At 42.2% G+C, this 576716-nt stretch overlaps 1 protein-coding gene across 12 annotated transcripts; it reads left to right on the top strand.

Annotated features, from left to right (window-relative positions):
- Positions 1–102181: 102181 nt before the first annotated feature.
- On the top strand, positions 102182–521165 carry PIEZO2 (piezo type mechanosensitive ion channel component 2). Of its 12 annotated transcripts, none has more exons than XR_011541934.1 (56): positions 102182–102720; positions 175282–175377; positions 247922–248047; positions 313467–313509; positions 346401–346563; positions 358108–358318; positions 359599–359812; positions 400721–400883; positions 403770–403889; positions 406906–406944; positions 407908–408046; positions 410961–411109; positions 414518–414748; positions 418182–418305; positions 419022–419314; positions 420711–420859; positions 423334–423507; positions 426970–427011; positions 432807–432839; positions 433192–433397; positions 435597–435757; positions 442962–443138; positions 443393–443518; positions 444906–445106; positions 445742–445946; positions 446088–446189; positions 447284–447449; positions 450745–450988; positions 453441–453537; positions 454638–454797; positions 458583–458672; positions 460177–460298; positions 461357–461428; positions 465718–465824; positions 467109–467207; positions 470561–470675; positions 475314–475373; positions 479234–479400; positions 480043–480209; positions 486557–486724; positions 489208–489579; positions 489958–490216; positions 493305–493487; positions 496584–496836; positions 497816–497948; positions 498518–498665; positions 498755–498969; positions 504281–504439; positions 506111–506258; positions 510588–510776; positions 511121–511213; positions 512514–512610; positions 514042–514170; positions 515366–515445; positions 518432–518615; positions 519615–520955. XR_011541934.1 is itself a non-coding variant. In XM_070627455.1 (56 exons), exons 1-56 carry the CDS (start codon positions 102657–102659, stop codon positions 519865–519867), a joined length of 8556 nt encoding a protein of 2851 aa, XP_070483556.1. In that variant the 5' UTR covers positions 102182–102656; the 3' UTR covers positions 519868–521165. The 12 variants fall into 12 exon arrangements, 10 of the variants coding, with proteins under 10 accessions (XP_070483556.1, XP_070483558.1, XP_070483557.1 ...); XM_070627455.1 differs by having other exon boundaries at positions 512514–512686; positions 519615–521165; XR_011541935.1 differs by lacking the exon at positions 486557–486724.
- Positions 521166–576716: the final 55551 nt, after the last annotated feature.

Here is a 576716-nt window from a genome sequence, read left to right as displayed (position 1 = left end):
CATTATCCAAAATGATTCTTTTAAAACATAACTCAGATCTTATCACTCCTCTGTTCAAAACCCTCAGCGATTGACCATATCATGGAGAGAGAAATCCCCAGTCTTCACAACAGCCTTTGGGGACCCCCTGGATATGACGCCTGCCCACTTCTCTGACTTCTCTTCCTCTCACTCCCTGCTCCAGTCTTGCTGCCCTCTCTCTTGTTCCCAGGAGCTCTTGAGCCCACCCTTTTCCTCAAAGCCTTTGCTGTTTGTTCCCTCAGATTGAAAATCCCCTCCCCCAGATATGTCCCTGCCTCTCCTACTGGCTTCCCTTGAGTCTCTCTCAGGTGTCGCCTTAGGAGAGAAGCCTTCCAGGATGGCTGCAGGTGACAGTCATTGCCCTGCCCATCCTCCGCCCCTTCCTCTGCCACCCTCTTCTTCAGAGCGCCTTGCATCATCTGTTACACGTTAGGCTTTGAGCTCCTGAGACCAGAGACTTTATTTTATTCACTGCTCTATCCGTAGCAACTAGATTACAGGCTGGCAAATAGCGGGCGCTCTATAAATAGTCATGGAATGGTTGATGAATAGGCCACCCCAACAAGCAAGTGAGTCACTGATTTCAGAACCCAATGCACAAGTTTGTATCCCTTTTATAATAAGTGTTGCCAATTTCAAGTCGTTTGAAAGTAGCAAGGATGCATTCAGGAGACTTAGGACCATGACATATGATCAGAGAAGTGATTGTTTATTATAATTCCATCTTCCCTAAATTTTCTCTCCACCAACACTGTCTGCTGCCCATTCCTTCTTGGGATGGTGGCACAAGAGCGCTGGTCTTCTCGTGTCAGTTCACATAAGGAGTGGTTGTAACACGTGCTATGACAAAAGTCGTTTTATCTCTCCTTGCTCTTCCCAGTTTTGCTCCTGTCTAGTCCACCCATGAAAAACAATGCCTTTCCTTCTCAACAATACGCTTCCTATCTACTCAGCTGTTCAACGCAGCTGACTGGGTTCCCAAACTTCTGCTATTTTAAAAATGATTATTATTTTTTAAACTTACGTAGAATAAAATGTACTCTTTATTCTTATACAATTCTGAGTCTCAACATATGTATGGAGTTTTGTAACCACCACCACAATCAGGGTACAAAATATTTTTCTCACCCCAAGAAACACTCTCGTGCTGTGCCTTTGTAGTCAAATCTGCCCCCAGCCCCAGCCCCTAGCAATCCCACGTCTCCTTTCCCACAGTTTTGTCTTTTCCAGAATGTCGCATAAATGGAGTCACACAGTATGTAACCTTTTGAGTTTTTTTCACTTGCCATAATATCTTTGCGATTCATCCAAGTTCTTTTGTGTATGAAGTTGTATTCCATTATATAGATGTTCCACGGTGTATTTCCCCATTCACCCATTGAAGGATATTTGATTTTTTCCAGTTTTCAACATTTATGAGTAAAGCTACTACAAACATTTGGGTGCAGATCTTGAGAAAGTAATTGTTTATTTCTCTAGGGTAAATAACTAGAAGTGGGATTGCTAAGGTGTATGGTGACTGCATGTCCAACTGTGTAAGAAACTGCCAAGCAGGCTTCCGGAGCGGCTGCGCCATTTGCATTCCCACCAGCGATAGACGAGAGTTCCAGTCGCTTCACATTCTCCACAAGGCTTAGTATTGTCATTTTTTTAAAAAAAATCTTAGCTATTCTAATAGGTGGGTAGTGATACTTATAGATTAATTTCCATTTCCCTGGTGGCTAGTGATGTTTAACATGTTTTTATGTGCTTATTTGCCATTGGTATGTCATCTTTGGCATCTGTTCAAATCTTTTTCCTTTTTTATCAGGTTATTTATTTTCTTATTATTCAGTTTTCAGAATTCTTTGTCTATTCTGGATACAAGTTCTATGTTAGATGCGCGATTTGCAAATATTTTCTCCCTGTCTATATTATCTCTTTTCATTCTCTTAGTGCCTTTTAAAGAGCAAAAATTTTTCATTTTAAGGAAGTCCAATTTATTGACTTTTTAATTTTATAGATCATGCTTTTGGTGTTAAATCTAAGAAATCAAGGTCAAATTGATTTTTCTCTGGGTTTTTTCTAAAAGTTGTATTGTTTTATGCTTTACACTTAGATATGTGAATCATTCTGAGTTAATTTTTATACAGGATGTAAGATTTAGGTAGAGGTGAATGATTTTGTGTGTGTGTGTGTGTGAGGAAGATTGGCCCTGAGCTAATATCTATTGCCAATCCTCCTCTTTTTGCTTGAGGAAGATTATCACTGGGCTAACATCTGTGCCCATCTTCCTCTATTTCTTGTGGACCGATGCCATAACATGGCTCAAAGAGCAGTGCTAGGTCCACACCCAGCATCCAAACCCATGATCCCCAGGCCCTGAAGCGGAGAGCACGACCTTAACCACTACGCCACGAGGCTGGCCCCTAGAGGTTAATGATTTTGCATATGGTTGTCCAGTTGTTGGAACACTATTTGTTGAAAACACTATTCTTACTTAGTTGAGTTGCCTTTGTACCTTTGTCAAAAACCAATTAGGGATATTTGGGTGGGTCTATTTCTGAGCTCCTTATTCTATTCCATTGACCTATGTGTCTAAACTTTCTCAAATACCGCACTGTCTTGATTGGTATGAATTTGCCTTGCCTTAAAATGGCAAGCATGAGTTCTCCAAATTTATTGGGTTTTTTCCTAAAATCATTTGGCTATTATAATTGCCTTTCATTTACAAATACATTTTAGGATCTCTTTATATTTTCAAAAACTCCTGTGGAGATTTTGATTGGAATTACATCAAACCTATAGATCAATTTGGGAAGAACTGACATCTTAACTACCTTTAGCCTTCCAATTCACGATGTGTCTCTTGGTTTATTTAGGTCACTGATTTTTTTCATCAGCATTGTGTAGTTTTTAGCGTACAGATCCTGAACATGTTTTGCCAGATGCATGCTGAAGTATTTTTTGAGAATTTTTGTGTGTGATTTTGTTTTTCAAATGTTGGCCTCCGGTTGTTTTTTACTATCATGTAAAAACACTATTGACTTCTCAAAGATGACCTTGTATCCTGTGGTCTTGTTAAATTCTCTTATTAGTTCAAGATTTTTTTGTAGATTCTTTGATATTTTTAGTGTAGACCACCAGTGTAGTCTCTGAACAATGCCAGTTTTCTTTTTTCCTTATCCATCTGTACACTTTCTATTTCTTGCTTCATTACATTGACTAGGACTTTAAGTACAACATTTAATAAAAGTAGTGAGATTAAAAAGACCTGCCTTCTAGAGCTGACCCAGTGGCGCAGTGGTTAAATTTGCATGTTCTGATTCAGGGGCCCTGGGTTCACCGGTTTGGATCCTGGGTGCGGACCTGGCACTGCTTGTCAAGCCGTGCTATGACAGGCATCCCACATACAAAGTAGAGGAAGATGGGCACAGATATTAGCTCAGGTCCATTCTTCCTCAGCAAAAAAAAAGAGTAGGGTTGGTGGCAGATGTTAGTTCAGAGCTAATCTTCCTCAAAAAAAAAAAAAAAACACGCCTTCTTTCCCATTTTGGGGACAGGCATTCGTTATTTCACCATTAAGCTTATGTTAAATGTGGGTTTTTGTAGATACTTTTTATCAGGTTAAAGAAATTCTTTTCCATCACTGTTTTGCTGAGCATTTTTATCGTGAATAGATGTTGAATGTTTTCAAATGCCTTTTCTACTTTATTTAATATGATCTCATGGGTTTTTCTTCCCTAGACTGTTAATTTGATGAGTTACCCGTGGCTGATCTTGAGTATTGAACCAGGCTTGCATTCTTGGGGAAATTTCTACTTGACTATGGTGGATTATTCTTGTTATAAATTGATGTATTTGATTGGCCAGTATTTTTTGAGAATTTTTCTATGTTCATGAGGGATATAGGTCTGTGGTCTTTTTTACATGGAGTGTCCTTGTCTGGTTTTGGCATCAGGGTAATTTCAGGCTCATAAAATCTATAATATATAAAGAGTTCTGATTCTTTAAATATATGAACACCTAATATTAAAAGAGATGCATGTTAACATCCTTCTCACAGCATCTTTGTTGAGCATTTCAGTTGTTACGTTAAAATTATATGAACTCTAACATAAAGATAACCGGAAAATCTCCAAATACTTGGAAATTAAATAGCATCCTTCTAAAAAATTCGTGGGTCAAAGAGGAAATCTCAAGGGAAATTGGAAAACATTTAAACTGAAGAAAATGTTTTCTTTTTTTTCTGAAAGAAATTGGCACAGAATTGGTGTCGTTACTTCTTTAAATGTTTGAAAGTATTCCTGAAATGATGTCTGCGTAGAGATTTCTTTTTAATAAGGTTTTTAACTACAAATTTGATTTCTTTAATAGATATAGGACTATTCAGGTTACCTTTTTTATTTTGGGTGAGTTTTACTTTGTCGCTTTATACTTTTCTTACTTTCAAGGCGATGGCTCATTTTTTTAAGTTGTTTAATTCTTGTGTGTAGAGATGTTAGTCGTATGTCCTTATTTTTCTTATGTCTGTGCATTTGTATTGATACACCCCCTTTCATTCTTGATATTGGCAATTTGGATCCTCTCTCCTTTTTGTTTGTCAGTCTAGCTAGAAGTGTATCAATTTTAATCATCTTTTCAAGAATCATTGTTTGGTTTCATTGATTTTCTCTGTTTTTTTCCTGTTTTCAATTTCATTTATTTCTGCTCTTATTTATATCATTAAGTTATTTATATTAGTCTTTTCTTCTGCTTGTTTTGGGTTTGGGTTTTTTTTTTAATTATTTCTTGATTTGGAAGCTTAAAATGTTGATTTGAAATCTTTCTTCTTTACGAATGTAAGCACTGAATACTATAAATTTCCCTCTAAGCATTGTTTTAGCTGTATCACACAAGTTTTGATATATCGTATTTTCATTTTATTCCGTTTAAATATTTTCTAATTTCTCTTGAGACTTCCTCCTTGACCCATAGAGCTTCTTTTAGAAGGGTGTTGTAAATTTCCAAGTACTTAGAGATTTTCAGTTATCATTATTTTAGAGTTCGTATAATTTTAACATAACTACTGAAATTCTGAACAAAAACACTGTGGTAAAGTGTACTCATCTTTGTTCAGAACTTCAGTAGCGATGTTACAATTTTTTTAATGTCAGGTATTCAATTACTTAAAGAATTATAACCCTTCGTGCTTTTTGTATATTATTTCTGAACTCAGCCACCCTTGGTCCTTCAATTGCCTTCTGGATAAAGTTTAACTCCTTTACGGGTCACATAATTCCTTCCAGATTGTTCTATATGTCCCACTTCCAATTTATTTTATGCTCTTTCTTACACAAGGCTCTGCCCTATGTGAAGTGTTCATCTCTGTTCTTGGTTCTGCAAGCTCACTAGGCTGGACGTCTGGAGAGACTGTGCCTTTGCCATGCCTCTGCCTTGGCTCTTACACGTACGGACACTTTGGGTACCCTTCTTTATCACCCCTAGACTAAGTCCTACCATTTTTTCAGTTAATATAGTTAATATTTCGTCTTCTCTTTCAAGTCCCTTTGACCATTCAGGACTGTTCCTCAATAAAGCTTTTGGTATATTAAGCCCACAGGAAATTTCCAAACCAGATCACATAATCCTTGGATGCCCGAAGATAACAATCATATATTATACCTCTTGGTGTCAGAAAGCTGAGTTTACTGCAGACAGCAGGTTCTCAATAAAAAGTTTTGTCTGTTTTGCTCTTTTCTATTGTTGATTTGGTGAGTGCTGTCCAGAAAATCAATTCTAGATAATTCTTTAACCACAGAGTCTTTACTCAGTGACACAGGATAACATTTCTCCAAATCAGTGTATGGGGACATGAGACACTAATTCCAACTGGACAGACAAAAGAGTTCTATTTTCTAAAAGTGTAGGGAAACCTTGTATTCCAGTCGCCTCTCATTCACCCCAAAGTGAAGGAGGGGTTTCTCGCCCTGAGGAGGATGAGATGGCTGAACACACAACCGCCGGCGTTGGGCAGAAGAGCCTGACAGCAGTTTATTAGTAACATACACTCACAGCAGGGAGGACGGCACCACACAGCACACAGGGAAGCATGAGAGTTGCACACAAGAGCAGAGGGACCCAGAGGGGGCTTTTGGAGACAGGCTTTGTAGTAATAGGAGGTGGGGTACGCGATGGTTCCCATGGGAGGATGTGACTGTCTTGTTTGAGTAATTTTATGGCTGACAGAGAACTGAAACCCCCTAGAGTGAGGACTGGGTGGGGTGCAATTGACCCATCTGATAAGGAACGAGCCAGGCAGGGAGCCCTTCCTGCTGGATGGGGGCGCGTCTGGTGAGAGCAGGGGAACTCTCGGTTAGGCCTTTGGGGCCCTGTGAGGCTCAAAGATGCTAAGGCAGCCCTTGAAATTTTAGGTTTTACAATACACTGTGTGACAAACAATGCTAAGCAGGTTTATTTATTGCAAGGCTCCTCAGGGCCTTTAATACGCTAACCTAAATGCCATCCCGGGAGAGGACAACACGTGGTGGTCCTTAAACCTGTGGACGTGTAGTATATTTTTTGAAGAGAAGGATTTTGTGGATTAGTGTTTAAGGAACGTATTTCGAAAAATGCTGCTTTAGTACGTGGTGGCTAAAATAGTCATGAATAAAGTGATCATCCATTTAATTAATTTTAATCATAAGAAGTTGTAAGGGGAAATTAAATGCTGCTGGCTGCTTATTAACCAAAGAAAAATATTCCTTTGTGCGTTTGTTGTATTTGAATATTCCCATTCTTATTTTGTGCTCAGGCTGAATGTACGTTTTTAAAAATATGTCTTTTCTGTTAAAATAGTATTCATTACACAAGTATTTTATATACAGTTTTCTAAGATCATGTTTCATGTGTTTCAATTGGATACTATCTGCGAAGAGAACTATAAGCTTATTTAGAGGAAGGATGACCCTGAACACAAAGCCTCATAGAAACTTTATGGATTTCCTTTGATACTTTCAGACCAACTGAGGAAAGCAAACTGTCCAACCACCATTCCAGCCGTCGGGTCCAGGATAAAGCAGGAAGTGGCTTCTCGATTCCAATCTCCCCTTACCTCGCTCTTTCTTAGCACACACGCTGTGCCCCATCCCCACCCCTTCCTTTGTGGGCGGCGGGCAGCTTTATACTATAAAGAAATCTTGTTATAATCCTGAACAGATGGACTCCAAGAAGGGCAGAAACAGTGATTTTTGTCTAACATTGGGACACAGAGATGGTAAAATATTTAACACTACTGGAAAGTCTTCAGTGGCTCCTTTTGTGCAGCTGTGTGTCACCTTGCTTTTCCCATCTCTGTGCCTCAACTTCTCCGTATCGTACACCTTGGGGGACCTTGCTCCCCTTTGAAGAGTGTCTAAATCCTGGCCTTCTTTTTAAGGCATCAATTCATATTTCATTTTCTCCCATGACTTATTTTTTGACAGCTCAAGAACTGTCCTCGATAACACTTAATAGTATAATGATATGCATAGATTATTTGTTTATGCTGAGACCAAACTTTTTCGTATAGAAACCTATCTGTATGACTTAACGGTAGTTAATATTACAATATCCTTGAATACATAAATATTGTATAAATATTTTTGGTGACATTGTTTATGTGTTAAATAATGAGAACATGAGTGATTGGAATTTAAAGTCATTGATATGCTTTAAAATTCAGAAGAACATTTTAATTTATTATGTTTTTTCCGTCATAAGATTGTAGAATTGGCGAGCACTAAAATAAACTGAGACAGTATTCTACTTAAGAATAATGAAGAAACCAAAATTATTTTTCCTTTTTTAAAAAAATCATTTGGTTCCATAAATCCACAAGCAGTAAATTGTTTTATGACGTGTGACATTAGTCAGAACCTAACCTACATTTTAAAGAATTAGGTAGTGCACATCATGGCAAAACATGTAAAAACTACTGGGAGTATATGCATTAGAACCACTTTGTGAGAAATAAGGTCAGGATGGAAGTAACCCCTTGGGTGCTAAGGGACCACTGGGGGAGCAAAGGGCAGAGGAGTTGTGGGAGTAGCTCTGTCTAGTCTCTGGACCTTGGGAGACCCTCACGGTTTCCTGGGCTTTTCCCAGGCATTTGGCATTGAACTTGAAATTAGCCTATGGGAGTCGCCAGTCCCTGACCACAAGGCAGGATAGGACACACCATCCTGAGGAACAGGGCCTGAGGGAGAGCCAGTGATGAGCGCAGAAAAGACTGATGACCCCTCGGAACCTCTAGACACTCCTGTGCACGAAGCTCCACATGAGACGACAATGCAGAGTAAACACCACATTGTCTGGTGGAAACGGACATGAGAGGCAGCATAGGGTGCTGGGGACAGGGTCCAGCTGTGCCAGGCACCCCCTGGCAGAACCTGAGCAAGTGCTTAACCTCTCCGCTTCCCATGCCTCATCTTTAAAAGGGGATGATGCTGCCTGACGTAGATGTGGGAGTGATGTAGATGTAATTACCGGGCACATAGGAGGCATGACTCTCATACCCCTCACCGTATCACTTGGAGCTGCTTATTAACGCTCTGTCATATCTAACCGAAAATAAGCAGCTACTCAGGTTGTCAGATGAGAGGCAATGTCAGGATCAGGAACTGTGTTCATCTAGTTACCTGTTCATCCAGTTCTGGGTGTGTAGTTGGAGTTCAATAATTATTTGTTGAATGATTATAACTTTAGAGTTGGTGGTATCTACAAGTATCGGTGATTAGGACCTCAGTTTTGTGTCTTATCTGACTACACTTTGATATGTTACCCTTTCACTTTCGTATGTTTCAAGATATTTCTTGATTTCCTTTTTGATTTCTTTTTTGACCCACTGGTTGTTTGGGAGTATGTTGTTTAACCTCCACATATTTGTGAATTTTTTAGCTTTCCTCCTGTTATTGATTTCTAGTTTTATACCATTGTGGTCAGGAAAGATACTCGATATGATTTCAACCTTAAATTTGTTAAGACTTGTTTTGTGGCCTGAGAATGATCCATCCTGAAGAATGTTCCAAGTGTCCCTGAAAAGAAAATGTATTCTGCTGGTGTTGGATGAAATGTTCTGTATATGTCAGTTAGGTCCACTTGGTCTATAGTATTGTTCAAATCTGATGTTTCCTTATTGAATTTCTATCTGGATGTTCTATCCATTGTTGAAAGTAGGGCATTGAAGTCCCCTAGGAATAACTTTATTGCTGTCTGTTTCTCCCATCAGGTCTGTTAATATTTGCTTTATATATTTAGGTGCTTTGATGTTGGGAGCATAAATATTTACAAACATTATGTCCTCTTGATGATTTGACCCCTTTTCATTATATAATGATCTTCTTTGTCTTTTGTAATAGCTTTTGGCTTAAAGTCTATTTTACCATATATGAGTAGAGTGAGTCTCTTATAGGGAGCATATAGTGTTAGATCTTGTTTTCTTGTTTCGTTTTTAATCAATTCAGACATTGGATGTCTTTTGATTTGAGAATTTAATCCATTCACATTTAAAGTAACTATTGAAGGTTAAGGACTTACTATTGCCATTTGGTTCATTGTTTTCTGGCTGGTTTGTAGATCCTTTGTTTCCTTCTTCCTCTCTGGTCTTTATTTGTGATTTGTTGATATTTTTGTAGTCACGTGCTATGATTCCTTTCTCTATCTTTTGTGTATATCCTACAAGGTTTTCCTTTGTGGTTACCATGAGGCTTACATAAAACATATTATAGTATAACAATCTACTTTAAGCTAATAACAACTTAACTTCAATCTTATACAAAACTCCATAATTTGCCTTCTCCTCCTCCCACGTTTGATGTTATCGTTGTGATAATTCACATCTTTTATATATTGTTTATCTGCTGGAAAATTATTGTAGCTATAGTTATTTTTAATACTTTTGTCTTTTAAATTTTTTACTACAATTAAAAGTGATTAAGTACCATTGCAGTATTAGAGTATTCTGAATTCTTACCTTTACAGTGAGATTTATAGTTTCATGTGTTTTCGTGATGTTAGTTAGCATACTTGCATTTTCTCTTTAGCACTTCTTGCAATGCAAGTCTAGTGGTGATGAAGTCTTATAGCTTTATTTGTCTGAGAAAGTTGTTACCTGTCCTTTATTTCTGAAGGACAGTCCTTCTGTGAACTACATTATGACATGGGGCTGGAGAGTTGAAATACGTCCAAAGTAGGACAGTGAAGGGGTGTTGCTGGCCTTGCCAGCTGAAAGAAAACTGTTTTTGGTGGACCTTATTGACAGGGATAGAGAAAAGAAATTTGCTAGATCAATAGCTGTATACCAGATACCAGAGGATGTATTAATTTGCTCAAACAATAAAAGCACATCTGGTACAGCAGCTGCAGTTGGAGTCACCACACAGTTAAATTTATGGTAATCCACTGTCATTCTCCAAGATCCATCTTTCTTCTGCATAGACCTGCTGCAGGAGATCATAGCAGCATTTTCCCTAGGCTTAAAGCCTAGCAAGAATGCTGCTAACCAAATAGACAAATTGAACGGGGATGTGGTGGGAATCACTACTCTGCATCTTTCAAGTTCTTGATGGTGGCACCCATCTATGCAATCCCTTCAAGAATGTGGTGTTGTTTGTGGTTTAATATTTTCCTAAGTAGAGGCAGTTCTAGCGGCTTCCACCAGACTTTCCCCACCATAATAGCCCTTGCTCCAACGGTTAGGAAGCCACTGTGAAGATTTGGCCAGCTTATAAGTATATCTATTTCAATTATTTATTCCGTAACTGGGGAAGTAACAACAGGACAGGTTTGGGCATTCACTGGGCCCACAGTGAGACTGACCCAAGCTAAAACTCCATTAATCATCTGACTTCCATAAGCCCCTGCTCTGACTGGTGGACTACATACAGTGATGTTTTGGGTCTCCTAGAGTTAATACCATTTTAGAATCAATGTCTAGTAGTCCCCAAAATGTCAGTTATTTCCTTTTCCCCGATGCACAGTTCCAGTGTTAAAAAGCTATATATCCTTTCGGGAAAGGCTGGGAGAAAGATTAATAGCATAAATTTTTGGCAGTGTACTGAGGTGCTTTCTCAAGGGTACCCAGCCTCTCTTTATTCAAGGAGTTCTGAGTCTGGGAATTGCTTGAGGGGTTGTGACTCTTTGTTTTTATAATTCAGGTTAGATTTTTGTTCACTTGATCTAGATCTTTTCTGCTTATATAGATCAAGTCAGAATTTAGTAGGCTTTCTATCTCTTTCACTCCTGGGAACTCCCTAGAACCAGCCAACACTGTAGGTCTGTGTAAGTCAGACTATTCTGACTACTGTTTTGACTCTGTTGTCCATAATGGGGACCACACCCTCTTTGCCTTTGGTAGTTTAGTGATGCTGAAACCGGGTGCCTGAGGGTTACTATAAATATTCAATAAGAACATGATTACCTTTTGACTTTGTTCCCAAAACACACACAGATGAAAAGAAGTTAATCTTGTTAATTTACTGTTTTCTTGTTTAACCTGAGGGGTGACTCAATGGTCACAAGGATTTGTGAGTTTGTTTTGCAGACGAAAAAGAGTTCTTTCAAGGAAGTTAACCAACCCCCAACTGCTGTTTGATGCCCAGAAGTCTGATTGCCCAAGGGCTTATCTAGAGTGAAACAAATAGGGATTTCCCATTTGTTTCTCCAAAATTCCTCCTTCCAAGCCCTTTACCTCTATAAAACCCCTTGCTTTCTTCTCTTGTTAAGGCGGATTTGAGAGAACCTATTCTCCTGCCTTCTCATTTTGGCCAATTCCAATAAACTTTTCTCTACCTCCAAGCACTGGTGTCTCAGTGATTGGCTTACTGCTCATCAGGCATAAAACTTGAGATTAAGAGGTTTGGTATCAATGCCAGTTGGCCTCTGCCACCCTGGGATCCAATTGCTCCCATTACCTTTGGTTTTCCTAATTCAGTGACCACAGCACCCACTGTAAGGTCTGGCCTACAGAGAAGAATGATCCCCAAGCTCTTCAAGGATTCTGGGGCTCCCCTCACAAATTTATTTCTCACAGTAGCAGTGAAAGGTATCTCTTCTGAACCCGTCCAGTGTGGGTGAGTGGGTCTTAAATGATAAATCCACTCCAACATTCCAATCTCCCTAAGCCTGAATCCCTTCCTCTACATTAAACCAAAGCAGGTCTGGCATTTCCAGTTCCCTTACTGTGGGTCACACTTTGGTCTGCGTTTCAGCCAATCAAGCAAACAATCTGTAAGAGCCCCTCCTAACTCCTCAAACTGAAATATTAAATGTGAATCTCTGGAGCCTATATCAATAAATCCAGCCTGATTCGACTTTGTATTCCTTCCACCATTATCTCATAATCTTAATATCCATTCCTGCACATGGTTCCTGGATTTTTGTCTGTATAAATTAGACAACTCAAGTCGCTGTCTTTTGAAGTGTAGCATATCTCATCACAAGCACCCTTTTTACCTCATCTTTCGGGCCCTGTGGAACTTGAGTCTAGTTACAGGTCTAGAAGCAAAGAGGGGTGGTGAGGTGGGTCCTAAGGAGAATCAGCATGGTCTTGCATGGCAATAGCTTCAGGGGAGGCCATTAGAGTTTCCTCAGGCAATGCAGGGTTAATCCCCTCAGATGGGAGCAGAGGGGCCCCTACCACTGGGGCTGGGGAGGCTCTCCCACTGGAGATAGAAAGGTAAAGAAGACTCAGAATTTAGGGCTTGATGTCTCCAGCTTTATCAGGGTCTTCTCTCAGGTCCCCATTCCAATTTATGAGATCCCATTCCTTCCCAATCAATGCCCTCACTTAAACAGCAGACACCCTGTGAGGCTGGGAGTTCAATTTGCTTTGTAATTCAGCCAGTCACAGGATAAGAGTCTGCATTTGATTTTCAGCAATCTAAGTGCTGCAGCTACAGAAGATAAGAGCTCCTTCAGGACATAAATAGAAGCTTTCAGGTCACTTATGCAGAGCTGGAGCTGGGAATTCAAATCCTGAGTTCATTCTTTTCTCCCACCACTTTGGCCAGCAACAATAGAAGCAACCAGCCAATCTCATTTCATTTGTTAGTTTTCCAAAAATATTGAAAAACATTATATACACAGTCACCCAACTCTTTGCCTCTTATAAGTAGTTGATTAAGAGTATTCAGTGCAGATATTTTGCACATTTATATTGCCAGATCACATCATGGACTATCAGTGTTCTCTTTACTTCTGGAAATAGTCATCTTTAGTCAAGGTTTACTGTGTTTAAGTCTAATCATATTAGAGACCAATTTCAGAAATCCCAGAGCCAATTTAGAAAACCCATCCTTAAAATTCTGTTCCTCTAGAATCACTGTTGATACCAAAATCTGTGTTGGCCAGGAATCTACAGAGAAAAAGAACTGAGAGAGAGAGAATTATAAGGAATTGGCTCCTACAATTGTGGAGGCTGAGAAGTCCCAAGATCTGAGTCTGGAAGCCTGAGGACCAGGGGAGCTGATGGTGGAAGCTCTAAGGGCTGGAGAAGACTGATGTCCCAGCTACTCAAAGACAGTCAGCCAGAGAGAACAAACTCTCCCTTATTCTGCCTTTTGTTCTATTCGGGTCTCAGTGAATTGGATAAAGCTCATCCACACTGGGAAGGACAATCTGCTCTAGTCAGTCTACCAATTGAAATGTTAATCTCACCAGAAACCCCCTCACAGACACACCCAGAATAATGTTTAATCAAATACCTAGGCACCTACAATCCTGTCAAGTTGTCAGATAAAATCAACTATTGCACCAGCCCATATGTGTGGCATCTTCTCAGAGAGGGAAATCATGGCCAATTATGCTTGAATACGAAGAATTATATCCCAGTGTGTCTGTCTTCTCTTCACTGGTTTTCCTGAACTATGCCTTATTCAAGACTGCCTTTGCCTATTCAGATTTTTTCCCCCACGTTTTAATTATCTCTTTCTTTCTACTTGATTCCTTTATTACTTTTTCTTTTAATTTTTAGCAAATATAATCTATCAGTCCTGAACATAATTTGCTAAAACAATATGCTATGATAAGATTTTATTTATACCACCTAGTTTTGTCCTAATATACTGATGGAGACAGGATACTAGTGATACTAGCAGAGTCATACTAGTGATACTAGATAGTGATACTAGTGGAGGTAGTGAGCACACACACACATACACATACACATACACCCACCACCAATTCCTGGAAGAGACACATTCCACATATATAAACTCAGTTTTAGTCTTCCAGCGTCCACCTAACTTCTTTGCCCTCTAACTCTACTCTTTTCTTCCACAAGGTTTTGCTATGCCCTGATCTGGGGAAGAGGAAGATGTAGGAGTCCTCAGGCTGGCACGCAAGATCCCATGGCTACTCGCAATGTCAGAAAACCTCCTCTTGATCCAGCCTTCCAAAGCTGTTTCACAAAGAACGGTTTCCATTACAGCCTGAACCTGTAGGAAGCAGATCAAATATGCCAACCTCCCAAAAAGGATGAGTTATTGGTTTGCCTCTGCTTGAAGGGTCAAAGCTACATGATTGTCAGTGGATATGCTGTCTCTTATTGGGGTCATGGGATAAGAAGAATCGATGTAAACTAGTCCATTTTGCAAACTGTTGTGTAAATTATTTTTAAAAAATACTTTATCAGAGAAGTGTTAGGTTTACGGAGTGGTACAGAGAGTTTCCATATACTTCCTCTCTCTCCTTCCCGCTGTTTCTCCTACTATTAACATGTTGCATGAGTATGATACATTTGTTATAATTGATAAACAAATATTAATATATTACCATTAAATAAAGTCCATAGTTTACATTAGGGTTCACTCTGTATTACACAGCTCTAGGGTTTTGACAAATGTGTATGTGTCCATCTTTACACTATCACACAGGATGACTTCACTGCCCTAAAAATCCGGCTATTCATTCCTCCCTTCCTTCCCCAAATGCTGGCCACCACTGATATTTTTTATTGTCTCTATAGTTTTGCCTTTTCCAGGATGTCCTATAGTTGTGAACATATAGTTAGATCTTCTTTGACTTCTTTTGACCAGAGTTTTTGTAGTTTCCCTCATAGATTTTATATATATTTTATTAAATCTGTACCTATGTATTTCATTTTTTTTGGTGCTAATGTAAATAGTGTTGTGTTTTTTTTAATTTCAAATTCTAGCTAATCATTTCTGGTAGACAGGATAACAGGTGATTTTTGTATAGCACTTGGTCATTGTGTATAACCCTTTTAACATGCTGCTTAATTCAGTTTGCTAGTATTTTGTTGAGGATATTTGCGTCAATATTCATAAAGCATATTGATCTGTAATATTCTTTTCTCGTAATGTCTTTGGCTTTGGTATCAGGGCAGTACTGGCCTCATAGATTGTTAGGAAGTGTTCTCTCGTCTTCAATTTTTGGGGGAAATTTGAGAAAGATTGGTGTTAATTATCCTCTAAATATTTGGTTTAATTCTCCAGTAAAGACATCAGCTCATGGCCTTTTCTTTGCTGGGAGATCTTAATTACTCATTCAATCTCCTTACTAGTTATAGGTCTGTTCAGATGAGTTGTTTAATCTTGTATCCTGCAAACTTGCTATAATCACTTATGAGTTCCAGGCGTATTTTAGTTGATTCATTGAGATTTTCTACTTAGACAATAATGTCATTTGCAAACAGTGTACAGTACTTTTCAATATTTTGTTATACTTGTAGGTAACTGAGAAGCCAGCCCCACTCACCTAAGTGCTACAACTACCTACAATGCTAGCTACCATTGGTTTGGTGTGAGTGATCTGTTAACTTTTTCAGCCATTAACACATTTGGTTAACAGCAGTGAGCTAAGAAAAGATATTTCAGAAAAGGAGGGTTATTTCGAATGTGGTATAGAGTGTTTGTGTGTTTGTATGTGTGTGTGTGAGAGAGAGAGAGAGAGAGAGAAATTGTCATTTCCTGGAAGATGTGTTTAGTGTGAGGCTGGGACTGAGGAAGGGGAGGAAATTATGCCAAGAAAGGGATATAGGAAGAGTACAAGAAAGGCAAGATGAAAGATGATAGAGAGAAACTGTAATATTTCACAGTACCTGGATTTGTGAATAGTAAACTCTTGCATATAGTTTTACAAAATTCTGGATTTTTACTCTTCTTTCATAAAATTAAACTGAATTTCCACTATACCATAGTTCTTTAGTTTCTATGAGTTAAGTCATAAAAATTATCCAAAATTTGAAAATAACATTTTAAAAAGTGAGTGGCATGACTTTCAATGTCATATGCCATAAAAGCTACCCAAGGATTGTCTCCAGTAATGCACATAGTGCAACTCATTGTTTCTTATTGATTAAATGTCCCAGACTTAGTCAAGTGTCATGTTAACTTGCAGATTTTTTGATAAATATACAAATAATTTCTGTCCAGTGGAACACGAAACTCCAAGGTTTTATGGCCCTGTGGAAATTAAATAGTTTTGTATCCAACCAACCAAGCATTCTTGTCCTTCTATAAGCATCCTAGCTTCTAAAATGTTCCTTTAATGGGTCCTAGCATCTTACAGGTTTCCTCATGCCGTAGTCAGGTAGGGCTGCTACAACAAGCATACCAGAGACTGGGTAGTTTAAACAACAAGCATTTATTTCTAACAGTTCTGGAGGCTGGAAGTCTGAGATGAGGTACCAGCATGGTCAGGTTTTAGTGAGGACCCTCTTCCAGGTTTCCTCACCTGAGAGAGAGACAGAGAAAGCTCTCTTTTGTCTCTTTGTATGAGGGCACTAATTGCATCATGAAGACTCCACCCTCATGACCTAATCAACCCCCAAAGGCCCCACCTCCTAACACCATAACACTGGGAGTTAGGATGTCAACACATGAATTTTGGGAGGATGTAAACATTCACTCCAAAACGTCTCATTATTTAATGAGTTAAATAAAATCTTTGATATATATTTCTTATATATTTGCATGAAAGTCATGATTTTACTCTTTCAAAACTTTTTCAAAAACCTTTTGGAGGTCCACCAAGAGGCCCCGGTAGACTAATCCTGACTGACCCACCTAAACTGTGCCTGCAACTTAGGCCAAGTCTGGGAAATGAACCACGTGGCTTGTTTCTCGGCTTCCTGAGTGAATCCCAAGTGGCAACAGAGCTTCAGCTTCACTGGCACACTTTCCGTGAGTTTGGTTTTTACCTTCCTGATGACTTTGTTTTGTTCTTACATCTGGCTCATAGGTAGCTGATAAGTTATCCTCACTGGTGGTAGCAATGTTTGAGAATTCGGTGTTATGGCTTGACCATTTGATGATATCTGTTGGATGGATAATACAGATATACTCTCTGTTGGGCGAGAGATGATGAAAAATGCAGTTAGTCTTTTTTCTTTGTTTGTCTATTTGTGTACCCAAATCATTTAAGAATTTTGGGCTCCTTGGAACTAAGAGCAGCAATTTGAGATTTGCACTAGTGAATCTGGTGTTTCTGTATTTACTTTAGACTTGTGGCTGAAGGTGTAGAAGCAAAACTATAACCTTCCATGTGTCCATGTGTCTGCAATTGACGAAGGTCTTTGACTCTCATTGTGTGAGTGGGAAATATTTTCTTACCCTCAGTTTGTGTTAATACATTAGATTATGATTTTTTTAAGTTAAAGGATCTCTATTCTGATGGGTTTAGAGAGATCATCAAGCACTTACATAAACATAATATCCCCAAATATCACAGGAAATAGAGAAACAGAACTTCCAATCCCTTAATTGTGACATACTCTTAGGTTCATATATATTCTTGCAAAAACCACTAGTTTAGACATGTCTTAAACATCCAATTTTATATAATTAATATGAATATTTGGGGAGAAAAAGACTGGCTTAATTTTTGTTTAAGAAAGAAAAAACAGCTATGAGTCTTTTCCCTGATTTACGTTAAATATACAAATGTACAGTCTTTATAAGATTTAAGTTTGTTTCGTGTTGAATTTCTCAAACTTTTTATATTGGTTTACCGATCAGAAAGCAAGTATTGCCACTACGTCGTGTTTAAGATTATGGAAAAGGTAAACTTGTGTTCAAGTAAATCAAGTCATTATTCTGGCAAACTTTTTGTATCAACAACAATTATGTTTTATAGCACGTCAGCTTAAAGAGTCTAAGATCTTTGAATTACTTAAACACTTGATTTAATATCAAATCAATATACTTACTAAATAATCTGTGTATACCTGGATAGTTTCTAAGTAAAATTGAACACTGAGACCTCATTAAACACAAGTTAGAACTACGTACCTTTGCTTCTGATTTTCATATACTATAATGTCACGTTAATAAAATTGTTGATTTGACCACCTTGAAAAAGAGGAAGAGGATGTGTGTGGCTTTGGAATGTCCCGTTATGTGTATTTGTTAGCTTTGCTCATCTGCTAAAACACTTGCTCATAACAGATAGTTCTCCATTTTCCACTTCCCAGTTTTCTTTTGTAATAGAAGTTAGTTACTTTGATTAAAAATTGTAATAAATACAGGTAAGTGAGATTCTGTTATGAGCAATGGCAACGGAGAGATACCACTGAAAGTAAGGGATGTGCTGTTGCTTATCAAATTAAAAAGAGAGTAAAGGAGTTGCATCTTTGCGTGTCCAGTTGTTCCAGCACACGAGATATGATAGTGAGATATATCTGAACGGATACAGAAAGTTGTAGAAGGTTTGCAGAAAGGGAATTTTTATTTGCTTTGATTTACAATAGAAAGTCTGAAAGATGCAATAAAACATATTAAAGTTTTGCCAAAGTTGGCTCATTTTGATGGATTTACTCATAAAGGGAAAAAACTTTGTGAAACTTTTATTAAAAATATTGTGCTATATTAAAGCTTGAACTTGGCTTTTTCTCTATTGAGATGATCAATTTATCTTATAAGTCTTAAGAGGTAAGAAAAGGTTACTTTTTACCTTTTCTATGACTTGCTTGAGAGGAGAAATTTTGTATTTCACTAGAGTAATTTTTGCTTTGTTCCTGGGCCTTTTGGGCATTAACCAGTTTTGTGTCTAAGCCAGCAATCTCGTCTCCTGTAAATACCTTCACCTCTAAGATGCTTTTGAACTGGCCATGATCTCTCATTGGTCCCCTCATCAGTTAATGAGTTAAAGAAAATCTTTGACATGTGCTCATTTTATATCTGCTTGAGAGCCATCATTTTACATTTCTGAAAATTATGCTTTAGCCTTTTATTACTAATAAGGAACTAATATATGGACACAGAATTAAATCCCTGATTTTCTATATTAGCAGTGGGTCTCAGACTGAGTCTGCGGTGGGCGTGTCCCGCTGTGGGCGGGGGCTGGTGGGCCTGGCCGCCCCCACCACTCCAGCAGCAGGCTCACTCTGCGGGTACTACAGTTGTCGACATGAGACAAAAGAGGGGAGGCCTGTGGGCTGGCGGCCTTGGCAGAGACATGGGTGCCCCATGGACAGCCATCCCCACAGCAGGTGAAGTCAATGAGGAAAGTCACTTGTCAAGTGAGATCTAAGAGAAGTGTGTGAAAGAACATGTCGCATGTTCCCGAGACTCCCAGACCAGCTGAGATGAATTGTATGGGGGCTGGACTCTTCCAGTTATTGAGGGAGCCCAGAGAAATGCTGTTTTATTGGTGGTGTTGTGACCCTATTTACACCCAGATTGATGTGGCCTGGAAAAGACTAAAGTTATTGATAAGATTTTGTAATCAATTCCTTGTCATGAATTAAAACAAACTCTACTGTAGTTCCTGTGAAGACCAGTGGTTTAAGAATCAGGACCTTGTTTTAGCTGTCCTCAGTGCTTGTAAAGCTTTAAGCAAGACTTCCTGAGACTCAGTTTCTCATCTGTGCAAAATGGAGCAAACTTCCCTGGCGGCATCATAGGATTGTTACAAGGCTTACACAAGTATGCATGTGTATGTTGCATATGTCACATGTGGCATGATGGCCAATATTTACATCTCACCATGAGCTCAGAACTATTCTAAGTGTTTGTATATGTAACTCATTTAATTCCCACAATAACCTTATGAGGATGTAATATTATTTAACAATAGACTCTTGACTACTTGTAGAGGCCTATGCAAATCCAGAAAGCAGTGTTTCTGCTGTTCCCCCTGTCCCCAAGGAACTCATCATTGAATCAGGGTGGTGGGGTGGGGGATACTGACAGCCAAGCAAATGACATCACAAAGAAAGTCAAACTGGCCAATCTTATGAAAATATTCTTGTCAAAGGTTTTAACTTTTATTTTCTGCCACTGGTTTTATGAGAAGAGGCTTTACAATTTTTTCCCAGTGTAAAGTTGCGTAATAATGAATGTGGTTTTTCAAAAGATGCATGCCCCATGGAGATTTTAATGAGCATCTTGAGGAAAGAACCAACTCACGCCTGAACTCATACAAAGAATCAGCCTTTTTAAGAAGTGCTGCTATGTAACTTCAGGCGTGGGCCAAGAAGAAAAGTAAGGAATAATGTGAAATATTTCAGATTAAATAACAGCTTTACATCTGTAAACACACAAGCCCGATTCTACCTATGTCTCTATGCACTAAAACTGGACGTCTTTTTAGAAAGTTAGAGAAATGGTATGCATGCACTTTTGCAAATGGCCCCCAGATGGGAATGTTGGCACTCAAGGACAGCCTTCACACTTTGCAGTAGAGCCATTTCTTTGTGGCTCCAGCAGTGATATTTGGCCAGCTCTTCATCTGGCATACATTTCAGCCCAGTGCCCTTGGAAGAGAGCCAGAAATGTGGAATGCTCCCGTTAGACTGCCGCATGCATCGCTGGTAGCTGGCTAGAGACCCGAAAGAGATGAACTGAAAGGCCTTCAACAGTTTCACTGCCAAGAGTTTTGCTTTAAGAACCCTGTTTTATCTGAGGGCTTTTATTTTTACGATTTTAACTTTTTTTTTAGCCAATTTTCTACATCCAACTTTTGTTACACATAAATCATAACTCACTCTTTTTCTCCTTTAGCCAAGTTCAAAAGGCACTCCACGTCCCCTGCTTCCCTCATGAAGCTGGGACTCCTTGCTTTCACCTGCACTCTCAGCTATTCACAACTGTGTACTGGGGCTTTGGGAGGGGAAAAGCAAGAAGATTGGCAACAGATGTTAGCTTAGGATGCATCTTCCCCGAAAAAAAGAAAAAGAAAAAAAGAATTGTTCCTGACAAAAGAAGATCTAATCCCTGCCTCATATGATTGCATAAAGGAAGCTACCATTATTGAGCTTGGAACATTTTCAGCCTTTCATTCTGTTGTTTGGGCTGTAGATGAGGATTTCAGATCCCCTCTTATTGTCTTCCCAGGGCTCTGTTCCCCTAGGAACGCTTCGTGGATGAGGGTAAGACAAACACTGGGGCTCACTTTTCAGATTATATTACATTTTTCCACATGATAGATGTTGCTCTTTTCATGCTTCGTGGAAGCAGGAATATTTTATTCTAAATATTTGCCTTCACAGCGCTGCTGTACGGCAGACAACTCGCCACGTGCCTCCTGTGCCCCCATCCATTTTGAGCTGTGCTGCGGACGGTGAGAGCTGGACCAGAGAGCCGTAATGGCAAGCACAGCAAGTAACAGCCTGTGTGAAGATCAGAAACTCGTGCTTCTCTGTCGGAGGACATTTGGGAAGTGAATATTTTCTCCTGCTGTGCATTGCTGTATCTTTCTACCTCTTGATTTTCTACTTTATTTAAGTAAGATTGTAACCTTGGACAATTTTTAATATTGTCCTTTAGAAACGAGTATTAGTCTTATTTTCAAAAATGAAAATAACAGAAATATCTGAAGGAGAAAGTGAAGATCAACAAAAACCCCACATTCACAGATATTACTGCTCGTAGTTTGATATATATTGATTCAAGGTTTTTTTCTGTATATCCAATATTATATTTTTACATAAATGGCGTGATTCTATACATAACATTTTGTAAACCACCCTTTCACTTAACAATGCATCCTAGACATTTTTATATAGTGATCTATATCATTCCATTGTATAATATATGACATTTTTTTAAAATCCACTCCTTTTCGTGGACTTCTATCTTGTATGGAGTTTTCACTTTTACAAGTAATGCTTCAATAAAAAATCTTCTCTATACATCTTTGTACATTTCATTTCTTCAATTATTTCTTTAGAATACAGTACAAGAAGTGAAATTTCTAGTAATTTAAACTTTCAACACCCATTCTAAGTTGCCCTCTGTATAGCTCATACCATTTTACTTAGCTCTGTTACCCATTTTGTTCTATTATTGGATATTATTCAACTTTTGGGATCTTTGCCAGTGTGGTAGGGAAATATATTTGTCTTATTTTTATTTACATTTATTTGACTATGGGAAAATGGGATTGATTTTTTCACATCTTTATTGCCCAGTTGAGTTTTCCTTCTGTCAGTAGCTATTGATCACACATTTGCCAGTGACTTGTTTCGCTCTTTCATTACTGCATTTGTAGAAATTATTTGTTAGGGATAGTAAGCCTTTATTGGTCATGCACGTTTTAAATATTTTCCATCGTTTTTGTTGACCTTTGTTTGTGGTATATTTTGCCTAAAAGAATTTTAGAAGATTTAGATAGTCAAATCTACCACTCATAATTTTTCTGGCTCTGGCTTTTCTGTCATATAAGAAAATCGCTCTCTATCCTAAATATTATGAAAACACTTATAGTGAATTTTTAAGAGTTTTATTGAAGTATAATTCACATAACACACAATTCACCCAATTGAGTGTGCAATCCAGTAGCTTCTGGTATGTTAGCAGAGCTGTGCAGCTATCACCACAGGCTCATTGTAGAACACGTTGATCACTTCAAAACTAAAGCCCAGACCGGCGGGCAGCAATGCCCATTCCTCCACCCTTTCAACCCTAGGCAACCACTAATTTACTTTCTTTCTCTGCAGATGCGCTCATTCTGGACATTTAATATAAACGGAAACATACCATATATGATGTTCTGTGACTGACTTCTTCACTTGGTTTTACTTCACGTAGTGTTTTCCAGGTTCCTCCAAGTTGCTTCATGTATCGGTATTTCACTCTCTTTTATTGCCAAATAACCGCGCGTCAGGTGAACATACCACATTTTATGTATGCATTCATCAGCTGATGGACATTTGCTTGATCACTTTTTTTATTATTATGAGTAATGCTACTATGGACATTCATTTACAAGTTTTTATGTGAATATATGTTTTCATTTCTGTTGGGTATATACCTAGGAGTGTAATTGATGGATCATTTGGGTTTTTTTGTTTTTTTCCTTGAGGAAGATTAGCCCTGAGCTAACCGCTGCCAATCCTCCTCTTTTTGCTGAGGAAGACTGGCCCTGAGCTAACATCCATGCCCATCTTCCTCTACTTTATATGTGGGACGCCTACCACAGCATGGCTTGCCAAAGTGGTGCCATGTCCGCACCAGGGATCCGAACCAGCAAAACCTGGGCTGCCAAAGTGGAACATGTGAACTTAACCTCTGCACAACCAGGCTAGCCCCGATGGATCATTTGAAAACTCAATGTTTACCATTTTGAGGAATGGCCAAATTGTTTTCCAAAACAACTGTACCGATTTACATTCCCGACACCAATGTGTGAGGGTTCAAATTTCTCCTCACCGACATTGTTATTGATTATCTTTTTGATTAGTCATCCCAGTGGGTATGAAGTGGTATTTCATGGTTTTGATTTGCTTTTCCCTAATGGCTAATGGTGTTGAATATCTTTTCATGTACTTATTGGCCATTTGTATATCTTCTTTGAGGAAGTGTCTCTTCAGATTCTTTGTCCTTTTTCTGCTTTTATCAGAACGTTGTATAACTGGAATCAAACAGTATATAGCCTTTTCAGATTGGCTTCTGTCACTTTACAATATGCATTTAATGTTCGCCCATGTCTGTTTGTGGCTTGATGGTTCATTTCTTTTTATCACTGAGTAACATGTAGTTGCATGGATGCATCAGTTTGTTTATCCATTCACCTACTAAAAGATATCTTGGCTTCCAGTTTGGGGCAATTATGAATACAGATGCTATATACATTAGCATGCAGGTTTTTATGTGGATATAAATTTTCAATTCATTTGGATGAAGACCCTGCAGTGCAGTTGCTGGATCAGATTGTGCTGTAAGACTGCATTATGTTTGTAAGAAGCTGTTGGTCTGTCTTCCAAAGTAGCTGCACCATTTTGCATTCCTATCAGCAAACGAACAAGAGTTCCTGTTGCTCTGCATTCTCATCAGCATTTAGTGTTGTCAATCTTTTGTGTTTTAGCCTTTCTTAAATGTGTGTAGTAGTATGTAGTAGTATCGCATTTCTTTTTTTTTTTAATTTGCAATTCCCTAATAGCATTTGATGTTGAGCATCTTTTCATATGCTTATTTACCATAGCTATATCTTCTTTGGTGAGGTGTCTGGTCAGATCTTTTTCCATTTTTTAATTGGGTTGTTTGTTTTCTTATTGTTGAGTTTCAAGCATTGTTTGTGTGTTTTGGATACAAATCCTTTATCAGTTTTGTGATTTGCAAATATTTTTCCCAGTTTGTGGCTTGTGTTTTCATTCTCTTAATGGTGTCATTAGTAGAGCAGAAGTTTTTAATTTTAAGGATGTCCAACTTATCATTTTTTTATTTCTTGGATCATACCTTCAGTGTTGTATCTAAAATGTCGTCACCAAGTCCAACATCACCTGGATTTTCTCTTATGTTATCTTCTGGAATTTTTACAGTTTTGTATTTTACATTTAGGTCTCTGATCCATCTTTAGTTAATTTTTGTGAAGGTATAAAGTTGGTTCCTATATTCATTTTTTACATGGATTATCCAGTTGTTCTAGTGGCACTTGTTAAAAGGCGATCTTTTTCTCCCTTGTCTTGGCTTTGCTTCTTCGTTGAAAATCAGCTGACTATATCTGTGTGGGCCTATTTCTTGACTCTGTACTCTGTTCCACAGACGTATGTGCGCATTCTTTGGCCAGTACCATGTTGTTGTTTTGATTACTGTAGCTGTGTAATAAATCTTGAAGTCAGGCAACATCATTCTTCTGACTTTGTTCTACTTCGGTATTATGGGGGCTTGTTATTCTTCCATTGACATAACCTTTAAATTCAGTTTATAAATCTCAACAAGATAGCTTGCTGAAATTTTGATTGAGATTGTGTGGAATCTACAGATTCCCTGGGACAGAACTGACACCTTAGCTATATTGAGTCTTCAAATCCATGAACATAGAATATATCTTTATTTAATCAGGTCTTTGATTTCTCTTATCAGAGTTTGTACTTTACTGCATGTAGACTCTGTACACATTTTGTTAGGTTTACACCTAAGTATTTCATTTTTTGAACAGTTGTAACTGGTATTGTGCTCTAATTTCAAATTGCAATTTTTCATTGCTGGTATATAGGAAAACAATTATAATCACTTACTTGTTCCAGGAGGTGTTTTTTCCAATTGTTTTCAATTTTCTACATCGATAATCATGTCATCATTGAACAAAATAGTTTTGTTTCTTCCTTTCCTATCTGTATACCTTTTAGTTCCTTTTCTTGTCATATTGCACTAGCTAGGTCTTCTAGTGTGATATTAAAAGGAATGATGAAAGGGGGAATTCTTGCTTTATTCCTTATCTTAGCAAGAAAACATATAGTTTCTCAACATTAAGTATGATTTTAGCTGTAGGGTTTCTGTAGGCCTTCTTTACCAAGTTGAGGAAGTCCTCTCTATCCCTAGTTTGCTGAGAATTTTTGTCATGAGTGGGTATTGGATTTTGTCAAATGCTTTTTCTGCATCAATTCATTTAATCATATGATTTTTCTTTTTTAGCTTATTGATGTGCTGGATTACATTAATTGACTTTTAAATGTTGAACCAAACTTGCACGCCTATAATAAATCCCACTTTACTGTGGTATGTACTTTTTAAAAATATATTTAATTTTCTAATATTTTATTGGAGATTTTTTCATCTATATGCATGAAAGATATTGTTCTCTAGTTTTCCTTTCTTGTAATGTCTCTATCTGGCTTTGGTATTGGGGTATTGCTGGTTGCCTACAGTGAGTTAAGGAGTATTTGTTCTGGTTCTATTTTCCTAGATAAATTGTAGAGGACTGGTGTTATTTCTTCCTTAAATATTTGGTAGAATTCACCAGTGAAAACATCTGACCCTGGTGCTTTGTTTTGTGGAAGGTAATCAATTATTGATTCCATATCTTTAATAGATATAGGCCTATTGAAATTATCTATTTCTCTTTGTGTGAGTTTTGAAGTTTGTCTCTTAAGGAATTGGTCCATTTTATCTAAGTTATCAAATTTGTGAGCACAGCGTTATTATCATATTTCTTTATTATTCTTTTAATGTGCACGGGATCAGCAGTGATGGTCTCTCATTTCTGATATTAGTAACTTACCTTCTTTAATTTTTCTTGGTTATCCTGGCTTTATCAATTTTATTGATCATTTCAAATAACTAGTTTTTGGTTTTGTTGGTTTTCTCTAATATTTTCAATGTTTTCAATATCTTTGATTTCTGCTCTACTTCTTTTTATTTCTTTTAATTGCTTTAGGTTTAAATTGCTCTTCTCTGTCTAGTTTCCTAAGTAAGAAGCTTAGGTTATTGACTTTAGATACTGCTTCTTTACTAGTATATGCATTTAAAACTGTAAATTTCCCTCTAAGGATTGCTTTCATTGCATCCCACAAATTTTGATGTTATATTTTAATTTTATTTATTCAATATATTTTAAAATTTCTCATTAGCCTTCTTCTTTGATCCATGCGTAAGTTAGAAGTATGTTGATTAATTGCCAATTTTTACATATTTTCCAGCTGTCTTTCTGTTGCTGACTGCTTGTTTAATTTCATTGTGCTCTAAGAAGATACTTTTTTATGATTTCTATTCTTTTAAATTTGTTAAGGGATATCTTACAGCCCAGAATGTGGTCTATCTGGGTGAATGTTCCATGTGAGCTTGAGCAACATGTCTATTCTATTGCTGTTGGATGAAATACTCTACAAATATCAATTAAATCCAGTTGATTGATGGCTGTTCAGTTTATTTATATCATTACTAATTTTCTACCTGATGAATCTGGCAATTTGTGAATGAGCGGTATTGAAGTCTGCAACTATAAGAGTGGATTTGTCTATTTCTCCTTTTGGCTCTATTAGCTTTCATGCTTTGTTGTTAGATGTATACATGTACAAGATTGTTGTGTCCTTTTGGAGAATTGGCCCCCTTATCATTGTATAATGCCCCTTGTTATCTCTGGTACTTTTCTCTGTTCTGAAGTTTATTTTATCAGAAACTAATATAGCTACTCCTTTGGTTAGTGTTAGCATGGTATATTGCTCCATCTTCTTATTTTTAACCCTTCTGGGTTTTTATAATTAACATTGATTTCTTGTAGACAACATATAGTTGGATCTTGTTTTTTTAATCCACTCTCTCTACCCATCTTTTAGTTGGTGTATTTAGAACATTCACCTTTAAAGTGGCTATTGATAAATACGTAATATTTGGAATAATATTTATTACATTTATAACTGTTTTGTACTTTTGTAACTGTTTTGTGACTCTTGTTCCTTGTTTCCTTTTTTTTAAAAAAGATTTTATTTTTTCCTTTTTCTCCCCAAAGCCCCCCAGTACATAGTTGTATATTCTTGTTGTGGGTCCTTCTAGTTGTGGCATATGGGACTCCGCCTCAGTGTGGTTTGACGAGCAGTGCCATGTCCGCGCCCAGGATTCGAACCAAGGAAACACTGGGCCGCCTGCAACGGAGCGCGTGAACTTAACCACTCGGCCCCGGGGCCAGCCCCAGCTTTGTTTCCTTTTTTTAAAAAATCTTTTCCTGGGGGCTGGCCCCGTGGCCGAGTGGTTAAGTTCACGCGCTCCACTGCAGGCCGCCCAGTGTTTCCTTGGTTCGAATCCTGGGCGCGGACATGGCACTGCTCATCAGACTATGCTGAGGCAGCGTCCCACATGCCACAACTAGAAGGACCCACAACAAAGAATATACAACTATGTACTGGGGGGCTTTGGGGAGAAAAAGGAAAAAATAAAATAATAAAAAAAATCTTTTCCTGTCTTCTCTGGTTTTAATCAAGCATTTTATATAATTCCCTTTTCTCTCCTCTGTTAGCATATCAATTATACTTATTTTTTTTATTTGTTGCCTTAGAGTTTACAATATACATTTGTAACTAATCTGAGTCCACCTTCAAATAACATTATACTGCTTCATGGAGAGTGCATGTATCTTATACCCCCAATTCCTCTCTGTTTTCCCTTATAATTCTGCTGTCATTCATTTCACTTATCTATACACTATAATCACTCAATATGTTGTTAACAATATATTGTTAGTACTATTACCTTGAACAGAGTTATATATTTGATTGAGAATAAGAAAAATAAAATATTTTACTTTTCTTAAATTAATTTTCCTTTGTGTACTTCTGATCTCCAGAATTTCCATCTTTTTCTTATAAGTTCTATCTCTTTATTGATATTCTCCATTTGATAAAATATAGCCATCACACCTTCCTTTAATTCTTTAAGGATGGTGTACTTTGTTCTGTATGTATCTTTATAATAGCAGTTTTGAAGTCTTTTTCTGCTAAGTCCAACATCTGGACCCTCTCCAAGGCAGTTTCACTAACACCTTTTATGCTAAAAGCACATAATTCCTCTAGCTTCTTCTTAAAAATACTCTCTTTAACTTAATGAGAGTTCTATATACTAGGAAGAAGGATTTAAAATGACTGAAACTACACATCTTCCCTGAAGCAAAAACAGTCAAATAAAGAAAAATGTTCAGTTAGTGTAAATTGGAGGCAGGGAAATTGGCAAGTAAGAGTTAAAAGGTGGCAGACAGGTAAAGTTGTTATTGGATTTGGGATGAAAAAGAAGGAAAAATGAAAATAGAAGGACATCTAAATAGTGCTGGAAAATAGGTAAGAAATTAACGGATGCACTAAATGCTGTTTTCTTAACATTGTGGCACTTTTTTCTTTTCTTTACTTTTTTTTAGTTCCACGCATCTGTCTATATAGGTAAATGGCTAAAATTCATATATTCTAGATTCCACTAGTGTTTATATAATTGTCACAAATCCTAATGCTCTTAATCACACATCCCCTGACGCTTACCTATTCACAGAAGAACAAAGCCCACGCCCCAAATCCCCCCTCCAGTTTAAGGGAATGTCTTATGTGGTGGTATCTCACATGAGCTCACAGAGAATCTCTTCCACTCGTTAGCAGAGTTTTGCCTTTGCCTGCTGCCTTTTGCCTTTGCCTGCAGCCTATGAAGCCACTTCAAGGAGCCTCTTGAGTGTACTCCAGATAGTGCTCCTCCGGAGGACACCAAAGCACATTCCAAAACTTTTTAGTTTTGTGTAATCATGCTCCCAAGCTCTCATTTTGGAATTGCAAGATCAGATTGGTTTCTTTGCAAAGACAGGAAAATGACGCTTTCCAAGACTCTGTCCCAAGTTCTTCCCCTAGATGCCAGAGTAGCTCCACTTGTGTTCAGTCTAAACAGTATCTTCTGGAAACAATTGATGGTCTTCATCTTAAAGGTTTACTGAGTCTGTGTGAGTAGGCAAGGAGGGGTGGCATGCTGTCCCTCCATCGTCCCCATGTCTCAGCTCTGCAAGGTCTCTGATTCTCATGTATGAGCAACACATAAAAATGAGATATTCACATCTCCAATGGGTTTCAAACACTGTGCAATCTCCGTCCTTCTTTAGAAAAAAGAATGTTATTTAAAGCACTATTACTCAGTCGTGTATCCAAAGGCTTATTCTCATGTTCCTAAATATTTGAATGAAAAGATTTTAATTTTTGTTTAAGCTTTGATTATTATCTAAACTCAATGATATAAACTTAATCTAGATGACCACTTTAATAATAAATACAGATATTTGATTTCAGGGTCTGGGTTAGAATTTATGTTGATTGTATATGATCAAATCAAGGTAAGTTGTACAGCAGAAGACTTTACAATATTCCATGAAAGAAAAAGAGTAACCAAAATTGGGTCATCACTGAGGTCACTAGCTTGTTAGTTTATTTAATGCAAAAGCTCTTCTGCTGTCGAGGTCAGCAAGCTAAGCACGTGGCCATGGTGGGAGTGTGTTGATTTGTTTCTTCTTGAATATCCACTTGAAGTTCATTCTCAGCAAGCGTAACTGTAATTATGTAATGAAGAATTTTTCTGTTCACAATTCTAGAAACAATTTAATGCAGAATTTAGTAATTCCATAATGTTATATTTTAAAAACAGCTTTATTGAGAACAAATTTACGTACCATATAATTCATCCAGTTAAGGTGTACAATTCAGTGGTTTTTAGTATATTTCACAGATGTGTGCAGCTATCACTACTATTAATTTTAGAACATTTTTATCACCTCAAAATAAACTCTATACCTTTAGCTATCACTCTCCTAATCTACCCCTACCCCAACCCTAAGCAACCGCTAATCTACTTTCTGTCTCTATAGATTTTCCTCTTTGGGATATTTCATATCAGTGGAATCATATAATGTATGGTATTTTATGACTGGTTTCTCTAGCTTAACACGATGTTGTCGAGGTTGATCCATGTTGTAGCATGTGTCAGTACTTCATTCCTTTTAATGACCAAAAAATATTCCATTGTATGAATCTATCACAGTTTTTTAATTCATTCTTCTCTTGATGGACATTTGGGTTGTTTCCACCTTTTCGCTATCATGAGTAATTCTTCTATAAACATCCATGTACTGGTTGTGTGTGTGTGTGTGTGTGTGTACATGCACCTGTGTTTTTCTTGGGTACATACCTAGGAGTGGAATTGCTGTGTCATATAGCAACTCTATGTTAAACTATTTGAGGAACTGCCAGACTATTTTCCAAAGTGGCTGCACTATTTTTCATTCCCACTAGTAGTGTATGAGGGTTCCAATTTCCCCACATCCTCATCAATACTTTTTATTATCTAATTTTATTCTAGTGATCCTAGCCTAGTGTAAAAATGGTGAAGGATCTGAACAGACATTTTTCCAAGGAAGATATACAAATGGCAAATAAGCACATGAAAAAGTGCTTGACATTATTAATCAGGGACATGCAAATCAAAACCACAATGAGCCTATCTTTTTATTATTTAATTGTATGACTTCTTTGTATACTTGTATATGGTGTGAGGTAAGAGTCCAGCTTCATTCTTTTACATGTGGCTGTCCAGTTGTCCCAGCACCATTTGTTGAAAGACTATTCTTTCCTCACCGGATGGTCTTGGCACATAATGGTATCTTTGCCTTCAAGTGAATAAGATGGCTTTACATTATCAACTAAGTATACAGAGACCACATTAAAACTGACATTTAAAAATTGTTACATTTGGGGCACGGCCTGGTGGCACAGCAGTTAAGTGTGCACGTCGCGCTTTGGTGGCCCGGGGTTTGCCAGTTTGGATCCCAGGTGTGGATGGGGCACTGCTTGGCAAGCCATGCTGTGGTAGGCATCCCACATATAAAGAAGAGGAAGATGGGCACGATGTTAGCTCAGGGCGAGTCTTCCTCAGCAAAAAGAGGAGGATGGGCAGCAGATGTTTGCTCAGGGCTGATCTTCCTCAAAAAAAATAAATAAAATAAAAAATAAAAATAAGTAAAAATTGTTCCCTGAGTTTTAGTCAAGTATGAGAATGAACTGGAAAGTCAAATCCTGAATTAATGGTCCCATTTCATACCATGTACTTATGCAAGTGGAATTTCTCTGTATTAGTATATTAAGGTCAAAGCATTAAAAAATGTAAATATACATCCAGTCCTGGGTCTACCGGCAAACCTGACATTAGCAATCCAGTTTTAGAAAAACAAAATTACCTGCCACATTAAACTAGCACCAAATAAACGGTAAACATATGGCAGTGGAGATGGTGATGGCTTAATTTTGGGAGAAGTATACGTATTTTATGTTTCATTCGTGTTTATCTTTATCCAGCCTAGATTCCATGGTCCATCAGTTTAGTAACACTCCTATTGATATCCTCAAATTTTTCACCTGCCTTTTCTTCGCTCCCATTGGGTAAAACCCTAGCTCTGGATACGTTTCTCTGTACCTGAACTTCAGCAATAATCTCTTGCTAAAAGATTACAACACAGAATATTGCTGTATGAATTCATGATCTCCAACCTCAAATGGGGCCTAGTACGTCTTGTCAGTCTCCCTGATCAGCTTGGTCTCCAACTCTCCAAAAAATCTATTAAAAGTTTTCTTCGAGCTTCTCAAATTTCCTAGTACTTTTCCCCTCTCATTCTCAGCTGAATTCGATTTTCTTCTACTTCTCAGATAAAATATGTTACCAAATGAGCATACCCTCAATCCCTCTACTCAAAACAATAAATCCATCTTCGCCAGATCCCCTCTAGTGTAGCCAGTCTCGGTGAATGACACCACTACCCGCCAGTTGCTCAAGCCAGAAATTTGGGAATCAGTCTTAACTCCTCCTGCCCTCTCATTCCCCATCCCAATCCCTCACCTGGTCAACTCATTTCTGGCATTTTTCCGGTTTTCTTCCCCTTCTCCCCCAACTCTATGATCACCACATATTTTAAGCTCTTATTTTCATTCCTCAAAGGAGTGTCCAAGTGGTCTATTTCTGGACGTCAGCCAGAGAGTCTTCAAAATGTCAACATTCTCCTCTGCTCACAAGCCCCTCCATATAATCCCTTCAGCCTCCCACTTCTATACACATCAGAGACTTTTCATTTCTTTTAAAGTAAAACTTGACATTTTTATTCTGCTGTCCTAGGCCCCATGGTTGAGTCCATCCTACCTCTCCAGCCTCACCTCTCCCCAAGCTCCTCATCCCTCTTCCTTGCATCCACATAGCCCTCCTTTCAGTTCCCCGAACCTGCCATGCTGCCCCTTGCCACAGGCCTTCCATGGACTGTTTGCTTGGGAAGCTCTCATCCTTCTACTTTTATCTCATCAACTGCACTCATCCTTCAACATCACCCGCCACAGGAGCCTGCAGCGCCCCCTCTGCCCGGTCACGCGCATGTTTACAGCCCTGCCTGTCTTCCTTTTAGCCCCTCCACAGGTGAAATTTTACATTCATTTGTATGGCAAGGTGATTGAATTCTTTCTCTTCTCTCCACTGTAAGCATCGCAAGGGCAGAGACCATGATTGTTTCTGTCCTCGGAATCCAGTGTGTCTGTCACATTACAAGGAATCAATAAATACTGGTAAAATGACTCAGTGAATCAATTATAGGGTTTTACAGGGACCTAAGGTGCCCTGGTGCCTCTGCTGTTCCGTTTTTGGTGACTTATAATTGGTCCCGTGATAGAGCTGTGGCGCATCTGGGCATCTTCTGCTATCCTGATGTGCCTACACCAGTTTTAAATATGCTCAAGTTAGCTCAGTCTTCCTTCACTCCTCGTCAGAAGACGATGGTCATCGTTATAGCATCCTTCCTTTTATGGAATGTCCGCTCTACGGCGGCTCCTGGGCTAAGTTCTTTGTATGTACCATTCATTTAATGCCTTTAGAAATACTATGGATTAAGCTCCATTTTTATCCCATTTTTTTCTGCTTAGGGAACTGAGGTGCAGAAAGATTCAATAGTTTTCCGAAGATCACACCATGGCAGAGCTGTGATTTGAAGTCTGTTTTGAGAGCCTGTACACTAGTGTATATATTTTCTTTAGAAAATGATAAGCAATACAAAGATTAAAAAAAAGTAGACTTTTGTGGGGAACAAAAGAGAAAACACAGTGTGAATAATTTTAAAAATAGCTTTTTTCACAGCTGTATATTTGATGATACCAGGGATTTCCCCAACAATAAGAACTAATCTAAGTACAAATATTTCATTTGATTTTGGCAACAACTTATAAAGTTTTTTTCTCTGAATCAATGGATGAATAAACAGGAGAGTTGCACCCCACGGTCACTGGGAGCGAGGGATCAACGTTCCTAAACCGGCTTTGTCCAGCAAAACAAGTGCTTTCCACACCCCTCGTGCTGCCTCCCTACCTTAACAGTAATGACTTATCTTTCACAATTTTCCAAGTATGTTCCCAGTTTTCTTTCATGTACTATTTGCACCAACTTTTACAAGAGATTCTCATGATATATATTTTTTGAATATAATCACTTGTGTTATTAGCCATGGTTTTCATGGCTCATGTCTTGCACTGTGTCTTTCAGCCTCTGCCAACATGAGATTCAGTTGAGAGAGGAGGTCACCCAACTGACCCTCCAGAGACGCAGCCTTTCCAAGACGTTTCTGCTCTGTTCCTTCGAGAAGCTATAAAACAGCACTGGGATGCCAAAGGGATTTTGGCTTCCTTCTCAGTACTTAATCACATGCAGGCTGCCCACCATTCCTTGACTCTTATCACCCCTTCCTGGGAAAAGCTCTGCTGTTTTGCTCACTGATGTGAGGCCATAATTTGGGAGAGGGTGGGAAACACAGTTAACGTATTCTAAAGAAATGTATAAGAATAAAGAATTTTGGTGAGATTTCCCCCATTGACATATATTTTTTTCTATAATACTGTGAACCAAATGGGAAATTTGGAAAGCTCACTCCTTGTTCCATGGATTTGGAAAAACAGTTCTTATTAATTCACATGTTAGCGTGGATTAGTTTTCCCTTGGACTGAACTATGCAGTCTGGTGATCACAAGATGAGCCTAAGGGCCTACCATGTGACTGCCAGGATGTCTGGGTAAGTCCCACAGCACAGAGCACAGGAACGCATTCGGATCTGGCGGTGCTAGCCTGGCCAGGATGAGAGTGATGGGTGAAAAGTTGGTTCATGCTTGTTCGCATGCTAATGAACATATTGCGTATTGTATAACTCTGGGATTAATGAAGTGCATCTGGCCCCAGTGAGTCGCCCTTTGGCGTGTAGCCATGCGAGGCTAACCTGGGACGAAAGATGAAGGGGATTATGTCAAGTTTATCAATCAAAGACGTGAGAGGCAAAAGTGATATGGTGGACCTGACCTCAGAAGACCCCAATTCTAATTTAGACTCTGCCAATTATGAGCCATGGGTTATTAATAAAGTTACACAATTGCCCTCAGCCTCATTCTTAACCTGCTTCAAGATTGGGAGTAATAAATTAGATGAGAAATTTGAAAATACCTAATTACTTAAAAAGTATAAGAAAAAAAGATATGCGAGGCAGAAGGTAGAAGGTGCGACCAAGTAGCATTTAACAAATCAGAGTCATTCCATCTCTTCAGGTGCATGCCTAAGCACCAGAAAAAACTTATAACAAGCTTGTCTTTTCAAATTATTCATGATTTACTTACCAAGTACTATATGAACCTGATTATTCTGATATAAGATTTCAGCATTAAAGATCAGACCCAAGTCCCTTTTGACCCCTGCCTTAAATGCCATCCCTCTCCCCATTCACAAAAAATGACCATGGGATCCTGTCAAACCTTTTTTCGTTCTTTAACAAACAGAAGTGGGTTCCTGCTTTTACAGATACATGCCCCACAGAAAATATTTAACATTAATTTATAATTTTAACATTATTATTATCAAATTATAAGTTCTATCCTGCTACTTTCCTTTTTTATTCCATCAAATATCTATCTACAAAGGTCATAAAGATGCACTTCATTGTATTTGTCTGCTCCGTGGCTTTCCATAACATATATATATCTCACAATTTATCTTGTATCTTATCAATGTTTTGATTTGATCATTTTTATTATTTTTTGATTTCTCATCCTTAAGAACACTCTTGCAATATATCCTTTATATATATCCTTTTGTAGGAGAATATCTCCAGGTCAGATATGGGCAAGAGGAATTTCTGAGTCAGAAGATGTGGATGTCTTAAATCTAAACAGAGACTGCCAAATCCACTCAAGGGGTGCCAGATTACACGCCCGTCAACAATGTATTAAAACTACCAATTTCTCCACATTCTTAATTACATCAAAGTAGTAAAGTCTTTAGTTTTTCTGATATGATAAGTGAAAAAGAAATTCTTGTTGCTTTGGTAAATATTTCTCTGTTGACTTGTAAGTTCAACATATCCTGTTCCTTATTTATTTGTTTTCTTAAACTCCCTTCCTCTTCACATACACAGCCCATATTACTACAAGATTATTTATTTTTATTTTAAAGCAGAACTGTAGACGTCCCTTATGTATTTTGACACGAATCGTTGTCTGTTACCCATATTATTTTCACTACTACTCTGCACACTACTTCCTCATCGTGGTAGGCAGAAGTAAGGTTACTTCTTAGCAAAATTGTGAAGCAGGTACACTCATTAAGACCTGGGGCTTTTTTTGTTTAATCTCTTTTCTGGTTTAATAGGCAGAGTGCCTGAAAGGAGCACATGGTTGCCAGTGTACGGCGGTGAAGCTTTGTGGTTCAGACTTTTTCACCTCAAGTCTGTTTGTGCGCTGGTACCATTTACCCAAGAGCGTGCAGAATGTGGGCCATGTGAACTTCTCTTCTTCCCTAAAATCTAGGAATGGAAATTGTAATACGCACTCTGTTCAAAACGATTTAAAGAATGTAGTTGAGCTTGACTTGTTTATGACATTTACAGCACACAAATTTCAATAATGTGGTTTTTAAAAGTGCTGAAGTCTTAGAAAAATGATAGGCCTTTAAATTGCTCTCATGTGCTCAATGTATTGAGAGAATGGATTCAGCGCAATGTACTAAATGAACTTTCGACATAAATATATTGAAAAATACAACCCATAACTGGAGTTGGTAAGATAGAAGCTCCCATGCTGCAGAGCTTTATCAATGGAAACTAGATCTGGGTGCTTATCAGCACTTTCTGCACATCGGAATCACACACGATGCTTTGAAAAACGCAGATTCTGTTGTCCGCTCTTGAACATTCTAATTTAGTGGCTCATGTTTGGGACACAGGCACCTACCTGCCTTTGTCAAAGGTGAACATCTATGACTCTAGTGAAGGATCCTCTCCCAACGTTCAAACCAGCGGCCTCTGACTATTACCATACGTCCATTCCATCGGTGAATGAAATCAACCTCCTCACTTTCCCATCCAGACCTACCTCCTTTCCTATTAAAGGCCCTGTTTTCTTCTAGACATGAAGTCTTCAGGATTTCTTCAGTTAGAATCACTCCTAACTCTCATGTATACCTTGTCCCCGTAATCACATCAGTTTCCAGGTCCCGCCCATAATACTTTCAATGATATCTGTTACATCTGCTCCTCTCTTTCCACTACTGCTATCATAATTCACATCCTCAAAATCTCGCCTTTAGATCCTCTAACATCAGTCATATTCACTGCAAGATTACTTCTTAAAAGCTCAGCTTCAATCATTTAACTTTTGTGCTCTAAAACTTCCATTGGTTTCACATAACCTACATCTGAACAACAAACTGCATACTCTTTGGTCTCATGCCTGAGGTTTACCGCATCACTCTCAGGCCTTGTATCCCACTACTCATTTATACCTGTTCTACAATTAGGGTGGATCGCATGCTGTCCTCAAACACAGCCCACGTTCACCATCACTATGATTGTACTCATGCTGTCCTTTCCTCAGGTACTGTCTCAGTCCCATATTTCATGACCGCACCCTACAATCCTGGAAGGCCCATCTCTCCCATGATCTCCTATGGGAACACGTCCTTCCCTCCAAGTCAGACTGTGAGCTCAGCGAGAGCAGGTACTGTGTCTCTTCTCCTGAGCACTTACACAGGTGGACTTTCAGAAGGTGGAGACAAGAGGTTTTCATGCTTCTATCTTAGTCATATGGTTCTTTTACTCTCTTCACAACTGTAACGAAAATATTAATCACACTACTTTATTGTCATCCACCATAGCTCTCTACTCTAGCCCCTCAGAAGAGGAGAAACAGAAAGGCAAAGGGGAGCTCTAGTTTCCAGGGTGGTAGTGAGCATTGCAGTTAGTGTCTAAATCTATTCCACTCTTGCCCTTGTTGAACATTGGTAATGTGGTTTGAATGACACTTCAGCCAGATTGGTAATTCTCTTCTCTTCACCAGTGATTGCATGGGAATAAGCTTATTACCCAATTCTGGTCAATGAGATATGGTTTGATGGAGGCTTCTAGGAGAGGTCTCTCTAGACGCAAGCCAGGCTGCTGGTCCCATTCCACGTCTGGGGCTGTCTGCAAACAGGGAAGCATAAGAACCGATTTGCTATCTTATTGTATGGCCAGGAAAGAGGACAGATCTATGAGGCTGCCAGGCTATAGTTGACAGAGCAGAGGGACAGAAAGCACCTTGGTCCCAGATGTCATAACTGAACTAGTGTATCAACCAGCTCTGAAGTCCAGCTTGCCTCTGGACTTCCGAGTTCAATTTAAGGAAGTTGAAACTGAGTTTCCGTCACCTGCTGGAAATGTCCTGTCTGAAACAAAGAGTGCAGATATTCCTCTAACATTAAGGGTGGGGCAGTGACGGGGCTCTGTACAGTAGGGAAGGTGGACGTTGGACTCCATTCCAGAGACAGACATCTGTGACCCATCCTACAGATCTGTTCAAGCTGACTGCCCCACTTTGCTTGTGTTAACTACCTGTTTCTTATGAGCTGTTTAGAGAGGAGTTTAGGAGACTCACAAGCTGTGAACAGATGATAACGCCATTGCTAAGATGGTACGAATGGAACAAACAATTCAAATACATACTTTTATAACCAATGCAATTTTAATATTTGAAGTAATACCATCAGTTCGTACTTTAAATTGAAATATTGCAAACTCAGCCTCAACAGTTTTTACAACCTCTGTTTTATTTTCCCCCAAATTTGTTACTTGAACATTTTATAAATTTCATCCCGAGTGCATGTTTTCCGTCAGTCTCAGCCAATCCATAGTGATGCTATCAGCTACAAATGCCCCAAGTGCTCACCTGGGCTCAGTCTGCACGAGGCAGCCCCCAGACATTTCCAGGACCAGTACTGATATGGTGGGAGTGGCATTTGTGGTGCTTGTTATGATTGCAAGATGCACCTCAGCAACAGTCATCCGAACTTTGAGAAAACAAGGCTTATTACTCACAGGTCCTGGAGGGTACACGGCACACCCAGGCCCCACAGCAAGGTCGCAGGGGGAGAGAGGAGAGAGTGCGGACCTACGGCTCTGCCTTTATTGGGGTTGAGGGTGGAGTGCCTAAGGTGTCACAGGTTCACTCTTGATTGGCGAATTTAAAACATAAGAGCAAGAATTAGGGCATGAGAAGGGAAAAACAGTCACTCAAGTGGGTGGCCTAGGGTTTGCAGTTTCTGCTCCAGGGACACGAATGTAGCACCACTCGTCAGGCCAAGCTGTAGTGGCATCCCACATAAAGTGGAGGAGGACTGGCACAGACGTTAGCACAGAGACAATCTTCCTCAAGCAAGAAGAGAAAGTTTGGCAACAGATGTTAGCTCAGGGCCAATTTTCCTCAAAAAAAAAGTCTATTGTCAGGTAGTTACACTACAGTACATACTGTGCCCAAGTCGATGTTCCCAATGCTGCTTCTCAACACTAACTGAATCTACAGCTTTAGCCCCCTGTCTTGGGGAAGCTCCTAAACATACGATGTCCACGTCTTAGCTCAGACTCTTGACTCAGCATCTCTGAAGGTCGACCTAGTTATCTATGTTTTCCAAAACTCCATGGGTGATTCTGAAGCCTGGATGGGTGAATGGATGAATACATGATTCTCCCCCAAATTCGTTCAACTACAATAGACTCATGTTTCTTAGAGCACGTGGCTGATTATCCCCGCATAGACTCATGTTTCTTAGAGCGCTTGGTTGATTATCCCCACATGGCCAGTTTTGTTGTTGTTGTTACTAATTTCTTTGTTAAATGTTAAAATTTAGAGATACAGTGTTGATCTTTGCAACTTTTACAGTGCCTTCCACATGGTAGGTAAAAAAAGGCCATGCACGTATACACAAGAACGTGGCGCTTCTGCTTAGTATCATCCCAAAGTTTCTCGTCAGCTCAAAACAAAAGGTGCGGGTGGTGCCTCCTGTTCTTGTCTAGCCACCACTGACTCCTCCCATCTTAATGTAACATGTCCTGTCTTCCCAGCCACACACATGGGCATGTGTCCATGTGGCAGGCCAATGAGTGTCCCAACCTGCTAGCCACATGGTTGGGATCGAGAGGTGGATGAGATCTAAGCCAGGACAACTGTGAGCTTCTCTGGAATATTTCTAACCAGCGCTGGTGGAGACGGGGAGCAGGGTTTCTCTCTTCCTGGGCCTGGATCAGTTAGCAGAATGTGAGTTTAGAGTTGCTTACGGTGCAGTGGCTGCTGTGTGGAGAAGATCCATCCTCTGCAGGAAGGAGAGGGAAGCAAACCCAGAAAGAGAGGCAGCAGTGGGCGCAGGAGAGACTCTGAGGTGGGCAGAGCACCTTGTGAAATTGTCCTTAAGGTCAGCTCCACCACGGGTATTCTATAGTTTTGTTAAATTTCCTTTTTTCTTAAGCTAGTTCTAACTTACCAACAATGCCTTTTGGCCTACAACACACGAAAGGAAAACAGGGGCCAGATGGACTTCATCTCAGCTGAGATGTTTTTTTCTTCAAACAGAACACTGAAGGCGTCCTGATCTTGCACTAAGGTGAAGGAAGGTGACTATGCTCCAAGCCACCCAAGCAGGCTCACTGTTTGACTGTGAATCCTTCATTGTAGCAGTTTTTAAGTCGGAAATACACGTCAGTATTTGTCCTTTTCCCCGTGGTATCTACCAGGATTCAGGGGTGTAATTTTCACCACAAAATGCATCAAAAATGCATAATCATATTCAGAAGTTTCTTACAATGGTGTAAACTGTTATATGACCTTTGATTAAGAACATTATTAGCTTATGGCCTATAAGATAAGTTAATATTTCTCTCTTGGTATCAGACTGAATTCAATGTAGATATATTGACGAACACCACCACTGCATCCTTTCCTCTTGGAGAGCCACAAGAATCTCTCCCATTCCACGTGGCATGTGGTGGTGTTTTTTATTTACCATCTTGCTGCAGGTGGAAGCTGTTTCAGGGGCTTCAACTGCCAAGAAAGAAGGAAGGAAGGGAGAAAGGAAGAAAGAAAGAGAGAGAGAGGTAGAGAGAGAGAGAGAAAGAAAGAAAGAAAAGAAAGAATGGTAACATGGCAGAAGACAGCTGTACAACACACATTCGCAGTCCTGCCCAGGGGTTATGTTAATTTTCCTGTTCACTAACATAATGTATCATCGTCTGGATGTTTCATAGACCATCCCATTGGCTCACTATCTTGATGCCATCATGTTTATTGCAATGTACTGGAATGCACTGGTAAGATATATGCAGGCTAGAGAGTTGCAGATAAATTCTATAAGGTTTGAAGTAACTGTCACATCAATGAAGTCCAATGATCTGGGAAATGTTGGGACATTCCCTCCAAGAGAAAGAACAAGTTATTGCACCTTGCATCTCCTCCCACTAAGAGAGAAGCATAGTGCTTGGAAGACCTCTTTGGGTTTTGGAGCCAGCGTATATCACACTTTGGAATTTCGCTTCAATTTATATACCAAGTGACATGAAAGCCTGCTGGTTTTAAGAGAGAAGGTTCTATAGCAGATCCATGCTGCGATACAAATAGCCCTGTCCCTTGGACCATAAGACCTGGCAGATCCCACAGACACCAGAGAGATATCTATGGTATACAAAGATGCTTAGAGAGTCTCTGACAAGTCCCAATAGGAGAGTGACAGTGCAGTCCCCTAGGGCTCTGTAGCAAGACCATGCTTCTGCCGAAGAGACTCAGACACCAGTGGAAAGGAGTTCCTGGTGCGTTATTGGGCTCTGGTGAAATGGAGCAGGTGACCATGAGTCCTCACCAAGTGACTAGCCCAAACGGCCCGTCATGAGTTGGGTGAACATATCCATCGCTGCCGAACATTTCCTCATGCTCCTTCAAAATCTTCTCACTTGTCCTTCTGCTCTTCAAGGGGCAAATACTGATCTGCTTTCTGTCACTCTAGGGTAATTTGCATTTCCTAGAATTTTATATAAATTGAATCATATAGTAGGACTGTTTTGTCTGGCTCTTGTTGTTGTATGAGGGATTCACTTTTTTTTTATTGCTGGGGTTTCTATTGTATGGAGATACCACAATGTGTTTATTCCTTCGTCTGTTAATGGCATTCAGGTTGGTTCCATTGTTCAACCAATCCAAATAAAGCTACTATGAACATTTGTGTACCAGTCTTTGTACAGACTATGCTCTTCTTTTTCTTTTTTTTTTTCTGGAGGAAGATTAGCCCTGAGCTAACATCTGTGCCAATCTTCTTCCACTTTATAGGTGGGTTGCCACCACAACATGGCTGGCGAGTGGTGTAGGATAGTGCCCAGGATCCAAACCCATGAACCCAGGCCACCAAAGTGAAGCATCTGGAACTTAACCACTATGCCATGAGGCCAAGCCCAGTGCTCTTATTTGGCTTGAACAAATATCTAGAATTGAACTGGCTGGATCATATGGAAAGTGTAGGCTCAACTATTCAAAAAACTGCCAGTTATTTTTCAAAAGCGTTTGCACCACTTTAAAGTTCCACCAGCAGTGCATGAGAATTCCAGTTTCCACATCCTCGGCAACACTCGGTATGGTCATAAGTTACAGCCATTCCAATAGGTGTGAGGTGCTATCTTATTGTGGTTTTAATTTGAATTTCCATAATGACTAACACTGTGGAGCATTTTTTACACGCTATTTGCCATCTTCTTTGGTGAAGTTTGTTCAGAAATTTTGTGCATTTGTATTGGGTTGTTTCTTTGTTATTGACTTTAGAATTATTTACAATTCTGGACATAAATCTTTTATCATATACAGGACTTAAAAACATTTTCTTCCAGACTGTGGCTTGGTTTTTTTTCTTTTGATAAAGTTGAATTCATCAACTCACTTTTTTATGGGTTATGTTGTGGTGTAATATCTAAGAAATCTTTGCCTAATCCAAGGTCACAATGTTTTTCTCCTGTTTTCTTTTGCATGTTTCATAGATTTAAGTTTTGCATTGAAATCTTAGATCCATTTTGAATTAATTTCAGTAAATGGCATGAGTTATGGATTGAACTTCACTTTTTTTTTTTTCTGGGAAAGATTTGCCCTGAGCTAACATCTGTAGCCAATCTTCCTCTCTTTTCCTTTCCGCCCCCCCCGAAAGCCCCATACATAGTTGTATATTCTACTTGTAAGTCCCCCTACTTCTTCTATGTGAGCCGTTGCTAAAGCATGGCTACCGACAGAGGAGTGGCGTGGTTCTGTGCTCAGGAACCAAACCGAACCTGGGCTGCCAAAGCAGAGTGCACGGAACTTTAACCAGGAGGCCATCAGGGCTGGTTCTGAACTTTACACTTTTGCCTGTGGATGTCTAGTTATTCTGGCACTCTTTATTGAAAAGACTATTCTTTCTCCATTAATTGCTTTTGCACCTTTGTCAAAAATCAGTTGTCTATAAACACGTGTCTATTTCTGGACTTTCTATTTACTTGATCAAATTGTCTATTGAGACAACAATGCCTCACTGTCTTCAGTACTGTAGCATATAATAAGTCTTGAAACCAGGTATGTTAGTACTCCAGTTTTGTTCTTCTTTGCCACTGTTTGAACTATTCTAAATGCATTGCAATTCTATATGAAATTTGGAATCAGCTTTTCAATTTTTTCAGAAATGCTTGTTGGGATTTTGACTGTGATTGAATTGAATCTAGATATCAATTTGGGAAGAAGTGATGTCTTAGCAATATTAATTCAGTCTTCTGACCCAAGAACATGGTACATCTTTCCATTTATCAATTTATTTAGGCCTTTTTAAATTTCTATCAGCAATGTTTGGTAATGTAGAGTGCAAAGGTCTTGCACATCTTTTTATCCCTAAGTTTTATCAAATTCAGTGTCCAATTGTTCATTTATAATGCAGAGAAACACAATTAAATTTTATATATTGATCTTGTATTCTGGCACATTGTTAAACACATATATTAATTCCAGCATATTTTTGTATATTTATCAGATTTTCTAGACAGATATTCATGTTGTCTGAAAATAGAGTTTTTGTACTTCCATCCCAGTCTGGATGCCTTTTATTTCTTTTCCTTACCTGATTGTACTGGCTAGAATCCCCAGTACAACGTTGAATAAAAGTGGTGAGAGCAGACATCCTTCGGGGGAAAGTATTCCGTTTTTCTATTAAGTATGTTAATAGTTCTAGGTTTTTCATGGATTTCTTTTATCAGGTTAAGGTAGTTACTTTCTATTTCTAGTTTGCTGAGAGCTTTTACGGGGAATGGATGCTAGAATTTGTCAAACGCTTTTTCTGTATATATTAAGCAAATAATATGGCTTCTCTTTTTAGTTTGTTAATACGGGCAATTGTATCGCTTAATTTTCAAACATTAGACCAGCCTTGCATTCCTGAGATAAACCGCATTTGGTTACGATGTATTATCATTTTATGTAGATTGGATTTGATTTGCTGGAATTTTGCTTAGAATGTTTACATCTATGCTCCTGAGCGATATTCATCAGTATTTCACTTTTTTGGTAATGTGTTTGTTTGGGTTTGGTATCAGAGCGATGCTGGCTTCATATGACGAGCCAGGGAGTATTCTCTCTTCAATGTTCCGTTTTTGCTTTTCCAACTTTAATTTTTCTTTTGTTGAGATATAAATTATCACCACAACAAGTCTAGTTAAGCTTCATCGCCATACATAGTTACAAACTTTTTTCTTGTGGTGAGAACTTTCAAGAACTGCTCTCTTAGCAACTTTCAAAATATGCAATACAGTGTTATTAACCCTAGTCAGTGTGCTGCACCTTACATCCCAGGACTTGTTTATCCCATAACTGGAAGTTTGTACCTTTTGACCCCCTTCACCCATTTTACTCACCCCACACCCCTCTACACCCCTCGCCCCCACCACCAATTTGCTCTCTATTTGTGAGTTTGGTTTGGGGGAGTTTTTTTTAGATTCTACAGATAAGTGAGATCATACGGTGTTTGTCCTTCTCTGTCTGACTTACTTTACTGAGCATAATGCCCTCAAGCTCCGTTGATGTTGTCACAAATGGCAATATTTGCTTCTGTTATGGTTGAATAATATTCCATTGTATATACAACGCATTTTCTTTATCCCTTCATCCAGTGATGGACACTTAGGTTGCTTCCATGTCTTCACTATTGTAAATTATGCTGATATGAACATAGGGGTGCAGATGTCTTTTTGAGATGGTGTTTTCATTTCCTTCAGGTAAATCCCCAAAAGTGGAATTTCTGGATCATATGGTAGCTCTATTTCTACACTCTTCAATTTTCCAGAGTGTTTCTGTAGAATTGGATCATGAATTTTTTAAACAGTTGGTAGAATTTACTAGTGAATACATTTAACTCTACAGATTTCTTGGTGAGCATGTTTTCCATCCAATTTATTTATATACAGGGATCTTCACATTATCTATTTCTTCCTGAACAGGCTATCAGAAGATTGTGTCTTGCAAGGAGTTTTTCCATTTCATATAAATCTTCAAATTTATTGGCATAAATTTGTTTACGGTATTTCCTTACTATTCTTTTGATATCTATAGAATCTTTAGTGATGTCACCTATCTCATTCCAGATATTGGGAGGTTTTGTCTCCTCCTTTTTTTTCTGATTAGTGGGCTGGAGGTTTATCACTATTTTTATTTTCTCACAACATCAGCTTTTGTTTTTTTTTGAGGAAGATTAGCCCTGAGCTAACATCTGCTTTCAATGCTCCTCTTTTTGCTGAGGAAGCCTGGCCCTGAGCTAACATCTGTGCCCATCTTCCTCTATTTTATATGTGGGATGCCTGCCACAGCATGGCTTGATGAGTGGTGTGTATGTCCGCACCCGGGATCTGAACCAGCAAGGCCCAGGCGGCCGAAGCAGAACGTGCGACCTTAACCACTGAACCACAGGGCCGGCCCCATCAGCTTTTGATTTCACTAATTTTCTCTATTGTTTTTCTGTTTTCTATTTTACTTCTGCTTTGGTTTTTATCTGTATTAATTGTACCTGCCTTTACTGCTGCATAACAAATTACCACGCACTTAGCTTAAAACAACAAATTTCTCGTGTGAGAGTTTCCATGGGTCAGGAGTCTGGGCGTGGGTAATAGGATGCTCTGCTCAAGGTCTCACAGGCTGCCATCAAGGGATAAGCCGGGGCTGCGGGCTTGTCTGAGGCTGGAGTCCCAGTCCAAGCTCATTCACGTTGTTGACAGAATTCAGTTCCTTGTGGTTGTCACCTCCATTTCCTGTCTAGCTGTTGGCCTAGGGTCACTCAGAAACTACATGCCATTTGTCTCCATAGGCAGTTTGCTTTCTTCTTCAAGGACAGAGAGATCATCTCTCTGATGCTTCATCTTCTTTTAAAAGCTCACCTAATTAGGTCAGGCCCACCCAGGATAATCTTCCCTTTCTTTAACTCACTGTCTGCTGATTAGTAGCCTAATAACACATGCAAAATTCCTTTGCCATATAAAGTAGCATAATCCTGGGACTGATATCTTAATTTATTCACAGATCCTGCCCATACTCAAAAGAACCGTATTATGCAGGAGGCACACACCAAGGGGAAGGAATGTTGGACCTGTCTCAAATTCCACCTATCACATTATCATTTCCTTTTTTTCCTTACTTTGGATTTGGTTGGATTTTCTTTTTCTAGTTCTTAAAATGAAACCTGAGATCATTAATATGAGACTATGTTCTTTTCAAAACAGTGCTCTAAATATCTCCCGGGTACTGCTCTAACAGCATCCCACAAATCTTAATATCTTGTATTTTTGTTTTTATTCACTTCAAAATAATTGAAGTTATTTAGAAAACTTTCTAATTACTTTTTTACTTTCTTCTTTGATCCGTGGCTTATTTAGAAGTGTTGCTTTGTTTCCAAATTTTTGGAGATTTTTCAGATATCTTTCTGTTGTGCATTTTTAATTCAGTTCCATTATGATCACAGATTATATTTTGTATGACTTGGATCTGTTTATTTTAATTTATTGAGACTTGTTTTATGATGCAAAATAATTTTTTTGGTGGTAAATGTTCTGATGTTCTCTTGCACTTGAAAAGCATATATATTCAACTGTCATTAGATTGAGTGTTCTATAAATGCCCATGAGGTGAGACTGATTAATTCATGCACACCTCAGAGATATTACAGGTTCGGTTCAAGCCAGAACAATAAAACAAATATCCCAATAAAGCAAGTCACGTGAATTTTTTGGTTTCCGAGTGCATATAAAAGTTATGTTCACACTATAGTCTATTAAGTGTGAAGTAGCATTATGTCTAAAATAACAATGTACATACCTTAATTAATAAATGCTTTGTTGCTAAAAAACGCTAACCACCATCAGAACTGTTAGTGAGTCATAATCTTTTTGCCAGTAGAGAGTCATGCCTGGTGGCTTGTCTGGTGGACAGGTCAGCAGCTGTCACCACACTTCCTATGTCCTGAGATTTCCTCCAGCCCCACACCTGACCGCTCTGAAAGTAGGACATCCCAATCCTGGGTGTGCTCGTGCGCACCCTGGATTGTGCTGAGGCTGACGGTTCTGGAGCTCCTGCAGGGTCGTGGCTGCCTCCCCCTCACCCCACCCCATCCCCACCCAGATCATTTGCATTTTACAGAGGAAGGGACTGGGGATTCCAAAGGAATGAGCAGCTTCAGATCACACCCCCAAACTCGGGTCCTGCTCCTCTGGCCTCCAGGAGGCTGCTGTGTCTCAGGACCTGGGATACGGGTGCGTCGGGTCTGAGCAGCTGAGCAGTGGAGGGTCCCAGCACTGGGACCACACAAGTGCACCCTGCGCCCTCTGACCTCTGCCCCTCAGACCCTGCCCAGTGCAGGAGACCTGGGGTCCCCAGTTGATAGGAAATGAGTATGAAATGCTGCCTGTGCCTGTGGGAGGGCCGGCCCAGAGGTCCAGATCCCACAGTGCCCACCCCATGGCAGAACTTCACCAAATGTCACTCCTCACACTGCACCTCCTCCGGGTCCTCGCCGTCTGACACCACATTTATCCCGTTAACACCAGCGTGAGCCACTTCCCCTCAGCTCCCAGTCACCTGGACTCCGCCACCCTCCCCACTGTCTCCTGAAACCAGCAGCCCTGGAAATGGCTCAGACAGCGTCCCAGTCCCCCTCAAGTTCACCTGCCCCCCAGACCCAGCTTCTGGATGACTCTCCTGCCTTTAGGCCTGGCTGCTATGAGCACGTGGGCCTCCAGCACCACCCTGGGCCACAGCCCCAGGCTCTCCACCTCCACCTCGGCCTGAGCCTCAGGTGGCCCGCTCATGGGGTCCCCACCTCACCTGAGCTCCAGCCACAGTCCCTGGAGCTGAGGGGCCCATCGCCCTGGAGGGCTGAGCCTGGAACCTTGGCCTCCTCCTCCCTCCCTGCCCCCAGCATCCAACTCATCACTATTCTCAGCTCTGCCTCTTGGAGGGGCCCCTCCCTCCGTGTCCACGGACACCCTCCTGTCTCCCTGATGCACCTGTGCCCACCTGTCTCCTACTCAGCCCGGTCTGTCCCTCCACCCCTGCCCCCAGAGCATGAGAGCAAATCCCATGTCTCTCCCCCATCCTGCAGGGCTTCGTGGCCCTGAGCACGCAGCCCCCCACCCTGGCCCCCATCTCCAGTCCCTCCCCTGCTGCCCTCACCCCACCCACCTGCCCCAGTGTCAGGGCCTGCAGCCCACGCCTCCAGCCTTTCCCCACCCCGGGTTCCCCCCACACATCTGCTCATCAAAGGCCCACAGCAGACAGGGGCCTGCGGGGGAGAAGCACCTGCTGCCAGGCGGGGCTGGAGCTTGGAGCCGTCCCATCGGGGTCCAAGCCCACGTCTGCCACAAACTGGCTGGAAGTTCTCGGCCAGAAGCGGTTGCGGCAGCAACACCCGGGTGCGGACCGGCTCTGCCTCCTTCCCAGCAGGAGGGCGCCCACCTCAGTGCGGCTTTGAGTTTCAGAGGAGTCACCACGTGCGAGAAGCGCTGACGGGACGGGCAGGCTGTGCTCAGTGTCGCCTCCATGTGGTTCCAGACACCTTCTCAGAGCCGTGGGGACCCCTGCCCCCTCACGGCTCTGCTCTCAGGGTCAAATTAGACACTGGCCCTGTCGGGACCGGCCAGCTGGAGGATGACACAGCTCGTGTGGTGATACAGTGACTCTGACTCCGGGCTGTATCTCACAACCACCCAGGACACTTCTGCATCTCAACAGTTATTTAAAACCCACAAATATCATGAAGCTTGCGCCACCTCACCCAAGCAGGGACCACATTCCACCCCAGCTCCCTTCTATGTCCTCCTGGGGTGGGCTGGGCGTCCGCGGACACACTCGCCCTGTGCTGAAGCTGGTTGCGGTGGCGGAGGTCTGCGAGGGCCCCCCCCCCCCCCCCGACACACACACACAGCTGAATGGGGGTCCTCTTTTGTCTGATTCCTGGTGCCACTTGCCCCTGCTGATGGGGAAGGCGGTAGGTGAGGAACGCCGCGGGGCGCGGGTCCATGAGGGGGTCACCAGGTGGGAGCACCGGGGACTTGCGGGACCCCAGGGGGGTGCGAAGATGCACCGAACATGAAGCTGGAGCGTAGGGTGTGGAGAGCGGAGAAGACTGGGAAGAGCAGGAGGGGCTGAAGCGGAAGCACCATCTCTTCCCCAACTAAGGCCTCCGGCAGGTGCCCAGGCTTTTACAACTGCCCCAGCGCGGCCCACTGTCTCCTCCTAAGGGCACATCCATGACCCTGCCCAATCGCCAGGTGGCTCTCACCTCAGTCTTGCATGTGCGCCCAATCACCAGGCTGCTCTCACCATGGCCCTCCTGACATCACCACCCAAACGCTCTCCCCCATCCCCTACGGCTGGTCCCATGCCCTCTCGAGTCTTTCCCTTTGCAGCATCGGGGCTCCCTCTCCCCCTGGCAGAGCCATCATTTCACAAGTAAAGCAACTGGGGGTGAGGTGTGAGCCAGCCACACAGAGCAGTCCCCCTGGTGTTCCTAGGACCCACTGGGATCTAAGAAGTGGCAGGGGGCTGGCTGTTCCTTAAGAGCTGTGGGTCCTCCCTGGAGCCCCGCCCACGCCAAAGCTCCACCCTGGGTTTCCATGGTGACACTAAGCCCACCTGGATCCTGACACGGCAACTGCTCCCTTTGCGGCCAGTTTCTCCCACCTGACAGCGGTTTCTGAGGACAGGACCTCCTGGAAAGTGAGATCGAGTGGAGGCTGGGGGCACTGCAGGTGGCCTGGGGCAACAGAGGATGTGAAGCTCCAAGAAGAGGAAGGATTCTCTCCAACTTGCACCCCGGGCCCAGGACAACGGAGGGAGTAGGCTGCCCATCTGAGAAGGTGGAAGTACCTTCCTGGACGGCACCCATTACCCCTCCTATGCAGTTGTCTGCCCCTTTCCCATCGCTGTGGTCCTTAGCGAAGACTTTAGCCCTGCTCGCTGCTGGCACCACCACACCCCTGTCGTCATTTCGGTGACTTCTACATCCACAATGACAATCTATTATCTACACCTGGACGTTTGGTCCTTGACCTCCTTGCCTCCTGTTGCAAACATTATCTGTATTTTCCCCAGCAGTCGTTTCTTTCTTCTACACTGAATAACGGTAATACTAATAAATAAAATGTAAATCGTCTGGTCTCCTGATGCCATGGGCTCAGAGGGAGTGGCCCACTCCCAGAGAATGAATCTTGACTGGAGGGAATCAGTCACGGTCCTCCCCTTCCACTTTGCTAGGAGTGGCTGAGGGCAAAGAGGGCATTTGACCCAGGTCTGGCCAATAGGGCTCGAGAGGACGCCTCTGTAGGAGGCAGGTGGTATTTGGGAAAGTTTTCTCTCTTTAACTAAAGAAAGGCAGATGGGAGGAATCGGTCATCGCTCTCTGCCTTTGACCTGGTGGGGTGAGTATGTGATGCTGTAGCAGCCACAGTGAGACCCTGAGGAAAGAGGTAGAGAGAATCCCAGAGGAGCTGATGCAAGGCTGCCCCTGATGCATTCATCAGCCCTGGGGCCTCCTGACACTGGGCTCCTTGTTGGTGAGATCATAGCCACCTTGACTGAAGCCACTTTGGGCCAGAAATTCTGTGACATGAAGCTGAAGGCACCCTAGCTGATCCACCTCATCCCCAGAGTAATCTAAATATCTAAATATTTCTTGTGCTGATTCCACTAACTACCAAAATGTGTGTTTCTCCTGATGAGACATAGACTGCTGTAGGTCAAAGTCGTGTCTCATTCTGTTGTGTCCTCCAGGGTCCTAGCATCTTGCTTCCCTTGTAGTCAGTGCTAAACATGTGTAATGACTACAAGTGTGTAACGAATGGTTTACAGTCGGGGCCATCGACAGAGCACAGCCCTTCACCCAGATCAATATCTTTACTACTGTAAAACAAGACAAAACAAGCAATAAAACAGAGAGAGAGATGGAGAACCTGAACAGCCCAGTGGACTCCTTGGGTCTCTGCTGTGAAAGCAAGTCGGAGGACAAGTCTAGGCCTGGCCCAGAGGAGGGAGGACCCCGAGGATGAAGGGCCTGTGTCCCCCAATCCCTGCGGGAGGGAAACCTGCCTCCTGCCCAGGAATTCGTCTGCGGACCATCAGATGAGCTTGTCGGGGACACGCCAGTAGGGGGTTGGCAGTTGTTCAGGCGGCTCCTGTCATCTCAATGCACACGCCCTCTTCCTCTTCCTTACGGAGCCACGCACCCATCCCAAGAAGACCAGGCTCTTGGCTCCCTTGAGCCCTGGTGTGGTCACGTGACTAAGTTTTGAGCAGAAGGGCTGTGTGGGATTTCTGAGGAGGATCTGGAAGTGAGGCAGCAGCCCCTTCGCTGCCGCCTCTCCTTCCTCCTGCAGATATGGAGTGGGCACGTGATGGCTGGACCCCCTCATGTGGCACCTCGGGGGTGGAAGCCACGGGAGGGTGATGGAGCAGAAAGTCGGAGACAGGGCCCTAATCTTGGCATGGAGAATCCAGACTTCTTTACATGAGAGAGAAGAACATGTTCTTTTTCCCAGTCATTGCTAGGTTGACATTTTGTTATATGCAGATGCGCTGATCCCTGACTATCCAGGGCTCCTCCCCACTCCACAGCTCCCAGGGAAGGGGTCTGCCAGGCCTGCGTCTCCCGATCGGCTGCTGCGGTCCCAGGAATGGGGCTCCTCACCTGCCCATGCCCACAACTCTAAAGACCCCTTCTCTTCGGCTGTTCCCAGAACTGGCCCATCTCCTTCACGCCGCTGGGCCTCTGCGTGTGCTCCTCCCTCGCCCTGGGTGTCGGCCACCTGGCTAGGCCTGCCCATCATCCACTCAGTCATCTCCTCGAGGGTGCCCTCCTGGCCCCCTGCTAGCTCAGACCCCCCTGGCTTCTTCACTGTCCTATCACCACTGTAATCACAAATGCGTTTGTGGGTCCGTCTGATTGCTGTCTCCCTTCCCCATGACACTGGGCAACCTGAAAGCAGGCAGCCCAGTTTCGTTACCCCCTGTATCCCCAGTCCTGAGCGTGGTCCCCACACAAGGAAGGTGCTCACACATGCTGAGTCTGAGTCGGGGCCTCATGAGCCTTCGTATTTCTGCTTTTGAGAGGTCACGATGCTCCTGTCAGCACAGGCAGGGCCAGCAAGGGTGTTGGCCTCAGACAGAAGGCCCTGGTATGGATTTTCTGCCCAATCTCTCTCTCACGGTACACTTTCAAGTAGGTGACTGCTGTGACCCTGAAAATGGGCGTGATGGGAGACCCAGCCCCCAGGACATGGGGAGAACCCCATGAAGAGCACATGAAAATGGGGGCTCCCTGCCTGCCACGGGCCACCTCCTGCCCATCACAGTCCCAAGGTGGATACACAAGCAACTCTGGATTCCCTTTACCCAGGTCCTTGCTAGCTTGAGGACACTCTTCCACTTTCCATCCTTGGAGGTGACTGATGAAAGAGGCGACATGGCAGTCCAACCAGCCTGTCTAGTGTCCAGCAATGGCTTGGGAGATGCACAGTGACTGCACCCCACCTTCCTGTCTGCTGGCTGGAGATGCACTTCCCCTCCTCCAGAAGACACAGGCTGGAGATCCTGTGGGGCTGGATGGCGGACAGATGAGGTTATCAGGGGAGGCTGCATGTGGGCCAATTCAGGAAGGTGCTCAGAGCCTCAGGTGGCAGAGATGACGGAAGGACAACAGGGAGGATGGCATAGCGTAGCAAGGAAGAAGTTCCTGAGTGGGACAGACTGTGGCAGAGTCTGAGGAGGTGCAGACCCAGGGGCACCACGAGGGCTCTGAGCTCTGCCCCCATTGACTCCACCACAGCTAGGCTGTGGGTGGGGACACATCAGGGATTGGTAGGTGGTCTCTAGGTGCTGCTGGTCTGCTGGTGTGGGTGGACCCTAGGAAAGAGACTGGGGGGTCACTGGGCAGCTCTAAAGGGGTTGAGGTGAGGGTCTTGGAGGTCAGCTGGGACTGGCCAAAAGGCAGAAGAGAGGCAGCCTCGAGGGCCAATCACACCGGGGCGTGGGCGGGGCTCTCCTTGGTATCACAGGCCTTTCTGTGTCTGGCCAGGTAGAGACTCCTGCTGATCTTTCCAGCCTCAGAGCAGACAGCACTCACCTCTACTCTCCCGATCCTGCACATTCCAAGCAAGTCAAACGGTCCTATTTAGACCCCACCCAGGGCCCTGTAGGCTCAAGTCACCACATAACTCTCTACTACTGCCGCTCCCTGGCCGTGTGGGGAGAGGTGTGGTCATAACCTCCATTTTCCTTCAGCCCCCGTCGTCCTCCCACGCACCCAAGGGGAAAGCATCATAATCTCCATGGTCCACCAAACCTCCATGTGGCAGCGTTGTCATAACCTACATTTTCCATCAACCATTTCACCCTCCCAACCCCCACGGGTAAGAGTTTGTCAGGTTCTCGGTTCTCCGTCAACCCACTTTACCCTTCCAACAACCCGTGAACAAGGCACTGTCAAATACATACTGTTGTTTAAATCATCTATATCCATACTGATTTTCTATCTGTTTCATCAATTACTGAAACAGAGATATAGAAATTGCCACTTGTAGTTCTGAATTTGTCTATTTCTCCTTGCAGATCTGAGTTATTTCTTCTTGCATTTTGAAGTTTCACAATTAGATATATAAACATTTAGGATTGTTAGGTCATCTTGATGAATTGGTCTTTTGGTTTTAATTGGTCTTTGGTTTTAATATTTGACATAAAACAGACCCTTTTGCCTCATGCCTCATAGCTTTCAAAGTTCCACCACATGGCTACTCTTTTATACAATTACAGCGGTCTGCGTGCTGGCATTGGTGTCAGCAGAATGAAAGCAGAAGGAACTACGAAGAGCAGAGATCTTGGATTCCAGGACGATCGCCCCTGAAAGATCCCCCGGGACATGAAAGCTTAGTGCTTCTGTCCCGTGTATGTAGGAAGACCAAAAATCGGCATTTAGTAAGCACCCACTGTATTGTAGGAATAGCACTTCTACTATCACACCCCTCCTCCTAATAATAATAATAGTATCTATGATTTATTGATCTTCTTACTGTCTGCCAAGCCACTGTGCTAAGCACTTTGTCTTATTTAATCTTATAACAATTCTGAGAAATATGCCTTAATTAATTCCATTTTACAAAAAAGAAAAGTCAAGGCTCTTTGAATTTAATGCATTAGTCAAGCCCACTGAGTTTGTAAGTGGGAGTCACACCCACATGTGGCCAGCAGAATTCTAAAGATGTCCCTCCAAGCTTTCCTTGATCTTTGGTTGTCCCCTGTTCACTCCATCAAACACGGATCTAGTACCACTGCAAAGAGACCTTGCAGATCCAGTTAAGGTTACTAAATAGTTGACTTTAAGACGAACAATCATGCTGGACTGTCCAGATGGGACCCATGGGTCACGGGCACCAGTGGAATCTCATGATCCTTAAGCACAGAAGAGCCTGTCAGAGAATGTGGCACGGGGAGGTCAGAGTCCTTCACAGCATGAGAAGAATTCCAACCGCCATTGCTGGCTTTACAGATGAAAGAAGGGGGCCGGGAGCCCAGGAGTTGGTCTCTAGAAGCTGAGAATGACCACTGATTGACAGCCAGCACGGACCGGGGACCTCAGTCCTACAACAACAGGAACTGAACTGTCCACAACCTGCTGGGCTCAGAAGCAGATTCCTTCCCAGCATCCCTGGAGGGATGGCAGCCCTGCCGACACCTGGATTTGGGGCTGTGAACTGAGAGCAGAGAACCAGCTGAGCCACGCTGTGGCACACCTGACAGACAGACAGACGGTGAGATGATACGTGGGTGTTGTTTTCAGCCACCAAGGCTGTGGTGTCTGTTAGGGCAGCAATAGAAAAGGACTGTGCCATGTCTGCCTTACCCGAAAGTCCACGCTGCCCCAGAGATTCGAAACAATGAGAGTGTTGGAAAATTAATTTAGGTATTCAAGAACAAAACATATTTTAAGTCTGCCTTATAGATGTTAGAAAAGTCAATTCAGACAAGACTCTGTAGTACTTAAACAAATATCTGTATAAATTATAAAGGTGGGCTTTTAACCAACAACCCTAATTTCAAGAGAGCTTCAGTGCTCTTTATCCATTAATGTACAGAAAACAGCACGGGAAGTTTGTTATGCTTACTTTCTGTGGGAAAACTGGAGCCAGTGTAAGAACCCCAGTGTGATAAAGGGACATGTTTCTGTTTTTCAGCTCACTTCGTTTTTATCCCAATCAGTGCTTAGAAGCACGGTCGTAAGTAAAAATAGCCAGGTGAGCACAAACCATCCTCTTCCTTCTCATCTCCCAACGCACAATGCCAGGTGACCCACTCCACGTGCTCCGTCCACACGCTCACCACCACACATGCCGGGCTGAGGAGGCCACCGCAGCCACTACTGAGGATGTCAGAAGTTCACTTTAGAGACTATAAGAGGTCAGCCAGCCCATCAAGGCCTGGCCCTCAGCCCGGGCGCACGTGCCGCACTGCAGAGTGGAGAGGACGTGGGCTTTGGGGACGGAGCGGGTGGCGGGTTTGAATCTTAGCTCCACTTGCTATATAATTCTGAGAATTATTTTATCTCCTTTAGGTTCTATTTCCTAACCTATAAAAAGTATATAATAATAACAACAAAAGTTGTAAAAAGTTACTGTGGATCGCTAAATGCATGCAGTGCCTACTTTGGGCCAGGCACCCATTATATTCTGTGGTTATGCACTTAATGTAAATTCGCTCTTCCAAACTTTTAATTCGGGTCTTCCTGACTGAAGCCCGGGTTCTGACGGCTTTTCCCTGCTGAGAACTCGCGGCTTCGTGCAGAGCATGGGTCACGGAGCCCATCCAGGGCCCACATGCAGAGCCGGCGCTCAAAAAGCCTTGACTGGGCACTCAAAATTGCCAACAAGACTGGCAATTTTGAAAGGCCTGGCAACGCTTAGTGAATGAATACAAGCACTCTACCAGCTGCTGTTCTGACCTGCACGCTACAGAACCCACCTCGTCGTCAAAGCTGGAAGGGAGTTAGCACCTTCCAGGCTCTCTGGGACGGCCAGAGGGGTGGGCTTAGAAGCACCACAGCCAGGGACAGGCCAAACCGCCCCATGCAGATGCCCCGGCTGCTGCTGCCCAGCACAGAGTGCACGGTTCACACCACCCATATTGGGCAACTAAGCACCTCACCACTACAGCCCTCCAGCTCTGGCTGCCTCTGCCACCCCTTCCATCAGAAACGGACCCCACAGGCTTCCTTGTTCTGCATCAGTGTGTTTAAATGGCAAGCCTGCACCAGGTTCTGCCCGGATCTGCGAGGGAGGCCAGAGGTGAATGTCTGGCTTTATCTTGGGGAGGTGGGACTTATAGGGTAAGAAATTCTTCAAAGATTAGATGGTCATTCCAAAAATACCAAGCAGCCTCAAAATGTGACAGACGTCTACAGTGACATAAACATCCTCATGGTGCATTTCACGCACTATGGAGCAGAGGCTGTCTCATTCCGATCATTTGTATCAGGCGGAAAAAGAGACTGCAAGGTGGTAGATTTCACCGAGCCCAGGGCCGTCTGTGCCGCTGAGGCTGGCCTCCGAGCACCCAAGCTGATTTCCTCGTGTTGGAGTGCCGTTTGCCAGCACGTCCAAAACTGCTTGTTTCCTCCTTGGCACAGACGAGCGACGATGGGCAGCTGGTGCTGGTAGAGTGCGAGGTAACAGTGACACCTTCGCCGTCCAGACAACCAGGCTTTAGTAGGACTAGGAATTTCAGAAATAGCTCTCCAAATATTAACTATAAGACGACATAATTTAAACAAAAATAAGACCAAAATTATTCTTCATGAATCTGCAACTGTATCTTCTATTTCACCTATTTTTTTTCTGTCTTTTCCCTTCACTGTTGGTGCAAGTCTATGTTTCCAGACTCAAGGCAGCTTGTTAGTGCATTAATAACGGTTCTAAGAGGATCTAGAAAAAATAATTTTACCTTCTATTGTTAATAAGAGTTCAAGAGTCATTGCGTTGCCTCTCTCTTCCCATCATCAGCTCTTTACCTCTATTTCCCTCCAATCGGAAGGAACAAAGAAAGAATGGTTGAGTTAGCCGTGTTAAACCTTGTGATGTTTTCTTCCACTTAGGAGATTTTCCTGTAGGAGGCCTGCGTCTCCTACCCGTTTCTAGGAAACGAATGTTTGATATTTAAGCTGCAATTCATAGCAGTTATCATCACGTGTTTTCTACAAGCTTCCAGCTCTTGACAAACTTGTATATAACTTTTAAGGAAAGCAGAACTTTTTTCTTAAGAAAAATTATTTCAGATCCCTTTAAAATGGGCATGGACTTTTTTTTTAAATAGAGGTATATTATATATGGTGATTTCTCCGCAATTGTTTACATGTTGACTCAAATCAAGTGTTAATAAAAATCTGTTTCTCGGGGACTCTCATAAAGCGTTGCTGACAGCACTCTGGAAGTGACGTGAGTGACTCTGGGAACAAGGTACCGTAGATCTTCCGTGCAGGACCTTCTACTCCAAGTTCATTAGCCTTTGCTTGTCTCCCACGTTTCATGATCTTCCTAGGTGACTAGCTAAGGATTTGGGTCTCCTCTTGGGTGTGAAGAGTAATATTCTGGTAATACATGACCTGTCCCAAGTAACATGAAACATGATATTTCATGGAACATCAGTATCTTAACCTAAAATTATAATCATTAAAAAAATCTCAGGGTCAATTATGAGCCCTCAAAATACTTTCAATCAGAAGATGCTAATGTATTGAGCCAGTTCTGTTCGTTAGCCCAAGGTTCCTTTTCTCAATCGAATGCAGACCATCTGGAAAGGGATAGCACTGCAAGCCCGACAGCCTAGCACAGTGAGTTCTGATGGGATGGCCAGGATTTTCCAGCAGGTCATAAACGAGGGGTGCTGGCACGAAAAAACAGCAATGAAAAGGTTAGCCTTCAAATGATTTATTATGTGTGTCTCCTTTGAAATAACTAAATACAATGGATATTCATGCAAATACATTTTCTCAATTGAACTTATTATTGGTCAATAACTATAACAAGATAATTTCAAAGAAAATACATATCTTCCCTATTAAAAGATATTCCTGCCTTTCCACCCAACCAGACACGAGTGACATAAGACAACTTGAGATGTGGCAATAGTCAGTGGCTGGAAGTCAAATCTCCGGCAAGATGGTGTGTCTGAACATGAAAATTCAGCAGCAACACTAAGCTCCTGGTATGGATGTCTTTTGTTCAAATTTTTTTTATTTCTTTTGCCTCAAGATGAAAAGAAAGAAAACTCTGCCTAAGCCTGCCTTAGCTGGCTTTTGGCAATGAAGTGTCTAATTCTGAAAAAAATAATGCTTTTACCTCTTATAACTCTGCCCTAATGGAATGTAGAATGACATGAAAGCTAATAAGAAAAAGGTAGTAGACGTAAGTCTTGGCTGCAAAGAAAAATCGCATCTGTCTCCTTCGCCTCACACACTTCATAACTGTAGCAAGGAGCAGACATGAGATGTTTGGGATGGAGTGGGGACAAGGGCTGGGAGTCGGTTCTATTCAAAAGAGAATTGATTCAACCAATTGTTATAGAGCGTAATCATATTTAGTGTTCGTAAGTCAGTGACTCTCAGAGTGAGATTTCGAAGTTTGGACTGTTGGAATTTCTATGAAGTTTTCAAGGAATTCTTGAGGTTAAAATTATTTTCATAATAAAACTAAAATGTTATTTGTCTTTTCAACAATATTGACTTTTGTATTTAAAAGATGAGAAGAAATGTTAGCACCTTGGTATGAATCAAGGCGGTGGCAAAAACTGGAAGTTGTCATTGTACTACTCACTGCCACACACTCACAGTTAGAAAGGAATGTCAGTTTCACTTAAGAACGGCATTGGTGAAACTGTATGATTTATTAATTGTATGAACTTTTGGCCCTGAGTCCGTCTTTTTAATACTTCATGTGGCGAAATGGGAAGTGCATCTGCTGCGCACTCAAGTAGGACGGGTTCCCTACAAGAAAGCACTCCTGCAACGACTACTTTGGGTGCAATCAACACAATTGTTATGGAAAGAACAACAGCCTTCAGTTTCTCAGACTTGAGTTTTGCCAAAAACGGAGTGAGTCTGTCACTTTAAAGAAAACAACAGACGAGACTGATGTTGCCAATAATAAAATTAAAAGTTTTGAGTGAAAATTAGAATACTTGAAAACTGATAATAGCCAATATGAACCTGACCTCTTCCCAATTTTAAAGGATATGTGATGAGATTTTTAATGAAAATAACAATGGTGATTTTTTTATATTGTGTGATGACATGTATCAACATTTATAAAGCCCGCACAACTTTGAGTCAATATTTTCCAAATGGTGAATGTATGGCGTAACAAAATCATGTAAAGATAAATGATCCATTCCAGGCAAAAGATAGACTATGAATTTTGATGTAATAAAAATATTTCATCAATATAATTACAGATTCCTCACTGCAATTAAACTTTAAGAAATTACCATTTGTCAAGTTTTGGTGTACTGTCAATGAAAAATAACCCTAATAGTCTGAAAAAACTATTAAAATAACCCTATACTTTCTAAATACATCATACATCTCTGTAAGGATGGATTTTTGTCATCCTAAACAACCTATTGCAGCATTTTGAATGTGGAAGCACATATGAGAATCCAGCTACTCTCTATTAAGCTAGGTGGCTGCATAAGGAAGGGGGAACCAGGGAGAGTTGGGTGGTCTTGTTGAGTGAAGAAGGGAAGCTATGAATCTGGGGCGGGCAGAGCAGCCAGACTTCACAGAGAGAGGATGCTGGGGAGAAAGAGCTTCACAGAGAAAGGGCTCTGGACATCTTTGCCCTTGAGTCTTCAGCTGAGTATGAATCACTGCATGCATGTAAGGCAAATGCCCAGCACTGAGGAAACACCCCACCCAAAATTAAGAGAGGAAATGAAGCTGGAGCTCACAGCAGGTGGGAATATTTCCTGTTCCTAGCAGCCAAAGTGGAACACCTCATAATTCATGGGGCATTGGGCAGAGTGCTCAGAAGTCCATGTGGAACACTTACCAAGATGGACCATATTCTTGGCCATGAAGCAAATCCCCAAAATTCAAAAGGCTCCAAGTCATACAAAGCATGTTCTTTGCCCACAATGAAAATAATTTAAAGGTCAATAACAGAAAAATATCTGGAAAATCCCCAAATACTTGAAAACTAAGTAGCATACCAAGTAGTTCATGGAAAAAAACCAGGGGGGATGGGGAATAAAAAGTACTTTGAATTTAATGAAAATGAAATTGACAATCATCTATTCAGACCAATAAGGAAAAAAGAGAGAATACAAAAATTACTAAAATCAGAAATGAGATAGGTGACATCACAATAGATCATACAGATATTGAAAGAATAATAAGAGAAACTCATAAACAACTTTATGACAAAAAAAAATCAATTATGTAGATGAAATGGACTATTCCTTGAAAGAGACAACCTAACAAAGCTTGCTCAAGAAGAAAGCGAGAAACTAAATTCCACTATACTTATTAATGTAGTTGAAAAGAAAACTTTAGGCCCAGATGTTTTTATTGGCAAATTCTACCAAGCATTTAAAGAGTAAATAATAGCGATTATAGACAAATTCTTCTAAAAAATTGAAAGAGGTTATTTCCCAATTCATTCTGAGACCAGTATTACTTTAATACTAAAAACAGACAACGATATTGAAGCAAATGAAAGCTACAGATAAATATCCTTCATAAACATAAATGCAAGAAAAATCAAACAAAAATGATAGCAAAATAGAATTCAACCATATATAAAATGATAGTGGATAGCATAAAAAAATGAGATACACAGGACTAAATCTGACAAAAGATGTGCAAGACTTTTACACTAAAAACTATAAGTCATTACTGAGAAAAAGTAAGGCCATAAATATGTGGCGAGATCTACCAGTTTGTAGATGAAGGTTCAATGTGGGTAAGATGTCAGTCTACCCATACCGATCTGTAGAATCAATGCAACCCTGATCAGAATGCCAGCATCCTTTTTTTTGTAGAAATCAAAAAGTTGACTCTAAGATTCATGTGGAGAGGCAAAAGGCCTAAGACAGCCAAACAACTAGGTAAAAGAAGGACAGAATTCAAGTACTTCTATTACCCAACTTGAAATCTTATTGTAAAGCTACAGTAAAAAATTCAACACGCTATTGGCTAAAGACAGGAAAATAGATTAATGGAATAGAATACAGAGTGCAGAAACAGACCCACACAAATACGGCCAATTTACTTTTATGGAAGGTACAAAGGCAATTCGGTGAAGAAAGAATAACTTATTCAATAAATAGAGCTGGGATAATTTGATATCTATATGTAAAAAAAATGTAATCTAAACTTCACACTTTATATAATTATTAGCTTAGGATATAAAACCTGAAACTATAAAGCTTTTAGAAGAAAATGTAAGACTAAATCTTTGTGACACTAGGTTAAGCAGAGATTTGTGCGGACATATGTTGTTATTTTTCCTGGATATTTACCTAGGAGCAGAATTTCTAAGTCACATGGTATGTGTATATTTAATTTTTAAGCAATTACTAGATTATAGAATGCATACATAAATTATACATTTATGGAATTGGTTTATACTGTTGTACTGATAAGTGATTGATAACAACTTTGAGAGTGGCCTTTAATGATGTGCCACAGTACTCTGCTAGAGTCCTGGAGATCTACAAAGGGTCCACTTCAGGTCTTCTGTTCAGCACAATTAATGCATGCACGAGGGGAAACTTCCCTTGACTGAACTAGGACAATCCAAATGAATTAAAGGGCAAAATACATACCCAGAGCTCACAGAGGGTCAGAAATACTTTCTGTTCTGACCAGTCAGAGTGAAAAATTTGAGGAAGAACACGGGGATGGTTTTCCTGGGCTTTCTTTTTATTTCTCAGATATCCCAGACTAGGTGCTGGAGAGGCCTCCAACTCAGAATTACCAACAGGAATAGATTTTTTTTTAAAAAAAAAAAGCCCAAGTGAAGTATGGTCTCTCTGACCAAAGGACTGGAAATGGGGAAGCCCAGCAGAGACTGCCTTTCCTGGTCTTCCACTCAGCAGAAGAAGGATATCAAGGTTTGGCATCTCTTGTGATGCCAATGGCATAGGGTCACCAAGTTCTGGCTTTTTCCAACACATCACATCAAGCCCCAGTGGCAGGAAGCAGTTCAGATAAGTATTCTCCTCCCAGCAGCACTGGTGGAGACCAAGCAGGCAGCTCCCTGGAACCAAGTCACTTGAAGAACAGGCCTAGTGACCACCCCCTCCCTAGAGGCACTGGGCCTACCAGGGAGGCTTCTTCTGACCCTGAGGGTGGGGCATCAGCAGGGATTGAGCAGGAACTCTGCCAGCACCTAGCAGGCTGGCGGGCTGGGAAGTTCTCTCTACTGGTACCTCACGTGTCCTTCCCAATAGCAACAGGCCAAGGGAAATGTATGCTCTTCCTGAAGATAGCACCAGCAGGGATCAAATGGGCACCCAGGTGGGGACAGGTGAATGAAGCAGAGCAGAATTACATGGCAGGGGCTCTGAGAGCTACATTGTCATGGAATCATAGCCCACGACCCATAAAAGTCAGCCAGAACCTATACACCAAACCTAAACAGAAGATAATGCATGCTAAAACAGAAGAATTATAGGATCCAGACGTTCCTAACATAATACCTGAAAATATCCAGGATACACTAAAAAAATATTGTCTTAGTAAGAATGAAGAAACTCTTGAGTGATCTAAAGAATAAAGTACTCATTTTTTTAAAAAAAGTCACATTACTATAATCAATCAGATGTTAGAATTATCCAATAAGGATTTTCAAGCGTCTGTCATAAAAAAATGTTTCCAAAAGCAATTAGGAAACACAAAATATCAGCAAAAAAATAGTAGTTATAAAAAAGAACCAAATGGAAGTTATAGAAGTGAAAAATACAATAACCAAAATTGAAAACTCCCTGGATGGACTCAAAAGTAGATTGAAGATGAAAGAGGATAGAGTTAGTGAACTTGAGGACAGATCAGTATAATTTGCTCAGTCAAAAGAGAGAAAATAGACTGTAAGAAAGTAAAGATTTTCAGGTACCTGTGGACAATACAAGACCTATTTCAGATCATATGATCTGAAGTCCAAAAGCGGAATAGAAAGAGTGTGTGGCTGAAAAAATAGTCAAATAAATGACCATTGGAAACTTCTAAAAATTCAAAATTTAGCATAAGATATAAACCTACAGATTCAAGAAGTTGAATGAAACAAAATAGGATAAACCCAAAGAAATCTATGCCAAGATATATCATAATTAAACTTCTGAAAACTAAAGACCAAGAAAACGTCTTAAAAGAAGCCAGAGAGAAAGGGTGTATTCCCTATATTGGAGCAACCAATGTGAGACAGAGTTGATAACTCATCTGAAACAACCATGGAGGCCAGAAAGAGTGGCAAAACATTTTCAAGTACTGGAATTACCGTCAATGGCAAATTCTAATTCCAGCAGAGCAATTCTTCACGGATGAAAGGAAAATAAAGACATCCACAGACAAAGGAAAAGTAAGGGAATTTTTCACTAGCAGACCTACATTTGAGGAATGCTTAAAAGAAGTTGTCCATACAGAAAGGATATTATAACATAAAAAGGCTTGGAAACTTAGAAAGGAAAGAACAACAGATAGATAAAAATAGGGAGAAATTGAATAGAATGTAATCATCCTCATGATCTTCTTAAATCTTATTTGATGGCTGAAGCAGAAATTATAACATCATCTGATGGTGGGCTCAATGTTTCTGGAGGACATACTCGAGACAGTTATATTTTAAGAGTAGGGAGGGCAAAGGAATATAAAGGAAAGTAAGGTTTCAATAATTCACTCTCAGTTGTAAAACATCAATACATATATGCTGTGATAAGTTCTATATGTATATTGTAATATCTAGAGAAACCACTAAGAAATTATAAGAAGCAGTATGCTCAAAATCACTATAAACAAAACAAGATGAGTGGCCAGGTCCTTCTTAGTCTGTCTAGTCTGGAAGCGCCGCTGAAACCTGTCCAGCATGGGTGACTCTGCTGGTATTTGAAATACTGATGGCATAGCTTTCAGCATCACAGCAACACGGAGTCACCACAGTATGACAGCCATTAGATCAGTGCTGTGGTTGCCTGACCAGGAAATGAACCCCGGCCTCAGTGGTGAGAGTGCCAGATCTTAACCACTATACCTCCAGGGCTAGTAAAACAAGGTTACTTATTTTTAACACAATCCTCATTTGAAGTGTTTGTGTTTAGGGGGTTGTTACTAAATTAAATTGGGATATAGAATTAACTTTGGCAAAATGATGTTTTAAAAATCCAAATATCCTTTTACCCACCAAAAATCTTCATTATCTGTATATATTAATTATAAAAATATATTTAAAAGTAATCTATATGTAGAGAGATTTACCATGTACATATTCAATGTGAGGATTTCAGATCAATCATATCTACCTTAAAATTAAACTAGCACCGAAACTTACCTTATCTCTGGTGTTCCAGGCCTGATTAGATAAGCAGCCTACAGAAATTTATGGACAAACATTTTGGAGAGGCCAGGTACTGCCAAAGCCTGGGATGTCTACAGTTGCCACGAAATCTTCATTAAACAATTGAGAACACCTGCAATGCATTTTCTTTAGCGCCATGTGGACTTTACAACTGCTGACACAGCTCCAGTTTGGCCCTTCTAATGTGATTGAACTTTAGAGTTCCAGCACTAAAAGCCTCTTTCTTTATTTCCTTAATTATCTTAGAACGTAATATTTTTTCTTTCCTAAGAAGATGAGGTATGACTTTCTTCTATAATTATCTTTTCAATGCAAACACTTTAGTAGTAGATGCTGCATAGAAAATAAATCTTCTGCCCATTTTCCTGAATATCCTAGGACTTTTTGCAGAGCCCACAATTATAGTGGTAAGGACGGTGGCTCCTCCCTCGGGTCTTCTCTTCCCTCCCACTGTGCCGGCATCTTGAGCCAGTGCTTTGGCTGCCTGGAGTCCTGTGACAAGAGCTCTGGAGGCCCTCAGACCTAACCCTCGCTGCCTGCACTGCCCAGTGACCTGCTAAGGGGTGTGCACATGGATGCTCAACCAGAGTTAACTCCCTTCTCCTTCTTTTTTTTTTTTTGAGGAAGATTAGCCCTGAGCTAACTGCTGCCAATCCTCCTCTTTTTGCTGAGGAAGACTGGCCCTGAGCTAACATCTGTGTCCATCTTCCTCTCCTTTATATGTGGGATGCCTGCCACAGCATGGCTTTTGCCAAGCAGTGCCATGTCCGCACCCAGGATCCAAACTGGCGAACCCTGGGCCATGGAAGCAGAACTTGCGAACTTAAACCACGGCACCACTGGGCCGGCCCCTCCCTTCTCCTTTTTAATGCTGCCGGCACTGAGGGTCTTTCTCTATAACATATGGTACTTTTTCCAAAAGCAAATCTGAAGTCAGCCATCTTTTCCTTCCCTCTTGCTTGACTTTTTGGGTATCTAGAGCAATTGTGAGGTTTTGTGTATGTGTGTGTGTAAGTGTGTGTGACAGACATTTACGTGTAGAGTATACCTTATAGGTTAATTTCCAGGCGAGAATAGAATAGTAACTATCAAAAACACCTGGTTTTTTTCTTAGGAGGAATAATCCCTTTGAAAGATGAGACCCTGTTGCCTTAGCAAGAGGGAGTATACATTCCTGAAAACATGTTGTATAACCTCAGAGAATAATCGCTAATGTTTATTTTTGAGGAAAGCTCAAAACTTTTTGGTAGAACCTCCCCTCTGGCCCCCGTATAACCAAGATATTTTTTCTCGTTTAAAATACTTAATTGTCTACAGAACTTTGATTACAGCATCACTGCCTAGGGGGAAAAGAATCATCTCCACGGCATTGCCTCATTCCTGGCGTTTGATATGTCTGCCCACTTCATTTGAGTAGTTTATTAAGTGGGAAGGCACTCTTTTCTTGCCATAGTCAAATCTCTATATTCTAAGACTAATTTACCAAAATATTTTTTTTTTAATTTTAATGCTTAGTGCAAATGAATTTCCATTACGGTATTCTGATGTGACACATAGCCGTGCAGGATGAGAAAGAATTCTAACACATTCTTAAAAGATAACCTCTTGTGAAGATTTATGGTGCTTTAGGAAAAAAGATTAAACCCTTCCAGAGAATCTGCTAAAATTATGAATTTAGTGGATTTACTCACCAAATTCTTAAAATCATGACATTTAGCTATCACAAATTATTTTTGGAATAAAAGTTGATACAGATAAATATTGCTGTGTTGTGACATTTTAAGCTTAAAACTTTTTTTCACAAGTGAACTATGATGAAAGGCAGGAACTTGAGAAGCCAAAATTCTCTGTTATCATTGCTAGAACTGTGTAAGAGTAAAGTTAGTGGCTTCGCAATTTAACCTTTGGTGTGATATATGTGGCTTTTCTTCCACTCAATGGAGTCCTTTCCAATTAGAAACTGGGAAGGATTCTAACTACAGTATCTCTACTGTAATTTGAACATTATAATACTACGTAAACTCAGTGTACCTAATATATGTAAGACCTGTTTTTTCTGACACTATTTTCCTTTTCATTCCCAGGTAGCATTAAGGTAAAGTCTTGAAGGCTGCGATGAAATTTAGCAGTTGTCAGATTCATCGTTTGTTGTTTAGTAAAAATAGCCCCTCATAGGTGAACAGGGAACAGAGTCAGTCCATGGGTGACAGGACTGGATGCATCAGACACTGATTCTGGATGAGAGGATTCCAAGATGACAGCCCCGGCCTGTGTTTCTGACGCACATACTAGATTTTGTAGGCTCCAGTATTCAGTAAACTCCTCTCATCATGCCTGGCGTAGAATAAGCCCTTGGTAAATATTTGTTGAATATATCAATTGCTAATGATTGTCAGCTCTTTGAGAGCTTGGCATTATCTTTTTCTGATTGTTGCCATAACCCTGATACCTGAAAACAGTGCCTGTCACATAGTGCGTAGTCAATAAATATTTGTCGGTGGATGAAGTATTTGGTGAACGTAGGAGCCATTGGCCCAGCAGAATCGTGGAGTGGTTGAGAGGGTAGGGTCAATGTGCGGGTGTCAGGGTTCAAACCACAGCTCAGCCACTTAGCAAGTGTACGACCTGGGATGAAGGACGGCCAGTGAGCCTCGGTTTTCCTACAGATAAAGTGGGTATAATATTTATACCCACCTCTTAAGTTCGTTGGGGAGTTGATCATGTGTATGGGAAGGACACTGCAGTGTCTGATGCACAGCAAGGACTCGGCAAAGGTTAATATTATGAGTCTCGCATTCAAGCGTCAGAACGCCGCCCTGACTCTCTAGGTGCCCTGCCATCATCCGCAGTCTTCCTGGCATCTGAAGCCCCACTTTTTCCTCCGGCTCAATGGAAAACGCACGTGACTCTTCTGTTCCATATTTGGTCCTGCCGACTGAAAAGGCTTACCAGGTCTTGGTGTTTCCTGTTTTCAGAACCCTAAGGGCCCTAATGTAACCTGTTTGTTTGACAGATAATAGAACTGGATCTCACAGAGATTTTGTGACTTTTGCCTCTAGAAAGCAGACTTACTTCTTATTTAGCTTTTGATCACTGCTGTAACAAATTACCACAAATGTAGAGGTTTTAGACGACAAAAATGTACTATCCTAGAGCTCTGTCATTCAAAAGTTAACACTGGTCTCTCTGGGCTAGAGTCAAGCCGTCAGCAGGGCTGTTCCTCCTGCAGGCTCCAGGGAAGAATCCATCCGCTTCCTGTTCCGGCTGCTGGAGGCCGCCGGCATCCATCGGCTTGCGGCCCCGCCTCCACCTTCCAAGTCAGCAGTAGCGTCTCTCTTACGCTGCATCTCTCACCACATCTCTTTCTCAGGCAGTCTTCTCTGGCCTCCCTCCTCCACTTTTAAGGATCTTTGTGACTACATTGGGCCCACCCAGATAATCCAATAATCTCTCTCTTTTAAGGTTAGCTCATTAGAAACCCTAATTTCCCCTGTGCCATGTAACCTAACACATTCACCAGCTCTGGGGATTAGGGCCGGGAAGTCTTTGGGGACCATTCTTCTGCCCAGTAATCACGACTTAGGAGCCAAGTGTTCTGACTCTAAATTTAACGATTTTACTGCAGTATTATTTTCAACATAAATATTTGCTTAACAGAAATCAAACAATTGATTTTGAAACAATTATGTACGGCCCACAGGTAACCATAGCACATCCACGTCAACTAACAATGAAACCGAAGTTCCAAATCAGACCAGCGCCGGAGAGAGAATAAAGAAGCGTTTCTCACTGGTTTTGGCTTTTGGCAAAACAGGTCTGGAGAAATTTGCAAGCACAGCAGGCCCAATTCTGGCCTCTTGTCCTTCTGTCTCTGCAATGTGGCTGCCTCTCTGTAGGATACTGGGAAAGAAAAACCGTCTTAGAAGATGGAGTTGCAAATGCACGCTCAAAGGCCCAGGCCATCATTCCACGTGGCCATGCGTTTTCAGCTGAAAGCCCAGCAGTCCCCAGAGTGCAGCGTGGCTGTGGCCCAGCACGTCTGGTTGGGGACAAACAGTTAAGATTTCGGTGCTTCACAAAATGAGGAATAAGCACGAAGAGAACGTGAGTAGGAAGAAAGAATAATTTGACATACTTGAATGTGCTCATCTTTACGTTTATAACTGTAAATTTTTCTCCCCTGATAAAGCTCACAGTTCTTATGCTATTTAACTCAGGAGTTCTTATAAATCTCTCAATATAAAATAATTATGGGATTACAGTAATATTGTTTATTAGCACTTTTTTTGGCATAAAGAATGACTAAATATTTTAAGATTATTTTCATTAGGAAAAAACAAACAAGCAAAAAACAAAAAGCAGCCATGTAAAGAATTTCTTACCACGCATCCTTCTCTGTGCTTTCTGCTAAATAAACAAAAAATTTCTTAGATTACTGAAAGTTTAGGCTGTCACATTATCGTTATAATTCCCTTCACTTTCACCCCTAAAAGCAAATTGAAGGCTCCATAGATCTGAATTCCTTGTTGATTTGCTGACTTTGCAGAGGTCTGTGTAAAAAGTTGGCATGGGTTGAGAAAACATCCTTATTGAACAAAAGCAATATATTGTTATGTATTGACTTTTTCATGATTCAATTTGCAGTAAGTATGAGAGTAACCTTTATAAACTGCCCTGTGAACTTAAAAGCAAGTTTGCATTTTGTGGTTAACTTTTCTTTGACTGCATGACTTCCGGACTGATGACCCAGCTTCTCTGAGCCCTTGAAACCTTTTAGCTGAGTGATAGAAATGAATGATTTTCCAAATGCTGAGAGTTCTAATCTAAAAATTGGATAGAGACTTTGGGGAAGGCAAACCTTATTAATTTATAATTGCAATAATTACTTTAGATAAAAGAGAAATTATACTTTGCATAGGAAGGCAATGAATGTTTAACTTTAAATCTGTCATTCTAAATAAAGTCATAATCTCTGTAATGAGTAGATGTTTTTTATTTGAAAAGCCTGTATGAGTAATTCAGGTGTTTTACTTTTCTTTTTGCCTCTTTGGCAATGAGTGAAATTTTACACACTCAACAGATTATTAAGCTTTATTCAGATTGTGTTTTGTGTCTTTATTTCCTCTGTACTTAATCATGAATTATGTTGGGAATAACAAATACTGATTTTATGCTTTTAGTTCTATTATTTTCTTTATGTTTCATCAGTTCATTCTGGCCAATCACAGATTTATTGGGAAATTGTGGGACTTTCCCCATTGAAATTTGTTATTTTTATAGCTGATGAAGCTGGTCTTATTATACAATAGCAATTTCAGCCAAAATTAGACAAATACATCATATCTTATTACTGATTGATTAACTTCCTGATTATATGACACTTCTAAAAGTATTTCCTCATGAAAACAGTGGTACATTTTTGCCAACTGCTGTCAAAAGAACTTTTGGTTTGGTAACTTTAAAATGAAAACATGTTCTTTCTACTTTCCATTCAAAATATTTCTGGGAAATTTTAGTATAGTGACTGAATAATTTGTGCTGCTGAAATGTTTTAGCTTTAGGCAGTTTTTAGTGAAAACCACGTCAACAGTATCCTCTCTCATTATTGTCCATATTTTTTATTGTCATTTTAAGACCAAAATTTCTGAAATGAAATCTTCAGGAGTTATTAATTAATTCCTAGTTTTTAAATACCTGTTTGTGCTTTGTTCTGTGGTTGGTGTTAAAGACTATGTATAGAGACCCTACCAATTCAGAATCAAGAGCTCTTTTTAGCTCGCTAACTCTAAAAGATGGAAAGTGTCAAGAAGTTTATTATGAGTATTACTGCTCTTAATTGGAAAGCATAAAGTGAATCTAATAGGTTCATTAGTGGAAATTCACATATCTGCCTCTGAAAATTGGTTTATCAACATTATTTGCCTGAGACTAGACTATGGCAAGAAGCTAAATTAAGCATTTGAGTCAGAGATTAGGAGACAAGACCGGAGTGTCTTCATAAATCCAGTTTACTTCTGGTTTTACATAATCTGAGCCTAAAAAGGCCTACCATGTATTGCATAATGTTTTTTGTCTTTTATTTTAAAGATTGGCATCTGAGCTAACTGTTGCCAATCTTCTTTTTTTCATCCTTGCTTTTTCTCGCCAAAGCCCCCCAGTACATAGTTGCACATTTTTTAGTTGTGGCTCCTTCTAGTTGTGGCATGTGGGACACAGCCTGAGCACGGCCTGCGGAGCGGTGCCATGTCTGCGCCCAAGATTGGAACTGGTGAAACCCGGGGCTGCAGAAGCGGAGCGTGAGAACTTAACCACTTAGCCACGGGGCCGGCCCCATGCATAATGTATTTTTAAACATCCTTGCTCTTGGAGAAATTTTATAGCCATTCCTGAGGTGTCTGAAAGATACAGTTTTGTGAAGAGAATGGAAAGAAGTGGAGCATGAGTGCTTCTTTATTGCAGTGTGCCAATTTCAAGGAAAGGGAGCATGATCACGTTGAAGTAGAAAATTTCTGAGATCCCTCTAAGCTTTAACATTCAACGATTCACACTGAGGAATAATTTCATTGTTTTAATTATCACCCTTATGCAGTCCCATTTTACTTGTCCTTTTCAACATTCTAAGGCTCAGAGATCTTAGAAATATAAGTAATTGAAGTATATGTATCAAGTATTCTTCCAAATAACCTGATTCGATTATCTTCTATTTTATACGTTGGATTCCTAGCACGACAGGAAACTTACACATCATTCGGATTTCTAGAAGGCTCTACCGGAAAACAATGGAAAGCTAAATGCTTGCCCAAGTGCAAGGAGTCAGGTAGCACAATATTGGCTTGAATGGCACTTGAACAGAAAAATTGGCTGAACAATTTCCCATGATGCTCAGCGGGATTAAACAATGCAGGGAAAGACGTGGTAGTGATGATTACCGTGCATAATCATGAAATCAAGATAGAATAAGTCTGCTCATTAAAATAAACTTCTGAAGTGACCTTAGAAACAGGTTTTACTATCTTCTAAAAGTGTTTATTGAGCTAGAAGTCTGAACCCATGAATGGGTCACAACTAAAACAAAATTTAATGAAATAGAAGAGAATAGCAAATTGGCTACATCACACATGACAAGGATAAACAGTGTTCAGCAAAACTTTGCTCCTGGTTTTGCGTGTATGCCTATGTGGTCTGGAAGTAAGATGTGTTTCTTACAGTGGATTGTGGGTGAAGGGGTGAGTTCCTCTTGAACAGAGCTTCCCAACCATTTCAAAATTGGCCTGAGCTCTTGGTCCACGTACACGTGTGTGAACCCCACTTAGGTTTGTAGAGAGTTTCGTTTTGTCTTTTTAAACAATCTCCTCTGGATGATGCCACATCTTGAACATAACTTGAAGAGACTTCACTCTCCCCGGATTGTTTGGGGACCAGTGGCAGCTGGGGTGTGGGAGTAAGGAAGTGAATGTGCTCCTGGACAGCAGAGGTTTGTGGGGCTCATTCTCTGCAGGGTCCTGACTCTCCAGACCAGTGGTCTTCTGGGCGGGGATTAATCCAGGGGCCGATCCCTTTGGTTGAAACCAGGTGGCCTCCAAAGTGGACTCTCCTTTTGGAAACTCCTTTGTCTAAATGTGAGAACGTGGTTAGTGTAACGAGTTGGATCAAAGCCCAACCTTTGCTAACAAGAATTTGGCTACATCAATAAAAAGAGGAGATTTGGTAAACAGCAAAAGCAAGGTCCTCTGCTGGGCTCTGCCTTCAGAGAACTGCGACGTTTCCCACACAATCACTTTCAAGGAAGGTTATCTTTGAGGCGGGTGGAGGGAGGAAGAACCTGCAACCCAGTGCAGTCTGATACGGAGTAGATATTCCTGGATTTGACAGGTGTCTGGATGTGTGGGATCTTAAGTACACCCTTGGAATCTCCAGCCCTCTCAGCGTCACCCAGGGTTATGCACAGGACTGCTTTGGAGGTCCCTGAGATGTATATGGGAATCTTATTTAGGGATCGCTCCAAGCCTTTGCGAATTCTCTTATTCTTCACATACAATATGACAATAGGCCCTGAGGGTGATTTTTCTAATGCTGGAAGAAAATATATAACAATCAACTAACCCTTCAGAGCCTCCGTTGAGTCACTTCATTCACTCCTTTGATTCACTCCACTGATTCACCTACTTTTTTCATTTGTTTTATTAATACAAATGTGTTAGCACAGGCAAGGCTCTGTGCTGATGGCCAGCAAAGAATGAGACAGATGGGGGCCCTGACATCCTGGAGCTGAAAGTCTAGTGAGAAAAGAAGGCATTAGATAAGTAATTACAAATAATTCATTAACTACTCTGTGCAGTGAGGGGAAAGCACATGCACTTCTCATTTATGGATCAATCTTTCCACTAAATATTTATCAGGCTCCTGCCAGGAGGAGGATGAAGTGGAACAGGAGGAGAGATGCCTCTGCTCCTCAGCACCTCCCAGCCCCTGCTCAGCAACAAGCCCGACCCCCTGAGCCGGGGCTGGCCGCTGGGTCTCCCTTCCGCCGGGTGAGCGGAGTCAGCCCCAGAGGGACTCGGCTCCTGGCACAGATTTCACACCCAGGTTCTCATATACCAGGCGGGGAACTGGGAGGCATGGGGGTTCATTTTTTCCCTGATATTCTGAATTGGAACCTGAAGCCATTTGCTACAGAATTGTTGTTTTAAATGGCGGTTAGATTTTGAAGTACTGTTATTTAGTGGTGTAATGGATTCAATTGTCCTGAATGAATTGGCTTCTTTATTGATATAATTGTAACCCACTTCCTCCTATCCTGGATTTAAAGCACAAATAACTGAAACTTTTGGAACACGTGTCATTTTGCTAATTCGCATTCTTCTCTTAGATGCTTGAGATGGATTATTCTCAAGAATGTTACTAGTGATGTAATTTGTTATGTGTTAGTAAAATGAGTGGATTTATTCTTGTGATGACACTTAGAATCGTTAAAGACTCTCGCCATCTTTTTTCTCTTCTAAAGCGAAGCATATATTATGAATGTACATAAATGTAGCAATTTGTCTGTTAAATTACTCCTGCATTTTGAAATGAATTCTTCAATGAAATTGAGAAGGATCGTGACAAAGTCTTGAAAATGAGTTTCTTTTTCTAAAATTGAGTAAGTCTGAATAAAAAACGAGCCAAAAATGATCTTTAAAACATCTGATTTCCTTTCTTTTCTGAGTCAAATTTAAAGTAAACTCAAAAAGGAATGAGAGCTTAAGGGTCTATGGCTGCTGATAACTGCCGGCTCAGCAAAGGACTGTGCGCAGGGAGCGAGAGTGGTCCCCTCCCTGCAGCATTTGGTAGGGATGACTCCTGCGCTCTGAGCGGCTGCGCCCCAGACAAACCCGAAAACTGCTGAGAGTTTGACAGGCCCATAAATCATCGAGCAGGCTCGGTGTTGCCCCCTGTTGAGTCACCAGCCTGAGTTCCAGTATTGGGTTTTGTTGCCCGTTTGGTATGACTAAGCCCAAAATTCCTTCTTATGTTTAGCTGTGATTTTCTTTTCTTTTTTTTTGAGGAGGATTAGCCCTGAGCTAACTGCTGCCAATCCTCCTCTTTTTGCTGAGGAAGGCTGGCCTTGAGCTAACATCCACACCCATCTTCATCTACTTTATATGTGGGACGCCTGCCACAGCATGGTGCGCCAAGCAGTGCCAGGTCCCAACCAGGATCTGAACAGGCGAACCCTAGGCCTCCGAAGCAGAACGTGAGCACTTAACCGCTGCGCCACCTGGGCAGCCCCAGCTGTGACTTTCCTGTTCACAAAGCCCGAGGCCAACTCTTGCCTTCATGGTTCCCATCGTGGCTCGAGCGCTCTCTCTCTCATTTGTTCTTTAAGCCACAGGTGTTGTGACACAAAGATTTTATTCTACAGGTGATACAGCCCCTCTCTTCTTGTAACTATTAGCTACAAGGAGAGAAGTGAGGTTTTCAAATGAAAAAAATGCAGAATGGCAAAAAAGGAGCATCTTATCTTTAGCTTGCAGAGCTCTACCTGTTGTTGGTTATGCCCTGCCAGCACACAGTCCGCAAATGCTGGCCTGGATCATGCACTCACCGGCACCTGCGATATCCTTGCATTCCACGCTCGCACTGCAGGTCTGCGGAGTGCCGGTGTAGGTGAGAGCAGCCATCTGCCTTCTCTGCCCACACCCAGCAGGGCGGGCAATGCTGGAGACATTCCCACCCCCATGTCAGCTGGCTCGACTCCAAAACCACATCTCCTGTCTCAGCTGGTACCTAACTGTGGGCATCACACTGTCGCTGATCCCAAAGGGGAGCTCTACATGCAAAGTGCTGGGGTTCCAGCGGGCTGGAGTGGGTTTTCTTGTGTGCCCTGGCTGACCTGTGCAGGCCCACATGCTGGGGCAGCGAGTTGGTTCTGAAAGGGGGCCAGGTTCTACAGGCACAGAAAAGGCAGCATTGAACCAAGTTTGTATTTTCTTTCCTCTGCTGAAGGCCAGTTTAGCCAAAGCTTGTCCATTTCCCCCATTCCAAAGTCCCAGATAAGCATTTCTATCACGTCCCTTAAATTTAAACCGTCTTCACCAAGACACATTCGGCTACCTCCCTTGCCTTCGCTGGCAAGGGCTGCTGGCCACCTTGCTGTGGTCCTCACTGAACCTAGATCCACATGCCACACGCTCTGCGCCAGGGAGAAACCCCGTGTCAGTTCCTCGTGTTCTCTGGTGACTTCTCCTGGTTAATTCAAGCCAACGGGAACTGTGACAGAATGACACAGTCAGAGGATCAGGAAGCAAGAACTATAGACCAGTTATTTCATCAGGGATTCTCTGCAGCAATGAATGAAATAGGCTGTGACATTGCCTCTTGGGGGCCTTTGACTAATATCTGTCAACAAATAAGGGTCATACACTGTAAGAGAATCAAAAATGCTTCATTCAGGTTTTAGGATTGCAATTCAGGAGACACAGATTTGAGTAGAAACTCAAATGTGCTCCGAGGAGCACAAAAGAGGCAAGGGTTTATCAAAACGAAAAGAGGTAAATTCCCGCAAAGTTACACAGGTTGTTTTGCAAGATTCGTGATGGGTGCTGGCAACAGCTGTCACTTCTTGGCCATAGCTGAGTGGTTACTAAGGCCATCTCTAAGGCAGAAAGTTCTTATCTATGCGAGAGAGCCTGTTTCTTGGAAGAAGGTCAGGATGAGAGCGGTGAAGGACCCTTCAAAGGCTTGCACTCCACCTGGCTAGAGATGTGCGCAGGCGCCACCTCCCCAACGGCCTCCGGCTCCATTTTAGGTGCCCTCGGAGGCGTGACTCTTACCGAAATGAGAAAAGTCACAGAGTAAAAACTCAATACATAAGTTACTTCTTCAAAAATTTATTTGACCACATATGTTACTCTATTTACTCATCAAGCGTTTCGAGTCCTTTACAAACAAACTCACCACTTCTTTATGCAACCCTCGGGAATGTGGTAGTCCTTAATTCCTCTCTGCCCTCCACCCCTTGGATTCATCCATCTTTCTTCCCAGTTTTAACTGTAATCTTGTCCATATTGTGTTTCCAGGATCAACCCCACTCCACACTCATGCTAGGAAAATCTTTCTGACCCACGAATGGGATTAAGGGGGAGCATTCTGTGAGCCCTGTCGGCTCCTCCTTCCCGGAGAGAAGAGTCTGGGTCTCTCCCTTGACCTGTGAGGGCTTCCCTAGGAGGCAGCTGGTCTCCATCGACAGGAGTACACGTTTCCCCAGGCATGTAATTTATGTCCTTGCTGGTAATGAACCTGGCCAGAGTCTCTCTCCTTGTCTTTCATGACTTAGCTTAAACCCTTCTTCCCCGCTCTCCCTCCCTCCACGTACCTGTCAGCCTGAGGTCGAATCCCAGTGCAGAGTCATTAGGGGGCTTATCACAGAGCCTTCTTCCTGCTAATCGTCGGCTCCTTGAGGGTACACGATGGCTATGGCACTAGAGAGACTGATGTTCAAATCCTGATTCTTCTGTTGGCTGTGCATGACCTTGTCCATGTTACCTGACCTCTTCCCTCTTCCGTAATCCAGGGAAAATGGCACCTGGCTTGCAGAGCTGGCGTTAGGACTAAATGAAACAGTGTAACACATTTCTGAACACACTGCTTCTAACACAGCAAGTGCTCTAAAATCACATTTCTAATGTTCATGTTCCAACAGAGTGCCTGAACATTCATTCCTTCAACCACTCTTCACTGAGCACCTACTATGTGCCACACCCCCTACTACATTCTGGGCATACAGTGTTGAAGAAGACACAGCCCTTAACCGTTAAGGGGTTTAGATCCAAGTAGTGTGTGGACAGCAAGTAAAGAGGGACTGACCTTTGTGTGTGAAAAGTTACACGATGAACCTCCTGGTGAGGGCACATTTAATTAATTGCCAGGCCAGGAGAGGGGAGCTGGAGGCTGTCTAGCCAGCAGGGGGTGCTCGGGAAATGTGTCCTGAACACCGTCATTCTCCCTGATGTTTTTAGTAAAGAGAGCAGGGCAGCACGAAGGAGGCATGCTGCTTGCGGCTTTGCAGAGTTGTAATGTGGTGCCCTTTTACTCCCTTCGGGGGCAGTCCAGGTTTCTGTTTTTCAGTCTGAGATGCCTGTTCGATGCTTCCAGGGGGACCTGCCTGACCTGGACACTGAAGAGGTTATTTCAGGACTGACGTTCCAAGGAAAATGTACTATCGCCTGATGGTTCTCTTGAGCTTTGTTCAACTCTGCGCTGACTGCTGATGGCTTTTGCAGGAGGTGTGTGTCCAGGGATGGTCTGAGTCATATGGAATCATTTCAGCTGGCAATCCTGAGAGACTCGTGGAGGGAGGAGGTGCATGGACTCTGCCAAAATATCATGGAATTTACCAAGTGGCATAGCCTGAGAAATACACACAATCCAAGAGACACTTAATATTAGCTCTCCTGGATTAGGGAGCACTTGCCAGGATGTGTCCGGGCCCTAGGTTACAAATCATAAGTTGCTATTACAGGTGTAAGATACTGTGAAAAGAGAGTCTGTATTCCAACAGTTATACTCAAAGATTTCCAAAGCTCTACACCATCGGAACTTAGGCATTGTTCTGGAGCCCTGTGTCTCTCCTTTGTTGCTAACATGAGTATAGTGCAATGTTTGCTTTGCATTTGATAAATTATGTGATTCTAAAGGCAAGAACAGTAACAATGGCAATTATGGGGTTTCCTTTACTTTGCAGATAACTTAAATCCTTTCCCTAAACCTAGTCAATTGACTTATGCACAACTGATCTTATAAAATATCATTTGAAGATAGGGTTAGTGCATCATAGATTTATTTTCGTATTTTGAATAGATTGAGTGTAGCTACATAGCAGGTAGGGCACCCTGAGGGAATTTTTCAGTTTCAAAGAATTCTTCACACCTCTCTTTCTCAGGCTGTCACTCACTATAACTTCTGAGTATATCTAAGGGCCTTCAGGGATGAAAGGAGGGCCAGAGCGCAGATGCACCCAAGAGTCTGATACCGGTGATGTAATATATGGCACATGTGGCTGTCACTGGGCTCATATGGGGCTGCGTATTGAACTGAAAGTGGCAGTGGGGCAGCAAAGGAGGGAAAGCAAGCCGGAGAGAAAAGAAGAGATGGAAATAGAGAAGTGAGAGGTAAGTGAGTGGAGCAAAGGAGTGCTCTCTACGTGAGAAGCAGAAGTGGTCCATGTGGCCAGGGAGACAATGGCAAACAGGCTGTGCTGTCTAGTTTCTGTGTCTCCTGAGCTTTGTCGGTCTTTGATCTCCCAGAAATATTCCCTTCTGTAATCTTTTCATGGAACAATCTCAGCCACTTTTGTCTGCCGCATCTCTGTTTTGGAAGATGCTCCAGAGAAACTGAGTTTGAACTTGACTTTGATAGTAAGAGCTGTGAATTGGGAAGAGGAAGGGAGAGAGAAAATGGGAAGAGGAAAAGAAAAAGTGTGATGGCGAATTCTGTGAACATTTTATAGCAGGGGAATTTCAAAGCTAGGAAAAGCTACTTTTCATATTCATTGAATTTGCAAATTTATGTTAATTTAATAAAATGGTTTTGCTGTTACAGTATTGTTTCTCTTTTCTTTGGGAAAAAGTGGGATGAAAAATGGTTTTCTACTTTTTCTCTTGGCTGCAGAATAGCATGATACACTTACGAAACTGTACAAATGTGACGTTACATACCATAGCCCTATAGCTGCCAAACCAAAATCCTGGTGCCTCCAAGCTACGCAGTCACAGAATCACTGCTCAGCTCTCAGAAACACCATAAAACTCTTAAAACAATTTTAATCTTTTTAACTTTTTAAAGTTTTGAAATTCAGAAGAAGCTTTCCTTTAGTTATAAATAAGGCATATGAAAAGTCTTAAATGTTAAAGTCATTTTAAAATTATCCATATGTAAAAAGACCTAAGCTATTTGAAAATTAAAAGACATTTTGCTTTCACAACTTTGTCAGGTCTAAATATCTGTGGGATATATTTTTCTCAGAAAATCTAATTCTATAAGCAGTTTGTCACCTGCACACAACTAAAGTAAAAGGAAACATCCTGAAGTCAACAAAGCTCTGTGGAGCATCTTCTATGTGCTTGATGAAAAAGCATTGTTTCTGTATACATGGAGAGAGAGACAGAGAGATGGTTGTTGTTCTTGTTGCTGTTAACCATTTGAAAATAAATTGCAGATGTGATGAAACTTCACTCCTGAATAGTTCAGGCATCTCCTAAGAATAAGGCCCTTCTTCTACAATATCATTATTATGTATAGTAAGAATCCTATAATTTAAAAATATCACCCAATATCCAATCCATATTCAAATTTTCCCCAAAGCCCTAAAAATGGCTTTTAGAGCTTTTTTTGTTTGCTTTTTGGTTTTTGTGGGGGTTTTTTGCTGAGGAAGTTTCACCCTGAGCTGACGTCTGTGCGAATCTTCCTCTACATTGTATGTGAGTCACCACCACAGCATGGCCATGGATGAGTGGTATGGGTCTGCATCCGGGAACCATACCAGGCCGCCAAAGCAGAGCGTGCCAACACACTTAACCCAGGCCAGCTGCCTGGAGCTTTTTTTTGAACCAGCTTCTGATCAGGTTCATGTGTGGCATTTGATTGTTATCTCTTTCCCTTTGTCTTGTAAAATATCCCACCTATGTTTCTGATGTTCTAGGCTTTTTCTCTGATTGGCTCTTCATGGTGTCATTTAACTCATCCATGCTATTCCTTGAATTTCCTCTAAACTGGAAGTCTAGAGGCTTTTGACTTCAGTTCAAATACTTCACAGGTGATGTTGGGTCCTTCATATAGCATCACACCAAGAGGCACATGATGTCAGGCTATCCCATAGTGAAACTAAATTTGATGATTTGGTTAAAGCAACAACTGCCAGATCTTTCCATTCTCCTTTAGCAATGAGCAGATAATCCGCCTGGTGATATTTTGCAAAATATCCTGCTCTCCAACAACTTCCTTTCCTCCTCTCATCTAACGGCTTTAGATTCCATTAACAATTCTTGCCCGAGTCTGTGTATGTATGTGTGCATGCAAAACAGTGATTTTCAAATTCCATCATTTCTTCTATGTTTATTATATTTACATATAATTATAGATAAAGAAAAGCATTCTCTCTAGCCTTCCATTTTTTCCTTTTTTTATTATTAGTATGGACTCATGTTACTTATTTATTCAGTGTGTTAAAATCCATTATAGTGATTACTTTTACTAATGTTCAGAATTTCCAAAGCTGACCAGGCCAAATCCCTTCACACCATCTCCTGGATCATTTTGGCATGTCCCACCATTCTCTGAGCCTTTGCATTCTGGCACAAGATATCACAAGGTCACTTTGCACTTTACTTGCCTCAGATCTGGATTCAGCCATTTCTTCTCTGAGTCAGGATTCCTTCTAGTGGGAAATGGTTCTTAGAAAGCCAAAGATGGCAATAGTATGCTAAATGCTACTGGGACATCCTTGTTTCCTGAACTTTTCAGTGGACAAAGCTGCAAATATGAATTTTTTTTAAATCATGAGTTAATATTGATGTTTCCAATTCACATTTAGCATTATTATTTTTTCCTAAATCATTATTTTATATTTGAATCTCCTTTTTTCTTGCACTGAAACTCTTGATTCCTACCAACGTTAGTATTCATTCTTATTGTTTTATCCTACCATAAACGTAAAATAGTTTCAAGATTGTAGTACTAATATTGCTATTGACTGGTGGGAGAAATGTGCAGAAAGTATAGTTGGCATATTGTGTTCAAAGATTTCTTAAAATAATTATTTTCTCTCTGTAATTATCAACTTAATATAAAATTAAGTTCACTTGTGTTCAGTTTTAGGATACTCTTTTTATCTCTTTTTTATGTAATTTTACTTTTTTAAATAAAGAAAACATTTACGTGTTCCATTTACACATAAAAATTATCTAAAAATGTACAGAGAAGTCTCACTCCCATCCTCTGCTTTCAGTTTCTGGTTATCCTCCTTTTTTTTTTTTTTTCACATAAATAAGCAAACTTAAATATACACACACGTACACAAACATGTACTTCCTCTTTCTTTCAAAAAAGATAGGGCACTAAATTAATTGTTCCACATCTTGTTTTTTTCACTTAACAGTATATATGTTGTCATCCATTGTTAAATTGAGCTATATTGTTTTAGAATTGTTTATTAAGATACAATCAAATATAATTTTAAAATACAAATTTTAACAATTTTTGTTTACTAAAGTTTACTCTATGTAATAAATTCATATAGTTCAAGAATCCAAACAATATGAAATTCACATGTGGAGAATTCTCATTCCCACCCCTGTTCTTTCCGTCTCACCTTGCCACCTCTACCCATTTACAGGCAACAGTTTTATTTGTTTCCTATGAGTCATTTTGGCTATTTTATTGTAAATATGATTATATGTTATTATTTGACCCACTTCTAGCCTCAAACAGGATCATTCTATATGTATATTCTGCCCTTTGTTTTCTCACTTAACTGTGAGTGAGATCTTTCCAGATCAGCATGTAGAAATCTTCCTTATTGTCTTTTCTTACAGCCCCATCGTATTCTTTCCTAATATGAATGGGTGATAACAAAATCAAGGAGCCTGGAGACTGAAAGGGATTGAGGATGCCCTGTTAGTGAAATCACAGGTGGCTTCTGCAGATGCACTACATTACCGTGAACGGGAGGATGAACAGAGTTGACAGGGCAGAGATGGGAACCATGGCAGTTACTCCTTCTCTGGAAAGTTAGTCAGCACCAATGGTTCTTGTCTATGGGAGTTCCTCATGCAACCTAAGTAGACTTCTTGCTGTAGGGTACTACAAAGCATCCATTTTGAGTAGAGAAGCAGGCAATAAGTGAGTGTGAAATATCTTTCATCTATTGATGAAGGTACAAGAAACAAATTAATAAGATATCATACTTCATGTATATACGGCGTAGGAGACTCTGAGGAGCCCCTAAAGATGCTCTTTATCAACTGGTGCACCCATTGTCCAGTTGCTCCCCTCACTATTGCACTTCTTCTCCAGAAAATTGCCTTTTGCCCCTTTCCTTACATGAGTCACCTCATCGCCTTTTGCCCCAAAGGGAGACAACTCAGCAATGCAATTTATGTTCCATAGCTGCCTGCCCCAACGTGTATGTTGAATTTTGTAAAACACTTCTTCTGCATCTATTGAGATAAGCAAATGTATTTTTCCCATTTATTCTAATATGGTGAATTACACTAATAGATTTTCAAATTGTAAACCATGCCACAATCCTGAAATAAATTCTATTTGGCTATGAAGTATTATTCTCTTTACACATTTATGGATTTGGTTAAGCATTTTGCTAAAGATTTTTAACCTATGTTCCTTGGGGACACTGATTTGTAGTTTTCTTTCCTTGTAATGTCTTTGATTTTGGTGTCAGGGCCACATCGGCCTCATAAAAAGACTGGGGAAGTGTTCCTTGCTCCACTATTTTTAGGAAGTGATTGTGTAGAATTGATATTATTTCTTCCTTTAAAGTTTGGTAGATTTTACCAATAATACTATCTGAAACTGAAGTTCTTTTGGTAGAGAGGTTTTAATTACAAATACAATTTCTTTACTATATATGCAGCAATGCAAGTTTTCTATTTCTTCCTGAGTTAGTTTGGACCGTCCCCCAACCCCTGGCAACCACTGACCTTTATACTATCGCTGCGGTTTTGCCTTTTCCAGAACGTCACATAGTCGGAATCATACAACATGTAGCCTTTTCAGATTGGCTTCTTTCAATATGCATGTAAGTTCCCTCCCTGTCTCCATGGCTTGATAGCTCACTTCTTTTTAGAGCTGATTAATATTCTGCTGTCTGCACCACAGTTTATTTATCCACTCAGCTACTGAAGGACATCTTGGTGGGTTCCAAGTTTTGGCAATTATGAATAGAGCTGCTATAAAACAGCCATGTGCAGGTTTTTGCATAGACATAAATTTTCCGCTCCTTTGGGTAGATACCAAGGAGCATGATTGTTGGATCATATGGTACAAATATGTTTAGTTTTGTAGGAAACTGCCGAACTGTCTTCCAAAGTGGCTGTATCATCTTGCATTCTTACTAGCAATGAGTCCCCAATTCTCCACATCCTTGCCAGGATTTGGTGCTGTCAGTTATTCTGGATTTTGGCCATTCTAATAGGTGTGTAGTGGTATCTCATTGTTTTAATTAGCAATTTTCTGATGACATATAATGTGGAGCATCTTTCCATATATTTATTTGTCATCTGTATGTCTTCTTTGGTGAGCTGTCTGTTAAGGTCTTTGGTCCTTTTCTTGATCAGGTTGTTTGTTTTCTTATCGTTGAATTTTAAAAGTTCTTTGTATATTTTGGATAAAGGTCCCTTACAAGATGTATCTTTTGCAAATATTTTCCCCCAGAAAGACACATAGATGGCAAATAAGTGATACTTTTTTTACATTTTTTAGATTGCCCTATAGTTTGCAATATACATTTAGAATTAATGTAAGTCTAGTTTAGAATAACACTATAACACTTCACAATTAGGGTGAGTACCTAATAATAACACAATAATCCTAATTCATTTCTTCTGTTCCTTGTATCATTGCTGTTATTCATTCCACTTATACACAGGCATATGTAAGTATATATATATATGATATATACATAAGCATACATAATTGAATACATTATGTCTATTATTATTTTGAACTATTATCTGTGAGATCAATTAAAAATAAGAAAAATGAAAGTTTTTATTTTATCTTTACTCATTCCTTCTTTGATGCTCTTCCTTTCTTTATGTAGACCCAAGGGTCTAACCTATATTATTTCCCTTCTCTCTCAAGAACTTCTTTCGACATTTCTTGCAAAGCAGGTCTACTGGCAACAAATTCCCTCAATGGTTTTTGTCTGAGGAAATCTTTATTTCTCCTTCACTTTTGAGGGATAATTTTGGAGGCTATAGAATTCTAAGTTGGTGGGGTTTTTCTCTCAACACTTTAAATATTTCCCTCCATTCTCCCTGCTTACATGGGTTCTGAGGGGTAGTTGGGTGTAAATGTTATCTTTGTTTCTCTATAGGTAAGGTATTTTTTCCTCTCTGGTTTCCTTCAGGATTTTTTCTTTATCTTTGATTTTCTGTCATTTGAAAATAAACATATATCAAAACAACATAATGTTTTGATATAATATATGTTGTTAAGTGATTACCACAATCAAGCTAATTAACATACTCATCACCTCACATAGTTATCTTTTTCTGTGGCAAAAGCATTTGAGATTTGCACAATTAGCAAATTTCACATATGCAATACGGTATTATTACCTGTAGTCACCTGTACATTACATCCCCAGAGCTTACTGAGCTGGCGTGACTGAACATATGTGCTCTTTGACCACATCTTCTCGTTCCCCTAACCTCTTCCTAGGCCCTGGCAAACACCATGCTACTCTTTGTTGTTATGCGTTTGACCCTTTTAGATTCCACATATAAGTAAGAATGTGCAGTATTTGTCTTTCCGTGCCTGGTTTATTTCACTTTGGATAATGTCCTCCAGCTTCATCCTCATTGTCATAAATGGCAGGATTTCCTTCTTTTTTAAGGCTGAATACTATTCCATTACATGTATATGATATATATATATATCCGTATATATATATATATATATATATCTCACACATATTCTTTATCCATTCATCCATTGATGGACACTTAGGTTGATTACCTATCTTGGCTATTATGAATAATGCTGCAACGGATGTGGAAGTGTAGACGTCTCTTTGAGATACTTATTTCATTTCCTTTAGATACGTGGCTAGAAGTGGGATTGCTGGATCATATGGTAGTTCTATTTTTCATTCTTTGAGGACTCACCATACTGTTTTTCATGGTGGCTGCACCAATTTACATTCCCACCAACAGTGCACAAGGAGTCCCTTTTCTCCACAACTTCACCAATGCTTGTTATCTTTTGTCTTTTTGGCAATAGCCATCCTTACAGGTGTGAGGTGATATCTCATTGTGGTTTTGATTTGCTTTTACCTGATGATTAGTGATGTTGAACATTTTTTCATATACCTGTTGGCCATTTGTATGTCTTATTTGGAAAAATGCCTATTGAAGTCCTTTGCTCGTTTTAAAATCAGGTTATTTATTTCCTTGGTATTGAATTTTTTGAGTTCCCTATATATTTTGGAAATTAACCCCTTCTCAGGTGTATAGTTTGCAAATATTTCTCCCATCCCATAGGTCGTCCCTTCTCTCTACTGATTGTTTCCTTTGCTGTGCAGAAACCTTTTAGTTGGATGCAATCCCACGAGCTAGTTCTTAATCTGCGAGTTTATCCAGGGCAGAGACTGACAGCCTATTGATCTTGGTAGTCTCAACCCCTATTGCAGTGCTGGTATACAGTAGGAACACATAACATGGAACTCTTTGGAGACTCAATTGGTTTAATTTGATCATTTGATTCCATGAAACATTTATTAAGCAATGCCACTAGTATGGCAGAAATGAAAAGATGGAGGAAACACCACCCTGCCTTCAATGCTGTTTTGGTGTAGTACAGGTAACCAGGTAACCATGCTGCAATCAACACCAACCCCTGAGCACAGAGACCAGAGGACTGAGAGCAGGGCTGGCAAACATTGTCTATATAGGGCCAGGTAACTGTTAGGCTTTTCAGGCCATACAGTCACTGTTGAAACAAATACTCAACTCTGCCATTCTAACAAAAAGCAGCCATAGACAACATGTAAACAAACGAACATGGCTCTGTTCCAATAAAACTTTATTTATAAAAATGGGCAGTGCGCTAGACTCAGCCCACGGGTCTTCTTTTCTGATTCTGATCTGGAGACATGGCTTTTTCTTCTTTTTTTAATAAGGAAGAAAATTTTTAGAAGGAGCATAGAAGAGAAGGTGGAGTGGGGCGTTCTGCACATTAAGAAAGTATCTGAGACAAGGACAAGAGACAGGGGCGGTTTAGAGGGAAAAGGTCAAGAGGTGAGACACTGGAGCTGGAACAGAGACAAGGCCAAGCTTGTGTTTTCCCCAAAGCTCTTTTATTGACCTGTGTGCTGGTGACACTGCTTCAAGTTGCCTGAGGCTCATTCAGGTCTGTTTCCTCAGCTCAAGATAAACTAACTAGCCCCTCAGGTTCAGTGTCTCCCTCCAGGGAGAAAGATGGAATGGCTTTTGTTGTTTTTTTTTTTTAAAAAAAAGGAGAAATAGAGATAAGAGAGCACCATCTCTCCAGGTGATCTCCCTTCTTCTAGATTAGTACTTGTGAGGGTCTCTGTTCGCCGATTTGCCTTCTCTCCAGGGAAGGCGGGATTGGATTACTCCCCTGCTGTCTGATCTCAGACACTTACGTTTATCACAGCAGTGGAGAGTAAGTGGCCCCTCGTCAAAGGAATTTCATTTAAATTTCACCAGTATTTTTAAAATCCACAGATACTGCCTCTCAAATGAAGAATCTTAACTTTGTTCATACAAAGGCTTTCCCGTACTAGGCCAGTGATTTTCATGATTGTAGTGTGGGCAAATTCTCACATTTTTCTGTTTCTTCCTATGGGCCTAGTTTGAGTTCCTAGATTATAAATATCTTGTGGGCAGGAATATTATTCCTTTTTGTCTCCACAGATGTCATTTCTCTGCGGATTTAAAAAATAAATTCCTCTCCCTTAATCTTTTCTTTTCCCATTTGCAAAGAATTGTTTTCCTTTGCGTCTGTGCCTATGAGGTCCTGTCTTAAGTGCGGTTTATGGTGACAGCAGTGACTATCCTCTTCCATGGAGAGCTCAGTGATGCAGGAGCTTGTCCCTCACCTGCTTTAGTGATTAGCAGCCTGTGTGGTGCCTGGAGTGGTGGCACAGGGACCTGCTTAGCAAAGGCCGGGTGAGTTTCCTGCCTCTGCTTCTCAGCTCCCTGCACTGCGGCCAGCAGGGGGAGCACTTAGGAAAATCCAGTTCGCTTCCCCCTGTCTCACCAGGACTTAACGGATAACCGAAAAGCAAGCAAAGCAAACTTGGAAAGCTTCAGGAAAAATACTCAATAGTGAGTCTGAAGAGCTTTCATTCTTCTGACTCGTTTGCCTCATGCAAATATAGCTGTTAGAATCACACAATTTCAAAGTGCTCTGCACATTTTGCTCTTGACCCTAGCCACAAACTTAGCTTACATTCATTAAGGGCTTAGCGTGCGGCAGGCTCTGACCTAAGCACTTAACGTGAAGTAGTCCATCTAACTAGCAGGATAACACAAACACACAGGTGCTATCAGTATCCTCGTCCCGTGATGAGGAAGCTAGTAAGTGGCAGGCCAGGAGCCACCCAGGCCATCTGACGGCAGGCCCGTGCTCTTGATCGCTGCACTGTACTGTCTCCTCAAATATGCAGCAAGCACGTTTTCTGGGCCAGGCACTCTGCTGGGAATTGGGTATGAAGGATGAAGAAAATGCACATTTGCAGTCCTCATGGGGCTTTCAGTGTAGAGCGAAAGACAGATGTGAATAAACACACGTGCACACACACACATACAATTTCAAATAGCGGGAAGTGTTACAAAGGAAAAGAACAGGGCGCTGAGAAACAGGATAATGGGAGATCAGGGAGAGGGCGCGCAGGTGGCCGATTAGGCGGTCAGGGAAAGATTGTCTCAGGGGGTGAGCTGAAGCCGACACTGAAGAATGAAAAGAAGACCATCACGAGAAGACAGGGAACATGAGCTTTCTGGAGAGAGAAACCAGATGTGTGAAGCCGTAAAAAAAGAACTTGGTCTTTTCATGTAGAAGGAAATCAAAACCATTTTCCAACTATATGTCCAAGGCATTCAGCCAATATCGATGCCCACTTCTAATCATTTTTAATCTGGAAAGTATATTATAAACAATACACGTTGTCCTGGCCTGGATTCATGACTACTCTGTCAAACCACATTTGGGCCACCTTGTGGGACAGGATTGGCCACAACACATTCAATCAGAATGGCCCAACTCCTGGCATCTGTCTGAATCTTGCAGAGCAGCAAAGTAGACCTAACTGGAGACTGTCCACCTGCTCAAGGAGAGAGCTGCCGTGAGGATTCTCAGGGAACGCACCAAGTCAAAGAAGAGAGAACACTGGCTTTGTGACCCAACACTTTTTGTGCGGGGCCTGGAAGCAAGCCAGGTGAGGTGAGCTTTTAAAGGTTCACATTGGACTGGACATAGGGACAGAGACTCCATGGTTCACCACTGTGCGCCCAGAGCCAAGGACAGTGCCTGAAATATAGCAAATGCTCAAAAGATGTTGCATAAGTTGATGGATAGGACTTAGACTAGTGGAGAGAAGGAGGGAGAGTTGTTCAGCCATTGTGCTTTGAGAATAGTGGGAATTTTGTAGCTTTTATTGAATACCTTGTTTCCCATGACTGACTGATTTATTACCTTGTTTTCTGAGTTTGTTTATTGGTAGCCTCTTCTTATTAGAAGAGAAGGGAAGAAGTTCTGGTGAGGAAAGAACAAGCCCCCTGAAATGCACGTTCTGAGAGAGACCACCAGTGCCTTCGGTTGCAGGTCACTGGGCAGGGCAAAAGGCAGCACATGGGTGTTCCTGCCACCTCGCCTTTATCCCCTCTGCAGGTGTGCTGTGAATACTGGCTGTTAGTGGTTGCAGCTGCCCCTTCCCACAGCAGGGCCCTGGGCTGAATGAGGGCCACCTCGCCAGGGAGGTTATGATCCCACCACACACCCTGGACAATGCATGGCTGGTGACTGACAGACAAGAAGGTACAAGAGCAGCCCCCTTTCTTAAAGCAGGACCATCTCTGTGTTCTAATTTGCTTTTCTGAGTGCTCCCTGCGACCAGACTGATACTAGTCTCCACCAGAGTTGCCATCTTTCCTTAGCTTTTCTCCCCCGCCCACCTGCTTCCCTCACCCTCTTCTGGTAGCGCCCTTCAATCAAGCACTTGCACCGAAACCCCTGCTCAGGCTCTGCTTCTAGGGAACCTGACTAAGGCAGCCAGGGGTCATCATTCTTCTTGACAAGGCCTTGCTCTCTGCCTGGCCTGACTCCCCCAGCTGGAGGTCCGTCTCCCAAACTCTGTGAGTCTGGGCACCTCATCTTTACCACTTTATCCTTGTGCCAAAAACAGCTGTCAAGGGAAACATCACCTCTAGGAATGGTCTTGCTAATGCGACCAAATATTGGTGGTGTATTGATCAAGTCTCCTTTGCTATTGCAGAGTGTTCATTTTGTCAATGGAAAATATTGCTTCCCGTTCTCCATACTTCTCTATTCTTTTTAACTGGCATATACCCTCTTTAGATATATTAATCTCTGATGGGTAATCAGACCATGTTGTCTTGTGCCTTATTTTGTGTATTTAAGGTGTCTTTGCATATTTCTGACCTCATCAGTTTTGTGTTGATTGTATAGTCAGCTCTTGAAGGGCAATCAGACTCTAATAATTGCCATGTGTTGGGGGAGAAAGCTCACTTTTATGTATATTAAATATGTTATTAGGTTTGAATTTCACTGGTTTCCCATTTCACCTTTGGGAGCAAAACTCCATAAACACTTTCATTTATCAAGAAATCAACGGAGAAGACTTTTGTTACAGTAATGTACCTTCTGAAAGGTATGCGTTATTTTAAAGATAATAAGAACCTGCGAATTGATCCCCCCTGTGTATGATTGGTGTCCTAGTACAGGTACGCACAGAGAAGCTGCCCACTTGCACAGAGAGAATGTTTCAATCTTTGGCTTTTAGTAAGTGGTAAGCTAGAAACTTTCGTTTGGCTTCATTCCTACCTAACTCCCAGGAATGATTTGCAAAGTAATGAGATAATGTCTGAGAAGCACTCTGAGCTCTTAAGAGAAAGGACCCAGATAAATGCAAGGGCTCCTCATTATAGACCCTATATTCTGCCTAACTTTCTCACTTCTGGGAAAATAATTAAGCTGCTTCTTCCTTACCAGCAGTTTTTTTACCCAAGTGGCCAGATCCTGCTTTCTAGGCAGATTGTGAGTTTACTGCTCTCTCTGGCCACAATCCACCTTCATCATTTTAAGGGAAACCAAAATACAAAATTTAAGTAACCTATCCTAGGTCGTGCAGCTTCTAAGTGCACAAGCTAGGATTTGAACATAGATCTGTTTAAGCTCAAATCTCTTCCACCCTCCCCTCTTTTGTTTTTCTACTGTCAAGGATGAGAAATAGCTCCTCGGACTCCCCGAGTTCATTATGAGGAGAAACTGGAAGAAAGCTAATGAGGTTGAATAACACTGGGTAGCGATTCCAGCACGGCCAGCATATTCACCTGGTAGTGAGGGCTGGAGGCAGGGCGTTTCATCTCACAATGTGGGTTCAGTTCTTCTCAATGAATTCTTTAGTCCGTTTAAAGCTCTGTCTTCAAGAACTGCGGTATTTATGGTGATGCCGAGATGTATGCTGTGATGGATGCAAAGATGTATGCTCTGGGGGATTTGGAAACATATGCTGTGGGGGATCGCAAAGGTCAATCCGAGATCATGGGTGCTGAGGCTGGGGCGCACAGCCCATGGCCCCTACAGAATTCAGTCAGTGCCTGCTATCCCAGAGCCACTGTGGGGCAGTGGAAAGAACTCTGGTCCAGTCTGCCGAACTGGCTGCTGGTCCTAACTCTGCCCCATGCTAGTGAGGAAACCTTAAGTAAGTCACAAACCTCTGTGCAGCTCAGGTGCCACATAAGTTGGGAAGGAGGCGAAAGTACAGTTTGGAAGCAAGGGAAAGGAAGATGGAGTCACCACCTCTTAAGCTTTTTCCTCAAAACGCACCTGGAACACACAAAATACTCAGGGAATATTCAGCTTCCTTGTCACTATTCCCTTCTTCCAGCCTGGCAAGGAGACTGGGACCAGAGGTGGAGCTGCCATCTTGCACACATGAAAGTGACCAGGAAGAAGAAAATCAGTGGCTACGATGACAGGAGGGAAGGGCCAAGGTAACCTGAGGTGCTGAGACGCCGGCGCTGCCTTGCCAGCCCGGGACCCCCGTCTCAGGACACCTGGTTTGCAAGAAAATTAGCTCTTGTTTGGTTAAGCCACTCTTGTAGGGTTAAAAGCAATTATCATTTAATCAGATCGAACAAGAATTGGACAAAAACGTTCAACACTGTCGAGAAATGTTTGAATTATGTCTCATTAATGATGACCCTCTACATTTATAGTGTGCCTTGATTTATGAGGTAATAATAGAGATATCTGTATGTATATATATATATATATATACATACACATATTACACATATGCAAATATATATAACATATTACTAAATATAGATACCATATATAATGACTTACATATACTACTACATATAGTTAACACATATAATATTTATATATAATTTATAACTTACAAGTATTTAATTACTTATAGTTGAGGCATATGTACAAACATTTTTCTGATGAGTGTGTGTGATCCAAAAAGCATGGGGACCATTTTTCATAAAGTGTCTAAGCTCTGTGGTGCTAGTTACAGACAGCTTTGTGGTATATAGTGCATTCGACCTTCATAACAACTCTGAGAAATCAGGATTATTAATTGTATTGCTTAGTTTTTGTAGCTGCTGAAGCCCTAATTCAGAACGTTTCTGTGGCTTGTTCCGTGTTTCTTGGCAAGGAAGCTGTGAAGGCAGCCCCGCACCCAGACTTTCTGGGTTTCCAGCTCCGCTCCTGTCCGCTCGGCTGTGCTATTGTTCCATTCTGAATCAGAGCTTCTTCCTGACATTGCTAACAACGCTGAGCTGTCTTGGAGACGGGCTGAGGAAACATGTTGCTCACTGCACAGGGAAAAGAACACCCTAAAGGCTGCTCTTCCACATCTAACCTGGTTCCACCAGCTTGTCGAGTCCCGTAGGATTTGCTCTTCCAGTGCATGTAATAAATGAAATGAAGACTCATGCAGAAAAATATCTTTGATGCATCTTGTTTGTTGGAGAATTCTTCTCAAAGTGGTAACTTAAAGTAAACAACAATTATAGTAATGATGATAATGATATTACATATTGGTTTACATTCCATAGTTTGTAACTTATTAAGTATGTTCAAATGTGTTTCCTCGCTTTATTTTTACAACAACCTTGCATGTTAAGTTGGGCTTGCTTACGCCAAGTCACAAATCAGTGTCACCACATAATTCCTGAGAAAATCAAATGAGGTATCAACTTAATCACAATAAAAAAATTGTGATTGCCCAAGAAACACCACAGAATGTTGCTGCAAACCAAGATAAAGGGGGGAAATGCTACAGTCTGTCATTGAATGAATCAAACTGTGTTAATTTGTTCTGTTGTTTAGCACACTTCATTTTATACACTGAAATCATAGCTTAGCTGGGATTTTGAGTTTTCTAACATAACAGAAATGTCTTGCAACTGATTTTTTTATAATTAAAATATTTCAATACTATTCTATGAATAACCTATAAATGAAATTTATTAATCCATTTCCTTAATGATAGATAATCAGGTTATTTCCAGTCTTTCAACTATTATCAAAGAATACATATATTTTTTCCTTTGTGAGGAAGATTAGCCCAGAGCTAACATCTCCCATCAATCCTCTTTTTGCTGAAGAAGACTGGCTCTGAGCTAACATCTGTGCCCATCTGCCTCTGCTTTATATGTGGGATGCCTGCCACAGCATGGCTTGCCAAGCAGTGCATATGTCCACACCCAGGATCCAAACCAATGAACCCTGGGTTGCCGAAGTGGAACATGCAAACCTAACCACTGTGCCACGGGGCCAGCCCCAAAGAGTATTTTTTTTAATGCATTAAAAAAAATTTTTTTTATGCTTTTTGGTGAGGAAAATTGGCCTGAGCTAACATCTCTTGCTAATCTTCCTCTTCTTTTTTTTTTTTTTTGCTCTCCAAAGCCCCAGCACATAGTTGTATATCCTAGCTGTAAGTCATTTTGGTTCTTCTATGTGGGACGCCACCACAGCATGGCTTGATGAGCAATGTGTAGGTCCACACCCAGGATCCAGGAACCAGTGAACTCTGGGCCACCCAAGCAGAGTGCATGAACTTAACCACTTGGCCATGGGGCCAGCCTCTCAAACGATGTTTTAATGAATATTTTATAATGAAAATTTCTTCCTTGTTTTGGACTAGTCCTTTTGGATAAGTTTATGGGATTTATGTGGGTTATATATTCCCACATTCCTTTATAAAAAGAGTCTTCAAATTTACATTGGATTAAACAAGAAACAAACATTTCCGTTTCACCATAATTTTGCCAACACTGGTTACTACATTTTAAAGTTAATCATTTGTTTCATGGGTGAAAAGTTTTGCTTCGTTTTGGTTTTTATTTCTCTAATCTTAGTTTTAGTGAAGTTGAGTATCTTCCCATGTGTTAGTTTATTTTTCTCCTAGGTGAATTTTGTGAGTGATTGAAACAGTATGGAGAACAACTGCAACTCATTGTCATACACGTGGAGATTCTCCTGAGTCTGTTGTTTTCTTTCAGTTCATATTTTCATGAGGCTAATTCTTATTATATACTCATTTTTGTCATTGAATGGTTAAAGTCTAATAATATGGAAACACTTTGTGAGTAGGTTTCTGCAAGCCTAGCTTCTTGCTGGTGTATGTGGAGGGATAATGCAGAGACTGGAGCTCTTGGGTGAGAACTATGATGGGGAGAGCATTTCCTGGGCCCAGGCATGCTATCAGGGACCCGGTGAAACACACATCTTTATCTTGGCCGGTTCTTTAGAGCAGAACCTGGAACTACGTAGCTGAGCCCTAAGGGGAACAAGCAGGTGGACTCTGAGCAGTTTCCATCATATGAGTGGGTGGAAGTCTCCTTGGAATGGAGTGTGATGTCCAGGTGAACCAACAGCAAGGACCACACATGGGCACACAGCGGGGGAGGAGGAGCTGACTGAGGGGCCAGGGAAGGAGGGCGCCTCCTCACTCATCCAGGGCTGGCTGCATGGCTGTGCCACCTGACAGGTCACACGGCCACTCCCCATCATCCCCCAGGAGGGCCCAGTGCTTGGTTTAATGCTGTTTTTCCTGTCTCAAAATTTTAAATAATTTTATCTTTGAACTTGTGTTTTGTAAGCGACAATGGAGCATGACATGAGCAGAGGAGATACATACTATATGCATGTCCACTGTTCCTTGCCCCTGCATCCGCATTTGACATTCCTGATCCCTTAAGCACAGAACTCCAGTGGTCCCATGATGCGTGGGAGGCCAAGGGAGTATGATACAGATGACTGAGGAAGGCAGGAGCACTGGCAGCCCCCAGAGGCCACCCTTTCTGCTTGAACCAGAATCTGCAGTGGCAGATTGTGAGAACCACCACTGCCCATGAACCCTATGGATCCTGTCCTTGCTCACATCACTCCCGTGTCGGCTATCCACTTATGCTGACAGTGATGACAGAGGGAAGGAGGAAAAAGCCAGCCCCCGGTTCCTTCTCCTTCTAGTCCTTTCTCACTCATCAGCAAACAGAAAGTAGAGAGGGTTGGTAGCATGTGAGTGTACCAAGAAGTGAAATGAAAACAGTTGAGTTAGTTTTGTGCAGCCTGTCAACAGTTTGCTAAGAACAAAAATACGAAAGCATGTACAAGCTACAGAACATGAATTGTATGATTTCATTCGTTCTGCAGGTGAGTTACAAGCTCTTGTATTTGCACTTCAAACTGGCACTGCAGAATATAAAGATTTATGGTTAAATTCATACTGACAATTTAATATTTTAACTTTTCTTTGCATAGAATAACATTAAATGGCAAATAAAAGATGCTGCGGCAGTTTGAGAGAAAGATGCGGAAGAAAGGAAAAAGCTTTATATTTCAGTCCACTTAGCAGCCCTTCTTCCCTGCTTTTCGAACAAGGAGTCCACTTTTAATTCTGCACTTGGGCTCGCAAATTGTGTGGCTGGCTCTGGACTCATCTGAGGAGAGAGCAATTGTCTTGGGGCGTCTCAGAAGGCTGCATTGTTTTGAGATGCACAACATAAGAAACTCATATTTAGGAAAAGACACTTTATACCATTGGTGGTTCATTCATCTTTATTTTGTGGCATGTTTTGTTTTTAAAATGTCTACTTTTCTCAGCTTTTTAAACAGAATACAAAAAGAGGCATGCTCCCCCCACTGGAAAGGGCCGGCAAGTGAGCCCCAGAGCTGGCTGTGTGGCGGTGAGGTGACGGCCCTCTCCATGGAGGCTCTGCCTGGAGCTCTTGCGTCAGACGCGGGGAAAGGGGACTGCTTCTTACGTTTATGTTAGTAAGAGGGCCGTTTCCTCACATCCCAAAACAAATAAGCACAACACTTGTTTGAAGGACCTAAAAGAATCTTGGAAAAGCCCCTGATGTTTACCCCATCTCCAGGCAAGCGGGTGGAAGTGTCACACTGATCTGTGGAGAAAGCTCACAAGACTCTTCAGAGTCAGGACGCTCAGCAGCAGCGTCTGCTTGGCTGGTTTGGCGAGTGAGGTGAGGTATCGCTCAGAACCGCCAATGCCTCCCACCCACTGAAAAGTAAAGGGCAACGTGAATAAGTTGGACCCAAAGAGTAGCATCTCATAGGCTACAGTATTGCCACAGGCCCAGAGAACACATATAAATATGCTCTCTCTGCATAGAGATTTAAAGGAAAGTGGCTTAGACACACACAAACCGCAAAGTGGGGAAAACCCCACAAAATCCAGAAGGATCAACTGACTTATTTGGCATCGTTTCAGCAAGACATTGCTGGAGCCGCAGTGACCCGAGTCTGGAGACTTCCAGCATCGGTCTCTGGCTGAGTCAGGTCTGCGGTGAACAGGAGCAGTGCAGAGACGGGCCGACATGGACTGGTAACCTCCCCAGGTTTCCACGGCGACTGTCCCCATTCCCATAATGTACCTGGCTGTGTCCATTATTCTACTTGTGCCTAATAGGTGTTTATTACTGTTACAATTGAATTAAAAAGGAGATAGAAAGGATATGAAATGGAAACCATATGATCTAGAAAACTGCTTAAGCCACAGAGGACGCTTACTTGTTAGAATGCGGAAATTTACCGTGAGCGTCTCATAATTCCTCTGCCGCATCGTGCTCCCCTCTGCCTCCAGGGCGCTGGCTGTTCTTCCTGCCTCATGACGTTATTCCTTCTCCACTCACCTGGGGGACTCATGGAGCTCGCACTCTGGAGCCTCCATGGTCACCCTTCCAATCGCAATGAACACCACCTTCTGGAGGAATCTGTGCATCTGGGACTCCCCGGGAGTGAGTTAGGGTCACCGTTCACCCTCTCCCACAAGGCCTACTGCTTCTGTTTAGTCCTCTGCACGTGTTTATTGATAATTATTTGATTAACGTCTTTACTGGACGTTGACTTCATGAAGGCAGGCTGTGCTGTATTTCTGAGCCTATCAGCATGTCTTGGCTGCAGGAGGAGACATTTGTTGATTGCGCCTAATTGCTTGCTTTTTACTGTCTTTGTATTTTTTTCAACACACTTTCAGCCAAAAGGTGGCACTGCAGGAGAATAAGTGAAGGAAGCTTCAAACTAGCTGACTCAACGGTCATTGGATGGGTCCACAAGCCCCAGTAATAGGCTAATGTTAAAAATCAGAAATAGCCAGTTCAAAACTTCTACACACCCACATGCATACACACATCTGAAATCTCTTAAGACCAATGAAGGAAAATCACTCAGGCTTACTAAGCATATTAAGATGTCCATGGCCATTGAAGAGCCCCTGATGGAGTTACAACAGACACAAGTGAAATCATTCTGAAATGTGCATTTATTAGCTAGTAAATAGCTATTAGGATACAGACAAGGAGGCTTTTCCTATTTTGGTAGCTAGACGTAAAGAAAAAAACTTGTAATTTTTTGCTTAGTAACTTGCTTTGAATTTCTACATTTCACTATTAAATTGTTCCCTCCTTAAAGCTCTTCCCAGAGTTTGATAAGCCTTTCTGGATGAAGTGATGTTAAAACCAGCAGCCTCTTCAAAGGCTCCCAGAGCAAACACACAGCTGTACAACCCCTGAGATAAAAGTCTGCTCATGGTGTTGGCTGTGAATAATGAATGGCGGTTTCCATATTTTAGTGTCAGCCATCTGGGTGCCTGTGCGCCCACGGCAAATCACCAATGTCAACAGCCTCCCGTAAGTTCATCATCTCTTCCTTTATGTGTCAACCTCACCACAAAACAAACAAAATGTGACATGCTGCTTTATTTCCATGTGAGATCTTTCTGTGGTGTAAACCTTATGTCCACCCAGCAGGAAGACTTCGTGGAAGGGCCAGACGTCAGAGACGGTGAGCGGGGCACACAAACAGGGTTTTGTGCCTCCACTGCGGATGACTGTGGAAGCAGGGCAGGGGGCGAACCTCCCTAGCAAGATATTGTCTCCTACAAATTATCAGGAGTCATCTAGATTTTTAGAATTTGGAGAACTAGAAAATATTTCTGCTGGAAACATTAAATTGACAGCTTAAAAAAAGTTGCAGCCACAATATATGAGCAAAAAGAAGAAAGGCTTCCATTCTGTTTCCGAGTTTTCTCAAGTATAAGACCCAAAAGTTATGTGGCTCCTAAGTAAGATAACTTCTAAACAACGATTGTGATTTATAGATGCACATAGAAATGTATATATCTAAACATGTCATTCAGCGCGTGTGTAAGGAGAGCACGTCCCCAAGGCTGGGGACATCCGCAAGCCGGCGAGAGACACCACCTTCTCCACAGGCTGGAGGGCGCCCGCGGGCTTGGCAGATTTCACTGGGAGAAGACACTGCCAGGTTGACAACGTCCATAATCCTCTGGGAAATACTGTTTGGTAAAGTTACCATTTGAGACGAGATCCACCCCTGAGATCTTCCAAAAGAAGCCAACCAAGTATTTGAGGAAATAATAATCGACATAGGACAAAACACGACATGGGACTGAAAAAGGTTATTAACTCTGTGTTTGCATATTAAGCATGGGAGAGAAAATGCACTGGGGACAGAGATGGTGTTTCCGAATGATTTTGTCCATCAGTGTAGCATTAAACCAAGTTCAGAAGAGGTACAAGCTAAACCAGTGGGATGAAGCCCACAGAAGGACAAAGTGACATATGCTTTAGGGCTGAACGCAAACACTTGGGAGAAGACCTATCGCTCGACTCTGCCACGGTTTCGAACAGGTTGCTAAGAGCCAGTGCTTCTTTCTCAGCATCGCAGCAGGCTGCTGTGTCTCAGCGTGACAGTTTCAGAAACGTGGGACCAGCCCTTGTTTTCCAGTAATGACAATAAAACAGTAGTGACAGTGGTAATAATGGCAGCTAATATTCACTGAGTGACGACCACGCACAGGCACTTGTCTAAGCACTCTATAAATTGCCTCTGTCTGCACAGCACTCCGCGTTAGGTCGTTTTATTACTCCCTCAACTCACAGATGAGGAATCCGACGCGCTAAAGTCCCAGTAACGATGGAAAGAAGCCGGCGATTGTCCGTGCAGGTGCAGAGAGGCCAGGGGTCCGGGGGGGGGGGGGGAGCGGGGTGGAGGGCTGGTGCTTAACTCATCACCTGCGCTAAACTTGTGGTCCTCTGCTTTAGGTACTCACCAAATATCGAAATAATATGTTTATGAGTGTTCTAGGTAGTTGATTTTCTCCCCAAAGCATTTTCTATCTCCTGCCAGGCTTTAGGCAAGATCATGCTCACATGGAGAATAAAGCTCTCTAGGCAAGCAGGGCTTCTGACCAATGGGATCAATAACCCGATGGGCTGGAGAGTCCTTAAAAACGAGCCCGTCTAGCTATCAGATACTGCTCCTCAGATTAGGAGAAGCTTAGGGTAAAACAGCCCCTGTAAAGACAAAGTCACTGGCTGCTGATACGCACACACACGTAACCCGGTGTTAAAACACAGCCCCAGAAAGGGGGATTTGTCTCGGCGGCCCTAGTTTTGAAAGCTGACAGCACTTTTCCTGAGTTCTGCCATGTGAAGGAGGACAGTGGATCTCCACTGCGGCAGCACACCTGAGAATTCCCCGCGGGCTTTCACAGAACCACAGACATCGGGGTGGGGAGTGGATCATAATCTCTGCGTGTGCAGACCGAGCATTAGATGTTATGAAAGCTCCCCGGGGGGTTGCAACATGCAGCCAGGCTGGACAGCACCTTAGAGCTGTAGTCTAGACGACTGAAACGCCTTGAGTGTGTGCTCGGAAGACTAAGAAGTGGGATCCAGGTCTTAAAATCTCTAAGACATGAACAGCCAAACGGGCAAACGATGTAGCAGAGAAAGCAAGAAGCGTACTTGGTAAGACCGCCTGTCTGCTGGGAGTCTTGTGTCTCCTGACTTAAGTGTCCAAGACGGTTATTCTGAAGAAATCTGGGCAGTTGTTAATATGGGCAGCCTACCAAGAACAGGACAAAATATTCATAGAAAACTGAGGCTTCCTGTGGTGACACAATATTATTTAAAATTCAGGAGGGCTTGTGGTCTCTCCAGTAGCTCCCAAGAACAAGTTGTACCAGAGAGAGAGAGAGAGAGGATGCCACCAAGGAATGTCCAAACGCTGGACTTGTAGGAAACGGGTACCGGTTTATGTCAGGCTTCTACAGACACAAAGCATCCCTTGGTAGCAGTCAATGATTTGCAGAAAATTTAAGTTCTGACGGTCTCCTCCACCCTCTAGCCCTACTGTTGGGCTGGTGACTATATTGGGGATTTAGATATCTAGGCTTCTTGAGGGCTCCAGAGCACACAGATGGTCTAAGTTTCAGGGTGTCTTCACACTATTTTGCTGCCTCCAGTTTTCACAAAAAAGCAATTATTCAGAGGCCACCAGTGGCACATATGGCTTAAGTTTGGTGCCCTCCACTTTGGGGCCCTGGGGTTCACGGGTTTGGATTCCTGGGGGGAACCTACACCCTTCATCCAGCCAAGCTGTGGTGGCAACCAGCACACAAAATAGAGGAAGATTACTGCAGATGTTAGCTCATGGCCAGTCTTCCAGACGTTAGCTCAGGGCCAATCTTCCTTACCAAAAAAAAGAAGAAGGAGAAGAAGAAGAAAGAATGGTTCTCAGTTAATTTTTCATTCTTAGAGAACTTGTGAAGGCATCAGAGCTCAAAACACAAACTTACTAACTTACTGTACCTTAAAAAAGGGAAGTTAACAAAGAGAATCAAGGGTTACATAATTTTCCTCAGTAGACTTTTCCGTCTCCAGCCAGTTCAAGCCCAGAATGCTGGTGCAGGATGGAAGGCGGTTCCTCCCTCTCTGTCCTCTTGATGGAAACGCCACTTCTGAATGGTCCTCCCCACAGATGGAAGATCATCTGCCTTCTGGTCAGCGTTCCAGCAGACCTCCCTCACACCTGGATAACCGTGAAATGAGAGACCCAGACACAAGGGCGTCTCCCAGCTAGCATCACATTTCTCTAGATCTTACCTAGAGAACAAGAAAAAAGGAGATTATTAGGAGAAAAGGGGAACAATATACTCTCTTTCCCAGGAGCCATGACAAGCAATAAACTGAAGTAAAAACAAGAGTTCTCCAGAATGCACAAAGTGGATGCATATCTGAAGGAAGATGCTCATTCTTGGAAAGAACCCGGGATTTCCCAGAGCCCATTCGGAGTTGAAACTTCTCACAAGGGTGAATACGGACAGGGTCACTGGTCTGGTTTAATTCCGGTTCTAGTCTTCCTGACCAATGGAAGCGGGTACCTGTGGACCTAGCACTAGTGACGACCCCACAAAGTTGGTCAAGCCCCTGACTCCTCTCATGCTGCGTCTGCGCAGTTTTCCTCGAACAGTAAACGATTCCCTGGGTTTGGGTAAGCTCAGGGGCACGCCATGTGCACAGGATGCCAGGAGGTGTGCATTCTGTGTCTGCGGAATGACAGGACCCAGCAGGGCTGCCGGTCTGCGAGAGCGAGCCGCGGTGGAGGGCGCAGAGCCGGGGCGAACTAATGCGTAAAGCGCACGGGGTTGGAGAGGCCCAGCTTCTCCCTGCGCGCGGGCGCCGCGGGTGGGGGCTCGCGCCCGCGCCGACCCGGAGCCGCCGTCCCATTGGCCCAGAGACACGCCCGTCCCCGAGTGGGGCTTCCAAAGTTTCATTGAAGGTGGAGGAGTGCGCGCCCGCCCGGGAGCCGGGGCTGCGCGCAGGGGCGAGGCTGCACCGCGGCGGGCGGGGGACGCGCTGGCATCTGCACCGCGTTCGGTTTTCATTTTATTTTTTTAAATTGAGGCCGTGGAGGAGGGAGTTGGAGCCTGACGCACTGCTTGTGCGCTTTCCTCTCGATTTCTGCCCACGCTCGCACGGTTCCTCCTAGTGAGGGAGGGACTCGCAGCGCCACCCGCGGACCAAGAGCGCGAGCCCCGGGCTGTGGGGGATGGTTCTGCGCGCCTGGCCGCTCCCGCCCGGGTCCCTCCGGCCCGAAGCCGGGGGGTGCAGAAGCTGAGCTGCGCCGCCGCTCGGGGACCCGCCGCGGGGCCGCTCGGGGCGCGCGGGTGGCTGCGAGAGCCCGGGCCGAGGGCGGAGGGCCGGGCGGGCAGCCGAGGCACGTCGGCTTCAGAGGGGCTTCCGCGGAGGAAACTCCTTCAGCGCCCGGAGCGACGCCCCAGGAGCCAGGCGAGAGGACAGCACGCCCTTCTCGCCCCCGTTCCTCGCTGCGCCGCCCCGCAGGACCCTCCCGAGTGCCCCCTCCACGGCTCCCGCCCCGGCCGCCCGCGGAAGAAGCCTCCGCCGCGGGACTGGGGATTCTGCGCTGCATGGGCCGGCCGCGGCGGGTCGGGCGCCTGGCGAGGGGACTGCCGAGAGCCTGGTGAGGGGCTGCGGAGAGCTGGGTGAGCGTGCCCTCGGGGCGGACAGCGCGGCGGCCCTTGGCGAGGCGATGCCCCGGCGGCTGCGAGCCGCCGGCCGCAGGAGGCCCTAGGCGGGCATGGGCCTTGCGCCCCAGCCCTAACGACCCTCGAGCCTCGCCCCTCTGCTCGGACTTGTCGGACCGACGCGATGGCCTCGGAAGTGGTGTGCGGACTCATCTTCAGGCTGCTGCTCCCCATCTGCCTGGCAGTAGGTGAGTGTGGTCCTCTCCCCTAGGTTACTTGGGAATGGCGGAGGGGGCTCCTGGCGGGGGAGGGGGGGTCCGAGCAAACCAAAGTTAAGGGCTCTGGGATCGGTTCGGGAAGCCCGCGCCGCGGTCCGGGTGCCAGCGGCGTTAGACGCGCGCTGTCCCAAGCTCCACAGCCTGGCGATCTCACTTCCCGCGCTGGGGCGCACCATGGGGGCTCTCTTAGCCGTCTAGTGGCAGAGTCTGGGTGACCTGGGGGGGGGGGGGGCGGGGATCGGCATGTGCTGGAGGCTGTGATGAATTTGCTCACACGTGGATTTTCTTTCGTGGAGTATTGACTTGTGCACAATGGATGCAAATCTGCTGCAAGGCGGTTGTAGGTGCAGGGCAGGACCATACTAGAACCACCCCCCCCCTCCCTCGTCGGTCCCCAGACGCACAGCGCGCTGTGCATCCAGAAGGTACTGAAGCCCTCTCTCCCCCTCCCCCTATCCCAGCAAGTGTCATGGAAGAAGTGGGGGACTGGCCGCTGTAAAGAGTAGAGGAGGGAGAGGGTACAGGGAAACAGAGCTTTCAAGTTTGTTTGTTTCTTTCTTTCACCTCCACAAAAGCCCTGCAACCAAAGCGCCGCACGCTGAGGCTCTAGACCACCAAGACCGGTCCCGCCCTCCAGGCGCCGCCCTTCCAGATCTTTAAAGGGCTGGAGAGCGGGACTGGGGCTCCCTGGGACTGGCGAGAGTTAGGGGCGGGCCGGAAGGGAGCCTCTGACAGCTGCTCCAGGATCTCTATTTCTGCAGGGCTGGCAGAGCGGTAGAAGCAACTGGGTGTCAGGTCTGAAGACACTGGCAGCCGCTTGGAGGGAGGGAATTTCTGAGTTCCTCTCTTCAAAATAGGCGGTGCGAGTAGCATTGCATTTAGAAAGAGAGCGTGGTCTTCGAAGAAACCACCTTTTTGCATTTTGCCTGAGGTTGAGGACTCAAGATCACACTTAAGCGGAATGTTTTGAGGTGCGAGTGATCCAAAGGGGGCCCTGGACTGTTTCGTGAGGGTGGATCCCAGCTACCGGGAGGATTTTGTAGTCAGCATGAACACGCAAGAAACTTCCGCGGAAAACCCGAGAAAGCTCTCAGAATGGAAACAGTCTGTACGTCGCAGGGTCCTGGGGCAGCAGGAGGGGCCAGCGCGCGCGTGCTGGCCTCGTCCTCTACGTCACCGTTTGTCTTGAGGCAGGACCACTTTTGCAGGGATCTTTGTCCTTAATATCAGGTAGATGAGGAGCACAGCTTCCACGAAGCTGACGTGGATCTCTCTCCGCTTGTTTAAGTTTGAAAAGAAAAAAGGTTTCGGGAAAGCGATTTGGTTGAAACAGCGCCGGGCTACTTCTGGGGCGTTACCCTTAGGTCGTGTCACGGTCTGGGACCGTCTCAATGCCTGGAGCGCCTGGCATCCTGCCTGGCACATTGGCTATTTGCCGAATGGAAGCTAGTGCTTGCTTAACAAGGGGATTTCAGCGTGAGGACCTGTTTGTGGTTGGCAGTGCTGATGGCGGAGGAGGGCTAGGCAGTGGCACTGGGTCAGGAGGCACTGTTTCCTCTCCCGCAGCCCCTCCACGCCCCACGTCACCTGCCCCCGCAATCCCTTTCTCCCTCCACCTCCACCGCACTTCTTCCCCTCCCTCCCCTCTCCGCGGGGTGGCAGCCTGCGGTGACAGTCGGAAGTTCGGCAGGTGATCGCCTGTGCCAGCTCGGGCCACTCTGTGACTTGCACAGCTGACTGAGCGACAGGCTGACCGCCAGAGACCTCGCCCTGAGCTTCAGCTCTTGCAGGACCCAAGCCCACCTGGGGTTGGGGCCGTGTGGTGCCGACTGGTTAGGGTTGGCGGTGTGCTCCGCAACGCCCTTCCCTGGAGCTGTGGGGCTCTGCCCTGCTGACGGGCGGGACGGGGCTCCCGGACGCGCGATGGCTTCAGAGCGGCCGGGAGGCTCCCAGGGGCGCAGGGCGGGGCAGGGACCACTGTCCCGCGGATGGAGTCCGGACACAGCCTAGCCCCTCTCCCCCCGCCCCCTGCCCCCTGCCCCCTAGCTTCTTCCTCCAAGCCCCGCGGGCCCCATGCAGTGTTCCCCGCCCGCAGGCAGGGGCCCGGGGGTAGGCTCGCTCAGGGTCCAGGACGCGCCTGTCCGCGCCGCAGCCCCGACCTTCCTGGAAGGAGAGCTGCTTCCAGGGACTCAAAGATGTCTGCCCAGCCCGCCCGCCCGCCCGCTCGCGGTCCTGCTTCCTGGCTCCTGGGGCAGCCCGAGTTGGCCTAGAGGAACCTTGGCCGTTTTCCCTTTCCAGCTTATTCCCCTGGATTCCCACATGTCTTCTGGGCACAGGGAGGCCAACCTGGGTGTGAGTGTGAGTGTGTGTGAGTGCATGTGTTTGTGTGCTCGGGGTGGGGTGGTATCATCTGTGATCTGGCCAGAGGGCGGTGGAGGCCCCCAGTTGGGTCTAGAGCCTGTTGCTTCACCTACCCTTGTGGAAGGCTGACCTGGGGGAAGGGGAGGAACATGGCCTTGGACCTACCCCTGCCTGGAAGAGATCCAGAGCTCCTGGGAAGACCAGAGGTCCGACCGCTTAACGGAGCCCCTTACTTGTTGGCCGCTCCTTAGGAAAGGCCACCCGCTTCCAAGGGTTACCGTTGCCGTTGCCTTCTAATCATTGTGATTGTAGGGACAAGAGGGGGCTGAGTAGGTGTCCCTTGATTTGAGCATTCAATTCTCTTCTACAGGAAGTGGATATTTTCAAGGTTATTGGAGGGTTTTCAGATCCGCCTATTCCCAAAGTGCTACTATATCAAATATTAAGGTTTCCTTAACATCCTGGGCATGGGAGTCAATGATCTGGTTGCCATTAGAATCGATTTTTACATTTTAGCCATCTATTTTTATATCTGGGCGAGGCAGCCTTCAAGGCCAGGTCTTTGCAGAAGCTCGTGTGTTCTGTTTAAGCCCATTGCTCTAACATTGATGTGCACATTATTTTTCACAGAGATGCCCCAGCCTTTTCACCTAAAGATGGATGTTAAAAATTAACTGCCATTGTGTTTAATCTGATGCTTAAGGTTTTTCTTTTTCGCTGTAAAAGAAGTTCACAGAGAAGTGATAAGTGAAATCAAGCCTCTTATGTGCAGGTGTTCTGTGGCTCTTGTGTGTTAAAACAAAACCATAATATAATATATTGTTTGCTGTCCAAAGTGAACATCTAGTAACAGATATTCCCACATCAATAGAAACTGGAAATTTTAAGGATCTCCAAAATTGTCCCTGACCACTTGGGTAGTCATTCCGATTTTTTGTTTCATACAAATAATGTGTGAAAAAAGACAAAACCTTCCATAATATTATGCAGTCTTTAATGATTTATTATAAAAATATCTGATAATTGTTGAGCACATTAGAAATATTTGTATATTTATTTTCTTTTAGCATGATTCTACTGTATATAATACAGTATATGGATATGATTGACGTTTATGTTTTGAATTTACTCCTGGCTCGGCAATGGATTGGTGTATTTCTATTCACATGCTCCTGACCCATTCATTCCATCTTGCCTCATGTTGCTTGGAGTTCTAGAAGAGCTGACTTACCCATTTTTCAGGAGGAGAGGAGGGAGCCTGGTGTGGACAGACAGACTGTGGGAGTATCACCGGTTTCTGCTTCTCCCAATAAAGTGAGTGGGGCTTAGGAAAGAACAGAGCAGAACAGGAAGCTGTGTTGCACGCAAAAAGAATCAACCAACCAACTAATGCTCTGAGGGAAATCACCCTAGGGTAATAGTGCACATCCAAGAAGAATCTCTAAAATTCCCTGTAGAAATAGTTGGCTTAAAATCTGAGCAGAAATATGAAGTCACTTTTGAAATATGTTTGGTATCGCTATCTAAACATTATTTTCTATTACATAGTTTCTTTTCCGTGTGTAGCATATGTCATTTTGAAATCACACTTACACACACCCGAGAATTACAAATGAAGCCTAATCAGAGGTCAGAGGCTCCCAGCAGTGGGGCTTTCAGCTGCTGAAGAAGGCGTTGACAGCAGTCACTTCTGTTTCTGTCGCACCTTCTCAGGCTTGTATAGGTAGATCATATTTATCACTTTCAGAAAGGAAAAAAGTAATAGTGAAAAGCATTAGAAATTTAGAGTTTAATTCTAAAATAAAATAGTCTGTAAACACAGATGGGCTTGATCATTTTGTCCCCTGGGCTGTGGAAGCTGGAGTTGGGTGTGTACCCTGTGGGTGGTCAGCGGGCGTGTCGCTTTGCAGGCACTGTGCACTTGTTAGTGGCCAGAGATAAGCCAGAGGTATTGGGTTCACCTCTGGGAGAGGAGGCTGATGTGACTTGGCAATTTAAGAGCCCTCCATTCACATCCTCTCTCTGCCCTTGACCGTGTGGTCCTAGTGGGTTCTCTGTGTGTGTGTTTGTGGGGGGTATTTGTTTTTTTGGATAGTTGTGAATAGTGTGCACTACACACCTTGTCACGCCTGCCACACTACAGGTGCTCAGAAAGGGAGGTCTTATTACTGCATTTATGAAGATGATGAGAAGAGCAGAGATGTTTGAGGAGTGTCTTAATAGAAATTAACAGACTAACAGGTAGTAACATGAGTCATAAGGAGACTGAGCAGGTACGTGGGATTCATATGAAAGCATTGTAGTACCTTCCTAGGGCCAAATTATGCAACTGAAATTTGGTATGTGTGTGTGGCAGAAGGATTTTTAATTATCAAGATTTTCCCACCAATTTTACTCAATATTCTATATATCTGCAGCTATATTCCAGTTAAATGATATGTTCTCCCTAGAACTATACTGACAGTGTTTACGTCTGTCTTTCTGACACTACACCATAATTTTCAGAGTCTTTATTAATGTGATTTTATTTATCTATTTTTATGCGGCATTTTCCTTTTAGATTCTATGCTACTTACAGTTAATTGTATATGAAGTTACATAGTATACTTTTTTCCATAAATGTTCAGGAGAACTTGCAATAGTGTAAGCACACCTGGATATTTAAGAGCAATTGATTAAGAACACTATGATGATACAATGTATATAATGTAAAACATTAAGTTTCGTAAGAATTGTAGGTTTAAACAGTTGTTTTGAGGACGTGGAATCCGGTAAACAAAATAAAGCAAATATCCCATTGAATTGAAGGTAAACACAAAGTTGTATTAGAAAAACATTTGAAAAATATTTGGCTGTAAGAGATAAGCCCGGATGAAGCCTATCCCATCCATCAGACCCTCCGAGTGGTCTTTCCGACCCGTTGGGGACATGGCGGCATCACGAAGGATGGGGAGACAGGAAGCCACATATGAAATAGCTGTGAAGAGAGCATCAGACATATAGTTTTTAACATCTTCATGAGTTCTGAAGTGACCAATAATTATCTAACGGGCTTAGAGGTTTTAGCTAAGTCATTTTTAAAATTTAAGAGTGATAAACAATTTTTAATTTTGTTTATTGGTGGGGTTTTTAAAAAAATCTATGTATAATAGCAATTAAAAAAATGTTTTTCCAGGATCCTGCAGAATATACGATTTTTGTTTGCCTTGTTTTATCAGATAGGATGGTGATGTTTTCTGATTAATAGCCTGCTATTTTTGAATTCTCCTTTCTTGCTGTATTGGTAGGCACAATTCTGTATTAAACTAGGATATTATGGATGGATGCATTTAAACTTTTTTGTATATGAACTTCAAATTTTAAATACATTTTATAAAAAAGCATGGATTTGGTGTATCTGTGTGGTTAGTTCTAGCTTTCTGTTGCAATTTCATTAGTCATCTGGGGGTGACGGTTTTGCTAAGACTATAGTTGCTCTCTTAGGGAGTTATTCATTCCATTGCCCAAACTCAAATGATTCTCCCATCAGTATTTTTCCCAACTCTGAGCTCTCCGCCCCCCACCCCCATTTAGACCTGACTCGGTCGACACCAAGCATTTTATCTTTCTCTGCAGCCCTCTCTGGTGTGCTCGGTGCTCCATATCAGTCCACCCCTCCTCTCCTTAACCCACACATGAACAACAATGTTGCCGCTGCCGCTCAGGTGCAGGTGCTGTGCAAATCGAGTGCCTGCTTTTAGATGTTTCTCTAGTTTTGTCTGTGCTTCTTCATCTTGGTCAACAGAAGTGTTGGCTTGGGCTCACATTCTGTGTGTCCTACAGTGCTGGAGAACCTCAAGCCTCCACCTTGGCATCTTGCCCCAGTTCCTCTTTCCCATGTGCTGAGCCGCATGTGCCTTCCACAGCTCAAAGCCCCCCAGAATCTGGTCTGCACTTCAGAGTACTTGGTGCATTTCTCATTCCAGCCTCCCCTCAGTCAGATCAGGCAAACCATCCTTGCCATCCCCACCTTCAGTACCGTGCTTGGCCGTCAGCACAGCACATTTGTATTACTGTCCTGGTAGCAAGTTAATTCTCTTCTCCAGGTGATAGATGGTCCTCTCAGTCAGTTCTAAGCAAAGATGCTTCTGTTCTTCACAAGTCCTCTTTTCAATATAGGTCAGGGTAATGATGCTTAGATACGAAAACTTTCTTTCTCTTACATGATAGTCAAGATGTAGGTGATCCAAAATTGGTATGCGAACTGTGCTCTGTGAGGTTGCCCAGGGATGCTGTCATTGCTTTGCTGTCTTGCATGTATTGCCTTCATCCCCGTGGTTCAATATTGCCTGTTCCCATGTCCCCATCAAGCTGAAGGATGGACGAAGCAAACACAGAAGGGGCACTCCTTCCTCACCCTCTAAAAACACAACCTGGAAGTTGCATGACTCATTTCTGCTCACATCCCATTAGTCTGAATTTAATAATATTATTCACTTACCTAAATGCAAGGGAAACTGGGAAATGTCATCTTTATTTTGGCTGGCTATGTGCTCAGCTAAAAATGGGGGGAGCGGTTCTGTTGCAGTGATAGAGAACAGATACTAGCATACAAATATCAGTCTAGGCCTCGTGTAGATGAAGGTAGCTTAATGTGCCTTGCAGAGACTCTTGACTTTTCTACCCCACGAGCCCCACTTTGCTTCTAGACCTATAACTAGGCTCAAGTCCCAGCAGGCTCCTAAGTATGAGGTACAAAGTGTGGTCCATGAGGAGGTGGGCTACACTTCAAAAGAACAGCTTGATTTTCTCAATTTATACAGAGAGAAATCTGAGAAATGTGTGGGAAGGGGTATTAAGGGTGTGGGATAATGGTGGAAGGAGCGTAAAGTTGGATCTGGCCAAATTTACTGATATGGAACCACTATGCAGAGATTCTGGAGTCAGTGTTGTTACTCCAGGGCTTAGAAAGGGCTCTAACTGGTTGGTTGGCTGGAGCATGGACCAAAAGGTGACCTACGCCAAATGAAGTTGAAGTGTCAGACCTACCTTGCTATACTGTAGAGGAAGGGATCCGAAAGTGGAGGGAGATTGGAATGGCGGAGTGGATTTATCAGGTAAGACCAGCTTGCCCACCTTGGGAGGGTCCACAGGACACACCCTTCTCCACAATCGTGAAATATTGATTTGGGAGGGGAGCCCCAACATCCTTGAAGAACTCTGTAGGTCAGAAATTACAGTGGGAACTCCTGCCACTAAACTGGGGATCCTTAAATATAATGAGGATATTTGGATCCCGTGCACCAAGTGGCCCACTTAATTGCCAAAGGCGAGGTGGGTATAGTTACCATCATGGACAGCAGAGTCAAAGCAATACTCAGAATAGTCTGACTCGCAGAGACCTAGGGCATTGGCTTGTTGTTCATGGCGTTATGAGAAGCGAAATAGATCAGCAGTCTACTAAATTCTGACTTGATCTGTGTAAGTGGAAGAGTTCTACGTCAAGTGAACAAAAGTCTGATTTGAATCCCCAACACAGAGAGTCGTGCCCTCTCAATCAACTCCCAGACTTGCTCCAGTTTACAGACTTAGAACCCCTTGAGCGAACGGGAGACTAGGTCCTCCTGAGGAAGGACCTGCTACGCTGCCGGTTACACTTTCATTTCACTTTTCCCTCCCCATTTCTGTGAGTAACAAATCTCTTCTTTTAAAGTGTAAATATTTGTGGAAGGGTGACTACCTGTCATCTGTATGCCAGTGTAAGTTAGTTCACATAGCTTATTTTCCTCCTATCACCTGGTTGAGATGGAATAGACATTTTAACTGGGTGGGGACAGAGAGTTGTTCAGTGGTGAATGCAAGTATGGTCTGGATCCCGGGGATATTTTTTAGGGACTCATAACATCACTGGGCATTTGAGGGCTTACCAAGAAGAGTTCCAATACCAAAAGTAACACATCTTTCCTAAGGCTAGCTCTGGACACAGGAAGAAGAACATACAAATTCTTTCTCTTCCTCCTTTTATTTATATTGGGGTGTGTGTGTATGACTTCTGACATCCAAGGGGACACATACTGTTTCAATTAAGAGCCCAAGCTCTAAAACCTGGTTGTTTAAGTACAGATCTTGGCCTGTCATACTAGCTGTGAGACCTCGATTAGGTTGTTTGACCTCTCTGTTCTTCAGTTATTTCACCTGTAAAATGAGTTGATAACAGTACCTAGGTAGGGTTGTCGCAAGGCTTAGATGGCAGTGCTTGTAACATGGTTGGCAAAGTGCCTGACACATGGTAAGTACTCAATAAATCTTAGGTTTAATTATTAATTCTAGACTCAGAATTTAGGCATTATTATTAGTCAAAGGTTAGTTTGAGCACCTGCTCGTCAGGAGCAACAGTTTCCACGGGTGGATAATTCGGAGTCCCAGTCAACTTCCAAGGAAGCTTTGGGACACAGCCTTTTGTTCTAAGTTGTGGACTGTCTGGTCCTTCCCAGCCCCGCCCCCACACCATTGGCTGTGCTGGAAGGCCTGTGTGCTTTGTTCATTGTTACCTTTGAAACAGCGTGGCATCTTCTCACCTTCTTCATTCTCCTTCCCAGGCAGAATGAATGCTTTCCTCTGTTGTTCTAGGGCACTTGGTTCAGAGTATCACAGGGTTTTGTATTAGTTACATGATCACTCTCTTCCCTTTTATGCATCTGCAAGCTCAGGGACCCTGTGTAATCCCTTTTGATTTCCCCAGCACTAACTTACTGCCTAACATTTAGCAGATGCTTAAGTTATATATATATAGCTGTAGGTTTTCTAACTGCAAAGATTGTGTCCGATTGTTACACTTCAGCTGTCCAGCAAGGGCTATGACACAGTGAACACTGGAGAAGTATTTGCCCGTTGTTTAATTAGCGAATTCATGGACAAAATTTTTTCTCTTGAATAGCACAGAAGTCTGAAAATAGGGAAATAGAGTTAGGTCTAGCTCTTATAGCGATTGGTTTTTCTGTCTTTGAATGTGAAATTCCTAACAGTCTAATTTACGCACTGTGCAACCTTCAGAAATGTGAATTTTACAGTATGGTAATTAATGCCTTTACTTGCTTTGCAGTGAATAGAGAAGGAAAACCCATCTGATGATGGTAAAGCTTGACTGGAGCGTCGTCCTTGAAGTGCATATTATTTTTTAAAATGTTTTCAGCTCTCCTGGAACCACACAAATCGATCTGTTTTCTGTTGTGGTCAAATCTACTAGGTCAGCAGTTTTGCCTACAGGAGTAGAAAAGGAGGAAGAATGTAGAACCTTAAGAACCTGATAATTTTGAACCAAAGTTCCGTGGAAGTGAATTGTATATCTGTGCAGAACTGAGTCGTCCCTGCTTCTGCCATTTCTTCCCTCCTTCTGCGTTCCACAGACTGGACCTGCCTGCCCGCAGTGTTCTGCCTCAGCCTTGCCTCAGGAATATGCGCCCCTGCTAAGAATCTGGGCAGTGAATATTCTGGAAAGGGCCTTGGTCTGAAGGTCTAAGAAACGTCTTGATCCTGTTAATAATGAGCTGTGTGACTTTGCCACATCATGAAACTCTGTATTCCTCAGTTACATCATCTATGAGATGGGGTGTTCAAGGCTAAGAAATATTTTCATGATTCTCCAGGAATATTTCCACATGTACCTTTTTTTCAATATTAGAAGGTATTACTGTAAAGCACTGCGTTTTTGCCAACACACCAGAATTTTTATATCTAAATTGTTCTGGTCTCTTAATAACTATCGTATTTACATTGTTTGACATTTGACCTCAAAGAAATGTTAGCAACTGCTAAGGAAACTAATTTAGTATCACGTTTGGTATTTGACTGAGGATTTTCAGCCCAGTGGTATGAAGGAGAGACAATCTAGTTAGGTTTTATAATCCTCATATTTCGGTGATAATCCCTCACTTGCTCCAAACACAGAACCACACACACCACGCATCATCGGTGGTGATCATAACGAGAACAGCAAAATGCCTGGTCAAATTTCCCTTAGAATTGGCTGTATGTGGCTTTGCAGAAATAAAGGAATTTTACCACCCATAGTTTATGATCAGACATGCCTAAAAGGAAAAGCAAACCACTTAGAATTATTAATTGAAACTAAATGAAATTGTAGGGACATAGAAATATAAGCAAGATTTAATTCAGAAAAAGATGTTTTGAGTAAAATATTCATTTTTATCACAAGGTATAGCATTTCAATGACATTGTCAATCTGATCAGTTCTTAGCTAGACAATTCTATTATCCAGAAAGCGACTAGGAGGAGCACAAAATCTACAGGTGTGTAGGTCAGAGTCACAGCTGAGGGCAGGGGCCAGTTCCCACATGCAGGTGCCGCTGTCACCTGGCTTCAGAGATAGCTATGGGAGTGGGAGCTTCCTGCACTTCCTCGCCTCCACTCACTCCTCCTCCTCCTCCGCCCCTTCCTCCTCCTCCTCCTCCTCCTCCTCCTCTTCCTCCTCCTCCTTTTTCTTATTTAAACTAAAGACTAGAGCTTGCCCAGCCAGGCTAATCCTGACTCTTGTTGGCCCTGGGGCCTGAAGTCAGTGCAACTGGTAAGCAATGAAGGTTCTTAGCTAGAGCCAGGCCCCCCACCCCTGTGCCAGACAGAGTTGCTATGGTACACGGCCCCTGGTGGGTCATCTTCAGGCAGGAGAGAGGATTAAGGATCAGACAACAGGCTATGGGAAGAGGGATAGTCATAAAATGGGATTTGTTTCTGGGGAGCCAGTATTTTCAGAAACCTCCAGCTCCCTGGAGTTTTTCATGAACAACCACAAACTTCTTTAGCAGTAATTTTCAAAGCATCATCGTTTTTGCTCTTGCATTTCCTTAGAGTCACATTGCATTTTTGATCCATGTTGGCGTTGCCTAACAACTCTACCTCATTCGTGGGGCTCAGCTTATAATTACTTTGGGCTGTGTTCAAGCATTAAAACCACCTTCAACATGCAACAATTTCCCACCATCAAGGTTATTTAAAAGGGATGTGGCACAGGTCCCAAAGCATTTCTTAAATTGGGTATCAAAAAGTTTTGAGCAGGGGCTGGCCTGGTGGTGCAGTGGTTAAGTTCACATGTTCCACTTTGGCGGCCCGGGGTTCACCGGTTCAGATCCCGGGAGCAGACATTGCACCACTTGGCAAGCCATGCTGTGGTAGGCATCCCACATATAAAGTAGAGGAAGATGGACACCAATGTTAGTTCAGGGCCAGTCTTCCTCAGCAAAAAAAAGAGGAGGATTGGCAGCAGATGTTAGTTCAGGGCTAATCTTCCTAAAAAAAAAATTTAAGCAGTTATCTTTAGAATAGAATACATCTTCCCACGGTTATTACCTAGAAGGAAACAACTCTCAGATATTATCTTGCCCTTATGACACTGTTGGGTTCCGATATTCCAATATATCCATACTTCAATTTGCATATTAGATCCACTCCTGGAAAGTATATTCTAATGTAGTTCTGGCCGTCAATGAGGGAGCAGAGTACTATGTCAGATAAAATCTGTTTAGAATATAAATTTGAATATGCACATAATGTATTTGCTTGAGAAGAACACATTTCAGGTGTAGTTTTAATTGTCCATTGGTGACTTTGTTTCTTTCAAACACTGTTTTTTTATTATCCTCTGATTTTGAGCAGCTTTTCTTGTTCCCACCCCCCATGAGATCCATATACATTTTCCAGAATTCACTAAAAGAATACTGTAACCCAAGACTGTTCCATAATGTGCCCAGCTTTTCCTATCTTAAAATAGCACTGACTTTTTGTTTACTCCAATGTCAAAGAAAACTCATGTCTGGTTTTTTGTTGATTCACATCTCTTTATCACTTTTGACATTATTGCTTTCTAGGTTTCTTTTTTGGCTATTGTCCAAGAGGAGTCTGACAGTTTTTAAAAATCTCATCTTGAAGTTCTCTATGATCATTTATATCTTCCCATCTGTGTATTTCTGGCTCAATTATTGGCTTTCATCTCCATCTCAATTCTCAATAAAAACATGAGAAGATTTTTTTGGTTACCTAATTTCTTCTGTCTCCTTAAAAATTAAGCAACACGGTGACAATGTCAAGGAGAGACTTAGAAGTTACTCGTGGTGTCTGAGCTCAGTGCTGGCCCCTGGGCACTGGTTTTCCTTGCTTCTTTCCTTACAAGATCACTCTGTACTCCGCACTGCGTGCCATGTGAGGGGTCTCAGCTCTTAGGATTCTTGTTTCCGCACTAACAATAAGCTATTAGATGTTTGTTAAAGGTCTTTGTCATTTATTCATTCATTCTCGTGTGTGTATTTCGAGCAAAAGTAATTCAATTGCATTGCTTCGTAAACACTCATCATTTAGCACCACAGTTCTTCTGTCTTCTTGATGTTGTTCCTTGAATGAGTCCAGAATGAACACGTGTTTTGGTTTGTTGTCAGCAGTTTTCTCTAGAGAGCGCCACAGATGTCTGTCTGATGTGTGGCTATGTAAATACGGGGAATGGCTGTCTTTTATCAGGTGGAGGTTAAGGTTTATAGACGCTCGACCCAGAGCCGATCCTGGGCACAGATGTGACATGCGCACACACAGTTCAGCACTATCCCACCACCCCTTCCTTGCCCTTCAGTAACAGCTGCTTCCCCAGCTCCTCTTTCCTTTCCCTTCCTCCGCAGGCTTCCAGGGCTTTTCCAGGGAGGTTGAGGGGTGAGGGGAAGAACCTAGGCTTTTGGGTTAAGCAGAGAGGGTTTCAAACCTTTTTTGACTGCTCATTAGTGATAAGATCAAGACAAGTTGAAGTTGTAGCTTTTCTGAGCCTCAGTTTCCCCATCTAAAAAATGGCAAAAATTGCATCTATCTCAAAAATAACAGTAAGGAGTAAATGAAATGATGTTCGTCAGGCGCCTAGCACAGTGCTGACAAATTAAGGGCTAACGGAATGTTCTATTGCTTCTCGTCCTTTCTCTTCTGCTGCCTGGGCCCCTCTACCCACCTGTCTTCTGGACACTGTACCCTGGCTGTAGCCTTGGCTCTCTGGTTTGGAGCCTTGGGGATTCATAAGGCAGCGAAGGAATGTGTTACTGGCTCCATATGTTTGCCTCCCAGGAGCACCTGGTGTTTAACAAGGCAACAAGTTGCTACCAGAAAGAGAGTGCTCCTGAGGATGGAGTTCAGTGACTGATGAGGACAAAGAAAGGCCAGTTCTGTTTCCATCCATGGTGGTAAAGTTTTCTGAGGTACTTTAATTCAGTTATAATTCTGTAAAGAGATTAGTTGGTAAAAATATACAAGGATGGGAACTAAGGTGGTTCTGTCTTAAATAGTGGTGGGCTGTGGATGAAGGTTATGGAACAGTATCTCAGGTTTGCTATGTTAGGTCAGTGGTAATACAATATGTAGTAAAGAAAACCTATTTTCATGGCTCATTAAATAACAGAGCTGTATATATAATGCTTGAGTTGTATTTCTTTTTTTTCTTTTAAAGATTGGCACCTGAGCTAACAACTGTTGCCAATCTTTTTTTTTTTTTTCCTGTTTTTTCTCCGCAAAGCCCCCTAGTACGTAGTTGCATATTTTAGTTGTGGGTCCTTCTAGTTGTGGCATGTGGGACGCTGCCTCAGTGTGGCCAGACAAGCAGTGCCATGTCCTCACCTAGGATCCCAACGGGTGAAACCCTGGGCCGCCGAAGCGGAGTGCGTGAATTCAACCACTCGGCCACGGGGCTGACCCCCTGAGTTATATTTCTTGGTTGATTTTTTTTTTTCTTATTTTATTTCGGACACTGAACTTAATAGTCATAAAATGTCTTATATTTTAAGTTTTAGAAATCTTATTTTTCCTACCTGATTGTAATTCTTCTGATATTTGAATTTAGTAAACATATTTCCAATTTGAGATTTAAATAACAATCAGGTAATTTCATTAAAAAACTGGGTGAAGTTGAATAGTTTTCTTTGCCTTTTGAACCTGGTTTAAACTGAGTATGTTAGGTGTCAGACTAGCTCCAAAGAGTATTTTTTACAATTCCTTTGAAGATGGCTTGTTTAGTTGGATAGATTTAATAATTATAGTTCTCTGATTTAAGCATTTTTAAAGAACTATTTAAGAATGAATGATTTTATAATAAAGTGAGCCAAATATTGAGAATTCTAAAACAGTATAAAAAACTATTATATTTTGCACAATTAAAAAAAAGGAAAACTTTGAAGACATGATACAAATTTGATTCTCTGTTTATCTATAAATATAAAAATTAATAATTTTGTAATAAGTGGAAAAACATTAAACAGAGTAAATAGTTTTCAGTGTTTAATTATTTAATCTTATTTTCTGAAGATATTTTAAATACTTTGGGGGTTCAAAAACTTTTTCCTCATAATAAGGTCAAAATTCCTGCAAAGAAGAACGTTTTCTGTTATGTGTCAGATTTCTAGTCCCTGTGGGCAGTGGGCTCTGCTTGTCCAGCTCCACTCCTCATACAGTTAGAATGAGCTGTGTAATCAAGACTCCTATGAAGTTCTAATACAGTAATTGCCCCCAAGTTTGAAGCTGCATTTGCAATTCCACTAGGTATCTCGTACAACCTTCTTGTGAATTCCATGGCGGAACCTGCAGGCACATTACAGATGTAGGATCCTGTGAATTTCCAGCAAGGGATGTTAAGGGGTCATAAGTCCCATCACAGATCTCCTGTGAGGTATTAAAATCAGTGGACAGACTCACTGAGTGCACAGGTTGTTCTGAATTTGTTTATTAGCATTTGCATATGTAATAGTTATCTACCAGATATTAGCTAATTTCTCTATGTGGGAAAATAATGAGCAAATAAATGAAGCAGAACTTTGAATATTTAATCAGTGTGAACGAAAAGAATTTGTTAATTCAGACTTGATGCCTTAATTACAGTAATTGATTGACACAATCAGGAAATGCGAACATCCTTGCCAAAGTTACCTATTTTTATAAAATCATGGCTATTGATCTAGGTGGTTCCCGAATGGGTCACATCAAGGCAGACTTTGATTCTGCTTAAGAAAGAAAGTGACTCACCTGTGCTTCTCACACTCTACTGCACTATTTTTCTAATTTTTCCTCTTTATTGTCAATTTCATACAATGCCATGGAAAGTCACCACACAGAATTAAATAGTCACCATTTTAATGGCAGTAGAGCATCTGGTATGGGGCCAGCCTCCCTTGATCTGATCCCAGCTCTGCAGCATGGAATCTGTGTGATGTAGGGCGAGCCACTGTCCTCTCTGCAGGTCAGATTTCCCATATGTAAAATGGGGAAAATTATAGGACCTATCTGATAGGATTGTTAAGAGGATAAAACTTAGAAGTGCCTGGCATATTTTAAACCTAAATGTGTAAAATACCCACAATTTATTGTATGCTTATTCTGTGGAAAATTTGAAGAACCTGAAATAGGGAAGTTGCTTGGAATAGTTGACTGATTTATTCAATCTTCTAAAAAATTTACTAAGTGACTGCTTTGTGCATATGACTGTGCTAGGACTGTGAGGAATGCCAAGGAAACAAGTGGGCTCAGGTAGAAACCGCCTGGCACACGCCAGGGGGTAACTGCAGTGGAAGGTGGCCACAGTAGTGTTTCCATGGGTTTTGTAGACCAGCTGGATTCCAGGCATCATCCTGTCACATACTAACTTTATGATCTTGGGCAAGTCTGGTCTTGAACTCGTAGCCAATAGAATATGGGGGTTTGGCTGTCGACCCCAACTCTAGTGGCCTGTGACTCAACTGTTCACACGGAGAGTGGGAAATGCCACCCTAGCCATTTCAGGGGTGACCTTGTGGCTCGGAGAGAAGGATGCTCATGAAATCATCTACTGTTTTTCCTTCCCCAAGGGGCTCTTTGAATTTTATGATGTGTTTCCTGTTGGGAAATATTTCCATTTTGCATAGACTTTTAATATTTTAATCCAGCATTTTGTGGCAGTGAGATATTAAGAAAGAATTTTACGATTAGATATTTTTGAGAAATGCTGAGCTAAATAAATGTAAATGTTATTTGTGGCACGACTATACAGAGCTTAGTATTTAATGCAAATTGTGACTTTCTAAGAGTTTGGTATAACATGCAGTGTTTCCCAGACCTAGAGGACCCCTGCTTGCTTCCCTCGGCACTGGTGTTCTGGGGAGCGTACACTGGAAAATTCTGTAGGAATTTTGAACTAAGTGGTAGACCAGGGAAAGAGAGTACTTTGGGATAAGGGACCTTTCAGAAGACCCCAAATCTATTTTTAGGTGTGGACATGAAACCAGCCCTGACTGGTGGTCACTGTCAAACCTACTAGGGGATAGAATACACCTGATTATCCTCTTCTTCATATGTTTGCTGACTTATCTTTGTCCCATCATTTATTTTAAAAGCAAAGTGGTCAAAAGGAGAGAAGCTGTTTTAGAGACTAGATATTCCAGTGTTTGTTGAATACCTGCAAATTACAAGGCTATCAACATTTCCAGTCCAGCAGCAGCATAGTGAAACAGCAGTGAGGGCGTTAAGATGAGCAGGACCGCTCTTGCAGCATGCCCGGCGTCCTCTCTGGTCTGCCCACTGCAGCAGCCTCCGAGGGGCTTCCTGCTTCGGAGACCTCTGTGCGGTCCCTCCTCCACAAGCTGTCGCCTTGATATTTTTAACATTTATGTCAGAGGTCATCCCTCTGCTTTAAAACCTCCAGCGCTTTCTCATTGCATATGAAAAGCAGACACTAAATCGCTAAGGTGGCATAGAAGGCCCATGGTGCCTGCACCCTCTAACCACGCTCGAGTTATTCGGGTTCCTCAGAAACAGCTATTTTTGCTTTAAGGCCTTTGCCCTTGCTGTTTGCTCTGATGTGCAGTCTTCCTTTAAATGTCACTCGTCAGGGACGTCTTTCCACACCACCTAAACATCCCCCCGCTCACTCACTGCCACATCACACTTGTGTAGTTGTCTCCACGGTGCTTATGACGGTCTGATTCCTTTCATGTGAGTGAGTTTGTTCATCATTATCTGCTTCCTACCCCTTCAGTTCCCTTCCATGCTCCCATTTCAGCATCTTGAACAGGCCCTGCCTGAAGTAAGAACACAGTTCAATACATTACACTGATGTTTACACAACAACCTGGGAAGTGGCGTCACCACCTTCATTCATTCCTTCATTTATGTCCCAGTTTCCTCTCTGTAAAATGGAGATAATAATGGGACCTACCTCAGAGGTGACTTGTAAATTAAAAAAATTAATGTATTTAAAGTGCTGTCAACACAGCATCTGATGTAGTAAAAATTTAATAATTATAAATAATTATTATGATGCTGATCTTTTATTGGTTCATTCAACAGTCATTTATTGGTCAACCAATTTGGCTAGATTCTGCACATACAGAAAATGTACAAGGAATGGTTTCTGTTCTTGAGATTCTCCTTAAACTTTAGGTAGTCCTCATTCGCTGTGGTCCCCGGAATGGGAAATTGCTAATGGTGTCCATCTGATTGTGTAATGCCACTGAATATTTTGAATAATGGTGAGAGGTGACCAAGAAACTGAACCAAAGGCAGGAAAAGGAGTTCCTGGTGTGTGAACAGTGGCTCTTTCCTCAGCCTGGCGACACTAAGATGAAAAAGTCAGAGTACTTGCCAGTGGGAGCTCGTAGTCCGGTACGTGCACTGAGATGCGTCCTAGAGTGAGTTAGAGGACAAGGGGAACAGAGGATGGAGGGGAGTATGCTTGACTAATCACCACCAAGACCCACTTTCAGAAAATGATATAATATAATGATATAATAGAACTGTAACTAAAAAAACTTTGTGTTGACGCTTCTGGAAATTTTTACTTTAAAACAGGGGAGTAAAGACTTTAAGCCAGAGTCTCACTCTGGACTTTTACGTCCGGTTATTTTGATGTAGGCCTTCTGTGGGCAGGACAGAGAGGAGGAGGCAGGGTCTCCCAGCTGCTCCTGGTGTCGTAAGGGCTCGGCTGCCCAGCTGTTCCACTTGTAAGGCAGGTCCAGGGGTAAGTACAGACTGAAAGCTGGCATACTTGGGAAAATAACAGAGTTACACATACTTTGATTTGGGGTGAGGACAGCACTCCATGGATAAAACCATTGGCACTTCTTTCCTGTCCATCTTTTGGTAGGCTGTCTCTCTCTTCTAAAGTTGTACAGCAGACCTGCGCTGAGAGTCCCTGTGTTAGGGGATGTAAATTACTCTCTCTCTATTTCTCTTGGCTTATTTTATCTCAGACATGCTTAGCCACTTCATGCAATCAAGTTGATGAAGAGCCAGTGCTGGCAAGGACATCTAAACACTTCAGAAAAATTGGCACTGCTCAAAGAGAGAATCTGAAGTTGCTGTGAGCCAGGGCTAGAAGGTTGTCCTGTCTGGGGCTAGAGTCTCGCTCGCTCTCTCTTTTTTTTTTATTTTGGCATAGAGCTACTTGATACTGGCTTTGAAGTTTCTTTCTTTCTTTCCTTGTGGTTACAACAGGACTTCATAAAACCAGAAGGCTCTTCCCTGAAGGGTAATCTTTTATTTAGAATGAACTGTGTCTTGGTTTCCTCAGAAATGTTGCGGAAACGATGCAACAACTTAATGAAGTGTGCGGGTCTTTTAGCACTAAACACGAGTTTTGTCAACGAAATAGAGTGATGTAGTTGTATGTGTGGTAAGAATGACTTATTTACTTCCTCACGTATTTTAAGATAATGGCAAAAGTTGGATTTTAAAATTGTTGAAAGGCCTCATTCATTATTGCAAGTGCCATAACACTGCTGACGACTCAGTAACAACGTCTTTTACCTGCCGATACATTGCAGTTTATAAAACACGTGGGTGTGCTATTTGCAGTATAAGCTCAAGGAGGACAGGGATTGTGGTTTTCCTGTTCATTCCAGTATCCATCCCATTGCCCAGTCTGGATGCCTGGCAGATACAGGGCTTTCTGTGTATGTGTGTGCGCCGAGGTATGTATGCCCAAATACTTAAAGATAGGGGTTCTTTCTCTCATTAAAACTTGCAAATGCTCTGTGAAATAGGTATTACCATCTTGAATTGACACACAAGGAAATAGAAGGAGGAAGTAGGTTTTACATGAGAAAATGAAATGTTTAGCCACAGAAAAAGTGATTCTCAAAAAGTACTGACTCTTGTAAGTGTTCCTAATCTGGATCTTTCCATCTCTCTTCTCCATTCTGCCAGAGTGGTCTGTGTAAGCGCACGTGCAGTCCGATGCATACCATGTCACATTAGCTTTTAGCCTGGCGTGCATGGTTCTTCTGAGGGGCAGGTAGAGGGGCCAGGGCTGCCTGCTGGATCTTTCCTTACTCCACCAACAGGAAGGGCAGTGCTGGTGTCTCTCTGAGGGTCTTTTCCTGGGGCTTGACCCTCCTAGAGTCAGGTTTCTGTCACCGCACTGGCCTTGTGCTGGCCGCTGTCTAGAGGGGCAGATGGTGTGAGGTCATGATACTCCCGCTTTAATAACTGTCAGCATTCAGAACCTTTGGCTTTAACTGCTAAGTTTAAGGTGTTCAGCATTCTGTGCATTTCTTCAGGGGACGTCTGTACACTAACTTGTGTCCTATAGGTGTTTTCAACTAGCATTTTTGGATTGTTTTTGTCTGTTGCACGTTGCTGTTATATTTCTATGGCCTAACACAATAAATGATTACTTGAGTATCACAGCAAAGGCTGGGAGGAACTAGGAGTTAATTTCATTAATTCATTGTCTTCATTCAACTTGGGTCCGTATATGGTAGCTGTTGTGATCCTAGAGGAGTAGAAAGTCGCAGAATGATCTCCTCTCACGTGGCTCAGTCTACTAGGCAAATATTGAGTAACTTTCCCATGTTCACCTGCAGTTAGCCTGAAATGAACCTTATTAGACTGTTGCTCATTCATTGATTCAACAAATACATGTTGAAGATATCTGTCTGCCAGGCACAGTACTGCTCTGCTAGATATATCTACGCTCTGATGGTTTTCCTTTACAGTGAATGAGACTGTGTGGATCTCTGCATTGTGTAGGCCTTAACTTAGATCTGTTTGTATGCTTGAAAATGAAAGGATTTGTTCCTAAGTATTCTGTGGTCAGGCTTTATGCTAATACTGAGTGGTCTCTATTAATTAACCTAATTTAGTGAAGTTTTACTTGTCTACAATATTAGCCAGCTTTAATTTTCAGGGAATTAAATGATTAAGACTTGTTAGCTTTAAAACCCCAATATCGAAGGATTTTATAGAATTAAACTGTCAGCATATTAGAGTGACCATTCTGGCTGATCTTGGATGGATCAAATTTTCTCCAAGTGTCTTGTAGAAAAAATCTTGTTGAATTTAGGGGCAAGGTCTCTGAGACTTTCGCTCCTCATTAATGTAACTAATAAGTTTCCCCTCGTTTTTATTAATAGAAAAATCTATTTGTGAATAATTATTTTAAAAGTTTTATTTCAGAAATTTGGCTTGTTTTCTATACAGTAAAGCTGCTAATTCCCATGATGTTAGAGCTCAGATACAAGGGCTGGCCATATGAGATGGAAGCTATGTGTGAATGTTTGCTCTTAGGCCAGCGTTTCAAGAAAGGAAAATTATGATTTTAGTTTTTCAGATGACATTTGTGAAGTAAAGTCATTAGTGAGGGCATTCATTGCCATTTGCGTCTACTGTAGGAGGCTACCAAGCGATTCTTGGCTAATTGTCTAAATCGAGACTTTTGGAAGGTAAATCTTGACAATATCTGTCAGTGCTACTGGAAAAGTTGAAAAGTTCTAAATGATATTGAAAGAAGTCTTATTAGATGAATGATTGTAGAGTGAAGTTTATACATTCATTTTACATTATAATTGAAATCGGTAATTGAACAGAACAATGAGAACATGTCTACAGATCAATGAGAGGTTCCTTACATCTATATTTTGGTTATGGGAATATGTATAAATATGTCTTCTCATTGCTGGATCTAATACTATAACAGAGATCATTTTCACTGCCTAACCACATTTGGTATCAGAGAAGGCCTTAACTTTTCAGACTGTAAAATCTTTTGGAATTCAAAGGAGAGACTTTCCAAGAGATATTTGAGTATGTTGGGGAGCATGAGCAATTATTGAGCAAGCTGAATTCCTGAGATGTGTGCGAATAACATAATACTCCATCAACTTTATTGATTAATGGAAAAAATAGAGTTGACATCATGTTTTGCTGAATTTTGTGTCTTTTTTGTGCTGAGGAAAATTAGCTCTGAGCTAACATCTGTTTCCAATCTTCCTCTTTTTTTTTTTGTTTGAGGAGGATTTCCCCTGAGCTAATAACTGTGCCAGTCTTCCTCTATTTTGTATGTTGGTCCCTGCCACAGCATGACTGACAGGTCGTGTAGGTCTGTGCCCAGGATCCAAACCCATGAACCTGGGCCACCAAAGCAGAGTGTGCTGAACTTAACCACTATCCAATGGGGCCAGCCCCTGAATTTTGTATTTTTAATATAACTTTATATTTCTTTATAAAGGTGAGTTGTTCAAATTAATATGTGCTTTAATTTGCATATATTCATCATTTTAAAAATATATAAATAAATTATGAACTGAAAAGATATATTTCCTCTCAGACCACAGGTCCCAAGACTATAGATACAGCAGAAATAGGAACGTCGTGGCCTTACAGAGTTAGGTATTTGATTCCTGTTTACATAAACATCCTCCAAGCCCTGTAGTTAGGATTATAGAGAAGTTTCCTTAGATTCAGATTTCATTTGGGTAACTACAGTTTCCATAAATTGCTGCCTCTTTTTTGAAGTCTTCTTTTTGTATTTTATCCTTTTCTGGGTTTGGAGTTACAGACTGCTTAGCAGTCTTCCAAGCCGCTGGCGGGTGGAGTCAGCAGCCTACTTTCCTACCTGGTGGCCTGCCTGGCCCCCTGGCCCCCTGGCCCTGAGCACTTACACGGTAGGTGTTCAGTACAACCTGTTGCATTGTTTTCTTTCTGCCAGGTTCCTAGTTGGGAACCAGAAAGCGGGCGAGCATTTGTCCTGTTAAATGCTGCGGTGCCTAACTCTCCTCAGGATGTGAAGAATGCACCCAAGAAAATTTAGCTAACAATGTCAAGCAACAAAGCATGTCTTTTTGAGGAGAAGCTATTTTGTGGTAAATATCCTTCATTAAAAAGATGCCCCTGAATGTTCGCCCGCTCGGGTCCCGGTGATGGGGTCTTGCTGGTGCTTTGGAAGAGATGTGAAGTTAACCACAAGGGACTTGGTGCGCTCTGGATTGCTAGTGACTGTGGCTGGTGGTCGTTTTCAGCACAGAAGGTCTGGAACACCGATGGGCAGCGGGACTGCAGCACGGCCGCGTGGATGGGAGGCTCGTGCCCCAGGCAGTCCTGACTGGTTCTCTTGGACGTAGTCTGACTGTCTTAAAATAATTACAAATTAGAATACGGAGCAAACCCCACCCCTAAACTCGCATGTTGATTATCAAAACCACCACAATTTTAAGAAATACCAACTCGTTAGTAATTCCAGGCTGTGCTTGATCTTTCCTTGCAGTCACATTCATGCAATTGTTTATTTACTGTAAGAAACTGATGGTTTAGTGTATTTTAAGCCGCAGAAAGGAAAGTTGTTTTGAAACAGTCCCTCCTACATTCATTCCCTGGCATGATCGTTCTCTGTGTTTGTATCAGGGAGCTAGACTCAGTGCCTGCAGGGGTCCGGATGCTGCATTTACGTCTGAGAACCACGCTTCTTTGCCTTCTCCCTACTCTGCAACTCTGCTACCTTCGTACTTCGTTGTTAATGTAAACCAGAGAGACCAAATTAGCTTTTAGCAGAGAAAGCCGCAAATACAGTTCTTTTAAAACATAATTAGGCAAAGAGTTATCAGTTATCAGTTGATGAGTTTTTAATTGAGCCATAATAACTTGGTTTTATTTGTAATCAAATGCTAGTGTTTGTTCTATTGCTTTTTCCCACATCCACCCAAAGAACTATTCTTTTTATATTTTCCATATTGTTATAATCCATGAGAGTGTGGATTGGACTGGCCTAGCTTCCTCTTCACTCCCAAATCATGGCACTTTAGAGGTTTTACAAGAAACTGCAGTTATGCCGGGCTGGCCCTGGTCGCCTAGTTTTTAAGTTCAGCGTGCTCTGCTTTGGTGGCCCAGGTTTGATTGCTGGGTGCGGACCTATACCACTCATCTGTCAGTGGCCATGCTGTCTGTAATGGAAGCTCACAAACAAAAAGAGGAAGATTGGCAGTGGATGTTAGCTCAGGGCAAATCTTCTTCAGCAAAAGAAAAAAAAAAGAAAAAGAAAAGGAAAGAAAGAAACTGGACTTATGTATATATGACTACATGACAGGATGCAAGTTTCCCTAGCCATAGATTTATGTGCTTCAGTTGTTCTCAAGGTGAAGAATTTAAAACTCTCCTGTGGATTAGTATTGATAAAATTTCTTGCTCTGAGTCTTACTCTTGTCTGTAATCACATCTAAGATGTTTACTTGAACTACAGATTCTTCTAACAGGGGTAGGTGCTTAAGTCTCTTTTTGGTATAACTAACCTCATCTGATGGATGAGTGATTTTTATTTGACTAGTTCTTTAAGTTGAAAACTCACTGTGAAACAGTATACCCAACCAGAATTTGTATCAGTGCTTTTTCCTTAGGAAACTATTTTAACATAAAATGAGAGCATGTAAGGCATTTCTCCTACTTCTCATTCCACTTCTTGGTGGTATTTTTTTCTTTTTATGTTATTTCTATTATGAAACATTCTGGCATTGTTTGGCGTTTGAATGAGATCCAAAGGTTAGGTGCAATCGATCGTGCCTGACTGCTTTGTCTAATGTTCTAACGCTGTTTGGAATAGTTTGTTCTCATCTTAGGCCAGTTGGAAATGAATGATGCTAACACAACTCGGAGTTCTCACTCCAGGCATCTCAACCAGTTGTGAAATGAAATAAAAAGGAAACAGATATGAAAGAGGACAAGCCTTGGACAGTACCTGTGGCCCAGAGCCCCTCCTGGGCACAACCTCAGAGTCGCATGGTGCAGTAGTTAGGATCATGCACTGTGAAAAGAGAGCACTCGAGTCACGTCTGGCTGTCGGTTGTGGGCACTTTGTCTGGCTGTGCCTCAGATGTGCCCATTTGTAGTGACTACAGTACCCCAGGAAATAATTTACACAAGTAGAATGAGTAGATGGTGTACTTAACAGGGGTAAAAGTAAATGTCAGTTCTGTGGAATGTGTCAAGAATTTTATGGGGATTGGAGGAAATATAAAAGCTGTTACATGTGTGCTGACAACATAAACTTTTAGCCATCCAACTAGTAAATAAACAGAGAGCTTAGTATTCTGGGTCAAAGGAAGCGAAGCAGAGGTGTACCTCTTCGGACTGTCCTTGAATGCAGCCTCTGTATCCACTGGCATTGGAGCGGCTGTCTTTGAGCAGGAAGATCCTTATGGAATTCAGTCTTGGAAGCAGAGGGCACTGACTTCATGTCCCTCTCTTGGTCCTGGTGATGCTCCTAGTGAAGACTGACACCTAAAGAAGAACCCCATTGATTCCACAGCCTCTTCCCACTCAATCTTTTTTTGAGGATTAATTGGGTCTTTCAAGTAGTTGCCACATTTTGATCTCATAGACAAACATCCAAGGTAAATTTTCTGTCTCAACTACAAATATTTAAATTCTTAGACTTTGGAAAAAATTTTAAGACTTACTAATGTAGGTGGAGAGTAAAATGTAGGGAAAACATTCTAAACAAACTTGCATTATTTGAGGGTTCTGAAAGACTAAAACATATGCTCGCCAACCAGTCAGACAAGTCCTTTGTGTTGGCTCTTTACAAATCAACTTGTGAAATCTGTATCCTGGAATAATTTTTTATAGTGTCCTTAGATGGTAATGTAAACATTTTTTTCTAAGTGCTCAATAAAATAATGTAACTTCAGCCATATCGAATCTTTCAATCCATTTAGCTTATCAGCATCTGTTTCTTCTTGAATTCTGAAGATTTTCAGGTTTGAAGACTTCCTTGGGATTTAACCAGAGCTCTCTTAACTCTGGGTATCATATTTTCTTCCACACAGGAAGTAATTTTCAACTCAGTACCATGGGGCAGGAAAATAAGTTTGCAAATTTTATTCATTCACACCCAAGGGACGAATCAACCAGCATTATGGGAGTGTATTTTCATGCCTTCTGGAAGCCACCTTCTCAAAGTTCCTGTGTACGTCTTCCATCAGTATCTCTGGGGCTCAGAGAAATTCTGCCCGTCTTGGGAGCCCCACACTCTTCGAAGTTTCCAGAGTCCAATCCCAAACAGGATATGTACGGCCAGATGTGGAAGCATCGGCACACTTTGAACATTGGTCATTTTTTCACTTTTATAATCTTTTAAAATCTGTTATGCTAAATGTTGGAAAATAGCAATTATTACAGCTACTGTATTTTTACAGGGTACTTTCTCAAGCTTATTCTTATGTTTATTATTCAGCTCTAAACATGGTGAAAATACTTTTTCTTTCAAGTCCTTATCCTTGTTCCTAAGATAACTCTGAGAAGATCTTCCCAAATGAATGACAAAGTAAAAATATCTATTGATATTTAAATTTTCTTTTCAAAATGTCCATAGATGTTTGTATTTCGTCATTTTGAGGAATAAAGCTTCTTTTTATAGGCTATGATGCTCTTCTTTACCCTTACCCTCTCCACTAGGACACAAACTGGTTTAAATATAGCACTTAAAATAATTAGATTGCTTGTAATTTAGTGCAAGCATTTTGTCTAGTATTAGAGCTGCCAAATAAAATACAAGATTCTCAATTAAATTTGAATTTCAGATAAGCAATGCGTATTTTTTTTAGTATAGTAGGCTCCTTGTTTTTCTCCATATTCGTATATTTTGTGCATATTTGTTACATTATATATATGTAAATTTTACATTCTTCTCTTAGTCTTATGTCATAATATTTCTATTTTGTTGCATAGTTTTTATAGTTAGTATTTGGATGGCTGTAAACTGTTAACCTGAGTGAAATCACATGCCTGTTTATCAGTTCCCTATTTTGGACAATTAGGATGTCTCAGCTGTTTTCACTTGGAGCAGTAATTGAAACTTTCTTGACCTCAAAGAGGTTTAAAAAGTGCGGCATGGGCAGGAATAAACACAAACATGGATTTTCATTCTTTTTTTGGTGACATTTTCTTAAGTTACTTTGTAGACTCTTTTAAACTTAACTATTCATAAAAGTTGCTTTTCAGTTACCAAGTGTGTGATAAGTGAACATACTTTTTAAAACAATCTCAAGCACTTAAAATATGAGCATTTCTTTCTGAGTTCTGTGTCTCCAAGAGCAGACATTTAACTGTCCGTAACGAAACCATCAGTCCTAAGAAGGCGAGTCTGTATGTACCCCAAAGTTCAGAACTCGTAAATGTTATGTAGAAAGCAATTGAGTAACCTGTAAGACATTATTTTTGGGGAAAGATAGAAGAGTAAAAGGAAAATAAAAGACCTTAGTAGTTATGAGTTTTTGTGTTTGCCCTTATCTATAGCTAGATTACGTGATATCAAATCTCCTGACCTGTTTAGTTCTGAGTCAAACTAATTGCTCCTCTGTTGTTGACTAAATAGCTAAATTGATCAAAGCTTTGACAGGTTTAGAAATGGTCTGTGAACTTCTTTGGGTTTCTTTGATTGCTTTGAAATCCACCAACCTTACTTGGTGATAATTTACGATAATTCATTACATTTTTCAAGTTCAGGAGGGAACAGGATAGCCTAGCTAGCGTTGGCTGCCAGCTGCCTCTTTCAGTTAAGTGGGGAAGAAAAAAACAACTCCGTCCAGACTGACATTTGACAAAAAACCTGACAAAGCCTTAAGTGGAATGGATGTTTACCTATTGTAAGCAACAGGAAATACCATGAAGACTTGTAACAGGATTTTATCTTATATAATTATATTTATATAAAATATATGTTCCATACATATGTATGAGTATATACATAAATAAAATATAGATACATATATGTGCGCATATATATTCAGAATTTTGCTGAAGTATGTGTTTCAGAATTTTGCTGTCCATATATTAAAAAAAAAAACTGGAGTTTCCTGATATCTATGAAGACAGAGGGTCTCAACTTCTGAACCAGCAGCATCAGCATCACCTCAAATTAGATAGAAATGCAAATTCCCAGGCTCCACCCCGGACCCACTGACTCAGACACCTGAGAGTAGGGTCAGGTGCCTGTGTTTTGCCAGGTGCCCCAGGTGATTTGAGAAGCATTGCACTAAGGTAAGCTTTGCCAAATTTTTCTTATCTCAGTTGAGAACTTTTAGGACAAGAAAAACACTTTTTTTTTAATTGAGGGATAACTGACATGGAACATTATATTAGTTTCAGGTGTACAACATAACGATTCAATGTTTCTATATATTGCAAAATGATCACCATAATAAGTCTAGTTAATATCCATCACCACACATAGTTACGATTTTTTTCTTGTGATGAGAACTATTAAGATCTACTCTTTTAGCAGCTTCCAAATATACAATACTGTATTGTTAACTACAGTCACCGTGCTGTCCATTCCATCCCAGGACTTATGTATTTTATACCTGGAAGGTTGTACCTTTTGACCCCCTTCACCCATTTTGCCTACCTCTCATCCCCGGCCTCTGGGCCACCAGTCTGTTCTCTGTTTCTGTGAGTTTGGTTTTTTTCTTTGTTTAGATTCCACATACAAGTGAGATCATACGAGGTTTGAGAAAAACGCTTCTAAACTCATTGTTACATCTTAGCTTTGCAGGATTTAATCCATGTCAGGGCGTTCAAACTGTTACTCAACTTTCCGACTAGAGGAGGAAGGAATTTGGGGGAGGAATTCGCGTAGCTGAGGTAGAATAACTTTAGGCAGGCACTTTTTGCCCCGAATTTAGGATTTGGGGCTGTAATTGGCACAAAAAGATACTGGAAGATGATTTAATATCTGCTCAGATACCTGTTTTTCATAATAGTACATCAAAAATTTGTTTCCTTTTCAGTAGACTTTAGTTTTTAGAGCAGTTTTAGGTTCACAGCAAAAGGGAGCAGAAAGTAGAGAGTTCCCGCATCCACCTCACCCTCACAGCTGCCAGCCCGGCTATCCACATCTCCACCAGATGGGACATTTGTTGCAGTTGATGACCCTACAATGACACATCGTTATCACCTAACTCGCCCACCACAGCGGGCCGTTTGTTACAATTGATGACTCTACATTGACACATTGTTATCACTTAAAGTCCACAGTTTACATTAGGTCAAATTTTAAGAAATTGTAAATAATATATTAACTATTAGAATGAATCTTTCTTTATTGTTACTGTATAATATGGTTTTTTATATAAACTATATGTATTTTCCCCTAGGGAAAACATTTAATCAAGTTTTTGTAAAATTATTTAGAAAGTAAATCTCCTGAGACCGTATAAAAGTTTGATAAATTTACCCTCCACAACTAGAGTTTTAAAACATCTTTATACCAGATAGAAAATTTTTAGGTCTGAAATATGACTCAGATTTCAATTTGTTAGGGAAGAATCTGAAGATTTGAAGTTGTCATGAATCAAGATTTAGATTTATTTGCCTAAACTTTATAAGCAAAAGGTTTGAGTTGTCTCTTATTCAGACGCATAAACTTTGTCTTAATTTGAAATGGTGTTCTGATATATTTTTGTGCCCTATATTTAGAAGGATTAAGTTCTTTGAAATACATTTCAACCATATATTAAATATTTTCTGTGCTTCTATGAAAATTAATTTTAACAATGAATTTTATAATGTCATCTTATTCCTAATTTAACTTAGTTCTTTCAATATTGAATGTCCTTTAGTCATTTCGTTTTCTTCTCATGGAATTTATGAAGAATAATTAGAACTGAGCCTTCATTCAACACAGGACATCATAACTTGATAGCATTTCATACTGTATGAGTGGGTAACTGCAAATTTACTAAAATGCTTTTTTCTTTCCAGAGTGTTGTTACAGCACGTTTCTCTCCATTCCAGAATTACTTCAACAGTACAAAATATTTCTATCGTGATGTGCTTTTTTCCCCAACAGCCTTCCCTTTGCATTAATTATACTAAAATGATTGATGAACATGTAGATCCGGCGGTGGTCTAGTGGTTAAGATTCGGCACTCTCCCCACCACAGCCCAGGTTCATTTCCTGGTCAGGGAACTACACCCCCATCTATCCGTTGTCATACTATGGTGGCTGCATGTAGCTGTGATGCTGAAAGCTATGCCACCGGTGTTTCAAATACCAGCAAGATCAGCCATGGTGGACAGGTTTCAGCAGAGCTTCCAGACTAAGACAGACTGGGAAGAAGGACACAGCCACCCACTTCTGAAATAATTGGCCATCAAAACCCTACGAATAGCATCAGAGTATTATCTGAGGTCGCACCAGAAAGTGAGAGAGTGGCAGAAAAAGATGAGGCAGGGTTCCACTTTGCTGCACACAGAGGCACTAGGTCGGAATCGACTCGACTGTGCTAATGACAACAAAACTACCTGCAGTGTTTTCTTCTTCATTTCTGGCCATTCTTGTATATAATGTTGAAAATATGCTCCTATATTGCTCCCTTGAATCTTTTCAGGAGAAAGGCAAGATGTATATAAAGAAGCAAGCAATTAAAAGATAGTTGGTGAAGTGAGAGAGCTCCATAACTGAAGGATGATACACACGAGGCGGCACCAGCTGGTGTCCACAGCGTGCCGCAGGGGTTGGGGAAGTCGCGGGGCTCGAGGCGGCAGAGAAGCAGACCCTGGCTCCTCTGGCATCGGGGCTGGGTTTAGGGGTGGAAAGCAAGGCAGGCACAGGAGGCAGGACTTCTCCCTGAATCCATCGTCTGTTCAGGAAGTTTCTCCCCGAGGTCAGTCTGTTTCAGGAGGCTGCTTGGCGAGGGCAGCTCTGCTCACGGTGAGTCAAGTCTAGGCCTGTGTGGGGAGGTCTGACTAAAGTTTGGTCAAGTCAATTAAGTAAGTGGGTGTTTTGCCTGGTTGGTTAATGGGGACAAACAGTTCAGCTAATAATTTATGAGGTAAAGAATGGGAATGTGGAGGGTCTGTGCCTGGTCTTGGCATAGGTAGGCGGGGGCCCTCCGTGAGTCTCGTCTAAGTTATAGGGAGAAGGGTCCTTCTTTCCAGTGAGCCGTTTCCTGGAACACAAAAGGGTGGGGGGAATTCTTCTTCTTTTGGATAATAAATCTATTTTAATAACAGCACTTTGACTACTATTTGTACATGTCTTTAAAGGTAGCTGGCTCCGTTTCCAATGAGGTATTGAAACGTCCTTGCCAAGGAGTGAGAAAAGCTGTTCGCATCAAACTTTGCAAATCCCACTGTCAGAGAAGGGCTGTTTTACAGTGTGTTGCGAAAAATAAGCATTTAAAATTTTCATTGTATACTTCTGCATTGGCATACATTGAATGGCTCAAATTAAATAAATACAGAGCGATTTCGTATATACAAAGATTATATCATGTATGGGTATATCATGTCTATTGTAAAAGGATAAAATTTTGAAGTTTGATTTTGCATGCATGACCCAAATTTTCATCTCACCCCGTTAATCCCAAAGTGTGAGTAGGCTCCCAGTGCCCTCCCGGATGGAGGGTTTCTTAACTGTTGCTGGTTTCCAGGAGCACAGGGCTCGGGTGAGGTGCAACACTGTCACTTTGTTTATACCACAGGTGTACTTCGGCATGTCATGGGTCAGCCAGTTCAAGCCAGCAGTTCTTGAGCGCCTCGACTGTGTGGGGCACCGGGTAAGGTGCAAAAACGAGTAAACAAACCATGGTCTCTATGTCCAGTCTAAACCTGGAGACGAGACTGACTCTGAGGAGGCCCTGGGGAGGTGGTTGTAGGTGCATGGGCCCAGCATCTGAGATTGAGAGTCTCCAAGGATCAGGATACTTGAGCTCTGGGCAGCCTGGCCTGTTCCTCCTCCTCTGTCCTGCCCCTTTCTTCCTTTATAGGCTCTGTCTAAAGAAGACGAGACAGAGTCACATTTCCAGTCCAACCCTGGGCATGATGCATTTTCACAATAGATAGTAGAATACGATATGCCCTTTGCAAAATTCTCGGAAATTTGTTTAGGTTTTTTTCGGTACCTAATTTGGAAAATGTTGGCTTACGACTAAATGTGTAACCCATGTTCACAACCTTAGGAAGACCCTGACTGGTATGAAATATTTATGTGGTTTCAGTCGCCACGGCGAGGCTGAGCTGTGAGAACTTTGTCCATGGACAGTGGACTCTGATCGGTGGGTGATTTGGAGACTCGAATCCCAGTAATACCATGTAAATAAGTGATGGCGCTGGGGGCCTGTTTGGATCGTGACACGTAGATGCTGAGTTTGCAGGCCTCTTTCAGTCTCGTGGTGTTGAGGACTTGCCGTCAGTATCGACATGCTTGTGCCCTTAGTTGGGTGGACGGATCAGGAAGTCTCAAATCGCCCAAACCAGTCCTTTCAAATAACTGTTTTAACCTATTTTAAACTCAAACGATCTTCCTGATACCAAAAAAAAAAAAAAACCGTTTATTTAGAGTTTAAAAAGTCAACTTTATCTTTACAAATATTCAAATATCTGATCCTGTAGATGCTAAGATCCTGTAGAACATAAATATAAATATGTACATAAATATGAATATCTGGATATTCATAGGAATTCATCATAATCCCAGAAATCCTATATCCAGAGTTGAATTCCTTTTAGTCTGTTTTAATCCTTTCGGTTGTGAAGAGCTCTGTATTCACACAGCTACTGTCAGGAGTGTAAAGCGTTCAGCCTGGCTTCTCAGACTCAGTGAACAGCTTCACCCTTCAGTGACAACCGCTGAGGGCAGCTTGTGAGGATCCATGAAGCGGCCAGCCTAAGATAAAAATTTCCCTCACATATGGTGTTTTATCCTAAAAGAAATATACTTTTAATTCTACTGTATAATTTATCCATAGTTGTTTTGATGTAAAAATATTCTTTTAAGTTACTTCTCATCAAGAATAATAAAATAGTCCAGAAGCCTCAGGCTTGGTGGCCACGCTTACCCTGTGGCTTTGAGTGCACAGTGGGACCCGGTTCAAGACGCTGTGTGAACTTCCAGTCTAAGTAGGGATTTGACGTCATCTGAGAACAGGAGCGAGGAAGTGGGGCTGGCAGAAGAACTGGATGAGGACTCTCAAGTTCAGGTGGCTGTAGGGACCAGGCAGGTGAAGGTGGTGCCGAACGTGGCCTCAGTGTCACAGATTTGGGGGATGCTGGCCCCTGGAGGATGGGTGCTTCTCCAAAAGGGCAAGTGCTGGAGACATGACTGCCATGTGGCATATGAGCCTAGTTCTGCCAGATGATATAATTAAAAAAAAAGAAATTGGAAAACTAAGTTTTTATAAGAAATCTTCTTATGTCAGCTCAGATTTGCCAGGAAAACAGAAGCCACTGTATCTGTTTAATTAAGAGAATTGCAGGTTTATACCACTTGGGAAGGATGTGAATGCAGGAAGTTCTCACAGACACGGCAGGTCTCTCTCTGTGGTACCAAGATGCAGCCAGGCATCCTCAGCTGATCTCAGAACCCTCTGGGCACCTCTGGGTTGGCAGCCCCAACACTTCATGAGCCTGAAGAAGCATTTGTAGGCCATCTCAATGCCTACAGCACTGAAGTGGTCATTCCCTGGGTCCCCAGGGTGGCTGCCAAGTCCTTCATGTTTGTCCTCTGACCTGTCTGCCCACGTATCTGTTTGCAGCTGCTCTGGAAGCATCTAAGCTTCTCCTCCCTTCCAAATTCGTGCAGGGCCTCTCATGGCAAACTCCAACAGGAAACCACATGGAGTGGAGGGTTCTGGGCAGAGCAGTCCTGGACTCACCTCGGTGGGCAGAGAGGGCCTTAGAAGGGGGTGGTACTGACGGCAACTGGACCACAGACAGTCCAGCCCACTCCCAGACTTTGTGTTTGGCAAATAGTTTGAATTTAAAACACTGTACTGGACAGCACTGTGTGTTCCAAAGAAAATGCATGTGTGGGCCAGAACTGCCTGTGGTCAGCTAGACAGGAGGAATGGCAGGAGCACAGGACCCAGGACCGGGCAAGAAGGCATTAGGAGGCAGGCCAGTTCAGAAGAGATGGCAAGGCTCCAAGTCAACTTGATTGATTTAGGACTGGGCCATGGGCTGTCCTTTTGAATCCATTTTGCTCCCCTCTCCCCAACTCCCAGTATCTCTGAGAAATTGTGGAGCAACTGTCATTTTTCCCACATCTGTGATTTGTTTTATTTGAAGAAAGGCCCAGACACTTAATAGGTCCAATGTGTGTTTTTTCCATCACCACCAAGCAATTAACTCAATTCTGACACTATCTACCTGGAGTAGTGTGCCAGAAACAGGAACAAAGACCAATATACATTTCTTATTATAAATCACAATATCACCATAGGGTAAGTGATTGGACTAAAGTCGCATGGGAAACCATTAAATTTGTGAGGATTCGAGTCTTCAGTGCCCATCAGAAAGGCCTCTCAACTAGAATGTGGCAAAAGGCAAGCTCTTAGCACAGAATGATGGCTTTCCTATTTTCTTCTTAAGTAAAATAATTTCTTTTGTAGAGGAAGAAACAGAATTGAGATTTACCTTTGAAGACATTTCATGTGTACATTTATTAGAAGAGTGGGGATGGAAGGCAGAAATTCTGGAGCTGTAGTCTCAGGAAAATGAGGAGCTTCCAGTGACTCCCACACTTGCTGTGCTCCACCCACGGCAGTGCCAATGCACGGAGAAGGAGCACAGTTTCAGGACTTACGTTGTAAAAGGGGTAATTTTCTCTCAATTCTAGCCATCTACTTTTCTTTCCAACTTCTGATTTTAAGAAAAAATTGCTTTGTTCCAATTTAGATGCCTATAAAGTCAAACCTAACTAGAAGTTTTAGCAAAAGAAATACAAGAAAGGAAGAATCTGTAAACCAAGATTTCAGCATCTCACTTGTATCAAGAATTGACAAATGCACACAACTTTTTACTTCTTGGCATTAAATTTGCTGTCTCTAGCTCCGTATTAAACTAGAGATAGCCTCCCTCCCTCATAAACCTGCCAAATAAATAGCCAAAGGAGCAAGGCCATTAAAATACATGCTGAGAACAGTGATTTTCATCTCACACAGACTTGCTAACACTGATTAATTCAGCAATACTGTTACCCTACCAGGTTCGTTTTTGCCTATCGCCCAGAAAGGCAAACACTGAGACAATGAGATTGCAGCAGAGGGAGGGTTTAATCACAAGGCAGCCATGTGAAGGAGCAAGAGCGTGAGTCTCAAGTCTGCTTCCCCGAAAACGGGCTCAGGGATGTTTATGGGATGGGGGCAAGGTGGTCTGAAATGTGGAGAGAGGTGATTGGAGGTGAGGAGAGGTGAGGTAATTGATGATCTGCATAAGCGTGGTCAGACTCCACGCCTCCTCATAGGACCCATGCTCACAAAATGGTGGAGCATGATCTGAGAGTGGAGCTTTCAGCCTCTTGACGTCAAAAGGTCACTTATCAGACATCTGCATGGGACCAGTTGATGAGTTGGGATCTCACCCAGCCTAAAGTGGACAAGGGGTTCTAATTCCTGAAAAACAGTTCAAACATCCACTACCATGATGACCCAGGCTCCAGAGAGATGTTGTCTATAGGAGTCTAGTGGGAGTCAGATAGCATATTGCCTGAACAGCACAGTTAACAATGGGGAGGGAACAACTAAAAGCTATGATCACTAATTGTAAAAAGGAAAAAGACCTTTAGTTCCTAGCTAGTTAGTCTTCAATGGTTGACTGTTTGCCAGTTTCAATCCCTCCTATTCTTTGGTATTCCTCATTCCTGAGTGATTCGGGCCAACAACTGATCTCGCTACTTCCTGCTGAGTTGGGGCATAGATCTGGGTTAGAGGAATGAAACTGTTTAGTACTCTTTTGGAAATATTCCCTTGTTCCCAGCTTCAGGTTGATATTTTGCATTATTAGAATTCTTGTCTCTTGCTCAACAGTTTTGGAACAACATCTAAAGGCACATTTTATAATCAAGTATTGGACTGGAAGGATAAGAATTTTATAGACAACCTGAATTTTAACAGTCCCTGAAAAATAGACCTAATCCCAGTGGGGCCTCCATCTGATCTCCAGGTGGGGGCAGACATCTGATCTTAGTTCCTGATGGTCTTCTATCGCACTGGATGTACATCAGAGACGGGAGTGATGCCCTATACCCTGATCTTTCATTTGTCATTGATGATGGCTATCAACATAGACTCTCTGCTTGGGGGTCATCACATTCCCAAGGAGCTCAAGAGAACAAAGTTATCAATTTATAGCAGCTGGGAACATCCATAAAATCTACAGAGCATGTCTGGGTTAATTAGAGTTCATTCAAAGTTACAGTATGGTTTCTTTTCTACAATATGGCTTCCCTTATGTCAACCTTGTGTTGAGCCGGTATCAATAGCTCTGGCCAAAGAAGACTTTGACCCTCCTTAAAGGATTGTGTGGACCATAAGATGCTAATGAAACCTCCAGCTGCTCTGGTGTGAGGTTGTTGCCTCAGTGGAGTGGGGAGAGGTGGTTTGTGAGCCCCGCAGACTGTTTATTCAGTGTCATTACTGTTCCCTTACATGATGTCACCTTTCCTAGAGTTCCTGGTGCCAGGATGCCTGTGGCAGCTGCAGATGTGGTGGGCTGGTGGGTCACCCCACATTGGTGCCGGCCATGCTCTGTCCAAGGGAGGGCACCTTGTTCTGTTGAAAATCTCTTGGAAAGAGTTCCTGTGCAGGATGAGATCCACATGACGCTGTAACACTTCTGCAGGTGGTATTTATCTTTTTGCCAATGTGTTGGAGGGCAGTGTGGTACAGTAGAGAGAGCTGGTCTTTAGCTGGTCTTCAGCTTCCTGGCCTTGTGTTGCACTGAGCCCCTGGGATGTGGACGTTAACCCTTGATGCCTGAGCCTGGGACAAACCTGCCTAAAACAGGACAGACAAGACCGACCCCACAGGGCTGTTGTGAGAATAAAATCAGGTGATATATATGAAAATATGTTATAAACTGTAAAACTAAATGTCACCTGTTACTCTCGCTGTTTTCGTTTAACGACTTTTCCTGGTCAGCACTTTGTACTGTGATGTTTTTCCCTTCTGAAATTCTGCGGGTAGAATCTGGCTATTTTTTAGAATCAAAATATCGTGATTTTTATTTGAGGCCACAGATCTTAATGTATATGTTGAATATGCAATATTCTGTTCTGTATTTCCCTTGAACAAATGCAGAGCATGCTGAAACAGTGGGCATGGAGTTTGAATGAGAACTTTACATAAGTAATTTCAGCGGCAGAGAAGTGGCCCCAAGTGTTTTATTAATAGTATAATAGAATAAATACCAGTAGATGTGAATACTTATGGCTTCTTTGTTTTTGTGGAACCCAGTTGACTTAGATTTTCTCCCAAATCTACTCTAATTGTAGGTTAAGACAGAGTAGGTAATGTAACAGATATAGTTTCAGTGATGTATTTTGTGTACTTGAAGCTACTGTCAGACGAAAGGTGTGTCTTCTGGATTTACACCATTTGAAGAAACTCAGAGGGAGAGGGGTTTGTTTTCCGTTGCTGCTGGCTTCAGTGTTAACTCTCATAATTAAACAACGCTTCTAGCTTCCCTCATCCAAACAAAAAATTACCTTATGATTTATCTAACTATAACATGAAATTGAAGGGACTTTGAGTGACGTCCTCAAAACTTAGGCAGGCCAAGCTTTCAGACTTACTAGTGTTTGGCGTCCGAGGTTTTGATTGCTCTCTAATGCCACAGTGCAGAAGGATGTCTGTGAAAAGACTCCACCAACTATTGCCCAGTAAACCACATACTATTGCACATAAAATTTTAGAGATTTCTAACTGGACAGCCACATGTAAAAGAATGAAAATCAACCATTCTTTTTCACCATTTATTAAAATAAACTCAAAATGGATCAAAGACCTAAAGATTAGGCCTGAAACAATAAGTCTTCTAGAAGAGAATATCGGCAGGACACTCTTTGACATCAGCTTCAAAAGAATCTTTTCGGACACCATAACCCCTCACATGAGGGAAACAATAGAAAGAAGAAACAAATGGGACTTCATCAGACTAAAGAGCTTCTTCAAGGCAAGGGAAAACAGGATTCAAACGAAAAAACAGCCCACTAATTGGGAAAAAATATTTACAAATTATTTATCCGACAAAGGGTTAATCTCCATAATATACAAAGAACTCACACAACTCAACAATAAAAAATCAAACAACCCAATTACAAAATGGCCAGGGGACATTAACAGACATTTCTCCAAAGAAGATATACAGATGGCCAAAAGACACATGAAAAGATGCTCATCATCACTAATCATCAGGGAAATGCAAATCAAAACTATACTAAGATATCACCTTACACCTGTTAGAATGGCAAAAATGTCCAAAACCAAGAGTGACAAATGTTGGAGAGGCTGTGGAGAAAAAGGAACCCTCATACACTGTTGGTGGGAATGCAAACTGGTGCAGCCACTATGGAAAACAGTATGGAGATTCCTCAAAAAGTTAAGAATAGAAATACCTTATGACCCAGCCATCCCACTACTGGGTATCTATCCTAAGAACCTGAAATCAGCAATTCCAAAAGTTCCATGCACCCCTATGTTCATCGCAGCATTATTCACAATAGCCAAGTCATGGAACCAACCTAAGTGCCCAGCAACTGATGATTGGATAAAGAAGATATGGTAGATATATACAATGGAATACTACTCAGCCATAAAAAAGGACAAAGTTGTCCCGTTCACAACAACATGGATAGACCTTGAGGGTATTATGTTGAGTGAAATAAGCCAGACAGAGAAAGACGAACTCTGTATGACTCCACTCATAGGTGGTAGTTAACATATGGACAAAGAGAACTGATCGGTGGTTGCCAGGGGAAAGGGGGGTGGGGAGAGGGCACTAGGGGTGAAGTGGTGTACCTACAACATGACTAATAATGATGTACAACTATAATTTCACAAGGATGTTAACTATCATAACCTTAATAAAAAAAATTTAGAGATTTCTTTTGAAAAACTGACTCAACTGAGTTTTTGAATGTTTTACTTTGGAGAAACAGAAAAATCCTCTCTTACCCACTAGATTCTTATATATTATTTCATTCAAATACTTAAATTTTATGTTTATTTTCCATTGATTGTTCCCCCCCAGAATTCCTGATGGTTGATAATCTAATAAGGTTTCCTGGTGTAATTTCTCACACTTTGAGAACAAAGTAAGCTTCTAACGATATGTTGAAGTCTGATGATAGCAGACACCTCTGCTGTGCGTGTTGTGGGCTAGCTCTGTTCTAAGCCCTTCCATGCGCTTAAGCCTCACGACAGCCCATGGGGCGCATCCTATTGACGCACCTCTCCTCTCCCCTAGAAATGGGATCTATCTTTAAAATAATTCAGATGGCATTTTTATCCACCCCCTGCTCAAAAACAAAAAACGTGCACGGAGTTACAGCAGTTGAGTTCAGAGGCCAGTCCACTGGGAAGTCAGCCAAAAATGGTTTGTGCAGCTTTCCTTGGTTCCTAGACCGCTCCCCAGTGCCCCGTCTTTCAGAGTCCATTTCTGAGCAGCGTTGCGTGAACCATTCCCAGCCCCAGGACGCACAGCCAGCCCCGAACAGTGTGGAGAAGAGCCCACTCTGGAAGCTGTTTCTTCCCTGGCCTCTCGGGGAAGGCTGCTTTGACGTCACCTCCCAACCTACTTGTGAAGGCGTCCTCTGCGTGTCACCCCTCCTGACAGCTTACTTCCCAGAGACAGGAAGGCTGAGTGGGGCCCCCTGGTTGAAGGGTCATGAGGAGATGGCCTGTTGATAAAAACAGCTGCCACGTGAGTTTGGGTCTAAAGCGGCATTTTCAGATTTTAGGCATGATGACCAAAAGATATTTTTAACATTTATTCATGAATGATTTTTCCTCCTGCGTGTCAAAAAATGAAGCTTAGACTTTTCAAGTAAACAGAAGGGTTTGGTGCTGTTGAGAAGCCCTTGGGATGACCTCTTCAGTCCGATAAGCCTATAGCAGAGGCATAGACGTTCGGGAATGCGTGTGGTCCATTAGGCCGCTGATACTTCCGGGTGAGTCTTGCCCGGAGGGAAGATCAATCTAAATGTGTTGCTGGTTGTTGTCCAACATAATTTTGATTATATTTTATAGCACAATTTTTATGCAGTTGTGGAGCTTTTGTAGTCAAACCTCAAGAAGCACTGGCATTTGATGACATATTCCCCAGTTCGGGCTGTCGCAGGATGCTCAATGCTGTAATACTGTTTTGTGGCTGCTTTCAGACTTCTGTGGGAGCGTGTGAGTCAGATGCAAGCACTGTGCGAATGACTATGTCTATTTTGTTGAAGCTGCTCACCTAAGGCTTCCTAAGCTTATAAGAAGCTGAAGAAACTGTGATCAACCAGGCTAGAGCCACTTGCCGGGTGGTGGTTCTAAGTGTGGGGCACGTTGCGATGATGACATGAAGTGCGGGAATGAGTTTCTGAGTCAAGCTCTTTATTATCTATCTCTAGAAACACTTTACAAATGGGGCATAGTCTTATCAATTTAGAATAGCTTAGTCCCTGTCTGGTCCACAGGCTAGAGGAGGAAGTCTGGTTTGCAAGTTCCCTTCCACCTAGACACTGATTGTCAGACAGGGTATGTGAGTCTGTTTTGGTTTGCAATGTTTTGGCTCAGAACTATAGTTTTGGGTTGCAAGTTTCAGAAACAAACAAAATCTTGATTAAAGAAAGTGAGTGATTTATTGGCACTTCCTCAGTCATGGCAAGGCCTGGGGTCCGAATCTCTCTTCCTTTTCTCCATTTCTTGGCCTCGCTTTCTTCAGTATTGGTGTTATTCTTAGGCTGTTTCTTGCTGAATGATGGCAAGTGGCAGGTCTAACTCTAATAGACTTGGAACTGACGATTCCCATGAAAAGGAAGTATCTCTTTTCCACTAGCTCTAAAGAAAGTTCAGAGCTGATGCTTAATGGTCCTGCTGGGATCCCGGTATGGATCATTGTGTCCGGGTGGCCCTCCTCTCTCATACAGCTGGTTAAGCAGGTCACAAGGTCAAGCTTGGTGTCAGTGAAATGGGTCATGTGATCCTCCTGCAGTGGGACACTTTGTGGCTGCAGCTACGACTGTGAACAATAATACAGTCTACTAGAAAGGCCGTCAAAAACTGGCACCTAGAAGTGCCCAGACATCTGAGAGAAGCTCCCCAACACGCCCTGGGGTGATGGGCTGAATGGCACAGATATACAGCAGGCTCTGCTGCAGTGGACTCTCCTGCCACAGTCGGTCCTGAGGCCCACTCTTGAAGAGCTTGTAGACCAAGTGAGGTGCGGGGAGCCAGGAAGAGTGAGAGTACCTGGGGTCTTGTAAGGTAAGTTGTAGCCTCCGGAAGGGCATATCTAGCCATGGAAAAGACCGTGAGCATTGCTTCTCAACATCTGAAGGGCTCTCATAATGAGACGGAGTGGACGTGCCTTCTGAGACGTGTGGGTTAGAATTAGGACCAGGTGATTGGAAAGAGGCTCCAAAGGGATTTTGGCTCAATGCAAGGAGGAGCTTCTTACCATTTAAAGCTATTTGAGATGGACTGTTATCTGGGCAGATCTGAAGTTCCCTCTTCCTAGAGAAGTCTGGTAGAGGGGAAGGATCCAACCAGAGGCCAGGAAGTTAAGCTCGATGCATTTTTTTTTTTTAAAGATTTTATTTTTTTTCCTTTTTCTCCCCAAAGCCCCCAGGTACATAGTTGTATATTCTTCGTTGTGGGTCCTTCTAGTTGTGGCACGTGGGACGCTGCCTCAGCATGGCTTGATGAGCAGTACCATGTCCGCGCCCAGGATTCGAACCAACGAAACACTGGGCTGCCTGCAGCGGAGCTCGTGAACTTAACCACTCGGCCACGGGGCCAGCCCCAAAGCTGGATGCATTTTAGGGTCAGTTCCATACTGAGAACTTTGTTTCAGGTCCGTGGCGTTGGATTAGTTTTTAAACTTCATGCGTACTTGGCCAGTACTTTGAAAGGCTGAAAAAAGAATTTTTGTAACGCGTTTCAGGTACTGTGAAGGCTATCTCCTGTGACTTTGGCAACTTATCTCCCCAATGCGCTCACTTGCCTTTCCCCAAGACTGTTCTTCCTGAAGCTACTCTGCTGTGAGTCCCCAGAGCCTCCTGCCGTGGAAGGACAGGTGGGAGAAGGGAGGAAATGGCATTTTCTGTGTGGCGTTTCCTGGATTCAGAGCAGGTACATGGCTCCCTCTAAGTCACACAGCCAGCATGAATGTTTGGTTTACTTAGACTCTTCTTTTTAATATCCAGAACTCCTGTCAGTCATTGTTCTCAGAAAATGACTGTTTGAGGAAAGAGAATTCTCTAAATAGGTGTTGTGGGAGCTAAAAAGAACTGGCAGAATGGGAGATTGCCCATTCAGGTTTGCATATTATAGATGAGGACACAGAGGTTCTCAGAGGTGAGCAGGCCTGCAGAGTTCCTCCCAGCTGGCCAGTTCGGGGGTGAAACTGGATCCTTGGCTGACTGACATAGCTGTTGCTGTTCTAACCATCATCTGTGAGTAACCACTCAGAGATGTTAGGTCTGGATCTGGTGTGTGAGTGACCACATCAAGAGTGACCTCTTTTCACTGGTTGCTTTCATGAGTCTTAATTACTTTTATAGTTCAGTGGGAATGTTCTAGATGTCAATATAGTGGTGTGGTAACTAGACATAATTTGAACTCAATCCCGCCTTACTATTTAGAACAAGAAGAATGTGCAGTTCAGTTTTGCCACACAGAAGTCCATAAATCCTCTTGGTTCCAAGTCACAGCTGTATAACCCAGGCTACTTTAGACAAAGAGAAGAGAATTCTGGAATATGTGTGTGATTGCAGGGAGATCAGGAATACAGTTGGCATGGGGGAAATTGGGGCCAGGAATTCCACTGCCGCCAGGATTCTCCTTTTACTTTTTGCATCTCTCCTTCCCTCTCTGGGTAAACTCTGCTATCTCAGATTGTTTGTAAATCCAGAAACTTGGCTGATCCCGCCCCAGGGCACTGCACTTCCCAGTTTTTCCCCTGGAAAGGGATTGAACCTGTTTTCCCAGCGATAATTAAAAAGAGAAAAACCCAGGGAAAGACTCACTGGTGTTCTGTGGGTCAGGGCTCTGCCCCTGGACTAATCATCCTTGGCCAGAGCCAGAGTGTACGAGGATTGAGGCCAGCACTAGGAATAAATGTTTGGGGAGGGGTCTCAGGGGATGTGCCCCCAATAAAAGGTGCTGATTCTAGAAGATGAGAAGGGAGATGTAGAAGCAAACTATGGATTTCTACTACATGACGTCATGGGATTGTTCAACTCTGTGATTTTGGAAATAGAGGTTATATGTTCTGTAAGCTTTAAATTTAGTAATTGATGCTTAAATTAATTCAACATACAACCCATAAAATTCACTTACTTTTGATGGCTTTTTATATATGATTCATGCCCTTGAAAACAATTTTATTTTAATTATCAGAGAGGTTTTCATTTGTCAAGAGTGATGGAGACATGACTTGCAAGGTCCATTCACGCAGAATCCACCGAACAGGCTCAACCGTGGGCTTCTGCTGCTAAGCCGTTTAGAATGTGAAACTTTAAAAAGTCTGTTTTATAAAGAACATTGTTCTGGGTGAGCTAGGCCTAAACCAAATGGAGAATACATGCTGTAAAATGAAAAGCTTAACTCTTTTATGTTTATTCCTTTATAGCAACTGATAAAACTTCACTTTTTACTGAAAATTTCCAGTGTGACAATGATCAGGACAGGTCATAAGACAACCACAATCCCTCCCTCACTTTTGTGCCATGGGTCTAGAACACATACTGAACAGAAGTAAGGAAAGCAAAGGATGAGTGTCAAAGAATTGTAAAAAGATGTGGCTTTCATTGAAAAAGACAGGTGCTTGACATATGTTTTCCTCACTTTCAAAACATTGATGTATGGTTTTACATTTGATAGCCTATAATTAGGATACTAAGTATGAGAGTTTGTGTGTCCTAGAGAATTAGCTCTGGAGTACCAGAGGCCTTCTGTCCCATGGGTATCTGCATGGAGGGTTCCTCAGGGTAGTATCAATGTAGCATTTTTTACAGTGACCTAAGAGGAAAATGACCAACACAACTTACCTTAAATAATTTAGGAAATTCTTTGTGAGGATATGAACACTGAACATCGTCATCATTTTTTTTTTTTGGTGCCAAATTGACAGATGAGAAATATAATTTTGTGGGGAAAATATCACATATTTTTCGTTTAAAAGATTTCAACTCTAGTTATAATGTGTTTTTTAAATTATTGATATGTTAACATTTTTGGCAGCTTTTCTGTTTTCTTACTGGTACATAAAAATGATATTGTGCTTTACAGTTGATGGTTTCTTGTATAAAATGGTCTAAGAAAGTGAGAATTTGCTGAAGACAGGCATTTTTACATTTTCTTAGAATTTCAACAGAACCACTTCCATTTCTATTATCAGGGCCCTCTGAGAGAGGTCCTGGGGCCAGCAACGGGTGCATGGAGAGGTGCACGCCGCTGCTCCCAGAGCCTCTGGATTGACTCGGTCAAGTCCCTGGACTCCAGAGGGGATTTAGAGGTCTCGAGGGATTTTTTTTGAGAATTAGGGAAGGTCAGTAGAGGGCTTGAGTTGGCTCAGTTGGGAGGAACCCAGTTGGGCTTGAGTAGGACAAAGCAAGAGTGGGGACTCCACTTGGCCTTGGGGAAGTTTGTGAAAAGTGTGAACCAAACCCAGACCCTAAAGAACTCCTAGACTCTTGGGGAGGCCACTATCATTAAATACTCTCTAAAGTGTGTCATAGGCCATCCCATCCCATCCCAAATAAACTCTTGAGTTCACCGTGGCCACTTGAAATTAAGTTGGTCCTCTCTGCCCACCTTCATATGACCCAGGATTCCCATGCCACTTGTTGGAGCATTACAAAAGTGAAAATGTGGCGAGCATGACCCCGGAAAGAATCAAAGGGGATGTTATATAGAGTATAAGGAAACACCTTTTGACACGATGCAAGTTGAAATTCTCAGTGGGCGGGACGGACTTTTAAAATGCTGTTGTCCTTGGCATTTATGATGGAAGCCAGCTAAGTTCCAGCCAGCTGATCATCTAAATCATCACTTTAGTTTCCATGACATTTGACTCTATTACATGAGTATTTGTGTGATAATTAATTCTATTTCTTTTTAAAAAGCATTCAAATGGGAGGAAAAATCAAAGGGAGCAATCATTTGAAATATCCGTTGTTTTAGCAAGACAATCAAGTGATTGTAGATTTAGGGCAATGGGTGTATTCAATTAAAAACCTCATTCTTTTTCAATAAATACGGAAATCTCTTCCAAGTCTAAACTTTTAAATCTTGCCTGCAGAGCAAGAAGCAAGTTAATACATAGATCAGTGAGGAAAAAAATTTTTGGTCCACGTATTGATGTTTCAACTTTCCATTTTATGTATCTCTATTGAAAGCCTTATTTACATTGATCCATTTTAAAATACCCTTAATTTTCTTAAAGTAAGAATAATAATTAAGCAGTTTTTTTAATAATGAAAGACCTCATAAAGAAAGTATAAAGGCAAATGATAAACTAGGAGAAAACATTTGTAATGTATATAATTACGAAGTTTGGCTGTCTATAATATATGAGAGGATGTAACAGTTTAGCTGGAATAAAACAAATAGCCTACAAAAAATGGAAAATGATATTTATCTACAACTTATGAAAGGAGTACAAATTATGAATGTCATACAAATATAAAATCAAACTCATAAATAATAAAAATGTATATTAAAATGATAAGATCTCACAGCTCACCTATTGAAAAAATAAATGGACTGATTTGGTATTTCTGAGGGTACGTTTAACAAGGACCTTCTATATGAACCATATGTTTTTCATCTGTTTTTGGAGGAAATTTTGGTATGATGTATTGAAATTTAAAATATGCCCATTTTATCTTCCAATAGTTTGTTAACCTACGGAAATACTGGCACAAATGAGCAGAAATAGGTTTCTAAGATTGTTGAATGCAGGACGGAAACCTAAAGTCTAGTCATAGGGGATTGATTCCATAAATCATGGGAACTGTGGAACTATGCAGTCTTAAAAAAGGAATACAGTACATATATATGTACTGACGTAGTAGATTGTTTATTTATAAAGGCAAGTTATAGAACATTGTTAATAATCTAGTCTTGCTTTTGTAAAAAAGAAATTGGTTTGGAACAATACACATTGAAAGTTAATAATGAGTTCTTGTGAGGAAAAGAATTCAAAATAGGCAGTGGGGAGCTTTCTTTTTATTTTACGAGCTTTTTAATGTTGGAAAATTTTATAAAGAGCACATTACTTTGTAAGAAAAACTAGAAAATAAGGAAACATAGGAAGAGAAAAAGATCACCCATAGTTTCACTACCTACATGTAACCATTATTAACGTTTGGAATAATAACTCTCATGTTTGCATTTCCACACATGTGTGTGCAAGTATCTTGTTTTCTAATTTTCCCATGGATCAATAGTTTTGGAAAATCATGTTTGATAGTGGTTTCATGATGTCCTCAAGAGCAATGTCATAATTAATTTAGTTATTCCACATTGTTGGATATTGACTTGTTTCTAATTTTTAAATTTTGCAAATAATACTAGAATTACCATCATGACACATAAATTTCTGCCTGCAGCTCTGATTATTTCCTTAAAATAAATTCCTGGAAGTAAGCCTACTGGATTAAACTATATGAGTGAGCATTTGTTTAATTACTAATTCATTTTATAATATAATTAGTGTATTTTAATTTTAAAAATCATAGAACAGAGGACTAGGAGGTGAAAAATAAAAGGCTCACATTTTTCCTCTGTTGCCAACATGTAGCATTTTAAATAAGGGCAAAACGGAGAAGTCCACAGATATCTTTAGAAAACAGCTGAGTGGACAGACTATTTCGGACCAAGAAGTATTCTTCTAATGTGCAACAGTATTTCCAAACATTTAATAACAAAATAATCTTTCTAATGGGTAGACAAAGCTGTTGAAAATAGAGCTAACACATTTATGTTTCAATGAGCTGAAGTGGACTTGGAATGAAAGTAACAGGCAGGGAGGAGAGGTCAGGCGAAGACCGACTTTGGTGGTGGGTGGGCTGTTTTCCTCTTGTATATCTCCTGCTCTCCTCAGACTGTAAAGCAGTTCTGGCTGAGCCTGTGTTTCCTTGTCAGAGGGCCCCCCAGCTCAGTGCTTGCTCTGTACTAAATTCTGGACTTGATCCCTCCACGTCTGGGATCGACACACCTTTTCTGTGAAGGGCTGGGCAGTAAATATTTCAGCTTTGCCCACCACACAGGCTCTATTGCAACCACTCTCTTCTGCCATCGTAGCAGAAAAGCTGCTGTGGGCAGTATTGAAAAGAATGAGCGTGGCTGTGTTGCCCTCAAGGTTTATTTATGGACGCTGAAATTTGAATTTCATATAATTTTCACATTTCATGAAATACTCTTCTTTTGACTTTTTTCCAATCATTAAAAAATATAAAAACCATTCTCCGCTCTCGGGGCGGGGTTTGGCCCCAGGGATGTAGTTTGCTGACACCTGTTTGCAGAAAATGAAGTGGAGCTGGAGCGGGAACCATTTCCAAGGAAGGGATGAAATTGCCTCATATACAGAAGAAATGTCCTGCCCTGTGACAGACTTAACTCATTAGCTATTTTTGTCTGACAGTTTCCTAGAGGAAAAATCTTGTTGACTTTAGATGTTAAATCTTTCTTAGACAAAAGCAAGTGAAAATCTGCCAGCAGCTCTCATCTCCAGGGCTGGGGATTGGAAGGAGGGCAGAAGCAAGTCTCCAGTTTTGCCGGCAATGGGCAGCCTGACACAGGAGAATGAACGCTCCTTATGTCACTTTGTTGTTCCTGAGATGTGTAGGTGACTGTCCTTGCTTCTCTTCTAATGTCTTCCTCTTCACTTTTCAGTCAGACTTTGTTGGAGTGACAAGAGGTAGCCGTGAGGGGATGCGGGTAAAGGGAAGGAAAGAAGGCGTCCATTTGAGAAGTTACCTGTAAAGATATTCTGCTTTCTGTTCTGCTTGGAAATCTTGCTGACGAGAACTGGAAATGACCACATGGATGCTTAGGAGAGCTTCTGCATTTTATCGATGAGGAAATGGAAACAGCGGGGTGTGTGTCTCAGGCTGCCCCTCTCTCTGGTGGCAGAAGCAGGGCTTGAACTCAGAATTCAGGCCCCTGCATTCCTGCTCTGCGCCTCCACCCCTTTGGACCGGGTTCAGCATTAAAAACCAAGCAAATATCACAGAAGCCAGTGAAATGGTGTTTGGTAGCAGACCTGGAACCTAGTGCCTGGAGCCCACAGGGGCTGTCTGGTGGACAGGCTTGGTTGGACAGAGGGCGCCGTGGCCCCTCTCCCGCGGCTGCTTCACTCAGGCCGTGCCCATGTCCAAGAAGGCCAGGAGCCTGGGGGCGCCTCAGCCGCTGAGCTGCTTCTCAGATCTGCCGCTGCCCGGGTACCTTGGGGATTCAAACAAGGGACCGAGCCGGCTTGCTGGCTCAGAGAATGCGAGCCATTTTAGGACAGCTCCACTTTTCCTGGGCTCTTCATGCCTGGAGTCAGTGGGGCGCTGGGTCAAAGCTCTGTTGCTCGCATGGTCTTCCATTCAGCGCAAAAACAAGAGAGGCTTTTCAGTGTTGCATTTGGAAGGACTGACATTTCTCCCTCATGGCATCTGAGTTTAATTTATAGTCTTCTACTTCAACTAACTACAAATAAACCAAAGGCCTTACCGAACAGCTGGACCAGAGTATTATTTTTGGAAGTCATGGGGACTAGTGAAAGGAAAAGGAGACCGATTCATTTCTCTCTCCCTAATCTGCTGCAGGGGATTTCAGGGCTATTTAGCCCAAATCTTCCAGATTGGTTGACGTCCTGATTTAGGATCCAGGAATCACATGAAAGGGGTTCATGTTGAGGTTATTAACTTTTTTTAACCACAAAACAGGATATGCCTATTCCTTTCCCACTCCCATTTGATTCTCGCTCGGTATGAATAAAATAATTTTCACTAGTGTTATATGAGTTTGTTATGTTTTCCGTATTGTTCAGAAATGTCTTTGACCACATACTGAATTTTTTAAAAATGGAAGGAGGCGCGCAGGGGTGGGTGGAGTCAGTGGGCGCTGGGTGATATTGACCTGGGTTCTGGTTTAGTTCTGACCTGGGGCAAGTCACTTCCCTCACTGCGCCTCAGTTTCCTCGCTTTTAAAGTGAAAGCCACCTCTTAGTTCAAAGACGCCTTGATTTCAAAGTGCAGAGTCAGGGCATTTTCCTTTGTAAGTAGCCTGTATCTTCTGTCATGGCAAGGAGGGAGAATATTGTTTTTTCCTCTTTGGGCCCCAGGAGAAAAGGGAAGGAGGCCAGCGTCTAGACTCCCGCTCCAAGGGCTGATTAGGTTTATATTTTTCCTATTGATCTACAGGTGGGAGAAGAATGGCTACTCGTCCATGAGTCTCTGCAGTTAACAGCCTTGTCAACTTACCACGTAGCAAACTTTGGAGTCTCTCTCCCAGTCTGAAGTCCCTTTGTGGAGGTGGGGGCATGGGCAGTGGCTGGGGAGTGGAGCAGTCTCCCCTGCAGCCCGAGTGTGAGGCCACACAGCTGCGTGTCCAGTTGGTCCAGGTGGGCCTTGGACTCCGTTTCAGTGGATGTTTTTCAGGTTGCTAGGAAGAGCTGATGAAGCCGATGAGAAAGCTTTCAGTCAAGCCATCCCTGTGACGATTCACTTGACATTTTATTAAGTGCTTCTAAATTTGCAGACTAACGTTTACAAAGGGACTTTTTATGAGAACTGGAAAAAGATCCCAAGCGATGTTTAAAGATATTTTATAATTTATGCAGAATAATCAGCTCTTCCTCCCGTTCCTATTTTTCTTTCCTGTTTAGAATCTGTAGAGAAAAATTGAGAAGGAATGTCTTCACTTTATGAAGAGAAGCAAAGGACCAGCTGGAGTTAGGTAGGGGCGGGCTGGGGTGCCCGCGGCAGTGGCTGATTGTGTCTGTTTTGCGAAAGTGAACGGCAGGGCTCCCGAGCACCTGCAGAAGTTAATTGATTTTGGAGAGTTGCTGGAATGCTGCTGCTACCCCAGCACCTGTGGCTGTGCGGGGCTCCTGGGGTGGGGCTCTGGGTCTTTAAGAGAACGAAGTTGCTTTGCCGACTGAGGCAGCTGAAAATGGTGGAAAAGTCATCAGTTTGGAGTCAAAGGCCTGGGTTTGCCGCTTACTGACGCTACTTTTTCTTTGTGTGACTTTACAAAAGTCACTTGCCCACAGATTCCTCAGTTGTAAAATTTTAATGGTAAATGGATACGCTGGTGGTTTGGGAGGGTTAAATGTTACATGCCTGTGAACAGCTGAACACAAAAGATCTGATCAAATTATTAGAGTGGAAAAGTTGAATTATTTCAGCCATCCAATCCACTAAACAGCTGTACATTTAGCATTCCGTCACTTAATACCCATTTATTGAGTGTTTACAATGCACTAGGCTCTGTGCCAGGTGCTGAGTGTATGGGGGGGACAAAAAAGGTGTATTACATACCGTCATGGTACTTAGAGGCAGAGAGAAGCCTTTTATTTAGCCCACTAATGCTAAGGATTTAAAACTTTTTAAGTTTCTTTTAAGGTGGTTCAAGATGTTGAGTGAACAGATGTTATACCAAAGAGAAATCCATCTTTTGGCACCTACCCAGAATCTGTAAAGGGAGAATCTTGCAGAAGAGAATATCTGGTGCCCCAAAATTAAGTTGACTGTAGTCATCTGGTTACATCATCAGAACAAGCCTGTTTTCTTCTTGGTAAATTTGTATGAAGTCTTAGAAAGTTAAATATAAAAACAACCCATATTCAGTTATCATTTGTTTATTAAATTGTATACATTAAAATGAAGTGATTTTAGAACTGTTTCAGGATCTTCAAATTGGATTAACAGTGTTGCCATGGAGGGTGTTGGTTGAAAACCAGCTTGATTGGTGAGGTTGGGCCACTGTCACAAAATGGCAGCTCTGCTTAATTCAGGCTACATAGTACTTCTGGAGATGGCGTCTTCTTATAGACCAGAGAGAAAAGATGTTTTCCTCTAGGATACCTAACAATCTAGTCCATATTATTTTTTCTATCTATCACTAGTAAGCAAAGCTACTGAAGTTAGAATGTTTCCAGAAATCATTCTTTGATTTGCAATCTTCGGAACCAAATGGTCCTGACCTCAAACACATTCAATAACGTAAGCGCTTGGGCTTGTCAGGCCTTAGGGTAAATGAGAATGATGTGGGTTTAAAGAACACCTCAGACACATATTAAGCCAATTTTTCTGAGAACAAGTTTTGACAGGGAAAGGCAATAGAAAATGTGACATCTGCTACTTACTCCGAAGATAGGTATGGGGATATTGTGGGGTTGGAACAGGTGGGCCGAGGAGCTCTACACGTGTGATTTTCTCAGTTCCAACCTTGATGACGCAGGCTCAGCTGGTAAAAGGCAAAGACTGAACCTCATCCGTGAGTCTCTCTCCTGGTTTTACAAAACGCTTTTTGTTCAAATCTCTTCAAGATCCAAAGTTGAATCCCGATTGCCCTGCCCAGTCAAGTTTATTCTTGGTTGTATAAAAATTGTGTCTAGGATTTTTCCATTGGAATTAAAAAAACTTTAAAATTAATAACTTCTTGGTCACAAGAATAATCTATATTAATTCTAGAAAATGTAAAAACAGACTGAAATCTGTAAATACAGAATGCAAATCAATTGTGATTGTCCTACTGAGTGATGATGACCGCTGCTCTTCTTCATGTCCCCTCACCCCAGCTTTGATCAAGTGAATATTTAGATGTCGCTTCATATGATGTCTTCATAAAATTGAATCGTATGCTGTATATTTTTGATAATTTGCTCTAATTATTTAACAGTCTCTTGGTAAATATTCACTGTCAACATGATTTCAAGTGGATGAGCAGTATTCCACAATATGACTTTCCTGAGTATTTTTAACCATTTTACTATTGTTAATTCCAGTTCTTTGCTTTTGTCAGTAGGGCTTGAGATGATGTGTTTTTGATCTTGGACCAGAATATATTCCATTAATCTTCATTCTCAAATCTCTTTCTCTAGTCAAGGTATCAGACAACCTCTTGGAAGCTGACTTTTTAGCCACCTCTCTGAGTGAAATTAAGCCTGTGTCAAAGACCGTATTTGCTACACACTCCAAAGGGTCCTTTATTGAAATAATGTTTCACTCATAGCATGGGGAAACCCACTGGTCTACCCTTTATAGAGCTGGACAGCAGAACACGCTCTGTTTTAGGAGGTTGTTCAAGTGGAAGAAGGACTTCTGACTCTGTCTGAGCAGTGACTGACGAGCGAGACCTGCTTTGTGTTTGAGTTGGGTCTGCTGCCATTGGGAGCTGCGTTCAGTTACTAATCCCTGATTCTGGGAGCTGAATCAAGGATTGGCAGTTAACAAATCTTTATCCCAGTGACCAGCTTGAGTGTTGGGAGGAGATTTCCAATAACAACCAGGGCATTATGAAAAAGAGCTAACACTTTCGTAGTGCTCACGGTGGGCCAGCCCTTTCTAGGCGTGCTCATGTCTTATTCAGCCCCTCCGTTGTCATCCATGAAATAGGGAGTCTTCTTATCCCAGTATTTTAGATGAGATAACAGAACCAAAGGTTCATGCCACAAGAGCTGTTAGTTACTAAATTACTTGTTAGTTAAACCATGTTTGTCTTGGAATAAGTTTTCAGTAGGAGCATCCCTTATTAATGCCAGTGCTCCAAACCTGCCGTTCTTGTAATTTTTCTCCACTATACCTAAAAATTTATTAGGGGATATTTCTTGTTTAATTTTAACCAGAGGTTAGAAAGTTGACATTTCACGTACGCTAACACAGGGATCCCTCATGTTAACAAATTTAACTTAACAAATTTATCTTCTCCATGCAAGTGTACTGTCTTTTGAAGTGCTGTCTCTTGAAGAGAAATGTGCCCTGTGCAGACTCCTAAAGAAAGTAGGGGATGTGGTTGTGAAACTCTGATTGGAAAGATAAAATGATTGTGAGTCTATTTTTACCTTGTATTTATACTTTAAGCTTCTTGGGCAGTTTGCCTAGAGGTAATTGACTTCCCCTGCCCTCTCCCTCTGCTCTGACCTCCCCCCACACCCTTCAGGTCCAACGTAGGTTTCCACAGTGTTTGGTCCAGCCAGTCAGTGGATACTGTGACGCCATTAGACTGTGTCAGATTCGGTGCGTCCCTCATTGAGTGGTTTCACATTCACTTCCATTTCTAAGCTTAAAGCCATATATAAATGCTTATTTTTCAGTTTGTTTTTTGTAGGGCAGTTTGTGTTTCTCCCTCTCCTCTCTCTCTCTCTCCCTCATACCTCCCACTCTCTTCTTCCTTCCTTGCCATTTAATCTGGTAGGCCAAATTTGGCAGCCAGCTTATCAAAGGTCAGAGGGGACTTCTGCAGTCTGTTCCAGGAAAAGGGCACCGTTACAGATGCCCTGTAATGGAGAATCGATAGAACAGAAAAACCTTGGCGAGCTGAACTGAACACGAGGCACAACGGACAGAATCTCAGCATCAGGACTTCAGGTTTCCTGCTTGTCTTCCCATCCTTCTTCTCTCAGAAGAGCTCTGCCTGGCTGCTCAATACCTCGAGGCCCATCTTAGGACTTCAAACTACACTCTTTTGTACACTTCCCTTCCCTGTGATAAGAAGAGGAATTGGAGAATTTTTGTCACCTTTTGTCATGATTTTACGATTCCTTTTGAGACCCTAGCTCATGAGATCAGTAAGTTCTCTTCATAGGACTTGACATTGTCTGGGTTTCTATCAGAGCTTTCTTGGTGGCTGCAGTGAACAGCTAGGACAGGAAGTGCTCCTTGCACAGAGCTTGGAGAGATCCGTGTTTGGAACACTGCTCACCTCCTGAGGCCCTGTAGACATAGAAAGGAAAGTCTCCCCCTCCCATTGAGGACCTCTGTGGTCAGATCCCATGGTCAGATGGGCTATTTGAGGAGATAGATGTACCTTCCACCTGTCAATATTCATGTGCTGTCAGGTCAATAAACCATGTGCCAGTTAGAAAGTTCTGTGAGGAAGTTTATAGGGACTTGACAGGGCACCTAGGGCACAGCTGGTGTTCCAAAACACTAGATGTGGCTATTATTCCTTGGAAGAGGAATGGTTCTCCCACCCCCATCATTTGACCTGAAATTCGCTTACACAAGCTTGTCTCTTAAAAGGAATTTCAAGAGTTTAGGGAATCAAACTATTGTACATACATTCTTTCCTTCTTGTTTTCAGAGTCCTGGGATGAAGGCATTTTGTAGCTTTTAGAGACCATCAGTAGTTGCATACAGAGTCACCTGTCATCCCTGCTTTGGATTCTTATCTCTTGACGAAGTAATTGATTTCTTGAACTCAATTATGTCTTTTCTATTGAAAATACTCGATTACACGTTGTGTTCTCCTGTTTTTGCTCAATTCAACAACAGGTTTTAAGTCTTAGTAGGTAGGTCCTCAGTGTATCCTATTAAGCATTCTATTGTCAAGATAAGTTAAGATGAATTAAGCTCTGAGAGCTTAGAGGGGTGGTTATCAACCATTATGTGCATTTAAATTGCCTGGAATGCTTTGGAAAAATGTAGTTATTGAGGGACTACTCCTGAGGATTTGGACTCAGAGAGTATGGATGGGACTGCCCAGAAGATTCTGCCATGTAGCCAGTTGTAAGAACCACTGACCAGTGAAGAGGATACACACCTGTCATTAACACTAGACATACTGATAATTGCTATAATTGATTCATAAACAGTACACTAGGAAAGCAGTTTCTATGATAACTCAGTAAAACTAAATGTTATTTGTGTAGTCACCTGCTAATTCTCATGCACTGTGCATTTCTCTGCACTTGCTGGTCTCTGTGGAGATTAGTCACAGTGTTGGATGTTTTCCATTTGCTCCTCCAGACCAGTGGCCCCCTTATGTGCACTGGGAGGCTGCCCTGCATTAAGAAGCTTTTCTGCCCTTGCACTTCTGGATGATTTGGCCAGTGAGAGGTGCTGGCAAGAGATCGAAGGGCAGGAGGAGAGAGGTCAGGTGCAAGTGGCTCCCCACTGTTGATAGCCCTCTGGTTCTGTGCTATGCCTTCTTGTACCTTTGTGTAACCCAGACTATACCCTTGCATATAGTGCCTTCATTACACTCTCTTCAGTTACCTAGTTTGAGTGGACTACCTGCGTTCTGCTAGGACCCTGGTTGACATGGTTTTCTTTATCTGTAGCTAAGAAATGGTACATATGGTAAAGAAAGCAATTATTAAATTGATTATGCTAGGGCTCAAAGAAGATAAAAATCAGAACGTGGCAAAACCTATCAATATAATTCACTCAGAGTCTGCCAGAACCTTGAAGGGTTCTCAGCTGAACATTCCTTATTTCTGCACTGTAGAAATGAAGAAGTGTTGGCTAATGTAGGAATCCAATAAATAGAAAGTCAAAGAATTTTCTGGACTTCTCATTTAAGGAAATGTGTTGTAGTACTTCCAGGTTTCCTCAACCAAGCAGTTATTAGCAGAGTGTCAAGATGGGAGTTCGTTATTCTGACTGACATGGAATTCTGTTCTGTGTGTTCATTTCAGGACCTTCTCTGTGTTAAGTTCCTGGGGATGCAGGAATGAATAGGACACAGTTGATGCCTCCAGGCACTTACACTTTTGTGGGGGAAAAGACTTGTAACTAGAAAGTCCCAGTGTTGTGAATACACATAGAGGTCTGTACAGGGCCTGGTGGGAACACAGCCAAGGAAGTGCCTCACTCAGCATCAGGCGTTCAAGAGATGACTTCCTGAAGGCCGCTCTTGAGCCGATCACGGAGGAAACACAGGAAGCGGTATGTTCTAGTTCAAAGGCAAAGAGAACCAGACAAGAAGCCACAGCAATGGGGGCTGCCAGCAGCAGTTGTGCCAGAGGTTCTGAGTGCGCTCAGAAGGCGGTTGGGTGGAGAGGCAGGAGGGACCAGCGCACAAGTCTCGGGGCTGCATGCGAAGCCCTCATACTGCCACATCTGCTTCAGACCCGGAGTAGCTCACCTCAGAGGAAGATGGAAGCTTGATGTAGGTGGCAGAAGCACAAATGAAAACCTGATGTGGGGTTTTATGTGCTCTTGATGAAAAGTTGTGGAAAGAGTGAGGAAGAGAAGGTGAGCATAGTATGATTAGGGGATATGAAGAGGTACATGGACAAAATGTGGAATAAAATTACCTGTGCCCATAGAAAGCACCAGAGCATAAAGCTGGTCTCTTCTCACTGTACATTGAGGTCATAAATTCCTTGAGCGGCAGCACCATGTTCTTATTAATTTGCAGAGGAAAAACACTTTTGTTATCTAGAGTCAGATAAATATGTTTAGATTAAAATGAAGAAAGAACAAGTGTATTGCTTGGGAGGGAGAGTGCTTGTGTCCTCAGGACTCTGCCCACGGAGAAGGTGGATTGGCCCTGTGCTAATGTAATCCCAACTCTGACGCTGCCCAGGGCTGAAAGTGACACTGAAGGTGGATTTGGCCAATGTCCTGACATGCCACAGACAGGAGTGGCCATCTTTATTCAAAACATACAAGACTTACTTTATTCCCTGAAAAAAACCTTGGGGTTTGAGGTACAATTTTAAATTAAAAATCTTATTTCGCTGAGATATGACATTTTCAGCTCTTTCACCTCTTCCCATTAAAAAAAAAAACTTGAATTATTTATTTGCCTCATTTTTTTGTTTATAAGAAAGTTTGGCTGGAGAAGCAAGGATCCATTATCACCACATAATTGTGTTTTTTGTATCTATCACTTCCTTTAGAATAGTTACTGGCAAATTTGTAGATTTGTTCATATTGTTTGGATATCCTATAATAACATCATTTTCCTCCTATTTATTTTTTCCACTTACTTATTGGTCTCATTAACTTGTTATTAAGACTTCCGTGTTGAATTTTCGTATCATTAGAATAAGCAAGATGATGCTTTTAAAAGTCAGCTTCACATTAATTAGTTTTTATGGCAACTGATAATTTTAATATTTCCCACTATTGACATTTTATCAATTTTTAAAATCTGTGTATATCATAATGAATATTATTTTCTTGCATGTGATGTCAGTCCAGTTCAGTACAGCATACCTTTTTTGACACCTCCTTCCACGCCAGGACGATGTACTGGATGCTGGGAATGCATGGGGATACTTGATGGTCTCTGTCCGGGGTAGTTCACAGGGCTTCAGAGCACCACATACACCACTGGGGTTTCATGATGGGAGGTATGCCTCTTCCTCCCTCCCTTTCTCCTTTCCTTTCTTCCTTCCTTCCCAAAACAGTATTTTTTGTGTGCCAGAAAGCATTAAAATTCAAGTAAGTTTTTAAAAAACATTTTCCTTTATTTTCATAGTGATATCTGCTGTTCCATATTTAGCCTCCTATTAATGTCTAGGAAATTACAGCCTTAATAGAGACGGGAGGAGAGGACTCAGGAAGAAGGAGGGGTAAGAGATTCATTTCATAATTTATCAAGATAGGAGTACTGGCTCATAGTTTATGACCAATAAACAGTTTAAAAGCAAAACCTGCATGCACTAAGAGCCCCCAAGTCATGGGGGCGGGGGGGAAGTGGGAGGGAGGCTGGGCTGGAGAAGCTTAGTCAGCAAATGGGCTTGGAGCTGGACCCATTGAAGGGGCAGGATGAGGAGGGGCATTCCAGGAAATTGGACAGCACGTCCAAAGGAAAGGAGGAGTGAAAAGTCGTGGAGTATTTTGAGGAAGCAAGTGAGTGTCTGGAGTTTGTGGTGTGGTGAGGCCTAAGGCTGTGAGATGGGTTGTCCAGATTTTAAAGGGTGTGGAATGTGGATGAGAGTTGGTGTGAGGAAGTGGAAGGAGTCTGAAATTGAGAGCTTGATCTAGTTTGATTCTTGTCCTCTTGTCTCCCAGCTACTGACATGACTTAGGGCAAAATATTTATCCTTTCAGAGTCTCATTATGTTCATCTTCAAAATACAAATGACAATACCTCGTGAAGATGAAAAAATATTTTCATGTGTTAGTTCATTCTGTCTTCCACTCTTTTACTTAACAACTGCTATGTGGCAGCCTCATCTAGAGGAAGGAGATAAAGCAGATAAACTAAAGAGCCAGAAAATGTGAAGTCTCTAACATAAGGGCAACTAATAGATGATGCACTGTGTATGCTAATAATTTTGATTACTGTTACTGTCCCATAACTAGTTGAAGGCAAAGGAGAGACGTGATCACATTTGTATTCTAGAAAGATGATTCTGGGAGCATCTAATTCCATTCCACCTCAAACCTGAGTTCTTGAAACTCAGAATCGAGAAGCTTAAATTTGCCAGTGGCGTGATGTCTAGTGGAGTTTCCACCATCTCAGATTATTAGAATGGAATTCTTGGTAGAGAAAATAGCCAACAAAAGTAGAGTCAGATTTGCTAAGGGGAAGTAAAATTAAATCACTCGAAGACCAAAACTCAAGCCAACTATGTGCACTTAAGAGCAAGGGATGAGAAAGGAGGAAGCCAGCAGGACCAGGTCGCTGTGGTTGGGTCTCCATGGCAATGGGCAACCAGTGTGAGAGAAGGAAAGCTTCTGGAATCCAAGGTTTGAGTTCTGGCTTTCCATCCTAATCTTTGTATGATCCTGGGCCCTGTGAAAGGGGAGTGATGACAACTCCTACTTCACAGGACTGTAGCATATCAGTGAGATAAAGGCTCTGTAGCCTGAACAGTGCTAGCAAGTTATTTTTCCTAGCACCTGGCATGTGCTCTGTAAGATTTGATTGATTCAACAAAGGATTATGAAGAGAAAAGTAACTCTATCAGATATCAAATAAGGGTTCCCTTTCTAACCTCTCCTTTCTTCTCATTGAATTGACTTTTTAATCAAAATGGACTACATAGACTGCTTGTTTCGGTGTCAAACACATATACAATGGCTGTCCTACCGAGCTTTCCTCTTCCCCTCCCCTCAGTCCCAGTTGCACGGCCTGTGAGAGCCCAGAGCCCTCTAAGGATAATTTCTGTAAATTCCCCAAGTCTTCCTGCCTTGGAGCTTCCTACATCTGTGTCCAGCTTCGGTTCTGCCTCACATCACCTTGGACGCAAAGTGCAGCCCTTTCAGGCACTTGCACCAAACCTCCCATGAGTCCTGTGTGTCCCAGGAAGAGGCCTCGGCATGTCCTACGGGACCTGCACGTCTGAGTGGCTTCGCCTCCATGCTCAGTCTTCTCTGTTTCCTCTCCGCTTTGAAGCCCAGACAGCATTACCCTGTCTGGCAGAGCATTGCCCTTAGCTGGACTCCTCGGATCTCTCATTCTACCCCAAGAATTGATCATGGAAAATGTCCAAACAAATATAGTTCTCTTACTAAGAGAAATTCTGTTCCTCGCTACTAAATGAATCAAAATATTTCCATCTTGTAATAAAACACAACAAATCAGCTTTCTAGAGTAGCTGGACATGGAATAAAGTTAAACGTGTAAGTCATTCTGCCTTAGAGTCTTCATCTGTGGAGTGAACGTATTCACACTTACCTAAGTGAAAAGACTGACCTTATACCAGCTGCTGGTTCAGAATGAGAAGGAAGGAAAAAGATGATGTGGGCTCGATGTCAGACGGTGAATCTTGTGGGCTGGCAGGAGGAGTGGGCGACCGGGCCAACCCTGAGTGAATCTACAGAATAAAGGAGGTAATGGCCACTGAAGGTAACTTCTATGACAGACAGGGTCACCTCTGCTTCATAGGGAGCTACAGCTCGATTCAGTCCAGCGTGTTTGACATTCCTCCATCCTAGTACATGTGTTTCATAGAATTTTCTAGGACCACATTGTGGTCTTCTTTCCTTTGATGTGCCCTCCGTTATTGCAGCCTCAAAGAGGCCTGAGGGAGGAGCTTTGGGCCCCAAATGTATTTCTAAAGAAAAGGAGGAAGAAGAAGAAGAAGAAGCCTGGAGTTTGCTTTCCTTTACCCTCCGGGCTGTCTTTCTAGGCAATCTGCTACAAAAATTAACAGGTTCCAGATGATCGCTGAGAAAAAACAACTTTAGTTCTTTTTCTTAGAAAAAAAAAAAGCAATGAATTGTTTGCTCTTCAGGATTCATTTGTGCCAAGGAAGGGCATAGAAAACTACCTCAAGTGGTGTCCATCCAAATAGAAGATGATTTGTGATCTCTCTTTCCCTCCCTCGCCCTCAGGAATTCAGTTATTCCTGTGAAGTTTTAACTGGATTTACTTCATTAGTTCTTACTGGTGAAGGGGTTGGATGTTACCAGTGGATTGTTGGCCATTGTGTGATTTGCCCCCATCGTTTAAGTTTGGTTTGGAGAGGCTCCTCTCCATTTTCACCTGAAGGGGTCACCTCTGGCTCCCGGCACTCCCACTCCGGCCTTCCTCTCCTCAAGAGCAGTTCAACTCCAACCCTTAAGTTGGGCTCTGAGCCTCGCTCCTGGATCACCCCGGCTGGCACTGTCCCAGCTGGGAACTTAGTCCCGCCAGCAGAGAAGTGGTCCGAGGACGGCTCAGGGAGGTCTGTAAAGTCCTTGCAACTCATCTCATGTGTAATTTAAGCACTTCCGATTGAACTAGCCTCCAGTGGCATTAAAAAATTACTCCTGGCATAATTCCATTTTGCAAAGGGAAGTGGAGTCTTGGAGTTTTCATGGCTTTGCTTCTCACAGCTCTCCTGGGCTGAATGTTTTGGTTTCCTCTTCTAATTGCCACAAATTAGGAGTCATACTGTGGCATTCAGTGTGCTCAAGATGGACAGTGGAAGACATATTTCCCCGCTTTCTTTGTGTAGCATGTAAGCTTAATAAATGTCGCATCACTCCTGAAAGCTGACCAAAGCCTTATAGAATCTCTTGTGATAAAGTAAAATTTTGCCTTGACTCCATTTATAAGAAAAAAGTGGTTAAGATTTGGAGTTTCACTTTATACACCTTTTTCTTCCAAGAGGAGCTCCCTGGAGCTTAACTTCTTTGTGACAGAAAAGGTTCATGATTCAAGAGGCTGTCTTGTTTCTTGTCTCTTCCTGGATGCCTAAGTGGAAATTATTACCCAAATATTACTTTTCCAACAGACTCTTTCATCTCATTCCTTTTTAATGTTGCTGTAGCTGTGTCATTGTGTTAGCCAGACGGAGTATTGCAGAATAATCTATTTGGTGAAAGTTATTGAACATTTACACCACTAGTCAGATATGAAAGCTTTCCTATGACTCTTCTGTTTTTAAGGGCAGTGGGAGTTCAACTTTCATTCCTTTATTCATTCTGCACAGTCATCACATGCTTCTGATGTGTGAGGTATTATACCGGGTTCCTGAAGACACAGCGATGGCAAAGCCCTACTCTTAAGGGGCTTATAGTCTAATCAAGACAGGAACATGTTTGCATGGTGAAATGCTACACAGCCATACGTTGTCAAGTCATAAGAATGATAAAGCCAAAATGTTATGGGTATTCAGAAATGGAAGAGACTACTTTTCCTTAGATTTAATTTTATTTTAAAATGCAAACTATACACATATACATTATGAGAAACTTTAACATTGTAAGATAAAAAGCCACTTTCTCCCTCCTTCAATACCTCTTCCCAAAGGTGACTGCTGTTAATAGTCTGATACATTCTTAAAGATGTTTCCTGTGTGCAGAAGAAGGTAGCAGAGGGGAGTGGTTAAGAGTAAGACTCTGGAGACAGCCTGACTGGGATCAAATTCCAGTTTCACCTTCACCTGGGACAGGTTTATCCTTTCTTTTTTTTTTTGAGGAAGATTAGCCCTGAGCTAACATCTGCCGCCCATCCTCTTCTTTTTGCTGAGGAAGACTGGCCCTGAGCTAACATCCATGCCCCTCTTCCTCTACTTTATATGAGGGATGCCTGGCACAGCATGGTTTGACAAGTGGTGTGTAGGTCAACACCCTGGATCCAAACTGACTAACCCCAGGCCACCAAAGCAGAACATGCAAACTTAACTACTGCGCCACTGGCCCGGCCCTCCAGGTTTATCCTTTCTGAACCTTAGTTTCCTGAAAATGTAGAATACTATCTCATAGACCTGTCATATACTATACAGTTTTTTAAACTAGTTTTTTTTTTTAACCTTTTGTATTGTGCATATCTGTCAGTGTTCATTCACATGTGCACCAGTCATTCTTTGTGGCTCTTGCATAGAGTTCCACGGTGTGGCAATCTTTATTGAATTATTCCCTTATTGCTAGACATATATGCTTCTTTATTCAGAAAAGATACTTTTTATGGAATGGTGAGGGCATTCTCTGGGAGGAGACGAACATTTGAGCCAGGTTGAAGGATGCTTAGGAATCTGGAATACACTGTTGGGCAGAGGGCATTACAGGTTGGCAAAGAAAGAGGCAGGAATTTATTTACTCTTTTAGTAAATATTTACTGAATGCTTACTATGTTTAGAAATAGAAACTAGAAATAGAGTGAGGAACAGGAAGAAGCCCCTGTTCCAGAGTGGCCTCGGCCTGGTGATACTCATGTTTGATGAACTGGCTAAGAGGAGAGTTTGGTTGGAATGGAGTGTATTTAAGGAAGTGCATTGTTGCTTGAACCTTTTCAGGGGATGGGCCAAGAGTGGCAGGCTTCTGCAACCTCCCTGTCCCCAACGAAAATTTACAATGTGACCTAGCAAGGACATTTGTGGAGGTAACCCAGCTGCTACAGAATTTTGATATGAACCATCCAGCTTAGCCTCATAAGCTTCATAAATCATATCTACTTTTTGGAGATAGACTAGGATGCCAAAACAGTCTCACTTTTGGGGAGTTTGGGGAAAGTTCTGACACATTAGGCATCATGTGGTAAATACAGGGTAGAGCAACAGGTCGGGAAAAGTGAAACATCAGCTATGCCTGGAAATCCAAGACTTCTTTATCTGTTCACCAAAAGTCAGATGCCCTCTCAGTCGAGGCCGTGAACTGATGAAAAAACCTATAGTAAGCTCAAACGTGTTCCTGGAGTTGTTACTCTAATGCTCCGAACAGAGCATCCCACCAGCAATTTTGAAACTTCCTTAATTTTATAAGGCAGGAGGATGTGGTATTGAAAAGAAGCGCAGTGAGAGGGCACAGAAGGCTGAGGCAGCCTGGGGAGGGCATGAGGTGGGTGCGCAAGCCTGAAAGCCTCTTTAGTTTGCTCACTGCGAGGATTCTTTTGTGCCTGCTCCATGCTAGTAACACAGACTCTGTGTGTGAGTAGCATTCGCAGTGGGGAGAAAAAGAGTGAACACAAGGTCGAAGACTGAGTAGTTAGAGACCAAGCAGAGAGATCTGCGGAAGAGCTAATTTGGGGGCATTAGTCCAATTCATTGCTATTTTGGATGCTGTTCTGGGAGCAAGGATTTCACACTGTGGTTGGAGGCTGTTCCTCATTAGTGTGGTATCATAAGCATAAACCCCAGACACAGTCGAGGGCTGAATTCATGCCATAAAAGGTGTGTCTACTTCTCTAGCAACTGAAATATTTGAAAGCAATAGGATAGCTCCATAGATGCTGGGGAGGAGGGTGTTCCCAGGAAGAAGCAGGCTGGATGTAAATTAATCAGGATCAAAAACATCATTTTTAATCAACCTTCAGCCGTGTTAGTTGTTAAACAAGATGCAGTGTTGGGCAGCATCGTGTGCTGAAGACAGAAGGTATATGCCCTCATCATAGTTAGCTGAACTGATTTCTTTTCATGCTAATGTGCGCATCAGTCCAGGGAGGATGTGCTGCCAAGAATAATGTAGAATATTCTAAAGCCTACAAAAAAAGTCTCATCTTACTAAGTTCTTGAAAGAAGGAAACTGTGGCAGGCAGTAAATTAATCCTGTTGTTAAAAAGCCACTGCCTCTACACAAAGCCCACAGACCTACCTACAAGCACATATATATTCCAGCCCTGCCGCCCCGCCTCCCCATAACTGCCTCAGCTGCTTAGGGATGAGGATGGGGAAGGCACTTGAACATCAGGGGATAGAACAGCATTGCAGCTGATTTCTCTTATTTCTGAAATGGAAGTGACGTTTATTCTCCACTTGTAACAGTCCTGTAAGCCAGTCCCAATTTATTTCAGGTTGAATCATATGGACTTGCTCATATTTAACCAGTTTGGCATATGAAGCTGTCAATTTCAATGGTCCAACCTAATACTTTAGAGATACTGATATCAACATGATGGAGGGTAACTTTCCAAATTTGAAATCTTGTTGAGTCTCTACATACTGTGGCCTTAACACATTTAAGGAAGCAGAAGTCCAGGAAGCAAATCTGCTGTATTACTGGGGTCTGAAGCACTTCTCTTAGGTTTCTCAGAAGACCAGTGATGTAAAAATCAAACCACAGTGAATGTGTAATATAGTAGAATTCATATATATTAAGAAGACAACCTCTGGGAAAATTACAGAAAAGTAACATTAATTAAAAATAAGATAGAGTTAATAAAGAAAGTTAAAAATAAAAAACTGGAATTAAAAAGTTAGTAGAAAATTAAATGTGAGTGATAATCAGCTCTGCTACTTTAAAAATAATGTTTTTACTGAGGAAAATGTTTTAAATTCTTAAAGATTAATAGCTCTTTACAGATTAAGGCTTAATTGTAATGAATAATTAAAGACCTAACAGATGACCTGCATTCTGCTAATAATAGACTACTAGCGAGTTTTGTAAGTTGTTGAATTATGTACAAGTGAGTGAAGACTGAGTTAAAGGTGCCTTCGTCACATGAGCATAAATGTGTGTATGAAGGATGACGCGCAATTTCTCAGTCAGTCAACACCGTGACACAAGCCCAAGGAGCCAGCGAGGTCTTAACTTTCAGTCTCCCAGTCTACAAATACTGACTTCCCTCTTCAGTGGATACAACAGCTCCTACTTTGGTGGGTGCATAGACGATTTTCCTGCTTGACTTTTCTCAGCATTCGCTCACCCTCCCTCATTGCTTCTTGATCTCAGTGGTGAGAGAGCAAGTTTCATGTTGGGCAGGCTTAGGAACTGTGGATTTCAATGCAGGGCTGTTCCTATTCGTAATGAAATAGATCTCATTTCTAATAGAATTTTTCGGATAGCTTAAGGAATTATCTGTTAGTATAAAAGCTTCATTTCCTCATTTGCAATCAGGAGAGAGAATCCGTGCTGTTATTCTCTCAGATCATGTAGCATGAGTGTGGTCAAGCTGGAGCAGAAGGATTTGCAGTTTTAATATGACAGCTTTGTATAGGCAAACTTGTAAAATGGTGAATACATATTAAAAGATTCTTTTTTTGAGGAAGATTAGCCCTAAGCTAACATCTGCCACCAATCCTCTTTTTGCTGAGGAAAGCTGGCCCTAAACTAACATCCCTGCCCATCTTTCTCTACTTTATATGTGGGACTCCTGCCACAGCATGGCAGGCCAAGCGGTGCCATGTCCGCACCCGGGATCTGAACCAGCGAACCCAAGGCCGCTGAAGCCGAATGTGCATACTTAACTGCTGTGCCACCAGGCCGGCCCTTAAAAGATATTTTTAAAGGAGGAAAAAGTTAGCGCTGTATTCTTTCTTTAAAGTTTATTTTATGCAAACTGTACAATCAGTCAGGATAAGTTTAGAGGACTCAGTTAAACTTTTAATACTGTTAGTAGTATTCAATTTGATAGATATTAAATAAATTAAAATTAAAGGCAGAATCATACCTTTTTATAATAATTAAAAAGGCAATGAATTTTTAGAATCACAGGCCGAAAAATCGAACTAAGATTTTAGTGATCACCTGGGTCAACTCGTATTGTACAGACAACCCCCAGGTTGTTTGGGAAAAGTGGGAAACTCAGACCAAAGGCTTTTGTCCTTTATGATAAAGAGATGCTTTCACCCAATTTTTCCTTAGATTGGCTTAAAAGTTTTAGTAAACTGAGTGGTAGTTATGATTTTCTGCTAATATAATTTGATTCTAAGTCTTTTTAAGCTCTTACCCTGTAAAAGTCTTGTTTTCCTTGAGGCTTTACTCTAAAAGTACATTCTTTTAACCAACTTAATAAAATTAACATATTATATAATATTTCTCTTTCTTTTTTTCCCAGCTTTATTGAGATGTAGTTGACATACCATTGGGTAAGTTTAATGGGTACACATGTTGATTTGATACAATTACATGTTGCAAAATGAGCCCATTGTCATTAACACTCCATCACGTCACATAATTACCATTTCTTTTCTATGGTGAGATCTTTCTATGTCTTGAAGTGTGAGAAATACATGACTGATGGATTCAGTTTGTGTTGACAAACTTCCTGGAACCAAGTCGGCTTTCATACATCTCTGGATAAAAATGTAATGTTAAAATATAGGGACTGTCCCTAAATGTGTAGCATATTTTCTTTCGTGTCACAAATGTGTGGAATCCATGTGGGATGCATGAAGAATACAGTGCAGGTGCTACATGATAAGAGTAAGTGTGCAAGCTTGTGTCTTGCCTTTCTGAACTGTAGTGGGAGAGACTTTCTGGTATCATCTTTCTTGCAGAAATAATTATTGTAACTTTCTGAAGGAAGCACATGGCGCAAGACCTCAGGGGCATGTGGAGGTCAAAGGTAAAGGAAAAGGGAAGAGAGCACCTTTGTCTTGACTGTCAGCTGTTCTGAAGCACCACCACTTGAGACATTTATAGCTTTAACCGGATGTAAAACACAGGAGTATATAATGAGGGAAAGAATTCTACACAAATAGACAGTGAATCAGTGACATAGCAGCCTTTTTCCTGTCTCTCTCTTCTTTGATGGTTTTACTTCCTTAGGAAAAATCTGCGATTGTTTAATTTTTTTCTGCTCCATTGTACTTTGCAGCTTTTTATTTTGTTATTTTTTTTAATATAAAATAATCAGAATTTTGAGAGGGCATCCTTTCAAAAGCAGTTGATTGCTTCAGAGTACATAAGGAAAATATTAAAAGTAGAAACCAACCCAAAATTTCCAGAATCACTGAATAGACACAATCATTTTGTCACTTGGTATTGAAGTGGCTTACTTTGAATAATGTGTATCTACTGCTCTGGCAACTGTTAAAATAAACAAAGCTCCTTGAGGCTATAAAGAGCATTTAGAATGTACTTAGTTGAAATTTCTAAACATCTCGGGCACTGTCTCCCCGGCCATTAACAGCGAGATGTTGCTTGGCTTTGCTAAAGGGTAGGAAGGAAGTAGGAGGCCACATCTTGCTAAAAATTCAGCTCTAAAAGCACTTACCTTTAATAATATAATCTAAAATTATTACCTTCAACTAACATGGAAGGGTAAATTAAAGTGTGCATAAACCTCTCCATGATCGCCTTGTAGTAATAGGGAAATTTTTATACATGTATTGCAACTTAAGTATTCTTATAAATGTTATGTGGCCATCCTAACAATTTCATACTTGCAAAAGACTTTCTCCCTTTCTGTATTGATAAACTCTAAGCTGTCAAGGTCAAATCTTATCATTTTTCCTGCTTGGAGAGTTTTTCCAAAACTTCGTGCCAACTTTCATCTTTAGAAAATGAAATGCGTTAATGAAAAGAGTCCAATTGTTACAATTCAAATGGCAGTATTAATGTGTACAGACCTCTTCTCTTGATGACTTGTTATCTCAGAGTTTGTAATTGTGAGCTCTCTGGGCCTGGCAGGATCTTTTGTTTGGGAAATTCCTGTCAACTGTTGTCATCCTTTTGGGGAAATTACCATATAATTTTAGATGACTAAAACCAGGTAGGAATAGTGGAAACTACCGTGCATTCTTAGCTGAAGGAAAGAATCTTTTTCCTTTGAATACCTTGATCTGTATTTTGGAAACTGCTCTGTCAACAGCAAAGTTCTTGAGGCAGAGGACAGACAGCAGTCTAGGTTACTGATGGTCCGTGAGAGATGTGGGGTGTCAGGGGAACATGGTGCAGCCAGAGTGTGGCAACTCATAATGGAGAGTAGTGAGTGTGCTCTGAGTGTCTCCAGGTCCTGAGCACAGGCAATGCCACTCTTGACAAAGGAGCATTTGCAGTGTGCCTTCTGGGCTTTTCTAGCTTGAATGTGCCTTATTGATAAGTTCAAAGGCAGATTCTGCCCTAGATGGGGATAAATCACTTAGATATGGCTTTCAAAGTCCCCATAAGGTGGGTGATTCCTGGGTAGCAGCTTCACACATGTAAAGGAAAAGCAGAGAATTCAGCAATCTGGCTACTGTCATCAGTCAAGTGGGATAATTTCAGACAAAAATAAATGAAGTTGGATTTTTAGAGGTTGCTTGATGTTGTTTAAAGTTTGGGTATTACTCATGTGTTGCTGCATACAAATTACCCAAACATTTAGCAGCTTAAAGCAACAAACACTATCTCAGAGTTTCTGGGAGTCAGGAATCCAGGTGGCTCAGCGGGTGCCTCTGGCTCAGGCCCGCTCACAAGGCTGCAGTTGAGGAGTCATTCAGGGGATGCAGTCTTAGGAGGACCTGCTTCTGAGCTAACTCGTGTGGCTGTTGGCTGGTGAGGGCTGGCTGCTGGCTGCAGACCTCAGTTCCTTGCCACGTGGGTCTCTCCATGGGACAATTCACAGCCTGGCAGCTGGCTTCCTTCAGAGTGAGAGCGAGATAGGAGGCAGAGGGGCCCCCATGATGGAAGCCATCCGGTGGTATCCTGATACTTTTACTCTCTCTGTTCACTGGAAGAGAGTCACCACGTCCAGGCCACACTCAAGAGCAGTGGATTACACACGAGCGTGACAACCAGGAGGCAGCCTTTACTAGGGACCATTTAGAGGCTGCCTACCAACCCGGATTGTCCTTATCCTCCTCTTAAGCTCTTTGGACTTTACTATAAATAATGGTAACTCAAGGTTGTGATGTGGGAAACCGAGACCAGGCCCCTCTCTCCCTCCTCCAGAGTTCATCCTCGGGAATTTCCTCAGTGTATGCATTTCCGCTGTGCATTGTACAAAACCTTACAGAACAAGGTGATAAAAATGAAGCAGCCGAACACGTGCAGAGTGTTTCGCCACCCTGTGGAAGGAAGGCTCTGGTCCGCTAGCCCTTGGCAGTTAACTGGGGGGCAGGCAGACAGGTTAGGATGTGGAGCAGCGCTCAGGCCTCGGAGCTTCCTGGCAGCGGCACAGACTCAGGAACTGGAGTCCCAGCTCAAACCGCAGCAGAGCTACTTAGCTGTGCTTCCTGCTCGTGCCTGCTTTTTCATGGGTAGAAAGAAAATAATGACAGTATCTGTAGAAGGGGCTAGTAATAGTATGAGTTAATATGTGTGATGTGCATAGTCAGGGCCTGACACATAGTAAGCATACCAGTGTAAGCTATTACTGATGTAAATTAACAGTGGATAAGTACACTGTGGAGGCTCAGTAAAGTGATACAGTCATACAAATGAGCTCTGTTTTTCTCTTTACCCAGAAATATACAGAATTAGATAATTTTACTGCACAATACACATTAACGTTAAAAAAAAAAAAAAACAAAAAAACCTAAGGCTGAAAACAAAGAAACATTCCAGGTTACTAAATGTTTATCTTGGACAGTGTCAATTGTGATGTTTCTGTGCTACCAGAAATGCTGTACACCTCTGAGACCCTGATTTCCTTTTCAGATGCCCTCACGTCTTGTTTGTTCCATTTCATTTGTTCACTCACGGTTCATTCCTTTTGTGAGCATGAACACCTCCTGTGCACTGGCCACTGGAGACAACAGAGATGGTCACAGACGCGTAAACAGATGCATGTGACATGAATGAGAAGTGCTCTGGAGGAGGCACCAGGAGTGAGTGCACCTCCATCTGTGGGAGGTCGTGGTCATGGACAGCTTCCCAGAGGAGGAAACGTGTAAACTGTGTGGGAATATGTCTGATGTAGAAAGTACAGGAGGGTGTTCTAGCCGGGGGAATGGTGCTTGTGAGGCTAGAGGCAGGAAGCAGAGAGCATGTGGAAGGTGCTGGCTGTTTAGTTGGGTGGCAGTGGCACAGAAGGCAGGGTGCATATTGGGAAATGGAGCTGCAAGCAAAGGCAGGAGCCAGGCCTGCAACCTTGATCCAGCTGTCGGTGACAGACCTCTCACAGTGAAATCCAAGTCCTCTGATCTCTTGCAAGGCCCCCATGATCCGGCCCCCTCCTGGACTCTGCTGGTGTGCTGGGCTCCCCGTGGGGTGGCCTGGGGCAGGTCAGACAGGCCCGGCCTGCTTCTGCTTCTGCTTCTGCTTTCGCGCCTCAGCATGAGCCACTGACCCGCTGGGACGCTCTTCCACGGGATGCCTGGGTCAGCTCGCTCACCTCCTGGCTCACATCTCCCCTTCTCTTTGAGGTCTACCTTCAGTGCTCTGCATGAATGCTGCAGCTGGCCTTCCCTGTCGCAGGGGCCCCTTTCCTGCTGACTTCTTGTTTATACAGCACTTACCTTCCAACATACCTTGTATTTGAGCTTCTACTACAGTTTGTTGTTCCTCATACACCTCCCCACCAAAATGTATGCTCCCAGAGTCAAGAAGGGCTCTTTGTCAGTCCCAGCACATAGTACATGCTCAATAAATATTTATCGAATGGATGAATAAACAAATGCCTTTGGATTGTTTTTAAGGAACTTCAGTTCTGGATGAGAAATAAGAAGCAGAAGGAAAAATGTACTACAAAGACAATTTAAGCCTCTGTTCTTGTTCTTTGATATTGCCTCGTTCATATGTTTTCCTGCTGATCCAATTGATAGTGTGAAAGTTTCTTCCTGCTTTGGATCTTTCATAAAGGAGATTGGGAATGTTGGTGGTGTTGTAAAAAGCTACAATTATGTGTACAACCCTTTGGGATAAAGAAAGACTTTTTGTCAATTCCTTCCTCCCTACCACACCATCCTTACTTGCCCCATCTTACCTCTTTCACTGCTGGTTTCTGGAGTAAGCCACCGAAGCTGGGCACCCTGCGCTTGCATGTGCCATATGCCTGTTGTTCAAATTCTATCTAGGGATTAGCGCTTCTTGATCTGGTCTCCCTGTCTGGGTACCCTGTCTCTTATTCCTGATTGCGTCCCACACTGGACCATGCCCAGGTCCCAGACCCTCCACACTGTGCGACCAGGAGCAGCCAGGCTTTGCCCATGCCACGTCTTCCCTGCTCAGCCCTCTCCGTGGGCTCTGGACCCCTCGGAACCCCCTGGACTCTTGCTTCCTGCTCCTGGTTATGATAGCGCCTCCCTTCTGTTTCCATCCCTTGACTTCCATCCTTCCTCTGGGCTGAACCCTTGCCTTGAGGCCCTTGAGGACATCCTTACTGACAATGACAGACAAGTGCCGCTCTCTGTTATAGTGAACTTCTCTCATGAAAACTTTTCCTCTTGTGAAACTGCGCTTCCCTGCTTTTTCTCATGTGAGTACCTAAATTTTCAGCTGCCTTTTTCTTTCGTGCCTGCCAGCTTTTCCTCCCCACCCTACCCCCCCGCCTCATATGTGGGCAACAGCCAAGGCAGATGCTTCCATCTTTCTGCTTCTCTTTATTGCTCCTGCCTTTGGAGAGTTCATCCCTTGTTGTCCTCTCAGCTAACTCCTCTGCTCAGGACTCGTCTCCATTCCCTCTAGAGTCACGGAGCACAGGCACTGTCCTCACTCTCTACTCACTGTTTTCTCAGACCTGAGGCCCATGATTTGGTTCCATGAATGTGTCTAAACTTACCACTTTCTTCTTAAGTGTCTTTATTCCATCTACTTCTGTTTAAAGTTACCGTCATTAACGCGCCATCTCCAGTCCTCATTTATACCCCAACTACTCGGACATTTAAGCTTCACTTCCCGCCGGTCCAGCTCATGCACGAGCACCAGGTTCATCTTTCTGAGGTGTTTTCTCCTGATCAGAATTGTCAGTGACTAGTTATTTTTTAACATGTTGACTCCATATTCCCTGCCCTCCATTTTCTCTCCTACTAACTAACTTTTATTCTAGCCTTTCTCCATCCTGTGACATCCATCAAATTGATCTCCTCACCCAGCAAACTCATACTTACTCCCTCTCATCTTTGGTCTTTCTTTATTCATCCAGTGAATTTATTTTTAATAGCTGTATGTGCTCATTTTCTTTCTACGTGGAGTACTGCACACTTTCGCCTCCCTGTCTAAGAATGAGGATGCTTATGATAATTGCTATGTTTTTGAGGGCTTCCTGTGTATAAGGACTCTGAGCCAAGTGTTTTAAGCATATTATTACAGTTATTCCTCAAGTTAAGTCTATGAGGTAGAGCCAATTATTATACCCATTTCAGAGGAGGAGATGGGAACCTGGAGAGGTAAGGCATCTCTGGGTTCTGTGCTACCCATAAGATGCCTGATACAGAGGAAGGAACGTGGCCTTGGGAGCTGGCAGAATGAGTTCCACTCTGACTGGGTCAGATCCTAGCTGGGGGAATTCAGGAAGTGATTGAGTCTCTCTGAGCCTGAGTGTCCTTACTTATAAAATAAAGATTAAACGAGATGATTAGTGGAAAGCCCTGTCATAGAGCATTTAGCAAATATTTTTCTTCTCTTGACTTTCTCTTCAGTCTCATTTCTCCCACTGACTGCCTTACCTGACTATCTCAAACCTCTCCAGTCCCATTGCCCTTTGTATTTCTGTAGTAATTTTCATCTGCTCAGCTTAATTTAGGGCTAAATTATGGCCTGCCTTCATTCAGATATATTGGTGTTGCCTTCCTGGTTGGATTTTAAGAGGAGGAACCATGTGTTTTAACTCTCTGTTTCTCATCATGCTCAATATAGTGATGAACACAGAATAAGTGTTCAGTTTTTACTTTGTAAATTGCCATGTCTACTTAGGCAGTGATACCATTTGATCCAGCAATCCCTGATGCCGTCACCCACGCAGCCGTGTGCACCCTCCCAGTCAGCCTGCCATTATTAATGATTGTCCCTCTCTTCTCTCTTCCCAACCACAGCGTGTGCATTCCGATACAATGGGCTCTCCTTTGTCTACCTCATCTACCTCTTGCTCATCCCTCTGTTCTCAGAACCAACAAAAGCGACGATGCAAGGTAAGAGACGTTTACTCTTCTGTACCAAGTCTGAATGTGTTTCGTTGGGCTCCCTGGATTTGTCTTTATCTGATAGGAGAGATGCTGTCTGTGCAGTATGCTGGTTGGTGGGGAGCGAGTGTCAAACATTGGAACAGCTGCATCAGGCAGAGCAGTGTGCAACCTGTTGGTGACTCGTGTTCTTGTCAGTTACACAGCTGTTCTCTTCATACAAGTTCCCGGTGGGTCATTCTCAGTGGGCTTGCCATGTCTCTGGAATGTTTTGGCTAGTTAAGATGAATCAGTGTGATTGCCAATGAAATAAGGCAGACGGTTGACAACATTGACAGCTGATCTGCATGTTGGATTTCTGGGGAGAACTTGGTGACAAGTGGTAACAATACAGAGCAGTGTCTTACATTTATTAGCCACATAGCAGGAGAACTAAGTCAGAAGCCGGGTCCCAGTCACGGCTTGTTCAAACATCAGTTGAGAAACCTTACATATGCCTTAATCAGGTCCTGAAAGAGAGGAGTCTGAGTGAGGGTGGTTGCTGCAGGGCATTACTGCAGAACTTGAGATCTTTTTCCCGTTGCTCTACAAGAAGCTGGGGGCCTAGAGAGGAATGGTGACTCCATTTTCTGAGGCTCTAATTAGGAAGCATGGTCTGGTTTGTTAATTTATCTACTTGACGTTCTCCTACAAGTATAAAAATTAAACCACACTGAGATAATTTAATAAATTCTTTTTCAAAACAGTACCATTACAAGAAATAAGCACCGTGCCAAATGTGTCAGGTGAGCGTGATGGCTGTATGTTTACACGAAGGGGGCAGGGAGCTGTGTTTGACGCAACCCAAGGAGAGATACGGGAAAGGCCGTTGGTGCATGCTGCCGACTCACGGTGGTGACTCTTCAGGAAAAGAAGTAAAGATCCGGTGTATACAGAGCAGCAAATAATGACTCTACCTTTCCCGTTCTCGGCCTCGACTACTAAATTCGTAGTGCGGTTATGATCATTCATCCTAAGGGTTGTGACTGCAGATGCCATGTTGGTTTTCCTCCCTCAGGAAGAATCCACATATAGCTCTTCTAAGTCTCTTAGATCTTTAACGTAACGTTAAGAAGGGTTAGAGAAATGTGAATTTATGCAAATCCTCATCAAACCAACAATAGGCCTTTTATGGGACCCCACCCACCCTATCCTCATTCCTAGAGTTCAACATGAACAAAACCATTTAAACAGAATAGCTTCTGGCCTCAGAACCAAGATCATAACATACAGGCAGCCCGTATTTCATAGCTCGGAGCTCATGTTTCACAGAAAGACCATTTCATGCACATTCAGAATAAAGTGCTTTGAAAGTGAGTACTTGTGTATATTCAATTAACTTATCTATTGCTTTTATATCAAAGTATCCTCTTATTGTTTTATCTGGAAATTAGGTAACTGGGATTTCCTTTTTCATACTCATGTGACAATGGCTGGCTTTGCCTTCTTCCGAGACTAACCAGCCCGGCTCTCTCTCAGGTTGCCTCAGTCCTGTATGGGTGGCACGTGCAGCTCTGTCAGAAGGGCATGCTAATGGGCCCATCATTTAGGCCCAGGTGCACCAGGGACCGACACCGTCAGGAAGCTCACGGGGGAAGCATAAAATCAAAAGCAAAGAACGTCTCCTCTCCATGTAAAGGAATATCCTGAATTAACAAAATGTGCAAGGTGAGAATGTGGGAAGCGCACAGATGCCTGCTGGTGCTGCTGCTGACGGGAGAGGACGGAAGGGGCCCACGGACGTCTTTCCGGTTACTCTCTGGAAGCAGCCTTGTGATTATGTGTCTTCCTCTTTCCTGCGTTTCAGTGCCAACAAGCGGGACTGACATTCAGCATAACTCATTTATTTGTTTATGGAAATGCAGAGGGACTCTAGGAAACAACGACCCACGTATTTTTTCTGAACGTGTAGGATTCACAGTCTAGGTGTTTCTAAAGTCTACATTTTGAGATATCCTGTGTTACGCATTTCTGGCGGTGTGTGGTCCCGAGACGTGCCCCCCATGTTGGGTAGATGCACACGGGTCTGGAGGAGTGACTGCACGGGGCCGTTCAGGGACACTCAGGCTCAGACACACTTAGACTTTCAAATTTGTCTTCACACACGTTTCTCAGAAGTCAATGAGAAAGTACACTGGCAAACTGAAGGAAACTCAGCGCCCTCTGCACCTCCTGCTCACAGGCAGTCTCCCGAAACAGCACGTGAATCCGAATGGCCTCGGCACCAGTGAGGCCTCTGTGTGTGCTGCCGAGACCAGGTTATGGTGTGGACTCCCCCTGAACCGGGAGTGTGGTGCACACATCTGAGAGCTGCTCCACGACCCTCTGCCCTCCATTTGGTCTGTTGGATTTTCTTTTCTCGGTTGATTCTGTTTCCTAGGAGTGTACCTGTAGAGGGGCCCGGTACGTGGAGAATTTCGTGTCGTCACTTACAGGATGGTTCTGTGGTGTGGTTCTGGGATAGCGCTCAGTGTAAAATCCCACTGTCTCCACCGTACTTGTAGGACAAGGATAGCCACTTATTTTGGTCACAGTGCCATCAGCAGGACACAGAACATCTGGGTGTCATTGAGGCTTTCCCCCTGCCTGTGATAAACAAAACTGTGCTGTGAGGCCAGGAACGACTGTGTTGTAGAGGAAGGAAGATGGGCAGCAGTTAGTGATATGCTGAAACGTCATCAAGTTAAAAAGAAAGAGAATTAGAGGGAGGGCAATTGCTTGGGGGCTCAATGCACTTCACTTAGGTGTGGGGTCATCTGATGGCAGGAGTTGGAGGAGCTCTGGGAGTTATCTAGCATATTCCAGCAACCAGTGGTGGAGTCCCTTCTACAACGTCCATGTGGTCTCTTCTTAAGTACTAATGGTGCCGGGGAGCTCCCCATCTCTCCAGGAAGTCCTAGGCGGTTCTTTCCCAAATAGACTTGAAGTCCACCTCCCTGCAAACCCAAACCATTGTTTCCAACCCAGAGCGCTGACGGAAGATGAACAGAGACGAGAGGATTGCTTTACAATAATATCGTGGAGGGATTCATCAAAGATAGGGGACTTGACTAAATGACTTTGTAAGTCTTTTATAAGTCTAGGATTTTAGAATTCTCATTTTTTCTATTAAAGAACTTCAAATGTAGTAGGATTGTATCAATCAGGATCCAACCAGAAATCAAGAGCCACTCCAGGTGTTTTAAAAGGAGGAGATACAGTAGAGGGGATTGGTTACTAGAGGTGATGGAAGAGTTATGTTGAGGTGACCTCAATACCACCAAAGGAAGAAGGCTGGGGAGGAGCGGGAGGTGTCATGAGCAAAACTCAGAAACAAGGGCCATCTGTGAGTTTCTGGAACCACGGGAGGAAGTCAGGGAATGGATCTGTGCAGACAGGCATTGACTGGCACTCTTAACTGCTAGTTATGTCCACCAGTGACACAGTTTCACGTTCATTGTCCATAAACTACCCATTGCTTTTCAAATGTCAGTGGGGAGGAGGTGGTCATCTTTCCCTTCACGCTGTTTTTCACCAGATAGAACATCCCTACTTACTCAATGGTGTGATTTTTCAACGGTTGCATCCAGACAGACTTCCTCTGGAGGCACTTCAGTCTGTCAGAACGTCTTGTACAATGCTGTATGCAGGATGCTGAGGTGTAAATTTGGAATCTGCTTCCACGACTGAGGCTCCATTCCCCAGCTGTCAGGGGGCTTTGTCTGTGACAGCTTACAGCTGTATCCCCCCCCGACAGGAGCTCCCACACACAAACACACACACACACACACACACACTCTCTCTCTCTCTGGAGGAAGCTGGTACCCAGTGATTATTCAGCATGGGGTGCAGAGGCCTCCAGTCTGGAAAGTCTCTGCAGGGCCATGCAAACTCCAGAGCACCCATCGGCTGAGGCTCCCATTGTGAGCACGTCACAATTTTCTCTCTCCCTCCGAGGAGTTCTGCTGCCCTCACTCCCTGACAGGCGTTGCTGCTCAGAGCACTACCCACAGAACCTCCTGCTGGGCGTATCCACCTCAGCATCTGCTTCTAGGGAACCAGACCTGGAATGGTCCCTGAAAAACAGCTGGGACCACTGCCTCAGACGTCTGATCAGTTGGGAGAACATGTGTTTGTGGAAGGCTAGGAGCTCAGGAGGCGGAGGAGTTGAGCACGGGAGATGAGACTGCCATCCAGAAACAGAGTTCACACTCCTGTGTGAGGGTATGAATACCCTGCCCAGGGCCACTGCCAAGGCCAGTGTGGCTGCGAGTCCTAGCCTGCAACTAACTTGACCCGGATGTCACTTCTTTTGGCCAGGTTTCCTCTTTTACAAATGGGGACTCATCTTCTGCACAGTTCCTAGACCGAGTGGAAGTCACAGGAGCAGCTATGAGTTTTAAACACGACATAAGATTATTGCACAAGCAGTAGCTGTTATTGGTTGTAGAATTAACACAGTTTGAATTGGCATGTGTGTCCCTCCACGGTTCCCTCTGCCTGGAGTGCTCTCCCCAGATTTCGAATGCGTGGCCTTTCCTCAGAATTCAGATTTCTCTCAAATGGCACCTCTGTAGAGGCAACCTCCCCAACTAAAGCTGTCCTACCCCATTCCCACCTTATTTTTCATACTATGAACCAGTTTTGTTTTTCTCCATATTGATAGCTACCCGAAATTATGTGTGTAGCTAATGTGTAGCAAGACTCTGAGGTCCCAGCCGTGCAGCTCTCCTGTTTCTTCCGTGTGACATTCCTGCAATCTGCTTTGGGGGGCGGATCCTCCCCGCCCCTGGGTGAGATTCTGAGCAGGCCACAGAGCTCATCTGCTAACTCTTAGGTGGTAAATTGTCTTCTGTCACTCACGTGCCCCAGGCAGTCTTTGTTCAGTAATTATGTCCCCAGGCCAGTGTAAAATTAAAGCCATAAAACATTATATAAAATGTTGTTGAAAACTCTGCCAGTGTGTGCCCACTGCCTGCAGAAGCCTGGAGAGGGAACAGGGGTCCTGGAGGCTCCTCTCTGGACCGCAGCTTGGGCCTCTGGCCCTCCCCACCGTGGCTGCCCCCCCCCCCCGCCCCCGAGCTGGGCTGAATCTCCCTGGCGTGTGCTCACCAGAAGGTCCCAGACAGGTGGGGCGCTCTCCCCACAGGTTCGGACTCCCTTGGGTCTCCTGGGTCTTGACCACTTTTTCCTTTCCCATTGTCCTTTGGGGACAAAGTGACTTTGAGTTGGCTCCAAGAGGGTCAATTCTCTGTGTCTCTCTCTTTCCTGTGTCTGTCTGCCTCTCTGTCTCTGTCTCTGTTTCTCTCTCTCTCTGTCTCTCTCTCACACACACACACTGGCGTGTGCACTCAGGGCATGGACCATAGGCACCTTTTACCTCCCATTTCTCAGTCTGCAATGACTTCTTCAGTGGGACCCTCACCTCAGCTGTTAGAGCCGCTTCGGCCAACCTCTCCTGTTCCTCCTTCAGTTTCCCAGGCCAGAGTCATATTTCAGTCTGGTATGTCCCCCAAGCTCACAGCGTGGTCTCATTGAAGCCTCTCTCACTAGGCTTGGATTCTCTCTACAATATCCAACTCTCTCAGCTTCTCCAACGTTCTCTTTCATATCCTCCACAGGGCAAGAAACGATGGGTTGAAAACAAACATCCTTTGCCACAGTGCTCACTGGAGAGTGAAGGAGTGTTTGGCACTAAGGTTTGGTCCCTCAGTCTCTTAGAGTCTCACCTCAAACTGACCCAGAGCCCCCTTTTTTTGCTGAGGAAGATTAGCCTTGAGCTAACATCTGTTGCCAATCCTCCTCTTTTTCTGTTTAAGGAAGATTAGCCCTTACCTACCATCTGTGCCAATCTTCCTCTGTTTTTTTGTACGTGGGACACCTCCACAGCATGGCTGGTGAGTGGAGTAGGTCCACAGCTGGGATCTGAACCCACAAACCTGGGCCACCAAAGTGGAGTGTGAGGAACTTTAACCATTCAGCCACAGGGCTGGGCCCCAGGGCCCCATTTTAATCCATTTATTTATTGAGTCTCTTTCTCTTCTGATATGTAAACTTCAGGATGGCAAGGATTTTGCTGTTTTGTTTACTGCTGTGTTTCCAAGACCCAGAACAATGTCTGGTGTATAGCAGGCATTCAGTAAATATTTATGGAATGAATGAATTAATGTATTTCCAGAGCCTGCAGTTCTAGAAGCATTTATGAACACGGCTTCAGTCCTGTGCTTACTGCGGTCTCCATAGCAGCGAACAGCATACGATAGTTTATTGCGTATGCCCGGCTTCTGGAGACAGAAGCTTGGGGTATAATAGGCCATGGGCTTTTGCTATTTTTGATTTAATTGGCAACAGAGGATCATGATTAATTGAAGAAATCGAAATGTCTTGTTCTTTTACTTACAATGATAGGCATTTTATTTCAGCATATAATTCTACAGGAAGAAAATAAATCTTTTCTTGCTGTTCGCTTAACAGTGTGCTTTGCAGTCTGGCCGAGACCGCACTCCGTTAAATTCATTAACTAATATATAATTAACTTTAGGTGGCCCAAATGTTCCCAAGTGATGAGAGAAGAGGGCCACATCCTCGGGTCCCTATACCTGATGGTGTACAGAGTACAGCACACTGCTCAATATGGTGGAAGACTTTGTATTTTGTTTGGATGGAATATAAGTAACAAAATGGATGTGATGTGGAGGAAAGCTGCACCAAGCGCTCAGGATATATTGGTTGATAATAATATTATTATTATTTGGAAGTACAGCGTTATTAGTTTGAAAACCGGAGTGAGCTAGATTTAGAAATCTCCGTCTCCTGTGTATGACCATAGCCAGCCTTCCCCTCAGGACTTTTCCTAGAGCTCTCTAAATATCAGCTCAGAATTATGTGGTTTCCAGGGTTTCTTGTTAAGTAATATTTAGGTTAAGTAACCTATTAATAGAGAGCCAGTGGCACTGCCTACTAAGTACATATTATTATTTACATGCATCAACATATATTAATTCTTACAATGACCTTTTGAGGGAGCTCCCATCATTATTAAAAACTATTATCAAAATCCTCATTTTCCAGTTGGAGACTGAGTTCCAGCTGGATTAAGAACACACCCTAGGATGCACATGTGGTGGTGCTGTGTGCGTGGGCCACATGCTTAGCTACTGTGTTGTTCTGACTCATGACGAGGACAGAACAAAGTTCTCTGGGGATTTGCTAGGGAGGAGAGAAACCTAGGCACTTGTTGGCTGATCGATTACCAGGCCCCCGGTCACAAGGGTCTGGAGAGAGAATTTGAGTATAAAGAAAAGAGATATTTTAATTTGCATTGGTGCAGATTGACGACATGTGTATGCTACGTGGAAAACACATCCTGTTAAGTGTGACTGGTTATTTCTTTCAACAAATATTAATTGAAAGACTACCCTTCGCAAAGCACTGTGTTTGGATTTGCGGAGAATAAAAAGGAGAAAACATAGTTCTTCACAGAAGGGCCTCTCAAATACGTCAATCTTACGTATCCCCTTGAGTGGTAAGCTCTCTCCAAGAGGTTGCCTTTTGGGAGCCACATGCTTATTCCAGCGATGCCGTCATTTCTCTGAACTGACCTCAGATTCCTCCTTTACGGTCACCTTAAGAGCTTGCCTTGAAGAGGCCCAGTGGTGGCAAATCATTATCCTTCTAAGGTGGGTCTGATTTGTGTAGAATCTGGAGTCAAACTCAATGAGGAAAAAAAACAACCTGGCGATGAAATTAGTCGTATCAATTTTAGAAAAGAAAAAAGACAAAACCTAGAGTATTTAGTATAAGACAAAGTGTCTGAAGGTCACTCCTCACTATAAATGATGAGGTTTAAAGTTTGTTTGAGTGAGAACACCATAGTTGGCACACATGAATGACAAATACACATGGAACATCTTTCCATGGTGGAGATATATACACCCATATGGGTATAAGTGATCTAGGATGTTATGAAATGAAATACCCAGATGAGAGGGCAGCATCCTGAAGGAAGTATTGATTAACTAGATTTACCCTGGAGTCTTGACTATAATAGTCAGGCAGTGCCTACTTGACCCACCAGAGATCCAGATGTAATATCTGAAGGGGCTTGAGCTGAGGATGTTGATGATAATAAAAGTTGCCAGCTTTGATGTCCCATTTCCTGTTGGAAGCGCTCCCTCTACACTAACTCATTTAATTAGAGGACAGAAAAAGGATTTATTGAAAAGACAGAACCTCCGTTCTGGAATGAAAAAAACCACATTTATTATAAAGTTAACTGGGTTATAAATCCATTTAATAAACTAGGAATACTCCATAGAGAGGTACTGATTTTCATGCTCTCTCCTCCTCTTAAGGAATTGGTGAGAAATCTATGTTAGTGAGACTTAGTTGCATTTTGGCCAGTCTGGACTCCCGTTCTCCTTTTGTCATCCCACTTCACCAGGCCTTTCCATGCGTCCATGGAGCTCCTTCCCCATAAAGCTGGGATAGACTGCCTCCTATCATGTACCTGATTGTAAATTCTTAGCTTTTGATTCTGTAATTGTTCAGAATCCAGTCTTTTTCAGTCGGTTTCAACAGAAAGTTTTACATCGTTCCATGTACTCCTGATAAATGATAGTTCTAATATTATCAGTAAAGTGCCCGTGGTTTGGGATGAGAGAGACACACATTTAGCTACAGTGTGAAATTTGCTATTTGCTGAAAATTGCTTCCGTCAGCTTGCTTGGTCCCGCCAGCAAATATCTTTGTTAATGTGTTCTCTTACAGGCTAGGGTGCATCAGAGGGTGTTATCCGTTCTTTTGTGGGTAGAGTCGTTTACTTATTGGGGGCTTCTTGAAAAGGAATTCTCCAAATTACAAGACTACAACACTTCCTGGCAACATTGGCCGTTGAACTATGCAAGAATATCTTAGAATCATCATCATCCAATCAGTTCACCTGTGAAGTGTTTATGTTACACGCACATGCTCAGGGATACAGAGAGAATTGTCAAAATGTGTGATTATTTCCAATGACAAAATTGTCTTCTTGTCCAAGGAGCCATACTCATTCTGAGAGCCTTCATTCCAAATGTTCTCTAAGATTGGACGACACTGTAGGGGATGAGAACAAGCTCCCAGTGGGAGAGGGGAAGGAAGGGCTTTGGGTGCCTGTGTGAGTCTTTCTGAAGTCTTCTCTTTGCAGTTATGACAGCAGCTCCTCCTAGAGTAGGGGAAACGCAGACGGCAGGCCAGTCAGATCGCCAAAGGAGTATCAGCAGAACCGCACACTGCCACTCCTTTCAGCCTTTGCCCTCAAAATATTTTTCAACACGTGGTTTTGTGGAGAAAATTTTCTCCTTCCTGTTATGAAAGGAGTGGGTCTCGGGAATATCTTCATTTTTTTCCTAATCAACTTCACTTTGATATTTTGAGCAAGGTAGAAATTCCTCCAATATGTTTGCTTGTGTTTACATTTTAAAGTTACTAAGAATTTATTTTTTCTGGCTATTGGGATTCTTGCAACATTTGAAGGGGTTTAGAATTAGAAAGGGGTAGTAAACGAGAGGCTTAATTGTGCTTCGGTGTCAATAGTGAGCAAGTGAAATTTTTGGCAGGCCAAGTTAACTTTGTGAATTGTTGTCAAAATTATTGTAAATGATAGGGATAAAAAAGATGCTTTACTCTCTCCAGCTCTGAACAAGGGTCCTAGTTTAAGAAGAAGTTGTACTTATGTAACCATAAGTAATCGTAGCGTGTGGTGTGTGTGTGCGAAATAATCACCAAAAGGGCCTTGTCCGGAGGTTGTGACCCGGGCTACCCTGTACCAGAATCACTGAAGGCACCCTGAGAAAAGCAAAAACGTGTTCAATTTGCTCCATCAAGAGGCAAGGAGGTCTGTAACTTGTAAAGGTGTGTTTAGACATCAGGGAGGAAATAGTAGCAGACGTTTAAAACTGCTTACATCTGGTTTTTGTTAAAAACACTGTTAGCTTTTATACCATTAAGCTTATTATTACTGTGTTTTATTATGTCATAATAAAGCAAAAAGCAAGAAAATATTTAATTGAGTAAATTATTAGGTAAGTGTTTTATTATCAATATCAGCTTACCACCAAAAGAAATGCTAGCGATAATAATTACATGCTTGTTTCCTGAACTTTTGAATAAATTAATTATAGGTCTTTTAGGTTATTTTATCTGTCCCTTTTTTGGGGTGGTACAGATGTAATGTTCTATTGTTTGAAATTTGGTAAACAGTATTCAGTCAGACAGAGGGGGTTTCAGGCAACATATATAATTCTCAGCTGAGGAAATATTGAGTCATATTGTATGACGAAGGAAAGGTTTTCAGAAGTCCTTAACTGTTTGCTTTATTTGGCTGTGATAAACCAAATCTTCACTGTGACCTCACCTGTTATTTAAATGCTGCCCTGTCATTAGAGTGAGGTAGTGCACCTAAACTGATATTAGTTTGTTGATCTGCTCTTCAAATTACTATTCTTTTGTTTATTCATTTGACAAACATTTACGGTGCCTGCCCTGTCGGACATCCTGAGGTGAATGGGACAGGCTCTCTGTCCTCAGGATGGGAGCCCAGCTCTGCTGTTGATTGGCTGCACGGTCTTGGGCAAGTTCCTCAGATGCTCAGAGTCCTGGTTTCCTCATGTGTCAGTCCTTGGCCCTGGTCCTGGGCAGAGCATTAAGAAATCTGCGTGTGGGCGTCCATCACGGGTACCTCGTCGTGTGATACATGCTGAACAGATGGAGAAAGGGCTCCAGAGGAGATCACAGCTCCTCTCTTCCTTTCTGTATTCATTTTCCCTTTGAAAGTATTCGACTGACTTGTGCCTATGTGTGTATTTTGAGTCAATTTATTTCAGTTTTGAAACTGGCTTACTTCAAAGGCTGGACAAGACTAATTTCTAATCGATTCATTTGTTAGAGTCTGGGCTTTATTTCATGTGTGACTGTTTCTCTTAAATAGATCCATATGTATTTGTACAGATTCCTACAAAACAGCCTTTGAATGAAAACTTACATTCAACTTTCAAACAGTGTTAATTATTGATTATAAGAAAGGTAAGTAGGTAACACATACCTTGCTTGTGATATATATGCCAGCCCAATCTCTCAAGCCTTCTGCACGGTAACTCATTTAATCCTTACACCACCCCTTTGAGATAGCTATTACTATTATTTATGTTTCATAGATGAGGGAACTGAGAAACACACAGAGGTTAATGAATAATTCCTGAAACAAATAATTTTTAGAATTGATTCAACGAGTAAAAGCTTCTAATACAACTGATTCAGTTATTTACATAAACATTTCCCTCATTTGACTGTGTTTTATTATAAAATTAATATAGAGTGAAAATAAGTGTAGAAATTATGCATGTTGTCCAAGTGCCTTATGATCATAGAAGTAGACAATCATTGTACTTTCAACCACTTTTTAGTATATTTCTTCAGCTTGAAGAGGAAAGAGAAATAGTGAGTACACTGAGGATATTGACACGAAATTTGCATTCATTTTCTCCTGTTCACTGAATAAGCGTTGCTGAGTGGCTGAGGTACACCAGGCAATCCACTTGGTGCTACAAGTAACCATGACTTGTCCTCTCAGTCTTGGAGCCCACCATTTAGTCCTCCTTCCCTCCTCCCTCCCTCTCTCCTTCCTTCTTCCTTTCTATACTCATTCTGTTTATTTTTCTTAATTAATTCTGCGTTTCAACTTCTCAATACGATGTCCACTTAAGGACTATTTGGGGAAAGTCATTAACAGCCTCTTCAGGCAGCTGGGGCCAGAGGCACTGAGCTGTGAGAGGTGGCACATGATGCTGGTGATGTGGCCTCTGCAGTTGGCACAGGGTGGGCTGGCCTGGTGCCCCGTCCAGAGCCCCAGCCTGGCAGGAGGAAGGCCTGGAGTCTGTGGACATGTATGTGTCAAGGATTGCATATGTATGTTCTGAGTGGTTTCAAGTCATCAGGATAGCTTCTTTCTTCTTCCCCTGCAACCTGGCTAGCCATGATCTGCGTTAGAGGATCCCTTTGCATTTGGGTACAAAGGAATGTCACCCTCAGTATTAGCCCTTCATGATTATAGCACGTTCCTTTGGATTTAATGGAATCTGCAAAATGAAAATTTCTCTTTTAAAATGCAAGGAGGCCTGGCAAGGTAGTCCTCCAGTAGTCAGTGGGAAATGCCTTAACTCTCCTTGTAGTGGATCTGTAGTGCTCTGTGCAGATTCTGCACCCCCAAGCATACATACCTCTGTGGGACCAAGGCATTGATTCCCACTATTGACTGGTGTGGTGGTGGCCAAGGGCTCACAGCCATGTCTGTCCATCTCTGAGAACTGTCTTAAGCTGAAAGGATCTGATCCAAGGTTTGCCCCCTCCTGGTGGTGGGTGTGGCCCTGATTTCTGTGAGTGGTCATTGTTGGGGTGTAAAGGCCCTGCCCCCTTATCTTGCTCTTGGCAACTCTGCAGTGCTGTCTCAGCTCCAAAGCTTCCCATGGGGAGCCTGGAACCTGTGCTGTAACTGCATGGCACCCCGACGGGCCCTCTATCCACCCTGCCGCCTGCACTCCCTCACACCCCGCTCTTGAAGGCACTCCCGGGTGGAGTCTCCTCCAGTAACCTCTGACCCGTTTGTGTCGCCCACCCTCGGAGGCCAAGGATGGTAATCATGAGAGGCCCCACAGAGCATGGCGGAACCCCCAGATAGGCCTGCTGAGGGGACACGTGCTGGGAAATGGGGCAGCTCAGAGAGCTCCGACAGGCCACATTCCTCACGGGGCCCTGGCTGAGAGGGTACGTGAAGGCTAAATTCTGGCCTCTGTTTTGCTGACCCAGAAAACAATATTCCGGGGGGCCAGCCTGGTGGCATAGCAGTTAAGTTCATGCTCTCCACTTCGGCAGCCTGGGGTTCACCAGTTCGGATCCCAGGCATGGCCCTACATGCCCGCTCATCAAGCCATGCTGTGGTGGCATCCCACATACAAAATAGAGGAAGATTGGCACAGATGTTAGCTCAGGGCCAATCTTTTTCACCAAAAAAAAAAAAAAAAAAAAAAACCCAAAATATCACTCCAGCACAGAATCACATGCTTCCAGAGGAAGGAGGGAAGGAGTCCCCTGGGTGGTCTAGCAGTGGCCCTGCAGGAAAAAATAGCGGAGAGCACGCCAAGGACACATTTTGGAGCAATATACAATTTTCCTGAAGACGAGTAGTCCTATCTTACTCAAAATGACCCTGTGAATTCCCCTCCTAACTTCCTCAACATTCATGAGAAATGCCATGCGTTCATTATAGGGCAGAACGTTGCGCAGCCATCAGTCAGTCTGTAAGATTCCTGCCTGAGGCTCCTTAGAGCGATCTTGCCACGCACAGCTAAATGGTTGAAATGACCCCTCCCTGCTTCTCACGTGTTGAGCGTTAAAAAGCAGTCAGGTTGTTAAGAGCATGACAGCGAGCAGAGGAGTGGCTAATGGTACAGCAAGGTCCTTGAGGAGCTGAGAAATGGCCACAAAGCTGCAGAGGAGGCCTTCCAGGTCATATGATGTGTTACGACCGTCCCCTCTTTCTTTGTTCCACAATTACTTGCTAGGGGACCCTGCCATAGATGAGGCTTAATTACCTGTTTACTTCCAGGATCATTCAACACGCAGGTTATAAAGGCCTGATCATGGACCCTGCTGGCTACTTTTTCATAAAAACGAATGTTTATCAAACACTTGTCTATCTGAGTGAGTTGACAGCTGTGACAAGGTGCTGACTGGGCTGCATCTGTCTTTGAATAGCAGTAACTGGTTCTATCGTTCAGCCACATGTTGCTCATCAAATATGCAGCACTGAGAGCTTTTACGAAGGCTTTTTGTGGGCTTGTGCACATGCTGCAGGGAAGAGGGAGACCCAGCTTCTGAAAGCTGTGTTTGGCTGGCTTTTTTGTTTGGAGATGGGACACAAGCTAGCTGAAAGGAAGGAGAAGACTGGGGAATTGTTACTTGGGAAATTTAAAAACATTTGTGGTCCAGAGTTTTGCAGATTTTGTCAATTTGGGTCTAACTCCCTAACAGAACCTGAATGAACAAGTCTCCTACATTTATTCATGGGACAACATATCATAAGAAGATGTAACTACTTTGAGTGACAGGACTGCCTGAAGTGTTGATTCATTCATTCATTCATTCATCTGAGAAATATGTATGAGGTATTTACTCTTGCAAATAATATGTTAAGAACTGATAATACAACAGTAAGCAAAATTAAACATAGCCCTACAATCCAGAAATTTACTAACTGGTTGGTAATACGAAAGTGTAAGTTTAATTCTTTAGAATACTTTCTAAAGTCAAGTCTAATTAAAGTAGGTCCTCATTATTTGCAGATTCTGCGTTTGTGAATTCACCTACCTGCTGAGATTTATTTGTAACTCCAAACTAATGCTCACGGTGCTTTCGGGGTCGTTTGCAAACACGTGCCGAGTGGCAAACTTTGGAGTTCCCAGTTGAGGAAGAACAAGATGACACCCTGCCTTCCTGTTTCAGCTCTCAGGCTGTAAACAAGTGTCCTTTCCACAGTCTCTTTAGTGCCACCTTCTCCACATTTTTGTTCTCTTTTTTGGTGATTTTGCTGTTTAAAATGGCCCCCAGTGTAGTGCGCCCTTCGGAGAAGACACACGTATCAGAGAAGTGTCGTCTGTGTGTGGTCACGGTGCTGTGGCCCTGACGTCTTTGTTAATGAATCAACAACACCTGTTGAATAAGGTGTCTAACAGACGTGCACATAAAACAAGCTTGAGTATTGATCTGTTGAAGAAAATATTGTAACCAGAGGCTCCCAGGAACCTAACCCTGTGTTCCTGTAGGAGCATCCGCAGGAGCAGCGGCTCCGTGTTCACTCATCTGTGTTCACAGCAATGTTACAGAACGTAACTGCCTCGAGGAACGAGAACTAACTGCCTACATTTCGCACTAGCCTGTGAGGGTTGGGATCACAGTGGCATGGAGCTTGAAGCGGGAGAGCGTGACTGTCGTCTTGTGTGGAAGGGACTCCTTCGACATTGCACTGAGCATTTTCTTTGAGGGGAGTTGTGTTGTGACAGTGGAGGAGAGCCTCTATGAAGCTGTTACAACTTTCTCTTTGGTGATGCCTTCTCCGTGTTTGCTTTGCAATTAGCAGTGTCTTTTCTGAATTGTTTTCTTACAGGCCTGGAATTTTAAGCTTGAGACAGAGATCTACCTCTGGGAGTGCCACGCGATGTTAGATGTGTGTCATCCTTACGGGTGTGGTGTACAGGGATGTGAAAGAAGCTTGCACTTTTAAAGTGTTCCATGTTTAAATTACCCATTAATTTAATAATGATGATATTTTCACATTTCACAAAGACTTTTTACTTTCATTATTTCTAACAGTACTCGCCACAATATCCTAAGAGACAGGCATTATTTTCCCACCTTACAAATCAGGAATAGGCTCAGTTTAACTTGCCAGATGTTTGTCAGATTTTGTTTGTATATATATGTAGATATAATTATATATTTAATATAAATATAATATATTAACATAATATAATATGTATAATTTTCTTCTAAATTTTGGTATCCCAGTTATGGATCTAATGTATCGTAATTATGAAGTGTGTGAAAGGAATTTTAGCAGAAATCTTGGATACTGTCAGTACTAACATATGGTAGTCCCCCCTTATCCGAGGTTTTGCTTTCTATGGTTTCAGGTACCCGGGGTCTAATGTAGTCCAAAAATATTACATGGAAAATTCCAGAAATAAACAATTCATAAGTTTTAAATTGCATGCGCCATTCTGAGTACCCGGGATGAAATCTCTCAGTATTCCACTCTGTCCTGCCTGGGACGTGACTCATCCCTCACTTCAGTGGATCCGCGTAGATGCCACTCGCCGTTAGTCGCTTAGTAGTTGCCTTGGTTACCAGACTGACTGTCAAGGTATCGCAGTGCTTGTGTTCAAGTCACGCTCATTTTACTTAATAATGGCCTCAAAGTGTAGGAGTAGTGATGCTGGCAATTCGGCTATGCCAAAGGAAACCCATAAAGTGCTTCCTTTAAGTGAAAAGGTAAAGTTCTCAACTTAAGAAGGAAAGAAAAACATCATATGCTGAGGTTGCTAAGATTCGTGGTAACTTTGATTACAATATATTGTTATAACTGTTCTATTGTATTATTAGTTATTGTTGTTAATCTCTTACCGTGCCTAATTTATAAATTAATCTTTATCACAGGTATGTATGTATAGGAAAAAACATAGTATATACAGGATTCGATACTGTCATGGTTTCAGGCATCCTCTGGGGGTCTTGGACTGGATCCCCCAGATAAGGGGGACTGCTGTATTGATGAGACAATTTTCTCTTCCATTAGTATTATTTTAAAAAGTGTCAGTAAGCTCTCTGTTTATTTCAGGAAGTATATACGGTTAGGGAGAAAATGGATACTTTTTTCCATGCATTTTGTGAATTTTTCTTATTCTCAGTTGTTCTTTAACCTATAGATTTCTTCTGTCTCCCACCCTCTCTTCCTCCTACACAGACACAGAATCTCCAAAAATAACACGCAAATTATATATAGTCTGTACATACATATGCATATATAATAATCATGATTACTAAATAAAATAGAATATACCCAGTTAAATTTGAATTTGAGATAAGCAACTAATAATTTTTTAGTATAATTTTGTCCAAAATTGCATGGAAACGTACTAAAAAATTAAATTGTTCATTTTTTATTTGAAATTCAAATTGAGCTGGATTTTGATTTGCTAAATTTATTCTGGAAACCCTAATGATACTTGTACATGCATGTGTGTGTGTGAAGGGAGGAGATATCCCCTCCTTTTCCACATCACCATTTGCTTGGCTCAGTGTGGGCTTCATAATCTCTGCTTTTCAATGTAATGTGAAAGGTGGATCTATTCTGTCAGCTCCTCATTTATACGGATTTAATATGTTAACAGCAAAACACATTGGAAATTTGATCAGGCTGAGGTTATAGTTACCTGATTAAACTTGTATCTGGAATACCACCCCCCTTTATCTGCCAAAAACAATTTTTTGGTTAGAGCCAGTTTACTGATAAAACTAAAAGTTATCAGCAGAAGGATGCTCGAAAGAAGTATTTTCTGTATCTCATTTGATTCTAAATTTGATTCAACTTAGAAGGTTGGTTAGGGTCCCTGTTGAGGTACCTACTGACTTTTTACAATGTACACCAATGCGGTGGGTTTTATTTCTGGCATTCCTTTTCCTGCCTCCTGCAGGTGTGTGACATCTGAGTGAAGCCTGCATCACACACACCTGTCCTGCTGATGGTGACAACTGGCTTCCTGATAGATAGCCTCCTCTCGGTTCTCAGAAGGTCCACATCTGCTGGACACAGGTCATTCCTGCCCCTACCCTCCAGACTTTTCTCTTAGTAAATCTCAGGCAGCTTTACCTCCAGGGCATCATTGTTTTGCCGGCAAGCCTCTGACTAACCGTTGGTGGTGTTTATTCACTCTCAGGCGAGTCTTGGAATGCTTTTATTGGTGAAGCAGCAGAACTTCCTTTTCCCACACTGGCTATCTGACACTTGGCCACGCAAAGGTCAGCGGGGGCTGTGTGTACAAAGTGCACAAAGTCAGTCCCCCAGCCAGGATCCATGCGTGGTGCGTGAGTGGGATGCTGCCCCTGTGTGACTGAGCTGTGAAGGCTGCGAATCCTCCTGAGATTGGAGGGGATGATGGACAGCTGGGGCTGACACCCAGGGTCTGTCCTCTTGGAAATGGTCTCTACAGTACACATTTCTTAGCATCTTGCTTTCACAGGAACGGGTTTTTTCCAGATTGACCTGAATGAAAACACATGTTATAACTCTCAAGGGAGATGGTTACAGAACGCTCCGTATTGCCTTCCCTCAAAACACTGCCGAAGGACAGTATCTTTCTGAGAACATTTGGCTTTTAACAAGTAGTGTGAAATAGATGTAATGGATAGAAGATGCTAGCCAACCAGGAGCACAGATGAAATGGCCATCCAGACAGAGACAGGTAATGGGTGAACACGCACTCCTGCTTGGTTCCTCGCATAGTTTTTGATGTAGCTGGATTTTGCACTAAGTGGTAATAAAGATATTGAGAGAACTGACGTTACTCTGTTGGAAAATTAGAAGTAAAAAGTAGATTAGTTTCTTACAGCATTTTTTACTCAATTTTCCAAATTATATAGTGTTTACGTTTTTATAAGTTGTATTAAAGCAACAACAATTTGCAATGTTTTCTCACATCCAGAAGACCCATACATTTGACATAGCAGAAAAATGATGAACAAATTTAGTCTAAACACAAAAAGACCACAGATGTGGGAAGATAATATGGTAAAATAAACAATGACTAATATCATGATTTCCTCCAGTTCCAACTATTTAGTTTAAAACCCCCTGACCTTTAGAAACAATGAGAGTAGCTGTCTGGAACACAAGATGGATTCTATAATGCTGTTTTTGCTCTGAAATCTGTCTTTGTCCATTCATGCCCTAGGGCCAGGCTGCCCAGCCCCTTCCTCCTCCGATCTGCACAGACCTTTCACGGCTGCTGAGCTTGGTATTTACTTGTTCTTTGTCTTCACTCCTAGAGCTCTGTGATTAAGTTTGGGGAACTTGTGAGTCACGTCATACCATCTGCTTAGTGGCTGGGAACAGCTTCTCTGAACCCCGTGTGTGTCTATTTTTGCCTGCGCATCACTGTTCAGGGTGTCCCTGGCCAGTTACTCCAGAGGGGGGTGGCAGTGATTAGAGCAGTTTAATTGAAGGCAGACCATTTAATGATTCAGGTTTTAGAATTTTTTGTTTTCTCACCTGCCACGGAGTCTCAAAATGCCAACAGCACACTCTTCCTACTTGCTCTGAGATCTTCAGAAGACATCCCAATGTTCTAGGTTGTGGAACAAGTCCCTTCCAGAGCAACGGTTCTGTTTCCACCAGAGGGAGCCACTCCATCCAAAATAGTTCACCAATTGTACTTGAAGGCCTTTCAGACAATTCCCACTAACCCCATTTAATTAGCCTCGTTCATACTTCTTTCTAGAAAAATAAACATAATTTTAAATAATGCGTTACTGTGAGTATTATTTGAATTTAAATTGTGAAAACACAAGAATATTTTTGGAAAGAGGACTAATGGACTCCAATTTCGTGAAAATGAAACTTACTGGAAAGTAAAATAGCGTTAATACAAAAACTGACTTAATGATAAACCAAAATATATGTTTTTTTCTTCCCACATTGAGGTTAATTATGGGGATGAGGATCAAAGGATGGAAGAAAAGATTTCAGAAAGGGAAGTACACTCCTATAAGTATAGAGTTAAAAGTAACCCTTGTATGTTGGTACATAGATAAGATTAGATCATGTATTTTCAATATGAAAGATATAATCCTGAACATTAGAGAGCATTCCAGACCAAATCCTTTATGCTGTCATTCAAGAGCAGCAGCAAAACACTCACTTATGTAACTAATTTTATTATATCACAGACATGTGACATGATTATTTTATCAATAGTGGCAATGACAGTTATGTGCTCATCAACATACCCATTACTTCTGGAGTCTTTATTGGAGATTTTCTAAGTTAAGACTTAGGAGACAAAGAAATATAAATAAACCAATGTCTTTAAACTCAAGGAATTCACAATCTAATTCTGAGCTTATACTTGGAAATAATGGTAAATAACTAAGTGCAACGTCATGTCGGTAATAGGAATAATAGCACGATAACTAAAGTTTGCCGTCATGTAACTAAAGAGGGTGGCCTGGTTCTGGACGGTGGGAGCATCTACAGAGGCTCTTGTGTTAGTCTGCCCTTGTTAGTGCTGAGCCCTCTTCCAGGTAGCGTTTTGCCGACAACAACTCTATGTGTTTTTGAGGCTTCTCCTGAGAAATGGAAGCAGGTCCACACCGTCTGTGTGGAGACGTACATATGACTTTCCAGCTGCAGTTTACCCAAAGACTGTTCCAGCTTGTCTAGCTCTCAGGTAAAAAGTGCGAGTCTGTTTGGGCGTCTCTCAAGGGGAGGGAGGATTGGGGAGGTTAATGCAGTTGTATTTCCTGTTCCTAATAAAGCCTCAGGAAGAGAAATCCTTGGGGGATCTTAATATATCAAGTGTTTTAGGTTGTTTTTGCTAATTTTTAATCCTGAAGGTGGTGCTGGAGAGAGGAAGAAAGTGTGTGTGTGAGTGTGTATGTGTGGGAGTATATATATAGATCCAACTTTAGAAGATGCTTATTTAGGTCAAGGGAATGAGAAGAAAGGGGAGAATGAGAAAGCTAAGAGAATTCAGAACAACTGCCTGAATATTTGGAAGGAGAGAAGTACTGTTCTGTAGTAAAAGCCAGAAAGTGGAGCATAGCCAATGTCCCCCAAAGCAGACTGGTTTTAGAAGAAATCTGTTAAAATAATGTCTCTAACATATTCTAGAACTTGGCACAGCTTTTTTTTCCTTCCTGCCTATAGAACGTTCCATTTGTCTGAAAAAAGTGTAGTCGGTGCGTGGGTGTTACTTTCTGCACAGAGCGTGCTACTGTCGCCTAATCATCGGTGGAGGATAGCGCTGCTCCTGGGCTCTCGGCGTGCAGACCATGCCGATGGATTTCCCTTCATTACTCTAAGCTCTAGACTCTCCTTGCTTCCTCCGCTTCCTTTCCTCTCCCTCCTCTCCTCCTTTCTTTTCATTCTCAGCATGGAATCTCACTGACAGCATGAGTTTTGTTAAGACTAATTCTGTAAGTTAGACATGCTTCTTATAAACAATGTCCCTCGGTCGCTTATTTGTGTAAGGACGCATCCAGCACCCGTCCACCTACTTCCAGTCAAGGCTGCAGTGGTTTCAAAGTCATGATCCTTCCTGTCTTCTCTGTTATCTTGAAGAAATGGAAAAGCTAAGCACAGCCTTTTATAGTTTTTAAAAGTTTCATATGGTATCTAATTTGTCCTTCACAACTATACTTATGGGTTGCATGGAGCTAATTTCATTTCATTTCTTTCCTTTTCGTTTGCATTTTACCAACAAAGAGATGGAAATGTAGAGAAGTTACATAATTTATCTAAAGCCACAAAGTAAGCAAGTGGTAGAACCAATATAGGAGCCCACATTTTTGAATTCTAATACAGTGCTCTTTCCTGACTACCGTGCTGCTTTGTAACTGCGATGTGGTACCTCTACCCCACAGGGCATCCAGTGTTCACGCAGGAGGTTTGCATAAGGAGCACTCTATCTCACGTCTCCACGCACGTTGAAAAACAGCGGGCGAGGAGGAAACTGAATTGGACCTAAAACTTTTGGAATGGATAGAGACTCTTAAATAAGAGCTTAAACTTACACTTGGCATGGAATGGTTACTTTTTAATTTCCTGACATTGAGAAAGTATGGATTAAAAATTAGAGAAACAAAATAGAACAGAATATTGCTCAGCTAAGTAGTTTGAAGGCTTGCGGCTTTTCCTTGCAAGTGATTTACATTATCCAAATATAGTATGATGAATTCTACGTGAATAGGTGGTATGATTTTTCTGGCTGTGTTAGTGTATAGTGATTCTGGTGCCTGGGATGTGGAGAAGAAGAGAAAAGTTATATAGATTCTAACATTGCAAAAGCACTGTTGAGGCGTGCTGAGCATCGTACAGTGTTTGAGCCAGTGAAAAACAAGTGTGATATTGTTCATCTTGTTTTATGTCTCACCCAATTTTATTTAATTTAGAAGTCCAGGTGTATGTGAATGTATGCGTGTGTGTGCTAAAGGGACATTCAGATTCTTATTAAGAGTCTTATTTGGATCAGAAGTGTTTTTATTTGGACAAAGTCAAACTTGGAAAGGAAATTAGTTTGCAAAAATTATTTAAATGTTTTACAAGCCTATTTGGATAGAAGAGTCAGAAAACTTTGCACGTTATATGGCCTTCGAGAAGGTGCTGATTACCCGGGTGTTCCCAAAGCCTCTGGTGCTTCAGCACAGAATTATAAACCCGGAAGTAACCCAAAACAGGTGATGAGGCTTTACTCACTTCTTCATCTTTCTTCAGGTAGGACACCAGGTGGAACAGAGTGCCGGAGGAACTGGCCTGTTGTCTGCCTGCATTTGTGAGCCATGAGGTCTGGAGGGAAGGGCTGGAAACACAGAGGGTCTTTTCAGAAACAGAAGAAAAGATGTTACCTTCTATGTGTGTGTGAAATTCCCTGTCCCCGATACACAATCAACTCTCTCTTCCGAACCCCTAAGGGACATAAAGTCCGACCCTCACAATTGAGGACTCCTAATCTGTCTCTAACTGTTCGGAATATTTTGATGAATGTAAATTGTGTCTCCAGCTAGACTGTGTTTTCCCTTGATTCTAACCTCTTCCATAGGACGGAGTGAGAGCTCGGTGATTTTTTCCGTTTAGCTTGTTTGCAAACTGATAAGTTATCATTACAAGTTTTCATTTCTGCTTCCTAATCTCCCTTGTCATAGGTTTTCTAGGATACATTCTTTCAAGCTGAAATGATGAATTGTTGTGGTAAATATGTAACTTATCTCTGCTGAGTGTTACAAAAAGATTCTGTATTAGACTTTGCTGTTGTATAAGTTAGATATAGGCCAAGGATGTTTTTAAATGTTCCATCTGCAAACATGAAGTGCCTGGAGTTGAGTAAAGTCTCTATCTGCTGCAGGGTAATGCAGTATTTCGAGTCATCATTCTCATGGTAGGATGGAACAGTGATTAGTGAGTAACCTGGTCTGGTATGCAGATACCCACTGTTAGAATAATTCAGCATCAAGAAGATATCAACGTAACTAATTTTGTCATGATTTTAATGATACTTTCTCCCAATTTATCCCATAGGACAAACTTAATTGGACCATACTGGTTATACTGGTGGAACCAACCTTCAGTAATTCAGTGCCTTCAAGGCTGTCAAGAGTTTTGTATAAATCGCTTATATATTTCTTATCAAATGTAAATAATTGATTGTTTCTTTATATCTCAGTTTATTCCAAATAGGATGTAACATGGCTTACAAAAATATATATAGCATCATACGTAGTATGGGAAAAAGATTAATCCAGGGATAAAATTAATACCCAAAGTTCTACAGACTTTAGCAGAGGTGGGCTCATAGGAAACTCCAAGCATTTTAGCAGGCAAGTCACAGAGGGAAATAGTTATGTGAAGAATTCAGGGTCTCTAATGAAAACTCTTGGTTTCTCAGAAGTATAGCAATTCTTATTGCTCCGGCTTGGAGTCAATGCTGCTTCTTCCTCCTTAGGAAGGGGACACCCTGAGATGCTCTGAACCCCATGCTTACAATCTCTTCCATAAATAAAATAACCACAGCTGTCTCCTTGCTTATCTTATGCATAAAATAAAACTAGTAATCTCCAAGGGAACAGAGGATTGCATTTGCTCAGGCTGAGATTCTCCATGCTGCAGTCACCTTAGACCCACCTGGGGAGCCTGTGCCTGGGCCTCGCATCAGACCCAGCGTCTGGGTGAGGGAGCCTGTGCCTGGGCCTCAGGTTAGACCCAGTGTCTGGATGGGGGAGCCTGTGCCTGGGCCTCCAGTTAGACCCAGTGTCTGGATTGGGGAGCCTGTGCCTGGGCCTCAGGTTAGACCCAGTGTCTGGATTGGGGAGCCTGTGCCTGGGCCTCAGGTTAGACCCAGAGTCTGGATTGGGGAGCCTGTGCCTGGGCCTCAGGTTAGACCCAGCATCTGGATGAGGGAGCAAGTACCTGGGCCTCCAGTTAGACCCAGTGTCTGGATGGGGGAGCTGGGTCTCCCAAGTCCAGAGCTCAGCTGGGCTGTGCCTTTGCCTGCAGGCCGACCCCCAGACATGGGCTCTAAGGGGCACTGGGAGGAAGCCACAGAGAAGGTGAGTTTCTGCCCTCTGACACGTATCTGGAGTACAGATAGTATTGCTGCTCGTAGGAGAGAACCCAATGGGCTTTCAGAGTCAGGGGCTCATGTTCTTTAGAAGTTAGCTTATTTATAAGTATGTGCTGCGTGTGTTCAGTACATCCTCCCACAGGTGAGTGGTTTTGTGAACTATTGATTTCCTCATTATTGCCTTACTTTCTAACCCTCCGTGGACATTTTTCAGGGGTAAAAATGACTTCCTACTCATATTGGAAGTCTTGGGTATTTTTTTCTGCTCCCTGATAATGACCCCGTACCTGCCCGCTCTGTGCACCTGCGGTGTATGGCCTCTGTGACCACTTCTAGCGGGACGGCTCGTCAGCAGCCTGGGCCTCATCCCCATCCATGCGCTCTCTAGTAGATGATTTGTTCTCTCAAATGGACTGGCTTGCTATGCACTTGAGAACAAGGGTCACTTCTGCTTTTGCTCCACAGGGTAAAGAAGGTCTTGAATTACCTCCTGACTCCTCAGCTCTCTTTTCTAGTGTTGGTGAAAAAGGGATCTACCTGGCAAGTCAGGACGTTGCAATTTGGTGAACACACTATACACGATTTCATAATGATTGTGCCTGCCAGATACTTGATACTGGCAGAGGTTTTTAAGCTCACAAACGCCTGTATGTTTGTTTCAGTTTCACTAACAGGTGGTGGTAAGACGATCGGTACAACCGAGTTGGGGCAATCCTAAAAAGATGGCATATTTAGTTTAATGAATAGACTTTACTCCTCCTCACTCCTTTTGTAATAGAGAAAATAATATTGCTCCTGTTTGAGTCAGAAGACAATAAAGTAAAACTTTGAGTCAGATATTTCAGGAGTGAGTTGCAGGACAATAACAACTTATGCAGAACTAAAAAGTGGGCATCAGCTCCAATGCCCTCGGAAATTTGCACGTACGCCCTGGGTGAGGAGAGGCCGCTGAGGAAGCCTGGTCAAAGTGTTGAGACTTATAAAAAAGCATCAAAATTAAATGTGTGAGTTTTTTTTTCTCCCTTCAATATCAATACAACACAATGTTAGGTTGTCTTTCAAGCATTGAGTTCTAACTCAACCCAGTAAAATCTGCAGATAATATTTTTGGTAGGATGTTGGGAAAAAATGTTACTTTGTTGGCTTTGCACATTCTTAGCAGTCAGTGATTATGTGCCTAATTATGTTGAGCATCCCAAGCCTGGTCAGTTGTGTGCCAATTTTAAATCAAATTTTGAGTGCCTCTGAGAGCTTGTGTGAGCAATGCTTATTCTCTTGGTATGGCTGGTTCACATGACAGAAAGCGTTTCGTTTCTGGCATGCACTATACACGTCTGACTCTTGTTATGTTGTTTATATTTTGAGGCTGACTTTTTCAGTGAAATTCAGTTATTTTGACATTAGCCATCAGAGACAGTTTCCAGGAGTCAAACATTTGTGATGGAATGTGCTCCTCCAACATCTTGTAGGTAGTGCTGGCAAAAGCCATGGCGAAATATGCCTTTCTCTGAGTCAACATCATGCTAACTTTGACATTAATCACTGTAAATACAATGACGCGACAGATGGGACGCGTGCACAGAGCCAGTGTGCCCTGTCTGCGCTGGATGGGCAGGAATGCGCAGAGGGCCTCCAGTGGGAGCCAGAGTAAGCCCTAAAATTGCTGGCAGTCTTGGTCTAGACTCAGGAGTTACATGGACTTAGAATCAAACCCTGCCTCCTGCACTGACTGGCCTTAGGGCTTTTGGTAAACCACTTTGTGCCGCCCCTAAACCTTAGTTTGCCCATTTGTGAAATGAAGGTAAGAACAGTGCCCACTCAGGGTGGTAGAGAGCATTCAGTGACAGAATGTCAGGCTCACAGTGGATGCTCACTAGGTGTTGGCTGTTATCATTCCCCACCTGTGCGTGTCTGACAGCTGGAAGAGGAGCAGCCAGGTGCCACTGGCCACTTGTCCCATTATTCCTTATGCTCCTTGACTGAGTTGAGCACTATCTTGGCCTGGAAGGGTCTCAGGCATTCTCCCCTCTCTCTAGTGAACCCCCTGAATAATCCATTCCCAAGGCCTGTTATGTGCTTAGGGTGGGTTCCTTAAAGAGGCAGGGTCTGAAAGAGTTCTTAGATATCTGACTTCAGAAGCATTTAGGGTGAGTGGTTTGGAAGAACATTCTTTCTCTAGATAACTCTAGGTCTGTGGGTGTGCATACACACTCACACACACAAGGGTATACACTGTGCTTCTGTGTACAGGAGCATTTTAAAAAAAGCATTTGCCTTGTTGCTTAGATCATACTGCCTTTTTGAATGAACATAAATCCATCCTGTATATTTTAAAATCATTTCAGCAGCATTGGTGTTTGCCCCTGGTGTTCTTAAGACCAGGGTAGCTGGAATTCGCAGAGTAGCTAAAGGATTTATGCTTGTTCTAGGGAAGTCCAAGAATAGCTCTCTATACTAAGAGATATGGGCTGGAATTCAGCAAGTCTTTATTCCCAGGTGAGGTAAGGATATAATGGGCAGATGCTGTTAACTTCTGTCTGCAGACACGGAAATGAATGACAAGTGGCAGTGTAAATATCGTTTATTCCTTTGCAGAAATCTGTGTGGCCTAGTTAAGACACCCCTGAGCTTCATTTGTTTCAAAGGCAGTCTTCTGTCCTTTACACCATGCTCGAGACTTGAAAATCAATGTTGGGACAGAAGTCTCTGCTGCTGCATTCATTTGGGTTTTAAATTCCTGCCATTCACAAAAGCTTTTCACTTCATAGGTTTGTTGCTCAAGTTAAATAACATGATTAATGTCAAGTATGCCTCGCACATGACAGGTCCTCAGAAATGTTAGTTCTCTTTATTATTGGTAGTGTTATTGTCATCATCTTTAGAATCAGCTATAAATATCTACATGGGAGAGACACAGAGAGAGAGTTTTGTCTTATGTCTTGGATGTATGATGGTGAAAATAAAGGGTTGGGTTGATATTAGCTGGCATACACCTGTGCAGCCAAATGGACGATAGAATACTCAAATATGCCCAATAGGTCAATCAAGAGACACTTCCCTGAGCTTGCCGGCCCCCATTCCTCTCTGCCTTAATGTCCCAGCCCCCGTCTCTTCCCTGAGGACTACAGGATCACCTTACGATACAGCAACTAGAGGGTTACACCTGACTTATGTGGAGGCCTCCAGGACCTACCCCAGTGGTCAGCTAGCATTAGTTCTGAGCAGTTGGTACCTGAAAGTCAGACTGATGATTCAATAGTTTGAATATTATTCCTGGAAAGATTATAAAAATAAATAGTACAGTTTGAATATCACCTCTGTGAAGACTATTAAAATGTCAAAATAGTAGAAATCCTAGAGTTGTAAATTTCAGTTGTTTTTGAAAGAAATGACTGGGACAATTAAAAAATTCTAGTATTTTTGAATTGGTATTTAGAATTGATGTTCACTAATTTTTTTTTCCTCATGTAAAATCTAAGAATTAAGAGTGGAATATAGGGGCCAGCCCGGTGGAGCAGCGGTTAAGTTCGCACATTCTGCTTCTTGGCGGCCCAGGGTTCGCCGGTTTGGATCCTGGGTGCGGACATGGCACCGCTTGGCAAAAGCCATGCTGCGGTAGGGGTCCCACGTATAAAGTAGAGGAGGATGGGCATGGATGTTAGCTCAGGGCCAGTCTTCCTCAGCAAAAAGAGGAGGATTGGCAGTAGTTAGCTCAGGGCTAATCTTCCTCCAAAAATAAATTAAAAAGAGTGGAATATAATTTTAAAAGTCACCGTGTATGAAATCTATTGTTTTGTTTTTTTTTGCCGGGGAAGTTTTGTCCTAAGCTAACATCTTAACATCTGTTGCAATCTTCCTCCTTTTTTCTCCCTCCTCCCGCCCCCTCCCCCGCTCAGTCCCAGTACATAGTTTTATATTCTAGCTGTAGGTCCCTTTAGTTCTTCTGTGTGAGCCACAGCATGGCCACTGACACATGAGTGGTTTGGTTCCGCACCTGGGAACCGAACCCGGGCTGCCGAAGCGCGGTGCAGGGAACTTTAACCACTAGGCCATCAGAGCTGGCTTGAAAGGTGTTTTCCTGGAGACAGAAAGGAAGCTTACTCAGGATCCTATGGGCCAAGTAAAAAAAATTACAGGAGTGAGATTTCATCAGAGTGAAGTGGTCTGTTTGAGATTTCTTCTCAGATCCTGCTAAACGAATAAATGCATTTTGCAGCGTGACTAGAGCTAAACCCAACTTAATAAAAAATGTGATTATTTGGTGAAATACCTTTTTTCTAGATGTGCATCTTTATGGGCCTACTTTATCATCTGGATCAATGAGTCATCTTGAATGTGCCCAGCCCTGGACTAGGTGTTGCCAGTAATCCTCGAGTGGACGGTGCCCCCCTGCCTGGGCAGCCTGGGTCCTCGCCCTGGACCCAGAGGAGACCAGGGTTTCTAGCTCTTCAATGGGTGGGAGCCAAGCTGACATTGTGTTTGGCTTTTAGAAACCAGGACGGAAGTGAAACTTAACAGAGATGCTGGGTGAATAAATGCTAGAGCTTTCTAACTGGTATCAGGTCCTCCCAATAACCGTTGAAAGGTTGTCTGACCTCGGGCAAGCCACTTATTTGGGCCTCTGTTTTCTCATATTTGAAATGCAGCCCCAAAGCTTAAGGAGGTTTTATAGAGAATAATAAAACAAGTACTGTATTTTCTTGATTCCTGGATACTTTTTCCCTCATTTTGGAACTTTTGAAATTACAGAACATCTGATAATTGAGAATTAAATTGCCATGTGGTTCTCGTGTCCATCACACATGTGTACTTGGCCCTGGGCACTCAGCGTCTCTTCAGACGCTCGGCTCCTTGGCGGAATTTGTTTACGTTAGTAGCACTACCAGCGGTTGGTTTCTTGACTGAAGCTTCAATGGTAATTTGTCATTTAAAATTCCTCAGAAATATCATAGTATGAGAAGCATTGAAATTAAAAACTGTGTATGCAGAACACTTCCTTCTCATGCTACTTACAGGGAGTAAAAATTGCCAATTTTTCAGAAGAGATAAAAATATTTTCACGCTGGTTGAGGTTGTTCAGATCAATTCACAGAGCTTGCAACTTAATGAGGGAGACAGATGATAAACAAGGAGAGTGGCAAGGATATAATTACAAACTGGGCTAAGTGCTGTGAAGAAAATAAAGGTGCTGGAAGAGAGGAGACGGGTGACGGAGGCACCTGCCTTTCCTGGGGCGTCGGCTTAGGGCTCCCTGAAGAAGGAAGAAAAGCTAGCCTATGAAGAATGGGGCAGAGTGAGAGAAAGGGAATCCTCAAGGTGAGAGAGTTGTCAACGCCCTGCTGGCCTGTTGAGGAGCTGAAGGAGGGCAGAATGGCTGGAGCGGACAGAACGAGTGAGATCCTGAGAGTTGAGGTCTGAGGGGAAAGCAGTGTCTTGTAGTCCTGGCAAGGGGTTTCCCTTTTATTCTAAGTGCGGTGGAGAACCATAAGCGGTTTTAAGTGGGAGAATGGCATGCTCTTATCTGTTGTTTAAAAGCTCCGTCTGAGGCCAGAGTGGGAGGGGAGGGGAGCTGGGAGCCTGCTGAAATGAGATAGGGGCTGGGGCTGGTGGAGAGGAAGAGCATGCGTTCAAATCTGTTTTGGAGGAAAAATCAGCAAGACTTGCAGATGGATTTGATGTGGAAGGTGGGAGGGAGGGAGCGGGGAGGAATTCAAGAAAAGTCCTTGGTTTCAACCTGGTTTTTAAAAACTTGGTTTTCAGTAACTGGCTGGGTGGTGGTGCACATTTACTGAAATGGAGGGTAGAGCAGAGCTGATGGAGGAAAAACCGGAGTTCCCTTTAGGACGGGATGTGTTTGAGTTGGCAAGCAGTCCGCCAAACAGAGCTGTCACGTGAGCCAAATTCAGATATATTTTCAAATTGAATATGAAGAAGGCCTAGATTAAATTTTAACCGTGATTGTGAAAGTTTAATGTAACATCTTGGTAATCTTACACTGTTGTAAGTTAGCAAACTGTTACAGCTCACATGATGTTCCCCCACTTATTGTTAAGTCATTGGTGGTGCAGCTGGCAATTGGTGGTGCTTTAGATGCGAGGTAAAATGTTCTACTCCGGCATAGCTACAAGTTTTGTAAAGTTTTTCCCTATGACTCTGAACATGGCCTTTGGCACGGAGGTGCTCGATGAATATTTGCTGAAGAAATGAAGCGATGGATGTGCTGACAATGTGCCAAGCCCATGAGAGACCAGCACTGATCGTCTTCTCAGCCCTGCGGCCAGCTCCAAGTGGCCACGTGTTAGTCAGAACTGATTAGACTGTCGGTTCTTCTCCCTCCAGACTCTGTGAGGACCCACCCAAGGAAACGCGTATCCCTAAAACTGCAGACTGTCAGTGTGTGCACTGCACTTTGTCACACACTCACAGGAAACGTGGAGGCAACCCTCAAGGGCAGTGTCAGTGACTGTGCGATCAGACGTGCCTGATGCTCCTTCCGTCCATGACATGCCCAAATGCAGCAAAGCCTAATTTCTTTACTGGCATTTGGTTCTGGAAGCAGAATACTGACTAGAGTTTCTCAGACTTACAGCTCATGGCACCCCTGCACGTAAATATGAACATGAGCATGGGGTCTGTGAACGTAACTCACTCCTGCTCGTCCTTCTGTGACAGCGCATGTGTAACCACAGGGACCCAGCGGGTCACCCTGAACTAATCATGACTATCAGGTCTCCCTGTTCTGTGGTGGCCTTCTCAGGTACAGTTTCTGAAGAATTTATCAAAAAAGACCTTACTTTAGGGGCTGGCCTCGTGGCCTAGTGGTTAAGTTCACATGCTCTGCTTCAGTGGCCCGGGGTTTGCTGGTTCGGATCCTGGGTACAGACCTATGAACCCTTCATTAAGGCACACTGTGGCAGGCATCCCACGTATAAAATAGAGAAAGATGGGCACAGATGTTAGCCCAGGGCCAGTCTTCCTCAGCAAAAAGGGAAGATTGGTGGCGGATGTTAGCTCAGGGCCAATCTTCTTCAGCAAAAAGAGGAGGATTGGCAGTAGATGTTAGCTCAGGGCTAATCTTCCTAAAGAAAAAAAACCCTTACTTTAGTAAAACTCTTTTAGTCTACTTAACAGTTATATTTGTCTATTCTCCTCGTAATAAAAGAAAATCTTTCAAATGGAAAAACCACTTACTAAGTCACAAATTGAAATTTCAGTATTGAACTGAAACTCTAAATGATATATCAAGATCATGGTCAGTCCTGGAGTTACAGTGAATGGCTATTTTCAGTTAATGTTAATGATTTTTACATTTATTTGTACAGCATAATTGTGAAAGAATACCCCAGAGGGAACTTGAACCCCACTGAACTCCCATCTGTCCATCAACCAGTTACCTGAGACAGATGTTTAAATTAAATTTTCTCTAGTAAAAAAAAACAAACAAAAAAAGACAACAACAATGGTTTCTGAAAAAAACCATACAAATAAAATGTGAAGTTGAAGATTATTTTAGATGACTTGTAGGTATAGCTCTCGTGCAAAGCCTGTATTATCTTGAAAATTAAATTTTAAATGAGATTTCCTGTTTCACTGTCAACTTGATGCCCCCTTTTTTTCTACCTCTTGAGCCTTCTTACCAGAGCTCCCAGTGTGGGCGTTTGCCCTGGCCCCGTGGTCGCTGCGCCGTCTGACTGGTTGCCTGTTGGCACAGGTCTTTCCTGTGTTCCTACCACACTCAGCAGAGCTCAGGGTTCAGTTTGCTCCTTCTGTTCCTCAGTCTCAAATGTTGTTTGCTTCCATCTCTCCAAGTTTTACCTACACTTTGAAGCCTGTTCAGATTCCATCCCCACCGCCCGTGAATTCTGGCACCCTCTTCAGTTTGTCTGAATCTCTCTCTATGATTAAAGTGCGCTGGAGCTCACACTCCGTCTCACACAGCTGAGCAGTTGGCTGCTCTGCGAAGTTTCATGTTGTTGGTCTTGTGTCACCAAACGGTTTGTGAAATAGTCTCTGGCAGAGTCAAGTTTCATAACCGTGAATCCTGTGCAGAGCTTGGAGGGGCTCGCCTCAGCTCAAGCGCTGCCGTAGACACTTACGGCTGGTCGTTTCCAGGGCAGAGGTCTTTCCTTTCTCTGTTCTATCCTCGTGCATGATTCAGTTCCACATGCATTCACCAAATGCCTCTTTTCCCCTCATCCTGTCTGAGAGCGGAAAATACGGAGCTGAATGTGATGTGGTCCATGTTCTAAGCCACTTAGGAGCTAGTTGGGGAGACAGACACACTAACAGATAATTTAATGCATAAGTAAAGCAATAGAATTTTGGAGATGGTGTTGGGGAAACAGCAGTTGGGCATTGAGCCTTTGGGAATTTGGGGACACGATGAGCAGGGTTGAGCAGGTAAGGGGCAGCACAAGGTTGTTCCAGGCAGAGGAACAGCCTGCGAGGCCGAGCAGTAGTTTGGTGTACAGAGGTCAGCCCACATCGAGCGCAGGCCAGTGAGCTGAGAACAAAATGTGTACGTGTCAGCGCCTGGCCCTTGGTTCGCTTTTGCCATTTGCTCATGGATGCAAGACAAGGAGTCCTGAAAGATGGAGCTGTTGGGAGATCAGGTCGTTCTCTCAGAAACACCTAGACCACATGGATCGCCAGCTGTCTGATACCTTTGTTGAAGGGAAAAGAAAATATTTTCTCCAGAGTAGAGGAGACGAGGAAATGAGGCCTGAGAGCCTCACACTGCCATTGCTCTGTGAAAAGCCAGTTTGAACTCTTTGAGGGGGGCGGTTAGCCATCGCCTTGACACCTGCGACCAGCACCTTTCAGTTAGGCTGGGACTTTTGAGCTGGTGGAGATGATTAGAGTTTCCTTTATTATGAACTGGAAGGTAGTCATAGACCACTGGAGGGGTTTGGATTTGTCACCTACCCCAGACACGCTGTTTCCTAAGGTGTAGCCACACGTGTCGGTGCTTCTCTGCTAAGCAAGTATTTCCACTCCAGGTAATGAAATAGTTTTTAACCCCCATCTGCTTTCTTACCTTTTCACCTCCTGTACTTCTTTGATTTTTTTAGCATTTATGTTTGTTTCTTTTGTTTTTCAGTTTGAAAGATAACAAGAAATCACTTGAAGTGTAAGATAGAATACAGCAGCAGGATAGTAACTTTATTATAAAACAATGAATTTCATGTATTCTTTTTTTTTTTCCTGAGGAAGATTAGCCCCGAGCTAACATGTGCTGCCAATCTTCCTTTTTTCTTGCTGAGGAAGCCTGGCCCTGAGCTAACATCCGTGCCCATCTTCCTCTACTTTATGTGTGGGACGCCTACCATAGCATGGCTTGCCAAGAGGTGCCACATCCACACCCAGGATCCTAACTGGCGAACCCCGGGCTGCCAAAGCGGAACGAGCGCACTTAACCGCTGCGCCGCTGGGCCGGCCCCAAATTTCATGTATTCTTAAAGCTTCCTGCCAGGCCTCAGTCTTCAAGAAAGGATTCTATTAGTGAGACCAGTTAATTGTTTAAGAAGAGCGAGCTCACTTCGTAAAATATAAGGTATCGTTTGTCCCTTCTTCCTAACTTCTACTTAGTGGTTGGCAAACTGCTGGAGAGCTGTGATTCTAATATTTTCAAAACACCACTCTGCAATTATGGGGCAGTGTGGACAACAGTTGTCTGCCACGAGCTTGTCCACAATCCCAAGAGTTGTGAGAGTTTATTTTTCTAGAAAAATACAGTAATTCCTCAGTGCCAGGCATAGACAGGAAAACAACTGGTCTGCAAATGTGCAAATCAGAAAGACCCAATTTTGCATTTTGACTTGAACTAATGATGGGAAATAATTGTACCCCAAGTGCCAGTTCAGTTCAAGTCAAGCAGAAATGTTATTGCAGGAAGCTGTTTGGTGAAGACTGTTGAATCATTAGGAGCCCTGGAGCCTTTGCGCTCTGATGGCGATTCCAAGATGTGAATGGAGCCCGCCAGATGAGAAGGACTGGGGTCAAGTGTTACAAACTATGGCGTTGCATAAAACACAATTAAGAGTCACAGCTGATCTTTTTAAAAGTGATCTCTTCTGTGTTGTTGCAGAATTGTTTCTTTTTTATCTTAAACCAGTCCCTAAATCTGAAACTAGGAAACTGAAGTTGAAGTTTCTAATATGCTTCATAGACAGCATTCTTTAAAAAGAGTGCATATTGGGTCAGATGAAGACTAGCTTAGATCAGCCCCCACAGGAGTTCCTGCCTCTATCACACAAGCCCCTCTCGTGCTCACTCCAGGCTCGGGGTTAGGTCCTGAGATATGGTGCTGAGATGCTCCTGTCTTCATGGAATTACTCTCTAGTGAGAGCTACCACATGAGGAGAGAATCAAGTAAATAATTCCATTACAAATTGCAATTAGTGCTGTGAAAAAGTAAACAGGGAGGTGAGATAGAAAGTGTATCAGTCACCTTTTGCTGCATAACAACCAATCATAATACCTCAGTGACATACAGAAATCAGCATTTCTTGCTCACTCATGTGCCTGGGGGTGGGGACATCAGTGCACCTCCCATCGTGAGGCACAGCAAGGATATTGATATCAAACACTGCCACGAGGGAGCCAAGAATGGGACAGTTCAAGACCATGAGAGAAACTAGAAAAAGGTTTTAAATGATGTGATCTTGGAAGGCCTCTCTGAGGAGGAGACATTTAAACTGACACTTGAGGGAGGAAAAACAGCCAGTCATGCTGAGAATCGGGATGAATTTACCACCCAGGAAGTGCGACAGCTCTCGGGGGTAAAAAGGCGTACCTGTTCCAGCAGTGTGAAAGGCAGCCCGTGGCGGGTATGACAGCAAGTCGGGAAGGTCAGCACTGGGGGCCTCAGGGCCTTGGGGCCTTGGTAAGGAGTTTTAATTTCATTCTTAGTGCTGTGCGAAGCCTTGAAGGGTTCTAATTAGGAGAGTATATGAGAAGATCTGGGTCTTTAAAAGATCTCTAGGGGAAATGCCTGGTGAGGGAGCAGAAGGGGCAACAGGGAGAGGCTCAGAAGGCTGCGTTCGGCGGGCCGGCCGAGCGGTGCGGGCTCGGCTGGCTGTCGGTGGACGTGGGGAGGACATGGATTCCCGTGCGGCGTGGAGGGCAGTCAGCAGGTTTTGCTGATGGATTAGATGTGGACTGTGGAGGGCCAAGAACAATCACAGATTTCTCCTGAGTTTTTGCCTTGATCAACTGAATGGACTGTGGCGACATTTACTGAAATGGAGAAAAATGGGTAAGTGTTTTGGGATAGAATTAAGAGGCTCATTTTAGATATGTTATGCTTAAGATTCCTGTTACAGGTTGAACTGTGTCTCTGAAAGAGATATGTTGAAATTCTAGCCCTGGGTACCTCAGAATGTGACCCTATTTGGAAGTCAAGTCATTGCATATGTGATTAGTTCAGATGAGGTCATACTGGAGTAGGGTGGCCCTAACCCAATATGACTGGTGTCCTCACAAGAAGAGAGAAGAGACATGGAGACACAGACACGTACACATAGGGAGAGCAGGGTGAATGGTTGAGGCAGAGACCGCAGTGATGCAGGTGTAAGCCCGGGAACACCGGCCAGCCCCAGGAGCTGGAAGAGGCCAGGAATGATTCCACCCTCGAGCCTCCAGGGGGAGCACCGCCTGCTGACAGCCTGGTTCTGGACTTCCAGCGTCCAGAACTGTGAGGCAAGACGTTTCTGTTGTTTTAAGCCAGCCGGTTTGTAATGCTTTGTTATGGCACCACAAGAAACGAATACAACGCCTAGAGAGGGGGTTTGACATGAGTCTCTCTGCACTCAGAGAAGGAAGTCTAAGTCTGAGGATGAAAAGAATCCATCAGTGCAGAGACCCGAGGGGAGAGTGTTCCAGGCAGAGGGAAGAGACTCCTGTTTGTAGCATGATGCTATCTCATTTATACTTGAGTCATTCTGCAATGCAACTTGCATAAACACTGAGAAAACAAATAGGTATGAAATCTTATAGCATGCTTTCCATCCCTGGAATGATCAAAATAGATATTATATGATTATATTATATTACATTATGTTATACATACCCAGTGAATGTAAGTGAAAAGCATTCATGGGGCCCACCCTGTGGCCAAGTGGTTAAGTCTGCGTGCTCCGCTCCGGCAGCCCAGGGTTTCGCCGGTTCGGATCCTGGGCGCGGACATGGCATCACTCATCAGGCCACGTTGAGGCAATGTCCCACGTACTACAACTAGAAGGACCCACAACTAAAATATATACAACTGTATATTGGGGGGATTTGGGGAGAAAAAGCAGAAAGAAAAAAAAGATTGGCAACAGTTGTTATCTGCCAATCTTTAAAAAAAAAAGAAAAAAGCATTCATACTTTACTAATGATTGTGCTCGCATGTAATGAAATGTGTTATGGTGAGAGTCATCTGCGCTTGTTCAGAGTATTAAAAATACCGTACATTTTCAGAATTGTAAGGGACGTCAGAGGTTATCTCTAGAAGACCTCTCTTAATGCTTAAGTTTCCGACATGACCAAGAACACATCATGCAGTTCCTGCGTAGACACGTCCAGTAAGATAAGGAACTCACTGACTTCCAGGGCAGCCCATCCACTTGACATTTAGAAATTTTGACCCTACACAGCAGAAAACCGTTTCTCAGTGACTTGAGCAACTTCCCTGAGTGACATTCCCTGAGAAATCTCAAATTCCATGCGTCATCGCCTTGAAAGGTGTTCAGATGCGTGGGTGCTGTCGGCCGCTTTCTGGTGAGCCATTTCTCTGGACTTCCATCTGAGATTGTTTGTAGCTCCTACCAACTCGGTGGTGTCCCCTGGCCCTCCCTTCTCCTTGCCCCTGTCTCTCCCAGCTCCATATTTAAACATCAGCTGGTCAGAGTGTCCACGTTAACAATCAATAACGAGGGGAGAAGGAAATGACAAAAGGCTTTGGGCATGAAAAGATGAACATCTCCCAACTATACATTAAGAAGAAAAAGCGAAATGAAGATATAAAATCTGCATGCATGTGGACTAAACCTGGACAGGAATATGTTCCAGTGAAAACACAGGACATTCTTTGATGTTGTTTTGAGAAGTAAAAGTGAGTTCTTCAGTCCCATGCATCTGTTTTCTGTGCTTCTGTGTCCCTTTCCTCTTCACCAGATCACGTGTCAGCATAGATGCCTTGTGCCCTCTGTTTGAGGACTGACTGCATTCCTCTGGCTCTCCTCTGTGCAAAGCGCTCTGGCCCCCAAGTTCTTGCAGAGGCCCCAGCATTCATTTTCTCTCCTGGCCTTGAATCATCTGGGCTTTGGTTGGTTTGTTCATTTAATACCCCCAGTCTACTTTGTGCATCTGGATCTCGTCCTTTATCTGTCTGTGCCTATTTCTTTGTTCTTACTTCCTACAGCTTCACCATTCACATCTATCCTGTTACTATGATGCTATCCACTGCCATTCTGTCCAGCCTCTCGGCCACTCTCCCTCTGTTTCTTTCCCATGTGAGTACAGCTCCCTGAAGAGTCATCCACGGCTCATTCCCTTCCTCTTGCCATGGCACTCGTTATATTTGCCACACTGATGCATAAACATAAGCTAATAGAAAGTTTCTGTTGTCCTCGTTGCTTTTGGTATGCAAGAGTGATGGGGAAAGAGGGAAAGGTACTGAAGGAGGCAGGGTGGAAAGGAAGAGCAGGGCAAGGAGAAGAGGGGGACTCGCCAGGATCGCCCCACGCATGGCTGTGTCTCACTCGTGCGGAGTCGGCTTTCAGTTACTGAAGTTGTATCACAAGATAGTTGGAAAGGTTTCCGTTTTCAAAATAATATGTAAAACATGAAGTTTAACATGCATGCTCCTGTGATCAGTTGTGATTTAAACTGTTTGTCTTCAAGGGTTTGTGTGTGGGTGTGTGTCTGGGTTTTAATTTTCTGTAAGAAATTCGAGTCTGCCGTAGAGGGCCATGCACATAGACAGAAATGAAGTATACTTCCCAGGGCTGTAAGCTTTTTCTCTTCTGTAGCTCAGGGCACATAGGAATTGTGCCCACTTCCCCTCGGGGTCACACAACCAAGTGAATAAGGGAGGAAGCTGGGACATCTTTATTGCTGGAGAATATTCTTTTTGGATTTCTCAGTGAAATCAGGAAGGTGTGGTGATGCTTGGCCTCTGAGGTATGAGGAGGGGCCCAGATTTCTGTCACTTGGATTTACAGCAGCACCTAGAGCAGGTGATGGTGCCTCTGGGCTGCTAATGCCAGCAGATGCTGTGATTTCATTAGGAACTGTAAGTAGATGGTCTCTGTATTCATAACTCAGTAAACCGTCGTCTGCCTTTTTGTGCCTCTGGGTTTCTCAGCCCACTTACAACATTCTTAAAGTCACATTAGCTCTCTTGTATCACTTCTAATTGTAATTGATAGTAATTGATGTAATTGATGATCTGTGCAAGCGTAATCATGCCTCTTCATAGGACGCGTGTTCACAAAATGGCTGTGTTAGCATGATCTGAGGGTGGAGTTTTTAGCCTCTTGAGGTCAAAAGGTTGCCTATTGAGGCTGGCCCCATGGCACAGCAGTTAAGTTCACATGTTCTGCTTCAGCAGCCTGGGATTCACCGGTTCAGATCCTGGGTGCGGACGTACACATCACTTGGCAAGCCATGCTGTGGTAGGCGTCCCACATATAAAGTAGAGGAAGATGAGCACGGATGTTAGCTCAGGACCAGTCTTCCTCAGCAAAAAAGAAGAGGATTGGCAGCAGATGTTAGCTCAGGGCTAATCTTCCTCAAAAGAAAAAGGTCACCTATCTGACATCTGTATGGGCCCAGTTGATGAGTTGGTGGTCTCAACCAGCCTGGAGTAGACAAGGGGTTCTAATTCCCAAAGAACAGCTCACACACCCATTACCATGGTGACCCAGGCTCCAGGGAGATGTTGTCTATAGAAGCCTAGTGGGAGTCAGATAGCATGTTGCCTGAACAGCACAGTTCACGATGGGTGGGTTAAACAGCTAAAAGCTATAATCAATAATTGCAAAAAGGAAAAAAACCTTTAGTTCCTATCTACTTAATCACCAATGACTGACTCTCTGCTGCTTTCAATTCTTCCTATTCTTTGGTAGTCTTCATTCTTGAGGGTTTCACGGTGATGACCGATCTAGCTACTTCCTGCTGAGTTGGGGCGTAGATCTGGGTTAAAGGAATGAAACTGTTTAGCTCTCATTTGGAAATATTCTCTTGTTCCCGGCTTCATGTTGACATTTTTGTATTATTAGGATTTTGTATCTTGATCAATATTTTTGGAACATTTAAAGCACATTTTATAATCAAATGTCCAACCAGAAGGATAAGAAGTATGGACAACCCAAATTTTAACAGTCCCTGAAAAATAGAACTCATCCCAGTGGGTCCTCCATCTGATCTCCAGGTGGGGGCAGACATCTGGTCTCAGTTCCTGACAGTCTTTTTGTTTTACTGGATATGCAGAGACCAGAGCAATGCCCTATACCTTGATCTTTCAGTTGTCATTGATGATGGCCATCAGCACAGACTCTCTGCCTGGAGGTCATCACATTCCTAAGGAACTCAGAAGAACAAAATTATCAATTTATAGCAGCTGGGAGCATCCATAAAATCTACAGAGCATGTCTGGGTTAGTTAATCAGAAGTCATTCAAAGTTACAATATGGTTTTTTTTTCTACAATATGGCTTCCCTTATGTCAACCTTGTGTTGACTGGTATCGTAGTCTTGGGCACCATTCAGCTGTTCGAAGCCTCTTTGACATGTTCTATCTTAGTATTGGGTTTCCCATACCACCACTTTAAAAGGATCATTTAGTTTCTGATTTGGTCCCACATCAGACCACCCACATGGACTGTAACATTCTTGATGAATCAGAATGTTGCATCCCTCTGTTTACTCTTAGGTGATTAGCTCTGGAAAATAGGTAGGGGCAGCCACTAGTCCATCTGCTCTATTCACAACCTCCAAAATTGCTTAAAAATGCAGATTTTTTGGTATGTGGATGACCTTGAATTAGTGACTAAAGTGCAATAGAATGGTAAAATCAGTATCAACTGTTGATGAATCTTTACATATTAATTTCCTATTGCTGCTATAACAAATTACCACAAATTTGTCTTAAAACAACACAGATGTATTATCTTATGGCTCTGGATGTCAGAAGTCTGAAATGGGCTAAAATCAAGGGCTGTAGTCCTTACTGGAGGCTTGGGGGAGAATCCATTTTCTTGTCATTTCTAGCTTCTAGAGGCTTCCGGGACATTCCTTGCCTCATGGCCCCTTCCATCTTCAAAGCCAGCAATGGCTACTCCAGTCTTCTCACAATGCCATTTCTTTCCTGCTCCCATCTGCCCCTTGTACGGACCCTTGTGATGACATTGGGCCCACTCGCATAATCCAAGATCGGCTCCCTGTCTCAAGATCCTTAATTAAATCACATCTGCAAAGTTCTTTTTGCCACGTAAGGAAACGTATTCTCAGATTCTGGGGATTAGGGCGTGGACATCTTTGGGAGCCATTATTTTGGTAAATAACCTTACAAATGGATAATGAAAAAATAAAATATTTAATCAGAAAATTTTATAATATATGAGTAACAATGTTTTGAAAGAATGTATTGATAATCAGTTCCAGTGTAGGGTAAAATCAAATAATACACTGGTTTGTAGGCTAATGGATAGAAAAGGATGGTTGCCTATATTCTGGATTAAAGATGTTTTTATTTGCATAGTGTTGTATAATGAGGAATGGAAAACATCAACCTAAATCACCACCTAAGTGGGCATCCTAGAGTGCACAGCGAACATCAGAAATTTACATTTAAATTGCCCACACAAGTGTCTACATCTATTTAATTATTAAATAGAAATTAAGCTTAGGTAAAAGTTATAAGAATCTAGAGCAGTATAATAGGCTTTTCACAGTGTCTCTGGAGATTAGATATGTGATCAACAAGGACTGAACGGCCGTCAGTGTCCTGGGTGCTAGGAATACAGACGATTCCTGGACCTTTAGTTTATAGACGTGCTGCACTTGAGAACAGCTTGCTCATTAAACAGTGTGGGGAAGTGCTTCAGCTGACATTTAGATGGTTTAATGGAGCTCTTAAAGAAGTTAAAGAGGATGCTGAAATGGTCTTCCAAAGCTATAAGTAACAACCATTCAGTTTATGCACCCTTGAAAATATTTTACATTCAAGAATAGAGTACAACCTACTAAATTCTTCCCTAAAGCTTCTTTTTTTCCTTTTGCAAAGAGACAAGAGCAATAAACCCCATTGATGATGTACCTGTATTCAATTATATGCATGTTTATATTTAATTATTTTAGTAAACCTACATGTATCAAGGATTGTGGATTTAATTTCCCTTGGAAATTAAGTCAGAGAGCAGCTACCTGCTTTTTTGGTGGTTGTTTCTCCTAAGGCAATGGCATGGGCTGTCTGGGCTGTGAATCTTTCTTAGGAAGTTATAGCAGTTGAGTGATAGAAAATGTGTGATAGACAAGAAATATGAATGCCCATTGCAAAGTTTTATATTTTATTTAAAATAGAATTCTATTATATGAGTATTAAAGTAAAATTACCTAGCATATCTTAAAATATAAACATTGTCCTAATATATGCAGTAATACGGTCTTTCTTAGGTATGGGAAGGAAATACTTAAATGTATTTAGGTTTAAATATACTACAAAAGGAAAAGGATTAGCATGCATTCATGCTCCAACTTACATGAGAAAAGAAAGTCGAACTCTGGTGTTGTAGATTCCAACCGCCAGGAGAGACTGGTGTGATACTGGTATTTACAACCTTAACCCCGTTACATTTTTCAGTTGTTGGTAACATAATTGAATTAAGATTCTTTTAAAGTATGGTTTTAGGAAAAAGGATCAAATGTAAACAAATCCTTGTCAAATAGATGAATGAATAAAGAAATAAAAGATTTAATTTGAAAATTAAATGTCAAAGAGAGACAAAAATGTGTTTTGAAAGTTCCATGTCCTGCGTCCTTGCAGTACGCAGGAAGCTCCTTGCAAGTTATGACTGAAGGACTGAATGTGACAGCTTGTGGGCAGGGGCCGTGCCTTCTCTGTTTGTTCACACTACGTGGCATAGTGTCTTGTCTTTTATAAATGTACAACGAATACATGTTGCGTGAACAAAGAAATTCAGTGCATTTAAAAACGAATCTAACGTTTCAGCTCATTGTTGATTCAATTAGAAAGACGTTCATAAATACTTATTCTTTAAAAAAATATTGACTAGGTTTCCCCTTTGGGCCAAGTACTTCTTTAGACCAAGTATGTAGATACACAGAAAACCAGACATGAGCCCCACCCTCACGGAAGTTACCATGAAGGCAAAATAATGGTCAGTATACTCAGATTCTTATATTGTTTAATGACCCACAGACGTCCATTTACAGTTTTGTTTTTCCCCGTTTTTTCAGAGCCACCCATTCCAAGTTGGTGAGTTCTTCAGAGAAAACAGAGTTAGAAAATAAATGAGGGTTAGTGAGTAGAGACCCTTTGACTCTTGACTTGATTCAGGTGCCCTTTGAGTGAAGGTGCGGTTCGTTGGTGTGCTTCTGTTCCCAGAGGGTTTTGGGGATGTGTGGGAAGTGTGTGGAGCCGGGTTCTGGCTTCCAGAGGATTGCATGATAAGGTGTCTGACATTCCTGGTTTTTGTACAGTGGGTTATCCTGTTCAGAGCATTTTATGAGCATTAAATTACAATTAAATTAATTAAATCAATTAATTGAATTAAGCGCAATTGCAAGGACCCTGGCAAGCAGACAGGCAGCATTTTGAATGGCTCGATTTTACTACTTTGTAAACCAAAGCATAGAGGAAGGATCTCTTTAAGGGCCTTTATTTCCCTCTGGTTTATATGTTGCTCAAAGCAGGTGTTATCCATAGCACTGACACAGCGCTGACACCTGGGAAGTATTCTGTACCTATTTATTGAAATAAAGCTACACAGCACTTTGAAATGTGTCCTTTGGTTAGAGATCTACTGATCAAGAAAATCTTGAAGTTCCTTCATAATCTTTCTTTTCTGCTCACGCAGGGCCCACCTGTGTCCATTTGCTAGGGCTGCCCTAACAGAGTCCCACAGAGTAGGGGGCTTAAACAGCAGGAATTTGTTTCCCCAGTTCTTGCACTGTTCCCTGTCACGTCCGAATGGCCCCTGTCAAGTGAAGCAGTTAGAGCCAGCGGGGCAGGGCAGTGGACTCGTCTATCTCCTCATATATTTACCGTTTCTGTATTCTTCATTCCTTCCTGCAGGTCTGAGTTGCCATTTAGTGTGATTTTCCTTACCTGAAGAGCTTCTCTGAGCATTTCTTATCGCGCAGGCCTCTTGGTTGTGAATCCTCTTGGTTTTTGCCCAAAAATGTCTTTATGTTTGCCCTCTTTTTTGATATAGAATTTTTGGTTGGAAAATTTGTGTCTCTGTTTCAGTACTCTGAATACGTCCTTCCAGTATCTTCTGGCTTCTGTCGTTTTGATGGTGTTAGTCATCAGTCTTGTCACTGTTGACCTTTACTTAATGTGTTATTTTTCTCTGGCTCCTTAAAATGTTTTCTTTTTATCTTAGACTTAGTTTGACTGTGACGGATCACAAAGTGATTTCTCTTCGAGCTTGTTATGCTTGGGGTTTGTTGAGTCTCTTAAATCTCTAGAAGGAGTGAGAATTGACTGGAAAGGAGCATGGAGAACATTCTGGGTGAGGTAGCTGTTCCAGATCTTGTCATGGTGCTTTCACAGATGCAAACATTTGCCAAAACTCATTGAATTTTATACTTAATATCTATGTGTTTAATTTTATTCAGCCTAGACAAGTGACTTAAAGCTTTATTATATGAAGAAAAAGTGTTCCCTATGGAAGTAGATGTATTAATTTTCTCTAATAATAAGTCTGTTATGACTAAGTCTGGGAATCAGTTTGCCATTTTGTTTCTGAGGACACTTTTTAAATCTCTGCGCATATTTTTGTCTTCTAAATGATATAAGTCCTGGTTAAAAAATGAAAAAGGACCCATAGGTAATGTAATAAAAAAGGAAGATACTTTAAGATCATTTTTAGACCATTACAGAAGGCTATTCATACTAAGAATACACTCAAGCATCAATAATAGATAAAACTGAAAGAGAAGCATCTCAAGATATGTGTGTGTGAGAGAGAGAGTGAGAGAGCATGGGGAAAAGGAAGGGAGGAAGGAAGGGAGGACGAGAGGAAGGGAGGGAGGAAGAGAGTAAAGGAGGGAGGAAGGGAGAGAGGGAGGGAGGAATGAACCTGAAGGTGCTGGGAAGGTGGGATTTTTGAGTTTGGCCGCTCTGTGTCATAGCAGCTGTAGGAGTGTGAAGGCAAAGCTAATAGGCTAACAGTAGGTGAATTTCTGAGCTCAGTGAACTTAACTCTGAGGAGACGAGTGCAGTGTATTCCCTTCCGTGCCTTACACTAATGCCCTGCTTCCCTCAACCTTTTGCCCTGGTGAAAGTTAAAGATTTTACATCGTGTAGCCCAAGATTGTAATCCACATGGCTGTGTTAACAGGTGTAAATTAACATATGACTTATTAGTTCGCCTGTTACATTTCATTCGTTTGTTCATTCATTCACCAATATTTCTTGTGTGCTAACTATCTGCTAAGCACGTTTCTGTGCATTGGTAATATAGTGGTAACTAAGCAGGACAAATGGGAGCCTTGTTCTTTGTGAACCTTACATTTGAGAGAGAGAGAGAGAGAGACAGGCAATAAAAAAAAAGAAATGCATCAAATAAGGTAATTACAAGCAGGGAGGTGTGTACAGCGGGGTGGTGTGGTAAGGAGCACCTGGTGGCCCATTTTAGCTTGTGTCCATTTGGGACAGTGTCTGTTGTAGCTTGAATGACCAGGGAGGGTCTGAGAAGTTAATATCTGATCTGAGACCTGAGCAGAAGGAAGGAGGTAGGTATATATAATCTAAAAAGGGAAATTGCATTGTCTTCTTGCCAGTTTCATAGATAAATGAAAATATACCATTATAGCAATGAAGAAAAATTGATTAAATGTTGGTGTTTGAAAATGTGCTAGGCTTTTGCTGGGGAGAGAAGTTGAGGATAATATATGCCTGTTCCTGGAGACCCTCTTTGCAGATGAGTCACTCCCGTGTTGCTTGTGAGGGCAAACAGCAAACAAAAGGCTGTGCTGGCTGACAGCCTCCCGGCCTGGCTCACACAACATGGGAGGGAAGCTCGGGGTTAGAATAAACACTGCAGGTCACGAGGAAGTTAGTCACAGTAACCTGGTACGTGTTCCCTGTGGGAAAAACAAGAAGATAACGGCACAAAACATCTCTCCTGATGAGCCAGCCGGGACAGAAAGACTCCCGGCCAACTGAGTTGGGCATCTCAAGCCAATAAAAAAGCAGATGTGAGAAAAGCTTGCTGCAGGCGATGAGCACCGGAAAGCAGGTTGCCAGTCACTAATCTACACCTGCCTCTGTTGTGGTGATGCTCCCCACACTCCTGAGGTTCTGAATCTCCCTCAGTGTGAAGCTGGAGGTGCTAACTCCTCCTCTGTGCAGTATTCACACCTGAGGCTCAGTACCTGTGGAACTAAACTAGAGTTCTTGAAAAGAGAAGTGAAAGAAAAAGAAGACAAAGGCAAAATTAGATGAGGCATAAGAGAATGGAGTGTAGCAGGGCACACTTTTTCTCAGAGTCAAATTCATTGTTTTCCTAAAGGAATTGCAGGATAGTTCCTTACAGGAGACGTGAGAGCTAATTGCTGGAAGAATGCTCCACAGGGAATAAGCCTCCGTGGAGGGGATGGACTCAATAACCTGATTGTTTTGCCCCATTCGTTGCCATTTCTAGGTCCCTTGGTACAGAGTTTGGCAAACTGGCCTAATAAAATAACAAGTCTGAAGACTCTTGTTGGCTTGATGCGAAGTTTTCTTGCCAACGTATACTGAGACCAGTCCACAAGGACCACCTTTTCTCATTTATGTGATTTTCATTCTTACGTCCTTTCAGTACCCATTTAACGGGGTCTCTTATGTGCAGAGTGCTGTGCCAGACACTTGGGAGTGTCTAGAAAGGTGTAATGTTTGGCTCCTACCTTCAAGAAGCCTACAGTCTGGTCAACATTGGGAAATGCAGGGTCAGTGACCTGGAGCGTGTGTGGGAGTGGACTTCTCCTCTGACCCAGCTGCGCCGCGTTGAAGGCAGCGAGAGCTCAGGGAAGGGCACATTTTAGAAGGGCACTTTTTCTTCCCTTGAATGACGAGTTATTAAGATAACTGAAGTTTTCAGAAATGAGACCCATTAACCTCCAAATTTCTTCAAAAAAGATTCTCTCTTCTGATTTTGACAGTTTGATCAGCAGAGCAGATTTTTCTTTGTGTTCTTGATTCTGTATTTTCTCCTTTCCATATCCTTTGTAACTCAGCTCCCTAAGGCAACTAGGCTGAAAATAAATGTATAGACATCAAACCATACTTCTCATATTTTGAATCGTCTAAAAACTGACCAAGGCTTTTTATTCCCAAATGGCTACTTCCTGATCCAGATGAGTTGCTGTGCAGTCTCTTTGGGAGTAAATGTGAGGGGCGACTCAGTCTGAGAAATCTCCAAAATCCCAGAACCAGAGGAGGACTGGGGCAGTGTCTCCAGTCAGGACATTTCAAAGCCGTATCTGGTAAACATCTAAGTTGCTCTCTTTTCGCTTCCCTCTGAAGTTGGCAGGATTTCCATCTAGAGGGAACCAGGGAGCAGTATGGCTGTCCCCCGCCCCAGTCCCCCAGCACTCAAGGCTGTGACTGCTGACAGCTCCTCGCCCTGTGCCCAGTGCAGATGCCTGGGAACTTGCAGGGGTGCGGGTGGGCGGGCGCGTCTGCAGTCAGGGAGTTTCTGCACTGGGCAGGCCCACACTCCCACCCTGCTCCTCTCAGGCCTTGGCAGAAAAACATGGAAACCATCGGTTGATTAGGGTCAGAGTTGCAGAAGTCATAACATGGTTTAAAAAAAAAAGTAAAAGCAACAAAAAATAGTGACTAACTCTCTTCCCTTAGTTCTATAGTTTGTTTACTGAATTGGCAAAAAGCCCCAATTCAGAGGTTTCACTTTACATGAAAACTTTTCTCAATGTTCTGGTAAATACCATCCACAGTCTCCAACCTCACTGTATCGTTCAGCCTCCAAGTGCCCAGCTGCCCTCCAGAAGGAAGACCTGGAAGAAGGACAGGGCTCGTGGCGGTGCTGGCTCTGCAGAGGCTGAGCAACTTGCCGTCTCCGGGGCTTGGGTCTTTGCTTAAGCCTGCCCTTGACCTCACGCAAAGCACTGGCCCTTCAGCGAGGAAGCCTCCGTGCTCACTGTGCTTGGAAATGCCTCCCTCTGGCTGAGTGGGCCTGGTTAATCAATCGACCCTGCTCAGGAACGTTCTTCATATCCACATTGGATGTTTGTATTGGCCTGTTCTCTGCCAAACCCACCCACGGAGAGCCATGAGAATGTGCAACGAAAGCCATTTTATTTGGGTGCTTGAACTTGAGTTATTCAGTTCAGTCTCCTTTCCATAGTTTAGCTTTTCAGACTTTAGCAGGGAATTTTAAGTGTGCTTATGCAAGGTTCTGGGTGTATTCATACATTTCTACCTGAACATCTTTTTTTCCCCACAATAAAACATCACAACAGAACAATACCTCATGATATTAAGAATTAAGCATAACTTTGCAACTTGAGTTCTGATTTTTGGCTGATTTCCTTTTGGAAATGGTGAAATCAGAGAAAGTGAAAGTGTGTGTGGGGTCTTCTCCAGGGAACTGAGCCACGTGAATGCAAACAGTGAGCGCCAGTGTTTGTGAGCTGGTGCGGAGGCGTCAACACCTGCCCGTTTATTCCCCATGGATGGGGAATGACTCTCAGACATCATGCAATGCCTACTAGGAGATTTCTTAAAAACCAAAACACAGTCCTTTTCGTTTCTCTGTTCTTAGGAACATTTTGCTTTCAAGTGTGCTTTCCTCAACTAAGGCAGGAGTCAGCCAGCTGCAGCCCAGAGGCCAAGTCTGCCTCTGCCCACCACTGTTTCTGTATGGCCCGGGAGCTCATTTAAATGGTTGAAAAAAAATATTTTATGACATATGAAAATTACCTAAAATTCAAAGTTCAGTGTCCATAAATAAAGTTTTACTGGAACACAGCCATTGCTAACTTGTTCATGCATTGTCGGTGACTGCTTTTTACTACAAAGGTAGAATTGTGTCCTCGCCTAAAATATTTATTCTCTGGTTCTTGGGGCTAGAGGACCTAAAATTTCCAGTTCTGCTGAAAGCTTTGGCTCCTTCTAGCCTTTCCATGCTTATGTGCATGTCTATTTTACACATATTGTTTCTAAATAATTTAAATAAAAATTTCGCTTCCAATTTCTTTCTAATTTTTACCACCTTTATGATGCATCTAGCATTTTCTCTGCTTCTCAATAGGACGCATGATCTCAGGAGAACGATCTGTTCTTGTTTTGTGCTTGAGACTGTGAAGTCTTTACTAAGATGTCTCTCACATAGTAGCTGTGAAGCAAGTGTTTGCTTCATGAATAAATTAAATAAATGAACAGAAGACAATGCATCAAGTATTTCTTCCACCATTTATGCTCCTCTTCTGGAATTCCTAATGATATGTATTGAATTCTTTCAGTCTCTCCTCCGTGTCTCCCAGCCACTGTTTTGTATCTTCTTTGTTCCTTGGTGCTGAGTTCTGGGTGAACTCCTCAGTACTGTCACTAAATTTATCTTTGTCTCTATCCAATCTAGGGTTTACCTTATCTATTGGTTTACTTAATTAATTAAATGACTATATTTTTAATTTCTAAGACATATAGTTGCTTTTTTTGAGTGTCATCTGTTTTACTTCATTTCTGTCTATTTTTAAAAACTATTTTTGGGTCACTTTTCAAGACTTCATTTATTTATCATTTTGAGGATCCCAGGCAACTTAGTTTAAAGTCGTTTTTAGTATGTTTCAAAATTTTTCGTTTTACCTTCAGTGAATTCATATGCTCATTGTTTTTTCTAGCTTTATGTTTCTCCCTGCGTTTTGAATTATAGTTGTTTTATTCATATTGAACAGGAGATTGTCCTTTGTCTCAGTCTCTCCCTCTCGCTCTCTGTCTCCACGTCCCTGCGCCCATCTCGCTTCCTAAGGCATTGTCAGTTCTTTCCACCTGACCCATGGGACCCCCCTTGGATATTAGAGATATGTCCTTTGATGATGTTGGGCATTTGGACTTGCTCTGTCTGACATATCTGTGTTCTCCCCCTCCCTTAGCACACAGCTCCTTGTAAACCATGAATCATAATGTGGTCAGGAGCAGATTCTTTTCTAGCATCCTTTCAAAATCTGTAACCCAAACCCTTGTTCTAATCAGTGTTCCTAATGATGGCTTTCTTATGTACCCTGAGCATGTGATTAAGTGCTCACCAGGAAACCAACTTCCGTTGTCGTTGCCTGCTTCAAGGCCAACCTGCACACAGCTTTGCATCTCACGTTTATTTCTGGCCCTTAGAGATGTTTATCTCATGCTATTAACTGGTTGTGTCTTTTGGGTGATCTGCTTCACATTTTACCTATTATTTCCATGTGTTTAGAGCAAAAGAGGTACCTCAAACCAAGAACTACACTCTTACCTGGAAGTCCCAGGTCCCCAGTGTATTCTGGATGTGGAAGGCCTTGCTGTGTCACGCCCTCAGACCTGCTTCTTGCCCCACAGATATCTCCACAGGATCTACTGAGGGTCACCTGCAACTGCGTCGCAGTCCAGCTTCATCCTGGGCTCGGTCTTGCGTCCCTGAGTCCCCTGTCAGTATTGTTGCCAAGAGCCGCCCCCAATAACTTCCTGCACACCAGTCTCAATCTCAGAGTCTGTTTGCTGCTAACCCAACCTAGGACAGCAACTAACATTATAAGATGTATATTTCCCAAGAGTCAGATACACATTATGCGACGTAGGAGTCAGAAAGAGGTCCCTTTGGGTCAGAGTGGTAAGGGAAGATGTTGTAGAAGCAGTGAGACCTGGTCGTGAACGATCAGTTGAGAAGGAAGGATGCAGTGGACACTTGTGATGCTGGCATCTTCAAGTCCTCTTCCCTTGTTCCTCAGCTGCCATTCCCCTCCATGCCCAGAGCACCATTTTTCTCTCTCATTATATCAACTGCATTGTGGGGAACCTTTTAGAAGAAATTACAACACTTTAAAAGTTATTAAATAATAGCACATAAAGCCAAGGTAATAAATGATAGATCCAAATGGGAAGGGAGAGGGAAAAAAAAAAACACCAAACTGTTTTTTTTTTTTGGCTCCAATCATATACAGCAATAAAAAAATTGGAAGTAAAAAGTTGAGCTTTTGCAAGGGAGGGTTACGAGGTGGGTCCTGGTGGAGAATCGCACATCCCACTGGAGACGTGCACAGGAAGCTTTACTCCAGTTTGGGAATGTGGGAGGAGCTGTGGGAGATCATCTGTCATTTATTCTTCCACGAGCCTTTGTCGTGTTCCCAGAAAGGCTCTCTGTGATTCATTCTTTTTCGCAAAAAAGGGTTTTGAGAAGTGCTGAATGATAACCTCAATTTGATTTCAATAGAATATATAGTAGATGTGTATCTTTTCTCTCCATTTGTATTAGTTTAATATTAATAAAATGGCCATTCCTGTAAGTCAAAATGGTTAGTAATAGCAGCTTCATATACTCATCCTAAAAGCTTGATCACTTGGTTGATTCTGAAGTCTCCATGTACTCTTTCCAACAAATAGGTGTCTATATTTGACCTCATTTTGAATTGAAAAGAAAACTCCCAGTTTTATACCAACTTGGTTTTCATTTTTTCCATCTGGAGATTAAAATTGTAGGAAATGCTTTAAATATAAATACTTGCTTTCCCAGGTATTTTTTTCTAAATGCCACATTCATTGGCTACATGTTTCTTCCACTAGATCTTTCTAATCAAGTTTTAAATAAGTAATAAAACTATCTTGGAGGTAGGCAGAAGGAAACTTTGAAACATAGGTAAAACTCTTCTTTATAGAGAATTTGCATTTGATTCATTAACTTATCTATAAACAAGTATCAATGAAACTTTTTGTGGTTTCATTTCCAACAAAAAGAAGATTACCACAAGGCTCAGAGCTCTCCTTTAAGAATTGATTAGATTTTAGAATGGATTGCTTCTTAAGTGGCAAAGTTCAGAATTAGCTTACAAATATTGGTACAATCGTGAGAACCATGGATCTTCCACATTTGCATGTCACATTTAAAATCGCTTGACAGCTAGAGAATTAGAAATGTTGGCTAAATTAGTAGGCTCTGAATTACTTTCAAAAGTATAATAAATGAAGAGTTAGATTTATACCTATGTTGAAATCCCAATTCCTGGATGGAATCTATGAAGCAGCAGTGGTCTTTTTTTTTTAAAGCTCTACTTAAGGAAGTATATTAGAAATAAAATTGATCAATAAAATCCAAGTTAAAATTCATTTTAAAAATTCTACTTCTTTTTCTTATTTATTCCTTCTGTTAATATTGAATTTCTTCTGCTTTGGCATTCTAACAATCAGAGAAAAATAGTTTATTAATATACGGTTTGGTACCATGTCCTTCTGTCCATAAATGACCTATATTGTGAATCTGCTATCTAGGTTACTTTTGGAAATCATCTTGAAGCTATCATATGTATTTTTTATCCTTTTTAATATATGCCCCATTTTCTTATGTTTCTAATTACGAGTGATATTTATTAGGTGACATATCTTTGGGTAATTCATATTTCTTGTATAAATAAGAGTGACTATTCAAAACACATGGGCACCATAATACCCTCAATTATTTCTCTACACACACACACAATACTTCCAAAACCAGAAAAACACAGATCATTTCTAGAAATGCCATGAATCAAGTGGAGCATGGCTGTAATTAGGGGTGTGTATGTGTGTGTGTTGGAGTTTGTGTGTGAAAACAAATATCTTTTTATCCATTTCTGTCACTCTCCTTTATGACTGAAGTTTCAAGTTTTCCTTTGGTACCATTTTCCTTGAGCCTGAAGAACCTACTTTTAGGGGTAATCTGCTGGTGACAAATACTCTTCGTATTCTACCATCTGAGAATGTCTTCTTTTTGCCTTTTTTCCTGAAGGATATTTTCACAGGACATAGAATTCTGGGTTCATAGTTCTTTTCTTGCATAACTTTAAAGATGTTGTTCCACTGTATTCTGTCTTCGTGATTTGTGATGAAAAATATGTGAGCATTCAAATAGTTGTCCCTCTGTATGTAATGTGGCATTTTTCTCTTGCTGTTTTCAGGAATATTTCTCTACCTTAGATTTCCAGCAGGCTGGTTATTAAGTGTCTCAGAGTGGTTTCTTTGAGTTCCTCCTATTTTGGGTTTGCTGAGCTTATTGAATGTGTAAATTATGTCTTCACCAAATTTGGGGAATTTTTAGTTATTTCCCAGTTTTTTCTACATCAGTCTTTTCTTCCTCTCCTTTGATAACTCTAATGACAAAAGTAACACAAACAATAGACCTTTGATCCTCAGATCCTAGAGGGCCCATTAATTTTTCCAGTCTTTTGTTCTCTCTTATTCATATTGGATAATTTCAATTAATCTCTTTGAGTTTACTGACTCATTCCTTTGTCATCTCCATTCTACTATTGAGCCAATTAAGTGAATTTTAAATTTTAGATATTGTATTTTTTCAGTTCTAAAATTTTTGGGTTTTTTTTTTTTTTTTGGTACTTTCTATTTCTCTGCTGACAACTTTGATCTTTTAATTCAAGATTGTTTCACTTTGCCTCATGGAGTGTGGTTGTAATGGATATTTTAAAATCATTTTCTAATAATTCCAACATCTAGGAAGTTTTAAGATTGTCTTTTTTTCTGGAGAATTGGTCAAATTTTCCTGGTGCTTTGTATGTCAAGTAATTTGTGAGTGTATCCTGGTCACTTTGCATATTATGTTATGAGACACTGAAGCATGTTAAAATCCTCTGGAGAATGTTGGGTCTTTGTTCTTTGTTTTCGCAAGCAGTCAGTCTGGTTGGTTTTAGGTCACAAACTTTGTCCCACTTTCTGTGGTTCCAATGTCAGTTCAGTTCTCGAAACCTTTGCTTTTTTATTTAGGTCTGCCCTGCGTGTGCACCACTCAGGGATCAGTCTGGGACTTGAGTGGTTCTTTATATCATAGTTCAGTTCTCAAAGCTCTTTGGGTCTGTTCCACACATGTGTCGTCTGAGGGTGAGACCAGGACTTGTGTTGGTTTATAGCATAATTAGAGGACCCCCCCAGCTCTCTTCTTGCCAGGATTTCCCCTTTAATCTTTAGCTCTTGGGATCCCTTTCCCCGGTTCCTCTGATCAAAGAGGTAGAATTGGGGGGGCAGGGACTTTAGATGCCTTCAAGGCAGCAGCAGCAATGCAGCCTTGCAGCTGGGACAATCTTTGGAGCAGGATCAGAAGAAATAAAAGGTTTTGAAAGAGTGTATATATTTGATGATGTTACATTTAATTAATTCAATCTTCTTATTGATTAGCAGAAAGTTATGGGAATGGGGTAAGACATTACTGATGGCCTTTGGTGTTATTACTTAAGTTGGATTTAGTTTTTGTGTTTCGTTTTATTTAGTTAAATACATAATCATCTCCTATTCAATTAGTTTAAATGAATATATACACACACAATAAATGAAAACCAGAAGTTGGAATAAAAAATGCTTTGAAACCAAACGAGGACATCAGTGAAAATGGCAGAGTAGGTAGCTCCAATGGCCTCCCCTCCATAGAAACATCTAAAAATCAAGCAAAAACAGAATAAATTTTTCAGAACTCTAGAAAACAGTCACAGATTTACAACAACAGAAGAAATGCTGAATCAAGAAAGAGGAAGCTTAATAATGGCAGGATAGTGTTTGGCCATTTTTATTTGCCTTTTCTCCACGCCCATATCCATCATGTTGGTGATCTTGAAGACAGCAGCCAGCATTTCCAGTGTGAGACCCTAGTTCCTGGTTCCAGAGGGAAGAAAGCAGACTTTATTCTCAAAGAATTGTGTTTGTCTATTCTACCATGTCTGGGGACTGCCTGAAAGGTTGATACAAGGCACTTGACTTGTTTCACCTGAATGGGAACTTACTCAGGGCAGATAAGGGCAGACATTCCTTAGAAACATTGTAAGGAAAATTAACAACTCATAGCTGCCTGTTACAAAAGATTACAGTTAAGGTAAAAGGTAGAGTACTGAAAGCCTTAGAGAGTTTGTTTGGGAAATTATGGCATCCCAAAGTGCCCATGTATACTGGGGAATTTACAAAGTCATATAAGGATGCATACTCTGAAAAGACCTGAGAAGACTCCAAGCTTTCATCTCTATATGATCTCTAGGCTCAGTGCAAGTAGGAAGTGCAGGCTAAGGCAGAGTTGTAAACAGCCTGCTCTCTCTCTCTGTCAGCCCCTGGCATTCAAAGAAATCTCTAATGGACTTCAGAGACCACACGTGAAAAAAGATATAGATTTCCTAAGAATAGTTTAGAAAAGTCACTAAACAAACAAACAGCTACAGCCTACAGAAATGCACAAAAACAAATTTTGAGGGGGCAGAATCTGATTTTGAGAGCTACCATATGATAATATGCAAAATGTCTAGTTTTAAGCATAAAATGCAAAGAAACAAGAAAACATGGGGGCTGGCCCCATGGGGTAGTGGTTAATTTGGCATCTTCCACTTTGGTGGCCCGAGTTCACAGGTTTAGATTCCAGGTGCCGACCCACACCACTCATCAGCCCTGCTGTGGCAGCAACCCACATATAAAATGGAGGAAGACTGGCACAGATATTAGCTCAGGGCTAATATTCTGAACCAAAAAAATAAATAAATAAAAGGAAAAGAAAACACGGCCTGTTGAAGAAATTAACAGAAACTCTCCTTGAGGAAATACAGGCATTGAATTTATTAGACAAAGACTTTAAATTGCCCGTCCAGGCAGCTTAGAGTCTGCCTGACCTCAAAGAGCTAAAGAAAGCCATGGAAAAAGAGAAAAAGGAAATGAGAACAACATCTCAACAAATAGAGAAAGTCAATAAAGAGATGAAAATTATAAAAGACAACCAAACAGAAATTCTGGAACTGAAGAATATAATAACTTAAATGCAAGACTCACTGGAGGGTTTTAGTGGCAGATTTGAGCAGGCAGAAGAAGGAAGGAATGAACTTGAAGATAGGTTGATTGAAATTATCCAATCTGAGAACAAATAAAAAAGAAGGAAAATTGACAGAGCTTAAGAGAATTCTGGGATGCTGTCAACACACTTATAATGGGAGTCCAAGAAAGAGAGGAGAGAATGAAAGGTCTAGAAAGAATATTTAAAGAATTAGTGACCAAAACTGGATAAGTTTGAAAAAAGACATGAATCTACACATTTGAGAAGCTCAATGACTTCCAAGAGGGTAAAACAAATAGATCCACAGTGAGACTCATTGTAATCAAATTGTCAAAAGACAAATACAAAGAGAAAATGTTGAAAACAACAAGAAAGAAATGACTCATCACAATTGAGGGATCTTCAACAACATTAGGAGCAGATTCTCAGGAGAAACCATGAAAACAAGAAGGGACTGAGATGATACTTCTAAAATGCTGACAGAAAAATTTTAAAAAAAAGAAACTGTTAACCAAGAATCTTGTATCAGGCAAATTTATCCTTCAAAAACAAAGGATAATTTCAGAAAATCCCAGATAAACAGAAGCTAATTGGTCACTAGTAGGCCTAAGGGGAAACCTTCAGGCTGAAATAAGTGGATGTTAGACAATAACTCAAAGACATTCAAAGAAATAAAGACCTCCCAAAAACATAACTGGAGGATAAATATAAAACTCAGTATTACTGTATCTTTGGTTCATTACTTCTCTTTTTATATCCTGTATAATTTAAAAGACAAATGCACAAAGCAATAATTATAAATCTGTACTAATGGACATGCAGTGTAAAAAGATGGAAATTGTGATAATAACTACATAAAGAAGGGGGATGAAGCTGTATGGAAACAGAGTTTTTGTATGATATTGAAGCTAAGTTGTTATCAATTCAAACTAGATGGTTATAAATTTAGTATATTAGTTATAATCCCTATGGAAATTGCTAAGAAAATATCTAAAAAGTACATATGGGGCTGGCCTGGTGGTGTAGTGGTTAAGTTCACACACACCACTTTGGTGGCCCAGGGTTCGCTGGTTCAGATCCCAGGTCTGGACAAATGTACTGCTTATCAAGCCATGCTGTAACAGACATCTCACATATAAAGTAGAGGAAGATGGGCATGGATGTTAGCTCAGGGCAAATCTTCCTCAGCCAAAAGAGGAGGACTGGTGGTGAAGGTTAGCTCAGGGCTAATCTTCCTCAAAATAAATAAATAAAGTACATACAGAAGAAAATGAGCAGGAAATGAAAATGTACACTACAAAAAAATAAACACAAAAGAAGGAAATAGCAGAAGAAACGAGGAACAATAAACGTATAAGACATATAGGGAAAAATAGGAAAATGACAGAAGTGTATCCTTATCAGTAATTATTTTGATATACATGGATTAAATTCTCCAATGAAAGACAAAGATCATAAAATGGATAAGAAAAGATAATCCAATTATATCTCGTCTACAGGAGACTCACTTAAAATCCAAAGACAAAGTTAGTTGAAAGTAAAAGAATGGAAAAATATTCTATGCAAATAATAACAAAAAAGTGCTGAGGAGGCTACATTAATTTTAGACAAAGTATACATTAAGTCAAAAACTGTTACAAAGAAGGACATTGTATATTGATAAAAGAGTAATTCATCAAGAAGATATAACAATTATAACATGTATTCACCAAACAACAGGGCCCCAAAATAGATGAATCAAACATTGGCAGACTTGAAGAGAGAAATTGATGAGTCTATAATAATAATTGAATACTTCAGTAGTCCATCGTTAATACTGCAAAGAACATCTAGAATGTAGATTAATAAGGAAAAAACTGACTTAAGCCAATACTATAAGCCAGCTAAACCTAAGAGATATATATGGAACACTCTACTCAACAATATCAGAATTCATATTCTTTTCAAGTTTATGTGGAATATGCTCCAGGATAGACCTTATGTTAGGCCATAAAAAATTCTTAAGCAGTTTTGGAAGATTTAAATCATAAAAAGGGTCTTCTCAAACTACAATGGAATGAAGCTAGAAATTAATAATGGAAAGAAAAGTGAAAAATTCATAGATAGATGGAAATTAAACAATGCATTCTTCTTTTTCTAGAAGGTGTATAGTTTTAGCTTTTATATTTAAGTATATTATCCACCTTACATTAATTTTTGAGTATGGTGTAATATAGTGATTGGTATTCTTTATTATATGTGGATAGCCAGTTGTTCTAACAATATGTGTGGGAAAGATTTTGAAATGAAAATCAATTGACTATGGAAGTGTTGACTTACTTCTAGATGATCTATTCAGTCCATTTATCCATTTATATTTCCTTATCTATGCCACATTGCCTTGGTAACTGTAGCTTTAAAGTAAGTCTTGAAGTCTGATAGATATATTTTCCAATTAAAACTATGCGTTCTTAAACACCAGTGGGTCAAAGAGATAATTACAAGAGAAGTTAGAGAATACAGATAGACAAATGGAAACAAAACACAACATATAAAACCTTATTGGATGCAGTGAAAGCAGTTCTCAAAGGGAAATTTATACCCGTAACAACTACATTAAAAAAGAAGAAGGATTTCAAAGCAATAAACTAGATTTACACCTTCAGGAATTAGAAAAAGAAGGCCAAACTAAACCCAAAGCTAAGCAGAAAAAGGAAGTTTTAAAGATCAGAGCAGGAGCTCCGGGTCAAGATGGTGGCGTAGGCGGACTCTGACCTCTCCTCCTCCCATGAACATAACCAAGATACAACTATTTTTGGAACAATGACCCCTAAGAGAGAACTGAAAACTTGATAAAAAGAACCCCTGTAACAAGGGACAGTCCTGACTGAGGAAGAAGAGGCAGAAATTCCAATCTGGAGAGAAAAAAGTTACCTTCACCTGCTGCAGAGCTTCACAGCTGGGTGGGAGCAATCTGATGGCACACAGCCTTCCCTGGAAGAGTGGGGGACCTGAGCTGGGGAACATTACCATTATAAGCATCTTTTGAACTCAGCACAAATGGGATAAGTGTCTTAATATGTGGCTTTTCTGGCTACTAACAACAATGGGGAATACCCCCAGAAAAGCTATCAGACATATGCAGAAAAAAGCCAGCCCTTAAAGGGCCCATGCACAAACTCACCCATTTTGGAAAGCAACCTAAAATCACCAGAAAGAAAGGTGCACAGTCCTTTGGTGAAAAAAGATTCACCTGATAGGCTCTGGGTGCATCTTGGTGAGAGGTAACACCTCTTCAGGGACTGAGATATTGGTGGCAGGCATTATTGTGACCTAGTCCAGGCATGCTGACACAGATGCTGGCAGACGTCATTGGAGTTCTTCCCCTGGCCTGTTAACCTAGGGTCTGCCCCACACACTAGAGCACCAATTTGATTTAATCCAGCTCAGCCAGGGCAGAGAGCCCGCCCTAGAGATTGGCCCCACCCAACAGCAAGCCCTCGGGCAACTTTTCGGCCTGCATAGACTGTGTGCCTGGATCTTCTGCAGGTAGGTGAGTGGTTCTGTCTCTGAGGGACAGGGTGGGCATGAGGAATGGGTGGCATGTGTAGGGCATTGGTGGAGTGTGTGGGGGCCTATGCATTGGGGCAACTGGGTCTGATCTAGGAGGTCATGATTTGTGTGTGGGCTAGGACTGTGTTGATGGTGGGTGTGGACTTGTGGGCTATGGGGCTTATCAAAGGTAGAAGACCCATGTGCTTCTCAAACAGCCACATAGGGGATTGGCCCTACCTTCCAAAGCCTGAAGCAATTGGGCACTCCCAAGCCTGGGGCCAGCCCCACTCAGCTGCTGTAGCCAGAGGCCTACAGCAGTTGTAAGCCCCTGAGCCTAGCAACCAGCCATGCTGGGGGCCTACCCACTTAACAGAAAAACTACAACAGGAATGTGCTACTAGACCTTGTAGCCAACTGTACTAGGGCTCCCCACACCTGATAAAGTGACTGAAGGGTCCATAGCAGCCACACGCAGCTGAGAATTAGAACCAGCCAGCAAGGGGGACAGCCTAGCCTCCCCAGGCACCTGCAGCTAAAGCAACCCTGCCATAACGTAGAAGGACACACGTAGCCTACACAGGGGTCACTCCTGGAACATTTGGAACTGGTGACAAGAGGGAAGCACACTGCTAGGCCTCAAAAATTATCTCCTATATATGGCCACTTCTCCAAGATCAGGAGATGTAGCTGACCCACCTAATATGTAGGTATAAGCATGGAGAAAGAGGCAGAATGAGGAGGCAAAGGAATACATTCCAAGCAAGGTAACAGGACAAAACTCCAGAAAAAAACTAAGTGAAACAGAAATAAATAATCTATCTAACAGAGTTCCAACAAAAAGTAGTAAGGATGCTCACTGATCTTGGGGGAAGTATGGATGAACACAGTGAGAATGTCAACAAAGAACTGGAAACTATAAAAATGAAGCAATCAGAAATGAAGAATACAATACTGGAAAGGAAAACTCACTAAAGGGACTCAATAGCAGAGTAGATGATACAGAAGAACGGATGAGCAAGCTGGACGAAAGGCTAGAGGAAATCACCCAAGCTGAACAAATCAAAGAAAAAAGAATTAAAAAGAACGAGAACAGTGCAAGGGACCTCTGGGACAACATCAAGTGCAGTAACATTTAGATTATAGGTGTCCCAGAAGGAGAACAGAGAGAGAAAGGGGCAGAGAATCTATTTGAAGAAACAATAGCTGAAAACTTTCTTAACATAATGAAGGAAACAGATATCCAACTACAGGAAGCACAGAGAGCATCAAACAAGATATACTCTAAAAGGCTCACACCAAGACACATTATAATTAAAATTTCCAAAATTAAATATAAAGAGAGAATTCTAAAAGCGACAAGAGACAGGCAAGGGAAATATAAAGAAAACCCCATAAGGCTATCAGCTGACTTCTTAGCTGAAACCTTAAAGGCTGGAAGGAAGTGGCATGATATATTTAAAGTACCAAAAGGAAAAAACCTACAGCCAAAAATACTCTACCCGGCAAGGTTATCTTTCAGAATGAAAGGAGAGATAGAGTTTCCAAGATAAGGAAAAATTAAATTTTATCACCAAGAAACCAGTTTTACAGGACATGCTAAAGGGACTTATTTAATTGGGAAAGAGAAGACCACAAAGAGGAATAAGAAAACTATCAAAACAAAACAAAAAGGCAATAAAACCCCTGGTATAGGCAAAAATACAGCAAAGGTAGCAGATGAACCTCCTATGAAGATAATATGGAGGTAAAAAGACAAAAGTACTAAAATTAACTATTTCAATGATAAGGAAGTAATGGGTACACACACAAAATTAGAGGTTGGATATGATATCAAAAACATAAAGTGTGGGAGGAGGGGAGCAAAAAAGTAGAGCTTTTAGAAAGAAGTCAAACTAAAGGACCGTCAACTCAATATACATTGCTATACACGTAGATTATTATATATGAACCTCATGGTAATCACAAAACTGAAACCTATAATAAATACACAAATAATTAACAGAAAGGAACCCAAACATAATACTAAAGAAAGTCATCAAACCACAAGGGAAGAGAGGAAGAGAAGAAGAAAGGAACAGAGAAGAGCTACTAAAACGCCCAGAAAAAAAGTAACAAAATGGCAATATTTATCAATAGCTACTTTAAATGTCAGTGCACTATATGTTCCAATCAAAAGGCATAAGGTGGCCAATTGGATAAAAAAACAAAGCCTCATATATATGTTGTGTACCAGAGACACACTTCAGACCTAAAGACACTCACAAACTGGAAGCGAAAGGATGGAAAAAGATACTCCATGTAAATGGCAATTAAAAGAAAGCTGGGGTAGCAGTACTTATATCAGACAAAATAGACTTTAAAACAAAAGCTATAAAAGAGACAAGGGCACTATATAATGATAAAGGGGAGAATCCAGTAAGAGGATATAACACCTGTAAATATCTATGTACCCAACATAGGAGCACCTAAATATATAAAGCAATTATTAAGAGACGTAAAAGGAGAATAGACAGTAACACAGTAATAGTAGGGGACTTTAACCCTCTACTTACACCAATGGATAGGTCATCCAAACAGAAGATCAATAAGGAAACACTGGCCTTAAAAAATACATTAGACCAGAGGGACTTAGTGGATATATATAGAACATTCCATCCAAAAACTGCAGAGTACACGTTCTTTTCAAATGCACATGAAACATTCTGCAGGAGTGATCACATATTTGGCCACAACGTAAGTCTTAATAAATTTAAGAAGAGTGAAATAATACCAGCATCTTTTCTGACCAGAAAGGTATGAAACTAGAAGTCAACTATAGGGAGAAAATCAGAAAAGCCAAAAAAATGTGGGGATTAAACAAAATTCTACTGAACAACAGTTGGGTCAATGAAGAAATCAAAAGCAAAATCAAAAAATACCTGGAGACAAATGAAAACGAAAATACGACATGCCAGAATCTGTGTGATACAGGAAATGTGGTTCTAAGAGGGAAGTTTATAGCAATACAGGTCTACCTCAACAAACAAGACAAATCCCAAATAAACAATCTAACAGTGTGCCTAAAGGAACTGGAAAAAGAAGAACAGACAAAGCCCAAAATCGGTAGAAGGAAGGAAATAATAAAAATCAGAGCAGAAATAGATGAAATAGAGACTAAAAAAAAAAATAGAAAAAAATCAATGAAACCAAGAGCTGATTCTTTGAAAAGATAAACAAAATTGAAAAACCTTTACCTATACTCACCAAGAAAAGATATGGAAGACTCAAGTAAATAAAATCAGAAATGAAACAGGAGAAATTACAATAGACACCTCAGAAATACAAAAGATTATAGGAGAATACTATGAAAAGCTATATGCCAACAAATTGGATAATCTAGAAGAAATGGACAAATTCTTAGAATCATACAACCTTCCAAAACTGAACCAAGAAGAAATAGAGAATTTGAATAGACCAATCACCAGCAAGGAGATCGAAACAGTAATCAAAAACCTCCCCAAAAATAAAAGTCCAGGACCAGATAACTTCCCTGGTGAATTCTACCAAACCATTCAAAGAAGACTTAATACCTATCCTCAAACTCTCCCAAAATATTTAAGAGGAGGGGAAGCTTCCTAACTCATACTATGAAGTCAACATTACACTGATACCAAAACCAGACAAGGACAACACAAAAAAAGAAAATTACAGGCCAATATCACTGATGAACATCAATGTAAAAATCCTCAACAAAATACTAACAAATTGAACATAACAATACATTAAAAAGATCATACACCATGACCAAGTGGGATTTATTCCAGAGATGCAGGGATGGTTCAACATCCGCAAATCAATCAACGTGATACACCACATTAACAAAATGAAGAATAGAAATCACATGATCATCTCAATAGATGCAGAGAAAGCATTTGACAAGATACAGCATCCATATATGATAAAATCTCTGATTAAAATGGGTATAGAAAGAAAGCACCTCAACATAATAAAGGTCATATATGACAAACCCACAGCAAATATCATTCTCAATGGAGAAAAACTGAAAGCTATCCCTCTAAGAACAGGAACCAGACAAAGATGCCCACTTTCAACACTCTTATTTAACATAATATTGGAAGTCTTAGCCAGAGAAATTAGGCAAGAAAAAGGGATCCCAATTGGAAAGGAAGAAGTGAAACTGTCACTATTTGCAGATGACATTATTTTATATATAGAAAACCCTAAAGAACCCACTAAAATTACACTTTTAGTAATCATAAATGAATATGGTCAAGTTTCAGCATAGAAAATCAACATACAAAAATCAGTTGCTTTTCTATACACTAACAACGAAGTAGCAGGAAGAAATTAAGAATGCAATCTCATTTACAATTGCAGCAAAAAGAATAAAACACTTAGGAATAAACTTAACTAAAAAGGTGAATGATCTGTACACTGAAAGCTATAAAACATTGTTGAAAGAAATTGAAGAAGACACAGAGAATTGGAAAGATATTCTGTACTCCTCTATTGGAAGAATTAACATAGGTAAAATGTCCATACTTCCTAGAGCAATCCATAGATTCAGTGCAATCCCTATCAAAGTTCCAACATTTTTCACACAAATAGAACAGAGAATCCTAAAATTTATGTGGAACAACAAAAGACTCCTAATAGCCAAAGGACTCTTGAGAAAAAAGAACAGAGCTGGAAGTATCACACTTCCTGATTTCAAAATATACTACAAAGCTATCATAACCAAAACAGTATGGTACTGGCACAAAAACAGACACACAGATCAATGCAACAGAATCGAGATCCGAGAAATAAACCCACACCTCTATGGACAGCTAATTTTCCAGAAGGGAGGCAGGAACATACAATGGAGAAAGGAAAGTCTCTTCAATAAATGGTGTTGGGAAAACTGGACAGCCACATGCAAAAGAATGAAAGTAGACCACTATCTTACACCATACACGAAAATCAACTCAAAATGCATTAAAGACTTGAATGTAAGACCTGGAACCATTAAACGTCTAGAAGAAAATCTAGGTAGCACACTCTTCGACATCAGTTTATTTACAAGTACCACATCTGACCAGGCAAGGGAAACAACAGAAGAAATAAACAAATGGGACTACATCAAAGTAAAAATGTTCTGCACAGCAAAGGAAACCATCAACAAAACAAAAAGACAACCTACAAACTGGGAGAAGATATTTTCAAATCATATATCTGATAATGGGTTAATATCCAAAATATATAAAGAACTCATACATCTCAACATCAAAAAAACTTCACAACCCAATTAAAAAATGGGCAAAAGATCTGAACAGAGATTTCTCCAAAGAAGATATACAGATGGCCAACAGGTACATGAAAACATGTTCAACATCATTAACTATCAGGGAAATTTTTAATCAAAACTACAATGAGGTACCACCTCAGTCCTCTCAGAATGGCTGTAATTAACAAGATAGGAAACAACAAGTGTTGGAAAGGATGTGGAGAGACAGGAACCCTCATACACTGCTGGTGGGAGTGCCAACTGGTGCAGCCACTATGGAAAACAGTATGGAGATTTCTCGAAAAATTAAAAATAGATCTACCATATGATCCAGCTATTCCACTGCTGGGTATTTATCTGAAGAACTTGAAAACACAAATGCATAAAGATACATGCACCCCTATGTTCATTGCAGCATTAGTCACAATAACCAAGGCTTGGAAGCAACCGAGGTGCCCGTGAAGGGATGAATGGATAAAGAAGATGTGGTATATATACATAATGGAATACTACTCAGCCATAAGAAATGATGAAATCTGGCCATTTGTGAGAACATGGATGGACCTTGAGGGTATTATGCTAAGTGAAATAAGCCAGAGGGAGAAAGTCAGATACCTATGACCTCACTCATAAGTGGAAGATAAAAACAATGACGAACAAACGCATAGAAACAGAGATTGGATTGGTGGTTACCAGAGGGGAAGGTGGGAGGGAGGAGGGTGAAAGGGGAGTTTAAGCACATGTGTGTGGTGATGGATTGTAATTAGTCTTTGGGTAGTGAACATGACGTAATCTACACAGAAATTGAAATATATAATGATGTACACCTGAAATTTATATAATTTTATAAACAAATGTTACCACAATAAAAAAAAAGATCAGAGCAGAGCTAAATGAAACAGAGAATAGAAAGACAACAGAGAGAATCAGGGGCCAACCTGGTGGTGCAGTGGTTAAGTTTGCACGTTCCACTTCTCTGCGGCCCAGGGTTTGCCAATTTGGATCCCGGGTGTGGACATGGCACCACTTGGCACACCATGCTGTGGTAGGCCTCCCATGTATAAAGCAGAGAAAGATGGGCACGGATGTTAGCTCAGGGCCAGTCTTCCTCAGCAAAAAGAGGAGGATTGGCAGTAGTTAGCTCAGGGCTAATCTTCCTCAAAAAAAAAGAAAAAAAAGAGAGAGAATCAAAAAAACCAAAAGTTGGTTCTTTGAATAGATCAACAGAATTGACAGAACTTTAGTTAAACTCACAAATCAAAAAAGAGATGACATAAATGGTAAAATGGGAAATGAAAGTGGGGACAGTATTGCCAACATTACAGAATTAAAATAATTATATGCGAGTACTAGGAACAAGGATTCACCAACAAATTAGATAACCTAAATGAAATGAAGAGATTTCTAGAAACACACATTATCAAAATTGACACAAAAGTAATTAGAAAATATGAACAGATTTGTAAGAGTAAAGGATTGAATCAATAACCAAAAACCTTTCAACAAAGACAAGTCCTGTACCAGATAACTTCACTGACATAGTCTATCAAATAATTAAATAAAAGTTAATACCAATACTTCTCAAAGTTTTCAAAAAATAGAATGAGAAGAAACACTTCCTTAACTTCCTTATTCATTCTGTGAGACCAGTATTACCCTGATAACAAAGCCAAAGACAACACAAGAAAAAGTAAAACCAACTGCAGACCAGGATCCCTTATGAATATAGATGCAAAAGTTCTCAATGAAATACTAGCAAACCTAATCTAACAGCACATTAAAAGGATTAAACACTGTGACCAAGTGGGATTTTTCCTAGCATAAAAGGGTGGTTCAACATAAGAAAATCAATTAATGTAAACAAACCATCTGAATAGAACAAAAGGGAAAAAAAAACCATGATTGTCTCAATTGACCCAGAAATAGCATTTGATAAAATTCACCTTACTTTCTTGATAAAAGCACTCAGAAATCGAGGAAAAGAAGGAAACTTTCTCAACCTGATAAAAGCCACATATGGAAAACCCACAGCTAGCATCCTTCTCAATGGTGAGAGACTGAGAACTTTCTCCTACTATCGGGAGCAAGATTAGGATGTCTGCTGTTATGGGGTGAATTGTGGTCCCCCAAAATGCATATGTTGAAGCCTTAACCCTAAATGTCACAGAATGCATTTGTAGATAGAGCCTTTAAAGAAGTAATTAAGTTAAAATGAGGCCATTAGGGTAGGTACTAATCCAATCTGCCTGGTGTTATAAAAAGAGGATGTCCGGATACACTCCAGGGATGCCCTCACAGAGAGAAAGGACCATGTGAGGACACAGCTAGAAGGCAGCCATCCCCAAGCCAGGGAGAGAGGCCTCAGAAGAAATCAGACGTGCTGACATCTTGATCTTGGATGTCTGGCCTCCGGAACTGTGAGGGAATAAATTTGTGTTGTTTCAACCACCTGGCTACGGTTGGTACTTGGTTACAGCAGCCCTGGCAAACTAATCAATCTGCCTTCACCACTGCCACTCAGTATTGCACAGCAAGTTCTGGCCAGAGAAATTAGGCAAGAAAACAAATAAAAGACCGCCAAATTGGAAAGGAAAAACTCTCTCTATTTGCAGATGGCATGTTTCTATATATAAGAAGCCCAGAGAATCCAGAGTATTGCTACTAGAGCTAATAAACAAATTCAGCAAAGTTGCAGGGTACCAGATTAACACAAGAAAATCTGTTGTGTTTCTGTACACAGGCAATGAAAAATCTGTAGCAGAAATTAGGAAGACAGTTCAATTTATACTAGCACTCAAAAGATAAAAATACCTAGGAATAAATTTAACCAGGGAACTGAAAGACTTGTGTGCTGAAAATATTAAACATGCTGACAGAAAGAAGATCTAAAAAAATGACAAGACACCGTGTGCTTATGGAATGGAAGATTTAATATTGTTAAGATGTCATTACTATTCAAAATGATTTATGGATGCAATGCAATCTCAATTAAAATTCCAATTGCCCTTTTTGCAGAAATAAAAAAGCTAATCTTCAAGTTTATATGAAATTGCAAGGGATCCCAAATAGCCAAAACAGTATTGAAAAACAAGAACAAAGTTGTAGCACTCACATTTCCTGGTTTTAATACCTACTACAAAGCTACAGTGATGAAAACATTGTGGTAGTTCCATGAGGATAGAAATATAGACCAATAAAATAGAGTTGAGCGTCATTTCCAAAGAAGATATGCTTATGGCCAAGAAGCATATGAAAAGATGCCCAATGCCGTTAGTCCTTGGGGAAATGCAAATCAAAACCACAAAGAGATACCCTTTGACATTCACTAGGATGACTATTATGATAATAAATAGTAATTTTAAAAAACGAAAAAGTAACAAGTGTTGGCAGAGATGTGGAGACATTAGAATCCTTGTACATAGATGATATGAATGTAAAATGGTACATCTGCTATGGGAAATAGTTTGCTCCTCAAAAGGCTAAACATATAATTACCATATGATCCAGCAATTCCATTCCTGGGTATGTACATAAAGTAATTGAAAAAAGGTACTCTAACAAATACATGTACGCACATGTTCAAACAGTACAATTTACAGTAGCCAAAAGGTGTGCACAACCTAAATCTCCATCAGCAAGTGAATAGATGAACACAGGTTAATGCATACAATGGAATAGTATTCAGTCATAAAAAGGAATGAAGTACTGACACGTGCTACAACATGGATGAACCTTGAGAACATTATGCTGAGTGAAAGGAAGTCAGACACTAAGGGTCACATATTGTATGATAACATTTATATGAAATTTCCATAGAGACAGAAAGCTGACATGGTTGCCAGGGGTGAGGAGGAGGAGGAATGGAGAATAACTGCTTAACTGGTGCTTTTGGAGTGAGGAAATGTTTCAAAAGTAGATAGAGGCAAGAGTCGTGCACCATTGTAAATGTACTAAATGACACTGAAATTTCCACTTTAAAACAGTTCATTTTATGTTATCTGAATTTTACTTCAATTAAATGTGTATATATATAAATACATATTAGAATATCTCCAATGTATATCCATCCTTTTGCAATCAGGAAATGTTACTGTAAGGGAATACTTGACAAGCAAAACCTAATTGTTTATACAGCATTATTATACATTATTTGACTATCTTGAAAAAATTTTATTTCTGTATGTTAATCCTTAGTTGTCCCCAATGGAAGCAATAAAAACTACGGTAGGATTGAGAACAAATCAACAGACTAATTCCCTTGCTTTCTGCTTCCATTTATTTTAAACTTTTCATTTTCTTAAAAGACTAATAAAGTTTAATTTCATTAAGCTATGTTTTTATTTAAGTAACTGACTACAAGCCAAAACTATATTATGTCAAAAGGTAGAAAAATATAAAGAAATGCATTTTAGAATGAAATATGCATTTTAATTATATTTTTCTTTCTGTTTATGACATTTTAGATCTCTAAGCTTCATTTTTTACGGCAATTACATGTTTTTCCTGAGAGCATTTTATGGGCTCCTCTGCTCTTGGTCCGTGTGAGCAGCGCTCACTGAAGCTTTTGAGTCAACATTAGAAACACAAAGATAAATATCCTGAGCTCAGAGCCTGGGGAGAGCCAGGGCAGCAGGAGCAATTACCATGGCGATAGACGAGCGTGGCTTACATCGTTGTCGAAAAGAATTAGAAATGAGCTGTGTGGTTCCTCGTGATACGGCACAGGTTGTAACGGAAACTCCCCTTGGGCTACTGAGAAATCACTCTCTCCAGCACGGGTTTGTTGAATGTACGCCCAAGAGACATTCAGCTTATGTTCTCTCAATATTTTGGGTGAAGTTTTCAGTTTTCTTTCCTGACATGAGATTAGTAATACAGTCATTCAGAGTATACAAAGCAGTTTTCTTACCCCTAAACTGGGATTTTATGTGGAAATGAGATAACGTAACTTCTGATTAGATCTTAAAGATCTATGGGTGTGTTTACACATGTATTTTAAATATAAAATTATATCTATATCATATGTGTATAGTTAGCTTATATGTTTATTATGTAAATATAAATATAAAATGTATTTATAAACATATAAATTCATAAGTATACCATATATTTATCATGTATATATTTGTCATATAAATAAATCTTATTTATATATAAAATTTTAGGGTTTCAAAGGCCTGGAGACTCTAATTAGGTCCCCAAAATTGCATGGCCAGTGGCAGACCAAGGACCAGAGTGTTGGTCATCTAGTCCAATATTTGTCTAGTCCTTTCCATCTCTGGGTGAAGAGAGTTGAAACAATTTAGTCTTCAATTCACAGAAGGGTTTTATTATAGGATCAGCCAAAGTGCTTCTCTTGCTTTATTGATTTACTCTTGTTCATATCATATTCGATTCTCATTCCTATTTTCTACCTTCCCATATGAAACTACTCAGATACGCTTGACACATATGTTGAATACACCAAAACATATTTGTGTGAAACATACATGTTATTTTATCCATGTCTGTGTTCATAATTTATCTGAATTATTTTGTGCTACGTGTCTCATCTTGTTTCTCGTTATTTTTAGCGAGTGTTTTTAAGACCCAGCTATGTTGTTCAATGTTCTTCTGCCTTAATGCACCTAATGGTGCAAATATTTCAGACACATTCACTGCATTGTTACATAGCCATCGCTTCAGTGGTGGAAAATTAGAATATCTCCGATTGCCTGCTACTACAGACAATGACATGAATGTCATTATTCGAGTCCCCATGTAGGCCTGTCGCAAACCTTCCTCTGGAGTGTGATGACTAAGTCACAGAATTTTGGCCTCCTTCAGAACTCACATCCAGAAAGGCTCCACCAGTTCTGGCCTACTGTGAAAACATCGTTTCCCTTCAGAAAAACTCAATATTTTGAATTTTTATAATTTTTGCTAATATGATGGGTCTAAAATGTTAGCTCATTTCTGTTTTCATGATAATTTCTCTGCTAACAGCTTTAGCTTTTCTGTGTAAACATATCACCCACCCGGGTTCCCTGTAATCTGCTTGTTTAGACATTCTGCCCCCTTCTCTCTCAGTTGACCTGCCTTCTTCTTGTTGATATGTAGTCATTCTTTATCTGTTCTAAATATTAATCTCATGTATATCTTAAATGTCCCAACTAATCATCTGTCTGTGAATTTTATTTATGGTGGCATTTGTTTAATCTTTGATTTTAATACAGTCAAATTCGTCTTTTTTTTTCCTTATAGCTTATGTTTTGGGGCCTAGTTTTAGAAGGCAAGCCTCCTAGCAAAGGCACAAGGTTGTTATCCCATATTTTCATGTGTTAACTTTAGAATTTTATCTTCCGCATTTAGGTCTTTATTCATCTAGAGGTCACCTTGGTGGCAGGAATCCAGGGTTATTTTTGTCTGTATTTATTGAGCCAGTTTTCTTCTGCTAGATAGCTTATCTTTTTCCTCCTGACTTGTGGGGTAAAATTTGACATTTATCAAGTTTATATAAATAAATTTGTTTCTTCTGAGCTCTGTATGATATTCCATTTGACTTTTTTTTTTCCCTCTCCATAAGGAATCTAAGTTTCTGATTGTTTTGTCTTAACTTATGGGTGTATAGTATATCTTAATGTCTGCTAGGACAAACAACCACGCCCACTCTTGATCTAATTTCTCAAAACTTCAAAATTGACCTGGAAATTCATAGACTTCTTTCTTCCAAATATATTTCTAAAATAAGTTTCTTGAGTTCCTCAAAAAATCTTTTTGTATATATTTTGAAATATGTTTGTCAAAGGTCTAAAGTTTCTCCTGGTATTTTATTTGAAGTTACATTGAATTTGTAGACTAAATTTGGGGAAAATTGTCATTTTTATCATATTAAGTCATTTCATTCACCAGTGTGGCATATCTCTTCATTTATTCATGTCTTCTTGTTTTTCTATTGAATTTTATAATTTTGTCCATAAAGATCTTGCACATTCTTAGTTAAGGTTAGTTCATAGATACTGTAATCAGTCAGGGTTCAACCTGTAGGAGATTATATATATATTATATATTTGTCTATATACGATTTATTATAAAGAATTGGCTTATACTGTTGATTATGCAAGCTGGCTAAGAAAGCCAAAATCTGTAGGGTAGGCTGTCCAGAAGGGAAAGTCATGGTCATGGACAAGCCTAAATTCATAGGCACAGGCTGAAGCTAATGTCAACAGGGGACAGAATTTCCTCATTGTTTCTTTCTTCCTCCTGGTTTCCAGGCCTTCCAACTGATTGAATCAGGCCTGCCCAGATTATCACAGATAACATCCTTACTTAATGTCAGTTGATAATAGACTTTAGTCACTTCTATAAATTCACAAAAACATTTAGTTTAGTGTTTGATTGAATAATCAGGGACTGTAGCCTAGCCAAACTGACTAAAACCAAAGCACTAAAACACTGGCAAAACCATTACAATACAGTTTTGGTTGCTAATTTAAGTGATGTCTTGTTTTCTATTTGGTTATTGCTAATGCATAGGTGCTGTATTGACTTTCGTAAGATGATATTGTATCTGAATCATTTTCTTGTATTTGCTCTAATAGTTGGTCTGTGGTTTCAGTTTGACATTCTACATTGATAATATCATCTGTGAGTAATTCCATTTGATCATATTGTCTGCAAATAATTCTAGTTATTACAACTCTTTATTCTTTTTTCTTGTCTTATAACATTGGCCAGCACACCTATTGATATGTTAAGTGGCAAGAGTGTCAAGTGTCCTTGATCAATCTCTGACATTAATGGGACTATGTCTAAAATTCCACCATAAACAGATTGTTTGCTTTAGTTATGGTGTAAATCTGTTATCATCTTAAGAACATTTCCTTCTATTCCTAGTTTTCTGAGTGTTGTTTTCTTTGATGATAAATAGATTTTGAAGTTTATGAAATGCTTCTTCTGTATCTATTGAGAAAATCATACTATCAGCCCTCTAGGGTATGACTTACACTTATAGATTTATTAATGGTAAAAGACACTTGTTTTTCTGCAATAAACCCTAGCTTATTATATGTTATAATTTTACTATGCTATTTCAGTTGATTAGCAATTATATCTGTAAATAATTTGTGTCTGTGTTCATAAGTAAAATGGGCTTATAATTTCTTTTCCTCTTCTAGCCTTATTTAACTTTGAATTTAAAGTTACTCTAACTTCATGAAATGTTTTAGGCAACTTTCCTTCGTTTTTTACTCTCTGGAACTACTCTTATAAGATAGGGATTATCTGCCTTCAAAATTGGCAGAAGTCCCTTATAAAATTTTCTGGGCCAAGGACTTTTTGTGGTTTCATTTTGTGGTAACATGTCATATGATGAAGAGGGAAGCATCTTTCTTTTACATCGAGTTTTTAATCAATGTTATTTGTATAATTTTACAAAGGGAATAAGATAGCTTTTAGGTTTAGACTAGTAATTAAGAGAGTAATTGTTACGTGTCATATGCTTTGGAGTCAGTCTACAGAGTAGATTACATAGAAACATGTTCCATGTGGAAGTGTAGGAAGATCAGAATGGGTGTGTTTCATCCTAAGTTCTCTCACAGTCTCTGTTCTTTTCTCCCCTAGGACATACGGGACGGTTGTTGAAGTCTCTGTGCTTCACCAGTCTGTCCTTCCTGTTGCTGCACGTCATCTTTCACATCACATTGGCCAGCCTGGAAGCTCAGCACCGTATCGCGCCTGGTTACAACTGTGAGTATTATGGTGGTTTTGTTTCATATTAGGTATGTTCATAATAAAGTTATGTGTCATAACACTCATAGAAATCTATGTAATAATTACATTGTAAAATTCATGGCAAGTTTTGGTCATTTGGCAATCCAGTATACTATAAATACATATCAAGGAAGTCTGCCATGGAGAATTGGGTAGTGCAAACAACTTAATGAATGAATTTTCAACATATATTAGATCTTAGGCCCCTATCTGTAGGTAGGACATTATCATTGGGCTTAATCTAAAATATCAAGATTTGTGTATAGTTCCTGGAGCTTACAGTACAGCTAGTGAGACAGGACGTGCACAATTTCTAATATGACAAATACGGGGACAAAAGTTGAATAACATTATATGACAGTGACTCAATCCTATTCTGAAGCATAAAGTAAGATTTCATATGTCTTTATGGGAAAAATGTAATGACACGTATATTTGTTTTTCAAATTGGGAGTTCTTTATTGCTATTTTTAAAGAAATATTATGTCTTATACATATTATATTTTGAAGTTTTAATCTGAAAAAGTCAACATGTGTGTGCTTTAGTATTAGCTTTCTAAATTAACCCGCCATCAGATAAATTCTACTTAAGTTTTTGTAGAACGTGCGATTGTCATTTGAAAAACAGAAGCATTTCAAACAGAGAGAATAAAATCCATGTTTTAAGTTAAACCTAAAGAAACCCTGAGATGCTTGAAATAGACCATAATAGCAGTTTTAAATTGTCAGTTTTTCTTTGAGGAATCCATTTGTGGTTTTCAAATTTCCTGATCGTTCATAAGTGCCAGTACAAGTAATAACCTACCCCTCCCTGTAAACTAAAAAGGAGATCAAAACTCTCCATGAATCAAAGAGTATTAACATTAATATAGTGAGAGATTCTTTGGTAAAATCCATACTCATAAATTATTCAGTATCCCTTGCTGCCTGACTTTTAGAGAGTTAAACTTTACAGAGCTCGACTTTGTATTCATTTTGGCCACTTAATTGAGTTCAGACGTCCTTGGACAATAATGCCTATCAAAATGATTTTTAATTTGAGATCTGTGATTTAAGATATTTGAGATATAATTTGTGTGCTATAACATGTGCCCGTTTAAGGAATACGATTCACTGGTTTTCGTGTTGTGCACCCCCCGCTGCCATCTAATTCCAGAACACTTTCATCGCCTCAATAAGAAACCCAGCACCCACGAAGATTACTCCCCGTCCCCTCACCACCCATCCCTAGGCAACCATTAATTTACTTTCTGCCTGTTCTGGAGATTTCATCTAAACAGAATCATACAGTATGTGGCCTTTTGTGTCTGGTTTCTTTCAGTTAATGTAGTGTTTTCAAGGTCCATCCATGTTGTAGCATATATCAGTACTTCATTCCTTTTCATGGCTGAATAATATTCCATTGTTAAGATGTGGTTTTAATGTTTGGTAAAAGTCACTTTATTATTAAAAATTTGATAAAATATAGTGTTTAAATAATAGTGCTTTAGTTATGTTATAATGATAAAGAGGATTTACTACATTTGGCCAGGTTCAAATCTTTTTGGACTTAGAAATGTTAGCAGTGATATTTTATAGTGCTTCACAATAAAAAAATCCTTGGGTATTTCTTGAGAAGGCATTTCCAGGACCATAAGGAAGGATTTTTGAGCCGTAAGTGTTATCTGAATGAAAGGCTATTTCATGAATAATAAGTTCTCCATCACGGGAAATATTTAATCACAGGATATGTTACAACTCATCAAATTTTTAAAATTTGAGTTTATAAATTTCTGTCATGCCTGTTTCTACGGATAATTTAAGGTGCTGAGTGATACCGTAAAGAGGACTGTTCTGGAGGGTGTCTGGGTGAAGAAGTGAAATTCATCGTTTCTTCTGACCCAGAGAGTCTAGGCATCCCTATTTTTATTAAAAAATATGATTTTACACAGTTTTACAAAAGTCAAAATAAAAATGTAATATGAACTGTTAAAACAATATTCCCATTTCCACATTTATAAATATATTTACTCTATGTATAGTCTCCCCTATAAAGTATAGATAGAGATAGACAGACAGAAAGAGACACAAACTTAACATACACCCCCCCACACACACACGCACACGCCTGCACACAGGCACACATACATACACACATACAGAGGTTTGTTCTTGCTTTGTCTCCTCTTTCCCAGGCAAGGATCCAAATTGCCTAGATCCCTTGGATGGTCCTACATGAGTACCGTGAAGAAGCCTGTGCTTCTCAGTGGTGAAGGGTGGAGGCCATCTCAGGTGCAGGCGGAGCTGCCCTCCTGACCTGCCTCTTCCTGAGCATTCCTTGCAGCCCAACCTTGGGAGTTAGAACTGCCTCTCGTCGCCTCACAGCCTGGATAGTTGGGCGTCTCGATACCAAGATATTTCCGTGTCTGTCTCCGGGATATTTTCATTCATGCACAATTGCCCTCTACTGTTATTCTCCACTGCAGTATAACTGGAACATGTCCAAATCTGATGTCCCCATGTAAAAACTCTATTCTATTCCACAAAGAGCCAATCTAATAAAGTCATAATAGTAAATGTTATTTCTACTAAGTTGAATTCTACTTTGAAGTTTATTTCTGCAAAAGTTAACATTCCAATTTGAAGTTCCAATACTTTTGACGAAGTAACCAACAGAGAAGGGATATGCTGAAGACTGAGTTAGAAAAGAACTTTGAGCTCTTTGCTTCCAACCATAGGCGCCTTGAAAGTGAGTTTATAGAAATCATAAATTTTGTCTGAAAAATGAGTGATGCATGCAACAGGATTGGCTCATCAGGTGTTAGAGATTTGTTTGGTTCAGTTTCATGTGTAGCATTTAAAGTAATACATTCCTGAAAAGGGATAAAAGAGAAGGGCAAACAAACTTCAGAGCTTTGCAAACTGGTTTAGTCCAAGATTGACACAGACCAGGTTTTCAGCCTAGAGCATTTTTTAATGATCAAGTTATATAAACTCCTGCAAACACTGTTAGAGTGGGTAATGGAAACACTGACTTTTAATTTAGAGTTGGCTTCACCTCACTAATGTTATTGTTTCTGCAGCATTTGAAGTTTCAATTACACCGTCAGAGTTGTAAACACACTCAGCTCTTTTGATATCCCCTAGTGGAAGTTTAGGCGTTTTTGGTATCTACAGATGCTAAGTAGCAAAATTTCAAATAAAAAGACAAAAAGTATCTTCCTGTGCATTTTGAATGTTTTCCCCACGTTCAAGATATTGGTAAATTAGAGTGGAATAAGCCAGACAGGTGAGGTCTTGGCCATTGTCAGTGGTCTCGAGTCCAGGACCTCCAGGCGCTCCCTTCTGCGTGTTTGGCTTTGTTTCCCAGCTCCTCCTCTCCCCGTTTAAACTCCTGCTCCGCACCCTCATCATGGCAGAAGCTCCCAGTGCCCCTCAGGAACCTGAGACACGTGTCTGGGGGCAACAGTAGCATTTATAAATTGGAGTCACTGCGAGCTCTCGTTCCCCCAGAGCCCTGTGCTTATTAACTGCCAGTAGTAAAGGCTTTTCAAACCACCCTGTTTGGCTTTTGAGGAGCTGGCAGGTTTGTTAAAGGTGCCATTATGCAGAACTGAAACTCAACACCCCTCCCTCTTTCTCCCTCTCCTTTTTCATTTCCAAATGGCTCTCTTACAGGTAAGTGAGGAAGTCGGTGGGGCAGGGGGAACCTCTGTAAATTTTCCTCAAACATGTGTTGTGCCGCTTACTAAAATATTTTCATTCCATCAAAACTATACTATTTAAATAAATGTGAACCCGGTTTCAATTATGTCATTACAGATTCCATAGAAGTAGTCTGTTTGACTCGGTGGTGGATGTGTGGCAGTGTTAGTGAAATTTCAAGGCCAGTCTGGATTCTTGGGCTGTGCTAAAGCGTGCTATTGATTGAAAGGAACCTTTGAGTTCAAAACTCTGAAGGAAGGATTTGTGGTGATAATAGCTGCTAGTTATAGAGTGCCTACTAGCTATCGGACCCCAGGGGTCATCATATCCCTTTTCCAATTAATGACTCCCTTTTTCTTGTTGCAGATTGGCTCCATGATTCTTTAAGTAGAGGACTCCAGCCTCAGGGTCCCATCCCATTTCCTAAGCAAGTCTTTAGGGTGGGTCGGGCTGTGCAGACGGCTGGGCATGGCCTGCAGGAGTGGCCTGAGGGGGTGAGTGGGAGCTGTGCTCCAGCCGAGGCTCCGATCACCCGGCTAGACGCCCTCTGCTAGGCTGGATCCAGCTGGAGACGGGAATCATTTTATTCCTACAAAGAGGCTAGTCTACTGGCCAAACCTTGCCCCTCTAGGGCTGTGCCTTTTCATGATCTCTCTTCTCCAAGGAGGTGCCTTTCTTTTGTATAAATACAGCACCCAGTCTGCACGTCTTGTTGAGGTAGGGATGAGAGTGTGATGGAGGAGGTAGGGATGAGGGCTATGATGGAGGAGGTAGGGATGCGGGTTATGATGGAGGAGGTAGGGATAAGGATTATGATGGAGGAGGTAAGGATGAGGGCAGTGTTGAGGGTGATGATGGAGAAACAGGCTCTGGGAGAGCAAGTGAGTTGCACAAAGCCACCGTGTGTCTGAGCTGGGATCTGAGCACTCATCTGTCTGACTTTCCACTCTTTGTAGAAGTCCTTATTTGTCATCTGTTTAGGATTGTTTCTTCCATTACACTTTGTAGGGTTACCACACAAAACTGGGATTCTCTTGCCTGATGTGCATTAAAAAACCCTCAATTATTATGGCATCAGCTTTTGGGAAAAGAAATCAACTTTATTCTGTGAGATCAATCTGTGGGGGGTGGGGGGATGTGTGCCTTCAGACCTGGCTCCCCGATTCAGGATTTGGGGCAAAATTTAAGAGGTTAGGGAGAACAGGCTGGCACACGGAAACCTGGCAGGACAGTTTTGATGGGTGGGCTTTAAACGTTTATAGTAAGGTTCTAAACATTTATGGTAAGACGGGGAAGGAATTTTAACACTGGATCATCCTGAATGACAGAGGCCTCACTTCTGATAAGAGTCTAACTTCTAAGTTCCACTCACGTCTTGGTCCTTTGGTTCCATGGGGAGGAGAATCTTTCGTTCTGCAATCATTTCAGGTCAAGATTTCTTCTTTTGTGCACACTCCGGCTACGTGACTTTGCAAATTTTCTGAAAGACAATTCTAAATCAGTCTGTTGATAGGAGATGGGGTATCTAGAGTTCCAACTCCTCTCATTCTAAGAGTACGGGACACTCAGACCAGAAGTCCATTGACTGAAATGTTGTTCTAGGCCTTAATCCTTTATCCTGGTGCACTTCTGTCCTCCAAACATATGAGGCTCACGATGCTGAGACTCAAGATTTGAAGCATCAGCACGTGACAAGAAGTCTAAGGGACAGCCATGAGCCTAGGCATTCAGCCCCCAGTCCCCATGTCCCCATGACTGTGGGCTGGACACCTGGAGTGAGCCACTCCTGTGGCTCTGCTTTCTGGGGCCATTGCTGACTTGTCCCTTGGCATGTAGCCAGAAACTTGGTCCCATGCTTTGCTTATCATGGATCGTGATAACTGGAGAGGAACCCCTAGATTTGCAGTCATGGCAGGTCCATCCTCATAAAAATAATTCCACAGCCTAAGAACATTTTTTATTTTTATTTTTTATATTTGACACAGTACTATGGAAGAAAGAATTAATATTTATGAAATGGGAGACAAAATATGTAAAAGGCAGCTAGCCCCATGCTTGCCTGAGGAGTCATTCCCAGGATCACTGTCTGCTGCCTGCTTTCTTAGGAAGGGTGGCCCCAAGGCTCCATGAGGCGGCGTCTGGGAGGGTCTTGATTCTTCTCATCCCTCTCTTCTGCTCTCCCCTGGGAGCCTCCTGGAAGCAGGTGCTGCTCCTCAGGGCAACAGTTAAAAATAAACCAACAAACAAACCTGGACCACCTTGTAATTCTTCTTCTGGCCATCTGTGCCAGGATGAGGACACCAGTCTCATTTTCTCTGAACTAAAATAGTCTAAAACCATCTGGATTGAATATACACCTTCTGATCACATTTATAATAAGAGAAATTAGCCTTAGGTGTTATTTCCCTCAGCCCCTGGTAAGTGAGGCAGATTGCTTTTCCCATCCACTGACACACTTAGGCACATGCCAGTCTGCGATGGAGCCTGATGTTTGGTGCTGTGGGCAAGGCTGTTCCAGTCTAAGATGAATTTATGATCAGTAGACTCTGGATGGAAAGCGTTGCTAAAAGAGAACTCTGGTAACCTGATATTTCATGGAGTTGACTTTCTTGGAATAATGAATACATTCAGTTTTTACCGCCAAAAGCTGGACACAGCCAAGAAGGAGGATTGAGAGGGTGGCACCCTGTGAAGAGAAACCCCATCAGGGTGAAAATCTCTTAGGCCGGTGCCTTGTTGATATCTCGACTTTGCTTAGAGTGATAGTCATACAGTGTTGTTCAGTTTACATAGCATTTTTCAAATAGAATATCTCATTTTATTGTGAGAAATAGTGTTCATGAGAATTGTTTATATTATGCAATATATGTGTAAATTTAGGATCTTACATGGCTGTGGGCAAATTACTCATCCCTGTGCTTCAGTTTCCTTAACTTTAAAATGTAGGTAATAACAGTCCACCATCTCAAAGCATTGTTGTGGGGGTTGCATTAATATAGTCCGCATACTTAGAACAATGCCAGACCCCTAGTAAGTGCTCAATAAGTACAAGCTATTATTATTGTTGTTGTTATTGTTATAATTATTATTATGAGAGGAGTCATATTTCTTGCCCAAGGTCACATACAACTACAAGGTAGCAAAAACAACTTGGAATCAAATCCCGTCTCCAAATTATACACAATCACGTGGGAAAAACTTGGAAATTATGAGACATATGAAACTTACATGGTACCAAATAATTCTCTATTACAGCCTTTATCTCAGTTTCTTATTAATTCTGTTATATTTGGGTTTATACCTACTCTATGCTGTGTGTTTGAAATGCTAGGTAACAGGGTGAAATGGTGCTGGCTGGAAGGTGGTGTCAGTGAATGGATCTTTAGTGACCCTCTACTCTCCTTCCAGTCCTTTTTTCTCTTCTTCAGCAACTTCCCCACCCGGGCACTCTCATCCCCCTGCTCCATGGCTGCAGTGTTGGGTCTGGCCTGGACTTGTGAATACATTATGGTCCTCTCCTCATTCCTTCATCTACCCCAAAGCTTGTTATCCATCCCATGCCCTCCAGCACAGAGGAATATATAATATATGTATGATTCACTATGTATTACCCTTTCTATATTATAGAATTTTAGAAGAAGGAGACAAAGGATGAAAATGTTAGGGAGAGGAGGAGCTAACATGTCTTTTGTAAAGTAAACTAATGGTTTGCTCTCATTATCTCCCTTTTCCTTACTATGTCTCTTAAAAAGGAGGGGCTCTCCCTACCATATTATTCACAGGGAAGTGAGGACCAGAGGCCATTAAGGGTCTTGACTTACATCATTCAATTGGGGGCAGAGCCAGGATTCAAATTGAGGTCTCCTGGACGCCATTGTCCATATTCTTTCCAGTACATCATACAGCCTTGTAAGTTTGCTGGGGAAAACTTTATGGAGAAATTGGGCTTTGGTTAATTAGATGTTGAGGAATAGGTAAGATTATGATATGCAAAATTTGAAGGATGTGTTGGGTGAGAGGATAATTAATCTGATTACTAACACTAGGTAAAGTGTTAATGGTTGATGAGGACTTAGTATGCTTTACTTGGTAAGTATTGATCTTTAAGAATATCTTCACCCCAAGGCAGTTCAAGATGGTGGAGTAGGAAGAACCTGAACTCACCTCCTCTCACAGACACAACAAATCTACAGCTCATACAGAACAATTCTCTCTGAAAAGAACCTGAGAACTAGCTGAACAGCTACTCCACAACACAGGACAAAAGGGCCACATCCAGACATGTAGCAGAGGCAGAAACACAGTCTCACAAAAAAACCCACCCCCAGTGTGACAACCCACAATCAGGAGGGATCTCAAAAGAACCACAGAGCGACTCCCTGAGAAGCAAGGCGTTTGTGCCTCACATCAGGTGCCCCAGCCTTTTGGAATCTGCATCAGAGCGATTAGCCTACAAAGCATCTGGTTTTAAAGATCAGCAAAGCGCACAGCCAGGACCCATAGGGCTGTAGGGAATGGAGGTTCTGCTCTTCAAGAGCTTGTGTGCACACTTGCTTGCCCCAAGACCCAGCTCAAAAGCAGCAGTTTGAAAAGAGCCTAGACCATAGGTGACCATAGGTGAAGGGGATTCATTTGCTAATCTTAAAGCATCTGCCAGAGGGGCAGAAGTCTGTTAGGACTCCTTCTGGGGATGGAGGCACTGGTGGGTGCCATTTTTGTGTTCTCCCTCTACCTTGCTAGTGCTGGCACTGGTGGGCACCATTGTTTCATTCTCACCCTAACCTGCTAGCTGAGGTGGTCAAGCAACCCTGAACCCCCAACACTGCTCCCAGGAGCAGCCGTACCTCCCCACACCACTTCTGTGAGCAGCCCCAACAGAGGTGTTGGGCAAGCATCTCTGCCCTCTCACACTGCTCCCATGAGTAGCACTGACAGACAGCAGGTGAGCAGGCTGGTCCACCCAATGCCGCTCCCATGAGCAGCCCTGACTGAGGCAGTGGACAAGCAGCCCCTCCCCACACTGCTTCTACGACCCCACCAAAGCCCTTGGGTGCATGCAGCCCACACAGGTTGTGCCCCTGGAGCACCAGGCTCTGGTGGCCAGATGGGATTGCATTTGAGGCTCCACAGATCTAAAACCATCAGAGAGACAGTTCAAGAGTCAATGAAGAACTAGGGCAAGGTTAAACAATTAGGTTCATCTCCTACACAGGGCCACTCCGTCACAACTGGGAAAGAGCTGTTTCATCTAACACACAGAAATAAATACAGAGTCAAGCAAAATGAAGAAACAAAGGAATATGTTCCAAATGAAAGAACAAGCTAAAACTCCAGAGGGAAAAAACACCTTGATGAAATGGAGATAAGTAATTTACCAGATAAAGAGTTCAAAGTAATGGTCATAAAGATGCTTACTGAACTCAGGAGAAGAATGGATGAACACAGAACTTCAGCAAAGAGATGGAAAATATAAGTACCAAACAGAAGTCACAGAGCTGAAGAATACAGTAACTGAACTGAAAAATACACTAGAGGGGTTCAGTAGCAGACTAAATGAAGGAGAAGAAATAACTAATGAGCTGGAAGACAGGGCAATGGAACTATCCAATCAGAGCAGCAAAAAGCAAAAAGAATTTTAAAACGTAAAGGTAGCTTAAGAGACCTATTGGACAACATCAAGCAGAATAGCATTCACATTATAGGGGTCCCAGAAGGGGAAGAGAAGGAGAAAGGGGCAGAAAACTTATTTGAAGAAGTATTGGTTGAAAACTTCCCTAACCTGAGGAAGGAAGAAGACATCCAGTTCCAGGAATCCCAGCAAGTTCCAAACAAGATGAAGCCAAAGAGACCCACAGCAAGACACATTAGAAAATGTGAAAAGTTAGAGAGAAAGAAAGGTTCTTAAAAACAGGAAGAGAAAAACACTTTGTTACATATAAGGGAACTCCCATGAGACTATCAGCAGATTTCTCAGCAGAAACTTTGAAGGCCAGGAGAGGGTGGAAGGATATGTTCAAAGTGATGAAAGGAAAAAACTTCTAACCAAGAATACTCTACACAGTAAAGTTATCATTCAGAACTGAAGGAAAGATAAAGAGTTTTCCAGACAAGCAAAGGCTGAAGGAGTTCATCACCACTAAACCAGACTTACAAGAAAAGTTAAAGTGACTTCTTTAAGTTGAAAAGAAAGGGCACTAACTAGTAACAAGAAAGCATACGAAAGTAAAAATCTCACTAGTAAAGGTAAATATATAGTACAAGAAGTGGATTAATCATCTATAAAGCTAGTAGGAAGGTTAAAAGACAAAAGTAGTGAGAATAACTATAAATATAATAATTAGTTAAGGAATGCACAAAATAAAAAGATATGAAATGTAACATCAAAAACATAAAATGGTGGGCCAGCTCAGTGGCATAGTGAAGTGCGTGTGCTTTGCTTTGGCAGCCCGAGGTTCACAGGTTTGGATCTGGTTGTGGACATATACACCGCTCATGAAGCCATGCTGTGGCGGTGTCCCACACACAAAATAGAGGAAGATGGGCACAGATGTTAGCTCAGGGACAATCTTCCTCAAGCAAAAAGAGCAAGGTTGGCAATGGCTGTTAGCTCAGGGCCAATCTTCCTCACCAAAAAACCCAAAAAACATAAAATGGGGGAGGGAGTAAAAGTGCGGAGTTTTAGGATGCGTTAAAACATGACATGCTATCAACTAAAAATAGACTGTTATATATATAGACAGTTATACATGAGCATCATGGCAACCACAAAGCAAAACCCTATAATACATACACAAAAAATAGTGAGAAATGAATCTAAGCATAACATTACAGAAAGCCATGAAATCACAAGGGAAGAAACCGAGAGAAGAAGAAAGGAACAGAGAGGAACTACAAAAATCCGGAAAACAATTAACAAAGTAGCAATAAATACATACCTGTAAATAATTGGTTTAATTGTAAATGAACTAAATTCTCTAATCAAAAGACAGAGAGTTGCTGAATGGATAAAAAAAAACAAGACCCATCTATATGCTGCCTATAGGAGACTCGCCTCGGATATAAGGACACACACAGCCTGAAAGTGAGGGATGGAAAAAGATGTTTCCTGCAAATGGAAACCAAAAGAAAGCTGGAGTAGCTATACTTATATCAGACAAAATAAACTTTAAAAAAAAAGACTGTGATAATAGGCAAAGATGGACATTACATAATGACAAAGGGATAAATCCAACAAGGAGAGAAAACATTTGTAAATATTTATGCACCCAACATAGAATCACCTAAATATATAAAGCAAATATTAACAGATCTAAAGGGAGCAATTGACACCAACACATTAATAGTAGGGAACTTTAATACTCCACTTACATCAATGGATTGATCATACAGACAGAAAATAAGGAAACACTGGCCTTTAAAGACACGTTAGATCAGATGTACTTAATAGATATATACAGAACATTCTATCCAAAAGCAGCAGAATACACATTCTTCTCAAGTGCACATGAAACATTCTCCAGGATAGATCATATGCTAGGCACAAAACGTGTCTTAATAAATTTAAGAAGATTTAAATTATATCAAATGTCTTTTCTGACCACAATGGCATGAAAGTAGAAATCAACTACAACAAGAAAAGTTACAAAATCACAGATATATGGAGATTAAACAAGATGCCACTGAACAAACAGTGAGTCAATGAAGAAATAAAAAAATACCTTCAGACAAATGAAAATGGAAATATGACATACCAAGATCTATGGGCGCAGCAAAAGCTGTTCTAAGAAGGAAGTTTGTAGCAATACAGGCCTACCGCAAGAAAAAAGAAAAGCCTCAAATAAACAATCTAACTTTACACCTAAAGGAACTAGAAAAAGATCCAAAGAAGCCCAAAGTTAGTAGAAGGAAGGAAATAATAAAGATCAGAGCAGAATAAATGAAACAGAGACTAAAAAGACAACAGAAAATATCAATGAAACTAAGAGCTGGTTCTTTCAAAAGACGAATAAAATTGACAAACCTTTAGTTAGACTCACCCAGAAAAAAAAGCAGGGAGTTCAAATAAATAAAATCAGAAATGAAAGGAGAAATCACAACTGATACCAAAGAAATATAAAGGATTGTAAGAGACTACTATAAACAGTTATTCATCAACAAGTTGGACATCCTCAAAGAAATGGATAAATTCCTAGAAACATGCAATCTTCCAAGACTAAATGATGAAGAAAGAGAAAATCTGAATAGACCAATTACTAGTAAGGAGATTGAATCAATAATCAAAAAACTCTCAACAGGGTCTGGCCCAGTGGTGTGGTGGTTGGGTTTGCACACTCCACTTTGGTGGCCAGGAGCTCCTGGGTTTGGATCCCAGGTGTAGACATACACACTGCTCATCAAGCTCATCATGCTGTGGTGGCATCCCACGTACAAAACAGAGGAAAATTGGCACAGATGTTAGCTCAGGGACAATCTTCCTCACCAAAAACAAACAAACCTCCCAACAAGCAAAAGTCCAGGACCAGACAGCTGCTCTAGTGAATTCTACCAAGCATTCAAAAAGATTTAATATCTATCTTGCTCAAACTCTTCCAAAAAACTGAAGAGGAGGGAATGCTCCCAAACTCATTTTATGAGGCCAGCATTACCCTGATATCAAAAACAAAGATACCACAAAAAAGAAAATTATAGGTCAATATCCCTGATGAACACAGGTGCAAACATCCTCAACAAAATATTAGCAAACCAAATTCAACACACAATACATTAAAAGGATCATACTCCATGATTAAATGGGATTTATCCCAGGGATGCAAGGATCGTTGAACATCTGCAAATCAATCAACATGGTACATCACATTAGGAACATGAAGACTAAAAATCATATGATCATCTCAAGAGATGCAGAAAAAGCATTTGACAAAATTCAACATCCATTTAAGATAAAAATTCTCAACAAAGTGAGCACAGACAGAAGATATCTCACCATAATAAAGGCCTTACGTGACAAGCCCATAGCTAACAATCATATTCACTGGTGAAAAGCTGAGAGCTTTTCTCCTAAGATCAAGAACAAGAGAAAGATGCCCACTGTGCTGCTTTTATTGAACATAGTATTGGAAGGCCTAGCCAGAGCAATTAGGCAGGAAAAAGAAATAAAGCACATCCAAAGTGGAAAGAAAGAAGTAAAACTGTCACTATTTGCAGATAGCATGAGTTTATATATAGAAAACCCTAAAGACTCCACCAGAAAACTGTTAGAACTAATAATCAAATTGAGTAAAGTTGCAGGATACAAAATCAGTATACAAAAATCTGTTACATTTTTATACACTAACAGCAAACTTTCAGAAAGAGAAATTAAGAAAACAATCCCATTTACAACTGCATAAAAAAGAATGCAATGCCTAGGAATAAATTTAACCAAGGAGGTGAAAGACACATATGCTGAAAACTATATGACTTTGATGAAAGAAATTAAGAAGGTGCAAATAAATGGAAAGCTATTCGGTGCTGAAGGATTGGAAGAATTAATGTTGTTAAAATGTCCATAGTACCCAAAGCGATCTACAGATTCAATGCAGTCCCTATTGTAAATCCAATGGCATTTTTCACAGAACTAGAACAAATAATTCTAAAATTTGTATGGAACCACAAAAGATCCAGAATAGTCAAAGCAGTCTTGAGGAAGAAGAACAAAGCTGGAGGTATCATGCTTTCTGATTTCAAACTATACTGCAAATCTATAGGCATAAGAAGAGTATGGTATTGGCATAAAAAGACACACAGATCAATGGAACAGAATAAAGAGCCCAGAACTAAAGCCACGCATATATGGGCAATTAATTTACAACACAGGAGCCAAGAATATACAAATGGGGAAAGGACAGTCTCTTCAGTAAATGGTGTGGGGAAACTGGACAGCCACATGCAAAAGAATGAAAGTAGACCAGTACCTTACACCATGCACAAAAACCAACTCAAAATGGATTAAAAAGTTGCGTGTAAGACCTGAAACCATAAAATTCCTAGAAGAAAACATCAGTGATAAGCTCCTTGACATTGATCTTAGCAATGTTTTTCTGGATCTGACTCCAAAGGCAAGGGAAACAAAAGCAAAAATAAACAAACGGGACTGCATCAAACTAAAAAGGTTTTGCACAGTGAAGGAAACCATCAACAAAAAGAAAAGACAATCTACTAAATGGGAGAAGATATTTGCAAATCATATATCTAATAAGGAGTTAATATCCAAGATGTATAAGGAACTCATACAACTCAACAACAAAAAGACAAACAACCCAATTAAAAAATGGTCAGAGGATATGAGCAGACGTTTTTCCAAAGAAGACATACAGATGGGCAATAGATGTTCAGGGCAGATGTTCAAAAGATGTTCAACATCACTAATTATTAGGGAAATGCAAATCAAAACCACAATGAGATATCACCTCACACCTGTCAGAATGGCTGTTATTAAAAACACAATAAATAAATGTTGGTGAAGATGTGAAGAAAAGGGAACCCTTGTGTGCTGTTGGTGGGAATGTAAATTGGTGCAGCCGCTGTTTCCATAGAAAACAATGTGGAGTTTCCTCAAAAAATTAAGAACAGAACTACCATATGATCCAGCATTTCCACTTCTGGGTATTTATCCAAAGAACATGAAAATGCAAATTCGAAAAAATATGTGTACCCCTATGTTTATTGTAGCATTATTCATAATAGCCAAGATATGGAAACAACCTAAGTGTCCATCAATGGCTGAATGGAGAAAGAAGATCTGGTGTATATAACAGTGGAATATTATTCAGCCATAAAAAGAGTGAGATCCTGCCATTTTTGACAACTTGGGTTGACCTAAGGACATTATGCTAAGTGAAATGGGTCAAATGGAGAAAGACAAATACTGGATGATCTCACTTATATGTGAAATCTAAAAACCAAAACAAATGAACAAAAAAAGAAGACAAACTCATAGAGAACAGATTAGTGGTTACCGGAGGGGAAGGGGCTTGGAGGGTGCGTGAACTAGGTGAGGGGGTCAGTTGTGTGGTGATGGATGGGAACTAGACTTATGCTGGTGATCACTTTGTAGTGTATACAAATATCAAATTACAGTATCAAACACCTGAAACTAATAGAATGTTACATACCAATTCTACCTTAATAATAATGATAAAAAGAATGTCTTCACCTCTCAGAGTGAGCAATGTGGACACTGCAGGAGCTGCATGGCTGTGTGCATGGGTCCATATGTGTCGTTGGGGATGTGTATTTCCTAGTCCTGCCTGATCCCACTTCCCTCGCCTACCTCTCTTCAGGTGGGTCCATAGGCGCTGTGTCAACTTGATAACAACCAAGGCCTTCTGGTCTGTGAGTGATTTTAATCTGTATTTTAAAATCTGAGAAAATTGGAAACTTTCTTCTGAAGATGTGAGACAGTCAATAAACCAACAAGAATGTATGTGATGGCTTTTGGTGTGCTGAAGTCTACTTCCCTGAAATGTGAACCCCTGAGATCCGAGATCCTGAGGCCGTTTCCAAAACTACATGTACAGCATCTAATCCTTTCCCTACACAATAGTCTTTCAAATATTTGGAGACAGCTGTGATGTCACATCTAAGTGTTTTTTCGGATACATCTTGAGTTCCTGTCCTCTGCTATCTACTCAGCCCATCAGTGTCTTATGTGGATAATCAGGTGAGAGTGTGTAAGTGTCTTATCAGGTGGGGTAGCTGTGGCCTCACTAATGCCCAAAGTCACGGGGCTGCAACTTTCCTTTTCTGGTAACTGTCTTTCTTCCCGTCAGCTAAAATTGTGGGTCTGTCACATATTGTATGTTTGTCATGTAGATTTGTTCTTACCTAAAATATCAGATTTGTTTCTGTGAGATCTTGCTTCTGATTCTCTCATCCTTGATTTGGGATTTTGATTCTCCCTATGCGTGGAGCCTCCTTCCTTACCACCTGTCATCTTAATCTCAGCCCTGAGTGCAGTGAACATTTTACAGCTCCTGGCACAGATCAAGCACTCTGCACGTCTTAGTTTCTGTCATTCTTGCTCCTGCCTCACCATGTCTCAGACTTAGCTTCTTCTTGGTTGTTTTTTTTATATATATAACACCTTTTTGGTTCTAAATTTTTCTCTAAGTCAGCAATGATAATAGCTTGAATGTGCAATTACCCATCACAGGCCAGGCACAGTTTAGTTATAATATCACAGTTCTGTAAGGTACTTGATGTTTTACTCACGTGCAGATAAAGAAACTGAGCAGCACCAGCGTTAAATTCTGCTTAGATAAAAAGTGAGAAAAGTGACAATAGCATGCAGCATCCCCAGGGTGGGTGATGGGTCCTTGCTGGCCCGGGTGCCTACAGGTCAGTGGGCCCATCTAGAGGGGAAAGAAGTGCAGAGAAGAGGGAAGACGACCTCCCAGCTTAATCTCTCTCCCTCCATGGCTGTTTTCACCTCCCCCTCCCAACCCCTCAGCCTTCCTATTCCCAGTCCGTACATTCGCCCTGGTTGTTCCCCTGGGAGAGTGTTTCACCCACACCCTGGTCTCTCGCTCCCTCATCACACCCATCCCTCAGTGCTGACCACCTCCTCCAGGAGCCCAGGGCTGGCTGGGTCAGGTGCCTTTGGGCTCTTCAAATACTCTAAGCATCCGTCATTGAACTTCTCATGCTGATTTATGATCACTGATTTTATGTATTCTCCCATTAGAATATGATCAGATTGAAGGTGGGACTGTCATGTCTTGTTTATTTTTATTACTGAACACCTACCACAGTGGCCCGCGTAGAGTATACCGCCCAATAATTGTTTGAAGAAAGAATAAGTGAATTAATAACAGTGAAAAAGGAAATGAAAGTGTGATGGAGATGAATTGGCTGTCTCTCTCGTTTTATGACCAGTTTTCAGTGGATCCTCACTCTCTGGTCTGTAGCTAAGCCTTGCTCTGCCCTCAAGTGCAAACTGAAACCTTACTCTGACAGTTGTCCCCATCCCCGTCTTCTCACTTCATGAGGAAATACGAGAATGACATGGTAACTGGAGGGCTTCTATTTCTCTTTCAAAAGTATATATCAAGTAAAGTGACTTGGTATTGATTTCCTTTGCCAAAAGAAACTTGGATTTCCATTTCGATTTGGGGAAATTAGGAGTGAACAAAGCTGGAAGCAGCAAGGAGGGAAGAGAGGGGCGCTGTGAGGGTAGCTGTGCTGCGTTGATAATCAGGGAGGGAGAGAAGCTCCAGTTGGAGAATGGTCATGCCGTTCTCCTCCAGCAGGTCTGCTCCCACCGCATGCCCACAGTCCTTGCTGTAGGAGAAATCACAGTGCAGGAAATTTAAAATGATTTGGGATCGATTGTGTTTGCTTAAGTAACAGTTTCCCTAACCTTGGTTTCAAGAGGCAGCATTTCTAGTGCTATTTACCGTAAAAGCACTAAGGCAAGTCCATGTGGTATAGGAGTAAACTTAACCTCAACATTATAGACGGGCAACACAAAGCTAGAACTCCAGGTTCGAATTCGTGGCATCATGGAAGGGTATTTCAAGGGCATAACGGAAGCAGCAAAGTTGGGCCAAGTATAGTCATGACATTCCAGGAAATATTAATTGTATGATACAAGTTTAGTTATTCTTCAGACTTGCAAAACTGGTGTATGTTTTAGGACTTAGGTATCTAGACTCATAAATGAAACCCATTTCTTCCTATAAATAGAAGTTTGGACTTAGAAAATTCCTTGTGATTTCATGTGTTATAATTATATTTCAGGGATATAGAAGATTGGCAAAAACATTGCTAATATAATTTATCTCTTACACTCATTTTTAGAAACATTTAAACATTTCCTGAGATTCCCATTGCAGGATATGTGTATATATAGGATATTAATATTAAAGATATTACTATAAAATATTATAATACATTTATAGACAAATGTTTTGCATATTGCTTTATCATTTATTTTCTGAAAAAGAAAAGTATTTGCTTTGCAAACTTGTGTGTCATGTTGATGATTATGGTTTCAAATACTTTTCTTCTACTACCTTGCATTGTTATTTAGTTTATGTTCTCAAGTTTTTAAATGAGTGATCATTCTTGAAGAGCCCAAGGCCATTGTTAAGAAGCAATGCAGTGGAATATGATCTGGTGGATGATTTCCAAAAGTTTTCATGTGGTGGGTGTATCTTCTCCATCGCAAATGGATAATAATAAAAACCAAGCATCCATGACACATAAGCCACATTACACTAATCAGGGTAGAGCACGCACAGATTTCCTTTTCTTTAGTTTTGCAGAATCAGGAGGATGATATTTTCACTACAATCTCATGTTTATTTTTGTATGTACTCCTCAAAAAATACTACCCTGAATTTCCTAAATTGAAAAATGTGAAAGAATGTTATATTTAGATTATAACAATGATAATTATGATATCTTGGATTGTTAATTTTGAAAATGTTTTTCCATAAAGCAGATATACAACCACCACAAAGGAAATTAGTTTTAAAGAATTCGGGTTACTTATAATCCCCTAGTCCTGTCATATATTAATTTATTTGATAACTAATTATTAAATGCCTGCTGTGTGCATTCACTCTGTTAGGTGCTTAACATGCTGTGGCCAACAGAGATCACAGGGCCTGCCCACAGGCTCTGCAGTCTACTGGTGGAAGGCTGAAGCAGACAAATAAATGCACAGCAATAATAGAGTCTGACATAGCGCCGTTACTGAGGATGCACAAAGAACGAGGGAATATCCATCACAGGTACCTACTCTGGTCTGGGGTAGAAGACCCCTGGAGGAAGTGATGTTGAAGCAGAAACTCAAAGGATGACTGTGTGTAACCTTGCCAAAGAGAGTGGGGAGACTATTCCCCACCGAAAGCAAAGCAAGTACAAAGACTCCGAAGCCAGAGAGATCGCAGCGCAGTTGAAGACTTGGGAGAAGTACAGCATGGCTGGGGCAGGGCAGTGACCAAAGATGCCGCGGAGACTTAAGGAGGAGCCACAGCCCAAAGGGCCGGATAAACCTGTGGGCTCTAACCTGATTGTGTACTAGTCTCACCTGCCACATTGCTTTTTAAATACCCACGCCTGGGCTTCACCCCAGATCAGTTCAAACTCAGTCTCTAGGATGGGGCCTGGGCATTAGCATCTTTTACAAGCTCCCTTGGTGATTTACTCTGCAGTCAATATTGAGGACTTCTAATGCAAACCATATTAAGAACTATGGGTTTTTCTTATGGGCAATGAGATGCTTTGGCAACTTTTAAGCAGGGGAGAGAATTGTTAGGGTTTATGCTTTAGAAAAATGCACACTGGCCATTTAAGTGGAGAATGGGTTAAAAGTGGCAGAACAGAGGCGGGAAACCATTGTGTAGGCTGTAGCAGCAATCCATGCAGAAGACAGTGGTGGCTCCAGCTAGGGTGGTGATGATGGAGCAGAGAAGTGAAGATGGTGGAGGGATAGTGAGGAGGTGAAATCAACGATTTGGTGAATGAAGGGCTTAGGAGTGGTGTGTTAGGGAACAAGGAAGGGATCCCCAGGTTTCTGGCTTGGGGCACTGGAGAACAGGGAATAATGAATTCCAGTGGGAAGAACAGCATTTGGGTTGAATTCCAGATGTTGATGAGAGACCTGGTTGGATATTTTCTTTTTTTCATGTTATTTTTCATGTGCCATTTACATTTTGATTTACATTCTGTATTTGTTGGTTCATTCCTTAACATCCATTCAGTAGAAGTTTATTGAGAACGTGCTATATACTAGGTGCTGTTTTAGATTTGGAACACTTTAGTGAGCAAATCAAAGATCCTGCCCTCATGGACCTTACGTTCCCTTAAATCGGTGTCCCTATGACTGGCGTCGGACCTGGGTCACCTGGATGAAAACCAGAACTCTTTATTGCTATATGTTATGATTCTCCATTTCAATACAGTCTTTATAAATACTTCATTTCTTGCATAATCTTCCTTCATGTTGATAGACAAGAATGTTTCACATTTTTCCTTAGGTGGTTTTAATTTTTGCTGTTCAGTATTGTTGTGAGCATTTAGACATGTGCATCTATTGTTTATTTCATCAGGATAAACTTCCAAGAGTGGATTTACTAGGGCAAAGAATTTGAATATTGTTTTCTCTCTTCCTCTACTGTACCATATTGCTCATCAACATGCTTGTACCTCTTGGAATGCCACCTGTAAAAATAAATGAATAGTTGATGGATGGATGGTAGGATAGATAGATGGATAGATGATAGATAAAGAGATAGATAGATAGATAGGCAGACAGGCAGACAAATGCACACAGATTTATAAAGTGTATCCTAGGCTCCAAAGCCTTGGGGCTCCTCTAGGCCTCAGAGAAATCTTCACTCACAGCCTCCTTCTAATATACAAATTGCCAATGAGCACATAAAAATGCTCAACCTCATTAGTCATTAGGGTCATGCAGGTCAAACCTGCACTGAGCCACCACCTCACGCTCACTAGAGTAGCTACAGTAAAAAGGAGACAATAACAAGTGTTGGGGAGCAAACGTAGAAATTGGAGCCCTCGTACTGCTGGTGGGAATGTGGAATGGAGGAGCTGCTCTGCAACACGGTCTGGGGGTTCTTCAGCATATTAAACACAGAGCTACCACATGACCCAGCAATTCTGCTCCTAGGTATATACTCAAAAGAACTGAAAACAGGTGTCGTGACAGATACTTGCTCATGAATATTGATAGCAGTATTATTCACAGTAGCCTAAAGGTGGAAACAACCTAAATATCCAGAAAGGATGAATGGATAAACAAAAGGTGGTATAGACATACAATGGAGTATTAAGTCATAAGAAAGAATGAAGTTGTTGCAGGCTACAACATGGGTTAACCTCAAAAACATCGTGCTAAGTGAAAAAGCCAGACACAAAAGTCTGAATATTGTATGATTCCGTTTATATGAAGTATCCAGAATAGGCAAATCCATGGAGACAGAAAGCGGATTTGTGGTTGCCAGGGGTGTGAGAGGGGCAAATGGGGAGTGATTATTTAATGAGTGTGGGGTGTTCTTCCGGGGTGATGAAAATGTTTGGGAACTAGGTAGAGGTGGTGGTTGCATACCACTTTGATTACACTAACTGTGCTGAATTGCTCATTTGCACATGGTGAATCGGATGGTGTATGAATTTCATCTCAACAAAGGAAAAACAGAGTAAGAAAGTGTACCATAATCACTGAAATTTCATTGGCATTTGGATAGCAAAAAAACATTTTTGCCACTTGGGTACATGTTAAATAACCCAGTGCTTTTTCTAAACATAATTGTTAATGAAAACATTTTTCCATATGTTTGCTATTTACATTGATTTTTGTGGAAGACTTGCGCATATTATTGCTCATGTTATTCTCTGTAAATATATTTTGCAAGGTTGATTTTTAAAATTGACTTTCATTAATTTTTATTGCATTGAGTTTCATTTTTATTATTATATCCATCATTCCTTTTTTTCTTATTGCTTCAATGCTGTAAATTTACAAGTTGGATATGTATTTACTCTATTTTTTGCTTTTTTTAGTAATTTAAAATATGTGCGACTCTTTAATTCATCTGGAGTTTATTTTGCATAGAGACTTTGGAGAGTGGATTTTTTTTTTCCAAAATGGCTGCTAAGTTTTCCCATCACCAATGACTAAATAATCCTTCCTTTGGTACCAGTAGGTGAGCTTTTCTCGATTCCCTGAGGTCTGGCAGAAAGTTGGTTTCTTAGGTATCTTGTAGAGTCTGTTTCGTTACTATATATATTCCTCCCCCTTCTCTTTCTCCTGCTTTGTGCTCCCCCCTCCCAATTTTTTTCATTGTGAAATTGAGGTTCTATTTGGAGAAGATTCTGAATAGTCTGAAAAACTGAAATGCAAGTAGAAAATGTAGTTCTTGGAGGACTTCACGATGTAGATGGTGACAGCCCGAACCGGCATTATTGACACGCGCAGTCAGCTTCATTTCAGAGTAAGACAGAAACTGTGTGTGTCTCAATCCCAAACCATGAAATCGATAAATAGCTTCTGGTAAAGGTAATATTATATCATAGATTTTCAGACTCAGTTTACTGTTAATTTGTAGGTGTTTTTATCTATCATTCTTCCTTAAATTATGTCAGTACAAGCAAGTACTGCTGTCCATTTGGGGAACAGAAAATAAATGTAGGAAACCAATTAAATTTTTTCTTTCTTTTTTCCCCACTCTTTTTTTTTTTCAAGATTGGCACTTGAGCTAACTGTTGCCAATCTTTTTTTTTTTTCTCCCCAAATCCCCCCAGCACATAGTTGTATATTTTAGTTGTGGGTCCTTCTAGTTGTGGCATGTGGGATGCCACCTCAGCATGGCCTGACGAGCGGTGCCATGTCTGCACCAGGATCCAAACCATTGAAATCCTGGGCCGCTGAAGCAGAATGCATGAACTTAACCACTTGGCCATGAGGCCGGCCCCTTAAATTTTTTCTTCTTGTTATATCTAGTGTAACCGACTAACATGGACAGCGTCTTTGACTTTTTCCAGATGTTATGCATCTGGTCAATATCTTGACTTTGAATTTGATATGTATTTGGTGGAATTCTTCAATTAGACACTAGGTAGAGATACAGAAATGTTGCTTTTAGTCCATAGAGTAAATGCTCCTATTGTAAGGGCCGTCTAGTATCTCATAGTAAACTGATTCTAAGGATATTTCTATTTAATCTTTATTGGAGGAATGTTTCTGAGTATGTTTATAGCCGCAGAGCGAATTCTAATCTTTAGAGTTCATGAGATGATAGAGGTGTTTGCATTTCATGATAGAATGGAGTTTTCATGGTTGTTTCAACAGATATCTCTCACGTTATAGCTCAGTGGGAAAAGTAATCCCTTATATTTCTAAGATATGCTCATAGAATGTGATTGCTCGAGGGGCCCTTCCGTTTAAACAGGCTCAGTGACTGACGTAATTGGGGATGGAATTACTAGTCCAAAAATTGAGATGGTATTGCATCTCAGGTAACTGCTGGAAGTGCATCTATGGAGAAAGGACAGTAGAAGAAGGGCGGGAAATGTAGCACAGCTGAACGAAGCAGAAAAGTCTGGTTCCGGAACAACATAAAATAAGGTCACCTGAGCTGGTGGAAAGATTGACAGAGAAACCATCATAACTGCAGAAACTGGGTGAAAATTAACCATGAATCCTGAACCTAGGAGCAAGGGGTGAATCATGTGTGCAGCTCCTGGACTCCCAGTCTTTACGTTGCCCCGCTCACAGCGCGCTGTGGGAAAATTGGGAATGCATGGGAAGAAAACACCAGTCGTCAGTATGAAGCTGTGGGAGAAGGAAGGCAGTGAGTCCCAAGGAAAAGCTGTGGGCGAGCAGAGGGGAGACGCCAAACAGACGAGCAGGGGGCAGTGGTTGCCCGTTACCTACTGCAGGCAGCCTGGGATGCCGTTCTTTTAAGCCTTTTGAGACTCTTTCATTGAACAGAGCATCTGGAAAGAATTCTAATTCAGTTGCAATTAGGGGGATCAGTATAGGCCCCTAACATAAAGAGTTTGTTGTCCTGTTAATGTTGTTGATTATAGTCTTTGGTTGTAGGTTCTTGGACAAAGTGTGGCTGTTGTGAGATTCAGGAGTGTGTTTCTGGAAGGCTTTGCACCTGGATTTGTGCACGTCCTCAGGGAAAGCCAGCACACTCCCAGGCAGGTGTTTCGTTGTGAGATGTTTTCAATAACAATCTCTAGGGAACGTCCTTATGTCTATTTCTTTGTTAGTTGTTTAAATTTATTTCCTCTCAGACATAACAGCCATCTAGCCATATTGACTTTCACATTTAAGGTTGGCTGAGCGTGGCCTTATATGACTCATGAAAAAATCCTTTTCTACTGAACTCAAATTCCATCTCTGGAGTTGGACCCCCAGCACATGAGTGCACAACTGCCGTATTCATTGTTAATTTAAGAGGATACTGGAAGCAGCATTCTAAACAGGAACCTCTTAGGAGTTATATTATATATACGCTGACTCGTTTTTAAATGTCTATACCCACTCAATCATGGGCTCTTCTACCAAATGGGATGTTAGCAGTCATCCAGTCCAACCTTTTCACTTCAGGGATAGACAAACGGAGACAGTAGTTGTGTGCCTTTCCCAAGGTCATTGAGAGAGCTGATTGCAAAGATTGCTCCAGGACGCCTAGCCCAATGCTCATCTAATAATATTTTTGAGAAAATCTAGAGTACAATTTTAAAATTAGGGTTAGATTTTTTTCTAGTCTGGGTCATCAACTCAGGAAAAAAATTAGTAACACACAGCTGATCCATAAAAATCTATCAAGTAAAAACAGATGCTCACCATGGAGTCAGAAAATTCATTTTCTATGGCCATGGCAGTGTAACTGCTATGATTTTATTGCTTCATGATGTTGCTGAAGGTCTTACCATATACTGTGTCTATAAATGAATTTTTTTTTTTTTTAGTGAAGCAGATTGGCCCTGAGCTAACATCAGTTGCCAATCCTCCTCTTTTTGCTTAAGGATGATTGTCACTGAGCTAACATCTGTGCCAATCTTCTTCTATTTTGTATGTGGGACGCCACCAGAGCATGGCTTGATGAGTGGTGTGTAGGTCTGTGCCTGGGATCTGAACCCTTGAACCCTGGTCCACTGAAGCAGAGCATGCAAACTTAACAACTACACCAATGGGCCAGACCCTATAATTTTTTAGGGCTGAAAATGCCACTCTTTATGTTTTTAGTTACTTTTTAGAGTTTGAATAAGGATAACCAATAGTATAAAAACAATAGTATTTAGGCTAGAGAATTCCTACTTATAGAGTCTGGCTTTAGTGTTTCTTGAAAAGATCTTAAAAATTGGACATATAAGAAGTTTTGCTTCTTGCTATCATACAGCAAAATCTTTTAAATCTATATTTAACATATTTTAAATGAGTTCTAGAACATTTGGTTGAATAAAACAATGTTAATATTTAAAGTACATACTCTATTGGTTGGGCAGTTTTAGGATTTTCTAACTTCGATAAAAAGATAAAAAGCAGTAACCACATTTCTGTAAGATCAAGCTCAGAGTCTTATGATCTCGAATATTCCAAAGTTGCTAGAAAGCTTCATTTACTTCAATTTGATAATTTTTGGAGTTTTACAAATATTAAAAAGTATTTATTTATAAAATAAATTTAAGATTCTCTTAAACTAGAAATATGGTAGCTTTAACCATTATTCAGGAAACAACAGTATTTGTGACATGAGAGTCATCTCTTTATTTCTTTATTATTTCTACCTGAGATATAATAAAGACTTATTAATATAAAATACATTGTGATGAGATTAAAGTTTATGTTATTTACTTGACTTTATTGAAGATGTAACGAATGAATATTTTACTTAAAAGAAATGTAGATGCTTGTTATATTAGAGCTATAATTTAAAGCAGAGGCTCTTGTCTAAGTCTGAAAATCTTCTGACTCTCTGCCTTTGGATGAGTCACTGTCCCCAGCAGACTTTGTCATTTCATGAAATAAACAGGTGGCAGTGGAAGCATATGAACTGATTGGATTTCTCAAAGCAGGTGTTGGTACGCACAGGTGGTATTGAGAGGCGGACAGAGTGAGATGCAGAGTCTTAATAATAAATTTTAAGAATTAATTCTTTGTTTCTGCATGGATGTATCACAGGACGTCTCGTGTCAACCGTACCTGCAGTGGCTTACCTATGTGTGATCTTCTGACAGACTGGTAATGAACTTGTGTGTGACATTTCCCTCGATCCGAACAATTAATTAATCAAAAACTTAAATTACTATTTAAGAATCTGCCTTTAGATCATTGCAAGCTTAAAATGAAGACAGGAAGTCAAGTTTCTGGTGAAATCTCTATAAGGTGACTTACCTTTCCGTTACCTCAGATGCAGGTGAGCACACTCTTCTGTGAAGACTTTGAAAATAAAACAAAACAAATACATGTTCCATTTAAAACAGCTCTTTGGTGCATTACTTCATGCTTTAAAACTTGAATCAATAGGCTAGTGAAATGCAGCAGCAGGCATATCGCTAATAAAATTGAATACTTAACATATCTTTTTTGTTGACAAAATATAGTCAGTATCTTCTCTCTGTGCTTCAGTTATAGATAGAGCTTATTGTCAACAGTAACTGGCATTTATTTTACTCTAGGAATTATTTATTCTTGGGTTTGAGTCATAGCAGTAAACATTCTCAATAATGATGTAATTTTAAAATTTATTATGTTTCAGTAACTATACCAGTAAACTTTATACTCAGTAATAAACAATTCTCATAAGAGTTGGTATTTTTATTTATGTTTTAAAGTCAGAGTGACCAAATTTATGCCCTAGAATATGTCTACATTTTTATGGCCTTAACACTTATTTTAAATGATAGGCTGTCTGAAGTACATGAATGCACATTTGGGGAAAGTAGGCTTTTTGTTTTTATTATAGTGAAACCAAGGGATATTATTATAAGGATGCTGGGGTTGGTTGAGAATCATGCACCTGGATCCTGATAAAACTCATCAGTCAAAAACTCATTCTCAGGTAACTCAGTCACTCAAGGTCTATATATTAATCCTGTGAAATAATGATGGACTCTTAATAAACAGAGAGAGGATGCACCCCCCGCCCCAAGGATGTCAGAGAATCATGGAAAGCACAGCTCAAGTTCCTTCATTCATCCAAAATATATTTACCAGCCATCCACTGTGTGTCAGGCACTGTTCTAGATGCTGGGGATATATAGTAGCTTAAAAACAACAATGAAAACTTAAATCTTTGCTCTTGAGGAGCTGATGTTCTGGAATGTGGAAGGCATATAAATAAGTAAGCTTTATATTGTTCTAATGGTAATAATAGCTAAGAAAAAAATGAATCCAGGAAGGTAGGAATGAAATGTGGAAGTCAGCCATGCTTGAAATTTTAGGTAGGGAGGCTGTGGAAAAACAAAGAGGAAACATGAAAAACTGTGGCAGCAAAGTCTTCCTCATGGGTCTATTTTAGTTTGTTTCCAAAGTGCGCACTCTATGTAGTTGTTTATGGAGCCAAAGTGTTAAGTAGATTGAAGGAAAACACTAAAATACGAGCCCTTCTATTCCAGTGATTGGATTAGTGATTTTCCCTCTCACCTCAGGATCCCCAGATAACAGGTAACGGAGAGGAAAACTCAGACAGAATTAAACAACTTGCACCAGGCATCCCGGCAGGGGCCTGGGCTCCCTCCACCCTCTCCCCTCCTACTACAGCCCGCCTGGCTCTTCTCCTCCCCCAGGACCTTTTGTCTGTGAGGATTAAGGCTAATCTTGTTCTGAATGTAATTTGGACCGAACTGCTGGAAAATCGTTTCTGTTTAAACCTGCACGTTTCAGTTCTACCACGAAAGACAGTGTCAGGGGACGTGTCCTAGAGCTTTTGAAGTACAGCCAGCTCACGCCCCTGTCAGCTCTCCCTCTGCTCCTCTTTCCTCTTTTTGCGCTTCCTCCTCCTTTCTCTTTCTTTCTGTTCTTTGCTCCTTGTCCCTTCTCTCGTCTCTTTCCATCCTTCTTCTCTTCTGTTGAATAGTTACGATGTTTGAAGTCATATCTAACACACTAGGAGAACTTTAATGAACATAGCAAATATCCTTCTCGTGAAGTCTGCACTCCTCATGGAGATAAAGGAAAACGTCACTGACAGGGACTCATAAGGAAGGACAAAGGCAACAGCACCCTGAGGGTCTCTAATGTTAGGTATCGCTCCTTCTGTGTTGCTTCAGGTCCTCTCTGGGTCAGCCACAGCTATCACCATGGCAACGAGTTCTGAGTGGGCTGCTGGCGCAGTCGCTCTGGCTGGGACCGTGCTCTTCTGCCGGAAGGGGAAGGTTTTCTGTTGATGTTGAGGCACAAGATGCTGGGAAGCCTCTGGGAGATGAGGTGTGTCACCCACGAAGGGTGTGGGGATTGATACCTCAGGAGATGCACCTTCCATCGGGATAGTCAGGAGCTGGAGGGTAGATTTGTGCCCCTTGCTCAAAGGTGGCTGGTCCTGAGAAGCAGTAACTTGCATGACCTCTTGGAAGACAGTCCTGTGAGGTGGAGCAATTGGTGGCACCAGGAGGCGGCCAGTTGCTAGCGCATCCCCGTTTTCCTGCTTCACCTCCCTCCTGCTCACTCTTGCTCCTCGAGCTTGCACTTCCGAGTGAAGTCCCTCTGGGTCTGCTCTCTGGGGAATGCAGGCTGAGACAGCCATGCCCTAACTTGCTGTTCGTAGTTCTGAAGCTGCTGGTCATGACCTCTCTCCTGTATGTCCCCAGGTTCAAGCACTTACAGCCAAACATTTTTCTCAACAATCAATCTTATATATCCATTTATGGATGTAAGACATCTCTAGACATTCTATAGACAGCGTTCATGTTTGGTTACTTAAGTAAACCAAACAGAGATGTGTTTCTGCCAGCCTCCCTGTGCAGAGCATGGACTGGAAGGGTGAAACATAGCTTTCTGGACTATTTCATATCGCCCTGATTGCTCTGCCAGATAATCCACAGAGAAGGGGCTCTATTAGACGCTTTAGTAGCTCTCATGACTCACCCACCTGTTCTAGTTTGCTTCAGCTTTAGAGAAAAGCTAGTGTCACAAATTCTTGAAAGTTTTTGAAGATTTGGAAAACAGCCATAAATTATTTTTATTTCTTGACAATAAATAAGTAGAGAGTAAGATGAAAAGGTGCTTCTCCTTCTTCTTCTTGTTTAGTGACTGAGTCTCCGGAGGGAATTCTCTCTATAGATGGCTAGAGTCCTGGATTCCCCTCACCCCGTCAAGCACTAGGTACCTGCAGAGCAAGGTGTGGACCAGGATATGTGAGCAATTGGCTCAGCCTCCCTGGCATCTAATACGCGCTTCTAAACTGCCAGATGGGCTTTTGTCCAGGATGTGAGAAACGGAACCACTTGATTCCAGGCTGTTCCCGCTCTCTCACGGGCTTTTCAGTTGGCTCCAGTCTACCTGCTGTCATGCCTCAGTCGTCACTAGTCCCCAAGCTCTGAATACACCATAGGTGTGTATGGATGGGGCCAACAGGCCCAGCAGATTCCCATTCTCTCTACTGAAGACAGAACAAAACCTGACTTTAAGTAGCAGTTGGGGAACCTGATGAAACTCCTTCATGTCACTCTGTCACTGTTTTCCCACTGTTTGTTTTCGTTTTCTGATTAAGCAGCACCGTTGCTGTGCAGTACGTGGATAAATGCCTCTCATACCCGTGTAGACATGAACACAGTCAGGGTCCGCATCCGTAGACAATTCCAAAAAATGCAGGATACAAGGTCAACATACAAAAATCAGTTGTATTTCTACATGCTAGCAATCAACAATTGGAAAAAGAATTTTTTTTTAAAAAAAGTATTATTTACAATTGCACAAAAAAATGGGAAATACTTTAATGTAAATCTAACAAAATATATGCAAGATCTTTATGTTGCTGAAATAAACAAATGGAGAGGTATATTGTGTTCATAGACTGGAAAACTCACTATTGTTAAGATGTCATTTCTCTCCAAATTGGTCTATAGATTCAACACGATGCCAGTCAGAATCCCAGCAGAGCATTTTTGTAGAAATCAACCAGCTGATTCTAACATATATGTGGAAAACAAAGGAAGTAGAAAAGCCAAAATAGTTTTGAAAAAGGAAAATGAAAGTTTAGGGCTGGACCAGAGGCGTAGTGGTTGGGTTCGTGTGCTCTGCTTCAGCAGCCCAGGGTTCACAGGTTCAGCTCCCGGGCATGGACATACACCACTCACTATGCTGTGGCAGCATCCCACATGCAAGATAGAAGAAGATGGGCACAGACATTAGCTCAGGGCCACTCTTCCTCAAGCAAAAAGAGGAAGATTGGCAACAGGTGTTAGCTCAGGGCCAATCTTCCTCACTGCCCTCCACAAAAAAAAGAAAAATAAAAATGAAAGTTTGAACATTTACACTATATGATTTCAAGACTTACTTGGGTAGTGTAAGGCTTAAAATTTCATGTGCTGCCTTGACATCTCTGAGCCTCACAGGATCCCCCAAGGCCAAACTGTGAACCCCCCTGCTCTACCAGACACTCACCCACCAGCCAGAAGGGCTCCTCACCTGGATAGTTCTGTCAGCTGGACCAGCAGTCCACTTGTCTTCAACTTAACAGGCTTCATTCCATGCTAGCCTACAAAATCATTCAAACAAGCCAATCACACTTCCCGTGGTAACCAGGGCTGACATTATGCTCTTATGTTCCAAAGCCTGCCTCCCACGGCCCTGCTCATTCACTCTGCTCCTGAGTGCAGCCCTGTGTGGCCCTGCGTGGCGTGCAGTGTCCTCCTTCCTGGGGTTGTGATTGTGTGTGACTAAGAGACGGCTGCCAATCTGCCCTGCCTAGCGTCCTATGCTGTGTGTTCAGCAACCTTATACTATTTGGGGCAGGGCATCCCACCGTCAGCAGCGGGGTGAATAGGACATGCTCAGAACCCTATAAAACTACCATAATCAAGCCAGTTTGCTGTTGGTGAAAAGACAGACATATACATTAATGGAACAGAATAAGGGAGTCCAGAAATTGACCCACGTGTGCATGGTCAATTGATTTTCAGCAGAGATGCCAAAGCAGTTTTGTGGAGAAAGAAAAGACTTGTCAACAAATGGTGCTGGAACAGTTGGGTATCCATATCGAAAGAAAAAGGACTTCAATCCTTACGTTGTACCATATACAAAAATTAACTCTAAGTGGACCAGAGACCTAAATGTGAAAGTTAAAACCATACAACTCTTCAGAAATATAGGATCTTTGTGATTTTAGGTTAGACAAAGAAAAAGGTTTCTTAAATATGACACCAAAAGCATGATTCATATGAAGAAAATTGATAAATTGGACTTCATCATAATTAAGAACTTCTCCTCAAAATCCACTAAGACAATAAAAAGGCAAACCACAGTTTGGAAGACAATAATTGCAAATCACATATCTGATAAAGGACTTGTATCTAGAATATATGAAGAACTCTCAAAACTCAATACTAAGAAAACATACATCTCAATAAAAAAAGAAAATGGGCAAAAAATTTGAGCAGACGCTTCACCAAAGAAGATGTACAGATGGCAAATAAACAGATGAAAATATACTTAACATCATTAGTTATTGGAGAAATGCAAATTAAAAACACAGATTACCGTTATACCCTTTTAGAATGGCCAAAAAAAAAAAAAAAAGAAATGGATAATTCTAAGTTCTGATGAAGGTGTGGAACAACTGGAATTCAAATACATCGCCATAGGGAATGCAAAATGTTACAGCCATTTTGAAAAACAGTTTGGCAATATATTAAACAATTAACCATATACTTCCTAGTCAACTCAGCAATCCCACTATTGGATATTTGCTCAAGTGAAACGAAAATTTAGATTCACACAAAAATCTTGAAGCAAATATTCATAGCACCTTTATTTGTAATTGTCCCAAACTGGAAAAAGACCAAATTATCTTTCAGCTGGTGAATAGATAGCACATGGTGGTCCCTGGACGGAATACTAGTCAGCAATAAAAGGTAACAAACTACTGATAGACACAATAACATTGTTGAATCTCAAATGCATTCTGCTCAGTAAAAGAAGCCAGTCTCAGAATGCTATGTACTATATGACTGCATAAGTGATGTTCTGGAAAAGGTCAAAGTCTAAGGACTGGAAATAAATCAGTGGTGACCAGTGTGGGAAATCAGGGCAGTGGTTGACTACAAAGGCCATGGGGATTTTGGAGGCTGATGGAACTGCTCTGTATCTTGACAGAGCATACCATATTTGTCAGAACTTGAAAAATTATACACAAAAAAGCAGTGAATTTTAATTTATGTAAATTATACCTTAATAAGAAAAATGTTTCTTAAAAAGTCAGTGACAATAGTTCGAACAAATTGAATTTTTATTTTTGGTGAGGAAGATTTGCCCTGAGCTAACACCTGTTGCCAATCTTCCTCTTTTTGCTTGAAGAAGAGTGGCCCTGAGCTAATGCCTGTGCCCGTCTTCTTCTATTTTGTATGTGGGGTGCTGCCACAGCATAGCTTGATGAGTAGTGTATGTCCATGCCTGGGTGCCAAACCTGTGAACACCAGGCTGCCCAGCAGAGCACGCTGAACTTAAGCACTGTGCCACTGGGCCGGCCCCAGTGGAATTCTTCCTCACTGTTTGTTTTGGGACTTTAATGAAGAGTGGAGGGATCAGAGCAGTGGATTCTGGTTCTAACTACAGGTTCTCAAGGTCATGATTACTTGTTTCAAGGGCTGTTGTGAAGACCAAATTAGATAATGTTTTTGAAACAGTTTTGTATCTTACATTTTCTTCATTCATTTATTCAACAAATACTTGTTGAATTTATGGGCGTACCGTGTCCCAAGAAGTGTGCCAGCCTCAGGGAATCACAGGTAAGTAGCTACAGCGCCCTGCCCTGGGGAGTTCCACATCTTAAGATAAGAGGCAGGCATATACATAAATAAATTTACATAAATAAATCCCTGCGGGAACATGTGATGAAGCTGTCCTGGAGATAATTGTGATTTAAAGTGGTCCTCAAAAGAATGAGTGAAGAACTCCTCCTGCATGGGGCCGTGGGAGTTCAGAATGTAGCCTATAGGTAGCGGGAACCACTGAGCGTTTTAAGGAATGGTAGAAACATGAGTAAGTAATGTTTTATATCATTCTGGCCACAAAACATTCGAATGAATGTTTTATATCATTCGAGTGGGTGTGTGTGTATGTGATGACAGATGGGGGCAATGGAAGCGGAAAGGTCAGTCGGGACTGTTGGGTGAAGTGATAAGGATCTGAACTAAGGGGATTGCAGAGGAATTTTAGAAGAAGAGATGCTTCAAGAATATGATTTATTGTCTAATTCAGTGTGGAGAAAAGAGAAAGAGAGGCTGAGCCAGTGGATAGAGGCACCATTTAAACACTGTGAGGACCGCTTGAGGAAGCTCAGATTGGATTTAGGGGAGGGAAGACGTGTGTCAGTTTAGTGTTTGAAACCCTGAGATCGATGTGTCTGTGGCATGATAAGTGGAAATGACCAATAGGTCATTGTGTAAATGGGTCTATGGTTCAGAAAATACATCTTCTTGGAAACAGAAGTGGTTGTTCTCAGGGTACTGGGAATAGATAAAGCCACATTTACAGTAACTTACATTTCCTGCTCCCTAGTTGAAAAAAAATAGCTGAAGACATAAGCAATATTCAGTTGGCGATCAGAGATCTCAGCTGAAGTGACAAAATATCACAAGTTAGTTTTCAGTGTCTTTCATTCAGTCCTCCTTTTCCGTTCTATTGTTCAAGCACCTGTTTTATGTGTCTTTGTGTCTGCCTCTTCCATTAGGCTGAGAACTCCTTCAGAGCAGCTTACTTCTCTCTTACCTTCAGCTTTAAGCAAGGTGTCTGGCACACAGTAGACAAACTTTTTAAGTGACACAATGACGGGTATACTGTCTATTAACCTTTCTTCAGTCTCATCATCTAGAGCACACTAATTTGCAGCAGAAAAAAAGTGGTTTTATCTGTGCTAACCCCCTGGCTGGGGTTACACTGTAACTCATCATTTATTCTCAATATTACCCTCATTAAAATATATAGGGCGAAGCCAACATTTTTAGAAACTCTTAACAGTATAAATTGAGTTCAATTCCTGGTTCCTCAATTTAAAAAATTAATGTTTGTTTTCCTAAGATTTAATGAAACCGTTACTCCTGCTTCAGTGTTACTCACCCAATATCTTTTTTGTGAAAGCTTTGAAAAGTCACCTCTGTCCTTCGAGAACACTGTTGGAAACCATTTGGTCCAGAGAAGCTGCCTCCTTCGGCTTCTGGGTTCCCTTATCATTCATTCATTTTGGAGGATGTAAGCACTTGACCACATCAGTCCCTCGGTCACCTGAATGATTTTCCCTTTCTGTTTTAAGTATGTGACGATGTCTTCTTTGGGTCCCTGGGGAGAGAAGCCCCTCTCTGCATGCCTCTTGGGTGCCCTGCGTGCACTGGCCTTGCTAGCCGCATGGAGGCGGGAATTCTCCTGCCAACTGTGGCTGCTCTCAGGGCCAGTTTCAGCACTTTCCTGGAATGTTTCTTCCAGACGGAATAGAAAAGCTTCATGCAGGGCTGGTGTGTGGGTCCTGGGGACTGGGATGGCCTCTTGTTCTCCCTGAAGCCCCCTGAACTCCTGCACGTGGGGGGTGTGAAGAGGGCCTCTTGGAGCTCTGCTCTCACCCCTGGGCTGGAGGAGATGGCCCTTGGACGGTCTCTAGGAGGAGTATTTGAGAAACGGGACATCTTTAGCCCCATACAGTTCTTGTTCTGCCTCCTTTCTTTAAACAGCATTTGAGCATATTCAGGTTGCTATTGATGTGATTTGTTTGATTTTTCTTATTCTTGGAGGGCTGCTTCTATCTCTTAAGTGAAGGGCAAATGTACATAGACTTTTCACTCATATCCTGCATTAGTATTGATTTAGGCTGCTACGAAGCAGCAGGAAATGAGAAAACAATGTTTCCTATTTCTCAGTCAAGAGCCAATTAAAAAATTCAAAGCTTAGGTTATTGCTTCCTGGGAAATTTTATCTTAAAATAGATATAACTACCATTTCTACTAACCAATAAATGATCATCTCTATGTTAATACTCAGTGTTCTGTTATGCAGCCTTCTTTCAAGGACTTTTGGCCTTGCATTGAGATGAGCTATTCCCTCTGTTTTCTGGGGCAGATAGTAGTAGGTACCTCCATAACATCAACATGGGTGCAAGAGCCTGGCTTTTACAACAGGCCATCACCCCTGCACGCATATCATCATGAGAGTGAGTGCTTGCATCCATGAGCATCTATACAGAACACACCGTTTAACTTATTTGTATACTTTGTATTTCTGTAACACACACACAAGCATGCTATGTGCAAACACTTATATGTTATAAAATAAAATCTAAGGTCAATTCTCTGTAAGTTAAAGTTGGCAGAGAGGATGACATCTTTGTGAATTACTATTATGAATTGAGACGACAGTTTGGAAAAAGAATTGACTGGGCTTTTTAAGCTGCTTCAGATATTTTCCCCCTTGGGAGTGTAAATCTTCATACAGTCCCACCACACCCTCGGTATTTCTGGTCTGCACCACACTGAGTCTTGTCATTTCTCACCCTCTCAGTACCCATTCCAATCAGGAAACAAAAAATGTATCAATCTTAAAACATCAATGCAACAATTTGAGAACCAGATCAGATCTTATTAGGATTATTTAATATTTGCTGGCATTCAAAGATTGCATTAATCAAAAATAATGCGTCATAGTATTTTTGACTACCTCTCATATAGAAAAATCTTCTAGTTTAATAAAATTAATTATATCTCATAAAGAATCTTTGATAAATAAAGAGCTACGGGTCAGAATATAAAAGTAGTTCAATTGTATATGCATGAATATTGTTACAGTAATTTTTAGTATGAGATTCTATGAACATTTCTATGTATATTTTAATTTTAATATATATTTAAATCATGTTTAAGATATAAAGATCAGCAATACAACTAAAACATTCCTGTATCTTGGAAGTCTCAAGCGGGCCCCCTCCGCAGGCTTGTGACCATTTACATTTAATGTGATAATTGGTATATTTAAGCTTATGTCTGTCATCCACTATTTTTTTTCTATTTGTATTATCTCTTCTCTTCCTCCCTTTTTGTTTTCTACCTTCTTTTGGATTGAGGATTTTTGAAATTTTATGCCATTTTGACTTATTAGCTAAAATTCTGTTTCATTCTTTTAATGGTTTTCTTTTTCTCCCAGTTTTATTGAGATATTTTTGGCATGTAACATTGTATTCGTTTTAGGTGCACAGCATAATGATTTGATGTCTTTATACATTGCAAAATGATCATCACAATAAGTTTAGTTAACATCCATCACAACATAGCTAAAAATTTTTTTCTTGTGATGAGAACTTTTGAGATCTACCCTCTCAGCAACTGTCAAATATATAATACAGTATTGTTAACTATAGTTGCTTTGCTGTAAATTACATGTACACGGTTTTTTTGGGTTTATAATATTCACCCTTAACTTGTCACAGTCTACCTTCATGTGATGTTATACCATTTCACTTATTAGGAACTTGCTGTAGTATGCTAGAATTTATTTCCTCCTAGCATTTGTGCTGTTCTTGTCGTATATTTCACTGATATAGGTTATAAGGCCCACAATACATTGTTATTCCTTTTGTTTATACAGTCACTTTCAATGAAATATATATGCTACATAAAATGTCTTATATATGTACTCATGTTGTCACTATTTCCAGTGTTCTTCATCCTTGTGATAATCCACATTTTCACCTGATATTGTTTCCTTCCACCTGAAGGACTTCCTTTCATATTTACTATAGGGAAAGTCTGCTAGTGAATTTTAGCTTTTGCATGTCTGCAGAAGTTTATTTCACCTTCGTTTCTGGTTGACGTTTGCATGGCATATCTTTGTCCATCCTCATATTTTCAACCTCCCTGTGCTGTGTTTAAAGTGAGATTCTGTAGATAGTATGTTGTTGGATCATGTTTGCCTTTTTTAAAAATTTATTTATTCACTCTGCCAATCTCTTTTAATGAATGTCTTTCAATCATTTATATTTATGGTAATTACTGAGATACTAGGGCTTAAGTATGCCACCTTGTTACTTGTTTTCTGGGTTTTTTTTTTCTTACCTTCCTGTGGGTTGCTTGTGCATCTTGATTTATTTATATATATATATCACTTAATATAGTTTTCTTATTGGTTGCTCTAGGTATTACAATATACATATATAACATATCATAACCTACTGGTATTGATGTTTTAACATTTAAAATAAAGTGTAGAAAGATTCCTTCCATTTAGTTCTCTTAATTTCCTCATTTAAAAATATAATTGTCTTAATTACTTCCTTTACAATATATTGAGCACCATATCAAATGGTGTTATTGATTTTACTTCAGTCATCAAATATGATTTAAGAAACTCATTAGAAGGATAGTATATTCTATTTTAGCCCTATTTTTACCCATTCCATGTTCTTTTCTTTCTGAAGTTCCAAGCCTTCTTCTGTTAACATTTCATTTCTGTTTAAAGAATATTGTTTAGTCATTCTTCAAAGGTAGATTTGCTATAAATAAATTCTCTTAGTTTTCCTTCATCTGAGAATACCTTTATTTCCCCTTCATTCTTGGAATAAATTTTTGCCAGGCATAGAATTCACGATTGACAGTTTTTTTCTTTTAGTACTTGAAAGACTTTGTGCCACTTCCTTCTGGCCTCCATGGTTTCAGCTGAGAAATCTGTTCTAATTTGAATTGATCTTCCCCCACAGGTAACGCATCATTTCTCTCTGGCTGTTTTCAGAGTTTTTTCTTTATCTTTAGTTTTCAGAAGCTTAATCGTGGTGTGTTTTGGAGTGGATTTCTTTGGATTGAACCTACTGGGAATTTGCTCAGCTTCTGGAATCTATAGGGTTGTCTTTTGCCAGCTTTAGAAAGTTTTCATCCATTATTTCTTTGAATACTTTTTCAGGCTCACTTTCTCTCCTTTTCATTTGAGACTCCATGATATGAACGTTAGCTCTTTTGTTCTTGATCCAAAAATCCCTGAGATCTTATTATGCTTTTTTTAAATTCTATTTTCTCTCTTTTTCAGATTAGGTGAATTCTATGGATTCTTTTCCTCAAATTCATCATATTGGTTCTATACTCCAACATCTCCACTCTACTACTTAGCCCATCTGGAGAGTTTTTAAGTTTTGGGTTTGTATTTGGTTCTATAATTTCCATTTAGTTCTTCATTTCTATTTCTTTGTTGAGATTTTCTGTTTTTCATCTTTTTCAAAGTAATTCAGAATTTTTTATTAAAGCATATTTTTGATTGCTGATTTAAAATTCTTGCCAAATGATTCCAAAGTCTGATTCATCTTGGTATTATTCTGTGTCAATATATTTTTCTCATTTGAATTGCAGTTTTTCTGGTTCTGACTAGAATGATTGATTTTCAGTTGTATCTTGGACATGTTAGATATTATAGATGAGATTCTGGATTCTACTTAATCTTTTTGTTTCAGTTGTACCACAAGGGCCAGGTGAGTGTGTATGTTCATCTTCCCATTCAGCACTGCCAAAACCAACCCAGAAAAGTGGAATGCTGACTTGTTAGAGATGTGTGAGGTTGGAGATGATGATGCTAGAGAGATGTTAGAGAAGTTCAGCTCCCCGCTCACCCCACTGACACCTTCCTGGTGAAAATGGAAGATAGCCTTATACCACCTTATCACCTCGAGGTGTAAACTCAGCTGCACGTGCCAATGGAGGAGGGAATGGAGAAGCAGAGGCCTGACATGCACTGCTTTGTTGCTGCTGCGTGGGAGTGAAATCACAGTTCCTCACTAGGCATCCCCATAATTCTTGAAAGGTAATTTGCAGGGTATAAAATTATTAATTGATAGGGTTTTTTCCTCTAGTTCTTTAAATACACTACTGCCTTCTCACTTCATTGCCTCTGATAAGAAATCTTCTGTCCTTCTTATCTTTGTTTTTCTATCCGTAGCATGTCTTTTGTCTCTGGTTGCTTTTAAGATTTTCCTTTTTCATTGATTTTGAGCATTTAAATTATGATAGGTCATAGGGTGATTTTCTTCATCTCTCTTGTTCCTGGAGTTCATTGAGCTTCTTGAATCTATACATTTAGGATTTTCATCAAGTTTGGAAAATGTTTGCCATTATTTCAGGGTCCAGTTATATGTATACTATGCCACTTGAGGTTGCCCATAGCTCAATGATGCTCTTTTCATTTTTGTTGATAATTTTTCCTTTCTGTGTTTCATTTTGGTTAGTTTCTGATGCTGTATCCTCATGCTCATGAACTTTTTTTTTTTGCAATGTCCAATCTGCTGTTAATCACATTCAGAGTATTTTTCATCTCAGACATTATCGTTTTCATCTCAAGAAGTACAATTTTTGTTTTTTTAATATCTTCTATGTATCTACTTAACTTTTTGAACATATAGAATGCAATCATAATAACTTTTAATTTTATTGTCTGCTAATTTGAACATCTGTGTCAGTTCTGGGAGGATTTTGATTGAGTTTTTGGCTTGGTATGGGTCATATTTTTCTGCTTCTTTACATCCCTGGTAATTTTTGTTTGGATGCTTACCTTGTGGACTTTATCTTTTTGGGTGCTGGATTTTTTTGTATTCCTATAGATATTCTTAAGCTCTGTTCCAGAATGAAGTTAAGTTATTTGGAAACATCTTGATCCTGTTGGGTCTTGTTTTCAGTATTTGTTAGGCAGGACCACAACAGCATTCCGTTTCTGGCCAATTTTTCCCCACCACTAAGGCAAGACCCTTTTGATTATTCTACTCGGTGCTGGCTGGCAGGACCTGGCAGTATTGCTGGCCTTGTGAGAAAGGTGGGTACTGTCCCCTTTAATCCTTTCAGGTGGTTCTTCCTCAGGTTCAGGTAGTTTCCTCAAATACATGTGCAGGCCACCCCTTGGCTGAGTACTCAGGTGGAACACTCTGCAGGTGTCCAGGCTCCTTCTTCTGTGCTGCTCTACACTTTCTGGGACTCTTCCCTGTGGACTGCAGCATCCTTGGACTCCCTGGACTCAGCTCTGTCTCCTCCACTTGGGGAGACCACTGGACTCCACCCGGCTCACCCTCCCCTCTCTGTGCCGCGTGTGGACACACTCTATGGCAGTAATCTGGGAGCAATTGTTGGGTTCACATAGTTTGTTTTCTTTTCCTCAAGCTTCACTGTCTATTGTTGCCTGAGATTCAATATCTTAAAAATTGTTGTTTCATAAATTTGCCTTTGGTATATTTTTTGTTTTGTTTCGTTTTTTGTTGTCTCAGACGGAAGAATAAATCTGGCTCCTGTAACTCCATCTTGGCTGGAAGCAGAAAATCTCATTACTTTGAAGATATTACTTCACCCACTCTTGCCTCTAATTGTTCCTCCTTTGTAGATAATCCTCCTTTGCTCTTAGGCTGATTTTAAGATACTGTCTTTGTCTTTGGTGATCTGTACTTTCATTAAGATGTTTATCTGTGTAAATTTCTTTTAAGTCATTCTGATTTGTGTTTCATTGGATTGTCATAACATGATTCAAGAACTGATATCTTCATTCAAATCTGGAAAATTTGTACACATTATGTCTTTGAATATTGTTTCTTTCTTGTTCCTTTTAGAACTCTGATTAGGTGGAACTTTGTCCTTTGTGTTGTATTTATGGGTAATTTTTTTTTTAATCTTTCATTCTTTGATCCCCTCTTCACTTGTGCCTAAACTGATGATTACCTCATCCATTGATTGTTTTTGATATTTATGTTTTCATTTCTTTTCTAGTTTTTGGTTCTTTTTTAAACCCTCTTGTTTTTATTTTAGTCTTTTCCTACCTACTTCATTTTCAACCTTTAGTTTGTTTATTTAAATATATTAAACAAATTTATTTTACATTCTGCGTCTTGTCTTATAATTCCAGTATTTCAACTCTCAATGGTTACTTTTGGTTTCAATCATCATGCTTTGGATTCTTGACTTTTCTATTATTTTTCTTTTCATCTCTTATTCATGGGAAATTTGTCTTAGAGGAATACCTAGGGGCTTAGGTTGAAAGTGTGTGCCTTTCCAAGAGAATTTGTTTGCTTCTACCAGGCACCTGGGGGCCCTACCTACCTGACATCACCTTAACATAATTCTCAGTTAGTAGCTTTGCAGACCACACAGGTCATATGAATGCAGGCAGCAAACCTATGTGTAGGCCAGTGTGTAGGAGTGAATTCTCAGGAAAAATGTTTTTCTCTTTCGCCTTAATAGAGACAGGCAAATTACCTTGCCATTTCCTTCTGTGTTGGGTTATTTCCAGTTAAAATTCACACCAAGGTGTAAGCATTTAGGGTCCAACTTTATTCAGAGATCTCCACTGGGCTCCCTAGAGTGGGTGGGACCTGGGGTTGAGAGCCTTTTCACAGTGCTCTCCATGATCGTCCAGTGTCACAGGGTAAGGCAGACACTTCTAGAATGCAGGCTGACTTTTCACTTATTTTTTGCCTTCCGAAGATTCTTTACTTTTTTTTCAGGTCAGTGATGTATTTAAATGTCCTTTAAAGTGTTTAACTCAATATTTTTTTTGTCTTTTTAATTTTTCAATTGGAAGAATTGTTTAGGGTACCAAGTTGGCCCTTATGCCAAAGATGAAAGTCTCTTAAGTTTAGAAATTTAAATTTTGAGACACTTGGTATTTTTAAGTCAGTGTGTCAATGTTGTAAATGGACCCAAGTAAATTTGGTCTTGCTTAACCATTAAGTTATTTTCAGTAAACAGCAGTAGCCCCTGATATTTAGAAAAAATTTAGGACCATTCTCTTTATACCCTTGCTACTAGGTTACAAGTACCCAGACTGAATCTTACAGTATCTTGGACGGAATTCTTTGAGAGATGTAAATGTTCATTATCAGCAGGCACAAAAGCAGTAATATCCTGTCCTGTCCCATTCTTCACAGAGTCCCAGTCCCTAGTCCTAGAAGGAACTTTGAGCACACCTTGCTTGAAGTGTTACTAGGGGAGAACGTGACAATATTCTCCAGGTAGGATTCAGTTATACTTGTTGCTGTAGACCCAGCACTGTGGCAAAATCAATTCTCCCAACTGAAACTGTCCTAGGCTGGGAGGAGGTCACGGGGAAGAGCTCCTAGGTTCGTATTACCCGTTCCTGCTGGGGCTCTGCCATGCGCTCGCCGGTCCGCAGAGCCTGACCCCACTGATTTCACCAGTGAACACTCCTTAACGTTTATTGTAAGAAATGACAAATCCCTGTGTTAATCAGAGATAAAGACGTCCAAAGAACCGGTAGCCTCCTCTGGAGAGTGGCTTGTTGTAGGAAATGCTGAGTAACGACCCCTAGAGATTGTGTCTCTGTCGAGGGCGGCTGACTGTCCCCAGGTATATAAATGAAAATAACCTCACACATGTACCTCACCCAGCTGACACCAAAGTATGTTTAGCATAAACTACAGAGCCCTTACCAGCTACACACTTTCTGTTAGTCACCGCTTTTGTGGTGTATGATGACTGTTCTGCCCGGATCCTCACTGGCAGTCCCAGCTCTTCCACTGGCATAAATGTGCATGCGTCCAAGACCTGAAAAGTGCCCGGGAATGAAATTTTCGGCACAATCTAAAATATGATATTCACTAAGACTCCCACTTTTTCAAGAGACTCCTCTTGAAATTATGTTGGAGTGTAAACCCACTTTTGAAATGTGAATAATTGTTACCTAGTTATCTTTTGTGTGTGTTGAGAATTTGCTTTTTGGAAAATCTTCGTTTATAAAATGCATTAAGCATTCTCTTTTCTACTGTCATGAAGAATCTTTGAGTATGTTTTTTGTCATCTATTAGAACAATATGTTTTATTCATGGCATGTGAAGCCTAAATAATTAATTTTTAGTATTTTTCTGGAGTTGTTCAATGCTAATTAAAGTGAAAGCTAAAAATGTTGAAATCTTTGCTGACTTCCTAAGGAGGCTGCTTAAGGAGACTGTTTTATTTATGGGCCTTTCCTCCTCCATCTGGCCCTGGATTTTTGGCACGAGTCAGAGCTTAAAATAGGTGTTTGCCTGTGGTCAGACTTTGCTGCTATTAATACCTATTAGATTCCCAGTATATTAACTTTTATTCAATATTTTGCATTTCTGTAGCACTGAGCTCTTTGCAAAGCACCCTTGACACTATTTCAATTTAATGCTAAGAACCACATTAAGCAATGTTATTAACCCCATCTTACAGATGAGAATGCAGAGACCAATAGCCATAGACATGTAATTAGTCCATGGGTTGAATTAAGATTTGACCACGGGTCTTCTGATCCCAAGTTTGCTCTTTCTATTACTCCATAGATGCTGTACTTCCCATTTTTGTGAATTATAAAGTGGAATTAAATATAAAATGAGAACTTTACATGCCCTTTCAGATGGGCTAAGTTACTTGCATATTAAAAGCAAAACATGCCTTACATATATAAGGCTTATTTGACATTTATCTGCATGAATTCTTCTTGGAAGTCATTTCTTTCACCTCTGCTCTGCTCTCTGAAATGCACTATTTGTGTCACAACCAATTTAATTAAATCAGTTTTTTAACAGAACACTCTAATGTGACTTAATTTACCATATTCTTAGATAACCACCACCAAGGCAGAGCCTTTGAGAAAATGTCAGGGAAGGAGAAAAAGAGATGCACATCCTGAAGATGGTAAATCGCATTGGAAGTTTAGGTACTTGGAAGGAAATTCCCAAAATTTGGGAAGTAGAGCACTAGTAAAATGATAGGAATAAAGAAAAAACCCAATTTTGTGGAAATCTGAGTTTGACTCTAATATGGGGCTATTTTTAAATTGCTTTCATCTATCACGTGGAGCATAAAGACAACATTATAAAGCACTAGCTCTGTACATAGGGGAGATAAGATATAGACATTTAGGGAAATCTGCCAGAATTCCCCAAATCTGCCCAGTGCCAGGCACAGGGTGGATAAAGGTTGACCTTTTCCTCCCTGTGTGAAACTTGCCTCCAGCCTTATAGGCTCAGGACATCTGGAGATGCTCGCAGGCACAAGCTGGTCCCAAGAGCATCTCTCCAAAAGGATGCCTCAGTTAAGATGCCAAACTCAAAGTGAGAAAGGAATTAATGAAACCTTCTTGCGTGTGTTACGAAAGAACGCTGAAGTCCGTAAAGTACTAAACAAATGGGAGATTGCCTTTCATTCATTCATGTAGTAGCTCCTGGCATTATTGGTTCCATTCAGCTATTTGGAGGAGCTGTGTTTAATTTTGTGCCATCTCCTGGCCATTACATGTAATTTTCTAGCAAATAGTTTATTCTTCATAAACTAAATATTCATTTCTCTTGATGACAGTAAGCTGGATTGTCTGTTTCAGGAGTTGTCATTGTGGAGAAACCAGAATAGACTAAAATGAACATTCCAAACATTTAAAAAACTGCCCATCTTGTATAAAGTAGAGGAAGATGGGCATGGATGTTAGCTCAGGGCCAGTCTTCCTCAGCAGAAAGAGGAGGATTGGCAGTAGTTAGCTCAGGGCTAATCTTCCTCAAAGAACAAAAAAACAAAAACACTGCCCAGCTCTCCAGGGGTGGAAAGGAGAAGACCTGGGGGCGTTTGCAAGAAGAGAGCTCTGAGTAGCCTGTGGCTCTCATGCTGTCACGCAAAGCTGGAGCAAAGCTGGAGGGGAGACCTTGTTCTTTACGGGATTTCCTGGCAGAGCAGCCGCACCACTTACAGGAGTGCTGTTGGCTGTGTCCACACAGCCCTCAGACAGAACCCAGTATAAGCCAGCTTGCAACGTTTTGTTTTTCTTATCTCTAGCAAAGGTATATTCAATCGGGTTAAGTTTTTGAATGCCTGGCCTGTAGCGATGACATCTGACTGTTTCCTTCCTACCTTCAGGGACTGACATTCTAGCCTCAGGTATTTTAGTCTTGGCAAAACTTCTACAATTTAGCTGTCAAGCCTTGAACGTGCGCTGGCAGCACAGCTAGCCTCCCAGCACGTCGGCAGAAATGAAGGGATGGCGGGGCAAGCTTCTTTGCTCCATGGCCCTGCGCCGAGGGCTTGCCACAGCCTGGTTGCTCAGGAAGCCTCCCTACCATGCTCCTAAGACTTTCTTCTTCTTTCTTTCTTTTTTGAGGAGTGTGTTAAAAAGAATCTCAATGAGGATAGACTCCAAGAGACATTCCAAAGCAAGCTCCAACTTTATAAATCCAATGAAGGTTTATGAGCCGGAAAGTTTGCATTACGTAAAAAAAAAAAGATTGAATGGAGACATTGCAATTTCAGAACTCTGATCTTAAAACTAGTCCAACAGAAAGTAAGGCAAGGCCTTAAGGAGGATTCATGCTTTAAGAAAGAAAGCATCATTTTTAGCTCAAGAAAATTACTGGGAAGGCAAATGCCAGCTTATAGCACTAAAAGTCACCTCAACAGAGCCTTGCTTCTCTTGCTCTGAAAAAGTAATTGGGATTTGGCCCCTGTGCAAAGACTTCCCTGGATGTCTCCAAAGATGCCACCTAGGGATGATGCGTAGAAGAGAAAGTTTTGAAGGGTACCGTTTTAAATGAATCACTTCTGATTAGGACACACTGCTAAATCTTTCCTCAAAAGTCATCAAAACAGGAGAGGACTGAGCGTGACACTCTCCTTCAAAGCAGACGTGGAGTGCAAGCCTCAGGATCCACGGGCACTGTTACCTTGGACTGCTGGGGGGGCCGGGAGGCTGGGGGGTGGGGCTGCGGCTGTAGGGTGATAGACAGTGGCTACAACTGTGTTGGAGGTGAGAGAAGGCTCAGTAAACAATGGGGGGTGCTTTACCAGCAACAGAATTAAGAGTCCTGGCTCTTGAATAATCAACCCGAGTTTCTTTTTTTTTTTTCCTTTATTTTTTTGAGGAAGATTAACCCTGAGCTAACATTTGCCTCCAATCCTCCTCTTTTTGCTGAGGAAGACTGGCACTGAGCTGATGTCCGTGCCCATCTTCCTCTATTTTTTATATGTGGGATGCCGGCCACAGCATGGCTGGACAAGCAGTGTGTAGGTCCGCACCCAGGATCTGAACCGGTGAACCCTGGGTCCCCAGAGTGGAACGTGCAAACTTAGCTACTGAACCACCAGATTGCCCCCTCCCCTCCAGTTTCTCTTTTTGAACAAAGTTTGCTTTAATCGAAGCCAAGATTTGTTAGTAGTTCTAATTCAGCAGGTTTCTTTTATGTGTACTAAATCTCTTTTTCATAACATCATAGCTTCTGAAGACTTGAAGGAGTACTGTGCATTGTTCCCTCTACCCTTACCATGGATTTTTTCTCCATCACCATTAGCAGAGTCCTTTCTCAAATAACTGAGAACTGTTGTCCTATTAGAGGGAGCCAAATCAACCTCTGTTGTTTTCATCCACAACTTCTAATGCTGTCCTCTGGGTAGCACTCACCAGCCTAACTTCTCATCTGATAGCAGCATTGGAATATTTGAAAGCAGTTATCAAGCCTTCCATCCTTTGGGTCCACTACAGGCTAAAGAATCCAGGCTTCCTCCAGCCAAGCAAATATTCTTAGTCATAAGCATGAGCCATCACGGTGAACATTTTCTGAGAGTCCCACGATGAACTGTCTCAAAAAAAAAAAAAATACCCCGAGGGATTCTACCATGATATTCTCCTCAGTTATAAAAAAAAAAAAAAATGGCATACTTTTTCTTCATGAGAACAGCTATGTATAGCTTATTGGAACTGGGTAAGGACCAAAACATAAACTGCTTGATAAGGGAGGCAGCATCCTTGGATAGTGGTTAGGGCACAGACCCTTAGAGCCAGACGGCCTGCCTTGGAATCCTGGCTCTTCCACTTAAGGGCTGTGTGACCCAAGGCAAGTTAGTTACCCTCTCTGTGGCCTCAGTTCCCACATCTGTAAAATGTACATAATAATAGTCCCTAGCTCACAGAGTAGATATGAGGATTAAATAAAATGAGTTAATGTTTACAAGGCTTACAGTAATGCCTGGTACATGGTAAGTGCTATATAATTACTTATGCAATAAAAAGAAAGAAAGAAGGAAGGAAGTCATTTAAGAAGAAGGAGTTTTGTTTCTTTGGACGCTGATAGGTAACAGTTAAAGAATGGGCTCGTAAGACAGACGCAGGGTGAAATTGTCCTGTTACCTCAGGTCTCAGATGAGTGAAGAGTGGGCATGACGTTAAGCCCTTGGTTCTGGTGTTTGGGCTTAGGCACTTTGGCTCTGCCCGACAGACCTAACACATACTTAAAAAAATTCATCAGTGGAGGCATTGTATGTTTGCCAAAAGTAATACATGGTCTGTAAATATGTGTAATGCATATTCATATAGACTGACAGCTCCTATCACTGCTTATTTCTAATTCTTTTCATAAGACTGAAGCTTCCCCCTGAATCAGTCAGAGTTCCTTAGCTCATCAACAAATGCTTTCTGTAACTGAACAGCAGGAACTAAGGCGGATTTTCTGCCTGATTTGGGTGGAAGTGGGATCACAGAAGCCCCTTTTCTCACTGAAATACGTTCACCATGAGAGCTGCATGGAGTTTGCGTGCATGAGGGCCGCAGTGCTTGACTACTTTTGACCCGAGTCCGCTCCCTGGGGGCCAGCTCAGTGGGGGCTGAGCCTCTCCCCGTGACATGGAGACGTCAGTGCCGCGGTCCCTCACGCAGGTATTGGGAAATTACATCAGTTGATCCTGCTGGAGGACTTTGAACGTGACAGGCTTTCAGTGAACGCTCAATAGTTTTCTTTATGAAAACACTTTAATGGCACCTTGATGGCAGCGTATAACAGCTAATGAAGTCCTGAATGACCTGAATAGGCTGACTTTTTCAGACTTTGAAAAATACTTCTACTTTTCATGCCATCAGTTCACCTTAACGAGAATTCAGGAAAGGATCCTTATACGACATGTCTGCATGACGAATGGCGGTCAGCTGCAGGTTCTCAGGTTCCTCAGAAGGGTGTTCGGTGGATAGAGAGAAGTTAAAATTCCATCATCTCAAGTGAATGACAGGTGACATGTCCGATGTGGCTTGTTCCCCGACAGCAGGGATCTTTGTGGCATGTAGCACCATACTTTGCACAAGGTACGCACGAATTAGCTACATGTTGGAGGGCAGGTAACAAGTGGAGAAAAAAATTGCAACATAAATGAAAAATTGTTAATATTCTTAATATGTAATCTTAGAAATTAACAAGAAGATGATTACACCAATAGAAAAATGGAGAAAAGACAAACATAGGCAATTGAAAAGAATTTTAAATGGTTAAGGTAATGTAAAAAAAGTTCAGTATCATTAGGATTAAAAAAATGTGAGGTAAAGGAAAAATTAGATCTTGTTTTTTTTACCTATAAAATCAGTTAAGTTGTAAAAAGCGAATGGCCTCTCCTCTCTCCGACTTGTAGCCTGCAGCCTTGTGCCTGGAGTACCACGTCCCCCTACCTGTGTTCGGTGGGCTCTCACATGTGTTCATGAGCACCTTTGCCTCCAGGTCCTCTCCTGCCCTTTCCTCAGTCTGGAAGGTCTTTCCCCTACTTTTCGTCCTTTCTGCTTAAGCGCCCCTTCCCCTCCGGATTTAAAATGTTCCCCCTCTGTCTTCTCCTTATTAAAGCTTGCTGTAATTTTTAATCATATAAGTGTCTCTATTGCTTCTCTTCTCTACACTAAACTGCAAATGGGATGGTGTACACAAGGATTTATACGTAGGGCCCAGTAGGATGATGTTTAGCAGGCAGTGGCTGCTCCACTCGTGTCATCCAAATGAACAAGTAAATTAATGAAGTGGGGTTATTAAGACTCCTGGAAAAAAAGGTCATATTTATGGTATGTTGAGTCATATGAAATTATTTTCATAGGCAAAATTGGTCAACTATCACCAATTTCATAAGGTTCAACTTATAAATTAACATGATTTTCAGAGGACATTTTTAGTTACAAGTATTAAAAGACACAAACATATCCATACTCTTGCTACTTCTTTATCTAAGGATGTGTGTCCCCCTGAGGACGTGCAGAGGGGCAGCCACACCCACAGGCTTATCCATAATTTAGCAAGACAAAAAAGAAGGAAACAGTCTAAATGCCCAGTCCTGAATAATTAGCTAATTAAATTAGAATACATCCATGCACTAGAATGCTTCGTCACTGTTAAAAATTGTGCTTTTGAAGAATCTGTATTGAAAGAACACATTTTACCGCATGAAGTTGAGAGAAGTCCATTATGTAACAGTGTATATGATTTCCCTCTCTCTCTCTCTCTCCCTCTCACAAACACACACACACAACAAAAGGAAATCAGAAGGATATATACCAATGTATTAACAGTGGTTAATTTCTGGATGGTGGAATTACTCATTATTTAAATGAATATACATTATTTGTGTAATAAGGAAAAATCCTTTGAAAATATTCAGTTCTAGAGCCTATTACAATTGTAGATAGATATATGTTTAGATAGATGACAGATAAATAGGGAAGAGAGAGAATGATGATTCCATTGAGATCTACCCCTCAGACCAAATCACAAGCAACTTGTATGTCATCCAGTTACATAGCAGAGTCCCTAATTTTATAATTGAAATCTAAGGGAGTAACTGTGAAGTTCTACGATTTAAAGTGAGCTATTCTGTAGATATTTTAAACTAAACAGGCTAAGAAAAGTCACGTGAAGCGTGCTGACCCCTCCGCCCGGTGCTTTGGGGCACACAGTGGAGCTGACCTGCAGGGACGTCTTGTCCCTCTTTCTCTGAACTGAAGGCCATTTGCTCTTTGTGACAGAATTATCAACCCCTTATCTTTAATAGCTCCCTGGACATTTGTTTTTCAAAAAGATATTTTAGAGTGATAATTTTATTCTCTTTAAAGTATAGAGAGAACCTGAAAAAGCAACTGTGATCAGACAGCACAGGTCCCCAGGTGGCAGCAGAATGGGGCTCCAGAAATGTCAGTGCCCTCCGTTGCCCCAGCTGGGAAACACCAGGCCCCCTGTAAAGGGAGCTTCCAGGGCCAGTGTATACACTCTAACATTCTGTCCATTTACCAAATTATCTCAAACTCCATTACACACTCTGGAAGAGTTTTAAAAACCTGTGGACCAGAACGGGAGCCTCTGTCGAAGGGCTGGCAGGGAATGCTCTCACAGCCTCGAGGATGGCGTTCTGCCCGCCCCTCAAAGGGGAGAATTATAGTTTACAGTAAGCAATTAGTAAGAGCTTTTTCTGCTTTTGTTCAACCTTCCAATCTTAACTTGAAGATAAAGGAAAAGGTGTAGAAAACCAATCAAACTAATTCAGAACTTCTTTGCCCCTGTGGCGATTCTGCACCATTCTGAATTACTTCAGTAAAGACAGCATGATGGGGGGCGTCCCCAGGTCCCCATTCACACCGCCCCGGGATGTCTTGGGGTCGCCCGTGAGCTGTGAGCCTGCGCAGTTCGCTCCACACCTTTCCCTGCTTTCCTTTTCAGAGCTCCAAACTTCAGCAGGGCGTCAGTTGAGGTGCTCCAGCTCCTCACATAAACAAGACCACTTTCTGTGGCTCTAATGGACGCTGCAGCTGCGGTTAATGCTGCGCGTGTTTACATAAAGACTGATGCATGGATACCTTTTCAACAGCAGCTGGGAGCCTGCACTCAGCCAAAACCTCAGCAAAGTACTGTAAATCTTTTTGAGTCAGCACTAAGACAAACCAGGAATCTTTTTTTCTCTTCCCGTTAATGCATCCGAATTAAAGCATTAAGCAGGGATGAAAGTGAAGTGCTGTAAAAGTTCCACACAAATAGGAAAGGGCAGTGTTTAGCTTTGAGACACTGTGACCAAACTTGTGTTACTCTGTGCCTTTCATCCCGAAAGCTTCCCAGGCTGTTTCCAAATGTTTCTCCACTTTGAGTTACAGCCTGGAAGAGACGTTCGGCCAGAGAATGGGAGACAAATGGATGCGCTGAGAAAAGCGGCCACAAATCTCTTTAGGTCACTAATAAATAAGGGGAGCTTTTGGCTATTGTAATGCTGGCTCCAGAAGAACCTCCTGGTTTTGCTCTGTACCTGTGGACTAGAATGTGATGGCATTAGGGCCAAGGACTTGACGTGGGAAACCAGTTTTTCCTTGTTTATCACATTTATTCATTTACGATACCCCTTTTTCATATTTTTATTTAAAGCATGCATGTGCTGTTTAAGAACTGGGGATTAAATAAATAGAATAAAGCTCTGCCTCCTTCCCCTCCAAAGGGAGGTCAGGGGCACTTGTGGAGCAGCGAAATCACAGCGTAGGAAATCGAGCGGCGCAGTGATCGCCTCGTGCAAGTGCCCGCCGTGACTGTTGGGGCGGCCCCTCTGCGTGGAGGTGCTGCGCCTCTGTTCCTCTTTCCTTAAGACTGCTGTCTGCCGGGCTCGCTTTATGAGAAGCTTTCCTATGTTACACTGCACCCTGGATCAGAACTCACAGATCTTTGCGTTGAAGACTTTTGGGTTGACTTCATAGGCCCCTTTCCCTTCCTGTAACGTGGAAACATTGCCATTGGTCTCAAAGCCAAAGGCCTGGGAGGTTTCGTGCTCTCTCCTGCTGTCTGTGAGTCTGCCCTGTTACTTCCACGTGGCCTCACCTCAGAAAGGCTGCTGGAGGAACGTGGGTCGCCCTGGGAAGGTCTGGTATTGCTATTAAGAAGTGAATGCTTATGAAATCTTGAATCCTCCCTAGACTAAAGACGTTAATCCACGTCTAAGTTCTTTGGGGTTTGGTCTCCTGCCCTCGTCATACACATTTTATCCCCCTAAAAATGCAGTTTTTGTATCTCCAGTTTGACCTGAGCATAGAGAGTGCACAAGAAAATAAAGGCAGCCTGCTGTAGTTATCAGCTCCCAGAAAAGCTTGTGTCTGCAGCAGGGTCGTCTGGCTTGGCTTGAGCTGGGCTACTGGAAAACCACAAAGAGGGAGGGAAGTTCTGCAGTTTGTCCAAGAAAGCTTTACCCTTCGTTTTAGGTACTACTGAATACCTCAAATTTGAAAATACTGTATGTACATAAACTTTTAAAAAGTCAGATATTTGCTTCGTACTTTAAATGTGTATTGATTGCCTTTCAACTGGTTCAAATTTAAAACTCAGGGATTCTGCCCTGTGCCAAGAGATTAGTCAGACATTCTTATATGTGAATGTAATGTTCGCAATATTTATCAGTAAAAAGCATGATTCTGAAGAAAAGTCTTGGCCATTGCAGAGCAGTGTTACCTCAGCCGCTCTCCACAGCCTGGGGGGGGGGGGGGGCCCGAGGAGCCCTCCCCAATTTGTGGCCTGGAAACTCCCCATCTAACCAATTTCAAGTTTTGTGTGGAAAGCAAAGTCCCCCATGGATGCTTTTTTGGGCCAAGAACTCAAGCTCCAAAAGGGATCTCTGTCAAAAAAGTAAAGAAAAGAAAGGAAAATCCTGACGTCTGAGGGAGTTGAAAGGCGAAGCAGATAACAATGCTTGGAAAAGTGGCCTCGGTCTCTAGAGAGAGCAGAGATGCAGAGGAAGACATTCAGGAAGTGTGCAGCTTGCCTCCTTCTACTGGATGTGACCTCGAGGACAGACGCACAGCTGCCCCTTGTTCCTTGTGGCTGCTAAGTGAAACTAGCAATGAGTACAACATTTTCGTTCTTTGTTTCACAGAAGCAGATCGGATGAGGGCTGTGTATGTTTGGCTCTCGGACTGCATAGTTACTCAGTCATTTCCAATAAAACCTCAGGAAAAATGAGGACTAGTTCAGTAGGGGCTTCAGTTTGTGTTTTCTAGTCAACAGACGGTTAGCTTTGTAGATCCCTGCTGCCGCACATCTTTGTACGATGCCCTCACCTTCTTGCTCCAGCAACAACTTCTCAGAGTCTCGATGGCTGTTCATCTTTGCAGACCGGACCTGGAGAGAGGATGTGGTTATTTACTGAATGTGCAGAAGTAGCCTGGACACCGTCTTTTTCATTAAATCTTTCTTTCAGTTTGTTTCATTTTCAATTATTCCTTTTTCCCTAAAAGCAGAGAACTAGAGGGAAAAAAAAATGCCTAGCTTCCTATCAAATGAAAGTCTGATTACTGAAGCTTCTACCTAGTTGAGTTCACTGTAAACCTGCTTTTCTCTTTAGTTGATTTATTGGGTCCAGATTTTCAAAGCCTCCAATTTTAGCCTGTTTCATCTGCCTGATAGAGTTGAGCCTTTTCACTTGCTAAAACAGTCACTAGAAAATATATCCCACCCAGTGGTACACTGGGAAACAACCAGATTGTTAAAGGAAAACCTCCTGGTTTGTAGTATTTGCCAATTTCCGTGGCATGAATGCCCCGGCTGGGGTGGTTCCCGGCTGTCGATGTGATGCTACCGACCATGGAGTTGGGAAGACGTCTTGATCAGGTGCCTCCATCACACCCCTGCTCTCTAGGCTGTGGTCAGCCACAGATGCCCCTGAGGGTCCAACCCTCACCTTCTGCATCCTCCCTCGGCTGGCATTGGAAGCCACTGATCTTCTGTACCTTTCCCAGTACAGGTCTTCACCCCGGAATGCAAACTGAAGCAGAGGGGGAAGCCTAGGGAGGCACTTCCTAATATCTGAAATTTAAAAATTACTATTTCTCTAAGTGATGGCAGCCAGTTAAAGAGGGCGTGTTAGCTTAGGATGAGTGAAGGACGCCATGTAAGTCAAACCTCAGATTGTAGTTCACCACCCACCTTGAATGTGGCTCAAAAAAAACCCAAACAAACTTAAAAACTGAAAAAGTTTCACTTCATTTTAACTATCTCCCTCACCCCACTCTCTTCTTTGTTTTCTCCATAGTATGTATGTGTATGTATATATATAGCCTGATTGTTTTTGCTCCTTCTCTCCCAGTAAACTGTAAGATCCGTGTTTACTGCTATATTCCCACTGCCTAGCATATATTAGGGCTTACTAAGTATTCATTGAAATAATATCTTACTTTTACCTGTTTTCATGGATGTTATTAAATTTCAAGTCCATTTATTTTCACAATATTAACCCAAAGATAATATCTGACATTTAAGTGCAAAGATAATTAAAATAATTATAGAATTGAGTATTTAGACATATGTGGTATTTATTCCCAGGAATAAAGTAATCTTGAAATCGAAATTCTAAAATGTGTGACAGATGGTGAGATGAGATTTTCCTACATACATTTAATATTTTATGATATGTCACAGTATATATTTTTCCCAATTATATTACAAATAAAGAATGACAAAGCACCTGGCCCTCTATGTAATAAAGAAGTATTGCAGCCTTTTGTCTGAACTTTACAGGTGACCCACGTTCAGCGAAAACACAAACTAAGCTGCTATTGCGAGTTTAAACTAAATATGCTTCATGAGTTTTTCTTTTTCATAAAATTTCCATCAATCAGAATGTCCACCAGTGTTTCTTTATTTGATTTGTACAAGTGAGCATCACTATTTGGCACACATTTCTGGCAATGGGGAGTTTGTAGTTCGTGTAAAGAGAGCCACAAACCGTATGAAGGGGCTGTAATGCCATAGAAGATGCACAGAGGAGTATGAGCGGGACCCTCATCCTGTGAAACGAAGCACCCTCCCCTGAATACCCGGCAGCGTTCTATAAATACTGGCAAATAGGAAAACGGAAGCTACGTTTTCTTCTTCCTCCTCTCAAAAGAATGTAAGTGCATTTTTATTGGAGAAAACGCAGTTGTTTTTTAAGACAGCTTGCTGGTCACCTTTGCAGTGTGTCACTCCGGCTCCTTTCGTGTGGCCCACACCTGGGACTGGCAGCGTAGGAGCTCTGCTCTTTTTGCTCCTGCAGAAATGACAGGATCCCTGATATGCAGTTCACGTTCTCATGTGTACTTTTAAGGGACAGCCTCATAAACACCAATCTGAATAATTTTATGAGCTTGGTAAGCTCTTTATGAAGGACTTAAGTTTAAATGAATGAAGTTATTTGTGGGTTTAACCTAACTACACACTCTATGCCTTTCCCGTAAGATAATTTTAGGAGTTTTGGCAAACACACAGTAAAAGCAAAAGTGTATATACAACATAGATTAACTGAAACAAACCACAAAACATAACGATGTGCCAAATTAGAAAGAGAAACGATGCCAAAGCTTATTCTCTATACATTTTAATGCATGCCTTTGTTGAAGTGTGTGTGAGTGAGTGTGAGAGTGTGTGTGTGTGTGTGTGTGTGTGTGTGTTGGGACAGGGGATGGAGAGGGAAATTGGGCTGTGGCTATTGTACGTAGTTAATGTTCTCAGGCCTCCCAGTACTGCCTACATGGCAGCATTATTCATTTCAAATGCTAGTTGAGAGCCTTATATTAGTAGCGGCTACCAGTTATCCACCACCTACTTCGTGCCACACGCTGCGTAAGGGCCTCAAATACGTGTCCGCACGGTATTTGTGTGAAGGTGCTGTTGATGCTCGTTTCAGAGATGCCTTGACCAGCTCAGAGACCTAGAGCGTGTGTCCGCCATCATAGCTAACGACAGCAAGGAGTGAGGAGCGGTGCAGGCCAAAGCTGTTCTGGTGCAAGAGCTGACTTATTGCCATCTGCCCTGCTGAAATTTCGGGTACTTTATTTTCGGTCTTGAGAGAAGCCTGACAGCCTGAAATAAAGGGAAACTAGCATCTTTGGTGTCATCTACTCAAAGTATATGAAATGGCAAGCTAGTTTAAGAAAGGATAAAAGCTGTGCACCATTAAGTGTAAAATTTTGTACGTGAGGCCTAGAAAATAAGTGGACATGAATTAAATATGACCTTATAGAGAAGTGGTGACATAGGGATCAAGATTTCCAGGCTCCTGGTGCCTCAGTGAGGGGATTCTCTAGCTTGGTCTCCTGCTAAAACTCAGGCCTTGCTTCTGACGGGCTGTTCATGGATCATCAGAATGTTGTATCCCCCTGTATTCCCAAAAGCTGAACACCACCAGAAGTGGATCCTAGACTGAATTTTAACAATTAGCACTTTCAGATGACTTTCCACTTGTTAAGTGATTTTCCTATAGGTCTTTATCTCATTAAATTTTTATCTCAAGCCATATCATGAAGTTCATATGAGAATGAGCAGGATGGGATCTTATGCGAGCATCTTAGAGTTTCAAGTAAACAGCATTGATGCATTATAGAAGTATAGCATTTTAAAAGTCTCAAGTTGAGTTTAAGCAGTTTTCTGGGCAAATGTAATAATTACGAGACTGCAGGAAACTCCCATTCATCTGGCTTCGAAACAGCTGAAATTACAGTTCCTGGAAATGGCTTCTGTAGTCAACTTTCTATGAGAAGGAGACAGAAAACAAATAAACAAATGGATATCAGAGGTTTATTTTTTAAAGTAGATTTCAGAGCACGTCATGGGGTCAATTCAGAGGCAGCCTAGCTTTCCAAACTTCTGCAATAAAAATTTATTCTTCCTAGTGAAGAACGTGGCCGGTATCCTTAAATACCTTCTAAACAGTCTAAAACAGATGGCTTTATTTTGCATAATTTTGTTGTGCTATATTTTATAATTTCTTGAAAGGAGTCATCTGTATCTAGATTGTGTAGTAACTGCATTTATCCAAATAGGCAATGAACCAGGATGCTTTTTCATGTACCCGTTGTTTACATTCCTCACTTTCCCTCCCTCTTGAAAGAGCACTGCTTGGACCAGCTGAGTGGTGTAGTGGTTAAGTTCGCATGGTCCACTTGGGTGGCCTGGGTTCATGGATTTTGATCCCTAGTGCGGACCTACTCCACTCATCAAGCCACGCTGTGGTGGCATCCCACATATGAAATAGAGGAAGATTGGCATGGATGTTAGCTCAGGACCAATCTTCCTCACCAAAAAAAAAAGAGAGAGAGAGAAAGAGAACTGCTTGAAGTGCCCAACCCCTGCTGCAAATGTGGTTGCATGGCTTCCTCCCTGGTCTGTCTCCTCTGGTCTCAGAGTCCTCTGCCTGCTCCGTCTTCTCCTCTCTGAGCTACTAAGGAAACTTGGAGTATCCTTCCTCTTGTGTCTTCCGGCTCATGAAGACGCCTTGTGTCTCAGCCTGAAAGAGCCACAGTCCTCTTGGCTGGCCTTGTTTTCCAGCTCTCCTCTCAACCCGCACCTCCATCCACAGCCCTCCCTGTGTCAGTATGGCCTGGCTTTTACAAAGAGGAGTCTGCCTTGCTGTCTCCACTTCCCAACCTTCCGTTTAGTTCTCACCTCACTGCCCTTTCACACTGTGTTGTCTCTAATTCCACTGAAGCTTTGCTGACACACATTACCAGTCTTCCCCCCTCTTGTGGACATTGGCCTCTCTACTGTATTTGGCTCCCTCATTGCTAGAGTTCCTCCTTTCACATCGCTATGCTTTCTTTTTATTTCTTAACTGGAATCTTTCTTAACCTGCTCTTTAAATTTTGTTAGTTTTCCCTAGATTCTATTCTTGACCATCTTGTGTCTCTAAACATTCTTGCTGAAGAAACAGCAAAAATAATCTGGAGTCATGGAAACCTGGATTTTAATGAGTGTGACATCATGTCAACTATAACTTCAATTAAGTTATATAAAGGTTCCAAGTCTCTCAGTTATCTTATTACTTTTTATCAAAAATCTAACTTTATCGTGCATACTATCCCATTGTATTTTATCTAAATAGCGTATGTGTGTAATTACTGCATATTTAGGCTGTTTCCAGTGCTCAGGGTGGGGAGCTACCAGGCATTTTGAGAGCCTGACTAATCCTCTAACTGTTCACTGATGAGCACCATGTGTCCCCAAAACACGGGGCAGTGGGGAGTTGGTGCCCTTACCTCCTGCCCATCACTCTACACAAACATACACACAAATGTGCATACACAGAAGACACAAATACATGCACAAACACAAATATACACACGTGCAGAGGCAAACATAAATACATACACACACAAACTTTATTGTCAATTGTTTCTGAGTGTTGCACTAGATATGGAAAGATAACTGAAGGCAGGGAGGATAGGAGAGGGGAGGGTGATGATGATGATGATGATGATGGGAGCAAAGTCTGGCTTCCTCAGAAAGAGGCATCCTGTCCAGAGAAGGCACAATTGTCCACTTTCTGTTTAGTGTGGACCTTGTGTTTATGAACCAGGAGGCACACAGTGGGGACAGAATGAAACATACTCTTGTCTTCTTTAAGACTGGCTGGCTGTTTGCTTTCCATGGGAAACATAAGCACAAAACACTACGAGTTGAGTTTCATAATTCAGTTCAGTTGACCTCCTAGTGCAAGTTCCTCCCAGATTCTTGAAGATAGATTTACTGTGTGTGTGTTTCTCTTTTCCAGTGTGTCCACAGCTATCTTCATGGGAATTTGCTAGAACAAGCATCACAGACTGCCAATCAGATCCAATCTCAAAGCAGAAATTTTATAATCAAGGATTATCTTTAAAAATCCATTATTTGATGAAGAAATTAACTATTTTGGGTTTACATTTCATTTTAGAGTAATTTGAAAGTAATTTTCATAGGAAGATCTTTTAAAATGGTGTAGTATCCCCCACTCATGGACGAGTGTGGCATGTTTGTGAGCAGACTTGGTGATCTGTGAATAGCTCGTCTTGGTCTCTGCAAAGGGTGAATAGAGCTGATGGGTGTTTGCAGACTGACCAGTCAACTCAGAATGAGAGTAAAACATGCGTTATGCTCATTCAAGAACTCCTGGAGTTGAGATGTTTGGATATTAGGGGATTCATGAGAATCAAAGAAACCAGTGTAACATTTGTTCCCACCTGCTCGGGCAACAAACATATAAACCTGAAAACTGAAAATGATAGAAATTAATTTATAGTGTAAATATTCATCAGTTCTATTCAGGAAAATAAAATAATTAGATATTGAAATTTTGAACCTAGAAGACAAATGTATTTGCTGAAGACATGCCATATTTGAGATTAGTGACCCTGATATATAAAGCATTCTTAAAAATCAATAGGGTAAAAGACAAACCTCTAATAGACAAATGGACAATGAGTATGAAGAGGCAAGTCATGAAAGAAAATGTTAAAATTGCTTATATACCTAAGAAAACTTGTTCAACTTCATTACTATTTATGAAAATATGTTGAAATAAAATGTAAAAGATAAAAAGAATTCAGAAAAGTGAGTTCAATCAAATACATGTATTTGAATAAAATTTTGATAGTCAAATTTTTACATATACATATATAATGATGCAGTAATTCTACTTTTAGGAATTTATCCTAAAGTAATTGAACAAATGTTCGAAGATATATGTAAAATGTGTTCAACACATTGTTATGTATGATAGCAAGATGTAGATATAATTTATATATTAATGAATAAGGACTTGCATTTTGTTAAATTATGGAATACTGTATGGGCATTAAAATGATTATATGCCTATGTTTATTGACGTGGAAAGAGTTATATATTATTAAGTGATTAAAGCAGGTTTCAAAACAGGATGAGCCCTATTTTATATGTACAAGCATGGATGTGAGAGTCTTACTGTGTGGAGACATTTTTGCAAAAATAAAAGATTATAAGTATTCTTATGTTTTGTGATGATCTATATTATTTTACAAATAAGGAAAAACGTAAAAGTTGCTCATTTTGAAAAGCACACCGTGATCTGTATATTCTGCCATGTTGTTGGTGAGACTGGTGAATCTGACCTTCATCTTTTATGAAGTGATCAGCCTTAGATGATGGAAAATTAAGACATATTATGAAAAGAATTGACAAAGGATAAGTGGGATGAAATCCAAAGTGTGCAACTTAATGCCAATTATTATATACATAAATGGGTGTCATCTAGATGTTAATGATCAGAACAGGAGATAATTGACATTACAAAAGCAGAGGATTAGGTAGAGGTGAAATGATGCTTTTAAAAATATTTGGTCCTTTAATATGAAAATTATTAATTAAGGGATGGTAAAGAATGTTTTTTCTCTCTCTTTTACAGTTACTTTTGACCATTAATGACAAATCTCATCTTGGAATTATGCCACAACTTCCAAAATTTTGTAGATCTCACCATTTAAGCCAAAATGCTGAAATTGCTCATTGGCTGGGAAAATTACAGTACTTGGGTATATCTCATCCATTAGAGCAAGTATTTCTGGGGTTAAATGGATTTCAGCTATAATTTAACACAAGAGCATCTTAATTTTGCAAAATGTAACTATAAGTCAATTGAAAGGAATTTATTTTTCCCTTAGAATTTCACATTATGTTCCATGTTCAAGGCGAGGTAAAATCTTGACTCTTTGGGGGTTGGCCCCGTGGCGGAGTGGTTGGGTTTGCACGCTCTGCTGCGGCGGCCCAGTGTTTCATCGGTTCGAATCCTGGGCGCAGACATGGCACCACTCATTGAGCTATGCTGAGGCGGTGTCCCACATGCCACAACTAGAAGAACCCACAACTAAGAATATACAACTATGTACTGGGGAGATTTGAGGAGAAAAAGGAAACAAATTGAATCTTTAAAAAAAAATCTTGAATCTTTGCTTGGCTGTGGAAATCTGATCCTTTCAAGAGTTTGAAATAATGTAAAGGAACATCCACCAGAAAACTTATATGTGGTATAATTTCCTGATATTTGAGTGTTTCATCACCAATTTCTGTGCCAGTTTGCATGTTCAGCCACTTAGCAGCCCCTATGATATATGAAAAACTTCCATTTTTATGGGAATATACTGGCAAAAGTCCACCACTTCTCTGAATTATTAGTCCTTTTCTGCTAGTTATTTTGAAAAAAGCAGAGATGCAGGTCCAAGTTCAAGTGGCTCTCAATGTCTGAGACATACTTGGTGTAAAACTGTTGAGTTAGAAGAAAATCTACGCCTCATTTGACCACTCATTATGAAACCTATAGGAAAAACTGTTACTTTTTTTGTATTAGAAATTGAGCAACAAGTTGATTGAAAGAACGATTGTGTAGGGGAGGAAGAGATTTCCTCTACCCGCTCTGGGTCCTTCTGGCGGGATATGGAATTAAATTCACATGAGACAGAATAACAGGAGAAAATTAAACACAGCTTTATAACATGTATACATGGGAGAGGCTCAGGCAACCTGAGCAACTCACCAAAATGGCTGAAGCCACCACCTTAAATATCATCTTCAGCTAAAGACAAAGGAGGATGTTGGGGGTGGGGGGAGTCAGTTACGGGAGGTTACCAGGAAAGCACCGTAAACAAGAGTCAGGTTATTATGCAAACTTGAGTCCTTGCCTTCCACATTGATGAGAGTTTCTAGAGATAAGGTCATCCCCCCTTCTTCCTGGTACAGAGAGGGAGACGCATGTACAGATGGAGATTTCCTTTACAATGTAAATCTCTCTTAACAAAGGGTAAGTAAATTCTACTTTTCAGATTTTCTTTCCTGTCTGCAATTTTTAAAAGTAACCAGCCCAAAATAATCCTCCCTCATGGCAAAGAGACATATCTTGGGGTGGCCAATTCAAGTCCCCCACAATTGATAAAAGTAATCAGTGAGGAAACATGATAATAGAGCGAGTAACCAATTTACAACATAAAGATGGAGATTTTTGCATTTTCAGTAACATTTCTGAAAACATAGAATGACAAACTAAAAGGGACCTGACAAACACTTTTTAACATGATGCCAAGGAAAGAGAGCCCCATGAGCACCTTGTCTAAGGAAATATGATGACTAGAGGCAGAGCCATTAGAACTCAGATGTCTGCTTTCAAGCAACAGGCAAAGCTGTTGTTTTAAACCACTGCCACAGAAAGATGAGAAGACATAAGAAATAATCAACCCTGTTTTGTCATCTACAGGTTACATGTTGGCAATGGCCTTCTGTCTGCATGTATTTGTACACACTGAACCCCTGCCAAGAGTACTGAGTGTTGAACACAATTAATGCAGGAAAATTTGTAGGTCCTGGATGAAAGGTGGTGTGAGAAGCGCTGTCGTGACAGATAACCTCTGCTGTAGGCATGCCCATGCTTCTAAAAGTAATCATCAGACACACAAAACTTTGGGGAATTTAAAAGAATTTTGAATTCCATATAATAGTCAGATAGGGGCGAGAGGCAATTGATAAGAAGGAGAAGAATGAAAGGAGGACGGGAACATAGCCCCCTGTGTGACAGCGCGGTGAGGGAGGAAGTTGAGACCCTTGGCTCTGGAGTCCTGAATCTCTCCAGCCCTCACTTTTCTCACCTGAAATGGGGATACGATAATAGTACTGATTTGATGGAGTATTTGCGAGGATTAAATTAGCTAATACATAGAAAGTTAGGACCTGGTAAGGGTCTAAGTGTAAGCTGTTTTTATTGCTATGTTAAGTTGGGGGAGAACGTCCACTCTCTTGATTTAAAATATGGCAAAAAATGGCTAGAATTTATTTAACATGCTTTCATTCCCACCTAAAATTTGGATCCTCAAAGCATGGTTAAAATCTTATTTTCATTGTTCCTATTCGGTGCTCTTTGAGATGCAAATGTCAAAGTTAAAGCTAGAGGTAAGACTAGAGTAAACAACACAGATTATGTTTGCCCTCTTGTAACTGGAGTGGTGGGGGAGGCTAGGGCATCAGGAACAACTGCGCACAGAGACAGGGATGCCTTCAGGAGCCCTCTCTCTTTCTCCCGGCTTACCTCTGCTCCTGGATCCCTCTTTCCTCTCACACAGCCTTTCTCTGTGTGGCGGGACCATGGCCACAGAGTGAACATCATCAAGGCCGGGCTGGCATGATTCCTGGTTCTCTGACAGGCGAGCAGTATAGCCAGCCCAGGAAGGGTTCCATGTTGGCCTGACCTAGCTGGTCACGTGCCCGTCCTTATCACCTGTGGCGAGGGAGACAGGGTGCTGCGGGGACTGGCCACATCTCCCCGCCTCCCCAGCCAGGGAGGGAGAGGCAGTGAGACTGGAGCCCCAGCAGAACAACTCATTGGCCTGGGGAAAGCAGCTCCCAAAGAAAGGAAGAGCCCGTGACTTCTTTCTGTCATGGAAAGAGGAGGGAATGTGGAACCGGCAGAGGCTGATAGGTAGATGGGGTGTAAGAGGGAGGGTGATGAGAATGGACAGACAGAGCTTTGTGTATTTTGTAAAGGGGCAATTGTTGATTGATTTATCCCAGGAGGACATGTCCTACACTTCCACGTGGTGGTTCCCCCTGGAGTCATGGGAGTGTCAGCGCTGAAGGATAGTAAAAGGTAGTTTGTCATAGGGGCTTATATCCTGAAACTTAACTCTGCAGACCAAATGACATTCAGAGGGTTTGTTTCCAGCCCCTGGTCTTTGGGATCCTTCACTCTAGATTTCAGTTCTGTTCTTAGGATGCCTGTGCTATAGGGCAATTTTTTAAAGTGAAGAATCACAATTCATTATTTCTAACTACTTCATCTAACGTTGGAAAGGAAAAATCTGTCTTATGAATTATGTCTGTTTCTCTATGCTGCGTATTTTTCTTTTTGTTGTTGCTGTTTGCTTTTTTCTGAAGAGTGTAACATGTTTTAGACTTGTCCATATTATAAATCTCATTTAAAAAGTGTTGAATCAAAGAAGTCTGCCAGCCACTTTTGTTTTCTCTGCTTTTCTCCACTTGTTGGACAGCCCTGGCAGAGGAGAATAGTATTACCTTACCGTGTAAAGCATGGTTAATGGCTTTAAAACAATTCCCCAGCAACTGAATAATGGGCTGCTGAAAATATCCTTGGTGCCAAAGGACCTGAATATGTCTGTTCCATTTATTGTGTGTTTCTCGTTTCATCATGACTAAGTGCTCACAAAAGACATAAAAACCCAAACCTCTAGGGTATGTGGTGTTTGAGGGCAGAAACCATATTTTAATCTAGTCAGTCCTCCACCTAACATTTCAGATGGTTAGTAGGGGATCAACAGCAAATACTGACGGATGCCTATGGTATGGAAGACATTCAGTTTATTAAGTTGATTTCTCGTGGCTAGAAGAAAGTCGTTGTTCCACCAGCTCTATTGTGCTTGGTTGGTTGGCTTAGTAATATTTATCTTAAGGAGTACTGGAAGTTCTGCACCAAAAAATTTTAACTTTTCCTGCCTGTTTGAATAAGCTTACTTTTCTCAGAAATAAGAAGATGGAACCTATTTCTTATTTCCTAATAAAAGCTCCATCTTCTAAAAGCTTTTCGGTGCAGTTTAGCAAAGTCGTTTATTTTAATTTTACCTTGATAATAAATTGAATCTATTAAAAAAGGGGGTTAATCTTAAAAATTTATATAAAAAATCAATTTAGGAATATACTGAGAAGATCTAGGGGAAAAAAGGTAGACAAATTTTAAAGATGCTTTATCACTGGAAGCAAGGGATGGCAAGAACAGTGGCATCTACACCCCCTCAGCACCCACCCCCACCTTCCCCAGACCCTGCCCACTTGGCCTGCCCCAGACTGTCTGGTTCTCGCTTGGCGGGGCACTCAGTCTCTCCACTTCTCACCTTGGGCCAGCAGTTGGCAGCTGTCCTTGAACACAGCGTGGTTTCTGACTCAGGTTGTGTATTCTTTGCCAGTGTCTTAATTACTAGGATCTCAGAGGCAGGATAATTGTCTTCAAAGAATTCCTGAGATGGAGATTCTCAATTGTTTCACATGTGACTCGCAGCACAGATGGAATTCATATGGGGCCCCCTCCCCTGGGCCAGGGGCCATGAGAAATTCCTGGGCTGTGACTGAAATTCCGTGTCTTTCACTCCTACTCAGCAAAGCATTTTGGAATTCACTTGGATCAGAAGTGACTTCATCAATGAGATAAGCCTGAATCTGCTTTAAATTTGTATGTGCATATATATGTGATTCATATCTGACATTTAGTCCTTGATTATTTATAAAAATTATTTAAAATGCTAGATCGTAGCCAAATAGTATGAACCCAAACCCTGTGGTCAAACACCATGCTTGTGCTCTCTTGAGACTGGTTCAGGCCTCTGAGGGGGCCCAGGAAGCTAGTCTTGTATAATCTCCTGCCTTTCCAGAAAGTCTGCCTAGTGTTGAGGAGACACTGAGTGGCCACCTAAAGATTAAGCATGTGAGGCAGAGTTCTCAAGAAGGCACCGTTAGCGCCATCCTGGTTTATCGTGACTTTAGGAAAAGAAGCTGGGTAGGTTTTTAGCTGCCTCTGGAGACCATTGCTGAATCCACTGCTTCCTGTTTGCAGAACTAAATTGCACAAAAAGGCAGTAATTATCTGCTGTGATTATCAAGCGACTCGTGCACAGCACAATTTAGGACTAGGTGGGTGTGTCTTGAAATAGTTAACTGACATCAAAATATTTTTGCCACTGACTGAGCATCAGGAAAACGTAAAACTATGGGTTAAACACAAACTTGTAAATGTGGAATTTTTATTAGAATGGTCTTTGATAAAAATTAGCACTTTTCTTTATATTGAGTACTCAGAATGTTATGATGTCTGTAATGTAGGGAAGAATTATTGCATGGAAAAATGATAGAAAATCCTTTTTATACCCAGCTGTACTTTTGTGGATTGGGTCGACTACTCTTCAAATCCTGTCACTTGAAACAGAATTTCTGCCTTCAAGAGACTTCTGATTAAAATGTTTAGCTTTAAAAAAGGGGGAAATGTCCACCCTGTGCTTCCACCTTGGTGAGATAAAGACATGGTGTCTCAGTGAGTTGTAACTTCAGTGTGTCGTTTAGCTTTCCATGTGCTGCACAAAACTAAAAGTAGAATTTTAGAGAGTACAGCGTACAGTATGCCTTTTCATTATTTTTGACAGCAAAGTGTTGCTCCCCTTATTCTGAAACAGACACACTTGGCTTTTCGAGAGTGACTTAGTGGCCTACTGCTTTCCCAGAGGAACGTGGAGCACAGCTTTGTGGCCTTGCAGGAGCTATGCGCTTAAATCCTTATGTGGAATGTTCTCTAAAAGGCTGTTTGGGGGCTGGAGGTGAGGAGTAATCCATTTGAGGAAGAACAAAGTCTTCCACTTAAATGTAAAACCAAATACCTAGCAGGAGGTGCAAAATCAGGACAAAGCTACCTGGACAGTTGATGTGTGCTGACCATGTTTCTTCCTTCATTACAGGCTCGACGTGGGAAAAGACGCTTCGGCAGATTGGCTTTGAAAGGTAAGCAGGGGTTAGTGTGTTTCCACTTTTATCTACTAATGTCCTGTTTTATTCTAAGGAATTTATTGATGATAAATCAGTGATCTTGCTGCCACTACTTCAGGAATGTGTGCCCTTGAATAGGCCATCATTTTGCCCCCTGAGACTCAATTTCTTGGTAAAGTAGAGCTTTACTTTCTTTATGAAATGCTTGCCTGCACACAGAGTGGACAGAAGATTAAATGGAGCGATTTATTTGAAAGTGCTTCTTAAACTGTGTAACAGTATAAAAGGTAAGTTGTGTAAGGAGAGATTTACAGGAACTAGAGTTTACTCTCTCCTAGCTTACTCAGCTCATATGTTGTGTTCAGTTCTATAGTTTTAGTACAGAGACATTTATATTTATATTGATATCTTCTCAATTATTAAAATTATTAGGTCTTATTAGCTCTAAGTGAAAGGCTGAGGTCGTGTTGCGCTTAGCTAAAAGCATTTCTATACCAGCATCTCCCCAAAAGAAAAGAAAATGGACTCATCATAACGTGAGAAAATGTGGCGGAAGGGTCAGTAAAGTTCCCAAGCTGTCTGCTCTTGGAACCGAATCGCAGCGTATCAGATCGATCTCTCCCAGTGGCATTTAGCATCTTATATTGAACTTGCAATGTAGATACAGCTATTGAAAGGGAGAAAGGTAATTTTAATTTTTTTTTCTTAGTCCAAAAGTAGACTTTGACTAGTTCTTTTCATCATATTGGAAATACGTTTTTATGTGCATTGATCAAGCTGGCAGACTGCTTAGAGCATGTAAAAGAAATAATAAAATACTTTAAGATGCATTATTTCTCCAATAGCAAGTGAGAATAGCTCATCACCAGGTGGACTGTGATAGCATTTCCTGTACCATTTTTTAATTGCTTCAAAGATTCATTTATTTCTCTGCATACATTTCCGGTCAGTACCATCTCTGTTAGGTCCCACAGTAAGTTCTCATACTTAGTTCTTAAAGTTACTGGCAGAGGCTGGCTTGGACAGGCAGATCCCACAGGCCAACTTAAAACAAGGCGTGCAAAATCAGGTGCAGCTTCACTTCACGTGAAAGAGAAAGAGCGTCTTTCGCTTGATTCTTCTTCCATATTATGAAAAATGTCAAAATACACAAACGGAGAGAGACCAGCAAATTGAACATTTCCCAGCTTCAGTAAGATTTTGCCATACTTGCTTTAGCTATTTTTTTTTTTTTTGGCTGAAATATTTCAAAGAAAATCTCATATATTATGTCATTTTGTCCCTACATAGGTCACTATACATCTCTGAAAAATATGGGTGTTTTCTTCCAGAATCATAATGCCACTATCATACCAAACACAAAAAGTCCTTAGCATCCTTTAATACCCAATTGGTGTTAAGTTTCCTGATCATCTCAGAAATGTCTTTGCAGATACTGGTTTGAATCAGTATGCTACTAAAGCCCATACATTCCATCTTGATCTGTTTAGGCCTCTTTATTTAGATGGTTCCCCTCAATTCCCTCCCAGCTTCATTTCTCTTTCTTCACGTATTGATGTCTGAAGAAGCCAGGTCACTTGTCTTGTAGAAAGTCTTACATTCTGGATTTGTCTGTGGTATCATTTAACTTGTTATTCTGTCCTTCTATTCTGTGTGAACTCAGATTGCTCCCTTTGGGTCGTGGGGAGCACGTCATGTTGACTTCTTGTCTGTTTGACACAGGCACTGGTCTTTTATAGTTTCCATGTTTCTAGCACAACTCGATGTACCCCACCCATCCAGGATTCGGGCCTGGAGTCAGCCAGTCCTCCAGGGCGCCCGTCCTCCTTTGTGGAGAATGGTGTTTGGGAACCACAATCTATAAATCTGTAAATACTAGAGATGCTCATCAATTCTGGAGCGGAGTGGTTTCTGGGCTGAAACTTTTCAATAGATGGAGCTAGGAAATACTTTTTTTAAGAAAAATAAATCCTGAACTCATAAATATTTCCAATTCAAATATAACCTTATAGAATTTTTAACTTCTCTGATATTACATTTGTATCTCTTTTCTTTTTTACTGAAAATTTTGGTTCTTAACAGAACTTGTTTCACTTTAATATATTTATAATATTTTAAAAATAACAATAATACCAATGTTACCACTAATAATAAGACTACTGAAAGAAGTTTTAAAAATTTTCATGAAATTAAAAATTTTATATTCCATTAAGGACGTACAATCAAAAGACTGAAAACTAAAGTTGCTTGAAATTTTTTTTCTTTATGTGGCCATATCCTAAATTTTACATACAATTTGGCTCATTTGTTTCAGAATCCTTTTCATTTCAACAGATTTTTTTTCCTTTTGATTTCATTTCATTTTTGAATATATAACATTTATATGTCTCTAAGCACAAATTACATGACGAAGTTTTTTCAGAGAAATGTCACCTTCGTCCCTTTCCCTTGCTCGATTCCTTCTTTCTTCCACAGTTACCATGTTTATCAGCTTTTGGTTTAACCTTCTGATGTATATTTCTGCGTATGCAATCTACTACTTATGTATATCTACGGCCTTGCCCTGTTGTTGCATGAAGAGTTGCATATTATATACAGTATTCTGCACTTAGATTTTTCACTGAGAGTGTATCCTGGAGATGATTTCCATCAGTGTATACAAATGTTTGTCACTTCTCTCACCTGCAGATGGCATCCTTTGTGTGGCTAAGCTAACACAAAGAATGAGATGAGTCAGATCCAAGGTCTTGTCCAGTATGGAACTCTCTAATAATTTCAAGGATCCAAGAGACTGAGGGACACTGGTAACACAGGGAGAAATCCAGGCTATCCCATGTGGCTCCCCAGGTCCTTCTTTTTCACCCCAGATCCATGCTCTCTGGTCCAGTGATCAATGAGGTTTCTAATGAGGTTGGCAGCTTCCTCACATCGCAAGGAGCATTTAATTTTGCAGCATCTCCAGTTAATGCCTAAGAAAGTTGAATAGCTCCTGTGACACTGTCCAGGCAGTCGTGCCTCATAAATCTGTGGGTTGAAGATTTGTTTACCATAACATCTTAAACCAGGGATTTCCTGCTTGAAGCACTCCATTGATCAGGACTCTCTCCAGAGCAAAAACGCTCATTAATCTATTTGCCCTGTCATCTAGTCCACGTGTTTCCAAGGAGCGTAAACCAGGTCACCTACCTTCTTGCCCCACCCCAGTGTCTCCTTGGTAACTGGGGATGGATCGCAGGCTGCTCGCTCTAACACTTTCTCCCCCAGTACCCTACTGGTGGACACTGAGGCTCCTTCCAGTTTTTTGCTCTTACAGAAAAATACTGTAGTGAATAACCTTGTGCCCCTGTGTAGTTTTGCTGGCTGTCTTGGGGATAGACACCCAAGTACAGGCAAAGATTCACAAGTACAATTCATACGGAACTTTGCTAAATATTGCTAAGTTTCTCTCCCTAGAATTTCAGCAACTTGCACTCCCACTAACAATGCATGAGAGTAACCATTTCCCCAGAGCCACGCCAACAGAATATGCTGTCACCTGAAGCTTTGCCAGTCTGGTAGCTGAGAAATGGTCTCTCGGTGTCCTTTTAATGGGCATTTATCCTGGGTCATTTTTCCGTAAAGAGCAGGTAGGGTCTTTGCTGTCCCCTAAGTGAAGCACCTTGGGGAAGAGTTTCTTCTAAGATGGTTAAGAATTCATCTGTCAACAGGATTTGGTGACTAAAACATTTTCTTCCTAGCTTACATGACCTTAACCTTCGCTGACTTGAATAATGATTTCATACAAACACTGACCATGTGCTGAGCACTGTGTTAAATAATTTCTAGTCCATATGACAACTCTATAGACCAAGGATTGGCACACTTTTCCTGTAAAGGACAGATAGTAAATATTTCAGGTTTTACAGGCCATGCAGTTTCTGTTGCAGCTTCTCAGTTTTGCCACTGTAACAGAAAGCAGCCATAGACAATGAGTATGTCTGCGTTCCAGTAAAACTTTATTTACAAAAATAGGCACCTAGCAGGCCTTGAGTACTGGCTATAATTTGTTGACGCCCACTGTAGACTGGTCGCCGTCTCGCAGGTACAGAAATTCAGATCAAGTAGTCTGCCCACTCTAATTGACCTGTGTTCAGTTCCGGGTTTGCCTGGCTCCAAAGACTAAGATTTTTACACCAAAACACACTGAAGTCTTTAATTTTAGGCCTCTTTTGTTTTGTATTGTTTTATTTTTCCTATCCTTGTGGCTCTGGGGACATAGTCTCAGGTCACAAGTCTTTTTGACTGTTCTCATTTTATGAATATTTTGAATAAAGCTGGACATTATAAACTCCATATTACAATGCCTTGTTATGCTTCCAAGTAGATGTACACATAAAAATATTCTTAAGGGATATATCCAGTGATACGCTTTATTTTTGCACAGTGCTCTCAGTTTGGTGGTCAACCTGATTTTTAGAGGTCGTCTTAAAATAATGTCATCCTGTGTTTTCCCATACCATCCCATGTTTTCTCATTTAAGGGCGGAGAATATTCTCTGCATTGCATCAAGTGTCTTAAATATAGAAGTTATTGATCTTTGAGTTTATGGTGCATTTACAGTTGCAAAGACTGTGTCAAGCAGAGCTGTTAAATATGGCTTTGCTTTTTATTCTTCTCAAGTTTACCTTCTTCTTTCTCCTAAAGGAAATTCCGATTATCTCTTAAATGAAGCTGTCTGGTTCTTTAGAGCAATTGTAAGAGATATTGATCCTTTCAACACTCTGTCCTTTGAAGTTTGCCTGTCAGTCTGTTTGCTACCAGGTAATTTTTAAGTGGTCACATCTAAAGGAAAAGAAGCGACTGTGTCAGCTAAAGCTGCAAAGCTTTCTCCAAGAATAAGAAAGCAGAGATGTCCTCTGTTGTACATTTTGTAACTGAAAGGCCTAGGGGTCTCCTCTGCCGGCCCCCCCTGCAGGAACACTTGCCATGAGATGATGTTCAGCCATTTCCTCTCTGGAAACTGTGATCGTATGCATTGTCTCAGAATAAATGCACATTGTCCCAGTTTATATGACTGAACTCCTGATGATATGTTATAGTCACCTCACAAACAATCCCATTGCCCTCTGTGGGGGATGTTAGGAGTTTGTTTTAGGACTTCACTCTAGGAGTGTGTTGTCACACAGGAAGGATCTAGGTTCATATATCTCGCCTGCCACCTCCAAGGCTCTCTTCCCACTCCTGGTTCTACAGTATTGCTATCTACAGAACACAAGAAGACTCAGTTGTGTTGTGTTGTTTTGTTTTGCTTTTGTTTTGATTATAGAGAAAAAATATTATGCCTCACATGTTTTCATTTCAATCAGAAAGCTCAACTTTCTGTGCAGATTTTTATGCTTATGACTGTAACTATTTTGAAGTCACAGTCATTCATTAATCCAGGTTGAGATGACGCAGGTGGGCGTGGCTGCATACATTCATTGATCCTCTGCATGTTCTAAACAAGTGGATCAGCTAGGGAATGGCCCAAATTCTCATGCGCTTACTACAACAAAGGTTTCTTTCTCGCTGGTGCAAAATCTGATGAGGAGGCAAAATCTACAGGGCACCTTGCCTCTACACGTTGTGTTACTGTCTGGCTTCAACCTGTGACACTTCTGTCTCAACATGGTGTGTCTGAGTTTGCTTAAACGTGGAAGGAGACCTTGGAGGAATGCACACTGGATCTTAAGTGTTTCCACTTGGAAGGAGCATTTGTCACTGCAGCTCACGATGCAGGGCCCGGAGGGAGTCGTCTTGTTAATTTGGGGGAAGGAGAGGTGTCACTCTGCAGTGTATGCAGGAAGGGGACAAAAAGTGGAAATATCAGAAAGCTCTAGTAATGTCTACCACAATCACCTCTGAGCTAGCTCTGAACGTGGCTTTCGCTTTCCAAAGCTACATTTTTCATCCGAGAAAAAATATTTCAGCAAGTAAATAGGCTCATGCATAGTAACCTGCCAACAGAAATAAAAGTTCCTGCTTTCTGGGAAATCTTACTGCTGCCTATTTAAAAATAACAATCTTTTACTGATCTCTCATCCCTTTTTACTCAAAAAGCAAAGAAGTTATTCTTAACAAATCTATATAATCAGCGCAGTACCTCAGATTACATTATTATTAACAAAATTGTACTTGATTTTATTTCATGCTCTACTTGGATCGTGGAATGAAATATCTTGCCCTTTCAAAGGATATTTTAAAATATAAGTCACCCAGAAAACAGTCTGCTGTGATGAAACACACATATTCCTAGGCTTTTTCCCTGTGTAGACATAATTCAGCCGGCACGACTTTGTCTCTGGGAGGCTCTGCAGCCCCCACTGCCTGGCTGTTGTCAGGCCCATTCCCCTGCATCTGTTCCATGGAGAGCTTCCCCCATCCTTCAAGTTTTAGACATAATGGCTTTTGTGAAACCTTTCTGGATGGATTACTCCCAGGACTCCCACCTCTTCTTGTAACACTTTTTACATTCTTCCATTATGGCTCTGGACATACTGTATTAAAAAACTTTCCCCCTGTGTTTCTCCTTTGGGATATGAAGGATGAGGCTGCCTTGATATTCTGGTGCCCAGGGCATGCTAGCTGATCAGGTGTTTGGTGAACGCTTGATTGAATCCTTGATGGGGAAGCGCGCGGGGGTCTGGTTGGAGAGTGCTTGTTAAAGTGTGGGCTCCTGAGAAAGTCAAGAGCCCAGACCCCCAACATCTTTTTGTCACTACATTGTGGCAGCTTGTAGGAGGGGAGGGATCTGCTGGCTCACCCGAGAATAGGGAGGAAGACGTGGCTTTCTTCTGTGTGCTGGTGTGAACAATTGCTTAATTCACTGACCTTCATTTCAACAATGGAATATTTCCAGATCTCAAGACTCAAGCTGCTGACTCTGATGTTCTGAGTTGGGCACTGGCTGCTCCCATGACAGGATCCCTGTATTGAGATGGAGAGCTCTGCCAGGGCAGGGGCCGTGTCTGTCTTGTTAACTGAGGCACCTTGCACCTAACCCGCTCAGGGAGCAAAGTGAAATGACTGGATAAAGGAAGACGTGAGTGAGGCTGAGCAAGCGTCTTCTTGCCGTGTTTCATGGCTGCCCCATTCCTGCCTATGGTTCCCTTCAGGACACGTCTGTTGTTCCAACCCCCACCTCCTTCCAGAACCACCACCCCTCTGGGTCCCTCTTCTGCCTTCCCATCACCTCCTATCTTCTCGTAGAATAAAGCCACTTGATGTGGTCATATTCTTGTACGTACCTGGCAGTGTCTACACTAGACCTGTGCTTCCAAGGGCAGGACATATGTCTCCCATCTTACAACCTGTACTGCCGGCCCAGGTATTGGCAAATAATAGGCCTTTAATAAATGTTTGATAAATAATTGGCCTTTAAAATAAATATTATTGTGTCATCTCTCTGGGGGACCAGGCCCCACTTTCATGAAATCTGTGCTTGATAAATTCTAGTCTTTGTTGGCCTTTTCCTTTGGAGAATGAACAGATTCCATGGGACATTTAAGGCCAATTTTAAATTCTTTTTTATCCTCTAGCTTTATGTATAACTCACTAGCTGTGTACTTGAAATCAATGCTGTTTCTTTAGGTATTGTTGTGTAAAATGTTGAGAAATAATGAAAAGGTAGATTTCAACAATGGTTTTATGATGGGCTTCTCTATAAGAAAACTTACCTTCAAGAAATGAGATCGTTAAGTGAAATCAATTGTGATAGAAACAAAGACTTTAATTTCTGTAGTTACTGCTATATTTTTCTGAAGTTTTTAAGTTAAGGTCATAAGTCTATAGGATAAAATGGATAATTTGAATACCCATTCATTTGGATCAGACGAGCATTTCTTTATATTGCCTCTTTGAGAAGCATACAGAAAGGAAGAAACATTACATTCAAATCACACCGTCCCTCCAGGGCTGTGGACTGTGGAGTTAAACAAAGGAGGTCTCAGATGGGGCTTGGTGCTGTGTTGTCAACCTTGTAGTTGTAGCCGTAAGCCAGCAGGATTTTTGCACATAGAGCCACACAATGCATGTTTCTTAATTAAATGATTTAACCTGTTCTTTTGCTGGCTTCCTGAAAAATGAGCTTCTACATTCTTTAATTCTTTCCGACTGTATATAAATATTCCTGGAAACTTTAGAAAGCTATTTTGAAACAATGATATAAAATTTTTGTCAAAGTAATTTATATTCAGGAAATGGCTAGAGGAAAAGAATGTTTCTGTATTTTGGTGTTTAAAATTAAGCCCAACTTATTTGTTTATTTGAACATTTAAACACCTCCACTTTGTGCCCACTCTTGGGCTAGATTTGGGTTTTCACATGAATATGATGGGTGAAAGGAACTTAGATTTGCTAAAAACCTATCATGTGCTGGCCTCTCTGTTGAGCACTTTGCTCATCTGATTTATTGAATTTTCACAACATTCTAGAGTTGGATTCTGCTGACTTATGCTGGGCTAACTGACAGCCTCATATCTCAGCGACTTACAGGACCAGAGTTCTGTTTCCTCCTCATGTTAAATGAGAGCTGCAGAGGCTTTGGATCGACCACGGCTCTTCTCCAAATGCCTTCTTCATTTTGGGATCCAGGCTGAAACAGAGCCTTCATTTGGTATATGCCTTCCTTGTGGGTGGGGAAAAATTGCTGTGGCCAAGACAAGCAATGGCTCTTAAAGCATTTGCTCGGGTGGGACGGAACCTCTATCTGCTTACTTCCAGTTGCCTAAGCAGGTCACATGGCTGATCCCAAGTCCATGGTCAGAGAAGCACAGTCTTCCGATATGAGTGCACTGTAAGTCCCGTGGGAAGGGGCAGGGATGTATACTATTGTCACAGGGAAGGAGAGTGTCTAGTTAGCAGAAGTAATATAATCAACTACAGTATACCATGCTCATTTTACAAATGAGCAAAGTAAAATCAGAGTGGCCAAGTATTTTACTCAAGATCACACAGCTAGTGAATGCCAAAGACAAGATGTAAACTTAGTTTTATGTGACTCTACCTTCCATTCGTTCACAGTCCACCATACCAGCGTGTGTGATGCTTCATGTTGACAAGATTTGTTGAGCAAAAGTTATTATAACTATGCTGGGGGCTGGGGGTAGGGGGATGGTCTTATAGAAGATACCAATATGTAAACATAAAATAGAGTAAGCTACGTGCTACCATTTAGTGCAGTCATTTGAAAATGTTTCTTCAATAGCTACTATGTACCAGGTACCATTACAGTGATCTATGTAGTACAGAAGTGGAAGAAAGAAAGGCTGGGTGAGTGTGTGTGTGTGTTGGGCAGATTGAGATAAGGCCTGGCTGCCTGGCTGGAGGAGAGGGGGTTTGTTTGTGAAAGCTTGACTTCATGGGCTGCCTGGGCAGGGTTTTGAAAGATGGTTACATTGGAGTCCATCCATCTGATGTCAGACATGGAACATGAGGGTTCAAATTAGAATGGAAATGAAACAGAGAACAAGGTAAGGAAAACGTCAGCAAGTACCTTACAGACAATGCCAAGAAGTTTGGATCTTATCGGATAGTACTGAGGAGCCACTGAAGGTATAAACCCAAAACCAAAGATATTGTTAGATGTGCTTCTAGAAATGCCACAAGGGCAGCAGTATACACCAGAGAATGGCGTAGACAGGCAAGGAGACCAGCTGGAAAGCTATTGCAGTAGTTCAGGAGAATGACTACAAATGTCTGAATCGAGGCAGTGACAATTGATGGGTATGGTAGAGAGGATGTATTCCAAATGTGCTTTACGAAGTAAAATTTGAAGTTACACCTTGGTGAATAGTCGGATGTGGGTGTGTGGGAGAAGGATTCCGGAGTGGGCCACAGCCAGCTGGTTGATTCCACCCTGTAGCTGCTATCTCCTCATCTAGTGCCTGCAGCTCTTTCCCTCTCTGCCTAAGGGCTTCCTCCAGTGCTTTGGAAACTTGCTTCTCCCACTTGCAAGGCATCCTGGAAGGGCCTGAGATGAAAGCCCCAGATGCATCAGTGAGCAACAGAAGTAAGTGGAGAGCTGCTCCAGCCTCCCTGTTCAATCCCTTGGGCAATCCACGGCATGTTCTCTACGGGATTCTGCAAAGGCTTCCTAGGAAGCTCTTATAGCATTGACCCACTAACAATGCACCTTAGTGAGCCTCTCTCTCTGCTCCATCCCTTGCTGTCACATTCTCTGCTTGTACTTTCCGGGAAGGCTTCCCAAATAAACTACCTGCACCCAAGGCCTCTGCTCAGGGTCCACACTTTGGAGGACCTGGACTAAGACACCAGTACTAAACTATCTTAACTAGTAGTAAACCAAAGAGCTTGGATTCCAATTTTAGTTTTGTCATGGATTTATTTTATGAAAGTTCAAAGACATTATTAGTACTTATAATATTATTTTAATCAAAATTATGAACCTTTAGAAATCTTTGGTTCATAACCTTTTTCGGGGGCGTGGGTGTCATGTGGCAGATCCCTAGAGAATTTGATGAAAGTAATAAACTCACTTTCCAGAAAAATACACATATGCACATAAACAAAGCATTTTACCTGCAGTTTCAGAGGATTCAAAGACTTCAGAAACACAGCACAGTCCATGAACCTCAGTTCAAATGCCCTGTTTCAGACGAAGATACCCTTGTGTTTCTTTCTCAAATTATGACGTCTACAAATGTTTGTCTCCCTCCTTCAATTACCTGGGAGCAGATGGGAAAGAGGAGTTAAACTTGGGCCACCGAGTCATGTGATTTGAGAGCTCCAGAGACCCCAGAGAGAACCTCTCCCTTCTTTTGCATGTGGTTACGCCGAGGCACAGAGAAATTAAGCAGGAGAGCTGGAAATGGGAGTTTTTTAAATCAAGATTGGTTAAAATCCAGATCTGAATTTGCGTTTAGTAAATTCAATGAGATGGAATTTTATTACTAATGAATTTGTTTTGCCAACATTTAATAAGAATAATTATATCAATAATGACAATAATAATATTGAACTGAGAACTGTAGACAAGATTGTGCATGCCTCATCTCTATGAAGCTTCCCAGCCCTCTGAAGCGGCTGTAACGCCATACCAGTTTCCGGATATAGAAACCAAGGCTCAAAGCCCCTTCACCCAGTGATCACGAGGGTTACAAGTTGTAGACAACGGATTTCAACTCTGAACACCACCATTCAACCTGCTGTTTTGCCTTGATCAGAGTGACAGTTGTCAGAAATAACTCTGTTTTCCTTTACTCTTAATGCCCCCTGCTGTGTGTGTGTTTGTGTGTGTGCGCACATGCCTATATGTGTGTGTGTAAGCATGCATGTATTAACAAAGGTAGAGATTTACATTCCCTGCTCCACACCTTTCTGCAGCTCATTCACAGTACAGAGTCCTTGCTTATAACACCACTAGAAAGACCAGACAGAAGCCCGAGGGTCGGAGAGTGTCCTTCATGGTAGAAACAATTCTAGTGCTTTACTCCTTATAAAATAGAACCAGCACCGTCACTCCTACGTTGGCACAATGAGGCCAGCTTGGACACACAGCAGAGAGTCAGATGGGGTGATTCTTCCTGCATCCCACCATCGTTCTTTGGCATTTGCTGAGCTTTTATTAAAGTCACAGAATTTATTCTCTCAGACAAGGATAGGGTACATATATCAAATATTCTTTGGCACTTGTAGCCTTTTTTTTAATAAATCTTTTCTTCCTCTCCCTGTCCTCTTTCCTTTCAAAATTTCTCATTATATAAAGATCAAGCACAGTACTAAGCAGTAATATTGTTTTCCACAAGCATTTATCCAGGGAGCTCAGATTCATTGCTAGTGGCTGACTGGAATACTCAATTAAAAGGATTTTAGGCAAAAATGAATGCTGTGGTCAGGCAGGAGGGATCCTCATATCCTAGCCTAGCCTGGCAGCATGTCAGGGTTTGGGATCGAAATGTGTGCATCACAGATTTGCAAGGACATGGTGACTAGCTGTCCCCTTAGGCACCATTAGAGAAAACTACTGTGTTACAACTGAGAACAAAGTACTGGCTGCCGAAGCACACCTGTCAGATGACCAGAATTCTTCAGATTTAATTTAAACCCGCTGTCCTGAGAGTGGCATGTTTCATCATAAGAGAGTAGACAGAAGTCTCATTCCTTGTTGCTATAAGCACTTACTAAGTGCTGACTTAATCGTTCAGGCTACTATAACAGAATACCACAGACTGTGTGGCTTAAACAGCAAACATTTATTTCTCACAGTTCTGGAGGCTGGGAAGTCCAAGTTCAGCGTGCTGGCAGATTCAGTGTCTGGTGAGGAATTGCTTCCTGGTTCATGGATGGCCATATTTTCACTGTGTCCTCACATAGCAGAAAGAAAGCAGGAGAGCTCTCTGGGGTCTTTCTTATAAGGGCACTTATCCCATTTATGGGGGCTCCACCCTCCTGACCTAATCTCCTCCCAAAGGCCCCACCCCCAAAGCCGTTACAATAGGGGTTAAGATTTCAGCATGTGAATTTTGAGGGGACACATTCAGTCCATAGCAAGAGCCTGTAACTCCCACCAAGCAGAAGAAAAGCTAGAAGATCTTACATCTGAGGCTCTTAGATCTATGTGGTGTCATTTAATCAGTCTCATTAAACTTTTCTAAGGAGGTGATTTACATTTCTTAGGGTGTTGAGAGCTTTACCTAAGGCTTTCACTTCCAACTTGAAAAGTACATAGCTTCACCTTTTTTCATTCAAGCATAGTGACATCATTCAAGAAGTATTTGGTGAACAGGTCCATTTTTCCTCTAGAAAAATAAAAGACGTAATCCTTCATTAATACTTCACTTTCTTTGAAGACATGGCTGGAAGAAAAGATTTTCTGATTTGTAATCTCCATCTTTGCTAAATCGAGTCATTATGACTAATATAAACAGTGATCGGGTTAATGAGCGATAAAGTCCCGGTCCTACAGAGAACATGCATGCTTGAACTGAAAACTGAATCCCTGGGGGCTACCTTGGCACTGTGTTCCATACACAGTCAGGGTACCAGCAGGAACGTTTAGATTTCATTAGTGACATGAACAAATGAACTGTATAATATGTCACTTAAAGATTTCAAGTCTTGGTGTAGACAGTGTGATGAATGATGGACAGGAAATTCATGCTGTTTGATGTGGAGGTAAAATTTGGATGTTGAGTCTATAAAATGGAATGTTTTGGAGAATTGTGCTAATAGTCAGATACAAGCATAGGTTTCAGATTTCTTATTTGTTCTGCATCTTACTTTTAAGTCTGAAATTAGGTCTCTCATAGCTCTAACTGCAGTAAAATGTCTTTTCCATAGCTCAGCCACGTAAACACCTTAGCTAGGGAGCAAGACATTATTGCTTGGATAAAGTGACAGTTTATATTAGGCATATCTCAGGGACTGTTTGAGTGTCCCATTAGGATCCTTGGAAATGCATCATCCTAGATGAACACAGTGGAAGCAATTCCTCTGGCTCTTCTTTTTCCTGATCTATCTCTATGCATGCACACGGCCACACAAACCTCTTTAAATTTACACAAAATATTTGAAGTAGCACACATTTACAGTATTGCACCATTTTTGTAGGTAACATGTAATGAAGATTCAAAGAGGCTAAGTAACTTCTTTACACACAAGCGAGTGACAGTTAGGTCTTTCTGTTTGCAAAGCCTGTGCTCCTTCCCTTTGCTACCCTCTGTGGAGGTGGAGAAGGTCTTCTTAGTCGTCGGGTACCATCCTGATGCCTGAGTGGTGCTTCTGTGTAAATATCACTGGCTGTGTTCTCTCCTCCCTCCTTTTTTGGCGCAGTTTATTGCACCCCTGGTTGTTAAGGGGATTCAGGGAAACTTCAATCAGGCATGACTCCCAAGCTTCCTATGCCCATGTGCTCCTTCCTCTGGCCCTCCTCTTGGCTCACTCCCCTGCCACACTGATTTCCACATAGGGGAGAAACTCTTTACTTCCTCTGCAAGGCTCTGATGTCCACTTGCTCCTAGCTGCACACTTCTTACCATCTTCACTTAGGTTTAGACCCACCTTACTCTTCCCTGGGAATATGAACCTTCCACCTTATTTTACTGCCCTATTCCAATTTTTCCACAATCCCTTCCTGCTAGACTGGAAAACTAAGTTGTTTTTACTAAAACAGAGATATAATGAAATTATTCACTTGCCTACTGAATTAATTTCTAAGTCCCCAACCTAATTTTCAAAACTCTCCCGAATTAACCCCCCCACACACATTTCCAGTCAAATTGTCTCTCGTTAGTTCCTTCTACACACATCTTAAGTTTCCTGATGATTGAAGTCTGAATTCTTCCCAATCCTCTATTTCTGTCTAAAACACTCTTCTTTGCTTCCTGCCTTATTGTCATAATCTTGCCATCTTATAGGCATCCCCTTATATCACTTCACCCCTTTCTGACACCTCTCTGTCCTGATTTTCCATATTATACATAGTTTGCCTTAGGTAAAGCTTATACCTTTCAGATAGCATCCATGCCAAAACAGAGGATTATAGTCATGACTGAGCATTTAGCACAGTGCCTTAGGCAGAGCAGATACAAAATAATGTTGGTTGCACTAAATTTCATAGATGATTTGTAAGCTAGAACTTTATCTAGAAGGATTTCATCTACATGACTAAGAAGGGCTTGCAGAGTTTGCATCAAGCTACCTAAATATCCTTCTATAGCAGAGAAAGCTTTACAGATGGAATATTTTATGAAGACTGAGTAAGGAAGAGGAAGAGGACTTTAGAAATACATACAAGAGTTGTGGCCCTTGTTTCAGAAGGAGCATATAAAATAATTACAATTTGTTGGTAACAGATGGTATTTTCCTTTGACCCTAAGAGAACAATTGTAGAAGTCATCCATGTACATTGAACATGTCTTTAAAGTTGGTGGAAATGAAGAAAATTCATGAGTATTATTCAGGTAGCAAACACTTATCAGTAGGCATGGCCAGAGGAGAAAGCAATGGTATTTAGTATTCCTAGTTTTCCACAAGAGAATCTTGGGACTTGGGAATCTATGCGGCGTCCTTCCATTGCTGCAGTGAATTAGGAGTGGCTCACCTCATCCTGAGAGGCTGAGAGATTTTTTTCCTGCAGAAATTGTGTTGGAGACCATAGCAGAGAAGCAAATAATTCTGGACCCCATCCCACAACAAGTCTTGCGGCACAGTAGGTGGTGAGCAGAACAAACCACAGGAACCTGCTCTTCAGACCAGGTGGAGACAGGTGGTGACAACACCCCCGGCAGAGCAGTGAACTAACATCTCATAGTTCTGTCCTCATCTCCTAACTTGTGAGCAATAAAAACCTGAGAGCATGTCATTCACAGAGCAAACAGAAAATGCCGATCAATTTACAAGTCAATAGCACAGGGAAGTATAAACATTAAGGAAAGAAGTCAGAGAAGCCACAGAGGTCGCTTCAGATGGCTTGTACCGGATGCCATTCATTGACCTGCTTGCCGTAAACAGAGAAAATTGTTTTCACTTGATCATCATGAGAAATGTTTGGGTTTGAAATCTTCTCTGCACTATGCTCTGACCGGCAAAATATATTTGCTTAGAAATCTACACAGATAATCGAATTCCATAGGGGAAGGAATGTAATTTCTGTGAATTTGCTTGTGTGTTGTATTAGAACACTAATGGATGTAGACCGCGTTGTGCAGGGGGTAAGGAGGGGCTTGTCCTTAGAAATCTGAAGCTGAATGCTTAGGCTTTGCCCCTAGCTGTCAGATGGTCATCAGCACTTTCCAGAAAACAGGTATTTAACTTTGTGAAGGAAAATGGTGGGAAGAAATGAATGTTGTTCTTTTTTTTTTTTAAAGATTTTATTTCATTTTTTTTTTCCTTTTTCTCCCCAAAGCCCCCCAGTACATAGTTGTATATTCCTCATTGTGAGTCCTTCTAGTTGTGGCATGTGGGATGCTGCCTCAGTGTGGTTTGATGAGCAGTGCTGTGTCCACGCCCAGGATCCAAACCAACCAAACACTAGGCCGCCCGCAGCGGAGCACGCCAACTTAACCACTCGGCCACGGGGCCAGCCCCCCTTTTTTTTTCTTTTTTAAATTCCCCAGGCTGAAAGTGAAATCCTTCCTTTCTTTTTTAAAGATTGGCCCTGAGCTAACATCTGTTGCCAATCTTCTTTTTTAGTTTTCTTCTTCTTCTTCTCCCCAAATGCCCCCAATACATAGTTGTATATTTAGTTGTGGGTCCTTCTAGTTGTGCTGTGCGGGACGCTGCCTCAGCATGGCCTCATGAGTGGTGCCATGTCTGCGCCCAGGATCCGAACCCACGAAACCCTGGGCCGCTGAAGCAGAGTGCGCGAACTTAACCACTTGGCCATGGGGCTGCTCCTGAATGTTGTTCTGTTTGACTCATTCAGTATTACTAGGATGCATCAGCTGAGTGGTTGGTGTTTGTCCCCAACTCCATCCCCCCAGGAATGCTGATACGTTTTACCAGTCTTCCATACATTGCCCTGAGTTACTTTTAGCTAATAACCCCCGCAAAACAAACAAACAAACCAAAACCCAAAAACCCACTCCATCTGCCACTGAGAGGCACTGGGTAGGGATTAAACCTAGGGGTCAGAGGAGTGGACCCCTTCCAGTGGCTAACACTGGGGTGGTTTCCTAATCTTCCTACCCTTGTTGTCTGAGTTAGGCACACCATAGTCACCAGTCCACTTGGGCCCTGACCCTGCACATGTATTTGACCAACCGCGCCATCCCCCCCGGCACCCTGTTCTGTCAGCGGCTCTGGCGTGGGAGCCAAGCAACCTCACAAGAGATTGGCTTTCTCTACCAAACAAGCGGGAGTAGCCCAGCTGGGGCTTGCAAGTGCCTGGAGGACACGTGACAATCTCTCTGGGCATACAAAAGCCAACTGAGGCTTCAAGGGGAGGAGAAACCAGGTAGAAGCATAGGCCAAACTCTTTTCTCTATTAGAGAATTTCCTCTCAGGAAGGAAGGGGAGGGACTGTGGAATCTACAGACATGCGACTTTAAAACACCCATGTCCCAGGAGGAAGCCCCAGAGCCATGACAGGTGACAGTGCCTTGTACTTCCTGGGCACTCAAAGAATATTTAATTGAAGTGCTTGTTATAAATTGCATGGTAAGTTGAGAACTTCAGGACAGCATAAACAGCCATTATGGAACCTTCAGTCTCACCAGATTTATCAACTATGAAAAATGATGATTTCTTTACAATCCAATAAAGAGATATTTATTAAGTAAATAACTTATACCCAGCTTCAAGGTAGACAAGAAGAGGCTGAGAAAGAAGCATAAGAAATGATATCCTGAATTGCCCCCCTATTCTCAGATAGACACCTGAAAAGCTCAGTGTCAACATGGACAGCATTTGTGTTAGTGATCAAGGCACCCAAATCGAGACCATGGTTCTGGACTGGAAGGGAGAGACCTAATGTGGGAAGCTGGTTTCATCTTGGTGGATCAAAGGGAGAGGGGAGAGTTTGTGAGGGACAGTGACAGGAATAAGGATGCGAGTGAGTGTGCCCTGCGTGAGTATCTTTGAGAAATCCGGCCAGGCTAGAACAGAAGTTTCGTATCCTGAAAATAGGAGAGAAACACGCACTGTTCAAATCTGTAGGCATTCAAATCTCAATGGCCACAGCTCACTCTAGGAGTGTTTATTTTATTTGTTTATTTATAAAAGTAGTGAATCTTTGTTTAGGAGTAAGTCTCCCAATAACTTAGCCATAATCCCATAAGTCAGTGATTTTGTAATAGGTCTTAAACTGTTAAAACATAATTTCCCAGAATTTCAAGCAGAGGGATTCACGACAGAAACTGTTTCCTCTGCATCCAGCAATGTTGATTTTGTCCTTGCCATAAATTTTTCTCTTAGGGAAATTCCCTGGGAAGAGAAGCCAGTGAGGCAGCTTCTGTGGAAATACCGCAGTGAAACGCTCAAGGACGTGCGGGACCATCTTTCTTTCTGAATGTTAAGAGTCACACGACAGTTTCTGCCGTTTGGTACACTTTCTGTGTTATTTTCAATAGTTGCATATTTACAGATGCAGCTTGTTTACAGCATGACGTTTGTATCAGGTGATGGGTAGGTTTGGTTGCTGTTGTTTTTCATTTACGTTGTCTCAGATCTGGCTTCCCCTCTAGCCCTGCTCCATCACTCTAGACTGCCTTTGCCACTTCATGCTGGATTCCTCCAGAGGATGTGCTCTGTCTCTCTCTCTCTGTTTCATCGGGTTTATTGAGGTATAATTTACGTTCAGTAAAATTCTCCCCTTTCTAGCGCTGTAGTTCTTTGAGTCTGACAAACATATACAGCCGTGTAACCACCACCACAAGTAAGATATGGAATATTTCCGTCGTCACAGAAAGTCTCCTTCTGGCCCTTTGTAGTCAATCTCCCCTCTCTCTCAGGCCCAGGCAGCCGCTGGTCCAGTTTTCGTTTCTGAGGTTTTATCTTTTCCAGATTGTCATTTGAACAGAGCATGTGACCTTTTGTGCCTGGCTTCGTAGGCTTAGCATAATGCTTTTTAGGTTCATCCATAGAGTAGAAAGTATCTGTGCTTTAATGCCCCTTTATTGCTACTATGATTCAATTGTCTAGACCACCACAATTATCTATTGCCCACTTGGTGGATGTTTGGGTCATTTTACAGTTTTTGATGATGGTGACTAAAGCTGCTGTAAACATTTGCATACAGTTCTTTGTGTGGACATATATTTTTCTTTCTCTTACTCCAGGAGGCTCTTAATTGTCAGTTCTGCCTTCAGTCTGCCTGCCAGTCAAACAATCCTGTGTTACTCAAAATGCTTCCTGGACAAACTTTTGAAAATTAAATCACATTTTAACTGCTTGAGGAGGTATATTTAGAGATATTCTTTGGCAATTCTATTTGCAGTGTAGTCCATCACGTTATAATTTTTGCTTTACAGATTTGTATCTTCATTTCTTGGGTTTACTTAACATAGGGTACATCTTTTGACAGTTAAAAATTCAGAGATGCTTTCCACTCATGTGATTAATATTTCATTCCTGGGACAATTTTAATTTATTTTACCGCTTAGTACTTCTAATTTGTTATGATAAGCTTGCATACATATCCACTTCCTTCACCTTTCATCTCAAAATCGATAATGTCTGAAAACTGAACATTGAGCCTAATTTTTTGATGGCAGAACCTCTCCTGACCTGAACTCACCTGGTAGCTCAGGGAAGACCACGGCAGTTCGTGTGAACTGTCCCAGGCATGTGTACCTGGTGGGGGCACTGCCCTATGCCTGCTGCCCGTGTTACATCATATAGTAGAGGTACCTTTCTGAAATCTGGAAGAATAAGCATTTTGAAATGCATTGACTTTGAGAGATTTGGAGAAAGGGTTTGTGCTATCTTTGTCTGTGCCCTGCACAACTGCCCTGCCTGTTTGATAGAACAGAGTTGTGCTAGAGGATGATTTTCAGATTCTTTTCTGTGACCACACTAAGAAATCTATTTTATGTCATGATCCAGTATAGTGAAAATTTGTAAAATTTCAAAAAGCAATAGCTACTCTTACCACATGCAATGCACACCTATATTTTTCATTCCGTTTTGTTCCACTGCTTCATGTAAAAGAAAATGCTGGTTGATGGCCACTGAATTTATTTTATTTTGTTTATTTATTTTTGGTGAGGAAGATGTCCCTGAGCTAACATCTATACCAGTCTTTCTCTATTTTGTATGTGGGATACCACGACAGCATGGCTTATTGAGTGGTATGTAGGTCCACACCTGGAATCTGAACCCATGAACCCTGGGCCTCCAAATCTAACCATTATGCCACCAGGCTGGCCCCCTAAATTTATTTTGTAGTAAACGAGTAGTCATGACCTGCAGTGAGAAAACACTGGGCTGGAGAGTAATGTCCAACATGATATACGGTAAGCAGATATACTTGGAAGCAGATGAGAAGTTTCTTCCCGTTTTAGCTGCTTACTGTGAGCCATTCCCTGCAATGATGGCAAATGCTTATATTTCATGACATTTGCAGACTGTCCCATTGACAAATGATAACCACTCGGCCTCAGAAATATGTTGGGGGGTAAGATTCATAATCCTCACATTTCAGGTCAAGCACACGGAGACCCCAAGACTATGTATCTGCCAATAACCTGGCATAAATCACTCACCTCCAGAGTGTGGACTATAGTTTAGACAGAGTAGATTTTTCTTGCTTCCCAATTTGCAATAATTTACAAGAGCTTTGCAAGCCAATTAAAGAATTACAATCGGAGTGTGTCAGTCAGGGTTCTGTGGGGGAGCAGAGCCACGCTGTTATGAGATAAAGAATTTATTCTAGGAAGTAGATTGTACATGGTTGTGGGCAGTGCTGGGGAGGTGAAAGTCCAAGAGGAAAGTGGAGGTGAGCCAGTCCATCTGAGAAGTCAGGTGCGTCAGCAGGTGGAGGGGGTGCTGCTGGGGTGCTCGTGGACAGGTGCTCAGGGAGCTCTGTCCTCTGGGCAGCTATTGCTTCTCTGGATCTGCAACCCAGCATCAGGTGCTGGGCCGGGTCTGCTGGGCCTGGCAGCCAGCTCTTGGGAAGAAGGGCTGGGCATCGAGTGGAGGAGAAGCAGGACAAGCAGAACGTAGCCCATGCCTCTTTGTCAGCCCCTCACTGCTTCCAGCTCTGAAGAGATCAGAAAGAATGGTCCTCCTTCACCTGCACGTTCCAGATCATGCACAGGTGTCTCTGGCCATTTCTAATTCAGAACCATGCAGGGTCAAGATTCTGGAAACAGCCCTCACCTTAACCAAACTGATGCAGCATAAGCCAGCACCTCAGAGGTTACTGCAAACTGCACATTATTGTTCTGCGTACTTGTAACTGTTGCCTTCAAAAAATGTATTTTAACTGCACATGATTAATTTCTCTGGTTAGCAAAGACGTTATAGTCACATAAATAATTCATATCAAAACAAAAAGATTTCTCAATCTGAGCTCATCAAAATACTCTGAGTTCTGTCAAATAGGGTGTGGTTCAGATTAATTCGCTGCTATTTTCCTTAAACATTTGCTCAGTGGTATTTTATTCCCAAGACAAGTCACAGACAGAGGAAGAACAAACACTGAGAGTACTTGGGAGGAATGCAAAGCTGGATTTGGAACTTGGAACGTTGCAGGTGACAGAAGTACCTGTGCGCATATGGGCTGACTCGAGCGTGTTCTCGTCTTTCCTTACCATCTCCTCTTTTTAAATCTCCCTGCTATCAAGAATCAGTGAGGTCCTTTCCCATCTTCCCTTGCCTCTGCATTTTTCTTTCCTTCCCTTTCCAATTAAGCGTTTAGATATTGGTGTCCACAAACCACACAAGTTAGGAGACTCGGTGCCACCTTGAAGTCCCGGCCGCAGCTGCACACCAGGCGTCTGAGGAAGCAGGGTGATGGGTGGGGGCTGCAGGGAGATGTTGGTGAGAGCACCCCCAGTATGAGAAAGAGACCCTGTACCAGGGGTTGCAGAAGTGGCAGGTAGATGAGGTAGCTGGAATGATTTGGAAATCAGTTACATTAAACAAAAAATTGGGCGTATAACTAAATATATTAAGGATAACAGCAGCCAGGTTTCTCACTATCTGAGCAAAGATTTGTAAGTATGGCAAGCGGAGACAAGTAAGAATTGTGAGGTGTTAAATTGAAACAGGAAGTATCAGAATGAACTCATGGGTTTTTAAAATTTGTATGCGCAGAAAGACATAGACATAGTTATAAATGTATATTTGTGTGTAATAAAATAAACACAAATATCTATTTCTTACCTCTGTCAAGGGAGAGGGCCGAGAAGCAATGAGCATGCCAAGCGTCAGACCTCTGAGCGCCCAGTTCTGAATACCATCTCCACTACAAATGAACAGGGCTCTTTGGAGAAATGGAACCCAGAGGAGAGAAGGGCTGGGGGCAGAGGGAATAGACCATGGGCATGAAAAGCTTACTGTATCAGAGAGCAGGGGAACACCTCATTAGTGATAGGGGCATGTCACAGGGGCCAGCTTCCAGGGGCTCTTCCAACTCAAGAGCAATCTGAGCTTCAAAATAAATAATGGTTTCAAAGTACAACCCATCCAGTAAAACAGGACTTTATGAATCCACACCGATATTAGTTAGCTAAGAATTAATTAATTGAAGATAAGGGGAAGTGCTTGCTTGCAGTAGAACACCAATTAATAATGATGGACATAGCTAATCACCTTTGGCAGCTGTCCTAATGGTAGTTGGTCCAGGCAGGAGTTGTTGATGACGGCTAAGGGTGGTGGCTGGACATGGTCGAGGTGGGACACGTGGGGATCTTGTGCCCCCAGTTGGTGCACTGAGAAGAGCACAGCATCGTTTCTGTGGTACTTTGGCAAGAAGCATGAGCAAGGTTGAGGATCATCCTACGGAATGAAAGACTGCACTCACACAGACTGTCAAGGGCATGAAAGATGAAGAAAGAAAGACTGAGGAGCTGTCCCAGATGGAAGGAGACTGAGCAGCCATGACAGCCACATGCACTGCTGCTCCTGGGGGGCTCCAGGCCCAAAGGAGGACGAGACATTGTCAGCACATCTGGTGAAATAGGAGTGCGTCCGTTATTGGGTGGTAGCGTTGTGTCAACACTGGTTTCTTGATTGGGAAGAGTGCAGGGCATGGTGGTAATGCAGGAGAGGGTCCTTTTTGGGGCGAGTACACACTGGTGTTGAGAGAAGGGGTGAGAAGAGATGGAGATATCTTGTCTAGACTCTTTGTACACAAATGCACAAAACACATCAGCACATGCCTTCTGCACCTGGACTGAGCTCCCGCTCACTTGATTTAGCTCATTTGCAGAGTGTGTGTGCATGTGTGTGCACATTTGTGTGCTCGCATGTGCGCTCTGATCATTTTGTCAGTCTCTGGGCTGCCTGTTCTGTTTACCCTTCCCTCTTGCTTTGAGTTCTCTTCAGATCCTGCATTTGTTCTCCACTGGATTCCTTGGAGCTGACATTGTGAGTTTCTAAACTCACACACTTGAATAGGAACAAACACTGGTTCTTTTTTCATCCCAGCACACCCCACTGTCCTCTCCCAAGTCCAGCTTCTGCCACTCACTCAAAATTTGCCCAACAGCAGGGGGCGGGGGAGGGGCACAATAAACATCTCCATTTATTGTCACACCCTGATGGGGGAAGTAATATTTTCTTCTTTTTATAACTTAGGAAACTGAGACGTTAACTTGCCATTTGTTCAGATAAAAGCAAGTGGCTCATAAATATTGACCAATACCTCTCTGAATGCCTTGGCATTGACCTTTAAATGTTCAAATGACATTCAAAGTCCTCCTTGGCCTGGACCCTGGTACCTTTCAAACCTACCTCCTACCGTTTGTTCTCATCTTTTATATCACAGCAAAATCAATTTTCTTACAATTCCCTGGACACACCATGCTGTTTCAGACATCCTTCAAAACCTATCTCAGACTTCTCTGAGGTTACTGTCCCTATTATCCACTTGACAAATAGAGTTAATTATTCCCTCTTTTGTGCTGAGCCTTCAACACGCATGCAACGTTGCCTTCATCTGTCTGGGGAAATTGAGTTGCCCTGTATCATGCACTCCTACTATACAAAGACCTTGTTACGAATGGTCCCCGTGTCTCTCTCAGCACTGCCTGCCTAGGACCTGGCAAAATGCCTGTGATCTGATACTCATACATATTTGTTGAATTAAATTAGCAGAAATAGGGTTCAATTTGAGGTCTTTGAAGTCCAAAGTTCAGGCTATTTTCTTTACTCCATGCAATCTTCCAGTGGTGACACATAATGCCTCGCTTTTTTCTGGTCCAGTGTTTATGAAGAGGATAAATGTGCTACTCCATTGCAACCACCCATTGCATGTCTTGTTTTCTTTTTAACAAAATTAAATTTTATTCATTTTCCCCAAGCTATTCAACTCAGTAATTTAAGCAGGAAGGAACATCTGATATGACACGTTGTGTTTATTGCCAGTGTCGTTTAAGAATGGAAATTTCTGGTTGTTTTCAATGTTGTCCTTATAACCCCGCCACCAACAGAACCTGGTAGCTCACCAGCTGGACAGTGTGACCAATGCTTTGTTTTTGACTTGGAAGGCAGACCACTTCAGGATGCACGCCGGGTGGGGCAACTGTTTTTATAAATGTTATGACAGAGTTTTCTCTTTTGTTATGAATAAATGACTTGGGGACTCCAAACAATGATCTATAGGAATTAGTGTGTTGAAGGAGGACAGAATATCCTTTGCAAACTCGGAGAAAGTAAGTAAGAAAAAGCCAAATGCAAGAGGCAGGGCATAAGCAGTTCCCCAGCATGGAGTAGAGGACAACCAGAGAAAGTCCTTGGGTCACCACATTTGCATTTTTATCATTATTTTTGACAAGCAATAAGAAAGCTTTTCTGAGGGGGTTTCACCAGAGCCTTTCCTTGGTGGTAGCCTTGTTGTGGCCGCAAAATAAGTAAAAGTGAAACAAGTGAGGAGCTCTCAACTGCCTGCAGAAGTTGACAAGAGGTGAGACTGGCGGACAGAATGTATGACCTTTTACACGAATGTTACTATCAACAAGTTCAAAAGAGCACACGTGTTATTTTTTTATTGGGACAGTGTGGAAGAGAAGGGTGAAAACTCAAAGTGATTGAAACTGCGTCTGTAAAGATCCAGAAGTTGGAAGGAATCTGTCACTGTCGTAGGATGGGGAGGAGCCTGGAAGAAGGGGTACAAGTTTACAAGGAACAATAACTAAGGTTGAGGATGGGGAGCCTTGAACTCCAGGTGGAAGACTGTGGATTTGATGCTATCAGATTTAGGGTATTTTTTAGAATCTTTCCCAGGAGAGTCACGTGGCAGAGGGAGTGAGTTTTATTGTTACTGTTTTAGGGTTTTGTTTTATTTTGTTTTTTGTTTGTTTTGATATTTTGATAGCAACAGTGGTATGCTAGTACATGTTGAACAACCAGCTCTCTGGGGTGAAAGTACCTGATTTGCAACTTTTGCCAATTTCCAGGACATAAATACTCCCGATGTGGTCAATTTCAAGCTAGTAATATATTGTTCCTGAACACAGAGCTGGAACCCACCAGCTCCAGCACGCTTCTCAACAGCCGAGCGCAAGGGGGCGAAGACGAGACAGTCCCCTTAGCCCTCGCTTCCCTTCTCTTCTCTTCCCTTCTGGGAATGTCCTACCTCAAAGCCAGGACCTTCAGGCTCTCCAGACTGACCCTCTGCCTCATAAATTACAGAAGTGAAAAGCCTGCAACACACTGGTATGGGAATGAAGTGTGTGTGCTCCAAATGGAAAGTAGCAACTTTATATCACATTGAGATAAGTGGGTTAAAATATTCCAGCAGTGTTGGAGCTTTAAAGTACTTGACACAAATCCAGCCACTAATGTAAAAAAAGAAATTATCAAGAAAATCCTGCACCAACTCATGCCTTTAGATACTTAGAAATTGGCATTTAATTGCTATTTTAGAATTTCATCTAAATTCACAGAACTGAGTTAATTCTTTCACTTCTCTAATGCATCATCAACTGGGGAACCCCTTGATTTGAATACTGAAAGTAATTCTCTACAAATGTTGCCTTTCTTTCCAGAGTTTCTAATCTAAACCTTTTTCCATTTACATCAAACATATTAGTCTTGCTATACATAACTTGCTATATGAGGTAGATTTTAAATAAAAAGAAAGCCTTGGTATGTATTTTTAAGACATATGTGGGAAGCAGTTGAAATCAGAGTCCTATCTCTTTCATTGTTTTTGCTATTAGATACACATTCACTTTGTCTGCTCTTAAAGTGATTTATTAAATCTGAGTGACCAATGGACCTGAATTAGATAGAGTCATATTTAGGAAACTTAAGATAAACAAAAGTAAACTCCTAGTTCGTGAACTTCAGAGGCCGCCAGAGAACTAGGTACAACCATTTCAATAGTTCATATTCATTTACATAATGCTCATTTGATATTTTAATCATTTTATTGGAATTCAATTGAAATTTACCTTCCTACCAACTCTAAACCTAAGGACTTGCTCCCCAAAAGAGTGGCCTGAATGGCATTGTTTGTTTTGGGTTTTGTTTTAAAGATTGGCACCTGAGCTAACAACTTGCCAATCTTCTTTTTTTTTCTGCTTTTTTTCTCCCCAAATCTCCCCCATACATAGTTACATACTTTTTAGTTTTGGATCCTTCTAGTTGTGGCATGTAGGATGTAGGACGCCGCCTCAGCATGGCCTGATGAGCGGTGCCGTGTCTGCGCCCAGGATTCGAACCGGTGAAAACCTGGGCCACCGGAGTGGAACACGCGAACTTAACCACTTGGCCATGGGGCTGGCCCCTAGAATTGTTTGTTTTTGAACTTCTGAAGATGACTGTGGTTGTGTTCATACCTGGATACTCCTTGTTGGCAATACCTGAAATGCCTGTTTCTTCTTTCCTGGTCTCATCTCAATTTCACTGCCTCCTTATTTTGGATTTTTCTAGTCAAAATAAAATTTTAGAGTTGGGAAGACACTTAGAAGTCATTTTGTCAGTGAGAAACCAAAACTTAAGAAAAATAAAGTGGTTTTCCCATGAATATACACACCTGTCTCACTTCTTCTCTGGACTTTGACAGAAGGCTAGTAATTGAATTTGATCAATGAATAAATCAGACCAAATATAATCATGGCCATTATGGCATCAGTTGGTCATTACCTTTCCCAGGCAAGGTAAGTGACTTAGTGTTTTTAACATATGTTCTACACGAGGAATTCCAAGCAGTATGACTGTTCCAGCTTTTAAAAATAGTATGAAACATTAAAGAGATACTTTTGTACCACTAATCAGCTTAAGAACTTGAACATTACCGACACAGGCGATTGCATCCCCCTCCCTGGGCCCGGAAGTAGGTATTTGTCATTTTCATGTAGTTCTTTGTGGACAAATCCCTAAGCAATCTATATTCTGCACATTTGCTACTTTTTTTCTTACTCAACATTGTAGGATATCCCATATTTATAGATGTAGATCTAGGTCACATGTATTCGCACTAATTTATTGATTCGTAGTATTTATTTTATTTTATGGATATATCCTAATTTAACCTATTCATTCTCCTCCTGATGGATGTATAGGTTATTCCCAATCTCTAGCTTCCTCAGCTCCCTTTCAAGAGGTGTAATCGCTCTGAACAAATAAGGTCAACGTGACTGTAACAAGATTGGAACAGGAATGTTTGTCTATTTAAGAGAACATGATGTGCTGAGCAGCTTAGCACATGCTTTTACATATGAGAAATGTAATTGTTACATGTCTCAAGAGCAGCACTATCTAGGATAACATTTTATGGGAAAATGTATACATCGATCTGATTAATTTATTAAAACAGGACTTCTACACAAAACCTGGTTAGCCTGATTCCAAATGCAGAATTTACTCCAAATAAAATTTAATTTATTGTTAAAAGCCCTTTAATGTATACTTATAATTAGTTTAGAGAGCCTTACACATATATTTACTCTATGCCATGCACTGTCCCTGGACAGTCTAATTTGCTGTATTGACTTTAGCCAACATATGTGAGAAGAAAGCTCTCCAATCTACCCCTTCAGCTGGGACTCCACTCCCAGACACAATCCAGTGTGGCTTCCAGCATGAACTATTACCTGTGCACCTAAATGTCCTAACCACACCTCACACTTAGCATGAAAGCACCACTTCCACACCTCACTTCACGAAACCAAATCACCATCTCTTCCTCAGTCCCAAGTTTCCTTCATGATTATGTTCCTCCTTTACTCCAAATCCCTTAGTTCTGGTTATATTAATTCTTTGCCAAAAGTTCAAGCCAAGTAGGACCTGACTGTAACCCATCTTTCTGCCTTTATCTCCCTTGCACACCTTTGTAACCAATGTTCAGTGCCCAGAGACAGTGCCTGGCACATAGTAGATGCTTAATAAATACTTTTTAAATGAATGAATAAAAAATTCTGCCAAATCAAGTGATTTAATCTTCAAAAGATACACTTCATATCTCTTGTTCTTGAAATGTTTTCTCCAATGTATATATTTAATAAAACTGAATATATATTTTTTAAATTATTTATAATTTCCCACTTTGACAATTAAATCTTCCTGTCCAAATAACTGAGATGTTACTCATGACTTCCCCCGATCTCCAGCCATTCACTGGACAACAGCAATGTGTCTTCCCATTTGTGTTTGCACTTGATCTTCCCTGAACTAAACTACAGGGCCCTTTGTAGCAGACATCTTGTCTGATTCTTCAACAGTACTTTACACAAACTAATGTCGTGAGAAACAAAGAGTAAATATTTGGAGATAGCATTCATTCCACCACCCTTTACTCAGAGCGCACCCTGCTACACACACACACACACACACACACACATATAGTGTATGTATATACATGCATACATAGTCCTCATGGATACAGAGAGGAAACAGACAGGAGGCTCTGTCAGGAAGATTTGTAAATAAGTGAGTGACGTAAAGTGCTCCACATTTTATGATCGAATGTGTGCAAGTATGGCAGACATCTAAAGGAGGAAGTGGCCAATTCTGTTACAGGAAGGGTGGCGAAAGAGCTTCACAGTGGAGATGTGGGAGGTGAGTCTTGAGAGATGAGGAGAATGTAAAAATGTTGTGGGAGAAGGGCATCGTTAGCCAAGGGAAAAGATTGCACACTAGCCTGGAGGGAAAACACTTGCATATTCTGGGTATATGCATTCAGGATGGCTGGCCTTTGAGGTACACGGAAATCACAGCAACAGATAAGGCCAACAGGGCCTGGAACACAGAGGGCCTCGTAGGCTGTGCTCAGGAAAATGGACCTTGCCTGTAGGCGGTGCAGTTAACATGCTCAACCTTATGCTTCTAAAAATTAAACTCTTACAGTAATGTGGAAGCCTGATTGGCAGAAGGGACAATCTAAGACAAAATAATAAAGATGCTGTTGCAGTAATCCAGCAGCCAGAACTGAGCTGTAGAGATAAGAGGAGGCGAGGTAAGAGAAATGTTTTTCAGTAAGAGAATGGCAGGGTCAAGATTCTGTCTTTATTGCTAGATAGACATCAGCACCATTTTTCGAGGTTAGGAATACAGGAGGCAGATCAGATTTTGGAATAAAGGTAACATTTGGTTTTGAAAAGCTATGGAAAACTGAAGTGAAGACATCTGCTAATGTGTCTCGGGGACACAATGGACTGCGTATGTAAATCTGTAAGTCATCAGATAGATGCTGATTGGAGTCTGGGGGGTGGACATATCATTCAGGTTTCCATGTAGAGTTAGAAGAGAAATAAGTGGGGAGCAGAACCTTGCAGACTCATCAACATTTAAGGAGGAGGTGGGGAAGTGTCTGTTGGGTACAACACAGCCCAGCATTTCTTAGGGGAATTTCCTGGCAATGTGAGATTTCAGGGATACTCACAGGTAGGAAAAGAACCAGAAGACAGAGGTGAGAAAACCAAAGAGAGTAGATCTGAGAGCAGAAGCGATTGATCTTGCTTGCTAAATGCCGCACAGGGGTGGACCATGATGAGAACTAGCATGAGTTATTTGGGCCTTGCATCTGGGAGATCACTGGTAACCCCTAACAGTGCATTTTCTGAACAGTGTGGGTGAGGAAGCCTATTGCAGTAGGTAGGAGATGGACAAGGTGGGGACAGGTACAGTGAGTGCTGGCTATACTCAGAAGACAGCTCGGAGAAGAAGGTGCTCTCCCCCTAACTGTGCAGTTGAGCCAACCCTTTAACCTTTCTGCTGGTTGATTCATACAACCTGTGAGATGAGGAGATAGACTAGACTATTTCTGGTTCTCTTCCATCTCCGTAATTGCGATGAGTTACCGAGTGAATGTATGGATAGTCAGGTGATTGGATGAGGGAACGGAATGAGATGTCACTGACTTCTAAAATTGTTAAAGGCCTATTGAAAACCAAGTTTATAGGAATTGGCTACATATTAGTATAGTTTCCAAATTGTCCATTTATTTCCATCAAAAATCTAGACCAGTGAGCAGACTGTAATGCATCATTTCCTAAAACTGTGCTGTGAGCACTCGCTCAGCAGACTGTATTAGGCATTGGATAAAATGTTTAAGAATGGTTTGTGATCAAATAAATCTGGGAAACAGAAGCTTAAACAAACTCAAATTTATTGTTTTACTATAGAACTTCTCAAGTCCTTTACTGTAAGCAATATGCATTGTGGTTTTTCTAACACTTAGTTGACTAAGATCTTTTTCTTTTATTTTGTCTTGTTTTGTTTTAATTCACACCATTTCTGAAGACTAGTGTTCTGATTACTGTACTTTAGTAGACACTGGTCAAAACAATGAAGAAGGAAGCTTTATCGATAAGATGGTCCCTAAGTGACATATCAATTAGACTATGACGTGTTCATCATACATGCTCTTCATTATATTCTTCAAAGGTCTCCTTGTTTCTGCAAGGGCAGTATTATGAATACATTGCTTTGTTAACTCAGCAAGCCAAGAGTAGTGGTTATAGATTAGCACCTCTGTGGCTGAAGGATTCTATTCTAAATTGGATCGCAGCCCAATCCTGGATCCAGTAGCTGAATTCTATTGGGTGAAGTGATTGCTTTTGCAAACTGCATTCATTTACTCCCTTAATATAGGCATGCTGGGAAATGTCTCTTTGGGGACCAAGAAGCACAAAGCTGAGACTGTTGCCTCAAAGCGACTGTTTGCAAATCGGGAGCTTAATGGAGTCCGCAGGTTGGAGAGACTCTACTCTGGTTTCCTGAGTCTCTGTTGTGGTGCAAGAAGCTGCTGAGGCCACAGCTAGAGCTCTGGTGACCTTTCCTTTAAGAACTGTTTTCCCCTCTGCCCCGCTTGGTTGGTGCTTTTCATAAAATGCCACAGTCAGTTCGTTTTCTGTGAAAGAGCTCTAAGAGTCTATTCCCCGAAATCCACCCAAGGAGGACCAGCAGGCTTTCCTGACCTCAGCCCCACACAGGAAACACCCACCCACACCTGGCTTTTGTTTGCTGGTCTCCCTCCTTGATCCCCCTTTCCTTCTCATTCTCGTGACATCACTTCTCGTTTGCTCTGTGATCATGCTAGCCATGCTTAAAAAGCATGCAACGAACCTCAACATTCTTCCTGTGACCAAATCAATCATCAGATGTCCTTATTATAAATTTAGTTTGGATGAAGCTTTCTTGATTGAATTCTCTTACTCTTACCCCAAATGAAAGGAATTGTCCGTTTCTTAAAACCTTTCACACAACCATGTTTGTCTTATTTATGGAGGTAAGGGGATCTGTCATTACTTTCATGCTTCTCTGTTCAGAGAAGTTTAGAGCCGTTTGTAAAAACAGAGCTTGTGCAGGGCACGCACTGTTCCAGATCATCGTTTTAGAAAGCCAATTAGACTGGTCTGAGGAATTTTTCCTATAACATTCTAGATTAGAAGACTTTTTACTTGAGATTTAACTTTTATTTATATTATAGTAAGAAATAGATGGAAATATTCTAAGTGTACAGCAGTAGTGGACTAGTTAAATAAATACCGCTATCTGACCATGAGTATGCTGATGTCTAAACATCAGCAATAAGTTGTGGAAATTTTAGTGATATATTAAATGATCAAATCCGTTTCAAAACAATAGGTGAGGTATGAGCTTAGTTTTATTAACTCTAAATATGGGTGTCGATGCAGAAAGGGAGACTGAGGGGAAGGCCGTGTGGATGCAGCCATGAGAATGCCGTGGTTGACAGCATAAAATTTGGACTTAAAGGGAGCTGGAGGGTAATTCTGTTCTCACTCTGTCTGCGTGACTCTAGGGGAGTAAGTTTATATTTTGAAGCCTTGGCTTTCATATGTAAAAGGAGGATAAATATTAATGCCTAACTCTATGGTGGTTGGTTGGATTAAATAATGTATGCCAAGCTCTTAGCACACAGCAATTGCTCTGTAAGTGGTAGACATTACTAATAATTTTTTTAATTGACCAAAATGTTAACAATGATTATTTCTAGGTGATGGGGGTCTTGCTATTTTGATATTTTTATGTTTTTACTGAAATATATAATCTATACAGTATAAATGATTATAGTATGTATTTAATCACATAAAGTATATATAAAAAATATATCTTTATATGATATATATTCCTATCTTTTGCTTCCTGTCCCTAAACAAGTTTCATCTCTAATAAACAGTGACTCACTTTCATTTGACTCAAATGAGATGAAGAAGGCATAGTGTTATCTCTTTGGCACAGAGGAAGACCATGTGACCCTGAGAAGTCCTCCAGTGGAACTCAGCCAGGCAGTGTCATACTTGCCCTTGACCCCAAATCTAAGTTCATGGTTAATTCTCCAAGATTCAAGGAAGAAACGTACTAGATCTACCTTTCTTGAACAGTAGGGAAAACAATCAACCAAATACTTAAAATAATGACGAGTTCCTGGCATCAAAGATTACTTTAACGTCTCATTTTTCCCTTCCAGCTTTGATGTACATCGAAGGTAAAATATCTCCTAGCTGCTAGTAATGTCTAGTTTTTAACGGCTTTAGCTAGATTGCAGACACCTGTATCTGTACTCGACATGTGATTTATTTAATAACAATATAGTTCACTAGCCTATTTTAGGAGTGAGAATTGGTTTGGGATTCTTCATAATATTTCTGAAACTCCAGTGAAACCCTGGAACCCTCCTGAATCTTAGATTCCATGAGATTCTGAGGTCAATGCAAAGCTTTCTGGTACCATCGAGGCAGAAACTGACATCTCTTATTCTAAATATTAAGAAGATGCAAACGCATTTTAAGACAGTTTAACCACAGAAATGTAACAGCAACTAAATTTCCTCCGCCTTCCTTTTCCCTCCATAGCTTAAAGGGAGCCGACGCTGGCAATGGGATCAGAGTGTTTGTACCTGACATCGGGATGTTCATTGCTAGTCTGACCATCTGGCTCGTCTGTAGGAACATTGTTCAGAAACCGGTGACAGAAGAAGCCGCACAGTGTAACCCGGAGTTTCAAAATGAAGAAGTGGTAAATCAGACTTCATGTATCTTCTTTCTTTGAGTTCTGAGGGCCTTGACCCTTAGTAGCTTACAGAAGTGTAATGGTAATAATGAAGTGTGCATAGCGCTTTACGCTTTACCATGCTTGGCTCAAATGTTGGCACTTACTTCGCACAGCCCCCTCGTGTAGTCCTGATGGGCAGACATTCTCCTCCACACCTTGGCCACGAGGAGACAAGTCCAGGGAACGCGAGTGCTGCCCTCCTCCGGGGGGCCTTCATCCCGAGGGCCAGGACTTGACTCAGTGTTCTTTTCACTCTCCCAGATATCATCTAGTATCATCTCAGATGGTTAGCCTTTGAAATTCACAGTATTATGGTCCATTGGTCTAGATACCTTAGTTATTGCAAAATATTTAGAGAACAAGTAATACCAGGTAGTTTTAGGAGAGAAAAATTAATTCTACTTTGAAGGGAAGCTTTCCTCTGTGCACCTTGCTCTTCAGAGTACAGTGTGTTAACCCAGCGTGCTTTGATCAAGCTACTTTAAAGCGCTCCAGAGAAAAAAATTCATACACTTGGAGAAATGTAAGATTTGGAAAAAGTAAAAATAATGAGTAAAATGTATGTTCATTTTTAGCTATGTTTTCTATTGGGAGGGTTTCAGAAGTAGCTGTTGGATCAGAGACTGAGTCAGACTTCACTCCTTGGTGTATGGGAGCATGTCAGACAACTCATCACCCTGTCCCCCAACCAGCCTCAGAACACTGCTTTGTTCTAATAACTGTACTTTCTTGTGTAAGTTTAGGTGATATTGATTTAAAAAGTAATTGATTTAGTAATTGAAGGATGACATTTACAAAGAAAACAGTTACTAAAAAGACTTACTTTGAATATTTGACACAAGACACAACTACCAAATGTTTTCATTCATAAACTTTGGCAAGAAATTAAACTTTTAAAACTGGAGTTAATTGAAATTACTTATTTTAAGAATGGTAACCACGAAGGTGTCAAAGGAAGAAAATTCAGAGTTACGGCAAATGACTTGGGTGCTTCACATGTATACTTATTAAAAACAAAACAATAAAGAAAGAGAGGATATAATTCAATAAGCCTATGCAAACTAGAAATGATATTATTACCTAAAATCCTTCTGGGTAAAAAATATGCAATCACATTGTGTATCAATATTCTGCTATTTTTAAGGTAAACGTTAAAAAGGTACCTGGTCTAAAAAATATATCAAGTTAGTAACTAACCGCATCATGCATTCCAGTCTACGAACTGTACAAGGCTTGTCAGTGTCCCAAAACAGATAAAACCTATGAAAGCGCTTTTCTCTTCTTGTTGACTTTACAATTTTGACAGAAAATTAAAAATTTTAATATCCATTTTTACATTTGAATTTTATTTTATAATATTTACAGCTTTGAAAATAATCTGGTTTAAATAATCCTTACCATAAACTGTCCGAGTTCAGTGAAAGTAAACCTATTAACTCAAACTCTCCAGACTTAGGATTTGTCATTATTATTATTCATTGAGGCAAGATTGTTTTTCAATATCCTCGTATTATAGATGGAGGGTAAAGGATATTTACTGGAAATTGAGTGGACTCTGAAGGCAGACTTGGAAGCTACCTAATAGTTGCTGTGTGATGTTGAGAAAAGTGATTTCTCTTTCTTCTTCTGCAAAGTGGAGATAATAAGAACCCCACGTCGCAGAGCTGTTGTGAGTACGAAATGAAATGTCAAATAAAATCCCAGGCACAGTGCCTGCTCATTTGGATTGCTTGATAAAATGCTACTTGCTCTCCTCATGTTGTCTTCTCCAATTTGAGAGCAGTAGAGCAATTTCAAATGGAAGGTCCTCTTAGGATGCCAGAAAGTTCAGTTGGATGGTGTGTTTGAGGCCGACCCACTCAGAAAAGCATCCCTTCTGTGCCATTCGTAACAGACAACCACGAGTGCATTACAAAGCTTCTTATAGAAAGGACTTGTCTCCACGGACTAGGATAACCTACATTGACCGATGGAAGGTAACGGATGTTAGGTTACCGTTAGGGTTACACATCTGGTGAAGAAGAGACACAAAGCCATTACACGGGTTAGTTCTGAAATCATGTTGCCTTCCTGACTTCACTCAGTTCTTAAAGATCGACTTGTAGTACCTCTCTCCCACTTGAAATTTGGTTAAATATCTGTGCCCCATATTTTATTAATCACATTATTTATTGATAACAATAAGGGGGATAGCACTCTAAATATTATTTATTTGGGGCTTTGAAAATAAATACATAAATATCGTATTCTGAGGTTGATTTTCCTCTCAGTTAAATTTGTTTTGGCCTAATTTAGCTATTAATTTCCATTCTCTTGGCACATTCCCACCCTCCAGGTGGCCCGTGAGGAGCAGGCTGGTGTGACTCTTCTGAGATGAATCCACAAGGAAATATTTCTCACATGTGGATAATCTGGCTTGAGTCTGAAAATAATAGAAGCACGCGGCCAAGAGAAGCAGGGGAACTTATTTTATTTTTGAAGGCCCAACATGCTTCCTGCCGCTTATAAATCTTAGTGTTGGCTCTGTAGATTGTTTGGTTTCTGAGGATCCTTTGTAAGAAGAGTGTTTGCTGGCATCGTTTCTTCCTTCATTTATCTCAGTGGAGAAATGGCAAGATTAATCCACTGGTGCCTGGGAGAATTCCTTTTCCAATCCAGCCTGGTTTTAAAGTAGCAACTAATCCCTGGGGAAGACTCGGAGTCTTCCCTAATCTTCATTGACTCAGTAATGAGGCTTCAGTTTGCTGTTTTAAAGGGCACCACAAATCCAAGGACTGCCCCTGAGCGCCCCGGGCTGGGAGACGAGCCGGCGGTGAGAGTCTGCCTGGCTCCTGCATCGTACAGAGAACAGTCGACTCCTCAGGGACTATAAAAGGTTCTTTTTCGACTGACACATCTCTGGCCTTATCTTTCTATTAATTTTAATTCAGAAGCAGATCTACAAATCATAACTGGGAGAAAGATTCCTATTCTCAAATCTTAAAAACATATATTGTTAAAATGTATACATATTACTAAACCAAATTTATGATAAATGTTTGTTCAACCAGGAATTATAGTCATTACTTGCTCTGCTTAAAGAGGCATCTTCTAAAGAGTCTGACAAATCGAATGTGAAGGGTAAAAAGAATATTCCAGTGTAAGTCATCACCTGTCTGTTAAAAATTCAGGGATGCAAAATTTAGGTCCTGCTAACGTTATTTGGAAATTCATTCTGAACTTTAAAACCTGCCCCTCCTTTCTAATGTCTCATATCCGTTAGGCTGCTGGGGCATCCGCCTGCTGGGCCAAAAAGTGACCAACTGGGCTGTGCTTCAGATTTCAGCTCTGAGGTTCAAGTTACTAGTTTTTTTAGAAGAACAGGGAACAAGGAGTGGAAGAAGCCCCTCTTTTTATTGTCGCCTGCTGAGCAGGCATCCGGCATCTGCTCAGTTCTCACCTGAGACTTAGTCGGCAGTCACCTGCTTTACACCCCCCAGATCCTGTTTTTTCAAGCACGCAGACACGATCCTCTGAAACACAGAGTCATTCAGAAGGGGAAGAAGCTGGATGGCTGCCCCCTGCAAACCTGGCCCTTCATGACTTTTGCTTCCTCTCAAGGTCACTTTCGGAAACTGGGCAAGAACTTACTGTTGCATGTCCCGCAAAGCACAGCATACTTGGCCTGCCTTCTCTGGGCTAAACACATTCACAATTTGAGCACAGCTTTTAATTCAAGTGATTTCAGATGCCATTAGTTTAAATAAAGAAAGTTTTTACTTGGAGGAAATCATTAGCCTATTATCTTCCAGAAAGCTTCAGGCAAGCTTCAGTGTTACAGTATGAGCCTCAGCATAACTGTTTATCGTGGAGACTAGTTAACTTGGGACCCATGACTAACTTTCTCCCCGCAGTGTCTTCCTGTTAATCTCACTGGACTCCCACCAGTCCTTTCCTCTGATAAAGATCCTCTGGGGGGGCGACTGCAACAGTTGTTCAGAGGCAGCATCATCACAGAGGAAGGCAGGGATGTCGTGATGGGCAGTGTGTTAACTGAATGAACTTGGCCTTGGCTGGACTTGCAGATGTGCCTGATAGTAAAAATACCTTAAAGAATGAGCAATTAGGAAGTCAGTTCAAATATCTTTAAACTATTAAAATGAACCTATTACAAATTAAATATGCCTTCATTTCTGTCTAACCCATTTGTTAATTCACTTAACAACATTGAACAGTGTGTACCAATTCTCTGATTTTTTTTAAGGGATCAAAGCTCCAAAGTAGCCTTTTGCCTTTAACAATATTTCTAGATCATGATTTTAGAAATTCTCAGAGCATTTTGTTCTGTCCTTGGAATATTCGATAGGCAATTTTGTTCATTTGAACTGCAAATAACGACAAAACACCCACATGGAAATCATGTTGGGGAATCAGAGAGCCCGTGTCCCTTCGGTGGAGGTGGAATAGTCAGGCAGGTGCTGAGATGAGAGGCACAGGGTGCCCACTGCTGCCACCAGCTCCAACACCAGAGGGTCTGTGTCACCGCAGGAATCCCCGTCACTCCTCTGAGGGCGGTCATGACTTCCGTCCCTCTTTGAACTGTGGAAATATTACCAACTTAAAGCCGGGCAGTTCCCATGTTTCTTTCCAAATCTTGGCTTTGCGTTTGGGGACAGGAGACACAGCTCCCGCCCTCCCTCGCCCAGCCTTCCTCCTGACTTCCCGTCCAAGTTCAGAGGCGCAGTCCCCACCCGTGGCTGGAGCCAGGAACCTGGTGTGACGCTTGATTCCTTGGACCCCTTCTCCATTACCATCAGCAAGTCCTATGGGTGCTACCTTCAAATTTTGTCTGAAATCAGCCTACTTTTCTCCATCTCCACTGCCGTGATCCCTGTCCCCGCAACCACCGCCTCTCAGCTAGATCCTGAAATAAGTCTCCCTTCCAGCTTCCGTTCTCACCCTGTCCCACTCATGGGACACTAAGACTGGATTCTGCCTGTAAAATTATCAATCCAGTTATACCCCTCCCCTAGATAAAACACTTTGTTGGATTCCCATTAAGTAAGACGAAAATTCAAGCTCCTCACCCTGAGGGCCACGGCTCTGCAGGGTCTGGCCACTTCCTGCCTTTACGCCCTCACCTGTGCTCCTTCCCACCCGCTTTGTGCTCAGAAGTGTCAGGCTTTTCCTTCTGCCCTGCCGTTCACTCCCTGCTCACTGCGTGGCTGGTTCCTCCTCCATCATCAGGTCACGTCCTTGCCACGGAGGACTCCGCTGACCACCCTCCCAAAGTGAGCCCCCCAGATTCTCTCTCTCACTGTGCCCGCTCTGTGGTGTTGACAACACTTAACACAACCTGTAATTAATCTGTTCTGTAATTCTGCTTTGCTTCCTTGTTGACTGTCTGTCTCCCTCCCTAGACTAGAAGCTGCACGAGGGAAAGGATCACGTCTGTCTTCTCTGTTGCAGCAAATCTTAAATTAGCAAATTAACTTAAGATTGTACACATAGTAATACTCATGTACTTGTCGAGTTAACTGAATGAGCACGATTGAAATAGAGGCTTGCGCAAAGCAATCCCAAGTGTGAAACTAACGTAAGAAGGCAGAAGGGTCAGCCTTGGGCCAGGCTTGTCAGCAGCCCTGTGTCTCCCCAGACTGCCAGAGGATTTAGCAGGCCCGGGGCGGCCCCCACCTGCCTTGACCGATCTTGCTGCGACAGCAGAGGGGTAGTCTGCTTATCTGGGGCCAGGCTTATTTACTCAGCACCTACTGTGTGCCAGGATGGGCAAAACTACCCATCATGTTTTATCTTCTGACTTTGCTTTCCAAGACCTTTGTCCTTTTTTCCATTACATTTGCTTTGGGAATACTTGGAACCGGGCCTTCCAAATCCCTGTAGTCAGATGCAATCCCTTTTTCCTCTCAATGTTCTAAAGCTCTGATATACTCATTTTATAAACAGTTGTGTATTGCTGGTTTCTTTCCTCTGAGTGACTGCAGACCTCTGGGTCCCACGGTGGATCCACATTTGTGTCCCACCCTAGACCTGGCTCAGTGTTCAGAGACAGAGCTCAGGCTCCATAAAGAGGTTCCCGATGGGAGGGAGGAACAGGAAAGGATGGACGGGGAAAGAATTCTGTGGATTTCAGAGGAGCTACAGCACTGCCCAAACTTTTGACATTTTAATAACAAAGATATGCATTTTCTTTGCATCTTAGTCCATCGCAGGCAATTATTTGGGTCCTTATATGGGATTCGGGGCCCATCCCAGACCTATAAATAAATCAGACTCTCTGGCAGGCAGGGGAATGCGTGAGGTGGACCTAGGACTGTTTTTCCTAAAGCCCCGCGGATCCTGCTGTCCTGGCTGAAACCCACTAACCCAGTTGGTCACTGTCTGCCTGTTCAGATTGTCTTCACCTGCCCTTTATTGACCTTTCATCACTCTGTAGAAGGTGGTTGAAAGCATACATCTATCTATATGCTCACTTTTCCAAATGAAACAGGGATCTTATTTTGGAAAATTAATCTTCGTAAAACAAGTGTAGAAACAGAATGCAACATTTGGTGTGTCTGTACAATGCTATCACGTTAGGTTTGCACAACATACATGACACCATGCAAGCAAGTCCCTCCTCCGCCTCTGCCTGCCGCCTGCCGCCCGCTGGGGAGCGCTGTGAGGCCGTTTATCTTCAGCTGTGACTCACAACACTTGCCTTTTCCTTCCTTGGGCTCTTCTGTTGAGATGAACCCATTCTGTTAAGATAAATTGTTAACTTTTAATAATAAACAATGAATAAACAACTAGTGACACTTTAGAAAAATGCTCCCTCTGCCTCCCAGATCTTTTGGCTCCTGATTTGTGACTGTGATACACTCCCATTGAAATGTTTTAATAGCTTGGTTTTAACCATGAAGAAGAGGAAAATGGATTCAGTGCATAAAAAGCTCTGGTCTAATGTCTAAAGGTTGACTGAAACCTGAAGGAGGTTCTACAGATGAATTACTTCAATGTATTTTCCAGTTAAAGAGTCAGCCTTGGATATGATTCAAACAAAATATGGCAAATTTTGCCTAGTCACCTGAATGTAGAATTATGACCAGGGGTTGCAGGTGTCAGCCAGCGCATGGGTTCTAGGCTGGCTGCTTCTCACTCACACAGCACCGCTCTTCAGTCATTCATACTCCCAGGATTCGCTCCTCCAATTTCTGGTTTAGGAAGTTTGAAGTGGAGTTCGGTAATCTGTCCTCCTAAAGACTCCAGGCCATCCTTAGGATTTCTTCCAGCCCACATCGAATCTTTTAGTGCTTGGGGGTAAAGAAAAGTGGACGTTTGGGTTCTACAAAAGTAGCTTATTGCATCTTCTCATTTCAAAATTGAGCGGAAACTGCTAATTCAGTGCCTTATGGGGATGGGGCCTATGGGTGACAGGCAGTTGTGGGAAGACATGAGAGGTAGCCTTGCCTCTCGGCCTGATCCAAGATCCGAGAATAGTAGGACCTTGCGCATGGATGATTCCAGCGCACTTGGAGCTTCCTCATGTGAAATGAGAGATGCTCCCGTAGTACATGTTGGTGCATTTTGAAGTCGGGAACTTTTAAAGAAGGTGAGTTAAAGTGCTTATGTTTCTTCAAATAAGTTTTAGATTTTGACATGGACAATAATGATATGGAATATTTTGTTTGTTTTTTTCAAAACTGTAAAGGGTTCTCTTTGTCCTCAATTTCTAAGATAGCTCAGAAACCAGGGGAATTCAGTCTTTATTCACAGCTCCTCCTCCTTAGCTTGGCTCCCAGAGTCCAGCTGCGTTCCAGTGCAGGGGCTGATCACCACTCCAGCAACAAGGCTGCTTGTTAGTAAATATGTTAAGTGAGTCGAGGCTCTTCCAGAGCGTCGGTGTTTATGCTTCACCAGACAAATCGTTTAGGGGGAGAGAGCCCGCCCGTTCATAAGCCAGCCGGCCGTGACTAATGGCAGTTCTGGCCCCAGCCTGGACTGAGGGGCTCACAGAGGCAAACCCCGTCTCACTTTTGGCTCTCTCTCAGCTTGGCAGGTTTAGAAAGCATTTCCAACTCAGGGCGTCAGGGATTCTGGTACAAAAATGCTCAAAACTTCAAGTGCATTGGAATGTTTATAAAAATCACCAGGGCACCAGTCCTGCCTAAGAGAGGTCAGGGAAATGCATTTGTCTAACCTCACAAAGGTTGTTGACCAGAGATTTCTATTTGATTTAATCTACATCTGTAGCAATTCTATAATTGAATAATAAGTCATTTATTATGAAAGTTACACGTGTTTCTGACAGTGACCCAAACAGCTCTAGCTGTGTTCTCTCTCCCTATCTCCTTTTTTAAGTACGGTGATTGAAGGTTTTGGCCAAACTTCCTTCCTCAAGGAGGATTATTAATGTGTCAGTCACCCATTGTGAGGGGGATATTAAGCAACAGATGCTCCATGAGCAGATTGTTCGTATGTGGATGGCATGTGAGTGCCAAAGCAGGGGCTTCACTGGATCAGCCACCACAGTGACACTGCTGGGGGAAATGAAGCTGCCTGTAAGCCGGGCCTAAGCCTGGGGAAGGGATCCCCAAGGGTGAGAACAGAACCTGTGGACTCTGGGTAAGTTTGGGGAGATGGACTGGTCCCAGGGTGTGGCAGCACCTGAGAGGTGGCAATCTCTGTATTTTCTCCAGGTAATCTCGTTAGACCCCCAACTTTTAAAACCATCCATATGCCCGTGGACCTCAAATAGACCTCCAGGGGGTCAGCCCAGTGGCACAGAGGTTAAATTCACATATTCTGCTTCAGTAACCTGGAGTTCACCCATTCAGATCCTGGGTGTGGACCTATGCACTGCTTGTCAAGCCATGCTGTGGCAAGCGTCCCACATATAAAGTAGAGGAAGACGGGCACAGATGTCAGCTCAGGGCCAGTCTTCCTTAGTAAAAAGAGGAGGATTGGTGAAAGATGTTAGCTCAGGGCTAATCTTCCTCAAAAAATAAAAAATTAAATTAAATTTTAAAAAAAATAGACCTCCAGTTCCCACCTCTCTCCAACACTCTAGATTCCTATACTAGCTGCCCTCATGATGCCTCCCGCAAGAATGCCGGAAAGCATCTCAGAATTGAATTTCCCAACCCGCTCCACTTCTGGGTGTCCCCATCTCATCAATAAAAACAAAAATACAGGAACTGTCTTTGGTTCTCCTCTATCCCTCCTCCATCCACAATAAATTTACCAGCTAGTCCTGCTGACTCGACCTCCAAGATAGACTACAAAGGCAGGAACCTCCTTCAGCGTCACCAGCTCCCCTCTCCTCAACCATAGCTCTGCTCTCTGGTCTCCCTGGGAGTCACTTTGTGAAACAGATCATGTCGTATCCCTCACTCGGTGGAGTGGTTGGCAGTCAAAGTCCTATTAGAGTGGGTTCAAGAGAAATTAAGTGTAGGGGGAATGGCGCCATGCATCCAGCCAAGTCTTGGAGAGTTTCTCTTTGAGAGGCAAACGTGGGTTGGGAGGGTTGTGTTTTCCTAAGGTGAGATGGTGAGACGCGTTTGTTTGTTGATGGGGTGATCCGGGAGAAAGGGAGCATGAGATGATACAGGAGAGAGGGAAGGATGACCAGAGCCATCCTTCTCCCTGGCGTCCCAGCACGTGCAGCTCATCCACAGTCACAGGAGGGGGGACCCAAGTGCCTGCTCCACAAGTGGGCTTTAGGTAGATGGACTGATGTACTGGTCAGAGCTCGCCCCTCTTCTCTCAATGTAGTAGGAAGAGGGTCATCAGCTGACAAGGAGAAAGATGACTTTGCGGAAGAAGCAGGTTTGGGGACACATGTCTTCTTTCTGAACGTACCATAGAGCCTTTGACCAGCTCTTCCCTCAGTCTCACATGCTCTTGCCTGGGATTTTCACATGGCCTAGGATTTTCCATTGCCTAGGATTTTCACTGGTGACTGTGACATTCAAGTCTTAGCTTAAATGTCACCTCCACGGAGAGGCTCTCCCTGACCTCAGGATCTAAAATAGCAACCCTGTCACTACGCTCACATGACCCTATTTTAATTCTCTGAGTAGCATTCATTACTCTGAGATATTTAGCTTGTTAATCTTTTGCTTGTTTACATGTTTATTGCTGTATCTCTTGCTAGAGATACTAGCACACACTAGGCTCTAAACAGATAGAAAAATCTTTATGAATAAGCTTGAGGCATTCCTTTTCCTTCAGGGAGGAAAAAGAAAAATGTGTCATGATGGAATACAATAGAACCCAATTTGGATGTATCAACTTGAATAAGCCTGGAATTAAATCCCTGAGAGAGAGAGAGAGAGAGTGGGAGTGTGTGCATGTGTGGAGGGTGGGGGTACACCCTGTAGCCTTGGCTTCATCATTAGCCAACTTAAGTCACACGTGGTCTGTACCCTCCTGGGCAACAGAAGATCTCTGCGTCCCCAAGGCCACTCAGCATGTGTGGGACTTGCCTGCCTCCTCCAGTGAACTTGGCATAGTTAGAGATGAATATTATGTAAATATCTGAACTAAGTGTATCAGGAAAGAACCTTTAAAGTGGGAGCATGGAGAGGCAGAGCTCCACTCTGAACCCTTAAATAGCGTCTGAACTGCGCTGAAAGACCCTCTGGCTCTGCCGCCAGCTGCAGGCCTTTCGGTGGGGCTGGAGATTCGAAGTTTGTTGGCCTAGGGACAAATGCCAGCAAAGTGTCATGCATCTAAAGCAGCCTCCTTTTGTCTTAAGGTTTATATTTGTAGTTCTTTTAAAAAACTCCTAACCTTTCTAGGGAAAGATTCTAAGTAGTCCAAAAAAATTCCTGTGTATTGTTTAAAAACAAAAACACCTTAGTATACCCATTTTGAAACAATCTGCGGAAATATGTGTATGTTCTGTACGTGTGTTTCTTCCCTAAATCTCTAAGGATGGCACATAGCTGCTGAATGGTCCAGATTGAAGCAGTATATCATTCTCTGAAAGGAAAGGCAGGAAGCGACTGTATGTTTAGCCATTACCCCGGGACCACTCATCCTCCCAAGGTCAGGAAACACTAAGATAGTGAGCAAAGATAAACTTCAGGAAGACAAGGGATTTCCTAAGCACTGACTTGGCCCACCTTTTCAGTTAAAAGCCATGGATTCTGTAATCAAATCTTGGTGCAAACTCTGGAAATTTGAGGAACCAAATCCACACTGATGAAAGCTAACATTATTAATAGATGTTTCTGACAGTTTCTTCCTCTGCCTGTAAAGAGTGAGCTCTCGCAGGTAAGATGCCATGCTGTTAGGGACCCTGTGATTAGTGATGTTTGCTGTTTACTCCTTCAGGAAAGATCAAAGTTACCTAGGCTTTATAGGAACTGTCAGAGACCTGGAGGGCCTTTGGTGGTTGTCTGCATTTTTTTTCCTGATTTGTGAAATTCACCTCATTGACGGACCCATAAATTACAAACCATATAATCTGCCAGGCTGATGGGCAGAGTTCTGGACTGCAGTGTTTTCTGTTTTTCATTTATTTAGGCTGGAGGAGAAAAAATAGATCCAGAAGAGGCACTGATCTACGAAGAGGATTTAGATGAAGGAGATGGTGTTGAAGGAGAGTTGGAAGACAGCACAAAATTAAAAATGTTCCGCAGGCTTGCCTCTGTGGCTTCCAAGCTTAAGGAGTTTATTGGCAACATGATAACCACCGCTGGAAAAGTTGTTGTGACAATTTTACTGGGGTCATCAGGTGAGAGTTTCTGCGTGGAACACACGTAGCACTTTGGTGAATAATGACTCCAAAATAATAACTATAGCTTTTGTAAAACTAGCCACGTGTACAACTCACACACACACAAATAGTTTTCTCTGTTTTGTTCTAGTTTTTATGTTTTTAGATGATTTCTGTTAACCTCTGTAAAACAAGCTTTCTCCATATCTGTTAAGTGACCTCATTTTCTATGTGTAAATTACAAACACAACTATCCTTCTCCCGTGGAGCCTACGAATGGCGATTGGCTGCCGTGGACAAGCTGAATGTGCCCATCGCGAGCGGCACATGTGTGTTCTGAAAGCACGTCTGTTTGCACTGAGTCGTTAGTGATCTTAATTTAACTCTCCAGGATATACTATTTTTCTTACTAAGTTAGATTGTAATCTTCCAGCACAGACACTCACTTCCTTTAAATTTTGGCTACAGACTGCTTATTCCATAATAATGTTATCTTGGTTTTCCCCCTCCTTCCATTCCACTCCTGAGCTACTGTGAGGTTTACTCCATGCTGTTTACTTGAAATGTCACGAGATGAAACCACTTAACTGCTTTTTAATAGGAAAATAAAAAAGTGCAAAAGAGAATAGAATTTCTCAAGGAATATAACCCAATATTTTAACAAGGAGTCATTTCAAAATGCCACGCAAAAATGTTTCTAAATGCCTATAAGGAATCATGTCATTGTACGTTTCCCTTGTTGGTGATAGTGCAGATCAGAGTTTGGTGGCAGGACAAAGTCTCAGTGAGACTTCAGCTGCCACACAATGGAATGTTCTTACAAATCCTGCTTAGCCAAAAGAATCATTTTTAATGATTTTATGTCATATAATGTCATTTTATAATGATTTTTATAAGTTGTTATAAAATATGGTATCAGGGAAAGTTGGAGTGGACGTACAGCTATCCCTGAAAAATGTGGGGGCAAAATAGAAAGGTGGAAACAGGCCAGTAAATGTGCCAAGTCCTACTGGTATGAAAAGTAGATGTTTACTTGACTCAAACGCCACAGGGAGACTTTCTTCCTCACCTGGTTATTTGTCCATCTTTACAAATATCATTTTGTGTGTGACTATTTTTTACAATAAAAATAGTATTCTGAATTTTATAAATAAAATGTAATTAATGTTTTAAAAACCTGATCAGTACCTAAAGCATATGAAGGAAATTTGCGTAATCTCCAATAGTTACATTTGCTGAGTGGTAAATGATTTTCCAGTCCTGTGCAGGTGTTCATGATCGCGTTTCTTCTTCTTTAGGTATGATGCTGCCGTCTCTGACCTCGTCTGTGTACTTCTTTGTATTTTTGGGTCTGTGCACCTGGTGGTCCTGGTGCCGGACGTTCGACCCATTGCTGTTCAGCTGTCTCTGTGTTCTGCTGGCTATTTTCACAGCAGGGCACTTAATTGGACTTTATTTATATCAGTTCCAATTCTTTCAAGAAGCGGTTCCACCCAATGACTACTATGCAAGGTAAGAGAAATGGTTCGGACATTTCAGGGGGAATGCCCCCTCCATGACCTTGTCTGAATGTTCAGGGGTTAATCCTCTTGTGGGTTAAGCAGAGATTTGGTGGGGGAGGGGGGAAGCAGTCTAGTGCTTTAAATTTATTGAATGACACAGTCTAGAAGGAGGTAGACAGTCTCTTCAGATGGGGCTGCTGCTCGGACTCAGAAAGAGGAGAAGCTGCTGTCTTAGCAAGTGGAACAGACACATGGTCTCAGCTGTGGAAAGAGATCCAGGAAGAACATTTTACATCAAAGAATAATAGCAATGGGTTAAAGCCTCCAGCTACAAGGAGCTCTCATAGGACAGAGGACAAATTGAGTACCAAACATAATAACTGATTGTAAAAATTTAAAAGTAAAAATATATGAGTCCATGTTGTGAAAGAGAGAGAGGAAAAGAAATATCTAATTTGCTTCAATAGGAGATGACCATTACACCAACTCCTTACTATGAAAATGGGAATTAAAGGCAAAGATTCCAGCATTTACTTTGATTTTTTAGCAGGAACTCTAGGCCATTCTCCATTAATGAGGGAAATTCCTTGCTACAGGATCACAACAGCTAATGAAAGGGAAAGAAATAATAGAATTAGGAAATTACTATTTATCAATTCTTAATGAAATGCTTGATTCTAGTCACAAACTGTGACCGTTAGTTAAAAAGGTTGTTGGGATGAGGGATGTTTGCAACAATGACAAAGTTTAACCTCACTGATTATTTGCTAATTGTAAAGGGAAAAAATCAAACTTTACTGTGGTGGTCAACACCTTAACTAATTGATCAAACTAACATTACCAAAAATGGGCTAGCTCAAGAATGTGCACTTGAAGATGTGATGCCATACGAGGTCTGGGGCATCATCCTGTGAAGTCTTTACACCCAACCTCCAATTCACAGGAAATATAAAGGAAAAAAAATAATTTCAGTGACTCCAGAGGATCAGAAAAATTCAGAATGTAGATTCTATATCAAAGGGTCTGGTCTCTTGAAAAATCAGCATCATGACAAGGAAGTGCCTGGGGTGGGGGTGGGGGCAGGGCTGTTCTACTTTAAAGGAGAGCTGAGGAAACCTTGCAAACACATGTGAAGCGTGACTCTAGGTTACATTCTGTTCAACGGCAAATCTCGAGAAGACATTTTGAGGTTAAATGGGGAAGTTTCAACATTCATTGGTTATTAGCTACTATGATAGAATTATTGCTAATTCTTAGGTGCATGAATGTATTATGGATATACAGGAAAATGTCATTATTTTAGGAGACACAGGGTAAATTAGTTAGGGATGAAGTGTCATGATATCTGCAACTTTCTACTGTTTGCCAGTAAAGATAAATAAAATTATTTAAGCTAGGTGATTGGCATTAAGTTATCTTTGTCCTATTTTAACTTCTCTTTTTCTGTGGAAAAGTTCATAATTGAAAGTTATAGAGAAAAGAAAGGTGACAGAAATGGTAGGAGAGAATGTGAGGTCAAGGAGAAAACTGTGCCAGAATTCCCCTCTCTAATGTGTCTCTGGGAAGTGGTGTTGGTGCTTCTTGTCTTCTTGTTGAAAAATGAGGAATCTGTGTTTGATAAGAACATGAATAACATTGTCATGCTGACAATATAGGTTTGCCTCCTTCTTTCAAGAGGTGCCAATGCAGTTCATAAGTGACAGTAAATATGAAGAAGCTATGTGTGCTGACCCACCCTTCTCACTTTTATTCATTCGTGTGTAAATTTGTCCATAATAAAAGCTAGTTTATGACTGTGTCTTACAATGCTTTAAAAAAGTGAATCGAGTCCTAAAACCACTTATATTCAGTTAAAATAAGTTAGTACTCAACACACACATACAACCTACCTAATTCTAAATCCAGTTGGCTTGACGTGGAGGCTTAACAAGTGTAATTCTGTCTGCAAAGAGAGGAATGTTACATAGACTCATTAAAACTGAGAAGCCAAGACATGGAAACAAATGAAGTGTCTGCTGATGGGTGAATGGATAAAGAAAATATGTTATATATACACAGTGGAGTATTATTCAGCCATGAGAAAGAAAATTCTGCTATTTGTGACAACACATATGGACCTGGAGGGTATTATGCTAAGTGACGTAAGTCAGAGAGAGACAAATGCTGTATGATGCCACTTGTATGTGGAATCTAAACAAAAAAGTCAAACTTGTAGAACCAAAGAATAGAATGGTGGTTGCAGGGGGCTGGGAGATGGGGGAAATGGACAGAGGCTGGTAAAAGGCTACAAATTCAGTTGTAAGATGAGCAAGTTCTGGGGATCTAATGCACAGCAGGGTCACTATAGCTAAGAATGCTGTATTGTATACTTGAAAGTTGCTGAAAGAGTAAATCTTAAGCATTCTCACCAAAACAAAAAAAAGTAATCGTGTGAGCCGATTGATGTGTTAATTAGTTTGATTGATGTAATCGTTTCACAATGTATACTTGTATCATCACATTGTACACTTTAAATATATCACAACTTCATGTGTCAGTTGTACCTCAGTCAAGTTGCAAGGGAAACTGAGAAGCCCCTTTAATGGTACAGATTTATGTAAGATTTATTTTAGGCAGGAGTGAGTAGATACTAAATTTCAGTACAGATGCTAGTTCCAGACTAAATGAATCCTTTGGTATTTTCTAGACATTTGATTTTTGGTTATCGAACACATGTAGAGAAAAGGTTCTGTGCTGTTGGAAGGACTGACTTAGGAGACGGTCTGATTGGAAATGTAAATAGCTTCTCCTCTGGGGTAGTAGTTGACACCCCTCCCCAGTTTAAGGATATTTTCTGCCATCTAGAGACTGATGATAGAAAATACAAAGAATGTTCAGAACCACCTTGCAAACACTTTTTCTGTAAAAGATGAGTGAGTGAATATTTTAGACATGCTGGCCTATTCTGTCGCAATTCTTTCAAGAAGCTGTCATCGTGCGAAAGCAGCCATGGGCAAGATGTAAAAGAACGAATGTGGCTGTGTTCCAGTAAAACTTTGTTTGTGGACACCAACGTTTAGATTTCATATTATTTTCACATTTCATGAAATTTTTTCTTTTGATTTTTTTGAACCAATTAAAAATGTGAAAACCATGCTATTAGCTCACAAGCTGTACCCAAACAGGTGGTGAACCAAGCTTGCCAACCTCTGGTATAGACAATAACGATCCTAATCATATAATAATGTATATGTAGTTTTCATTTAAATTGTTCCAAACTTAAAATTATAATTAATTATAATTTATTATAGACATTTTGCAGATAATCCCTTTAAACAGTTTAAAAGGTCCGTTACTATAATCTCATAGAGTAAGTCATTAAAAGTTGAGTTGCTTATCAGGGTATAGACACTTTGAGCTAAACAGTGCAGTATAGACATATAAACTGCCTTGTAGATTCCTCCCCAGTAACTTGGTGATGATAGGACATTGCATCTTAGTCCTGGAAAGCTTGGAAATTTACATCTTTAAAGCTATTAAAACAATCGCTTTTTCATAAGGAATTTCAGTGCACGGTTATTAACCCGAAATTCTGAGTTGGAGGAAAACAAACTGGAAACTAGCAAAAAAAAAAGAAAAAAAGAAAAAATCATCTTGCATGGAAATTTGCCACTAATTTTATAACCGCAGAACCTCCAGCTTTGGATGTGGCTTTCTTCCGAAAATGACGCAAAACCGTTTTTGTCTTGTTGTAAGTTTTCAGGTAGGCTCTCTGGTGAAAATTACCTTTCTTTTTAGAAAAATTGTTTTGTTTATCATTAGTATAACATGTTTGTTGGTGATTATTTGGGAAAATATAATAAAGAATAAGGAAAAACACTTTTTAAAAATGTAATCCTAACTCCCAGAAATAAATACTATTTATTTTTTGGTCTATATTCTTCCAGTATTTTTCCTATGCACAAATGTACTTTTGTCTTTTTAAAAAAGATTTTATTTTTCCTTTTTCTCTCCAAAGCCCCCCGGTACATAGTTGTATAATTTTAGTTGTGGGTCCTTCTAGTTGTGGCATGTGGGATGCCACCTCAGCGTAAGTGTCACATGAGCATACAAAACAAAACAAAATTCAGGGCTCATTATTTGATAGTTACAAGTATACTTAGGGGAAGATTAAGACACTGTGCCTGAAAGTAGGATTATTCTTCCCAAATATGAAATGCTGTGGTATATTATGATCAAAAAAAAATTAGCGATCACTCTTCTGAAGTTGATCCCACAAGATAAAGCTTCAAAAGGAATCCACATAACTAAATGCAAGACAGGTAATACATCATTCGCCGTAGTTTGTTCACTAGAATGAGCCCCGTTACAGCTGTCATTCTGGAGGTCTCCCTGAGGATGACCGTGAGCTACGCAAAATTTGCCTTAGCTAATCCCAAGTGCAGTCTCTTCCGAAGGTTTTGTATTTTCATAGGGAATTTCTGTAGACAGGCAAACACCTTAAATTTTGAAAGACATGAAGCAAGAATTAGAGGCGGTGGGTCAGCGTTCAGGCGCCTCCAGTTACACATGCGCGCACCTTGGCCGTTTCCTCCTTGTAAGGCTGGCGGCGTTCCTGAAGCTTCGAGTCTTGGACGGCTTGTGTCCCGTGCGTCTTCTGTGTTGAAAGTACAGCAGGTGCGTTGGGCAGAGGATGGGGACAAAGGCAGTGACCTGATTTGTTCTTCATTATCATGAAGGTGAGACGCCTTGAAGGCTCCCCAATGTATGGGAATGCTATAAAATTCTCCTTATTGGTGGCGTGAACTAAAAGAAATTTTAATAGTTTGGCAGCACACCGCTGACTGTGTTTCCTTGTGAAGAGGATACCCAAAGTAATTCTGAGGTGAACTCATCTGAAAGCAATCTCAACAAAAAGTGGGTTCTTTGTAGAAGTTCTGACATGGGCGGGGTGGCGGGCATGGCAGGAGTCGGAAGTGCCTCTTGTTTTCTTAAGCACGATGTGGACACTAGGAGCCACGCATTTGTCTCTCAACCCTCTCAGTGAGCATTTGTGTACATTAAGCATTGCGATGACTATGTGACTGAATAATTCTTTAAGTTGGCTTTTCTAATCTTCAACTGGCTTCCATTCCAACTCCTGAACTTTCTCTAGAACATTCGAGGAGTTACTGCAGGGATTGGATTTGTTTGCTCAAATTCGACTTGTTGTTTTGCTGCTTTTTTCACCTTAAATTGTAAAGTTTGAAGATGAAAGAGTAGGAAGGAGTGAGAGAGAGTCTCGGGCCATTCTCTATGAAAGTGGTATTCTCTATTAAATAATAGACAACGACTTGTCCTCTGTTACCCTTTCTATGTCCTATTTCAATAAATCATGATCATAAGGAAATACATTATATTTAGTGAAGGAAAAGCTGATATTTATTTCAGTGTTAAAACAATGTAAAAAAGAAAAAGCAAAGCCTAGAACTCCAGCATCACGAGTGAACTATTTTATGACAAATGAGAAAAATGTTAAAAAAAACAAACAATATCATTTATTGTATTTATGCTCTTTTTATACTAGTGATAGCAATGTCAGTAAAATGTAAGGGGTGATAAAGGTCTCAAGGCAGCCTGTCTTTTTCTTCTAGTTCGGAGAAGCCAGTGGGTCCTTTAGAAAATGAAACAGTGCCGCCGACTCTTCCGTTAGGGCTGCGCGGTTTGCTATGCACGCGATTATATAATCCAGGTTATTTATACGCATGCCCTTCTGCAGCGTCGCCCAGGATTGCTATCTCTGCCTGTCTTGTCACACGGTGATCTGAGGTTTAGTAACAGAAACAGTGCAGAAAGACTAAATTGTTTTTAATGGAGACCAGTTGGCAAGAACTTCCCTGAAAGCAGTCCAGTGTGTGGGGAAAAATAGATGGAGAGCAGGTCATTTTAATGTGAAGGAATGTAAATTAACCCAACCAAGTTAAAGCTCCCTTTACCTTTTTCCTAAAAGATGTCACTGGCTGTTGTTAATCCATCGAGTTGTCTAATTTGTAGATTTGGTAGATGATCTAACAATGACCAAAGCTTTCGTTTCATTTTGAAAAGATTCTTAATGATTAAGTGACTTGTAGATCTCAGACAGACATCATTGGTGCTCATCTGAAAGGTGGGAAACAGGAGCCAAGAGATAAATTAATTGATGTTCCACAGATAAATGAAAAATCAATAGAACTGAAATACTTGAACCCTGAGTCCATTTGGGCAATTTGCTGCAACTTGTGGCCACTTGGGGCCGTAAGTGGATGTGTTATGGACCAGGATCCCTGGGAAGTGGTGTGTGCTACCCTGCTGTGGCACCTAGCATTGTGTGCAAAAGCAGCTGCTGCTTCCGACCAGGCCGCCATGCCTTTGCACAGGATGCCTATCTAACCCAGAGACCTAAAACTTCCCAACACACCTTCCAGAATTCCAGCCTTGATTAAATGTTGTGGACCAGATAGCTCATTTTTTGCCTATTGAAGGCATCTCCCCTGAGGGGGTCTCCCTTTCAGTTTTGATGGAGAATCTGCCATATGCTCTGCGGGGACCTAGAATGCTCTTGGTTGACCTGACAGTGCAGATTCATTCTTAGAGGGTTCATATTTACAAGAGCAGCTCCCCTGCATACATGTTGCAAGAGGTCAGGACCTTGCTGCCGGCTGCTTTCCCAGCTATCAAGGATGAAGTGGGGGCCGCTCTCTTAGAGTGTGATACTGAGGGGATTATACTAATGCTTGCAAGCTCCTTCTCTGCAGTCTGACAGCTCAGGACTGAGTCTTGACCCTGCTACTTTCTAGACAGAGCGCCTGGATGCAACCTTACCTGATGCTGTACTTGTGTTTCCTTATCTGCAAAATAGTGGTGAAAACAGTGCCTGTCTCAGAGCAAAGTGTGGTATTAAATATGAGAGTGCATGTCAGGTGCCTGGCCACGTGGGGCTCTTATTGAAAAGGAACTGTTCTTACTGTTGCAGTCATCATATTAACACACATAAAATACTTTTCTGATTCAGACCAACTTCCCCATGTCTAACAATTGTAGCCTCATCTGGCATTGCATGTGTAGTTCCCCGAGCTCATTAAACTCCTCCACACTTATGCTGTCTCCTTCCCTAGAAATATCCTTTCTTGGCTTCCTCATCTCACTTATTCCTACTCTTCTCTCAAAACCTAGCAAGAGCAGCTCCTTCTGGAACCTTCCATGTTTCCTTCTATGAGGAACAAGAATTATCTTCTGGGCAATTATCCTATGCAAACTCACTTCCTAGCACTTGTTGCATTGGACCATAATAATCTCTGTGTGTGTGTGTCTGTCTAGGCTCTGGTTTGGGGCCCTCGGCTCTCTCAGGGTCTAAAACTGCTGCTCACACAGCAGAGTTTCAGGAAATCCCTGGCCGAGCTAGTTTTCTCTCTCTGTCTCCTAAAACCCTTGAATTTTTGTCTCCTTGTGTATCAAAATAATGTAAACTTATTTAGGTTTTCCTGAACTCCCAGTCCCAGCTGTGTCCTTGGCTATAAGATGTATGAGAACATTATTTCCCAGAAAGATCAGCATCAATTTTAATGCACCCACTGCAGTCCCACTGCCATGCTCTGTGCTACGTGTCCTCCAGTTATTGAATGTTAAGTTCAGCAGGAAACTAAGCAGGCTATAGTGTACTTGGTTTCTTAAGTGTGGTGTGCACAAATATTTAGTTTTTGCTTGAGAAAAATGATGGTTTTCAATTTATTTATACAGAAAACTCAAGAATAGCTTTCTCCCTGGTGGTTAAAATAAACACGTTTAAAGCAGTACGTAGCTTTCACTTTTGAAGAAATTAGAGATGTCAGTTCACATTCAGTGTTTCTTGGGGACCCGGTTTACCTCTTCTTGTTGAGAGACCTTGGGTAGTGTTTTTGGATTTCTTTGGCCTTGCCTTCAAGATGAGCCCACTTCGCCTGTGCCAGAGTGCCGCGGTGACTGTGGAAATGATGCGCACCGCCTCTGCCGGGCCTGGTAATCAGAAGGCGATTAAGCAGTTAGTTCTACTTTCCTTCTGCAGTTTTTTTGTGTAGAAACCATACACAGTGTGATTTAATTTTTATTAAATAAACTGTTCTATGTGGAGGTTAGTAATGATGTTTTTCTGTATCTGCTGATTTACAATTGATACGGCATCCTGTAGTTTAGTAAAATCCATTCCAATAAAATAACTCCTCTTTTGCCTTCCCTTAAAAGTCTCACCGCCATCATCGTATTACTGGTTAAAAAATTTGTCCCAGCTCTGGGAGGATTTACTGCTATTTAATTCTTCCTATAAAACAAAACATATTCCTTAAGCAAACCTAATTTGAAATTTTACGTATCTATGTGTGTCTATATATATAAAATGGGGATAATTATAATTATAATAATATCTTCCCTTTAGGTTTTCCCATGAATATTAAATGAGTTAATATTTGTAAAAACGCAGTTCCTAGCACATGGTAAGAACTGTGAAGAGGTGTTTATTAAATAAATTTGTTAAATAAGTTGTCCTAATACTTAATTAGGTATTCAAGCCTTTGATTAGAACTTTAATCATTAAGATATAAATATTATTAGTCTTATTATGATTACTACTAGCCATATGATTAGTTTTATTATTATTACTATTAGCCATACTGAGCATGAGCACCTTCATAAAAGCAGAGCCTGCAGTCATTTTTCCACCACCTTCCTAGAATGTTTACGAATAATCCCATCATACTACCAGGTTCCAAAATGACTTTTTGGTGCCCCAGCCTTGACCCTTTTTTCTCCCTCAGAGGTCCAGGGACTTTGTAATTGGAGCGCTATGAGGGACGTCTGGAGCCATAGCAACATGGTGAGGCAGCCCTCTGGTGTGGACCTACTTGGGTGCACTGAGCTGGGCCTTCTGGATCCACAGCATTTGGCCCCGGCAAGGAGCAGTGTGAGAGGACTGACTAGCACCATAAAGGCAGGAAGCACATCTAATTTATCTTTGTGTTCCCTCAGTATCTGGAGCCCTGCCGAGCATGCTGCAGCCTCCAGTGAACGCTCTCTAGTGAAAAAATGACTCCGCGTTCGTTTAATCTTTCAAAATATGAAGAAGAATAAAGATTAGGCATAGTTCACAGTTTCATTTTTCCTAAATTTGCTCCAAATGACTGGTATTAATGAACATATCGCAAACTACGCCTGGATGGTACATTTAGGTTCTTTCAACTTTAAAAATTAATAGCAAATTAATGGTGGTAGAATTTCTTGTGGTAGAAAGACGGATTGTTCCTTCAAGTTAGGATAACAGCTTATGAAAAATTAAATCTAAAGCGATCTTTTCAGAAAGGGAATTTTGGAACAAAACAGTTATTTAGCTATCAAACTTTTTATTGGAAAGTGTGACCATCTTGTTTATTAGAGTTAAGATTCTCATGCATGATCTCATCTGGACTTTAATTGATTTCAACAACATCTCATTAATTTTTTAGTTTGATTGTAGATAAGCCAACTTAGCTGACTGATGAAGTATTTTGAGAATAAATATACTGAACGGTATTGCCTCCTAACAGCTTGGCTTACTGAAGTGCAGAATATGGCTTATGCACTGACCTCTGCTATTGTATCTCCGTTTTAGTTCTGAGCAACTCTGACTCCAGGATAAGAGATTAGCTCTGAAAAAGAGAACCAAGATGCTTTGATTTTCTCTTCAGAATTTCTCTAAAGAAGCTTTTTGCTGAGAAAATTTGACAAAGGTTTTCTCTCAAACTTGCTAGTTACTCATTATTGGTGTACATAGTGTAACTGTTCTTCTTAACTGCTTCCTTGAGGTATAAATAAACTGCATATATTTAAAATGTAAAAATGATAAGTTTTGACATAAACAGGCATGAAACCATCGCCACCACCAAGATGGTGAACATACCCACCAAACCCAAATTTCCTCGTACCCTTGTCATCTCTCTCTCCTGCCTTTCATCCTCTTCCCATCCCACCCCCAGTTAATCACCGATGTGCTTTCTATAACTAGATTAGTTTACATTTTCTAAGATTTTGAATAAATGGGGTCACACAGTGTGTACTCTTTATTATTATTGTTATTATCAGCCTGGGGTGTGGGGGCAGGGGGCAGATCTGGCTTCCTTCACAACCCTAGTTGTTTTGAGATGTAGCCGTGCTGTGGTGTGAGACTCAGTTTTTCCGCATCCTCACTAACACTTAGCGTGACCCATCTTTTTTAGTCTTGGGCATTCTAATAGGTGTATACTGGCAATTCACTGTGGTTTTAATTTAGTCTGCATTGCCCGGATGACAGTTGAGGCTGAGAACCTTTTCATGAGATGATTTTACATTCATATATCTTTCTGATGAAGCATCTGTTAAAACGTTTTACCCATTTTTTAAAAAATCAGAACTTTTTGTTTTCTTGGTATCGATTTCTGAGTTGTTTAGAAAATCAGTATACAAGTCATTTATCAGATATGTTTTTGCAAATATTTCCCCAGTCTGTGAATTACCATCTCTTAATAGATTGTCTTTGCAAGAGCAGAGTTTTTAATTTTGATGAAGTCTACTTAATTGTTGTTCTTTTATGAGTTATGCTTTTGGTGTGGTAGTTAAGAAATACTTGCCAGACCCAAATTCACAAATGTTTTTTCTGCATCATTTTTTATTTTTTTCTAGTCTGTTAATATGGTGAATTGATTTTTGAATATTAAACCACCCTGGTGTTCCTGGGATAAACCTCACTTGGTCAAGTGGTATTGTCCTTTTATATATTGGTGAATTTGAATTGATAAAATTTTGTTTATAATTTTCACATCCATGGTCTTAATAGATAATGGCCAGTAGTTTTGTTTTATTGGGTTGTCTTTGGTTTTGGTATTGGGTAATGATAGCTCGTAGAATGACTTTGGAAGTATTTCCAGTTTTTCAAGGATCTGAAAGGACCGGTTTAGAATTTGTGTTATTTCTTCTTTAAGCATTTGGTAGAATTCGCCAGTCAAACCATATGTACTTGAAGTTTTTTTTTTCTTTTTTATGGGAAGGTTTTTTAACCACAAATTCAATTTCTTTTATAGATATAAGACTACTCAAGTTCTTTTTTCTTGAATGAGTTTTGGTAGTTTGTGTCTTTCAAGGAATTTGCATGTAAGATGTCAAATTTATTGGCATAAAGTTGTTAACAATATTTACTTAATTTATCTGTATCGATCTTTGAATATCTGTAGAATATGTAATGATATTTAATTTATTCCAGAGATTAGTAATTTGTGGCTTCTTTCTTTTTTTCCTGTTCAATCCAGCTAAAGGTTATCAAGTTATCACCTTCTTAAAGAACTAGCCCTTGTTTTTTCTATTGCTTTTCTATTTACTATTCATTGATTTCAACTCAGATATTTTTAATTTCTTCTACTTCTTTTGTGTTTAATTGACTTAATTAAACTAAACTTCAGGTTTAATTTGCTCTTCTTTTTATTTCTCTTCCCTGTTGCTATTCCAAAGGTGGAAATTGAAGTCATTGATTTGAGATCTTTCTTCTTTTCTAATATGAATGTTCAGAAACACTTTAATTAAATTTAAACATAAATTTCCACCTAAATACTCCATTAGTGGCATCCTACAGATTTTGATATAGTATGTTTTATTTTTCACTCAGTTCAAAATACTTTTTAGTTTCCATTGGAATTTCCTCCTTGATCTATTAGCTATTTATATATGTATTTAGTTTTTCTGGAGATATTTTCTTTTTATTTTAATTTCATTCCATTGTTATCAGAGAAAATAATTTGTTTTGTGGTCCAGAATATGGTCTATTTTGGAAAATGTTCCATGTGGACTTGAAAGGATAATTTTTTTAATGAATTTGTCTTTTAAATCATGTAGAACATTTAAAAAGTGGAGTTCCAAACCAAAATTACAATACTACTGGATTTTATAATTGCCGTGTATTTACCTTTACTGGAGAGCTTTCTTTCCTCATATGGCTCCCAGGTACTGGAGCCCTTTCACCCTGCAGGCCCCCTTTAGCACTATCTCAGGGCGGGTCCAGTGGTAATGAACATATTCAGCTTTTGTTAGTCTGGGAGTCTTCATTTCTCCCTCATCTTTGAAAGACAGTTTTGTCAGATATAGAATTCTTGGCTGACAGTTGTTTTTCTTTTGAATATATCAATCCACTGCCTTCTGGACTCCAAGATTTCTGGTGAAAAATTAGCTGATAATCTTGCTGAGAGTTGCATGTATCTGACGAGTTGCTTCTCTCTTGCTGTTTTCAAGATTCTCTCTTTGGCTTTGGACAGTTTGATTATAATTTGTCTCAGTGTGTGTCTTTTTGAGTTTATAAGCTTCTTGAAGATTCACGTCATTCATCACATTTAGGAAATTTTCATCCATTATTTCTTGAATTATTCTCTCTGCCCCTTTCTCTCTTTCTTTTCCTTCTGGGACTCCTGCAATGTACTTCTTGGTCCACTTGATGGTGTCCCACAGGTCCCTTAGGCTCTGTTCACTTTACTTCATTCTTTTTTCTTTTTGTTCCTCAGACTTGATAATTTCACTTGTCCTATTTTTTTTTTCTTTTGAGGAAGATTAGCCCTGAGCTAACTGCTGCCAATCCTCTTCGTTTTGCTGAGGAAGACTGGCCCTGAGCTAACATCTGCTGCCAATCCTCTTTTTGCTGAGGAAGACTGGCCCTGAGCTAACACCCATGCCCATCTTCCTCTACTTTATATGTGGGACGCCTGCCACAACATGGCTTGCCAAGTGGTGCCATGTCTGCACCCGGGATCCGAACTGGCAAACTGCAGGCTGCCGAAGTGAAATGTGCGAACTCAACCACTGCACCACCAAGCCAACCCCCCTCTAGTGTATTTTTCATTTCAGTTATTAAACTTTTCAGCTCCAGAATTTTTTTTTATGGTTTCCATCTCTTTATTGATATTCTCATTTTGTTCATACATAATTTTTTTGCTTTTATCCATGTATTTGTTTAGTTCTTTGATAAACTGTAAGATAGTTGTTTTTGTTTGTTTTTTGGTGAGGAAGATTGTCACTGAGCTAACATCTGTGCCAGTCTTCCTCTATTTTGTATGTGGGATGCTGCCACAGTGTGGCTTGATGAGCAGTGTGTGGGTCCACACCTGGGATGTGAACCTCAGAACCCCGGGCCGCCAAAGCAGAGTGCCCAAACTTAACCACTACACCACTGGGCCAGCCCCTAAGATATTTTTTTTAAAAGTCTTTGCCTAGTAAGTACAGTGTCTGTGCGTCTTCAGGTGTGGTTTCTGTCAGTTTACTTTGTTCCTTTGAATAGGCCCTACTTTTCTGTTTCTTTGTATGCCTTGTGATATTTTATTGAAAACTGGACATTTGAATCTTATAATGAGTTAACTCTGGAAATCAGATCCAAAGTTTGCTGAGTTTTTTTTTTTTTTTTTTTTTTGACTGTTGTAGAGAATCTTGGCTGGGGATCAGCTGAAGGTGAAAGCTTAAGATCTTACCTGGTCTTTTCTGAGTCTGCCTCTATCCCTGAGCATGTATGGTAGCTTTCTAAATTTTTCCACATACATGGTTGTTCTTGAATGTCCAAAAACAAAAAAAAAAATACACGAAGTAGCTCCTTTAAATCACCTGAAGCTGTTTCCGTTGGTGGAGGTTGAAACAACAGTGGCCAGCCTCTGTACCTGCACGTCAATGACCTTAAGTGACAACCTGCTATTCAAATATGAACCCTGATATTTGGAGGACAAAGTCCTTATTGCCCACCCTGGCTCATGTAAGCCACACCAGGAATGCAGGTTGCCATTTCCACTGCTGCCTGCCATGGGCCTGGAGTGTGGTGGATGGGTAGCTACTAACACACTAAACGTTGAATTTGACCAGTATTAATGTCATTTCCATCCAAGTTTTCCTGTGGAAGCTTCAAGCCTTCAAGTACACTCCAGAGTTCCAACATAGTTACTTCAGACAGTTTCTGCTAGTGCAATTGTTGTCTAGATCAAGAGACGGACTTCTGGTGCTTTCTGCTCCATCGTTGTCCCTGACATCCAGAATCTGCCTTTTAGTTGGAGGTATTTAGACTCATTACATTTAATATGACTATTAGTATTTTCAAGTTATCTATCACCTCTCCAGTATTTTTCTTTCTCATTTATTATTTCTTTCTCTCTTCTTCTTTTGCTGTATAAATTAAAATTTCTTATGATTCCATTTTATTTCTTTTGTTAACTTATTAGCCAACTCTTTGTTTTGGGAAATTGGTGGTTGCTTTAGGGCATCATTAATTCAAATTTAAGTGGTATTATACCATTTCGTGTAGTATAAGAACTGTTGAATGATAAACTACAATTCCTCCCTTCCCAACCCTAGTGCTCTTTTTGTCATACATTTTATTTTCATATACATTATAAATCCTGTACTACACTGTTTAAGTGGGTCAATTATATTTTAAAGATTTTTAATTAATAAAAACACATATTTACTCACGTAGTGTCATGTCTCATGCTTTTTATTCCTTTATGTATATATCCACATTTCCATGTCTTATTATTTTCCTTCTTTATGAAAGAATTTCTTTCACATTTTTTACAGTGCAAGTCCACTGGTGTTAGATACTTTTGCTGGGTATAGAATTCTAGAGTGATGGTTTTGCCTTCACTGCTTTAAAGCTGTTGCCTCACTGTCTTCTCACTTGTGTTGCATCCGACAAGAATTCTGCAGCTCCTGTTATGGTTCCTCTGTATGTAACATGTCTTTTTCTTCTGGCTGCTTTTAAGATTTTCTCCCTATCACTGGTTTTGACTGTGGTGCAGTTTTTCTTTATTTTTCTTGTTCTTGGAGTTCATTGAGTTTCTTGAAATTTTCATCAAATCTGGAAATTTTTTAGCCATTATTTATTCAAATATGCATCCACTTTTGAGAAATCCCTTAACACATCTGTTAGACCAATTGAAATTGCCCCTCAGCTCACTTGTTCACTTTTTTGTTATTCTCTTTTCTGTTTGTGTTGCATTTTATATACTTTCTGCTCCTGTGTCTTCAACTTTGCTAATATTTTTCCTGCGATATCTAATCTATTCTTAATCTTATCCACTGTATTTTTCTTCTCACGCATTATAGTTTTTATCAATAGAAGTTTAGTTTGGGTCTTTTGTCTTTATATCTTCTATGTCTCTACTTAGCTTTTTGTATATATGGAATATATCTATCTGACTTTGGTTGCTGATTTAACACCTCGGTCAAATCTGGGTAAGTTTCGATATTAATTTTTCTCTCCTTTATTAGGTCATAATTGCTTACGGTCTCCTATGCATAGTAGTTTTTGTTTGGATGCCAGACATTGTTATTTTTACCTTTCTGTGTGCTGAATATTTTTATTCCTAAAATTGTTCATGAGGGGTGTTCTGAGAAGCATTTAAATTGCATGGAAATACTTTGAGCCTTTCGGGTCTTATTGTTAATATTTGTTGGAAGGGACAAAAGCAGTGGTCAGTGTAGGATGAATGGTTCCTCACTATGGAGGCAAGGTTCTTCTGTGTACTCTACTCAATGCTCCGTGATCCTACAGGTTTTTATTCTGTGTGAGCACCAGGTTCTGTTACTGCTAATCCGCTAATCCTTTGGGTGGTTCTTTTGCCAGTCTAGAGGAGTTTCCTCACATGCATGCACCCAACTGTACTCTGCAGAATGTTCAGGGATGACCCTCTTTTGGCCTCTGGAGTTCTCTCTACGTACAGTTCCCTCCTCTCAAGTGACTCTGTCCTCTGGAATTTAGCTCCTGTGTCCTCCTTGAACATTCCTCAGGTACCAGCTACGTCTCTTCAACTTAGGGAACTGGCCAGACTCTGCCTGGGTTCCCCTCCCAGCACCAGGGGAGAAAATTTCAATGCTGGAAACTCTCTCAGTGCAGTGAGCTTAGGCAATTTTAGGGATTATTGTGTTTCCTCTTATTCCTCAGAGGTTACTTTCCTTCATTCCCGGTGTACCGTGTATACAGTATATAAAACAAATCATTGTTTTACTTATTTTTGGTTGTTCCAATTAAGAAGGTAAATCCAATCCGTGTCACTTACCTTGACGGGAAACACATTATTGGTGCTAATGACAGAAGTTCAGAATGCTGTTTATCTCTTCCCCTACCGTCATCCCAGACCTTGATGCTGGCAAACACATGAAGGAGCCTTTCTCTATCAGCCACGCGCAGGCTGTCCTCACATCCCCAATTTAACTAGTGTAAATGCATCATCACTGATGGGAAGGAGTTGGATAATAATGTGAACATCCAGTGAAAGTTCACTGGGCAAGAGAAAGGTATGTCTGTCACATTTCCTGGCTGCTCCGGAGGATCTGCTCTCCAGCCCCCAAATGTAGCTGTCAGGAAGATCTGGCCACTGCGACAGCTGTAGCGTAACTTTTAAAGTGACTTAATGGATTCAGTGCCAGCACTTTCCCATCATACCTTTTATGAGAAAGGGGCCTTTCATTGTCAAAATCGGATATATGGGGTGCTTGTTTACAAACTATACATAGTTTACTTTTATTGAGCTAGATTTTTCCCACCAGTTATTGAAAGGACTGGTTTGACTTCAAGTCGTGGAAGAAGTCACCCCTGAAGTTAATGTTGACGAGAACTTGCTATAGCCAGGTGCCTTCCTGATCACTGCTGCCCTGAAAGAAAAGGAAGCGGCTCTGACTCTGTTCCCAGGGTTCCTTCGGTTTAGAACTCTGATGTGACCACTGGGCCAGTATTTCACTCTTCCTAACCTTTTAATCCCGTCTGACACTAATACGCATGAGGTGAAAGAGTGAGCTGCATATTAATTTTATTTCTATGACAGCAAACATAAATAAAAAGTTATCTTAGAACAAATTGATAATTTACTTATAAGGCGTTTATTGATGGAAGAAGATTTTTTTCATAAAGATGACTTTTGTCTTTCTTTAAAGTTACTTCGAGCTATATTTCATGATATATGTTGTACATTAAAATATGTTTATGTGTACCTAAAAAGGGAATGCCCAAGAGTGGCCCATTCAGTGTGTACTTTTTGTTGGATCACGTTACAAGGATATTTCATTGAAAGTTATGGCCATTTCTTCCTTAGAAACTTAGAACTTTATCCCAGAAAACAGAACCATTTTACCTGGACTTGCAGCGAGAAGATGAGGTTTTGGTTAGACTTCAGCCAGTTGTTTCCTTTCCTAGATAGGTTTGTTTCTTCCTTGAGTAGCTTCAGTTTAGCTACAACTTTTCTTACAGATTTATTGCTTTCCACTACTAGAGCAGGCCTCCATAAATGGACTATTCAGTCTTTTTCCTGATATTTCTCTGACTTTTCTGGCACTAAATGAAACTCCTTGGTCATTAATTGGCAGGTTTCTCCTTTGTGCCCTTCCTATAAAATAAAACGCAGGAGCAGACAAGCAGCTCCACTCCTGGGGAGCGAGATCCCCTCCTGTGGAGTCGGCGAGGAGCCCCTGTGCCCTTCAGAGCCAGCTCCTGTTGCTTTGCTGCTCTGAAAGAGGCGGGGCCCATCAGTGATGCTCCCAGCCGCCTCCCAGGGAAAGCAGTTCTATGGTGAACAGCCAAGGTGAACAGGTCAGAGCCAGTTTCCACCATATTTGAGTAACATGCCCTTCAGAGCATGGTGCTCTTTGGTGACAGGAATGGGATCTTATTGAATGGGGCTCCCCAGCAGTGGCCAGAGCACCTAACACAAAGCTGAGACTCAGAATAGAAAAGGATGGGCCAGGAAGTGAGTGCTTTAGTGAAACTTCCTGTGACTAATGCCCTTCCTTTAGGGTCTCCCGATACTCTTAGGTTTCTTGTGTTAGCATCTAAGAAATGTGATTTGAACTGTGATTTGAAGCCAGCAGACACAGACTTCTAAGTCTCACCACTCACTACCTTCAGGCCTTTCTGCCTGAGATCCCATGTATAATGGACACACTAGCAGAAACCCTGCAGAGCTGGTGTGAGACACTTCACACAGCACCTGATTCATTGGAGGAGCCCCTTACCGGGCGTGGGTCTCCTTCCCTCCCATTTTGTAACTTTATTGGTTATTAACTATGTAGGATAACACTTTAAAAAGAAGTGTTTAAATCCGTGTTTGTATTATAGGTACTTAGGGAAAGTTATGTTTGTGTGTAATAGTAGTGCCTACATTTACTTCTTATCTTGTGCTCCCGACTATTGAAGGTCGCACGGTGTATGTGTCGGGCTTGGTCTTGTTGTCATAGAAGCAGTACAGGAAGGAGCCTGGACAAGCAGCTGGTCCTGGAGGTCCTGGTCCTGACTCATTTCTCACATTTGTCTCAGAGGTGAAAATGTGTTCAGACGAGGGAAATAGACCATAAATTTAAAACACTCCTAGAATATAAACGTTCTCTTATGAACCCTAGATGTGACATCAGAGAGGGATAGAGTGCCTTTAATAGTTAAATGGAAAGGAACTTGCAAATAGCCTCAACTTGTCCGTCAACAGTCACAGTTCTGAAGACAGCACACCTTCTACCTGGGGCAAAATTGTCGTTTGAACAGAATGCTTGTCTTATAAGGCAGCGTTCGGCACACGTAGCACAGAGCCCCATTACGGCAAATTGGCAAACGGTTAAGACACATATGTGCCACAAAAGACTTCAAAGCCACGATGCAGAGCCCGGGGGACTCAATGAAAAGTTTTTCCAAGCTTAAGAAAACAAGGTAGTGTGAAACCTGTCAGATTTCAATTTTCCCACACACACAAAAGTGTCTACGGGTTTGGCATGGAAACGTGTTTAAAGCCTAAGTAAGAAACTAATGAATAAAGATGCTTAAACATTGGCCGTGTTTTTCCTATGATGCAACGCGGAGGGGAAGGGGCATTGGAAGCCAGAGGAGCAGAAGCTCGTGTGTGAAAAGCAGTATTATACTCCCAGGGCCGGATGCCATCAGAAAGAGGGCGTCTCGCTGGAAAGATCACTTCAAGATCGATGCAGGCTTGTTCCAGCAAAGACGTTTGTCTGACATTGAGGATGGTTTGTAAAAGGGTTGGAGACACAAGCCTCCCTTTCTGGGGACAGCCGATCTCCCCTGCCTTTTTGAAGGTGTGTCCCTGCTTTCATTTGTACATAAAAGTGAATTCTGTTTCCCTCGCCAGCAGTTAGATTTTAGGCCTTTACTTGTACTGATTGCACCAGAAAATTTTGGATTGAGAAGAGATTCTGACAGCATCTACTGGTGGTTCTCAAGCCACCTTGCTGGCCCCAGCATTCTCAAGCATCGTCCTCCCTCGATACCCACTGCACCACCCATCCCAGAAATTCAGGACTGCAGGACATTCTGCAGGCAAATGTGTTCCAGTGATGGGGGTGGAGGATGGGAGCAGGTAAGGTGGGTGACGTTTAAAAGTGGACCCCAGAAGATTTTGTTTTGTCCCTTTAGAGGGGACTTCTTTTTCTCCTTGAGGATAACTGAATCCACAGAGATTCCAAATTTTAGACTTGGAAAATCGTAAAAAGTAAGTTAGCGAACACTTGAAATCAAGCCCACGAGAGGCCTCAATTCCCCCATCTGTCGGTTGTCATACTGTGGTGGCTCGTGTTGCTGTGATGCTGAAAGCTATGCCACCAGTATGTCAAATACCAGCAGGATCAGCCATGGTGGACAGGTTTCAGTGGAGCTTCCAGACTAGACAGACTAGGAAGAAGGACCTGGCCACCCACTTCCGAAAAAATTGGCCATGAAAACCCTGTGAATAGCAGCAAAGCGCTGTCTGATGTAGAGCAGGAAGGTGAGAGGATGGTGTGAAAAGACGGGGCAGGGGCTGCTGTGCCCAGAGTCGCTAGGAGTTGGAATCGACTGGATGGCACTGATGCCAGCAAAGGAGTGGAGGGGGAGAGGTCAGGGACTGCTAAGGTCCTTTTCAGCTCAAAAATATTTGTGATTTGAAATAGATCTCCAGGCCCTAAAATAAGTGAGTCGGTGGACTTCGGATCGCTCACTGACGGGGGAGAGGTTTTATTGCCCGCTGAGATTTAGCTTTATAAATTCCAGGAATAATCAGTCACAGGGAAAAAAATAGCATAACTCAGGACTCTTAAATTTGGAGATGAGGGGAGTGATTCCAGAGAGTAATTAAGTCTGGCTGAGAGTTATTTTTTTCCATTTTGTGGGAATTTGTTGGTGTAATCCAGTAACCGGGAAAATCTCACAAAGTGTTTACACAACCAGAAGTTTCCTTTTACATTCTAATAGGAAGAAAATTGAAGCGTAAGTGACCTTGGTTTATTTTGACTCATTTATATCCGTTTCTGACAATGACATTAATTACACTATCAGAGTAAGCAAATGTTTTTTATGAAGGAAATTGATATAAAAGCTTCCGTCGGGTCTTTGTGATGGAGTACTTGCTAAGATACTGCTCGTCAGAATTACGATTTAGTGAGAATTACTAGGAATGTGAATGATCAAAGGACAAACTTGGTTAGGAGTTTTACTGTGTGGTTAAGTTTTGTCAGAGGCATTTTATACATATATGTGTATATATACATACATTATTTACGTTTTAAAATGAAATGATGGTGTGAAGAATGCTGGAAAAATATAGAGCAGATATCTGGAAAGTTTCTCTGTCTTTATAGAAAGATCTGTTTTATATTTGACAATAAACACTCTTCAGTGGCTTCTTGCTCAATATTCTAAATTTGGAACATCCATTTCTCATCCTGTGTCTTCCATCTCCGTCCCAAATAGACTGAGGTCATTTGTGCGGCCTTCAGCCCAGGAGAGCCTACAATGTAAAAGCCAAAGAGGTGGAGGCAGGTGTGAGAAAAGGAAACTGGGGCCTTCTTGCTCAAGTGAGAAGAAAAGTCGTTCTCGTGCAACTGTTCCAGCGACCCTGCCTTTTACTGGCAGCTTGGCTTCATGCGCGGGAGGACTTGGGAATTCACACAGGCCTGGGTTCCCAGTGACCTGGCTCTCTCACGGGCAGACTGTCGGTCATTTAACCTCTCGGAGTTTTGACTTCTTCATCCTGTAATTGGTAGAACAATGCCCACATCATGGCATCAGTGAAGTGTTGGAACAGGTTATGGACGTACAGTGCCTGGCATCGGATAGGACTCAGTCACTCTCTTGCATTTTCCCAAGAAGCTTCCGTGACTCTGTGAAAAATTATGAGAGGAAAACCAGGCCCCTCCCTTGTAGAGTGGGGCTGGGCTCGTAATTAGAACAGTTAAGGTTTAGTGAACACTTACTGTTGTCAGGTTCCGATTTGTCCATTGAATCCTCCCGACGACTCTCTGAAGTAGGTTCTATTATTCCCATTTTAGAGATAAGGAAACTGACGAGTAGATAAGTGATTTCCCCAAGTCACACGATAGGCATGGTGAAGCCGGAGCTTGAACCCAGACCTCGCTCTGAAGCCTGTCGTCTCAGTCACCCCTTCCACTGCTGTCCTGCTGCACAGAAAGGCTCTGAGTTCTTAGAGAAGCAGTAAAGACACGGATGAGAGGGAGCATCGGCTAGGGTGTGTTTACCAGGGAACCTTCAGTGAGGGAAGGAGAGTCTAAGGTGTTCTCCAAACACAGGACTTGCAGATAGGTTTTAGTAAGCAGAGTCCTGAGGCTCCAACCGGAGGAGCGAAAGCAAACTTGACCTGAAGCTGAGGGGAAAGAAGGAGGGGTCTCTCCAGAGACCTGGGCAGCTTGAGGAGCTTGCTCTAAGGCGGAGGCTGGAAAGAGACTGAGACAGTAAGCCTGGTTCTCGAAGCCTCTGTGAGGTGATGTCTTCACAACTTACTTCGTTTGTGTACAATTCGTGCTGTAGAGTCGCTCATCCTTGGAGTAAACACAGTCACAGATGAATTATTCTCAACTCAGATTGCAAATAAGAACTCACAGGGGAGTTTGGTAAATGTTCTGCCACCTTCAGCTCTACCCGAACAGATTCTAGGTGGTCCAAGGTAGGGCCAGGTACAAGCGCCCCTTGTGGCTCTAACTGGAGTGGGGAGAGGCTGCAGGTGTTTACAGTGGGTTCGAAGTACCGAAGGAGAGGAGTGTGCAGGAAAAGTGACTGCCGGAGCCTCAGGACCCTGGCCCACCCCTCAAGCACAGTGGGCTTATTACCCTGGACCAGTGTTCTCCGAGCTCTCAGCATGTCCCCAGTGCTGCCTTCACAATTCCTGCCACCTACTCAGGCCACTGCACCCCTCGGGTGTTGCCACGTCCCAGCCAAGCAGAGCCACAGTTGTCCATTCTGGGCTGAAATTTCTCTCTAAGGTAAGTCTGCCAACAGTTGCCAGCAAGACAGTTCTAAAGAAGATGCCTCCCCCTCCCTCCGCCTCTCTGGGGTTGTGAATGGGCTCATCAGGGCCGGCAGTGGGCTGAGCTACATGCACACCTGGTGGGCCGGGCAGCTCCCAGGAGGAGACGTCAGGTCCTCCAGTGTGGGGAGCCGCCCATCAGGGGCTTTCATGCTTTGGTGCACATGGGGATTACCTGACATACTGATCTGAAAAATCTGCTTATCCCTGGGCCCCACCTGACTTGAGAATCCAGAATTTTCAGAGCAGGGGTCTGGGAATTCGCATTTTAGCAAGTTCTCCAGGTGTATGAGAAACCACAGAGAGAAGCATTTTGCATCGTATTACCATGGGCAGGAGAGCCCACCACGTGGCCCACGTTGAGGGAATTGATAGAAATACAGAGCTTTAAGTTCCTCAGGTCCTTCCTTCCTGCTTTTGTTCAGTCATTCAACAAATATTACTATTAAGCATCTACCATCTCTGTTCTTACTGAAGAAAACAAAACACCTCTCCCCTCTTCATAGGCCGATTTGGTCTGTATTCAAGTGCTACTCAGCCAGTTACTAGGAACTACGTACATTGGGTACATTATCCTCTCTATGCGTGATTATCCTTGTCTCTAAAATTAGTGCAACAACAGTACCCGCCTCGTGGGGCGCAGACAGCAGCTCTCTGAGAGCCTCAATAGAATAAAATAAAACATCCGTGTTGCTTCTCCAACACCTTGTGTGCACGTAGGAATCCTTTCCTCCACACATGTTCTCCCTTTCTTTCAACTCTGATGAGGAATTAGAAGTTGGAAATGTCCTAGATCTAATGAGAATGTTTCCACCTCCATTTACGTTGTATCTGTTCAGCATTGTTTTAGATGAGCGCTGAGCTGACCCATGCTTTTCAAACTTTGGTGGTGTATGACTTACTGGGGTCGCGGACTGAGGATAAGTGCTTACCCCTGGCTTCCCCCAGACATAGGAACACAGGATACCTAGAGCTGGGATATGGGACCCGGCATTTTAACAGCTTCTCTAGGCGATCAGAAAACATCCCCCTTGGAGAACCATGGAGTTAAATGCTGTGTGATGCAAAGAAGCATAAATTCTTGGGAGAAGTTCCGCTATCACTGAGAAGACAGCTCCGGCCGTCCCCAGGCAAGTGCAAAATTAACACCCACCAAGTAAGATAAGGCCTGTGAAGTAACTTAGGGTGCAAATCACAAATGACCATAAAAGTAAAGAAGGGCTCACCACTTGAGTCAAGTAAGGGGTGCACAATTGAAAGAAGAGAGACTAAGGTGGACACCACGTGCTGTGGGAAAGCCTCTTGGAGGAGGCGAGCAACCTGAACCAGGGTTAGGGTTTGTTAGGGAGAAAGGAGGAAATTCCAAGGAAGAGGGACAGGTCGGAGTGCAGCTGTGAGAAGGCTCTGAACTTGAGCTGTTTGGGGCAGTGAGCATGCTTCCAGCCCAGGACGTGGGTTCATTTTGGGGAAGCAGCGGGGAGACGGTGGGACTGAACCATGAGCTATGGAAGGCCGATGGAAAACAAACTCTCGATAGTTCACCCGTGCACTTCTGCCTGCCCTTCTGGTGTTTATTGCGGTGTATGCTGAACTCATGGAAGCATCAAGGAGCATCCTCCATAACACCAAGGGGACAACTCTTGGGCACTGATAGGAATGACACGGAACTTCCAGCTTTAGCTATTAAAGGAGGGAATGAATTGTAAGGCTCTGATACATTTATGGATGATCAGATTCCAGATGATGGCATTTCTGTGCACACATGACCCAAAGTTGTCCCCTACATGGTGATGAGATATAAGATGTGTAAGTTGTTGGTAGTGCGAAGAACCAGAGTTCACAGGTCACCACATGAGCCCCGGGATCCTGCCTGGGCATCAGCATCTCTCACACTCTGCAACAATCTTATAATCCACCTGGAACTCCTTCTGTCTGTATATGTGTTACCTTCACTTCACAGTTCCTCCAGCAGCATGGAGGAAACAGCAGAAAGGTAATTTGACTCTTTTAATCAAAAAGAGCAGTCACAATGCACCCAAACCGCCAACCATTTATTAAAATGGGGATTCCTACAGGGCAGAACCCCAGTTTCTCATTTTGATGAATTTTATTGTCCAATACCCAGTTTAGTTAGTGGGTATCCAAACTCTAAGAACTTTACATTGTAAAGGCTTGGGAAAATTTTCCATTTTTAGTGAGCTTTTAAGAAGGTGGGAAAAGTTTATATCAAGTAATACTTTAACATCCTGTCTCAGACTAGTCTATTAAAGTTTGAAGTTCAGTGGCATCATGACTATCTACAAGATTGGTTTTACTTTAATTAAAAATATGCTATTTCGAGTTTTCTCAGGTTTATTCACTGTTAAGCTTGCCTTGAGGTAGCAATATTTTATACTTTTATTCTATCTTTTGCTTATAAAATCTGTTTACATAATAACCTGTCCATGAGAGTTAATTGTTTATATTTTAATTTTTTACATAGGAGAGTTTTTTTTTTTACCAGAAACTAGTTTTTCTTTAGACATTGTCAAACAAACAAACAAAAAAGTTAAAATTCTCAAATAGAGGTTAAAGTCTTTATTCAATTCACGTGCATGAAGAAGCCCCTCAAAATCTCAGCCCCCTAAGCGATGTAGGTTTAGAGTTTTTATGGGGCAGAGAGAAGAGAGGGGCACGTGACTGGGTCTTGTCCGAGGCTGCAGTAGTCTTTATCTGTAACTGCTGCAAAACTTGTAGTTGAAATTGTTAGAAGATGACACCAGTTTTCCATGTCCTTTTCTCAAATGGTTGATGCAGTCACATTTTGGGAGTTCTCAGAGTTGTTCTTTTGAAAACTATCTTTGTAAGGCTTATGTGTTGCCTGTTAACTGTCTAATACCAGTCAAGTTTCAGGGGATGGGTGATACAAAAGGAGAAAAAGGGGAAAAGATCAGACAGAGGAAAGAAGGAAAGGAGGCAAATGTTGGTCTATGTAAGGAAAACTGGGGTCAGTTTTAATTTTTTTAAACATCAAAACATAGGCAAAGGGTATGATAGCAGTTCTAGGTGTGTTCTGTATATATTGTAAACATTTTTAATAAAAAAATCATTGTATCAATTATAGAAATAAAAATCTAAAAGAATGCAAGGACATGAACAAAGAAGGAAAACAAAGGTGGCAGAAAATAGAATATTTTGTAATAATCTTTAAATTACAGTGGTAATGCATGCTCACTGGAAAAAGTATAAGTCATCGAGAATATATATAAGAATAAAATTGAAAGCTTCCTCCCTCTAACTTGTTCCTACCCCTAATTCAACTCCTTTCCACCAGAGATAGCCGAGGCCCATAATAAGGATCCTTCCAAACACTTTTCCTGTATATTTACGCACACATAGGAACATACACATATGTCAGAGTAAGCTTGGGAGGAAGAACCTTAAATGCATATGGCTCAGTGAAAAAGCCAGTCTCAAATGGCCACATACTATGTGATTCCATTTATATGACATTTTGGAAAAGGCAAAACTACAGAGATGTTAAATATATCAGTGGTTTCCAGAAGTTTGGGGGGTGGGGTGGGGTGTTAGAAGTTTCAATAGGTGAAGCATGGGAAATATTTTAAGGTGGAAAATTATTCTGTATGATACTGTAGTGATGGATACGTGGCACTATACATTTGTCAAAACCCGTTAAACTTTGTCGCATAAAGAGTAAACCTTGAAGTCTGCAAAGTAAAAAATAATCAGTTAGGAGATTGAAAGATCCCAGCATGGAACGCAGACTGTGACAAAAGAATCTAACTGTGTTACAAGTGTTTGCTCTAACCTCACTGAGGGCAACAGGGAGAAAGGTGCTGACTTAAGTAACTTTGGAAATGAGTGGAGATTATAAGACTAAAGACAAAAGGAACTGTACGTAAGCCCTATACTCTAGAGGATAAAAGTTGTTTCCCATGGAGTATAGGTTAATAGGTACGTACGTAATAGGTTACATACAGAAATATGTACAGACATATGTATATGCATGGATAAGGATGCACACATATATTTCCTTGCTCTGACAGCAGAGAGGGCATAGAAGCAGTGACACCCCGGTAGCAACAAGCACACCGAGTGCCCGGATCTTGGTTTCTAATACCATTCTCCAATAAAAGGAATCAGCACTCCTTGGAGAAATGGCTGACTCTAAGCTTGGTTAGACAATATACAAAATAAGACTGGAGTATCTTTTAGTGCCAGAAAATAACAAAATGATGGGATTTGTCAAAGGAACACAAGAGCTAACTGAAAGAGCTTCGAATGATCTGAACTGGAATAATATGAGCAACAAAATTAATAAAGCAGTATTGGATTAAAATCCAAGGTATAAAAATACATAATACATACTTCTTTGACTGTGGGCTATGCATGGTAACTTCCTTCCAAACTGTAGAAAATGGAAGGGAGGAAAAGAGTAAGTTTATAGTAGAGAAACCTAACAGCCCACCAGGTGATCAAAATCAGCGTCATCAGTAATAAGTCATGTTGATAGCTGTACCTTTGATATGATGTGATGAGAATGGCACTTTACCTCTGTGATCTTCCTCCCCAAAATCCATAACTCCCATTAACATGAGTAAATAAACAAACGAACAAACCAAAATTAAGGGACATTCTACAGAATACTAGATCAGCACTCAAAATTGTCAAGGTCATCAAAACAAGAAAAGTCTGAGAAGATGTCACAGTCTAGAGGAGCTTAAGGAGACAGGATGATTAATTGTGATGCTATACTCTGGATGGGATTCTAGAACAGAAAAAAGGACATTAGGTAGAAACTAAGGAAATCTGAATAAAGGGTGTACTTTGGTTAAAAACAGTGTATCAGTATTGGTTCAGTGGTGACAAATGAACTATAGTAATGTAAGATGTTAGCAAGAGAGGAAACTGGGTGTGGGAAATTCTCTGTACAATCTTTGCAACTTTCCTGTGAATCTAAAATTATTCTAAAATTTAAAACTTATTTTAAAATATGCCTTGGAAAGGTTTTCTATGTCAACTATATGTAGATATTCTTTATTATTGTTAGTGGCTGCATAGTATTCCCTAATATATATGGATATGCCATAACTTATTTAGACATCCCCATCATTGTCATTTAGAATTTTATCAGCTTTGTACTATTACTGTCCATGCCTGGTAAACATCCTTAAATATACATGTGTGCACATATACAAGAATTTGTCTGTATCTAAAACATAAACCCTAAAGAAGCTTGAAAAGCTCCAGTAGAGGAAGCCACATATGGGAAATAAAGGCTCTGAAATATGAAGGTCTTGAAGGCCTTTATGTCAGCTTCATGTTGCCTTTATATTTAATACATTTTTTTCCCACAAATTAATGATCTTGCATCTTTCTATAGCTGCAAATTATTCTCCGTTTCTGGATTTCTAGAGTAGTTGGTTTATTTATGCAATGAAATACTACCTAGAAATTAAAATGGACTCTATTATGTATGTGCATAAGAATAAACACAAATATGACCATTTATATAAAGGCAAATTCGTATAACAATAGTATGCATTATTTCTGGGTGCATACATATGCAGCAAAAGTGAGTAAATGTTCATGGACGTGAAAGACACTATCCTAGAGTGTTTGGTGAGGAATGGGGAGGAGGGGGTCTTTAGCTATGCCACTAACTTTTTATTTCTTTTTAAGTGTGAGAGCAGAGGCAAATGTGGCAGAATGCTAATATCATTTTAATCTGGGCAATGAGTATCTGCATGTATGCTTTATGAGTCATATCTTTACATCCAACTTTTAAAATTTAAAATCGCTTTTCTTATATGTGATTCAGTTCAGTCCCTTGCATTGTTGACAAATTATTTTTGGGTTCTTTATCCTACTGATACCTCAAAGACGATCTTTATCTTTCCTGGATCTGCACCTGTTCATTGCACCTAAATTTATTTCCCTCTCTTTCTCTTTTCTCTAGACACTTTGTTCTTTTCCATTTAAGCACGGCCATACCAGAGAATGAAAACTAATTCAAGGAAAAAGTTTTATTCCCTCAAGCATTCACCAAAAGAGCCCCCAGCTCTGGGTCTTTCATTTCCCACATGTCCTGGGTGATAGACAGTGCTTTAGTGCCATCAACAGTGTATGTGAAGAAACAATTCAGGGCTATATGTCGTATTTCTCTTAAATACTTTTATTGTTGAGTGGACAATTTAAAAATGTATCATAGTTATGAAAGGGTTAAAAGAGAAGCTGCAGGTAGTTTTTATTAGAAGGAGTTTCCAAAATGTACAATAATAATTCAAAGTCACTATGCAACAGAAAAGTTCCTACTTATTCGAAATTAAATAATCTGAAAGCTCAAAATAATTGTTTTTCATAAAAAAGACAAAAATGCAAGATGTAAATTAACAGGAACTTTTCTGTCTAAGTAGAGAACTTCTCAGATATCTCAGAGGGCCAGTGCAAAGCCTTACAACCTCTGTACCTCTACCAGTGCAGTACCATATAATGGAATTGATGGCCCTAACATTGGCTGCAAGGTCGTGAAATATCATAAATTACTTCTGAATCATGAAAAACAGTTATACCATATTCAAAAACATCCTAACATTAAGATGTACTCTATTTATTTAAAAATAGTGACCTGTGTAACATATAAGAGGTCCACAGATTTCAATCTAGCTGAATTCCAAAAGTTTGCTGAGCTCTGATTTATTTGGGTTAGAGATAAGTGTTAGCTTCCAAGTTTAATCTGTGAAAGCTGGTTTAATCCAAAGCATTGGGCTTCTATTTTTTGGCTGTGTTTTGGTTTTTAGTCTCTTCTAGAAGCTTGGGAAGTAAACGTTAATGAGCAGCTTAGTGCTTTCCAACCTATACACATGAAATACAAAATTGCAAAGAGAAATGCTGATAATGCCCAACAGGAAGTGTGGCAAGCTGGCTTCAGTTAGCATGTTCCTTAGTCACCAGGTCCACTCTTTCTTCTTTCCCCTTGACAGCTGATTCCATAGGGTGACTAGAGGCCAGAAGATGCTGGCCTGGTTCCTTCCATACTTTCCAGGGTCTGGGACTTACTAGGAAGTGCTTTTCTGTGCCAGCCAGCATTCCTTTTGAAGTGCCAGATCAGGAAGCTTCTCTTCCAGCTAGCTGTCAGACACCCTTAAGGCATGGAGCACAATAGAAATATGTATTGTTGTTTCCTCAAAGATATTTTTAAGCACCTCCCCCTAGACATACATACATAAGGAAATTTTAATCACCATCATTGATTATACTGCTAGTTTCAAGAACATCAATTATATTAGGAAGAAAATTTTTAAGTGTTTATTTTAAATGATGCACCTGGAGAAAAAGGTTAATTAGAGATGGTCAAGCCATTAGTAAGAGACTATTGACAACATTCTGACAGGGACTTCTGGAGACTCCACGTCACTGCTACGCCAAATAGCAGATCAGTGCTGGTCCATGAATTATTTGAAACAGGTTTTCAACAAGTTAAATACAGAAATTGAGAGAAAGCATGTAAAACCCATATAGCAGTTTGACATAGCTGTGACATTCAGGCATGTGATCATTTTTCTACTAATTACTTTTTATTGTATTTTAGAAATGTATCAGTTCACAATGGATAGGGGTTTTTTAAACGGTCCTCAGAGATCGCTTGGGAAACACATTTTAGAAAGTGATGAGATTTGTTATTCAATCTGTTTTCATTACAAACGTGTAACTTTTGATTTTCCTTGACACTCACTCATCACCAGCACTACTGCACTTAGAATTTATAACTTAAGTCACTCTTGGATTTACAAATAATGTGAAGAGAGAGTAAGGGGAAAAGAAGAAATTTTCCTACAATTCTTTGGTAAGAGTTGAAGACAGATGAGAATGTAGAAGGAGATGAAAGAGCATGTGTGTTTTCATGGAGCACGTGTTGTGAATGGTAGGAGACAGAAAAGAAGCAGGAATGCGCTGTGGGTAAATATCTGATGAAGAAGATGGTGGTGGTTATACATGATTACTGTTTCCTGATGATAACAACCTGGAAAACTTTTGGGTTGTTTCTGAAATGAGTTAAGAAGAGAAAAAATGAGGCAAGATAGAATCATTCACTTTTATATATTGGCTGTTTGCAAATAGGTGCTTATTATTCAGGTTGTGTTTATATGCAGCAAATCTATCATACAAATTTTCTGTTAACTAGAACACCCAACTTCTAAGAAGATGGGTAGATAAACGATTATACAAGAACATATGTGTATTAGTAAGGCAGATGTTAAAAAAATATATAAAGTGTACTGGACTAGCTTTCCTCCCATAATCAAGGAGAAGACTAGATAACATATGTTAAACAGCTGTTTTCAGACATTGGAATATTGGAAGTGTAGGATTATGATACTTGAGAAAAGGGAAACAGGCAAGCTAAGCTCAGTGGTTACTCCAGCTTTCTACCTGCTAGCATTTACTGCATGTTGTAGAGGAAAGGGAACCCAAGCAGAGCATGGAGTTCTTGCTGGGCTGTAGAAACAGCGATCAGTTTGGAGAGGCTGAGTGGGCTGGAATTTGTGGCACAGACTAATGGAGAGGAGGAAAAACTAGGCAGAGAAAGAGCTCCAGAAATGTGCATGTGGTTGCCCAGATACTTTAGCTGAGTTCTAAGCTGTGCGTGCAGAGGGTGAGACACCATGAATTCAGGCAAGGCAAAACTCCAGGGCAAAGAACAAATATTGAGGAACTGTAAACTTAATAACTCTCAAAACTCACGTAGAGTTGGGAAAACATTTTAGTTCTGGCCAATCATAGTGGCCAGAGTAGATTACTCTACTCAGGCTAAACTAGTTGAACAGTAAAGACCCACTCTAGGCCCACCACAATAAAACTTGCAAACAAGCCTTCTAGGAAGAACTGATATGCAAATAACTGCCTGTCCAAACAAAACTCCACGTTCTAAATGAGGACGTCAAAATCCAGACACTCAGTAATGTGAAAATTACAATGTCTAGCATCTAGTTGAAAATTATTAGATATATGCAGAATCAAGAAAAAAAATCAATGAAAATTGACCTAGAAATAACAAACTCTTTGAAACAGCTCTTTTAATTATTTTCAAGATTAAAGAATAGGAACATAATGAAGACAGAAGTAGAATCTATAAAAAAGAACTGATGAACAAAAAGAACAAATGGAACTGGGAGAGGTAAAAAGAAATACCATAGGTGGAATAAAACATTCACTGAATGGGCTTAAGAGCAAATTAGACACCACAGAAGAAAAGACCAGTGAACTTAGGAAGGGTGATAGAAGCTATCCAAATTGAAGCGCAAAGAGAAAGGAGATTGAGGAATAATAATAATAAACGGACCACAATGACCTGTAGGATAATTTCAAGAGGTTTAACACAACTATAATTGGAATCTTAGAAAGGTGTGTGTACAGAAAAGTAAAATATATACATATATATTTGTGTGTGTGTGAGGAAGATTGGCCCTGAGCTAACATCTATTGCCAATCTTCCTCTCTTTTTGCTCGAGGAAGATTGTCACTGAGCTAACATCTGTTCCAATCTTCCTCTGTTTTCTGTGGAACACCACCACAGCACGGCTTGATGACCTGTGCTAGGTCTGCGCCTGGGATCCAAACCTGCAAGCCCTGGGCCACTAAAGCAGAACATGCGACCTTAACCATTATGCCACTGGACCAGCCCCAGAAAAAAAAGTTTTAAGAAATAATGGCCAAATGTTTCCCAAATTTGATGAAAAATATAAATCCATAAGTCCAAGGAGTTCAACAAACTCCAATCTAAACAAACACTAAGAAGATCTCACCAAGGCACAATGTAATTAAATGTTTGAATACCAACAGCAGAGAAAAATATTAAAAGCAGCTCAATAAAAAATACATTATAGGCAAGGGAATAATGATAAGAATTATCACAGACTTCTCACTAGAGATGATACAAGACAGAAGGCAATAGGACAACATTTTTAATGTTCTGCTGAAAGAAAGAAAAAAAAACCTCTCAAGGTATAACTTTATATCCAAGGAGGTAGGTGGAAAAAATAAAGGTCAAATAAAGACATTCTTAGACAAACAAAAACTGAAAGTATTTGGCACCAGCCAACCTGCACTACACAAAATATTACAGAATGTTCTTCAGACTAAAGGAAGTGGTTCTACGTAGAAACTTGGAGCTACAAATAAAGATCTCTTGAAATAAAATTCCCCTTTTCTCTGCTCTCAGTGAAGCTTTCTGAAGATACTATGTCTGAAGTGCAGCACTTATCTTGCAACATTCAGAGAAAACGTGAAGGTGAATGTTGACAGGGCATTGAGAACAGAAGGGAAAGGAGAAAGCACTGGGACCTTTGTCGTTGGGCTTTCTGTTAAGTGAAACATTAAACATTGATGGAGCAGTCAAGGTCAAAATATAATCAAACAAACAGGCAGTTTCAAGACCTTCATACCTGAGTCCTTGGAATAATTTACAATGTTTATGTCTGCAGCATTATTTTTGCATTGATTATATGAATGAAATCTAAAATCTTTCATTATTGATTGGTATTTGCAATGAATCCTGACAAATTATTATGAAGACTACTCCTAGGGCCACCCTTGTAATAATTCTGAGTATAGGCTATGTTTAGAAAACTATTGTAAGTGCTATAGAGGCTGCTAAGAAATACATGATTTTGACTCTTAAGGAGTTAACGGTCTATTTCAGGATACAGCACACAGACATAAGAGAAGACTAGTAATATAAGACATTGTGATCTGTATATAAATGACGACTATAGACATTACACAAAAATGTCAACCACACACGACGGTTGAGGTGGTTCTGGGGCATGGATGGGATTCATATTTGCAGAGATCCATGGGTCATGAGAGACTATGGACAGCAAAGTCCCTCCCAGCAAGAAGAACCAAGAGCTGCCAGCAAGAGACTTACTTGTCTGTCTTCCCACTTCCTGTCTAGCAGGATTTGATGGTAACTACAGCCTGGTGGTGAGGTGTGTTTCCCATACTCCCTATTTCCAAGTGGGAGTTTTGCTGCAATTATTATGTTACTACTCCACTGAAGCATATTGGGTGCAAATTTGTGGAACTCTAAGGAGCTATATCCTGAACTGTAAGAAAGGACCAAGCATCAGCTAGGAATCCAGCAAATGAGTCAGGTAACTGTGTAGAATTTTGGAATGGTTTTCCTTAGGGAGGAAAGAGTATGTTCTATGTGTGACAAGAAAGTATATGTGAATGTTTAGATTATAACCTGAATGTACCATCGAGAGATGCTCCATGTATTCGCCATTAGCAACACCAAATCCAAATATTAGCTATGCACACTGCTGTCCAAACGACAGCTATATCATTCCAGCTTGAACTATCTACATCTATACTTTTATATGATGGACATTAATATCCACCTATTTTGAAAAGAAATTTCATGACCATCTCGCTTGCAATCCCAAACTGTTTTACACAAGATATTTCCAAATCCCATTTCAACAGCTCTAAGTTGAACTGGCATGATGAGAAGGATTTCCAAAAATTTATGCCTATTATTTCTAATCTTCAGAGTATCTCTTCAAGATATAGTATTTACTAGTCTCATTTTCCAAGTGAGGAAATTAAGGCTCAGAAAAGCTAAATGCCGCATGCAAGGTCACGTAGCTAATCATACAGGTGGGATCTGAATCCCTGTCTGGAATCCTGTTCTTTCCATTGAGCCCTACAGCCTCTGATTTTTTTCAAGTTTATTATGAGTTCATGCTAAGGCCATTTGATTCAAGAGATGCATTTTAAAATCAAAATATTAAATAGAATATGTGCCATCTGAATCTCTGTTATTTTTTTAACCTTTAAAAATAAAACATGTTTTGTTATGCTTCAACTTCTGGCCATCGAGGTAGGGAAAGAGTGGGCAAGGATGGAAGAAAAAGCAAAGGCAGTTATGTTTAGGTGGTTGGTGATTTTCCCTCACAGTTGCTTTCACAAACTTCTTCAGGGAACCCATGTCTGCTCTGGGTTAGATCCCGGGACCTTCTGTGGGCACGGGCAGTTATTGCTGGCTTACGCCGTCAAACAGTCAATCCAAAGGTTCTGTCCTTCCCTCTGAACCCCCAGTTGATTACAGAAATGAGGCCTCACTGCTTTCCTCTGAAGGCCACTCGCTGTTTTTTCCTGCATCCTTAGCTGAGTCAAATGAGTGCGTGTAACTGGCCAATGATTGCAACCACTGAGTCATTTGGCTCCGTCTATTTCATGAACCTCCTGAATACTCAGCATGGGAATCCTCCATAGGGAGCCTTGGGACCGTTGGGGTCTGTCACCAAACCCCTTTGCAGGGAAAATGGTCTGAGATAGAAAGGACTAAGCACCCTGGAGGTCTGACAATGTGAGAATCTCCCGTTGATGGAGCCATGCCCAGCATCAGCAAGGCTGCTCCCTCTGAGCCTGGTCTTGACCTAGAGCCCACACTTTGCACTCGGACTCTCTGAGAAGCGTCTGCCTCTCCCGTGCTTCTGCCCTTTCCCTTTCTTCCCTCCATTCAGTCCCTCATTGGTTTTATCTGAAGGATCTAAGATTAAAATGAGAAGATTATTAAAAGATGTTTTCTCTAGGGGATTCTTTGCCCCAAAATAATCATTTTACCCTAGTTGGAAAGAATATATTTCCTGGCTTCATAAGAGAATTTAAAACCTGCCTAGAGTTTTATCAACCTAACTGCATACTCATCCATTCTGGTTAGTGAATGCTTATTTAGTTGAAGAATGTGCCTCTCTGTATCATTATGAGAGGCCTGGATCAGAAAGAGCTCTGAGCTCTTGAGAAGAAAAGGCTAAATTAAAAGTGTGGTGTCCAACTTTACACCTATTAGGATGGCTACTGTCAAAAAACAGGAAGTAAGTTTTGGTGATGATGTGGAGAAATTGGAATGCTTATGCACTGTTGGTGGAAATATGAAATGGTGCAGCCAGTATGAAAAACAATATGGTGGTTCTTCAAAAAATTAGAACTAGAATTACCACATGATCCAACAATTCTTCTTCTGTCTGGATATATGGGCAAAAGAATTGAAAGAAGGATCTTGAAGAGATATTTGTACACTCGTGTTCATAGCAGCATTATTCACAACTGTCAAAAGGTGAAAGTGGCCATCTGTGGAAAAAGGGATGAACAAAAGGAGTCTATACGTACAATGGAATATTATTCAGCCTTAAAAATGGAAGGAAATTCTGACACATGCTACAGCATGGATGAACCTGGAGGACATTTTTATAAGTGAAATAAGCCAGACACAAAAGGACAAATACTGTATGATTCCACTTATGTGAGATCCCTACAGTAGTCAAATTGATAGAGACAGGAAGTAGAATGGTGGGCACCAGAAGCTGAGGGGAGGGAGGAATGGGGAGTTATTGTTTACCGGGTACAGACTCAGTTTTGCAAGATGACATAGTTCTGGAGATTGGTTGCACAGCAATGTAAATGTTGTTAATATCCCTGCACCATACACTTAAAAATTTAAGATGATAAACTTTATGTGTATTTTACCACAATTAACATTTTTTAAAGTGTGGTGTTATTTTCAGTATTACGTACTTCTTGCAAATGGCTGGGTTTCTGTATTACTAGAGACTGAGCAGATGTGGTCTCGAGCGAACCTGAAAACAGGTGGAAGTTCTATAAATCTGCCAACATGTGCAAGTAGAAACAAGTACCCTGCCAATTCATAGTCACCATATGTTGTCAGATGTTACAGTGCTTTGGAGGGAGAGAGGAATACAAAGCAAGTGCTCCATGCGAGGTGGAGAGCCGTGTATACTGAGCCCGTGGAGCGCCAGAAGAGCTGAGAGGGTCAGCTGTTTGCTTGGGCCTGTGGAGGAGGAGGAACCAAAGTGATGTGTTGGAGGAGATGCTTCCTGAGGCTGTGACATCCTCGTCTATCAGAAAGCACAGGATGCGTTTGTGTGCATAATACTCAGAGGAAGGTGCAGTTGGAGGATCTTGAAGAAGCCACCCAGGCTGCCCCATAGTTTGTTCCTCTTCGATGCTTGTGTCTCTTATTGTTTCTTAGTTTTTTATATATAACTTTGTATATATGTATATATAAACCTGGATTCTCAGGTTTGAAAGAGGAGTGTTATTTCTTAACTATGTATATTGATTGATTGATCCATCCAGAAGGTAAAGTTCAAGATTCTTATTGACAGCCTATGGAGAACATGGACAATTACCTGCTATCTGTGACCTAAATCGACTGTAGATAAGTTAAAGTGTTGTCATGGTGCCTCTGTTACGGTCTTGCTCTGTGTTCTGATTTCCCAGACCAAAAGCACTAAAATCGTGGATGTCAGGGTTCAGGCCACAGTGATGTTTCTCTAAAAATTCTAGAATGCTCTTGTGTATCTACAGTTCCTTTCCATCCTTCTTTCACTGTTTCTATTTCAAAGCAGGACCTTTGCCATCCCTTAGTAGAAACTAACTCCTGCTGTAACCAGGATCACCTACTATAACTTAATGGCATAACTTAGTCTCAGTGCTTTTAATTCAATTAAGTAAGCTTACATTTAAAGCCTGCTATATACTAGCCACTGCCATTCAGGCAAGATGATGAGACACATATCCTTTTTTGAAGGAATTAGAATCAAACTGAGCAAAGAAACAAGCACATAAACTAACAATAATAGAACTACAAACTATGACTACAAGTATAATTGTTGTGGATGCATAGAGCAGGACAAGTCGATTCCTATTAGGAGAAATCATAGGAGGTTTCCCAGAGATGGTGGCATGGGAGCTCTAGGCCTTGATGATGGCAAGAATGTCCAACGACAACAGCAGAAAGGAATAGGAAGAAGCAGCCTGATGAAGAGTGTCAGAAATTGGTTTTAAGAGCATCAGTGGACATCAGCTATAAGGCATATCTGGACAGAAAGAAGGAGTGAATGCTTATGGCAAAGACCAGTTGTCATAAATTAGCACAAGGTTGTGACGATAGGCCATGGGAGAAATATAATTGTGTGTTCCTGAACCACTGGTGACCTGGGTGACTGCTGCAGTAATTTGGGATGGTTGAGTGTTCCTAAGAGGAATACAGTGATATGTATATATTATTGGATGCAGTTGGGGGTGGGGCTGGAGTTGTCCTGTGAGATGTGAAGCCCTGCCGGCCCTTGGTTTGCACTGCCAAGGAGTGGACACAGCTTACCTGGTACCTACACCCCTAATCCTTGATTTGGCAACCCCAGAAAAGTCACAACCTCCTGGAAAGAACCCTGGTAAACAATGAGTAGCAAGACCAAAGGAACTGAGATTTTATGGTGAACCCTAGAGAGTCCAGTGTAGCTTGAATTCAGTGTCTGGGAGAAAGAAGAGGAGCCCAGCTTGTTAAAGGCCTGGAGGATGCTTTGCTTGGACTTGGGGTGATGACCCAGGCGGTAGGCGAATAGGAAATAGGAAGAGGAAGGTGACGTGCTGAGCCTGAGTTTCCTGAAGGTGACTCTAGCAAAGGTCACAGTCCAGGGGCGAGAGAAACTAGAGACTGCCCTTTACATTGTAATTGTCCAGGAAGAGAAGTTGAGGACCTGTTCTGTGGACAGTGACGTTGGCCATGAAATAGAAAGTAGAGCAAGACAGCCAGGTACCAAAGCAGAAGCGTGTGCTCCAAGGGTCTCGACTGGGAACTGACCATCACTTGAGGACCTGTCTTCAGCCATCCTCTAAGAAATAGAAGAGTTTTTGAGATCTTAAGCATTTATCATAAGATCTTCTGAAAAATGTTCTTTCTTTGTCCACATACTTAGACTTCCTGCCCACTCCCTATTCTATTAGATTTCATAAGGAATTGAACATTCAGAGACAGTGAGCCACCTACCAAATGCACCTATATCCACTATCCATAGAACTGGGCCTCGGGTCCAAGATAAACAAAAGATGTTCCAAATACGTAGAAGAGAAAGTTTTATCTTTCTGGTTCTAAATAAGTGATAAATGGAAATGCACTACTCCGTTAGTTGTGTCGCCTGTACTTCTCAGGCAAACAGATGTTTCTAGGGAAAGGTGTAAGGTAGTCATTTTTAAGGGCTTTTAATGACTCATAAAATTTAATTTAAATTTAATTTTTATTCCAGTTATTTTGAGTGCTAGACTAGGACCACTGTAAAGACACTAGCAGTTATGTGGGAATCTTTAAAACAGAATGAAGTTTACAAATATCCAATAGTGCATAAATAACAAAATAGAGTTTTTGCTCTCCTTGTACCCAATTTCTGACCCTTTCTTCCCAGCCCAACCTCACAACCTGGCACTCTCTCACCAATCCTTCAGGATTTCTCTTTCCTCTTATTTACTTATCTACCCTTTTTGGACCGTCCCAACATGCAGCGTTCTTCTTCGTAACTACACTGTCCAGCACAAATCCCAAACACCCACAGACAGAAAGGTTTTCCGTAACAGCTTGCTCTCACCAAACTGACACATCACATCATTATGCTGGATGGAGAGTGGGTTCCTGGAGGGCAGGTGCTATGAGATCACTTTTCCGTGTGTTATCAATATTGAGAAACAATCCTGGATTATGGGAGATCCACAATAAAAAGTTAAGTAAATTGAATAATAGTTGGATATTACATAGTACCTTAGATTGTAGTGCCAAAAAGGCTGTGAAACTTCAAGTACAAACTTTCCATCTTACATAGGAATTTTTTCTATGGTATCCAGCTTCTTAAAAAAAGGAGAGAGGGAAGTCTTAGGTCTGACAATATTTGCGTATCCCTGTTAGGAAAAAATTCCCTGCCATTACAACAATCCGCCGTTCTGTAGCTTCTGCCCTTGTTTGTTAGTCCAGACACTGGTTAGCACAAAACGCGGGACCGAGTCCTCAGTGTTCTGGTGGAGATGTGCGAAATCAGTGGGGAATAAGCTGTGATCTCAAGGATAAGGTGTGGAGTGTAGATGCCACACAGTCTGTTAGGAGGCACACAGTTCAGTTTACAGACAGCTGCAGAAGTTACCACTAACCTTCTGATGAGGCAAAACAGGTATTTTTAAGCTGACGATTGATGAGTTTATTTCTAGCCAATGTGCCAGGCATCGGTGAGAAAAAGGAGGACTTGGGAGCGGAAACCTTCTGCTCAGATCTATCCAAAGACACCCGGCTCGTCTGATTCTAAATCTAAAAGCTTTCCGTCCATGTTCTTTATACAAGAAATTTGCATTTCAGTCTAGGACTGCAAAATAAAACAATGTTCAGAATGTCCCACCCTTCTAAGGGGGATGTAACTCTTTTGTTATCAGGAAGTTTTTCTCTCTAACGCTAACTACAAAAAAATCTGCCTGGACCCAGAAGGAAAGACCCATATGTAGTAAGAGCAAGTTCTAGTGTAATGTTTTTTTCCTGATAAAATTGAAGAAAGTCTCATTTCTATTTCACTTACTTTAACATCTGTGCTCAGCAGTTCACCAGTAGTCTACTTGCCTTCTGATGGGAAACAGTGCTAGGCCTGAGAGGTTTACGAGGGAGGCCGTGTCTTCTTGGAAAGCCTCATAACTGAATGAAGCCCGTAACTGCAAATTAAAGGAAGTTCACACAAAGATGGGAACAATAGAAAGATATGCGATGCCTTAACATGTAAAAGTTGTATTCACTTAGTAGATTCCTTTCTTAGAAAAAATCCATATAAAAGTGAATTTCAGTGAATCGTATTTTACGCAATTTCCCATTATATAATCAGATACAGAAATCAACATAAAAAAACCATTTCAGAATTTAACAAGTCTCATAAATTATATTTCAAAGTAAATAATCAATTGTAAGGCTCTGAAAAAATTAAATTGTCTATAAATAAAATTGGACAGCAATATATCTTACAGAAACTCTAGTTTACAATATCTGGCTTTTATGGCTGAATTGTAGAACTGTGTCCAGTTTCAATATTTGCCCAATAATATCAACACTAACTGAATATCTAATGTTAAATCCTGCCGGAAACAAAACATGTACTTATTTGGCTGGACTTAGTAACACATTACTACATAACTCACATTTTGATAATGAAGGGTTTTAATAGGACTGATTGACAATTAAAACATAATTTTCTGTCTTTCTTTCTTTTATTTTTTTGTTTTTGCTGAAGAAGATTCACCCTGAGTTAACATCTGTGCCAATCTTCCTCTATTTTTTAGTATGTGGGCCACCAGCACAGCATGGCCATTAACAGTGGTGTAGGTCTGCACCCTGGAACCAAACCCTGGCTGCAGAAGTGGAGCACACTGAACTTAACCACTAGGCCACCGGGGCCAGCCCAAAACATAATTTTCTAAAAGGTGTGCAAAGATTTAGTATTAGCTAGATTTTTGAGCCAATGTAAAAGATCATCTGGCTAGTGTTGACATCAGTTTTATACACACACACACACACACACACATATATATAATTTAAGGATATATATATTATATATGTATTATATATATACATACATATATTATTTAGAGATGCAGCTATATATACGGAAAAGTAATGAAATACCTAGGATAGGATGAATTAACCAGGACTAGCTCATGAATGCAATAAAAACAAGATGTTTTTATTTTGTGTTAGAGACACAGATCTTTGTTGCATCTTTTTAATATTTTTCTTTGTTTTTAAACAGGTTGTTTGGTATCAAATCAGTCATTCAAACAGACTGTTCCAGCACGTGGAAGATCATAGCGAACCCAGACCTGTCCTGGTATCACCACGCCAACCCCATCCTCCTGCTGGTGATGTACTACACGCTGGCCACTCTCATCCGCATCTGGCTACAGGAGCCGCTTGTAAGGATAAAGATTTTCACAATCTCGTCTGCAAAGTAACCTGGAAACTCCAGGTGAAATCGTTCACTCTTATTAACTGCTGACTAACTAGTACTATAGTCCAAAACAACTGTAGTATCCTGGTTATGGTGTTCTGATTCTGCAGAGACTGAGTGAATACAAATAGTATCAGAACAAAGACTAGCTTCCCTTGGGAAGACCCCACGTGCCACAAAGAATGGTAGGTGGGCAGGAGAACGGAGACTCACTTTGCTGATCACTTCGTAGGTGGCGGGCCATATGCTAGGCTGCTGACGCACCCTGTCTCATTCAGTCCCCTGCATAACTCTGAAGAGGAGGTGTAGTACCCATCTCAGAGACGAGGACATTGAGGTTACAGAAGTAAACTGGTCTGAAGTCACACCCTTCTGGAACGGTAGAAATCAGATCAAACCCGTGTTTGACAACAAAGCCAGGGCCTCAGGAACTACACACCCTCTTATCCTGGTGACTGGAGTTTGCCAAAGCTTCTCAGACCTCTGACTTCTGATGATGCGATAGGGCCCTCCCAGCTCTCAGGGGTGCCTATAGCCCCCTGAATATCCCACTGCGAGGCAGGGGGTGAGGACATCTCCTCAGGCACATGCGAGGACTGGTTTCTTTCCCTTGGGAATATTAAGAAGGACATGGCACTTTTGAGCTCAGGACCAGAGAGGGTGTGTGACTTCTCTCTTTTCCCTTTCAGTGATAGAAAACCTCAGTCCACGTTGTTTCCTCCTCTAAAGGACTGTAAGAAGCTCCGTTGTAAGGTAGCTTATTGGCATGTGAGGGAGGCAAGTAATGTACACAAAGGTTGTTATACCATCCGTCATCCGCCAGTGGAGGAGCCCAAGCTAGAAGCCAACTCTAATGAGCACGCTGGGTTGAGGTCTCTGGGATCCCATCATGCCTTCTCCTGCGTCACTTCTAGCCTGGGCCCTGGTGCAATTGTATACTTTTCCTTTTCTGTCTTCACACCCACAAACTATATCCACACATTCAGTCAGTCGGTCAGTCAGCAAACGTTTGTTGAAGGCCAAACGTCTCAGACACTAACCTAGGGGCTGGGGATAGAGCATTGACACAATAGGCAAGGCCCCCACTCAGAGGAGCTGTACATTCTTCAGAGAAAAAGCATCCGAAAGATGTAAGCAGGATCTGAATCCAAGTCAGATAGTACGGTGAAACTGGGTAAGATGCATGTCTCTGCCCGTCCCTGGTGGAAGTGCCACTTGCAGAAGGGGCTCTGTCTGTCCCCCTCCTGTGCGAACCCTCCTGCCCATTGCGCGGACAGGCCCGGTGATGAGGGCCACAGAGGCCATCCTCATCACAGGGTTCTCCTATATCGCCTGTCTTTTGGGCCCACTGATGGCAGTTGCATAAAACAAAAATGCCCTATGGGGTCACACAGAATCCAAATCATCTTGTGTTACATTTTCTCCAATTCTCTTCCAAACTTTGAATGTGTCAGTAAAATCCTTTAAAATTTTTATTGTGTTCTCTTCCTCCACAAACACACATAGAGATATGTATATACAGACAAATAAAAATGTGTGCAAAGGAAGTTAAAATGTATGATGAGAACTATTTCTGAACAACGTCTTCCCAGCGATGGAAATTGCTTTGAGGCGCCCTGGGCAGTAAGTGTTCCACGTGCCCTGAGCTTTCTCTGTGATGTCTCGGGCAGTGTGCGGACCGGGAGGAGCTTGTGTCCGCATGCGCTCATGCTGTCATGAGGGGCGAAGGCTGTGATAGCCCGCAGGCTCAGGAGGCACACAGCTGCCTTGGCCAAGGGCCGTCTGGGGACAAAGGGAGGTGGAGCGCTGGGAAGACATCGAAGTTGGAGGCAGCACAGTCAGTAGCAGGGCTACAGATCACTGCGTCCGAGGTGGGTGCGGAGAACAGGCCCAAGTCATCCACGAGTCAGGTGGTCTGCATTTTAAATGGCTGGAACGCAGGACTTTCTCACTGAGGCAATGATGGAAGACAGCTGGCTGATTATATCATAGTTCCAGATGCCCAGGCATATTTCATGAAAAGTGTCTGCCAGCAAATATCAGTTCTGAGGTAAAAAATACAAGTTTGAGAAACAGAGAGGGAGAGCAGCAGGCATCAAGAGTTAAGTGTAATATGTGGGCTCCCACCTGGCGAGTATGAATTCCCACCCGGGGCGTCAGGGTGCTCCCCATGGGTGCTCTACGCTGGCCCACCAGAACCCAGGAGCTGGGCAGTACGCTAAGTCCCCTCCCTCGCTCCAATATCGCTGGTGCATTAATGCCCTTTTACTGGGCTGTCATTGCTGGGAAACCATAGGAGGTCCACCCAGGTGCCTTCTGCTCCTTATCCTGTCTCCCAAGACCAGTCGTCTGATTGAGGCCAGTGTCTCATTAGGCAAGGCAACAGTTTTGTGCATTAGATATTTTCCTGCTTAATAGTGTGTGTAAGCTCTGGAGGATTCTGCCTCTAATGAATTTCTTCTTAATTAAAGATTGCCCGTGGCTGGCTTACACAGTAACTGTGCACTTTCGGAAAGCTCTTCCTCTAAGAACCATTTGCACAACTTCTTTCCAGGGCAGTGGAGAACACATGTTGAGAAGCAGCGGATATTTACCATTAGAGCATATTCCTGTAATTTACGGGGCTTAGTAGGAGTCAGGAAACATTTAATATTGATGTGCTGAGCATTTACAGGCAGCATTTTTGTCATCTTTTTAAAGTGTCTTGATAAAAGCCCATATATTTTATACATTAACTTTAAAAACTAATCATATTGAGGCAAAGATGAAAGCTTTCTCCAGGGGTCACTCAGGCCACTGAGGGAACTGCTCTGGGAAGTAAAGCTGGTCCTGTGGTTATTCTGTGTCTCAGGTGCAGGATGAGAGGACCAAGGAAGAGGACAGAGCCCTGGCTTGTAGCCCCATCCAAATAACGGCCGAGAGGAGGCGGAGCCTGTGGTACGCGACCCATTACCCAACTGACGAGAGAAAAGTAAGCCACGAAGAAAGGAATTTTCATCTCCTAATTTATTTTGCTATTTTTATATTATATTGCTGAATATGAGTCATGTAGTATCATGTGCAAAGTCAGATTGTGCATAGTTTATAGAAATGGTTTGGTTTTGAACTCTTAGTACCAGAGTGCTCTCTTCAGAGAGGGGAGCCCAGTGCTTCTGAAGGAAATACTGTGGTTCCATTCTACCCTACCATTTTACATTCCAGTGCTTTCTGCTGAAATCTTAATCCGAAAAAGAAAGAGTGTTCTCAATTTTTAAAAGTAATTTTGTATTTAAAACAAACAAGAAATACCAAAGCGATCTGTTAGCCCTGGGTGGTGAAGTCTCAGTGTTGAAATACATTGCAGACAATCATTTCACTCTTTTATTAACTCAAGGAACCACTTAGAGAGGTCAGAACTGTCCATATGAATATGATTAAGTGTCTCTTACTACTTTGAACAACAATACGAATTGACAAGGAGATGTAAGTGAGTTACAATTGGGCAATTCATATAACCTTCTGATCTTTTACTGATCATTTTGAATTCAACTCAGTCAGGCTATATTAACTTATTTAAAGGGCTTATTTGCAATATTGTAAAGACAAATACTCTTATGATTCTTGGATGGGGTCAGCATCTTGCTCTTCAGCATGTTAGAGAACTGAGGGGTAGACTATCTGATTTATTTGGTGGCAGGTGAGTTTCTCTGGGACACATAGTCTTATCCTAGGCATGACTGTCCTGTATGGAGAGAGGGTGACACAGTAAATGAGCTGGCTTAGGGATGACAGCATGTGGAGCTCATGTGGTGCCCTAAGAGGGCCGAGGATTCCCTGGGGCCCTTTCTCTCTCTCATTACACCATGTTTCAGATTATGCTGCCCATTTCACTGCATGGTCGATATCAACAGAGGGTAGCACAGCAATTTTCAAAGTGAGGCCTTAGAACTCTCAGGATTTCTGAGGCCCTTACATGGAGCCACAAGCTCAATCTATTTTTGTATTAATATTTAAAATATTTACCTTTTTCTCTGTGCTAAAGTTTGCTGCTATGGCACGAAAGCACAAACCCCCATGGGTGTGGCCGTGCCCTTGATGGCTATGCACTCACAGAAGGCAAAGCAGACAGGATGGTTCCACTGAAGAATATCCTTGATAAACCAGAAATGGCTATTAATTTTCTTAAATCTCAACCTTGGAGCACAAGTCTTTAATATTCTGTGTGACAAAATGGGAAGTCTGCATCAAGTGTCACCTACTGAAGAATGACGATCATCGTGATGGACAGCACTTGAGTGATGGTTCTAAGTGTGAGCTGAACTAGCTGTTTCCACTACACACCAGATTTATTTGAAAGGACAGCTGATGGACAAATTATAATTATTCCAGTGTGGGTATTTGGCAGACAATTACTGGAAAATAAATGAAGTGAGGTCGTCGCTTCAGGACATAGGCATTTGTTGCCACTGATAAAATTTGAACTTTTTTTTCCTTCCCCAAAGCCCCAGTGCATAATTGTACATCCTAGTCGTAAGTCCTTCTAGTTCTTCTATGTGGGACGCCAGCACAGCATGGCTTGATGAGCGGTACTAGGTCTGCACCCAGGATCTGAACAGGCAAACCCCAGGTCACTGAAGCAGAGTGCACGAACTTAACCACTATGCCACCTGGCCAGCCCCGAAATTTGAACTTTTGTGTGAAAATTAGAATACTGGAAAACTTGCATCCACCACTGAGAGCTTGAAAACGTCCCAATACTTAAAGACTTTTCTGATGAGATCAGTGGTGATATTAAGAAATATACTTTTTAAATATTATACAATGAAATGTGGCAATATTTGGCAGAGCTGTATAACTCACTGAAGCAAATCACCAACACATGATACTACCATGCGTGGGTGAAGCTTCCAGTCAAGGTACAGGATGCATCAGTGGGTTTTACTGTAAGTGTGCAAAGTTCAGTGAGACGGTTTCAGTGTCCACATTGCGACTAACCTTTGAGTTACCACACTTGCTGAGTGTGGTGTAGTATCAAAGAAGACTATCCACGATTATCTGGATCGACTCAAGAAATACTCCTTCCTTCTCCACCTGCGTAGCTCGGTGAAGCCAGATTTTCTTCACGTGCCTCAACCAAAACAACATATCGCAACAGACTGAATGCAGAAACAGATATGAGAACCAGCTGTCTTCTTTTAAGCCAGATGTTTAAAAGATGTGCAAAAGTGTAAAACACCACCACTTTTTTCAGTTTGTTTTTTTAAATATAGCTATTTGGATAAAATTATTTGTGTTAACATGTAATGCTTTTTAATTTTTAGTAAATTAATAAAAAAAATTTAAATGCTTCAATTTTAAATTCTAGTATGGTAAATATTGATAGACAGAACCCACATAAATAAATCTCTTTGGGACACTCAGTGATTTTTAAGAATGTAAATGAGTCCCGATCCAAAAAAGTTGGAGAACAGTTGGCACAGCAAATGTTTACTGATTGAGGGGAGTCCAAACCACCTGGCACCAATGTAGTTAAAAAGCAGAGTCACAGCATAATTATTTTCTTGTACAACATGCAAATCTTAAAATAATCTCAAACCACACTACAAATCAATTTTTCTTTATTATGAAACCTCTATTTCCTGAAAAGTAAATACTTTCATATTTCTGCAGATGTCTTGAAGGGTTCTAGGAGTGTAAAACTAAGCAGCTTATTCTATGAGAACAAAACGTGTGGAAACATAATCACCTTTTGTGTCATGTAGTACATGGCTGCTAAGATTTGCTGTTCTAATGAAAAGTTAACATGAGAAGCTGGAAAACAATTATAATAAACAGCAACGTCCAGTTCAATTATTTGTCATTTTACATTTTGCATGGCAGTTTTAACATACTAGCATCCATCTAGTTTAGGAGAATGCGTATGTGTATAGTGAAAATTTATAGATACATGTAAAGGTTCCAGTGCTTTCTGCTTGCATATTAACACTGTCCTGCTTTGCTTTTTGCAGCTTCTATCCATGACTCAAGATGACTACAAACCATCTGATGTTAGTATATCCTTAGAATTTTATCATTTATGCTCGTGTAAGTGATGTAAAAGTGACAGAATGGAATTAGCTCCTTTGAGTGTATTTTAATGATCTATAAAATTGCCACGAGTTTTCAAATAACTTTTTTTGCAGAAATTATATCTGGTTTATTGCTGTTAAAACACTGACTCATATAATATGAGCTCGTGTAATCCTGCAAAATGTATTTAAACTTTTAAAAAGCCATGTTAGAGGGTTTTTTGAAAGCACTTGGCCTAGCAGATAGGCCTGTTACAGAGTTTGAATAGGAAGTCTTGCGTGTCCATCGACACACACACACACACCTATATGTGCACGTGTGTATGCTTGTATGTATATGTACACCTCAGAAATTGTAAAACCGAAGAGACAGGGGGGAAAAAACAAGACGTTGCCCTCAGTGTATGAAGCGCTGCAGTAAGGGAATTGCAAGCTGGCAGCATCAGGCAGAGATCCTCAGAGGAGGTGCGAGCTAACCTAAGACTTTGGTTAGTTCTGGGTGGAGCTGCACTAGCTGTGGGACAGGACAGGGAGGGGGCAGCAGTGCTCCCAGCCAGGGTCCCAGGGTCCGGGAAAGGTCTGGAGTTCTGTGTAGCTGGAGGGATGGCCGGGAGGAGGACATCCCTGAGGCTGAGGCTGAAGAGGCCATCACACCAGATCCGAAGGCTCAGTCAGCCTCTTATGGGGCTCACGCTGAGAAGAGAGGCTGCGTTGCATGGTGTTCAGCAGAGGTGGATTGGGACCGCTCTGGGGAGAACAGATTTGGAGAGGGAATGTACGTGATTCATCTTGCTAAAGTGGATGGTTGACTGAGTTGCTCAGCTTCACTGTTTCTTCCCTGCTGAGTTCCGCTTACCTAGCGTGAGGGAGGGAGGCGGGATGTGCATGTTGCAAACCGCGGCTGCTGTCACAGGTGTGCCTTGCCCCGCACTCCCCCGGCAGGGTCTGCTGGTGACTGTGAACGGCAATCCTGTGGATTACCACACCATCCACCCCAGTCTTCCCATGGAGAACGGCCCCGCCAAAGCCGACCTGTACTCCACCCCGCAGTACCGGTGGGAGCCCTCCGACGACTCCTCGGGTAAGGAGCCCACTCCAGGGCACGGGGCGCACCCGGCCTTTCATTTCCTCTCATGCGTTTGCTGAGCATCTTTCTGTCTTTTGTTCATTGTTTATTGAATTTGGTTCTTTTTTCCTTTTTTTTCTAACAGAAGTGTTGTCTTCCACAGTCAGTATAATTAGGCTTATTTCCTTAAGTTCTGCCTATATTTTGCACCAATAAATTGTTTTGTGTATTCTATCCTTATATACAAAGTAAGTGGCATAATTGGGGTGAACTTTGAAAAATAAAAGGTAAAAACATTATTTTAAACATGTCAATTTATGTAGGAATAGTATTAAACCAACATGTGTATATGTGTTTTAGTCTTTCTATAATTTGATATTATAATCATGGTCAATAGTTTTGCTGGTTAATGGATGAATGTTTTCAGAAAGAGTTCTTTTTGTCTATTTAAAAAAAGAGAGGGTCAAAACTTGTACTAGACGTTTTTCCCTTTTCTCCCAGTGTCTTATGTTAAAGGAAAGCAGGCTTACTGGAGATGACAAATTGGTGGCTTGGGGTGGAGATGTGGCCCTCAGACTTGTTTTTTTTTTGGCCTATACGGTGTCTTCTTTAAAAAGTTAAATAGTAACCAACATTTAAAAAGCTGCAGCTCTGACCTAGAAGTGGAAATTTCTGGAATCCCTTGAAGAATGTGAGTATCTGGCACCACTAGCCCCCTGTTTCTGCAAGGCAGCAGTCAGCTCAGCCTGTGTGTCCTTGCTCCATCAGAGGCCACGCCAGTCACCATGCCATGAAGACAGAATTCGCTCAGTTTACTGTTGAGAGAAAAAGAGCAGAGTACATGCAGGTGGCAGCAAAGCGGCTGCAAAACCGTAGTGGGTTTCCTCTCTGTTTGTGTGGAACTGAAGCTTGTGTTGTTACACATATCCTGCCTTTAGGAAACAGCCAGCAGCTATTCCATCTGCTTTATTGGCACATTCAGCTTACTCTAATGCCCTTTTTCGTATAATTCTTTATCAGGCTTATCCTAATGTGCTGTTCTCCGTAGTTCTTTATCAGTGTGTCCTGCAATTGCCCCTGACAGTGCATCTACTCAGCAGTGCACATGCTTAACCACGTTTCCCAACGTTCCTCAGTGAGGTCAGACCAAGTTCAGCGCCCTCCTTCCCATCCTCCCAGCTACGCCAGCCCCAGATGGCAGCTGTGACGTCCGCAGAGCACCACACTCTACAGGGTCGTTGCCTGTTTCTGCTTCCGCCATGCATGTGTCTTAGTTTGCAACTCGGACTTAAAGGCAGGTTTTCTCTCACTGAGCATCTCAGGGAAATACAGTCTTTTCTAAAGTGTGGCTTCTGGAGCTTCCACGCTGGAATCACAAAGGGCGGCCCTGACAAGCAGCGTTGTGACTTCCAAGGCTTGAGATGTTCAGGTCCCTGCCAGATAGCCTCTGTGTACACCCTGCTTACGTGGGAAGGAACGAATAGAATTGTGACTGCTGAGAAGGTGGACCCTAAAGGAAAACAAAAGCCGGAAAATTGCTTTTTATTTGAATCTATATATGCAAAAAATGTCACGACCAGAGAAGTTGCGTGCCCGTAACTGCAGAATCCATCGGATTCAATTTGTTCATCACTGAGTCTGATCCATGGGCTTCCCCATCTGAACCCCAGGCTTGTCCGACCCACACGCTGGAGGAGTGACGGCTTCTGCACGAGGAGTTGCTGCAGCCTCTCGTAGAGGCTGCCTTCCCAGCCTGCTTGGGGTGAAGCTCAGGGTCGCTGACTTTCCGGTAGTTTATACGTCCTCCTCATGGTGCTGAACAACTCCCTAAATGGGATGCACCCCATTTATGTGGCACCCATTTAATTTAAACAGGAAAGGCAGAAAGGGCATTTTACTTAGGTGTGTCACTAGTTACTTCATCTGTGCAGTCAAAGTAGCTTCCCTGAGCACTGCAGGAGGGTCCCTCCTGCACCCACGCCAGCACTTTCCTCGTGCTGGTCTCCGCTTCCTCTCAGCCCTCCGCACTTTCTCTCTCTTACTTCTACCTGATCTTTCCAACCTCGCTATGACTTTCCTGCCTCAGCATGACCTAAAGGGAAACCGTGGGACACGGAGCTCACTCTGGCAGAGTGGTTGGTTGGTTGGTTATCTGCACCTTCATTCTATCCATACTCTATATCCTCATTGTATAAGTTACCTATTACTGAGTGACAAATGTAGCAGCTTACCCCCAAACTTAGCAGCTTAAAACAACATTTAGTGTCACACAGGTTCTGGGGGCCAGGAATCGAGTGTGACTAGGCTGGGTTCCTCTGGCTCAAGGTCTCTCATGAGGTTGCAGTCAAGCTGCGGGCTGGGGCTGTGGTCTCATCTGAGGTCTTGCCGCTGGAGAATCTGCTTCCATACCCACTCACATGGCTATTCGCTGGCCTCCAGCTCTTGCTGACTGTTGGCCAGAGACATCAGTTCCTTGCCACGTGGGCCCCTCCACAGGGCAGTTTACAACATGGCAGCTGGCTTCTCTCAGAACGAGTGAAGAAAGGAGAGAAAGCGAAAGCCACTGTCTTTTTTTACTTAATCTTGGAAGTGATATTCCATCCCTTCTTAAATATTCTGTTTGTTAAAAGCCCATCAAAGGTCCTACCCACACTCAAGGAGAGAGGGTTTCACAAGGGCGTGAATACCAGATGGTGGGAATAATTGGAGACCATCTTAGAAACTTTCTTCCTAAGGTTTCTGAGTGCTGAGTTCCATTACACTTACGAGGCAGAACTTATCGATGCTGTTTGAATTCTTAGGGCTTTGTTAATTGGAAATAATCTCTGAAGTCTTAAGTAAAAGGCTATGCTAAAACCATTCAAGTATTGCACTGCTTGGGACATCTATATAAAATTCACATAGTTGCATAAAATATTTGTCCATCTAGAAAAGAAAGAGGAAGAAGAAGATGAGAAAGAAGAATTTGAAGAGGAAAGGAGCCATGAGGAGAAAAGAAGTGTTAAAGTTCACGCCATGGTCTCTGTGTTCCAGTTTATTATGAAACAAAGTTACATCTGTGCCCTTATTGCTATGATGGTATGTATGGGCGGCGGCAGCGTGTGCTGGAGAAATGGTGAATGGAGCTCCAGAGGCTCCAAGCTCCATCATCCTCTCATGGCCAACACAGATATCTTCATGTTCCCAACATCTTGGCAGAGAATGGTTGGTTATGTTAATTTTTCCTGGGATCTTTATGATATGGATTTCAAAATCCCGTCTTCTACTCTATTTAGCCTCCTTTTAAATCTCAATACATTTCTCTCAAATTGGCCTATCAAGTCAGACCGTCCCCTATTTTGCCAATTTAAAAGGCCGCTTTGGATAGTTTTTCTATGTGGTATTGAAGGTATTCAAGATTCACATAGACTGCTTTTATTTCTTTCAGATGGTGAGAGTTGTATTCACCTTATCTTAGATTTGAGGGAGACTTTATTCCATCTTAACTGCAATAAATTTTTACCAGTATGAACATCAAGCAATCAGAGCTCCCAAGAGCTTTTCCGATGTGAATGCTCGGTTTATGTATGTTTCTGCTCACCTCTCGGTACATCCTCCATCTGTAACATCGCAGCTTCAAAAATAGTCCTTGGGCCTATAGATAGACGATAAAAATTTTAATTGCTACCCTTCCTAAAAACAAATTTTCTTGGGAATTCTGATTTACTTTTTAGAAACCTAACACTTATTTAACACAAAACTCTTCCAAATTTTGTGGCCAATAGTGAGATACCATGGACACCTTTGATGATAAAAATGAAAATATTGTATAACTTTAGGGGAAACAATACCTAAACAAGATTTCCCCAGGTGCTCAGTCAAGATGCCTCCTAAATGAACCTGTGTGTAACTCACCTTCAGTTTCTAGTAAGGACTACTGCCAGATCTGAGAGAGAGTTGGGAAAGAGAAAGTTCCTTGAAATTAAAGATGGGTGATTTAGGGATTGCAAACTCTGTTCTCTAAATAATATTAATTCTGTGCTCTTTGGGTACTTTTGGACATTTTCTAGGTATCAACCTCTAATTTAAACTACAGCAAAACTCTGATTTTAAAATATCAAACATATTATAAATGCAATTTATAGTTTTGATTATGAACTCAAAAAATTATACACTTTTTCTCTCTCCTGCTCGCTCTTTCTTAAAATAAGCCAGACAAATTTTGACTTTTTTTGTAAAGAAGTAGAGCTTTAAGAAAAACTTTGAATACACATTTTGTTACTTAGGAAAAAATCCACTGTGAAAACAACATAAGTGAGTAGATCCTTCATGAAAGACGTGCCCCTGTCTGGTGCCACTTCTGTTGTTTTAATGGAGCCACAATATTAGTGTTTTAAAGCTGCCCGCCTTCCATGGATGCACCCTCCCTGCAGCAGACTTGAATCCCAGACAGAAAGAGAAGTCCTGAGGAGCCAAGTCTGGGAGAGTGATGAGTGTATTTATGCAAAAGGACAAAGTGCTAAACTGTCAGACAGTCCGGAAACTGAACATCGGAAGCAACATAATGCAGAGCTGGCTTCCCAGCCCCGCAGCTGAAGGCGTGGGTGACATAGGCACTAAAAAAGAAAGAAGGTTTTATAAAATCCTCATAAGTTTTCTCCCTCCTCCACCCTCACCCTCCCAAACAAGAATTGTGTGCAGGGGAAAAAAACCTGGAATTATAATCTCTGGGAGGATTATTTTCCTGGGTCTCACACACACAAAATGGCAGTCCTGTGTGCATTTCATTCTGGGATAAATGCGTTAAATATGTTATTTAGTGCAAATACATTAAATGGTACCTAATCTTTGCTAACCACTATTTCCAAGAAATAATATTTTCATGAAAATAATTCAGCTTGATAATAGTTGTCAGTCACTAACAATTTTAATAGAAGCAATTTTAATTTCCAGTTTGTACTTACCATGTTTTAATCAACAGTTTTAAATAATTCGCCACTTAAAAAGCTAGCTGTGCTTTGGGACAAATTTGCAAATTGCTGAGAGTAAATATTTGTTACCTGTTGACTTCATTTATCTTATCTACTTAGCAAAAGCAAAACAGACTTGTAAAATATTTCAAACTTGACAACTAATTCTTGATGATTTATGATATTTAGGAATATGGTTGATTTCAGTTAGCCCCAAACATATTTAAAAAGTGTTTTTAAAGGTCTTTTCAAAAAAATTTGGTATCAGAGATTATGGTAAGAGATGATAGATTTCCTGAAGCTAATAATATTCATGAACCTAATTTACAGATGGTTCTGGTAGCTGCCCTTTGAGGTACCTTTCTGATTCTTTGGAAGTTTAATGAGAATGGAAAAAGATGTATTGTTTGTTCCAAGGGTTCAATGGCTCTTTAGGCCTAGCCCTTACAGGACAGAAGTATTACCGAACAAAGGGCACAATCTGCTCGCTGCAGGACAAAAGCCAATCATCAAGGGGCAAGATGCTGGCAGAGAAAGGGCATTTTATTACAGCTTGCTAGCAAGAGGGAAGATGGCCGACTAATGTCCAAAAGAACCATCTTAAGGAGGGCACAGAATCTTGAAGCAGTGATGTAGGCCAATGACTTACAGGGGAGGGGGCTAGGAATGTTGAACCAGGAGTCGCCACACCAGACCTTTCAGTTGTCATTGATGATGGCTATCAGCATAGACTCTCTGTTTGTGGGTCATCACATTCCTAATGAACTCAAAAGAAGAAAGTTATCATCTTATTGCAGCTGGGAGGTACATGCACAAGAAGTGGTCATAAAATCTACAAAGCAGGTGCATCTCCTGGAGGGTACATATCCAGCTGGGATAGTTAGGCAGAGGTCATTCAAAGTTACAGTATGGTCTCTTTTCTACAATATGGCTTCCCTTATGTCAACTTTGTGTTGAGCCGGTTTCAGAAGCTGAAGCTACCCTTTAAATTAACTTGGCTTTATTGTTTGGGGTGACCCACAGCTACCTTGTGTGAATTTTCCAATTTCTATCATGTGTGTCTTCTGGGATAGTCGACTGAGAGTGGTCTCTGCAGCCCAGCTGGTCTGCCTGGCCTAGTGCTTCCCGCAGCCTCCACTCCTGAGCTCAGCCAGGGCCCACACGCACTCCACGCTGCATTGCTGACTTCAGGCTAGTTTGGGAAAAGAAGGGAGAAAGCACTTATGGTCGCTTTTAACCCTGCAAAGTAGGGTAGAGATGAGGCATAGAACTTGGAATGAAGACCCCCTTGCCTTAGGCTCTGTTCCCCTAGGAGCTTCAAAAGCAATGTGATTCTCAGCAGAATCAGTCTTTCTCTTCTCTTCCCTCCCTATGCCTCAGGTTGGGATCTCTCTCCGTGATTTCACCACAAGTCTCTCCTCTCTCTAGTTTGACCCTAGTTTGAATATCATTGACTTTTTCCTTTTAGATAACTTACTAGAGCGGGGACAATACGTTGAATTGACGCTGATTGTTTTTCTCTCCCTCTCTCCCTGAGGCTTGGAGCATCACCTATCACAGCTGGTTGACCTTCGTGCTGTTGATTTGGTCGTGCACTCTTTGGATGATTCGCAACAGGAGAAAATATGCCATGATCAGCTCTCCTTTCATGGTTGTTTATGGAAATCTACTGCTGATATTACAGTATATATGGAGTTTTGAACTTCCTGAAATTAAAAAGGTCCCAGGATTTTTAGAAAAGAAAGAGCCAGGAGAACTTGCCTCAAAGGTAAGTGAACAGGGAAACAAGGAAACAAAACCACGTGATCATAATAATCATCTCTAAGCAAAAACTTACACAGATAGCTTCCAAATATTCACTGCTTCACAGAAATGAATAGATATGAAACTATAAGAAATCATTTATATTGCTTAGAGATCTCTATAATTTAAACACGAACAAATATTACACCATGCTTTTAGATTTTATTTTAAAATGACCATGCTTTCCACTCAATTATAGTCTAAGTTATATTTTAGCATAAATTACAGTACAGCGGACGTGGAGGAATAGGTGAACACAGCGTCAAATACGTCAAGGGGGGAGAGGACTTTCTGGGATAGGTAGCAGTTTGCAAAACAGGCCAAACACATTGCTGCTGCAGAGAATCATTGATTATTAATGAAAACATTTTTTTCTCCACTTATGTCCTAAAGAAAATTTTAGCAGCAAAAATTAAGTATGACCCTTGCTTTTGTTTCTTCTACTGACTTTATGATATGCTTTCATCTGTAGTTAGAAAGTTCCTCATCTTTCACTGCTCATTTATTTTCATGGTCCATTTTAATAGTTACTATTTCAGAAGATGAGGTGCTCCAACTTTTCTGTCTGTTTTGTGAACAGAATGGCAGACTCTAAGCACACGTTCTCTTTGTGTCGATGGCTTTGTGTTAAGACAGTAAAAGCAACATCATGCGTAAATACTGAATGAGCCTTGAAAATCTTTCTCCTCTGTGCAGAGAGGAAATTTAGTATCTCTGAAAGAGACATTCATTTACGTCACATGAAAGCCACCTTTCTTGGGAGCAACCCCCTTTTTTACAGGTTACCAGACACCCATTTGCAAGGGAATCAGGTGTAAGTGGGGGTGCTGAACAGACTTGACCAAGGGCTGGTCCCTATAGCAGGTTTTTGGTGAAGGCTCTTGGGGTAAAGGAGAAAGTCCTAACAGACAAGTGCTAATGACAGAAATTAGATCATCATCCCCTGTGTTCATAGACCAGGGCAACTTCATTCACTCATTTATTCACTCATTTGTACAAAACTCCCATGCCTACCCCACTCCCAAACCTTACTCCGTGCTGAAGTCCCACATGAGACTCTCACTCGCAAGTCACCTTTATCTGATGCTCTTCCTTTTCATTCTCTCCCTCGTCTTTTCTCTTAAACACACACACAAGACTGGTAAGTTGGTCTTGTTTATGAGAGAAGTCAGAATCTTATCCTTTGACTGTGTAAATCCATTACAAACTGGCTCAGCATATCAGTGAGATATCTAAAAATGCATGCCAGCTAGCTAGTTGAATTCCCATTCCTGTCTCATTCAAAATTAAGAGCTCTTTGCGGGGAGGGGCCATTTGGGGGGAAATAAATTTATTAATTGTAGAAAGAAAAGAACAGTATTATTCTGGGGAAACTAGAGTCTGCACTTAAATTTTAATATATGCAAGAGTGCAAAAAAAGAAAAAAAGCGAGGGTTTGTTAGATGATAACAACAGACCTGCAGGATCATAGCATCTCTATCACAGTAACATTCGTCACAGCACGTGATTAAACACACACTGCAGAGTACTGCATGGCTCACTGTGATGGAAATGGGAGGAAGAAAGCGTGGGGCCTGGGTCCTCAAAGTTCAGAACCCTCTGGTGGGGCCAGACTGAACTACTTTGCAACATTCTTCATCCCCTGGAGCATCTCCTTCCCGGCTCCATCAGACCACATCAACTGCACTCTTCCAAACCTGGCTTTTGACTCTCCCTCGCCTGGGAAGGATGGCTGCTGTGCCCCCAGGGATTCCTCGGCTCTCTACATAGGCGTTAGAGATACACGTTTCTTTCCCAAATGGCAGCTATAGTTCAATTTGCTGTGACTTCCAGAAGTTTAATGCCAGGTTTTCAGAAGTGTAGACACTCTGGTTCTTATTTCCTTAGGTCCTAAGCATGTTTACCAGGACTTATTGGCACCGGTTTATGTTGAAGGTAAATGATAAGTGAATATTTACGGATAGTTAAATGGGCAATTATTCAAAGTGAAAATGACCCATTCATTGCTTATTTATTCAATGCCTATTTATTTTTTCATTTCTTTGGCAAATGTTTATTAAAATCCTATTATAAACCACAATGAGATACCACTTCACACCCACTAGGATGGCTAGAATAAAAAAACAGATAATAACAAGTATTAATGAGGAAGTAGAGAATTTGGAACTGTCATACACTGCTGGTGGGAATGTAAAATGGTGCAGCCACTTTCAAAAACAGTCGGTTCCTCAAAATGTTAGACATAGAATTACTTAAGAGCCAGCAATTCCACTCCTAGGTATATATATCCCAGAGAACTGAAGACCTGTGTCCACACAAAAACTTGTGCATGAATCCTCATAACAATGTTCTGTACACAAAAGAATAGTAACAACCTAAATGCCCATCACCTGATGAATGGATACATAAAATGTTGTCTGTCCATCCACTGGAGTATTATTTGGTAATAAAAAGGAAAGAAGTACATGCTACAACATGGATAACCTTTGAGAACATTATGCTAACTAAAAGAAGCCACTTATGAAAGAATGCTATGTAATTCCATTTATATAAAATGTCCAGATTAGACAATCTGTAGGGACAGAAAGTACATCAGTGGTTGGCTAGAGCTGAGTGGGGACAACAGGGGGTGACTGCTATGGGGCTTCTTTTTTGGGTGATGAAAATATTCTAAAATCAATCGCAGTGGTATTTACACAACTCTATAAATATACTAAAATCCATTGAATTGTACACTAAATGGGTAGATTGTATGGCATATGAATTATATCTCAATAAAGCTGGTATGAAAAACTACCGAGTGCCGGGTGCCATCTTCCCTGGAGAACAGAGCTCCCCGAAATCATAAGCTTTTTTTCCCCAGTCCTCAGGAAAATGTTAATATACAAATGTGGGCACTTAGAACAATTCTTCCTTCAGCTTTGGGAGATGAATGCAATATTAAGGGGTCCTATTTTCTGGGACGAAATGTTCTTTTTCCCATCTGTGGAATTCTTCAAAATAAGGAACATTGCAGAGGCAATGAGTGTTAGAGAAGAAGTATGTCTTCCCCTCCAGCTATGTTGATGTCACCGTCAGAGCAGGAAATGAAGGACTAGCACCTTGAGAGAGACCAATTGCCAAAACTGATTTCCGGCCCAGATGGAAGTAGTTTGGCCTTTCCACTGCCTCCTCCCCTGGGCCTCGCAGGGTCCCCACGTGTGCTCGTGTCCTCAGGAAACAGGGTTTAAAGCCAGTGACTTTCAGTTGAAATCCAGTGGGTGCCTGACTCTGTCTCAAATGGGAAGGTTTGTTTATTGTGCTCCCACTGAAATGTGGAGCAAATCTTCTATTTGTTGAAATGTGTTTACACTTCAAATGGCAGCTTAATTCTTGTTTTGCAAATTCTCTGCTTTCAGATACTTTTCACCATTACTTTTTGGCTACTGCTGAGGCAGCACCTCACAGAGCAGAAAGCTCTTCGGGAAAAGGAAGCTCTTTTATCTGAGGTCAAAATTGGGAGTCAGGAAAATGAAGAAAAAGGTAAATTAGTGTAAACAGTGTGTGACTGGAGGTTTTTGTGCTCAGCAAAATTATGGGGAAAAAGCCCCCAAAATACATCAGAAAGTCTCTATGCTTCAGACTAGATGGAAGACAAACATTAACTGGGAGTGACAGATAACAGCATTATAGTGCACAAGATTGGTAGTACACAAGATTTAGAGCGGTAAGTAACAGTATTACGGGACACAAGGTTTAGCGCACATGTGGGGGTTCAAAGGAGCTTTTGAAAGTGTGTCATTTGATTCTCACAGAAGTGATTCCCACTTAAGAGAAGAAGAAACTGAGGCTCAGAGAAGTTAAATGACTCTTCAAGGTCACACTTTTAGAGCAACAAAGCAACCAGAATTTGAAACCAATATAGTAGTTTTGATTTGTGTTATTGCTGCCTGTTTATTTTTCTATATCCTGCAGTACTTAAAGTTATCATTGGATGTTGGAAATGAAATAAGTGTTATAAGAAGATTAGTATAAAATATTACCAAATTTATTTCTTTTAAACTATATTTTAGGAAGGTTATAAAAGCTGACTATGGTTAGTTATAAATGCTGCTTGTTTACTAGAAGAGTCTAAAATTATTCAAATCATGTAGTGACATATAAAATGCATGCTCTGTGTCCCACCTGCAATACCTGGTCACTTGTGGCTCTGGTCAGGGAACGAGCTCAGTACAACAGCACAGTTTTCTGTTTTGAAGCTGATGAGCAAGATATACAGGTGGAAGGAGAGGCGGAAGAGAAGGAGGAAGGAGAGGAAGCAAAGCGAGAGAAGCAGGAGATAAAGAAGGAAGAGGAAGAGGAAGAGGAAGTGGAGGAAGGTGACGATCAGGACATCATGACGGTGCTGGGCAATCTGGTGGTGGCCATGTTCATTAAGTACTGGATCTACGTCTGTGGAGGGATGTTCTTCTTCGTCAGCTTCGAGGGTAAAATTGTGATGTACAAAATCATCTACATGGTGCTGTTTCTATTCTGTGTGGCCTTGTATCAGGTAGGTAAACGATTGTCCTCGATCTTTTTATCCTCACACCTGGCCCAGGAGTCTATGTGGGCTTCCTTTGATGAGAGGCTGAGTTACTATAATCCCATGAACGTACCAGATAAAGTGATTGATGCAGTTCAGACATCCCGTATTCAGAACCCTAGAATGGGAAATGACTATCTCCAGCTTGTTCGTTACTTTGAAATTGTAGGTTCTGAAAAAGTCAGAAAAGCGCCTGGCCCTGTGACCAAGTGGTTAAAGTTCCGTGTGCTCCAACTCAGTGGCCTGCGTTCTCGGGTTCAGATCCTGGGCACGGACATACTCCAGTCACCAGCCATGCTGTGGCAGTGTCCCACATACAAAAAAATAGAGGAAGATGGGCACAGATGTTAGCTCAGGGCTACTCTTCCTCAAGCCAAAAAGGAGGAAGGTGGGCAATGGATGTTAGCTCAGGGTGAATCTTCCTCAGCAAAAAGAAGAAGAAAGTCAAAAAAATTTCATAAGTTTTCCAAAAGTTCTTGATAAAAAAAGACACCCGTAAAATTAGATTAATTTTTGAGTAGTGATTTAAGAACAGTGGCTGGATAATCTAAAATACTGGATGACACCTAGTTCCCTCGTATTTCAGACTGTGGAATCAGAAAACTGTGTGTGTGTACGTATATATGTATAATGCATCAACTGCTATAATTAGAATTTTTATAACAGATTATAGTAAAGTGAGTTAGCCTCTCCACAGATTCGGTTTTAACTGGTGATAGAAGTTTTAACCCACAATAGAAACAAGGACGACAGTGAAATATTTGTGCAGCCACCAACAGCACAAATGAACCACCCCAGTGAACGAGAGCATGAGGAGAGAAAAATGTCTCAACATTTTGAAAGCTTTGAAAAATTCAAGGTAGATGTCCTCTTGAATATCCGCAGGCGCATAGTAAAGAGAGAGGTCTCCTCTCTGTGGTGGTTTCGCATTTTTATTCACATGGCACCACTTTGAATTTCAACCTGGGGCAGTTTCTCCCAGCAGTAACCCAAGGACAGCAGCCTCCACCATGCTATTCCTTGAATGCCGTCTACTGACTAGATATCGTGCAGAGAGCCTTATAAAGATTATCATTTCATCCTCTTAACAACTCTCAAAGTAGGCGCTTAATGGAGGAGGAAACAAGCTCCGTAGGGTCCAGCGACTTGCCCAAAGACACAGTTAGCAACTTCTGGTAGACGTGGGATCCTGGTCCAGATCCATCCAACTGTGTGAGGAGCAGAGCCTCAAACACTAAAAATGAAACAGACTTTATTTTCAAGTATTTTCAAATGTCATCACCTGTCTTAGTTAAATAAACTAGATATTTTTGTGTTTTTCTGTAACTGATTTTTCTCTTGTTTTTCAATGTCTGATTCACAGGTGCACTATGAATGGTGGAGGCGAATTCTAAAATATTTTTGGATGTCAGTGGTTATTTATACTATGCTGGTGCTCATCTTTATATACACATATCAGTTTGAAAACTTCCCAGGCCTATGGCAAAATATGACTGGATTAAAAAGAGAAAAGTAAGTAATTTTGGTGTACGATGGGGTGTGAAAGAGACGCCAGGATGGAGATTTGAATGCATGTTGTTCAAAACATGTTTATGGAAGATTTTATGGAAGATTAAAAAGTCAGAAAAGTGCCTGGCCTCGATCTTTTTATCCTCACACCTGGCCCAGGAGTCTATGTGGGCTTCCTTTGATGAGAGGCTGAGTTACTATAATCCCATGAACGTACGGAATGAACGGAAGATTTTAGTAAAACACGATATCATCAATGTCTGTCGACCCTTGAGAACAGCATTCGTGTCTTAGTCATTTTGTGTTCTCTCTGCCTAGCCCTGAGATTGGCACAGAGTAGGTACTCAATGAGTATTGACCAAAAAGTGAATTTTCAGCCCCATTTTAATGGAATAACTTTTTAATGTTAGTTTCATGTGAAACACACCTGCCTAGTATTTGGCCATTCACCCTTTCTGTGTTCCAAACCAGAGCTCACTTCAGTCCATCAGAGTTCGTGGACTCACGATACAGCAGCAGCCTCTCCTCGTTCATGCAGCTGGTGCTCAGAGGCTGAGGAGGAGGTGGTGCCGTAGACGTTTCTGCCGGTGTTCCTAGAGGAGTGATGATGAAATGACGTTTCCTGTGCATGTGACTGAGAGTAGTCTATCTTTTTCTCATTTGCTTCTGTAAACATCTGAAATTAGTTTAGAAATCCAACCAGAATTGGGCATAGAGCTGAATATACTGAGGTGGCTAAGAGAAAAGCTTAAAAAGAAAGGATTGCCATGTAGCTGGACTAACACGTTCAACAAATATTTATTAGATGTCTCGCCTGTGCCGAACACTGGCTGGGCCTGGAGACATAACAGGAAGCAAGTCAGCAGAGCCCAAGCCCTGTGGAGTCTATATTCTAGTGGATGAGACCAATAAGAATCCTGCTTAATGTGCAAATAAATTAATTACAAATTGTGACAAGTCTGTGAAGGAAACAAACGACAGGCTGAAGTAGTGACCAGTGGGGGATACTAACTATAAATGGAGTGATCAGGGCAGGCTTCGCTGAGGAGGCGTCATTTAAACTCACCTGGAGGATAAGAAGGAGCTTGTCTTTAGAAAAGTGTGTGAGTTGGGAGCTGGGGTGCAGAAGAGCATCCCAGGCAAAGAGAACAGCAAATGCAAAGGCCCTAAGGCAGGGCAGAATTTGGCACATATGAAGGACTGAAGGAAGGCTGCCCTGCCGGGAGCAAGGGTCGGAGTGGAGAGGAGAGAAGAGATGGGAGTGTTCAGCCAGGCATCCGGGACATACATGGCTTGTAGGTAGTGGTGGTTGGTATTTAATTCTTGGTGAAGTTTTTAGAAGTCTTTAAAGAACCCTGGACTGGCTGAGAAAAAGTGATGTATGGGAAGGCAAGAGTAGAAACAAGACAATTAGCAAGCAATAGCAGTGGTCTTGTGAGAAATGATGGTGACTTCACCTCGAATAGGTGGCCATAGAGATGGATAGCAGCAGTGGACAGAGTCAAGAGATGTTTAGGAGGTTGAAGGCAACATGGATGAAAAGATGTGAAGGCAAAGAAAAAATCGAGAAAGACTTCCTGGTTTCGGAGTTGTGCACCGGGTCAGTGGTTATACCAGGGAAAACTAGCGTGGGGAGAAGGAGATGAAGAACAGCTTGGCTAAGGGAAATTGGGAAATCAAGAATAGTGTTTTGACAGGGCTGGCCCCGTGGCCGAGTGGTTAAGTTCGCGCACTCCGCTGCAGGCGGCTCAATGTTTCGTTGGTTCGAATCCTGGGCACGGACATGGCACTGCTCATCAAACCACGCTGAGGCGGCGTCCCACATGCCACAACTAGAAGGACCCACAACTAAGAATATACAACTATGTACCGGGGGGCTTTGGGGAGAAAAAGGAAAAAATAAAATCAAAAAAAATATATTGTTTTGAAAACACTAACATGTAATAACTGTGAAACAACCCATTTCCAGTGGACCTTGGGGTATGAGAGTCCACAGGAGAAGGCTGAGCTGTAAATGCACATTTGAGTCGTTGGCGTGGAGATGGTATATGAATGCACGGGACAAGGTGAGATGACCTAGGGAGAAAGTAAGCTAGAGGAGAGACTCAGCACAGAGTCCTGAGGATCTTTCAGCATCTGGAGTCCAATAGACAAGGAGGAGACAGTGACAGAAGAGGAAAACCAGGACAGTGTGGCGGCCTCCAGACCATGGTCCTTTCAGGAAGGACCAGAGGCAGAACTGAACAAAGATAGAGAACAGCCCCTGGATTTGGCAGTATCGAGGTCGTTACTGACCACTGTCAGAGCAGGTTGGCTGGATTGGTGGAAACCAAAGCCAAACTGCAGTGTATGGGAGAAAGGGGTGCAATAAACAGTGTGACCGACAAAAGTGAAAGACTGTCACATAATTCATAGTGGAGAGTGTGTCTTCATTGCCTAAGAAATGTTCTTGCTTGCCGTTTTGTCTTGTTTTACAGGCTTGAGGATCTTGGCTTAAAGCAGTTTACCGTGGCTGAACTATTCACTCGCATATTCATCCCAACCTCCTTTCTCCTGGTGTGCATTTTGCACCTTCACTATTTCCATGACCGGTTCCTGGAGCTCACAGACCTGAAGTCCATTCCCTGCAAGGAAGACAGCGCCATCTACAGGTGAGCGAGTGCCTGCAGCACATGCCTCTTGCTGTCAGAAGGCAGCCTTGATTCTCCACCTGCCCACGGTCACCTTGCCGGAAAGCCTATTGTCTAACTTAGAATTTCAACCTTGAACTTCCCATGAGTATCGACCTGTGAATGAAAAAAAAAGTGAGAAATAATTGTGAGGTATTTGATGGCACTTTCTGAAACAACTGGTAGTGACTTATGACTGGTTAATAGAAAGTGATCTTGTCATCTGAGTAGTAGATGCAGGGCAACTCTGCAGACTCAGATACTTTAGAGCTGGCAATGTGTGTTTTGTGTCTAGGCTGGTTATGTGTTTTTAGAACATTTACAGAATCTGGCTAATTCAAAGGATGAGTTTTCTGTTGTGCTAACAACCAGTACAGAAGTCACTGTAAGTGAGAGCATACCAAAAAATGGTGGGCAGAATTTTCCCTTCCATTTTGGAAATGAAGAACCATAGCTAAAAGGCCAGAGTCTGCAATGTAATGCCCGGAATAACATTTGAGAAGAGAAAGTGAAGACAACATCAGCTCCCTGTTGTTGTCTTCTCATCAATAAGTATAAATTGTTTACAGGTAACAGACGAGCTCTCGCTCTCCCCGCCCGTGTGTGTGGAAACCACAGTGGATTATCGCACACCCCTCAGTGTGCTCCATCACAGGGAAATTACAAGCATTCTTCCACTGAATGTTAATAGTGATTTTCCTCTCTGCTTCATATTTAGCCTATGATTCAGTTCTTGGAAAAACACTTGTGAAGCAACTAAGGGAGCAAAGTGCTCTGTTAAAAGGAGTGCAGATGCCGCAGCTGAAAATCCCTCCTAGCTTTTTTGACTTCCCCTTAACGCTTTTTCAAGGGAAACAAAATGAGTACATCAAAAGAAGATGAAGTAGTATTTCATCGTGCACAGTTTGTGAAATACTAAATTTGCCATTTTCTGCTGTAGTAGGGGCAGGGAGTATGGATAATTCTAAAATACTTTTATTTGGTGATGAGAAACATTTTATAATCTTTATGTATTTATGTGTGACCGGCAGATTCATTTCCCTTGTCACATTTTGTTGAAGCTAAGATTACATTTCCTTTTCATTCTGGGTGTATTCTGGAGAACTGTAGCGTGTCCATGGCTCCCAACCAATAGAACCAAGAGGTATCAGCCAGTCATTACTTCTTATCCTATCTCGCCACCGTAAATATCAGGCTCAGCTAAAACCTATGTTCTCCCAACACCCCAGCAGGGAGAAGGGCACAGATGGGGTCAGTGGCTGCCTTCAGCGCTGATCAAACATTGGGAAAAGTAGTTATTAGAAGTTTGGGGACCCCCTAGGAGAGAAGATTCATAGGACTTGTCGGCAGGAGAAATAATCCTAACATTAAAAGGTACAAAAGCAATGCCTGCATAGAAAAGCGATAGTTGTCAATAATTTAAAAAATTATTATTTCATGGTTCTTTTGACATTGCTCATGATCCCTGTGGCTAAAACTAGTATTTGATATTTAACTCTGGCAATGTAATATGCGTTATTTAATTGCAAACCCTCATCAGTTTTTCAAAAAGTTATGTTCAATAACCAAAAAGACCTTTTAGTTGGCAGAGTAGATTTGTATGTTTGTGAAGAGAATGTAATTATTACTAATTGCTAATGGTGCCTTTTAAAAATTCTTTCTTCTAAATGCCTTTCTTCCCTTGCATCTTCATTTTCTTCTCATGAAAATTTCCCTTAGTATGTACGAGCTTTTCCTTGCCATTATTCTTATTATCGTATGTCTGAGTCTTCTGTCACACAATCACAAAGAGATATAGGTCACAATTTTTCCAGAAAAATAGAGATTTTTCAGAATAGTTCTGTAGAAGATAATACAGCTCAGCAAAGATTTTACCAGCCTAAAGAATCACAGTTTTTGAGACAGAAGATATGTGAAAACTGAATTTGTTCCACAGAGTCCCTTCTAAGTATATAGAAGATTGTGGAATTATGTGGGTTCCGGGGAAGGGCTGTAGCCTCCTGTCAAGGGGTTTCCTCCCTGTGTCCTCAGCCCCCACCCTCCCGCCAGGAGGGAGAGGAACGTGGAAAGGATCCGTGGCCATGGGAGGGCGTTGCTCGCCTTTCTCCCCCCGTGGCTTCACCCTCAGCACTCCCTGAACAGTTGATTTCCCCATCAAATTTAAAGTGTGAGGAGAGAGCGTAGGAATAGAAAACTACGCTCATGGCACATGGGATTTCATTTTCAGTTCTGTGAAAAAAAGTCTTTGGAACCTTAAGGAATTTGAAGGACTCACTCCAGTTTGGTATTTTGGGATTTCATGCGAGAGTTTAATATAAAGTGCCAACATTTTAACTTTGAACATATGATATATAGCCCATCTTTTTAGCGACCCTTCCTCATTGTCATATTTTCCTTACTAATAATGGCCGCCTCACAGGATTTTTTGTCTCTGGAGTCCTAAGGAATGACTACATTAAACTCAAAATGATGAAGAGAAAGAAACATTTTCTGAGTTGAGATTGACTGCCATCCTTTGCTCTCTCTGCTGCTCCCTCCTTAGTAGACGCTTGACAAACATTGGCCCACAAACTGGGAATAATCGAGGCATTGTATTCCTTCCATTGATTCCAGCTGTTGCTTCTGTAAATATCCAGCTGTTCTCCTGTTTTGTCCATTGTTTGTGTGCGTGTCCACATACGCAGTGTAGGGAAATGTCCACTCTGTTGGCGCAGAAGTGATTGTGTTTAGCCTTACAGAATTTATAAAGTTAACATTATGAAAAAGTTTTATGCTACACATAATAAGACACTATTATTATTTTTACGTAGGCATTCTCAGGAGTAGCATTTCACTTTTATATTGATAAAATATGTAACATTATAACATAATTATAATTATATAATATATACTTAATAATAATAATGTACTAAATATGCATTACTTATTTAAATATCCATCACTGCAATTTGTCCATAGTTTGTTTTAGAAAGTATTGTGATGCATACAGCAATAAAATGACTTTTTTTGCCTCAGTTTTAGAAAAGCTTAGAGAAAATATATTGAATATGGTTACTTAGTAGTAGTTTACTTTTTTAACTCTGGGAAAGGAGTAAGAATTCATCATTCACACTGTATTTTATTTGATAAATGTACTCTGAAAATTTAAACATTACAAATTTTTAATAAAGTATGTGAGATGGGGAGGGATGAGAAGAATGGAGAGACCTGTTATCTTCAAGCATTTTTCCTGAATATGTCTAATTTCATGTTGCTGCTGAATCTTGCTGCCTAGACTCTTCTTCAGTGCATGAAACGTGTCAATGAGGACCCACCTGATGACGTAAAGCTTACAAGACACGTCTACTTCATTCGTCTCTGTCTAACAATCTCTTCTTTCTCTCTCCAACCTGTCTGCCCGTTGCCACCGCATGCAACCTTGTGCTTCCATCTCTCACCTCATAGCCATGCCAAAGTCAATGGGCGCGTGTATCTAATAATAAATAGGTGGGTACTTCAATGTTTTCTCTCTTGTTTTTGTTAAAAATGGTCTCTTGGTGTGTTAAACACTTTACTGTTTTGTAAATGAAAAATTCTGACATCAGATAGTGGATGACGGTCTTCAGCTATGCTCATAAATGTATTCTGCAAACCAAACCATTTGGTGTTCATACTGGATGGTCCCGCCAAGTGGATTCGGAGGTTGCCAAGGGTCTTCAGCTGGTGCTCAGCCTTTGGTCTTGGTTCAAACATATGCCCCATTAATTTCATTCTTGGCTAGAATTAGTTCAAGGCTTGCCTGAGAGCTCATCTCCCTCTTGAACACCTAATTGAGAGCTCAGCTCAAGAACCACCTCCTCCACAAGCCTGCCCATAATTGCCAACTTCCCGCCAGCAGTCATCTGTCCTTCCTCTGAATTCCCATAGCACTTTATCATCGCTGCCTCCTGACATTTGCCTTCCAGCCCTCAATCTGCCTGCTTGTCTTATCTCCCTTGTCAGAGGCATCAGCTCCTCGGGCCTGGAGTCCCTGTATAATTCATCAGTGTGACCCCATATCACTTACCTCAGGGCCTTACCCATTCGTGGACCCTCAGTAGATATTTCCTGAATGAAGTGATGATAGTCACAACAATATATGGTTAAAAGAAAATTAAAACGTCAATTTCTTCAAATATACCTCTACTTGAAAAGTCAACATATCGAAGAAGGATATTTTGGATCACCAGATTTCACTATATATTTGCTTACCGCAAAAGCTGCAAAGATAGGCACTGAGAGCTTAGATGCATGTCGCCTGGCTGGGGAGATAAAACATGTGAATGACCACACATAATAAAGAGTAAGCTTTGATAGTGTTGTGTGTAGAGTTATCCTCAAGCGCTCTAAGAGTACAGAGAAAAGATCCTTTGGGATCTAATTCGCTAAATCTATTCTTCCTTTATTAATCAGGTGAATTAAAATACCGACTCCTATAACTTCTTGTCTTTAGTAATAAAGCCAATAATTTAGGTAATAGAAACGTATTTTGCAACAAATTCAATTAACAAAATAATCTTTGAAGGATTTGTTGGTTTTCTATTCCATTATTCTTATTCCAGTAGGGTTAAGTAAAATCCTAAGGCCGACAACCAAATAGCAAATCAGGAGGCAAGACTTCTAGAAGGAAGTGTGAAAAATTGGTGCAACACTGTGCAAATCGCTGAAGAGGGAGCTTCTCTCTCTCCCTCTCTCTGTCTCTCTTTTCCTCTCTCTCTCTATGCTTCTTATAAAGTGTTTGCCATTTGCTTTATGAAGAGATGGCTGGGACACCGGAGAGGGCAGGAGTTGCTTTGATGGGCTCCAATGGTAGAGGCTGATACAAATTTTGGTCTCGATTGTCCCAGACTTCTCTCTTGAAAGAAAGCCTATGCCTGTTCACCCAAGTCACAAGGCCAGTAAATTCACTCAGGATTTCTTAGAATGATCAAGATTTAAAGTCATCTCAAACTGAAAGCATTCTACCATTAGTATTGTCTTCTTTCCAGTAGAATCTCTCATTTTTGCCTGAAAGTTAACATGCTAAGAAGGGCCAGAGCTAGGCCCCAGGGAAAATGTTACCCAACAAACTCATCCCTCGCTTGACAACATGTGCTTCTGAAAGGCTGTATGTAAAGTGTGTCCAATTTTTAATAGGATCTTCTCTTGATTAGAACGATAGGCTGAATCCTTTTGTTACGTAACTAAGCTTTCTTTGTCCCATAATTTATTTCTTTATGCTCAGTATTGTTTCATAGGGAGAATAATGTATTTGTAAATGTGAGTTCTGGATGAAGGAGAGGACATGCCTACATTCAGCTTCTGAGTTGATTAAAATTTAGACACGACCTTACAGGCGTGAGGTCGGGGGCGGTGTTGAGGATGGTGGTGACTGATAAAATTTGATGAGGTGAATAACTGTGGGGAAGTTCCACACCCCATCACACCCAATCCTCCCTAGTAGATTTTTTATAGGAATTACTACCACTCACATTTAAGATGTGCTATTCAATTTACGAACGAATTGCTCATCAGAGAATGCAGTCTTCTAAAAGTCTTCTAAAAGTGCTTATCAGTTCTAGAAAATAATCTTAAACAGTGTAAATATTCTACTTTAAATGTTACTTATGAACCCTACAAATTTGAAAAACATCTCCTTTTTTTCTAATAGTCTAACGAATGGATAAGTGCAGTTTATATTACCACGTAATCCAAATTAGAATAGTTATGAATAAATGGTATTTAGACTAAGGAGATTTTACAATTGTACAATTTCCATTTTCTTTAATGGAAATTAGCTTAATATGTGGCTTTTCAAAGTCAAATTCTAGTACAGAATTAAACCTCTTCAACTCTCAATGTAACATAATTTGTTTCTTCTGTTTCAAATAAGAAGGCCTCTCCAGTGCATAGAAGTCACAAACATTCGGTGAATCATAGTGTATACCAAGCACAATGCTTCCTTTTGCAAGGGGAATGAGTGGAGTAAGACTGGATTTCTGCCCTGAAGGGGAGAGTGCCCAGGGCAATAATTAGAATGAAATTGTACAGAAATTCACATATAGAGAACTGTACAAAGCCCTGGCAGCATGAAGGAAGGAGTGGGCGGATAAACAAACCGAAGAATGTTATCTGCTTTGTTACGATGCAGCAGGAGAGGGCCGTTTTGTTTAAGAAGGAGTGAGAGCCTGGGTCATAGGAAACGAAGTTACAGGGATGGTTAGAGAAAATGCAAAGAGAAGAAAATTAACTCCCGGAGGGAAAGGCTTCCAAAAAAGTGGGATTTGGAGGGGGCCCTGGGGGCTTGTGCTCTGAGAATCCAGTTTGTCACCAGGTCTGTTTGGAGTCCCAAAATAAACCCCTTCATAAGATGATTAGATAATTTGCACATGATGGTCACTCAAGAATTACAAGTATTATAAATTGCATAGCCTGAAGTTTCAGGGGACCCTTTTTTTTTTACTAGAATGTGGTTTTTCATTTAGTTTTTGCAAAATCGGGATCCCTTTTTTGAAATTTGCTAGAGGAAAGAAGCTAAATGAAGGTACCCAGGCTCTCCTGGAGAACTGGCACAGTTTTTTGTTAGAGCAAACTGGAGGCTGGTTCCGCCAGTGAAGTCTGCATCGCAGCCAGCCCGCCTCTGCAGCAGGCACCCGCTCAGAGAAGGCAGTGGGGGGACTGATCTGCAGGCAGCAGAGTGCTTAGAACGTTGAGAGTATTGGAGATAGATTCTCAAGGAAGAAACCTTCGCTCTTTTTCTTCTGAATGGCCATTTCAGTACTCAAGTTCTGCTACAGAATGTGCTGATGACAGAATTATGCTCCAAGTGGAGCGCCTTGTTGCTGCGTGCCCCTTGCAAGGCAGGTTTCCAATTCCTCTTCTTCATTAGCATGGATTTATGGCACGTTGATCCACACAGTCTATGGAAATCTGCCATTAGCGGAGGGCTCCTTACTCTAAGAATATTCCTGTGTACCTTATAATCACTGTGGGACGTGCTTAACAGAAATCACCTGAATTTTCACAACATCCTATGAAATGGGCATTGTTATTCCATTTTACAGATCAGCAAACTGAGACTTAAAAGACAGGGTGAGGAGTTTTGCCAAGTCACCAAGGGAGTAAGTTATCTAGTTGAGGCTTGACTCTAAGTCTTTCTGATTCCAAAGAGCATGCTTTTAACATTATTCTGTATTGCCTCCAAAAAAATGCTATGATAAAAATGAAAGGATTCGCACGTGTCTTTTTCAAATAGTATACTCCAATCATGCATTGAAAATATTTTTGTCTATACACATTTTATGCCTGCAGATTTTCTCAGTGAAATTTCTCAGAGAGTTAACAAACTCCTGGATTAGTAAATGACACCCTGATACGTGTTTTCCCTTTTTTCTTTGTTGTCATCCATTGGAAGCTCGTGAGGTTAGACTGCTCCAGAGGGCATGCACCCAGCTGTTACATGCCCTGCTCCCCCATAAGGATTATGTCAGAGGGCAACCAGCGGTGTCAGACACAGCGACTCGCTTCTCTTCTCTGTCAGCATCATCAAGTCCCAGATCTCTTGTGGACTGTTACAAGCTTCCAAAAGTAGAGCTTCTGCACATACTTCCAAAAGGCCTCCTCTGGAGTTTTTCTTTGATGCCTTATGCCGTGACCTCCCCTCCGTATGCCCTGGCTGTATCCCCTGGCACTGGGGGCCTCCTTGCTTGAGGACTTTTTGTTGTGTAGCCATAGTGGCAGCTGCAGAAAGAGCCACTTCTCTGTAAGTTTCCCTCCATAAATAACACTAATTATTGGAAAGCTATTTTCTTGTCAATGTGAAGTCGTGGCAGTGTTGAGGTAGACATTAGAAATGCACTCTGAGATGGTCATACTTCCACACTAAAAACTACCAAATTCCTGGCACAATGAAAAGTGTCTTCTCACTTATAGCACGCAATCCCCTGGCAGTGCTGAGGAGAACACATAAATACTGACAGCCGTGTGACACCTGACTGCCTTTGCACTCAGTACCATGTAATGTGTGGTGTCCTGACGAAGCAGGTGCAGCAGATGTGGGCCCCGAGGTGTGGCGTGCAGTGCTGTCTATAAGATGGGGCATTGCAGCTTCAAGCCTGCGGCACTTGCCCAGAGACGGGAGGGTGAATGGACCAACTTTAGAAAATGAGAAAGTAGTAGGTCAGCATAATTCCTTCCACCAATGTTGAACCATCCTGGGAACATTCTTTCTTCATTCAATCAGCAATTTGTTTCTGGCATTCTATAATTTACCTACTTGACACCCTGTTAAAAGGAATTTGTTTTGAATGACAATGTCTCTAAAAGTTTAAGGACGGTACAAATTCGTTAAGCAGTTAGCCAACCTCATAGGTATGTCTCAAATATAAAGCCAATGATTTGCAAGGAAGCTTAGATTTTTATCTAGATGAACTTCCTCATTTTATAGAAAATTAATTCCAGAAAGGTTAAATAATTTACTCAGAGCCCATAATTATGTAGAAAGAATAACATTATTAACTGTCCATCCTGCTACAAGCAGGCTGAAATGTGTAGATGAATTATTGCAAACGGAGAAGACCACATGTGTTTCCAGTAGACCTTTTCCTAATATCCACTTTATTGCCCACGGATGTTCCTTCAAACATTTGTTTGGCTGTGAATGCAAAGGTACGATTTTAGAAATTCGGGAGAAAGGTCGTACTTGTTCTTGTCCACTCTGAAACGGGCTGTAACTCTCTGGTTGCGTCCCCTCCCTCGGCCTCGCCCACACCATTCTCTCCTGACGACTGGTCCGGCGGTTCACAGCGGTGCCCACGGACAGGGCTGGCACGCTGACTTCTTCCCCTGAAGGCGTTCGGCTTCCCCTGCATATGCTTTAGATGGCGGCAGAGAGGGATGAGTCTAGGCAAAGGTTGACTGAAACACACATTAGTTAAGAATTTAAATAAAAACCTATTTAAAATGTGGATGACTTGATTCTTGTGGGGTAGTTTGCTGCATAACTAAAAGAAGCATGACATAATTTGCCTCAGTAGTCTATGTGTCCTCTCCTTTACAACCTGCAATCCTGTCCACTCTCAAATCAGCTGCCAAGCCTAGGTCCCCAGCAGAAGCACGCTGTTGACGCCCTGCTGGAATGCGTTTGGCATTAGGACTTCCTGCAGCCGGCCTACAGGAATGCACTAGTGGATGATGTGTAGCATGATGTGTGATCTCTGACATTCCTTATAATTCTTCTGTTCTCATCTCCTTTTTTTCCTCTCTATTTCAATTACTTTGAGCAGCATCAAGAAAAAATTACCAATCCACCAAAATGAGTAAGTCCCCCTGTGAAGCCATGAAATGCTTGCTCTACATGGTGCCATTTCATGCTTCTGCATCCTAAACTCTGGCCATTTTCTCCTCTGGGAAAAATGTCAAGTTTAGGTGTCGATAGCTCTCATTACTGACTAATCACTAGCATATGAATTGGAAAAGCTAACAAAACCTGAGTTGACAGTTTGTTTATAGAAAGAGCTTTAAAAAAAAGTGACAAGACGCTAACAACCCCACATTGCAAGGCCTGCGTACATGCACTGATTCTCATTTCCGTTTACCCCCCTTTTCCTTGCCCCTCACTCACGTCTCTCCTGGCCCCTTCCCGTTCTGACTCGGCTGCTCTGCCAACAGACTGGCGCACCCTGAGGGAAGCCTGCCGGACCTCACCATGATGAACCTGACCGCCAGCCTGCAGGCGCCGGAGATGGGGAAGCCGGCAGAGCCTGGTGCGGAGAAGCTGGAGGGGTGCCCTGAGAAAGCCGAGAAGGCTGAGCTTGGGAAAGACAGTGAGGAGGAGGAGGAGGAGGAAGAGGAAGAGGAGGAGGCAGGGACGTCAGGTAATCTGCTCACTACCAGAAAATGCTGGGCTGAGACTGAGCGAATGCAACACTGACTTACTCCAAATGGATATATATTTGACCAAGTTGTGAAATAAAAATTGGGGTGTGTTTTATTTATTTCGGTTGCTGGAGTCATAACACTCCTGTTCCAACAATTTTCTTTTACTTCTGACTTAGAAGAAGAGAGCAGATGGCTGGTTATAACTATGGATCCACCAGTGGTGATCCTGGCGAGATGCCGGAGGGCTGGCAGTTACCCAATACCCAGTCAGAAAGCTGAGGCCGGGCAGAGCAGAAACAGGCAGCTGTGTAGAATTTCTGAAAGTTCTAGACGTGGCCTTTTCAAACACATCCTTGAAGAAATCATTCTGAGGCTTTCCAGGAAACTGATCATTAAGAATATATTTCTAGTTCTGTTCTTGTGTTTTAGGACATAGGAACCAGAGGAGAAAATGAGCAATTGGATAATGATCATTTCTAGCCAACTCCTAGAGATTTTTTGTTGTAATTGTTATTTTAGGTTTTCCCCTCTTTGTTCTTTAGGCTCTTCTTTCCTATCTTTATTCACAGGCTTGAAATTAATGTTTTAAGAGGGCCTGATGAGAATTAGATGTCCTCGGTGATCAGGACACATTATCTGACAGAGAGTATAAAAGGTGAAGAGTTTCATCTGTTTGGCAATTCCCAGAAAGTCGGGGAGGAACCAGAGAGCATGGCCTTTGGGGGCGTTGTCCTGGGGCTGCCACAGTGAGAGGCTGTGCTTGTCTTTGCTGGTGCTCTGTGCTTTACAAAGTGGACAATAAAAGAGCAGCGTGAGGTGGAAGATCCCTGCCAAAGGCAAGCTCCCCAAAGCTGGCCTCCTTTGCCATCATTTCAGAAGACCTCAGGAGAGGCCCAGAAGTGCTCTCTCCGTGTCTGAGCATCATGGTTCCTCAGTGAGATGGGAGAACCCAGCTCTGCAGGACTGAGGACTCAGGCCTGGGACTTTGCTACACTCCTTGAAGACAGGTTTGGAGCTGTACTAATAGGATCTCATGGAAAACTGGACTGCACCTTCTCCTTGCACTCCCTCTTGTACCTGCCACCCACACCTCCAAAGTGTGCTCAGTTATGAACTGAATCTTTGTACAGATATCTGAGCCATTTTGTAAATAAGCATTTTTCACAATAACTAAAACCTTACTTAAACTTTCAGAACCAAGCACAGTGACTGTTCCAACCACCCAGCCATGTAAAGAAGCTACTGAGAGACACTGGGGTCCTATCTGCCTGGGCTTCTGAGCCTTTGTTGACAGATGTGGTGATGTGCTGATTCCACAAAACAGCCCTCTCATGACTGTCCTTCAGATTAACCAGGACGGTCCTTCCAGACAGAAGCATGAGGCTAGTCTACAAAATAAGACTCCCTAGCACAAGGGGGGAAGAAGAAAATTATTAACTCAATTAAAAGTTATGATTAAGAGGCAGCCCTGATGGCCTAGTAGTTAAAGTTCCACGCTCACTGGTTCAGCGGCCCTGGTTCGCTTCCTGGGTGTGGAACCACACCACCCATCTGTCAGGAGCCACGCTGTGGTGGCAGCTCACACAGTAGAACTAGAACAACTTACAACTAGGACACACAACCATGCACTGGAGCTTTGGGGAGGAAAAAAAGAGTTATGATTAAAATGAGTGTGATCATATTTCGTGAACTGAGACAAGTCGTTCAGATCCTCAGTGTTCATTTTCAGTTGCAACAAGGAGCCAGCCCTTCCTGCCTGGCTTGCTCTTCCAAGGTGACTGGTGAGCTTGATCCTCCCCCTAGTTAAAGAAAACTGACACTTCTGCAAGCACTGTTTTGGCAAGAAAAATGTCATTTAGAGGGAGCTCAGTTACTTAATCTTCTCAGGAAATTAGGGCAGTATAGCTCAGCCTTCAGAGTAAATAAGATCAAAATTATTCTTCACACTAATTTAATTAAAAGGTGGATAAAAGTAACCTTGTTCCTCAGAGTCTGAGTGTGTGATGTCCAAGTCATCATCATGCTGTGGGCTTCTTAGACTCCCCTGCCTCCAAATGTTGGTATTCTTAGAATTCATCCACTACTGTTATTTTGCAGCATCTCATTCCAATCCAAATGCTATGAGATATGCTTTAAATAATAATAATTAAAAAAAACACCTTTTGATGCTCTTTGGTGAATTTCCTATTTTGCAGATTTAAGGAACAAATGGCACCTGGTGATTGACCGCCTTACTGTGCTCTTCTTAAAATTCCTGGAGTATTTTCACAAGCTGCAGGTGTTCATGTGGTGGATTTTGGAGTTGCATATCATCAAAATCGTTTCATCATACATTATCTGGGTTTCTGTGAAAGAGGCAAGTGCACGTTTGCTGTATCATCAGGCCAAACAGAGCCACAGTAGGTCATCATTTTCCTTTTCCCACTGTCCATGTTTTTTTTTTTAAATGTAATTCCCATTACATTAGAACACCCAGGTCCTAGGATAGGTGCATACACTTTGTCATACAGAAAACCAAAGGGCGGGTGTCCTGAGAAGAGGGGAGCATAGTGGAGAAGGGGGCTCCTGGCTCGCTTGCTGACTGGCTTGGTCACAGTGCACGGGTTCTTTCTTTTCATCCAGCCTTTATTGAAGTGCGTGAGAGCAGGTGCCGGTCTGACTGCACATGGGAGTCTGTCTCCGCAAATTCTTCTGAGGAAATCAGTAACATTCCAGTGTGTGTTACCAAGGAAACTCAGGTTCCAAAATTTAGGAAAATCTTTAGTGGAGCTCACTCTGTTTATTACTGGTTTTTTTCAGACAAGACACACAGTCTTTCAACATTGTAATTGCACTTCTGCTTTCTCATCTGGAAAGAGGAGAGTCATCATTCAGCCAGTAATTATTTGATGTTTACTGTGGAGAGATTAGCGTTCTTTCAATTTATCAGCAAATAATTTTCACATACTTCTAATGTCCCTGGACTATTTTTGAGTTGGTGACAATTCAGAGAGTCTGTGCCCACTAAAAATTAAGTCAGGGAACCACTGCCAATAATTTTCAAAAAGTTAAATAACAACATAATGTTACAACTATAATACTATAAACCCCAAAAGTTTCACAAGTAGGTAACTAAGGGATAAACCTTAATTTAAATGCTCCAGTCTAAACCGGAGCTTTCTCCCATTTCGTACAAATCATCTGAAATGGATGGGAGACCATTGCCAGGTGGGAACAAAGCAGAAACCACTCTCCCTGTGGGACTGGTGGCAGAAAATGACATATGCTCCACTGTTAAGTAACCACGTCCATACCTTAATTAGAACTGCAATCTAGCCTAATATGTATATTAGTTGAAAACGAAAGAGCGTAAGCATTTTAACTGTACAGGAGAACTGACCAATTCGGACAGAATCTGAGGGTCAGAATATTAAGGAGCAATGAAATTAAGATTAAGAACAAGAGAAGGCATTTGGCTAAAAATGAGCAAATGCCGTTTGTAAATTAACCAAATCTGAGGTCCAGATGACTTGTGATGGCATGAGAAGTTGTGTTGCAGAGTTGTGGAGGCGTATTGAGACAATTTGATGATGGGAGTGTTAAATGAAAGAGAAATGAGTGCTATTAGGGCACAGAAAGTCCACTCTCAGTGATCCATCCTAAAGAGTTCAGAAAGACAAAGAGGTGTTCAGTGACACCACTCTCTTACAAATCCTAAACAAAAGGCAGACATAGTTTTTTAAAAATCATCTTTAATGAGCCTCGAGCATATCTTGTTAATAGGCTGTCAAGACAGTAAAGTCTCATGACCTATTCATCCTATTACACTATTAGAAAAATGGCTTTTGATCGCATATGAGCAATTCCTTCTCTATGATCCACACGTTGTGCAGACTTCTGGAATTTTCATTCCTAATTCCAACTCTCTCCTCTATAACTTTAAAGCATGTCAGAGACTCATGAATCAGAGCAATTGTGCTCCTGCTGCTACTTGCATCTGCCGGAATCCCATTGTTGTATGATGGTTTCACCCCCACGTGTATCCCCCGAGTTCCATATGATGTCATCCCACGCACCGAAAAGGTTTCCTCACCCAAGTGGGAGTTACTGCAGGATCCTCGGATCCTGTCACCACTGAGGTCTCTCCCCTCCCTACACTGACTTTGGACTCTGGACTCCAGTCAACATGTTCACAGCTAATTCTTATTAACGTCCTTGGAGCACTGAGTGATCGGAACATGCGGGGCGTAATTATAAAAACAACTTTATTTCAGGTCTCTACTGTCGCTGTAAAATGTATTCCAGAGGGAAACTTTTCTCCATGCTCCGGAGTGCAAAACACTTTCTTATCATTCCTAGGACATGGAAAGTCCTCTAGTTACCTTAAATAGCAAGCAAAAGCTCACTTCATTAATTAAAATTGTCCAGCCACAGGAAAGAATCAAAACTCTACTCTCTTACCCAGCTAGAACCATGTCCTCTTCTGGCTGCTTCTTTCTTTCTCCCATTTCTCTCCCTTCCCTGCCTCCCCTGCTCCAGTGAACTAAGGTCTGTTACCAGACTCCCGGCGAGTGGGCCAGGTGAGAATGGGGGATATTCTGATTTGACTTTTGCTATCATAGGATGGCCTCACACTCTGGTCTGGCAGCCGATTAAACCTACCTTTGTCTCATGGAGGCTCCTCTTCAGGGGCCCCAGCAGCACCTCTGGGGCTGTGACCCATCAGGCAGCCCTGGGTTCCCAGCGTCCGCTCCTCCTGGACCCTTTCTGGTGAAGCCCCATCATCCTGGCAGGCAGTCCCCTTGAGCAGTACTCAGAAGAGCTTCTGAGGCTCTCTGCCTCCCACATCAGGTCCAAGGGCAACATTTACCCAGCCTCTGTCCTACTGGAGCTCCTGGATCCCAGTGAAGCCGCCCACTGTGTTCTGCCACCACAGCGGCCGATGTCTCCTTGCCAGCTGGATTTTCTGGGTAGAAGTTGCACACCAGTACACAAACTCTGTGCCCAAACTCCAGGATGCACACGCTGAGATCTCTGAGTGGTCCTGCTTGAAGCTCCTCACTTGGGGCTTTGGGTGGAGAATGTCGCATCCCTTTCTCCCCACCCCATTGTCTTGTGGTGGGGATAGACAGAAGCACCTCTCTATGAAGAAATCACTTCGCGCTCCCTCCTGTCATCCTCACTGTCTTGACTCATTTGTATCCTCCTGGAGGACTTTAAAGACCCCTAAATGGTTTCTGATGAACTGTTTTGAACTTTCCACATGGGTGGCTAGCACCTCGTTGTGGAAGCTTCTGTCTCCGTCTCTTCTAACCTGGTGCCTCACGGCACTTCGATTTGACCCCTTTGTCTACCCAGTACAGCAGGGGAAGAGAGACAAGCACTGACTCTTGTGTTTGGTTCCTGGAAGGAGCCATATGCCAATCCAGCGTGTAATGTGTCTGAATTTTATCTGATTGTAACAAAGGCGCACGTGCCGCCGTTCGCATCAGGGTGCCTGTGTTGCACAGTTCCGGGGACACTGTTCACCCATGACCAGCAGCCCCCAAGGTTGTGCACCTCTCAGCTGCTGATTTATACCTGCAGGGGCCTCTGTGCTTTGGAGGCTTGACTCATCCCCAGCTGGAGAAGCCTGTCAGCAAGGGCAGGTGCTACATATATTTGCCATTAATAGCTTCTTAATTTTGATTAACACAAGAAATATCCTTTCTCAAAAATTGCTGATCAATAAAGGGCAAAATGAGAACAAAGTAATATCCGCAGTTAAATCTTCAAGAGGTGTGGCCACCTGCTTTGGGTTCAAACCATCCCCATCCAAGGCCCTCAGGAAGGGTGCTTGTTTTCACAAACATTCAGGGTGATTTCTTCCGAAAATATTAAACCTTTCAAAGTTATCGTCCTGGGCATCTGAGGAAGAGGAGCCTACTGGGGAAGAATTTGTCACAGAAACCTTTCTCTTATGTCAGCATGTGTTACTCAGAGCAACGCCACTTTGGAATGACCTAGATTTAAAAGTATATGTAACATTCTCTTCTCCTTTTTTATATGCAGCTATGTTTCTAATTTCAAAAGCTTCCTAGAGAGCTCTGTGAGATCACGTTATTCCTTGAGGAAGGAGGTCATGCCTCATTTCTTTCAGTATCCTCAGAAACTCCCAGAGGGCTGGCCAATTGTGGAAGCCCAATAAATACTTACTGACTGAGGGAAGGAAGTAAACAGAAGAACTCTGCGAGCTTGAGATTTCTCTTAGAAATCAGTTGCTGTTTCATTATTATTACAACTTTCTCTCTCGCTGAGCATTCATTTAGCCTTTATCATGTACTTGCCATAAATTACAGTCAACTGAATGCTTCCACTGTGCTTGGTGCCAGCGTGAGAGCATGACAGACACAGGTCCTGTCTCAGCTCGCAGTCTGATGGCCATGGCTGGTAAATAAAAGCAAAAGACACTTGAAGAGCTGGGTTAGAGGTGTCCCCAGGAAGCTCTGGGTGCACAAGGAGGGGGCACTCCTGTGAGTGGTTGCACTGGGTGGGTGAGCATTGAAGCTGTGGGTGCTCTGAGGGAGAGAGGGAGGCCGGGGAGCCACAGTGCCCAGAGGCTCCTCTCTTAAGATAGTAACCTCAAGAATAATAAGAATCACCTGGTCACTTGTTATATACGTGGACGACCAGGTATTTCCCTAGAAATCCCCAAACATCAGGTATTGGTTGGGGCCCAGGTATTTGTCTCTTTGATTTTCATGTGCATTCCACAAGATTTCTGTCGTCAGTGAAATGATGAGACCCTCATGAGCCATGTTTGCATGGAACGAAGTGTCACACTTGTCTGAGTGCCAGTTTTCCTATTTGTAGAATGATGAAAGTAAGAATGCCCACTTCACGGAGGTTTTTCAGTCCTTATCTTACTTGAGTCTCTCCGACGTTGGATGTCGGTGATGTGAGCATTTGTTCCCAGGTCAGCATGCGCTTCTGGCCCTCTGCTGCCAGGGTCCTCGCTTTTCTTCTCATTCCTGGGCTGCTGCTCCTCCACCAGCTCCTCTCCAGGGTTCTCCAGTTCTATCCACAGCCCCTTTTGTGATTCCAGACCCTCCATGGGTGCCCTCCTCCTCTCCTGTGGTTTACTTGCGGTCCACACGCTGTGGGTCAGAAGTCTGTATCATCGGTCCAGTCCTCTCTTTGAGCTGCAGACCTGGGCATCTGAACATGACCTCACTTCTTGCATGTCCGCAAAGCACCTTTACCTAAATATCTCTAAAACTAAGCTCCCACCTCTACTTCACTTCCTTTTAGAGCACTCTAACAGATTCCCAGGTCTGCTGGAAGGAGAAAATTTTTTCTTCTTCCAATATGTATTCCATCATGTGGCCAGAATCATCTTCCCAGAGTGTAAATATGATCATGGTAATCCTCCACTTGAAAACTTTCAACAGCTCTCTCTCATCCTCACAATCCCATGATATAAGACCCTTATCATCTGGCCCTGGACCACTTCGCCATTTCCTTCCCAGACACCCTGACCACTTGGTGGATTTCAGAGTCCTCCAAATGGACTCAGATCATAGTGCTCTCATGTTGGCCTCTAGCTGCTCCAAGGATGTCCACACCATGCTGTCCCTTGCCTGTAGGGCCTTGGACCTGCAGTCCCTCTGCCTGGCTCACTCCTGTCTGCACGGCAGGTACTCTGGGCAACCTTCCCTGACCCTGGCTGAGAGGACAAGCTGTGCGGCCCTGTGCGCCTTGGCCCAGCCCAGGCCGGCAGGGCTCGTCCTCCATCATATGGCCAGGCTCTTCATGCAGCTCTCACCAGCGCTGCCCCAGTATTTCTGGAGGGGAAGGATCCACTTGGGATACGTCATCTTGAACCTAGTTTGGACTTGATAAAAGATATTATCTTTTCTTCTCTTTCTCTATCACTCAAAAAACTGAAAGTTCTATGTAAATTTATTGTACTGTTTTTATACTCACTGCCTTACATACATAATAAAAGACATAACAAAGAGACTTAATTTCAGAATATCTTTAATGGGAGTTGCTTTTTAACATGCCAATTAGCATGACACTTGCCAATGACTGAGGAGGAGAATTCACCCAGCTAACCAAAATATGTGCTTGTGAGTGCTTTATAGTTTACAGGGTACTTCCATGTACAGTATTTCTTTCATCCTCAATTAATTCCATAAGGCAGCTCTTACTACCCTAATATTTCAGCACTTAATTCTCAGAGAGGTTCCTTGCCTTGGACAGTGACAAGCAATTAAGTAGAAGAGTAGAAAGGTAACAAATGGCAGAACAAAATCCTGCCCTGGAGTGTCCACGTTTTGTGTTTATAGTTTTGTAGGCCAAACAGGCACCTGTGCCTCTTACAGCCCACAGTGTGTAGCACGTGCTACATGTTCAATTTTATCAGTTGAGTGCATGCTGTTATTTGCACCTGATAATATTAAATCTTCCTAGGATATTCTTTTAACACTATGTAGAATAAATGGACATTTTCCATGGCTGAAGAAGATGGTGGTGCTTCTATACCGTTCAATGAACTGTTAGCTATGGAGAACTGTCAGAAGTGACTGGACACTTCATCTGATCAACAAACACACACAGTCTAAACCCAGTTGAAGTCACTGCCTTCCCTCTGGGCACCTGCCCTGAATCCAGATCCTATCGCAGTAGTGGCCCTGTCATCCGCTCAAGGCTCTGGCTCCCAAGCCAGAAACCTGGGAGGCATTCCTTACACTGTCTCCCTTACCACTCCCCACCTCCAAGCCAGTCACCAAATCCTGCTATTTTTGCTTCCCATCTCCAATCCACGGCTCCCCCTGATCTCTGCCCTACTGCCCGAGCTTGGGCCCTTGTCATTGAGCTGCTAGGCCATTGCAGCACCTAGGAACTGGCCCCCTGACCTCTGCTCTAACCCCCATTGGTGCACCTCCATTCTTCATGACACTTACCTAAATAAAATGCCAATCTTTCTTTAAGATTTCCCAGTGTAAATCCCTTCAGTGGCTCTCAATTTTCTGCAGAAGGGACTCATGGGCCATAGCATGATTTAAAGGGGTCCACCACATTGTGGCTCCCAGCTGCATCTCCAGCCACACTTGCTGGTGCAGTTCACTGCTTTCAACTCTAGAATTGCTAATTCTTGGGGGTCACCTCTTCCCACCACTCTACTTCCTCCTTTCCTGTCTTTTCTCGTATCCTTTACCTGGAATGCACTTTTCACCTTTCTTGGCCTGGATAACTTTATGCATCCTTCAAGCCTCAGACCAGACAATGTGTCTTCCAGGAACTGCTGCTGGAAGCTCCAGATTGGGACAAGCACCCTTCTGGATAATCTCACAGCAGCCTGTTCACATCTCTAGTTTAGCCAATGCTACGTTATATTGACATCATCTGGTTATACATCTGTCCGCCACCCAAGACCTATCTTAGTACCCCTGCACTAGAGCAATGCCTTGCACATGCGAGGAACTCAGTCAGCCTTTGCCGAACTGAGCTGCACTGAATAAACCAAGTTGCCACATTTTGTGGGTGTTATGCTGTGTTATGTATTCTTGTCCCCATTTCTCATTTTATGTTTTCAGGTGTCTCTGTTCAACTATGTATTTTTGATTTCTTGGGCTTTTGCTCTGCCATATGCCAAGCTACGCCGTCTGGCTTCAAGTGTCTGCACTGTCTGGACGTGTGTGATCATCGTCTGCAAAATGTTGTACCAGCTGCAAACCATTAAGCCTGAGAACTTTTCTGTTAACTGTTCCTTGGTGAGCCTCAGATGGGGAAGCTCCTTGACTGGCCTTTAGCCAAGTGAGGCAGATAGGGGGGATCCTGCCTCTGCAAGCATGTTCTCTCTGGCCTTTAAGTCACTAGTCTCACCCTTAAGTCACGAGTCTCTTCTCATGCTGAGATTCCACCTTCCCATCCCCTCCCATGTCCATTTGCTCAAAGCTCAAGGAGAATAATCTGAACTCTTCTAATCCATGGAGCCATTTTTTACTCCCTTTTCTCTTCTTTTCAGCCAAATGAAAACCAAACGAATGTCCCCCTCCAGCAGTTGAACAAGTCACTGCTCTACAACGCTCCTATTGACCCGACAGAGTGGGTCGGCCTGAGGAAGTCCTCCCCTTTGCTGGTCTACCTGAGGGTAAAGTCTTCATCAAGCTTAGTTTGTGCCCCTGCACAGTTGCTGTCTGGAATCCATTCCTTGAGACCCCTAATATCACGTTGGAGGGAACCTCAGTTTCTTACGTGACATTTGGAATCACCTTCGAAACAAATGACTAAATCAGTATTGCATTGTGCTGAAAAGAAACTGATCAAGTAGTTTGAGATTAATTGAATAAAGTATGACAAATATATTAACTGGAACATTATAGACCCACTAAAAGATTGACGTAGATTGATAATATCAGACATTGAAAGATGCCCTAAATGTATTATTTTATTTTGAAAAAAGCAAATTTCAAATGCCGTGCATAGTATGATCTCTTTTAGACACAGAGGAAAAAAATTGAGTAAAATACTCCAAATGGTCAGTAGTGATTATTTCTGAGAAGTAGGTTTAGCATTACAAGAAATTTTTGCTGTCTAAATTTTGTTTCTCTACAAATTTTAATAAAGAGCATACGTTACATTTAGAGGTAATCAAATAAAAAGAGCATATCTTTGAAGAAGGAACTCTGCAAACAGTTGTAACAAACATAATGAAAGCAATATACTTCAGGTATTCCACACTGTACTTTGATGGATAATCTGAGCAGTCTTAATAATATTATTCTGACAATGCACTTAAAAATAAAAGATTTATGCTCAACACCAGGAATTTTTAAATATATTAAGTGTCTCATTTTTCTTTGGCCGTGTAGCTTTCTAGTTTTTCCTCATATGGCAGATATCATTTGTAATGTACAAATAGTATCTAGCATAAAGAGCTGTTATAAGGATGAAACAAACTTATATTTGAAAAGGGTGATTAGAATAGTGTCTGGTCCATATGGTTCCATAAATGTTAACTAGTTTATTATCCTCACTATTACTATTATTATTTTATTGTCCTCAGCATGCCCTCTAGCCAGATTTTGGAGGTGTACAAAAATTTCCCCTCTAACGTGGATCCCACACTTCCAGCTTAGTCTCTTTGCACGGGTGTCCTTGTAGAATGCTGTAGAAGTGTTTTGTGCTTCTAGTTGCACATAGGCTGGCCCATTCTCCCAAAGTCACTGGACACAGCTGCCCAGTACAGAAATAGGAACATGCATCACCAGTCTTTTGTCTGGAGATTCCAGACCCTGTAATCATAGAAATGAGCCAGACTTGCATAGTGGAGATAACTCTACCCTTGTTATCTTAGAACAGAGAAAGTGAACAAGGAAGTGAATTCAAGGCTCATATTTTATAGAGGAGGGATTTTTATAAAGCATTGTCCTTTTAGACATCAAGAATGGAATAAAATGATTTATTATGAGGATTGCTTAAAATTACCATGTCCTAAAGCTTTTGGCTTCACACAACTGTGTTCTCTTGCTTCGTAGAATAACCTCCTGATGCTGGCCATCCTGGCCTTCGAGGTTACAATTTACCGCCATCAGGAATACTATCGAGGTCGGAACAATCTCACGGCCCCCGTGTCTAAAACCATCTTTCACGACATTACGAGGCTCCATCTAGATGATGGACTTATTAATTGTGCCAAGTATTTCATAAATTACTTCTTCTACAAGTTTGGCCTAGAGGTAAGTTTCCTTGTTGATGTGTTTTCTTTCTCATTTCTGTGAAAATTCCAGTAGCTGCTTTTGGCCAGTTGGCCACGGGAGCTTCACTGTGCATCTCCATGCCGTGATTTCTGTCTTCTCGGGATCAGCGGGAGGAGATCCCTGAAGGGTTAACCTGGCCTGGTTGAGAGTCTTCCAAGACCAGGTGCCATCGCCCCCGCTCTGCAGTGGTGAACTGGGCCACTCTGCATCTCTGTGATCTTACGGATGCGTGGTTATTACTTGACATTTTAACTGGTTTCCTATTAAGAATAAAATGTTGCTAATCTTCTTTCTGTTTTATGCATTCCGAAAGTGTAACCTTAGCCAAATGGACTGTTAGGACGTGCAATGGCGTGGTGGAGCCCGCCCTTTAATAGAGTATATTTGGAACACTGATGTTTCATGAAGAGATCGTAGCTGGAGTTCTCATCACCATCTGAAGTGGTTCTTAGTGACCTAGTCATTTGTACAGTATTGCTGTCCTCACAATGAAAGACACCCGAAAGAGGCAAGACTTGGCAAACATAAGCAGAGACCTGCCCTCAGGGCTGACAGCTGACGCCACTCCCCTTCCCTGAAACCCAATTTTTGTGCCTCTTTTCCTCCTCACGCAGACCTGTTTCCTAATGTCAGTGAACGTCATTGGGCAGCGAATGGACTTCTATGCCATGATTCACGCCTGCTGGTTGATCGCTGTCTTATATCGACGCAGAAGAAAAGCCATTGCGGAGATCTGGCCCAAGTACTGCTGCTTCCTGGCCTGCATCATCACGTTCCAGTACTTCATCTGCATCGGCATTCCTCCTGCTCCTTGCAGAGGTGAGCGGCTTCACACACCGCCCCCCCCACCCCCCGCCGGAGCCAGCTGCTCTTACCACCAGCCCCTCCAGCGTGGGCGGGTGAGAGAAGGGCCGTGAACAAGGGTATTGATCTTGCTCTCCACCACTCCCCTCCCTGCAGATTACCCGTGGAGATTCAAGGGTGCCAGCTTCAACGACAACATCATTAAGTGGCTGTACTTCCCAGACTTCATTGTGCGGCCCAACCCCGTGTTTCTCGTCTGTAAGTGCTGCGGCCCCAGGGCCGCGGGGCGCTGCTGGTGCTGCTGCATTTGCTAATTCGTCTTCGTGTGCTGTGCTTTAGCCCCTCTGCTTCCTCACAGCACTTTCTAACCATGCGAAGGCTTATCTCGATGCGTTAGCATCACAAGTCGTTAATGGCTTCTTCTTGCTCTATTACATTTGCCAAATTAATAAATAAACAATGGAAATACCGTATTCACTTTCATAATTTCACCTCCCAACACACACCCACCCTCCACTCCCCACACATACCTCTACTCACCCACCTTCTAGAAGGCAGACTGGAGAGGCAGGCCTTGTATTCTGTGAAGCAGTTGTTTCTGGTTGCCACCATAGACAGACCGAACCTACAGATAAGCCTGTGTCGGTGAAGAAGATACTGCCTAAACCGCAGATGCTCTAGAGCTGAGCTGCAGCCCCCAGCCCTGCCGAGGGTAGGCTGATGATCCACCGGTTGCAGCAGCCCCACCTATAGAGTGTGCTGGGTGCTCTGAAAACCAGGGAGTGATTGTGCTGAATTCAGGTTTAATTTAAAAAACAATGAAGCCACCTGGTGCTGGAGGCTGCCAGCTCGGCTGGCTGGTGGACGACAGCCTGTTCTGGGTAGTCGGACGCGAGGACAGCTCCACCAGACTCTCTGCTCCCACGATCACCCCACCATCTCCCCCTGCCCTCACCAAGCCTTCACTGCGGTGTCTGCTCTGAGAAGAGGCTTTAGTGGGGAAAGTGCTCAAAGGGCCTCCTCAGAACTTTGGTGGGAGGTAAATGCAAATAAACATTATCATATAAGCGAGTCCTGGAGACTGGTAATTGCACCTGATACTTTCAGTCACCACTGTGCAGACAGAATCCACGGGCTCTTGCACTAGGAGCACCAGGATGTCTGTGGTCCCTCCTGCATCACCCATGGTGGGGAAGGTGGACTTGGCCCCGACATAGGAATCCGGGAAGAATTGCCCTATGAACTTTGGGAACACGACTCCCTTAGGAGCTCATACCATGTGAGGACTCTTTCTTACATTGTGTAAACCCAGAAGATGAGAAGGTGGTTTAATTCTCTCTCTGTCTTGCCAGATGACTTCATGCTGCTTCTGTGTGCCTCCTTACAAAGGCAAATTTTTGAGGATGAAAATAAGGCTGCAGTGCGAATCATGGCGGGAGACAATGTCGAGATTTGCATGAACCTTGATGCAGCCTCTTTCAGCCAGCATAACCCTGTACCAGACTTCATTCACTGCAGGTAACGGTTGCACAGGTTTCAAAGCCACTTTGGTGTGTGTATCTCACTTAGAGTATCGACCTCTACTTCCAGTTTCTCTCTGCTAGTCTTGGGAAACTGATCAGCTGGTTGTACACACTAAGCAATAAATGCAGACAGGCGGCTCAGTAGTCTAGAAGCCGAGACTCTGAATGATAGTTCTGCTTCTGTATTTTCCAGCATTAACCAATTTTTTTGGCCTCAGTTTCCCTCCTCTTCTTCATACACAACTGACTTCATGCCCATAATACTGCTTCCCGGCAATCCAGCAGAGATACCTCATCTTTACCCTCTGTCTCTCCTCCCGTCCTCATCCCTCCTCCTCGTCCCCTCATCCTCCGTCCTTCCTCCTTATCCCCATATTCAGTGGACACCGAGGAGGACTGGTCCCCACAGCCCACCCTGTGCTGGCGCTCTCTCGAGCGGTCCCCTCCGTGGCTGTGTGTGGGCTCCCTTCCTAGCACCATTTCTGCCCTCCACTGCCCTCTGCAGTCTGGTGACAGCTGATCTTGGCAGTCTGCTCATCCCCTCCTCAGAGTTCATGTTTAAACCAAACTACATTTCTTGCTGTGCTTCCTTCTGCCTGCTCTGGGTTCCTAAGTCCTCATCGTTTATTCGTCTGACGCCCACTTTGTGGAGGGCACTGCCATCTGCCTCTCCAGCCAGCTCTGCAGTCCTGTAGCGCCTTTAAGACTCAATTCAACCACCAGCAGTAAGAGTCTGACAAATGGGTCTGATTTTTTTATGCCTCCTTTACCAGCTGTTTGTCTTTGGAGTAATTACTGAACCTCTCTGATCCTCCCTAGTTAGCATCCATCTTCTAGTACTGCTGTGAGGATCCGGTGAGTGGCTGCACATTCATGCGCATTCATGCACACTGTAGAGATGGCTGTTTTGTACAAGCCAGTGGGACTCCCCACTGAAATTAGCTCTCTGATTCTGACCTCCTAGAGCATGGTATTTGCACGGTATTATTTTAAGAACCTATCTTACCCCCTCAGTCTAAGGGATAGGCAACTTAGGGCAGAGTCCACTTCTCACTTATTTTTGTACTTGTCGCCATTCCCCAGCCATATGAACTGTTGGCCTCCAGTGCACATCACAGGGTTAACAGCCGGCGGCCACTGGGGGCTTCCTCTGTGCAGGCTGTGTTTCGGGCGCTCTGCGTGGATGCAGCATTTCACCCCAGTGACTGCCCTCTGAGTGGGAATATTATCCTCCCTCCTTCGTGGATGAGGAAACTGAGCAAGGGTTTGAACCCGGTCACTGCAGCTGCAAAGACTGCGTGGTGTGGAAGCATCCGCGCCTCTCGGCAGCGTAGGAGGCTCCATATACACTGAGTAAATAGTCCATGAGTTTGCTTTGATGCTGTGCTATGTAGACTGGAAGATTCTTTCATGAATTGAGGACCATACTAAACACAGCAAGATTTCTGTTTTTACCTCTTCTCTGTGGTCCTAAGAGAAAAATCAGTCCAGCTCGCCCTTTTCCCTAAAGCAAAGGGAGAAAAATACATACTCAACCCTACACTGTATGAAGGGAAAACCACATACCCACTGGAAAGCTTTTTTGCACCACTGATTTTTAAAGCTGTATCTTTTTTAAATAGAATTATTTCAGGATTTTAGATCTGTTTCTCAATTAGGACTGTCAGAAAAGCTACCCCTCAGGGGTCACCTGGGAACTACCACAGCCGAGAGCAGGAAGCGGGTGACGGCTCTGCTGTGACACCGCCCGTTGTTCCACAGGCCCTCTCTGCGGCTGCACGCTTCCAGCGGCTCTGGGGAGCAGCCAGGGTGCCCGCGGGCTGTTCAGGGGCCTCCAGTCCTAGGGACAAGCCCCGAGGGCCCGCTCACCTGCCCAGGGGGCCTTGAGGCTGGTGTTACTAGTGTTTCCCATGCTATTCTCACAAGTTTAGGTTTATGATTTTCAAACCTACACAGGTTAAGTGCTGAGCAGTGGGGCGGGGGCTCCAGAGCAGGAATTAACAACTGCAGGCAAGGAAGGGAAATTTATAGAAAGCACATGGTGCACTAACACGCACATGTGCTTGCACACACATAGACACACACACTCAAAAATGCCAGCAGCCCAATTCTACTGACTTCAGACCACACACGTGTTCCCATATTATGGCTACACTGAATCACTAACTCTGGTGATCCTGGGAGACTGAGAAATACTGACGTTTTATTCACTCTCCTTTGCGTACGAAGTCAAGGAAGGGTGTGATATATTTTAGAAAAGTATTCTGTAAAAACATTTAAAAGTATTGAGTATTTTACTCTAGAAAGAGTAAAGTTCGAAGGTTCACTTATCTGACAATGTACCTTTAAGGCACAACTCACCTCCCAACCATGCTGGATACCGTAGTGCATATTTTATCAAGAGATACTTATTAACTCTTACAAAGTAACTCCTTAGTCAAATAACTCACCCAGAATCGGTTCTCCTGTACTTCTCCCCAAACCTGGGACGAGGAACAGTCAAAGCAAAATCTCCAAAACAAAGAAGCTCTAATTAAGCAAATACAGATGGGACTTGGCCTGAGGGTACCGCTGCCCCGGGGTCTCCGTGACCCCAGAGGGAGACTCCAGCAGCTGCAGTTTATGGACTGAGCCTGAATGCGGTCTCGCCTTCCGTCAGGAAGGTCATAGGGGAGGAGTGGCTCCCAAATAGGCATCCTGACTCCACCCAGGGACATGCAAAGACAGGGTATTGGAAAGATCCTCCAAGCCCCCCACGCCCCCCTCCCCCCACACTGTCACTGCGACGAGTTACTTCTCATCCCCAGGGAGACATTTCATCTCCAGTCTGTAACGTGGGTTTGTTTGAACCTATTCATTTCTAGTTCCTCGAAAGGGAGCCGTTCTTCCCCGTTCCCTTGCTCCAGGAGGCATCTGCATCTTAGAACCCCTGCCGCACCGGGATCCGTGCCTCTGTAGCAATGTGGGGACAGCTTTTGAGTACTCAGGTAGTAGGCAGAAAATCTTGCTGTTTGTGGGAAATTTGGCCCAAATACGCTGATGATAAACGTGCACACAGTGTTTTCACAAACTTACCTGCTGGCCCGTGACTGACTAGGTTAGGATTTCCTATAGACCAGGCAGTGTTAGATGAAGGATGAACACAGCGCTCACAGTGTGACTTGCGTAGCGCTGTCAGAGAGAGTCACAAGTGGAGTATGAATTTTTCCCCTGTTAAAGGAGGATCTCCTGACTCGATATTTTTGTATGTGTGTGCCGTTGCCCTCTGATGGTTCCGTTTTGTCTTCCAGGTCGTACTTAGACATGTCCAAAGTAATCATCTTCAGCTACCTCTTCTGGTTCGTCCTCACGATCATCTTCATCACTGGGACCACCAGGATCAGCATCTTTTGCATGGGTTACTTGGTGGCCTGCTTCTATTTCCTGCTTTTTGGGGGCAATTTGCTGTTGAAACCCATCAAGAGCATCCTGCGCTATTGGGACTGGCTGATTGCATACAACGTTTTTGTGATTACAATGAAAAACATACTGTCAGTAAGTGGCTCCCACCATATAACACATTTGTGGTTTGAGTGCGAGAGTAAACAGTCCATTCAGTGGTTATTAAAAGCCCATTGCTCATCACACTGCTCTCTTAAAAGCCCCAAATAAGATGCTGCAAACTCAGAATTCAAATGACCATTTATTACTCTTTGTCTTGCCATCTTAAGCAGAATCCTTTTTGCTCATTTCCACCATCTCAAGGTCACATGACAAGAAGATGTGTATTCATAGGAATAAATTCTAAAATGTAGTTATTTATTAAAATCCTATCCCTTCTGAGGAATAATTTGTCATCACTCATAGTTTGTCCTACCAAATGGCCCTTTTACAAGTTGAGTCAGTCATTGAAGCTCTTCAGAGTCATATCACATTGGGTTAAAGCAACCCTCTTACCTGGAAAGAGCTGTGGAAGTATGAAATAAAATGAGCACGCTTCTCTATAACACTGGGGGGGGAGAAGGCATGAGATGGTATACGCTGTTGAATGCATGGATGTTTTAAGTACCCATGAGGTGTGGTAAACACAGAGAAAACAGCTTCCCAGTTGCCTCTGAGCACAGATGCCCTGACCGGGGCAGAGCTAAGATAGCAGAGGGCTGAGGCAAAGCCACCTCCCTCCGCTAGAGTTCGGCTGCCCCGCTCTTAGATTCCCATGTTCCAGGACACAGCTTTTTCCCTGACCTGGTAGGTAACTCAAACTCCCTACTATCATCTCAGAGTCATAGAAGATCTTTTGGGCCACAAGGACAGCATTTAAGTTATTTATTGTTTCAGGATATTAAGCAACAACTTTTCCTGAGCTGAAGGAGTTAATCCATCTGTAGCTGGCCCTGACTTAAAGTTAGTCCTTGTGCCCACTACTCACAGGCTATAAGTGATAGTGCATTAGGAGCACAGAGATGTAAGGATTTCCTGCCTCTGCCCTTCCTAGCTACTTAAAGATGAGCTCACCAGGCAATTCAACTGTGAAAGCATTTGGTTTTTTTTTTTTCCTTGGCACATCCATTGCTCTGTTTAGAGGCCTTGGAAAGTCAAGTCTATGTAACCATGAATGTGTATTTGGATAATTTATTTTGTCTACACTCCGTTGAAATGTTAATTTTCTAGTTGATAGTAAAAGTGACTTTTATTCATCAATTTTACCCCACTAATATTTATTTACATTTGGGATAGTATAGAGAATTGTTGGAGAGGGTATGAGACAGCACAACAGAATGGCATTTCATTCTAAAGTCAGTCTGATGGTGAAAAATCCGTTCCCAGAAGCTGATCCCTACAGCCATTCCTGGAAAATGTATGGCTACAAAGTCCATTCATTCATTCATTCCCTGTGTAAAACTATATTGCAGAACTGTTCTTTGCAGTTTCATGTCTCAAAGAGCTAGCTAGTACCCAGGTTTTACTCTCAAGGAACTCTTCATCCTAAAAGGGAAGATAAACCTACCTATAAATAATCATAATATGATCTGTTAATGCTAATTATCACAAATTTTAGAAAAACAAAAGGGTTACCGAATATGTAATATCTTGCCTAATGAGTTGGGAACAGGCTTCTTGGAGGTGATGCCCTTTGAACCCATCAGAGACTTGAGAGATAGACTCAGAGGTGTCCTGGGAGACAAAGCGGGAAGGATATTCCCAACCAAGAGAAGCTGAGCCAAAGCCTGGCTCCATAGGACTGAAATATTAGTTCAGAAAGCATGTTCTGATGGTCAGGTACTCGTGCTGGCTAACTGCTGATTTAGGAGCAAATCCTAATTATATCCTCCTACCTCACATGTTCCCAGGAAATAAACACGACTCAGCCATCACCTTTATGTGTTAGCTTGCAATGATTAATGTTTGTTTAAACCTATTCCCTCTCAGGTTGTGAACTTAACAGAACTGTGACAAGAAATCGTTATTATCAGACAACCACATGCAAATCAAAAAGAAGATTTCTTTACCCAGAGAATTGGCCAAAAAAAGCCTCAAAGCACATACTCTGTTCCTATTCTAAGGACTATATATCATGCTGCTTATGTTTGTGATGATCTCCTGGCAAATAGCATAGGTTTAATATATGTGACTTGTGAGAAAGCAGCTCTATCAAAATCAAAGTCCTGGGATTCAGTGCTCACCCATTTGCTATCACAGAGTTGAGCTGGTTCCTACAATAGTCCAGATTTCCTCTTAGAAAAAAAGGGTACTCCGAGTGCAGGAAATTTCACGCTAAAGCTCCTCCTTTGCTCATTGGGTTTCATTTCCCTCAGGAAATGATGGTTCTCCTGAAGCATCAGTTGCACTGCCCCATGGTGACTGAACTTTTAGGTTCTGTTGGCACTTTCCACAGTCATTGGCACTGAGACTTTGTGAATTCTTGCACATGTTGGGATCACAAGCCATCAACCTCTTTCTCTGGGTGCAGAGTTTCAGAATTTGCCTTCCCCATTTGTTTTTTCAGATAGGAGCATGTGGATACATTGAAAAATTGGTTCAAAATAGTTGCTGGTTGATCCAAGCTTTCAGCCTGGCCTGCACCGTCAAAGGCTATAAAATGCGTAAGTATGAAAAGCAAATTTGAGAGTAGATGGACAGAGAAGGAAGGACAGTTGTATTGCTCTAATTTAAAAATTGGGCCAAAGCATGTAAAGAAAAGAGAAAAAAGTGGAGCTCAGTTCTGTCTCTGCTTGGAGGCTATCAGATTGTATTGCTCTGTGAATCTGTTGTCCGTAACATGACGTGTCCTTACTCAAAGCATCTTTGATTGTCCTCTAGAAACTTCCCAAGCCCTGGCAGTCCTGGGGATGGGGTTGTGGCCTACGAACTTTTTTGAGCTACAATTAGAAAGCGTTAGAGAAACCCACTCAAACCTGTGGTTGTTGCAGTTAGAATCTTGGGTCATCAAAGTAATTCTGCCTTCCAGGCTGTTCTTTCCTCAGGAATCTCAGAGAACTTCAAACTCAGGAAGACAGTCAGGAGGAGCACCAGGGTCTCTGTAGTTAGGCTCTCTCCGGGCCCGAGGCAGAAGTCCCATTCCCATCCCTCTGCTTCTTGCACTGGAACCCAGGACAACACCACACAGCGTTCTCCGTGGTGCCCAGAATGGGGGCAACTTGAACATGACGCTTTCTTCACTGTGGCTTCCAGTGCAGGCCATGCTTTGCTGAGGCTGAAGAGTCACTGGGAGTTGTCTTGCCTTAGGATCAGATGTGCTTCCTCGAGTAGACCATACTGCCTTAACGGCTCTGAGGCTCACCCTTGGGAGAGCCCGTTCCCAGAAGGGGTGCTCTTTTTGTACCAGAGTATTTCCTCTGACCCTGGGACATACCAACATTATTTCTCCATGGCCCTTATTAGGAGAAAGGGTCTTTTCTCCCTAAGAGAAAGAAATACTCAGGAGCCCTCCTTGGCAAAGAGGCCCCCCTGTGCCTTACATTTTCAAGAGTTCCCTTTGTGGTCAGCCTTATGAATCAGTGTCAATAGTGGATTTGAAGTGTGTGGCCTCCATTGTAAATAAATCCACTCATGAATGAATTGACGCATCAGAATGTTATTTTATGCCTGTGTGATCTCCCAAGTCTGATCATACCGCAGATTTTATAAAATAACAATGAAAATGGATGTTATTTTTAATTTTTTCCCACTTTTTTTGCCCCAGCTGATGACGATTCCTCATGTAAACTGCCCAGTGGTGAAGCAGGAATTATCTGGGACAGCATCTGTTTTGCCTTCCTCCTGCTGCAGAGGAGAGTTTTCATGAGTTACTATTTTCTACATGTCGTGGCAGATATAAAAGCTTCACAGATCCTGGCATCAAGGTGGGTCTGGCTTGGGAATCAAGTGGATCCTCTTAAGAAACCTGTCTGGAAGGAATACTGCACTGTGCTCTCTGTCTGAGCTTACTTGTAGAACCCACAAAAAATTAAGAAATTCCTTCCAGGAAAATCAGTCCAAGATGGCTTTAACCTAAAGCCTTTAAGATCTAAAATAGGAGCGTAACCAGAAAGTCTGTGGAGCCGAGGCATGCTTCACAGGAATGGGACAGGCTGCAAGGTCAGAGTGCCTGGCGGTCCAGAGCCCTCAGTACAGACCCCTCACAAGGAGGCGCTCCTTCCGGCCTCAGTCAAAGCAGCAACATGGGCCGTGTCAGGCTACAGTCTGGCCCATCTTGCCCCTCCCTGCCTCTATTTCAAGAAGAAACTCCTGAAAATAGAGGAAACATAATCACCTCTTATTCCTCAGGTCTTAGACGAGGAGTGTGTCCCTGAAGCCTGGTTCTAAATGCTTCTTCCTTGTCTTTCCTTCTCCTTCCCTCATTTCGCTCTCTTTTTCCCCAACAACCTGATTTTCTCTGCTCTGGGACGCTGGAACTACTGGGTTACTGCCTTTCTCTGGTTTCTGTCCCCAGCCTTGTGGGTTTACGGGAAAAAACCGGGAAGAAGACTAGACGTTAAAGGGAATGCCATTGAGATGGGGGCGGTCAGTGGCCAGGTGCGCGATCCCCTGGACTGCGGGGCACCTCTCAGAGACGCTGACCCTGCCTAGATCCCAGCCTGGGTCCCATCAGATCCACGGCGCTAACTAGCCTGATAAACAATGGGTTGTATCATATGAAATTGCCAATATCTATCATTTTGATTTGTAGTTTAAACGAATACATCTGTGTTTATACCACCAGTGTTCCTGGAGTTCTCTTTCCCTGCCAGGATGAACAAAATGTTTATTTCAAAAGTCTATTTATATGGAGGCAATTCCAAGCCCTTGTAATTAACTTGTAGCCAAATACAAAGAGGACCTAGGAGAGGACCTATGTTTAATCCAAGGAGCCCTGTGGCACCCTTGGCCCTCACTATGTAGATGAACAGTGATTTCATTTAATGTACAATATTGGCCCTGGAATTTACCATTGTAATTATTTTACCAGTATCCAGGACATCATCTTCCGAGCAGAGCACAATGTCTCATCCTGTGCCGGCAGTAACCTTGTTTACTTATGTATATCAGCTGGTATTTTTGCTGGTAAATGCATCTTTTATGCTTCCCATACACATTTGGTACTTAGGGGTCCTGGGCAAAATAGGAAGCTGGTGTCTTTTCCTCAAAGTTGTCACAGTTATTTAGACAGCATATTCTTCATGTTACAGAAAGTGATGGCTTTGGTTCGGAGTAGAGCTCATGTCTAATAAGCAGTGAACTCACAATGGACTTTCTGAAGAATAGACATTCATTCATTCATCCATTTACTCACCGCCTACTCTGTTACAAGGACATGGATGCTTGCCCTGCCCTCACAGAGCCTGCAGACTGGTGGGGGGAGAGACACCCCAATAAGCAGTCACAATCCAGCGTGGCTGGTGTGATGGGAGGAGACGTTCAGGAAGCTGTGGGATTGTATCAAGGACATATAGCCAACCGCAGGGGCAGGGACCAGGGCAGCCTTCCACTGTGAGCTGCTGTCTGAGGGGTGACCAGGAGTTAGAGGAGGAAGGTAGGGAGGCAGCCTGAGTGAAGGTACCGAGAGGAGTTTTGACTGAGGAATTGTAAGAAGCTCCGAGTGGCTGAAACATAGAAGTCTGAAGATGAAGATTGTGAGTGGTGAGAAATAAACTGGAGATGTAAGGAGAGGCCAGATTATCAGGGGCCTCATAAACCGTGTTTATGACTTTAGAAGTAATCTCACAGACAATAGGAAGGCAGGCTGTATTTGCATTTCAGAAGCTCACTCTGGTTGTGGTGTGGAGAATATATTAGGTATAAGCAGGACTGTAGACAGCGGGACCGGCTAGGTGGCTGCTCTGATGATCCAAGATAGAGATGATGGCTAGGACCAAGATGGGATAAAATAGAAAGGTATTGAGAGGTAAAATTGGCACGACCATAAAGTTGACTGGAAAGGAGGGAGATGGTGATAGAAAGGGAAGACTAGAGGATGACATGCCTAGGATTCTGGCTTAAGCAAATGGCGGTTCCAATCCCAAATGTAGACAACCTAAGGAGCTGCACACTGGCAGAGAAGGCTGCCTGCCGTGGGGGGTTGTAGGTCTCGTGGGCATGTGAAATTCACCCGGTCGGGAAGTGCAGCCGGCAGCTGAGTGGACAGGGGTGGAGATGTGAATAGACTTGAGTGTCATCATTACACAGATGGTATTGCAGCAGATGAGTGGTTGGAGCTGCCTGGGGAGGATGTGGAGAATGAGAAGAGGGCCCTGGGGAGTGTTCACATTGAAGAGATGGGCAGAGAAGACCAGGAACTCTGAGCCAGAAAGGAAGAAGGAAAACCAAAAGAGCAGGTGCCGAAGGAGCCTGAGGAAGGCTATTTGAAAGCTGAAGTTCAGCAGACGGGACACAGAAAGACGAGATGAAGGTTGAACAGCACAGTCAGTGACCTCACAGGTAGGGGGCAGAGCCAAACACCGATGAGCTGAGGTTGAAGTTACAGGCTTGCAGACGTGATGGCAAGATATTTGCCTATGCAGGGACAGGGATGTAAGGGCATGCATAGAAAACTGTCGGGTGTACACAGGTTCTTTTTCTAAGGTTAGTAAGACCTGAGCATGTTTGCCTCTTGTAAGCGGGATTCAGTAGCAGTGCAAAGGTTGGAATTCAGGCAGAGAGGATGGAGTTCCTCAGGCTGAGGGTGGGGAGGGACCTGAGCACAGGCAGGCGTTGGCAGGAGAACGTCACCTCTTCCCTGTCACTGCGGTAAAGGCTGTCCGCAGGATAGGTGGCAGGAAGCTGAGCAAATTATTGCTTCATGACTTAGGTTCTCTGGGAAGTAGGAAGCTGGGTCACTTAGCAGGAGAGAAAAGCCCTTGACAGATTTCGAGACTTGAGAAATGTGTGGGCAGTTTGAAATAGCGCTGTAGAGGAGCAGAAGAATCTCCTGTGAGTGTAGGGGCACAGCGGATAACCTGCCCGGTCCTGCGTTTTCTGCACCGCTGACACAGCCCATCCGAGCACAGGACTGGTGCGCACCATTGGGTTCCTACCGACTTGGGATTTGCCAAGCGGATGTGACGGGATGACAATGGGACAGGCTTGAAGATATTAAGAGAGGTTGATGAGATCTATGGAGACCCTTGAGTTGGCCTGAAAAGTGAGGAAGAACAGAAGGGCGTGAAAGGATAGGAAGAAGAGAATCCCACTGATGGGCTTGCCCTCCACCTTTGCATGTTCCCTCAAGGAAGCCCCAGCTCAGTGCACACCCTTTCCTGCTTACTGAGTAGAAAACCAGTCTGAATTCACTCCTCCTTTCGAATGTCCCCTCACAGGACAACCATAAAAAGGTCAAGTTAGTGACCCTTCACTGAGGTGTACGCTTCTATGGGATGTGTTGAAGAGGTTGAAGAAGTGTGTGGCCTTTAATGCCATAGAAAACACAAAGCATTTTCTTTGTGCTGACCTCCCAGGGTCGTGAGCAGCCCACTCCCTGCCAGGGGGAGGCTTGCCTTGTTGGTCCCCTGGAGGGGGCTTTGAGGCAGGACCTTGCAACACCCGCTACCAGCCAGGAGACTCCATGTTTTCTCTCCCTTTGTAATCATGCTCGAGGGACGGTGAATAACAATGATAAAACTAATTTGTTCTATTTCTGGTTTTCCTTTAGAGGGGCAGAACTTTTCCAGGCCACAATTGTGAAGGCTGTAAAGGCCAGAATTGAGGAGGAGAAGAAGTCAATGGATCAGTTGAAGAGGCAGTAAGGATGCTTTGTGTTATTCTGCTTCTCCTTTCCTTTTATTTTTGGTTTGTGTGATCCCATTAAGCCGGCTCCCAGCTGCTGGGGAGCCTCAACTCCCTGAAAATCCCATTCAAGTTAACTTTCCCAAGTATTTGCCCTTGTGTTGGGGCAGTGGCTTATGCCCGCTAGACTGAAAATGGAAGTCTTTGGAAGAAAGATAGCTGCAAAATTGTGGAAAAGGAGCCTTTGGGATAAGACGAGTCAAGTCTTAGTTCAGCTGCTTACTTTGGAAACTTGAGCAAGTCATTCAAATTCTCTGAATTTTAATTTCCTGTTTTAAATCGGAGTTCACAATCCTGTCTGGGTTTTTATGAAGATTAAACAAGTTGATGAATGAGGCAGGGTCTTGCCCAGTGCCGGGCACTTGGAGTGGATGTGCATTACATCTGTGCGTTAAGGGAATCAATGCAGAGTCCTCGCTTTGGAAGGAGCTGTAGAGATGCTCGAATCCAGTCTCTTCAGGAAGAAGCTGATGACCCATAATATTCAATGACTTAAAATCCACAACTAACTAGAGGCAACACTAGAAATACAACCCGTATCTCCCTATAATCAATTTGAAGCCTTTGCCAGCACACCTTTCCGGAGAAGTCAAGTAAAGGACTGACTCCACCCAGGAGATTTGAGAATTCCTTTTTTTTTTTTAATTAGCCCATTGAAAAAGAATTTTCCTGGAGTAAAATTTCCAGCAGTGAATGGAACTTTTGAGGATTAGTAGTGCTGTATATGTTTGGGGCCAGGTTTAAGAGCTGATGGCCATAGAATCAGAACCTAGCTACTTTCCCCAAGAAAATGCAGACACCAGGAAATTTCCCCAACTTTGCAAAGACAGCTTCATCCCTCTCTGACCTCATTTCCCAGCTTTGTTCCCCATGCAAAAATATTTGCCGGTACAAATTTCACTATCCCTCAGCATGGGTATTTTCACAAAGCTACGCATTATATAAAAAACACATATATAATTCAAATACAGTGTGGTATAACTGTTGCTCTTGTTGCTTCTAGCTAAATTGGGTCTAGAGAAATAACAAATTTATACCCACATTTAAAGTGTGTTCCTGATTTCCCATTAGTGAGGCCTGTTACTGTAATTTTCACTGAATTTTTCCATTTGTTTAAGAATGCAAAAGCTGGGAGAATGAAGGACTTATATTTCATAATATGCTGTGTTCAGAATGGCTGCAGTACAAGATATAAATGAACGTAAAGTACTGTGTGTCACCTTAGCATAATTATTATTGATCATATTATTGAGTAACATCTATGTAGTGCAAAATAACATGGGTATTTTTAAAAAAGCAAGGAGATACTCATTGCTAGTAAGCAACTATTCACAATTTTCAAATATTGATCACTTTGTCCATGATTTTGGCTTTATACATAAAAACAGAAACCCGACGTGCTGACCATGTGATGACTGTGGGTGTGTTCCTGGCATTGCTGCTGCTGCTTTATTTTGCAGGATGGATCGCATCAAGGCCAGACAACAGAAATACAAAAAGGGTAAGGAGAGGATGCTGAGCTTGACTCAGGAGTCAGGGGAAGGCCAAGACATCCAAAAGCTCTCTGAAGAGGATGATGAAAGTATGTGGAGACATTTCCCTCCTGTTCGAGCACCTTGACGTTGAATCATAGCATGATATTGGGCAGGGCTGTAAAATAACGTTACTTTTCATTCCGCCAATATTTTCAAAGTATTTTTTTAACTTAGAAAGTTTTACCTTCCCGTTGTGAGTGGGATAAGTTTGTTCCGTAAAGTACATAGTTAATGAATCCATGATTTTACAAGTATCGACCCTTCAGCAAGACAACTTTAATCAGCATATAAGCTAGCTTCTGTGTCACAGACATGTGTTTTTGAAGAAAATGGGCATGAATTTGCTTAATTTGTTCCTTTACGGAATATTTCAGATATGCCGTCTACTGTTGTCTTTGATTTCTAAAATTTTATATGAAAATGAAATATGCATGCATACTTTATGTGACATCTGAATGTAGTAGTTAGGATATTATTCATTATTGTCTGTTCCAATGAAGTTAAGATGAAATATATATTTATTATATCTAATTATAGATTTATTATATCCAATTAAGTTTAGAGGTCTTCTTATAGATGTTTACATGCTTTTCTATTTGAAAAGAATGAAGAAATAGTGCCTTATATTTTTCCAGTACATAGTACGTATTAATCACCAGTAAATTTATATTTTTCCAAGAATGCATTAAAATAATCACAGGAAAAATTTCTGGTTATTGGAATGTATGCATTTTAACAAATTATTTGCCACTAAATTGTTCTATAAAATGTGGATGATGCTTCTTTTCTGTTAACTCAATGGAAAATTCAATGTGAGATCTATTTTTTACAGAGAATCCCTTCTTTTTTATATTTCTTTATATGCCTCAGTTACTAAAAAGAAAGTGAAAATGTGGCATAATGTTGCTATAACACTTAGTATTTACCTTGTGAACCCGCCTGCTAATTCATGTAAACTTTTCAGAGTCAGTGTAATTCCTTTTCCTGATCCCTAATGTACTTTTGCAACTTAGCTAGATTTTGACAATTGCGTTGTTGAAGCGTGGTTTTCAAAATTTGTTTTCTTGCTTTATAAGAATTAATATTTGGACGTATTTTATTTTAGGAGAAGCAGACAAACAGAAAGCCAAAGGCAAAAAAAAGCAGTGGTGGCGGCCTTGGGTCGATCATGCTTCCAGTAGGTTTCCTCAATCCTCTTACAGTTTCATCGATTCTAACCCTTATATCCTTGACCAGAATTCGGGTGTCCCCGTGACCCGTGTGTTCCATGCATGGTTTGATCCTTGTGACTTGATAGGGGGTCAGAGTGTAGGAAAATTGTGATGTAGAGGCTCTCTGAGCCCTGCGGATCAAATCTGCCAGAGGAGACAGCAGATTATCCTGCTGGCCGAAGAAAGCCAGACATGTGTCTTGCATCTTCTGAGCACCATCTCTGGGCTCAGAAAGGCAAGAAGAATGGACTGCCGTGTGATCCAGTTCTGAGGTCTAGAGCTCTGCTGATACAGTCACATTTTGTGGCTGCAAACTCTTACTAAAACTGAGTTTGGGCTCCTCCCGGGCCTCTGATTTCAGGAGAAGCGTATGTCCAAAGTGTCTGTGACCCTTTTTGTGAGGCACTCGGCGTGGATGCCAGGAAGCCTTCCTCCCCTCACTCCCAGAGCTTTGATTGATTTGCGTGTAAGATTTTTTGGCAATTTATTGAATATAAAAGTGAGGATAACTTAAAATGCCTTCAGTTTCTCACTCTGCCCCCTCCCCAGTTTCAAAAAGCCTCAAAAACTACACTACAGATCCAATCCCCAGCATGTGGCGTGGCCTCGGCACCACGTGCAGCTCAGCTATGACCAACACAGAGCAAATCAGAAAACAGTTTTTGAAAAGCAGAGCTTCATAGCCACATAGAATTAGTGCGTTTCTCTCCTGATCATAAAAAAAAAAGAGGAATTAGGGAATTTCATGGCTAAATTTGTTCTGCTTAGCAAAGTAAATATCACTCATTATTGGCCAATGTTATTATAATGGAATGATCCCTTTCAATTTAACCGTTCTTAATTTTTTTAGAATATGAATAATCATTAATTATTTTGCAAATTTAATTGTAATGTCTTCAGTCTTTTATGTCTTATACTATGTCTTGATAACTATAGCTAATGCAATCAGATAAAGGTTGGCACCAAGGCCCATAACACCACACGATGATGCGAGCGCCTCTACTAATAGGATATTCAGAATCACTAGAAAGTCAAATCAGTCAGGGTCTTTTCTCCTATCTAGTTCTTAATGTCACCTAGATCTGGCATTGGCCTCTCTCACCCAATAAATAATTTTCTAAAATCAGCAAGCCAACTGAGTAAAGCAATATTCAAAATTTGCTCAATATACCTGGATGTAATTAAATTTATCCCAAATATTGAATTTTGGCATTATGGCCAAAAAAAATCCATGAGTTATGAAGAGTTTCATTTCATTTGATGTTCATGTCAAAAGACAAGAATTCAAGTGGAAATTTTGCGTGACTCTAATTTGTTGTCCATTGGCGTGTTGGTCATGCTAATGATCTGATAATGCAGTGTGCTAGCTGTCTATTTCTATCAAGTCACAAGTAAACTATGCCTGTCTTTCTGTTTTAAAGGGCCCTTTGCTGGTTTAGAGAGACCTATCCATTTTCAAAATTATGTTACTGAATGTTTTGTACCTTCACCTGGAGTAAATTCCCATCACAATTGTTGTGGTTGTCTTTCCTTTTCTCACCTGAACGTTGCATTTTGGAAGGAATTGGATATGGTCTTTGATAATCATCTTACAAGTTGGTAATACTTTAGAGAACTTCCTATAAGGGTTATTGACTTTAGATTTTCTGATTCATTTCACCCTCATTATATCAAGTTCTTGAAGACTGATACCAGACTAAATGTGCCTTGTTATAATACCTTATGGGGCAATAATGCAGGAATGTGTGTAATTCATAGCTTGGAATCAGATTCTGACAGTGGTGTTAAAATTTTTCTACAAAATGTATTTCCTTTCATAAGTTTGTGAGGAAAGGAAAGGAATGAATATGTGGTTTATTTTCTAGACTATGACAAGTTCCAAAACTTATCATTAGATCTGGAAGCACTTTATTAAAAGCCCTTATCCTGATCTCTTGAGTCACTGGGCTTTTAAATAGATATTTCTTAGAGGTGCTGAGCATAAGAGTAAGTGTAGTTGGAATACCCTTGAGTAAGTCAATTGACAATATAACGATGTTGCTATGTTGTTCATGTTATTAGTAAGCATTCAAGATCTTATCGTCATCTGTAGGTGACAGATCTCCCACTTCCATCCCTATGTGCACACATGCGATTGCATTATTGCTGTTCAATGATACCTTCCACTCCAGAGCCGTTCGTCTCCAGGTCAATTCAGTTCTGCCTAAATCAACACCAAGTCTTACTTTTCTGTTAAATATCTGAAAAAAAAGGGCCAAGTTTCTGTGCATACAGGTGGTGGGACTTTGAAAGTTGTTTTCACACTCGGTTCTCAGCAACAGCATCAACATCCATGACATATGTATGGACACAGGCTGGAGGCAGGATCTCTGTCTGAACTAACAAATGTATATGTAAGAGCTTCTGTACTTATTATTAGCAGACAGCACTAAAGAAAATATTGTCTATTACTTTCTTGGTCTCATTTCAATAACATTTTATAAAGGAATAGGAGACTTTTATCATCTTTTTTTTAATGTGTTAATTCAATTTCTCACATACAAATTGCTAAAGTTTTTTAAATGATAAAATCAATGTTATACTACTTGAGATGAAAACTGGGCTTACAGTGTCCGCATGAAGAAAGTTACAGAAGGTATGATTGAACACATTTAAGCTATTGTTGATTTTAGAGCCTATAATGAGGGTAAAATGCTCAATCTTGTAACACTCTGTTTTTACCAAATGACCATGTGACGTAGAGTCCATGTGACTTTCCTGCAAATCTCTGAGCTTATGTGAAGGCGTTACTTTAACGGGCTTCCTCACTGTCAAACGTAATGCTGTGACTTTGGTTTGTTCTCGCTTATTCTTACCTTATGTTGTATTGCATTTATTTCCTCAGGCCTGGGTTCAGTACTCTGAGCCCGGTTCTTTCTTCAAAGTAAAAATGACAGACGACAGTGCTTCTGTTCAAGGATATAAGGCCCAATTCATTCACTCTGCCTCTTCAGGGATGGAGGCTGCACATATGTCTGAAGTCGTGGGCGAAATTCCTGACCTTTTGACCATGTTTAGTGATATTGAAGCGACTAACTTTAAACAAGCCGAGGTTTTCCATTACTTTACAATGTATAGGTCCAACCTGACAACTGAAGACACCCTGTTAGTCATCCAAAAGATACCTCAGCATTTGAAAACTTGAATGTAACTTGAAAATATGAGTATGTTTTCATGCAATAGTGGTACAGTTCTTATAGCATCAGAAATGTATATGCTGGGTCTCTTTTCTCTGGCAACTTAAAGTAATGATCAAAATGATAAATATTTGATTCTCAAAATTCTTTAAATCTCTGGACATTTCAGCTCTCTCTGTTTCCAACTCTTAACACAGCAGTATGTTCTGCAGGGAAAATGTCAGGCAAGGCAAGGTGGTCCATACTGTTTGTGCTCTGTGTCTTATGGTCAGTACAGTTCTCCTCAAATTTTAGAAGCAACTGGGGAGCTCCTGGTTGACCAGAAGCCCAACAGTGGTAAAGAGTATGGACGCTGTCGGCCGTGCCTCAGTCTGTCCCATGCTACGCGTAGAAACAGCCAGAGTGGTGGTGGTGGTGGTGTTTTTGTGGTTGTATTTTTTTTATGTTACCTACCCATTTCCTCTTCATGGAAATGTGTGATTTTTAAAAAACTCTTTCAAATATCTTGCCATGTGTGTTATGTCCCTTGTGTCACATGTGGAGAAGCGAGGTCTGCACAGTATAAAGTGAAGTAGAAAGTTGGTGACACTGATTCTTGGTCCTGAATCATCCAGATTGGCTTTTCTACAACATTTTGGACCCACTCAGACAACACCAAATTCTCCTATTCACTTTGGCCTTGTCTAAAGGACCAAAATTTCTGAATTGTGAAACAATAATAGTTTTCAGTTATTTTGGCTGTCTTGGTAACAAAACTGGTTGCTGCAGAGTTGATCTGATGCATCTGTGTAAAATTTACAATGAAGAAGGATGAAAATGCCAGATGAGCCTGGTAGTAGCCAGTTCTCTTACGTGGCATAGACAAGGCCTCGTGCTGTGTAGACCCAGTCATGCCGATACCACATAGTGTTAGCCAGAATGAGTTCTCTTCATCTCTTGTTTTTTCCTCCCTGCCAACATTTCTTGCTATGGTCCCTTTGTGGACAATTTGTGTATCTTTGGGGGGGGCATTTCATTAATAAGCCCCCAATTATCTCATATCGCTTTCAAGAAATAAGAAAATATTTTGTTTTGCTCAGTGGTCAGGAGTGGAGATTATTATTTGTTTGAAACGGATAGTGAAGAAGAGGAAGAGGAAGAATTTAAAAAGGAAGAAGAAGAGCCTCCAAGAAGGTCGGCCTTCCAGGTAATGACAGGGTTGGGGAAATCACGTGCTTTGCTCGTTGGAAGACTTTTTCTCTGTGACAAACCTTAATTGCAGGCCTAGACTTCTTCTGCCATGTTCGTAGGTGGTATAGCTCCCAGAAGCGTCTAATTTACATCTGAAATTGTTTATTTCTCCTTAAAGTGTAATGCTGCTTGCTCTCAGCATTGTCATACTTACCGCCGTGCAAGTACAATGTTCCAGTCAGGTCTTCATTCACTGGCATCACAACATTTTCTGATGCTATAAACAAAAAATAAAGCTTCCTTGGGCGAACTTTATTTTTCTGTTGCAAGTAAGAGTGAAGAAGACTTCTGTGGCATTGCTTTGGATTGCTTGAGTGGACTTAGATTTTGATAAGTGAAATTGCTGGTCATGAAAAAAAAATGCTTGCTTCATTTTGAAATAAATGGTCATTTAAATGTTGCCTCAAATTTTCAAAATCAGTTTCATTTGTATTTCTAAAGATTTGAGAATTTATGGGAATAATGAAAATATCTAGCACAGTTCAGATCTTTCCAGCTTAACTGCCTTTCTTTTTCAGAATCTGCCGTATCATTTTCAGCTGTATGACTCACCAGTCTAATATAATGTAGCCGGTGAATATGTAATTAACACTTGTTAAAGAGGAGGCTTTGTCAGTAGAGTTACGTATGGCATGAAAGCATGGTATATATTTCTCTTATCAAGGAGCCCCCTCCTAGGACTGGTGTTTCCCATTAGTTGTACTACAAGGCACATAGAATGATGTCTATCAGCTACATGATGTGTCCATGCTAAGCCACTGTCACTTGCTGGCCAGGTCTTCTCAAGCTGGCAGGTTACATCCACCCCATCTTCCCAGTGAAATGGAAGAACTTAATTATCCACGGGGACACCTCGCTCTGGTGCTTTCTCACTGGCTCCATTGCTACCTGTGTGTGTTTCTTGATGACTGTGTCTGTGTGCATGTGTGTGGCTGGCTTGTCAAATACTAATGAGTTAACTTGTTTATTTTTATTCTAATGAATTTTTTTCTAACCATCACTCATCATGCAGCAAAGGAGAGAACATGATCATCTTCACCATATGGATTACAAGCAATGATTGACTGTATTCTTTATTCCTAACTTACAAGCAGAGCACAATTTATTCTAGCTTTCAATGATTGGCACATTTTAACCTAGTTGATGTAACTGTAGAGACAAACTCATACTGACGTCATATATTAAATTATTAGTTTTTGGTTTTTTTCTACTAATCCCTCTTGCTTTGTCCTTCTTTTAGAGAGCTATTGGGAAGTTTGCGTCAGCCATTTTAGCCTTGCCAAAGTCTGTCATTAAACTTCCCAAAACTATTCTTCAGTATTTAATCAGAGCTGCAAAGGTATTTGATGTTTTACTGGTGTGTGGTGTGTGGCCCTCCGCTCCTTAGAACGTTAGACAAGCAGATCCCCATTGCCCTGTGTCTGCATTTTCCCTGTTCTATAGATCGCTCAGTGAAGGAATTATAAGAATTTACAATATTAGGCAAACCGTTCCAAAATGAGTTCTGAAAAGCCAAATTTCTTATTTGATTCTAGTTTTTCGGTTGACACCAGAGCCTATCAAAAAATAGAAAGAGAAAATGCAGATACACATACTTTCTGTCCGTCTCATAGTTTTGCCTAAATCACGTCTCATTTTAAAAGGGTCACATCTGGTTGCATGCATCAGTTATGATGTGTAAAAAGTGTGATAAATTTTCTCAGAAAGCTGGTAAAATTACGAATACACGAACGAAAGACTCGTTTCTCTCCAGAGATCTTTTTGGCTTCCATTTACCATTCTGAATTCACCCAATGCCTTACGGGCCGTGCTGCTGTGCACAATCTGTGTGCCCCTCCCCGCACGCCCTCGGTTATAGTGCTGAGGAAACTGTTGAAAGATTATTTCTTAATGAATCTAATGCCCAAAAGAAATTATCTAGCTACCTATGTGTAATCTCTTCATTACTGAAAATCATAAATAATGAATTACTATTCTTGTGCTTTGTGGAAAGCTGCTTCTTCTGACTTAATCTGGGGCAGACACTGAAACTCTGAGGTCTTCACGCTCCTCAAGTGTTAAGCAGGTGGTTTGGATAGTGAGGGGGACCAGGGCTTCTCACAGTTTACCTGAGGTTTTATTTAAATGCAGGTTATTTAAATTCAGCAGCTCCAGTGGGACCAGAAATTCTGTCTCTCTCTCTGGCTCCCAGGTCCACCCTGAGCAGCGGGGTCCAGACCGCTAGCTTCCTTCCTTCTTGAAATGCCAGGCTTCTGGTGTTCACTGTGATATTCACTGTTACCACTGCCCCAGAACCCTTTTTCTTTTTCCTTTTATGACTACCATATGAGTCTCTCCATTCATCTTTGATAATTCGTGTGAAAGACTGCAGTGGAATTATCCTCCATCTTACTTTTAAAAAAGTCTTCCAGACAACATGAAGAAAGTCCTGGATTACACCTGAATCAAAGGACAGTTTATAAAACTTAACCATTTTCAGTTAAGGATCACCACTTCAATAAAGTTCTCTCCTGTTTTAAAAATTAAGTACTTTTTGCATAATAAGTTTTCAGTAAAATGAATCCCATTTTTCCCTAATATATATGATAGCATTTAAGATAAAGGTGGGAATACATGATAGTGGCAGTTTGGAGAAGCCAAAGGTCATTTATGTACATTTTCATGCATTTTTCTACTTATTCTTAGTAGTGCATGTGTTTAATCCCCAGAGAAACTCATAAAATTAGATGATAGTTACAGTTGCAATCTAAGAACTGAAAAGTTTCAGTAAAGATCTTCCATTTCTTAACTCTGTAAGAATTGGGATATTTACTCTTATTCCTTCATTATCAACGTTTTCCTGAAACAGTCAGACTGACCCTGGAACTATAAAATGTTTGTATTTCCAAACATCAACATTAAGATAATTTGCCTACAAATAAGGACTTGTCATAAGAGTCCCTTGCCCCCCCCCCCCAACCCCTTTACTCCTCTTACTTGCGTCATCTGAATTCTCATCTCAACAAGAAAGCACGGATGGACTTAATCATTTCGGGATCATATATAGAACCAGGAGCTCCCTTTCAATAAGACAAATTTTTCTGGCACTCACCCTTTCTACAAGACCTCTTCATTTCTATCCTAAACATCCTCTTCTCTCTCTCTTTCTCACCCTCCCTCCCAGTGATTTCATTTTTCTTCAGAGCAAAATAATTCCTCCAATTTGCACTCCTGTTATATTCACAAATGCTGAATTACACTTTTATTTTCTATTTTTGGCATTCTTGCATTATCTAAAAGCAAGAGTATAATAACACTTTTTTTTAAAGAAAATGTCATTGTATGTTGCTCTTAAGCCTGAAAATTTATGTTTAGCCATTCAGTTTTTTTAAAGAATCAATATTTTGCTAAAGTGAATTTGCTTATTAGTGTGCTAAACCTCAGAGATATTCTTGATAGAATTCCCGATTAACATGCTCAATGTCTAGACATTTACCATGAATTCCCTGATTTGGTATTTGTCCTTCAAATTCCAGTTCATCTTCACATTTTTCAAAGTATGTTTTTGGCATAAAATAGGATAATTTTTTTGCCTCGTGGGTTTGTTATTCAGAAATAATACAAGTGTTACATGGTTAATTGCCCATAAGATTCAGATTTCAACCAGTGAGAAAAAAAAAGGAATGTTCTTTCTGGGTAACCTATGACCTTTGCATTTCCCTCTATGCAAAAGTTGAATCCCTCTTTATTCTTACTGACATCCCACTGCCAGTGGTTTGCTTACACTGTGTTTTTCAAAGATTTCAGAAATCTGAAAATAATATAGAATCTGGGTTTACAAGCACCCCCACGAAACATTCCTTTCACTTTATCATCATAGTAGAAAACCCAGCTTCCCTGAGACGCAGGTGTGTTTGTGGGTGCATGAGGAGCATGTCTGCTTGGCTTCGTGATCACAGATGGCTGACTTTGTACATCCAGGTTTTCTTTGCGTTCATCCTGCATGACTTGGGAGGCTGTTGGTGGGGGGCTGTTCAAAATTGCTCTGCCGTGGTTATTGGTTGTAATATACTAATGCAACTATGTTTCAGCTCTTGAATGAAAATGACAAAAGGCAACCAAAAGCACCATAGTTTTCCTTCCATACCATTCTGGAATAACTCTTTAACCTTAAAATCACATTTTTTTCCTTTCCAAATCTAATCAATCTACAAAGCCCTTTCTCAAGTTACTGGTAATAGCTGTTATTCACAAGAGAGAGTGTCAAATATACAAAACTGTTTTCCCAAAGTAAATGAGTAAAACATGTTATTGTGTTTTTGACTCAAAGTTTATTCGCGATGAGAGAAAACTATTCAATTTTTACTTAGCGAGGCTTCCCGTTTATTCCTATTGTGTGTGATGCAAGAGAATCAGTAACTAAGTCTCACAAAGGGTGGTGCCTTCGAGGACATTTGTTATTCTCAGAGCATCTCATGATTACCTGTGATAGTGAATGAAACCTATTCCTACAACACTATTTGCATATTTTATTTCATGATAATGGAAATAGCACAGGCCACCTCAGAATACTGAGGATGTGGGAGAGGGGTATCTAGTTTGTACTGGGGGAAAAAAAAATATTTCTGAAAGTCAGGAAGCTTGGTGTTGGTTCCTTTTCTTTTAATTCAAACTATTAAAAAACCAGAAAATAATTGAACTTTACCCCTTCAGTTTGTTTATCAAGCCTGGATTACTGACCCTAAAACAGCACTCCGTCAGAGGCGCAAAGAGAAAAAGAGATCTTCAAGAGAAGGCCAGAAACGAAGGAGAAAGGGATCTGGGGAGGGTGAGTGTCACGTGGTGCAGCAGCCGCTCGCCAGCACCCCCATTTCATTTCTGTGGCCCTCGACTACAAAAGAGGAACTGCAAAGACAGAAGCTTTGGAGGAATGAAATTCCTAACTTCTAAAGAGCGCAGAGGGTTTTACCTGTACTTGATTGCTCGTGTCCCACACTTAGAATACATTAAAACCTGAAATTAAGATGCATTTCATGAAATGGGAAGAGAGGGGGCAAAATAAACCCAAAGAAAGTAGAAGGAAAAAATTAATTTTTTAGGTAAATACTGTCATAGAAAAGAAATACAAGACCAAATCATTAAGTGAAAAGCTGTTCTTGGAAAAAGCTACTAAGAAAGATGAACCTTTGAAACTTTGATCAAGAAAAAAAGGGAAGGCACACTTAAACAGTGATCAGGAACCAGAAATGGAACACAACTACCAATGCCACATGCAACATGATACCGAAACACTGGAAAACATACAATTGGGACACATTTCTCAGGGTGAAATCATTTCAAACCACAACGAAACACAGCAAAAGCAAAGTGTAAGTACAAGTGGGGCACTAAAGAAAAATATTTTCATTATATATATCAGACTAAAGGTTAATAATCTGGATATACTACAAACTCCCAAAAATCAGTAAAAGAAGAATTGTACCCAATAGATGAATGGATATGAAAAACAATTCGCAGATCAGAAAATAGAAATGGCCAAAAAGTGGTCACCTTCACTAGTAATACAAGAAACATAAACTAAATATTTTGACATATTATTTTTTTACCTATCAGATTGGCAAGAACCTAAACATTTGATAATATCGCTGTTTAGAGCTAGTAGGAAGATAGCTGTTTGCAAAAACTGTGTGCAGTGTTATAAAGTAGTACATCCACTTTGAAGGGGAATGAGTCAGTATCTCGAACATTTTAAATGTACGTGTCCTACTACAGATCAGTCCCACTTTTAGGTATGTGGCTTAACCTCAAGCAGTGTTTGCACATGTGCACAAGAATCTATGTCCCAGAACATTCACCAAACATTATTTGTTAATAACAAAAATTTGGAAACATCCTAAACGCTCACATAAAGAAGAGTAAGTAAATTATGTTACCAATATATTATAGAGTGCTACTCTAGTTTAAAAAGTGAGATGGGTTACTTTGAACTGACTTGGAGGAGAATTCCTGATGTATTGTTGAAGGAAAAGCATTATGTTGCAAAATGGCATGCACATTATGAAACCATTTAGGAAACAAAGGAAACCAAAGTATCTCATGACAATATTTTGCATTTTTAATGGGTTCATGTAATAGTGTATAAGTGGGAGAGAAATATGAGGAAGAATACTTAGCAAATTAGTAACAGTGGTTACTTCTTGGGGTAGGGGTAGAGAGACTGAGATTAAGTGGTATGCTTAAAGGGAATTTTAGGCTTATCTGCTATATTTTGGATCTTTACAAGGAAGACATACAGATAGATGCCTTGTGAAATTAAAAATCTATTCCAAAAGTAAAAGAAAAGGAAAATATAATTTCTAATGGAGCTCTAATTGCAAAACCTCTCTCCTTTTTGACCATTCTGCTCCCTGCTATCTCCTGGTAACTTTAATTTTATTCTAGCTTATTGGCTTGAAAAGACAAAATTAAGACACAGCTGAGGTAACAAGTCAAGTAGTAAAGAAGTAGATGCGCAAGCTGCCTTGGAAACACAGCCCTGAAGGCGCCAAGTCCTCACACCATGTGGTGCTCACTTCCGTTCCTTACTGGCGTGCATACGTATGTGTGTGCAGGCATGGTGTCCTTTGTTTGTCTTTCAGAAATGAGTTCATGCTGTACAAAGTACTATTGCATGTTCATTAGCAGTGTATCGTGAACGTTTCTCCAATTAAGTATTCATAAAACTGGATCATTCTTTTTTAATAGCTGCAAAATATTCTATACTATGGATATGAATAAGTGCATAATTTACTCAACTATTCCATCACAATGGACATAAAGTTTGCTGGCAGATTTTTGCCAGTGAACAATGCTAGCATAGATATCCTTGCACAAAAATTTGTAAATAGTCCTACGTGTGTGTGTATTTAAATGCATAGCAAAATGACAAGAAGAACATGCATTTTCCACAGAATAGATGATCAAAAGTGAGATTACTGGGTTAAAGGGTCTGCCTTTTTTTACTTTAATAGATAGTTTCCTACAGGTTTTAGTAATTTACTCTCCAATATGTAAGGTACAGGAGTGTCCATTTCCCTGTAGCTTTATCCCAAAGGGTCTTATTACTGTGTTTATAGTTTGTCTTTCTTGGGGATGATAAATGGCTTTTATTTTCATTTGAATTTTTCTAATGAGACTTAACATTTTTTATTCTCTTGATAATTTGTACTTCTAAATCTAAGATTTAAACACTTTTATCATTTTCTGTAATATCGTTTTGTTGGGTTGTTTGTCCTTATTAATCTAAGGAATAGTTATATGTTAGGGATATTATCCTTTTTTCATGTCTTACAATTACGTTTAACAACCCAATGCTTATCTTTTGATTTGGTTTATGGAGTATGTTATCTAAAGAATCCTTAATTTTTTCTGATGTCAAGTAGGCTACATTTCTCTTGCGGTTTCCAGGTTTCCGTCTTGCTTAAGAAAGTCCTCCCTCCAGATATTATGCTAATGTTTTCCTATATTTCCTCCTAATTTTACTTACATTTTGAATCTTGTATATGTCATGAAGTGGAGACCTAGTTTGTTTACTTTTAGATGGCTAGACGATTATGCTATCCTTGTTTATTAAATGATTCTTCCTTTTTCTATTGCATTTAAATGCTGCCTTTGTCAATATTAGGCTCACATTTATTCTCATGTATGTTTCTGGACTCTGTGTTCTGATCCACTGTCCTATTACTGCTCTGGGTGTGTCATCTGTATTTGAGTCCAGTAGCTATAGAGTTAGTTTTAAAATTTAGTTCCAAACTCCCCTCACTAACCATTTTTCTTTCCAAAATTGTGTTTGCTATTCTCAGACATTTGTTCTTCCAAAATTATTTGACCAGTTCTAAAACTGTCCTCTAGTCATCTTATAAATATCTCATTCCTCTGTATCATGAAAACTATTTCATGTGCAGGTGCACCACTGTTTACCTACAGATCAAAGGCAGCAATAATTCAGTGATATTGGGACTGAAATAAATGTTTATTTACTCCTTTAATAAATATTTATTCAGCACCTTCTTGGTACAAGGCATCAGCTCTTCTCCGTCTCTTGTGGACAGATGAAGCTCGTAGATTCTGTCCTTCCCAGGAGCCAGGCGCTGATGTAAGCGCTCTCTCTATGGGAACTCATTTGATCCTCACAACAGCATAGGGGCATTTTATTCTCCCCGCCCTACAGGGATGAGGAAAGGAGGTTCCCGAGGGGGAAGCCACTGCCTCAGGTCACACAGCCATTCAGGGAGCCGTGGGCCTCAAATTCATACCAGGCGTCCTGGCTCTCGACCCTTCTATCTTAACCAGTAGGGAACACAAGTATAAGGAAAAAAGTCTCTAATGAAGGAAACTACAAAGTTCCACTTGAAAAGTAAGATGAAATAGTGTGGGACCAGAGAGAGAAAAGATTACTGGTAGCCAGGAGTGTAAAGGAGTGCAATTCTCCATGAAAAAGATAGCATTTGAATAGAGCCTGGCCCAGGAAAGCAAGACCAGGTATGAAAAACAAAGAGTCGCTCAGCTTAGCTGGTGAAGACAGATGAGAGACAGAGTAGAAAATAGCACAGCAGGAAATAAGTCTGGGAAGATTAACTGGAATCAGATTGTGAATGGTTTTAGATAGTGTTACCAGATAACTTCAAGAAGCCCAGTTAAATTTGACTTTTTTAGATAAACAACAAATAATTTTTTAGCTTAAGTATAATGTGGGCATATTGCATGGAACTTACTTATACTAAAAAATTATTTGTTGTTTATCTTTAATTCAAATTTAATTGGGTGTCCTGAATTTTTCTTTGCTAGATATGACAACCTTAGCCTCAAATAAGAAGCTAAAAAATAAAATGAAACTTTATGATGCCATTTTAGGGAGTGACAAACTAAAATCTGTAACGTTATCCCAAGTTATTCAAAATTAAAATTTCATAGTTTGTATCAGGAGTTGGCACACTTTTTCTGTAAAGGGCCAGATAGTAAATATTTTAAGTTTTGCAGGCCATAAGTCTGTGTTGCAACTCAACTCTGCCATCGTTGGGTGAAAGCAGTCACTGACAATATGTAAACAAATGGTGTGGCTCTGCTCCCCCATTAAAATTTGAATTCATATGATTTTCACAAGTACAAAGCATTATTCTTTTTTAGATTTTTTTAACTGTTAAAAATATAAAAACCATTCTGAACTCACGGTCCCTTTAACAACAGGAAAGTGACAAGATCTGACCAGCGGATTATAGCTTATCACCCCAGTGTACATGATTCTTGTTCAAGAATAGAGTAAAGATAATCTGAAAGCTATGAATTCTTACAACTTTCCCCCAGGAACTCCTAAATAGGCAGAATGCCCCAGATTAATTATGAAATCTCTTTTAATCCAGGAGAGTAGTGTTGGTGTTCAGTTTACCTTAAAAGGATCTAACTCATGTTTGTTGAACACATTTGGCAGGTCCTGTGGAGTGGGAAGATCGAGAGGATGAACCAGTCAAAAAGAAATCTGATGGCCCAGGTAACAAATGAGGACAAATACGACTGGGGCTGTTTAACAATGACACTTGCCCGATGGCATGTAGTGGAAAGGTGCCTAAGAATGATCAAATACCGTTTCTGGACCACCGCGAAATAATCAGTGTCCCTTGAAATCTCCTCTCTAGGGGGGTTGCAGGTGACTCCCCCAAGTAGATCTGACCTTCACTGTGGGATTAGAGTTGGTTTGTAAATTCCTTTATCCAAGTACCTATGAAAAGGGGTTTTTGGGCGAAAATCAGAAATGTCTCATGGAAGCCATCAGAAGAGAGGCGGAAAAAATATTGACAATTAATTTTAAAGAGCAGAAAGAAGGAGTTAAATGAGAGCTAAGTACAGTTGGGGAAGTGAGAGGTCCTTTAGAAACTAGAGCCAACCTCCTCATTTTATGAGGGGAAAACCAAATCCCAGTGAGTTTGCTCAGGATCCCACAGCGGCTAAGTGACGGAGCCGGGGACAGAATCACTGTCTTCTCACTCTCAGCCCTGGCCCTTTGGGCTTCATGCAGTATGTGTTGGGAGGAAGACTTATCCATGCAGGAAAAAACAAAGGCAAAACAAAAGCTTCCAAATGGAATGAACCTAAATGCCTCTCTAGTTGCACAGATACGCTGGCTCCTCTGTCTCCTGGGGTCCGAACGCCTGTGACCATCATCTATCAGCAGGCAAGATGTTTGGGTTCTTTGCTCTGGACACAGTGCTTCCGAGGAAGCCATCTGCTGGCACAAAATGACACTTCCCGCAGGCTATCTAACACCATGTGTGGCACAATTCTTAAACCTGGCCTCCATTTCCAGATAATTTGACTCACATGTATGCAGAGCCAGATATTCTGTTATTGCTGCAAAGTTTTATACAATAATAGTGGCTAACGCTTTAAATGACACATCTTCTTGGCCAGTTACTTTTCCAAGAGCTTTAGGCTCATTAACTTGTTTAACACCCTCAAAAACCTCCTCCCCATTTAACAGATAAGAAACTGAGGCCGAGGAATATTAGCTGACTTTCCCAAGTCTACACAACCACTAAGGGGTAGAGTTGGGATTTGAACCCAAGGAGTCTGAATCCACAGTCTATGCTGTTAACCACTAGGCCCAACTGCCTCTATGGTTAAAAAATAAATAAAAATAAAATCCTAATTTCACCTGTGAGTTTGTGATCATCCAAGTTAGCAAAGTGCATCTTATGTGTGTCTCCAACACGGCGATTTTAGTTTTACCATCAAGACCACCATAAGCAAAACTGTGAGATAAGTGTTTATCTTTACCACCTATAAGAAAATAATTGTGAATATGAGAAAAACAATTAAGTTGTCAAAAATACAAGATGCCGCTAAAATTTGTTAATAGGTGTAACTCCAAGTCCTCCAGCCTCCAGGGGCCAGACTTTCCTTTTATGTCTGCACAAAACAGCTAGAGGGTCTATCCAGACTCCTGTGGGAAATGCATACCTTACACAAGATTGAAGCGAGAACAGCGGTGTGGGGTCAAAAGAGAAGTTCAGGTGGTCCTCCCTTGCTCAGAGTTGCTCTTCTGTGGGACCTGCAGCTCCTCACTCCATCCAGCTTCGTGTAGCAGCTGTTGCCTTCCCGGGCTTCTTTGCTCAACAAAGGATACTCTTTCGTCTCCCTACTTCCTGAAGTACACCTCATGTGTGACTGTTAGGTGTGACACAGTTTTACAGAGGTTTGGGGGACAATGGGGTAGTGACAGCACAGCCAGGAAACAACTTCACAGGGAAAGTCAGCCATCACTCTCCCACCTGAGCAGATCTCTCACCAGCTGCTTCCCCGGGGGCCTGGGGTCACCGCCGGGAGGCTCAGGGACCCTTCTCACTAGATGGTTCCCTCATCTCCTTTTGCAGATTCTCATCTTTCTTCTCCAGGTACCAGCTGGCAACTCCAAGATTCCTGTTCCTTCAGTAGGTGAACTGTTCAACTCTTCTTTGTCTGTACCTTACCCATCTGGACTCTGTTTGGAGGCCATCCCATTCATAGCTAAACTTCCCTTTAATGATTTTCCTTTTGAAAAGAGCAAACCTTTAACTTGAGAGACATTCTGCCTTCCTTGTAGGCCCCTCAATTCACAAATAATTTTTTTTTCCCCATTACGAAGTCAAACTCTGATTCACACTGTGGTGTCTAAGGTAGAGAAAGAAGGAGGGTTAGCAAAGAGCAGGGGAGAATCAGTCAATGGTCTATCTGATTACACCAGATCAGAGGTCAGGAAGCTGTACCATGCTGGGCCTAATCCCGTCTGCCACCTGTTATTTATAAGGCTTGTTATCTAAGGATGGCTTTTATATTTCTTAATGGCTGAAAAAAAGGCAAAAGAAGAAGAGTATTTCACGATATATGAAAATTATGAGATTCGAATTTCAGTGTCCATAAATAAAGTTTTATTGGAAACCCAGCCATGCCCATTCATAGACAATTCATTCATTGTCTCGGGCTGTTTTCAACCACAACAGCAAACATGAGTAGTTGTAACAAAGACAGTGTGGCCTGCATAGCTGAAAATATTTACTGTCGGGCCCTGCTCACAATCGTAAATGCTTATGCCAGTGAATTTTGCCCTTTTCTCCATGGTATATTAATGATTTTAAATGATTCCAAACGATAATCATTAATCAGAAATTCATTAAGATTTTACTATAACACTTGAATCTGGTTTTCTTTTGCTTTTTTGGTGAGGGGAAGAGTGAAGGATACGAGCTGTCTTTCTTGGTGGTGTTGGTGGTGATTTGTTTCTCTTTTTTAATAAACAGTAAGGCAATTCTTAATTCATTGTCATGTTCAATAAGTATTCACTGTATTGCAGTCAATCTTTGAAATAGTTAATAAAACTGAAATTTTTAAGTGCCAAATAAGAAAATTACACATTGATTGAAATTTGGTGGCACATCTTGAAGGATTCCTTGTGTAGCAGTTGAGAAACCAATGGTTACACAAATGAATGACTAGGTCAGACAATTAATATGGGATCTTCCCTCTTTTATTTTGATTCTGACTTAAAATAAATTAGGCCATAGCTATGGAGCCTCCTCAGATCTCATCAGTGATCGAGGAGCTTGTGGTGAATTTTCTGTGGGCACCAGAGAGGAGCGTGCTGTGTGGAGACGATGTTGTGGACGTGGTGGCAGTCTGGGCTGAGCAGCTTTCCTGGGCTCCCCAAGTCATAGCCACAGATAAGGAAGAGAACCCCAGGACATCAGGAATCTCATGGCTTCTGCTGGAGAGGACTGATCCCATGTGTAGAATTTTGTCCTTAGCACAGCTCAGTACAATTAAATAAGAATGATGAAGATAACACAGTGGTTTAGATACGCTCTTCATCCGTGTACTTTACAAAATAGCTTTAAGGTGATTTAACTGAAACACAGCTGCAGTAGGAAACAGTGAAGGCCTCCTGAATCAGCAGAACTGTTTCCAACAACAATTATTAAAGAAACTTACAGAAAAAGCACTAAAGGACCCGGTTACCTGGATAGATGCAGACTGTTTCTATCCCTGTGTCAATAACAGAAACATCCATGAATACAATCTCTGCTTTTAATCAAACCTGTTGTGTGTATGTGGACCTGTTCTGACTGATGTTTTGACCAAAGGGTAAAAATGCTACCCTAGTTTGGTTTTGATGCTGCCAGTGCGTGTGTGGGAATACCCGCCGACAGCCTCCCGTCCTGCAGCTGTCCTCCATGGCCTGTCTTGCTGAGTGTCATGTGCCCTACCTGTAGCAGGTCACAGCCAGGTCTGCCTTTGGTAAAACATCACTGTGTCACTCAGCAGCAAAATGATTGATGGTACTTTGTTCCTTTGAAATCTTGTTGCTTTTCTTCCTCCTAGATAATATCATCAAGAGGATATTTAATATTTTGAAATTTACCTGGGTCCTGTTTCTGGCAACGGTGGATAGTTTCACAACTTGGCTTAATTCCATTTCAAGGGAGCATATTGATATATCCACAGTTCTGAGAATTGAAAGATGCATGCTGACCAGAGAAATTAAAAAGGTAACGATCTTGGTATAATTTTTTTTTGCTTCTTTCCACATTATAAAGGTTTTAAAAGTCAGTATCCAGAACTCCAGGTTGGATAAAACAAACCCTTTTCTTTCCAGAGTCTTTGCATAACCCCATTGCTCTTCTGTATAGTTAAATCTGTTCCATGCTTAGAATTAAAATAATCAGAAACTACACGCACACACAGAGTTTAGGGATAATGTCCAGTTTATTCATTCTATCCCCTCCCTTCCCCAGAGTTTACAGGTGCACACACTGTCATGTCTCATAAAGGATGGTGTTGTTTGGTCTGGAAGTTTGATTTGAATCTTCTCATAAGAAAAATTAAGATATATGGAGAACAAAAAAATATAGTTATATGTAGTTTATAGATTGTACTTTAATGGTTCATTTCTGGAAAAGTTGCTATGACTTAGCAAAATCATCTACATATAAGAGGGGATTTCTTGTTTAGCATGACCCAGTAATATTGGGTACCATTAATTCAATGAGGTGACAGCAATCCCCGACTTCACTAGCTTTGTTTTAATCCTTATTCAAGGTGTGCATGACGGCTGAGAGTTCTCGGCCTTGAGAAACGCCAGGTGGCTGCACGGGCAAGTAAGCACTGTGGCACTGTCTCCCTCTCCGCAGGGCAACGTTCCCACTCGGGAGAGCATCCACATGTACTATCAGAACCACATCATGAACCTTTCCCGAGAGTCTGGACTGGACACCATCGACGACCGTCCTGGTGCTGCTTCAGGTGCACAGACAGCCCACAGGATGGATAGCTTAGATTCTCATGACAGTATCTCCAGGTATTTCACGTTCTAAACCATGGGTTTGCTTTTGACAAAAGTAAAAGCGGTGGACTTCATCAACATGAGCAATGAATGGACGAGGTGCAAGTTAGTCAAAAACTTCCATGGATGCCCACCCTCCTCAGGCTGTCTCCATGTGTACAACAAAGCAATAGGAATATGTCCTCTCCTCGATCCTAAATCAGGAATTAATAGTAAACTCTTAGAAATGCCCACATGATTCACAGGCACAGGATAGAGATTTCCAAGCTGGAGGCAAGTAAGAATGAGCCTTCCCTTTCACAAAATTACTATTTGTATCAGAGCGGCATCTGTAATGCCTTTTAAAAATGCTCCTTCACAAGTATCTTCTCTACCAGAATCATCTACCATCTGTTGCTATCCTTGATCTTTTCCTTTCAGAATTGTTACTTTACGGTTCATGATAAACATTGGAGAAGTGATTTTGTCAGCTTCCATCTTCCCTGAGTTGTGTGACCAGTTGCATTGTTTTACAACAGGCACCGTGCATTGATCATTCATCATGGGCCAGCACTAAGCACCGTACAAGGGTTATCTCACTTTATCTTTATAAGACCCCCTGAGAGACATACTATTATCACCCCCGTTTTACAGAAGACTAAGTTCAGTTACAGAGAGGTTAAGTAACTCTCCCAAAGTCTCACAGCAAAGAAGTATATAAAAGCGGACCCAAGACTCAAAACCACATAGTTCAGCTCAGAGTCCAAGCTCTCAACCAGCGCGGTATGCTGCCTCTCATTGCCTCTTCCTGCACTCCAGGCCAGCTTTGAGAATTGACCTGTTTTTCTTACCGCCTATCCCAGAAAACCTTCCGAATTCTTTGCTCACAGTGTTGTAGAAAGCTACTGTCGATTGCACAGAGCTAGCTTCTGAGTAAAGCAGAAGTCCCATCTTACGGAGATTAGCTAGGCTGGATGAATGACACCTTGTTTCCATCTTTATAGATAAAGAATTTTATCACTGAGGGCAGTCATGCGTTTCTGTTTTCATTAAACATGTTAAAAAGCATCTATTCCATGCCAGGCCCTGGGCTCAATTCCGGGATAGACACATAAAGATGAGTCATCTCTAAGTGGTTTGAGCCTGGGAAGAACCTCTGGGCTAGGATTCCCACTGGAGAAAGACAGCAGAGATGGGCTGCATCTTGACTGCTGGTGTGGAAGCTCTGGATTACTCTGTCACACTTCATACGCAGAGCAAAGCACCAAAGGCCTAGGGGACAGTCACCCTTCACAAATACTGAATGTGTCCCAAGATGAAATAGGGAGGGAACTGAGACTACTTTATCAATACCAAACCCAAAATAGATAACTAGAAGTTCAAATTGCAGTCTGAACGGGGAGATGTGGGTAAAAAAATGTTTTACCTTGAAGTGCTATTTTTAGCTATTGGCTGAATTGCTGTATTTGAGCTTCTCCAATTGTGCCTTTCTTTTGCTACTCAATAATTATTTATTGATGCAGATCTATATTTATTGGTAGGAAAGATATTCATTGTATACATATATATATTTTAGAAAAATTCAAGTTTTAAAATAGAATGGATGCTAAAACCTCATTTTTATTTTTAAAAAGTATGTGTATTCATGCATACATAGATTTAAATATGATTTTTGTACAGATAAAATTCTGCATGGATATATCCCCTCCAGCCCCCCAAAATAGATATTGATTCTTTTAAAGTCTTTTGAGGGATAATAAAAGACATTATATTTTCCCTTAAATTTGGGAATAGTTTTTGCTTATTTATAAGTTCTAAAGAATTAGATATATTATAGCTATTATATATTTTTATGAGCAGAAGAAACACTTAGGACAAAAGTCTTAAGCATTTCAAGGTCAAAGCATTTGTTTGCTAATTGACATCCTGTTCAAGAAGCTTTTAATCCCCAGAATAAAATAATTACTAGAACAATGGGCATGGTAATAACTCTTTCTTTCTCATTCTCCTTCTGCCCAACATATGCACATTTCTCAAATATTAATTTCTGAAACCATCAGTAATATCAAAGTTACAAAGTGACAATTTAATATTACGTCCTTTGATTGGCAGGTACCAATGACACCTCCTTGTGTGCCTTCCTGAAAAGTCTCACAGTCCACAGTTTTGAAAGGGGAGCTTCAGTCTCCTTTGACAGACTCCACTGAGACAAAACGTCGTTATTGTGTACATTTCATTTTCATTTTTTGCAAACCATAGCAAGTGTCCTATTTGGACACTTATTGGAAGCTCCCAATCTTCTTAAATTTGTTCTTATTGCAACAATTCCCTCTATATCTATAGATCGATGTATTTAAACTGAATTAATTTCTCTTTAATTCATATTCATGCTAAAATTGAAAATCCATGTGCACCACATTCTACCCAGGCTCTTACATATTCCAGGTTATTTCAGGGTAGCTATTCCCTTCCCAAGACACAGAGACCACACGGGCGTATGTGCAGAAGTCACAGGGGGGTCGGGGGTGGGCAGGCGAGGCAAGATTTGTCTGAATGTAGTGAGTATTCAGGATGCTGACTAATGCTGCTTCCTGGTTACAGGGTGAATGAACGTGAACCGGGGAATCTAAAAGTTTCCAATCCATCCACTTTATAACCTATTCATGACCAAACAACCATTTTTCAAAACAGAGAAGAATGGTAGGATGAGAAAAATACTGAGATACTCTAGATGTACATTTTCCAAGATATATTTATTTATTTTAATAAATAACTATCTTTTTGTAAGTAATGTCTTTATAAATATCTTTTATTGATGTGTTGGTTTTGGCGTGGCGTGGACCAGTGTCCCACGGCACTCAGCTTTGGACAGCGCTGCTCTGCGTTTATTCAATGTGAACAGGGTGTAAGGCAAACTGTGTTTTCCTCTTTCTGAACTCCAAAATAAAAGCTTCCGGACAGTTCTGGTTGACTGAAAGTCATGTTTGTATTCAATTGGAATTATTTCCTCTCACATACTGAAGAATGCAATTATATACATGCGTAATGTATAATTTCATTATCACATGTATGCATCTGTTCTCCAAAAAAATATGCTGCCCTATAATGTCATTTATATTTTTTCAAATGAATTTTTTCACCTCTCTTTTTGCCTTGTTTCATAATACAGAGATTTTTTTTATTAGCTGGGTCCCTCAGCTTGGCAAGTAAAAAGGAGAATGGATGGAATAACTTTCTTCATTAATTAGCAATAACACTAACAGTGGTTGGTAAATTTTTTTCATGAACTTTTGAGATTTCATAAAGCTATATACTATCTCCCAAAGGGGAAAAGTTCACATAAATACAGATTTTTCCCATAACATTTCAAGGGTTTCACAGGCCTCCTGGATATTATCCATGGGCCTGGCTTGAGAATAGCGGCTGCGGATCCAAACTCTGAATCAGACGAATCCAAGAGAATAGGAGAAAGTGAATTGAAAATAAATTTTCCACAAAATAAACTTACATGATTCCTATATTAGTAACTTTTAACTGCATAACAATTGAAAATATGTCCAATTAAGAAACTAACTAAATATTATAAATCACAGTTTAGGAGGAAAAAAAATAAGAAGAAAGACTAGTTAAAATAAAATCAAGTAACTCCTTTAAATCTGACCCAAGACGGCAAATATAAAACCGTTCCCATGGTCACGAATTGTGAGGGAGAGGCGTTAAACCCACTGACTGCTTTTTAACAAAGACTGTCGAAATTTAAAAACGGTCAATCAGTAAATTTGCTAGTAGAAAACTAGTACCTTTAAAATTAGTTTTTAATATATTTTTACTTTTTATTTTCAACCTAAAGAAAGTGGGGGCACAATAAGGTCCATCATGTTGTTAGTAAATGAGCTCACATTTGCCGTTTTCTTAATGGCTGAGCTGCATTCCTGTTTTCTTTGCTTTAGGAAACTTTCAAATCTGCAATTATTTGTCTACACTGCAGTCTAAGGAAGCCAGGCTGATGGCTGCAAAGACAGTTATCTTCCTAGAAGGGATTCCGAGTGTGGAAGCTCTCTCTCAGACACCTGTGTCATTGGGCAGGGTCTAGTGTCCTCTTCCAGTGGGGACTCTCATGCTCAGTGTAGCCCCACTCCCGTCGCCAAGGACCCACCCTGGGTGGAGCCATCCCACCTGCCACAGCTCCTGCTCTGGCATCCATGTCACCCATTTTTACCTTTGGGCATACAGTAGACAAGGTTGGCGTGGGAGCCTACCAAGTGAATTTGTCTTCACTTTAACCTTTTGGAATAGTCACAATTTCCTTCAAATCCAGATGCAAAATAGCACTTTGTTTTTTAATGGTTGTTTTATGAAATCAGATATCATCTATCTTCCCAGAAAATAAATTAGTTTGCTGCAAGAAACATTGGTGACATTCTAAGGAGCATTCCTACATGAGAAGGGAGTGATTATCATTTGAGAAATGTCACCTGCAGGTTGCTCTTTGCCCCTGTGGTAGCTCCAAGTGCAGACCTGGTTAGTGAGGTGACACCCACTGTCCATCCCTTTAGGCTTGGCACCTGGGCCTGTTCTTGTAAAGTTCCTCCTTGTCCCTTTCACTTTTAAAACTGTCCTGGCTTGGCTGACAAATGGGTCACACTGTAAATAACCCAATTGTGTGGGACTGTCTGGGGTCTAAAGGTGGACTGATGCGACAGGAGAACTCTCCCCAAGAATTAGCAAGATAAATAGAACATCAGGATTAGAACCAGGGTTCCCTTGAGAAAACCTGAGCAGTGAGGCAGGAGAGGGCGCATAGTATCTTTCTGCCTGCACACTCCTAAAAGGCCACGGGGTCGCACCTCGAAAAATAGGAAATTAATACAGAAACTCAAAGATCCAGTTCCCTTATCTCAAAGATGATAAAATTGGGACTCTTCCTTGGGTCCTATCCAAAGGAGTTAGGGCCTTCTTACAAAGTCAGTCTCCATGCCCTTATTAGAAACCATCTGATTGCTTACATGCTCACTTTCCTCATTGCCCTGCCCTTGACATGCACAGCAGTATGGCCCTCCTAGCACACGGTGCGGGGCGGGGGGGGGGGGGGGGGGGGTGGGCTTTGAGCTAAATCCCTTGGAAGCTGAAGAGCCCTTTAACTGGTTCTATGAGTGAGTGACTCAGAGTCCCTACTCCCCACCCCAAGAGGATGTTACCTCCTGAATGGTTCCCATTCCATCCGGGCCTCACAGCTACTGCCTGAGGGCATCTGGCCGTGCAGGTTAGCATGCAGTAGGCCTCCTAGTGTGGTCGCTTGATGATGATGTTCAGCCAACAGTGTCACCAGGAATCTGTTCTGTATCCCAAGAGCCTGTTCCCCTGGGTCAGCCAGGTCACTAGCACTCAGGTTGGAAGATTAGTATTCCAGTAGCTGCCCTCAGAGGCTCTTTGGGGTTAGACTAGATGTCTGAACTGAAATCACGCCCATGCCATAATTCTCTTTGCTTCTTCTCGTTAGTAGCCTCACGCAGTAGCATCTCAGTCCTGATTTGGCCATCTTTCCCTCCCCAGCTGTTGCTCCATTGGGTAACAGGAGCTGGGGATCTTAGCCAATGGGTTCTCGCCCAAATGACATCTGCCAAGACCTAAAGCATGATCCAGAAGAAAAAATGCGTTAGGCAAAATGAAGAGTTAACAGACAAAACGTCCCTGCCATTGCTAGACATCCTTTGTTGTTTTCTTTGTGCCATTTTATTTCTTTTTTTTGATGTTGGTTTATATCCAGTTGCATATCAAACCGGCATCTCTTCTACATGCAAGGCATCTAGTTTGGCTTAACTGAATATCACTCAGAAAATGGGGTGGAAAATTCAGTTTGCTGTGGTCATTCCTGAGCTTCCCTCTCTCATTTTGGAGATTGTGTTTAAAAAAAAACCGCAAAATTGAAATCTTTTATATGAGTTTTACATGGGCAGAGATTTCCGCTTAACAATTTGGTTACAAAATGCTCTCAGTGAACTCAGGATTGGAAAGTCCATATAAGATATATCATCTCTAATTAAAAAAACACCTCAGTTGCAAAGTTATAAAGATATGCATTCTGCTCTGTGGGAGAAATGTTGGGACTTATAATTATTCTATGTCCCTGTCCCACCCATAGAGTGACACTTCATAATTTACCACTAGCCAATATATTTTTAAAAATCCAGTACTGTTGTGTTTCATTGTCCTGCCAAACAGGTCCTTTCCTGTCCTTGAGCCCCGCTGTGGTGGTCATCGTCAGTGGTGTTGGTGTCGTGTGTGGTCTGCTGCATGGCAGTGTGTTGGTCAGTCGATCCATGTGTAAACTGATGTACCACTGGCATTTAACACTGTGTCTCTGTAACTGTTTGCGCTGCTAGCTGCTACACCGAAGCAACCATGCTGTTCTCAAGGCAGTCTACCCTTGATGATTTAGATGGACCAGACACTGTTCCTAAAACAAGTGAGCGTGCTCGACCTAGGCTCCGTAAAATGTTCAGCATGGATGTGTCCTCCTCATCAGCTGACAGTGGCAGTTTAGCGTCCAGGTGCTTAACTTGTGCATGCTTTGTTCTGTAATTTTATCACCTTTTCCCCCTTCATGTCATTGCAAATATAAGTTCTTGTGATGTTTTTGGTTTTTGTTTTAAGAATTTGCATGACTAATGAAAGCATAACCACCGCTCCTTCTGGGACATAACTGGTCAGTCCCAAGATGGCATTCCATTAAACTAACTGCTCTCTAGTCTTTGTCTGTTAAGAGTTTCTTAAAACTCCTTGCTACAAACATTGTCCTCCATTTTGTAAGTATTTCACACGTTCTGCTTTCAGAGAGATGAGCACGATTCCTCCTTGATGGGGAGCTCCTGCGGGCAGTCCTCAGAGGGGGAAATGTGTCAGGAAAGGTGGAAACCTTTTTCTCGGGAGTTCATCAGAAGAGACATGCAGTAGGAAAAATCCGAAAATCTGCCCTATGTAGTCATTTTTAGTTGATACAGAATAAATCTGTCCACATTTTAAGTGCATAACTGACATAAAAATCAGAATATGTTTTACCATTGGTTTTTCTAAAGAATATTATCATGCAGTAAATGCGTCACCTTTGGAGACCATAACTTGTTTTGTTTGGAAAAGATTACTTTGGGCTTAAGTTTTCTCATTGAATCCTACCATAAAACAGTAATCATTGAGAAATGAAATTATTTGCATAATATCCAAAAGCTCTTTTTTGAATTGCCTTTGAATGGTCAGCAGAGGCACAGAGCATCGACTACATTGTGCTTATCCTGACGCCAAAATAACCCGATCCAAAGCTGATTTCAATTTTGGCAAATTAGCAAGGTGTCAACTTCTTTTTGCTGGCGGATATATATGTTAATACAGTGCTGCAGGACACTGCAGCCTGGCATTGATGGGAGTGCCTTGGCCATCGAAGATGTCCTCTGGCAGGCACATGCTGTGCCATTCCACTTTGTTGATTCCTGAAAGTACCAGGATTTGTTGAATGCCTTCAGGGCCAGACCAAATCCAAAGCCATAGAGAGCATGCCTGTCATTGGCTATAGTCCAACTGGACATAAGACTTGGTATGGGGTTGGCTCCAGTGGTCTGAAAATTCCCTGGGGTGACCCGTCAATTTCGTGGCCTTCTTAGGAGGCTGTGTCTGATTGAGGTAAGTCTTGGCAAAGAGCCAGATTGGCTTGGCATTCCAGGAACCTTCCATGTGATGTGCTCAGTTAGGGCTAAAGCCCTGGGAGTATTACATCGCAGAGCAGGGGCCAAGGGCTCATGCAAATCTAGTTCTTTAGTCACAGGGTTCAGCCAAGGCCCTTTTATTCATTCATGCCTTCACTGATATGTTTACACCAGTGTCCCTGACAAGAAAAACAGGTACAATCTGCATTTGAGAATCTCACTGTTCAAGGACCCTAGCTGCTCAGTCTATGTCATTCAGATAAAAGTACAAATTTCAGAATCTAACCAATTATGGCCCTACATCCACCAGATTCCCTCTCCCCTTCAGGCTGGATGTCTCTGGGGTGGGCAGTCATAAGAGGAATGCCGTGAATTTCACTGCTGTGGCTGCTGTGTTTTCATTTCTAACTTTTCCTGCACAGACCTGGCAGGAGATGTTAGAAGATGAGGACTAAAAGAAGGAGAGGAGAGATGCAGGAGAAAAGAACAGGACACCCAACACAGTGAAGATAAGTAGAGAAGCTGATGGAAAATGAACGCTAGGAGGGGTTCAGTGAGGAGAAAGTAACTGAAGGCGTTGGGAGGAGAGAGCGCAGGCGTGCACCCTGAGGGTGGAGCAAGCAGCCCCAGAAGAGGCACATGGGGAGGAAAAAATGGCAGGTGTTCCCACATGTAGAGCAAAGGACTCAGTGGGAGTTGTTTGGGGGAGAGATGGTGAAAATTCAGTCACATGTCATAGCAGCAGTAAGGAAAAGGCAGAGGATGGAAGAACAGGGAGGAGGGCCAGATAGTGAAGAAGGATGCCATTTCTTCATACAGCACACAGCTGTTTAGCTTAGCCAATATCCTGTCATTCCTGTCATCCTTTTACGGGTCTGGGCGGGTCCACTGTGTAGAGTTGAAAGTAGAATACATCTTGGCCAACACCTGCAGACCCATATGCGCCCTTCTTTACAATGTATAGAAAACGGTAGGTATGCTATGCTGTGTCTTGATTTGGAAATAAACCCTACAACCTATGGCTGTGAATCTTGATACGATTTTCAAATCCTCTCTGCATAGGTGGGTTTAGCAACTTGTGAGCCATGTGACTTGCTCTGGTTTTCAACCGTGTATGTGCCCTGTCAGCTTTTGCGTTTGCGGTTTCTGCAGACCACACGTGAATATCCTGAAGGATCAAAGCAGATGGAATGCAGTGGGGGAAATGGGGTATTTCGTTTTCTCACGTGCCTTGATGTTTTTATTTGGGAGTGCTGAGAAGGTGTCTTGGGAATCTGGGAGGATTCGAGGAGCTGATGCTAAGACGAGGGTCTGTGCCCGCCTCTTTTTTCTGACAGCGAGCCCACCCAGTGCACCATTCTGTCCTCGCGCCAGGGGACCACGGAAACCATCGAGGAGGTGGAGACTGAGCAGGACGAGGAGGCCGAGGGGGACGAGGAGGCCGGGGAGGCTGAGGAGGCGGGGGTCGGCGACCCTGACGAGGCGGGTTTGGAGGCCCCAGAGGATGGCGAGGATGGCGTCGAGGAGGCCCCGCCGTCGTACAGCAAGGCCGTCAGCCTGGAGCGCCTGTCCTTGGACTCGCCGGACGGCTCCGCAGGCCGGAACCACATGGCGGTCAGCCCCGACGACAGCCGCTCCGACAGGCTGGAGTCCAGCATCTTACCCCCGCTGACTCACGAGCTGACGGCCAGCGAGCTGCTGCTGAACAAGTGAGCGAGCGGGGCGCGCTGGCGCGGGAGGGAGCCCTGGAGGCAGCGCCTCAGTGGCACGCGGTGCTGCTGCGCAGGGACCTCCCCCGAGAAAGCCTCCTGCACGCTAAGGCGCTCAGACACGATTCCCGGGACGCCTCGACTGCAGGGGCAAAACCGATCTCACTGCTTCCATCACTGCATGCTAGAACTAGCAAAACCTGTCACTAAAAGGGTGTGCTCTCGTTTCTTTCTATACGCGTGTGATGTGAGGTTGTCGCCACAAGAAATCTGGAGACCTTGGAAGAGGGGGCAGGACAGGAAGGATAATGCAAAATGGATATCAGTCTTTTGGAGAAATTAAAGATAAAGTTAATATCATGTTGTTTATTCTAACAGGATGTTCCATGACGATGAGCTGGAGGAGTCGGAGAAATTCTACGTTGGCCAGCCGCGGTTCTTGCTGCTCTTCTACGCCATGTACAACACCCTGGTGGCCCGCTCGGAAATGGTGTGCTATTTCGTCATCATCCTCAACCACATGGTCTCTGCCTCCATGATCACCCTCGTGCTTCCCATCCTGATCTTCCTCTGGGCCATGCTGTCTGTCCCCAGGCCCAGCAAGCGGTTCTGGATGATGGCCATTGTCTACACAGAGGTAGGCTTCACCCTGAACCTTCCTGCAAATCGCCTTGGGAAGTCTGTCTAGGTGGGCCTGCCCATCTCCCACTTTCACACAGAGCAGTCAGCTGGATGGCTACTCTCAGACAAATGAGTATAACTGATGGTTATCTCGTGCTGGTAAATGTATATGTCTTTTCACGTTTCATACCTCACACAAGATAGGTGCTAATATTCTGTTTAACAGATGAGGAAATGGCTTTAGTGAGATTAATTAATTGGCCCAAAGTTACCCAACGGGCGAGTGATAAAGGTAGGCTTTTGAAGCCCTATAACATTAACCACTAAGATAACAAGTGTTACACAGAAACAAGCTCATGCCTGGTGCCAGTGGGTGTTCAGTGAATGGATGCTGACTTAAACAATACAGGAAGCACTTAGAATACAGTTTGATGCAATACGTGTATTTTCCATTTTTAAACCTAAGAGCCAGTTTCCACACCTCAAAACCCAGTCATGTAAGCACCCACTTAACAACCTGAATGACAGAAAGGGGAAGTTGCCAGCCCATTTTCATCATGTGTGAGGGGACAAGAGGCACTCCACCCAACGATGTGGACCTGCTTTTCTCCCCTGCCCTGTTAAATGCATGGAAGATCACGAATTCCCACCATAGCCATCAACTGGGACTAACAGAGAGCTCTGAGACTTGGCGTCCTGGCTTATCATGGTGCTTTGTGTTCTCAGGTTTGTGAAGATGGCGAATCTTTTTACCGGGCTCATAAGGGAAAATGGTCCCTTCCAGTGGTACTGTAATTGCTTCTTAAAGGATAGTATTCGTGGTGGATGTGCAGCCAGAGTGTAGAAATTTTGTAAAAAATAAATCTTTATAAAGAATTCAACAGTGAAATTAAAATAAAGTTATATGTTAAATCATCTTAAAAGTACTCAGTTTAAAGTACTAATATTGTGTCGTATTTGCATAATAAAAATAAAAGATGTAGGGACCAGCCCGGTGGCATAGTGGTTAAGTTCACACACTCCGTTTTGGTGGTCCAGGGTTTGCAGGTTCAGATCCCAGGGACAGACCTAGCCCCACTCATCAAGCCACATTGTGGCAGCGTCCCACATAAAATAGAGGAAGACTGACACAGATGTTAGCTCAGCAACAATCTTCCTCTAGCAAAAAGAGGAAGATTAGCAACAGATGTTAGCTCAGGGCCAATATTCCTCACTAAAAGAAAAAAAAGACGTAAGCCAAAAGTATATCTATTACTTTAATTAGCCTGTCCATCACAATCTTGCCAAATTACTTGATCTTCAATATTACTTCTATTACATCACTTCGTGACCCAGGACACATGACTCCTATTTTGGTACATTCTCTACCACCTCTGTATGAGGGAGTGTCTTCCTAGGAGGGAAGGAGGAGCAAAAAGGAAACAAGAGCTGCTTATGTACAGCTTTCATCTTAAAAGTAAAACCTTCCTGGTTAAGTTAAATTGGGGCTCTCCATTTTCTCTGTCACACTGAGGAGGGAAGGAGTGGGAACTTAAGTTGACATTAATTCACTCTACAACTTGGATGATGTGCCAAAACCCGAGAACTAAGCTAGGCAAGAGAATCCAAAGATAAGTTAAAAAAAGATGTTTCTATTTCACAATGGCTCACAGACTAATGTGGCAAACAGATACGATGTAAACAAAGAATTGTCGTCGGTACAATATAAAACTGCATTAGAGACAGTACGAGAGTTACGACGGATGCTGTGCCCCACGCAGCCTGGGTGGGGTGGAGAGGTTATCACAGTGACTTCTCAGTGGAAGCACTTAGAACTGAGTCTTGAAGGATGAGTGTAAGTTCACCAAAGGACAAAGAGCAGTGACTCCAGTCATTGCAAAGAAACAAAGGCGCAAGACAACCTGGCATGTGCCAAGAATGACAGGCGGCTCATGATGGCTGGAAGGCAGGCTGTGTGTGGCGAGCGTAGCAGGAGGAGCTCGGGACTGTCCACAGGGCTTCTGTCAGCACGTTATCCCCTGGTGTTGAAAGATTGGAACAGGGGCGTGACTCCATCAGGTTTGTGCTTTACCAAGTTTTATACAGAATGAAAGTGGAGGCACGGAGACCAGCCAGGACGCTATTTTAACCATCTGGGTGAGAAATGATAAGGTCTGAACTTGAAGGCAGTGAGGTTGAAGAGGAGTGAGTAGATGAGAAGAGTTTTAGTAACTGACTAAAACCAGCTGGGGTGTGATAGAGTGGGGAGAGGCGAGGACCATCTCCAGGTGTCTGCTCTGGCCTCCCTCATGTGGGGATGCCCTTCACCAAGATAAGAAACACGGCGATGTTCTTTGCAGAAGCTTGGTCAAGAAAAAGAGAAGAGAGAGAAGAGCTAAAGGGAGCCCACAGTTCAAGAGAGGACTTTTGAAAGTGTTCTTGTTGATGAATTGTGTATATTGCAGTTAACTCCTGATGATCTCGCCGTCAGAGGTGTGCTTCAGTGAGACTCACCAATTCTCCCACGTTCCCTCTGTCTCGGCGTACCACCGCTCTACAACACTTAAACCCTGAACCAGCTACCGGCACAGCTGGCCAGTGTGTTTCATTTACCTTTATTTCTTCTTGAGGAGAACTTCCAGTGAGCAATAAAGTGGTGAGAAGAAAGAGACTGGAGGAAAGAGAAAACTCTGTACATCAAAACTGTGTGATATGCTTATAAAGATTACAAATTAAAGCACTGTGGAAAATAGAAGCATCCTTCTGTTCCAGGTTGTCCTAAATACCATATTTTCATAGCTGAATAATTATACAAATATCTAATTAAATCAATATAAGTTAGCCGACTCCTCAAGAATAGAGGAAATCATTTGAGCAGAGTCCTGAGTGGCCCGCTGGCCCTGATCCCCCCCAGTGGAAGGCTCCTGTGAGAGGAGGATGAGGCGCTCGTGCTGAAGTCAGTGGTCTGTGCGAATGATAACGTTATTACTCCACATAATTGTGTATGTTCCTATCATCAAAACTGTGAAATGATTTTTTTCTTAATTTTCTATATCATTGTTTCTCATATATAACTATTCTTAAAAGGAGTAATTTTCTTTTTAATTTCTATCTTCCATGTGAAGGTGGCAATTGTGGTCAAGTATTTCTTCCAGTTTGGGTTCTTTCCCTGGAACAAGCACGTGGAATTGAACAAAGACAAACCTTACCACCCGCCTAATATCATAGGAGTGGAAAAGAAAGAAGGTTATGTCCTTTACGACCTCATTCAGCTCCTGGCTCTGTTCTTCCATCGATCGATTCTGAAGGTACTGCACGTTAGCATTAGGCAGCACACGGTGAGCCCTGCGGCCCCTGGCTGGTCCCTGGAGAGCCTGCACACCAGGATTGGTGATGGCTGTGCAGCCAGTGTATGGCGTCCACTTTTGTGCTGTTTCTTTTTTTAACAGACAGTTCTGTGGACATTTTCTCATACACTGTGTGCTCAATAATAAAACTTGTAATAAATCTGGGAGAAAATTTCCCCGTATCTCTACCCGAGTTAAACATATCATAATTAATCCACATTTATGGAATTACCTGGATGGTGTGCAGTATATTAATGCCTGACATGCCAAATTCTACTCCTGGTTTAAGCCAGAGCATCAGAGAGCTGCAGTGTGGGGTGAATTATAGTGTCTTTCATCTCCATTCCACCCTCTCCTCATCTTCGTTTGGTAGAATTGCTTTGATTGGTATTTCTTGTCATGAAACCATTAGCTTTACTGAGGGACCATACATTGAGTGGTCCGGGGAGGCCAGGGCTGTGCTCCTGCAAGCTTACTGTTGACAAAGCCGTTCATTACATGCTCTGGAAACACCTGTCTGCAGGATGACCCGTCTCAGGCTCAGGAGCCCTCGTCATCCTCCTGAGCAGTGGGGGGGGGGGGGGGGGGGGGGGGGGGGGGGTTTCTTCTCCTGCACTGTGAGTTATAAGCTAAGCTTGTAAATATGCCACTCAGCTCTAAAAGTGAGAACTCACTGCACAGCATACATTGTATAGACTGATGTGCCTATTGTCACCACCTTCCTTTCCTTCTCTTATTTCAACCTTGTCTCCTTTTATAAAATATTTTCAATTCGTGTGATCAAGTAGTATCTTTATTAGTTCTTTTTACATCAAGTTTGGCCTGGTTTAATGCACACACACATGCATGCATGTCTATGTAACTGTGTGTACAACTTCAGTCCTGCTCAGGGGCTATTTCAAAGTGGGTTTCATCTGTGTATACCTTTGTCAAGATCTTCACTGTGCCTCTTGTATCACCTTGCAAAATGCCCAAGCCCCTAACCCTCCATTCAGGGGGAGCCTTGCCTGGGTCACTGGGCTGTGGTAAGTTTGCAAAGGTATGTTATGCAAGGAAACCAGTTAGCCAAAATTGAACTTGCCTACATTTTCCAGTTCTTCTGATAAATTACTGAATTTATCCAGTTTACTAATTCTCATTATAAGTATGTTAATAAATGTATTAACCTTATGTTTTTAGTTCTAGAAATTAAACTTTTAAATTTCAGCACTTAAGACATGACAGTATAATAGTAATGAGGTATTACTGAGGTATCAATTATACCTCCATAAAAATAGAAAAGGGCATGATGGTATAATTTGGCCACTTCAAAACTTCTCTTGCATGTCGTTTAAAAAATTTGTATAAACCTTTAGGCATTTTGCTATTTTTTCATTAACATTTAAATGGTTTAACAGCTATAATTTTATATTGAAAGCATACGATAAACAAAATTTTCATGTTTCGTATTAAAATACTTACTCTTATTTCTTCTTTGAAAATTTCATATATATGGTGAATATATTTGAGGTACCATTATGCTGAAATTTTGACTGATGATATGAAAAATACTTTTTTGGGATGATAAATCTTTTCATAAGAAGACAAAACCACTCTACAGCTCTTGAAAAAATAACCCTATTAAACAATGCTGCTCTGAAAACCAAACAATTAAAACTATGAGGAAATTTCAAAAGTGGTTAAAGCTTTCTTATTTAGTATGAATTGCTATAAATTTTATAAATAATTGGAAGAATTCACAAACAAATAACATGCTACTAAGCAGTAAAAGAATCTAAGTATGTTCAAATGTTGGCAAAAGAGAAAACTTTTAAAATGATTTGAAAGAAATCAATATAAATTGAAAAATCCCATTATGAAAATCTAAAATGTTTGTTATAAGAATATGTTCATTGAATGTTTAAAAATAATATATCTGTAAATTAATATTGAAGGATAATCTGTAAATTAGGTGACTTTGTCTTTTGATGAATTGATTATTCTATGAGTTGGTTTTTGACCAACTAACTTTTGGCAAATTGGCCTGGAGCTCTCATCCTCTGAAGTAGGCGTCAGAGGGCAGACTGGCTGAGGTCCTGGGGAGGAAACGCATAGCCTCGCGGTCTGAGCACTCAGGAGGCAGCGAGCTCTTTGGGGAGCCTCGTGCAACAGCAGCAAGGTCATCATAAAGGTGACTTGTGGTCCAGGTAGCATCTCACCCCAGCAAGGTCCCTGGTTCTCAGCCTCCTCTTCTACTGTCACTCCTCCCCTCTTTATCGGCCCCTTTTACCCCATTTCCCTGAAGCAAACTCCAGGCTCTGCAGAGTGCATCATAATCTGTCTAATGTGGGGGCCAACTCTTTTTGAGTAAAGTATTTGCAGCTTTGCTTCTGAGTCAGCCATGGATGATTCAAGGACCCCCATCTTGCTTTACAGCCTGGGGGAGGGATAGCACCATTACTCCAGTAGGTATTTGACTAACACGGGGTGGTGGGGCTAAATTCACTTATTGAGACTTCAACTTGATACTTCAAATGCTGGTTGTAAGCACAGAGAGATGTGTTCTGGAAGGTGCTTTGGCTCAAGGAAGAAACATCATCTGTCTCCATCTCAGTTAATGAGTTAAACTCTTGTCATCTGTACCCACCTGTCTGCACTCTCCTGGGACATCATAAAATTATGGATAATAAGCTGTTTTAGAATCCCTTCCCATGCCCTGGTTTCTAATATATTTTTTTTCAATTTCAGCTTTATTGAGGTGTAATTGACAAATTGTAAGATATCTATGATGTGCATCACGGGGATTTGATAAACATTTTCATTTGAAAGGATTCCCCCCAGCTAGTTAATTAACACATCCATTAGCTCACCCGTGTATCTTATTTTTTCCTTTGGTGAGAAGATTTAAGTTCTGCTCTCTTAGCACATTTCAGTTATACAATACAGTGTTATCAGCTATCCTGTTTTACATTTGGTTCTCCAACCTTGGGGGACAGTGTCTTGGGTGAGATATTGGAGGGTGGAATACCGCTCCCTCATCTGAAACGCAGTCTGAGCTGTCCCTTCCCACTTTCTCAGTGCCACGGTTTATGGGATGAAGATGACGTCACCGACAGTGGCTTAGACAAGGAAGAGTCAGATGACGAGCTCTCCCTCAGTCACCGCAGAAGAGCTTCCTCCGATTCTCTGAAATCCATCAACCTGGCCGCATCGGCGGAGTCCGTGCACGTGTCCTTCCCCGAGCAGCCGGCAGCCGTCCGCAGGAAGCGCTCCGCCAGCAGCTCCCAGATATCCCAGAGATCCAGCTTTTCTTCAAACAGGTCCAAAAGAGGTACCATCACGTGGTCCCTGGGCTGGAATAACCCCCCACACTGTCTCCTTTTGCTGGTGCCAGTGAGCCTGAGCAGGGGAGTTTGTTGGGTGCTACAAAGAGAAAGAGATTGTGATGTGAAAAAAAGAGCTTTGAAATCAAACAGACCCAATTTCAAATCCTGGCTCAGCTGTGCGTGTGACCTCGCGCAGTCACATCATTGCTCAAAATGCCTGATTCCTCCCCAGGACGAGGATTTCAGACAATTGTGAAACTGGCCAGTACACTGACTTGTTCCTAGTAAGTGTTGGGCGCATGATAGATTTAGAATCATATCCGGAGATTCTGCTGGGCATGTCCAGAGTGCTGTAAATCACAATTTGTTTCAAAAATCGATTTTGATTTAGTTGATGGGAACTTTTAGCCAAACTCTCTAGTCAATTCCTCAGCTAGTGACTAATTTCTTACTAAACAGTGAGTACAATCAGAAAGCAGACATGCCTTACAGTTTCCACCGTGGAGTAAGTGTCTTTTGCATTTATAGTGCTCCTGTCTGAACCTTTCCAATGCTTGCGTATTCATCTTCAGAATACACTTTCCAGGCAGACACCAGCAGGTCATCTCATATTTGTTTCACAGTTAGAGAATTTAGGACATGACAAAAGTGATCGTGGACCCAATCTGGAAAACCTGCGACCTAGGACCCTGTGTAGCGCTATAAAAGCTGTTCTTGTAATGTCTTTCTTCCTGGGACAAAGATTACGTAACCCAGGAAAGAGCCAGCATGGCGTGTACAAACCCACAGATGAGTTTTACTATGGCCGTAGAGACAAGATGATAGGTTCCGAATCCTCAGTGTCCATCTTCAGCATCTGTGCACGCTCACCCGCTAAAACACTTTCAAGCCGTCCCTCTGCTTTGTGGGCTCCAGGGGCTTCTGCGATATTCGTGTCAACAAACCCATAACTCACAGCCCATGTTGGTTTCTTTTTATTTCTAGGCAGCACAAGCACCCGAAACAGCAGTCAAAAAGGAAGCAGTGTTTTGAGCATTAAGCAAAAAAGCAAAAGGGAGCTTTATATGGAAAAGCTTCAAGAACATTTAATCAAAGCAAAAGCATTTACTATAAAGAAGTGAGTGTGTGAAAACACTTGGGTCCTGTATTTTACTTTAGGGCTGGGGAATTGGTGTAATTATTTCACGTAAACCAGAGGCAAAGAGCATAGAAGTGACTCCTCATATCACAGATATCATCTGCTAAGGCAGAATAAGATGACCCATTATTATATTGTTTTTAAAAATCACTTTTCAGTAAGTATGATTCATTTTTACATCCATTGCATTTATAAATACACTTTTTTGTTTGAACAAGATAAATAATTTCAAGGGCTCACATTGTGTAATTCCAGGCATTATCATGGTAAAGCCTAACTGGACAGAGAGGAATTCGATGTCAAAGTCGGAAGGGCCTTAGAAATAAACTCTCATCCTAGAGAGGGGAAATTGAGGCCCATGGCAGGGAATTGGTTTGTCCAATGTCACACAGCCAGTCTCCAGAAAAATGCACAGGTTACCCCAGGCGTCAGGGACGCAGACAGGCAGCAGACAAAGAATGGGAATGGAAGGTACTGGCTGGCAGTATCTGTCATTCCTCCCATCCTGCCCCCGCCGAAGCAAGTGAGTGGGGGTGTCTGTTTTGCAGGACTCTGCAAATATATGTGCCCATCAGACAGTTCTTCTACAACCTCATCCACCCCGACTACAGCGCCGTGACCGATGTGTATGTGCTCATGTTCCTGGCCGACACTGTCGACTTTGTCATCATTGTCTTTGGCTTCTGGGCCTTTGGGGTAGGTTGGGGGTGAAGGCCACCACACATCCAAGAGTGATGCTGGGCTGTGAAATGCCACTCGGGCCTGAACCTGTTGTCTCCTTCCAGAAACACTCAGCAGCTGCAGACATCACCTCTTCGCTGTCCGAGGACCAGGTCCCTGGGCCGTTTTTGGTGATGGTCCTCATCCAGTTTGGAACCATGGTGGTGGACCGAGCACTGTACCTCAGGAAGACTGTATTGGGAAAGGTCATTTTCCAGGTCATTCTTGTGTTTGGGATTCACTTCTGGATGTTCTTCATCTTGCCTGGCGTGACGGAGAGGTAAGATCTTCAGCGCCGGAGGCAGGGGCCCACTCTGATGCAAATCTGTTTCATAAGGTAATCACCCCAGGTGCTTTGGCACAGCGAAATCGCCAGTCCAGGCAGGGGTGCGGCAGAGCAGCACTGCAGGTAGGAAAAGGGAGAGGTTCCAATTCATATTAAATTCACTGTGAATCCAAAATGTGAACTGAGTCCTCAAAAATATTTTCATTGCATTCTGATATGCATTTTTAGAAGTAGGGTTTTCAGAATAAGAGAGGTGACAGCCCTGATGATCAGAGCAGACCTAGGTGTGTATGTTGGACTGTCTCCACATCTTAGGAGATTCAGAGATGAATTGGAGCATGGCCTTAGGAGCATTATTAAGAGGATTAGATGTCGTGAAACTATGTCATATGAGAAGTGGATGAAAACATGGAGACTGTTTAACTGGTAGAAGAAAATATAGAGGGATGGTGGGGGACAAATGATAATAGTGTGTGCCACAGAAGGTGGCTCTGAGGGTTACATTTAACAGCATTTGGCAAGCTCCGGGCCTGGTCTGGTCTCGACACACAGGGAGGGAAGTCCGTGACTCCAGGACTCTGCTGCCGTTAACACAGCTATCGCTGCCGGTTCAAATGGGTTGGGGGGTGAAAGGAGGGAGGATTTAAAAAGAGCAGCCTGCAGCCTGAAGTTCAGAAGGGAAATCGCTGGTAAGATCCTTGAGGTGGCTGCCATCTTTCTCTCCGTGACCTTGAGCCTCTTCAGTTCCGAATGGGCCGTGTCCTCCTGCACCTCAAAGCCAGACTGTTCCCTCCCCTCCTCTCCTCTCCAAACCATAGTGCTTCTTCCTCCTCACTCTTTAGAGCTCAGGCCAGATGGCATTTCTTCCCACCCCGTGCCTCCCCCCAAGACGGTACTTGGGACCAAGTTTGTGTTAATGCAGGAGCCAATGAAAGGGACAGTTGATAGCAGAGAAACAAGGGAGACTGCAGAGACCAGAGATCGCTGTTATGTGTGAGGGTAAGGTCTGCACAGGGGAGGGTGGAAGTACCCATATGATGTCAGGGGAATGGTCATTGTAATAAACATGTTATTAAAAACTCTTCATGTTTAACATTAATCTGATCCTTTTACCATACCTCGAGTCGTTCATAGACAAGCTTTATGAATAACATGTCGATCAGGCTGGCTAACACCATTTTTGGAAGTGTGAATAGAAAGTAGGGAAAATAGATTTTACTTATGTGGCTCATAAACCAACTCAAATGTAATTCCTAACGAGGAAATCCACATCTTTTCTAACAATGGCTGGAGCTAAATGTCTGTTCTCACCTGACTGTTGAGGCTCCAACTTTCTGATTTTAGTATAAGAATTGCTTTGAAATAATCAATGGTGGCAATGCAAGATATTTTAAAAGGAAAAATCGAATTAGGAGAATTTTTCCTGAGTCTAAAGTAGAACCAACTAAATAAAGGATTGTTACTCAGAAGATCCCTAAGAGCCCAGTAGTCTGCTGTTTTACACTGTATATTGGGAGAGTAAACATACCTCAGACGATAAAAATAATTCAGATTAAGACAAGCTGTTTGTTAAAATATTAAAATTTGTTCATGAGAGTGTTATTTGTTAGTCTTTAAAATAGAGTAAGTATAATTTTCTTTATAGTTATGTAATTATAGCTATGTCTCAACTCAGAGAAATAAACCAAGTTCAACACCCTTGGTAGCTGGATGATGAAAGTTGATTATTTAAAAGCATCAAATAGCCATTCTCCACCAGCCTTCGTAGAAACTCTTAATTTCAGAGAAGAAAGAGACCTTAAAAAGCTTTCTCAACCTACTGTCTAATTGTACAGATTGAGATAGGTGAAACCCATAAAGAAGAGTGATCTTTCCAAAGTCACTCAGCTAATTATTGGTGAGGCCAGATCCCAATCCCAGGCCTCTTGGCCCTACTGTATACTACACATACTGTATACTACACCTACTGTATACTACCCCCTCACCAATGGGAAGTGTCTCGCACTTGTTTCCAAGCAGGTTTTTTTAAAGTGACAGAGCCTGCAATTTCATTGTGCAGTGTGAAAAGGGTGTGATTACTCCAATCGCAGAAGAGGACTCCCAGCCCCAGAGCATGGATCTTTGCCATGTCCTGACAAGGGAGCCCCACAGAGACCAGTGCTTCCAGAAATATGGTGATAGCGAAGCCACGGAGAGTCACTCTAGTAAGGTCAAATCACCAGATAGCTTTGCTTTTCCTGCTTGTGTCAGTTTCCTATTGCTTCTATGACAAATTACCACAAACCTAGGGCTTAAAACAATGCAAATTTATCATTTTACAATCCGGTGGGTCAGGAGTCTGCCACGGGTCTCACTGGACTAAAATCAAGGTGCTGAGAGGGCGGGTCCTGTCAGGAGGCTCTGGGGAGAATCCGCTCCCTTGCCTGTTCCAGCTCCTAGAGGTGCCCATGTTCCTTGGCTGGTGGCCCCTTCCTCCATCTTCAAACCCAGCAAGAGGGGTTGAGTCCTTTTCGCGTTGTGTCTCTCTAACCCTTCTTCCATGGTCACGTCTCCCGCTGACCACAGTGAGAAAGATTGTCTCCTTTAAGGATCTGATTAGCCTGGGCCCACCTGGATAACCCGGGCGATGTCCCCATCTCAAGTCCCTTAACCTTAGCCACATCTGTAGGGTCCTCTCTGCCCGGTAAGGATGACGCGTTCACAGGTTCTGGAGATTAGCACGTGCACGTCTTTGGGTGGGTGCATTTTTCTGTCTGCCATACTGTTTTGCCAGGCTTTTGAAGAGATTAACCACGTAAGAAAACACCTGCCAAAGCAAATCCTGCTGAAATGTTTGTTATGACTGATTGCATGAAAGCTTCTCCTGTAGTGACTTATAAAAGCGTATATTCAGTTCAGTTTCACATTTTCAGTAAACGCACAGCACCTCCTGTGTCCAGGGCAGTAGACCAATGTGAATGAGGCAAGGACCCGGCCCCATTTGGGAAGGCCCACAGAGTGTTCCCCAGGGCTCATGTCACTATGACAGTCACTAAAGCTGTGGCCACAGCTACCATGTCTGCCTTGCTGGATTTCACCAGTGAGCCTCACCTAATGGCCACTCCTAGTGCAATACATTATCCTATCTTTATTTTGAGATATTTAACACGAGATATATTAGCACCAGCAAGCCTTCTGTCTTCATTGCCAGCATGTCAGTGGCAACATAATTTACTGACATTTCAAACCCTGCTGCCATTACTTAACATTCAAAGTTCATTTTTCCTCCTTCAAATATTGTTACTGAAAATTTAATTCATTATTGTTCATATTAATTTAGGTCATATTGTCTAAATCCTTTTCAAAACAAGAAAAGAAGAAATAAACAGTCTTTTTAAGCTATACAGAAGAAAATTATGGCTACTGGTCAGAATACTGAGCATCAGGAAGCTCCAATATCTTGAATAATTAATCTGATAAATGGTTCTTGCTGTGTTCGTGCACGTCGTTTGGTCCACAAACATTCAGTAGTTGCCTACAGGCTACAAAGCACCGTGTAAGTAGGTGCCGTGGGAGACCCAGGGAGGAGTAAGGCGTGACTCCCACCTGCACTGAAACACGCAGAGACGCCAAGGAGAAACTCTTGCAGCACAGGACTCCCTCACCGCCCCTCGTTAGGTTAACATGACCACTTCAGGAACTACAGATTAGCTGTTCCTTATTCCAAGGTGACACATTTTAAGGTTGTAGGAGAGCAAATGTCTACTTTTTTTAATGAGTAAAACATGGATTGGTCCTTTTATAAAGAACAGAAGGTAACACAGTTTTGTGTCTTTGACTATAATTTTGATAGATGCCGAATAATTTTTTCCCGTGCAGTTTTCATATTAAGTCTCTGTAAAATCAAAGGACATTTTCCTGGAGAGCTAAAATAATGTTCTTCTTAATGTTCTACTGATACAGACAGTTCCTGGAAAGAGCAGGAGGATGGATAGTTGACATGGGCTGTCTGTAATATATTTGTTCCTAGCTTGTCAAGTTCTAGGTCATGGTCAAATATAGTTGAATTAATTCATTAGGTCCTGAGGTACCAAAGCTGGATTTCTCTACAGGGGAGACATTCATAAGCAATATTTTTGAGATTTAGTTGTTGAGATCTACGTAAAGATGCCTGGGCTCCCCAGACGTGTAGGCCCACACGTTCCTGGCTTATTCTTAGATCTTGTCAACTAAAGAATAGCTATTTGAATTTTAAAATAACACGTTTTCTTCTAATAACAAAATTAAAAGTTAATAAGACAAATCCAAAATACAACATAAAGAGTAAAACACGGCTTGTGTAAAAAACTTCCAGTATTGCTCTTGAGTTTAAACACAGGGGAGATTATACTAGGTCTTGCTGAGTCACAAGTCTTATTTTTTTATTTCCTTTTTAAAATGTGTACTGGCCATGTTTAAGACTCTTGCAGAATGCTGCATTTATCCAAACTGAAAAATGGCCCTATAGCTCATCATTCTTTAAAAATGGTGTTCCAAATTTTTTTCTATTGTGAAATTTAGTTCCATTAAGTTTTTGCTCTGACTTACGCTAGCATTCATGAACTGCACGACACATTGGGTCTCTTCACGAGTTATTCACCAGGAGAAGGGACTACCGTCTCTATTTTTGAGGACATCATTTTAAAAAGGAAGGTTAGATCATGGAGTCATCGATTTTCAGAGTTAGGGAAAATTTTCAAATAAAGACATTGCTGTCTTGAGAAATGATGGCTTGAGGAACAAACCCCATATCTTGTGAACAGAACTGGAACCAAAATCCAGGTGTCAAAATTTTGTTAATCCATTACCCATCTTTATAGTTGTGTAGCAAAAAAGAATTGGGAGTTCACATTGCAGAATTCTTTCTCTTACATCTTCCAAATTATGTTGTCCTTTTAAGTAAGAAATCCATTTTGTTTTTTCTGTGTCAGGCTTTAATTTGGACCATGGTAGCAGCAGCATTGACATTGGAAGAAATGTTTATAAGTAAATTCACCTAGTAATTTCTTGTAATCATGGCCTAAACAGTGAAGTAATACACTTCATAGTTGTAGATGTACTTGTTAGTTGGGAGCATCAATCACAGGAATTTTTTTAATTATTAGATTTTCTTACCCTACATTTTAGCCTTTGAAGTTATGCACTATGTGTAGAGAATTCCCTACGGTTGACTGAATTGACTTTGAGTGCCAGAGGGGCAATTAGGCTTTTTTTAATACTATGCTGGTGTCCTTTTGCACCAGGAGAGTATTCCATTGCTTCACTTTTCTGATCTTTTACATTTTAGGAAATTCAGCCAGAACCTGGTTGCTCAGCTTTGGTACTTTGTGAAGTGTGTTTACTTCGGGCTGTCTGCCTACCAAATCCGTTGTGGCTACCCAACTCGTGTCCTTGGAAACTTCCTCACAAAGAGCTACAATTATGTCAACCTCTTCTTGTTTCAAGGGTAAGGACTCTCGGCATGCACGTCGCTCCCAGAGGGGAGGCTGGGGCTGAAGGGAGAATGCTGATGGGCAGCAGTGTAGATCCGCATGGACTCTTACAGTGCTTCACAAAAGAACAGTTACACCTCTTCAAACCCCTTTCCATGTGTAGTTGCCACACACCCAGCCACGATATTGTTCTAGGTCATCCACGAGGATTAATTTTCTATTTCTGTATCCTACATACTTACTGTGATAATATTGCAGGAGGAAAATAGATATACATGATCCTTAAGTATTAATACTTCTGCAAAAATGGAACAGGATAATTGGAATCTGGACTATTCCAAATACCTTGGGCATTTTAGGAATACAATAAGTTCACCCATTGAAGAGGGGCATTTATTCCACCTGACACCAACCTGAATGCCACACAACTTGCTTGTTGCTGGTTGGAAGTTAACTACTCAGACGAAGCATATTGGCTCTTCCACGTGAGGATTTCACTTGTAGTATCTCTCCTCTGTTCCCTCAGAAGTTATACCATGATATAGAGGGTCAGGCTACTCATGGCACTGCTCACTCCCTGGTGGCACCAGACCTGGGGACTGGTGACTTAGTCACAAAAGGGTGTTGAACATTCTCAGATGTTGTGAACTGTCATGAGTGGAACGATGTTTCACTTAGTGCCATCCTGGGTGGGGGCCTGACATTTCTTCTAGGGGTTGGGTTAGTGTTCCTCCAACAGAGCTGAGTAGCACGGGGCGCTTTCTGAGTGGTAACTCCGCCACTGTGAGGACCCAGGGATGAACCCCGGTTCTCCAGCTTGGGAGAAGCTCTGTGTCACTTAGCAAATAAGGATAAGTCCCCAGACCTGAGAGGAGCCCAGGCCAACCCATTCCCAGCTGAAACACAAGAGGCTAACCAGAGTCCCATCAGCCTTAGTCATCTAGTAAGTCCGCCAGCTGTGGGCCCTCCTGCCTCCGCTGGTGAGGACTTCCTCTTACTTCTCTCATTTGCCCTCATCTTCCACTTACCTGGTGAATAGTCTTTCCCAGCTCATTCAACAACAAAGCCCCAATAATTGACCAACAGATTCTCATAACATAAACAGATAAATGTTTAAAAAAGTGAAATTGTGGTTATTTGTAGATGATATGATCTTGTATAGAGAAAATTCTAAAGACTCACCCAAAAAACTGTTGGAACTAACCAACAAATTCAGTAAAGTTGTAGGATATAAAATGAACATACAGAAATCAGTTGTGTTTCCATATACTAACAATGAAATCTGAAAAAGAAATAAAGAAAACTCTCTCATTCACAATAGCAGCAAAAACAATAAAATACTTTGAAATAAATTTAACCAAAGAAGAGAAAGATTTATACAATGAAAACTACAAGACTTTGATGAGAAAAATTGCAGAAGACACCTTCAAACTTCTTTAAAAAAGGAATCCAAATTTGTTAAGACCATCTGCCCAAAAGAAAGGAATGGAAAATACCAAACCCTATATTGGACTTACAATGAAAATCAGTTGTATTCCAAGTTGGATTTTACCATAAAGATCACCTTGAGAATTTTTTCTGTCACAAGAGCTAAAACAATAAGGAACTACATGAGCTGCCAGCGTTGGCCCGGTGATAGGGACCATCCCACAACCGTGTCTCTAACAATACGTGGTTTCTGCCAGGTTCCGCCTTGTTCCGTTTTTGACTGAGCTGAGGGCCGTGATGGACTGGGTGTGGACAGACACGACCTTGAGCCTCTCCAGCTGGATCTGTGTAGAGGACATCTATGCTCACATATTCATCCTGAAGTGTTGGCGGGAGTCAGAAAAAGTAAGTCAATAAAAATGCCTTATTCTTGTTTGTTTCTCTTAGATATATGCTGGTTATAAGATTAATGTGAATTTCTGCAAGTATTATGGTCAAATAAATGGAGACGGGGCAAAAACTACCAGGCCCTATAAAAAAAAGTCCCATTGCTTTCCACCCTGCTGGAGTTGGGAATTGGGGACTTGCTGCTGCCTTAGCCAGCAAGAGCATCCAGATGTGCTCTTCCTTTGGCAACTGTACATTATAGTTATTTTAAAAGGAAGAAATGATATATTGGTGGATGACCCAGTAATTTTTAAATGGCTCACCTGGGAGCAGGAGGGAGTGTGGTATGTAGAGAACTGTGGGGGCAGGTGACTTGGACTCTGGCTCACCTTCTCATTTACTCTGCGATGAGGGACAATTTAACTTCTGTGCAAAGGAAATTGAAATGCAAATATTTGCTTATTCTAAGGTTCAATTATGGGTAAAATTACTATTGTTTATTGGATTTTTCAAAACTTTGAGATGTGAAACAGGAGTTTTTGCATAATAGCAATAGAAATACCCAAAAAACATTAGCCAAGGTGGTATGAAATGTCTTTTTTCCTCATCTTGAGAATACCCTCTTTGGAAAATTCCTCCCTACTCCATATAATTTCTGGTGTGTTCTGCAGCTTCTTCTGCGAGTTTCAGCTTTGAAGTCATGGGACCCATTGTAGTGTGGCCTCTGTGTTAATGGGGTTTGTGGGAGTGCAGAGGATGGGGAGTGGCAGTATACTTAAAATCATACTAGCTCATCCTGATTTTTAAGGAGCAAAAGGGTTGAGACGATGACAGAACATGAGAGCCAGTCTACCAAAGGGACATTGAAGGTAGCAGTCAAGGTGACAGTGGGTCTGGAAATCATGACATATGAGGAAAAGTAGGAAGAACCAAGAGTTATTCAGTATGAAGTAGAAAAAAGTGGGGGGAGGCAAAAATAGTAGCTGTTTTTAACTATTTGAAATATTGGAAAACAGATGAAAAATTCAAATTAGGTTGTAAGACTCATGAAAACAGAATTAAGACAAGTAGGCAAAAGCTCCAGTAAGTCTCAATGGAACATGAAGAACTTTCTAATAATCAAAGCTACCTCATCACAGACAGGCCACCTCTGGAGGTCTCCCTCCAGTTCCTGGAGCCATTCATTCAACAGGGGTTGTATCAGTTGTCAATTGCTGCTAACAAGTATCTCAAAACTTAGTGGTTTAAAGATAACCATTTTTTCTGCTCACAGTTCTGGGGGTCAGCATTTTGGGCTGGGTACCACTGGGCAGCCTTGCCTGGCATCACTCCTGTAGCTGCCATTTTGGAGGGAGCAATCATAGGCAAGGGAAAGGCAAGAGAGAGAATCAGTTCAAGAGAGGCAAGTCAAGAGGATGATTTCAGAACAAGAGGATCTGAACCTTTCTGAGATGGTAAGCAAAAGACCAGAAGAAAAAAGAAAAGTAAAAGTTCTTAGGATCAGAGGCAAAGGAGGAAGATCCAGATGGGGATCCGGAAAGCGTAGAATGAGAGGCAGGGAAATGGGTCAGCAGTGACAAAGAGGAACTGCCGTCCCACGAAGTTGAGGGGTGGAGGGCGGCAGCAGTGAACAAACTCATGCCAGATAGCCTGTCTTCTCCACAAGTAGACAAGTTCATCTGTTGAGAGCAAGAGTGAGAAAAGGCATTCTGAGTCCCCAAGCCTGCCCACAGGCTGCCAGAAACGATGAGGCGTCGCTTCCCCTGGATGAACGGGAGCGGGCTCTTTACAGGTGGGTTTCTGAATCCGAACTCCTGTAACTCTCCCACACAGAGGCAGGGCCATCTTTCATGTGAGCATCTGTGGCTGCCCTGTTCCTTGGCTCATACATGATTTTCACCGCCTTTGAGCCAACAGATGACAACAGTCTTTTTCTTTTCTCCCCCTCAAAGCCCCCAAGTACATAGTTGTATACTCTACTTGTGGACAACATTCTTCATACTGTAGTGAGGCGGTCACACCCAATGCCCGTTCTCCTTATGAAGGACAGAGTCGTTCTGGCCCAGAACACTAGTCATTCTCGCCCAATCGAAGACTTGCAATTATCCTTTTTATTTTATCTTTAAGAAGTAAAAAGCCTCATTTTAATGCATCACATCTACTTAAATATATACTTCTGTCTTAGGCTAAGTTGATGGCTGTTTCAGAACATCTGCTTTTTAAGTCAAGCATGGTAAAACTTCCTGAAAAAGGTACATATTAAGGGAGTCTATGGGCATCTGGCACTAGTTTCTACTCTACGCCATCAGAGACGAAACATTACCAGTGACAATCACTTGTCTAGTACGAAGTGGAAGAGTCAGCTTCTTTTAAAGTTAGTTTTGGGGGATTATTCCATGTCGACTGTAATATGCTCCTGGGACTTTATGAATATACTTTCTGAAGCAAGGACAATTTCCTGAAAGGCAAATTGCTCGCATGAGCACACACAATGCAGGCCGCTCGCTCCTAGTCACATTTTACAATCACTCCATGTAGCCATCTCCTGAAACATTGCAGGAAGCTGGCTGGAAGTGTAGCCCGACAGAGACGCAGGAGAGAGCTGACTGTCCCAGGAAGGGGAGGACGGAGCAGTGCAGGACGTGAAGGGGCAGTCTCTTTGGAAAGTGAGGGGAAAAGTGGCCTCATAGTTAGAGACAGATCTGAAGGCCTTGGCCCTGTTCTCTCCTGGGAAATGCAAGGAGGGTTGAGCAGGAGGAGGGACGAGATGGGTGGGGGTTCTGGGGACTTGGAGATGAGCCTTCAGGAAAGCAACTGTGTGGTCCCACTTGAGGCAGAAGAGGAGACCCGAGCTGCTCTTGGCAGAGATAAGATAAATCTCCTTTAATTCACACGACTCTTCGCTATGGAATGCAGGGGTGCTGTCGGAGTGGGAGGAGTGGCCTATTGTCTAAACTTGCCTCACCGAGAAAATCATGAAAGAGCAAACCTACATGTGTGTGTATGCATATAGGCGTGTGCGTGTGTGCATTATGTGTATGAATATATATTTCAAATATTTAAATAGTAGACTCTAGTTTTTCTTTCAAAATAGAAAATTATAACCAACAGTATCAAATTCCAGAGCAAAAATATCGAAACACACTGCCGTGATCTGAACTTCACACAGCTTCCACAGAGCAGCGTCATCTAGAAGCATTATCTTATGTGCACTCGGTGTATTCTGTTCCCCATCCTGGCTCTCCTCTGCCCTCCACTGCAGCCCCCTGTCCTCATGTTTCCAGACCCATCTCCCACAATCACTAAGTGTCGAGGCTCGTAGAGCCTTTGTAGCAAGGTCCTTTAAAGTTCTTGAGAACATCTATACTGACTCCCAGGCCTCTCTCTGAGTTTGTGACCTAGCGCTCAGTGTCTACAAGTAGAATGTGGATTCTCTTTCCTTACCTTAACCTATTGAAACGAACCGATGTCCCTGAGGGAGTGTGAGCCCCAGGGTAACAGGCCGGGTTGGGGAGTGGGGATGGCCACCATGCAATGTATATAGCCTAACCTCCAGGGTAACCCTGGAAGAAAACTGGTCACTGCAAAGCCACAAAGAACTAGGAATGCACGTATAGATCTGAAGTAGCTTTAATACCAGACAGCAAGCTAGCTCCTTCCACCTTGTGCAGAGTCTCTAAGCTCAGTGCTTGGTGAGTCCTTAATAAAAACAATAGAAGTGATTCCAGCCCTACCGGCACACTGCTCTTGTATGAGAGAGCAAATCCCTCGTGTGACACACACACCTACCCCCATCAATACACACCTACCCTCCCTCCAACACCACCCCCAGAAGAGCACCCAGCGAGGGCCTGTGCAGAGTCACGGTGGCCCAGAGAAGGCGCTTCTGATCCTACACATCTTATTGTAGGATGTGAAAAACAACATCTTGGACAACCTGTGTCATGAGTAAAATTAAAAATGTTTTTCCACCCACCAAGGGCAGGAAGAGATCAGTTGAAAGGCATAGCTTTTGAATATTCAGAAATTTAAAGTCAAATGTCTTTCTCCTGCATGATCCCTTCAAAGCAGAACCACCGTTCAGCAGAGTCCTTGACCTGTGGGCCACTGGCATGACCCACACGGCCATTTTAAGGAGAAAGGCACTTAGGCTGTGGCGGTCCCTAGTGGTACTTCCTGGTACAGCGAGCTCATTACAGCCTCACGTCACTACCTAACTTCCTACCAGGTGGGGACAAGACTGCTCTCCCCAGTTCAGAGCAGGCAGAGCAGAATCGGGACTGAATCCAGTCGCCCCCCTTCTCCCCCTGGGATGGCACTGAGCCTTTGGGAACTCTTCCGTTGCAGAGATACCCTCAGCCTCGGGGGCAGAAAAAGAAGAAGGTGGTAAAGTATGGCATGGGGGGCATGATCATCGTGCTGCTCATCTGCATCGTCTGGTTTCCTCTTCTCTTCATGTCCCTGATCAAGTCTGTCGCTGGAGTGATCAACCAGCCCCTGGATGTCTCCGTCACAATCACCCTGGGAGGGTACCAGGTAATGGCTGTGCACTTCTCCCGGTCTCACCTACCTGCTGGCACCTCACCTGCCACAGGTGTCTTTCCTGATAACCACCCACAGGACGTGTGGTTAGGTTTTGCAAGTCCGTATTTCCTATTTCAATTTTGACTATGTGATGTTTGAAATAAGGTGCACGAGACAGTGAAAGAATAGCTCTGTTTTGTTTTTGAGCACATGCATAGTTCCTTCCAAAAGAGATCTCTGAGACCAGTTGCCGTTGGGTACTCAATGGGTGATATACGTGTAAATGTTTTTCTTTATCCCAGGATGCAGAGAACAGCTTTGGAATATTGACAACACTGTATACCTTTGTTTTCCAGCCTATTTTCACGATGAGTGCCCAGCAAAGCCAGTTGAAAGTTATGGACCAGCCAAAGTTTAATAAATTTATAAAAGCTTTTTCTAGGGACACTGTAAGTAAATGCATATAATAGATCTCTATGAAGATCTTTCACCTGGGTGAGCGTCCTGGTTGTCATATTTGTCACTGTTTGCCATGCCTGTGGTGGTGGGAAGGACTTTTCAGAGATTATCAATTATACCCAGCAGCTTCCTGGCCACTGGCCACTTTGATAATCTGAGACCTTATATCTATATTATTGAACAGAGTGTTAACAAACATAATTTTAATTCAGAACATTTTGATGTAAGCACAACAGATGTTGATTCTTTTTAAATTGTGAGAGATATGGATCCCTTTGACTGGTAGATCTGCCCTGGAAATCTATCTTAATGAAAGAATTCAAAATATGGGGAAAGCTCTGTGCAGGCACCTGCTCCTGAGAGCATTCTCTGCAGTAGTGAAAACCAGCAGCAACTTGAGGGTCCAACAAGGAGGAGCTGGTTGAATAAATAACGGCAGGTGTACTTCGTGGATTTGTTTGGCACTGGCTTCCGGGGTGTTCGGTGGGGGAGAAGGGGTAGCACTTTTTATTTTATTTACATGCCATGCTGTCTGAATATTTGCCAAGCAACCTGTCTTGTAATGAAAAATAATCATTACAAAGACTACACATGGCAGGAAAATTTGTCAAGATAAAACGTAAATGAAAAGGTTATACAATATTATTTTTTAAATGATAAAAAAATCAGATACTCATCTCTTGCTGCATAAAACAGTGATAAGATTCTGGTGGCAGAGTTGTGCCTGATGTAATTCTTTTCTCTACATCCCAAACTTCTAATAATATGCTAACATGATTTTTCATAATTAAAATTTACTTTACAAATAATGCTTTTTATTTAAAGAAAGTGATTAGGCAAACTTTTCTCTTTTGTAAAATTATCCGCCTATAATGCACACTGTCAAAACTAATCTTGAAGAATGAGCAGCTATGGGGCCAGGGCCAGGATGTCCTGGGTGTGTTAAATTTGACTCTCTCACAAGAGACGTTCCCCAGTAGTTGATAGATTTCCTTCTTAGCGGGGAGGAAAAGTGACACTCAAGCATCTGTCTTTTCTTTACTGTTTAATTAGAATGACTCCACAGCTGCATTGCTGTGGCAACACCACCCCTGGGTTTGGCGACGTGACTGCCCGTACCTGTGGGAGCACAGTTAGTACAATGGAACGCCGAGACAGTCCATTATAGAGATTTTCCTTTCATAGGAAGAAATCCTCTCTATGCAGTCAGTTACAAGGAAGAGTGATCACTTTCCTTATGTATCATCACGTATGTGATCTATTTATGCATGTATATTTGTGCGCATACAGGGTGCTATGCAATTTCTGGAAAATTATGAAAAAGAAGACATAACAGTAGCAGAACTGGAAGGAAACTCAAATTCTTTGTGGACCATCAGCCCTCCCAGTAAGCAGAAAATGATACACGAACTCACGGACCCCAATAGTAGCTTCTCTGTTGTTTTTTCCTGGAGTATTCAGAGGTAGTTACTGTGCTTCCATGCATGATTTCCCCCTTTCCCCCATCTAAACTCAGGGCGGGGGTGGGGTAGAAGGATAGAAGAATTCCGGTAATGTGGATCTTGGTTGACACTGCATCTTGGGAATACCCATTTGATGCTAAAACTAACATTTTTATTTATTAAGTAATGACTTGCTTGGGAATCATTGACAAAACTAAGAACTTCTTCAGTTTCCCTTTTTTCTGCTAACTTCAGTTTTTAAAGAGAGGCTGGCAATGAGTTCTGCAAACAAGAGAGAGAGGTAGAAAGAAAAGAAAGAGGTGATGATTATAAAATGAAGCAGAGTCTGGGTGAATTCTAAGATTTCTCTGAAAGGTTGAAGTTTTGTCTTAATAATAAAGAACTTGCAGCCTCTGGAGCCTCGGCTGCTCACTCCACGCCTCCGACACCAGGGAAGCCCTGGGGGATCTGTCCTCCAAGCGTGACTGTGAGAGCAGCCTGGCAGCCCCAGGATGGAGAGCTGAGGAGCTTCCTTTCCACCTAAGCTGAGCCCATGGCAGCATGCAGCCACTGCTTCACTTCTTTAGACAGAGCGTGTCTTAGGAAAAGTTCTTGCAGCCAAAAGCTGGACACGTTAACTGTGTCGCTTGGGGGCCTCGAGGCAGGACAGGAGCCAATGAGTTTTCTTTCTGTAATCACACTCCTGTGACAGGGACTCTGGGCAAGCTTATTTGGTCAGGGAAGTGATAGGTCCATTTGGGTCCACAATACCAGCTTCTTGGAATTCAGAAAGAATCACGATAGATAGAGAAGCAGGCTTTTCCAATCTACAGGGAATTTACAAGGAAACGGTAAAGAATATTTCAAAGTGAGCTGTTCAGAATTTAAAGAACTCCTTCTTTAATCTTATTTTCTCCTTTCAAATGTCCCCAATTCCTCACACGGAATTCTGTACTGCCAAAAATTTACTTCCTAGCCTTTTCTTTGAAGAGCTACCAAAACAAGAACAATAACAATGAAAATTAAAAATCACCCTGATTGAACAATCTTTTTAAAACATGTGGAGACTAGCTTGATGGGGTTACTGTAAACAGTGTTGGGAAACCCCTGTCAGAGGTCAAGATGGTTTCTCTGTGAGTCAGCGGACTCTGTCCTCGCCCGCCTCTGTTCTGGAGGGGTTTGTGTTGTACTAACTTGGTTGTCTAAGAGGCTGGACATAAAGGTGAGGCAGACACACAGGGTTGGGTTGACACTTGTGAACCCAGTGAAAACTTGGTGAGATTAATAAAATGAAGAATCACGTGAATTTTTAAATCTCTCTTCCCGACTTCTGAATAATCACTGACATTGAACTCTTTTTTTTTTTTTTTTCACAGAAACATGAGTCTGGGTGCAAAAGCAGAAATAGCAACAGATAAGCTTTCCTTTCCTCTTAAAAATACTACCCGAGAGAATATAGCTAAAATGATAGCTGGCAACAACACAGAAAGTTCCAAAACACCTGTGTAAGTTGACTGTTGGTATTAACACAGCTTCAATAGATGTGTCTATCTGGTACCTAAGCTCCATCTACAAATGCTTGTGTTCAAGAACCTCAGTAACTGAGCAAATTTCTGTTTGGAAGCCTCATTGTGCTGGATTAAAGCAACCCCATTTCTTCCTTCCTGCTCTCCGTCCACTCACACAGGGAGGGTTGATCGCATCTCTGGGTAGCAGGCCTTGCTGAATCTGACCATAAGCACCAGAAGCCAGGGAAAGACCCTGTGGGACCCTCTGCTACTGCTACTCCTGCCCCAGGGTCACTGGATGCCTGGCCAATGAATGGGGGATGAAGGAAGCCAAGGGGGAAAAGGAAATTCGGGGGGAAAAACTACATTTTAACATATTATCCTGCCGTACAAGTACTCCACTTCAAACAATCCAAACCGTGATGTATAGATTCTGACATGAGAACTAGCAAGAGAAAAAGATGCTATTGGCGTAAAACTGCCAAGTGGAATATTCCTGACGTCCCCCAGGCTTGCCCAGGCTGCCCTCCAGTCTGCCCGGCCCTGTTTTAATGCAGTGACGATAGGAAGCGCCCTGATGCAGTCCTCAGATGTGTCCCCAAGACAGCCCTTGTCAATCGTTAAAGTGGAGGGGCCCTTGAAGATCGTCCAGTCCCTGCATCATTTCCTGGTGAGAACACGGGTCTAGAGAGGCAAAACGGCCTCAGGCCAGCTCGCCCACCGCAGAAGCAGGGCCGGGCCGGGGTCAGCAGGTCTCTCCTCAGCCCTCACTCTGCGTGAGCAACTCATGCAGGCCACTTGATTATAGATATTTTTGAAATCCTAAAACTTAAAATTAGAAGAGTGCTCAATGCGATTGATGAGAGTTACAGGATCCTAGCAAGAAAGAGCCCCGAGCTTCAGGAACAGTCACAGACAGGGGAAAATGTCTGTAGCAGGTTTTAAGCCATTAACTAGCTGGTGTACAGAGTTCACATGAGGATCTGGAGAGAACCTGGTGAACTCGCTCAGCCTCAGAGAAGTCTGATTATAATGGAAACGCATAAATTATGATGACTACATGTTGCGTAGATGTATGAAGACTCTCGCCATTATTTGTTTGATACGAGGTCAAAAATAACAACAAAAAATCAACTTTATGTGGGTAAACCAACTAAAACTTAATTACCTCCTTTTTTTTCTTAATGCACAGGACTATAGAAAAGATCTACCCGTATTACGTGAAAGCACCCAGTGATTCCAACTCAAAACCTATAAAGCAACTGTTATCTGGTAAGAATGAGAAGGAATTGTTTCAGAAATTTTTTTAGTCCTTCTTTCATTCAACTTCTACAGTTTGCATTTTCAGCCTTTATCAAGCTCCTTTCTGGTTTATTTCCCTGTGTGACACGGCTTGCAAGAAACCTAAGACTGCCAGCTGCCTTCGCCAGCCAGAAGGAGTCATGTGCTCATCCAGGAGCCATATTCTTCATTTTCATTGATATAGAACACTCTGTCTTTCATTGATATACAACAGGATTGACTTAGATCCACGTTTAGTGACTTTTACTACTGATTAATCTGTCTGTTTACTTGTTTCTGTTAGCAGCCATACTTTTGGCAGAAAACTGTCTCATACAGTGTTAAATATGAAGGCTCCCTCCCTCCCCCCAGCCAATAAGAACAATAAAAAGACAGCAGGAATGTACTTGATTCAGCCTAAGGGTGATTAAATTCAATAGTCCTACTCTGAGGACTATATCTTCCCAATATAACAGTGATGGTAGCGAATTGGTATTTTTGGACTCTTAATTATCGAGCACTGTGTGACTTAATCAATTACCTGGACCAGAGTAGATGTATACACCTGGGAAAGGTAGAAGGACAATGCAGTTATCCAGTTCATGTGCATTCATTGCCGACATGGATCACTTACTGTCACCAGGCAGTGTGCTGGGCACTGGAGACCAGGCTCTGCATGGCTCGCGTTTAGCTGGAAAGACAGAGATGTAAGTAAACAGTCAGAATCCCCATGGAGATTGCCAGAAATAGAGGCAGGAAAGAAGGCCGGCGGAGGACAGCACTGGCTGGCCCCCACATCTGTATGCTCTTCTTCCTCGACGGTAAAAACATATGTCTCGCAAGGTAATTGCAAGATGCATTGAGAACCTGGTACAGTCCTCCCTTGGTATCTGTGGGGGATTGGTTCCAGGACCCCCGAGGACACCAAAATCCAGATGCTCGAGTCCCTTATGTAAAATGGGGCAGTATTTGCATATAACCTACCCACATCCTCTTGTTTACTTTAAATCATCTCTGGATTACTTACAGAGCCCACTACAAGGTAAATGCTGTGTAAATAGTAGTTATACTGTATTGTTTAGGGAATAATGACAAGAAAAAAAGCCTGTACACGTTCAGGACAGATGCAACCATCATAGGCCGTTTCGATCAACCGTTGGTTGACTCCGCAGTTGCAGAAGCCAGGGATACAGAGGGTCAACTGTATTTCCCTTTCAATCTGGAATAGTTCTAGAAATGTTTGGTCTGACATTACAGACTGCCCCACAATCAGTCATTACCCCTGAAACGTTTCTGTCCCTCAGCAGGCTCTGCCCTGCCGCGTTACCTCAGCAGGTCATCTCCTCCTGCCTTCCCAGTGGGTCCCAGCCGGCCAGGGGCCACTCCTTCAGCCTCCTTTCTCTTCTTGGCAAAACATCTTGTATTTTCACAGACCCCTTCTTTCTTCCCTTCAGCCTCAAATAAAGATGTGTCCTCTCTCCCTTGCAAGGTCAGCCTTTCCCTGTGCCCTGGGTCCCATCCCCTTCCTGCCTTCATCCGTGCAGCATCCTTTATCCACCTCCTCTTTGACCTGTGCTGTGCCTCTCCCCACACTGGCTTGTCTGCCTGTGAATGATCTAAACTCCAACCTACAAAGTCCCTGTTCCCCAGACCACGTGGCTTTGGTGTTCTCAGATCCTGCCTACAGCTTATCTGATGAGCTTTACTGAGGTATTTCTGATCTTGACCACAAGGTATATTTAGCAGAGGCTAATGGTTATCACCAGTTTATGGGTGAGGAAACTGAGGCTCCAAGTGTGAAGGTTATACAACCGGTATGTGCAAGAACCAGATCCAAACTTGGCCTATCTGGGCCCGGGGCCAAATTTCCCCTCAGAACTGTCTCTGGACATCAGAACCAACATTATTCCTGTCCCTAAGTATTCCGAGTGGTTCACATTCTTCCTGGGTGAGGACTTTATCTTTCTCAGTTTCCTGCCTTTCTTCACTCTCCATCATCCATCCATCTATCCATCCATCCATCTAACAAACAGGTGTTTATTGCCAGGCACTGTCCTAGACTCCTCTGATCTAGGAATTTGGCGTGAGATAATGCAGACTTGGTTCCTGCCTTCATGGAGTTTGCAACCCACCGCCATGTTTCTCAGTGGAAGCCCTATTATCATTGGTAGGGGTGGCTCTTCTTAGAAAGACGTATATAGTGTAGTTCTAAGCTGTTTGTTTGCCTTATCTTCTACTATTCTTTCACAATCACCTTATGCTTCAACAAAAGCAATCATTGATCATACATTATGGGTTTTCAGAACTTTGCAGAACTTCATGCCATCAGTCTTCACTGAAAGGGTCTCCTCTCCCCACTCCATCTCCACCTATTGAAGTTCTCACTCAGCAAAACTCAGCTCAGAAGGCATCTCCTCTGGGAAGCCCTCATGGGTCATACCAACCAGGAACGATCTCTCCAAGCTAACAGACCTTGTCAGTGCGGGCCCTTGGGTGGTTGCCACATGCCCTTAAATTGTGCTCATGTCCATGGTCTTTCCCACTGAGATAAGGAACCATGCTGTATGCAACTTTGTAACCTCTAGCACCTAGCCTTTCTCCTAGAAGACACTCAGTAAATCCTAGTAATATGTATGAATCAGTCAATTCAATCAAGAGTCAATGATTTGGGTTTTTAAATGTCTAAGTAGTTATTTGGAATAATTAGCACAGGGGATCTTTCACTCCCCCCTGTGATTTGGCTGCCATGCACATGTAGCAACAGTGACTAACCTCATTAGTGAACAAGAGAAACCCCGTTCACCCCTAGTGCACGCTCTTCCTTTTCCTCTTGCATTGCTAGCATGTCCATATGTCCTTCTTGTCCTGGAACCATGTGCTTTGAATGGTAACCAGGTTTTGGCATCTGAGAACTGTTGATGTGCATTAAATCCTAAACTTCTCAAACTAACTTGCTTTTATTTTTCTCCTCTTCCAGAAAATAATTTCATGAACATCACCATCATTTTGTCAAGAGATACTTCAACTAAATCTAACAGTGAGTGGTGGGTTCTCAACCTGACTGGAAACAGAATATACAACCAGCATGCTCAGGCCTTGGAGCTGGTGGTCTTCAATGACAAAGTCAGCCCCCCTAGCCTGGGGTTCCTGGCTGGCTACGGGTAAGAACTCTTTTAATGGTTAATAGTTACAAGAGTCTACCTCTGTGTCCTATCAAGTTGAGGACGGTAGGCCTTTTATCTTCTTAGAGTTCTCGAATTTTATAGTTGGAATATTAAAATTCACATCTCTTTGGGCCTTCATTTTAAAAAATAAGGAAACAGTGTCCCAAAGAAGTCAAAATGCCTTGTGTGAGTCACACCATTAATGACAGTACTAGAAGCCACATTTCCAGCTTCTTAACTCTACACCTTTCCTATTGTAGCATAGTTTGATGCATTCAGGGTTTAAACTTAGAATTTGGCATAGATTTCTGCTTAGATTTCCTTCTGACCTTAGCAGATATAGGATCAACTAGAAATCACACTTTTGGACATAACCAATGTTACCATTTCACCACGTTCTGAGGCTTAAATCTTAGGACACACACATTCCCTACAAGACACAAGTGGAAAGTTTTCTGTTTCCCAGAACAAGCCTCTTAATAAATCATTGTCTATCCAGGATTTTATCATACAAATGAACCTCCATACAGTGGTGGATGGCAATTAGACTTTGAGTGGTGAACACAACTTAGTCTTCACAGAAATTGAAACATAAACCTGTTAAAGTGAAAAGTGCTAGGTACAAAAAGTGTATGGTGCAACTGCATTTCTACCAAATACAGCATGTGGTCTATGCATACAATATATGCAGAAAACCAGCTGAAGTTCATACGTGAAACCGTTAGCATTGATTATTTCCAGGAAGTGAGATTTCAAAGGACTTTCATTTTTCATGCCTACAGTTCTATAATAGGTCAATGCTTTTTTACGAAGAACATAAATTACCTTTTTAATCAGAAAAAAAATAAATGTTTTCACCAAAGGGAAGAAATTTAAGCTTTCATAAGTTTATCACATCTTCTGTGAAGTTTGAGGAAAATGTTATTTTTTCTTTTAGACACGTCCAATAGTACACGTTTAACTGCTAAGTACAATTTCTACTTAATTTTTTTTCAGTATCATGGGACTATATGCTTCGGTTGTCCTCGTGATTGGGAAGTTTGTCCGTGAATTCTTCAGCGGGATTTCTCACTCCATCATGTTTGAGGAGCTTCCAAATGTCGATCGAATTTTGAAGTTATGCACGGATATTTTTTTGGTTCGAGAGACAGGGGAACTGGAACTAGAGGAAGATCTCTATGCCAAATTAATATTCCTGTATCGTTCACCAGAAACCATGATCAAATGGACCAGGGAAAAAACAAATTGATACCTTAGGACACAGACTGCAAGTCAAGTTAACATTTGAATTTTCAGAAAAAAACAAAGCACAATATTCTCCTAAGAGCTAAACATTTCTAGTCTGATGGAAATGGTTTCTCTTCTGGCAGGTGGCCAAAAGGAGTCGACTTCCTTTTGCAGTCCAAGCTACCTTGCAAGTTAAGGCGCTATTGAAAACGTTATTTGTAATTCCATTTCTCTGCAGTCAGGGCTACTTGCTTTATGTTTAGTCAACGGTGTCTTGCGTTCTGATTGACTATGTGAAGGAATCATTTATGGCTCTGCTCCCTCAGAGAAACAGAAGAGAAGAAGGAAGAGGAGAGACTCTCATGTTCTCCCGTGTGGGCTCGCACCCCTCCTGCAGAGATGCCGTCAGGCGGTGTACAGGGCTCTGTCGCCCAAGGGGGATCTGCTGGGAGGAGAACAGATGGGCCTTGGCGCACCCAAAAGGCCACAGCAATAGGAGGCTGAGAACTCCTGAGCAATTCTGAGGGGAGAGAGGGAGGGAGCCGATGGCCGTGAAGATGCCCTTGGAAGGACAAGCCTCATTCTAAGCAAAAAGATAACATTAGTGACACTCTTACTGCCTTATCTTAACTGAAGACTCATAAGACATCTTTCCATTAAACACCAGTGACGTCTCAGGAAAAAAAAAAAAAAAAGCAGCAAAACAAGTATGTGGACACCGGCTTTGCTGAGGCCCAGCTGGTGACGCCCGGCAGTGGTGGTGGCTGTTCTGCCTCAGAGAGTGGCCGCTCCTCTGCAACACGGACACAGGTAGACAGATACGCGTGCTGCCCCGCTGGACCTGGAACCCTGCGACTTTGTAGGTTTGCTCCCTGAGGTCCTGAGCTCTCCTACCTTTCCCCAGCCCTCAACACGCTTTTCCCCATTTCAATGATTTAAGGCAATGGTTTTTCCAATATGTGACATTTTCCTCCCTGTTTTTCAGGTATATCAAAGAGTTTACATATTCCAAATCACATTTTTACATCTGAGACGGGTTTTTTAAGTTCATAATTATGAAAGAAATATGTATATTGAGCTTGGGGAAATAAAAAATGGCCTTTTCTTAAATTATTATTATTATTGATAATACAACCTCTTCATTAAATAGCAATGTAGCATGAAAACTTATGATTGAAATGTAGTTTTCATTCCATATTAAAATACAGTTTCTGAGAGGAATCATTGAATGGACTAGAATATGTCAAAGAAAGGATCTTATGTAGTTTGGGTTCAGGACTGACTTAAAATAAAGCACATCTTGCAAAGTCCTTTTAAGAATACCCCTCCTTCTGCCTTTTTTTGCATGAAATAGGAAAAGTAATTGTTTTCAATATTGTGTGCAAGGAGTTAAAAAAATTAACTGAGATAAGAATCCACTTCTTGTTGTTGTTATTGATTTTCACATGTGGGTGCTCTATATGAACAGCATGAAGAGGAAATGACCGGTAACAAATTGATTTCCAAACAGGAAGCTATTACAGTGAACGTGGAGCTTTAAAAAAGTAGCAGAGTACAAATGGTGCCAGTGTCTTCTAGAGAATTGGCGCGTATTTGTTCTCAACCGTGAAAGCCGGAGCCCTTCCACCCTGCCTGCAATAAACGCTTCACTCATTTTAACAACAAATCAGACCACTTGGGGAACGCGTTCCGGTTTCCGGACAGCAGGAAGCATCACTGTGCATATTTCTGGTTGTGAATTCTTTCTTTTAAAAACGTCAACAGGGAATTTCCAGAGAGCGTGTTACCACACATTTAGGAAAGAGGCAAGTGGGAGGGTGCTGCTGAGAAGGAATCTGAAGGTCAACGGACAGCAGAACGGGCACACTCCTCAAGAAAATGCTTTCCAGGGCTCAAGACAAAAGCTTCCTGGCATGTACAAGGGGAAAATATAGAAGATGGAAATATAGACACGTAGAAGGAGAGCGCTGCTTCCGGGGAGGCAGGGGCTCGAGTGGAATCACAGAGAACGAGGTGGCGGCTTCCGGTCCTGCTCGGCCACCATCTGGTTGGGAACCTGGGCCAGCAGGTCGCTTCCCCTCTCAGCCTCATTTATCTGACAACATGAAGGAACCATCCACCTTCTAAGCCTCAAATGAGTGCCTGTCCTGGCCCAATGGATGCCCCTTATGAGGGAGGCCTGCCACCTTAGATGGGGATCTCTAGAGAGAGTCTCTGGGGGGGACAGTCACCAGAGGACATTTGGGCGAGTGGACCTGGGGTTACAGCAGTCGGTGAGGAAGGCAGGATGAGGCAGAGGGACAGGCTGCCTCGCCATGCAGCTGCAACTGAGCTTCACCCCACCCTGTGGGGCGCTTGGGAGCTGGGGTGGCCTGTCCTTGTCCCGAGTGAAGGCATTGTGTCTGGATGCAAGTCACTGCCACAGCCACTCCCTGAGCGGGCTGTCCCCTTTGACAAGGCAGTTCCCTGCAGCAGGAGCTTACTGCCTTTGAGGGGCACAGTCGTGACCCATGGGCACCGATATGTGGGTGTGCAGAAGGCATCGGAGGAGATCACAGTGTCCATCACCATACACCCTTGGGCCTCTCAGACCCATTGGCTTCTTATAATCAGAGAGTAAGGTCTATTGCCCTTACAAGAGAGGAGTCAGATGAAGGAGCTGCCGTCTCCACTGCTGCGGCTGTTTCAAGTCCATTTGTAATTCCCACCATCCATGCCCTCCACATACATCATTTGTCCCCCTCAACCTCACCTAGGACCTCTGCGGATAGGACGGCGAGCCTGGGGCTGTGAGCCAGACCCTCAGCCCTAGGACTCCGGTATCCTGAGCACCAACAGTTTCTTCCCACCCAGCTGAATGACCACAGCCCTCTTTCTGACGGCCCAGGTCAGTCACCCCGTCTGTAAGGTGGCCCCGTTCCTTGCCAGAACTGTTGTGTTGTCCTTGTTTAGTCATCCTTTCTGAAATAATTATTTTCCTTTTTTCACTAGTTTTCAAATTCTGATTTCTATTGTTCTTTAATGTTCTCTGCTATTTTCTTAATTTATTATAGTTCATTTTGAAATATTGGATTATAGTTTTTGCCCATTTTGTGGGCGTATCTCGCTGGTAAACTTTTCCCATCTCTAAAGACCTGAGCCTGCCCCTTATTCTTTTTTTACTGATAAGAACTCGGTATTGGGTTGAAGCACAGTCCTCTTCTGTGGCTCCTGTGTGTGTGACAGTTTCCCTAACTTGGGGGTGGAGGGATGGCTCCTCTGGCTCTGTGGCTCTAGAGCCCCACTCCTGTGGTTCTGAAGTGTTCACAAAGGCGCCCTTCCCTTCTCAGGCCCCACTCTGTTCTCCTTAGCTATCTTCATATTAGCCCCGTCTTCCCAATAGGAGCTGCTCTGCTCCATCTCTATTCCCAGCAGATTCTCCTCAACACGGAGCCTGGGCCTGGAGGGAGTGTCAGCTGGTTATACGAGTTCAGCCCGTGCCCCTGACACCCTGCCCTCCCTGAGTGGGATGGGCAAAATCCCCTCTGAGCGTGTCCAGGGGTCGATGTGGCCTGGATGGGCTCCTGATCCCAGCTCTGCTAGAATATTCATTGCTTCACTCTTCTTTCTCCTGCATAAGGGGCGCCCCCATCCACCTTGGTGCTATCACAGACTCTGTGGGGCTTGTCCCTGCTGGCCTACTTCTTACTTGGGGTTTTGGGGAGGCAAAGAGAGGATAGAGAGTGATGGAGGAAGCTGCCAGTGCCTTGACCTGCCCTGATTCTTCTAAACACAGTGTTCAATGAGGAAGAACACATGTAATTCCACAGAGGTACCAGTCTTAAATTTGATCGGCTTAGTAAATTGGTTAAGGATGTGGCATGACAGCGCTTTGGTGTAACCCGTGTGCGCAGACGATTGGCTCTTAGAGCCTACATTGTTTAGAATAAAAGGTATTTCTTAAACATAGAATATTTTTAATTAAAGCATCATTTTAAGTCATAAGTATCTGTGGTTATGCTCTTACATCTTTGTATTGATCACATTTGCCTATTATTCATCTATCTTAGTATTTGCAAGGAGTGGTGGGTAATCTTCCCTATTGTTTGTCTGCTCTCTAGTTTATAAATCTCTGTTCCTGCCTTTCTTATTTCTTCTTTGCCTTCTTCGTGTTATTCTTTATTCTTTTTCTGATTTCCTGGGTTGGGTCCAGAGCTCCTTATTTTTCTTTTCTAATATGAACATTTGAGGCTATGTTCAGACTGTTCCAAATCAGAAGTGTAAAATTCTCCGAACTTACAGAAATCATCCTTTGAAGGCTGAATTATATAAATATTGTACACTTACCGAGCTTTGTGAATTCTAAATATTGCACATATTGGTTTGTGTTCCACATGTGACAGTGTCAGGTTGGCCTCTCCCAGACCGGAGGCTCCTGGAGGAGGCTTCCTAGCTCCCTCTGGCCTCCATCTGACCTGTGGCCGTGGGGTCACGGCAGACAGTTCTGTAGATTCTTATTCTTGAATGATCTGCAAATGCAATCTTTTCACTTGCTGCTGCTCAGTTTTTGCAATTTGAAGATTGACTAGAAACACTAGCAGTAGAAAGTGGCTATTTTAAATGCAATGAGGAAGATATTAGTATCTTAAAATATTAAATTGGCCTCCAGTGTTGGCTTTTCTAAGTTGTAGCCTTCATACTTCTAAAACACTTCAAGGTTAGATCCGCAGTACGACTTTGGGAGCCTGCGTTTCTTCTGTGGAAAACTAAGCTCTGTGCTAGACACTTTCACAAGTGGGGATTCACAGCATTCCAGAAGAAAGGCATGGATCGACAGCAGAAGTGGGACCAGAGAGGGCAAGGAGAGGGGAGGGAGACACTGAGGGGTCCATAGGAAGCTGCTGAAAGAGAGGGACTTCTGAGACCGTCCTGGGACTCTGGCCCGGCAGCTGGCTCTGTGTACAGTGCTCAAGGAAAGCCTGAGGAAGGGGTCATTGGCCTCCCTGCCCGCCCCTCACTGCATCCGGGGAGCCCGGACAAGACGGCTGGAGTCAGATGCAGGAGCGGCTGGGATAGTGACGATAACAGGAGTAATCCGTCAGAACTGGCTCTCATGCTGTGCCAAACCCTGTGCTGAAAGCGTGAGGAACCAGAGGCATGAAGAAGCTTAGAGACCTGCCATGGCTCAGGTGGAGCCAGGAATTGACTCATGTCCCTCAAAACTGCTTGCCCTGCTGGCACCCCAGCCTCCTGCTGGCACAGCCTCTCCACTGAAGTCTCCTTGTCTTCAGCCTCTGCCTCTGCCCAACCTAGCCCTGGTCAGCCCTCCACTATGTCACCCACGTGAGCACTCTCACTGGTCAGACCTGCTGGACCCCAAGATTCCCAAACAGCTTTTTGGTATATTTAGTGTCAGGTTAGGTAGTACTGAGCAATTTGTAATTAAGCCCATCTCTCTGTCTTCAAGAATATTTTCTCCCCAGGCTACCCAGTTTCTGGCAGGGAAATGTACCATGAGACGCACCCTTTTCCACATGGAGGCATCGCTGAATTTCTCGAGTAACGGGAGAAAGAGGCCATGGCGGTGCCCCCACACTGCACCTCACCTGGCTTTCTCTGGAGCCACTGGCTCTGAGGGCAGAGGGCCAGATGGCTGCAAAACCTCGGACTGTTCAAATAAGCAGAGAGTGTGAGAGAACACCAGGCTAAAGTGCCACCCAGGTCAAACATGGGTGGCTGGACAGCCCTCCAAGGAGTTTTAGGATCTCTCAGTTTCCGTTTTAACCTAAGAATCTGGTTTTTGTGTTTGATGGCCTGGTCTTTCCATATTCCTTGATAATCTCATAAATTAGCTCAGATAAACAGGATAATATTACAGATATGGGCAATCTAGAAGAATATTACTGCTATAGGATCAATGACTTAATTTACTACATTCTGATGTTCTGACTTCTGGTAGGATCAGTGATTTGATGGGCTACATTCTGATGTTAGGACTTTTCTATCACCATCAAAATGAGACTGGGGAAACGTGTTTGATGTTGACAGTCGGCTAAATCTTATATTGTCCTTCACCAGTGACCCTATTTCACTGGCACTAACAGTGAGCATACACGCTCCAAAGCCAGTGGTGTCAAAGGAAAGACAACTTCACTCTGCTCCTGTCCCAGGAGACACTCTTGTCCTATGCTCACCTGGGTAAGCCAAGCCCAGGGTCCTTCATGCTTAGGTCACTTCCTCTCGACCACACATAGGAGACATGCTTTCCTAAGCCACTGAGATGGTTGGCCACGCCTTGGGAAAATCTGCTCCTTGGATCAGCCAAAAGGCAAGGAGGAAAAGCAATCTATCACTTTCCAGAATGGGGGTTGTCTCTCTGTTCCAGACTGTGAGGGACTTTCCAGAAGAACATTTTTGTTTGCAAATGAGGGTGAAGTTCTCTTACAAGTGGCTTTCTGGTCCTTCCCTCCTTTACCGTGTCTTCTAGAGAAACAATCACCATGTGTTGACATTTTCGTGGGGGCAGTCCCCTTCATATGGGCTGCACATGGATTATGGCTTCTAGTTCTTGGAGCAAACCAATGGGGAGGGATTCTTTTTCTCATGTTATGGATGAGGAAACTGAGGCACCAAGAATTTAAATACTTTCCCCAGTGTGGCCTAGTCAGTGCTCATAGCCATCCATGCTTCCCTCTGTACTCAGAACCACCTTACTTGGAACCAAATCCCCCAAATCAACTTTCTAGTTACAAAGAAAATTATCATGAAGATAGAGAATGGACAATATCGGAAAACCTGGAAGAAGATCATTTGCAAGTCACTTTTTTGCACCAGGAATAAAGTACTAGCCTTAATCTCATGATAAATTATAAAATATTCATCTCGTTCTTAATCGATTCTTGTATCCCAGACTATTTTTCCTTTTGTGTTTGCATGTTTTTAACAAAGGAGTTAGCTGATCAAGATGGGAATGTAAATTTACTTGAGAAATGTGGGTATCTGAACAACAAGCTGTCATGATTTCTACAGGTGTCTGTTATTGAATAAAAGCCACGGGTGAAATAAACAAATGTCGCTCATCTGAATCAAAGCCCTTCCATCCAGGTATGGGAGAAAGTAACTATGTGGCATATCTGGACCTCCCACCATCAGCCAGCCTCCTTTCAGAGCTGGTAAACCACAGACTGGAGAATGGGGTCGGTCCGTCTATCATGATGGACTTGGCCATGGTCACCACACTCCCTGATTTAGGCAGCAAGCTTCCTGGATATGCTTCTCAGCCCGCCAAACCTCTACCACTTCTGTCGTGCTCTTATATCCAGGCTTCTCTCCTTGCTACCCTTGCAAAAGCCTTAAATCTTTTTTTTTTGTTGTTTTTTTGAGGTCATAATAGTTTATAACATTGTAAAATTTCAGTTGTACGTTATTATTTGTCAGTCACCATATAAATGTGCCCTCACTCCTTGTACCCACCCCCAACGCCCTTCCCCCAGTAACCATTAAACTATTCTCTTTGTCCGTGTGTTTCTCTTCCACACATGAGTGAAATCATGTGGTCTTTATCTAGCCTTAAATCTTTTACTGCTTTAGTCTAGTGATAGACTGCTAGTCTCCAGTCTAGTAATTAGAACCCCATGAGATCATACAGGTTGTGTGCTCTGGAGTTGGTCTTATCAAAGGGTAAAACCACTAGAATTTGTAAGTCAAGAGTTTTAGTATCTTTCAAATGATTAGGCTTTTAGTTTCTTCCTATTTTTTCTAAAATCAGAAAGTCTGAGACTCATAATGGATGTGTGATTGAATAAATAAAACAGGAGTTGTGGTCCTAATAAAGCATGGATATCAACTGTGATCAGGGTTTCGACCTCTAACGTCAGGCCCCACCAATTCCTGAATTTATTACATAGTGCAACCTTAGCAGCCCGTCAGATAATCAAGTGGAGTTTACAAAAATGAAATGCCCAGGTTTGCGTTCACCTCAGGACTTGTCAACCCAAGTCTGAGCATGTGGGGCCTGAGCACACAGAGTCTTAAAAGCCCAAAGGGTGACTGATTTTTCCATAAGGTTGAAATTACTGGCTCTGGAGAACCCTGCTCTCATGGAGGTGACTTCTTAATGAAAAACAAAAAACAGCAAAAATATGTGCCACATGTGGAGGATTTAGGAATGCCCACTAAAGAGCCTGTGTTGTGCCTTCTTGGGCTACACAAACAACTCTGAACCAAGAGGAAAGGGAGGGGAAGACGAGAGACTAAAATGTCACCTGTCTCCTTCACAAAAATGAACTCAACATGGACCTAAATATAAAACACAAAACTATAAAAGTCCTAGAAGATATCTCAGGAGAAAACCTAGATGACCTGGGGTATGGTGATTGAGTTTTTCAATACAGCACCAAAATCACAATCCATGAAAGACAGGATTGATAAGCTGGACTTCATTAAAATTAAAAACTGCTCTGTGAAAGACACTGTCAAGAGAATGGAAAGACAAGCCACAGACTGGCAGAAAATATTTACAAAAGACACTTCTGATAAAGGGCTATTTCTAAAATACACAAAGAACTGTTAAAACTCAACAATAAGAAAATAAGTAACTTGATTTAAAAATGTGCCAAAGACCTTAACAGACACCACACCAAAGAAGATATACAGATGGCAAATAAACATATGGAAAGATGCTCCACATCATATGTCATCAGGGAAATGCAAATCAAAACAGCAACAAGATGCCATCACACACCTATTAGAATGGCCAATATCTGGGACACTGACAACACAAGTGCTGAGGGGGATGTGGAGCAACAGGAACTCTCATTCCTTGTTGGTGAGGGTGCAAAATGGTACAGCCACTTTGGAAGACAGTTTGGCAGTCTCTCACAAAACTAAACGTCCTCCTATCATATGATCTATCAGTCGAACTCCTTGGTATTTACCCAAAAGAATTAAAAACTTACGTTCACACAAAAATCTGCACATGGATGTTTATAGCAGCTTTATTCGTAATTGCCAAAACCAGGAAGCAACCAGGATGTCCTTCGGTAGGTGAATGGTGCAACCAGACAGTGGAATATTTTAATTCAGCGCTAAAAAGAAATGAGCTATCAAGCCATGAAGAAAGCAAGAAAGAACCTAAATACTATTGCTGAGTGAAAGAAACCAGCCTGGAAAGGCTACATACTGTATGATTCCAACTATATGACATTCTAGAGAAAGCAAAACTATAGAGACAGTAAAAAGATCAGTGGTTGCCAACGGTTAGAGGAGAGGGAGGGACAAATAAGGAAAGCGTAGAGGATCTTTAGGGCAGTGAAAACACTGTGTATGATACTATAATAGGGGACACATGTCATTATACATCTGCCCAAACCCACAGAATGTACAACACCAAGAGTGAACCGTAACGTAAACTACGACTCTGAGTGATTATGATGTGTCAGTGAAGGTCATCATGTGTAACAAATGGACCACCCTAGTGGGGGATGTTGACCATAGGGGCGGCTGTGCATGTATGGGGCAAGGAGTATACAGGAAATCTCTGTACTTTCTGCCCAACTTTGCTGTGAATCTAAAATTGCATTAAAAAAATAAAGTCTTAACTTGAAAAATGTCACCTGTAATATTGATAAAAGCTCAGCTGGGGGAATGAATCTGAAAGTGAAGAGGCCAGGAATGCTATGGTGATGATAATCCTCCCAGTAGATAAAACCATACAGAATAGGGGGAAAAAGTCCTCCGAGTTTTTTGTTCTTTAAACCCCTTGGCCTAGTCAGCAGCCCCTCGTGAGCCCAGAGTGTGGCCACCCCACCAGAGGGAGGAAGCCAGCCCAGGGACCCCAGCAGCCCTCCTGTACCCACATTAGTGACTCCATCCTTCAACACCAACCACACCCCTCCTTGGGATTCCTCATGGGACCTCATGGTCAGTCTAGATTTTGTCCCCAGAAGGTTCCGAAATAGCTTAGAATACTCTGTTAATTAGTAATTTCTACACCATTCTATACCTAAGACCAAAATTTCAGCCTCTATTCAATCTCACCAACTATGTCCAGGCACTTTGTCCAATGTCACCTATGTGAGGCTCTGCAGTAAAGTGAAATGACAATATTAAGATACTTCAAAAACTAACTGCTAACATGGAAATGTTCCAAGTTTAAATATAAACCTCCTCTCATTATTTTTCAGGGAGAAATGAAAGTTAAAATATTAAATCAAGATAATGTCCAAGAACCAAAGAACATTAATTAAATCCTCTTACCTCCATGAGTAAAAGTCAAAGAGATTAAAGGCCTCCCCCAATTTATGACTCTGGTCAGTCTGCACGGGAGGCGTTCTCACCACCTTAGAGGACCTGAAGTCACCGCAGGAAAGCGGCCTGTGCTGTGTTGACAGAGTCCTTCAGTCCTTCAGACGTTAATTCAATTCAACACCAAGTTTCTGATTGTGCTTCAGTTTTTAAAGAATCTAATATCAGTAGGACTGCCCATAGGGACCCAATTCCAAAAGCGAGACAAGTCCCTGCCTCCACGCTCATCCCAGGCAGAGCTGTGTTCTCAGAACTGTCAGGAGTGTTGCCAAAACCCAGAGCAGGGCTCCCCGGTGCTTGAGCGAAGAGAAAAGAGAGAATCCTCTCGGTCCGAGATTTTCTGCTAAGCCAGCCAGGCCAGGCCCAGCACACAGCATCCATGACCGTGACCTTAACTCAGGAGACACATCCCAGGGGGTGCTTAACTTTGGCTTGGTGCATTGGCCAAATTGATGAGAAATCCACATTTGCATCCTGTCCCCTCTCTCAGAGACGTGGCTGGCAGGGGCCCGGGGCTGCCTTCCTACGGAGTGCAGAGATCTGCCACGATGGCAGCTCCAGCCACAGGATCTGATTGGGGATGTTCCTTCCCACCCAATATCTCAGGAACTTCTTAATTTCCGTTCCCACTTTCTGCCTCATGTTTCTACATACTAAAATGCAATTGGGTGTACTTTCTATTTAATCACAAAACAGCAGTGTTAGTCCTGAGCCATAGTAACTGTTTTCAGTGTCCTTTGTCATAGAGTTGTTTGGACCTCCAAAACTGGCCTCCTAGGAAAGGACTCTTCCTTATGTGCTATTAATTATCCAGACTATAAGGAGGGGGTTGACTCTTGAGTGTGTGGACCAGCTACTTGAATACAAGGTTAGCCTCTCCACAACCTCCTTCCTGGGTGCAAATGCAGACTGGAATTTGGTGGCAGCTGATGTAGTGCCACCACTGTATGGCTATGTGTCCCTAGCATTCAGTGGTGCCCAGAGAACACAGCTGTCTCGCAGTTCTAAAGCAGCGCATACTGCTCCCCGGTGTCTCAAGACCGTAAAGACTCTGCCTTTGCAGCACTCCTTGGCTGAGAGTGTGATGCCCACGGGGTCTACCAAGGTCCTGGGCAGCCCCTCACATGGGCTAAGGTCAGCACTACCAGCCTGCCCTGAAGATGCTACACTGACCAAGGCCGCCCATATGACCTACCCTGTGCTGAGGCCTGCACACGCATCTGAAGGCAGGCTCAGGCCAGCCCATGGAAGATGAAACCCCTGAGCTGAACTTGTAACCCCAGACTGAGCAGCAGCAGCCACATCCTGGGACCACATGTTCTCATGAACAAGCCCACCTTGCTGAGGCTAAAGAGGCCGGCCTCTGTGGGGCCTGCATGGCCTGCATCTTAACCAAGCCCCCCGGAGCTGAGGCCTTTCTGAGGCCTTCACCCCATCCCATCGCCTTAACTTCTAAGGCAGACACGTGGAGCCCTGCTTCCACAGAAGCACAGAGCAACTAGAGCTAGAGGGTCCCACCGAAGTTAAACACTGCGTGTGCCACTCATGGATTAAGACTCTGGCCTCTTTGCACAACCCTCTGAATCTATCTGGTGCCCTGGGAGGGCCACCGAGATGCGAGACAAGCTGGTAACGCCAGCGAAGAAGCTGAACTTTCTTCAGAGGCTGAGCCTGCACTTTGTCATCCTGCCCGTTCCTGCAGTTCAGACAGTACAAGAGGATGGCAAGAGATGGGTGTGGCCCAGAGGTCGCACATTAGGGACCTACCCCTTGGTCTCATCACCCGGACTGGCCTCACCAGGCCCTCCGGAGGACTGACCGTAAGGCTTCTGCTTCCCTGGGTGAGGACGTGGGGTTTTATTTTGTTTGTTTTTAAGAAATTTTGTTGCTCAGAACTTTCCCCCCTTGGGTAACAGCAAGAGCTTTGGAAACCAGCCTTTGGGGACAGAGCCAGAAGTACCAGGGCAGAGTGTAGCACATTCGGTCCACTATCCTGTGTGGAATATGGCGGGGGTGGGTTGCAGAGTCTTCTAAGGACAAGATGTGGACCCCTTGGGCAAGGATCACATGCCAAAGCAGAGTAAATGAAGTTGGCCTGGCTTGGGGTGAGGGCTTAGTGCCCCTTGGTCTTGCCCTGGGGTCGCTGGACCTCCAGGAGGCTGAGCACCATCAGGCCCACTTTGATGGCATGCATGGTGACGCAAACAATGCAGAAAGCATAGAGCATTAAGGACAGACCCAGAACAGACCCCGGCAGGATGTCTGGACTGCTCGAAGAGGAAGCCGGCCCCCTGTGGAGAGACCCTGCTGACCCACAGGCCACGGACCAGGGGCACTCAGCAAGCAGAGGGCAGGCTGCCCAGGCCACACTCAGCGACTGGACTGTGTTCCAAGAGGGACTGAGGACCACCGGGCCTAACACTCATGCTCTCCCAAAGTTGTCACCGATTGAATCTTCTCATTGGAAGGAAATGAGGATTTGTTCAACTTCAGAGACAAAAGTCTGTACTCTGGTTTTCCAAGACACAAAAGCACAGCCCTTCAAGGCTCTACTTCCAGATGCCTGTGTTTTTTTCCAAATATTCCTTGCGTTCCTTTTGAGGATGGCAGTCTGAAGTCAGACAGTATTTGTTCACCAGGAAAGCAGAAGCCCAGGGGTTGGTCCTCCCGAGGGCTTGATGAGGCCAGTGGGAGTGATGATACCAAGAGGGCAGGCCAGGGCAGGTCAGGCTGTGCCCCAAGGCATGACCCCTTGGCCAAGATGTCAGCTTTTGCTCAGAACTGTCCTCAGGACTTCACTGAACACTCGTGAGTGATGTGACATGTGCAGGAAGGTTGAAGCCACCCATGGTCATGTTGGTTGAAATATCTAAGTTGGCGTGTGTGTGTGTGTGGGGGGGGTCCATACCTATTTTAATGATCCATTACAACTCCACAACTCCATCTCAGATTATTAATTGATGTGTTCAGAAGATTTTTGATAAGCATTTAAATATTTGAAGACAACAGCAAGAGAGAAATACAACTTAAAATACCTGTGAGGTCATATTGGCAAGGAATACAGAGACTTCCAGTTCCTGGCGTTTCAGAGAGATGTAGAGAAATGTCTGTTCTCTCACCCTGCCTGTGGAGGAAGTCGGCGTGTCCTTTCGTGAGGGCCATTTGGCACGGCGTGTCAGCTCTCATAGCCCTGCCTTCTCGTAGGTCCAACAACTCTACCTCTGAGATTTCGCCAAAGGAAATAAGCAGATAAGCTTACACACAGACATCTCCAAAGATGTTCACCTCAGTACTGTTTACGATATTTAAACACTGGAGAAAAAAACGTCCAAAAGCAAGGATTAGAACACAACATATCCACAAAAATTATGATATACACCTATAATTATTGTGTAGAAAGATGTTCTTCAATATATTGTTAAATACAAAAAATAGGTTATAAAGCAATAGTCACAGTGCGATTTTTTTGTCAATACATATAAATAACAATAACACCATATTTGTTAAGTGCCTGCTATGTGCCAGCCACTACAGAGCTTCGCAGAATATTTATTTATGTAAACCTCCCAAAAATTCTATCCTAGATGAAGAAACTGAGGCACGAAGGAAATCAAGTAATTTGTGCAGTGTTGACGCTGCTGGCAAATCACGCAGCTTGGTGGGTTCCTTTCAGTGAGCTGAGCAGGTGTGGTGGCTGGAACCCAGGCTCATGTCAGCAACCATGTGGATTCTAGAGGAGCATTTAGTCAGTTTACTACCTCCAGCAATGTGATGCACAGAGACAGAGGCCCAGAGGGCTTGAGATTTGGAAGAGGCCACCTATTCTGTCCCACAGATCCACGGGCTTGGTGCGTGGCTGGGGTCTCAGACACCTGAAGCCCCCGATGGCCTGGCCCACTCATGTGAGCACCTGGGATCATCTCCTGCACACGCTCCACCCCCTCCCCACAGCCTCTCAGCCCTGTCAGCATCTTTGCTCCTCACCGGGTCCTGTCTCACAGGTTCTTCCCCACCTTTGGTGTGTGTGGCCTCCATCCTCTGCTAGATCCAGTTTCAGTTGCTGTTTGGGAGAGAGAGAAGCAGGCCTGGAAAGAGGCTGAGGAAGCAGGCTTCAGCTTTTCAGAATGGAAGGGAAAAGAGGCCCTCGACGCGATCTGAGCTCGAGGCAGAACCCTAAGAGATCACGGGACTTTCCCCGCCATGGGGATTCACATCTCACTGGCATATCTCCTGTGTCACCTTATACTAAAAGAGTTTCTGTTTCCTTCCCAGTTGAGTTAATTTTTAAAAAGACGTTTTTCCATTACTCAGAGGTATCAGGCTCTAGGCTTATGAAAGGCATTGTTGCCTTGGGCGTGAAGCGGGTACTGCCTAGTCTGCATATCTGAGAGATGAGCCTGTTAGCTCAGAACAGTCCAGGAGCCTCAGGGTCACGGAAGAAATGTAAGGGCCTGGCTCTCAGTCGAGAATCAACCCTGTGAGCTCTTCCTCATCAGTAACGCAGTCAGCCAGCAGAGCGGACCTGCGCTCACAGACTCCCACGCACCCAAGATACGGTCAACCTTTGAAAAGCACTTAAAATCAGCCCCGAAAGCCTTCCTAAGGACCCATCTTTCTTCTGATGGCTCTGTCTCTCTTACCAAGCTCACTTTGGGGAAGATGAATGTCACCATCGGTGACAAATGTCATTCATGCCCGTGGTTTTACTGCCCCTGTCAGGCAGGCAGCTCTAGGTCTCTAGTCTGACTTCTTTCCTTACTGTCACTCCTGCTCCTTTCAACTGCTCAGAGGGATTCCAGATTAATAATCCACTGGCCCTTCAAATTCAATATTCAAACCGAAACCGTGATTTCCACCTCCAGAGCCCTCTTTCTCTCTCCTGCCTTCAGTTTGTTAATAATGCTCACTCCCTTGGGCTGAGGACCTCAGGCAGTCTGAGACTCACTCAGCCCATGGAGTCAAGCAGCTGCCTGTCAGGTCTAGTGCCTGAACTTCTGCCCCTCGTCCCATGGCCCTGCCCCGGCCTAGTGCAGGCCATGCTTGCTGTTTACGCAGCTGCTGCCACCTGGGCTTTCAGCTTTCTCCTCTCCATTCATCTGTTCCAGGAGTTTCCGTACCTGCCTGGTCATCAGAATCAACAGAAGAGCTTTGAAAAACTATTGATTTGAGAACCCTACAAGACTCACTTGTTGGGTCATCTAGCTCTAGGGCCCAGAAATCTCTCTTTTTCTCACAGTCCCCGCTAATTCTAAAGTACAGGTCATTGATTTGTGTTTGTGGACACTATGTCTAACCCCCCAGCCAATCACCAGAACCACCTCTGGCTCTTGTTACCAAAGACAGACTGGTGAACTTCAGGCTGCCCAAGACTCTGACTTAGGGGCCAGCATCCAAGAATCTATATGCATTCAAACCCCTCCAGGTGATTCTGCCTTTCAGCCAGGTTTGAAGACACTCCCTTCCCATCCTGTTTCTAAGGGAGCCTTGCGGGTTACCTCTATACCTAAAGTATCATGACACCGGATGGAAGGTGTTCAGTCAATGTTGGTTCTGCCTTCCTTCTGGCCAAGCTGGCCATCTGCCCTGCCCAGCTCCACAGCTGTGTCCTCAGCACCCCCATGAAGGGAACGTCTAAAGCAGTTGAGAAACTAAGGTTCCAGAGATGGAAGGTACAATCCATTTCCCCTGCATTCACTTCCTAGTCATTTATACTTTCTCAGGTGTTGGTCAAATGTCTAATGGGGAAATTAGGTCAATTTTATTGAGAAAAGTGAAAAATTCCTGCAGCTTTATAAAAATGATGGCTGGCAAGGGAAGTCTCTAGGCTCAGAACCAAGTAGCCAATCATTGCAAATGTCTGGTCAGCCTCATTAATAAATGATAATAAATGATGTATGACTAGCAGCCTCAAGCCTGGTCTCTAAGCTAACTGGAGAAGGCAGTGAGTCACTCACTTGGTATGGGTTCAGGAACACTAAGAAGGCTCTCATACCTCATGTGGAATCATTCCCCTCCCATCAGATTATACTAGAAATGATTTTGAACAGAAAAAATAAATTTGCTATCTTTAGCTGGAGAGAATGCCTAAATGTAAGCACACTGGGAAAAGTTGCACATTGCCTTGAAGTTATGCTAAGGGGTAGACCTTTGAGAGTATGTTCTGACATACGGATGGCAGGTGAGTAATAAATATGAGAGAGTGAGGGTAGAGGGACTGGAGTTACCCAGGGAAGGACACTGTCGGGGACGACGTGCAGAGCACCTGGATGAGGGCAGAGCATGTGCCTTCTGACTAGTCTACAGGATGCGGTATTCAACAAAAGACACAAAAGTTAGGGACTACGACAGCTTTTTATCAAGCCTGAAACAAAGCCAAATCTGAAGTACATATGCTTCCAAGTGTGGAAATATGGACATTTAAAATCTCACTAAGTAAAACTGGTTTTCATCTCCCAGCTCTTTTTCATAACTCATTCATCTGTTGATATTTTTGGTACAATCTCAATCTCAGCAAGGTTCGTTCTGGGAAAATTTTACGTCCACGAATGTTGTTCCATCTCCGTGTAGGAAGGCTTCATGCAAAACAGAGGCCAATTAAGCCATGGAAAGTTCTAGGGTAAACTCTCTGGACTCCCGGCGCCTCTGGCTCGCTGACGTGCAGCCTGCTCTCCCCACCCCAGCCCAGAGGGGCTGCCCAGAGCCTGACCTCTGAGGCTGCCAGCACATATGCAGAGCGCTCCCGGGCCAGACCTTCCTCAAGCACTAACGACGCATTGGGGAACTGCGCGCCAGCAGGATTAGACTATGAAGTATGCTGCTTCATGGCACCCAGACTGGTGCAGGCAGCGAAAAATTAATGAAGCTTGCAGACGGCTGAGTCTCGCATTGTTCAGCACTGCCCCGAGCCCACAGCAGTTAATAACAAGCAGCTTTTGTCCTGCAATATTGCACTTGGGACAAGAAACCCAGAAAATATTTAATAAATAAAACAAAAAACCCCACAACAGATAAAAGAAAAAAAAAAACCCAGAAAACATAATAAAGCCAGAAGACAGAGAAAAAAGTCTCTGGTGTCAGTTAACATACTGAAAATAAAGGCTTTCTGCAGAACGGGGAGCAGGGGTCCTTGCAGACAGCAGGCACTTTGGGAGCCTACATACCCCACCAGGCCACCAGACCGCCTCCCCAAGCTGGGGTCTGACCAGAGACAGAACCCCAGAGTTCGGCTGGCTCCACAGAAACACCAAAGGGGAACTGGGCCAAAAGGTTCACAAGAGAGAGCTATGAGCATGAATGAGCAGACCCAGGACTGCTTTATGGGCTCCTTCATGAGGATGACCAGGACGTGGGGTACAGAAAAGGGAAGGAATTAGAAGGAGGTAGGTTTACTAAAGAGCTAAACAGCTGATACTCCATTCCCCTCCCTGTCCCAGTGTTGCTAAGCTCCACGCTGTGCCAGGCACTAATGGTGTACCGGGAAGTGAAAGACACGTCACCTGCCTCCAGGGAGCTGCCCTTCAACGTGGTAGAATGGTAAGACTTGGCGCTTGAACAGCGAATTCTTAGTACAAAGTGTTTGCACCACAGAGATCTGCCAAAACAGCTTCTGGGGAGAACGGGTCTTTCAAAATTGTTTTGGCCTTAAATGTTGGCTTGCCTTTTCTGAAAGCATGGACTGAGGAAACAGCCTGGCCTTTGAGGTTCTAGTCTGGGACCCATGTGCTCAGGAGTAAATCAGGAACGACAATACTGCAATGACCTTACAATGATGCTGTAAGGATAAATATGATCATGTACGTCTGCTCTGAATAACTACCAGTGCCACGTCCTGTCAGTTAGTGAAAATGGCAAGTGTCGGAAAATTACGTACCCTTTTGGCTAACATTTTTCATCACTTTTGCAGAGAGAGAGAGATACAGAGCAAAAGTAGCTAGTAATAAATCAGACCCAACCGCATCACCTTCAAAATATATAAACATCATTGTAAGGAGAAAACGACAAAACCAAAGTCACAGCCATAGTGGGAAATTATAATATAGCTCTTGTACAAGCTCATAGACCAAGTGCATAAAAATAAGGTCTGAACAAATCAGCTAGAAGGTTGATGTGTCAGTTATGTATAGAACACAACCTTCTAAAATAGAGAATATATGAACTCTCCAAGGATATATTCACAAAAGTTGGCCAGGTAGAAAAATGGTATCAATAAATTGTTAACAATTGTCATCATACTGTGCTGTCCGCCCAACACAGTTCTCAACTGCATTTCCTATCACGGCCTCCCTTGTGAATGCGTGTGACTGTGTGATGAGTTCTGGCCAATGAGTTGTGAGCAGAAGAGAAACGTATGACTTATGTCCTGGATCATTCGATTACCCAGGGGAAACCCTTCAAAGCTTTCTGTCTTCCTCTCCCTCAACCTTTGACGCAGCAAACGGCAACATTCGAAATGGTGGCTGCTCCATTGACCTGGGTGTCTAAGTAACCACAATGAGCAGATCCTACCTGCCGAACTTTGATGGTCACGTGACCCAGGTAAGACACAAATGTTACTTTAAGCCACAGGGACTTGGGGGTTATTTATCACGGCAGTGTAATCAAGCCTATCCTGACTAACATGTTCTTAAACCAAAATTAAATTAAATGACAATGACTAACCAAAAACAATTCTTAAATTATGGCAGGAAAATATAAATTCCTATATAATTTATGAGTTTAAAAAAATGAAATGCAAAACATTTAAACTTTTAAAAATAAAACTGCTACAAATCAAACCTTGTAAAATGTAAGAAAGGTGCATGAATCAATGAGACTGAAAATAAAAGGATTAAGCATTTTATAAATTAAATGATAATTTATTGAATTAAATGAAATTAAGCACTTAATTCAAGATAGACTAGAGAATAGATAGAAAGGAAACCAAATAACCAAAGGAAGTAAGATGTAAAAAGTAACGTCAGAGAGACAATACATGAAAAGAAAAGCAAAAATGCAAGAGAGTAAACTAAAATCAAGTTTTTTCTAAAGAAAATAAAATCATAAATAAAGCTGGCTGATAAGGAAAAAAAGAAAGGCAAAGCATAAATAAAAATAAGTAATCATAAGGAAATGTTATAAGCAACTATGTACTAACGTACTTGAAAACTTAGATCCAATAGAAAATTATCTTAAAATGAATGTATAAACTATAAAATTGAACGCAATAAGAAATAGACATAGAATAAAGCAATAAACATTGATTTCATGGTGAAAACCCCCTCCCACCCTGCAAAAATAAGAAACATGCCAATTTTGTGAAACTTTACAAGAGAATTTTGCCAAACTTTCAAAGAACAAATAATTCATATTTTACACAAAATATTATAATGTCAAGAAAAAGAAGGTAAATTCTGTAAACAATATTATAAGGCTAACATAATCTTGATTTCAAAAAAACTACAAAGACAGTTTAAGAAAAGAAAATCATGAAATATCATTTATAATAAATGTAAAAATAATGAGAATCAATTTTAGTACTATATATGTTTTAAAAAGAGATAGTATATCATGATGAAGTATATTGTGACTACTTCGGGTAAATACCATGAATTCAAGGATGATCCAACATCAGTTAAAGTGAGAAAAGCAGTTAAAATCATCACAATAGATACAGAAAATGTGTTTAATAAAAGTCAATACCAATTCATCATTTATAAAAATCTCTTCGTGAACCAGGAACAAAAAACAAATTCCCTTAAGAGGATAAAGGTTATCTAACAAATGTAAGAGCAAAGCTTTAGGGAATTCTCATTAAAGTTATGAACACAAGAACACCCATTATTAGTGATTCCAACAAATATTGCATTTGATGCCCTAGAGAGAGCAAAGATAATAAAAGAAATGAGAAGTACAAAACGTTCAGGGATTAAAAAAACAAACTGTCCTTATTGGTATGATTGTCTATCTAGGAAATCCAAGAGAATCCACCCCAAAACCAATAAAACTAATAAGAGAATCTGGCAAGGCTACTGAATAACAGATTCACCCACAGAAATCAATAGTATTCCCATCAAACAGAAATAACCAATCATGAAATGTAACAGAAAAAAAGGATAACACTCAAATCATGCAAAACAGGAAAGAAACCTTGAAGGTACCGGGCAGTACATCTAGGAGATGGTGTGTGAAACTGCAGTGAAGAGAGTCTAAAATGTGCTCGAAGATATGAAAGAAAACTAACAGAGAGGTACAGCCTGTTTGTAGATAATACCACAGACCAACAACATAATGGGAAGGTAGAATTTTAAAATGAGTGAATTTGAAGATAGATAAATAGAAATTATCCAATCAGAAAAAAAAGAGGGAACAAAATGATTTGAGAAACATGGAGAAAACATAGAAATCTGTGGACAAAAATCAAGCAGCCCATATACGTGTAATAAGAGTTCCAGAAGAATAAAACAGAGAGAAAGGGGCAGGAAAAAAATATTCGAAGAAATGCTAGCTGAAAGCTTACCAAATTTATTTAAAAAAAAAAAACCAAAAACAGTAACTTACAGATCCAAGAAGATCAAAATCTCTGAAATAAGATAAACACACAGAAAACTACACCGAGGCACATTATAATGAAAGTTCTGGAGCCAATTATAAAAAGAAAATCATCTAAGGAGCCATTAAAAAAATACAATATATTCAGGGGAATTAATGATACGGTTAACAGTTGACTTCATATGAGAAACAAGAAAGGCCAGAAAAAATTGAAATGACAAGTTCAAAATGCTGAAAGAAAAACCTGTCAAGCAGGAATTTCACATCAAGCAAAACTACACATCCACAATGAAAAGACATTTTTCAGATAAATAAAAATAGAGAATTTGTTGCCGGTAGACCTGTACTACCAAAAATATTTTTTAAAAAGTCCTTCAGGCTGAATTGAAAGGACACCAGAAAGTAACCTGGCTGTGCAAGAGGGTCAAGAGTGCCCACAGCGGAAAACGTACAGGATAAACGGGAAAGACTGTATCTTTGCTTTTATTTTCTAAACGTTCACAGTAAAATTTATAATACTGTATGTTTGTTTTTTTGTATTTATAATTTATATAGGTATATACCATTGGAAGATTGCTATATTTTAACAGAAGTAATTCAGTATTAACTTTCAAAATATTTGGATAAGTTAAAGAAGCTCATTTAATCCCTAGAGAAACCTCCAAAAATAATGCAAAGAAATAAAGCTAAAAAGCCAATAAGATAATTTGTTTAACACAAAAACAACGACAGCAAAGGAAAAGGAGATGCACAGAAAATATATGAGACAAATAGAAAACAACAAAATGGCAGACCTAAATTTATATATATGTGATTAACTATATAGTTCAATTAAATAAATATAAAATTACATAAACACATGATCAAATATAAATGAACTAAACATTCCAATCAAAATCCAGAACCTTTTGGACTGGATTTAAAAGCAAGACCCAACTATATATGCTCCATAGAAGAGATGAGCTTTCAAAAATAGACACGAAGGGGTTAAAAGTAAAAACATACAAAAATATACACCATGTAAGCAGGTAACATGAGAAAGCTCAGAAGGTAATCTTAATATCAGACATAATAGACAATAAGAAAACAAGAATTACCAGAAACACAGAGAGACATTACATAAAGATGAAAAGGCTAAGACAGCAGTACACTATTGTCATTATAAACGTGATATATACATATATGTGTCTAATGACACAGCCCCAAGACACAGGAAACAAACGCTGACAAACCGAGAGGAAAAACAATCCACAAGTTATAAACACTTTTTTTTTTGGTATTTCAATACTCCTCTTTCAGTAATTGACAGAATAAGTAGAAAAAAATCAGTAAGGATCTAGAAGAACTGAACAACACTCCCAACCAACTGAACCTAACTGAGCTGGAGAGAACGCCACCCAACAACAAAATACACCTTCTTCAAGTAGAACATTCACCAAGATAGACATGACATCAAGCCATAAAACAAGACTGAATTCATTTACAAGGAACGAAAGCATGCAGAGTATGTTTTATGATCACAGCATGATCAACCAAGAAATCAGTAATTGAAATATATCTGAAAATCCCCCCCAAAACTAATAGATCAAGGAGGAAATCACAAGATAAATTACAAAATAACTAGAAGTGGATGTTAATGAAAACACAACGTGTCAAAATTTGTGCAACACAGTTAAGCCAGTACCTAGGGGACAACTTTAACTGTCTCTATTAGAAAATAAGAAAGGCGTAAAATTTACAATCTGAGCTTCTATCTTTAAAAATGGAAAAAGAAGAGCAAATTCAACCAAAATAAAATGTGAGAAAAGAAATAATAATGTTAGGAACAGAAAGCAATGAAATAGAAAACAAATAACTTTCTAAAACACCACCACCAAAAGCTGATTTTTTGTTTTGTTTTGTTTTGAGGAAGATTAGCCCTGAGCTAACATCTGCCGCCAATCCTCCTCTTTGTGCTGAGGAAGACTGGCCCTGAGCTAACATCCAGGCACATCTTCCTCTATTTTATATGTGGATGCCTGGCACAGCATGGCTTGACAAGTGGTGCATAGGTCCGCACCTGGAATCTGAACCAGCAAACCCGGGGCCACCAAACCAGAAGGTGCAAATGTAACTGCTGCACCACCGGGCTGGCCCCCAAAAGCTGATTTTTTAAAAAGACCAATAAAACTGATACTAGTAATTGAAAAAAAAGAAAAGATACAGTAACAACATCAGGAAGGAAAGAGGAACGTCACTCTAGCCTCTACAGACTATTAAAAAGACAATAAGGTTATAAATATCAGGAATACATGTAGGTCAATAAATTTTACAACTTAAATAAATTGGAAAAATTCCATGAAAGACATATATTGAAAAAATTGACTCAAATGAATTCTTTTAAAATGGAATAGCCCTATAGCAATTAAGGAAATTGAATTGATAATTGAAAAATTTCCCGCAAAGAAAACTCTAGGCCAGATGGATTCACAGAAGATTTCTGGCCAAAATGTAGGAACAAACACCAATTCTTGCACATATTCTCTCAGAAAATAGAGGAGAAAGAAACATTTTCCCACTTATTTGATAAAACCAGTGTTACCCTGATTCCAAAATCATCAAGGACATCAAAAGGAAAGAAAAATACTCCTCATAAGCATAGACACAGAAATTCTTAACAAAACATTAGCAAACAGAATTCAGCAGCATACCAAAAAAAAAAAAAAATCTGTCATGTTCAAGTGGCTTCTATCCCAAAATGCAAGGTTGGTTTAACATCAGAAAACATAGCATCATAATTCATCATATTAAGAGAGTAAATGATGAAAATCTTATGATCATCTCGAAAGATGCAGAAAAAATTTGAATGTATTCAACATCTTTTCATGATAAAAATTCTCAGCACACTAGGAAGGGAAGGGCATTTCCTCCACTCGTAAAGAATACCTAAAAAAACAAAACAAGCAAAATCCTTCAGCAGACAGCCTACTTAGTGGTAAAAGACTGTATGCTTGGCCCCTGAGATCAGGAACAAGTCAAGGGTGCCTATCTTAACCACTTCTATTCAACATTGCACTTGGATCTCTAGCTACTGGAATGAGGCAAAGGGGAAAAGACATACAGATTAGGAAGGAAGAAGTTAACTGTCTTTATCTGCAGGCAAAGTCATTTTGGCATAGAAAAATCCTAAGGACTTTGAAGTGAATATTCATACCATCATTGTTCTTGATAGTCCTAAACTGGAAACAACCTAATGTCCATCAACTGGTAAGTGAACAAACAAATTGCGGTGTATCGGTGCTATGGAATACAACTTAACAACGACAAGGAACACTATTGCTTGCATCTGGACCTTCACCATGAACTTCCTTGTGTGGCTGCTTGAGGCATGTGTATGTTCTATCCCCTCCACTAGATTGGAAACCTCTAGAACAGAGATTGGCAAATTTCTTCTGTTAAGGGGCATATAGTAAATATTTTTGGCTTTACAGGCCATACTATTTCTGTCACAACTATTTAACTCTGCCATTGCAGCCCAAAAACAGCCAGAGACAGTACTTGCATGAATGATCATGGCAGTGTTTCAATAAAACTTTATTTTCAAGAACAGTGTTAGCCTCCCATTCGGTATGATGGCTGCTATCAAATAAAAAACAAAACCAATAGAAAATAACAAGTGTTGGTGAGGATGTGGAGAAATTGGAACCCTTGTGCACTGACGGTGGGAGTGTAAAATGGTGCAGCCACTATGGAAAATAGTATGGAGGTCCTTCAAACATTAAAAATAGAATTACCAAGTGATCCAGCAATCCTACTTCTGGGTATATACCCAAAAGAACTGAAAGCAGGAACTAAAACAGATATTTGCACACCCATGTTCATATTCATAGCAGCATTCTTCACAATAGCCAAAAGGTGGAAGCAACGCCAGCGTCCATCAATATGACACTTGCATAAAGAAAACGGGGTATACACATACAACAGAATATTATTTAGCTTAAAAAGGAAGGAAATTTTGACACATCCTACAATATGATGAACTTTGAGATTATGTTAAGTGAAATAAGCCGATCCCAAAAGGACAATTACTATGTGATCCCACTTATATGAGGTTCCCCGGAGTAACCCAATTCATAGAAGAGCAAGTAGGATGGTGGGCGCCAGGGGCTGACGGCAGCGGGGTCTGGGGAGCTGTTGCTTAATAGGGACAGAGTCTCAGTTTTACAAGATGAGAAAGTTCTGGAGATGGTTGCATAACTGTGTGAGCATACTTAACACTACTGAATTGTGCACTTGAGAATGGCTGATGTGTCTTTGCCACAATCAAAACTAAATAACATGTGCGTGTATTGAAATTTTTAGGACTTTTTTTGGACCAAAAAAAGGGAGGGGGAGCAATGCAGTCCATAAATATATTTAAAGAGTGGTTTCTTTATCCAGAAGGTCAGAATATTAATGCTTTAGAAAAGAAAAAATAGCCAACATACATAAGCTTTATGAAGAAATTACTACTTTCATACACTGCTGGTATAAAGATTAAAATTGCATGCATTAACTTCTATAAAAAGAGAATAATTCAAAACATGGAATGACACACGTACGATGATGTTCAGTGTAGCATTAGTTACAATGAAAAAGCATTGGAAATGAACAAAATAAATGTCCAATAACACTAAAATGATTAACGGTAGTACACAGGGCCCAAGGCTGTAGTTCAGGGACCCCAGCTCTGGAAGACAGGGATGGTGTCATCTTTGGTCCCCACGGGCCATAGTGCTGGACACACACTGATGGAGCTCTTGAAGGACTGCCAGGACGCTGGGACAAAGGCCAGAAATACTAGAAGTGAAATTGCTTGATATACGCACTGTGACCCCAGCAGATGTGTGAGGGGCTAACAGAACGACAGGATCTTCCCGACTTTTCCATGCTTTCCTCCAGGGAAACCCAACTGAAGCCAGTTGACAATATGTCAGGGAAGCTGACGGCAGGCTTTTTGCTCTGTTTGTTTTTCAAAGTAACTTGCACGCCTCAGCTACTTACATCCATCTAGGCGCCTAATAAGTCAACCTGGCTGTTCCTGCCGCCACGGAGGTGCATTATTGATGAAGTGGGGACCCTGGATGAACACCCAGGGTGGGCGGCAGTGCCGTGAGAAGGGAGATGTTGTGAAACACCCAGCGTGTGGGCAGTGAGAGCCGGAAAGCAGGCAACAGCAATAAGCACTGGAACTTTCCCCCTGCAGGAAGAAGGAGAAAAAATAACTGCTTAGGGACGGGAAAGCTTGGCAGTCAGAGATGAGAGGGAAAGGATTGCATTTTCAACATTTCCATGGTGCTAAGTCCAGAGAGCATTACTTCCAAAATGAAATTCACTACAAATCTGCCTGCTCTGCAGCCATCAGAGCTGCAGGAGATTTATCATAACTTTGTTGACAAACTTAGTTTGACTTTTACAGCGAACACATCACAAACGCTGGTGGATCTGCTTGGTTCCTGACAATGCTCTTCTCACAGTTTGAAAGGTATGGGCTGTGAGATAAAGGAAATTTCTGTGGGCCAGATGCCCCCTTAAAGATGAGTCAGGGCTCCGGCCAGGACCAGGAGAGGTGGAGTTGACATGGTGAGGATTTCTGCAGGTCCCACGCCTGCAGCGTGCTCCGTGGCCCACTCCAAGGGTAAAGCTGAACTTCGACTCGGTTTTCCTTCTCAGTGGCCAAGTTTCTATCGATAAAGCAGATGCCTCTCTTCAGGATTCTTCAGCCTTTCCAGGGTAATGGGTGTCAGTCCTCCCATCTCTCCCCACCCCCATGATGGATCACACAGCCTGGTTTACGAGGGAACATCTCCCTAAGTGCCCACTGCTTCTCCAGGCCATCAGTTCCTCCCTGAGCCTCGCTCAGTCACCACCCACACGTCCTAGCTGCGGCCTGCACCACAGGAACTGCAGTCCCCTGGGGGTCCTCTCTGCAGCAGCTTCTGCAGTAGGGGGTGGGAGGTGGCAGTGGCAGCAGCTTGGGGAGAGCTTCACACACGGCACAGGTCTTCACTCCTGCAATGGCCCTCAGGATGTGTCCACGTGGCTAGGCTGCAAGCCCAGTTATCCAATCAAACCTTCCTGCAGGACGTCACTGTGGAGGGACTTTGTAGACGCGACCAAAGCCCATAATGAATTAACTTCCAGGAAGGGGAACTGGCACGAGTCAACCAGCTGGAAGGCCTTCAAAGAAGAGCCAAGCTTCCCTGAAGACGACGAAATTCCGAGTGTGGACAGCCTCGGTGCCCAGACTCCCAGCTGCCCTTCCTCACCTGCTACCGAGCAGTCCTGGCCAGCCCCGCAGTGCTGTAAGCTGACGCCTCGGAGTACATCTCCTCACAGCGCCTCCTACTGGCTCTGCTTCTCCGAGTGAACCCTGCCTGACTCACCAGCACTTCCTCCCTTCTCTCCTTACTACCTGACACAGAAGTCCTTACTGAACTGGGGCAAATCTCAAGAAAATTAGAGCATAACTTGTGAAAGGAGAGCGTGAATCCTTACATTTATGCGGTCCAAGGGAAAGTTACACAGAGTTCAACCTTTCTCGCACGTCCCCAACTCTTCCCTTCTCCTCAATGGAGCTCTTTCTTCAAACGTCCACCATCTGTACCTCTACCCACTTTTGAAAAAAATTAAGCACATATACACACACATTCCTAAAGACAAGCATTAATTCTCTAAGACAGCACAGCCCAAACTCAGAGAAAGGAAAACATAATCCTAGTTGCCTCATAATTCACAGGGTCATCTCAGCCCACAGGGTAACAGGTACTAATATGCATTTTGGGTTTAGTTTCTTTCCTGCATCCCCACCACTTCCAGGCGCCTTTCAGACTGTGTACCCTTTCACCTGTAAGGCATAAAATGAGCCATGTACCTCTCACGGGCTATTTCCCTAGCTGTCACAAGACTGACCAATGTTTCAATCACAGGGACAAAGGCCTCATGAAGTGTCCAGCAGAGGGCTGGGCTTTCTCAGAGCCTGCTTCTGCTGGGCACCTGACACAGTGCTGTACTGCAGACTTTGTTCATATGCCTGACGTGCAATTTCAATTTCTTTACTCCCACACTAAAAAAAAATGTGGTCACCTTGACAGCAATGAACAGGTCTCTCCTTTCTCTTGCTCTCCCAGCCTGAACTCTTGCCCCACCACAAAGTCACACTCAAGCAGTTAGCTCTAGGACTCCCACAAAGGCGACTTCATGCGCTTGCAAATTAGTCCTTTATGGGTCCCCTTGGCATCCACCAGTGTCCTCTCCTCCGTGAGGGAAGTCTGTGGGGCTCCAAGGGAGCCCTGCACTCCTTGGAGGCTGTGATGCCCGAGGCCTGGGTTCTGGTGGGTGTGCAGGGAAGCCCGTCGGCCCCGGGAGTCTTCCTTTGCCCGTGGGAACCGCTGTGGTGCTGTTGGAGACCAGCGTCCACACAAAAGCCCCAGAGCAGACTCCTCGGGTCTGTTTTGTGTGCCAGCTTGTCTGAGTTTCTCTCCCTGGCACTCAGCTATACAGCCAGGAAAGGCCAAGCAGTGAACACACGTGCGAGAGCTGCTCTGTGCCACCAGAACTGCCCTCCCGTCTTCTGATACGGCCGGGTAGCCCCGCCAGGAAAGCCCTTCCGCAGGCGCCAGCTGTGAACCACTGGACAGAACATGAGGATGAGGGGGAGCAGGGAGAACAGAAACCCAGCCTGAAGGAGGGACCAGCAGGGGAACAAAAGCAGGCCTGCACCTGGGAGATGGGGCGGCAACGGCAAGCGCCAGTGTTAACGAGCTCCAGCTGAGGTCGGAGCAGTGACCACGGTGATTCCAAACCTGTCCTCCAGCCTGAAGAAACTGGCCGGGTCTCAGGGCACCAGTGAGAGGAGATCCCAGAAAGAAGAGAGCCAGAAAAGGTGAGTCTCGAACTCTCTGGCCACTTGGAACTAAGCATGGGTGGAGAGGCGGCAAGCAGCCCAGTTAAGAGGGAAAGAACTACACTGAGACTGGGGCTGCTGCTCGAGACAGAGTTTGAAGTCTGAGACCAACCAAATTAATTTCGATAAAACAAAACATCACACTCATTGGACGAATGTGCCAGAATCTAAGTCTCCATAGCAGAACATTCACAATGATCAGGACACAAACTAAGATGACCTGAAACACAAAGAAACTAGAAAATGTGACACATTCTGAAGAGAAAAGGCAACAACGGAGACCACGCTGATATGACCCAGATGTTAAAATTAGCAGACAGGGATTTTAACACAGCTGTGGGAACTCTGTTCCATGAATAGCAAGCTCCTAATGAATAAAAAGATAGGAACTCTCAGTAGAGGAATAGAAAATATTTTTTAAAACCATCAAAATTTAAAAAATGGAAATATTTGTCAACTTAATGGAAATAACAGAGGAAACAGTCAGTGAATTTGAAGAAGGATTAGTTGAAACCATCCAATCTGCAGAGGAGAGAAAATGAAAGACTGACAAATTAGATAAAATGGACAATAGAATAAAACTTGAAAAATAAAACTTGGCAAAGCTGGCACAAGATGAAATAGAAAATTTGAATAGCCATAGCTATATTAAAGAAATTGAATTTATTATCAGAATTTTTCCACAAAGGAAGATCCAGGCATAGACGATTTGACTGGATAATTCTATCAAACAGTTAAAGAAGAAATAACACTAATCTTACACAAATTCTCTCAGAAAAGAGAGAAGGAAAAAAATTTCCTAAACTCGTTTTGTGAGGCCAGCATAACCCTAATATGAAAATGTGACAACACATCACAGGAAAAGAAAAACATATATCAATATCCCCCATGCGAATAGACACAAAATTCCTTAAGAAAATACTAACAAATTGAATCCAGCAATATATTAAAAGGGTAATACATTACAACCAAATAGGTTTTATCCCAGGGTTGCAAGGTTGAAATTACATTCAAAAATCAATTACTGTAATCTAACAATTAAAGAAAATAAAAGAGAAAACTGAGATTATCATTTCAGCAGAAGCAGTAAAGTTATTTGACAAAATTCAGCATAATAAAAACTCTCAGCAAAACAGGAATAAATGGACATATCCTTGATATAATAAAGGGCATCTATGAAAACCCTATAGTACCAAACTGTGAACAAGAAAATGCCTTCCACCTGAGCCAGGAACAAGGTAAGGACGTCTATTCTCTGCACACCTCTTCAACACCATACCAGAAGTCTAAACAATGCAATAAGACAAGAAAAAGAAATAAAAGTCATGAAAATAAGAAAGGAAGAAGAAAACTGTCTCCAACAGCCCAGGTGATCACCAGTAAGAGGTTGGGTGGATAAGATGTGGTGCAATCATGCAATGGACACTGCTCAGCAATAAAAAGTGGCGAATTACTGATATACACAGCAGCATAGTTGAACCTCAAGAACATTGTGCTGTGTGGGAAAAAAGCCTCATGTAAAACAGCACATACTGTGTGCTCCCATTTATACAAAATTCTAAAACAGGCAAAATTAATCTACGGAGCCTCTGGGTGGGTACAAATGGGAAGCTGAGGGAATTTTCTTGGGAGATGGTAATAATGTTCTACATCTTCATAGATTCATGAATTTTATTTCATATTCAAAAAAACAAAAACAACTCTAAACAAATATTGAAGTTTAGTTACTAATGCCTGCAATTTACTTTGGAATGCATCCCCCAAAATAAAATGAATTGTAGATGGAGAGAGAAATGGATATATGACAAAGCATGTGTGGTAAATGTTAATGATCGACTCTAGATAGTGTGCATATGGTGTTCAGTGTAAAATTCTTTCAACTTTGCTATCTGTTTGAAATTTTTCATAATTAAATACTGGAAAATATAAGAATTGTTCCTCCCTTCTGACAGTCTTATTATTGAGATAAGCTTGCCTCCTTCTCCCCCTCTTCCTCAATATTCATTCATTCAAATGATATTCAGCACCGACTGTGCATCAGGCACTATGACACAGGTTGCAGACGTAAGAGTGAGCGGGTCAGCCAAGATCCTCGCCCTCTGAAATTTAAATTCTAGTGCGGCTGACAGGCGATCTCAAAAAACTGGAAATAACCTTAATGTAAACAATAAGGTCATTTTAAAAGACAGGTTATGGTATAGTCATATGAAGAAATACTGTGCAGGCATTAAATTTTATGTTTTCTAAATGTTTTTACTGACATGGTAAAATGTTCACATATGTAAGATTTTTACGTTGGTTACAAAGCAAAATGTTGGCAGATTCCCCTTTATATAAGGGAGAAACATATTACAAATACACAAAATATATAAATTCCCAATCAACCATGGAAATCATCGCCTTAAGAGTTGTGTGATTAAGCCATGATTGACAAAGTCGGGGGTTCCTCCCCCCAGAGAACTAGCACACACTTTCACAGGCGCTTGCACAAGAAAGGTGAAGTAGCTTGTTCAAGGAAGAACCAAAGCGTGATTTAAGCAGAAGGCCACAGATAAGGGCCAAGTTGGGTGAAGAGATTACAACATGAAATGCAGTGGAAAGGGCTTGGGTCACCGATAAGAGACAAAAGCTGAGGTTGGCCGAGGGTTTCCTCCGAGCCTCTTAGAGCAGGTCGGGAGGCGGCGCAGAGTCCTGCCTGCCTTTCCTGGCGGGGATGGGAAGCGCAGCCCTGTGGGTGAGCTGGCTTTGAAGACTCAGGCTGGAGCACATCCACGGGAACTTTCCCTGATTCCTACGCCAAAATTCCCTCGCCCTCTGGGCTCCTCACCAAATACCCTGGCTCCCCAGCGCGTGTGTAATCCTCTCCAGGCTCTGAGATAGCTCCCCTCCAGTGTTTTCTCTTCTGCCGGGTCCAGCGGGTTGCAGCGGGGGCGGGGCGGGGATGGGGGCCTTCAAGGGCGGAGATGCGGCCACCTTGGGGTGGTCGGGTCCCCCAGATGCCGCCCCCCACCGAGAACGTACCGGGGACCCTGGACCACAGGGACTGCGTCGTCCCCTAGGCCCTGCGGGACCAATAAATGGAGTGAAATGTTAACGCTGGAGGAACGAACCTGGTTGGAGGCCATACAGGGATTCTGTTCTATTCTTGAAGCCTTGTCTAAGTCTGGAATTTTGTCAAAATGAAAAGTTAAAGAAAAAAGAAATTGATAATAAAATACGTTCCTCTGATCTCTCCAGCCTGTGGTGAGGATTCATTAGGGTGATATGGGTATCAGTGCTCTGAATGCTGTGGTGTCCCAACAAACTCTAGGTGTCGTATTCCGTGTCAGGGTAATGGTCCAGCGGGAGCACACTGTGATCGCCCCCGCAGTGGAAGGGTGCTTACCCACAGCTACATCAGTACAGAGTGTGCAGCGAATGGAAATATTTTTAGCTGTATAGGAGAAAATAGCCTAGGGAATCTAAGCCCTCTGTGGGGACCTTTTCCTCTCTACAGCCCCTAAGACCCAGTTTTATATCTCCCACCTACAGAAAGCCCTCAGTAAAGGGGTGCTGCCATACGTACTCTTTCCTGGATTCACCTGGCACTGCTCTCCCTACCCTTGCATTCATTCATTTTGCAAACATACATGGAATGCCAACTATATGCCAAGCATGATATTAGGTGAACTCCTAGTAAAATAGGGCGGTGGAGGGCAGACAGATAAACAGATGTGTTATAACGTGTGTGTCAGAAATAGGGCAGAAGGATGTAGGGAAGAGCGGGGGTTCAGCACTAGGGCCATTTCTCCCACTTGAATCCCCTCCTGCAGTTGCCTCACTGTCGCCCGAACCTTTTCTGTTCCCGTCCTCTTCGTTCTTAAGGTTCAGTCCAAATGATTCTTGAGGCACGAGGCTTCTTAATCTTCTGTTTTATTTTCTTTTGAACTCTGTGCTTTCTTTCCCTAACTAATGGTGCTCAAAATATTTGTAAATGAATGAGGGATGGGTGAATGGAAACCAACCATCCTTCAACTCAGTACAAGCTTCAAAATAAAAAGCAGAGCCTTCTAGAAAAATCACATTAAACTCTCCCTGTAACTCTTCTTTATACCTCTTTATAATCCACCTAACTAACTCGGTAGGTTGTGATGGTAATGCTGCAGGTTGTGCTGGTAACTGTAAGTTGTGACGGTAACTCTATGGTTGTGATGGTAACTCTGTAGGTTGTAAAGGTAACTCTGTAAGTTGTGATGGTAACTCTGTAGGTTGTGATGGGAACTATGTAAGTTGTGACGGTAAGTTGTGTAGGTTGTTCTGGTAACTCTGTAGGTTGTGACAGTAATGCTGTAGGTTGTGACGGTAGACCACATGAAGGAAAGGGAGACCATGGCGACCAGACCTCTCCGTTCATGACTCCACACTTTCTCTTCAGCAGACATGCAAAAACTCTGCGCTTCTGGGTTCCCACAGTGCCTCGTTCACTCTTGCTCCGAGGAAAGGAGCTAATGAAGACTTGTCCACAGCCTCATGGCTGCCAAACCACACAATGACTATCTCCTCACTTCCACAAGGAGTGCCAATGACTTAACAGATTGGCTTCAGGTTATCAAATACTCTATTCTAAGAGATGGAGCTGCATTCCCAGAATTTGGGGAGCACATGCCCCTCTCTGATAAAATGCAAATGTAATTAATGCTTTGCCCTTTAGTCTGAGGCTGTACAGGTGTATATTTTTCTGTCTTGGTTGATTTGTTTTTGTTAGTTTGACAGTTTTCTTGCCATACACCAGAGGGTTAGTTGCCAAGGCAAAGAGAGAGAGAGAAGGGGAGAAAGGGAGAGAGAGGAGGGGAAGAATTGAAAAGGGGGGGAAGAAAGGAAGCAAAGAAGGGAAGACAGAAAGAAAGAGGGAATAAGGGAGGGAAAAGAAGTCAGGGAGGGAGAGGGAGAGAAGGGAAGGAAAGAAAAGAAAAGGAGCAAGGAAACCTAGGAAGAAAGAAGCTGGAAGGAAGGAGGGAGAGATGGAGAAAAGACAAAAACCTGGATTGATTTTCATGGTCCCAGGCCTCTTATCTGCAACCTAGTCCCATTCTCATCCCATGTCCGCCATGCAGCTCAGACATCAGCAGCCTGCAGCGGGTCGGATCCCCACTGGGGAGATGAAAGCTCTGAGGAGTAATGTGCAATTTGTTAAGGCTAGTGTCTTCTGTCACCTTCACGTGACTTCCCCATGTGTAAGTCTTTGGGTTCATATATAATTCACAACCCTCTTCCAGCTATTCATCATGTTTTTTAAGCCAAACACAGGATTTACTATCAAAAAGCTTTTTAGATGTGAAAGAAAAGTCCATTAACTTGTTCTGGGGTTAGTCCAAACTGCATTTGCCAGACAGCACAACTTGAGTTATTTTCCCTTGAGTTTGAAAAAAAAAAATGAACTTGTATTTTCCCAAATAAAGCAAAGGAAATTATCTGTGGTTAAGTGATAGGCTAGGGACCTACATCTTGGTCGTGGGGTTCATTTTCCCGAGATGTTCAGGTAAGCCCCAAAGTGATGGCCAGAGATGAGAAAGACCTTCCACAGGAGAGTTCATCGATTCCCAGCATTTATCCAGAGTAAACTACATTAGTTTTCAGTGTTTATATAGCTGATGACATGGGTGGCAGGGGAGTGTTCCAGTCAGAGAGAAAAGTCAAAGGAATCTTTTCATCATTTGCTTTCCTAGTGAGGAGACTCAGCATAAAACTGAAGCCATGAAAATGTTGGACCACACAGAGCCATCCTGCGGTGCTGAGGCACAAAACGGCCACCTCTGGGTCCCTCCTGTGCCCACCACTGCCCTACCCTCTCTACATCTGCTTTTCCCACAAGCCCACAGCCAGGCTTGATGACCTCCTTTGCCCCGGGGCTGGCAAACCAACCCTGAAGTGAGACCAAAAACACTTACCCCACCAGCCGGCCATCAGGTGAGGCTTTCTATTAAGACCCTGTGGAGGAGGGAGGGGAGACAGGAACTTTCCTGGCTTCTTAGTGCAGCACTGTCACTTCTCAGCTGAGTGGTCTTAAGCATTACTTAGCCTCAGTTTCCTCATCTGTCAAAGTAGAAATAGTATTTCTTGTTTTGAAAATTGTGTTAGATGAGGCAATGTACACAAAGTGATGATCTCTTCTCCCCTTTGCATCTTCCTAAAGTAAGTACCCTGAAGAATATTGATGTGACTACGTAGGATGGTATGTGGGAGTGTGCCCTGGAGGAGTCACCATCAAGGTTCTTCTCCGTGTCCACGGGGCAGGATATTCAAGGAAGCATACGCTGATCTTGGAGGGCCAAGGGATAATGATCCTTCCCCAGGCTACCCACCTCATTCATGTCTAGCCCGATTCATTTCTGCAGTGCAGTTGCCAGCAGGAAAGCTGTAAGGAGTGGTCTGGCTGTCCTCTCCCTACTAGAGGAGGGGGTAGGAGGTGGTGCTGACCTTAGCTTTTCTTATTGCCTTCTCACTTCACCCTGTGGCAGCCACATGCTCTTCTGCAAGCTGACCCAGCCATTCCTCCATCGAAAAGTGGGATCTAATTCCCCTCTCCTTAAATCTGGGCCGGGCTCCATAATTTGCTTGATCAATGGAATGAGGAGGAAATGACATTTTGGGACTTTTGAGCTTAGGTCATAACAAGCTTTGCAGCTCCCACCTGAGTCCCCTGGAAGGGTGTCCTTGGACACTCCCTCTCAGAACACAGATGTCATGATGTAGAAAGCCCAACCACACCGAGAGGCCATGTGTATGTGTTCCAGTTGATAACTGCATCTGAGCCTCAAGCCAACAGCCAGCATCAAGTGCCAGCTGTGGAGGGAGAGTGCCAACTTTGCTATTCAGCCAGCCAAGCCTTTATCTGAATCTACCCTTGGCCTCCTTCCAGCTGCAACCCAGGAGACCCCAAGTGAGACTGTCTCATTGAATCTAGTCAATCCACAGAACCAGGAAAGATGGTAAAGTACTGGATTAAGCCTCTAAATTTTTGGGTGGCTTGTTATGCAGAAGTAGATAATCAAAACATACGTTTACCCCCAAGTCTGTGGCCTTCTTGAGTCTGACTGGCTCAGAGGGAGCACATCCTAACCCACAGAGGTGCTCTTCCTGCCACAATGCCCCCTTTCTGTTGACCTCCAGATAGGAGAGTCTGACTTCTCTCTCAATTCTATTCCGTAGACTAGAACTGTTAATAGGAGCAAATCTCCCCGGGTCAGCTAGGTGACTAAAGCAAGCTTCCACAGAGATCATGCATTTGCTCTCTCCTGTAAGCCTCTCTCTGGTTTCCGTTTCTTTGGAAAAGGCCCCACCTGACGAAGGAAGGGATGAGGCTCCGGGCTCGGGGCTACCGGCAGGTCAGCCAGTCCGCTTCAATCACACTGCCTCCTCTTACTGACATTGCACATATGGTACTTTGTAGGATTTTCTCACCAGAGTCCAAGGATGATGAATCAAATCCCGGAGACAGCTCTGGAAATATTGACAGTCAAGTAATACTGAGCCAATGGAATAAATCACCCGCAGGGTTCAAGGATGCAGCTGGCAGAGCTCGGAGAGCAGAAGCTGGATGCTTGCACACCTTAGAGATGAGAGAAACACTAGCTGCTCTCCTTTGCACACACAGAAGCCACGCTCGGGGCAAACAACAGGTCTCGAAGGCGATACTCCCTCCCCACATAAGTCTTGAGTAAGACTTAAAGATGAGTAATGATCAGGAAGGACCCCACATCGGACCTAAATATTTTTTAAGTGGGACACATGTGTACAAGACATACCGCGTAAGAAAAAGAGGCAGAATTGAGACGAAGAGGTCTCCGCAGTCTTAAAGAAATTACACATACATGAGCTGTGACACGGAAAGAAAAAGATATTAAGGTTCAAACAATCTTCTCAAGGAAGAAATAGAAGACAAAAACAGATTTTTAAATGATGAAAATGGCATTGGAAGTAACACACACACAAGCAGTGGAGACGAGGTAGGCGGGACCAGGAGCCTAAGAGGCCAGTTAGCAGATTATCATACAGTGTTATGGATGGCCTGAAAGGAAACCCAACACACTCACAGTGGAGGAAATGTAAAATGTAACATTGGAATCCAGCATGTTCCCAAAGAAGAAGGAAAAGCAGATGGAATAGAAAAGAATCAAAATTATAAAACAGCTAATGATCAATCATGGCAGATGTAACGTGTGCCTGTAGCGCTGCTCCCTTGCAGAACGGTACCCAGAGGAGAGTGAAGGAAGAAAGCAGGCTAAAACTCCAAACAAAGGAGAATGCTGAAGGGACTGAACGTGGTGAGTGAGAGAGATTAACAAATTCTGCAGGTTGTAAAGTCAGTAGAAGAGAAGCACAGAGAACACCGAACCTTAAGTAGCTGTAGAAAGCGATGGCAGCAAGAAGGGAGCCAGTCCACCCTGCAGCCCGGGAAAGTCTAGCCGTACCAGGAATCAGAGAGACGAGGTAAGAGGTGGAAAACAGGGAAACAGGCCCAAATCCCAGCTAAGGAGCAATTTGATCCACATCTTCCCTGGCCTGCTGTGCTCCATTGGTGAAAATCTCTCCCCTCCACAGGGGCTCAGGATCCATGGAGGCAGGCGTGAAGGGCTCTCTTGGAAGGCCCAGTGAAAGTGCATGGGCTGCCCCTTTTCCCGCTGGCGCAGAGAACACTGGAGGTGTCTCCTCTGGGCAGACCAAGGGACCCAGAGAAAAGACCTTCAGGTCCTGAACATCTGGAGATCCCCCAAAGAAGCTTCTGGATGCCTGTCTAAACACCCTACAGCACAGCCAGTCCATCAGAAAGCCCAGCCCAGCAACAGCTCCTCTCATTAGCTTTGGTGTCTCCCTTTCAAATTTAAGGAGTCACAAAGTCTCACCAGACATTTGGGGAGTGCCCTCACCATGAAAGACAAGGCCAAACGTACACACAGATGGAACTGAACACACAGATGGCAGCATTTGAAAAGCACAATAACTAACATCTTCTGAAAGATAGTATCCAATAGTACATTCAAGAAATAAAAACAGTTTATGTTGGGGGGAAAAAAGAAACAATTAGAAAACTAGTTAAGAAGAAAGGGTTCAGCGGAAATTAAAAGTATGAGAGCTTAAATGAAAAATGCATGAAAGATTGGAAAGATAAAATTGAGAAAATCTTCAATTATGTAAAGCAATAAGATGAAAAATAGGAGCCAACAGGTAATAAAACTAGAGGATTAAATCGGGAAGTGCAATAGGAAATCCAAGAAGAAAAACAGAAGAGCGGAAGTTATTTTTAAAAATTAAAAAAAATGAAGAGCTTGCTTTTCCCGGCACAATCAATGACAGGAACCTCGCCAAGGCTCAGCGTGGCGAAATTTCAGAATGCCAGAGTTGAAGAGAGCATCCTAAGTAATTTCAGAGAGAGGGGAAAACTATCAGAATGGCTATGGACTTCTCAAAGGCAACATGGGCACTGGAAGATAATGGAGCAATGCCTTCAAATTTCCGAGAGAAGAGGATTTCCAACCTAAAATGTTTGTCCCAGTCAAGTCACAAACTTTAGAGTGAAACGGTTCAGACATGCAATAGCTCGAACAGCACCTCTCCCTCCATTTTTCAGGAAATTATGGGCAGATATGCTCCACGAAAATGAAGGCATAAGCCAAGAAGAAGAAGACTGGGCACCAGGAAGCAGGGCTAGTGGGGGAGGGGCACAGAGATGTCTATGTGAGAGGGGCGTCCCCCCGCAGCTGTTCTCAGTCCTGGACGCGGACACCAGGGAGGCTGTGCAGCAGGGGTGAGACCACCTGGTGTGTCATTACAACAGGTAGAGACAGTATTCAGAGGGGGTTACAATGCCTTTGGAGGTTTTGGGAAGGGCCAATTATAATTACATAGAAATGTAAGCGAGTAAAAAAATGAGGCAATGATTAATTCCAGGAAATTATTAATTGGGGGAAAAACAGAAAGATGCACAAGAAAGAATCTATAATCACAGCAGTCTATTTTCTCAGCATTTGCTTATTTATTTTTAGATTTAATGAGTAACCACTTCAAGGCAAGTCTGGTTCTAGGCCATGGGCACGAAGCAAGAACAAAACAGATCAAGCCCCTGGATGGTGTTCTCCAGGGGAGGAGAAACGAGAGAAGGTTATGAAAAGACAGTGGGAGTCAGGAAGCTGGGGATCCTTCGGGTGTTCAGGGGAGGCCTCTGAGTTAGGAGGGGCACGTGAGATAGGCAGGAGACATTATTGATGGACTTAGAAGAATGAAAACACAAGGCACCAGTCAGTCACAATTGTTAGCTGAGGGGCGTACAAAGAGCAAGAGGAGAAACCTCAACTTTGACCAAAGGACGTTAGTCAATAATTTCTAAAATCTAAAAATCAAGAAAGAGTGTTATAAGCCCATTATTTAGAAATATGAAAGTACACATATAAAGAAACAGAAAATTTGAATTTGGTCATCTCTGGTAAATAGGATTCAGGCTTGGGGAAGTGTGGGGCAGAGGATATTTGACTCAAGTATGTGCACGTATTTGATGAAAATAATAAATTCATTTAGTAGAGTTAAATATTCCTGAAATAATGACAAACTTGATTCTACAGCTTAAAAGAACACAACATGCACTATAAATATATATATATAAATATACGTATTTATATAGATAGATTGATGTAGAAATATCAACATCCAGAGTGATTACTGAACTCCAAGGGTACAGAAAGATTCTTATGTTCATCCAGGCAGAAATCCACATGAGATGCGTGGGAAAGACTGGTGTGGGCTCAGCTTTCATCGATGTAGTATTCAATGCCAGAAGTCAGGGAAGTAATATTTACAAGGTTCTGAGTGCAGTAATTGTCGCCCAGGAGTTTCCTTCTTAGCCAAGTAATACATGAAGTGAAAAGACAAAAAGCAGATGCTGTCCAGTTGGCAATAATTCAAAAAATCCATGAGCATTTCTTGAGAAAAGAAAGATGAAGAAACTTAGCCATTCAAGGGATGAATCAAAATCATTTTTTTAAAAAAAGAAAAATGATAGTCAAAAACTGGTGGTGAACTCTAAACTCATTTAAATACAAAACAGACTAAAAAACTGAGGAAATTACAATTAAAGAACAGAATGTAAATGTTACAAACCTTGAAAATGGAAAACAAATAACATAAACTTTAAAAAACAGGACACATTAGGGAAAACGATGCAAGGGCATGAGGTTGTGCTAATCTCCCTGGAGGTCAGAGCAGGCAATCAACAGAAAATGTCTAACGTTGAAATAGGGGTACAAGCGGAGGAATCCGATGGATTTTGAATTTGAAAGGAATCTTATGGAAATGGATCAGTTTTGTGAAGAAACATTTATCTGAATTTCAACAATTCCTTTGGTTTTTCTTCTCTTTCGCTAAATTCCATGAAGATTACGTGTGACCATTTTATTTTAAAATGGCAAATAGGACCCCAGACTGTCAATCATTGTACGTCTGTTGGTCCATGTATCAGTTCACACAGAGGACTCAGCGATCATCACCGAGGAAGAGTTCCTTTCTGAATGAGGAGATTTGAGAGAATTTTTTTCCTTTGTCCTCTTTGAGTTGCTTGCTGTGATTCGTTTTTTAAATAAACCAAAAATTGTAAAATTTCCATAAAACAAGAACCAAAAAGAAATGTTTACTGACTAGCCGTCTAGCCGTTATTTTGTGTGTGATGCTGCTGACTGCTTGAGCTCTACAGAAGTCAGCTGTGGGTGGGGTCCTCCTGTGTGGTCTCGATGGACAGAGACAACTGCTGGTGGTGAGGGTGATGAAATTACTACATAGAGATAAATACGTGATAAATAATATGGGTCCATAATGCACAGAAAGATAGTCAGCCAAATAGATAGAGAAGTACATAGCACAGTAATTCATAACCAGAACACCTTGCAATTGCATCTGAGTTTACCATCAATTTGTCCAGTAAGGAAAATAAAAGCAAAAAGATTTTCTGCATATTGTGATGTTATCTAGCTCAGTTAGGGAGAGATGAAAGATCCCTACATGGGAGCTGTTACCTATTAAGATATTTCTCTAATCCCTTCATCCATAATAGCATGTCTTATTTGAATAGAATGTTATGCTAATTTTCAAATGGGATATACTGGACAGTTTTGATAAAGACTTTTGAAAGATTGTCATATCCATCAATCAAAGGAGATATGGCCATTTTTCTTTTCAGTTTAGTTACACATGCACGAAGGGCGCATAGCTTTTCACACCAAGAGGCCATTATCGCCAGTCGCCACCATTACCTGTGACAGGAAGTGGGAGCCCAGGAGAAGGGTCTGCGTGGCCGGCACAGAGGAGGGCGCCCTCGGCAACACAGCTCTCCACTGTCCTCTGCCACGATGCACTCAGAAGCCAAAGACATAAAATTTGCATTTGTCTGTTTTACATCTCACCTCGTCTGCATTCGTCTTTGTCCCTTGTTCACAATGAAGGTCTTCCCTCCTCGTACCCGGGAGAAAACATTCTCCACAGCGCAGGCGCGAGCTCACTCGCCTCGTCCCCAAGAGAGAGCTCCAAGCCATGCAGAACTGAAAAGCTCCTTCGTGTCTGCCCCGCAGTTATGCTGCTCTGCTCAGAGAAGTGAGCGGCCACGTGCCTGTGACAAAGCGCTGTCCTGCGGAGAGTGTCATTAAAGCCTCCTGCACACTGGCCATGTCTCATTACCTTATGAACACAAGAAATGACATGAATCTGGTTACGGGGCAGGACACATCACCAGTCGGAATAGAAATAAAGTGGGTGAATTACTGAAATGCCCACATGCAGATAGCTCGTTCAGGACTGCTGGTTTGAAAGCACATTTGTCTTTTCTTTCTGACTGTGACAGTTTCATGTGGAATTTTACAAAGGACAAAGTACTTTCCTAGAAAGTAGCACAACCGTCTGTCCATCCGAGGAGTGATTGCTAATTCCTAAAGACGTAGGTCAGATTCCTCCTCCCCTGTGAGGTCCTCCCTGATGCCCAGGAAGAGGCCCCTTCTTCTGGTCCTATCACATGGCACTTTCCAGACTATTTGCTAAATGCTTATGCAGCAGGATGTCCCAGATGAGCATGTGCTGGAACTCAAACCAGGGTTGCTGGAAGGTGGAAGCAGGCAGCTCCTTGGCAGGTCTGTTTGCATGAGCTTTATTTTGGCCTAGGGAAGAAGGACAGGCAGAATTGTCTGAAAGACGAGGCAAGGCAAGTTGCACTGGTGCTGCAAACAAATCGGTTAGCTTGTCTTGTCCATGTAACAGGAAGTCTGGGCAGAGTTGGAACGCAGTGATGCAGTAGCTTAAAAATATCACCAAGGGTTTGGGGACCCTCTGCTTTCTGCTCACACATTCTTAGAGTGTTGACATGCTGCCCGTGAGAGCTAGACGGGTGCTAGTCCTTCAGACAGTGCTTCCACATTCAAGGCTGGAAGAAGGTTGCAAGGGAAGGGAGCCAAGAGCTTTCTCCTAGAAGACTTTGTGTTTCCTTTGGTAAGGGCGGCCGCTCCGGCACACCTCCATGACGCGGCATTGCCTGTAACTAGGTAACAGTCCTGCCTTGGGTGAAAAGAGATGAGCTGACCACGCCTTCCTGAGACCAACCATGACTCACGTCCTGGGGCCGAGGCAGGGCCTGCCTTCCCCGAGATGAAGTACTGCTAACTGGACAAGTGCCTGTGGTCTGGGCAGTGGACAGGATAACGCCTGGCTTCTGACCCCTCGGGTTTTGTGCCTTAATGCCTTAATGGAGACAGCGAGGGTAGAGAAAGAGGCAGAAGAAACTGTTGTTATTAGATCGTTTGTGGGAAGCTGAGTCCCACGTGGTGCTGCTTTGAGGCCCCAAATGAGACACAATGCGTGGCAGCAGATCTCCCACACAGAATGTGTAGTAGTTATCTAACGCTGTGTAACAAATCACCCTGAGACCTAGTGGCTTACAACACAATACCCCTTATTTCTCATGGTTTCCACGGTCAGGAATTTGGGAAGAGCCTGACAGTGGTTCTGGCTCAGGATTCCTGATGAGTCTAGGGTTAAAACACGGGCTGGGGCTGCAGAGCTGAAGGTCTCACTGAGACTGGAAGAACGCTGCCAAGATGGCCCATCGCCGAATGGGAAAGCTGGTGCTGGCTGTGGGTGGCAGGCCTCGGTTCCTCTCACATGAACCTCTCTACAAAGCTGCTGGAGCGTCCTCAGAGCGTGGCAGCTGGTCTGCCCCAGAACGAGCGATCCCACAGACCAGGGGGAGGCCCCAGTGCCTTTTAGGACCTTGCCTCGGAAGGCGGATGCCATACTTCTGTGGTCTTCGGTTGGTCCCCTGGTAAGCCCTACTTCTGTGGGAGAGGACTGTGCAAAGGACGTGAAGACCCAATGGCAAGGGTCCCCGTGAGTTGGCCTGGAGGCTGGCTCCCCCAGCATGAGCGCCAGTTCACTCTGGCAGCTTTGAGACGGCAGGAAGCTGCTCTCTGGGGACTCCCAGGAATAACGGTGGGCGGGTACTAGCTGGAGGAAGGCCTAAGAGTTTGCAGTTTGCAGGTGCCGTCTAAGAAGTCATGGTGGACGTTAGTGTTAACGTGGTGTCATTTGTGCCCCAAAGTGGACAGGGCTGGGGACCATGCATTTGCATTGTTTACAAGGCGGTGTCCTGTGAAAGAGCACAACTTCCTCAGGGCAAAGGCCTGTTCATTCGTCTCCGTATTCCCTTCACAGAGCACGCGGATGTGGAGAGTGCTTCCCATGTGTTTGTTAAATGAAGGGCTGAATGAGTTGATGGGATCATTCGTAGACCACATTTTACAATGACCCTTGACTAGAGAGCACTAAGGAAGATGGGACTGGCACTGGGCAGAAGAGGAAAGATTGCAGCCCCAAGTCCCCCCCACATCGTGGGGAGCAGTGCAGGAGGGAGCAGGAATGGGCAGAACCTCGAGGGGCCGCCTTGCCCTGGCCCGTGCGCTGCCAGCCACCCAGAGCCAACCGCCACTTCACCATCACTTCTTGGGGGCCCTGACACTTGTTCCTGAACTTGCCATCCCAGAAAGTGAAGAGTCGGGCAAGGAGACTGTGCTGGAGTAAACGCCACGAGCAACAGTGCCTACACCTAGTGATGTGCATGTGCGAGGTCTCCCTTGTTTCAGCTGTATCATTGTGCAGCCAACCTGCAGTGACTGGCAGCCACATGGAGATCACCTGCTGCCGGAGAGGGCCCGTCAGCGGCTCCTGTACACACCACAGGAGGAAGGGAGACAGCCGTCAAAGCGAATCTGTGCACCTCTGACCGAGAATGAGAAAGCTTCATATTATTTTTTAAAGTTACCTAATAGCAGAATGAAGTGTGAAGTAGCTTCAATAAGCAAAGGGGATTTAGAAGAGCTAAGCCGTCGAGCTCTGTTTGCCTGGCATGCTGTTTGTTCTCCAGCCCCCTGAGCATCTGGAGCAGCACTGTTGGCTTGCAAGGTACAGCCAGCAGCACATCCCTTCCACCCCAACTGAAGGACCCTTAGCATCCGTGCCTGCATTCCCGCTCCCAGCTGCAGACAAGCGCAGACAGACAATGGGTGCTGCCCGTTTGTGGATCCCGTTGGTTTATAGAAGTGACCAGTCCTGAGGCAGGCGCGGGCTGTGTCAGAAATTTGTTCAATAAACAATTCCTCTCACATCCAGGTCTGCTGGGTATGTCCATGGGAAGATCCCTCCGTCCCTGGTGCCACAGCTTCGGTTTTAATATGTGGCGCCTTAGAGCCAGGAAGGGGAACACGGCTTCTGCCAAGCGTGTCTGGGGGTCTGCACTCGATGAGATGCCCTGGGTCATTATTAGCCCTACTGCTGATGGTGAGTCTACCAGAGGCGGGTCACATGGCGCAGATGAGGGCAGGGCCAGCGGGGACAGAGGAAGAACTGAGACGCCACTCTGAACCTGCATAAATTTCCCCTCTAGCCTCCGAATACTAGCTTCCCGGGCACTCTGTGCAGAGCACTGTGAGCTCCGAGGCAGGGCACGGCAGGTTCTCTTGTCCCCAGTGGGACATACATTCTCCGGGACGTGAAGATGTCTACCAGCCCCCTGAGTCCCCGTGGCCAGTTTCAACAAAAAGCTTACATCCTGTTCTCCAATCAAATTGATTTTGACCCAATGAAACTGAATTCCTAAGCACAGAGGTGAGACTGGCCCAGATTTTCCTGGTTGTTGAGGGCGCCCCCGTGTGCTGGGCCTGCGCAGTCACAGCTGGACGTCCAGTCACCATTGCTTTCCCGCCACACCAGGCTAACCCCATGGCACTAAATGATTGCTTCCACCGTGATAGATGAACCAGAGAAATAATGCATTTGGAGCTTAACTCACTCCTGTATGACACAGCTTTAAAAGGTGACGTCGGAAGCAGGATCTCCACACTCAAGCAACGTGGCAGTTGAATCCACACAAGAACCTTTTTTAAAAAAATAAGGTAGAAAACTAATCAATTACTTCAAATCAGTGTAGTTGAAGTACTCTCATATAGAACAGTTATTTTGGCATCCTAAAAACACAGTCTGAATGCTATTAATTTCACTGATTGAGCTGAAATCCAAATATTTTCCCTAAATTCTGCAGTCATTTGCCTAAACTAAAGGACCTTGCTCGTTTGTGGGGATCAGGACTGCTCGACTTCACTGCCGGGCCAGGACAAGGGGGCGCTGGGGTGGGGACTGCACTGGCAGGATGCTGAAGCAACTAAGATGGAGAAAAAGAGAAAAAAACGGTCTCCACGGCAGTGGGTCTTTATCTGCTCAGATGGGCTGCCCTCGCTTTATGTGCCTGCCACTGGGACATCTTTGCCTGTTTCTTAAGCAGCTGACACATGGGGAGGAGAGACTGCCGGAGAGCAGATTCGGAGCCACTGTGGGAAGGGGCAGCCTCAGAGCTAACACTCACTCTGCATCTTAGTGGTCACTTTTCCTGGCCCCTTTTGAGCAACTAAAAAAAGCTCTATTTCTAGAAAAACAGCTAATTAAACTGTGTTCACATAGGTTTCATGCATGTGATCAGACCTAAAGTGGAAAATTAAAGCCGTGAAACTGAGGTTACAAGAAGATAAAGAGAAATGGAGCCCAAAGGTGGGAACTCATGGGAGGGAAGTCAGGTCAGGGCTGCTGGAATCGTGTCCAGATCCCTGAGGACAATCACTTCAACTCCTCTTCCTCCAGTGCAGGCACGCGGGCACCAGGGTGACGAATCTCAAACATCTCTGACCCCATTTCCCACTCACAACCAGCGCGCAGCCGTGGGGGCCGGCTGATGGCAGAGGTCTCCCTAGGGCACAGACGGGCTGGAAGGGGGGCTGCTGTTGGTGAAAATACGTCAAAGAAGCTGCCACCCAGTGCCCAGCCCAGTCACCCCCCCCCCCAAGACCACCCCCAAGACAGGCTACACCTGCTACCTGGAAGAGGGTGATAGCCGGGGAAGCAGGAGAGCCTGGAACTGGGCTGCACGGGTCTCGCCCATCCTGCTCCTGCTGGGCCAGATGGCGGGTGCAGAAGCCCCATAGACCCTGGTCCTGGCCTTGCGTGCCCATCCTGACCCCTGGTGTCAGGAGCTTTGCCACAAAGGCGAGATAGCTGTGAGAAGTTCAGGGGCAAGGCAAGTGCCTGAGGGCAGCCTCCAGTCTCCTGGGGGTGTCAGGAAGGGGCTCCAATCAGGGAAGCTGGCGATCCTAAGAAGGGCCATGGTCAGCGCTGGGAACCACACAGAGTGATCTGTGAGCCTGACTCCAGGGCCTGGGGTGAGATCCTAGAGGGCTCACTGGAGACTGCAGCGCCAAGGGCAGACACCTGAATCCTCGGGCCTTCGGGAGTGGACCGAGGACACGCCCTAGGACAGCGAGAACAAGTTATACCCAGAGCAGCATATATTGGGCTAAGGAAAACATTTTATTAAAGTTGATTTCACCTGTTTCTTTTTACTTTTTAATATGACCACTAGCACAGTTAAAATTACATATGTGACTCACGTTGCTTTCTATCAGACAGTGCTGGTCTCAACCGTTTTCTTCACCACACTGAATGGGACAGCAAAGTTAGAAATTACTGCACGTTCCATATGAAATACAGAAAACGTCAGTTCTGCGCCCTGGAAGCGAGGCCTGTGGAGTTCCCAACTCGACACACGCCCGTTCAGCTCCCCTGGCGAGCCTGCCTCCCCCAGTCCACGCGGACTTGATTCCTGCAAGCGGTTGGCACGAACCGAGCCTGGAGACATGGATGACCCTTGCAAACCAGATGAAGAAGCTGAGTCTTTTCCAAGTGCGAGGACAGGCTATCAAAAGGCTTTAAGGAAGAGCAGGGCGGGACTTCACTTGCACTTCCAGAAACCTGTTCTTGCTGCTGGTTGGAAAATGGATTGAATATGTACAGGTAAAAGACGGTAGCTGCCCTAGTCGCGTTCTGGTAAAATGTTTAACATCAGCTTTTCGGAGAAAAGAAAAAAGAAAAAACCCTGATTGGTAGCCTTTGTCAATTCCCTTGGTGGAAATACTCCCACCGTGCTGATTTCAAGGTATGAAGGTGAAGTTACGGAGGACAAAGTTGGGAAGAGGCACTCATAATGAGCTCTTGGGAGCAACAACGAGCTATCTGCAACACACCACGGCCTGGACAGGGCGGGAGCCGTCAAAATGGAAGGGTGTGGATGGCTGGATTTTGAAGACAGAGTTGACAGGACTTGCTAATGGACTAGACACGGGCAAAGGAGGATTCAGGGAGAATTCCCCGGTTTATGACACTGGTGACTGGACACAGCTATTTGCTAAATGGGGCAGTGGAGGTGGGGACTCCAGATTTCTCTTATAAACGATGAGTTTGAAGCATCGAAATGAGAGGGATCAAGTAGGATGTAAAAGACTAGAACTCAGAAGAAAGGTCAGGCCTGAGTGAAATTCAGGAATCATCAGAAAAACAAGGTCTTTTAATCCATTGGAAAAGATGTGCTTCCAATGAGGAAGGAAGGAGGAGGGAGGAGCCAGCCTGCCTTAGAGAGAAGGGGCCAGGGCGGCGGGGTCGGGCGTCCTCCTCTGCACCTGTGCCCTCTGGAAGGGACAACCTCCCCGGAGACGTGACCCTGATCGGCCCATCCAGCTCCCTGAGGGAAGCTCAGCTCCTTCTTCCTCGCTGTGGAAATGCAATTACTCTCTGGGCCCGGGGCCAGGGTACTCTGGAGGGCCCTCGGTGCGCGCAGATGCTCGGCCCAAGCATGGAAAGAGGGCAACGTTTCAGCCCAGGGAACGCCAAGCTGGGACCAGCAGAAAAAATAAGATTCCTGGGCAGAGGACGGGCCTGCAGAGTCTGCCCAGAGTCAGCCCTCAGCTCTGCTCTCCTGCCACGCTCACTGGGGTCAACACCAGATGTTTCTTCATCATCTGTTCCTTTGAGGGCTACATGTTTTCCTTTGGAAATTAGGAATCTCAAAGAGCAGTCTTAGCGTCTCCATAAACTTTCGGATCCTGCTGTTCCATACTTGCCAGACCACCACCACGCTCCTCCTGGCCAAGTGATTTGGAACTGCCAAGGTCTGATTCGCAGCCAATGCCCTTCCCAAAACTGCCCCCTCATCCCACTACTTCAGCTCACTGAAACATGCCAGGCATCATTCTAAATGGTTCACACATAATGCCTCCTTCAGTCCTGCTGACAACTCGGATGTGGGCACTTATACGAGCCCCATTTACGGATGAGGAAATGGAGGCCCAGAGAGGTGGGGTTACATGCCCAGTGGAGCTGGGATTTGACCCCCAGCAGAGTAGCTCCAGGGTACTCTGTCTGCCTGTTGAGGGTGTATGTCTCATTCCCTCTTGGGCTTCTAAGTTCCTCGAAGTGTGGACTGTGTCACCCCCTCTTCCATGTTAGCACATCCTTACCATGACCGTCTAAAGTAGGAAGTTTGACCAATGAGGGAGTAGAGGCTCAGAAGGGTTTAGTAACTTTTCAAAGATCACACAGCTCTAAGTGAGAGATTTTGAATTTATTTATTTGTTTGTTTTTTAAAGATTTTATTTTTTTCCTTTTTCTCCCCAAAGCCCCCCGGGACACAGTTGTATATTCTTCGTTGTGGGTCCTTCTAGTTGTAGCATGTGGGACGCTGCCTCAGCGTGGTTTGACGAGCAGTGCCATGTCCGCGCCCAGGATTCGAACCAACGAAACACTGGGCCACCTGCAGTGGAGCGCGTGAACTTAACCACTCGGCCACGGGGCCAGCCCCAGAAATTTTGAATTTAAATCCTCATCTCTTTAATTCCAAAGGCTGTGCTCTTAACCACAGCAACAGAAATAGACTTTTACCTTGTGAATCTGGAGGGGAGAGCTAGAACTTATGAGCAGAAGAAACAGGAGGGCAAATGCCGTTCCCGTGAGCGGTCTGGCGGAGAGGAGAGTGCCGAGGACCTGGAACACGAGAACTTCTGCTTCACCAGCTCCGTGATCAGGGCAAATCACTGAACTTTTTTGGACTCCCTTTCCCCTAGTGACAAAACGTCCTCCTCCCCTCAGGATTGCTAGACCTGCAGACACGGGTGACACCCTTTGTGGGTGTGAGCTGCTGTGCTGCTGCCCTGAGCTTGTCAGTGACAGGAGAAGCCTTTTCTGCCGAAGCTGGGAGGTGATAAAGTGGCCAGTTCACTCTGGCAGAGCGTGTTTCCTGGGTTCCTTGAGGCAGGCTCCTGCTCAGGCTGCCCTCCAGAGGGGAAGCCTGAGGTCAGAGCTGCGTCACAGGGGCCTTGGGGCCGGGGCTGGGCGGGACCACATGGGGATAATCTTGCATGTCACAGCTGTGTCTTCGAGGGACCTCATCTGCAGGATGTGGATGGTGTTCAACAAGAGAAGGTCATTAGGGTCAAGCGCATCAGGAAAATGGGGAGTTCCACAACATGCAACTGTTTTCTTGTTGGGAACTCCTCAGAATGTTTAATATGCTATAGGGCACCGTGAAGTTCCAGAAAACGTTACGTTGAGTTTCTTAAACATTTTGAGTTGTTTTCTTGGAACTGTTTTGTCAGGGAGCATCTCATGGGACTAAGGGCCTGTGACACACCCTGGGACGTGCTACATGCTGGAAAGGTTTAAGAAACAAGGAGCTGAGGAGGAAGAAGTATTGGGTGGGCCCTCAGCTCCCCAGCAGGCTCACATCTCCCCGCAGGCCGCCTGGAGCTTCGCCTTGCCTCCGGGAGATGTTGGTCTGATTTGAGGCATGCCTCTCTCTTGGCTGACAGTTCCTGCATCAGTGTCGCTTGCTGAAGCGACTTCGAGGCCCCCGCACAGGCAGGTACTCTGGAGCCCTGCCACAGTAGCTCACTGAGGACTGTGCCTGCTGCGGCTCCCCAGCGCCCGCCCACCGCCTGATGCTTTCTGTGCCGCGAGTCCCCGTGTTCTCCGTGGGGGAGAGGGTATTTCTAAAGCTTTCCATGTCTCTGGGTTGCTAAACTAGGAAACCCTCCTCTAATCTCATAATTCAGTCTGAAAGGAAAAAGAGAAAGAGCCAAGGACTTTGCATTTAGGTGACTTTGTGAATTCTCAGGAGAGAATAAATCCAGTGAGGTAAGACAGAGAAAACAGAAGTTTCTTGGAGACCCAGACAGTATGTCTCCTGCACCAGGCAAACCTTAGACTCCAGGGTCAGATGGAGGGAGCCAAATGGAGGGCACCAGTAAGCCGGGCTCCAGAGCTTCAGAAACAGACACTCTGAATCTGCTCTACCTGTGCCTGTGCCCGTGCCCTGGCCACGCTGTCACCCCACACACTGCCAGGGCCGAGCAGGAGCCACTGCACCCACCCTGGATCCTCTGAGGCCGTCTGTGGCCCTGGCTAAGACAGTGCTCAGCTGCACTTCAGAGGGACCACCTGGACTGGCACTGTCCCACGGCAGGTTCTGCCAACGACAGAAAGCTCTACGTGTGCTCTGCCCAGCACGGTAGCCAAGAGAGCATTTGAGATGTGCCATGTGACCCTATGAGTTTTTATTTTACTTCGTTTTAATCAAACTTTCAAAGCTCCCTGTGGCTATTGTGTAGGACAGCAAGGTCCCGATGGCGCCGCTGTTGTTCTGACGTCATGCAGTGTGTAGGGGGGCACAGAGGGACAGTGTGTTCTCAGAGCTGTCCTGGTTCCCAACAGGGACAACACCCCCCCACTGGGGGGCACCTGCGTGCGTGCGAGGACGTTGCTGGTTTGTCACAATGCTTAGGGGACATACTAGCATTTACTGGGCAAGAGCCGTGGAGGCGAAGCGATCTGCGCGGGTGGAGCGGGCTCGCACAGAGGACGCCCAAAGCGCCACCAGCAGCAGGACAGAGTGCAGCAAAGGCCTGGGCCGGCCTGGTCCGCTACAGAAGTTTATGTTTATGCGGCCGGGAGAGTGACGACAGGTAAATACAATCAAGTGTTTGCACAAAGGCACCTGGTGCGTGCGTGCACGTGATTCCGAGAGAGAAGACCCCACGGCGGCAGGCTTCCATTTGACTGGGGAGTTTCGGGCCTGCTCGCCCATCCAATGGCTGGTCCGCTGTCAGCAGTAACTTCAGGGCGGGTCGCAGACAGCATCCCCCGCCAGCCGTCTCCGCCTGGCCAGCTCTAGGCTTGCTCTGCAGCACCACCTGGTGGCTGGAAAAATTCTGACACTGGAGCCCCGAAGAAGCTGACTCTCCCTGATAAACCTAATGATTATGCCAAAAAAGGGGAGGAGAGGAATAAACAACAAATAAAGGTGGCTGCATTCCAAAAACGTTTTCTGGTGCAGAACATCAGGAGGTGGTTTCGCAGCTCTGTTCCAAGCTGAGATCTGGGGAAGAAGGTCTCAGAGGAGCGTCTGTCTCCACGAGAGAGCTGACCCGGAGGGTGCCAGCCTCCTGTCGCCCCGGGAAAGCCCGGACAAGGCCGACTGGATCCACCCGCTTCCCGTCTCCACGAGGGCTTCCTCAGCCTTCCTCCGTGGCCTTCCTCACTGACTGCCCTTCCGCCCGTCCTCTGAGTTCCTAACCTGGTAGCCACGCGGCTCCTTCCAGATGGCCGTGCGGCGGCTCCTTGGTCTGCCTTGCCCCCGCCGTCTCATCTCTGAAGCGGGGATGGCTCCTGGGCGGGCGTCAGACGGTTTGTGCGCACAGACCCAGGTCGGGGCAGGGCGGCCGGCGGCCGAGGGGGACATCTCCAGAGGGCACCCCAGAGGGCCCGAGGCGTCATCGCCAAGCCAGCGTGCTCTGCCCTTCAGAAAGCACAGCAGACAGAACGCGAACGACGAGGAAGGCTGTGCAGACCGCCGAGCCAGACTCGCGGCGGCTGAGAGCGGCGCCGGGCCTGCCGGGGGCGCCAGCAGCTCGCCTGGGGGCCCGGGTTTCCTGAGACCCCTCCGCTCCCCTCCCCGCCGCGGCGCCTCGGAGCTTCACGATTCCAGGAAGCGGGGTGATGAGAAGGGGTCAATGTTCGCCTGAGAAATGCGATTGGCGTTTGTTTACTCGCAGTCCTGAGCCCGAAAGGCTTCGGCCCACCCCTGCTAGTCAGTGTGCGGGCGTCTGCACCTTAGGGGTCCATCGTCACCGCCTGCGGGGACAAGAACTGAGGCGCCCGGGCCGGGGAGCTCCTCCGGGGCTGTAAGAGACAGGCGGTCCAGGGACTCCCAGGTGCACATGCCCACGGGGAAGCCACGCCTGCCTGCTGCCCCCTGCCCGGCTGCCCCGGGTCAGGGTGTGGCTCCGACGCTTTCGGCTTTTGGCCGGCGACCAGCGCAACTGCACGAGGCCCGCACTCAGAGGGCTCACGCCTGGGGTCAGCTTGAATTTCTCAGTCATCTTATCTTTGCATTTGTGTTTTGTAAGCAAAGTCCGATGGGACAGTGGAGGATGTGCCCCGGGCTTGGAGCCTGGCTCGTGGGGGGCCCACCCCCATCTCCCCAGGACGGCTCTCCGCAGCCGGGGCCCAGCTCCTGCCCAGCAACCCGCTGCTGCCGTCTGCCCGGTGGTGACCTGAGTATGGGGAGGGTCTGTGTCAGGCGTGCACCTCTGTGCCAAGTTGCACGGCAGGGCCCAAGCCCCCAGGAGCGTTTGCTCCCGAAGGACAGACATTAACTAGCAAATGCAAACACCGTGACAGGCGGAGAGAGACGCAGAGGAGAGAAACGAGTATTTTCTTCCAATTTTTGAACGAAGGGTGCTGCATTTTCATTTTGTACTGGGCCGGGAAAATCAGGCAGCCAGCCCTGGCTGGCAAGCACCTTCGAACTCTGAACTCACTGCTGGCCAGAGCCGGGGATGAGTCATGAGGACCAGGTGGGATGTCCAGTTGCAGCGAGGAAAAACTTGGCAGTCCGAAAGTTCTAGGTCATTCAGGAAATGGCGTCTGTGTATATCCCAGACCAGGATGCTCTGCAGCTCAGAGATGACACACAGCTTCCTCCAGGTGCTCAGGTCAGTCTGACTTCCACTAGGTCAAGTATTTTTTTCTTCCTTTCCCTACTCTCACTTGAATTTGGTGACCATCAGGGCAATCCACGCCCAGGAATTTTCTGTCTCTTCTGCAGCTGTCCACAGGCACACAGCTGATGCAAGAGGATGCAGGAAATGGGGAGGAGGGCCAGAGTCTGCTAGATGATGGTGAGCTCCCACCGGGGCCACAGTTCACCATTCTTTGTAGCCACACAGTAACATCTCAACCCACATTCACTGGATAAGTAAGGAGCGCTGGTGTCAGAAGCCTTCAGTGTCCCAGTGGCAGTCAGGTCTTGATAAATCATCACACTTCCATCCCATTCATTTCCACTTTTGTGCCTTCTACACTCTTCTCTGATAACACAGCTATATGAATTCACTGTTTTTGCCAGGAGAATCAGTGGGATTATGGCAATAATTTATTTAAGCCAATGTTCAGCTCTGAAAATAAAAGTCTGGATATCCCTCTTACAGGTATGTGCAAGATGACAGGGTCGTCTGGCTTCCTGTGGGGCGTTCGTGTGTCTCCAGGCACACATACACCATGGCTATGGACCTGGAGCTAAGCGGCTTAGGTAGAAGTGGGGGTGGGCAGTCAAGGAAATGAAGAGACCGAGGAGCCTGTTGAAGAAGTCAGAAATGCCGCTCAGCTACGAAACCACTTCCCAAAGCTAGGAAGGTATCAAAACATGTGTTGCTAATTCTACGATGTTCTAAACATCACAGTTTAATTGTGAGCTCACTTCTTATGCTTGACTTTAGCCCTCAAGTTAAAAATAGTCCTCAGCATGGTTCTGTGAGGGCGTCACTCTGCCCAGTGACATTCCTGAAGCATCCTTAATTAAAATCATATTCAATCAAATCCCACGTAACATTTGCTAAAACCACAGTTAAAAGAAGGAGTTATTGGCAGCAGGATTGTACCTAGCCACACTAAACAGGTGAAACACTAGTTTAATTTTGAACAGAAATCTTCTGAAAGGGGAATTCCATAGGCTATCGCTGCAACGAGCTACCGCCATGTTGACTGTTCTCCTGGTCTTCAATGTAGAGAATGGAGGCTGTAGAATGGTCCACTTCTTGACCTGGGAAGCCCAAAATCCAGAAAGGGATTAAGAAGTGCTTTCAGTGAAGAGGAAAGGCAAGTCTTCTGTGTAATATTTGAACAGGGCCATTCAAACCAATTTTGTTTCACCTTTCTTTTTCTCTCCCCATCACCACCCCTCCGATGTATTGCCCCTATGAAATTACAGCCAAATCGCATCTAAGCTTCAAGCAATAAACAACTTTATGGTTTGGCTCTGAAATTTGAAAACCTGGGACCCAAGAATCACCCCAGGATACCCTCGCTGGGCCCTGGGAGGCAGGTGGCTGAACGTATTTCCATGAACTCACGTATTTCTCAGAGCACGTTGTTAGATCCTAACTGCCTTGGGCTAATAATATCTAGCAGTGCATGTTCAGTACCTCTAAATTACGCATGGAGAGCAGGGCAAAAACAAAGCATCCCATAAGTTAAAGAATATTTTCATGGACTTATTAATGCTATATCTATTTGGTTTGAAAAGTGTTGGATGAATACTGGTTAACAGAAATTAAGAATGACAAAGAGCATGGCTAGAGACCAGCCAATTCCAGTAAAAACAAACAGAATAACATTTGTTGAGTGCTTTTGTTCATGTATTTATGAATATTTATTCCATGCCTACTGTGTGCCAAACACTGTTCCAGAAGGTTCACTGCTGGGGAAGAGAATCAAGGCCCTCCTCTCATGGAGGTCACATTTTAATTTAGTGAAGTTCACATTTTATTCCACACTTCAGATAATACACACATAAATCCATAGCATAATTTCAAGTACTGTGAATGCTAGGAAGTAAAACAAAACAGGATGAAGAGAGGGAGCACTCTGGACAGTGAGAGGAAATTCTAGCATCTCTGGAAGGGACCCCAACTTGCTCTGCTTGAGTGAGAAGCCTGTTTTGGAATCAAACGGCTGTGGCCAGGACCGTGGGGACACTGGGTCTAAACGTGACTGCGGGCCTGGCAGGTTGAGAGGTAATGCAGCCTCCGAGTACAGGAGGGGGCCCTCACCGCCAGCACCCGCAGGGGCAGAGCTCGCTCCTGGTCTACAGGCAGGCAGATGTCGGCCTCCAGGAGATAACAGAGCAGAGAAGGATCCAGACAAAAACCTGGAATGGGAGGATGGGCAGTGATCTGGATGCCAATCCTGAGGGCTAAGGCCCATCAGTCACAGGCATCTCACTGGGAGGGGCCAGAGGCACAGAGACAGGAAGGTCCTCAGTGGTAACCAGGCCACGATAAAAAGAATGAGGTCCTAGATAAACTGACTGACACTCTAGTCTGAAATGCCCAAGTTCCCAAGAAAGTTCGGCTGTCAAATTGGAACTACTAACTGACCTTTTCTTTCACAAAGTTCGTGATCTCATTCATCGTCCTAAGATTTATTGAGTATCTACTACTTGCCAATTACTCTTTTAAGTGCTTTGCATCTGTGAATTCATTTAATCCTCAAAACTACTCTTTAAGCGGGTGCTATGCTCATGTTATTAAATGAGGAAATGAGCTTGCCCAAGATGCATGGCCAGGCAGCTGGAATCACAAAGGCAGAAACCTGGCCCCCAGCACTATGCAACACATAATACTGCTGTGATCAGCTTCAATGAATTCTAATGGCAAAGTGATACACATTTTTTTTTCCCTGCGGAAGATTTGCCCTGAGCTAACATCTGTTGCCAATCTTCCTCTTTTTGCTTGAGGAAAATTGGCCCTGAGCTAACATTTGTGCTAGTCTTCCTCTATTTTGTATGCGGGATGCTGCCACAGCATGGCCACTGACAAGTGGTATAGGTCCACACCCAGGAACCAAACCTGGGCCACCAAAGTGGAGCATACTGAACTTAACCATTAGGCCACAGGGCTGGCCCCATACACACTTAATTTTAAAAGACCAATTAAAATAGTTTACAACAAAATGTGCCTTACTCCAGCTTTATAGTCTCAAACATGGGGAAAGTAAAAATTTCTTGAATAGTCAGTGATAGTCAACTTACACCCAAATCCTGGGATATGCTTTACGTCCTAAGATGCACCGGAAACCTTCCTCATTTTATCACGCCCCTTCTGCAAAGTGACTTCCCAGTCCACCAGGCACTGATTCCAATGTTTCAGGTGACACAGTTTGTTAGCACAGGCATGCCTCAGAGATGGTGCCAGTTCAGTTCCGGACCACAACACAGCAAATATCGCAATGAAGTGAGCCACACAAATTTTCTGGTTTCTGAGTACATATAAAAGTTGTGTGCAGGGGCTGGCCCCGTGGCCGAGTGGTTAAGTCTACCGGCTCTGCTTTGGCAGCCCAGGGTTTCACGGGTTCGGATCCTGGGTGTGGACGTGGCACTGTTCATCAAGCCATGCTGAGATGGTGTCCCACATGCCACAACTAGAAGAACCTGCAACTGGAATATACACCTATATGCTGGGGGCGCTTTGGGGAGAAGAAGGGAAAAAAAAAAAAGATTGGCAACAGTTGCTAGCTCAGGTGCCAATCTTTAAAAAAAAAGTGACGTTTACACTATGCTGTAGTCTACTAAGTTGCAATAGTGTTATGTCTTAAAAAACAATGCCCATACCTTAATTTTAAAAAGTATTTTGGGGGCCAGCCTGGTG

The sequence above is a fragment of the Equus przewalskii genome, chromosome 7 (assembly GCF_037783145.1).
Source record: "Equus przewalskii isolate Varuska chromosome 7, EquPr2, whole genome shotgun sequence".
Lineage (NCBI taxonomy): Eukaryota > Metazoa > Chordata > Mammalia > Perissodactyla > Equidae > Equus > Equus przewalskii.
Note: the sequence above shows the minus strand (reverse complement) of the source record. Positions and strands in the feature narration are given on the sequence as shown.

Excerpts from the sequence above, each read along its gene's own strand:
- PIEZO2 (XM_070627455.1), top strand. The coding sequence starts at position 102,657 with ATGGCCTCGGAAGTGGTGTGCGGACTCATCTTCAGGCTGCTGCTCCCC. Across the intron at positions 408,047-410,960 it reads GCCCTCCGACGACTCCTCGG|AAAAGAAAGAGGAAGAAGAA; the intron begins GTAAGGAGCCCA and ends TTGTCCATCTAG. Across the intron at positions 450,989-453,440 it reads CAATGAAAAACATACTGTCA|ATAGGAGCATGTGGATACAT; the intron begins GTAAGTGGCTCC and ends TTGTTTTTTCAG.